General features: G+C 44.5%; 8 protein-coding genes and 2 long non-coding RNA genes across 29 annotated transcripts; 6 read left to right on the top strand and 4 right to left on the bottom strand.

Annotated features, from left to right (window-relative positions):
- Positions 1–25296: 25296 nt before the first annotated feature.
- CRNKL1 (crooked neck pre-mRNA splicing factor 1) lies at positions 25297–38075 on the bottom strand. The gene is made up of 14 exons (XM_037405411.1): positions 37921–38075; positions 37428–37580; positions 35790–35881; positions 35513–35671; positions 34971–35137; positions 34273–34451; positions 33428–33598; positions 32577–32768; positions 31762–31821; positions 30498–30578; positions 27802–28041; positions 27286–27387; positions 26472–26720; positions 25297–25929 (listed from the first exon to the last, which is right to left on the bottom strand). The coding sequence occupies exons 1-14, from the start codon at positions 37966–37968 to the stop codon at positions 25762–25764; spliced, it is 2061 nt and encodes a 686-aa protein (XP_037261308.1). The 5' UTR covers positions 37969–38075; the 3' UTR covers positions 25297–25761.
- On the top strand, positions 38052–154121 carry CFAP61 (cilia and flagella associated protein 61). Its single transcript, XM_037405413.1, is given in 30 exon segments — positions 38052–38133; positions 40286–40436; positions 41528–41678; positions 44298–44374; positions 45263–45330; positions 45511–45516; positions 46178–46186; positions 46382–46508; positions 53494–53626; positions 55527–55680; positions 61414–61505; positions 62636–62811; positions 65915–65954; positions 67876–68015; positions 71590–71716; positions 72529–72606; positions 73790–73996; positions 76573–76707; positions 88917–89044; positions 103770–103868; positions 107977–108145; positions 110132–110306; positions 117109–117401; positions 121697–122024; positions 122513–122604; positions 125683–125888; positions 142146–142173; positions 142175–142237; positions 144853–145018; positions 153131–154121. Coding segments are annotated over 29 exon segments (3891 nt in total). The 5' UTR covers positions 38052–38133; positions 40286–40293; the 3' UTR covers positions 153412–154121.
- Positions 146450–147951, top strand: INSM1 (INSM transcriptional repressor 1). Its single transcript, XM_037405412.1, is given in 2 exon segments — positions 146450–147365; positions 147367–147951. Coding segments are annotated over 2 exon segments (1275 nt in total). The 5' UTR covers positions 146450–146558; the 3' UTR covers positions 147835–147951.
- A 2704-nt stretch (positions 154122–156825) lies between the features above and the next one.
- Positions 156826–293291, bottom strand: RALGAPA2 (Ral GTPase activating protein catalytic subunit alpha 2). Of its 4 annotated transcripts, XM_037405410.1 has the most exons (41): positions 292887–293291; positions 284181–284291; positions 283467–283516; positions 272410–272467; positions 269384–269427; positions 268283–268457; positions 267597–267712; positions 265197–265335; positions 263718–263917; positions 261862–262092; positions 259586–259759; positions 258558–258695; positions 257803–257951; positions 257284–257395; positions 256306–256543; positions 255619–255783; positions 252693–252833; positions 249708–249845; positions 249093–249187; positions 247020–247113; positions 246688–246864; positions 244354–244547; positions 243770–243868; positions 243355–243510; positions 231981–232109; positions 230429–230557; positions 228619–228677; positions 227780–227888; positions 227115–227225; positions 226692–226760; positions 226391–226528; positions 225691–225874; positions 222964–223735; positions 222582–222653; positions 221475–221598; positions 220353–220508; positions 212684–212842; positions 207258–207385; positions 173540–173661; positions 162955–162994; positions 159402–159503 (listed from the first exon to the last, which is right to left on the bottom strand). In XM_037405410.1, the coding sequence occupies exons 1-40, from the start codon at positions 292990–292992 to the stop codon at positions 162990–162992; spliced, it is 5766 nt and encodes a 1921-aa protein (XP_037261307.1). In that variant the 5' UTR covers positions 292993–293291; the 3' UTR covers positions 159402–159503; positions 162955–162989. The 4 variants fall into 4 exon arrangements, with proteins under 4 accessions (XP_037261303.1, XP_037261304.1, XP_037261305.1 ...); XM_037405406.1 differs by lacking the exon at positions 162955–162994 and having other exon boundaries at positions 156826–159503; XM_037405408.1 differs by having other exon boundaries at positions 159393–162994.
- LOC119156072 lies at positions 292819–383557 on the top strand. Its single transcript, XR_005106963.1, has 5 exons — positions 292819–292915; positions 348202–348390; positions 368207–368357; positions 381913–382034; positions 382448–383557. It is a non-coding gene; the product is annotated as an uncharacterized LOC119156072 (long non-coding RNA).
- A 17807-nt stretch (positions 383558–401364) lies between these two features.
- KIZ (kizuna centrosomal protein) lies at positions 401365–455632 on the top strand. 11 transcript variants are annotated; one of them, XM_037405147.1, is made up of 15 exons: positions 401367–401504; positions 407146–407208; positions 408752–408908; positions 412960–413052; positions 417589–417964; positions 420490–420739; positions 425108–425242; positions 426403–426567; positions 427872–428022; positions 431522–431681; positions 432695–432760; positions 442635–442734; positions 450450–450493; positions 452332–452479; positions 452675–455632. In XM_037405147.1, the coding sequence occupies exons 1-14, from the start codon at positions 401419–401421 to the stop codon at positions 452433–452435; spliced, it is 1950 nt and encodes a 649-aa protein (XP_037261044.1). In that variant the 5' UTR covers positions 401367–401418; the 3' UTR covers positions 452436–452479; positions 452675–455632. The 11 variants fall into 11 exon arrangements, 9 of the variants coding, with proteins under 9 accessions (XP_037261040.1, XP_037261042.1, XP_037261041.1 ...); XR_005106940.1 differs by lacking the exons at positions 452332–452479; positions 452675–455632 and adding an exon at positions 448153–448831 and having other exon boundaries at positions 401365–401504; XM_037405143.1 differs by lacking the exons at positions 452332–452479; positions 452675–455632 and adding an exon at positions 451029–452325 and having other exon boundaries at positions 401365–401504.
- A 1701-nt stretch (positions 455633–457333) lies between these two features.
- Positions 457334–509884, top strand: XRN2 (5'-3' exoribonuclease 2). Of its 4 annotated transcripts, none has more exons than XM_037405481.1 (30): positions 457334–457488; positions 464833–464984; positions 465069–465180; positions 466353–466464; positions 467554–467612; positions 467692–467781; positions 468894–468966; positions 469073–469123; positions 469476–469633; positions 470032–470106; positions 470213–470346; positions 470436–470493; positions 470584–470691; positions 471741–471785; positions 472980–473111; positions 474457–474575; positions 477946–478081; positions 481457–481564; positions 481652–481741; positions 482257–482329; positions 485143–485226; positions 486080–486177; positions 486270–486349; positions 488216–488272; positions 490362–490430; positions 490529–490663; positions 492054–492181; positions 498514–498574; positions 504109–504250; positions 509015–509884. In XM_037405481.1, the coding sequence occupies exons 1-30, from the start codon at positions 457414–457416 to the stop codon at positions 509075–509077; spliced, it is 2877 nt and encodes a 958-aa protein (XP_037261378.1). In that variant the 5' UTR covers positions 457334–457413; the 3' UTR covers positions 509078–509884. The 4 variants fall into 4 exon arrangements, with proteins under 4 accessions (XP_037261378.1, XP_037261379.1, XP_037261380.1 ...); XM_037405482.1 differs by having other exon boundaries at positions 464857–464984; XM_037405483.1 differs by lacking the exon at positions 498514–498574.
- A 2742-nt stretch (positions 509885–512626) lies between these two features.
- NKX2-4 (NK2 homeobox 4) lies at positions 512627–513791 on the bottom strand. Its single transcript, XM_037405899.1, has 2 exons — positions 513413–513791; positions 512627–513309 (listed from the first exon to the last, which is right to left on the bottom strand). Exons 1-2 carry the CDS (start codon positions 513786–513788, stop codon positions 512642–512644), a joined length of 1044 nt encoding a protein of 347 aa, XP_037261796.1. The 5' UTR covers positions 513789–513791; the 3' UTR covers positions 512627–512641.
- A 268-nt stretch (positions 513792–514059) lies between these two features.
- Positions 514060–538846, top strand: LOC119156298. 4 transcript variants are annotated; one of them, XR_005107054.1, is made up of 7 exons: positions 514060–514142; positions 530483–530526; positions 530669–530712; positions 531112–531427; positions 533644–533827; positions 536235–536330; positions 537230–538846. It is a non-coding gene; the product is annotated as an uncharacterized LOC119156298 (long non-coding RNA). The 4 variants fall into 4 exon arrangements; XR_005107052.1 differs by having other exon boundaries at positions 530483–530712; XR_005107053.1 differs by lacking the exon at positions 530669–530712.
- A 6654-nt stretch (positions 538847–545500) lies between these two features.
- On the bottom strand, positions 545501–547142 carry NKX2-2 (NK2 homeobox 2). The gene is made up of 2 exons (XM_037405783.1): positions 546530–547142; positions 545501–546224 (listed from the first exon to the last, which is right to left on the bottom strand). The coding sequence occupies exons 1-2, from the start codon at positions 546786–546788 to the stop codon at positions 545665–545667; spliced, it is 819 nt and encodes a 272-aa protein (XP_037261680.1). The 5' UTR covers positions 546789–547142; the 3' UTR covers positions 545501–545664.
- Between the last annotated feature and the right edge of the window lie 29574 nt (positions 547143–576716).

Consider the following 576716-nt stretch of genomic DNA (forward strand, 5'->3'; position numbering starts at 1 on the left):
ACCGGCACAGACGTGACACCGAGCCAATCAGCAGCATGCAGCTGAGCTACATCTGCACAGGGAAACAAACACTTGCGTTTGTTACGCAAAAGCAGACATCCCACATCCCACGCGTTGGGCTGCAACACTCTGCCTGTGGTCAAAGTGATGGGTGCACGCGTTCGGAGTCGGCACCCCTCAAACCTTTCAGACTGTCTGAACCACAGGCATGGCAGGAGTGATTAAGCCTGAAAACTCACCAGGAAAATAATTTCAGACATAAACCAGCAAACACTGATCCTCATCACCGCAAGTCACAGTAGCCTAGAATAACACCATGCTGTGAACCAAAACCCTCAAAGGAGTCAGGTGTTCAGAGAAACCTCTCGTGCCTTCACCCAGTGGCCAAAACCCACGCTCCACTGCATTTGGGGTCAGCAGCTGGTCTGGCGCGACCACCCAGTGGCTGGAGTGTGACAAGAGACAGAGACATCCTGAGAGATCTCAGGGGTTGAAAGACTGTTCTCGTCACACAGAAAGGCTGGTCTCAGTCTGCAGAAGGCAACTTTCCGCTTCTCCCACTGTAATACAGATGCTTCCCCTTGGTGAAAGGCTGCTGATGACCAAAGCCATCTGTGCCGATGGGGACAGGCGCCGCTCCCTCCACAGCAGGTTGGCCAACAGCCATTCTGAAAAAGGTCAGGATTTACGCTGGTCTCACAACCCCTTCACCAAATCGTAGCCTGATGCAAGTTAATAGTACACAACATACACAAAGCCCTGGCAATTAACACTGCCGGTGGGAAGCCTGACAGCACTTAGAGAGGGGGGGTTTGCAGAGGCAGAGGGGTCACATAGCTTCCCTGATCAGCTTGCCTTTTGTAAAAATACTCAGACTGGTGCACACATCCCAGCTAAAAAAAAAACAAACAACAAAACACCACCAAAAAAAAGCATTATTAATTCTCCGGGCCTTTGATGCAGTTAGTTTTCCCCCAGTCTCCTGTGCCAGCACCCTTTGCAGCTGCATGATTTCCAGGATACAGGAACGTATTCAGCGTGTTCCCTGGGATGGGTGTGGATGGGGATTTCTGCTGTAGGGGTGATCTGTGTGCTTGTTGTAAAGACGAGCCCGTCAGGACATGAGCTGAACCCCCAGCTTTTCAGGTGTCCCTTTTCAAAGGGAGGTCACAAAGACTAAATACATTTGAATTCCTTCCAACTTGCCTTTGAGTCATAGAATCATTTGGAAAGTTGGAAAAGACCTTTAAGATCATTGAGTCCAGCTGTTAGCCCAGCACTGCCAAGGCCATTGCCAAACCAGGTCCCTAAGCACCGCATCTAGGTGCTTTAAACCGCCCCCAGGGACAGAGACTCCACCACCTCCCTGGGCAGCCTGTTCCGGGGCCTGACCACCCTTTTGGTGAAGACATTTCTCCTAATACCCAGTCTAAGCCTCCCCTGGCACAACCTGAGGCCGTTCAGTCTTGTCCTGTCGCTTGTTCCCTGGGACAAGAGAGGAGAGCGAGCCCTCCTTTCATGTCGCCAAACTCACCACCATGGCTTCGAGGGCGAGAGGAGGAACATGCACGCCTCAGCCTTGTCCCTCGCGTCTCGGAGGTGCGCTGGGCTCACCGGGAGCCGTGCGGCAGCACTGGGCACCATCCTGGCAGGCAGCACCACAGCCAGGACAAGCCTTGGCACCGAGGCGGGGTGCGGAACGCCACGCAATGGGGGCGCTTTTCCTGAGTCTGGGGGCAAGGAATGTATAGATAGAGATGCACCAAAACCTAAATGTGTTTTAGCAATACGTTATTAACTTAAATTCGGTAATAAATGCGGAAAGGTCATACCTGACCTTGTCTGTGCAGAAATACTCTCATTTTGCACTTAAACAAGTCAAAAACATGTTGGAGAGAAACAAAAGGGAGGATTAGATGTTCTCCTGAAATGCTCCTATATTGCATTTGCTTAGATTACTGGATTAACAAAGGAAGAGGATTTTATTGCATGCATGAGAAATTTAATACAAAATTAATACAACTGTTTGTATTACCAAAACAGGACAAAATGCAGAAAGAGCAGCATGTTTTAAGTGGCAAAAGGGTAATGCATTTCTTCTGCAGCTACAGAAGTTTATATTACTAATGAAGGTAAAAAGAAACAGTTTTCATTCCACTTTAAATGGAATTCACAATTTTCTGCTTTCACAACAGCTATGAGAAGAAACAAAAACCAAACCTATTCCCTGCCCACAGCCTATGGCAACTTAAACATTCAAGCTTACAAAAATTATACTGGGAGTCCAAAAACATTATGCAAACCGGAAAACAAGCTAGTTTTTGCTTTATACAATGGCATTTAGATAAGGCACACTCCTAATGAAAAGAGTTAAAAACCCAAAGTATAATTGGATGATATGGTATTATTCTGAACAGTGATGCAAAGCTGCGCAAAGATAAAACAGCTGTCAGATAATCTTCATCATTAATACCAAAAAGCCTTTGCATTCAGCTCTATTGCTCTTCCAAGATACTAAAAACCAAACTAAAAGTCACAAACTAAAAGCCAGAACGCTTTCAGAGGACAAGCAATGCAGTTTTGTCTTCCTACCTTCTTTTCAGAGAGGAAGAAGAAATTAAGTGTTTCACTGTACTTTAAACTTTGACTTCCACAGTTATTTTGAAAACAGAAATGTGTAAAGCCACAGACATTTTTTTCTAAAATCCACTTAACGTGTGTTTGCTTTGACTCAAGAAGGATTAAGCAGAGGATGTGTTGGACTTTCAGCTCCAAAAGCTATGCAAATCTAACTATGGGTATTAAATTAGATCAGTTTGGTGGCTGAAGTTCAGCTCCCGGTGGAAGTGACTCCTTGCTATCTGCCTCGTCCAAAACAATGCCTGGGACCCAAGCCCGAGGGCCAGGGTGGCCGCGGAGCCCCCACTCTGACAGGCACACGGGGCAGCTCAGCCGGCCACTGGCGCTGTCAAAGCTGCAGCCACTCAGCTCGGGAGCAGCACGGGCAAGGACAGATGCAGCCGTGATGCAAGTTGTGCTAGAAACCCTTTTCATCAGCATTTCAAAGGTAATTGGCAACAAAACCCGCAGAGTGCAAAAACATTTCTGACACTTTGCAAAACCTTCATTTCAAAGGTTGATGAGACCACCTGCTCTCTCTGAAATAATTCCCCAAACACCAGATCACAGAGGCGATCAGCAACAGTGACCTGACACCCCTCCAGACCGGCTTCTGTACATCACTGAAGCATTTGTGTTTAAAAAAAATGCTTTGAGACATATTTCAGGGGGAAATACTGATGTAGAAGGAAATTCACCAGCATTTTTTTTCTTGTTCTAAAATTCACCACTGTTTTCAATCTTTGATTTTCCACTTTAGCTGAAATTCTGCACACAGCAGGCTGCGAGCCCTCCAGTTGCAGCTGTACGCCTTGCAGCAGGAGGACTCAGTGGTACCAAGTCAATCAGCTGCAGCCAGGATACTGGATTAAATTGCTTGTGTGCTTCTGACTCAGCTCCTGTAGGCAGGATGGGCAGTGTCTGCACGGCTGTACTTGGGCTCAGTTTGTTGCACAGGAACTGTACATGAGCTGCCCAGGGACGGGGTGGAACAACCGTCCCTGGAAGTGTCAGAAAAGCATATAGACACGGTGCTCAGGGACACGGTTCAATGGTGGCCTGGGCAGTGTTGGGCTAACAGCTGGAACTGATGAACTGGAAGGTCTTTTCCAACCTCAGTGATTCTGTGACTTGGTGATGCAAGAAGAGAGGACGTTGCCTTGTGTTGGAGAAGCCCGTCTGGGCCCAGGGAACTGGATTTCACCTGTGGCTTTACTGAGAGTGCTGCAGCATATATCCAGGAAAGCCCACTGAGGGTTTTCTTGAGTGGCTTGAGCAGTCACAGCTTTTGGCTTTGCAGCCTTAGCTTTTCCTTCAGTGTTTCCTTTTTAGTACATAATACATTGATTAAAAAACTAATTCAATTTCAATTAAAAATAATTTTTTATGTGAAGCAGCTTCCTGATTTCCAAGAGATTTTCAGGACAGAAGCAGCTAGCTCCAAGCCATGTTGCTGGAGAGCCGCCCCTGCAGAGAGCAGCTAGCGAACACTGCGATTTACCCATCACCGGCGCAATTTCAGCACATTCCCATAACTGCTCTCATGATGTGCTGATTATCGCTTTAAAAAGCACCAGCCCAGAGATCTGATGGAACGCATTTCCAGCAACACTTCCCATAGTTTTCCTGCTAAACAACATCTGCTATAAATAAGCATGTTTCATCAATAATACATAAAGAATGTACTCAGCGTGGGTTGTAAAACAGATGTATATATTGAGCTATTCAATAATTTCCATAAAGAACAAATGTAGTCAAGTAGTACTGAAGCAGTAATCATGCATTCAGTGAAAACGACCGTAAATAGTTTTGTAACTTGGGAATATTTAAAAAAATTTCCCCCCTTTTAAATTCTGTAGTGATCCTTGTTTTCTGTCAGTTTTATTATTGTTTTTCACTTTATCATTCTCTGTGCTTTCCACAGAAAGAATGCTTGATCACTTCTTGCAAAAGCCACTGATAAGAAAATTAAATCCCTTTGGCATCACTGCGCAGGGTAGTTGCATAACAAGCTGAGTATATATAGAAATTGCATTCCAAGTGTTTACATAAGAGCTCAGAATAACACAGATGTAAAAAAAAAAAAAAATCCAACTCAATTTACAAACCAACCCTGAAGTGCTTTTGTTTCTGATAACTTGGAGCAAGTGAATCAGCTTGCTAGTGGTACACAGTTAATATTATTCTTGCACTATTTACATAACTGGAAAAGAAAGATTAAAATTGAACAAGCAAATGTGTGTAAAAGGGTGTTTTGCTTGTCTTAAAGAAAATGCACTTTCTAGCCAGAAAGACCGGCACAGAGGCTGATGCTTTAAAATACTCTAAGCTACCTGAAATCTCTTCTCATTTCTTGTATTCATGCAAATCAATGTATGTTCTTAGACCAGACTTCCACAGACGTTTTCTGCAGGCTCTTCTCAACAGTCTCCATTTAATGCTTGCAACAGAGAACAAGAAAACCCGTTTGTTCACAAGCTTCCACAAGCCTTAAACTAACTATACTCCCAAAGCAACTGGAAGGGCATGAATTCCAGGCTTGCAGTAATTTAAAACTTCTTTACCTTGCTATTTTGAAAATCAGAAGTGCAAAGTATAAAGGCACCCTAGTATAAAGGCAGAATATTGGGCCAAGGGGATTACTGGGGATAAAATTATATTGCTTCAAAACCAGCCTGTACACCTACAACCTGAAGGCAGCTATATGCAGGAGGTACAAACTGGAAAGCTGTGCTGAAAAGGTTGGCAACATTGAAAACCAAATCACCTATTGTCACTGAATACATCTATTCAGTTCCTTGCCCAATTCATCTACAAAGAAGTTTTGGGGTTTTAATGTATAGATAGATACAGGCAGCCTTTTTTCCCCAACAATATTACTTCTTTCTCTAAGAGAGAGCCACCCGGCCCAACACAGCTGACAGGCAGCTTTCTCCTAATGAAAAGTTGCTTTCTGTCTCTTCGAGTCCATCACGCCGGCAAGCAAGCTTCCCCTGGACGCAGCCCTGCTGGGCATGTGGTGGGATGAGGACTGGGCTGCTGCCCACCAGGCAGAGCCCAGCCACGGCTGCCAGACCGGAGTAGGAGGAGGGAGGCAAGGAGACTGCTTTCCAGGAGTCTCCGACAACACCCAAAGAGGAAGGATGGCTACAAGCCAGCTGGGCAGCAAATGCCCACACGGTCTTTCAGGCACTATTCAAAGATGCCACCATGAGCAGCAAGGGTGGTCCAGCCTGCAGGCAGCCAGCATCCCCGGTGTCAGCCCCGCTCCCCACAGCTTCTGCCTTCAGCAGCAAGTACAGGGGAAGATTCATAGATGTAGTAACCAACCTGGGAGCAAGTGAAGGGAAGGAGGGAGAGAAGGCGGATGCAAGCTAGGGCTGCGTAATCATGGGATTCACTTTGAAGAGAGTCTTCTTCCCCGTATTTGCTGAGTGCTTCATGTAATAGATCCCCAGGGCATGACAGCAAACTCACATCACTTTGGTAACTGCATGCGTTGTGCGTCTGACCGTGAGAGCTATACCTCTGAGGAAGGGAAACAAATGCTCAGAAATGCGAACGAGCCCTTGGAGAGGCAACCAAGCATTTGTGAAAAATGCAAACCATCCATCAGTGCTCCAAGAAACAACAAAATAATCCTAAAAAATGGCCAAGCAAGGAAGAGTGCACTGAAATAAACCCTGTCCTTTTCAGCTTTCCCCTGGAATCCCTGACTTGCCCTGCTTCTCCCATTTTGAAGCCCTGTCTTGCAGCTGTCACAGCTCATGGGACAGAGTGGGATGCTCCCTCCCTGCCCCTTCTGCAGTGGCAAGAGGGTCCCCAAATAGTACAGATACTCAGGACTGTTTTGCTTCTCCAATAAGAAATGAACACAGTGCGCAGTCCCATAGGGGTTTAGATTAAATGTTTCAAAAACAGGTCTCTTGTAAACGTGATACTTGTGGATGAACAAACCTACTCAGAAACAGTGTCTTTCAAGGACCTCCTGAGGTTAACTCAGCTGAGGGCTCTCTGTGAAGACAGGAGATTGAGAAGAAAAAAAAAACAAAAACAAAAACACAGAGCTGGTGCTTCCTGAGCTAACAGTGCAATTAAACCAAGCTGTCCAGCCCCTAGCCCACGTCATGGCTGCATCCAGCCTGGCATACACAAGGACATCCAATATTGTCCCAAAATCCCCCACTAGCTTCAGCCTCATGCAGCCAGCCACTGTACCTGTGGACCCAGGCTGCAGCTGGCCTGAGACCGCTGGGCTGTGGCAGCCCGAGGAGCGCACCACCTCCTAGGAAAGTGCCAGCAAGGTATTCCTCACACTTATTCAATGACTAAAAATGTTGTAGTTAGCATACTCCCTACCTACACACTGAAACAACTCTGCAGACATAAGTAATACCAAATGAAAAGCACAGCATGTAAGAACAAGTAATCGCTCATTTAAGCACTCAGAAATCAAAGTAATATTAGATACTGCACAGATGATTACAGTATTGACTAGAGATTATTTTCCCGTGGGTTGCTTCTGTTCTCTCAAGACGGGCTGTACAAGCTTCAGCAGAATACTATCGAGAGGGTCAGTTCTCGTGTCACCCTTTGGAGGAGACCAGCAATTTATCTGTTGCTGCCAAGACTGTTTGCTTTGCTGAAGTAGATTTCATTTTAAAGGATGGGATATTCTCACAGCAACAGAACAAAATCACATTTCCCATATATACAACACTACTGCAAATAACACACAAGCTAAACTCAGGTGGGAGTTTTCCTACTGAAATTTGTTCAAATTTTTGTTTTAATCCCAACTGAGCAAGTGAAACTCTGAAAACAAACCAGGAAGCATCCTAACGAAAAGAGCAGGGCTGTGTAACACCGGAGCGGGAAGGTGGGCTGTGGGCAGCGGCAAGCTGCAGCTGTACGTGTGCTGAATCGTATCCTTGTGCTGAGGCGAGCGACAGCGAGGGCTGGCAGCACCATAACGTGCTTCTGTGCCAAGTTATGTACCGAAGCCCACAGCTCATCAGAAAAGTTTTCCAGTCCCACCCCCCCCATCTGAAGCTCTGAAGACAAAGTAGCAATAAGCCCCAAAATGTTCCCATGATCCAAAAGAAATTACATACACTTAAAATTTCTGTGCTAATTATCTAATGTTTTTTCCTTAAAAAAAAATAATAATTGTGCAATTGTGCAAGATATTTATTATTTTCTCTTGAAGAAATCAATCATGAAATAAAAAAGGGGAGGGGGGGTGTCAGGGAACAGTGCAGAAGGTGAGCAAAGCATTGTAACCCCCCTGATAATTCCAACCCAGCTTTTCCATCCTCCAAGCCGGAGCAATATGGGGAGGGATCACTGCACAGCTGAACACCTTCATTTTCTGGCGCGGGCTGCTGGTGCTGCCACCCCGGAGGGCATTCCATAGGCAGCCTGTCCTGCCCAGCCTCCCAGCAATCTGCTTTTGCTAGAAAAATATTTGCAGGACTTGACAAAATATTGTTGTTTTCCTAATAGCAAAATTTTATCCAACAAACATTCAAAGTTGTGGAAACAATCAGGGTAAACAAAATCATAAAAGTTTGACCAGTCAGTAGCCATAACAAAGCATTAAAGAGGCTACCACAGGTGCTGGGGTGGTTTGGTTTTTGTTCGGGTCTGGCTTGGTGTGGTAGGTTTGGTTGGTTGGATTTAAATGAGGGATAGCCTGAGGGACAGCCTGTGGGACAGCCTGCCGGCTGGGGTTTTTACACAGAGGTTTCCTTCAAGAGAAGAGCCACCAGGCAGGCTGGGATCCGCACGCGAGCAGTGCTGAGCCTTCCCAAGAGACAGCGGCCGCATACCCGCTCCCGGAGGACACGCAGCCTGGGGCGCTGGGTGGGCACCCACCACTGCCCTTCAATCACATGTAAAATAACGAATAAAACGTCTCCTCTCAAAAACCTTTAAAATTTGAGTGCCAGTTCAACCCCAACATCCTCTGCAGCCTTGCCGGAGAGCAGCGGTCCCCTGTATCAGCTGGGTTTGTGGCTTTGGTGCGTTGTTTTTAAACAAGCTACATCTCCTGTGCATTGTATTAATGTTACTGCCCAAACGAGTCCCACTTGAGACAAGCATTTAAACATACCAGTTGGCAATTCAGCTGGGCAAATAAAAAATCTATCCTTCTTTCTCCTTTAGAATGGAGGAGGAGGTCAATAACAGCATCTGATGTGGCTGGCAGGTTTATATTCTTGAGCGGAACTGGTTTAAACAAGGCTAACTTTTCCTAGCCTAAGATGAAAAGCTGCAGGAGGTCAGATGCCTCAGCCACACCAGGAAAGGTAAGAGGAGTTCCAGCTCTGAGAGGCAGAGAAGAAACTGCTGAGACCAAGGAACGAGGGCCAGCAGCGAGCCCAGCACTGCGGGGGGCTGCTTGCAGCACCGGCAGCGCTTTGCTCCGTGTTTGCACCGACACGCTGCTCAGGCTGCCACAATCAAGTTTCCTCACCGTGAAACCAGCGTAAAGGGAAACCTGCAGGAGGTCCAAAGAAAACCACAGACCACTGGGAAGCATAAAACCAGCACGCCAGATGGCCACAGTAGAATTTGTTATGAATAAGTGTAAAATAAGTATATCGTTTTGTGTGTAAGTATACATGAGTACACTATTTTCATATAACATGTGTAAAGTTATATGCGAAGGAAGTGCCAATAAGAGCACATTAAAGAGCTGTGCGGCTAAGAAGGAGCCACAACAGTGCACCTGCCGCGCAGGAGGCACCTACCTGCGACGGGGTGGAACCCAGCCATGGCCACGGCACTGCCACTCGCCCCCACGCACCAGGGGCTCTCAGCCCCCAGCCCCAGCGTGGGGAAGCTGCGCAGGTATCACCTCAGCCCGCACCTGGAGAAACTGCTGCAGGCCCTTCCATCAGCCCCGTGGCATCCTCACCAGGGCGCACCCAACAAGCCCAAGCAAGGGCCACTGCGGCACAATGCCGAGAGGCAGCACTGGACAAGAGGAAGAGAAGGTGGGGAAGGAAGAAAGAGAGCTGAAGTGGAAAATCCCTTCCTTAAAATGAGGTAGGAGGTGGAGGGCTAGAACGTGAGACCCTATGGACCCTGCCCCAAAAGTTTCCAGCGCATCACCAGCAACACACCCTGAGCAGGATCTTTCCACATCTGGAGGCAGACAGTTCTCTTCCTCACTCCCATCCTTCATCAATAAAGCTTCAGGCATGATAAGCATGCTGCTTGTTTCTGAGATACCACACATATGAAATACCAGAAACCAGAAAATAATTTAAAATACTGAACTAATCTAAAACTGTAATTCCACCAACAGCACCAGAGTTGTGCTCCCCACGACACCAAGACAATCCCCATGCTGCCCTAGCATGAGAGCTCAAGCTGAAGCATCTCTGGGGAGCCAAAACTGCCTCCAACTACATTATATTAAAAGGTCTTAACTGAAAAGTGTTAGAAAAGTTAAACTACTAGATTTGGGTTTTCTTCATATTCAGGAGAAAAGACAATCTTGGTTGTAGTGTTACGAGAACTTTTATAAAGCATAAATGATAGTTATCTGAAATTAACTAAATTAACTTGCTATAATCAAAATCCTCCTAGCACTCAAGGTATGCCAGTTGAATCTCTGACTCAAGAAGATCCTCTCTCCTCCAAAACAACGATCCATGCACAGGCCATTGCGCTGTCACTCATTCCTTGTGTTGTACCCAGCATGTGCACACCTCTGCCAGCTTCCCAGGACAGACAAGGACAGGTCCAGGGACAGAGCTCTCCCTATGCTTTCATTCTTCCATCTCTCCCTCTGCAGCACTGGGATCCAAAATATGGTCTGAAATAGAACTTAATTTATTTCCTTCTGGACAGTAATGGAACAAATGGGCCCATGGAGATCAGTTCAGCCTTCTATTACTGTACATGCATTAAACATTAAAACAGCTATGCTTCTTCTCCAGTAGAGACATTAAAAATGCACAGAACATTTCCAATTTGAATTCCATAATTATCCATAAGGCTCTCAAAGTTTTTTATTTTTTCAGATGTCACCATGTCTTTTCCACAAGCAACTTCTTAAACATCTCCCTCCTCCATTTCTGTCCGGCTGCTTCTTGCTCAGCACAAATTCCTCATAAAACTAATTCCTGTTTGGGAAAGCCAAGGGTGGTGGAAAAGCCAAAAGCGTTCTGGGCATAGCTAACCTTATCTCAGCACTGCACCAGGGTTCACGGAGACAGCAGAGAAATCTGCTGCAGTCTTCACATTGGCCTCTAGCTCCCGGCTTGGTCCCACAGCCACTGCCCCGGGGCCTTCGGGGCACCGGTGGGTACGCCTGTGGAGCAAGGCTCAAGCCAAGTGGTAGCTCCACAATGAACAACAGCCCGTGCTCTCAGGTGTCACTCCCAGCTAGATTCATGCCTGTTTCTGTGGCAGAAGGCTGCTTTCCAAAAATAGGATTTCACCCATGGGATCGGTGGTCTGCTCGAGTCAAGGCAAACCTTCCTCTGGTCCCCGGAGTACAAGGTAGGTGTGTGCAGAGTGAACGATGGCTCTCACTGGGGTGTGACTGTTGATGTAACTTCTACAGGTCCTTCCTTTCTCCATGAAAACCAGTGTTTTCCAGTATGGTCTAAATGGATACACCTAACTCCAAAGAAATTTCACAGATGAAGGCTGGAGGCGGCAGAGCTGCTGTAGACCATTAACAAAAACCCTTTTGTTTTCTGCATCATAACTAAGAGTGAAAAGACATACCTGACCTACCCACTCTCCGAGAGACTACTCTGACTCATATTGTACTGGATTTGTCCACACAGATGCTACACAGTCAACCAATTTGCCCACATTCCCTTGAAAGGGCTCCAATTTTTTTTTTCCCTGTTTTCTATTAAAGAGAACATTACTGTCAGTGTGAATCCTGCAGTCTTACTCCTAAGCCCCTATTATTTCCCTAGAGAAATGTAATCACTATTATCAAATGGGAAGGCAGTGAGGGCATCTTTATACCAACCTTTGCCATTTTAAGCCTTTATATTTTCTTATTTCTCATGCAGTTTCTAATCTACAGCTTTATTTTGCCTTTCAAGCAAAACCTTGTGCAACAGACTTAACGGAACGGTGCTTTGACAGCTCAGTAAAATGCTGGCTGCTCCTTTTCCTGTTATTTCATTTGCATGTCCAAAAAATCTCTACGTTTACAAGTCCTTTCTTCAGAAGAGGCCCAGCAATCAGCAGGTACTGGTGATGTGAAAATATTGCTTTGCTTCATACTTACAAATCATCTACTTACTATTGAATATGACCAATCCAGTTTACAACAACAAATTAAACTGTAGTAGGTACTGCTGTTTTACTAAGGTTTTACAAGTCACCGGCATACTGTTTCCCTGTAATATTTATGGTATGAGGATGTTTATTTTCTGGATTAATTTTGAAAGCAATGTATTTACAACTCTGTAGCACAAAGAGCATACAAAATTACATTTAGATTATTTAGGCATTGCACTAATGATGCCGTCACTGCAGATTTATAAAGACCAGACTGCCAAGTACAACCACACAGAACAGCAGCAATAAACCACAACACTTCAACGTCACGTTCGATGACGTAAAAGAATTATGTGGATGATGCATTTCAGAGGGCAGGCAAGTAAGCCTTTGCTTTTGCTGTGCTCGTACACGGTCAGTCTGAAACATGCTCCGACAGGTGGAACCTGGGCCATAGGACCCCAGGCACGGCCCCCATCAGAAGACACGCTTCTGGTGTAACATCCCCTTAGGAGAGAGGACAGGGCTCTGAGCTCAGCCTGCACATGAAGCCCCATCTGCTGATGGAGGATGAGGTTTAGGGAGCCCAAACCATAAACAGGAAATTCAGGCAAGGGAAAGGCTGAAAACCCACATCTTCCCCAGTCTTTTGCCCACACTGCAGCCACCTGCAAGCCGTCCCCAGAGACAAGCTGGTGGCCCTGCTGGTCTGTGGGATGTTCTCACCCACACAAGGAGGGTAGGGATAAAAGCTCCCTGTGCTCTGCATTTCAAGCTGAATCCTTGCTGTCCTCTCATGATTTACTCACCTGTATGCCACTAACTCCCACCAGATGAGACAGCAGTCTCACCAGATGTGCCCGAGACCCGGACACCACGGGGCTCCTTTCCAAAGTCCCAGGCCGCAGGAGACAGATGGAGCCATCATCCCCCCACTGATGCCCTCACATGGGTCACAACAAGAGCTGCTGTTCAAAGGATGTGGCCACCCACACCTGCAGCAGAGCCATGCAAAGAACACAGAGAACCTGTGCAGAAGACGTGGGAAGGGGGGTTTGCCAAGTGGCATAGAGGGAGCACGTCCTTACCGCATCCCACCGGGAGCTGGAATGGTGAGAGCAGAGGGCCATTCCTGCCACAAGCACCACAGCCAGACCTCAGCCTCGGAAACACCATCCCATCAATGTGGCACCCAAAAACAGCAGCCCGTGACCCTTCCAAGGACTGACACAGAGCTGAGAGCAGAGTGCTCTGTCCCTCTGCCATCCAGCTTTCCCCAGGTACTCTTCCCGGGGCAAACTGGGCACCAGCTCTGTTCCCTCAGGCAAGGATGGCAGTGCTCAAACCTGCAGACCATCCTCATCCCGAGGATGGGGCTACCGCGGCTGCTGACCGCACACTATTCAGGCTGAGGATCCCCTGAGCTAATGCTACAAGGGTACAAGAGAAAGAAGGGGAGCACATCTGACAGATGCTATCGGGGGGGTGGGGGCGTGGGGGGGGTGTAAGGCAGCACTGAAGGATACAGAACAGAATTTGGTGGTAAAGGCAAACCAGCTCCAAACCGAAATACCTTTTCTATTTAAGGCAACAGAAAAACCAGCCGCATGCTGTTTACAGCTTGTTAGTTTATATAGTCTCAATTCCAATGTGTTCTGACTTCAGATGCTTCAGTCATATGCTCCCTGTTAGCAAGCCTGCTGATAACCATCAATGGCTTTGGGTGTTTTGGGTGTTGGGGGGGGGGGGGGGGGGTGTTTTATTATATTTTGGGGGGTGGGGTTGGTGGTTTTTTTTTCTGTTTTGTTTTTTTGTTGGTTGGTTTTGTTCTTAAACTTTACCAATAAACTTTTGGGGGGCTCAAAGGAAATTCTGGTAAGTTCTGTTCTTTCAAACTTTTATTGATAATTCCACTGGGGAAGGAAGTTCATGGCAGTGTTACTCACAGCTACAGTTACAAATCCCAGTTGTCTGATGGGACGTGGACGTAAGGAAGCACTGAAGGAAACAGTTTGTAGGCACGGCCCCTCACCACTGAGGCAGCAGCTGGCCCTGCCTGCGCCAAGCTGTGCACCCCAGGCAGGCCTCTAGCTCACCCGCAAGGTCAGAATTTTCAGCAAAATCTCTTTTAGGCTGCCCTGCTAAAGTCACCTTCCCCTGAACAGAGCAATTGCAGCAAGACCATCGCCAGGCAGCTTTCCCAGCCATGTAGCAGAGGGGGAGAGCAGCAGCCCGATGCCCGAGCACAGCCCTGCCCTGGCGTCACGCCAAGCCCACCCACACGCCCCAGAAACACTGTGGGGGCCGCCCGCTGCAGCCACCACGCTCTGCAGCTTGTGGGGACCCTCACAAGAGTGACAGCAAGTCTTGGGAAAGCCCACCTACTGCATCCAGGGAGAAGCACGTTAAATCATCTCCCCTTCACCAGAACACTGCTCTACAGCAGCAAGACCTTTATGGCCGGCAGCCCCTCGTCTGCCCCCTCGTACAATGTTCGGCTAGGACCATGGATGGTTATTTTCAGTATGTGGTCCTCAGCTTTATCTTGCTTTTGAGCTCTTGTAGCAGCAGATAAACTATCCATTAATAAAATGCAACTTAAAAGCACAGGCTAATGTTTATCTTCTTTCAAGAGCAGTATTTTATTGACTGATTGTATCTACAGAAGTGGAGTGAAAGCACAAATATTATAAATCACTCATGAAGAGGGGGGCATTTTCATAAAAGCAGGTAGAAAGGCAACTTCAAGAAAGATAACATGCAGAATTAAGAATCGGGAAATAAAAAAATATGTTTTCTAAAAGACAGAAAGCAGCCTGCGGCCTGTGACCTTCAATAATTGTCAGATCCTGGTACAACAGCGACTGTAGCCAAGTTGGTGGGCCTCTCAAGGCAGCGACGGAAAGCTTAAGTTGTGCCACACAACAAGCTCCAGACTGTAAAACATATTTACCCCTGACCTAATGATGGAGTTAGCCCTCTCTTAAACACGCAGTTCCATGAACAAGACTGTTTTCAAATGGCTGTTGCAAAATAAATCCACCCCCATTCCCAAAGTCCTTCTGTCGCCTTCCTTGTGAATCCTCCTCTGCCAGATTAAAGGTGAGATGGTCATCTTTCCGCTGTTCAGTATTCCCTCTTCTAGCCAAGAACCTGACTTCAGCAAGATTTGAAGGCATTTTGTACCCCAAAAGCCCCTAACCCATCCCACCCAGCTGAAGACCTCGGAGCAGCTGCGAGAGAGGGGACAGACAACATCAGAGCCCCGTAATGAGGGGAGCTACACGGCCCATGCAGAGGGGCCAGGGGCAAAGTCCGCTCCCCCCACAGGGACATGCCGCCCCCTCCCCACCCCAGCAGGGTCACCCCTGCTCCACGCCCCTCGACCTCGCAGGCAGCACGGTGGGTGCTTCTCCTGACCCTGAGACAGTGGAAGATTATTTATCCAGTCGGGTCTTCCCCCTCTCCGCTGCCAGAAACCTTTCCATCAGGAACGTTTATTTTCCCTACACTCTGGTGATAAATCCAGGCAGGCCAGGCGTGAGCCAGGTGGGCACCGGGCTTTCATAACGCAAATGTTCCATCCTGCAGTTCTGCAGAAACAAAGTAAACTGACATAAAACAAACGGTCACAAATATTTCAGCACCTACTCCAGAACACCAGCCCCAGAGACAACAGAAGCTACTGAGGGGCAAATGGCGGAGCATAGAGTGCTTGGCACTTCTGTGAAAGGAGACAGAAGAATATCTCGCCCTCGCAGCCAAGGGCAGAAACGCCGTGAGGAATGACGCTTCGGAGATGGCATGGCTGGGGGTCTGTCTGCCAAGCCATGGGCAGGGGCTGCAAGGGACATTGCCCCTTCCCTCCCCTCATAATCCCAACTACAGGGTTAAGTCAAACGTGGGCTAGCATAGGATACTTCGTTTGTCACATTACTTTTCTGGTAGGTATAGCTGGTCCTGGGTGACCACTGGCACCATCATCACTGTACCACCCAAAACAGGGCTTGCATGGTCCGGCATTGCCATGGAAACAGCGGTCCTATGTAGGTCATCCCATCCCACCCCTCGACTCCCGCTGCGGCTTGAGATCTTACTCAAGCTCTTGAGATCTTGCTCAGGCTGGCATCAGAACAGCTCAGTGTACATTGCTGGACATGACTCACATCCCCTACAGTTCCCCAATGTTGTATGGGAGGTGGATGCTGGTCATGAAATGGTTGGAGTCATAACTTCAAGGCATCAAGACTTCTTACATAATGATTAGCCACCAGCTGAGCTGAGCAACCTCTGGCTCCCTTGAATAAAACTCCTATGCCAGGTACACAGACCACACATAGCAAGTCTTTCCTTTCAAAAATAAAAAAATAAAAAAACCCTGGTATCACATTTGAGTCCTCAGAGCCAAATATAGGTATCAGATTTTTAAGCTGATTCGATTAAAAAACAGTACTTTTCCATTCCTACATGCTAACCTGATGTTTTTGAGGCAGATCTCAGTTATTCCCTTTGCTGTGATCCACAGCTCATTATAATTAATCTAGAAATACTCCTCTGAAAAAAAATCCCAAAGGTGTAAATGATAACAGCCTATTGGACCAGCCAAAATCCTGGAGGTATGCTGCATTGCTTCTCTGCCTCTTGTCCTTGCCGTGCCAGCTGGTGAAATTCAGCTCGTGGTCATTGTGCCAACACAAGGCTGCCTGTAAACGTCCGGAACCGGCCCCCTGTGCAGCCTTCGCATCCCACCAGACCCTGACACTGGATCGAGGGCAGGGGTGCAGGGTGCCAGGGACCCTGCTAGAGGAGACAGGGTCCCGCTGCTGGATGCATCCCCCGCCAAGGGGGACTGCCACCCAAGGAGCTGGCAGCTCTCCGTACTAGCTGCAAAACCCATTTATTCACCTGAAGTGACCTTAAGCAAATGGCTCCCAAACAGAAAACCACAGTGCACCCGTGAAACAAATGAGTGCAACAAAGAAAAAGAATCCTAATAAAAATAATCAAATTATCCTTCCTATAAAGTGAGAAAGAAGGAGAAAAAAAAAATATTTTTCTTAAGTACCTAGAAGGAGCTCACATGCTATAGTGTCCTTTAGGTAGGGGAATGCCTGAGAGCTGGCACATCAAGGCATCTGTCAATAATGCAATACATCTCCAGATCTACAGTTAATTTGCCAAAAATATATGTTACCACTACTCCAGACATTATGTTATTTTAAGGATATAAAAGATATATTATATTTAGTGTTAATTAGATGTAGTATAATACTGAGTTGTAAGTATTTTATACGAATGCCCAAGCTTCCATACAATCTGAAAATGCACTTTGCAAAGAGAGAAATAGCTCTTCATATTCTAAATATGTGTCATTTTTCATTAGATCAAAGCACCAAACCAACTGTGGCCAGTGCCTGTGGGCGATGCACCCCCTGAGAGCATCAGGAACTCTGCAAGCATCAGACCCCACATTCCTAAACCTCTGCAGGCTGCTCCAGCTTTACCCAGCCTAACGCTTCACTCAGGCTTCTAAACCACTGCTTGCTCCACACATTGTCCAGCAAGCAAGGGTTTGCTTCTGTGGTGACTTTGACAGAAGCAGGAAAATAATCTGTTGTTTTGGGAAGCAAGCTAACCGACTTGGCACCCTGAATAAAAGCTGGCCAGACCAGGCTGCACGCCTGGCAGGGGAACAGCCAGAGCAGCAGGCACCGCTGCCTCAGCTTCTCCAAGGACAGATCCCACACAGAGCTCACAGAATCCCCTAGCCTCCTGCGGTCCTGCCCAGCAGGTCCCTTCCTTGGCAGAGGAGGAGGAGGAAGAGGGGAGGCCAAGCGTGGACCACTGCAGGTCCTGGCCAAGTGATGCAAGGACAAGGTGCTGCAAGCACCAATTTGCACAGCAGCCTGCATGAGCAGACTGGAAGGGCGATTACAGACCCAAATTAAGACAGTGCTAAAAATACCAGAAATAAATTGATCTCTGCCTGTCCCCGCTCCTCCCGCTGCCAGGACTGCACTACAACAGCACATCACCGGTTGCTCAGAGAAGAGCCTGTCCATATGGGGATACTGCACTAGTCCATACTGCCTAAAAAGCCACTGATCTTGCAGGACTCGCTTTCCCCCTGCATGTATTTTCCACATCAGAGTTAAACACATGGTCCTACTTTCAAAAGCGCTGCTTTTCGCTTTGGGAGAAAGTCACATGATTTTAGCCCATGGTGCACAGGACACAGAGCTTATGCAGCCGACGTGCTTTTGCACCCCTCTACCAGTTTTCCACTGGCCACATCTAACTGAAGAGAGCACTTCCAGGGATGCTTGGATACCTGCTTCCCAGGACAACAAGGAGAAGAGAGATAGCCTCCTCCAAAGGAAAGGTACCAGAGGAGGTTATTCCTTATTAGACATCAGAGAATCCAAGCACAGCCTGCAGACTGAGATAAAATCTACCCACTGCAGCAGCTCAGAGAGTTTGGGTTTTTTTGTTTGGTCTTTGTTGTTGTTTTCATTTTTCTTCAAATTAACGACAGGACCAAGGAATAAATCCTACCCAGAGAAGGATTCTGTCCAAAGTTTTGCTTCAGCAGCAGGCCAGTTTGGGTCCTTAATTGTCTGCAGAGCAGACAGAAAAATGTATTTGCATTAGTTTTAAAAATGCAATGTTTGAAATTATTTTTTAAAGAACATGGACTTCTATGAACTCGTTCCTACAAAGCAACCTTCTGTAGAACACTTTCTGACATGGTCTTTAGCTGTGCTTAATATGGCATACGAAAGCATAACAGCCAATTTTATGATAAAAATCCAGAATTCAAATGAAGAGCTTCCCTCTGCCAAGCTGACTGTTTTCCAGAAATTGGATGTGTCATATCCCCATAAACATCACTTATGCATCTGGCACTTAGGGTCATGGTTCTTGGTGGGCTTGGCAGTGCTGGGTTAGTGGTCCATGCTCTCAATGGTCTTTTCCAACCTCAGCGATTCTGTGTTCTGACAATCTAGTGAGGGCTTAATCCTACTTGATATCCAGACCACTATTACGGAGTATTGCTTAATAAAATTGTAACTGGGCTTGGTGTAGCTCTTCGAGGCACTGTTTAGCTGTTTTTTAGCTGACATTCCTCCTCTTAAGGATTCAGTATCACCGAATTGCACCCTAGCAGGTGTGCAAAAATACATTTTAAAATGGGTTTTGGCACATGTGGGAGAGCATTGCCCAACAGCGACATGAAAACCACTTCAACGGGTATTGACAGAAGTCTTCCCCAAATTCAGGTATGTAAAATTAACAGGTTTCCTTGACTTTTTTCCCCCTGAGGGAGACAAAGGAAAAGAAATCAAACCCTTCTCTTGTGCTGCATCATCAATGACCATTTAAAACTTCACTGGGCAAACACAGGACAGAAGTAAGGGGCATCGGAGGCACTGTGAAGCTGGACCTGGAGGCATCTGCCAAAGCACGTCCTCTTTCAGTCAGACCTGAGCATCCTCAGGAGCCCCATGGAGACAGCAGTGCCTGCATCTTGGTGTGCAAAGGGAACAGTTTTATATGTGTGTGGGAAGCACCTCTGTGCTGGGGCCAATGTTCAGGAGTGTTGCAGGAGACAGGGATGCTCCAGAAGAATGTGAAACAACACTGCTGACAGCAGAGTTCTCCATCAGGGAGAAGGCAGGTGACGTTATAACCCCTGTCAGAACAGAGTCCTCAGATTCTTGATGTGCAGTCTAATTTAATTCAACACCACTTTCCGACACGCACGTTAACATTTCATTTCAGCCTTGTCCTTCAGATCACAGCAAAGCACCGAGCAGCCTGCTGGGATCAGAGGATCCCCTCTGGTAGGAAATGGGGAGGAGGCAGGGGAAGAACTGAAAGAGCCATCGCCAAGCCTAGGTAAAACCTGGAATAGCATTTGCTTTTGCTCACTGCATCTCAAAAAACCTACAGAATTCAACAAGTCCAGGACAGGGGTAAAAGCACAGCAGCATCCAACACAGTCAGCACAAACACTGCTGTGAGCAGCACCTGCTGGCAAAGCACATTCTTATGCTGCTAAGAAAAAAATGTAAAAAGCCAACCCACAAATAGGGATTTACAATCCATAAAAAAGCAGCACCGCTAATTGACAAGAAATGCCTCACTTCAGCACACCAGCTGAGCACTGGCCAGCTCTGAGCTTGCTGTGTCCCTCCAGAAGAGGTACCCCATGTCCGGGGGACCTGCTCCCACAAGGATCTTCCCAGTTACTGCCCTGACCGAGATCCCAGGCTCACCCCCTTGCCAGCCACCACAGCACAGGTCAGCTGCGCTGCTTTTTTGGAACAAATTTGACTCAAAAATTTGTAGTTTTTAATATTCTGCCTCAAATCAACTACCTGCTTTTACTTGTTAGGGAAAAAAAAACAACCCAAAAAACTTCACAAAAACGTTTAAATCACACATGCAAGTCAATTTTTCCACTGCTGGAGTCAACATCCACTGGAGTTTAGGAAACTGCAAAGATGGCATCAGTCCCACCTAAATTATCTTTAATTTGGTGCAGCTGAAATGTTGGTTGTCTCTCCTTAAGGTAACTGCACACATGCTTGATTAAACAGGTAGGGCCAGCTGCTTCGCTTGTGTATGGCTGTTCCCATGTTACAGAAAGTAATAACCCTTGCCAATGGTAAACTGCCATCACCAGGGCTATGGCTTATCAAGATGCAAACAGAACTTCAAGGACTTTAGTTTATAAGGCTGGAATTAAGACACATAATAGTGTATCAGCTGGACAGATTCAAATAAAGGATCCTGAACAAAACTAACCACTGCATCACCAATATACTTCATCAGCAAATCTTGATTGCTCAACAAGCGTGTGAATTTTTGCATTCCTCCTCATAGCTAGCAGATTAATTCCATTTAAATATATCGGAATGCCTTATACATATGTGCAGTGACGAAACAAACGAGTTGCTTTTAAATACAGGAGTGCTGCATTTTTTGCTTTTCCTTTGCAGGACAAGCTGGAGCAGCGCGGGAAGTCTGCAGTCTCCAAAACCACCAGTTTACCTTCGGCTGGAAATGTCCACTCAGAACCATCCAGCCTTCGAAAGCCTCATACTCACTCCCACAACACATTTCAGGACCACTGTGGCTGCCACAATCTTTTCGTTAAGAGCACAGCATCACTAGCTGATGAGCACCATCCTCACGGACCGGCAGCCAGCCATCTGCTTCTGCATCAAAGAAAGAGCCCAGCTGCCTCCTTGGTAGCCAGCATTGCGGCTCACAGCCCCGGGGGCAGTGGCAAAATCCCCCAGTCTGGGTCAGGAACAGCTTCTGTCCTCTGATAAAAGCCCAGAAAGTTAAGCAGGGGAGCCAGGCCACACAAGCAACCCACACTGTATACAAGGCTGTGGAAGGCACAGGGACACTGCAGCCACATGCTGCGAGCTGCCACGTCCTGGCACCCTTCCTTGCCCCCCCACGCCACCCCCAAACAGCAAATCGCTTACAAAGGGAAGGAGCTGCTTTGGCACTGCTGCCGATGCACCCGATCCGCTGCCCGCTCCCGCTGGGGGAGCACAGGAACCTCACCGGGCTCTCTGCGGCACCAGGCGAAAGCAGGTATCGGTGCCCACACCGCTGCCTGCTCAGTGTCCAGCCTTGCAATGTCAAGGCCACACGCACACAGAGAGCCCCTTTTCCCCATCGGGCTCTCCCCATGGGTGGGATGTTTCTCAGCTGACTTCCCTTAAGGGAGCCCCTGCCAGATGCCATTTCCTACTCATTAAACCGAGACCCGCTTCAGGGCCCACAAGGATGCTTTACGGGTGCCTCACATTTTCCAAGGTAAAACAGGACAGAAATCCTGTGTCCATCTACCGTTCCAGAAGTAAGAGAGCCCCTTCCCGGGGTCTCTGGGCCTTCACCTCTGCCAGTGGGAGACCAGGGGGGCCGGCTAGGCCACAGGAGACGCGGACAGCGAGGCACCCAGGCACATCCCAGCTCGGGGCATTCCCATTGCCTCTGGGAGGGCTGCCCGTAGCTCCGCGGGGGCGGCTACGGACCTGCAAGCACAGGGCCACCGGCAGGGCCAGTGCCACACCAAACCTGCGTGGACAAAACCCACGGCAACTTGCCTGGAGCTTCAGGAGGCCTAATGGGAAAGAGCCTAACAGAGCAGACGCTGGCGTGGCAGGCAGCCCGCTGCAGCCCTGCTTGTGATACAGCGAGCCCGGCAGAGCAGCCCACACATTCCGCATTCTCCCACCACCGTGGATGTAATCAAATCTCAAGAGATGTCAAAACCTGCAGTAACCAAATCATTTGTGCAAACACAGAGTTTGCACATAGAGAACACCTTAAAGCAGTTTCTAATAAAACTTGTGAGGAGCTGGATGCACACCCGGGCATCCCTGTGCACAGTGTCAGAGGGAGGCAGGAGTGACTGCTTTGACCACGGCAGCATTTAGCCATACAAAAGTCACATTAGTGGATAATTTCTGCTTAGCTTGTTATGGAATAAAAACCACCTGTTTGCCTTTTCCAGGTTAAGCTTATAATAGGGGCAGGAGTGAGACAAATGAGGTGAAAACATGGCCATGACCTGAGAAATTAATTAAACCTGTATGTCTCATTAGAACTCTGAAGGGTGGAAGAGTTTTACTACTAGAGATGCAGCATTCAGCATGTCAGCCCAGATAGCTTGTTGCAGGTGTTTCAGGGTTTAAACAGACAAAACCGGATCTCAGAGATGCAAATTCAGAGCAGCTACATGTAGAACAGCCCTGGAAAACCCAGAGTGAGAAGATGGAGATGTTGAAGGGTTTGCCATTCCAGGGTGAGCACAGGGATGGGTGGCAGGGAGAGGGCTGAGTCTGCTATTTTGGCAACTTCTGTGCTAGGGAGATGGAGCCAAGGACTGTAAACAGGGACCTGTGCTGTGCAGCGGGTGCCAGCAGACCCTGGTCCTGTGCTTCGTGGAAAAAGCTTCTTCAACCTTGGAAATCCAGGAGACAGGAATCCCTCGAAAGACAAGTTAAGGCTCCTGTGCTACAAACAGTCCCAGGACACTCATCCCCCAACACTTCTCTATACTTTTCCCTGGTGCCTTCCCCAGCAGAAGGAAATTTCTACTTAACTTGTTTTTCCAGGATTTTTTCAGATATTGAGGGGAAAAGGGAAATTGCATACAAGTCCAAATGATTCGAAATACCCAGTGCTTTATCGGTTACATTGGCATGAGGATCAGCTCACTCCTATTTTTATTGGATGTCCTTCTTTCAATTTCTGCTTTGTCTTTAAGATCAAAGCAAACATCACCCCAACTTTCAGCAAAGACAGCTCAAGCTAAATCTGCTGTCACCATAGCACTGCTGTATTTGGTTTCTGTCTGCCACTGCCCTGCAGACCCTCCCTCTCCCGGTCTCTCTTTTAACGTACATGCATTTATTTTTCTTCTGGCATGCAGCAATTCACAATTTTAAGGAAAAAATGGCTGCAGAAGAGATACCTCCTCAGCTGTTCCCATTAGACTGTAAATGTGCCTTGCAGGATGCTCTAAGAGGTGCAGAAGCTCCAGGACATGCAAGAACCCCATATTCTCTGGCCTCTGGGTAGATGAAGGCCAAGGCACAGGCACCCTTGCTGGGATTCACTGGAACTGTAACTGTGGACTCCCATTAAAAAAAAAAAAAAAAAAAAAAAAAAAGCAAACCCCAACAAACCCCACAAACAAAAAAAACCCACAAAATCCCCTCCCTGAACACCTGGGATGCTAGCAACATTAAAGCCCAGAAAGCACAGTAGCCATTATAAACTTAAACCAGCTAGATTTTTATCCTGTCCGTATGCTCCTCTCAGGTGCAATGATAAAACAGCACTGTGTTACCACGTGGGATTTTAGGAGAAAGGGTGCAAGTGTACAGCCACACCACAGCCACTGGTTGTACTACTGCTGTGAAAAAGCAGCCCATGCAACAGTTAAGCTTTAAAATAGAAGGTATAAACTTACGTAGCTGGCTTGAAAAATCCAAATGTCTATATTCTTAACTGGGAAGAACGATGGCTGGCAAGCGATCAAAGACAGTCCCTACCAGTAAAGCAGTTCTTTCTTAGTGGTCAGCCAGCTGAGTTAACAAGATGAGCAAAGGTGGGACAAAGCAGGGCGGGAAAATGGATGAGGCTGAGCAGAGCACTGCACAAACCAGGCTGCTCTGGGGTGCTCAGGACAGGCACCCATTCCCCTGGGTTTCCCAAGAAAAGAGCAGGCTACTTCACCCAGAATACTCTCTAGCCACTCCCCTGCTCACAGGTGTACCATCAGTGTAGGCTTCCTCTTGCTCTGAATTTGAGGTCCCCGACCACGTCCCCCCATGCCCGACCCTGCCAACGCAGCACACCTGCACCTTTGGCCATCAACTCCTGCTCTCTTGCCCCCAGCTCAGCAGCCCCTGCCCCCTTCCCAGGTGGATCCCATTACAGCCACCCCAGCAGGCTCTGGGGCCAAAGCCCAACTGCCCTCATTGGCACCAGCTGCAAGCAGGCTCTGACCTGCAGCCCCCTTCACCCCTCAAGTCCCCTCCCTCATGGGCAGGATCAAGGGGAAAAACCACCTGGCCTCTGACCACCCCCAGGGCCACCAAGTCCTGCCTGACCTTTCTGGCAATGCTCCAGCATGCCCCCTGCACGGTCACCCTTCCCCACACCAGGCAGAAGGGAGAAGCTCAAAAGCATCAGCCCAGGGAGGATGACATGGGTGATGGGAGAGGATGAAGGACTGAGGATCCGGTCTCTGAGCATGGGGCGCATGGGGAAGAAGCATTTCCAGCTGCAGCAGGCCTGGCCAGTGCAAGGGACAGCCCCAGGGCTGCCCAGCTGCTCTGACCACAGCTAGACAGTGGTAACTGCCCCATCTCTCCTCAACAGCAGCTTTGTTCAAGGCCCGACTCATAGCTCTGGTGGTTATTGTGGTACACTTGGTTTTGGGGGTTTTTTTGGGGGTTTTTTGTGTGTTTTTTTTTAAATCAGCGATGTTTGTGGTGGGTGAGGTCCCCAGCCACGAGGCAGCAATCCCTGCCTTCCCCACGGCAAGGGCAAGCTGCCCGACTTCCCCCAGACAGGGAAGAAAGGCAGAAAGGCTCCTTCGCACCGCAAGAACTCACGGATGAGAAAGCTTAGGCTCACGTTTTTTTCCTATGAAATATAAAAAACATTAAGAGCCTGCTTACAGTGCTTCTACTTTACTGCTCAATAGATTACATAATATGCTGCCAAGACATCCAAATGTTAAAACACAGACTCTGTGGTACTAATTTCTAACGATTTGTCTTCAAGGGGCCAGTTTCAGTATATGAAACTCTTATTATTGTCCCTCTTAAACAGTCTTCTGCAACGAAAACTTACTTGGATAGAAAGTTGAACAGGTTGCAGTCAAGAGGATTTATTGTTTTCTACTACCCTCATATTCAACACCTATTTTACAGAATTACTTGGGGTGGGGGGTAGAATCAATCAGGAAGGGTTAGACAGCTCTCTCATGAAAGAAAGCAGATTTACTGTCTTGGCATGTTAATATCTGTAAGTAGTACAGTGATATTTTGTAGGAGCTTTAGAACAATGGGCCTTGTACTAAAACCAAAGCTAACATCCAGTTCTTCCAGTTCTCAGATCATTGGTAATAGCTCCAGACTCCTGCACTTGCCCCATGACCTTTCCTTTCAATTTCTGGAAGCCAAAAGACTATTAAAGCAAATCAACTCCAACATGGTGCTCCCCCCCCACCCCCCAAAGTCTCAAGTCACTAATAGTAAAACCCTTCAAGTACATTTATTGATCACCAGTGAAAATACTGTACAATACCCAAGAAAAGGAGCAGGGAAAGGCAATGTACTAAGACTGACTTTCATCAATGTCTTTGTCTGGATCCACCTCTGCAGCTTCACTCTCTTGCTGCTGTTTCTTCCAGAGTTTAGCCATAGCAAGCAGTTTGAGATTAGGCTGATTGGCAGTATCTTCTGGGAAAATATAATCATAGTATTCCTCCCAGCCAGCATCAGACTAGGGAAAAAAAAATATGACAAAGCAAGTTCAATTTGCATGTTAACGTTAGCTATTAGAAGGTCCTTCTAATAAGTGTAACAGTGAGATAAAATTAACATCAGTGTTTGTTAGACCATCCATAGCAGCTGAAACCAGTAAGCTGAATGGGTGTGAGACAGAACTACTTCTGCTGTGCACAGTGGGCAGGCAGACTTGATGAACAGCTTGGCTATAGCTTCCCCAAACAAAGTTAAGAAACAAACGCTATCTGCACAGTACTGCCTACAGCTCTTTCGATTTGTCTACAGTAGGAGTTTAAGGCAAAGGCAGCTTGCGCATTTGGTACAAGTATTTCACTTTGAATCAGCTGTCCACCTGGCCTGCTGCAGAGCAAGGCGCTCAACAGCACATATTGCAGGCCGAGACTTTTTTTCAGTTACTGGAGTAAAACTGGTATGCAGCTACAGTATCCATCATAGCCAATTTTGTTTTGTGTACCAGACCCCAGCACCAAGCCACCAAAGATTCAAAGTGATTCCTTGCATAATTTTTCCTCTTACCCCATCTTCAGCCTGCAGTTTTCTCCTCTTCTTTATTTTTTCAGGCATAAGTTTATCTATCCTCTCTTTAGTGGTATCTGTTCCAAACTCCTCTTCAAAATTTCTCCAGGATTCCAGAAGCATGACTCTCTCCTCTTTCTCCTCACAGTTTCGCATTGCCTTGTTAGCCTCTTCATAAATCTGCCGGCATCTTGACAAACTCTCCTCCCTTCCTGCCGATAGCTCAAACTGTGCAAAGCTGATCCATACCTGTGGTAGAAGCAAATCAAAACCTAGCTGTAACCTCCATTCTGAAGTCTGATAGCTAAGCTATAGTTTAAAAAAACCCAAAGCAGCCAAAAAGGCAAACAGCAATGCAAGTCAAAAGTACGTTTTCATAAGCAGATACACATGTGAAACGGACTTGAATTTTGTAGGTAAGACTGGCCTCATTTTGGCAAGACAGAATACTCTTGTAAGCCATGCCAACAAAATTTCTTGCGGTTGTTTTGGGTCATGACAAATCCGGCTATGACAGCACCAAACTACACTGGAAAAATCACAACTATTTCTTCCTTGCAATGCTTCTGCAACCAAAATTCCAAAGCTACTCAGCAGGAAGAGGGCTGCTTGGGAAAGCCTTCATTCACGTAAGATATGCCTGTTATGAGCAATTCAGAAATTTCTTTCCCCTTTCCATGGCACAGGCATGGGACTGAACTGAACTGACTAAACTGCTGAGCTGAAAAAGCCACACAATCAAAGCAGTCAAGGGTTTCCAGCCACCATGGACCAGGTTCAAGACCAATTCTATGTTCTGGGTAGCCACACATACCTTTACATGCTGTGTCCGCTGAAGTAATCTGCGGTAAAGATTTCTTGTTTTCTCATACTCCTCTTGCTCAATTTCAAAGTCAATGTAGGATTTCCAAAGAACCTACAAAAGAGAAGTCTCTCATGATGTTTGCAGCACACTGAGATAATGGAGGTGGGGTGAGTGGGGTGGGGCGTGAGTGGGGGAAAGAAGAGCATGGCTAAATGTGAAAGTTCTCTGAAAAAAGTGAGTATTTATTGGCTGAACAAGGGTTAGGATTACGACTAAGCAATATCAGATCTTGTGCACATAATCCATTTAGCTCACTCCTGTAAGCATGTTTCGTCCTCCATGTTTTACCATGAGTTTTACAGTCCTGCATACTCTAAGAAGCAGATGCTAAATCAATGAGACCCAGGCTAAGTCACCACAGTAAAGCAGTTCTGCTCAAACTGGTAGATTATTTACATTTTAATTAGCCACAATGTGTAATAAATAGCTTAGAATTGTGCCCACTAAGTTCATTTACCCCCTTACCTCTGGCATGTCTAGCCGGGGCTGACCAATAGCCAACTCATAGATTGCACGGGCTCTATCAATATCACCAAGAATGGTCTCTAGTTCAGCAAATTTAATCCACGATGTGCAGTTTTCCGGTGCAAACTCCAGGAATTTTTCATACAGCTTTCGGCAACGATCAAATTCTCGCAATTGTAACTCCAATTCAATATAACCTTTAAACAGTTTGTTTTTTGGACATTTGCCTATGGATGTCCCCTGTAAAGGAAAACAAACAAACAAACCAACCCCCAAAACCACATAACGATTTTGCAACGGAAAAAACCCCAAAATTAACACTATTTTCTAAACGTCTGTTTAGTCTCCAGTATTTGAAATAAAATTCAGTTTTGAGCAGAGTCTGTTTTTTAAGACTCTGGTCACAGCCAGTATGAAAACCAACCATTGAACCATTGAAAACCAATGTTTGCAAAATGAGTGTGCATCCATAAACATCAACAAAAACTCCCAAAGCAGAAAACCTTCTAACTTGTTACACTTGTACATAACATGGATTCCCCACAAAGTATTAGTTGAAACTCACCCTGGCTCATCGAATGCAATCAAAATTTGCTGAAGAAAGCACAGTACCAGTCTGTACCAGTCTTTCAGGGAAACAGTTCCCAAGTATCTTAGAAAACAAATTGTATCAAGAGAAACTGTCTCCTGGACCACCACTGCTATTAATCATCGCATAGAGAATTGTCCACGGTCCCTGCCTGCTGACTTATGGTAATGAATAGACTGACAATAATGTTTTAAAAAGATATTTCCTTTTTGATATGCTTCAGTATCTGAAGAAAACTGTCCATCCTCAGACACAGTGCCAAGCTGTGGGAGAGCAGTTTCTGATTCTTAATTTGGAAATCTTTTAAAGCAAGGGTTAAGAGTGGGCATATCTGAAACAGGTATATATCGAGCTTTACTCTTTGAGTCACTTCTGTAGAAAAGTATTATTTATTAAGCACTACAGCCTCTGTTCCCCCAATCTAATGCTAGTTAAATAATTTGAGATCAAATTTCCTTACTACAATTCTCCTGCACAACCTTCCTACACATTGATTATCTTGGTACTTATTAAAAATGGAGAAAACCACAACTTGGGAATATCAATTTGGTCACCATTATGGCCTCCAGCTCTACAAATGCCTCTTCTATTTCAAAATATGCTCACTTCCTCCCCACCTGCCCCCGTTACTATTTTCTTAAGCAGCACAGACTCCAGCCGACCCCCTGCCTCCACCTCCCAGCATCTCCTCGGACCCAGGGAACATAAAGAACCCACACACCATCTGCAGCCAGTGAAAATAAGGCAGAGCAAGGTGCTGTCTCCATGCTGATGAGAGCTTCAGCATCAGAAGCCAGACCTTCTCTTCTGCATGGTGACAGCATGGGACCCTCACCTCAGGACAGGAGCAAAGCTTCTTCCCAGAGAGGTGGTTCAAAGTCAACTCATTACAAAAGAAAGAAAGAAACTGCTTGCCAAATCTGGGTCCAGTCCAAAAAAGTATTACGGCTGCAGCAGCAAAATCTGATTTCCAAAACAAGAAAGAGGTGTCCTACTAAAGAGTCTGTCAAAAAAATTAACAAGAGGGACAAAGACCACAAAGAGAGAAGCCTAAAAGAAACTGAGGAAACTTTGTATTTCTAGACAGGCCAAAGCACCCTTTTCCCAGAATCTACTGTAACATTTATGCCTTAAAAAAAAGGCAGCCAGAAGTAGGGTGCTGACCGGTGACCATGGCGATGTTAAGCAATGGTATCTTAGCCAAGCTAGACCAGCAGCAAGCTTCAGGGCAGATGGTTGTCTTCCCCTGCAGGAGGAAGTAAGTCTCAGAGTGGACTTAACCCCTCTGCTTCACTTTTTTCTGGTCACAGGCAGGAGTTTGGCTCAAGAGACAAAGCTTTGCTAGCACACTGGGGGAGACTTGGCCCAGCATTGGCTACAGACAGGCCAGCCACGTTAATGCTCTCATCACTGCTGGGCCACAAGCTTGGTGGAAACCCCATCGGTTTCCTCTGTAAAGTCAAACAATCTCAACTGTTACCAACACTAGATTCCTCTCAAAATTTCTAATGCTATCACTGAGGTTATCAGACTATATGAACTGAAAGAAAGGTTTTAATTTCAAAAGGTTTTGCTGCCAAAACGTACTCCATTGTTCTCTGACATGCTGACATTTGCATAGTGAATTTGTGCAGAAGCTCTTGAGCTCACCCAATGTCTCCATGATTACTTCTACGAGCAACCTGGGAGTAGGGACTCAAACACTCTACTCGGCAGGTCTTAGTTTCCAAGTCAAAAACTCCTATTTATTCAAAATTCTTTTTTAAAATGCTATTGTTAGTGCAAGTATCACTTAAAAAAATCAGCAGCAGTTAAAAATTTCCAAGTGCGCTAAGCTGATTTGGGTACTCTCGCATTCAGATGTGTGTTTTGTCAGCTGAAATGAGAAAGCTGCATTCATTTCTGCCCATGGCTAATTCATCATATCGAGCTCTGCTTCTTTTTAAATCATACATGACAGTAAATACTGGTCCCTGTAGAATTCTTGGATGCTTTATTTAAGTGGATTAAAACAGCAATTTATAAAGGACAATTTAACATCTTTTAATAGCGTTCCCTTGTTAACTATTAGCTAGTAAAGTCAATTATGGAATTAACAAAATCTTACCAAAGCTCTTCTGGCAAGTGGAAGATTTTTCTGGCGTATTTCAAACTGTGCATACAGCAACCATATTTTGGCAAATGTAAACTGAAAGAAAAAGAACAGCGTGATGCTTAGGCTGGAATCCTAGTAAATAATACTGTACAGGTTCCTTAAAAAAATAATCACTCCATACATATGATATAGAAATCCAATGTCTAAACAAGATGTTACTGCTACTGCAGTCAATTGCATTTGATCTCAGTGTTCTCCTGCTGAAAAGTTGAGAGTTCATATCCCAAAACAACCTCTCTAGAACAGGACAATATATTGCACCACAGATGAAAGCAAAAATGGCCAGGACAGAAGTCTTCTCAAACAACAACAATGGCTCCTTAGCCAATCAAGTGACTGGTAAAATATCAGCTATCACTTAATCAAGTGTCAGCTAATAAACTCTTAATAAACTACAGATTAATCCTAATCTACACAGTTGATACTCAGATGACATGATTAATGACACACTAGAAAAGTAAGTACGTGAATTAAGATTTCTTGACATTCCATGGCAAAGTCAATTGTTTTTAAGGGTTTGGCCACACAGATATTTTAGTTAAAGCTCACTGGGAAAAATATACCCCACAAAACCAAGAAAATCAGTCTTGGGAAGACAGACTGTAACAGGGAATACACACCTGAGAGACAGTTTATCAAATGCACCTCCCTTAGCTGGGGCCATGCAGACAATTGGAGACAGTAGCTACAGAAGCAGCTAACCCCATATAAAATAGAGTAGTAAGTATTCCACAGAGGCTACAAGCAACTAGGCTCAGAGCAGCTGTAAAAGTACTCAATCTGAGGAAGAAAATACATAAGTAAAGAATAGATAAGAGCTCTTCCTTGCTGCTTAGTAGTACTGGACTATCCTCCAGCTACGTGTTATTTCAGCTTCTCAGAGCATACTTAGTAATTTGAGAATACTTGGGGAAACCGATGCACCACATTTGTATGAGGAAATCCGACATCAGCGTGTGGCCTGCTATTTCCCACTGATGATACAAATTACAGCCACCTAACACCTTAGCTTGAGAAAAAAAAAAATCTAGCAATTTTGGAAGATGGACATTATGAGAAACTGGAAGTTTAAAGTCCTGAGCAGAGTCTTCATGAATGTGCTAGTAGCCGCTTGGAGATACTTACACACCTGAACTTTGGGGGAAAAGAAAACTAAAGGATCTTATCTCAAGAATTTTAATCCAAGACTCAATACATACTTCTGGAGGAGCCATACCTTCTTGTGGGGAATGAGCTCGACACATGCCTGATACACCTGTCTGGTTCGCTCTGCATCCTGTAAGAACAGGCATATAAATACTTTGCTCACTGCTAAGATTACACTGCATTTTGCACTGTGCAATTATTGCAAAACTGTCCAGCAGTATTTTTAAGTCAAGTTGTTTAGAATCATATATACTTGAGATATAAATGTACTTATCTACTTAGTGTGCACAATTCAAAGATGGTTAAGATCTGAGAATTGGTAAGTCATCTTTTCAGAACAATATTCAACAGCAAGACTTAAGATAATTAAACCAGGAGTGTCCCCATTTTGGGGGAAAAAGTCTTTTTTTTTTTTACATTTAAGAGACACTGACTAGGTATACTGCAAGACAATTTTATGAAATAAAGAGCAGCTCTAACGTTACATGACTGATAACACAAGAAATACTTACACAGCCTCAAAGGGCCACTATAGCAAGGATCTGACTGCTTTGCAAAAGAACTTCACAAACAGCTGTTAAATACAAAACTATTTCATGAGTTCAGGTAACAGCCTGGAACAGGTAATTCAGATGGGGCTGGCAAGACCTACTGCTTTTGTTATCTGTGTGCTTCTGTATCAATTGGGGTGAAACTGAAACATTTTTTCCCCTATGCATGGGAGGAAAAAATGAAGGGGGGAAGAAAAATCCTGTAGCTAGTTACTTGAAACAAGTAAGACATAGTATTTTTAGTTCTCCATTTTCTTATTAAAATATCTGTAGCTATTTAATATAAGGAAAATACTTGGGAGGGAAAGAAAAAAGATGAGTTCTTACTACTTGCCTTTGCCTCCAGCTCTTCATATAATGCATAGTTAATCCATAGATAGATGTATCTTTTCCAGTGTCTTTTCTCTTGAATTGGGGGAACATTGGCAATGGCTCTTTCATACACTTCTCTGACAGTCTCAGCATCTGCGTCACTTTCAACTAACCTCAGGTAGTCAAACCATGCATCATAATTATGTGGATTTGCCTTCCAGAAAGATAAAAGCAGGGAAAGAAACTTCAGTAACTACAAATAACAGACCATGTTCCTTTACTTACAGGTTTTATTCAGAATTTCTCCTTAAAATAGATCATCAGAATATTAATGGAAACTGACAGTCTCAAGTATGCTTAAGCTAGAGCTTTTGGGTTAAAGCGCATTTATTTATTTTTAATTTACCTACAAACGTTCTTTAAGTGAAGGCAAACTGAACTGTGAGAAGGGAAGAGGAAATCATGAAATATGCAGTATGTGGTGAATAGTATATTGGTGTACTCTCACAAAGGTATTTACACACAGGTGAGGTGTCCTGTAACGGTTACTGAATAACAGAAGTGAAGTACATTACAAGTTAAACTGCTTTATCCCCCAAGATGACTGTGAAGGGTATCGAGCTATGAGTTAAATGAAAAACTTTGGCTCCACAATCTACATCAGAATGCAGAAACAAAAAGCAGTGAGTGCAAGTATCGTTCTCTCTCCCATGGATGAAATTCTGCCCCCAAGAAGAACAGCATTCTCTTGGTATTTTCTTGGGTTATCAACGGTAACATAAAACTCATCATCCTCGATAATCCTGAGACACTCATATACTTCAAGCAGTAGCTGGATGTACGATGAGCCCAGAAGATATTTGTAATGCATACCTTCACTTCCTCTTCATACTGGAATCTCCTCTTGCTGACAATGATGTCTTCAATTCCCCTTCTGTCTCCGAACTTCTTCTCAAAGATGGTGTAATTCTTGAAGAGATTTTGGGCCTCCTGTTTTGGAATTCTATCCAAGGCATACTTGTAGATCACCCTTACTCTTTCAAACTGAAAATATTAAATACCATTTGAGTAATATTTACAAAGTAGCTCCTGTCCTCCCCCATAATTTCTCCACAAGCTTTTGACAATATTCAATATAACACAGAATCATAGAACATCTCAACTGAAATGATTGTTTTAGGACAGGACTGACACAGATCTCCCTCAAGAGCCAAGCGGGGGCAGGGGAGGGGTAGGCAGGAATTCTGTAAATACCAAACCCCACCATCTTATTCATTTACAGGTTTGCAATATTTAAAATGTTTTTAAGAGCCCATGGTTTTGGGTTCACAGAACATCTTCAATCTCTTAGTGGCCTAGGCACTTTAAAAGAGACTGTCTGGGAAAAACACAACTAATTCTGATTTTCTTTCATGCAGGCCTACATCATCTCAAACTTACAAATCTTGAGGATATGTAACTGATCTGATGACGCTATTCTCAGGCTTGGCAGATTTGGTGCATACCTTTCTTAGAACATACTTCCTTGATGTCACAAAAGCCAAATAGAAGCTAAGTAAAAAACTGTCTCCTTAACTCAGACTACAATAACAGTATCTCACAAGGTGCAGAAAAACATAAGTACTGCAGTGAGTATTAACTGGCTTTGAGTTTGACACTCAAGAAAATCTTGTGGGGGCGGTTAGTATTAGTCTGATGTATTATCAAGATGGTCTTACTTCTTTCTGGTTCTCCTCAAATTTTGCGAAAGCCACATACAAGTGTTCATCCATATGTTCTTCTCCAAAGAACTCCACTGCCCTCTCATATACTTTCCTTGCGTGAGCAAAATAACTGTGCTTCTCTTCAAAGCGAGCATACTTGATCCAGTTCTTAACATCAGGATGAACAATAACAAGTAGAGCTACGTTAAAGAAACAGTGGTATTTGAACTGGAGCCTTCAAATTACATTCTTCCCAGTGATTACAGGGTCATGGACTACACGAAACAACTCCCAAGGACAGCACATGCAAAAAATGCCACTGCAAAGACGACACAAAACAGCTCTAAGCATGAAAAGGCTTTGTGCCTTACTGAGAACTTAAAAATTAAGAAGGGATAAAAATCAGGCAACAGTCAGGGAGAAGTTTAAGGAGGAGAAATGTGAAACAAATGACAACTTCAAAAAAGCTCGAAGCATGAGCACTGTTAAATACACACTGCTGTGGCAGGATGAACATTCACTTAATTGAATTTGGAGGCATACACTAAACATGCTTTTAATACCTACTGCTGGCTCTCACCACAGTGGCTTACTCCCCACACACCACAATAAAAAGGAGCACAGGGACACAGCTGGAGGTAGAACAGATAAGAAAGATATGAAAAATGTAGGCTTAAACTTTGTCAGGTGTCACAATGCACTAAAAAGGATATATCTCTCATAAATGGTACGTGCCCTGTCCACCTCTTTGTATCTCAGCTCGAAATTAATGTAGGAATGCCAAGCTTGCTCTTCCGGTTGCCACTCCATCCAACGTTCAAACACCTGACGTGATCCAGCAACATTCCCCAACATTTCTTCCATGTAAGTATACTTATACCTTAGAAAACAAGATCAAGTTTTTACAATCACATAGTAAACACATAAATTACGAGGATTTTTTGAGTGCTTAATAAAAGCATTACTGAGATTTCTTCACCTATTCCCCACCTGACCCGAGATGCCTATAGATACCATTATGATTGACAGCATGCAGGCACACAAACACCCTTCTCTCCCAAAACCCTTCCCACTTGAAAAGTACAAAACCTTTCCAAAACATAAACCTTCCTTCTTCCTTCCCCACCCCCGCCCCCCCGACTAGACTGAAGACTTGGAGAAACAGAAAACAATGCATTTTTGCTTGATACCAAAATGTAAAAATTATCTGTAGTCTTTGGGGCCAGAAGCAATGCTTCATCCTCTGCAAACGTACCAGAACTGGTTCACCCTGGGGAGAGTGGTAATGGCTCGATCCCAGATATTTCGTGCATGATTAATCTGGCGGTTCTTCATTTCCATTTCTGCATATTTCAGCCAGAGTGTGACATTTCTGTAGTCTACGTCTAAAGCACGCTCGTAAATGGAACGGGCTCTGTAAATCAAAGAGAAGTAAATTGCTTATATAAATGTGCCTCCAAGACTTTGATGGTGTTTGTCAACATGTGTCTTAGAAGACTTATAAGTGCCGTCTGCAGATGCGTCATAATTACCTCTGTATTTCTTTTAGGCTTTCCTCCCATTGTGCGTACTTTATCCAGTTACTGATAACAGTCCTGTTTTTTCTTATGTTATCTTCGAAAGTCTGAGGAGAAAATTATCTTGTAAGTAGGAAATTCCTTTGTGCAAACCAATCTTGTTAAACATGGCTTATAGAATATTATTATTTTTATTGGAATGAATTCCAAATGTCTTACCCCCATGCAGATGTAGTAACAAATCATACTCAATAGAACACTTTCTAAAAATAGTGTAACAGAGAAGCTAGGAGTATAGATCATACAGAACAGGACTAAACTGAAATTCCTGCAACCTGTACCTGAAATACTGATGGAGTAATAACTGACAGCACTAAAATACTACTTTTTAAAAAATCTCCTGCTTGATGTTTCAATAACAACATTATTTGGACAGAGGAAATCCAGTCATTGCAGAAAACATTGCATATACTTGGATGCACCTGCACAAGTTCATTCACTTTGACTTGTATGTATCATTGCTCTAAACTCTTCTTTAAAGCAAGATGCCTTATTCATACTCCCTGGATCAAATGTGCTAGACAAATTTTGCTGCTCAGTGCAATTGTGAGGGCATCTTCAGTCTTGTGTCGGGCTATTGTCAGGATCAATGCTACTGGTATTTAACACGTGGCTAAACATGGCTTAACACAGTTAACGTGGTGGCTCCTTACTGCCATTCATACGAGAGATGAAAAAAAGATAACATCAAACATTGTTTTTGCAGTGCTGCGGTGCTGATCATCTGACTCCAGTTGCTCTGCACGTGCCCAAGTGAGGTACGCCAGCATCCAGCACAGTAAGGCCCGAAGTCTTCATGAGGAGTGCTAGCCACTACGGTAAGGAGGGAAATGAACACCCACTCAGGGCTGGTACAGGGATGCTGTGGTGTGCTACAACAGTTGCTAGTTCTGAACATATGCATATATGCCTCAGGGAATGATAGCCCTAGTCTATGCTGTCTGTATCTAAACGCTGCCAGCGCTCGGCAATTTTAAGTCCCCTGTTAGGGATATGTTTGCTTTGTTGATCCAGAACAGCAATTATCACAGGAAAATATGGAACAAAACCATAGAAAAGTTTACATAAGCAAAGCAATTCTTTCAAATAAAGAAGAAAAAACTATACTCAATATCTCACATGTCAGATGGTCAAGTTTCAAGACAATCACCCTAATGATTAGCGTAAAAAGTTGTGTTCTTATGCCATAATCATACAGAACAGAAATATCACTTGCAAACATACTGTGGTTTTTTCAACAGTTGAGGTGGAAAAACCAGCATCATTACTGTAAATCCTGCTAATGTTCTGTGACGCTGGCTGGCCAGATATTAGCGGTGATGAAACCACATATAAACCATATACATGATTCTGAATGTACTGAACATGGTCACATGTGAGATGTCGCGTACTACCAGATTTTATGTTAAACACCACATTCAACTTACAGTTTTTGCACTAAAGTAGCATTGTCTATGAAAATGTTAGGGTTTTCTAAGAACTGCTATTCGTCTGAAAACCCACAAGTAATATAGATTACATCTTCTTTCAAAGACAATAAAACTGTCACAGTTTATACAAGCATCAAGATTATGGTTGGGCTTTTTCCTTTACCTTCCTTTTCCGGAGTTTATAGTCATTTAGCTCTTCAACATCTGTGATCTTCTGTTGTGGGGGCGGGGGAAGAAGTTCGAGTTCTCTCTCTTTTGCTTCTCTTAAAAGCTGTTCTGCTGTGATCTGCACTTCTGCAGGGGCTTTATTTTTCACCTGTAAAGTAAGGGGGCTTGGCTCACATGTTCTACTGCAAAACTCACACACACACCCCCTCCGCCGCGGCTCCCGCCATGATTCACTGACACCGGGGGCTCCCCACGTTCACTATTTACCGAAGAGGGACCCGGAGCGCCCCGAGACCGACGGGCTCCTTACGGCCAGCGCTGGCCCGGACCCCGCGGCTCCAGCCCGGGCCCGGGGGGAGGCGAACCCGCGGCCTCCCCGGCGGCGGAGGCCCTCAGGCCGCGCGCTCTGCCTGCTCCCCGGGGGCCGCGGGGCGCCCACCGCCCCGGGCCACCCCCAAGCCGCGTGCCCGCCGCCTCCTCCCGAGCACCTTCGCCACTTTGGGGATCCGCTGCTTGCCGGCCGCCGTAGACGCCATCTTGCCGTCTGTCCCCACGAGCCCCGCCCGTCACCCCTGACCCCACGCAGCGCCGGCGCGCATCGTTGCTGGAGTAACGGCGGCGCGTCCCGACGCCGGCAAGGAGGCGGCGGGCGGAGCTGGGGCCGGCCGGGCTGGCAGCGCCTGGCCGCTCCGCGCTAGCGGGTGAGTGGCGTGCGGCCGCGGCCCCCGCGCCCCCGAAGCGGTCCCCGCGCCCACTGGCCACGCCCCCTGGGGCTCGGCGGGCTCCGGCTGCCTGCGGGGGCGCGGGCGCCCCGGGCCGGGGGGGTTAGTGCGCGTGCCGCGGGCTTCTGAGAGGGGCGGACGGCGCCGGTGAGGGTCGAACGCCCCGGCCAGGCGAGGGGGAGGGCGCTCCGGCCAGGCGAGGGGGGCGCTCCGGCCAGGCGAGGCGAGGCGAGGGGGCCCCGCCCGGCCGCGCTCCGCTGCGGTGCTGCGCGGGCGGGTTCCCGCCGGCCGCTGAGGGGAGCCCGGCCCCGCGGCCGGCTGCGGCCGGGTCGGGAAGGCAGAGCGCGCGGGTTGCGCTGGGAGGCAGCGGGCACGCGGCGTGCCCCGGCCCGGAGCGCGAGCGGTTCTCGACCCGCGCGTTTTGCCGCTGCCCCGCTGCGGGGCGCAGGCGCGTTCCCTTGGGGAAAGGGTGCGTTTGCAACGTGCGGTGCTGCTGGCTGAGCGCCTAGGGCCTTTAGGGAGAGCTGGTGCAGAAGAGGTGTTATTTTTTCAAGTTAAACAATTGACTGTCGAAAGGTAGCATTCTGTTTTCTTCAGCTGAAGAAATCCCAGTGCTAGACTTAAGCTCATTAATGACCTTTTAAGATTCCTGCTTGTTTTGATACATGGAGTTGACACTAGTAAAAACCAACTATTTCAGTAGTCTCACAGTTTGCAGTTCCATAGTGAGACATCTAAGTGAATTGTGCAGCCGTTTTCTTTACACTTTTTAAGAATCCCCTGACATTTAGCCCAGGGTATAGTTGCCTTCTGCTCCACGATGAAGCAATATGTTCATCTTGCAAATTGATATGCTTGATAAGTTGCTTATGTAAGCTTGTATCGCTTTTTTCCTTGTAGATGTTATTGTTGTATGCAGTAATAAGTACACTGTAGCCTAGCTGGTTCTTTCTGCTTAACCGCAATTCTGTTCACTAACTGCACATGTTAAAATGTGCAGAGAACATTTTGCCTCAGGTTGGTTCTGGGATTTTTTTGTGAATGTATGTAGGCATGGCTGAGACTTGTCCTGTCACTTATAATGACGTCTTAATCATGTGCGAAAGATGTAGCTGTACACATGACTTTGTATGTAAAAGGTATAAAATTTCCAGGTTTCCTTTGTTATCCCATTTTAGTTGGCATCTGTGCAGCTTAATAATTGGGCATCACATCTGGGTTTGGAGCCAGTGTTAGAAATGGCTGTTGTGTTTGGTAGATCGGTAAAAGTGTTCTGCTAGTCTAGGTATGTTGGTTATTTAGATTTTTTTTTTGAGTTAGTAATGCTGTATTTTGCACAAGTATATTTAAGAAATTGCAGAAAATTTTTGTGTTTGGTCTATTTGTTTTACATGCCTAATTCTTGACTGTAGCATGACAGGCTACAACATTTTTGAGTAGCAGCACAGCTGAAAGATAATGAACTGTTAGTTGAAAGTCACAGGTGGTGTGAGCCCCTGTATGTTCTGAAACTGCTAGGTGTGTCAATAAATCACTTGGACCTAGCAAATTTTGTGAACGTGGAACCCAAAAATGTTTTTATTCTGGGCAGGAGAACTATACAACTTTCAGTTCCTTCTGAAATTTAAGTATAGCTTTGACTTAAAAAGAAATCTGAGGAACTGTTTTGGACAAAATACACTTTACTCACCTGAAATTGATGTTTACTTTTGCCAGGACATTCTTATCCTGATTGTTTGCAGCTGATCCTTCCAACCCTGTAGACATATGGCTATTAAATTTGAAATTATTAATGATGGGCACTGTTCTTGATCAATAGTATGCAAACACCTGTAAATGAATAAATGTAAAAGAAATTTTTATCCTATTAAAAACATTTATTTGCAGTGTAGCATGTGGAATACATACAATAGGGATGATTGCCTGCTCTATTTCTACATGTGCACTGTTTGTGTGCTGTATGTATATGCAGGCAGTGCGTATTTATGTAGAGGTCTACAGGAAATAGGCACTTAAATCCATCTAAATTGCACTTAATAGTTTTTATAAAAATCCATTTCAAGTAACTACATTGAACAGTGGATTGCAGTGGGAGCCACCAGAACAGCAACGTTTTTCTTTCTGGTTGCAGTTTGTAAGATGACTACAGTAACTTCTTCAAGAGGAAATACAGAAGTGGTCAGTGCCAGAAGAACAGAATCACGTGATATTTCAGATATTGTCAGCCTCTTCAGCCATTTTACAGAAGTAGTTTTTGGAAGGATTGATGTCACGTACCTCTTGTAAGTAACAGTGTTTTAGGAACATTATATTGCCTTTCTTGCAGGAAATGTCAAGAAATTTACATTTAAAATGGCAGAAAACATTATGAGCCTTTACATGGTGTGGTATAATGACTTTGTTCACAAAAAGGGAAAGAAAATTTGCTTCCATCTCTTCTCTGCGTCACACATGCATGACTGCAAGCTTGGAGCACTGCTGTCAGCATGGTGGACAAGATTTGATTATACTAGCTTTCTTTTTATAAAAGTTTGGAAGATACACTGTTGAATAATACCTGATGAAACCATCAGATTCCAATGTTTGCTCCATCTAACAGAATCCTTTTACCTGTTGGAGAGTGATAGAAGTAGAGGAGCAGGGACTAGGGTTTTGAATTGCTGTGTGGCCGTGACCATTCTGTTTTCTTTTCCTGTGTATTTCTAAAACTTTTCTGTCTCTTCCCGTTTCCTCTTAATGAAAGGATTTTTTTGCCTCTTGATTCTACCTTGTGAGACAGCCTCTCTCTGCCATAAAATATGTTTCAATGCACCTCTTCTTTTCATGCCCCCAAGATTCCTAATATTCTCCATGTTTTGGCATCTGTATCCTTGCTGCTTGCATGACAATGTCCTTAGTGGATGTGGGTGGTTGTAGAAGGCTTCTGTTACTGTATCTTCATCTCTGGATACAGTGATGAAGATAGGAAGGTTCATCTTTCTGTGCAGTGATGAACAGCAGAGACAGTCTCTGTGAAATGCTTATGGGTCATTTAGTTTTCCGCTTAATGGCAAAGGTTTTGGATATCAGGTGTTTGGGGGGAAAAATAGATGTATGACTGAACATACAAAGAAGAGGGAGCATTTGTGCCTTGCATTCATAGTAATGGAGGGTTTGAAAGATTATGTGAATTGTTTTAATATCAGAATACATGAAAGTATTTGGCATTGAAGCAGTAATGTCAAGTTAGGATGCGGATAATGAAGTTTTATTGAGGCCCAATCCCGGGTTTTGAATGTGGTTAATTTTGCTATTCTAACAGCCTGAATTAACAGTCAGACACTTTTCTATATGTAGTTTCTTGAACTTCTGCAAAAATGAATTGTTCTTACAGAGAAAAAGCAAATCTTGCTTTGACACTCTGCACTGAGAAGAATGAGGTTATAGCCCACGCAGTCTTTCTGGACTATCCAAATTGGAATATCACTGATCAGTCTGACTGGGAATCATTCTTACATGAAAACTACGCTAACAATAGATGTACTGTAAGTAAACTGTGTGATGATTTTTTTTTTTAGTTGGTTGTTCATTTAAGACTCAGGTATTAAAAAAATGCATAGGCATCTAACATCTATTTTAGGTAGATTTGAGGCAGTCAGGCAGAAGGTGATAATCAGATCCCTTACTAAATCCCCAGGTGCTCAGAAGTTCACAATTATCTGTGCTTTTGCCACTACAGTAACTGAAAGTAACTGTAAGGAAGTTGGGGAATGCAACTCCTTGCTTTGCCAGGCGCATGCAGAACATGTCTGATGCATTGTACTAGCATTGAGAGCAGTGCACATCATAGCTGTCACTAATACTTTTCACTCAAAAACCTGTCCAGCTCTGCTGTTGTCTAACAGGACATTTACCTGAGGTAGAGTCCTTGCTCTAAGGTGCTTCTCACAGTAAGGGAACTGGAATCCTCATTTCTAACCTTTTGGAACAAAGTTTTGCTATTTTATAGAACTGAACGCAAATTTAATTGTTTCAGAGAAAGTATAAGGGACAGGGAGTGTACCCCTGCTTGAGGGATGGTGACTTAACACTCGGTGAAGAACTGTGCTGCCATGAACGTCTTGCTTCTGGAGTAAGCTTGTTGGGTGCTGGTACAGAGATTGCTGCGCTCCATTCTGTCGTAGTGGCGGTTTTCATACAGGCTCCTTGGTCAAGAATTACTCGGAGTCACGGACTAGAAATAGGATATTGAAAATTTAGGATTCAAATGCTGCCTATCACCAAGTCCAGCTACAAACTTGATCCTGTGATTGTTGAGAAAAGATCAAAAATGTTTACCATAAGCACTCAAAAGGTAGGCAGCGCATGCCTTAACTTCAGGACTGCCAACATCTTATTTCTAGACAGTTTGTTCGTCAGTTTTCCAATGTTGTTCCGGGAGACATTAAGCAATGGCTTACAGAAAAACTGACAAATACATCAATTGTATATTTGAAAATGCTTTGTGCTGTTAAAAGAAACAAAATTGTTACAGCCAAAGGGAGTACAGAAAAAACCATATAATTGTCTTGTAATCTGTTTGTCACTTGAACAATACTTTGTACAGGCATATTGCAGGCGCAACCACTTCATTCACTGTGCAGCTGCTCCTGTTGGGTTCTGCTGTGCTGTCAGTTCCGCAAGCTCTTCTGCTTGACAGTATCTATTGCAGCAAAGCTGCAGCTGACTTCAGAGTGCAGGGGTGTACAAAGAGAAAAGACCAAAAAAAAGAGCTTGAGCATGTTAGGAATTATTACTCATAAAGAGGAATGAAAGGTACTTTGGAACATTGACAAGGAGCAGAAGAACTCTTCTTTTTCTAGAATGTAGGTTTTCTAAAATACATATAGAAGAATCAGAACATATTTTACACTTCTGCACTGAAAAAACAACTGAACCTATTCTAACTAGACGATATCATTGGTTAACTGCAGGTTAAAGCCGTGCAGATGTGCTTTACAAAATTGTGATCTTCTGAAACTAGAATCTCTTAAAAAATCTAGTTTGAGAGGTCTTTTTCCTAGAGCACAGAAATTATAAGATAGCTTAAAGGTCTAAATTAGGAATTGACTTTACGCAGAATTAATTAGTGAAGATGCTTTGCAAGATTGCCTGGTTGCCATCACTATTAAACTGTTACAGACCAGATCATGCCTCCAGGGCATCCTCTTCAACCTCATGAACAAAACTTTTTTTTTTTTCCTTTCCTTTTTTTTCTTTTGCATTTAAATAAACAAAAAAGTCTCATTTTTAGAAATGGCTTTTGATGTTTATTCATTACAATAACCTGTTGTCTTTGTGCTGGTCCATATACTACAACCTCTATTAAAATCATTCTTAATCTAAAGTTTCTGAAATTTATTGGTGACTCTAGCCATGACATTTTAGTTGAATACTAAACTATTCAGAAGACTTCAAGTTTTCCAATTTAAAATATTTTTAGGTGGAAATATTTCATATATAGGTAGACCTTCATTGACTCAGCCCTTGAAATGAATATGTAAGGGAAAACTGCTGAATTAATAACACTTCCCATTCCAGCACAAGGGTTTTTCCTTTGCAAGTATTTGTCAGGTTAACTGGAGGCATATAGGATAAACATGTCTTTTAGTCTGCCCTATTTCTGTCTGGATATTTAAATGTGTCTAATGATGTAATCTTAAGGCTGTCACTTTTCTTACTACTTTTAAGGAAAAAGCATTTTAGGAATATGAGAAGTATGTGAGGTTTTGGTCTTTTTAAACCTAGAAATAATGTCTTTATCAGTCAAATGTTAAATCGAATGTTGTTAAGATTTAGTTGTTTAATTAATGTGTTTAAATTAAAATGTTGTTCATCTGGAATTAATACTGTTAAATATTAAATGATGTGTATATATACTGTAGTCAAACGATAGTAAGCTTGAGTGTAAATCAAAACTGCTACAGAAGCACAAATCGTGATATAAAAAAAGTCCTTTAATAACATACCTTGCCACACATGCTTTGAAGTTACTTATATGTGAAGTTACTCATTCTGAGTGCAGTTCATATATATTGGAAATAAATGTGGATATTAATACTTGGGTTGACTTAATAAGTATTAGCTGCATGGTGTTTAGATTTTTCATCCCTCTTTTTTTTTAGCCTTTGAACACATTGTTCATGCATCTTTTTGTGGCAAAAGAAGAATATGCAGCTGGATGTTCCCAAGAAATTTTTAGGTGAGTTTGTGTAACTTTGTGAAGCATGTACACTCTCCTACCATCATTTAGAGAGGCTGTGGAATTTAAAAATGCCTTAAGGTGATCAGTGGATCAAAATTAAGTATCTCTCTAAACAGTCTAGGAAGGTAATAAAACATAACCTGGTATTGATCAAATGTGCCCTGTTGGCTTTGAAAGTTCTTACAGTTCCAAGTATGCTTCCCAGAGTTAAGGTTGGGCTGTATCTTTGCTGTAATTTCCCACAGAAACAGTACTGCAGTTGCAAGGCAGGTTGATATTTCTTTTTCCTACATTTCCACTTGTAAAAATCAAAGTGCACGACAGAGCAGGAAACTTAGAAAACTGTTTTTCTGGAATATACTTGTTCCTGGGTAATCTATTGATAGTTCATTAGCTACAGATTATATGATATATGCAAACTTTACAGTACAAATAGCACAAAATATTACTGCGTTAGCTCAGTACTCAAATATAACCGTTGCTCAGGTTGTTTGGTATAGCTCAGTCTGCTTATATAAACAGTGAATTGTACTTGGTGCTGTTGCTGTTGAATTTACGGTTACTTTCTGATGTCAAGTCAGCTCAGCCAGATGCCAGGTCAGAGATCTGGCATCTTTAATATTTCACCACTGGGGAGCTGATATAAAAAGGAGGATGACTGAAATCTAGGGATTAGGAAATTGAGAGAAATAAGGCAGAAAAAAAAGTTTTAAAAAAATGCCCATTTGAATTTCATATGATCTTATTTGTCATGTTTTCATTTTTGAGCCATGTGGGCTCATAAAGGACACTGGAGGTAAAAAACGTATATTGAAAGATGAGCTATTGTATCTTCTTGATGGGTGTAATGATGTAAGACTGAATAGCGTTATGTTATTTGACCAGGAGAGCTTTTATCACAGTACCAGAACTGCAGTTTATACTTGTCTTCATACCAGCTGATGAGAATTTAGGTAAGAATTTAGTAATATTTTATTCTTAAAATAATGAGAACAATCTCAAGTCTCATTAATATGCACTGTGGTTGTGGGTTGGTTTTTTTTGTTTAAATATTGAGAACAGTTATGATTTTCTAAAACATGCAGACACCACAATCTTAAAGCATCCTCTAATGGGTATACGCTGTAAAAGAGGCTTCTGTGGTTACATGTTTGCTCCAGCAGTCCATTAAGCAGTCTATCCATTTCCTGCAGTATTTAATTTTTGCCAGAAACAGATAGGACTTCAAATAGGAGTAAAGATCTCAGAAATACATTCCTACAAGTTTTGTGAAGATTTCTGGCTGAATAGAGTCAAGAGATTGAAATCAGGTACTTTCTGTTATTTAGCCAAGTGAATACAAGAAGAGGTGCTGGAGACACGGAAGGAAACCTTTTACAGCAGAGGTACAAAGATGGAGAATGCATATCTTAATGAGAGAACAGCATCTGACTTGGAATTTCAGTCCTGAATCCAGACTAATAAACCAAGAACCTACTTAATGACTGATTGGTTTTTTTCTTACACACACACCCCCCCCTGCTTGGAGCTTTCCTTGAAGTGAATTGGAACATTTTCTGATATGCCGATTTCTAGACATCTTAGTGCCAAGTCATGATAAAAAACTCTGTAGTGCTGTGTCAACTACAGGAAAGAGTACCTGACTAAAGGCTTTTGTCAAACCTAGCCTGCTAACAAATGTCAGCTTTCCTTCAACATAACAAGTCCTGACAAAGAAATTCTCCAGTGACATATAGTATTGTTTATATGACCAGTATTTCTATAGGGATTTGCTCCTACCAGTTTCTGATTGCTTTGAAGCTTATTCAGGTTTAGGACACTTTTTTTGTATATTTATACTACTGTCATTTCAGCTTCATTGCTTAACTTAAATAACTTAGAGCATTATGCCACCTGTGGTTTAAGTTCAAAAATCCCATTTTCCTCAAACAATTTTGCTGATAATTTAAAAGCTTACATAATGAAGTTTGTTTGTAGCTCCTATCAGATTTTTGTCTTTCACAGAGCCAGACATGGGAAATGTCTTTGAAAAGATGATGACCACTCCAGGTTCAGTAGTGGATGCAAACTTTACCTTGCTTGTGTGCCCCAGACATCGGTATCACCCACAGCTGTATGTTCGCAAAGCAAGGTAATGCAGTTTCTCCCTCCTGTGAGCAGATGTGGCTGGGTTAATTTGGAGAATTTTCTTTTTTGGTTTACAGCATCAGTATCTTAGTTAAACTGCTGTGATTTTCCTTGACAGCCTAATTAAGTAGTTCTAGGATTATGCTGTTTCTGTTCTACTTCATCATAAAATCAATTGTATTATTTGCAAAGGTAGTTTGCCATCTAGAAAGAACATATTTTTTGTCAGTGATGTTTATTCTGTGAATATGCTGGCAGAATTGCATCACTGTTTCAGTTAGTGCATGTGGTTTCCAGATCTCTTGGAGCACCCTCCAACTTACTTTTAATTTTCTCTTGTTATGTCATATTCTGACAAGTTGAACAAAGTCTGAATAGGAAGGCCAGTTATCTAAAACAATTAAACAAGAGCAGAGAATCCCTAGTTCCAGTAGTCCTTCAGACACGGAGAGTAATCCTCTTTTGTCTTATGTAGTCTTTTCTGAATAAGCACATCATATGCTCACTCCCGTTGTGTTTCAGGGGAGCAGGCTGCCTTGGTGTTGCTGAGAGAGCTTATGAAGATAACAGGGTAATGCTTTTTTCCATCCATCTTGCTGTCTGTTTCAATGGACACAGTTTGGAGCAGAGACTCTGATACGCTCATGCAACGTGCCTTTAACACAGCCTTGCTCTTTTTTGGGGATTCAAGTCCTAAATATCATTAGACTGGATTATTTCTTTTTGTTCCAATCTGCTCAGCTTCCTGTGGTGTACGCCATGCAGAAACTCAAGTTTCTTTAGCAGCCTTGCTTATTGATGTCTACCTGTACGTTGACTATTACTACTCTTGTTCTCTCCTGCCATTTGAATTCTGCCGCCTGTGCCAAATCACAGCTTTCTGTGCTTGTGCCAGCATTGTGTACAGTAAATAAGAAATGCAGAGTTTCTGACACAAAGGGCCTTATGTTTTTCTGTGTAGGTTCCTGACTATAGATCCTGGCATTGCTGTGTAGAGGCTTCCCTTTAGTGTGGTTGAAATATAACTAGTATCTATTGCCTTTTGGTTCACTTGTTTTCACTCATTTTCATAGTGGGAAGAGTTACTGTAGGGTAATATTTTGGGAAGTAATAATTTGTTGTGGTTTAATCCTGGCCAGCAACTATGCCCACGCAGCTGTGCACTCCCTCCCCGCAGTGGGATGGGGGAGAGAATTGGAAGACTAAAAGAAAACTCATGGGTTGAGATAAAGACAGTTTAATAGGTAAAGCAAAAGCTGTGCATGCAAGCGAAGCAAAACAAGGAATTCATTCACCACATGCCATGGGCAGGCAGGTGCTCGGCCATCCCCAGGAAAGCAGGGCTCCGTCATGTGTAACGGTAACTTGGGAAGACAACTGCCATCACTAACAACGTCACCCCCCTTCCTTCTTCCTTCAGCTTTATATGTCAAGCATGATGTCATATGGTATGGAATATCCCTCAGGTCAGATGGGGTCAGCTGTCCCAGTAGTGTCCCCTCCCAAGTCCTTGTGCCTGCCAGCCTGCTGTTGGTGGGTTGGTGTGAGAGGCAAAAAAGCCTTAATGCTGTGTAAGCAGCGCTCAGCAGTAAGTAAAACATCTCTGTGTTACCAACACTGTTTCCAGCACAAATCCAAGATATAGCCCTTGACCAGCTACTAGGAAGAAAATTAACTGTCCCATCCAAAACCAGAACATAACTTTATTTGATCCTGATTAATTCTGGAGTTTTTTTCTTTTTTTTTCTTTTTTTTTTTCTCTAAATATAAGTATCGCTGTGTGGTTATGTAGTGGGATTATGACTACATTAGCATTTCTGGTCCTTGTAGTGGAAACTGAAGTTTAGGGACAAACGCATCCCTAGGACACTATATCATATGATATCGATGTGTGTGGGGGGGTCCATATTGACCAGTGCTAGCAGATGGTAATTCCATATTACGCATATCACTCCGCCTGGTAAATCCACACCTGTTTGCTTATGGGTTAATTCATGTTGACATCTTAGACTGGATTCCGAGAGAAGCCTGTCTGAGAAATGTTTTACACATACTGAATTTTACCAAATAGGCCTGAAACAAACCTGCGGGTTGCGTGCTTTATCCTATAGTTTTAGTCAATGTCCGCAATATCCTGTTGCTTGACTTTTGAGCATTTTAAGCCAAAGGACTGAGGCCTGACCTTGACCACGTCACACCATCCTGCTATTGGTCTGGATATTTCAATATATTACAAAATTATTTGCATGATAACTTGATGTACAATTTTTAGGCTTTTTATGAGTATTTCCCTTCAGTCTATCAGTAAGTGAATGGACCTTAATACTGAGAAGTTATCAGTAGGTGAATTAATTCCTGAGGATTTAAAGTTTCTCCATATGTCTTGGTTCCAACTATTATGTTTGTCTTTTATTTAATTTGAATTGTATTCTTTCTTTTGATGGCCACTGGATATTATCAATAGAAACATTTTTGACATGACTGGAAACGTCACGTAGGCCACAGCAGCAGTCCACATAAGAGATACCATCTTGCCTGGGATTTCTGTACTATGTTATGAATAATAAAAATTATTTACTTTAGGGGTTTTGTTAATAGAAAACTAACCAGGAAACTGTTTTTTCTCTTAAATTACATAGTATCTGGTGATATAAAAGTCATACTTTAATATTGTCTATCAGTAGATTCTGTGAGTAAGGTAAAGTCTGTTTGCAGTAGATGCTTTGCCTTTCCTTTTCCTCTGTATTCACCTTTGTACTTCACTGGCATCCATAGTAACGTTCAGCAGAGCCCTGTAGAGACTTATCTATGAAAGTTGTCCCCAGCCACCTGCCTAGCAACATGTTCTGGGTCAATGATAGGAGATTAGGGTAATCTCTGTTCCCTTGTCCCTTGCCTATGGCAGAGGTGTGGGGGGAAGGAGCTGTAAACTGATACTCTGCTTGACCATTAATTTTTAAGTTATTTTCCATCTGACCTTTATAACATGAAAGAAATCTGTAGTGTGCCAGAATACAGCCCACTAAGCTTTTATATTTAAGTTTCTTGCCGATCTCTCATTTAGATCTTGCCTTTTCTTGGTTTTGTACCATATACATAAGGGCTCACAAGTTTGCAGCTCTGTGAAATGCCTTTATTGCGCTTGTTTTCACAGTGTAGGAATTTTGTAGTATTTTTATGTTAAAGCTATTGTGTTTGGGGTTTTTTTTTGGTTTTGGTATTTTTTAAAAGGCTATGGAGCTGGTGGAAGATACTAAAAATAGGGAAAAAAAATAGCTCTTTTCCTACAGTTTCTAGCATGCAGGGAGATGAATGGGCTTATGTGGAGCCTTATTGACTGTGATGATGTTAGTCTCCACATACCACAAGCTGGCAAAATTGCCATCTGCATCTTGATGTGTGGCCTTGTGTCTTGTGTTTTACAGAGCAGGGAGCAATTGGCAAAACATTCGGTTTAGAAGTGGTGTGTATATTATCTACTGCAGCGAAACAACAGGTTTCAGTTAGAGTACAGTCTCATTCCTTTACTCCTAAATTGGTTTGTTTGAAGTTTTATAACATATTGTCAGATTTGTTGTACTAGTGAATCGTGTTGAAGTAGTGAAGTTCTAATACTAGAAAGCCTTACTGCAGCTTTTCCCTTGAGATACTGCCTGTGAAGAAGAGGAAGACTACTATTTTGCTTTGAGATACAAAGAATGTGAATGATTATAAATTTTTTCAGGGTTTCATTGTTCTTGGAGCTTCATTTTGGTTGCATCTTTTGAGTTAATTCTACAGAGAAGTAACAGATGGTGTGTTACATTTTCTGTACCTTTTCCTTTTGGAAATAATTTATTACAGTGAAGATTCTTACTTAACAGTGAAAAAGAATGAAGTAGTGTGGGGCTTGGAAATTTGTCACCCGTTTTCAGTGTTGAGTAGGCACTGATAATATTCCTCTCTACTGGTTTCTCAAGGTGGCTTTCTTAAAAAAAGTATGAAAGAATCTGGTGACTGCCCTTCAGAGAAAGTATTAAATGATTTAAAACTCTTGGCAGATAGGCTAGTACTGTGAGGTGGGACGCTCCAAATGTCACAAGCAAAGGATTTCTTCACCCTACTAAAAGGGAGGTTAGTAAGGTGTGTGCAGCCGCCCTGTCTCCAGGCTGCGCTGAGCAGCGGGAGCAGCAGGGGTAAGAAGGGAGCACTCAGACAGATGACGGGAGAATAAAAAAAGCAGAAACAATGTCAAAATAGAAGGGGTCACTGGCCCCTAGTAGAAAGGTAATCTTACACAGAGGGTCACCGGTGTGTAGGAGCAGCAATAACCATCTCGGTACCACCTAAATTATCCTTCAGTTTTACGCTAGAGTCAGTCAGTACTTAGAAACTCAGACCATGTCTGATAAAATTGGAAATAAGATTTTTGGCCCAGTTATATTAACTTTAAGGCTTCCTCCGAATCCAGAAACACGTCAAGAGTGGAAATGAGACTCAGTTGGCTTTGTCTGAGCTGCTGCACATGCAGCACTGAGGGTTCCACAGGGTGGGTTACAAGCATTTACGTACCAGCACATGCGAACTGGAGCAATAGGAGCCTGAAGCAAAACTTTTCCTGAACCCTTGGGAGATGCCTTTCTACAGCACGTACCGCTTTGAAGGGACAGGGCGCTGCTGAGGAAGGCGGGCGCATCCCGGCGGCCGGCCCGGGGCTCGGCGCTCCTCGCCGCGGGCTCCCCGGCAGCCTGGCTCCGCGCGCCGCCGCGGCGAGGGCGGGGCCGGCGGCCGCTGGAGGGCAGCAGAGGCCCGCCGGCGGGAGCGGCAGCCCCGGTCCGCGGCGGCGAGGACCCGGCGGGCGGAGCCGCCTGCTGCTAAGAGTGCCGGCCGCAGCCAGCGGTGAGCAGAGAGGCCTGACAGGCTGCAGGAAAGGTCGCGCTCAGTCTCACAGGCGCTGCAGCCGAGGCGGTGGGTGCCCAAGGGGAGGGCGCCGGCCGCCATTTGCCGGAGGGCAGGTGCTGGGCGCGGCGCGACGCTCCCGCCCCCTTAGTCTCCGGAGCGCTCTGTGGGGGAGGGGGCAGCCTCTTGCTTCAGAGAAGCCGAATCCGGTGGTCTCTGCTGCTTTCAGTGAGCATGAACGTGTTCCTGTGTTTGAAGTGCATTGTTTACTCTTTTCGATTTAATTCCTTAATCCCAGACTGTTTGGGGTGGGAAGGGACCCCTGGTGATCACCCGGTCCAGCCCCCCCGCTAAAGCAGGCGCTCCTGGAGCCCGCAGCATCCAGGCAGGGTTTCAGTGTCTCCAGAGGAGGCTGGGCAGCCTGCTCCCCAGGCAGCCTGTGCCAGGGCTCTGTCGCCCTCACAGGTTTTTCCTCACGTGCAGATGGAGCTCCCTGTGTGTGCCCGTTGCCCCTTGCCCTGTCACTGGGCACCACTGTAAAGAGCCTGGCCCCATCGTCCTGACACTTGCCCTTAAGGTATTTGTAGGCATTGGTATGATCCGCTCTCAGCCTTTTCTTCTCCATGCTGAACAGGCCCAGCTCTTTCAGCCTTTCCTCATGAGGGAGTTGCTCCTGTCCTCTAATGATTTTTTCTAATCATTTTTGTAGCCTCGGCTGGACCCTCTCCGATAGTTCCCTGTCCTTTTACTGGGGGGCTCAGCACTGGGCCCATTGCTCCAGATGCGGCCTCACCAGGGCAGAGCAGAGGGGGAGGAACCCTCCCTCGACCACACACTCCTCTGGGGACTTGTTCTGTGAGGCTTGTCTTTCTCCTTGTGTGCTTGTGCGAGTGATCGCTGAGATAACCAAAAGCATGTTCAGTAGCATTCTACTTACATCCCTGAGGAGAAAGGGTTTTCTTGGCTCACTGTCTGGCAATAAAAATAACTCCTTCTGCCAGACCATCACAGCCCCACTTTTCTCACCACTTTTTTAGTTGCAGAATTGTTGGTTGGATGATTTAATTCTTGCATTTTTTACAGATAAAGAAAAAAGTGGTTTCATCTTCTTATTGAAAGCAGTTATGTGCTAGAGCTGGTTTGCCATCAGCCTTTATGTCATGGTCACAGCACATGAATTCCTTTGCTGCATTGGTAAAAGCGCTGAAACTTGTTAAGACATTGATCCTGGTTAAGAATGACCCTTTTTTTTTTTTTTTTTTTTAAGTGCTTTAATGGGAGAGATTCTGTTGCCTATTTAAATAAAGATCCCTGCAGCATGGGGCCTGTATGAGTCTTAACACTGAAACCTGGACTGCTGGAAATAAGCTCAGGCAGCTTCTGCGCCAGCAGCATGGAGAGCAGGCTGGAGTAGCAGAGGCAGTTAAAGCCTGGATGCGGCAGGTTCCCACCTATGCAGAAAGCCTTTCATGAGGCAGGGGGATAGAAAATTGCACTTTGGCCTTTGTATCTTTTTCAATGGTGGAGCATTAACTTGACCTTACAAAGGCATAATGGCTCGATTTCTGCCAGGTGACTCCCATACTGCTGTGTGTAATAACAGTCATCTAGCCAATACTCAGCACTGTTTCTCCCATACAGGAAGGCACTATTTTCTTTTTTTAAAAGAACTGATTTTCTAAATTGCACTGGGGTTGCTTTTTGAGATCTCTGCCAACTCTGACCAACTGATGATTGGGCTCACTGAATATAATTATTTTAAATGAGGCCTAAAGCCCAGGTCCACCTGGCCTGACATGCTTTAGGCAAGAGAATTTTGAGCTGGGCTGCCCTCGTATTTTGTTAGGGGAAAGATAATCATCTCCATTGGCCGATTCAGATCTTAGGTGGGTTGTGCTGGCTTTTGGAAGTGGTTCTGTCTCTTCTCTGGTGCTGAGGCTCCCAGCTTAGTGTGTGCTGGGGACATGTCCTAGATGAAATTATTTATTTGTGGGTGGAGGCTTTGGATCAGTCATTTGCAATATTTGTCAATATGCTAATGAAGTAGAATGGTGGTATCAGGGCCTATCAATGGCAGAGCTTTAGGACATACCTGATCTCTTTTTTTGTAGGGTGGAAGATTATGACGATCTCATGCCAATCTGGACACATCAGAGTGAGACTCTGAAAGAAACCTACAGTGAATATTTCCTTGCTGATCTCATAGAATGTCAAGATGAAGAAAATCAGGCTGTTGTTTGTGAGGTCAGTCTGCCATGAGCTCTGGATTTTTCTAATCATAACATTAGTGATGTCATATGTGAGCGGCAGCTCATGCTGCAGCTCAGCAAATAAAATGAACAAACTCACTTTTGGAAGGTAGAATTCATGACCTGCACACTCACAGTGCCTTCCGCCACCTATTTTATGTCTCTTCTGTCTTTGGGAGTGATATCTCTTGTTAAGTAAGTGAAACAGCAATCCCCACTAATTATGTAGATTCTTTTCAAGTGATTGAACAGACCATCTTGGAAGAAATCATGTTGCCATTTTAGGCATTTGCATTATGGATGACCAATTTTCATTCCCAGTGAAAATTAATACTGCATGTGAAAACTAGTAGCCAGTAATACTTTCACAGTTAAAAATGCTGTAGATATTTTCCACCTCCTGGCTCAGGCAGTCAGTTTTTTGCCGAACTGAAGACAGAAACCCAGGAATTAATTTAAATAAGAAAGAGGTGGTAATAGTTATCCTGCTGAAAATTCCTGTTAGAGTTTTCATGTGTTAGTAATAGTGCGTGGTATTGTAAGCTGATAGGCAACATAACCTACTTAATTCCAGAAGTCTGCTTTCTATATTAAATGATTTTATAAAACCGTAACATGTAATCACTACCATTGGAAGCCAAATGGGAAACAATAAACCATTAGTGTAATAGCACATTACAAACAGCTATCTTTATAAATAATACATTTCAATTGTACGTTTATAGCTCAGTATACCAGCAAAAGGTGTTTCAGGCCCTCATAGTTTACACTTGCCGCTGCTGCTGCAGATTGGAAAGACACCTCCATGCGAACCAAGATAGATGTCAATTTTCCCTGCAGAGAATGAAGCTGGCAACCTCTTTTTGCACATATGGTAGATGGATTGGTTAATCAGTCTCTGCTGAGCCTTGGGCCTAAAATTGCATAGCAGCCAGACAACTGCAGCGACCCGGCTTTTGTTCAGTTACGCAAACAAGGCAAACAAACAATCACCTGTTGTTTGAGGGGGGAAAAAAATTAAACTTTTTTTTTTATTTTTGTTGAATTGCTGATGGCCTGATAAAACAGCTATACAAATCCAGCCACTGAGTTTTCATTATGTTTACAAAGGAGGCTTTCATAATGTGTATTAAAGGAAAATAAAAATTTTGATTATGTGTGTTTCACCAGAAAGTTGCATATAGTACTAAAAGTTGAAGAGCTTCCTTCTAGACTCAGCTTAAAGCCAGAAAACATGTAGCATACCAGTTCTCATTTTTTAAGGGTATATTTCTTTCTGAAGACTGCAACTGTCTGGAAACTTTTAGTCATACTCAAACAGAGAATAACTTGTCATTTCAGCATTGTAGTGAGCTTGTAATTTTCACGCTTGCCAGGGCATTTTATTATCTTTTTTTAAAGAGTAGTTCTTAGATTTATTTTTTTTACAACTTGAAAATATATAGTGCTGATAATTGCTGTAAATTTTATTTGCAAAACAGTGTCCAGTAATTAGTTAACCATTATGGCTAACTAAATCCAGATTTTACTCCAGCTGCACTTTAAGTTAAGGAAAAATTATACCTTTTTGGAGGTATGTAGTTAAAAGGTATATGCTTTTTATTTACTATAACAGATGCTTTATTGAATCAATAGGTCATTATTTGGTCCATATGTACAATCCTAATGCTCTCACAAGTACAGCTAACAGAAGTATTGTAACATCTAATATAGAAGTCCTAATACACATTATGAGAAGAAAAAAAATAATCTTTAACTTCTGCTGGAATGGTTCCTATATTATGCACAGCCAGAGATAGAGCACTGTAACTTCTATGTTTCATAAATTTCTGTTTGATTTTTTTGTCCTGACCTAAAGTAACATGCTCAACTTTTACATCACTTTTATATTTCAGGATGGTGGCACTGCAGTAGGATTCATGAGCGTATGTTCTCAAGTAAATGTTTCCCTGTTTCAAGAGTGTTTTGATTTGGGGCCTTTCCACGGACTGTGTAAACCACATCCTGAAGATATCCTCAAAATGCCACAGAAGCCAAGCATTCAAGAAGGTACCTGTATTCTAAAATGCTAGGTGATTCAAGGTGCATTTATTTCTAGCTTCTGAGTAGGTTTTGCAAAAGGATGGCAGAGGATAGAGGTTTACTAGCAAGAAAACACAATTAATGTATGTGTTTTGGAGATCGTTGCCTGGTGTTTTTTAATTCAGGAGAGAAATTTTGATAGCCCTGGTCTCTGATTCAGAAGTGATTGTAGTACATGAGGAACTGCTCTATAGCAGGTATGGGATAAACCTAGGTTTCAAGTTCTGGAAAGCTAAAGCATCAGGTATATTTTCTATCTGTTATTTGCAGATGTGCTAATAATTCAAGACTTAATTTTGAAATCTGGTTCTAATGTCCATCAGTAGTGAAGCAGCTGGTTAACTGTGGCTGTTATGTTGTCCCGTTCACTTGTGGCGTGTTACTTCCTTGAGGTCCACTTCTGCCCTCTTTGCTTACTGTGTGCTGTCTTGTAGGTTAAAAAATTTGGGGATATCAGGGACTGTCTATTCTGTTTTTATATTGGGCATGATATAACAGCACCTCTACAAACCACCTTACTGCAAATGATAAAAAACAGTAACATGAATATGTCACCTGATTGTGGAACAGAAGTGTGGTGTAAATGATTTACAGCTGTCATATTTATTTTTCAGTGTCAAAGGGCTTTTTGTGCAGGGGGGAAACATTTTGCTATCTACTAATTATCAGTAACAGAATTATAAAAATTACCATTACGTTGTTATGTATCTGCTTGTCTGAACACAAAGCAGCAGGCAAAAAAGGCAACTAGGGAGCTACAGAGCAGTCACCAGCTGGTACCTCATTGCTGACAAGTCACCAAACAGAAAAGGGAAAGCAAAAACGTCTTTATAGCTGCTCCTGTGGATTTCCCTTCCCCTGCAAAGAAGCATCTTGCAAATAAGAGCTGAAGTAAGCCAGCTATCTCCTCCTGTATCATTCTGTGCTCCTGGAGCATTATTTCAAAATAGGTGACAGACATATGTGGAAACTTGAGACTGAGGGAGGAAAAAAGAAAGATCACTCATGGTAGTCTCTTTGAAAACTAGTTGGAATGCAGTCCTGGGCAGCCTGCTGTAGGTTACCCTGCTTGAGCAGAGGGCTCAGATGAGATGAACTCCTGTGGTCCCTTCCAATCTTAACCATTCTGTGACCATTACCTGGTTCTGGTAAAACCCTTAGACACTTCTGTGTGCTTTCCTTGTCCAGGGGCTGCAAGCTGTAGGCCCATACTTTGTGGCAAATTCTGTGATGCTAAGCCCTTTCTTAATAGGTGTGGTTATAGGTTTTAACAGTACTGCTGTTACACATTTTTTTTTTGACATTTAGGAAACCTGAGATTTGTTCTAAATGTGAAAACAGCGTAAACAACTATTCAGGTTCTATTGACTGTCATCAATCTAGCATCTGAGTGCTTTTCAGAAATTTATTTAGCAGCATAGTTAGCAGTCTCGTGTTTATCTGTCTCTTTTCCTCTTTTTAAAAGCTATGTTAGTTTTGATGGTTGATACTAGTTTGCAATCCTGTTATGTTTTCTTCAGGCAAGGTATTTAAAAGGTATTGGAATGACAGGGGCAGCTCTGGGGAAAGAGAATTGTTCGTGGGCTTTTTCAGATAGCATGAGTAGAAATCACTGATGGTCTGGGATACCTGAGAAGAAATTTGAGTATGTAAGCTAAGAGCCTGACTCTTGATATTATTCCTAGAGAAAGGGCTACTAGAAATTTCATAGTAAAATTAGAGTTAGCTCATGGCTATGCACTGCTTGGGAATATTAATTCTGTTATTAGTGAATAAGAATTAAAGTTATTGTAGTTTTGCATGTTTTCAAATATAAACAAACAATTAATGCTTTAAGAAGTGTTGCTTGTCCTGAAACATAAGTTATTTATACCTGCCCAGCATGGCCAAGAAGAGGCAGATGAAACTAAAGGCTCTGGTAGCTGAATTCAAAGAATGGAGAAAGAAAAGAAGGGGAAAAAAAATCAAATGTATGCTATTTTTTACTCTAGTTTCTAATAGCACTTCAATAAGGCCTTAGCTTGTCACAAGTTACAGAAATTTGTTATGGTTTATTGAAAATACATGCTGTATATGATAGATATTTGATAAACAGCTTTTCTTTTTACTGCTTATTACACGTCTGACTTAGGACTAAACAAAAAATTCACATTTTTTGAGCAGTTTGAATGAAAAGCCCTTTCCATCTGAATGATCTGGGTTTCATTATTGCATGCGATGTAACTCAAAATTCATTTCAGTATTCATTCATGAAAACTTCTAGGAAAAGCAGTAATGTTCGTTTCTTCTTTTTTTTTTTTTTTAATTAAGAAAGGGAATAAAAAAGCCCAGTTTTAATAAAGTTTACAGCAAAAGAACCCCAACCAACTCATAAGCACAGTTCCTCTCCTCTCTGACTTTTGCTTTTTACAATAACATGTAACTTGAAAAGGTAATTACCTTGTTTGGTTTGTTTTGGGTTTTTCTGGTAAACGTAGAGCCCATATAAGAGTTGCATGCTGGTAGTCCATCGTTAAGCCTTTCCAATATAAGGGCTAACCTGTATCCTTGAAATTTATTATAGTGTCAGTCACGTATAGTTTATGTTTGATTACGTTGCATAACACATGCACGATTATATAAACACTGTTTTAACAATTGCATCATTTCTGCAGGCTACTGTACTAGAAATTTGGTGCCAAACTGGCCCTTGATGTGAAGGTTCGCTAGAAGCCTTACATCAACAGAGGCTGTGGACTTTCTTTTAAGGAATTCGAAGGCTGAGAATTTAAAATGCAAGTTGCATTACTTTGTAGAGTAATTCATGTTGCCTCTTTAAAAAAATAACAAAGGTATTTTTTCAAGCTCTTTAGCTTGTGAGTGCAGACCACAGGTTGATACTGTTTTTCCTTTCAAAATGTAATACTGAATAATAATGAAAGACTACAAAAATCTGTCTTTAACACAATATTGATATGCCACTTACATTTCAGGGTAATTACAGTAATTTGGTTGTTACTCTATATGGTGTCATGAATTAGTAGCTAGAAAACATGATGCAGTGGGAATGATTCAAGTGCTTTTCATCAGGCTTCATGGTGAACTGCCTTCTTGATCCTGCTGACTGTTACCTCTGCTAACGACCCAGCAATCACTGAATTATTTTAATTTTCTCTTTGTGCGTGTTCCTTACTTCTAATGCAACAATATGTACTTCCCAGTCACTTGTGTGCAACATATATGTAAATAGTGATGCAGTTACATTTGACAGTAGTGGATGGTGGAGCCATTAAGGGATTTCATTTTAGTATAAAGTCAGAAACAACATATCAATATTTACATGACAACAAGAGACTTGTACTAATTAACTTCTGACACCTGCAAGGCTGTTTATCATGAGAAATGTAGCTGGGTTAATCAAGATGACATATGATCACTTCTGTGAAGTCTCACATCTGTGATACCCCTGGAGAAACCATGATTTCTAACCCCTGTGTTCCTTCTTGCCCTGCACATTGCGTCTGCATTCTTTTCTGGTAACAGAGAAACAGATTTTCAGATAACAGATATTTAAAAATGCTTTTGGCTAAAGCATTTCAAACCTTTGAGGTATTTCTTGAAAAAAAAATATAAAATCTCATTACTGTATGAAGAAATGCTTATGTTGGTGAATATAGCTTAGATAGGTTTCCCCAAAGTAAAGTTCAGAGAGGAGTGAAGACTTCTGTTGTGTTGGGTTTTCTGAGTTTGTTTTTTTCCTCCTGGAAACGTGGACTTCCATGTTGCTGGAGCTTTCAAATGCAGGGGCATCCTGGCCTGATGTGTTTTCTGCCGAAGTAATACTACACCTCGAGTTTAGTAGTTAAAATTTATTTTCAGTCTTTATTTTTACATGTAAAACCAAACTGTGAACGTATCTGTAAATTTAGGGAAGTGACAATTTAAGGAGTGGAACTACTGTACTGAGTGGTACAGGGGCTAAAAATAGGGCAGCTAAAACTTTGCTGTAGTAATTTTGGTGGTTATTTAGAGCAATATGTAAGATTCACTAGTATGTCAGTGTTTCTCTTCCAAGTTGAAGACTAAAATAATTTTGGTCCATAACATTAACTTTAAATGTCACGTTGATGATGTATTACTGGATGATCTCTCATTCTGAATGCCCTCACCTTCCACTGACTTTAAAGAAATTAACCCATCACCATACATATTTAGGAACTGCTTTCCCCAGAGGGTGTAACATCTGGGCTGGTGATTGCCTGCTTTCTAGCAAGCATGGTGATGTTATAAAAGTTCATAGTTTGTTCTGTTGTGCTCATGTCAGGTGTCAGTGGAGTTCTGTAGAGTTGTGTGTGTATAAAGCTGCTAAAATCTATCTTAAAAAATAGCTAGGTAATTGAAATCAAACATAATTCATCTATGTTCCAAATTGTCTTTAGATGTTTTTATTATGGTTTCTTAATATTTTAAATATCCACTGTGGATTTAGCTCTGGCGAGGGGATTGAATAGAAAAAAAAAAAAAAGTGCCATTTAAATAAACTCCCTAACATATAAATGCTTTAATTGCCTTAAGCACTTGACTAGAGGTACTGTGTGTATACATGTATATTAAAAAAAAAATATATCTTGCATCATATATGTATGTATCACAGCAGTCAGTGTTTAAATATTTATTCATTAGATGGCTACAAGTAATTCATCCTATCATCTTAGTTACCTGTTTTCCCACAAAAATATTATTACTCAGGTTGGAGTGTTACTCAGATGAGAATATTACTATAGTGTTACCAAGGATGGTAGGATGATCTGTCAAGCAGATTTAAACTTGGTTTCTGTTAGTTTGATTGTAAAGTGCCTTTCCTTTTCATGGAGCTTTTTTATTCTTTTTTATGCTGCTGCTGTCTAAAAGCTTACCAAAGCCAGTGGTCACTACTACTGTGGGTATTGTGTGTGCTTCAACAGGTGTCTTTTTTTGGCTAAACAATCTTGTGCATGCACACATACACACACGCAAAATTGCAATGGTTGACAGAGAGCTTTGAAGCAGTTACTTCAGCATCCAAACAAAGCAGCAGAGGAGAGAAATTCTTAGATCAGAGGAAAAGGAGGAAACAGACAAACAGACAAAGATTGATGGAAGAGCAGCCACCTTTTATAAGTAGCAAAATGGTGTTTAGAGAGCTAGTTAGTTTTAGCAGCTGAGAAGCTGAGAAGATTTAAATCCCTGTTTCTTGTTTCTGCTTGCACCGGTAAGTGTTCTGGCTTGACTAGGATTTGTTCTAAATTTCCGTTCTTTTAGAATTACTCTGAGAATCGAGAGCCCTTGTTCATTTTTGTGAAAAACAAGTTGGCAACAGGCACAGGATTTAAGATACCAGTTAATACAGTGACTCGTATTTTTCTCTTCAAATAGGGTAAACATATATTGTTTATTACATGTATTATATTACATATAACACACAAGTTAGGAATTGCTTCCAAACTGTGTCTTGCTCACTCGATTATTTTGCAACCAATTCTCTGTTGGTTTTTTTTGCTTTGGAATCAAATAGTCTAATGAAGTTCTAGCCCAGTAATGGTAGGAGGGTCTGTTTTAACTGTGGTTGTTAAAAATAAGTAAAACCTTGCAGTAGTCTGGCACACTCTAGTTATTGCTGTGATTCTGCAGGTTAAGCTTGCATTTTTAAGCCTGATGCGTTTATTCTTTTTCATTACTCAGATAAATATAAAAGCAACCAAACTAGTGAAGAAACAAAGTCTGTTTCATCTCAAAACTTTGACCATGTTCAAGATCAGGATGCAGCTGTGCAGGTAATAGCACTGTACACAGCAATGCTGATAACTTTAAAAGCTAGTATAAGGCAAAAGTGGAGGCTACTAGGAAAAGCAATGCTTTTTTCCACTTCTGCACTGTCCTCTGCATGGGCCCATACTTACATCTGCTCCTGTGCGTAGATCAGGAGCTGCTTTAGCTAGGATCTGGATGGAGGGGGAGAGTTAATAATTGGATGAGTTTTCCCATCCAGTTCCATGCGAACAGCCAGACAGCATAGGGGTGGGAATACAGTGGCACTGACAGGAGGAAAGGGTGGGGGCCTGCTTGTGCGGTCTGCTGCTGAGTAAAGGCACGTGGAAGCACTGGTTTGAATGGGCTTCTCTGCAGATGTGGAGAAAGCATTCCTGTAACAGACAGGGTAAGAGTCATCTTACTCTGAAGATCTGTGAGTCCTGAGATTTTGACTTGGCTGTTACTGAGCTAAAAGTCTGCTACTGACTAAAAGCTACAAAAGCTGAAAAGCAGCAATATAGGTTGTAAAAGCTAAATGGCACATGTTCTGTCTGTGCCTCTTCTGTTGAGTGAAGCTCAACTTGATAAAAGACCATCACTATGAAATCTATTGGTGGGGCATAAATCAGCAGAGAATTTATCCAAAGAAGTTTTAAATGGTTGCATCTGTCTTTTAGTTTCTCTCTTAGTACTGTATCAGAGCTACTCTGGTTCTCTTCCTGTTATTGTTCATTTCCGTTTCCGTAATATTCTTTACATTGATCCCCTTTTCTTTAAGGTAACTTTGGCATCTTTTCAGCATACATCTGGAAACAATTTTTTTTTTATATAGAAACATTTCTGAAAGATATTTTATTGCCTCACAAGGGGACTGTAATGGTAACTATTCGTTTGTGACTGTATTGCTCTTCAGCAAGAATGTATACATTTGTAAAGGCCATTTTTATCTAGTGTTTCAGCAACAGATAGATATCACATTACAAACCCTTCCTTGAACTTCTGTGTCTGTCAGAATGTGACAGGCATAAAGTACATCTCTATGTGTCTGCTTGGAATGCTACAAGATAGGAATGATGCAAGACCTCCTTTTCATTAAAAAACGAAAATAGTTTCTGAAATGTTTTAAGTGATCACTTGTCTATTATTATTGCAGAAGGATGGAGCTGTTACTGTTTCCCATACTGAACTGTCATTAGATGATGTCAAAGATTTCAAAGCCCCAGCAACACATCTTGAGACTGAAGAAGGTACTTTTCATCCAGAGTACAGAGGAGCTTCAAATGCTTTCTGTATCCGTCTGTTTTGTATTGATGAAAAGCATGAAACTAGGTAAGCATGGATTAATAGTTACTGCTTTCCCAATCTTAATAACAATTTTCAATGCTACGTTTTTAGGACAAATCTGACAGTGACAGCACCTGCTGCAGTTAAGTTGGATTTTTTTACGACCTCTTTTTGTCCATTTCTTTTACCTTCATCAATAACTTACTGAAATTTCCAACCTCTAGCTGCAAATTCCCATCTCTCATAGGACTGTGGGGACAATAAGTTAAATATTTTTTTGGAAAAGTGCTAATTGAAATTGTGGAAGAAGGCCACTTCTTCCTCTAAACAAACATTATTCCAAAGCTGACAAACTGTGACAAGAGTGAGATGTTACAGTACTGGTCATCTAATATCATGGAGCAATAAAGCTGGTTTTAACTCTGCAGTTAAATGTTCTCCTTTCTAAATACTCGGTCTCCCGTCACTGAGATAATTGATTCTGTTTTCTGGAATCCACTACAGCAGGGGGAAGACAAAGGCTTTTTATCTTAAAATGATTGCTGCTGCTGACCTTGGGCTCTTAGATAGAGTAGAACAGATCTATACATGTAGTTTAGACCTTTTTTTTCCCCAAAATCTCTCTGCACTGTTGAAGAGTGAACCTATACTGAACCACATCAACAAAGCCCTTCCAGGAACATTGGCCCTATCTCATTATTATTGAGCGCTGCTCTTGTTATTAGATCCTAGAAAGAAAAATAAAACGTGTAGATGGAAGGAGGCTGAGCACACCCAAGATCTTCCATACTTTACATAAACGTAATTTCTAGAGACACAAAGTATTAGTAGCAAGGACTTTTTAGATGACGAGTTTGACAACTATTTAAAAAAACGTTTTTCTACTTGTAGTAGTAGTCATTGGTGACTGACAACTTCTGAACTTACCTCCTTCAAGGAAATTTAGGAATAAACTTCATTAAGAAGAAAAGCAGAACTTGGAAACTAATTCTATTTATTAAGCTGTTCCTTGATTAAGGAGAGGGCCTATCAAAGGGATTAAACACTGAATCTGCTACAAATGCAAATACCCTGAGTTACTAAAGCAAAGCTAACACATAGCCTTCTTAGTACATAGTTACTGAGTCATATAGCTCAGACAAGTTAGGAAGAGAGAGAAATGCAGTGCTAGAAGTCTGTGGTATACTTGGAAACACTGATCAACGTACATGCGATAGAACAATCGCACTGCAGGGAGTCCATTCCGGAACAGTTAATTTACAAACTAGTCTAAAATAAAATTCAAGGAAAATAATTATTTGAGAAGAAAATAACTATTTTAAAATAACACTGAGCTCAAGGACTTGTTCTAAAATGACTCCATTATACTGAAATAGCAATTCAAAGCAGTGTTCTATACCAATGCTGGGATATAATCTCTCTGTAGACTAGTTGAGTTCTTTGCTTTTAGTATCCTGCTTAGGATAAGCACTTTTTTGCCCCCTTCTGACATTCTGTTCTTTGTATGTACCATTGTTGTTTCTGTTCAAGATACTCTGACTGTGTTTATTGTTCAGTGCTGCAGTACCATTCTTTCTTTCCCTGGAGATATCTCTGGAACAGTTTGGTTTCCAAGATGGTTATCTGTGGAGAAGATAGGGGAGGTCTTCAGAAAGGAATGCTAAGATTAACTCATGCAGGATCCTCTTCTCAGAGCTGAGGAATCTGTAGATCTTGGTGTTTTCAAGTATTTTACTTGTATGCTTCACTAGCTTGCATTTACTTGATCCACCTGTTTGTAATGGAAACATTAGACAAGTAAATATGTTGAAAGGCTGGCACGAGGTAATCCTGAGTATATCTCGGAATCTTGTCCTGAAGGAGTTACTGCTGACCTTGCACAGCATGTTTCCAGAAATAGTAGCGTTATTGAAGTGTAGGTATGATTGCATCTTGGCCTTCAAGGGATGTTTACTACTGGAGAACGTGTGTTACCCAGTAAAGTTGCTAAATGTTTCCATCTTTTATATCTAGAGTTGTTACGTGGCTTTTTAGCACATTGACCATGAAATGCAAAGCAACTAAATTGCTAGCTTACTGCAGGTATTTGATAACTTTTTAAGCCCCCTGAAAAATCTCCTACCTCCATTCTTTTGTTCCTTGCTGCCAAGAAGGTACTGGATACCAGAGAATAAAAAATTACATTGCAATAGCATTTTCCTTTCCCCCATTTAGCTATTAACAAGTCATTTATTATATAGGTGAACATATAATACCCCAATCCAGAGCTGTATTTACAAGGGTGTTTTTAAGATTTCATTCAAATTAGAAATTATTTCTCTTTTCATTCAGTAATATTATTGGTGAAGTAATTAAAGGGAACTTAATTACAGGTCTGGAGGGAGGAAGGGGTTTATCAACATTTTTAGGTAATATATGTCTGTATTGAATTTCTTCAAAAGACACATTTTATACAGTGGAAAAATATTTTATAAAGCTTCAGTGCAACTCTGTTTGGGTTTAGAGCTCTCTGATGTCCTCACGCATAAAAGAAACAGGAAGAATTTGTTAGATTTCTCATGGTTTTTTAAGACTCAAATGTCACATTTCACGTTTCACTGTCACCATGGAAAAGAGAGTGGAATTACTCTAAACCGGTAGGTGAGAAGTGCAAAGAAGTGTTCAAAAACAATTTCAAAGTATTGATGTTCCTGTTAGTCTGATAAAGTACGTTGGATAGGCTTACCAAGTGGATAGTGACAGAACTCTTGGTACTGGCTGAAAATATTGTGGAACATAGCAACAACTGTTTGTAACTTCAATTAATGTTTGCTATATACTAATGCTGCTCTGACAGTCCATGAGTAGCTTCTGAAAAATGTTGGAGTCAACAGCATGGGAGTAAATTATATATTTTTTTCCTTTTGATGAAGAGCCGAATGTTTTGATGATATTTCAAACATTTGGGTTATTCTTGTTAATGATCATGCTTTAGGCACTAAAAGTCAACACTGCTGTGCAGCATGCAACATCTGCAATTGAATAATGCTGAATTGTCTGATAAGCACTGTGAATCAATGTTCCTTGCACTTAGAGGGATGTAAATACCAAAATGTATAGGATCTGTCTGATATGTGCTTTATTTAACAATGTTTACTCTTGGTTGCAGATCACTGGACTTTTTGCACTATGTTTTCAAGCTTTTTCCAGTATGTATATTTAATTTTTTAAAGTTTTACGCATGACGGGACAGTAGTGCATTTGTCAGCCAGAGCATTTAGATATGATGCCCAACTAAGTCAGTGACTCACAGGAGTATGCTATGGCTAGTTACCCTGGGCTGGGTTACCCAGAGGGGTTTGACTCCTCTCTTTGGCTGCTTTTGGACTTTATATATTGCATACATAAATCCTTTGTTTATATTCCATAGGGACTTTTCTGAAGTACAGATTTAGAAAGCAAATGTTTCAAACACCTTTAAAATGGTGTATAGATCCAGACAGTACCTAAATTAAAATAATATCAGGGAAAATGCATTAAAGTAGGTGGAGTTAAAGCCTAGAAAACAGCAGTATTAAGGAAATCTGTAGCACTAACAGTGCCACTGAAGGTTTATGTTTAGGTCAAAAGTAACGTGTGGCAAATAAGAATGTGAATTCATAGTGCAGTAGCTATTTCACAGTAATGCCCTCTGTGATCAATCCTTATCTGAGGTAGCAAAGTCCCCTTTCTGAGACATTTTTAATACACACTGCAATGTGTTGTAAATTCACACTACAAATTACTGCATGGTAGCATCCCTTAGAGACAGTCCTGCTGACTAGAGATACAGACTTGGCCCTAAATGTCAGCGTGTTCAGACAGGCTGCTTACCACCAAAGAAGGTTCCCATAGAAAGTGAACAGAGAACACTTCAAATTTCATAAGTAATTTATCCATCCAACAATGCACCTGTCACTCCTTGAAACAAAATGTCATGACGGAATCACAGGTGTAGTAAGAAAAATTAATCACATAGTGTGATTAAAGAGAAGAAGAGACACGAGATTCTAATAATATCTTTCTACTGAAAAAATGTTATAGAATAATTGGCCAGAGTAAACCAATTAATTATCTTCTAGATCCATGCCACTTGGGAGTCTCTCAGCATGTATCATGCTCCATGAAGTGTCTTCCTGAATTTTCAGGATTCTTCAATATCCCTGTGTGTAATGAGATTATTTTAAAATATGTATTGAATAAAAAGGGATGGGAGAGACTCTGATGGAATGGAGCGCTTGAACAGTTTGAGTGGGTAAAAGTTATTTGTGGCATGCCGTTTTATCTCCATAGGATGCTGTCTTTCATCTGAGAGCATTCAGTTGAGATTCCTGCACTCCTTTGCACCTCTGCGACCTTTACAGCACAGGGCTTTAGACAATTACATTGACTGCCAATACAGTGTGTCTTTGTATGCACACACACCTTGTAGCACATAAATGCCAGCAGTGCCAAATTTGGGACAAGCTGGACATCACAGTGCATATACAAACTTGAGTTCATCAAGTCTGTTGTGCCTGCAGTGCAAAGTCAAGCAGTGCATACACACTGGCTCGGGATTTTAGGGCATGCTGTTCTAGTTGATCATCTCACTGGGCTGCAAACAGGCAAAAGATCCCAGTCAGACATGCACTGTCCTGAAATTTTACTGCAGAATAGTGAGGTAGAAAAAAAGACCTTCTAAGGGAAAAGGTTAGCCCTAAAGGTGTGGTGTTCCTACTAGGCAGCTGGACTAGATGATCATTGTAGGCCCTTTCCAACTGAAATACTCTATTCTACTGAGGAAGAAAAGGGAGAGGGGTATAGTGTGTTAAAAAAGGATCATTAGTGAATATCAGGATATTAACTCCATAAGTCTTGACTATGGGAGCTGAAAGACCTGTTTCTGTGAGCCAACTTAATGTTGAGCTCATTAGCTCCTATGTGCTGCCCAGGCATCAAGCTATCTTGGGAGAGCAATACTTGGAGTGTATGTACTTTGTAAGCACTGCATTCAGTTTCTCTGCTTTCTGTCCACTCTAGTCAGAAGCTTTTGTGCAAAGCTTATGCCGAGATCACTAAGAGCCTTTATTGTCTGCAAATATTTTTCAGGATAAAGACTTCTGTGTCATCCTTGTGCCACATCATGTACCAGAGTTCCAGCTGATCCAGAGTTTTGTTCGGGTTGTCCCTTTCTGTACTTCCAGACTTGGTCATGAGCTTTATGTGTTCCATCGTGCAGGATTGCTCAAGTGAGTCATGTGCCTCTTGACAACAAATGATGTATTTTGAACTGCTTCTGTGGAACATACTTGCATCATTCAACCTAGCGCCAGATGGGTATTCCTTTGTTATCTCAGACTAAGCTGGTATTCTACACGATATGGCACAACATCTTGCAAAAATGGTAGCTTGAACCCTCAAAACAGTATAGTTGAAGAGCACAGAACTGTGCCTGGGGCAGTTAGAAACAAAGCTAAATAACTTTGTCTTCAGCAGCATTGCTGCAGCTGTCTTGCTTCCTGTTCTGGAGTGAATCCTAAACCTACTCAAATGTATTGCCACACAGCACTATACTAGACAATGTAGAAATAGCCTTATATTTTTCAGTGAAATAAAGTAGTTAGTGACATGATTTTTAATGGGGGGAAAAAAAAGGTAAACATGTAAAAGCAAGCACTCTTCTGACTGCCAACATTATATATATTTTCTTTTAAGTAAAACCAAATTGCAATGAGTGGATTCATTTAAAATTTGTATATAGACTGCTAACTTAATAAACAATGGGCAATTAGCTGCTTCAAGTTACCTCACTGTGGACCAAGGCTGATAGAGAAACACGGTGCAGTGTTTGCCCTTTGGACTTGGGTCAGGTTGTGTAACACTGATAATTGAAAGCCTGGTGTAGATTTAATTCCTGGAAACATAGCATAACTCTCTAGAGAGAAATGCAGTAATGCATTTCTGGAACATGCAGAACACAGCAGTAACCTCATTCTTGAGTACCTATTTTATGTAATTTATCTCTTACTTCTTTTTTTGAATCATTTATTTCATACCTTCCAATTTCTGTGAGACACTGAATACTTCTCTAGTCTGAAATACTGGTGAATTGGAACACGAAACCTCTCTTGCTATGACTTCTGTTACGTGGTATGAATTTTCCAATGCTTTGGTTGTATAACACACCTCTACTGGCCCAAACACCAAGCTTGAATTATGGTGCAGTTAGAGATTATTTTTTAATTATTATTATTGGTCTTAATGTAGCTAAATACTGCATGTTTTCAGAGAAATACTTCTGTTTTAATTGCATACTTAATCACCTTTTGGGTTGTATACAAATAGCTCGTGCAGGAGCTGGCCAGCTACTGTTGGACCTGTGTAGAAGCTTTTTTACCGTGGGATGAAATTCGGCTTCTGTGTACTCCGTAAGAATCCAGCTGGCTGAAGAGAAAGCCACTGGAGTAATTCCTGTTAATCTCAGCCACAGCTGTTCAGTAATTCACCAGTAGGACTGGTAGTCATATGTCCTCTTGCGATACTGGTCAAAATTAAACTTATCAGGGTTTTTAAAAACACTTTTACAATTCTGATTAAATTGTGCATATTCCAAATGATACCACCCCTTCTATGAAAACAGAATAATGTCATTAGTAGCATTTTCCAGTCCTCCTTGTGGCTGTGCAGGGGAGTAAGGAAAAAATAGCCTTCCATTGAGGTTCAGGATCAGAAAAGCTATGGAAGAAACCCGATGAAGCTTTTGGAAAAACTTCTGAAGAACAAAAAACTAAGTGCACAACAGCAGATACTCTCTTAGATAAAACCAAAATACAAAGAAGTAAAAGATCAATACATTGTACTTGTACCAAGGGCTTTTGAAAGGCATGTGAGTGAAAAGGAAGTCATAGAAAATGGAATAGAAGAAAAACAGGGGTAAGAAGATGGGAATATGAAGACATGAAAGGGCAAAATCAGAAGAGGCACAGGCACAAAATGATATACTGATTAGTAGAGGTTGTAAAAGGACTAAGAAAAAGTGTTAAGTACACAAAAAGCAAGAGTGCAGCAAATGGAAGTATAGGTCTGCTACTTAACAGTGAAGGAGAAAAAAATAACAGATGACAAGGCATAGGCTGAAATGCTTAATGGATACTTTCCCTCAATTTTCACTAAAAAGCATAATAATAATAATAGCGTCCTGGTCTCTGAGCAGTCAAAGGAATTGGGCATCTAGAATGAGTTAATTCATTGCTGGAAGAGAAATGAGCACAGACCTTGGATAGTCCTTCTTACTATTTAATTCACACTGGATCTGGTGGTTTTGTTTATTTATTTATTTAAGTTACAAATTTTTTTGCATATTCTGGTTTTTATTACATTAAAAATGTAGTTCATTATTGGCACAAGTGCCTCCACTTGGACATGGGTGGGGAGAAAAACTCAAATGCTGGGCTCAGTGGAGTGGCAGGAAGATAGCACGTTTGTGGGTTGCAGAGTGAACCATATTGCTAGTCTTGCTGACCATCATCCTCATCACTTGGTTGATCTTGCAATTAACTGGAAATGTGTTAAATGTGAAAGCTAAGCTGATGCTGACTTAGAAGTTCAGGATTAGTTTGTAATTTAGTAATCAAATGTATGCTTTTGAACACTCAAATAATCAAGTTGAAAATGATCAATGAGATTGAGCTTTGAAATTTCCCTTAATGTATCAGGTATTTGTGTTAAGGTACTAGTGCTATTCATTATACCATGTTCCACAAAATCAGTCTCAATGTGACTGTGACTTAGGCTGAGGAATAGCACATACAAGTTTAAATTGAAGGCAAGAACAACAGGAATGGAAGTTATACTATATGAATGGCAAGTTTAACTGGGTGGAAGAACTTAGTTCTTGGAAATTAAGTTGTAATTCAGTTCCTTGAACAGCACTCTGTAAGTCTGTATTATACAAGCCTTGTTTAACCAGGAAGGGTTGATGCCTTTAACAGACAATATGAGGGAGTTCCTTAGCTGCTATACACTCTCCTTTGAAGTAATTTTTTTAAATAATTAGCGGCTGGGAAGATGTTTTATAACAGAGTGTGTAAACTAGTTAAGCGCCAGGATATCCTTGTCTGTAGCTAACGTGTTACTGGCTGTATATATTGCACAGAGACCTTCACAGCATACCACTGTTGTGTGATTACTAATTGGCAATCTTATGTTTATCAGAGGCATTTTGTTCATGTAAGTTTATCCTCATGTATTACTATTCAAAGAAAAGAGGCCTAGCACAAATGTTAGTAATTTGTTCTTGTTGGAGAAATTGATGTTACTGCCTTTCTTTTGTGCCATATCCAAGGATGACAGTTGGCTCTTTTCTTCCCCCCCCCCATCTCCTTTTTTCTTTTTTTTCTTACCTTTCTGTGTTTGTTTTTTCTTTTTTCCCCATGTATGTCAGTGTGCAGTTATGGATTCTACTTTCATTTTTAAAGATTCTTTGCCTTCTTTCTCTGCTGGCTCTTTTTCCGTTCAAAGATTAGGTGATATCTGTCATAGCTAGTGCTTTGTGGGAATGGGCTGTAGGTGCAGAAGGACTGAATGATTAGTAGCATTTAAAGCCGCATTCTTCAGTTGTCTCAGGTAGATGTGTGATCTCTTATCACACAATAAGTTAATATGGATTTCAAACAATAGTCATATAGTAATCAGTCTCACCTTCTAAAAGACAGGTTTGGTGCTTGTGGAAAGGCATGTCTTAAGCATGGGAATTGTCTTTAATTTGTCACAGAGTTAACTTTTACTCTTTTTTTCTTTTTTCTTTTTTTTTTTTTTTAATAGGTCATTTAATGTAAGAAGGGCAACAACCAATGACCTACTTGGTGTCAAGATGCTTGTTAAAACCCTTAGATTGAATGAAAGTATATTGAATGACTTGAAGATATTTATTCTGGCTCGCAGGGATCCAGTGAGTATTTCTTGCAAATAAATGTACAAGAGAATGGATAAATACTAGTGAAAACATCCAGAATTTGTTACATTACTCTAAACTAGTATACTATATATAGAGAGTATATAGGTACTCAAGTCAGTACCAACAGTCAGTATAGGGTGTATCTAACCTGTGGCCTTATACCAACTACCCTCTTCTTTGGAGACTCCTCAAATGCAGGGACAGAAGCAGGCTGGATGCATTTTTTGGCCACCCACAGCCCAATTAGCATTGCTGCTTTTTCTTGCATGCACATTTGGTTCTGTGATGAACATGTACTTGTGTTTTGTCACGTATGGGGGCCTCTTTCTTCTTCCCATAATATGGCCAGACAGACACTCATCAGTTAGTAGGGAACATCTGCATTTTTGTTGTGTGATGGAAAATTCTGCATAGCCAAAAAGACAAACACTGCCATTACGAATCATATAGCTGTAGGGAAATCCATTTTATGTAACTAAATATCTGTTCTAATTAATATTCTTCCCTAAGATCAGAACTTCACACAGGACTAAATTAGTGACTGAGCTCATAGCTCTCCTGCAGCAGCTAGATCCTAACTGAAACTTTAGTCCAGTAGAATTCTGCATGGTCGAGTCCAGCCACATACACTGCTTAAACATTACGCCTTGAGTTAAGGAAGAGTGGTTAAACTGAGATGGTGTATAGAATGTGTACTGGGAGGAAAATATTTTAACTGTGATCATGTGGTGAAATACACAGTTACAATTAAAAATAAAGATTACTAATGAAATAGGAAATGTGCATATGTTGCTTTTGCCTTGCAGGATGGGATTCCAGTACAGGCTTTCATAGCAGAAGTTTTGGATCAAATAGTTGGCATTTCTGTCATTAGAGATGAAATGGTAAATTCTATTTCTGTGTTGTATGAAAACTGTAATGCTTAGCCCTTAACACTAAAGGCTGAGTTTCGTGCTTGCCACTATACGTGTATCTAACAGAAAGGATATGTAAAAGATGCTGCTTCTTTACACTTTCTTTCTGTCTTTCCTATGTAGACTGTATTAATTCCCTTCTCATAGATGATTGACACACAGATGAAAAAAAAATCATCCTGTTATTTGCAAGAAGCTGATGATGTGTTCTGAAAGTATGCATCTTACACCTCTTTTTGCTGCTTTAGCACAAGCCATTCTGTCTCCTAAATATGTCTATAATCACCTATTTTGCTCCCTAATTTCTGAAGTCAACAAGCAGTTTTGCCATGTGTACTCCGAAGAGTAGTAGTTGTCCTTCTGGACTGGCTTTTTTTCCCCTCCCACAGTAGATTCTGAGTGATAATGAATCACACACTTAACTTCAAAACAAATAAAAAGCACATGCCCTAATGGAGTACAAAAAGAGACAGTGTTGCACATTACTCTTGAAAAGTAAACATTCTTTAAGCATTAGTTGTGTGGTATTCTGCTGTCTGACAAGGCAGATTTTAGATTGTTCAGCAGTTGTAATGTTCAGTTTTTAAAATAGTCACTTCTGTTTTCAAAAATAGCTCTTAATTATATTAAGAGCATTGAGATAAGAGGATATAGTGATTTCTCTTGAGTGTATAAATGTGCAGAAATCTCAGCTTATCACTTCAACATGGAAGACTTGTTGGAGGGCACTTCTTAACACAGCTCTTCTCTGTAGAATTCCCCATTTTCAGTTTAAGTTTTGTGCGGGGATGGTCTAGGCTTCTTCTCTGTGTTGGAAGTTGGCAACACAGAAGGTGGGGTTTTTTTGTTTGTTTGTTTTTTCCCCTCCATTAACGTCTATTAACCTGTATCAGACATTGTTGTGAAAGGGTCAAATATGCATTCCCTGTAAATAAAGGTGAGCAAGCTGCAAGAATAGATTTTGATACAATGAAAAGATTTTCAAGAAAAATATGTTCAGTCAGCGTGCTTTAATTGAGAACAACTCTCAAAGGCACTTAATTTCAGTGTTCAAATTTAGTTCCTTAATTGATAGAAAGCAATTCATTGGCACTTGCTAAGACATAGTAAATGTAGCTGTTTCATCACTGCTGATTTCCAAGTTCTTTTCCAGGATATTGAGTATATTCAATCACACTACAACATGGAAGATTTTATTAATTTTAATCACCACCAGCAAGAGGAACATGGACATCTTTGCCACTTTGTCTTAAATCCTATATTTCATCACTATACAAAACACTTTCTAAAGGAGATTCTTCGCTTGGCCCACAAATCTTCTCTTTACTATCCTGTTTATCCACAGTATGTGGAAGGCAAGGTAAGGAGAAAGTTATTTGTATTTCTTATATTAAATATTGTCGCACTTACTTTATTTTTCTGTTTGCTTCTGTGAGTGACTGTAAACAGAGATTTTGTTAGCAACCTGCAGCAAACTTTGTTTTCTTCTTGCATGATATAATCTGTACTCATAGACATAGCTGTTGCAGAGTTAATCTGTAGGGTGCTCAGTAGTGCATGTGAATCCAGACTTACCAGGTATCTTCAGGAAGCGTGTGAAGGAGCCAAAATTTGAAGTGTACTTGGCCTTGGGTCTTTGCCTAGTCTTTGAAGAGAGAGAAGCTCTTCCTAGGGGGTGGCTCCTTCTGATCTGAGTCACTCTTTGCAAATGTCTATTTCTCAATTGAATTTAGAGAACCCTAGGGTGACTGTTCTCTAAATGTAGTTAGATGTCTTTTAAGTTAAACACATCAGTATGTTGCCGTGGGAGCAGCACATTAGAGGAGCAATTTGTTTGCTACCTCCTCACTTGTTTCTGAGAGAAGTATATGTGCTTTTTACCCACGTAAATATGTATTGGTATTGTCTTGTGTATTGTCAGACTCTTCCATAAGTGTGCTGTGGTACTAATAGTCAAGATTCTGCCTTTTCCTGTCTGTTCCCAATAGATCGGTTCTAGGATGAAGTAGCAAGCATCCGCTATTCCCACATTTGCTGAAGTTAGGACCCTGTGTAGAGTTCTAAGATGTGGTTTGGGTTTCTTGTTTTGAACAGCTGATACACCTTTGTCACTTGCAAATCAGTTACCAATCAGGTTTTAAATGACGGGTTATAAAGCACATATTGTATCTTTAACAATTATTTCTATTTCCTGTTGTAGTTAATAATAGAACCAGATCAAGTTGTGCTGTTCCACATACTGCCATTCAGATGCATTAATTATTTCAGTAAATTCACGACAAAGTGCTAGGCAGAGAGGAAAAAAGGAATTATGTCACTGGACATAATGTAGCATGAATAAATGCAAGGGGATAATATTAAAAACACATCCAGGTGGTTTATAAGAATTCAAAAGTGATTTAGATACTCTAGACGGTGTTTCATCAAAAGTCAGTGGGACCCAGACACCTCACTGTCACTGAAAATGTGACGTGTCTGCAAGTGCTACAGGAAAACCATAAGAACCTAATCCTGTGTGAGAAAGTCCATTTCAGAGAAGAACGTAATTTGTAGAAGCAAAATAAAAGATTCTTTCAAAAATACTCATATATGTGTCTTGTCATTGGTCTCATGTCAGAAGAGGGAACACAAGGTAAAATCGTCAAACATGTGAACTCATTGATGCGTAGCCATCTAAAGCTACTATCTGGCCCAGCCTAATCTCCTAGGCTCCTGCCAGCATTAATGGAGAAACACACAGTGCATCCAGAGGGCATTTCATCCAGCGCTCATAACTGCCTACCTTGGGACAGAAAGAATTGCCCTCTGGAGATGCTCACCTTGCTGACTCTGGTTGGGTGTCTGCATGGCTAGCTCAACTAAGCACCTAGCTTTTAGATGGTGACTGAGATGAATTCTGTCCTCAGTGACTTGGGTGTTTTTGAAATCGCCACAGTTTTTAACATAGGATTTTTGACAGGTTAGACATAGGTACATTTTTCAGAAGGATGCTTTTTCCTATACACTTTTGTGGACTTTTATTAAGTATTCTCTTGAGGAAGCAATGTCCTTGCATAGCATTAGGTTCTCAGGTTCTTAAGAGGCACTTAAAAAAATGCAGTTTAATGGCAGTGGATGGAAGAGAAAAATTAAATTTTACTGATGATTCCAGTTTGGTCTATTTCCAGGCTACAGTGTTCCTTTAAGTTACTTTAGTTTATCATTGCTTTCTAATAAATGGTAAATGTGATGTTTTACTCAGTTCTCAAGGTAGTAACATCAAGTTTTTTCAATGTTTGTGGATGGAATAGTACTTCAGTGTAATTTAGTTTGCGTTAATGTTCATTCTTTATTTCCTGTAATTCTCTTACTTATTTATTCCCCTTTCATGTCATAAATTATGACAGAGCTAGTCATGCTGTAATAAATGGAATACAGCTATTTCTAATGTTCCACGCTATTTGCATTAGCATTAGGATTTTTGTTCAAGTTTATGCCAGTTTATTAACATTTATCACTTGAATGAAATTGACATTTTAGTCGGTATAGAATTTCTATATAAATTCATAACCATTCTTTGCCAAACAAGCAAAGGTTAGCAGTAAGCAGATAACATAGCTTAATGAGGTCAAATCAAGCTGATTCATGATCACTATGGAGAAAAATATCCTCCTGGGGAAAATACTTGTGCTGAAAAATCCCATAAACCAAACCACTTGTTTATCTGTCATTCCCACAGAGATAGTAATGTAATTACTCTCATAATTATCTTCATTAGTGTCAGGAATTATCTGCAATTCATTCCTCTGCTCTGAGTATGTTTGTTTATTTGCTGATTTTTCTCTCAGATCTAGCCAACAGAGCTAAGAATTTTGTATTTGCAAAGCCATACAACAGACATCTGTGATGCACTGTTCTGACATTCTCTCTGCTGAGATATAGATCGCTGTCTTTCAGTTTCAGAATCCCTGTGCCCATTCCCTGACATCTGCCCTTCATTACATGGTTCCCGTGCGACCAAGACGACAGATTGTCTATCCTCTGGAAGAGCTTGGCATAAACGCTCCATCAGAGCAGGTCTCCAAGGATCAGGTGGGTAACAGAAGCAGCACCAGGCAAGAGGCATAGTGCCAGCTAATGCAGGGTTTGGCAGATGGGATGGCATTACCATCTTGGTGTTGATAGGTTGCTTCTTAATTACATTGAACATGGTATCCATACTCTTACAGTCCCAGCTTTGCTTCTGGACAAGAATTGCTTCTTCTAAGCTTGAATTTCAAACACATTATAAAGAGCAATCACTGAGCTATAACATCTACATGCTAAATGCTTACATTTTAAGAGTATTTTTTCATGTCATTACTTTCAAACTCCCAACATGCTTCAAATGCTCTGACTTACCGGGAAGAATGGCTAAACAGTTCAGTTTATTTAGGTATTATATTCTGCAGGTGGAAAAAAGATAATGTCATGCTGCTGACTATTTCTGGAGAAATTGCTTAAGTAAATTTTAGTTTTCAGTCCCAAAGTCAGGTTTCTTCCATGCACAAGATAAGCTCAAAGAACTCTTCAAAATATCAGGAATGATGTAACAGCAAAGGAAAATTTTGTTGTTATCAAACAGGTCTTGGTTGCGTAGCACTCATGCAGTCTGGAGGTTCTAAACTAGAAGTCTCTTAAAATTTCATTTATTAAAGAACTTATACCTTATTCTGTTTTAACATTTTTAAGCAAATAAAATTTGATGTGAAGATAGTTCTTCACAAGAGTAACTAGCAACATTGAAATATTAGGAAAAACACTGTTAGTGATGGATACTCTCAGTAGGTAGCTGTGATTTCCTAAAGAAACATAATTAGGGAGCTTTATGTCTGTCTACTAACTTCCAGTTGGCTGAGATGGGCTCCCATATAATATTTTTTAGTGCTGTCCTTTTCGCAGTTAGTCAGTAGTTTCTGGCATCCCAAACTCTTAATTAGGCAGCAGTTGGCAAAGCAAAATCCAGAACATGACTGAGGCCATTGGTCTGAGTTTGGCTTTGTTAAACAGTCTTCCCTCAGCATGCACATCCCTGCCTTTCTCTTCTCTGCAGAGAATTTTCTGATGTTTTTCTTTAAATGCTCCCTATTTTGTCTTTAAAATGAACTGTTGCTCTCTTACTAGAAGAGGTCGTCTTAGCATTTTTGTTGGAGCTGGAAAATCAAACTTCCTATGTTTGAGAGATTTGCAAATCTGTTGCCTGCTCTCTTCCCAGGTTCTTCCTGAGGCTTTCTGAGAGTTGCAGGTAGTGAGATAATTGTTTAAAATCTCAAAAGTTTAATTAATTTCTCCTTAATAAAATACGGAAGATTTTCATTAACAAAATTTTGCTGAAAAATAGAAATGGTTAGCCACTCTATAAGTATCTAGGCATATGCACTAGCATTAATTATAGATTTTTGACAGACTGTGTTCTATTAAAACAGACATCTGGGGTTGATCCCTAGTGGTAACTTGAGGATAAAGCTAGTCAGCTACTGCTGCCTGTAGTTTTGTGAAATACCAAGAATTTGAAACCATACAAAGTTAAATTGACACTTTTGTTGAGTGAATGAAATGACCTTTGGCCACCATACGCTGGGAAAGCTTTATAACTTAAGAGGTAACCAACCATAGGGGACTGAGTGTACTAATAAAAGTAAGAATCTGGTGCTGCTTTTAGAACTTGGATGCTTTGTTAGCTCTGGTAGTAGCCAGGCATAAGCCATTTGCCCTCTCTAATGTTTCACAAAGGAAGATTGATCCCCATCAGTAATCTTGCACTTTCCTGCAAAATCCTGCAGCTAAGTTGCAAATAAAATTAAGTGTATTTTTATAAAAATAATGTAACTGGATTTCAGTAGGCACAAAATTATTATACTTCTACCTTTTTGTAGCAATCAAAAGGCCTGTTTAGATACTCTGTAAACAGAAAGATGCAATCTGTGTTGCAAAGAGCAAAATATACCACCAAGGAGTTAAATGTAATAACTGCAAAATGGGAAGGCTGAGAATGGTCACCTTAAAAAATACTGTGAGATAAGGTGTAGACACACTTTGGCTTTAGAAGATGCTAGCAGGCTAGGAAGTGAGGTAAAAGGGAAATGGAAAAAGTGTGTTGTAAGGAAAGTGTGCAGAAAGAGGGAGAAAAGTGAAAGGCAGACAAAGAGGCTGGAGTAGGAATTAGTGGGAAGCTGTGTGAGGCAAACACCTGGACAGCATAAGGAGAAAATGTCTGTTATCATCTCTGTTATGGTGGTTTTGAAAAAGATGGGGGCAGGATCTTGCAGTATCTTAAAAGCTTTGGGCAAGCAGGATTTCAAAGTAGTTGAGACTGCTCCTCATTTCTGTATCACACTTCTCTATTCTAGCTTACCAAGCTTGTTTTAGCTGAGGAGGCTTTGCCTTGTCACACTAGAAAGCACTTCTTTCAGACATTAACCCATGCCTGCTTTGTTCCTGAAAGCTGGAGGATGGGTTGTTGTTGTAATTCTTGTTTTAGATAGCTTTGCAATAACGTCAGGATATTTTCACATATACTACAATACAAAGATTGTAAATGCAAGTCTATTTCAGAAATGTAAAATTTTCATTTGACTGCCTGTCCTAATTAATTATCTATTGCTTATGATGGAGATAATTGTAATGAAATTCTTGCTTTGATACCCACAAGATGCCCCTTGATGTCTAGCCATCAACATCTGCTTCTCATCTACTGCTTTTTCAGCTGCCTTCCTCTTGTTCCAGCCTTTTTTGAGCGAGCTATCTCGTTTTCTTGCTGCAAAATTTATTTTTCACCAGTAACATTATTTTTCACCAGTAACAGCTTGGGGCTCAGCAGCTCAGCCATTCAGTGTCTAAGCACAGCTCTTGATTTGTGCATATATATCTCTGTAGACCATTAGTGGCTTAGTATCTTAAAGAGACTGCACAGTGGGAGCCCTGGGGCTTAATCAGTTTGTGTATCTCTTTTAATACGTTCCAGCCTGCTTGTGAGCATGAAGAGATTCACTCATAAATATTGACCCAGTACAGATAGCTCAACCAGGACCTTTTTAGTTTCCTTCCTTCAAAGCCAGAAGTGAAAGCAGCAATCTAAATCAGAAAAGCTTTGCCCTCAGCTAATTCCCATGCATTGCCAGTGCAGATGGATCTCTGCTGTGCTGGAGAGATGGCTTTCCTGCAGGTCTGGATTGGTTGTTACACACAGATCAGCACCAGAAATTGTCTGTGGTAACTTGTTCTCATTGTCCCTCTGTCAAATATCTCTATTCTACTGCAGCATCTGGGAGAAATCAGAAAGGGGGAAACATAATGAGCCACCCTGCCATGGATTCCTGGCCTGCTCACTCCTGCTTCTAGAAGGCAGCATGAGCTGTATTTCATGGTGTCTAAGAAAGCATAGGTCCTTCCTGTAGTCTCTCTGGGAGAGCTAGCTGCAAGGTAGAGAGATTTACTCTTAAAATCCAGATATTTATTATATAAAAAGATAACTTACCATTACCTGAATGATTATTTCACTGCAGTTTTCTAGCCGCCCTGTTCTCTCCGTATCCTTGTGATATTTCCCTTGGTTCAATATTGTTTCTAGTTTGAGCCAGGCATTTGGTTTGTGTTGCCTTTTTGCTTATCATTAAAATGACTATGACTCTAAAGAAGTACAGAGTTTAGGGACACTGCCTGTTCCTCCTCTCTGCCTGGCCTTATTGTGAAAGCTTTGCATAGGTTTTAAGGCAACCACAAGTTTCTTCACTCTTTTTTAAGCAATAACTCTGTGCAGCTTCATCTCTGCATCAGAAGACCTGTCACTTCCCAAGCAGTGCCTCTCCATTTCCTAAAGGGCTGAAAATTCTTATGAACAAAGTAGTATCTTCCTATAACAGTCACTACTGACAAAGCATGTTTTTACCACAGTCCTGCAGATGGCAAATACATTTTGCTGCTGATTTTGTGTGTCTCTTCATACAAAACTCTATCTCCCATTGCTTTACTGAAGAGATTTGGATAAATCAGCTAAGGATTGACTGAGAAGGCACAGAGTGGGAGGCATTAAATTCCCCTGTCTCCAACTGCAGCTCTCTGGAATGGCACAGTTGCTAACGATCTTACTTGCATCTAGTCTCCTGGAAGTGCCCAGACCTCGGGATGCCTGCTCAGCCTGTGCCTCTGCAGCAAGTATATCAGAGGTTCCAGATATTAGCTCAAAATTGCATCAGGCCATACATCTGCCATGCTCTAGGGTTTCAGGACACAGACCTGAAAAACGTCCTGTCTGCTCATTAGATCAAACACTTTCTACAGCTGTTCCAAATCAAAAGGAAATCACTGATTTTTGTATTCTGAACCTGTAACCAGTATTGAAGTGCCAATTGGCAGAAGATCCAAAGATTCAAAATCTTAATTTCCACAATGTTAAAACAGATTAGATTATTATTGTGTTTTACACATCTGTCAGTCATTTAATTCAAGTTACATTAAAAAAGTTGGTTACAACAGAATACTAAATATCTTACAAAAGGCTGCTGGCCTTTACAGTGCATGTAATTATTGCTGGAGTAGAAAACTATAGATAATTAAATAATTTTTAATGATTCCTTCATAAATAAACAATTTATAAACTTATTTGCTTTCTCACCATCTGGGAGCATTCTGTTATCCATCTGCTTCATGTAATTATCAATAAAAGGGAAGAATAGGTGATATAATTAACAAGAATAACTGATCCACAATGAAGAACAAAAATGTCACACATCTGTTGAATTATTTTCTTGTTTCTGCCCTTTCATCATTATTCATGCTGTTGGTTTTATTCTTTTTTTTATTATTATTATTTCATGGCTGCTTTAAGCTGTCAGGTTTTATTGCACAGTTCAGAACTGTTTTTTTCTGTTACAGCTCATAAAAAGAAGACAGAACAGTTATTAAAGCATTGCAGAAGCCCATACAGTGTTGTATAAATTTATTTTGGAAAAACCAAACAAAACCAACACTTTCTCTTAATTTTGCATTTCTCAAATGATGCTATAGGTGTATTACAGGAAATGTTTAAATCACAACAAGAAGTAGTGAGTGAAGGAGGGTCAGGCAAAAAATTAGAATCTGATGCTCACCCCAGCTCTGTGTTCTCTGAGCTAGTCAGCTTTAAACTCATTCAAGAGTTGTCTGTTGCCGGAATGGCTGAATAGATGACCAGGAAATGACCTGGGGGGAGAATGCCTGTAGACCAGTGAGTTCTGTACTCCTTCAGTGGCCATGATTTCATCTCTGTGTGACTAAACAATGTGCTTTTTCAGCAGTCCTTTATTTAAAAAAATACACCTCCAAACAAAAAGTAACTTTGCTACATCCTTTGATCTGCTATTGAAGATCATAATTTTTCTTCAAAAAAAGTTAGTTCCAGGTTGGTTTACCTGACTGAAAAGCCCACAGAGGACTGTATCAGTATAAATCTTGTTTTGAATCTGAAAAGACCTCATGTACATGGAATTCAGTAATGCAGTGCATGAAAATGTGCCGCCTTTTGTTCTGAGCGGTGGCATCAGCTGTGGGAGGTGGCATCCTTCTGCTCTGTCATACTTGCATTGCTTTACAGGTTATGTGAATTGTACCATCGTCACTAGAATGGCAAAGCCTGCTTAACTCTTATGGAACGAGTTAGTCTTATTAACAGCACTAGCCTTTTTTCTTCAAAAGAGGATTTTTCCTTTACCATTGTGAGCAAAACTTCCAGTGTCCTCTTTTCCCTGTAAGGTACTCATGGAGCTTTTACTGTCACATTATCAGTGGTGTGTATGGTTTTTGCAGAAGTGTAGTCTGTATCTGGCCCGCAGGCCAGATACACCCCCCCAGGATCCTCAATCCAGCCTCCGGTATTTACAGAACCCCCCTGTCTGTCCCCTCCCCCACTGGGGGGTGTGGGGGGGGAAACCAAGCAGCCGCAGATGACTGCCTGCCACTTCATCCACGCGCTGGCCCCCTGGTTAAAAAGTTTGAGGACCCCTGCTCTGGACCATCCAGAAGGGGTTTGCAAAAAGGAGAGGCTAAGAAAAGCAAGCCTATTGTCCATATTCTTATGCTGTCTGTGTGTAGTTCTGTACCACCACATGAAATTATTTGGAGTCAGAAAATGAGGAAAGGCTGAAAGCTTGCCCGCCTGTTTGTAGTCTGGGAGAAATGGGAGTTTAACCACAGAAGAAATGGTAAATGTTAATGTCAGATTCAAGAAGAAATAGGAATACAAGGCACTGCTAACTTACTAGTTTTCAGTGCCAGAATGCATGTATTTTTGTCTGTTTACTTGATTCCATGCTGATGCTTATGGCAAGTGCTAGAATAAATGGCCTGAAAGCAGTTTAAAATAATAACAATAATAAAGTAAAATGAGAGAAAATACTTAAGATTTACAAGATGTTTTTAAACAAGACATCATTGCTTTTAGAGTAATCTTATAACTTGTTCCATCAAATCATATGTTCATACATATTCTTTGTATTGCAGAAGATACTCAAATGAGTTGCAAGTGTAAGTACTGTTCTGGGCTATTCTCTATTAATGAGCTTTTTTTATTTCTTGAGCATTTTACTCTCTGCAGCTTCTACTTTCTTATGTTTAGGGCAGCTAATTAGAAGTTGCCCTAACTCTTTACTTACATGTTAGTGTCTCTGTCTAGTTGGGACATACTTGACTACACCTTCATCAGTACTTCTTACTGAAAAAAATTGGACAGGATCTTGAATGTTTTGGATCACCAGCCCAGGCTGAGCATAATCCATTCCCCTGACCTATCAGGGACTCAGAACTGATATACTGACAGTTAACACTTTGCTGTCAAGGTGGACGAAAGCAGAAGAAAAAGAAGGGACATTTGCATCATGACTGCAAGTCCCAGCTAGTCTGGAGACTGCAGCTAGAAAATTTTAGCTCAGTTGCATTTAAAAAGTAATAAAACCAAAGAGTTAAAATAAGCATGACGTGGGGGAAGAGGCTGTGTACAACAGAAAAATCTGTTCTGAACAAAGCAAAAAGCTTTGCATAACTGAATGGTTCAAAGAAATTGAGGGAGCAAGGTTTTTCACATGATGCGTCCCAAGAGAAATGTCAGGAAGGTGGACAGGTAAAAGTACTATAAAGCAAAAAAACCTTTGCTTTGGAATGTGCGCCCACCTGAAGTGCAAATGTGTATAAGAGCGTATCTCAGTGCAGCTTACAGAGCTGCAGTAACTGGGAAGTATTCATTCCCCATCGTGGTCTGTATGCATTACCACAGAAATAGTTAGCCATGCTTCTGTAGGCATCTTCTCTCCAATGGTACTCTTTAATAACAGTTGAAGGTACACTGAATTACTAGAAGTGGTTAAGAAAAGCTGTTAGTGCTATTTTACTTTATAGTTTTCTGCCTTAAAGCAAAGTGTATTCTGCCTTTGTAGAAAACCTGTAGTAATAGGAGGTTTCATTTTGGCTTAGTTTCAGTTCTGTATGAGATCAGTTGAGGCACTGGAATGTACTGAAAGTAGTTAAAATGCAAAAGTATTTTTTATTTTTTATTTTTTTAATCATTAAGCCTCTACTAAGATAACAGAGAATAAATATAGGAGAGAGTACCTAGGTAGCATGGGCAAGAGAATTCCCTGTTTTTTAAATATTAAGGTTCATGTACCAAAGTTAAAACAGAATAATTCCTACATGTTATAATTTGTCTATGAACATATTGGTTCATATATAAACAAAGGCTTGGTGTGTATAGTTTTCACTTAACCAGGAAAGTAGTATTAATTTTTAAAGAAGTAACTGTTGCTTAAGATGCTATTGTGCTCAAGTAATGAATTTTTAATGTTTTTATAATATGTGCATGGATTAAAATCCATTATTTATTGTACCTCCACTTAGTTGGTAAAGGTGATGATTTTATAGCACCAGTAGTCATGCAAACACAATCATTCTGAACTGATGGTTGATAATAAATTTCCTTACTGTAAATGTCAGTGGGTTTTGTGTGTTGCTGCCATTACATCTTGTTTGGAAGGGTGAATATTACACAATTATGGGAGGCACCAGATGGCATCATTAACAGGAATGCTCTGAATGTTTACCACTTATGTGCACGTGTGAAATTAAAAGTAAGATGACCTATCTTTATTTTGAAAGCATGGTGCCAGTACTATACAGCTGTTAATGACATTTGCAGCAAGCTAAGATAGTAATTTCTGCTTAAAAACAAGTCAGACTTTTTTTAAAGCTTTTTCAAAGCATTTTGTAGATTGACTTTGGAAGTAGCATAATCCTGTAGTAACAAGGGATCTGTGAGGATGCTGAGTATATAGCAAATGAGTCAGTCCCATGTTTGTCTTTTAGTACCGTGAGTCCTTCTGAATGCGGGAGCACTTTTAACATACTTGAAATTTAGCAAACAATTAAGTGTGTTTAGCTGGATAAGGCCCAAGTCCTCAGTGTGTAATAAAATTGAGTCTAAATTCTGCTGCGTTATGGAGTCTTTGAATAAAGAGTTCTGGTGATGAGTATAACAGCTCCTTGACGCTCTGCTATGTTTTACTAGGGTATATTTACCAATACCCAGTTTAGAACATAGCACTGCCCCTTTTCTGTCACAGCTGAAATTCCGTCCAACTTGTTTTTTAATTTTTTGGTGCTTTTTCTATTTAAATGAATGTAACATTCTGTGACATTGGCTATAAAACCAAGACCCGTTATAGAGCAATTGTGATAAATATTTTTAGAAATCCTACAGATATCCCAGGCTCTAATAAAACCAAACTAAAAGGAGCTACAAAACATGCTCCATTTGAGGTTGTACCACCAATGTATACTGTTGAGTAAACGTACAATGAATACATTTCCAGGCAATGTGTAAACTGAGTGGCTACCCAGATGGGAGATCTGGGCACGCACAATGAATGTATGATGCTTTACATAGTTTGAAAGTGCAAAGGAAAAAACCCACACAAATGTGTTTGCTAAAACCAAATAATTATCTCATGTTTCTTTTTCCATTGGTTACTTAGGGTAAAAGGATGTGTGAATTTTTAAAGCTATAAATTAATCCTCCTCTGGCAGATGCTGTGCTGTGAGACCAAGTGAAAGATGTGATTTACATGTAGGGTTTGTGTTTTCAGTGGCATATTCTGAGAAATGCATAAGCATTTTTAATTGAGATAAAGTTTGAAGGCCTCTAAGTGGATGGTGCTGACTGTCCACATGAAAAAACACGTTCTCTGTGGTTTGATTGAGAAAGACCACCTTTGTCAGCATGGGGGCTGAAGGCGCTGAGGGCCCTCTGCCCTCCTGGGTGGAAGCACCATGGCAGGTGGTACAGTGGCAGAGGCTAGGTGGGAAGGAGGGGAAGTAATCTTTTGTATAATCAGAGAAAATACTTTTTTTTTTTTCTGAGCTATGTATACCTTTTCATACAATGGCAATTATTGCTTTTTGCCTTATGTTAGTTAGATTGCTGTTTTATTTAATAAATCAGATACAAAATAAATGCTAGTTTGCTATTGACCTATCAATTATGATGTCTGATTACTCCTCTGGGGAACATATGTAGTCATTTGTCCTGACATTTTGTTAAAATAAGGTGGTATTATGGGACCAATCCACCTAATTCCTTACTCCCTGGGGCCATTTAGTGTACTTCACTGTTAGAAAGGTGATTTCTGAAGCATGACAGCTGTTGGTGTTGGGTCCATTGTGTGGTGAACAAAAACAGTTATATTCTACTCATACGCTGCCTTTGCATCATTGATACAGAAGCCATTTCATAACTTAGATGCAACTCTTCCCTAGGAAATTGTATTACTGCTTTGTATTTCATTGTTGGAGTACATTTAAAAAAAAACGAAAACAAAACCCCCAAAACAACACAGCACTGCAGTACAAGGACATGTTTGAACTTGGTGTTGTTGTAAGGTCTGTTGGGTTTATCCTGTTCGCTGCTGACAGTCCTGTCTAGTTACTTTCATTAAATGTATTACAAGTAGTTTGTCTTCATGTTCTTTTTACCATTTTACTGTTTGTTAAAAGCCACATTTCAGTAAACATCACTAATAATTTTTCCTCCAGAAGGCATTGCTTTTCTAGAAAGTTGCAACTCTGTGTGCAGCAAAAAAAGCTTGTCAGAGTTCTTGTCTGCAGAGTTCACAAGGCCAAGGAATTTGAATACCAAGATTAGGGCCTTAAGCACAGCATCCTCAACACCTATTTGTGGTAGCGTGAGATCTCCACATACATCAGCACTTGTCAGAACCATGTCAGACATTGTAGTTGGAGCACACCCATTTAGTATGTTAGAAAAAACATTGTCCAAGTTTTATTTTAAGCAGTCGGGGATGCCTTTAATAGTTGGCATTGGTTCTTCTCATTTCTTAAAATCTCTTCCCAGGGATGTACGTTTTCAATTAAATAGAAAAATGTTTTTCAGTTTCTGAAGTGTGGAAACACTGCATTTTCATTGATGATCGAACCCCTTTTTACTGGCAAATCCTGATGTAAGAAATGTTTAACCACTAACTAGCACTGGCTTTGGATTGGATTATTAGGCTTGTTCATAGAGACTTGTAGATGTCCTATGTGACAACAATCTGGGCAGTGTTACAGTTGTTCTGTGGCTTATCCCTGGCTAGTCAAGTTGTTCCTTGGTGTAGAGCTGCCTCTGAGATTGTGGGCATGTGCTAGGTTTCATACATCTCACTTCTCTGTTAAGCAGCCACCATGGGCTAGTGTACCTTTCAATTTAAAGTATCTTCTGGAGTTTTCTCGGTACAGTCCAATCCTTGAGATGAATGTGGCTCACCACTGGATGTCATCATTGCACTGTGATGAATTGCAACCAGAAGAACATTTGTCTGGCAGTAAAAAATAATGTTGCCTGACTGAAGAAGACATTTAATTTTGCCACATTTCAGATCACTTGCTATACAGTGATGGCGGTTTGCAAGTAATTGATCCATAATCCTTCCTTAAGGTATAGGCGATGGCACTCTATAGTATGTTACACAGACAATTCTCCACCTTCTGTGGTGAGGCTGTGCTGAAATCTCAGCTGTGGGTCTCCACCATCGCAAAGACAAGGCATAAAATATCTCTTGGGAATCTCGATGTGCAATGTAGTTCTTGAGAAGGCCAATGTAATTACCATAGCTTTAAAATAAAATACTTATTCTTCATATATTGAGTTACTTTGTCAACTAATATATAAAGAATATATTTCTACTGTAATTTCATAGGAGGAATTTGGAGGGCTTAATTTTATTAACCCTCTGTCTCCTATTTGTAATAGAGGAAAACCTGTTAGAAGTCTTAGATTGCTTCCTGCCTCAGTGACACAGCAGAAATATAGAGACGTGTCTGACAAATAATAAAAGTGGCTCCAAGCAATAAGAAAAATGCAAGGTGTGTTGTTCTGCAAAATGGAAAGTATTTCCCTGTCTTTCTTCAGAAATTTGAAAACTAAATACAGTTCAGGGTAGAAAAAAAAAGTCAAATGCAATATTATTTCTTGGACCTTTCTTGCATATTTGTTTTGAGAATCTCTGCTATCTAGCAAGACCTAGAGACACAAATTATAAAAAAACCCACAACCTACATGGAGTTTATTGTCTTAACCAGTGTATGCATTAAGAATGGAAACTGATAAGCTAGTAATTAAAAACTTTATCGTAAGATTTTTGGCCAGAGTATTGATCTCAGTGGCATTGAGATACTAGTTTACTCATTTGACAGCCTGGCTTTCAGTGTAGCTGCCCTGTATTTAACAAAAAAGAAAGCTAGTTCTATCATTTTGGAAGAGTTTTCAATTAAACCAACAAAGACACTCAAGATGCAAGTTTCTAATTAATTTACAAGTAAGACCATTTCCATAAATAGAACTGCAAAAGTAAAAACTGCTCTAGAAGGTATAAAAATGGCCTTAACATTGCATGAATATATGTTCCCCAGGTGTTAGCTAAATAGTAGTAAATTATAGAAGAGGCAGTATTTTCTCCTCTTTTACAAGGACTCCATAGCATCTTTTCCAGAAGCAGCCAGACCATTAAGCTCTGCTAATTTTCTGTGACCTGTTAAACATGCACATATTTCAACATTTTAGTACCATTTATCTTGTGCCATGCACAGGAAAATCGTAGTATTAGTCCTGTCAGTTAGCCATAATAAGTTTTATAAGAACACAAGGTAATGCATTACTGATGGTTTAATGATTCTTAGCAGGTTTATGTTTTTTTTAAAAAAAAATTCATTTCTGTGTAATTTTACATATTTTTTTTTTACAGTTGAGTTATTCTTTGAACCACATAAATCGAAAGCTGGTGCTGGAGTCTAAAGTGTCTATCAACACTAGAATTGTGGTGGTTGGTGCATCTGATGTTGGAATCTCATTTCTGGAAACACTCGTTTTTTGGTAAGTTTGTCATTTTATTTCCTTTACTGAGAAGAATGTGTTACCTTTTGTTAGAAGTGGCTTGTTTTCTCCATTTAGAAGCGTGCTTCGAGTCTGTATCCAAGTACTAGATGTTAAAGGTCTGAGTGTCTGCAGATGTAAAGAGATAGGTACTTGCATCCTGGCTGGCTCTGGAACTCAAAAGTACTGACAGAGTTGCTCATAGATCCTTCAAGGTGAAGGCACACTAAAAATGAGAATTTCACATACTTAAAATCTCTTTGATCTTTGTTCTTACACAAAAATACTACAGGTGGAGGTTAAGTTCATAGCCCTTCATGTGTGCTCCAAAGCAGTGTTGATCTTTAAAGTTGTGCCCAGTGGGATCACAAATCACTGTCTGAATCCCTCCCTTCTCCTACCTCATTGTGATGCTGTGTTTCAAAGCTGTGCAGAAATGTACAACATAAGCTTGTCAAGTTCTAGTCTCAACTGTGATTCTTTTGATTCTGATAACACATTTTTATACCTTTGATTCTGATGAGGCTTTTGATGTTTGGGATTGTTCAGGAACCAAAAAAATGTTCATTTCTGGCCCTTTTGCTATTTTTGCCGAAGACCCTGGAGTGGGTGTGGGAAAGGTGCAGCAGAAGACACTGCTCTTTGGCAGTGTCAGCCAGCTCAGTGGCCCACCAAGAGCGTAGGCTGTCAACATACATTAAAGAATTTTTCAGCAGTAAAACTGCGAATCAAATTGGTGTGGTTACCTTGGGTTATCCAAGCTGGAGTAAATAAACTGTATAAACTGGCTGAGAAGGGGAATAAATGTACGCAACTGTTTTTATACCTTCTGCTGTTTAAGCCAGAGTTAACTTGTGGACAGGTTCTGCTGTTCTACAGACTCTTCAACGTTAGGACAGGGGTTCCCTCTCTCTGATACCTCCCTGTTGGCACCTTCTGTGCCTGTACCCCCTCCATAATACCTCCAATTTTAGGCAGTTATTGGGAAGTCAAACAGTATATGTGAGAATGCAATTCCTTTTACGCAGTTGTTGTTTTCCTCATACGTTAAACATACATACTGGAAATTTCTTGAAAGAATTGCAGAAATTAATATAAAATTAAAATTTTGAATGCGATTGTTACTACAAAATGTTTGTTACAAAAACTAAGGGAGGCTGTCATTTTTATGGTTGGCAGAAAATTGGAAGTTTTGCCTATTTTTTTTCCTGTTAAACCAAGAGTTTGTATTTCTACTACAACCACTGTTAACATCACAAACTGAAACATCAATATGGCAAGAAGAGGCAAAGTTGAAGTGCTATACGGATGTTGTTATATTGCTGCAGCAGTGAAGAAAAAAAATACCTGTTTCTTGCTCTTTTTTTCTTAGTTCCTGACTTCCTGTAGAGCATCCCCTCTTGAGGTAAAACCATTTCCCTCTCATCCTTCTGTTCTCAGCACCTTTTAGGCCTTCAGTTCTACTCAAAATTCAGTTTAAAATGTGCTTTAGAGCTATTAGCCACTTTCTTGTTATTCATCCTGTGTTGTTTATTACTACACGCTTTCAGTATGAAATACTGTGAGGGAAAAGCAAAGCATATTTATGCTCCAAGTCTGTCAGTCAGAAACTTAAGTCCTTCTGCAGTGAACAGAACATACAGGTAGTGTCGTTTCTGCAGAGCAATCCTTTATAGGTGCCCTCCTCCGAGATACCTTAACCAAGTCTTTTCAGCCAGAAGTTTTGTTTGAACTATATTCTAGCAAAGAGTTCTTGCAGAACATGTCCTTCTTGTACACAGCAGAGAGTGCTTGTCTCCAGTGCTGCACAAATAGAGCGCTCCTGCTGAAGAGAAATGGTGTATTGCTCTGAGAATGCAAAAAGCAAGCAGTCAGCACATAGTGCCAAAATGTCACAGAATTTATATTAATATGTATATTACTATGTAATATATGTATAAATTTAAGGAAGATTGTTTTTTTAATTTTCACATCAGTAGCAGATAAGAGCCTCCTGATCAACGTGAAGGCCTTTTAATACAATTTAGTTTAATTTCCTCATAATTTTCTAATATTCTTTGCAAAGGTTACATGCACTAAAAATAGCTAGATTGAATCAATTTGTAAGCCCCTAATCCTTAAAAAGAGGAAGTAGTTTTCTCCTCATTATTCTTCATACTTAATTATTTTACATTATCAGTCACCATGGAAACACACAAATGTAATTCACTTACCTACATAACAATTATCAGAACTAGATTTACAAGTGTTTTCAACTTCTATGAGACTGAAGGAACACAGTTTTTGTTGAACAGAGAAGTAATCAGGAGGATTACCTCTCCTCGCTGGAGAGCTGCAACGGCTGCTCCTGGCTCCCATTGTGCTGGGGCAGCGGCACTGTGGTTTGCACCATGTCTGTGGCGGCAGAGCGCTTCTGGGGAAGTTCAGCATCATCGCTCCTCAAGCGGTGCCGTGGAGCAGCCATGGGCACCGCTTCTTATCCATCCATCCGAACCGAAAATGAGTTTTACAGCCCCTGCTGCAAAGGAGGAGTGTGTGCTGTGAACTGTCACCTTACAAAATCCTGCTGCAGTCTTGCACTGGTGCTCGTTACCTTGCTGGTAGCGTTTCTGGAAACACATCGTCACAGAGGCCAGAGCATTGGTGCACCCAGATTGGTGCTCATTATTTCAAAGGGCACTGTGGAAATGTTGCAAATGAGTCTACAGAATAACCTGTTAGTAGGCGAAGCTTCTTCCTAACGCTCGGGACACTCTCAGCCCTGGAGAATTGCCTCTGTTGTGCTTAATCTAACACTAGGTCAGTGAAGGTGATCTCATTATACACGTTTCACTATTTGAATAAATATCTTCAGCTGATTTTTTTTCTTGGAGTGTAATCGCATGCAGACATGTTTGCAGCTACGGTGCTGCTTTTCTTTAGGATGCACATGAAATTTTTATTCAAGAACCAGGCAAATAAATGGTGGAGGCAGTAGCGCTCGCAGCAGTGCAGGCAGAGCCTGGCCTCCCTTCTCCTGCACAGCTGGCTGTCCATAAGTACAGGTGTGAAAGCAGCACTGAGGTGAGGAGCTGCAGCGAGCTGGGCAGCAGAGCTGAGACACTGTGGAAGGGGGAGAGTGAGTTGCATCATAAATTGCTGCAGTAATTAACTTCCCTGCAGGAGCATGGCAAGCAGGGAAGGAATTGTGATTCCCACAATTCCTGCATGGGGCTCCTCCTGGGCAGTGCAATTATATGCTTCCCCTAGCATAAAGCCAGGACTTAGGTCACTCTCTAGCACTAAGACAAGGCTTACGTAAATTGCAGCAGCATCAGACCATTTGTTAAAGGATTGTAAACTCTGAGCAATGTGCAGTCCTAAAAGAGAAGTAGCAACTGAACAAATAACCCGCCTTGTGAAAATGCAGCTCAGCCCAGCAACACAGAGTCTCTCAGCCTCTATTGTTCTCTGCCCTCCAAACTGTTAGTGCTGGCTGGCGCTCCTGCCTCCCCTTTGTTGAAGGATGTGGGAAGAAAGCCCTTTCAGCATCTGAGTGAATCAAATCAAAGAAACTACAAAGGGAGGTTAAGATAAAATGCAAGTTTTATTTATTTTTAGTTTCTCTAAAAAATTACAAAGAGTTTTATGAGTCGTTCTGGTAAATAATGTGTGTGCCCCCACTTACGCTTGCAGTACGATGAGCCACTAACATTGGCAAATTATCATGAATGAAGACCCTGATTTAAATCTACAGAAGTTTTTAAAATGTTACCCTTTTTTTTGTCATCCCCACTGAGATCAAGTATGCATATACTGAATTTATAAATGAAAAAGCAGTTTCAAATATTCAACCTGCAAGTATTCAATGAAAATTGTATCTGAAAATGATTTGCAAGTGTAAAACCTGTTTTCGTGAATACAGAGTATCAGTACCTATGAATATGAGACAAGGAGTAATGAGTTCTGTTCAGAGTTCTGCAAATACCAGTTCTTGGAGGTGAGGTTCAGCAGGAGAAATATCAACTGCAGTTAAATAATTAAAAACCTGTGAACAACTAGAATTGGGGATACTGAGTTGCACAGTCCTCAGCTAAACCACTGTTTTCCCTAAATGGGTTTCCTGATGAATGTAAGCTATAGCCCAACATTTTCATATTCCCAGGTACTGAGATGCTTTAAAAAATCACCTCATTGCTAAATACAGATTTACCAGGAGGGCAGGGTTTGTTTTTTTTTTTTCTTCTTGTTCTCTTGGATAATTAAAGAATGATGGTCATGGCAGCAGTGTTAGGCCAGAAGAACATACAGTTTTAAAAAATAGCATTTTCAGTTTATTCGGGTGGATGATTCACAGAACAGCATGCTAACTAGTACGGCCTGACAGCAGGTGATTGAAGTTTGGCTGCAAGAACGCAGAAAGCTTGCTCGCAGCAGTATCTTGTCATTGGTTCCAGTGTAGTGAACCAATTAGCTTTTTATCCACCTCTTTGCATATAGCTGTGGAAAGCGTTATTGTCTTCTGATTATAGGGAAAACCCTTTTTAATCCACGATTTTGAAAACCTCCGTAATCCAACCTCTGGTGTAAACAATGACTTATTCTCTGAGGATGTTGGAAATATACATAATGTGCTACACAAAATAGCAATAAATGGTGGCTGAGATCACAATATTTTGTGTGAAAGTGTTGCAAAATATATTCCCTCTCCGTGTGGGTGCATTAAAATAATTACTTCGTTTAAAAAGTGAATGGATTAAAGTATATTTTTGTCCAAGTCCTGAACTTTTTTCTTAAAGTAGAATTAGAATCTAACCTAGTAAACCTGTGATTTATTTTTTTTTGTCTGCAGGCCAGTTTCTCCCTTTGTGAGTTAAGGGTATCTAAGATTAGTTTAGAAATGGCAGGGATTTTTAAAACGTGGTTTCTGACAGAACAGCTAAACTGCCGTTATCTGGCGGCACAGTATTATACAATATCCTGCACATCTGTCCTGTTTGGCAATAGTTAGCATAATGCTTGCTGTTTAATTAGGCTTTTTATCTTTGCATTTGTCTGAGAACATCTGAAGCCTTCCATGTTGCCTGTCACTAATTAGTTGACTAATTAAATAGTTAGTGCTTACTTGCTGATCACAGAGCTAACATGTAATGAATGGTTTAGTGATCTTCATTGTTTCATACTATCTATCTTTGCCACATGAATTGATATACATGTGCTTCCTTTTGACTGCCTTTTTTTCATACCAGGGCAAATCCAGAACAATGTTGTAGTCGACCATGTGTTCAGTGTCACCGGGCCTGCGTGCTTCAGACATTGTTGCCTTCCATCATTTCTGGTGAATAGAGATCAAGTTGTGACACAGATAAATAAGGCGGGTCATATCTCGCCTTGTTGCACAGTCAGGATCACAATGAACACTGTCAGTGACTGATACCAGACATAAACTAGGGGAGAGGATATGGGTCAAGATCAGCCTTCCTAACAGGCATTTGACATGCCTCTGCCAAAAAATGATACTCAATTAACATTGATATATAGTTATTTTATAGCTATGTTCTTGCTTTAGAGACAGTTTTCAGTTTTAAATAAGGTTATTTCATCTTCAGGTGCTTGCCCTTTAAACATAGGCAAAGATTTGTCTGAGCCCAAACTGTTATTTCACACTTTAAATAAAAAAGAGGATGTTTTTTTTGTTGCTGTTTTTACCTGAATATTCCTAACTTCTTGTTGCATGTTAAACCCCATCTTGGAAATAGTAGTTTTCATGTAAAGGGCCTGTTTCAAAATTGAAATGAGTTACAAGAATTTTTATAGAACTGTATTTTGTATTTATCATACCTTTCCTGGTGACTAAGTATGACATTAGCATGGCTGTTTCAGCAGCTGTGTACAGAGTTTGGTAACCTGACTGCCCGAAGCATCTGGTAGCTCTCTGATCAATGCAGTTCAAAGCAAATAAAGAAGCATTCCAAGTGCAAACACTGCATTTAGGTTTTCCATTTCTCTGCTAAAGCGATGGAGATGTACTTTCTCATCTGTTCATATTTATTTTTCTTCTGTTTGAAGTTTGTTTCCCAAAGCTGTTGTGGAGGTGTAGCTACAGAGATCTTCAAAACAGTGTCTAAACTGCCTGCAGGTTGGTTTTGAAGCACAGAAGACTGCTCAGACTACTACAGTGGAGAAAAAATTAGTTGGCTGGTTAAGTTGTGATCCTTTCCTCTAGAGATTTGTGTAGATTTGATTCCTGTTCATGTGTTCATGTTCATGTTCATGTATGCACTCCAGGGGGCAGAGTGAGGGTTGTGACAAATGAAGATCACTATTTGAAGGTACTTGCTTGTTTTTTCTGAATGCTTGATGAGCTGAAATTTCAGTGTTCCTTTTCTGGATTGCTGTGGTTACCCTCCAGATCCCAGGAGGGAGATCTGGAATGCAGTTTACATTGAAATGAGAGTTGGGAGTGCATAAGATACAGTAACGAGATGGTAAATCTTTACTGCATGCTGTGTTATCTGGATTCCCCAGACTTCTAATGTGGATTGGTTAGGTTAGATGGAGCTCCACGGTGCTGCGGCTCAATTGCTTCCAGTACCCATGTTACTGCACTGCACTGTGGTGTGAAGTGTAACACCCTACCCTGTGGGGTTTGTTTCCCTAGGACTGTGGCAGTCAGTAGCATCTCTGGATTAAGCAGGCAGAATTTCAGTTTCCTGTGGGCATGGGCCATTTGGGAAGGAGCTGCTGGAGAAGCGTCATGTTGCCCTGGTGAAGAAACAGGCATTACATGGCTTTGTGGTGCTGCACCACTCTGAGCTGTTCTATGTTTAAAGGATGCAATATCAGAGAGGCAGCTGTGCTCATCAGGCTGCCAGGGCTGGAGGTGCTGCGAGGCCCAGATCCGCAGCTGCTACATGCAGATGTTTGAGATCAGGAATTTTGGCCCAGCTGACTCCTCCACCAGCCATGTCCCTGTCCTTCCTGAGCTGCCAGCTTTCTGTCAACAGCATGTGGCACTGGGGTGGTGCCTCAGAACATGCAACTTTCATGAGCATCTTCTCTTTCTGCACGCTCTTGCTGTCAGGAGGAAAATGTAGATGGTCCTTGGCTATAAGCAAGGACAAAAATGTTGGTAGAAATCTCAAGCCCTTCAAATTCAAGTGAAGTCTATCTTTTGATATCCAAGAGCTTTTCTAAGGTGTATGCTTTTTCATCTCTGTGAAGGCACCATTGCCAAATCTGCACCAAACAACGTCACAGAATCAAAATGTTAATCTCCTCTGCAATAATACGGAAAACTGGGTTTGGCAAGTAGGCAGCCATAAAAAAGGCAAACAAACCCTTAGTTTTAACATGGGTGATTGGCCAATAACATTAAAAATGTCCTATTAACAAGGTGGAATTTGCACTGTATGTTATTCACTGAAACATTCAGACAGGACAGCAAAATTTCAACCAAACTCTAGTTTTGCTCTCTGATTTATGGTATCCTTATTTGCGGAAAATGATGTTGATGTTTCTCAACTGTGATTTTGAATCTTCCAGGTGATTAGATTTAAATAGCTAGAGACTGTAACTACCAAGGCCATCAACAGATATCCTTCATTTTCGGTCTAGAAAAATAATTGCCCTGTTACATACTTTGAACAGGATGAAATGCTGAAACATTTATGGAATGGAAATTGACATTTTAGTAAGGAAAGACTCTCACTAAAGCAGTGTTTGGATGGTACTTTGATTTGGTCAAATTCAAGGCCAGCTTACATCTGGGATGGTAGGGCTAATCTTGTAAAGCTGTGGATGTTCCCACGTAAGTATATGGGTGTGTCTGGTTCAGCTGTGTGTTCTGTGTGGCCCAAGGAAAGAGCTCTTTAGATTTTCCTGTTCTGTCACGTAACAATTCATACTGTAAGGACTTTGCCACGCTGATTTTAATAAGCTAGATCTTGGAAGTACCCCTGCAAATAAGCACATTCTTAAGACTCAGTTTTAAGTTGAGTTAGAAGTTTGCTTTTAAATGCTGTACTCCAGTGTGTGTATGTTACGTGTGTTAACTGATACACACATTCACAGCCTGGTATAGGCTTTGCAAGTACTGGCAAGGTGCAGAGTCAAAGAGACTTCTGAGAGGAAAGCTTAACAAGGGGTGGTTAAGGGAGGGAGAAGAGCTTAGTGGTAAAATTGCAAAGGTCAATATAGGTTGAGAAGCAAAGTGTGGAAAAGAATTAGTCTAACAAAGGAAAAAGGCTCAACTGAATTACAGTAAAGAGCCACAATCACTAGAGAAGAATGGTGCGAAAAAGAATAGGGAAAGCTGAGTTGACATAGGTGAAGAAAGCAAAAACAGTTGCTGGGAAATGAGAGGTGGTTAGAAGGGATAAAAGCAGTGGCAGTGACAGGAGGGTGGCTGAGTTGTTTCAGAAAAATGAGTTATGATATGGACGGGAGTCTGAAAGAAGTAACTAGAAAAAGACATGTTTGGTAACGTTCAGTGAGAAATCAAGATCATGGGGTGATACAAAACTACAGAAAAAAGGAGGAATTAATAAAAGACTTGAAATGCAGCAGTCAGTTGCTAATGTTTTTAAGTATATTCTATGGGAAAGCAGTCAGCCCAGAGGATAAAAGAGAGACAAGCATTAAAATTAGAAGATGGAGGAGGATTTAAGACTAACCACTTAAAGGAAAAAGTGAGAGGACTAATTGATCTACCCTAGCAGGAGATATATATAACTGGAGAGCAACAGCTTTTGAAATGGGGTTTTTTGAAGAAGGGTTGATCACTACAGGGGAGGGAATACCACATGAGCTAGGGTCGGAGAGGGGATATGCGTTTCAGTGAGATCAAAGAAGGAAGCAGGGAATATTGGTTGAACAAAAAGAGGTGAAGTGATAATTTCAGGGGCAACAGAAGCTTTGCAAGAATAAGACTATATTAAACATGGACGAGAACCCAGCTATTTTAAGTTTGTGATTGATGTCCTTGTCCAGTTCAAGTAGATATAAATTGGCACCCAACAAACAGGGGCCAGAAGTTAGGAGAATTATCACTGTTGAAAAGAGAAAATCTTCCAGTAGGCATAGTGGGGGCAAAAAATGTAGTTATCTTCAACATGGTGCTTGGAAAGTTTATGGAAACTTTGTTGGGGGGTTGTGGTTTTTTGGTGGTGGTGGTGGTGTTGGTTTTTTTTTGACTCGTGATAGTGGGCACTAGACCTCAACACCAAGGAGGTGCCTCCAAATCCTGTGTACAAACAGACCATCCAGTTCAAAGTTTGGAGAGAAACCCAGTGAGGAAGAGCTAGAAGCTGGGGAGAGAGAAACACTGGTAGCATCCTTGAAGGGCGTCAGTCAAAGGTCAAAGTAAACATTACAGAGCTTTTTAATGGATTCTTGCTAAGATGCCAAAAGTGGTGACAGTGGTGACTTTCATGGCCTGGGCTTACAGGCTGCTCTTCTTTGGAATACAGCATCTGATAATATTAATCACCAGTAAATCTGGTGGGAAGTTTCTGAAAAAAACAGTACCTTAATAAAAAGCACTATGCCATAAAAGTTTTAGGTTTTTGCAGGGAGGATGTTGTTTTAATATCAGGAGGTGGTAACTGGGACAAGACAAAATATTTCACTGATGTGTCATTTTTGAAAAGCAGCTCTCTTGTTTTTAAAGAAATTACATCCTTATTTTTTAAAAATTCAAAATCAGAGCCAAACAATTTCTTTTTAATCTCTGTTTGGAACAATTTAGAAGAGTGGTTTCTGAAATTGAAAAGGACAGTGAATTTCACCAGTGTCGTGGCCTATCTTGGAATGGAAATAGTTATGTTCTGGGAAGAAAGAGGTGAATTCTCCCACAGAAGTAAGCAACTGACTTATCTATCCCTTGGTGTCAAAAGCGGCAGTCAAATTAAATGTGAGCTACTGGCAACTAGATTGACCTATCTTTTTGTTTCAGTTGTTGATGTTCTTAATACGTCTGTCACTGATCTTGGGAGGAAGAGTCATCGTGGGTGCGGTTTATAGAAGAAATACATGGAAAACCCCTTTCTTGACCCTTACATTGAAAAGTGTCCCAGTAAAGACTTTATTGTTATCCGTTCTTTCATTGAGAAAATTCATTCACAATCTTAACACTTTTTCCTAAGGTTGATCCAATGAACTGGCTTATCTTTGTTTACTCGTAATTAAAGAGGGATAACTTCTAAATGGACATCTGTTGGTCAGCAGTTAAGCTGAAATCCTGTTCTGAGGCCTGTAATTGATGCACTTACATAAGGTTCTTGAGAACAGGCGCTTTTGGTAATTGTGATACAAACAATAAACCCTTTCTGCTGCTTCTGTTACTTACTGACTCTTACTAAAAGTTTGATAACCAAGTGTCGTAGGATCAGTTGCAGAGCCTTCATACTACTGGAATGGCGTCATGTAGCATCATATGGGGAGATGGTTTTGCTGTGTTTTCACATACGTTCATACTTGATTTTGTGTGGATTCTTGTTTGTCTGAGACAAACATAGCTGCCCAGAGAGTGGGAGGAAGCAAGGAGAAAGGTAAAAGGGTTTTACAGCTCTGCTAGTGAAAGGAGGGGGCTTTGTCCAAGCGAATAGGAGCAATTTAGTTTAGTGGCAGTATGAAAATACATTACTCAGAAAAATTACTCAAAGGAAGTCTATAGTGCTATGTAAGTTATTTATCCTTTAGTGAAAAATGTGAATGAGTGGGGATTTCTGAGTTATTATTAATATTAGTAACCTTTGTTAAGCTGAGCATTTCTATTTATAGTTCTGTGTAGGGCTGGAAAATTTGTTAGAAAATCTTTTCCTTTTGGAGAAGGAAATTCTGCAAGTCACATCCCTATTACTGTTCTTGAAATGTTTGGAATGCTGATCTTTCCTTAACACAAAAAAAAAAAAAAAAAAAAAAGTCCTACTTTGGGTAGTTGTATTATTTGGGAAAAGGAGAACTACTGCCTATATCTGCCTTCTACAGTGAGACTTACACCTGGGCACTTTGAGTTTCTGTGCCTTGAACACTAAGTTATTGCCTCCCGGGAGTTTTTTATTTTTAAACACCACCTCATTCTGGGCTCCTTCCTCTCCACAAAAAAACTGAAGGTGCTTTTTTTTTTTTTTTTTTTTTTTTTTTTCTCTCCAGGATAGAGATCTCTCTGATTTCAAAGTTTCAGTAATGCAAGAATTTATCACAGCTAAGTTTTCAGCATCTAGTGCTGAGAACAGACTATTTGTTGCCATTTTTGGAACGATCTCGAGCTGCCATTTTTACAAGCGTTCTCTGCTGCAGCAAAGTTGAGGATACAGTATAATTAGGACTTTACTTTTGGATAGGTCATAATTCCAGATATGACAGTTATTGTCTAAAGACTATGCATACAGGAAAATAGTGCATATGCTTACCAATTTTGGTAGCTAGATCAAGCATTCTCTTCTGTCACCCTTGTTTATTTTAGTTTTTATAAATGACTGGAAAAATAAAAAAAAGTGTGATGCTTTGTTTCAAATAAATTGCACCGCTTAGGTTCATGTAGGCTACTTCACTGCACTTTATTTTTTGTAACAAAAGTGATTTGACTTATTATTTGTGATAATGAGGGATTTAATGAAAACAATTAATTAAATCATTTGTTCAGGCAGTTTCCACTATCTAAGCCTCCATCATTACACACGCACAAGAAAAAAAAAAAGAAAAAAAGGTAGCAAGACACCAGGAAAAAAAAAAAGTCAGAAAAACTAGGCAAGGAATATTCTAACAGATTCACAGATGCCAGGATACATAAAAATAATGTACTAAAACTGTTTTGTTTCTTCCTTTGATTATGCTCACAGTAAATTAGCAATCCTATTTTATTTCAAGGACAAGGGTATTTAGACTTTTTTTTGTAGCTGTCCCCTAGAACTGTGCAATGAAACCCAATACCTTTTACTTATTTCCCTAGATACTCTAATCCCTCCCTGCTTTACCAGTATCTTTGAGCTGTTCTTCCCTTTGTATCCACAGCAACATGAATCCCTGCTGGAATTATTTGCTTCTAAAATGCAGGTGCTCTTATTCAATGTTTGGTTGAGGCTCTTAACTTGAAGACTTTTTCACCAAATGGGAACCTCTGCTTTTACCCTATTTCATATTAGGCGTTGTTATATATATTAGAAGCACATAAGACATTCACTCTCTTAACATGCATTACCTGCTTCTCAGAGCCTTTGTTGTTTTTCAGTTATTAAGAGCTTTTAGGCAGCAGTAAGGAATCAAAGCCCATAATAAATAAACCATCCTTTTGTTAGCCTAGAAATAGTAATGCTAGGTAGAGGAAAGGGGATGATGGTGTGGGGTGTGGTAACGTGTGTAACAGTCCCTGGTCGAAATGGTCAGACCTGTTATCTCCCTGCAACTGTGTGCCAGTGCCTGAGCAACCGTGGCTAAGCACTTTGCTTTGCACTTAAACTAAGACAGTTTGCCTGTAGTGTTCAGGCTTGTATTTAAGTGCCTGTATATATAAATATTTTAAATCCTAAGTTTAGGCATACCAACTACAGTTCTACATTCAAGCTTTGATAATACAAGATACTAGGGTGTTATTTTTTCACTTATTTAAAGATTCTGTTAATTTTCACAAATGCCAGCCTGTGCTTAAACATTTAACAAATTTTGATTCTTAGCTGAGGATGGATTTTAACTCTGTGAAAATGTGAGCGTTATTTGCATAAATTGTGCCCAGCACTGTGTGGCTCTTGGACCCGGAGTGCAACATGCCCACGCTCTGAGCCCGGGAGAGTGCCAGGTACCAGCCTCTGGGTCTTTTCCCTTCTGCCTCCAAATTCAGTGTGCCTTTTTGATAGCTTTAATCTACTTTTCTTTGTGTCTTGATTTTTCTCAATGTCAAACGGGAATCAAAGATATGACTCATTTCATCATGGTATTCTAAGGAGATGCTCATCAACATTTTGATGCCTAGAAGATTAATGAATGGGAAACATGAATTAATGTTTGAGGCATATGGGAATGCCATGGGAGCGCTGAGGTAGAAGTAAATCATTAGTTAGTACATCCTACTGAGTGAAAGGTCTGAATTGAAGCCTCACGCTCAGTGGGGAAGAACTGAACAAATACTATATGACTGTGGAAATAACTGGATGACTGTATATGGGCTAATAGAGGTGCAGCATCTGCGGAAGACAATAGGTATGTGACCAGATCAATAAAGTGCATCATAGCGCAATCATGCAAAAGAGGCATATTAATGTTGCCTAGGGCCTTCGTCCTGCCATTTTTCTTGTGGTTGCTTGCAATGTTTTCATCCTAAATATTGTTCACATAATTTAAATTAATGTTACTGTAGCACCTGGATTTGGAGACCTGCTGGCAAGAGGCCATGCAGCATGTAAAGAGATGATTTCAGCTCTAAGCTGAAAAGAAACTTCACTGCTCTGAGGGCAGACAGGATAGGAGAATGTTTAAGATGTCTATGTACTGTTGTAGTAGTTTTCCTAATAATAAGATGTAAACTAAATTCCAAGGAGTCATGCTATTTATGTGTGTAAAGTTATTGTAATTGTTCACATTTGCACCCCACTAGGAGTGCTCCCTGAGTGCAGATGGCATTTTGTACACTTTAAATTCAGCCTAATGTATTGGGCCAGCTTTCATTTACATGAAGATCGCTTTGTATCACTCAGCTGGCACATTCATAATGTGACCATAGATGAAGAGCAAATTCTATTTACACCCACCTCTGCAGAGTGACCTTAATTTAAATGAGCATCAGGCCCATAATCTGTATAAATATATGCACTCTTGTTACATTAAGGTTATTTATTACATTGCAGTCAGGCTGAGTATGCATGGAGATTTACCATAGATAATCCATAATCCAGAATTAAACTATTAATATGCATTTTGTGAGAGGCAGCCATAACCTTGAAATTCCTTGGTTTAAGTGTGACCTTTAACTTTGTTTGAATATATTTTTTAAACGTATGAATAACAAATTAACATTGGTTGATAAAAAACATTCTGATTCCTTTGTATTATTTGCATCGATCCATACTTAACTTACAGAAAGCCTTGAAGATTAGAAGGCTTAATCACTCATAATATTTATTTGTTTTTAAATGTCAGATCACATTTAGTTCAACATACTGTCGGTCTTGTCCCTCCTACGCTCTGGTGTTAATGAAACTATGATGGAAAGCATTTTTCTTTTTGTATCCAGATACATGCATCTTAGAAAAATGGTAAAACACTTTGTACCTGGCCTGTGTAAAGGAATTACTTTCTGCATCCTCCTGAATATGGAATTAAAATCTGTGCTGTTCCTTTGATATGCCCTCCTAAGCATATGAAGGAAGCAGGTGAATTACCAGTTGTCAGGAATTGCTCTTTTTCTTTCCTGCAGCTTACAGGTGATGAGCTGTGAACAGCAAAGGTGTTTGCCAAAGACTGAGTGGCCTTACAGTACCTTTTGTGGTCATGGAAGGCAAGTCCTGCCATAAGGTCTTAGGAACAGAGCTTGTTAGTTATGTGATAGAATCTAAATATCTCTGTCAGGACTGAGATGATACTGTGCTGGGTGCTGCACAGCTCGACAGTCACAGTGATGGGCTGGGAAGCTAAGCATGGTGTCATACCATGTAACCGTATGTTGAAATGCCCTCGTGTTATGCTTGTACCAAACAGAGCCTCAGCAAACTTACACTGGTTGAACTGTGGCATTTTGTTTTTCTTTCCACAGTCCGCATCTGAAGTTCAACAATCTGATCTTGATTTCAATTCATGGCCTTCCAGGAAAAGACCTACTAGGCTCCAAACACAGAAGATTTTTAATTACCAGGTTTGTTTTAATATATAAACACTTCCATAGCTTCAAAGGAAAACATAACACTTTGTAATTCTTTGTAAATTTGTTCTAAATTTTAGATAGATACATAGACAGATAGCCTCAAAATAATCCAAGGTGTCTGTACAACATGCATTCACCTGTGAAAGGCGTTAATATATTCATTACTAGGGAAATATTGCTAAAGCAGTAACTTCAGGATAGCAATCCATAGTATTATACCAGGACACTGGTCTCTGCTTTCCAAAACTTTCTAGATTGTTTAGATCTCCAGGTTAAAGAAAAATGACAAAAGATGTATGCTTGCTTTTTAAATATTACTTAGTTTTAAACTTATGAGTTTTGGTGCAAGAAATGCTGAACAAAAGAACATGTAAGAATTAATATTGACAGTATGACCGGTGATCTACTTGTAGCAGCCTTGTGGTGAGACTCAGACCCCAATGATGATAGTGGGAATTTTGCTGAGTATACAGGGTGAAGTTTAGGATTATTGCTGTTGATAAATGTGGAAGAACTGTGCTGCATCAATTCTGCTGCTTGTGAACTATTTGTTTGCCAGGCTGTGGAAATCTTACCTGCAGTCCCAGCCAGAGTGTGGTTCCTTTATGCTTACCTCCCTGGGGCTGGTAGAGCCAGGGGTCTCGTGCAAACAGCTGAAGGGAAGACTGTGAGAGAGAGCTAGGCTTGCATCTAGTGACCAGTTAGACATTTCATGAGTTTTCTTGTTTGCCAATGAGTAAAATATCTTCCATTTAGTAGGATAAAATCTTACCTCATTAAAATTCACAGTATATAATTCTCACTTAAATTTAATGTACTTGTTTTGATGATTTTATTTTGGAATAGTGAGTAGGAATCCTCACTGTAGACAGGAACATGATTCTTCTTGACATTGAGAAGCATGGTATTAAAGTGAATTGGTTACTTTGAGTAGCTGAGGAATGAACTTTAGTATAATTTATTCAGATTTGGCATGTGACTCTTTGGAACCTGCACACTTGTTTTTTACCAAATCTTTTTGCTCAGTAAGTGGCAATGCACTAAAGGCCGAGCTCTTTAAATGGAAAAATAACTCAATGTCTGTGTGGTGAATCTTAAAAATGAAATCTCTACAAAACATCAAAATAGTGTGATGTGAACCTGTTTAAAACCACCTTACCTCATGGAATTTTGCCTGCCAGTTATAAGTAGTTACCTGCATTCGTTTTTTAATTGTATAAAGTTCAAGTCTAGTAAATGGAGGGATCATATGCCTACATAAATGCACGTGCTCTTTTTCCTACCTATACTGTAAAGGAGTTGTAATAACAAAACATCCTTCCTGATGAAAAGTTGCAGTTTGTAGCTGTCTCACCAGAATTAGCTGTTAAAATTTGAAAGCAGATTAAGAGTGAAAATTGAACTCTGCAGGGTATGATTTTTGAAAGCATCCCTGTGATTTTGGAGTGTCAGTCTCCTCAGAGCTGTGCACTTCAATTATAAAGGTGCCTTTGAAAACTCTCATCTTTCCTTGATGTCTGTTTTATTTATAGATTTCTGCATGATTACAGTTCAGAATTGTCAGTAGTTTTTTCCCCCTTATTTATTTGCCTGTGGTATTTGTGAGTACACAGGATGCAGAGTGCCTCAGAAAGCGAGGTCATTCGATCCTAAAATTCTTCAGGTCATGAAAGTGACTTTATTTGTTTCTGTGGCATCCTGTATGACAATTTTGGAAACTCAGTAACAACAATTAATGTGTAGCAATCAGCTCTGATTTAGAATGTATATTGTGGTACTAATGGCAAAATAAAAGCTGTTAGCACTGAGTCTGTCTCCGGTGTTCTCTGCTGCAGTCACTGGTACTTCATGTATATATATGTATACATGTATATATATATGTAAAGGCTTCAAATGCTTGAACGTGAGTGGAGTCTCCTTCTATTTAGTCACATTACACTTAGTCCTGTGGAAGAAAGTGGAATATTTTTCATCACTCGGTATCAATAGAAAGTAAAGTTCTTGAGCATCTGAATGGCCGTGAGCTTTATTTGGTAGGTGAAATATTTTTTCTGCAGTGATTTCAGATCACAGATTGAGTGAAGCCCAGGATTTCTTTATTGGGCGTTCCCATCTTGTCTCATAGGCGTGAAGCACTAGCAGGGGCGTGAGACTCGGCTGCCTTTCACACAAGATGTGCAAGTTCCATCTTCTTGCCATGTCACTCTGATCTCATACACTAGACATCTGTGTAACACCAGCCATTCATTCATCTTTTTTGCCTGTTTAAAACCTGTTGCTTTTTTTTTTTTCACTAAATCCTATGTGTTCATCCCTCTACAAAGCTATAAAAAGGTTTGGGATTAGCAGTAATCAATTCTACTGAAAGGACCTAATTTCACAGAATTTTGCCTAGTGTAAGTTTTCAGTATCAAGAAAGTATTGAGTTGAGTCTAGCTGGATTTGCAGAATGGCCAGCAATGTACTATTTTCATAATGGGCTATTGCAAGACTCAGTGGTGTTCAAGAGTCATAATGGACCTTGTTGGAAACATTATCTCTCTGGTCCTCCATGCAATTTCTAATGGTGTCTATTGTACATCTGTGTTGAAGTATTTTATCTTCAGGAATATTTGTCTTTCCATAAGTTTATTAAGCAGAGAGGGTAGTACAAATGCAATAATAAATAAGTATCCTGGTATTTGCTTAGTTGGGCAGGGTGGGGGCATACTCTTGAGTCATAAAAGACCTTTGGAAATATTTTTTTTTTTTTTTTAATTACTGAGTCATTAGAAGATGTTTTGCTCCATTCGAATTTGCTTCAAAATTGGCTTTTTAAAAAGCAGCTTCCAGATCTTTGATGCTTCCATCATACATAGGGATATATATCATACTTCACACTGAAAACAGGCTGTAACAGCACTGAAATTTAAGAGCTGCAAAAGTAAACCTTGCCTGAGATTTTCAAAATCGACAAGTGATTTTAGTAGTTTCCTTAGTTTTTCGTTATTGATGTAGAATTAATACTGCCAAAGTATGATGCTAGAATGTGCACATCATACTCACCCTGAAAATTAGATTTATGTCGAGGTATCTCATTTGGAAAACAGTTAGTCCATGAGATGTTCAGGGACAAAACGCCCTGGAAACTAACTACTGTACAAAACAAGGCTCTGCTTCTTAAAACAGACCAACCTTTATATTGTTTGTTACCTAGCACTGAAGGTGATTGCTTTGAAATTACAGAAATTGCTTCCCCATTTTCATTAAGAATAAATTGTTGTTCAGTTACAAATTAGTGAAGATTAGTATTTTTCACATTTGCACTGTTTGAGTCTCTTTCCTGTGTTTAACTGCAAATCTTATTTTCTTCTGGGTAGCCTATGGGATTATTTCTTCTTTATTCCTGTTAATACGTGGTTCATCTTTCAGAGGAATTCAGTTGCATTTTAAGATTTTTGAAGGTTTGGGGGTAGGGGGCATTGGTTTAGTATGATTTCAGAATTTTTCATGCTTGCATTTTGGAAAAGTTCATTTGGAAAGGGGTCACCAAGAGAAAATTTGAGATCTCTGCCTTTTACTTCCAGCCCTGACAACTGTTTTCCTAGTTTTCTATTTATTTTAAAACTTTTTAGACTTAATACTTAGGAACACAGATGTTAAATACGCCAGTGGTGCTTTTGTTGGCGTTTGTGTCTCCCCACAACCACTACTGGTGAAGTTGAATATCAAATGAAGCAGAAGTGGAAAAAACTTAATAAGAGAGTATTGTATAGGAGGAAGTATTAGAGTGTTAAAACACTTTCTTTGTAGGTGCAAAAGCTTCCTCCTCACATTAGCGTGCAATGAAAAAGCAGAGTAAAGCATGTATTTCTGACTTTGTTTTTAAATTACGTGGTTGTATGGCCCAATGCTGGGAGGGATTGTTTGGTTTTAGCAGAAAGTTGTCAATTTGTAACAGAGTATTTCATAATGACTAATCTCTTACTATAGACTGCTGCAAACTCACAGCGAGAGAACAGGCTCGAGCTGCTAGGGGACCTGGCTCACTTGCCAGATGTCTAATTAATGCCTGCTGTCAGCTGCTGAAATGTCACTTACAGATATTCTTTCTTCACAGCCACTGTTTTAATGATGAAGATTATGCACAGATGTCACTTTGTTCCTGGGTTAACGTTGTGGTTGGTAAAATGACTGGCATAAATCGTGCTGCCAAATATGTAGTTGTTTCCGAGGAGGAAAAAGTACCGTATGACTACCTTGTTCTCTGTATGGGACAGAAATACCAGGTAAGATAGTGTGCAGAGTGAACAACATAGTAATATATCCAGTTTTTACAGTGAATAGTGTTTCTGTGATTAGCAAGGCAGAAGAGTAGTCCTTAGCAAGTGTATAGCCAGAAAGTTTGCAGCCCTTCAGTGTAGCAAGTTGTACAATTTCAGTGAGGCTATAGAATTTGGAGGAGATGAGAGATTTTATATTTCCTGGTGGGAATGTTGTGCTCAGGATCAAATATTAAGCAAAGCTGCCAGTATGTTTGCCACCGTGACCATTAAACCTGCTGAAGTGTAGGCCCAACTGACATGTGGCCCCAGCCACAGGAGACTTAACTCCAGCTGGTCTAACACCATTTGACCTAGTTTTGGCAATGGAGAGAATTCCTTATCAGATTAATTGCTCTTCTCACATGATGACCATGCCTAGGCACGTACGTGGTGCTGTATGTCATCGTAGCACACAGTTAAAGTTTCCAGTAAGATTGAAGCAGACCCTTAGCTGCTTGTGAAATGTGAAGCTCATCTCCAGCACTACAGGCTCACTTTCAGCTTGGATGTCCTGGGCAGAGTTCATTCTTTCTTGTCTGTTGTCACATGGCCTTCAAGCTATGCCAACTAAATGGCCATCTTTTGTATAGCCCCATTGCCTGCAGTGATTTTTGCCTTACTGATGGATTTTGGATAGGAATCACGAGCAAGGTATTTTGCCTTTAAAATCAGATCAAACTGAGCATGTGTCTACAGGTTTTTACAGCGCTGTTTGCCATAAGTCACAAATATGAATGTTGAGGTGTGTTCAGCCTCTGGACTGCACATGTGCAACAGATTTGTGGAGCAAGAAAGCCTCAGTTTTCCTGTACTCACTCTTCAGAGTAGAGCCACACGTTAAACAATAATCCATATTCACTGTTCAATGTGGGTGAAACAAAAGTTGGTGTGGTGTGAATGACTGTAAGTGCTCCTAGAAAAAGAAGTTTGGAGGTAACCCTGATTTGCAGATTAAGTTACAGGAAGTAACTACACTGGAGGAGAAAGAAAGATAAAGGGAAAACCCAGGTTTTACCTGCCTCCAATAAGAAAACTTAACATCCCCTGTTCTCACTTTTAAGTTCTACAAAAAAACAGGAAGGAATTATTTTTATCATCTGATTTCTGTTTTATTACACAGAGCTGAGGTCCATCCTTTTTATAAGCTATCCCTCATTTGATAAGCAGTCAAATTAATGTCTAGTGAAACATTATTAATTATGATTAAGAGGATTTACTTGTTGGGAAGTAAGATCTTTTGATGCCATGCCTGTTTTTATATGACCAAATAATATTTCAGTGGATCCAATTAGCAGTGAGAACATTGTTCAGGACGTTATCACTGGTGCCACAGAAGTCATAGATGAGACTTCCTTTTTTGCTCTGTGTAACTCAGACTGAATTTGTCACTGTGAAGTAGCATTGTACAATTAACACTTTGCATCCTGGCATTTTAACCATCAAGCAGGTTTTGGTCCCTTTCTCTGGGACAAAATCGCTCTTATTTTAGAAAGTTGATTTTTGCTGACAAAAGATGGAGGCAGTCTTGCTACCCAAAGAATTTTCAAGTGTCAATTAAAGGTATGTGGTGTTCAAATAACTGCAGAGATCCTCCAACCATAAATTTATGCATTTCTGATATTTGCTGTGAAGTCCATTTCACCTGCATTTTGCTTGTATTGTTATTCACTTGTACTGGCACTGCTGTTTAAAACCATTGCCCATATCCCATAGAAAATGTGGAATACATGCAGCACACGCATGTACCTGTGTGTGTACTCAGACTAGCATCAGTCTGTTTTCTCTGTGGTCACTGATATGTTTGCTTAATGTTAAAGAAGGGTTAGGATGTATAAGGATAGCAACCCTTAGGTAGTCAAGTGGCTTGTGGTGTTGTTTTTAAAAATCTTTCTTAACTGTTCTCAAGATACAAGCTATGTATTCATGCACTCATTTATTCATTTCTTCTAGGTCCTGTCTCCCACTGGAGCAGATATCAGTAAACTCCCAACTAATAGAGAAGTGATAAGTAAGTGGCCACAAATATACACAGGGAAGGTCCCTTCCAATCATTTCACTCTCAATAACGATCAGGACTGCTTAAAGGCAATGCACTGGCTGAAAGAAAATGTTGTTGACATGGAAGGTAAGGGTTTTCGTTAACACACCCACATTTATAGAAATGTTTTCTAGGCTTATTGTTTCCTTAATTCCATGGTATAATCAGTGCCTGATTAATTCTAACAAAGTCTTTCATCTGTTGTGCTTTGTTTTCCAGATTAATTTAAAATTTTTTGTCATTTTTGATATCCAGCATATTTAGCTAGGGAAAAAAAGCTTGAGATAGATTAATTATCCATAATTATTATATAAAACAAAATGAATCCCAAATGCAAATCCAGATGAAGTCATAATTAGCCAATTAAATAATAATTTAATTAGTGGGTATGTTTTTGTGCTGTATAGAAAAATACCTAGATTTGAGGTGTAACACAAAGAAAACAGGTCTAAATTAGGAAGTGGGGGTTTTTTTCGGTATCTGTCATCTTTGTGTTCGTTTACATCAGTTACAGATTTTCATGTAGAACTGCAGGCTACCAGTATTTTCTTTTTAACCCTTAAAAATGATACATCTTTGCAGATGTCCACCATACCTGTATTTTCTCAGCCTGTTCATGTGTGCATTGTTCATATATTCATCAGTTCATTCACTGAATGTGTGTGCCATTGAAAATGTTAGGAATCATCCAGGCTTCAGAGTTGAACTTTCAACTACAGAAAAAAAGACCAAACAGTAAATGAATTCATGTAATGTCAGTTCTGTGTGCTGGATCTGAGTTAGGACAGAGTTCAGAACAGGAAAGCCATCTTTGTGGAAATTCTGTTGACTGAGCACAGCAACAGGAGTTTCCTAAAGAAGTAGTTTTCCTGTCTTGTTCATAGGGAACATAATGAAAAATGGTAGTTATTTGGTGTGGTTTGCAAGGTTTGTGTCCTGCTTGGCACACCTTTAGGGAAGTTCTCAAGACACTGGAAGTTTCTTTATCATCCTCCAAGTCTTGCTGTGATCAGGACAGAAGACAATAAACATGATCATGCTTCCACTCACATTTTCCTCAAACAGCTTCCTGGCCTCAGGCATGTAAATAGAGCCTCTCCAGCAGTACTGCTCTGCCTGTTTTGCAGCTGATACCAGCCCCTGCCTGCAGTTTTACCTGATGTCCAGCTGGTATGCCCAGCTGTGTTTATAAACAGATGAGGTTGTTAGTTTTCCCTGCTTGCTGCTGCTAGTCTTTCATGTAAATCCTTGTGTGCCCAGTCCTGGGATGTGCTCCAGTACACCTGCGCAGAGATGCTGCGTGAGAGCTAGCTGCTGGCTGTGACGCAAGGTGCCCAGGAGGATTGCTCTTCAGGTGAACGGCAGTCTTACAGCACCTCATCTGCTTTGGGATGAATGCACCTTTATTATTATTAATACTAAATTAATGTATTAATTAAAATTTCATTATTGCTGCTGACTTTTGTTGTGGTGTAAAGCTGGATATCTTAACTAGGCACTATTGTGTCCTCAGTTAAAGCTAAATCAACAACTCCGGATGAGGCTGGTCTGGAGGGACTTTTTCGGGTTGTGGTCTGTGGGAGATGCAACACCCCTCCCCCTTTCTCCCCACCTTGCTTCTGCCTCCGGTTCCCTTTTGTTGCTGTTCCCACCTCATGTTCTCTGCTGTTGCAGGTATAATGAGTGCCCAGCTGGAGAAGTCTTTGTCCACCTCTCTGTTTCTGTTCTTCCTCACCCTGCTTCTTTTTCCAGTTGTATTTCTTATGAATGTTGTTCTTTCAGACTTGATCATAGCTATGTCCAAGATCCCTATTCTTTCTGAAAATGAGTCCACTTTTCAGCCCCTAGCCTGTCCTGGAGGCAGCCTAACAGGTGACAGGCTCACAGAGGTGCAGAGGCAAGGCTCCTGTGGAGCACAGCAATTGGTTTAGATGTGTCTCAGCTCTCTGCAGGCCATGCTACCGCTCCACTGGGATGATCAAAGTTTTACATTTGTGTTTACTTTTAATCTCTGAAATTCCCCAGATCCTAGTTTTGCCTTCAATAAATAGTAATATTCCACCTCATATATTTCATCTCATCAAAACTGTAAAGTATTGTTTGTCAAATTCCTACTAAACCTGTTTTAAACATGTTAGAATTCAAAAAGTTAAAAAATAGGATTTGCTTATGTTTAAAGAAAATTAAGTGGCTAATAAAACTATATATGCTGGTTATTGCAGCTACACAAACAGTAACGTGTATTGCAGTACACAAACACACGTTTCATCCTCCCACTTATTCTCAGCTGATACTTAGTCTTTTCTCCATGCAACTTCCTTCTGTTTGTGCTCCTCTTATTTGGCCATTAGCTGTGTTTATCAAAAGTAGTCTGGAGCTTGCTGTGCTGAGCCCCACTGCATGAGCCCCCCGGGGTCCCATATAGCCAGCCCAGGGGCTCAGGCAGGGAGCAGCACCCACCGGCGCCCAGTGCAGCAAGTGCACTGAGCTACCCAGCTGGGGAGAAAAGCCCCAGGCGAGGGAGGGCGAATGCACCTTCAAGACCACCTGTAGTTCTGGAGGTTTTTTAAAGGAAAGTGTTAATCACTGGGCTTCACAATGCCAGTCCTATTAGCTTAATTGGATGAAATCTTCATTTTGTGGCACTGATTCTGAGGGCAGTTTTTAATTAAGAGTTAAGGTAGGGGTTTTAATTGCTTGTCTTCCCTCTGTGAGCACTGGGTGCCACTTCATTCTGGATTAAATCAGTGATGCTTTTTTGCAGGTTGTAAGTAGAGCAGGGTCAGCCTGGTAGCATGTGCTGGTGGGGGGTGTTGCATGCACGCTGCAGTGGAAGCGGTGCTGCTCCCAGCAGTGACTGTGCCACCAAGGATGGGCAGCAGCACAGTTGCTGCAGCCTTCCTGCCCGGGGTCCTCCTTGCCTCAGGCGAGGAGAGGTGATGGGAGAAGCTGGCTGGCACTCAGCAGCAGCTGTTGCTCGAGGAGCCCGTGGGAGAAGCAGGGAGCCACATCTGCCGCTGCCAGCTCCTCAGCTGGCTGCAGCATGGTGGGCTGCAACAGTCCTCCAAGCTGGGGCTGGAGGCCTTTGCCCCTGGCCGGTCGGGCAGGTCCAGGAGGGCCTGCTGCTGCTTAGGGCCCTTGGAGCAGAGCGAGCACCAGCCCCAATGGCTGCTGCTGCGGCTTCTCTGATGAAACCCAGCCGCCTAATGCATGTAACCTATGACAACTGTAATTGTGACTAATTGAAATTCATCTCCTATTAGCTCTGCACTTTCCATGAAAATAAAAAGTAGGATGGAAGTAAGGAACAAAACTGTTTTAATGGCCCAAAATGGAGCAATTATTTTTTCTCTTTACCTAAACATAGTTTACTGCCTTATTAAAAGTGTGTTTGTAGGAATACTGTTGCATTAAAATTCCAGTGCATGAATCACCAACTGGAGCCACTGATGCTTTAGCTAATACTGGTTTTCTCCTTTAGTGTTTGCAAGCTAAAAAGATTCAGGTCATGCTAGGGTCACTGAAATCTTGTGCTTCCACTTGGGGAAAATGAATGAGCTTGCTCTGCAGCAGAACGCTGACAATCTAGTAATAAATGATAAAACTACTCTTAACAATCTTTATTTATGGCTGCTTTTTTCTATGGAAGATTATTATGTTTACTCACAGATAGATACATTTTCATGTAGTTAAATAATAAAAGCATCCTGAGGAACTGCTGTCTGTCCAGTCAACATAATTTCAGTCCATAATGAATATCTGTAGTTCGTAGACTACTAGAATTGTAATCTAAAAAGCCACTAATATTGTAAGAAGCAGACACCGTAAATCGTTGATTTAAAAGAGGTCAGTAAAGGAGCATTGCTTTCCTTGATCTAATGTAGTTGTATTTAATATTACCATATAAAACAGAATTTTAATTTTCCTTGAGAAATGCAGGGCTCAAATCTGATCTGGTATATACAAAAATGCCAACATATAATGCAGTAATTGAACTTCAATCCAAAGGGGCTTGTTCTGCCAAATGGTGAACATCTCTCAGTTGCCTAGACTTGCTTGCTTTAGAATCAGAATAAAACTTGGCTAGGCTGTGCCTTTGGTAAGTGCTTCTTATTCCCCTTTCCTAGCCACTGCATCCTCTTCAGCTGCTTATGTTTTTCAACCCTTTGCTAATTAAAAATGTGTAAATGTAATGTGAGGCTGTCAGCATCCACATACCACATTCTTATCTGCACTATTACAACATTAGATTACTAAAAAAGAATATATCGAAGTTTGTATTTCACCACCAGTTCTGTCTGTTTGCTTCTTGTGTTGTACCCTGCTGCAGTAATGAAAAAAATGGATCAGTCTTACATTTTCCTTCTCTTTTGGCTCTCTCATGAGGACTGGACTGCCTACAGATAGGCATTCTGGCAGGCACAAGCAACGGAAAGCGTTCTTCTGGCTTGGAAAGTCAGCTTAGCAGTGTACACATGGAACAGAATTCCCGTTACCACACATTATATGTATTCTATGTTATATTTATGCAAGTAGTAGGATCTTGTTCTTATGATTTCAGATTAATGCATCTGCAGGTAAGATTGTTCTGTCCCTCTGGTCATTGATATGAACAGTAAAAATAATGTTTTCCATGATTTCTGAGCATGTCTAACTATGGGGCAATTCTTTTCTCTGGCAGTTATGAAGAGATACGTGTATTTGGCAGCTACAAGTAGCCAAACTGATATGGACAAATAAAATAACCTTGTAGTCAAAAGGGAATAATAGAACATCTGTTAACAATTTTTATCATTAATATTCTTGGGAGCTAGAGCTTTGTAAGTGCTCTATTTAGTATTGCTCTGCATCTCATGCAGTAAAACATGGTCCCAGTGAAATTAGTTTAGCCTATGAAATAATAAAATTTAGGTTGTGGGGGATGCTGTCACTTGTAGTGAGACATAAATACCGATGCTGAGATAAATGTGCAGGTTAGTTGTGTGAGGCATTCCCTTACCTGTTCAGCACTGCTTACTGCAATGCCATGTAGGAAAACAGATGCTGCCAAAATTCAAGACTGAGCCAGTTATGTGGGAAAGTCAGCTGTTTGTCCAAATTCTGATTGCAGATACTGCTATGTAGTCTGAGGGAAGCCAGTGCCAGCTGCTGTTTATGTCAATTAAAGGCCATTCCTGAAACACCTCCTATGTTTCAACACTGATTTTCCTTCAGTACATTCCACCCTACACTTTTCTTCAGTGCCGAACTACAAGTTATTTTCATAGAGCTCATAGAGGAACTTCTGCCACATCATCAGTCTTCTGATACAAGGCCCTGTATCCTCTGTGTTATCCCTCAGCTTCAATATGAGGCTGGACAGGCCCGGGATAGCCTGGGATTTGTGCACTGGCTTGCTTCTGCTATACGCACATTGCCTGGAAGAGTGACACTTGGGTGGTGTTAGCTTTTCTGCAATTTCCTTTCTCCATGCTGGTGTGATGTCCTCCAGCACAAGGATGTTTACATGTTAGCTTGTGTAGGTATGGCTCAGTTATTTCCTATTTCTGCCAGGGATTTCCCAGAAAGCAGTAAATGCGCCTGCTGCCCATTAGCACTGCCCAGGTGTGGGATGTTAAATGCACTGGGAATGTGCATTTGATGCACCCTTGTGCTGACATCAGATTCTTGGTGTACTGAAACACCCATCAGACTTAACGTGCAGGATCTGATGTCTTACTGAAGGTCTGTCAAGAGTTCATGGCTGGGTGTTGCTCTGTAGAGGAATGAAGCTGGGTTAATTAATATTGATAACGTACAGCTGTGGGCTGGAGAGTCAGATTATGCTCACACAGAACCTGCATCACTCCCATCTTCGTGTATTTGCTCTTCAGCTTTAACTGTGCAGTTTGAAGTGGCACCAGTTTAGTAGAAGAATTTGCAAGATCCTACTATATAGCCTGCAGCTTAGTAGTTAAGGGCACTCCAGTGGTAGATGGGGGATGTGGGTTTGAATCGGAGCACCTTTGGCCCAGTGGGTGGAAAGGTGGAGCTGGTTTAAATAGTGGTTTCTGCTCCAGTGACAACGCACTGCAGAAGGAGTAGCAATATCCAAACGTTGTTTTCACACCAGCTGATCAGAAATGCCTGTCTCGGGCTTGCTGATTTTTCTAGGCAGCGTTCAAGGACGGAGGCTGGCTCGTTAGGAGCACGTACTGAGGCATTTATTTTTTGGGCATTCTCTGACATGCGCTGGAGGGAGGCAACTGTCTTCAAAGAGCAGCGCAGAGCTGCTAGCCACTGCCTGTCGAGCGCATCGGCCGCCTGTGCCCCTCAGCAGGGCAGTTCGGTGAGACAAGCTGGCAGATAGGCAGCAGCAGGCACCGGGGTACCTCTGCAGGGGCGTCTCCATTGTCTGGAGATCAGGCTTTTACGGAAGGAAGTGGCAGCACCAGTGACCTCCCATATTGCACAATGGCTTTTTTTCTGTCACTTGGTCTTTGCACAGTTTGTGGGGGTTTTCTGCACAATGTATTTAATTGGCTGCTGTGTGTCCTCCCCCACCACCGATAAATCCTTTGAGTGAGCAAAATTGAGGAGGGAGGGGAGAACAAAACAAAAATGAGTTTTCTTTTCCCCTAGAGGATTTTCAATCAAAATAATTTCAAATTATGGGGTCAAAATGAATGTCATACTTCTGTGTTAAGTACTTGCCTACTTCGTGGGATGTTTTGTACAGATTCTTCACAAAATTATCTTAGCTACTGTTGCTAGGTAACATTGTTTGCTTCATAGCATCAGAGAAATAAGAGGGTCAAATAGAGCAATTTCGTGTTATTATCATCTGAGTTATACTAATAAGGTTTTCATTGTATGTCTTAAAAATTTTTCCCTTCTTTTTCTCCCTTAGGGAACATCATTGTCTATGGGAATACAGTTGACATTTACACCACAGTAGAAACCCTCTTATCTCTTGGAATTAATGGTTCTCGAATACACCTCATACAGCCTCCACTCTGCTCAAATGTTACTTGCCTTAACAACAACGAAATCGAAAGTGCTGTTCAGGAGGCACTGTCAAAGGCTGGCGTGTCTGTTTATTATGACAGTATCCTGGCACAGTGGAACGAAGGCGATGACCCAGACCTTATCACATGTGCTGCTTTCACTACTAATACAAAACCATTTAAATTGCAATGTTCAGTAAGTATATGCTTTCACTTGTGTTTCCTTCAGTCTGTTTTTTAAGACAAAGACCATCAAATTTAGATAGTCCGTCGGTTTCTCCACTTTCTCGTTGTCTGTAGAAGACTGAACATTCACTTGTTAGTCTAAAGGGTTGGTTTTTTAAAAAATCCCAAATAAAACCATTGTTAACACCCTGATTTGGATTAAAATTTAAGTCACCTGACTCTCAAATAGTTGTTCACTGCTAAGTGACAAATACTCTTAATTAATTTTCTAAATAATTCCAGAAATCCTTGTATTATTTAAATGTGTACAGTGACTCCTGTCTACAGTTATGTGCATTTGATTAAGTCATAATAGAAGCCAAAAATGTTAGGATAGAGAGGCCTACTATGTAGCATAATTAAAATATATTTTAAACAGGTTTTTCTCCTTCTGCCTTAATGACTGCGTTTTTGTTCATCTAAAGTGTCAATATGTTATCTAAGTAAATGATATGCACACTCACAGGTATGGCTCCACTTTGATATTTGGGACAAGCTTTAGCTTTCCCATTGGGCAGAACAGTTCTGTTTTTCTTTATTGGGCTAATCCATGTGAGTGAGCACTTCTGATAAAATTACTTCACAATGTGTATCCATAGGAAGCTGCGTGGCCCCCTCAACACACCCCTCTGTCTGCACAATTCTTTGTGCAGCAAGTCTGTTGTAATTCTGGAAAGGGAGAGCCATGTGCCTCCCTGGGAGAGCTCCCCAGGAGTCAATGGTCCCTGCTGGCTCCCCTGCACTGGAAAGCTTGAAATCGTTGGGTTTTCCCAACCCCTTTCTTTTTAACATATGGATAGTTAAGCCCTTTCTGATGGAGGTGGAGACCTTGCATAGCACTTTTATCTGCTAGCAATCTCCTGACTTTGGGCCCCTTATCAGTAGTGACATTCCTCCCACTCTCTCCTTGTATGCAGCTTTTCAATTTCTCTCCTCTTTCCTTGAAATCCCTCTGTTTTTATCCTTCTGCAGAGATCTCAGTGTGATCAAGATCTTGTAACTTAATATCAATTCACTACCTCCCCATCAGGCCCCCTCTTTTCCACACCACCTTGCCCAAGTGGCTGTGTTCCTTCACGACCCCCATTTCCTCTTGGTTTGTTTCTCCTGCCCTTTTGTGCCCTGTGCCCATCCTTCCTCCAGCCATGGTTCTTCCCTCTCGGGGTCTCTCCTATTCAGCCTCTAAGATGAGAGATGGTCAATTACTGGTGGTGTCAGGGGCTTTATACTCTCCAAACCCCGTTCAGCAGTTTTGCAGTTTTCCTGTATCTGCTGTTAGCTGCCTGGGAGAACAGGGCTCCAGAGAGCAGCCGCCACCAAGGAGGCAGCTGCGTTCGCCAGGGAGCAGGCTGTGCAGGAATCGGCACTGCAGCAGCTCTGGGCCTTTTGGGATTTGAGCCAGTATCAACTGTTGATTGGCAGTTCTTGGAGGCTTAATTTGTTGAGTCCTGCAAGATAAAAACAACAGGAGAAAATCTCCTTCCCTAAAGCAGCAGCCTCCCTCCCTCCCCTCCTGGGCTGACAGATGGCTCCCAGCTTGGAGGTTGCAGCCATCCCCTCCCCTCCGGTGACACAGTCCTGCCTGCCAGCCAGCAGGACGCAGGGCTGTGTGGTCCCTGTGCCCTCATGGGCAGAGCTTCCCTGATTTTGGACCTGCTAGATGGTTAGAATTCCCTTAACTGTGCATAGTTATTACTTGTTTTATATACGAACAAACCCAGAGGCTCTCGCTCCTCTGCTGCCACGTCTCTGCTGTGTATCAGTGTTGCTAAAATTTCCAGCTTCCTTTGCTTCCCTCTCCTGTGCCTTTTCTTCCAGCTGGATCATCCAGCCGGTTGTGAACATCAGATGCTTGCCCTTAGTCCACAGGAAGGCACTTTGGTGGTATAATTGGGTAATACCTTTACCCAGGTCACAACTGCATCCTCCCTGAGGCTGACACTAAAGGAAGGACTTATTACTGATGCTTGTTTGCCCTGATAGTTATGTCTCAGGCTGTTTGAGATGAAGGCAACAAGGTAACACTTTCCTCAGCCTGTACAGTAATATTTCTTGTTAGTGGGCAGCAACATTCAGCTTGTCTAATCATTTTAAAAGCTGAAGGCACTGATGAAGGAGAAAGCTCTTTATAAAGGCTCTGGAGTTTCACAAACTATATTGTAGCAATGAGAAGTCAGTCTTCAGCTGTACCCTCTGCAGACCATGATCTTGCTTTAAAACATTTCTCAGCCTTGTCATTCTTACTACTGTTAACCCTCAACGTTTAGTGTGCACCCTTGTTTTGCACTGTTTTGGGGACCTTTGTTGTGCCAGCTCTCCGTTTAGCCTTTGTAAGAGACAACTACAAAGACGCTGCTTATAGTTGAAGCTTCTCCTGTTTCTGCCATCTGCGGTGCTCTGACGGAGGTGTATGTTCTGTGTGCGTGCCCCCCAGTTCCAAGCTGGAGTGACCCATCTTTGTTTACCTGCTCCTCGTTTCTTGTGTTCAAGAAATGAGACACCTCCAGGTTTTACCTTCCCCAGCGCCTCTCTCGACTTCATCTGAATGGGCATTTCTGTCCTTCGTAAGCACATTTTTGGTTCCAGATTTCAGATGTACTTTTGCCTCTTTGAAGTTACTTCTAGGCAATGTAGAAAACTAGATAAAACACATATAAAGAAAACTGTCAGATGTGCATGATTCTAAATCAATTCAAAAGCTCCTCTCCTGCTAATCAGTGCGCAGAGTCTGTATGGAGCATGCAGACAAAAGGCAAGGGCTGTGGCAGGACCCTGCAGCCCTCGCTCTCGCACTGCGCTGGATTTCAAAGCTACTCTTCAGGCATCCAGCACATTTTGCATGATGTGCTGTGTGCACATCTGTTCCACACCGATGCCGAATGCGTAGGATGAATTGGTGGCTGCTGCCAACACCGCCTGCTTTGTAGTGCTTGTCACAGTGGTGCTGCCTCAGCTCCTGTTTTGGAGAGATGAGGTCTGATCTGCTTCCTCATGACCCAGGAGAGGGACTATGCAGGTACCACAAGAAGACAAAAGAAGAGAATTATCACTAGCTTTTTTCTTTGAGATTAGAGGAGGAATTTAAGGATTTAGGGTGATTTTCTTTCAATGCCCTTGAAATCTTCCTGTGGGGAAGACGAGCTCATGGCTTCAGTAGATGCTGGTCCCGAGATAAATCCCTACCTCAAGGTCAGTTCTGTAAGGAGTAAGACAGCACAGGCAGTGCCAAAACATGGTGAACAGGTACCTGCTGTGCTCATTACCAGGTTCAGTAACTGACTGCTGAATGTACCAGGTACTTTACTTATAGCCACAGTCTCCTCTGCGCTGACCTGGATCATCTCAGTGGATCTGATGCCCATCAAGACCTGTGCCTTGTGAGAGTGGCCAGCCCCAGCCGCTGCAGGCACAGTGGTCCCAAGCACTGAGATGGTACAGATTAGTCTGCCTCCTAAAGCAAGTATTATGCAGATCTAGAGTTAGAGAAGTGTTTCAGTTCTGACAAAGTGTGAATATGCTTTCCAAAATCTACATCACTATGAAGTATAATAAATCTGAATGCTTTCCTTTTCATGTAAATATTCAGTCCTCCTGGACCTCTCACAAACTTCTTGGCCTCCACAGCTTCCACTGGCTTAAATTCTGCTGTTGTAGTTTGAATGAGAATGACGTTTCCTCTGAACAATTTTAATTTCCTATCTTTCCATTTCAATTGAATATCCCTGTGCTGGTAGCCACAGTAACATAGTTTGTTGGTAAACAGTTAGGCACAACAGTTGGGAAAATATTTGTAATATACAGTTATCCTGCTCAAATGCAAAGTACTTTGTACATTTCTATTACTTAGTTTTTCAGTTTGGCCTGAGCATTTGAAAGAAAAGAAAACAACTTCATAGAGGGTTTGAGCCTTATTTCATATGCTTGTACTAACACAGAAAATATGCACATCCACTCAGGCTGTTTGACATAGTTAATTACAGAGATTTTAAAATAAAACTCATCTAATAACCAGAAGTAGATGAGTCTAATTTAGTAATTCTTCTCTCTACTGTCTTTGTTTTAATTTTAGTAGCTGTAAATACTGGATCAGAAGGATTTATCTGCGTGTATAAAATCACACTTTATTTCATGTTCTTGTATTTTAAAATCAATAACATTCACAACAAAAACAAAGTATAGGTTTTGATTTATGGAATTAGCCAGCAACGAATGTATACTATTTATATACTAGATGTATACCACACTTATGTACATCTCTTTTTTTAGGCATTTTTTAGCTTTGCCTACAGGACAGTGGATTATGAAACCTTTAAGGCAATTAATGATGCTTGCCTTGTTTTTGATGGAAGACTTGTGATCGATAGCAAATTCTGTACTAATGATGTCAACATCAGGGCTGCAGGTCCTTTAACAAAGTACTCCAGGAGATACTATGTAGATGAATGGACACACAGCAACTTCAATTCAAAAGAGGTTGGCTTTGAGCTTGCTGTATCTTTGCTGGATCTCGTTGATCCAACCCCTAAACCCTTTCGTAAGCAACCAGAAGGCACAGATAGACTCATCCCCATGTACAGAGGGTGTAAAATTAAAGGTAGGTCAAAATGGATTTTTCTTATACTTTTATACCCTCTTTGGTATTTTTGGGTAGGTCCATCTCACCTGAGATGATATCCAATGGGAGTAAGGTCCTTAAAGCTCCTTACATAATGAGCAGAAAGGGTTGAGTTGCGATAAAGCTTACACTGTAGATTTTTGCTAATAACAGACCAAGCTGTGCTTTCCTTTATATTGCAGTAAATATGGACTGTTTCAGTGTCTATATTCCAAGTTCAATAAAACTGTAATCAGAACTTGTCAATGTGTGGCTACTGCACCAATATGTCTAAGAGTCTATGTCTAAAAAAAAAAAAGTTTAGAGCATGAAGGCCACCAAAACAAAATAAGTTCCTTGTTTTCTTTTTAGAGCCATTTAATAAACAACAACAACAAAAAAAAAGATTATGGGAGAAGGAGCACAAACACTTTATTTTCTTCTTTTTTTTTATGATTTAATTAATCTCATCTTTTCGTTTATGGCAGGAGGTGTTCTTCCTGGAGGATGTAATTACTTGCATATTTCCAAACCAGAAATCCCCATCTGCTTGGACGTAGAACTCGCACTGTATGATCATGTAAGTTACATTATTTAACTTTTCTTTGTTTTGTCCTCCCTTTGGAAAGGTGTACTTATTTAGGATAGCACACATATATGCAAAAGTACCATGCATCTTAAAAAAGTATCTTGAGTAAGCATGGGTTTAAGTATGTATTTAGCAACCTTCCAGAGCTGGGACTTACCACTCTGGAATGGAACAAACCACATAAAACAAAATCTCTGATTATTTAAAAATATTTATTTTAATGTAAATTCACTATCGTATTGTAAATGTGGATTCATACAGATTTTCTGATTAACTTCTTTACTGCAGTTCTTAATTACTTTGCCATGAAATCAACCAAAACCAAAGGGGTTTTTGGTCCTTGAATGCAGGAAATCCTTGCCAGTCCTGAACTCTTCATTACTATTTGCAGCACTTTGGGTTCAAATAGCTCCCTAATGGGGCACTACAGCTTCGACACCTTGAGGTTTTTTTTCCAGAGTTGGTGGCTCAGCACTGTACCTGGTTTCCTGAGCCATTTGTCTCAGCACAGCTTGGGAGGTTATCATGTAGGCTTTTCCTCAGTACTGTCTTTTTCAGAATGTCCTTTTTGCATGATTCTGTGGAGAGAAGGAGAAGTCACTTTCTCAGTCATACAGAATATGCTGCTTTTGAAGTTCCTAGCACATCACATAATACACAGCACATCAAGGTAGTGGTGCTATTTGGTATCAGATTTGGGTAAAAACAAATCCAATCAGCTAAGCCTGGGTGCATCATATAAATCAGGTACAGCGGGTGAACGAGTATGAATTACATAACCAACCAAACCTCTTAGATGGTCATTTCCATACGTTCTGATATTTGGCTTTCCCAAAAGATGTATGATTTCTATAAAGAGGACATAGGATAGAAATTAGCTGGATTTCACTAAAAGACGCTTTCAGCCTTAGTGCTGAACCTCTTTCCTCCCTGCAATAAGGTGCTATAAATGCATACAGATGATAAAACTTCTCAGTCTATTAGTGAAATTCAGTTGATCTAGACTAGTAGGAGAAGAATATATTCTGGAAGGGATGCTCCATACTTTGCTGCTAGAAAACAGCTTGTGCTGCAACCATGAGAGTCGTCTTTGGACAGGAAAGAGGGAAGCACTTCACACAGTTGGGATACATAGGAGATTGTCCCATGATACATACATGGAGATGCTTCTCTTACTGAAGAACCTGACTTGTGAAACAAGGAAAGGAATAGACTAATGTCTTTTAAAGCCAGAGAGGACCATCCACCTAGGCAAGCTCCTGTTCCTCAGGGATTTCTGCATTGAGCCTGTTCTTGAGGCTGATGTAAAGAGTGGCTTTTGAAAGGGTACTTCAGTGTTGATTTTAAAACTTGGACAGTGGTGGTCCACAGAAAGAAATTTCTTTTTTTTTTGAAAACGAATCCATGCTTTGGGGGCTGGAATCAAAGCCTGGCTCACCTTGTTTTCCAACTTTGCAAATCCAGGATGAGCTGTCCAAAGCAGCACATGCTGGGAAGCAGAAAGGACAATCACAGAGAGAAAAATTGGTTTTGTCACTCTAAATTGCTAGAGCATGATTAGAATTCTTTTGCTGCAGCTTTGATTACCTGCAGTCTGAAAAGGAACATAATTAAAGCCACTCCAGAAACTTCATGTAAATCCTAAAAGAATTGCCTAAGAAAGAAGTAAGAGAAGCTAGTGACATGTATTAGGTGAGAGATGTGGAAGTAACAAAGGTTACTGTAGCCTAGCAACAGGTTTTAGAAATACATAAAACTGGAACATGAATACAGCTTTAAAAAACAGCTTCAAGCTATTTGATCATCCCACTGCAATGTGAGGTTAGAAAAAAAATTTTTACATTTTTGTCTTCTAAGTGATTGATTTAACTAGCTGAAATGAAACGCTACCTTTTGAGCATCAGCATCCAACATTGTTATGCTTTTATTGATAGCAGAGCTGGTGTTAGCAACACTTGGCAGCCCCTGTTCAAACTGGCAAGAGGGAGTCGCTGAGAGCAATTCTAAATTCTGGGCGTATGTGCTTATATATATTTTTACACGTATATATGCATATATATTTTTTAAAGTTAATAGGAATTCACCATTTAAAAGTCTAGAACATGGCCTGAAGGAAACGTGCCAAGAGATCAAGTCCTGCCTCCTGCAGTTGCAGCAACCATCTAGTACGTAGTGCCATTTATAAAATTTAGAAGTTTGTTTCAGAACTGAACAGGGTCCTTCTTGGTATTTCTTTCCTTGTTGGAAGCACAACACATCACACCTCTGACACTGGAGAACTGCTACACAAAGTCAAAAATGCTTAATTGGTATGTGATAAATCTTTGAGTTTAACACTGAAGTTTGCTTGCAACTCATTGATATGGTAGTACCAACCCCCTGCCTACAATCCTATAGCTTCTGTGATGTGCCATAAATTTGGACTCTGCACATGTGCTGTTTGTATGTACATGTATAACAATATGTATGTATAGCTGTAAACCTGGAGAGAGAGTGAAAGTATGCCAGTGTGTTCTTCATTCATCAGGATGGTATCCTATAGTAAATTATGATATGCCATGTGTATGCAATAATACAGACTCTGTATAATAAATTAGGATGAATAGAGTTCAATTCAGTTGCCTAAACAGAGGCATCTAGTGTTGTTTGGGATGCCCTGCGGCATCCCTCCTGACCTCCAGCTGCTGCTCCAGGAGGTCACAGGTCTCCCACAGATCCTGTGCCGTAACTACCAGCACAGTTCAGATGGCCCAGATACCCTTCGGTGTCTGAAATGGCACTCGAGACTGGGCAACCACAGCCCATGCTGCACATGCAGTCCTATGCTGCACAGTTTTGTGTGCAGTTAATCAAGTATAAACCACGCAGAAAATCTTTGTGTATAAAACATAGCAAAGTGCCTTGTTGTATAAATCATGTTACTGGGAATGGGTATTGTTGATTTTAAAAAAGGGTTGTGGATTTTAAGAAATGGTAAGTACCAGCTAGGAGACCACAGCTGATCCAGCGCATATGCCAAGTCAGGAGTCTGTTCCATCTCCACAGCTTTCCTTTTATTTTCTGTTCCAGGGGACAGAGATTATAACTGGAGAAGCAAGAAATGGGAATTATTTCAGGATGCATATCAACAAATATAGTATGGTAGATAGCATCACCTGCTTTTCAAAGGAATCCTTCCCTGTCTCCAACTACATTTGCTTGTATGGACAGCATGAGCGTCTTCTTAATGATCTTTATTATCGCTGGAATGAAGGGAAGATTACAGATCTTTACAGGTAAGATAAACTCAATACTGTGCATAAAATCTACATTCTGGCAGAATTTTAGTTTTATTTTATTGTGATTTATCTTCTGGCTGCTTTCTCTTAGAACAAAAGATAGATTTATTTAAAAATGTCTTCCATTGTTTGGCAAAATTATCAGTGGCAATACAAGCCCTGAAGACCCTCCTGGAAAGAGCTGTGTCTCTGACATTTATTTAGAGAAGGAGCAGTGGTTTACTTGACCATCTTTCATCTGAAAGAGCATTTCAATATCTTTATAACTTTTGCTTAGAATATTCAGTAGGAGTAATTCATTAAGCTGAACCTGAACAATCGTTTTTACTGAGGATTCATATTCAGAAGTCACTTTTAGGACTCCGTATTTTTGTTCACTTTGAATCAAATTTTTAAGTCAAGGTATCTAGGGAGATTTTAAATCACTCCTGATGATAGTCATACTCAACAACTTGCCAGCTTATCTGGTGATACAATCAGCTCTGAAGTTTATCCTCCAGACTATGTTCTCTATGTAAGGTGGTTATTTTAACTTAATTTTACAGCTGGAGGCTGTGTCAGGACTCTGCATATTTAGTGGAGGTTCCCCATGCAACTTGCAGGACTTATCCCACTACAGCACTTTGCAGCAGTGAAACAAGTCTTGCCGATGTTCTGAGGGGCTCCCCTTTGCCTGCTGTGCCCAAGCAAGTGCAGGGCAGTCCTAGGGACTAGGTGTTCCGTGGCAAGTCTCTCAAGTGGTGGGAAAGCCTGAAGAGCCTGACTGTTTCTAGCCAAGGTTTATGTGCTGTCTCCTCAGAGAGAATTGTTCATTGCTTTTGGAAATGCAAACTTAATTAAGGAACTTACTACGGAGAGAGGAGTATCTGGAAAAATGTGATCTACCATATCTTTGATTTTCTGCTACTTCTCCAGAATTTCGTATTTTAAAAAAATTACCTGGCCTGAAAACTTACACATGTTTTATTCCTTATGCTTCAGTGAATACAAGTGCTTTGGAAGTCAAGCATGAATAAAAAAAATCAAACCAAACAAAAATAAAACCAAAACCCCAGCCTTGAGTTTCATTCATTGGGTAGTATTCTTTGAGTGTGTAATTGAGACAGGCGGTAAAGAAGAACTTGCTGATACATCTTGGTTTTGGTTTTCATTTTTAAAAATCCCTCACAACTGGTGTCTTGGGATCCTAAATTGTTACAGACAGAGAAGTGCCATGTTACATAAGCAGGTTTAGAGACAAAAAGCCAAGCACAGGAACAAATGATAGATTTTTATCATGATACAAAGCTGATAGTGGTGCCCTAAAAGTCTCCAGGTCTGATTTTGTTATATTTATAACTGATTTGAAGAAAGGCATAAATGGTAGCAGATTAAACAATTTTATTTAAGTAACAGTTTGTAGAAATTTGCTGTAAAGGATGTGCTGTGGTCCAAAAGAAACTTTGCATGATAATGGCAATCTATTAGTTCAAAAAAGACTGTAGAAATGAAGCACCTGATACCTTGAGACAGGGACTTAAGAGCCTCTGAATTCCAGCACCTCTTTCTCTAGCTTTTGCATTTCTGCTGGTTCAGTGTCAAAAAGCTTTGCCAGAATATGGATAAGGCATTGCACACTGCTAAATGAGAATGTCTGCCGAAATCAGGAGGAGGGGAGGTCCAGCCAAGCCGTTCAGTTGATGACAAAAGGCTGATTTGTGTGCTGTATTTTGAGAACAGTGGTATCAGCTGCTGACTGAAAGGGTGAACTCCCCTGAAAAGGACTCAGGGCTTCGCCAGGACTGGATGTGCAGCTCTCGCAATTTCTCTGATGTGTTCTGCAGTCCTTTTCCTGCACTCTCTCCTGATTGTAAATATTACAGAGTCTAGCTGCTCATTTATTTCTTCTCATCTTGTTCTGAAAAATGGGCTGAACCCAAACTTCAACTGTAAGGTTTAAAAGTTTCTTGAACAAAAACGCTTCTTCAAAAATTTCACTTCAGGAGACCTTTGTATGCCTCTGCTGAGAGGAGTGTGAAACTTCTGAATTGCTGCTGCCACAGGGATTGATTCTCATTTCTAGAAAATGCTGGGTTTGTTTTATGAGAGTAATGGCACATAGCAAATGTGAAGTTCACATAAACAGTATATTGTCAATAAGTGTTAAGTAGAAACTGAAGGAGGATGACACAGTTGTATGAGATAGGGGCTAAGACAACAGGTAATTTTCTTTCCCTGTCACAGCTGATGCTGATCAGTTAATACATTTTGAGCACTGGAAGAAACTTGGTATTCAGGTTGTGGCAAGGTATCATCAGTCTCTTTCATGGTGTTACAATATGCAAACACAGCTGTGACCTACTCTTTTCTACGAACCACAAATGTTGCCAGACACTTAGCCTTTGCTGTTTGCCCAGATGTGGCTACAGTATCGCTTGTTATATGTACTAGCAAGTCTCACAGTAGCATCAACACCTGGAAGAATAAATTATCCTGCTTTCGGATTTCTGCTTGCAACACAGGTAGCAGCATTTTCCTTGCCTTGACAAAAACCAGCATTTGCTGCATGGTGGGCATGTAGCCCAGCCCAAGGACCTCACTGCAGCAGCACTTAACCTGCACTCTCGATAGTCGATAGCGATGCACATAGATTTTGAAGAGGTGAGACGTTAACATTCTGAACGGATGGCTTATTGCTTCGTGACAGAAATAAAGAATGTATTAGTCTCCTATGCTCTCATGACTGTGATAGGATCCCCACCAGTGCACAAGCTGATTGTGGGATTACAAGTAAGATCAAGTTCCAAACATCCACAGAGATTTTAAAAATCTTAGGAGAGATGAAGATCTCTGTGGTGATCTGTTAATAGGATGAGTCAGGCCAGTCAACTTCGTAAGAGTAAGAAGTGCAGTTTTTTCTGATGGCAGCATTGCCATGAGCACGCACTCATTGAGGGAGTCGTCAGCTTCTCTAAGACTGCTGGTAACTTAAGTGGTCTTTACTTACTAGGACCTGAAGTTGTGCAAGGTCAGGGTCCTCACCTCCACGTACTCACAGGCACTGTGACCTGTGTGTCCGGGTGGTCTGGCCCAGACTGCTAGTGTGCCATGCAGAGGGACACCACTTAGCAGGTCCTCATCACATCTCTTGAGCTTTTCTTAATTAGTGATGATGAACTAATTTGGACTTGTCTTTTACAGCCTTTACATGTGGATGTTGTTTGGGATCTTTTGCCTCATTATTTTATCTCGCCTCTCATTAGCCTGTGGCAAAATTCCTGAATCACAGTTGCCAGGTTTTTCTTATCTGGTTATTTTATTGCCTCCAGTCCTGTTTTTCATCTTCTTTATATCTGATCTTTAGATAGGTTTGTTCCTTCTCTTGCCATTTGGTCATTTGAATGAAATCACATATGTTGCTCTGTAGCAATTAACATATGCTGTTCTTTAATCCTTGCTCGCTTGTTTCTTCTGGTGCTTTCACACAAATGCATGTGCACACGTATGCATTTCCATTCACAGCAGCCTCGATATCTCTGTTACAAACGTCTGTGCTATGAGGAGGATAGATTCTCTAGCTAGATCAAGAGGTGGGAGACGGAAGAGTAAATGAAAGCCCTTTGCAGTCAGCCAGGGCAGACTGAAAGGACTAGTGAGAAAAGGACGGTGAGAGGAGGAAGCAAACTGCCTCTCATCTCCATGTAACAGTCCTAGCACAAAGCAGACTGGCACAGGAAATGGCTGCTTTCAGGAGGTGGTATAGCAATGGAAGAAGGCTGGCAGTGTAGTGTAGTCTCATAATATATAATACAGTATCATACCTACAATACATGCATCCATATAATACAATGTTATGTACAATATACAACAATATACAGTGTTAAATCCTAGCCATGAGAACACTATTTATTAGAAAACCATTACATTGAAACAAGTTTTAGCATCTCTTGTGAGATGAAGATATTCTTGAGGCTTTTATGTAGATTAAAAGTGGTGTCTGGTCTTCTTTTGGCAAGGAATATGAAGATGCATTCGTCGATTTCTATGTGTGTGATCAAAAGAAGGAAAACTTTTTTGGATGGTGTTTACATGGTCTATACTGGTCTCACATGACCATGTGAATGCAAACCTGATGTTAGGGCTGAATTTCTTTCTTTGAAAAAAATCCTTTTAAACTAGTACACGTTACACTTGCCTCCAGTTGCAGTATCTTCTAGAAAGATGTGAAGTGCCCTTAGTGAAAAGAAAATGTAGACTGTGAAAAAGTTGTGGTTCATTAGTTAAGCTTGTAAACTTGCTGACTTGAACATTCATTCTCCTCCTTCCTTCTTTATGCCTCTGTTTTGGGGAGGGTCTTCCTCTAAGTCCAGAAAGTACAATGTTTTAATCTTTTGGTCTGCATTTAGATTTCCCAGCATGGCATCTAGTTCCAGGAATGGACACAGTGGAACAGCTGTCACCTGGGAGCTAATTTATTTCTGTGTAGCATGCAAATTATCTTTTAAATAATTAGAGACTGCATCTAGCAATGAATTTCCTCACTGATTTATGTTTGGTATAAGAGCTGAAAGTTAACCCCATGATACCGGATTTCCTGACTATAATGTGCCAGTGCCATTTTCAAATTAGCATTAACAACAGGCTCTCAAGACTCGGCTAATGTGAACAAGTAACTCCTGGTTGTACACGTGAAACTGCAGCTAATGGTAATAATGAGATAAATAACATCTTATTTTGTTGAGAGAAAAGTTCCATTGATTTCAGTACGAGTTCAACATGATTTAAAACTGCAGGACTTGATCTACAACCAAATGGAAGATGGAAATCACTTCTCTCCTGTCCTCCTTTCCCCATAGAGTCAGCATACATTGTGGAGGAAGCTAAGCAGCGTGGTGGGCATGCATCACCCCACGCCTGTGGTGGGTCAGAGGGGTCTGCCCATGGCTCTGCCCCATGTGCTGGGCTGTCCCTAGTCCTGTGCTGGGCTGGCGAAGGAAGCCCTTCAGCCCCTAGATTTGCAAGACTCAACAGCCTGATGCCCCCAGACATGCCACTATTGATGATGTATATTCAAGCTGCAGCTCTTTTAAGAGTTTAAGGTCATAAATTTATCAGCCTAGCAAGCAGTAACCGAAAAAGCCAGCATAAAATCATCTGACTGTATTGCCACAATCACTTGGTTACAAAATGCACGAGCGCACTGGAGAGTGTAAGCTTTTAGTGAGTTAGATACTCCTTGTCCGTATTATGGTATTTTCACAGCTTACTAAAAGCTTCAAATGCATCTGAATTAATTTTTTTTTCACAGAAACAATGCTTTTAGCTCTCATAGTTAAACCAGCCAACACTACTTCTGATGGAACTAGAGAGTTTTAAAGTTTCTTACCCTTCCTGCTTTAGCAGACAGGTACTACTGACATGTTTAAAGGAGGTCTTGGTGCAACTCTACAGCTGCACAGTTAAAATAAATGTTCCTCATGATGCCTGGCTGCCGTAGTTAGCCGTGATCCCGGTGATACAGATATTCATATGATAATAACAGATATCTAATATCTTCTTCAAAAACAACTGCCTATCATTAAGCTTCTGCAGCCATATTTGGGCCTGATTCTCATAGGTGTTAGGTATTCCAGCTTAATTCAGAGCAGTGTCTGTGTGGGTTCAGTTCATTACTTAGCCAAATACGAATCTAAGAGCCAATGTTTTTGTTTCTACCTATGCAAACAACAGCTGAGGAAATAGGTTGTTAAGCCAGAAGATGACCACATCCAGTCAGACAGCTGTCTCTTCTGACTGCGCCACAGTGGGATGCACTTCATCCCTGTGACTGTTTTATAGGATGCCAAGGTCTACTGGGCAAATTGTCAGGGCCTTGGACAGGCAATATTTACTAACCACGAGAAGTCTTATCCTCACTTGTCACGGTGCTACAAGAAAAATGCACCATTGCCATCAGCAATGGTCACCCTTCCATCTGCCTCATGCCACCACAGTAGCTACATTCATTCCATCTAGGCCTTCACCCATTACTTTTCTGAGCAGAGAGGTCTTACAATGCAGCTTTCTGGTGCCAGGGCAGGCAAAATTATAGGAACCAAAGACACAGTGTCCTGAAGCTGGGGATTTTGTATACAAACCTTTTATGTCACCTGGAAGTTTTAACAGCATTACCCCCTAGATCTGGAATCCACTTTAGGAAGCAGTTTTTTCAATTTTTATTCATTTCACATAAGGTTGCATCTCAAAAAGGCTCAACTGGAATTTGAGCACCCAAGAGTGAGGCTTTTTCCAATAGGGAAGCCTTCTTTTGAAGGAAAAAGAAAGTGAATTCCAGTAGGTTTCATATGAAGTGTCCCCTGTACCACACTCCTTCCCTTCCCTTGTTCTCTGGTGCTCGTTTGAAAGCCTTCAAATTCTTTCCATTGTCATAGCAGCATATAAAAGAGGGGGGTGGGGAGAGAGCTCTGAGATATTCTTTCTTTTATTTTTAAGCTTATACATTTGTTATTGGTCATCAGTCCTCCACACTGCTTCACAAAGGAGGAATGTAACCAGCCAGTTACACCTTTTGTATTCATCCAAGATGAAGGCAACTGTAAGGCAGTTGCCAAGTTATGGAACATGTCCACAGAGCAGTGGAATCTCCCTCTGCAGCATCTTAGGTACAAAATGGATAATTAGAGGGGTCTCCTGATACCTGGCAACCAAATGGATGCTCACTGGCATCATGCCTTTAATATGAAATAGAAGTGCTTCATGTAGGCTTCATTTGGCATTAATGAAAACCAAATCTACTAACATAATGCATAAAAATCTGTGCCACTAGTTTCTAAAATACTTAAGTAGCTTATTTATCAAATTAGGTGTGAGTGGTTTTTTACTTGGGATTTTGTAATACTGTCTTAATGAACTTGTTTTCCATCATGACCTACAGAAGAAGATGCTTGGTGCATCGCATTAATGGGGCAGTAATACTAAAGATGAGGCAAAGGAGTACCACTGTTGTATGACAGTCAGTGCAGCAAAATCAGCGTCACTGGAGGAAAGGCACAGATTTGGGCTGACAGTCATAAAGTGTCCTGTTAAGGGAAACATCGTTATGCCAATCCATTTCTAAAAGGCAACCTGTGAAATGTTGTGTTGCTCAGCCATCCCCTGCTCAAGCTTCTTCTTGTACCTATTCACCAAGTTTACTCTCTGTGTAATGCTGAAGTTAGTAAGATGCTGTATGTTAAGCACTTCTGGTATTTAACAATTTGTAAAGCATGCTGATGGACTAATGCATTGTGTAGCAATCAAAGTGTTTTGAATAACATGTAACACAGAGTACTGAGTACTCTATTTATATTGTGTTTATATTTAGTTCTTACCAGAAATGTGCTTTTAGTCATCTGTACTCACTACGCTTCAGTTTGCATCATGGAGCCATCTTGGTGCATGTAGGCTGGACATTTCAGGCTCTGCTGTGTATGTGTGTAGGCTTTCCAGCTGAGAGCTGAGGAGCCTTACAGGGTCAGTCCTCTGAGGGAGTCCAAGAAGGCAGCGTGTGTTTTGAAGGACATTTAGCAGAGAAACCTTTCAGGCACACTCATCCAAAGTGAGCTTGAAAAGACTGTTACTTTTTTTTTTCTTTTTTTCTAAATAACTTGGTTTCCAGCATTTTAAGGACTTGTCCAGCCCATTGACAATTTATCTACCCCGCACGGTGGTCTCAAGTAGCATCATGAGGAGCATATGTTCATGGCATGATAGAAAAGCTATTTGCAGCAAGATGCACATGCACTCCAAGTGTCTCATCTTTTTTGCAAGCTTGGAGTTCTCCAGAGTTGAGAAGATATGTCCACCAGGCTGCAAACGCCAGTCTGGGAACTGATGATGTGAGGGGCCAGGTCCGTAGAGAGAAGCCCCTGCTGGCAGACGTTAACCAGAGGCACTTTGGCAAGCAGGAGTTGGGAAGGGTGGCTGATGACTCTGGCAATACCTATGCATGGGACAGAAAGACAGGGGATTTTGCTGAAATTCAGTGACAAAGGATTTTTTTTCCCAGTGCCAGAACAGCAGATAGGATTCAGTGCTGCCATATGAAGGGCATCAGCAAATTAACACATGCATAGAGCTCTGGTGATCTGCCCCAGCTGTCCATTGGAAGATCTGCATGCAGCCTGGCTGTGGTGGGTGTTGCTGTCCAGGGGCTAAGCACTCTGAAAAAAAAATAAGGGATGCTCTACACAAAGTGGCACAGCTTCAACAGCAACAGGTACTGATATGCACTAGGACACAAGGCTCCCAAACATGCAGCAGGAAGGCATGGAGTCAAACTCCCTTTCACTAAGATGCTTTGGAAAATTCCACCCAGAAACTATAAAAGTGAATACTATCACTGGATATTTCATTAGCTTTTCTCTTCAAACCCCATCATTTATGCTCACACTCCATTTTTCTTATTAGCTGTACAAGCTAAATGCTCAAAATATTTTGAGTGGTATGGAACAACAGTTACTTATTTTAAAGTAGCCATTCAGATCTCTTCTACTTAAGTTCAGTTCACACATCATACATAGTACTATTCAGGCTAAAAGTGATTTATTAAGCAGTGTCATTAAATGAGAGTTTAAGTAGAAACACCACACTGGACTGTTTATTGATGTGACTAATAAATCTCGTAATATAACAAATTAAGAAAAGGAAGAATATTTGCTGTTTTCAGTATTATTTTTAAAAGGACTAGGTAAAGCTATAGATCTATTACTTCTAGCCTGGATAATCAGCAAGTATTTAAACATGAAATGCATGCTACATAGAAAAGCTGTTTTTAAACCAGACTTTCAAAAATGAAGAGTGACTGTTTGTTAAGAGAAATACTAGAATGCACTGCTATCTGGAATTTGCTGATCCCACACCATTAGCACACTGTGATTACATTTAAGGGATTCCACCTTAGGCTTTTGTTCATCATGCAGATGGTGAGACTTATTTTCTGCAGGGATGAAAAAAAACAGAAAGGACGTGTGGCAGGTAGTGAGCATGGCTGAGAGAGACTAATGCTACTCAGTACACTTCGCAGCCTAATTAGAGGAAAATTTGTGTGCTTTTTATGAAGAGAGAGACAGGATAAGGAAAAGAGGAACACATGAGGGGATATCAAAGCACTAACAGCTTTTTTTGCTACCAGAATTAAATGCTAACCCCAAGGTGCTCCGGTAAAGCTGTACTTCAATAGCAAATCAATATAAATGGCAGACCCCTTTAGGTGGCTTTAGATTTCTATACATTAGTGGTTTTTTTAAGGAGCAGCTAACTTACTAATGAAGAGGTATGTTACTAAGACACTCCACATCCAAATTAGTATGTGAAGGCCAGTCAACCGAATCCTACCACAGCAATTTGCAGCTGAACCTTGCCGATTCATATTAATAATTATGCAAGCCATTATGAATGATTGAACTCTGAACAAACAAGTAATTACAGAAAAGCAATCATACCAGTGCATACAGCATATCTGTTGATTTTGTATGTCAGTTTTAATTTCCTTTTAATTGTTTTTCATAATACATTACATGTGAAATAGTACTATGTGAAAAAAATGTAATAAACCTTATTTCAAGGTCAGCCATAACTTCCTCATAGACAGAGCAAAGAGCAATGTTTTTATATCAATTTTAAAGAGCAGAGTTTAGAAAGTTTAAAGAGCAATTCAGTGAAGAGTCAGCTACACAATAACTGTTACTATCTAGTAAAGTATCTAAACTTTACCAAATTCCAGTGCTGAAATAATGGATAATATCTCTCAATGATATTGAGAATAGGAAGGGACTGCAGTATCTCAATGTGAAGCAGGGATTGCAAAGATTTGCTTTCTGATGGTGCCTCCAGGTAATGGCACCTAAATGTAACATTTCCAGGATATTAAAAATGCAGAAACCAGAGGTGATTTATCAGCCATGATGGGTAAGGGGCATTTGTGAAGTGAAGAGGCTGGCAAGCAATACGCGATGTCAATCATGACTCGCACCCCCCTGGAGTCAGCAGGTCTCTGCAGTAGCCCTAGTGAGGTTTTGGACTGGGCCCAGTGGGATCAGTATTGTCCTCTGTGAGCTCTGGATTCAGTGCCCATCTTTCTCGAGCATCAGTTGCACTGCACTATGTTTTGCTATTGCAGCTGCAGAAAAAAGGGTTTTGTAAACCACATGTTGTAAAACGGTTCTTTTCCAAGGAAAAGATATTGCAGGTTTGGTCACAGTTCTGTTGAAAGTGGCAAAAAAGCATGGGCTTCCTTTCTATGATTTACTTAGCAAAAAGTACAAAAGAAATGTCAGCCCATGAGTCAGTAAAAACCATCATTATTTTGTAAATCTGCCCAATGAAGTAAATCACAGATTCATTGTCCATAAGACTATTGATTTCACTAATTACTGGGTGAGAGCAGTAACAGCGTCCTAGATTAATGAATTTAACAGGAGTGGCTTAAAATGCATGGACAAACAGGTGTTCAGTGAGTAGAACTATAGAGCAAGGAGTTAAATAGCTGTCTTGCTACAACCTTGCTGTTGGTTCAACATTTGCTTGATTGTTAGGCCATTGTAAGTGATTTTTAAGAAACTGCAAACCAGGGAATGTTTTATATTCTTTGTGATTAAGAACAGTGCTTTCAGGTGGTGCTTTATGGGGTTTTACACAAATGAGCCTTGATTTTTACCTACATAAACAGGCTGTCTTTCAAAGTTACTGGTCAGGTGGTATTTAGCAGGAAATGCTTTGTGGTTTTAAATTTACACTTTATGATTCCTGGTCCAGCTAGGCAAGGTATGTCTGGAAATGTCTTTTACTGGTATCACAATGTCGTTGTAATTAGGAGTCTTAAAACATCCATATATATTGTCTGCAAACAGCGCATTGTCTCTTTTCCTGACAAGATGGGACATTTCTTATTAAGTGCACTTGTGTTGGAGAAAAGACTGTGAACTTTGTTTGGGAAGTAATGTCAGGACAACCTAGAAAGTAAAACTGCATTGCATCCCAACCCACAGCAGTACTGTCCTCTCCCCACTCCTGGGAAGTGGAATTCCCTGTTCTTCATAGGTACTCTGGGCATAACGGTATTACACTGGAGGCTGTGTCAGCTGACCAGCTGTTTCAGTTTCATCTCTGCTTGTCCTTCTGGTTTGGTTCGTGGTGTTTGTAATAGCAGCAGCTTTCTTCTTACTGTTTACTAGTGGCAAAACCAAGGAGGAATGAGGTATGCTGCAGCAAAAGCATGCTGCCATTTGGGTAGCTTTTTCCATTGTGTGTCAAAAGTACCAATGAGAAACTCAGCTTCCATAAATTGCCCAAGTCGTTCACATTTAAAGGATCCAAACGTGCCAAGGAATGACTTTGAATATTTTGAGGTCTGAATATTTGAGAACCAATAATGTATATTCCAGATGTAGCTGATAAAGCCTGGAGATTTTGCATTTCAAGCAGTACATTTCTTCTTAAGGAAATTTAAACCCAGAAAAATGGACATCCAGCTTGAAAACTCACCGTGTTGTACTAAGTGTGGGAAGCTACAGAGAGGGAAGGAGACTCTATGCTACTTACAGATTAACGGGAGATTAAGTTTATCAATGACTCTGCCTTGTACCACCTACTAGAAAAACGTGTGCTGCTCTGCATATGCTTGCAGTGCTGGATGGCAGAGGATACAACTCTGACCAGAGTCCTGCTGAGTTTAATGGGACATAAGGCAGGTCCCTAGCAAACTGTAGACTGCTTTGTGAAGAAACAGATGTGATTTCAAGAGATCTGCATTAATGATTATTTAGAGACATTTAACAAAAGTTGCAAACGGATTCAAACCACTTCGTAGATTGTCTCCGTTTCTGAACTTTGTCATTTCCTCTGAGTTCATATGTGTTGGTGAAAGAGTGGGGATAGTGGGGATGCAAGGAGCTGAATTTGGTTTTGCTATTGCTTTCATCAAGGCTTTGAGTAGCAAAAGAACACTGGCAGACACAGCGTCTTCAAAATCTATAGTTAATAACATGCCAGTAGCTTGCAGAGGGATTCTACAAAAGCATCATCACAAGGAACAGGTGCCTACCTGCCCTTTGAGCTTTTCAAAATCCCCCAACTTGTCCTGGTCTCACAGAGACACAGAGAGAAGTCACTGGCAGCGCTGGCGAGGCAGCAGCTGAGTGCTGGCTGCTTAGGGCCGCAATTTAAATTCCCTTAACAGGATTCTGCGCTAGAGAATGGCGGTCTAAGTGTGCACGCACGCTGTGGTAATTTGATAAGCTCACCTGCAGGGAGGGATTATTTCACATAGTTTAATGAGCCGTCAGGTCTGCATTCCCAGTACATAAGGTGCGCCCACAGGCCTGTCCACAGTGACACCCGTTATCTCTGCTGTCATCAGGCTCATGGAAGCAGCAAGAAAAGGAATGGAAGTAATTAAAAACATATTACAATTCTCATATTAAAAAAAGAATCACTATTTTTCAGGCTGTAATAATGAGATTTACTTGCACATTAAGATAAGTGAGAAAATCAAACCTTTTAAAAAAATTGGTTTCTGTTTTATTTGCCACATTGCATGCATTCATATCATCACTGCTTTCAGTTTCTCTTTCCACTGGTGATTCTTTTTTTTTTTGGAGAGGATTTTGGCTGAGGTTGTCAAAGAAGAGCACCCAGTGTGAAATACTTAGAGACAATATCAACACTGGTCCTCAGAAGCCCATCGTTAATAGTATAAATGGAAATTATTTGGGCTTTGCTTTTGCTTCGTTTCCATGAAGGGAAGCCCAACTTGTAGAAGTTTGGAAAACATTGCAGTAGTGTGATAAAACTGGTCAGTTTGAGTATTACAGTTACACCATGCTTGTGAATGATAAAAGATTAGATCTACCAGAGTAGGTCAGCTCATCCTACAGAGCTGGTCTTCACCTCTCCACCATTGCTTTCTTGTCACAGGATTTAAAATTATTTACAGAAACTTCCATTATTGATGGGTTTTTTTAAACTTTATATCTTACTTTTTGTTTGGTGGTTGGTATTATTCTGAAAGCTTTTCATTCAATTTTTAAAACTTTCTGGTTTTAACATCTTGCTCTCAGTGATACATCTCATGCTGTTAGACCTGACTTAGATGGCAGAAATGTTGCCAGAGGTGAGTGTCAGGTCCTCGCTGCCTCTGCTTTAGAGAGCCAGGACACACCGCAGACAAACGGCAGCTTCAGAATTAGCTTTCAGAGGCAGAAGCCTTGCTCTGCAAAAGTGGTGTGTAGTTGCAAATGAAATGGAGAATAAACACAGATAGCTCTCAGATGGGAAGCCGCCTGCATGCATACTCTGTTTTTGCTTGCTAGCAGTGGCCAACTGTATCCATTTTATTTAACGCTGCATCTCTTGAAAAGGGAAAGATTCCATCTCTTTTCTAGAGAATGCCACTAAATATTTTCCTCGTTCTTTCCTTTCATCTAATGCAGGCTACACATCACAAATGAGGCAGAACAGACTTTAAATATTGTTTGTCAAAGAAAGGCGAGACCAGCTTCCTAGCAACAAAAAGGATGTCGCTTATTGTCTTCAAAAGGAGACCATTTCATCCCATCTTGTTACAAATGCCTTCCCATGATAACTTCTGTCGATATAAAAGTCTGTCAGCAGGGGATCCCCGTTAGGAAGTGACCAAGTTTGAAAACCTGTTATGCTCCTGGCAAACATTGTCATCTTGTACATATTTAGCCTGATCACTCTGGCAGGTTATGAAAGACTAAATGGTGCAAACACATGTGGCAGATGCCGTTCTCATGATAGTTGAGGAGCCTTTGAGCCTCTGTTGGTAGCATGCCAGCTTCATCTTGTATACTGAAGAGCATTATACTTTCAAGCCTTCTACAGCCTGCCCTGAGGGACTGCTGCTGAAGTGGTAATAAAATTGAGAATGAACCTCAGAAAGTCAACTTGTTGGTTTGGCTTCAAATGGGGTTTTTCATTATTAAACTTCCCTTTAGCAGCCATATGTAGATCTGCTTTCTTGAAAACACCATGTGCTCCTTTATAAAGGTGATTCTAACTGAAAAGATAGATAAAAAAGCAGAGCCAGCAAGGAAAGTAAATTGTTTCTGTGAAGCAGATCTTTAAATTGCCTTTGGTGATTCCATCTCTTCAGGTGAAGGGAAGTAAAGGGAATCTGGTAGTAAATGTTGTTTACTGGTAGCTCCTCTTGGCAGCCTATCTAGAAAATACAGACAAGATGTTCTCCATTCCCCCAAACAAGGCGTTTTATTTGCATTAAATATTGCAAACTGGGTGATGCATTTCAGGTTTTGAGCTCCAAATCTGTGGATATTGACAGAGGCAGTCAAAAATGCAATTAAGAACTGAGCTGCTGGTAACAGCACCAGTAATATGTAGCATCCCTGAAACGTTTTATAAACATCATTTAATGCAGCTTCTCAGTGAGGTAGGGAAACAGCTGAACCACGGTAAGGCAGTTGGAAGATACGTCTCCATCGAGAGACGAAATCACCTTATCAGGGTTAGAATTAAAATTAAGATGCCAGCTTGAAGACAAAATGTTTGGCCAGTGGAAAAAGGTTAGCAGGGTATATCAGTAAAAAATAGTGTCTTCAATTACCTTAATGTATTCTTGTATAACACCCCCCTTTTTGCTGCTTTGCTATCTAATATCATGATTGAGTTAAAGGTTTTTGTTGGGTGGCGTTTTTCTTCTGAAATGGAAGGCTTTTTTTTAAATGTGTGGGGAATATCCTGTTCTTCTCTAGCTCTCTGCACATGTTATAGGTATATAAAAGTTAAAGTTAAAGCTGAGCTCATCTTTTCTAACATTTCCTGTCCAAATGAATAGGTAGTGTCAGTCATGGTAACATGCTACCAGAGACTTCTAGGCTGGGCAGCGCTTACTGTAGCAAGAACACGGTTATTTGTAGTGGTGTCTATAAATATTTATACTATGAACATATCTATCTATGAACAGAGAGACTGTGCTGGCCACTGTGCAAATCCAGGAGAGGCAGCCCCAGCCAGCCTGTGATACAAAGAGAAACGCAGATGAAGGGGCTCAGTGGGAAGGCGGAGGGGAGCTTATGATGGGATGAGCATGTGAAAAACCAGCGAAGTTCTGCCAGATGCATAAACTGTTATTAGTTGTGCAGGGGACTGGTGAAAGATGAAGTTTAATTCAAAGAGTGGGAGGGGGAAACCCTGCCATTTGACCTTAATGAAGAAAAAAATCTGCAAAAAGAAAACTGCAGGTTAGTTTTCTGCAGACGGGTACGTCAGAATTATTAAACTTGTGTAGCACCTTTTAAGTTGCTTTATTCAGATGGTCATTTAAAGACCATGCAACTGAATCAAGTGATAGCATACATGTACTCCTGACAACAGTGCCAAGCGTGCTGCTGCCATTCCAAAGATGGAAACATTGGTTGCAGCCATGCAAATGCACCCGTCTTAAAAGTTCCTGGGTGACCCTGCTGACATCTGTTCATTCATTACTGGGATGAACATGGTGCACCTCCTGACTCCAGTCAGCACTAACAAGAATTACACACAGAGCATCTCACTGAAGCAGTAAAAATTATTTTTCATTACAGAGAAAAGAGAAATAAATCACAGGTTTGTAATCTAGCTGCCTCCGGTTATATTTACAGCCTTGAGGTTCTACATCGAGTCATGTCCTCTCCATCTTGTTACTCCTTTTTCACAGAAGAATGCTGCCATAGATGCTGTCACTGAAAGAAAAAGTTACAAGAGCTTCCTCCTAGAATAGGTTCAATTTAGCTTCAGCGTACTAGTGCAAAGAACATATTGCAACACCGTGGTGGCCTGTTTTTCTGGCCTTTATTAATCCAGAAACCTTAATAATGAACAACATTTGTGTCATTGTCTACACAAATTTAATTTGTTTATGCAGCAGTTCAGTTAATCCTGCAATCTGCTTTTCTCAAATGAGGACAGATAATGGAGACACCGTTCTTTACAGGTCTTCAGGCTTTTAAATTCTGATAAAATCAGGATTCTTCACTGGGTCTTGCCACAGCTCTGAATTAAGCCACTTTAAATGTAATTACTGAGCTGCGTGGTACATCAGGAACATCCATTAAAAGAATGGATTGACCATGCTGTTACAGGAGGCATGTTATGAACAAACGATCAGATGGGGGTCCAAACTGGTAATTTATAAAGGCAAAAAATAGCAGGATAAATACTGTATTAGTGGTTAATGAGAAGTTCCAAGATAACTAAATTTCTCTTCTTTTTAACCAGCTACTTCAGGGAACCTTGGTCCATGGGACCTCTATCATGATCGGTTTATTGATCGCAAGAAGGAGCTGCGCCAAACCCTGATGTCAGAGCAGGTAAGAAAAATGACTGGCGAGTACATTTTTATTATTTAGGTAATTTGTTAGTGTTGTTCATTTCATTTTCTTCTCCATCTTTCTCCTAAAGCTTTACGTTCAGTTAGCTATTTCCTCTGGAAACCTGAGCAGATCCTATAGCCCTTAGCTGGGTGGTTCACCAGCACAAGCATATTGTCAGTTCCCTTATTGGGCGTATTTTAAAATTTGCCATATAACTTTACATTGCTTGTTTTCCTTCACAGCATTTTTGCATTACACGTGCAGTTTAGTACAAGTACCCAGCAGAATCCAGAGGCTTTATTGTTCAGTTATCCCTTGTTTTATTAATGTTACTTATACAAACACACTTCGGGCCATCTTAAACCTGTCTCAGCTGAGCCTGTGAGAAGTAGATTTTCCAACATCTACCCATAGGGAATGGCTTTTCTAGCTGAAAGAGTGAAAGCAACTGGCTTTTCAGTGCTAAGTGGATTTCCTGAGCAAGGATGAAATTAAAATGGTTGCTAATGCTGTTTACAGCTTTGGCCTTAGTACCGTAGTCAGAGGCATAAAGTCTCAGCAGCCTGCAACTTCATCTGCTCAAAATCCAAAGCCCACCGTGCTCCACAAAAGAACTGCTAACTGCAAATGGTTCCAAACAACCCCAAGAACTGCCCTCCCCTACCCCCTGATGAATTTCTGGCTGATCTCTCAAACGTAGCTTGCGGTCTGGATCTTGGTACTTCCGACCTGCAACTTGGGACCCAGTTTGCCTTCTTTCTCCTCATGCTGCTTTTGCTTTTGTTTAACGCAATGGAATTCCGTGCCATGGCAATATTGTTTGACTATTCACTTGCAACAGTTTTTAACTGTGGCAGCAAACAATCAGAATCGACTGTAAATGGAGGCAGGGTGACAAAAGGACGGGATGTTGTGTGGACTGTAGCACACCCATTTCCATGGCCCAAACTGGTGCCCTGTTGTGGGTCACAGCTGTAGCCGCACAAACGCTCGACCCCCGCCTCCTCCCAGAAGGGCTAGATGCAATTTTCCTCCTATTGTCATGATACAGAAAGCTCCTCAGTGCGGTTTTACTTTAGATTCTCTTGGAAGACATCTATAAAAGGACACAAAATGAAATTCTGGTGCAGAATGGGAGGCCTGATGGAAGTGTTTTCTCTTGCCGTCACACAGCCACATTTCGCATGCTGTTAAAATGTGAACATCCTCAGAGAAAGGGGAATTGGTGTCCCACAAATTAGAGGCTCGCTTGCCTTACCCTTTTCTTGTTGCCGTTGTCCTGCCACACACAAATAGTCTCACTGAACAGACTGAAAGCATCTCTGTGAGTCAGAACTGCTTACATGAACAAAGATGACGGCATCTGCATCTGAATGCAGATTTGTTTTGTATTTTTATTTGGATTTTCTTCACGGTGATTCTAACTGTATTTACTAAGTGTCACGTTTATGCTTTCCTTGGGTGTTCCTTCTGGGCACATTGCCAAACACATAGCAGGTACTATGCACTTAGTGGAATGTATCTTAAATGCCCTGGGATTGGTTCTTATTTCTATATGGAGCGAGAGACCTGCTGTCTTTGCTTCCTGTTGCTCATATTCCAGGCTCGCTTCAGCACACAGATAAACTAGTAATGAAATGTAAAAAATGAGGGAACAATACACCTTTTGAAAGAGATGTTTAAAAACTGTGAGTGCAAATACGCAGAAGTCAGACATTTCTGGTTACCGTTTCCACAGAAACTGGCAATGGTCTCATGCATTTAGGGATAGTATTTATGGAAATGGTCACTACTAGTAAGAAAGATATGCCTAGAAAAGCCCGTTGCAGCTGGGCCAGGGACTGCGTCTTCAGCCTGCACATTGAAATTGGCATCCTGATGCAGCAGCCGATGTAGGCATGACTCTTGCACAGGATGCTCTTGTCCATTGCTGAAAGCTGAGCTACGGCGCGGGGAATGTTTACCCTTTCACAGGCTCACAAACATGTGTTTATTTCAACATGCAGCGCTCCAGCAATGCAAACATGCAGATGGCGGGGCTGGGTTTTTGCACCTACATCAGCTGTTGGAGTACGACAGCAAGCGGGGAGTACGACAGCAAGCAGAGGGCACACGTGCAGCACGAGATGCTCTAGAAAAGGCACTTGTCCTCAATAAAAAATAATGGTCTAAATCTCACATTGCAGCTGGGGTTGCTCTGAGGCGGCCCTTTAAAGCAGCCATAAGTTAGGTGGGGCGGGGGGCTCCGGTGCACGCTCGGAGCCTGCCCCAGACCGGCGAGGTCTTGCAGTTCCGCGCAAATGCTGCATCGGCGGCCGCTGACTGTGTGGGTAACTGCGGGAGGGACAAGCAACCGAGGCGGTGCCGGCGGAGTGGGGAGCTGCCCGAGCTGGTGGCCGCGCCTGCCTTGCCTTCCCCGGGTCGGGGAGAGGTTCCCCGCCGGAGCTCCCCTGGCCACGGGCTGGGCTCGGTGCCACCGGTGCGAGCCCCTCCGCCACGCGTCTCACACCCGACACAACTTCCCCCCCCCCCCGCCGGTTTCGGTCCCTGCCGCTACACGTGCCGTCTTCGGTGCGCGTCCCGGGCCGGCGTCTGACGGATCTGCCTTGCAGGTGCCCGGGCTGCCCCCCGCCGCCGAGCCGCCCCCGGAGGACCGGGCGGAGCAGAGCCCCTGTCCGCCGCCGCTCCGGGAGCCCGTCCTGCGCTTCCTGCGCCGCCACCGCGCCCGCCTGCCCGCCTACGCCCCGGCCAGCGGCCCCGGAGCCCCGCCGACGGCAGGTGAGGCAGCGCGGGGCCCGCTCGCGTGAGGCGGCGCCGGGCTGAACGGGTCCGGGGGGGCCGTTGTGCGCCCCGACGGGGCGGGGGCAGCGTCACCCTGGGTTCGCAGCCCCGGTGAGGAACGGGCGGGGTCTCGGTGTGCAGCCCCGGTGGGGAACCGGGAGGTCTCGGTGTGCGCCTGGATGGGGGCAAGGAGGGGGTCTCGGTGCGCAGCCCCGACGGAGGGGCGGCGGCGCGTGCCCGGCGGGTCCGCAGCTGTATGCTAATGCCCGGCGGGCCGCCCCGCCCCGCGGCACGCCTGTCCCACCGGGCGGGCGAGGGGGCTGCGCGGCCAGGGCGGCCCCCCACAGCCCCCCCCGCGGCCCGGCCCGGCTCGCTGACGAAGCGCGCGGCAAAGCGGCGGCCCCCGGTGCGGGCGATCCCCCCCCCCCCCTCCCCTTTGTGCCGCCCGCCGGGAGGGTCGCGCAGCTTTATGCTAATGAGGCGCACAAAGGCGGCGAGCGGGGCCGCGCGGGGGGGCCGCGGTGGCGGGACCGGCGCTCGCTCGCGTGCCGCCCGCGTGCCCCGCCGCCCCCCACAAAGGCGCCCGGGGCCGCGCGGGGGAGGGGGTACCCCGTCGCCGGCCGGCTGCTCGCAGCGGGGGGCGCCCCGCTTCCCCCCCGCCCCGCCACCACCTGCGACGCGCGGAGCGGCCCGGCACCCCCCCCCCCCCAGCCCCGCCGGGCGCCCCGCGCCGCAGACAAAGGGTTAAGGGGGAGCGGGGCCGCGGCCCGGTGCTCGCCCCGCCGCGCTGCCCGGGGACCGGCCGCGGCACCGGTGCCGCCGCCCCCTGGCGCATCGGGGAGCGCTCGCCCTCGCGTCCCACTGCGGGCCGGCGGCGACCGGCGGCCCCGCACACAGCCCGCTTCGCCGTGCGGCCGCCGTGCCGGCGCTTCGGACGGAGCCCCGCCGGCCGAGCCCCCGGGCCGGCCCCCGCGGGAGAGCGGGCAGCACGGCCCGGGGCCAGGGGGTGCGCGCGGACCCGCGGCGGGCGCACGGCGTGTAACAGGGCCGCCCGCCGCCCCGGCTTCGTCCTTCCCGCCGGGCCAGAGCCCCGGCTCGGCCTCTGACGCCGGAGCGGGCCGCCCCGGCGCCCTCCCGACGGCACGGCCGCCGCTCCTCGGCCCGCCGCGGCAGCCACTTTGCCAGTCCCCCGGGGCCGGGCCGGGCCGGGCGGCGGGGCCGCGGCGCGCGGGCGGGGGGGGCCGTGGCGGCACACAAAGGCCCGCGCGTGCCGGGCCGGGCGGCGGCGCGGGGCGCGGAGCGTGCGGGAGGCGGGGCCGGGCGTGTGCCGCCGCCGGGGGCCGGGCGGGCGGGGGGCCTCAGGTGCACCCGCTCCGCCCGCCGCCGCCGCCCGCCGCGGCGCCGCTGATTGGCCGGTCCCGCCGCCGCCGGGCCGAACAATGGCCCCGGCCCGCTTAAAGGCGGCGGCGGCCCGCGCCGCGGGGCAGAGCGAGCAGCGTGCGCCGCGGCCAGCCGCCGGCGCGGAGGCGGCGCGAAGATGCCCCGGGGCTTCCTGGTGAAGCGCAGCCGGCGGCCCACCCCAGTCTCCTACCGGGCGCGCTGCTGCCGCGACGCCGCCGGCCCGCCGCTCGCCGCCGCCCCGCCGCCCGCCTGCCCCGCCGCCCCGCCGCCGCGGGACTCGCCGCGGGACTCGCCGCCGGTGCCGTTCGGGACGCCTGATGCCGCCGTGCAGGCGCTGTACAGCCCCACGCGGCCCGTCAGCAGGGACAAGTACCTGGAGCGCGGCTTCAGCCTGGGCTCGCCCGTCTCGGCCGAGTCCTTCCCCGCCCCGGCCGTGCCCGGCACTATGGACCCGCTCCTCTTCGCTCCGGCCGACCTCAAGTTCTGGGCCGCCGCCGGGCCCGCCGAACCGCCCGGCGGAGCCCCCGGCGGAGCCCCCGCACCACCCGCCCCGGCCGCGCCGGCCGCCCCGGGCCGCCCGCCACCCGCCAAGCGCCCGCCGGGCGCCGCCGAGCCCGGCCGGCAGAAGGCTCCGTCGGGCAAGAAGGCGAAGGCGATACGCAAGTTGACCTTCGAGGACGAGGTGACCACGTCGCCCGTGCTGGGGCTGCGCATCAAGGAGGGCCCGGTGGAGGCGCCGGCCAAGGCGCGGGGCGGCTGCGCCCGCCCGCTGGGCGAGTTCATCTGCCAGCTCTGCAAGGAGGAGTACGGGGACCCCTTCGCGCTGGCGCAGCACCGCTGCTCCCGCATCGTGCGGGTGGAGTACCGCTGCCCAGAGTGCGACAAGGTCTTCTCCTGCCCCGCCAACCTGGCCTCCCACCGCCGCTGGCACAAGCCGCGCCCGCCCGCCACCAGAGCGGCCCGAGGCGGGCCGGGCGCCGCCGGAGGAGCCGCCGAAGGAGGCGGGCGGCAGCGGCAGCGAGCGGGACACGCCGAGCCCCGGCGGCGCCTCCGAGGCGGGCTCCGAGGAGGGGCTCTTCGAGTGCCCGCGCTGCGCCAAGCGGTTCCGCCGGCAGGCCTACCTGCGCAAGCACCTGCTGGGCCACCCGGCCCCCGAGCCCGCCGGCGAGGAGCCGCCCGCGCCGCCGCCCGCCGAGTGCCGCCTCTGCCCCGTCTGCGGGGAGACCTTCCCCAGCAAGAGCAGCCAGGAGCGGCACCTCCGCCTGCTGCACGCCGCCCAGGTCTTCCCCTGCAAGTACTGCTCGGCCACCTTCTACAGCTCGCCCGGCCTCACCCGGCACATCAACAAGTGCCACCCCTCCGAGAACAGGCAGGTCATCCTGCTCCAGGTGCCGCTGCGCCCCGCCTGCTAGAGCCGCCCGTGCCTTCCCGGGGCCCGGCCCGGCGCCGGGGCCGCTCCCGCCGGGGCTGCCCGGCCGCGCTGCGGGCTCGCCGCACCATTAGCTTTAATACGGCTTGTGAACTGCTGGAATCTGGCTTTACGTTTCACCTTCCCGGGGTCTCGGTTTGTGTTTTGTTGCTTTGCTTTGCTTCGGTTTCATGGTTGGTTTTGGTTTGGGTTTTCTTCCCCGGTTCGTTTCGTTTTGGTTCGTTCGTTCGTTTCGCGTTTTATGTATCTGTGAACAGATCAAAGCGCTTGAGGAAGAAACGAGAAATTTCCTTTAGTATAGCCACAAATGCCTTGACTCTGCTGTTGATGGTCTCCAGAAAATGCTGTAGAAACTGCCTTAACTGTGACATGCCAACTTTCTGTTTTCGTTTTTCCCTTTTAAGGTAGCTGATGAGTTGACTGTCTGTATATGTTGGTTTGAGTAATTATGTTATTTATTCGTTATTTATTTATATTAATTATGAAGATTGATATTATTTGATCACGGATATTCTAATGCGCCTTTTTTTGTCTCCCCCGCCTGCCATTTCACTGTGCGTTTTAGAGGATCTTTTTTTCTAAAGGGATCTGCTAAAAAGGTTTTAACTTTTATACCTAGAATAACACATGATCTTAACCATTTTATCTTGTGCAACTGACAGCTCTTACTTTTAGATGCAATCTCTTTTTCTACACACATTATTTTCTTAACTGTTAGCTATTTATAGAGTGCTTCGATAGGACTGTTTCAACTGTATAATTATTTACTATTCAAATAAAATATTTTCAAATTCAAGCGTTCCCCTGCTGCCTCCTGCTTCTGCCTGCTGGGCTGGCCCCGGGGGCGGGGTGGGGGGGTGGGATGCTGGGGCAAGGCTCTGGGCTTCGGCTGGCAGGGTGCCGTACTAGCCGCCAGCCTGCTCTGGACCTTTTGATGAGATTAATTAAGGGGGGGTGGGGGGAGAAGAGTAGGGCGAGGTGTGCCTGGTGCTGGGGAAGAAGGCTGCCCCCCCTTCGTGAAGTGAAGCGCTGGGGCCGCTTCCCTGCGCCGCGGGCTGGAGCCTGAGCCTGGCCCCGGGCCTGCCGCTGTCCCCAGGTGCTGCTGCAGGGAATAGTTGCGAGAGACTTTATGGGGACCTTCCCAGGAAAGTGTTGCAGGGAAAACACGAGGAGGGGGAGCACCTTTGAAGGAGAAGTGGAAAACTCAGGGAAATCTTTGTATGTGGGAGGACACGCTATTTACTTGGGTGGCTTTCTCTTGTGCTTGGCACTCTTGATCTGTGGGGTTACGGGGCTCTCGAGGAAAAGCTGCTGTCCTCCTGCAGCTGTCAGTTGTGGAGGCTGGTGTGAAGAAGGCTGAGCTTCTGCTTGCCTTGTTTCAAAGCTAGGGCCCAATCCTGCCTGGTCCCACTCTGCTCTGTGGTGGGATTTCTGCAGTGTCCCTCCGTAATTCCAGGGTTTTGGCCAACCCGGTGTGCTGGGGCTCCTCACTGGAAAGGGGGAGCGTGCCAGTGTGTGAAAAAACCTCACAGGGCAGTGACTGAGGCAGGGGGAAACCAGGGTGCGGAGAGCCCTGGCTCACCCTGTGAGAGGGGTGGCAGATCTGGCCCATGGCAGGGCTCTGTGTAGGACCTACCAGGTCCCAGGAGTGGTTTAAGGAGCAGTTTGGCTTGGGGTCATCGGCCCTGATGTGCGCAGGTGCCCCATGACTTGTGTCTGTAGGTGGGAATTGCACGGGTTTGGTCAAAAAGTAGGTTCTTAGTATTTTTTTGGCAAAAATGGTTACAATGTCAGCATAAGCAGGGAAGATGTATGCTGGGTCAGTGAAACAAACCTCTCTTGCAGGTGCTGCAGCACAGCTGCACAATCTCTCCCTTTACCAGCAGGAGAAGCCACGGAGCCAGCCTCATGGCATGCAGCTCTGCAGTGTGGCAACCCCAAGCGCAAATACCCAGTCACGCACCGGTGTGTTAAGGGCCGAGCGTGGTCTCAGAGGTCTTGGCTTGGGTGTTCTGGCACGGCCTGTCTCGGGGCTGGTAATGCTGCTGAGGCTTTTGCTCACTGAAAGAGGTTTCCAGCCTGTTCTGCCACGTTCACTCACCTAAAGGCTCTCCTCTGAGGGACGGCTGCTTTGCTGTGGGAAAAGCAGGTGACCTTCTGGAACTTCCCGCAGGAAATGTCTGAATGTTTTTTGATAGAGAAAAGCTTCTGGAGAAAGGAAATCTTTCTAGAGAAAGATTTTTTTTCTTTTTCTTCTTCTTGTTCAGTCAGGCTAAAAAGCACCAGAGCCAGTATGCTCCTGCTGCCTTGATTCCTGGGAAAACCAACTTTGTCGTACCAGGAGTACTTCAGGTCTAGGTGAAGCTGTGGGTTTAACTGTAAATTGATAACACTGAAAAAGAGATTGTGGCCTCAACAGTCTGAGAGATAAGTGTGGTTTTGCTTTTGCCAGGTTCCCTGGCCTCGGAAAGTCCCAGGTGCTGGGCTGTCAGAGCCTGGGGTTTCACAGCTGTCGGTGGGCTGGGCAGGACGCTGTCCCTGCTCGTACAGAGCAGGAGCTCCCTGAGGGGAGCTGGCCAATGCACGTGGCTGTCATCTTGGGCCACTGGACACTACTGCTTCCAGACTGGTGTCTGGCACATCCTTCAGAGACTCCCAGAGGCTCCAGCCGTGTCTTCACAGCAGTGCTGAAACTGCTGAAACCTTTGCTCTAAGCCTGTGGCACCAGCAGGCCACAAAACAACTGCTTCATGTTGGTATTGATTTCCCAAGAGTCAAGTGAAGTCATGCCTGTCCCGGTAGGAGTCAGATAAAATCTCTTGGGGGTCAGGAGAATTTCCTGGGTTTGTAGAGAGCTGTCAGGGTAGCCATCAGCACCCACGCTTCTGCATCTTCTGCTGACGGGAACATACATGGCAGCAGAGAATGTGGTTAGCAGAGGCTCGCATTCTTGTGTCTTGGGCAGGAGTAAGGAGGGGTGACACGGGAGTGCTTTAGAAACTGGGCTCCGTTCACAAACACCCTGTAAGCAAGGGGAGTTGTTCTTGGAGTCACCGGGCTACAGCAGCCTTGGCACAGAATGCTGCTGGGCCATCCACGCCGCATCTCTCCTTGCATGGCTGCACCGCTGCAGGGCTTTGGGGAAATGAGTATCGGAGTCAGTACGAGTGTGAGGCACCAGCTGCTTGAGGGATTTGACGGGGAGCGATCAGCGTCACTGTCCGTGTCTCTTGCAGCTCTGGCAGTGAAGGGTATCGTGCTGCCACCACTCAGGGCAAGCCTCCTTCGGGCAGCGTTTTGGGGAGGGATCTGTCCCTGCCCCGCACCAGCTTGCCCCAGCGTGCTCCTCCCCGGTGCTGTCCCACCGCCCGGGCCCTGGCACAGGGCTGCAGCCCGGCCCTCCTCTGCCTCCACCTCTGTGCCCGTCAGACCCTCAAGCCACTTTTAGCTCGGTGGACGCACTGAGAGCTGAGCAGCATGACAGAACCCAGACCTCGACTAGCGCTGCTTGCAGCAGCTTCTGGGAATGCAGGTGTTGCCTTTTTGGTGCCATGTTCTCACCATCCGGCAGCACAGGCTGGCCAGCGCTGTGCAAACAAAGCCTCCTGCTGTCAGCTAACAAATCAATTTGCTGATGACTCTCAGTGCATCCAGCAGGAACAGGTTTGGGCCCCACGGAAAATGCTGATGCTACCCCAAATGTGATACGATTTCCAATACTGGGAGGCAGTTGGCGTGCAGGTAGAGAGGCTGCTCACTCTTTGTGCGCTTGGGCAGAGATGTTTACCCAGTTTGCAGACCGCTGGAGCCTTCCTTCTCACCTCTCTGAGCACACAAAGAGCTGAACACATGGTCTGAAACGGATTGTTTGCAAACTGAAAGGAGCCAGGGAGATTAATTACAGGAACCTGCAGGGTCCTAAAAAATGCAGCTCAGAAACCATCACTGAACCGCGGGTGCGGGGCTGGCGAGAGGCTGGGAAGAGCTTTTCCTCTTGGCGATGTCAGTGCCAAGTGCTGCTGCTAGCAGAGGAACAGTGTCTCTGATGCCGCTTCTTGAGTGTAGGTTTTTAACAGTCTTTGGTATCAACAGCATGGTCACTGGCAGCTGTCAGTGCAGTAGGTGCCTTGCTTGGGTGACTCGCTGAGACACAGCTGGGCATGGCCAAAGGTTTTGGGGCGCGTGGCTGTGTGGCAGGAGGGAGCCTGGCCTTGCTCTGCATCTTCTGGTTTGTGTCATGGGCTGGCAGTGGGGCTTTTGCTTTGGGTGTCAGGCCTCTTTCCCATGCAAACCTGTTCAGAAACCTGTGTCGCCTTTCATGAGCTGGTGGCTGGGAGAGTGGCTCAAGTTGCTGCAAGCGTTTCTGCCCGTCCGTCCCTGGCGGGGCATGCAGTGCCATGATGCAGAGTGCTATGGGGTGCTGCAGCGTGCCGTGGGGTGATGCAGGGTGCCATGGGGTGATGTGGAGTGCCACAGGGTGATGTGACATACTATGGGGTGATTGCAGAGGGATGTGGGGTGCCACACGGTGCCACATGGTGATGCAGGATGGTGTGGGGTGCCGCAGGGTGGTGGTATCAGCATGTCTTCTGCCCTGTTGCCCGCCTGTGAGGGTGCTGGGTCCTGGCAGGCATTTCGGGCCAGTGCGGCTACTGCTGCAGCTGCGTGGCAGGGCGAGCTACCTGGGGCAGCCAGGCATCACCCTGTGGTGGAGGAGCAGGGTGCCTGGGCTGCCTGCATTTTGTGCATTGCACTCAAACATCCCAAATCCTTCCATGCAGATAAAAAGCCTCATTACAGCTTTTAATGGTATTAATTAAATTTAGTTTACAGTCCACATAACAGAGGTCTGCTTCGTGGAAACATCTGATATGTTAATCGGAGAGATGGCCAGGCCAGGCGTGGCCTTTCATTGCGCAGGGCTGTCCGGCCGATACAGGCTGCAGGGCAGGGCACTGCCGAGCTGTTTTGAAAAGAAAATCTTACTCAGTCAGAGGGCACGGCTGAAAAGATACCTAATGCCTAGCAAAGGCACAAACACTCGGGCTGATATTCTGGCCCCAGCTTCTGGTTTCGCTGCTCTCATCAGTGCGGGGCTGGCTGGAGTGGGGTGGCACGGCTGGGGCAGCGCCAGTGGCATGGGGACATCTCGCAGTACGTCCTCCCAGTGTGGCGGCCTGGGCGTTGTTTTTAACAGCCATCCGCCCGCTCCCATTACATCACCAGTTGCTTTTGGGAAAGAGTCACTATTTTCAAATAATACTGACCTCTCCTTGCAGCCGTGAAGGCAAGGGAGCGTAAGGGCCAGGCGGGTCCCCACGTGCCTCCCGCACCTCGCCCCAGCCTGGGCTCACCGCGGGTTTGGGCCAGCGGCACTCGGCACACCTTCCCCCGGGCGGTGGGGACACCGAGGCACCGCAGCCGTGCCAGCCTGCCCGTGCTGCGGCAGGACGGCGGGGGCGATGCCCACCCGCACCACTGCTGTGCCCCGGCTGCCGCCCTGCGTGCTGATGTGACAGCCCCTTCCGTGTCACGGGCAGGTGTCGCAGCGACGGGCTGAGAGAAAACGGAGGGGAATTCCATACGGACGCATGGCGCGCTGGCCCACAGGGCTGGCTTTTAGTTGCACACACGAAATACAGAACTTATAATGTGTAATAAATTATAATCCTACATACAGCAAATATATAAATTACAGTCCTTTTATATCAGTATATTTTATATACATTATAAGTATACTTCATAGTATGTAGTACAGTGTATGATATATTACACATAAGACATCATATCGGTGTATAATATGCGATACCTCATATAATCTTATAAATTATATAGTGTCTGTTATATGGTCCATATTAAATGCATTGTATACAATATATTACATATGCATTATATATCATTGATACATTATCAGTATTCATGTAGTGAAATAATACTTACAGAATCTTTTATTAGCTTTGTGGCCGTAATTTGTATACTATGGAGTACAGAGTGTGCGGTATCTAATGCACTCTTGTGTAGTACATGTATACAGGCAGATCTAGGTTTTTGTATAGGTGCGCATATGTATGTGTACCTATGTATATAATACATACATGTTTAGCATGGGCTGTAATCTATAGTATTATACACTGTATTGTACATTGTGGATTGAAGATGCTATGATGTATATTATAGATGCATTATGCAATATATAGTATCATGTGTTACATATTCATTATATAATCAATTACATAGATTATTCATACGTTGCTGAGATGATTTATTTAATTTTCTTATATAATTTTAAAAATAAAAATATACTGTATATATATTATGTCTACAACATTACAGTGTATAATACTATAAACTCTATACTAGGTATGCGTCCATATGTATATATACCTATACTATGTATAAATAATATATAGTATTTGTGTCACCTGTAACCCGTACTTTTATAATCTTAATAAATGTTATGAGTATTTTAAACCAATATTAATGTATGAATAATATACAATATATTATGTAGTGCATATATAATATACTGTACATTGTATAATGTATATCAGTTATGTGCATTATATAATCAATAGAGTATATTGTGTCTGTTATGCTTATTATAGTATTATAATATACATTATGTCCATGTATAATGCCTCTAATCTATACTATACCTACTATATATGGTGAGGCATAATGTAACACACGGGCCGTACGAGGCGGTGCCGGGTGCGGGCGGTGCGTTCCCAGCACCGTGTACCGGGTTGTGCGCGCCGGGGGGCGGGGGCGGCCCCGGGGGCTCGTGCTCGTTTCATTCCGGTTTGTTGTGCGCTTTTGGCGTCAGGGCGCCTGCGGCCGTCCCGTCCCGTCCCGTCCCGTCCCGTCCCGTCCCGTCCCGTCCCGTCCCGCTGCGGCCACCGGCCGGCGGCGCGGGCACCCCCGGGCCGGGGGGGAGGGGCAGGGGCACTCCGCGCTCCCGGCTTGCGGCTGTGGGGCAGGGACCAGGGGGGTTGGCTGAGCCCCCCGCCCCTGCCCCAGCCCCTGCCCCAGCCCCAGCCTTGCCCGGCCCCTGCCCCTGCCCTGCCCGGCCCGGCCCGGCCCGGCCCGCCTGGGGCCGCCCCGCCCGGGTCACGCCGGCTGGGGGCCGGGGCGCCGATCGCCCCCCGCCAGTGACCGGCCCCGCGCCCCGCAGCGTGGCGCCCTGGGACGGGGCCGCGCTGGGCACCGCCGCGGGGCTGGGCGGCGGGGGGGGGCGCCCTAACCGCGCCGGGACCCCCGGCCGCCCCCTCCCCGCTCCCGGGGTTTGCTACCCCAGTCCCGCAGAACGGCCCGAGCTGCGCCCGGGCCCGGGTCCCCACGGCGAGTGCGTGGGAGACGCGTTCCCAGCGCCAGCTCGGTGTGTGAAGTTATTTCTGCAGCTGGAGAGATGCGGGGCTGTACCCGGAGCTGTTTGGATTAATTCTCCATTTCAGACTAAAGCACCTGAAAGCAATTTAAGACAACTGTCCTCTCTTTTTGGCAAAGGAACAGACATTTCCAAGGGTCTTTTCCCACTGCCAAATAATCCCGTTGCATTCCCACTGGCATAAGCGGGGGGTAATGTGTAAGCACCCCTGACATAATTATGACTGAGAGCACAGACCCCCCTCATTTTCTTAAGTAATGTCTCCACAGAGTGGAAAATCACCATCGGAGACATTTGTTTTTAATGTTCATGCAAATGGCCTAGCAATAAGGCATTACACGGCTTAGAAAGGGAAGCCTTGTCATCACGTGTTTCTTGGAATGAATAGTATATAAATAATGTCTTCTGAGCTTTCCTTAACGGTCTGTAATTACTATTAACAAACTGCTGCAAGCTCCTGTCAGTGCGGGCTCTGTGGCTCCTGCACAGCCGGGACGGCCGGTGCTTTGGAAATACTGATCAGCTCCGTGTGCTCCTGCTGCCCGAGTGCTGTAACTGAGGCTCCCGGGCACGAGCGCCACCAGCATCCTACAGCAAAGGGACTCTTCGTGGTGGGGAGTGGGACACCTCCTCCCCCAAATGAAGAACGGTCTGTAGCCAGGGGTGAGCCGGGTGCTGGGCAGCATGCTCGCAGGTGGGGCTGAGCGCCCCGAGAGGGACGAGGCTGCCGGAGCGCCAACGGCCCCGACCCGGCGGGTGGGTGCTGCTCGTGGCAGGGGCATCTGCGATGCGGGGGCTGAGACCACCTTAAAAATCTTTTGTTGCATCTCTTTTAGGTGGCCCGCCCATGTGACTGGTGACCAGAGCACAGAACATTCAAGAGCAAAAGAGCGAGCACGGTTCTGCAGCCGACTGATTCTTTAGAAGCAGCAGTTCAGGTCCTCCTGTCTTGCGCTGGAGCTGCTCCTTAGCCATACAGAGGCAATTTTCAGGAGTAGCTTGGCCAAATTCAGCCCAACAAAACCGTTTGGTCTTTCCCTCTCAGTCCATGGCCACTGGCAGCGTGTCCAGGACCCATGCCCCCGTGAGGCGCGAAGGGCAGCGGGAGGAACGCTCTGGGGTGGCCAGAGCTGGGGGGGCTGTGAACAGCATCGCCGGGGCTCTAGGGCCTCCCGGTTAAGAACACGGTCAGGGCAGTGTGAGGCCTGCGCTCGTGGCTGCCCTGGTTTCAGCCGTGGCGTGGCATTAACTGATGTTCTGCCAAAGAGAACTGGGCCTTGAAGCAGTGTTGCTAGTTACGTGCCCGGCAGCCGCTCCTGCGGCCGCGGTCAGCGCAGCGCTGCCTGCGGGGAGGCCGAACCCACGCCACTGACACCACAGCACCGCCTCAGCACCGGCGTCCCTGGTGCATCCGAACCACCTGCAGCAGCTCGAGCGTGGCCCGGCAGCTGCGGCAGCTCGGCCGGGTGCCGGCAGGCAGAGGGGGCTGCCAGGGGCCGGAGGGCGGCGTGCCTGCCAGCGGCACCTCGTGCCCCGCGGGCGCAGCACACGCCGTGCAGTTACGGCCCTCCAGCGCTCTCTGAAGAATGCCGTTGTGAGCCAAGTTTTATTAAGTTTGTGAGGGGTAACAGAACAGCTTTGTTATCCAGTTCATAGTACGAAACCACAGCTGAATTTTTACAAATTTATATTTTTAGGTTTTTGACATCAGGAAAACAGTATTTCCATCGGTGTTTTAATTCTTCCCTGAATTAGAGATGCATATTGCTCTAACAAGAAAAGTCTCCTTTTATTCAGGGGGATGCCTTTGAAATTACGTCAGACCATTTATTGGATCACTGAGAACAAGACAGCCTCGCCTATCCAGTCCTGAAAATAAAATAAATTAAAATACACATTTTATTTTCTTATTTCCTTTACCAACACATGATCAGTAGAAAGCAAAACCAACACGTGAAGCAGAAAATCAAAATGGCAGTGAAAGCCCTTAGCAAACGAGGCCCCTTCCCAGCAGGACGGCTGCCTTGCCCACATCCCAGCACACCAGCCAGGCTCGGGCTCGGCGCCTCCAGCCCTGCTCTGGGTGCCTCAGGGGAGCTGCCGGCCCCTTGCGCCGAAGAGCCCCGGACACAGAGCCCCAGCGGAGCCGCCTCAGTGTTACTGGCAATATTTAGTGTCCCGTATTTACAGGGCAGTCACGGAGCTGGATGCCGACTCGCAAACAGACGTTCATGTTGACACCAAAGTAGAAGTGCAAAAAAAAAATGGTGGCCCAATGGTGCATTTTGCTTTACCAGAAACCAAATCCCCTTCACTTAAACCAAACGACATTAAGTTGAGGTGTGCATGGAAGTGCCAAACAGCAAAAACGAATAAAAAGCGACCAGGCGGCCCAGAGCCAAGGTGAGTTAGGAGGGTGGGAGGGGTCTGACACACCGCTTCAGAAGGGACAGACACTGATCTTCAAAACACCAACAAAATAAAGTTAACGCGATATTCATAGTGCAGCCAGCTCCTCTCCCCGTGCAGGCGCGCCAGGCGGGCACGGCAGCCCCCGCTGAAGGGGGTGCCCAGCCCAGCCCCAGCACTGGCGTGTCCCGCAGCACTCACCGGCTGCTGCTCTGCTGTGCCTGGCCATGCTGGCGCCTTGCTGGAGCTCTGCCCTCAGCCCAGCCTGCCTCGTTCACACCGGGGGCTTCCGGCATGTCTCCCATTTCTTTTGTTTTTATAATACAGGGGGGGGGGTTAAGCTCTGAAGAGTTACCACCCCTAGAAACTTAGGACACACATAGACTGAAATACATTTCCTATTGAAAATAACAAGATTTGCTTGCTATACGAAGTGCCAGGAGGACATGGCACATCCTCAGAAGCCTTCGGATTTATTCTATTCTAAGTAGAGATGCTTCAGGTTGCAGACTGTTGCCCTGACGCTGTGTCACAGTGAGGTGGCTACCTGAGAGGTGTGCTGCCTAATTATTCAAACCATGGTGAGAAGCAGTTGTGGCAAATGTGCGGCATTTGCTCTGCAAAAAGGAATTTGGTTATTTTTACTTTTCTTAGTGAGTGGTTCACAGTACACAGCTATCGTGTGCACTATTGCAAATGACACGGCAATCCTGAAGCCAAAGCCGGCGCCAACAAGGAGAGCTTCTGCCTAAGATAAATGCAAAGGCACGAAGGTAAATGGTTGAACCCAGTCGGGGCAGAAGCTTCTGACCGGTCCCTCACACCTGCGCTGGACGCTGCTGTTCTGGCAATCGCACCGCGGCAGCAGCGTGGGCACCCACCAGGCACTGACGAGCCTGGCCCTCTGCTCTGCCGTGCTGGACCGGGCACGACCAAGCGGCAGCTGGAGCAGCTTTGGCTTCAGGATTTTATGCAATAGGTAGTGACATGTGACCCTGAACAAGACACCACGATTAAATAAGATTTTAATGCAGGTGGTGCCACATCGTGCCAGCGGTGGCCTCTTCCTGAATTTCAGATAAACGACCTCTCTTTTTTGCAAGTGATTGCTAGTTCTTAGCGACATGCACAAAACCGGCACCAGATGGCCAGGAAACAGAAGGGGAGCAGAGGCTGAACGCAGACTGGCCAGTGCCTCCGTCGCTCACCCGCACCCCAGAGGACGGGAACACTTGTTATGTGGCTGGTCATAGGAAAATCTCTAGACAAAATTCCCTAATACACAATTAAGTGTTGACCGGAATGACTAAAGCAACACTCTAAAGCTACATTAAATAACTGGTTTCAGCACTGGTTCATGTCCTCTTGCAGCGTCACCAGTACTTGTGCACAGGTGCTTGGGGAGAAGAAGTGCGTGCTGCCATCCGCCCGATGCCACACCAGCAGCAAGAGCCCGCCGTCGCCTTCACTTGCTTTGTGACTGCAACGATCACATGAAGCGCATGATGGTAAGACAGGTGATGGCTGATCGTTGGCCACGTCCATCTGGATGCGAGAACTGCGATTTTACAGCGCAAACCTCTCACCCATCCTCTTCAACATGTGCTCATCCAAACCAGCAAGTTCTACAGTGACAGTAAATACTTTATCTATTTTAAGGTCTCTTGGGTTCCCTCGGCCGGAGTTCTGCTCCCGCAGACCTCAGCTGGAAGACTTGCTGAGAGCACTGGCGGAGCGGCGAAGCTTCCCAGGGACTCTGCTCCTCGAGGCCCGTGGCAGCGCGGGCGAGGTCTGCTCTGCCAGCTCCAGTCCTATTGCCACGGGAAGGTCAGCGCTTGCACTTGTGGTGAGGCAGCCTGGAAAACATAACGGGCAGGGGAAAATAACGCAAGGACAGAAACAGCCTGCGTGTCTTTGCATCAGAACAACTGCAGAAAACGCAGCCCCTCTCCCACCTCCTCTTCCAAATTAATCTTGGGTGTCACTCAGGTGAACCTGACGTTTTATAGCGGCCCAGGCAGCTGAGGAACTGCCACCCTGGCCCTCCCCGCAAAAAAAAAAAAGGCATTGCTCTTTGCCGGCTTCCAGGAGAAGCAAGGTGCGGCGGGGCTGCGAGCGGCCAGCAGCGCCCGGTGGGCAGGCGAGAGCCCCCCAACAGCCCCTCCCAGGGGGGCTCCAGCAGCCGCCTGCAGCCCAGCACCGTGCCGGGGAATGGCTGCACCAATCCTGCTCGCTTGACGGGCCAATAAAGCCCACCTAACAGGACTCGAAAAATGTTTGTTTCAAGTGTGTGTTTTATGTAAAACTATTTCTGCTCTGTGTGCCACTACATGGCTCTCCTCTATTTAATCGGCTACAGAGAGCTAGAAATGAGTTTCCACAGCGCAAATGCTTTCATGAAACTCCACCTGGAAGGTATCTTAGACTCCAATTAAAAAAGAATCCTAATTTTTTCCCAACTAGTTCCACTCCTCAAAGAGGACGCTAGGTACCCACCATTGTTGGTGCACTCACGGCCACCATCCAAGACCTTCATTTGTGGGCTGGGGGACCCGGGTGGCTGCAGCAGTGTCTACAAGTGTTTACGCTTTGCTGTTCAACAACATTAAGTTACATCTCGGTTATTGCCCAGGGGCGATTACGACTAGAGGCCAGGACTAAATGTGTTGTCTGAATGAGAACAGATGAGGAGCAGTGATTAAACTAAGAAGTAAATGAATGAAGTGAGGTGGGCGCGTGTGCGCAGCTCCTGCCTCTCCCCGGTGCGCCCATAATGGTGCTCGGAGGAATAGGGACACGCATGCTGCAACCCAGCCCTGCTCTTGCTGCTGCAGTTCTGATCTGTCCCAGGGCCCTTCCCCGTGTGCGCGTCATTTCATCAGCTCCCCTGGGGTACGGTATTTTTAAACCATGTCACAATTCTCTACGCCTTAACACAAAGGTTTTGCTTGGCGGTGGGGCGGAGGAGCAGCCTCGCAGCCAGGTGGTGTGAGCCTGTGCGGAGGCCGGCAGACGGCCCCCAGCCCACACCGAGGGTCGAGGCCACTGTGGCAGCCCGACCCCTCCCAGCTCCAGGCCGATGGCTGCCTTCTGCAGCACAGACCCTCCCCTGCGCAATGAGCCGTACTTTCACACCACGCCTTTATTTGCTGTTGGTTTGTATAACTGATGACTATAGGGCTACTGTCTTTAATACTCCCTCTACCAGCCCAGGTGACTCTCGAACGCGCAGGCAATGCACCAAGATGCAGGCAGTGCCACAGCTGAGCCACTCACAGGCGGTGGCGCGGCGGGACAACCTCGCTCACGAGCAGGGCGAGCCTTGTCCTCGCGAAACGTGCCAGGACTCGCCTGTGGCTCAGCCAGGTGGAGGGGGCAGCCGTGGGCAAGGTCTCTGTGGGCAGTGAAGCCCCTGGCACTCAATTTACCTCCTAAGGACACAGACCCAAATAGACTCGGCTGCTTTTTCACCACGCAGCTGAAGTTAATTCGGGTATTCCAGACTCCTGCCAAACACGACAGCCCGTCTCACCCCATCAGCGGGAACGGCAGCAGCCCTGCTCTGCACGTTAACAGCTTGCACCGATCCTGTCACTTCTGGGGAGCAATGCTCGGAAACTCCATGGGGTTTGCTGGGCACAGGCAGCATCGCCTTCCATTTCCTCGCGGCAGGGGTTAAAGCTTTGTCCCGGTGCTTTAGCTGACCCTAGATACTTTAGTGACTCGAAGCAGGAACAGAGCAATGCCCAGGTCCCGCTGCAGCCAAGCCCAAAGCACCTCTTGCTCCTCCAACAGTTTGCAAACAGGTGTTTGCATTTCAAAGACAATCTTTACTTACCAGATTTATACTTCAAGACAATTGACTGAAGGGGAAATATTGCATTAAAAAAAGGTGAAAAATATGACTTAGCATGTAAAGACATCTTCCATAAAAAACCTGGAGCTGTCAGTTTGGGATTAAAAACAAAACCTGCAGTGCTGTTCGTGGGGAGAAAAGCGTGGGGGAGGGAAGGGCTGTGAGGGAGATGTTGTACTTTACATTCCTGCAGTTAAGCAGAATGGCAGATGGTCAAAATAATACAGTTTTCACCAAATGGACAAGCTCAAGCAATATTCATGCAAGCACTGAACAATGCATCGCCTGCGCATATGAAAAGCGGGGCGGCTGCGGCAGGTGGGGCTGCAGGGAGGCACACCGCAGCGCAGCATCCGCCCGCCTCAGGAGCCGGCACATTCCTTCAGTCCAAACTTTCTTCTGGCGAGTCCTTAGCTATGCAATCAACCTTGAAGCTCCCCCGAAACCGCCCTGATTGATAGGGAGACAGCAGCTGCAGAGTGAGCAAGTAATAACCACGAAAGATAAAGGCTTTCATACAAATATTATAATTCCACTCGCAAGCTGTCTGGCACGAACTCTAATTACTTGGCTGTCTTGCAAGAGGAGCCTGCAACTTTGTTCAGAGCCGAGGCTCCGCTCGCTCAGCTGCGCTAGGGAGAGAAGCAGGGCTGCACGCAGCCACCGACGCGCTGGGACAGCCAGCTCCACTGGTGTCAAGATGCTTGCGAGAGGCTTAGTTCTTGTTCTTTTTGCAGTGATGTGGGGGAGGTTTTTTTTTCTCTCTTGCTCTGTTCGTTTCAGGTGGTGCACGGGCAATGTGAAATTATAAGTTGCAAAAACCAAGCAGCAGCTCCGTGATGGCATAGTAAATAAAAATTACCAGTTTCTGACTCACAGGTGGACCAGCACAGTGCTTAAAATTTACAGCTTGGCCAACAAACATGTGAAATTTGCAAAAAGGGGGGGAAACTCCGTCAAAAGCTGCCCAGCAGCTCTCTCCTGTAAGTCACGCTGGCTTCTGGGCGAGCGCCGCCATGGAGGTGATGCCACGCAGCTGCCATGGGCACTCGCCACTGGCGGGCCAGGGGGTGTGCCCAGCATATTCCCAGTGGCTGCCCCATCCCTGACCCCGTCCCCGTGGTGCCCTGGCCACGAACACACACGCAGGCGGGCCCAGCCACGACGAAAATGCTTCCCATCGCGGCAGGTGCTGGTGTTGGCTGGGCCCGGCAGCAGCTGCCTGGGTGGGCAGGCGGTGGGCACCCCGTGGGGCTCGGTATGCAGGGACGGGAGGAGATGGGGTGGTGGCAACAGGGACAGGCAGAGACAGACCCAGAGAGCCCCAGAGCCACAGCAGCCGTGCGTTGAGCACAGGAGGAAGAGGAGGAGGAAGAGGAAGAGGAGGAGAGCTGTTAGTGATGAAGTGCAACGCCAGCAGCAGCGAGGCCTGTGGGAAGCATTGCTCTTACCTGCAGCAATTACCATAATGAGACCATTACATATTCTAATCTAAAGGGAAAGAACACAAAATCATATAAGTACAGGAACTGCACACCCGTCACGCTCGCACGAAGGCCAGGCCAGCGGCTCGCAGGCACCTAGCACAGCGGCACGGCCGCAGGCGACATGGCAAACTTGGCACACGGTGGGCCCCAGTTGTAAGGGCAACTCACAATACAAAGTACACCTCAATATGCTCAGGGACCTAAAGAGAATCCAGTACCCACAGGCTTTTTCCTTGCCCCTGTTGGTCTCTTGATTGAAAAAACAGATGGAGGAAACGTCGGCAAAAATTGGAATGAATAAACCTCTCCCTTCAGCTTTCACCAGACTTGCCGATATGGTACGGGGGGACTTCAGCAGCCTCTTAGTTCAGCTGCACTTCCGACGCTGTTCATGGTCACGCAGTTTCAAACTGGGTAAAATCTGAGGCTTCACAGAGACCAAAACCACTGTTGCACTGTAGGCAGGACCACCAGAAGGTGACCACCACATGCAGCACTGGGCCACACAAAGCTCCCATGAATGGTGTCACTTGTGTGTGCAAAACCTCATCCCAGGCAACCATACCCCTGCATGCGAATGAGAGGCACACAAGTGACAGAGCAGATGCCTCCATGGTCTCCTACAGATACAACTGCTTTACGGTGATGAAGGCTCAAGTGTTTAAAATATCTTCCTTGCAGGAGGGGATTAAAAATTCAGTTAGTAATACAGATACAAATATACTTTAAATGAGGAGTTACCTTTCGGAAAGGTAGAGACGAATGGCTTATTTTAGCTTGAATCTACAGAACAGAAAAAATCTGGTTTCTCACACAGCACCAGGACATGTGCTCTAGGAAAAAAGATCTTTTAGCAATTTCTCTTCTCCCCGTGCAGCAGATGGATGCTCCTGAAAGCAAAATAACCCTTTCCCCACCCTTCAGATGTGTACAAGCACAGGAACATTGGTACTGATGATGGCAAAACATCTTGGACATCCTATGGAGAAAACAGGCAGGAACTCTGCCAGGACAGCAGCAGTGCAATGCTGTCATCATGCAGCCAAACTACTGGGGGTCCAACTCCTCACCAAAACTGGCTGAGCCCCCCTCAGGGACACCACGTGCGGAAAACCAAATCTAGAAGCATCTTGTCTGTCAGCTCCCTCAGAGCTGCAGTAACTAATTAGAGGGTTTTTTCCTTCCCCACCAACCCAACCCACCAGAAGGCCCCAGTATCTCTGTGGTTGAAAATCAGCTTTTCAAGTTGACTCTGTGCTCAGCAACAGCACTTAATGTGTACAGCGGGTACCGCTCACGGCTTTACAAGATACGGGCTCCTTACTGATGCGCTGCAAAGCTGCTGAGTTTGCTTTTACGAAGTACAACAGCAAAAAGGGTATAATTTGTGTGTTGCAACGCTACTGATAATTTCACGAAAAAGACAGCAACTCACTGCTGCGAAATTCCCCATGGAAATTATTTGGTAAAAGCAGGTGGTAAGCTACTGCCATTCCCCCTGTGCCTGCCCTTCCCCCACCCCCACCCCCACGTGCAAGCTGGAAAACCCTTTGCGCCTTTAACCACGTTCACACGCGCATTTCAGGGGCTACTACAGAATCCAGAAATTAGGTTCCTTTGGTTTTGACGTGGTCTCTCCAGAATTACTCTGCGCTGTCTCAGCAGCCGGGCACCGCCCCAGGCCCAACCATTTTCAGCGAGGGGCAGGCGAAACCAAACAAACTCCTCCTTGAGCGTGGCTGTGGTCACCCACCCTCACAGCACGCAGGGAAGAAGCAGCATCCCCAGCACTGCAACAGCATTTTCCTTTTCCCTCATTGCCCTTGCTGCCCTGGGAGGAACTCATTTGACAAACCAAGCGCAAGGCTATTGCCCTTCCTTGGTAAACTTTTCTATCATATGAGAAAAAGAGAAGAAAAGCAGGTCTTAATGTGGAACCCAAGTGTGTAAAAATGGATTACAACATCACACGTAATGGTTACGGTTTCTGAAGCTTTATACTTGAGAAGACCTACGAAGTTTTCACACGTGCCATGACATACCTCCCCCCCACCCCCCTCAATTAACCTATCAGCCATAACAGGTCTGTGGAAATCTTTGTTTTCTTTCCCAGTAAATGTGAAGGTAATAAAATTCCAGAGAGAATCATAGCAGTAAATCCGCTTAGCATTTTGACATGGTCTGCCTTCCACTCACAAGGACAGGCTCAAAATACAACATAAGCAGCATCCTGAACCTGCATGTTCAGGTGTGTGTGTTTTGAAGAAATTATCACTAAATAAAGCAGTGGCTGTCTTCATGCAAAACCACACGTACTCAACGGTCTGAAATGCAAATACAACCACCAACTGCATCAAGTATGCAGGAGGTCAAATAATTGGAACTGCACTTACACCACGCAGCTCTTTGCCGCGGTTGGTATGAGCCGTTACACTATTTCGTATTTTGTTGACTGACAGCCATTTAAACCTGCATTTGGTATCTTTCATTTGGCTTATGCCTTTAAGCAAACCCCAAAGGCTACATGGTTCAACCTCAGCAGCAACCTGGAAGAACAGGCGGCTGGCAGCTGGGCAACGGCACAGCACGGCACTTACCGACTATATTTGGAGAGTCTTTCTCCCAGCTGAGTTTACACAGCCCCTTCTCCCCGCTGAACCCACAAAGACGCTGAAGAAAGAAGGGTGCCTGAGCTGACTGCCCTGAGCCCACCCAGCAGCACGGCTCTTCGGAAGGTGTTGGGGGACAGCCCAGGCTGCGCTTGCAGGGCCAGCACAAGCCACCGGCAGTTTCCATACCTGCTTCCCCTGAGCAGGCTGGACCCTAAGTGAGCACCACAGCAGCTGAAACATAGGTAGAGGAGGAGGTTCGCTCCACTCTTGTTTGGCTATGAAAAACAAAAAAAAAAGCAGCGCCTCGAAGAGCTGTAATTGGCGCAGTAAGAATCTGAAACTACAGGTTGATCAAGGGCAGGAACAACCCCCAAAAAAGCACTCCCAGCACAGGTAACGCGTGCTTGACACCATCACGTACCCAGCTTTGATGGTTTTAGAGATTTGGAAATAAAGCCTGAATGTACACATCAAAGTTCTAATTAGTTGTGACTTGGAGCAGCCGCTAATTAATTCTGCATTGGCCAGCCAGCCAGACGGACCACAGCAAGCGTTAGTGGTTACTTCTCCTTTGCAGGCAGGCATGCAACACGCCGTGCAGCGCAAACCACCGCCCCGAGGCTTGGCCTGGGCACCGGCAGCCTGCAGCAGCAGGACGGCACCACACAGGCGCTCTCTGTCACGGCGGCTGCAGGGCTGACATGCCTCAATGCAGAGGAAAAATGCAAAGGGGCCGCATGGCCTGGAGCTTTCTCACAACCTGACAGCTTGAGCAGCTGGAGCTGTCACCCCGCAGAAGAGAGAGGCCCGTCAAGCTAGTATTTTTTCCCATCCCAGCACTGATTGCTAGGGAGGAAGCCTCCCTTGACATCTCCTCTCCCACAGATCGGAGCTGGGAGAGCTCCCTCTGAGACAATCAATTAAATGGAAAAAAGAAAGGGCCCAGGCTGGAAGCCCTGATGTTTCTCTCACCCCCACTCTGCTGCAGATCCCAAGGTTACACCAGGCTTGATGGAGAAGCAGCCCAGCACCTAACACAGCCTCTGGGACAGGTCCGGGCTGTACACCCTCATAGGCAGTGGGCAAAGGGAAAAACTGCTGCAAAGTAATGATGCAACATGCTCACCGTTCTGCAGGGATTTGTCCTCTTCTGAACCAGGCCTGGTGTAAATTTACACCAGACTGTTCAAGTCAGAGGAGCTACAGTGGGTACAGAGCTGATACCACCTAACGATTCATGGTATTTACTATAACTTTGCCCTATTTAATAACAGACCATTTCTAACCCTTACAGGGATGCTAAGATTTTCACCAATTCAAGAAAGTATTTCTCTTTCATGAAAAAAATGCAAAGTATCATACTGTCAGCATGTATAACCTTCGACTTTTTTAAAAACCTAAAGGGTCTGACCGAGGCACGGGGGTGGTCCCATGGTACACTGACGATGTAGAAGGTTCCTTCCTATTCCTTCATAAAGAACTACCAGCAAGGTGTTTAAACTCTTCAGACTGCTAAATGCTTGAGTAGATTAACAAATCAAGGAACACACCACAGCCTGGAAAAGATTTTCACTCGCTGCCTGAGTCTGAAAGAGCAAAAATGGTGTTTCTGATTTCTAGCGTCGTCTTTCTGACTGCGGGAGGAGGGATGCACTTCCACTCAGTCACTGCTTCATCATTCAGCAAAATTATTATTTTCTTTATAGCATCCACATGTCGTCATAGAAATCATTGTGATTTCTCAGTTCTGCCATTAAAAGACCCAGAAAGTGGATCAGAATTGCTGTGCCGTGTTGTTTGAATACGCTCAAGCAGGTTTCCCTAAGTGTGGAGGAAAGAAGGAGGTAATGGAAAATATGAAATGGGTTTATTCCATTTACACACGCTGAAAGGCATCTCTGGGGAGAAAGGGTAAATTCTGGGTTTCTGCAGAACATCCTCTTTCCTCCTTCATTAAATCAGGTAATTATGCTTGATTCGACTGGAAATTTCATTTGGCACCTTTTCATTCTCTGCTGTCAAGCAGCTACCATGGGCCAAGAGACAATTTCACCAAGCAGGAAAGGATCATCCGCCACCAGGCTCTGCCTCCGTGATGCTGAGATGCAGAGAGCACCTCGGCAAGTTCCTGGGTGAGCTGGTAGCTACCACGGAAGGAACACAGTGATGGGAGACCTCCATATTTCTGAGGCAAGAGTTTTGAGGCTGGCAGTGACGGAGGTGGTTATGAAATGCCATTTCTGCTGACGAGTAGAAATTAGGAGCCACACACATGCAACAGCACGGTGCTGAAAGCCGCCCCGGCGCAGCATCCAGCTGCTGGGCACTGCACCTTCCCGTGGTGGTGAGAACGCCCAGGCAGGTGGCAGCGCTGTGGAAGATGGGCAGGATGGCCACATGTGGACCACTGATAACCAAGACCAGAGGGGTAAGGAGCACCTCCTGAACCCGCTGGTGCAGCTTCAGGAGCCCTCTGAAGGCAGTCCAAGCAGGCAGCTGGGGCAGGCCGCTAACCCAGCAGTCAAAGATGCTCTAGTTTGCTGAAGATCAGCTGTAAGAACTGTGTGAATTAAACAGAGAGGAGAAGCTGGCCAGGTCCCTGCGCCTCCTCTGAACTCTTCACAGGGGAGGGAGGAAAAAACCCCACAGCAACACCTTGAGTCCTCTTCCCACCCCTCTGCTCCACCTCCTTAAGCTTTTCCTCTTTGTTTACTGCCTGGACAACCTCTACCATTGCAACGTCTGGCACCTACAACTGCACTTTTTCCTTCTCACCTAGAACACCTTGTGATGAGCTCTGTGCTAATGACTTGCCTTCTCGTGCTTCCTTCCACATTTAAGGGCAACACCTGTACTGGAAAAGTAAGGATTCAGAACAGAGGTTCAAGCCGCGTCAAAGCGCCGCGTGTAGCTCCACAGCAGCATCCCGGTCCAGGCAGTAACAACTGCCAGATGGTTTCAGCACTGCCTCTTCTCGCAGTGGAAACAGCTGAGCAGTGGGCTCCTAGCTGCCAGGCTAGTCTGGAATTTTCTAAGTCCCAGTTACTAGAAACTAATTTTTTCAGTTTCAGGCAACACTGTCATATTGATCAAACCCAACACTTGGCATGTGCCGTGTATGCTGTAATGTCGTGGCACAGCTACTCACTTTCAGAGGTGTATTTTTGAAATACTCAGCTCCATCCATCTTCCCTAAAAATATGCAAAAATATTTATAGAGAAGCTGGAGAGACTTTATTCTACCTAGTACACATAACTGACAAAACACACTACAGATTTTCAAGGAGAAGGCATCGACAAAGAAGTAAAAAAACCCCAGAAAAACCAAACCAAATGAACCCCAAAGGAACCATCACTCAGTTAGCATTAAAAAGAATGTAAGTCTGTTTAAGACAACAGTTACTCCACGTTTTGTGTTGTTTCTGTCAAAAACAGATTTTAAAATTGCGCGGCCATTTGAAATACTCCCTTTTGCTTTAAACAGGGAAAGATAAAGCTCAGCACCTAGAAAAAAGTGTTTTTCAATAAACTAAATCTTGTTTGTTGTTTGTTCAAGTTATTTTCTACATGAAATTTATGCATGTAAAAGTCCGGAGACAAAAGAAAAGCATGTGTCACCTTTTCAACAAAAAGGCTGCAAGATCTCAGTTTTATGTAAATAAGCAGGCACAGCTTCCAAGGCTTTAAAACCAGGGAATGCTGAAAACCTCTGTAGTTCCTCAACTCAAGTGTTGCTCCTGGGCAATGCTATAATATTCATTAAAGAATCCATTTATCAACAGATACCACATGTCAGAGTTTTCCAGCACAGTTTTCCTGACACTCCGCTGAAAATGATGCTTTAAAAAAATTTAAATGGAAAGCAATAATCTGAGGTATTTTGCCTGCCATTTCATTCCACAATAGCTGTAGCAACTAAAAAGCAAAGATTTACACTATATCCTTTCTGATAACGTCAAGCATTATGCTTTATTTTCCAAATCATTAGCATGCACAAGAATGACCTCATGGTGAACAGATGCACTTGGATATGGCAGTGATTAGATCAGTCCTCTCAGCAGTCAAGTGTGCCCATTTCAATTAACCCTTTGAAGCACTAACTGCAAGTCTGCGCTGCTGAAAAGCAGGTTTGTAGATTCTCTTGAAAGTAGAAATCTACCCTCCTAAGTATAAAACCCTGAAATCTAAATCTTTCTCTGGTGGAAAAGTTACCTCTTTTCCTTTCTAGAATATCTGACTACTTCCACTTTCTAAGGGTTAACACGATTCTGGCTTCCGATCTTAAATGGAAAGAAAAAAAAAACAAACCAAACCCAAACCCAACCCAACCCAAACCAAACCAACAAATGCTTTTTATTCAGCAGAGGTAATTAAAGTTGGAACGTTTTGTATCTGTTTGTGCCTGTTTAATTTTTACGATATTTTCAAAGAACACACGAGTATTTTGTTGAATAACTGTTTTTCTTTTTGGCTGAGGGAGCAAGAACAGAAAAAAAGACAGCAGCTTAAACCCCCATCCTCTAAAACGAGAGAAATCTGCAGAGGGAAAGGATAAGAATAATTCAATAGTGTTGGATTACGGAGGATTTCCTGGGCTGACTCTCATACCCAGCCTAATTAAAATACAGCATGTAATGTACCAGTTTAACAACAAAGGACCGTATTCTCATCTTTTGTTCCTAATCTGCACATCCCCTAAATGAGTTCAGGGATGCCCATTCTGCCTACCAGGCTGCATTTTCAACGTTTAAGGTATTCAGGGCTATCTATGATACATACAGGGTATGTTGAAGGTTCTACTTCTGAAAACAGCAAAAGAGGTCAATCGGACGATTTCCATGCATCAAATGTAGCACCTGCAAGACTATTTGTGACCTGGGAGACTGAGCCAGGGCATACTTACAGGAAACCCACGTCCCTCTGAATCTAGGGGAAGCATCCCTAGAGGCAGTATCAGCAAACATAAAAACATTTAGTTTAAATAAACAGATCACAGTTAATAATACACCAATAATGTGTGTCATTAACAGCTACATAGTCAATTAATTTAATGGTCTTGATTTGCTTTATATACTGCGTTAATTACTAAAACCAATCTTACTTTTAATAAAAAAGCATACTTACTCATTGACCCTTTCTATCGTGCACACGTATACGCAGCGATGGCAGGATTACAATTAGGTGGTTTTAAGAACAAAGACCAGAGGAGAATTAACCTTAAATTTACCTGAAAAGTTCAAGCTAGGCAGGGTTAGCAGTATCAGCTGGCTTGTTACTTTAGAAGGGGAAACACAGACCTGTGTCAGCTCCATGCATTTACTGCTCTGTGATTCATTTTTGCTTCTGTTACAGAACAGAAATTCCCCTTTCACATGAAGAAAAATGCCGCCCGTATTTCTTAAGGGGCAGACAGCCGATTTTGCAGGCACAGGACAGGGGAAGCTAAGCTTGGAGGAGGTCTTGCTGCCTGTGGCACGGGGGGACAGGCTGCACGCTGGAAAACACAGAGCTGCCGCTGTTCGCAGCCCGCAACCCTCCTGCTTGCCCCCAGCTGTGACCATGCCGACAGGGAAACCGGTGACTTCAGAATAGTTTTTCATCCCTTTCTACTCATTAGGAGGGATGAATAGTGGCTGCAAACTTCAGTCAAATTGCACCCGAGCTGGTTTGTTACTTATTTCTGGAGGCTGCCAGCACATTTGCAGTACCCCGCCAATCTGAACCACGATAAACTTGGGAACAGGCGAGGCTGAGGCAGATGCTGGCGATCCACACGCAGCTCCGCACCAGGCTCCCTGCTCACGGGCCGCGGGCTCGCCCCAGCAGCGGCTGGCAGTGGCACCTGAGCTGCAGGGTTTACATTCAGCCTCCTTGCCGATTGCCAGGATGGCATTTGATGGAAAATACATCCTAATGGCAACCACCGACACAGCTTGTGGCAGTATCTGACCGACTATGCAGGTACATCAGTGGGTAATGTGAGGAGACTCTCTAAAGCAAAGACTTTCAATGCCAGAAGTTGTGACTGGCCTCCAGCTTCTTTGTGAGCATGAAATAAATTCTGACATTCAAAGTCCAAAAACTGGGACCTGACTGTGGCAGGTTTTACTCTTTAAAAAAGCAATAAAATTGTGAAATCTTAAAAACGCATTCAGGTATTGATGATTTAACAGTATTCTGAAAAACTTAGGCAGACATTAGAAACATTTTAAATATTTTTGGCATACCAAATATATCACAACCTTTAGAAAGTATGACTAGCAGTGTTATCAAATGAATCTGTCCTTGCTTGTCGAACTGAATAGCTATATAAGATCACTGTGTGCTGTAAGAATGACGTGAAAACGGAATACAATTACGTATAGAGCAAAACATTTAAAAGATATCAATGTATCTACATTTTTATTTGCTGATGCATCAACAGATAAATGATTCAAAGCGCTAACAACACTGCGCATGAAATCTACATTTCTATTGAAACTGATAATTTTTTTGTCTCAGGCTTTTGGCAGAGTGTATAAAAGAATTTAATTCACAGCTGTTCTACTTTTTAATGTAGAAAACATTAATCAAAGCTTTAAGTTATAAGCTTTTCTAATGTTGTTTAGTATTCCAGTTCAACAAAGATCAATAGAGGCCATCCCTGTGTTTCTTGACGCCTCTCCAGGAAGCAGAGGCGCGATTATGTAAATAGCACTGGTTCCCCTTTACTTCTGCCAGCTTGCTTATCTCCAAAGCCTTCTGCCTGCTGCTACTGGCGACCAATGCAAGGACATGCATACACCTCTTATCTCCTAACAAAGCTCTGAAAGCTCGAGGATTGGAGCCAGTAACGTTAAACAATGATGCACGGCTGATTTTATTTGTAAGTGATTTATTTTAGCAAATTTAATTTCTTCCTTCAATTTTTCAGTTTAGATGGAAGATTTTTGCTAACAAGTCAGGCTAAAGAGAAATACAGCAGATGTCCTGCTTATAAAGGTTTGAAATAATCTATTAAACAATCCGAAAGAGTAGCAGGGAATAATTAGAAAGTGCTAGTTTCACCCGACGGGGGTAAAAAAAGGATTAAGGAATCTTTGTTAAAGAGTCTAACCCATAGTGACCATATACTTTTTGGAGACTGGAAAAAAAATAAATCTTAAGGGTACTAGAAATCTGCATTTCAGAGTCGAAGTTTCCATCAGGAGACATTTAGTAAAACAGCAAAGTAGCAGTTCACAACTTACTGACTGTACGCTAAATTAAAACCTTTATAGGGCACATAAGGAATACATTCACAGAGTTCAGCATCACATCTTTGTATTTCAGTGGGGCTGATGAATGATGATCGCATTCATGTGCGTGTACATAAATGTACACATGTACGCACACACATATACTCAAACAGGTTCCAGACCAGGTGTTGGAAGGAAGCCTGAAATTTGCTCATCTATATTTAAGGGAAATGTTAGCATACTGCACACTGCCATGATTTTCTAACAGAACACCATTCTTACATTTCTTTTGCATTAATCCCTGACCCTGGTATCTGAGCAGCATAATCCCCATTTAGCATTAGTAGCAACGGCTTCTACTGTGAGGAACTATTTTTCCATAAGTAAGCACCAATTCAGGCATAGCTTTTGAACAACATATTCCCAGCTCAGCAAGAAACCCACACTCCTGAATGAACCAGAGCACATTACTGAGAGAAAGTTCATTAACCTTGCTAGATTCGGGGGTTAACAGGATAGCTGAAGAAAGGAGCAGAGTGAATAGCTCTGATGCAAAACAAATTAAAATGAATGTCATCATTCCTTTTGATATTCATTAGTAGATTCAGGGGAAGAATGGTTGTCTTAAATTTGCAAGCATTTATCTACAAAAAACAGGTGTACATCTGCTGCTCAAGTGCTTCTTAGTGCTAAAGAGAAAAATAACGTCCAGAGACTCACCAGTTCCACCAAGGGAGTAGCTGGGAGAGGGAGAAAAGACCTGAGCGGCAAAATCCTCAAATGTCATTGCTTCTTTATGGTTCTGGATTATTGCTTCGAGATACAGAGCTCTTTCCTCATAACTGCAACAACCAGGTTAAGGAAATGTGTGTGCAGAATTGAATAATGTTACACAACGTCCACCAACACCAGCACTTCAGATACTCAACAATGCTAACCAGGCTGTATGCAGGCGTGGAAAAGAGGGGACCAAAACTGCACAATGCTGCTTAACAGTTCTGAACGTGAACGCTGAGGAGTGAATACGCCCAATGGCTTAAAATTAAGGGTAATACCTTTTAGCTCTGTGAATGAAAAGCTGCAACTCAGTAGATCCGACAGATTGCTGAAGTTACCAAGGGCAGAAACGAACCCCGTAGACTGCAGGCTTTTTTAAAGCAAACCCCAACTTTAGCAGACAAGCTGTGGCATTACAGGAAGTTCCTGGTACACAATGTTCCCATTACAATGACCCTGTCAGACTAGAAAAATAGTTAGATTGAAGAGACAAGCTACAGGACAGAGGAGAACTATCCCCACACAAACACACCCCCCCACACCCCCCATGTATTTGATCACTGTAGTTCATAAAAGAAATTAGCTGTCATAAACAGTGCCTGAAACTGTGAAGTTTGTACTTAAGGCAGGTGCTAGGAGGTGTAATCTTATGTATCCTAAATAAATGATGCATATTGGAAAAATTCACCCCACTACTTGCACGCATTATAGTCTGCATAATGCAGGCAACAAAGCAATCTAAAATCAAGACTATTGCCTTTTAATTAAAACTCGGCAACCTGGAACACACAGCATTCAAATGTGTAATCAAAAACCAGTCACCAATAAAACTTACAAGCGTAACAAGCTGAAGCAACTTTCCAGCTGTCTTAATAGGACCCCTGCTTGCGGCAGCTTTTCACAGCGGAGAAAGCAAATCTTTTCCTTTTGTGTGCAGCTTCTGTTTTCTCAGAAGGTGAATCATACACTTCCAATAACAGGATAACGTCTGAAACAAATCTACAATGGGCTGAAGAACCTCACGTATCACTTTATGAATTAATGCTCGCAGGAGCCAGTATGACATCTCATTCTCTGTTTCCTCATTTAAAACAAAAGTTTTCAGATTTTGTTTCTGTTACGGAGAAATGCATTCTAACTCTGCGCGACTGTTATGCAGAAGCAAAGGCCAATTTAGATTTAGAAATTGGAAGCAGTGAGAATAACACCAGTGACAACATAATGCAGGTGAAGGCATTTAAAACTGAAAAGCATTACTAATTAATACCGAAGTACCATTTTTTACTTTCATTACATCAACAAAACCACTCTGAAACAGGATTTTAAAAAAAAAAATATATCAGAGTAAAGCCATGCTTAAAAATAGGACATGACGGTCTCGCGTTCTACCTCCAGGGCAATAAGCAAAGCACATCTTAATTGTACTCAGGTTCCTATAAGCTCGGTGGTAAAAAAGAAAAAAAAATTTTTTGCTTTTAATGCTAGCAGAGGACGATTGATATGTGATAAATCTTCTTATAAACTTCCCGTGGAAGCCCGAGGAAAGAAAATCAATACATAGCATTTCAGAGTTTGCACCTGCTGACAGCATTATTTGCTTAGTTTTTTTCTCTCTTTTCCCTATGCCCAGGAGAACACATTCCTGATAGTGCAAGCATTAGCCCGCCTGCGTTTGGGGCTGCCTCCCTATTATGGGCTGAACTCCTGATGACTCTTGTTAATGAATAGGCTGCCAAACTTCCTAGGAGAGGAGGCACACGCCTGGGCCCTATTCTAAAGGGACTGACGGATGCCATTCACTTCTCATTATGAAGATGCTTATTCCACGGTGCGCTCGGCTGTTGCCAGGGCTGTGCGGAGCACACGGCCGGGCGAGTGCTGGCCCTGCTAACAGCGGGACGCGGGGGCTGCGTGGCCGTCTGGCGAACAGCCCCTCCGCCACGGAGCTGGCACGTGCTGGCGCAGCGGGAACAGACCCAGGCGTGACAAATTACTGAAAGGGCTCGGCTAAACTTGCGGCTGACGACCACCTGAGCCTGCGGACCAGCCATCAGCGCTCAATTCATTGCACAGCCTTTTAGGCTGCGGTCTGCTTGTGGGCCCACTTTAAACAAGGCAGGGAGACTATAAAGGCTTTTCATGCTATGCCTAATAATATCCTGCTGTTTAATGAAAGACCTTGCACATCTAACACATAAGCATACAATGCGCAGAACAACTGCTAACACACCAGAAGTTTGTACCGATTTTGCTAAATATTGCACGGAAAAAGAGAGTGAGGAGGTTTTGACTAGGTTAGCATTACATCTTGTAAAACCCTTATTTATGAAATGGAAGATACCCTAACCACACAAAAGACCAGAAAAAAAACACTCAGCCAAACAGCTGGGCAGCTACAGGAGAGGCATCTGAAAAATAACATACTGAGCTGCGCTTAAGCCAAGGTCCAGAGCGCTGTGCAGTGCGATTAGCAGCTCCAGAGGCACACGAGGAAGATCCCAATTCAGTGCTGCTCTTCCAGATTAAAAACCTGAAAGCAGTAGGTGCAGGTACCACAGACTCAGTGAGGAAGGCCGCTGCATAAACCAGCTCCACTTCACCTGAACCCTTCGCAGCTCAGTGATCTCCTTACCTTGCCCAGGCTCCCCACAGCACAGCTACCACCAGCACCAGACAGCACAGCGGCTGCTCCCACACGGGCAGTGAGCGAGATGCTCATACTGATTTTCACTTACAGCCTAATCTAAAAAGCATTAAGTCACTGCAGGAAAGTTAAACTAAACTCTCTGCTATCCCTATTTTAAAACACACACATATTAGGGAAAACAGTTTGGATTCATTTAAAAAAAAAAAGTCAACTAAGGTTTTACTGAAGTTTAGGAATTCTAATGGAGGCATTAGAAACTTAATAAACAAGCTTTAAAGAACCCTCCCAAAATACCTCCAGCCTTGTAAACACAGGTCAAGAAACTAGCATGACATCACGAATAGTGCCTAACCTCTCACACAAAAATCTTTGTTCTGTAACCTGCTCAAGTTCCACTTCTTACATGCAAACAAACCCATCATTTTGCTACTTAACTGTATTTATGTCAGAACCTTCTGCAGGCACCACTACGTTAGTCATCCATCAGACAGCCTGGAGTCCCAGGCAAGGTATTTTCAGGATCTGAGAGAACCTAACATACCCAAAGAACAATAATATGACAGAGATGAGGGGGCAGAGGAGAAGACTCAGCATTTCAAGACCATTTGTACAGGAGCAGTCTGAAACAGTAATTTTCAATTGCAGCCTCAAGAAGCTTCGTATTTATCACCATGTAAAAACGCTTTCATCCAGATAATCACTAGTGCAATACTTGATCTGTCAAAACTGCAGCCCTTGTAAATGTGCTGTGCCTTCATCCTTAAGAACCGGTGATGCGATTTTACTTACTTACATGTGTTAGAATGTTAAGCTGAATCTTTTTAATATGAAATTTGTGTCATCTCTCCCCTGTCAGCTTTCGGCATAGCACATCTGATGCAAAGATGCCCATGAATGCTAAGCTGCGTCGCATTATTTACATCAAGCCAGTATGTGCAGAGTGCCGCATAAACTACTACTTTTTAAAAAATGCAACACATATATCAGCAAACTCCCACTCCCAGCTCATTGTTATGCTCTGGGTCAAGCAGGGCCAGGAGAAAGCTTGAAGTGCCTGGCTGGCTTTTCTACAGAAGCCTCAAGGCTAGATTGCTGAAGTGAAGCATGCAAATCATTTTCTGAAGACGGCCTGGCTGCAGGGAGGATGGGTTATGATCTTGAACCCTACCCCGGTGAAGAAGCTGGACAGCTGGCTTCCCTGATTAACTAAGCCCTCATTTATCTGAAGGTTTTGGGCGTCCCCTGAGATCTTCAGATAAACGGAGTTATACTAGACATTCAAAGGAGCTGATCAAAAGCAACGTCTTTTAATATGTATGGCAATTTGACCCACCTCTTCAACAACTGCATTATTTTACATTTTGCTTTTACCATGGTGAAACTTCAGAGCAGAATGTTTTCAATGGGCATGAACATTTTTATTTATTTCATATATTAAACTATGTCGAGAGCCACGACAAGGAGTGAATTATCCACCATGAATACGTGTAACTGTGGGAGAAAAGAATTTAGCTCAAATTTGAATACAGCAAGCAAATCTCAGTATCCGAGTATCATGAGCTTTTATATCAGTTCATCAATTATTTTAACAGTTCAGCTATACAATGTAAGCAGTAGGACGATCTGTGAAGCTCTGTGGTGAAACACATGCAGGACCTCCTTCCAGATGGACAATCCAAAAGAAGAAGTAATGTAGAATTTTCTGAATATTCACCAGAGATGCAGGTAGCAGCCAGTGCACAGCTGACCTGTGAGCATCACCTCCACAATTAACCTCTACAACGTACAGCCAGTTTCAGATGCATGATTTAAAATATAAAGACCTTGAAAAGCCTTCGAAGTCCTACTCATCTGGGGTCTACAGGTGAGCTGAGCCATCCCTGGGTCTGCCCAACATCTCCCTCTCTGCACATACGCACAATGTTAAACCATAAATAACTATTTAGAAACAGGGAAAAAATAGAAGATGATTATTTAAACAGATCCTGAAAATTTAGAACTTTTGCTTACTAACCTTAACTATGCGCTGACTTCAAGCAAAACCATCAACTACCCATCACTGCTGATGGCAATGGCTAGCAAGTCCTTCCCCACTCTATTTTTTGGAAATAAAACATTTTGGCAACGTTTATGTACTCTCACCAACATACGGAAACAACTGTATTTTGCTGACACAGCACTCTCTTCATGCAAACAAAAGACAAAAGTATTTGTGGGTTTGTGAACAGGTGGAGAGAGAATTGACTGGCTGCTCTCCAGAGCTCATCGTTTGCAGCGTGCCGATGCCAAGGGGCTCTAGGCCTGGGACTGGAACCCCACCGCCTGGGTCCATGGAGAGCGCGCGCTGAAACAACTGTTCCTCTGGCTCCGGAGGGACTGCCAAGGAAGTTAATGCGGACTATTGGCATGAACCTATTGCAATTTCCATCTGTGATGTGAATCCCACCCTGAGAAGGGCTTTGGGGGCATCTGGCCAGTGGAGTAGCTAAAAGTATAGAGGCAGACAGCTCTTTCCAGCCCATCGGACATCAAGGCTGTCTACATGTCCACATGCCAATTCCTCCTTCCACCCAACTAGGGAGACTTGAAGGATAAAATCTTTGAACTTAGTTCAATGCAAGAAAGCATGTTTCCCAAATCTATGCTAGAGCTTTCCAGCCTCACTGGTGCTTATATAGGTGATCACACGGGTAGTGTGCAGACAAGAGAAGGAAAACCTGTTTTGCAAACAGCCGATTCCTTGGGCAGGCCTGACAGACTCTAAGGCAGAGGAAATAGAAGGCTATGGTGAACTTCTGTTTTACCCATTGCCCTTTCAAGACTTCAGTACCAAAGAACTACTGGTAAATCATTTCTGACCATTACAATGTATTTTGGTATCCTCCTAATTTGTATCATAAGAACCAAAGATGGTTCCACAAAAAAGGTTTGCTCCTGAAACCACGATAGTGGTTTTGAAACCAAACAAGAACATAAATGTTTGGGACTTACCAAAGCAGAATAAAGCAGGGACCATAAAATTGAGGTTAACATAAATGTATTGGTAAATGACCTCTATGCACCTAATTGTTCTCCTTAAGCTCTGAACAGGAGAGAATTACTGTGCTTTTAAAATGTTGCGATAGGCAATTTCAGTGTGAAACTCAATATGCTTGATTGGGCCTGCCATCATTTATGGTCTAGTGGCTGTCACTGCTGCACAAATTTAACTGAAAACTTTTGGGGGAATTTTAGTAACATATATCCTTCACTGAACAGGTGCAATTAAACCATACCTGTCAACAACTGCAGATTTATGTGCTTTTTTTAGAACAGAGCATCTGAGATTAAAACTTTTCAGAGTGATGCATGTCTTAAATTGGTCAATATAACACGTAAGACATGTATTAGACGAGGCTGACTATAACCATCCAACTCAAACCAACGGTTTTGTGCTAGAGGGGAGTGAGACGGGCTCCCTCGCCGTGGTCAGCCCCTGAGAAGGCCATCTGTCTGCGGTGCAGCCGCAGGAGGCAGGGCTTGATGCCCTCCCTCAGCGGAGCAGGGACGGCTAGTGCCAGGGCTGCTGTTCCACCTCCTTATCCAGAGCAGGCAGATGATCCTTTGCTGCCAAAACCAAGAGCTCATCCTCTCCGCAGTATAATTTTCCTCTGCTCTGCCACCCCTCAGTACAGAATTACACTAGGCAGGCAGCCCTCTTTTACTGTTGTGTCAGGGGGACTAGAGGGGGGATTTCCAGTCGTGGGGGATGGCTGGAGCCCAGCACACCCTGGTGTACAAGAAATGCGACACTCACCAAAACTGACAGGTACAGACAGATTTCCAAATGGATTTCTCCTTTGAGGAGTTTTTGCCCACTGTCTTGGCACCATGTCTGGAGCTCTGCCATCTCTCTCCCCCCAAGGGGAGCCTGGGTCTTTGCTCAGGATTACAAAAGAATCCCAGTCCCGACTGATGGAGACAGGGTTTCAGATACTGCCGTAACACCGAATAAAAAATAACCTGTAATTGCTGCAAGTAACATGGCAGACTGCTACAGCATTTTCCAACACGCACTGTGCAATGCATTTCTTTCCTCACAGACTGTTGCCATTAACTGCTTTAAAGAAGAAACTGGAAAACAACAACAAAACCACATTTCACATGGTGTCAAACCATTTCTGCAGAAATCAAGTAACGTGAAGGTGCCCCGAGGCATAAAGCTCTGGCTCACGCTCTCCTGTGCGGAGCCCTGCTCTGGCGCTTGCTCTTGGCTCCCGTGGCTTGTTAGGTAGCACGTTGCCCAAGGTGTGCTGCAAACCACCCGTCTGGCAGAAGCACTTGCCTGCCGCTCTGGGATATCAAGAATATGTGGCACATTAGTCATGCCAAGTGCTTCAGGGAAGAATTTTGCATTTATTATGATTAAGGCAGAAAACAAGCTTTCATCTTAATTTACTACTACTACTCCTTGCGGGAAGCCCCTGGGAGCAGATAACATCATACCATTACAGACCGATCATTTTGTAGGAGGGGTGAAGGAACAACGGATTACTTTCCTAATACAATGCAATTCTGTACTTTGACAGCACTCATGTTTATCCCTATCTGAAGCTTTTTTTATTCCAACGTAGAGTACTTGTGATTATCTCCTATCAGGTATTCCTGTTTGTACAGATACCTGCTCTGAGGGAAAAAAAAAAAAAGTTAGAAATGCACCTCATCTCCTTTATCACCTTTGTTCTCATTGAAAGCATTCCTCGCCTCGTACAGCAGCAACAGAACACTACAGCAGTGCACAGACCAGTGGCAAAACTGCCAAACACATATGTGCCTAGAAAAATGGCACTGTACATTCTGCATTGTACAGTCAGCCCTCTGCATACGCCAGGTCCATTCAGCAGCTGCACTCCATGCCTCACCATACTGATAAGGCTTTGATTAAAATATTTCAATTGATTAAAGTGATGACTTAATTGCCTATTATCAGTTGGGGCAACAGAAGCCCTAACTGGTAAATCATTTCACAAGGCACGCAAAGATTTAACCCCCAAGAAGCTATTTCTGAAAGTACTGCAAGGACTATTGTACGTTCAGATATACAAGTTCTTGGCCAGCAAATTAGTGGGGCATGATTCCCCCAATATATATTTTCTCTAGAAGTATCCATATAGCTCCTATCCAATCCTGAGAGTTACTCAAAAAGGACAGAAGCTGTGCAGGTCTAACTGAAAGTCACCTTTCCAGGGCCCTAGAGCAGAGAGCTGTAGAGGTCCCCTCTCCTGAGGGCAGAGGGGTGAGCTATCTCCTGGCATTCTCCTCCAGCAAAGTACTTGGTCACCCAGGGAAATAACCTGGAGACTGCAAAATGGGTGGAAGAGGCCCAGAGAACAGAGGGTTGAGAAGATCTGCTGGTCTCCCCCAAGGCAGCACAGGCTGCAGAAGAGATGGACAGAGATGGACCCTCAGAAGAACCTCATTGAGAGCAGAGCCTAGCCCCACCTTGCCTTTGCCTATGCACTGAGCAGGAGCTCAAGAAAAGGAGCTGCCATCATGAGGAGCCTTCACTGTACAGGTCTAGACAGAAAGCTGCCCAATGACTGCAGAAGACAAATCCCTAGGTCGTATTTTCTGAGGGATCAGTATAACATCATAGCTGTCCCATTTTATCAGTGTATGTACAGCTGCCAATGCTCGTGTTCTGCAATTATCTGGCTTGTTCCACAAGCGGGGTGATCATCAAGGGATAAATAACTGGAGGAAAGGTCACATGTTACCAAGCAATGCTTCCCCCATGCTTTGTCGCAGTCTTAATTTTATTCAAGAATAAATTTAAACTTTCAAACACTAATAAAATGCACCTATTTCAGTAATTCCACTAATGAGCTGTTACTTTTGGACATCTCAGAAAAAGGGCAAAGGTACAATTATTTGTCATTTACTTATGCCTTCCAGTTCCTTCAAATTGGCTGCTTGAGCACACAGGGATACTATACTATCCCTGGTCCACTACTGTTAGCCACATACCAGCAATACTATCCCCTTTTACTTTTATTATCCGCTTTGTTACAGCATATGTGTATTACAGGGAAAGGGAGGTTTCTTTTGAAAGCTTGAGTATCTTTCCACTAAACCAGTATTCTAATATTTTTTTGTTTGTGAACAGCAGCAGCAGGATTTTCAGAACTGTTAAAAGTTGCCCACACCAACCTTTGGGAGGGACGGTAAAACTCCTGACTGCTTTTATCAGGCAGATCTTGAGAACTTTTGAAAACCTCAACCCTGAAGTAACAGCAATAAAGAGTCACTAATAGAAAGCCAGATGCCAGCCTGTGAATTGATGTCCTTCCCCAACATGCGATCACTTCAGAGGTATCGTTAAAGTGGTTGCAGAAATGACAGCTTATGACGACAGATGCTGTACTGCATTAAAACCCTCCCCAAAACCTTGTGGAGAAAAACCTTCAGGCCTGTTTGCATTGGGTGGCTGGCATTTGTAACTCATTCTTCAGAGAAAAAAAAGTGACCGAGTAACTGAACCCTTAGGAGGAGAGGCTGTTTAGGAAACAGCAGTGCCGTTTTGGAGCTACAAACCATCACTAGTGGGGTTTACGTGTATTGTGCATCTGCCTTCTGCTTAACACGGGTGCTCTCTTGGAGCCTGCAGACTGCACTGCATGGGTCAGGTTAAGGAGAAAATTGCAAACTCACTAATTTTTGCAGCATGTGTGGACCAAATATTTAATTAAAACGTCAGACCTGGTGTGTGCTACCAACACAATATAGCTTATCTGAATGTGCAACATAAAGACATTGTCCACCAGTGTTTGTCATTCATTCACCACTTACAGATGGCCAAGCCATGTGGGTATTATTCAGCATATTCCAAGTGTGAGACCCTCACTGGTAGGTTGGACGACCTAATGGAAACTAAAGGACCAGAATATGCCAAGTAAAAAACAAATATGCTCTATCCACACAAATAAATTAAATATGATGAGGAATGCTCAGGCACTTCACCTTCTTTGTATGAAGCACCTCGCATCCATGCTATTAATTTTTTAACTTTTTTTTTGTTGTTTCCAAAGCAGGATAGCTACGCTGAACATCTGACACTTAAGCAGAAAGAAAACCGTACAGCCAGGGAGTATTATTACCTTCATTTTACAGAAGATGGAGGTACAGAGAGACTGAAAAATGGATGATTTTGTGGTTAAGGAACTAGAGAATAACTCGGGCCTCAATTTTTTTTGCCTTGACAGATTTCCCATCTCTCCTGTTTTAATAAGTAAAAAAAAAAAATGTTGTATTTTAAAACACTTCTACTAACTAGTATGTTTTAGAAACAAAAGTGACTTTAATTAGAGTTATTTCTATGAATAGTAATTCTGTAGTTTTAACATCTTAAGTGGAACTCATTTCATTTTTGCAAAGCTAGAAATCCCCTCTCTCTCATAAGATACAGCATCCGGTTTTGGTAGCAGCAGCAGGCTGCAAACTATCAAAACCTTTAGCTGGTCCTGGACTTCAGTGTCTTTAGCTCTGGGCCGTATAAGTGTGTTTACTGGGGAGCCAAGTTCAGGGGGAGAAGCAGAAACAGTTTTTCTGGTAGCTCATTGTTTGCATTTGACAGCTGTTGGAAACTGCTTACATGCTGGAAATATTAATAGTCTTGATGGAGATAAGTGAGGCAGGCAGGCAGGAATTAGAAGAGCTGTTTATCACATGGCTCTCCTATATGGCTGCAACTTCCTCTGGACATGTCAGATAATACGATTTGGTCCTAAAACATGCACAGCAGATAGTGGAATGTTTACTTGGAGCCGTAACCAGAAAATAAAGACCGCAGCATGGTTAAGTGAAAGCCTCATGCCTTCTCCTTAAACACAGCCACAGCAATTACTGTTTGAGTCTCCACAGGAGGGAAGGAGAGAACCTCTTCTCCTTCCTACGGACCTTGTTTCAGTGAGTTATGCCTCTGTACCTCATGATGAGATTGCTGTAATGTCCTATACGTGTACCTTTACCCTCAGGACACTCAAAAATAAAGTTGATACAGAATGCAGCTGCCTGCTCATTAAGCAAGAACCCATATTGGGAGCGCAGCTAGCCACTCGGCCAGGATCCGCAGTGCCTTGCCATGATGAATTTCCAGGTGGAGCTCGGAAGGATCCTGCAAACCTCCAAATCCCAGGGCAGCTGGGGCACGTGCTCGCGGGGATGCTCTGCAGTGAGTGCTGCCTCTTGCTGAGCACAGGCCGGGCTGCAATTCTCTCACCATAAATGCAAAGGAGCTGCTAGCAGGGGAATATTCAGCTAGCCAGACTAGATCTTCCTGTCTTTTACTCAGGCTTTTAGGAAAAGGGCAGACTTGCTTGTAAGGTCTGTGAGTTTAGGTTCTTAATGATATCAGCTGATGACAAAATGCTGTTGGTAGTCACTCATATCTTAAAATTTTCTACTAAAAAAAAAATGACAGCTCACAAGAGTCTAAGTAAGAGGCTTAGAAAAGTTTTTGAAAATGAGATGTTATACTTTGGTCATTGTACATATGAAAATACACAAACACAGAAATATATACAAGTAGACTTACAGGCATGCGCGTATACCCTTCTCAGTATATTTTAACATTACTACACTTACTGCCATCACATTCTCCAAGTGCAAGCAAACTCGGCGAAAGCTGGAAATGACACCAGACTGGTACACTACCTCTTAAAAAATTCAAATGCCACTCAGCTCTGTTCCTCATCCCACTCTGTTATGTAGTGCACCTTGAGAAAGGGTACAGGTCACTGCATTTCCGGAGTCTGTATTTTCAAGCTCCATCACAGCAATATCAAAGTAAATATACAGTTAAGAATCTCCCAGGATACTGGCATACTCCAAACCATTCAAAACCTGAATGTACCAGCAATAACCTAAGTCATTCTCAGCTTTGAAAATCGAACAATCAGAGATAGGGGAAAAGGGAGATAATGACAGATTCGTATTTCAAAATTGTTGAGAACGGTTCATCAGATTTACAAGACAATTAAGTAACTTGCGAGGTAATGTCACCACAGTAAGTCAGAAGTCAACTTTTGTCTCAACATCACATTTAAATTATAAGGGAAAGCAAGCAGAAATTATCAGAATATTTCCCCGCACGTTCACTTCACTAATCTGGATGCTTTGGAAGCTGAAAAAGGGATAATTACCGACACCTTAAAGACGACAAGCAGTGCAGCGGCAGGGAAACTTGCAAAATAGCTGACACAGCTCAGGAGAGGAATCTGGTTCAGCTAGCTGTGCATTAATGCATCACACAGGGTAGTGCGCACCGACCCTTGCGGGCAGCTGAGCTGCAGAGGTGCTCCCTGCCGGCGAGGGGCTGAGGACGGCTCCTGCACTCTGCCATCCCACCCAAACCGCACCCGGCTCCCCGCAGACCCGTGCAAAGTGGGAGGATGTCCCTTCAAGCAACCTTGATCCAAACCCCTCCCAAAAGCCCTGAACCTTTCCCCATAAACTAGCTGGCCTTTTCTGTGAAGAAGCATCGCGAGTGCCTTCCCTGGGAGCACTACTGACCGCAGTTTTGTGAAACCGCAACGCTCCTCGCAGCGAAGCCAACGCACGCCGGGGCGTGATTAATGTATAACACACTTGCCACAATGCTCGAAGTTGCTCACTAATTTACCAGATACCTAAACATGCAGCGCTGCAGAAGGGCGAGATGAAATGATGATAAAATCACCCAGCAAATTTGTATTAAACAGGGAAGAGTTCACACTTAATTGTGTATTTGCATACGTAACTTCCAAGAGGCAGGGAGGATGGGCTGGCAATTGCAGACCCATAAATCAGCTGCGATTATACTCATCTACAAATTTGCTGGTGAAAGTCTGTGTTTCGAGTTTCTGAGCAAGATCTACAAGTGTTATTTATATGGTGCATATGTGCCAAGGATAAATCAGGAGACTGTTGTTATCTACGTGAAGACGAAACAAAAGGAAACGCCCTTCTTGATTTTACATAAATTGAAATAAAAATTGTAATTCAGTTTTTAATTAAAATTTTTGCCCACAATGAGTGTAGCAAGCCATCTGCTGCACCAACTTGCATCCCCCACACACACATCTTGTTGATGGGAGAATCTATGCCTTAAATGAAGGAGTAAAAAGCACTGTAAGCCTGATGAGAGGTGACGAAGGAACCACTCCATTGCTTCTAAGAATATAATATTCGGTGCATCGCTTGCACAAATATATTTGATTTCTTGATATTCAATAGTGATGTTTCCAGCTCTTCAAAATTAAAAAGTTTCCCAAACGTAAATCCTTGGAAAGTTTAATTTCTCTGAAAACACAAGATTTTACAAACTGTGAAGGAGTTATAAATGTTTACAAAATTATTTTTGAAAGAGAATATGTCATAAAGGATCTTAACACAAGTCTAGAAAAAATAAACCCAAATACCTTTAACCATGCATGATTTCTACCTGTCGTGGAATGAGTGCAAAAACACTGATTTCTAAGAGCACACAGTCCCACGGCCAGAGGGCTTTGTGCACACGAGTCCAGCCACACTGAGCTGCGGCTGAGCAGCACACGGACATACGGGATTCCTGGAATTTACTGGTATGGGGTTTTGCCTCCCATTGCACATGTACAAAGGTCACCTTTGTGCCTTGGATATAGCCAATGGACTAGTGATCTCGCCTTCAAATGCTCAGTCTCTGGTTAAGGGAAAAATCTTTTCAGATGAATTTATAATCATACCTTTTTTACCTACTAAAGGTTAATAAACCATCACTGTCAGTTTGATAAGAGTATAAGGATCAGGCAGCTACAACCAGAACAAAATATAATTATACAAAATAATTTTGCCCCTTTAGTTTATTATAGATCTTGTCATCATTTCTGGGACTAACACTAAATGGCTCCATTTCAGGTCTATTATACTTGGTAATTTACATTCATTACAATCAGGGATAGGTAACAGTGGGGCTTATTATCACATCCATTACGAGTGACACCCTTTGCAAGATGCTCAACACTAAATGTTACTTGTTGCTGCAGTGATACAGGCTGGGAAATTGCTCTACATTAGAGGATAGGATGGAAGAACAAATTAGAAAAAGACTACCAAGAAATCACTGGGGATTGTCCCAGCTTTAAATAATAACAACAATAATGACAACAATAAAAAGGGGGGGGAGGTTTAAAATTATAATCTGGCATTCATCACTGTGGTAGATATTTCAAAGCAGAGCAGACCTGGGGACTGAGTAAGGGATCTCCTGGGCGTGGGGCTCTAAGCAATAGATGCGACGTATTGAAAAACATCTCCTGAGGTCTGGCTTTGTGAACTGTGAGGCCATGGGAGTTCTGCAGCAGCTTCATTTCAAGCCAATACTTTGCGCTGCCCCCTCTTCATTCTGTCCGAGCCCCTAACTCCCACTCTACCTGAGTCCAGCAGTGAGCCCCAGGAGCGCGTTCCCTGGCTGGCAGCCATCCCCGCTCGTCGCCCCAGCCGCCCGGCGTTTGTTCCTCTGCGACAATCAGGCCGGCGCAGCACAACACCTGGTACTCCTGTCCGGGGCCCTCCTTGGCAGCTGACTGTGAAATCTCCCTGCCAGGTGGTTGCACTTCAATTACATCAGCTAGGCATTGTAGGGTTAACAAGTATCCAGAGGAAATCTTTTATTCATATAACACAGTATGCCTTTTGTTGATCTTTGAATAATGTTGCTTAAAATCCATTAAATTAAAATATTCTTTCAAGCACACAGCCTGCAACAGGTACAGCAGTACGTACCCACCGCTGTCTGTTCATGCAGCATTGTCACAGGCGCACAGCCCTGTCGGGAAAATTTGATCCCCAAAAGCAGATGATTAAGTCAGCATTTAAAACAACATTTCTTTCCCTGGAAGTGACCTCTCAGTAGGGGGAATGGATTCCCCTTTCACTGCATAGCTCAGCCAGTGTGCTTACTGTGATGTCTCTCCATTTCCCTAAAGGAGAAAATTAAAATTGTGGTGCATGTTTATGAAATCTGCTTTTTTTACTTATAAAGTGGGGGTGGAGGGTGACTGGGGAAGGGTGGAAGCAAAACTGAAAATGTAAGCAACTCCTTCATAAAAAGGCCAGTTAATGCAATAGTTTCACTGCTGCTATCTTCTGAAAGTTCTACTGTTTCTAAAAAAGTTTCCCCACAGGTTTTAAGGAACTCAGGTTAGCCATAGCCTTACCATCACATTTAATTGTGGGGCAAGAGGCGAGTTAATGACTGAGCTGTACGATATACTATTTAAACAACCAAGTTCTAAGTACAAGTGTAAAAGAAATTAGGGTGAAAATGGAGAAACAACATACTAGGGAGGCTGCTGAAGGACTGGCTGGCTACACAGCCCTAGTTGACTGTTGCTGTTTTAACACCTAGGAGTAGTCAGTTTTAAATTAACTTTTAAAAAAAGCGAGACTAAGACACAATCAGAAAACAGACTATTGTACACAGGTAATATAACGCACAGAGGAACAAGAACAGAAGTGCTGAAAACTGCCCCAAGACAGTACAAAAGAAAAGCTACTTCTGCTTATAGGAAGAAATTAGGCTACAGAGGCAATGTGAAGGGCTTTGAAAACCTAGCAAAGTGGGCAGAAAGAACAGATGAAGTGCCACCAGAGTCCCTTCCAGATCAGGGCATTTAGCCTGTGTTCTGAAATTAAAAGCTATTAAAGTGTACTGCAGCACTAGAGACAGGCTGGAGTTGGGCTGTGGAAGCTGCATGTCACAGGGGAAAGAGGTGGAGTGACCTGTCCCCGCAGCAAAGACCCCCCAGGTGCTCAGAGGATCAGGGAACACAAATAACACGGGGGAGAGCGTCAGTGCACAGTTCTGCTGCACAAGCAACAGGGTGTTGGCAAAGGCTTTACACTCCTGCCCATCCCCAAGGTGTCTGGGTTATGGAGTACGCACTTCCACCACGATGAGATTATGGCTGATTCACAGAATGGCAGCACTTTGTTAAAATGGAAAATTAATCTGATTTGAGGAGGCAAACGAGGGAGCTAGTGCTGCTGTAGGGAAAGCTATGATGTGGAACGGAAATCCCACACGAGAGTCAGAAGTAGCTTCTGCTCACGCTCCCTGTGAGCCAACACCAGGCAGGAAAGGTGGATGACAACTGGTGACAACTGTGCAGCTCAGGTCCCTTTCTCCAAGGCTATCTGAAAAACTGCATAAGAGCCCCTGGGTGAAAAAGCAACACTGCCATGCACAACCCTTTCCATCTGCTTCCTGACAGATCTTTTTGACACAACTCATTCTCCAGACAGCATGGAAATGTTCCTTTGTGTACTCTGTTGAAGATGACCACGGATCACCTAATGGGCTGACCCTTCCCCGCCACATGCCTTGAGACACCGTCTCCAGCTTTATAGACTGGGAGAAGGATCTTAACAAAACGTGTGTGCTGAGGAGCTAAATACCTGCTGCACAAGTGTGGGATGCCCGGGAGTCAGGCCGTTCCAGCAGTTACAGGACACGAAAGGTAGCCAGGCCGCACATCACAGAAACAGGCTGAGCAAAAACTTGGGAACTTTTCTGCTTCTCGGCTTCTGCTGAATCGCATCATTTTCTGAGTGTTAGCACTACTTCTTGAAGGCGGCGCTCTTTAAGCTAAATTTCTTAAGTTCTTAACTGCTGAGTCATTTCAGGTATTAAAGCAGATCATGGGGATCCCAAACAGCAAGGGGGAGAGCCGAAGATGAATTTTTAATGAAGTATCAAAGCTGGTGAAAGCAAACAGAAAAGGAGAATATACAGGGACGGTGACCGAGGGAAGAAGCTACACATCAGTAATGCTGCCACCGTACCTCACTAAAAATACTTCAAGTGCAGGCTTCTGTAATGTTCTTCGCTATTCAAGTTTTTGTCCAATTTTTGTTAAGTCTTAATTTTATCAATGAAATACCTGTCCAGCTATAAGTGTTCTGAAATAACATCTTCTAGTTAAAATATAATCATTAATTAAAATAAGAATATGAGAAATCATTTTGAACATGTGCAACTTTACTGCTTGATTTGTAACTTACTGGTTTTATAATTACAGCTTTTTGAAAGCTATAGTTTTTTACCACTTGAGAAACACAACAGGCAAATTTTCTGAATTTTGAGCAGAAAGCTGTTGAGCATACTAGATGACACTTTCCTACAATATCCATCAACAGAGGCTAGTTTACTGTTATTTAACTTACTCAAAACTCGACCACCAGATTTCCCCTGATTATAAAAAGGAAGGTTTTTATCACACAATTGTCAACTATTCTGTCTTCTACAGAACACTATCAACACTGAAATAACTCCTGCGCAGCTACACACTAACACTTCCAGTATTTGTCTTCATGAGGAATTCAGTGAACTATTTCTACACAGTCAATAACAAAAGGAGAATCGGTGTCTTTGGCAAAGGTAAGAGCAGCTATGAACAGCCCTTCTCCATGTAAATTTGTCATGACTGTGTCATGACCTACATCACTCCCCTGCTACTTGAGCTGCGAGTTGGTCCTGTGAGCAGCCTGCAAAATTTCATCCATTTGCTGGAAAATATCCACTGCAACACAAGATGAGGCCATCCAAATAATTTCACTTGCTAATTAACTTTGGAAATACGTTACAGCCTTCTCTTCAAGAGTGATTTTAACAGAATGCAGTGCTTATTGCACCACCAAGCTTTCTATTTTAAAACTGAATTATCTGAGTTGGTATAACAGCAGTAACACTTACACATGTAAGCGGATTATTTGAAATTAAGTATTTGGCTTTTTTGCAACATCTATTTTCAATAAATGCCTTGGCTTTGCCATGCTATTTATCTGTGCAGGCACACTGTTATCTGATCCCAGTGTATAATGCCATTAATATTATTGCATATTTATATTATGCTACCTTGAGCAAAGTTGGGCTACCAGGGTATTAGAATCTGCTTATATGAAGCAGATACTGTTCTGCAGCTCAAAACAATGACCAGCACTTCTGAATGAAAAGAGAGAAAGTGAACATTAGCACATCAAAGGCCCCTTTCTGAAAGAAGAAAAATTGCATGATGCACACTTTAATCTTTCTGACAATCTATGCATGGATTGAAGTGAATTCTATTTTTCACACAAATGTGAATGCTTGATATGAGGACATCTTTACCAACAGCAAAAAGAACAGAGAAAGGCATGCTAACGCACTCTTTGAACTTTTAAAATATGGATTAACATGCAATAATATTTAACAACTGATAGAATAACTTCTTATCTCTCCTAATAAACCCAAATAATATAAAACACATTTTACAGGCCACATACAGAAAAACCATTATAAATATTTTACTCTTAAAATAAATAATAAATGCCCAAACAATTTAATAAATTAGTAGTAAACAAAATACATGCAATATTAAAATCTTCATGTAAGTGTCTATTATTTAAAATCAGTTACCCATCATAGAACAGCCTGAAGTGTAATTCATGTAATTAGCATTTCTGTTCAGCTTACTAAGGTTAGAACGGGACCTGTGCTTATAGGCTTAAAAGAAAATATTGCTAAAATATGTATTTTTATTAATTGTATTAATATAAATATGTATTACACTAATCATGTTCATTCTAAGTGCAGAGAATTCCACACGTAGATCTTGCATTGCAGAAGAGTTGTGCCAATCAGCCCAGAGAAGCAAACACCTTGGAGATACTCAGTTTGCTCTAGACAGCTCTCTGCTCAGCAAAGTGTACAGAGAAGCACTTCCTGAAAACGAGAGCACATGCCAACAGCGCAGTATTACCAAATGCTGCAACACCACCTCAGTGATACAGCAATCCATAGCCTCTCCATCAGATCATTACTTCTTGCAGTGTTAACACCACAGACTGGGATCACTCTGATTACCTCTTTCCCACTTAGGCAAAATTTACTTTTACTCTGCTCCTTTAAAGCAGCAGCTAGAAGGAGAGTACCAGTAATAACTCTTCCAGTGCTTTTCTTCAGCAGATACATGCTCGAAGATGGTATAGCAGCTTTGGAGGATTGCTGCAAGGTAGTTACTTGGGGCCACATGTCCAGATGGGCCTGCATCTGCCTGCGGAGGAATGAGAGGGAAAGGGAAAACAAGTGAAGGGCAAGATGTTTCTCCCCTCCTTCCTTCATCAGGATGCTCTGTTGGCTGCTAAAATTTCACCAAGCCTTTCTGTACATTTTTTTTTCTGCTGACGTGTTGAAACTGCTGAATCCAAATACTTGCAGAGAATGGGAAAGGAACTGCATAGAAACAACATCCCAGAGTTTTTTCATGTAAACACAACTGCATCCTCGTAATGATCAGCTTGTAAAGGAATGGCACAACTCTATAAGCAAGCATTATTAAATGCACATGCTGAATGAATTTGTTCCTCAAAAAAAGCCTAATTCATTTGGTTATGACTCAATCACAGCCAGTGGAATGACATCTTGGAAGAACTTAAGTAAGATCAGTCTTTTTGACTTGTAGAACGTCACCAATGGAGAACGCGAAGGCACCACAGCTGAGCCTCACGCCTGATACTTTGCACAAATGGGTACTTTCCTAAACAAAACATGTGCACTTCCCAAAACGCTTGAGAAAAACCATATTTTTCTCGCAGATAGGTCAGCAACCTGAAAGTTGAACTACCTCAGTTACAAAAAGGAGGAGTGGACCACATTTAGGTTCACCTAAACGGACCGTTAAAGCGTGGGGTCAGTGGTGAGAGGACGGGTTAGCATACAGAAATATTGGAAAAGATATTAAAAACAACTGTTTCAGAAATGTCTCTTTTAGGGCAATGAAAACACTCAATGTTCACATTTGTAAGGTCAGAAAGTGGACAGTGGCATGAGGAAAACCCACGACAAAAGATTCACATGGCCAAGAACTGCCACAACATAGAAAAGTTTGCCTGTGCCTTTCCCACGGTGCTACAGAACAGTACTCCGAAGGTACAACAGAAACCAGGGGCTCTTTTTAGTTATTTCACAAATAATATCTGAAATTTAGAAGGTAGGCAATACAGCCCCACACCCAGGACTTTGATTTCATATTTTCACATATATTCACTTCTCCAGGATACAGCCGTACTCAAAGCACCAGCTAAAACGCATACTGGGGGAGGAAAGAATGACTGGACCAGACAGATGGTCTGCCTTTGGATGCTGAAAAGGATTTTGAGGGAGCTGAGTAGGATGACTTAATTCTTGTCCTGAGTATTTAAGGTAAACAAAGATCAATCCAAATTAGGTAAAGCACAACTACAGTACTGCAATACCGTGCCATATATAAAAAAAGGGCAACAAATCATGAATGCAAAAATACCTTAGGAAAAAGGGTCCTTTTTCTCTGTTACTAATCTCTCTCGCTCCAAAGTCAGTCACAACAGTAATCTGACATTCACCTTCAGCACAACTATGTGACTACACATTCTTAATACACAGAAGTGTTCTAAGACTTTTTCAGAAACACTCAAAGTTTTTACGATCTTCTGTCCTACCGTTTTCTCGCAATTCTGGACCATTGTTACAATACTCTCTACAATAACTCCAACAGCACTGGTGAATTTCACTCCATCCTAAAATCTCATTATACCGAAGACTAAAAAAAGAAAGAAGTAACAAACCCATCTCAGTCCCAATGCTCTAAACGCAACAAAAAGATGAAATACAAGGGGAGGAAAATGTGCGTTTGTATGCATCTCATTTCTAGTGTTCCTCCAGTAAGTGCTAAACTGAAAAATGAAACATTTTGTTTACTGGTCTCTGTGTATCTTCTGCAGCGACTCAAGGGAAGATTAAAAATTGTTGGTTCAGGTGTTAAAAAGAACACTGAAATCCATGTGAGCCTTTTATTTGTAGACATCAGTTTTACAGATATTGTAATTGACATGAAAAATTGAAACTAAAATCTCTCCACTTTGCTTTCTGAGATCCCCGTACTTTGTGTTGACTTTTGGGATTCCAAAATGCATGTTGCTGTGGCATTTTAAAAAAAACGGAAATGCTGGCATGCAAATCCTATTCAACAACTTGAGAATACTAAGGGCTTTTACAAGGCAAAGAACATGTTAAAAGTTCATTAATTAAACAGTGCTTGTGAACAGATGGAAAGGCTATCTGGGCTCTAATTACTGTAAGTTAGTACAGAGGTTCGCAGACCTTAATGAGGTTCAATAAAATGAATGATTACACATCAATCACAATTAGAGAAACCTGTAAGATGAGCGGAATTATCATGGCAACAAGTCATAAAACATGGGAGCACAAAACCCAACAGGCTCTGCAAAAGCCTGTAAAGAAAACGTTTCTGAATTAAAACAGTTCTTCTGGATTGGAATGATTCCCCTCTACTGCAAACCCCATAAAAATGCTCAGTAATCTAACTATTAAGGGTTGCACCGTCCCTCTCTTGACATCCGGGAGGACTGATTAGCCATAGGGGAGTGCAGGGCATACAGTACCTAAAGGGTTAGCAACAGTACAGCAAACAAGGGAACAAGCTAAAAAATAACCAGTTATTGAAATGAAGAGAATAGGAAGCCTTTGTTGCACATTAAATAAAGACACTGATGTTTCTTCTTATCTTCCCAGTGAAATGGAAATGTCAAACATCAGGTACAGACACTGTTTTAAACCTAGTACAATCAGAAAAATGCAGCTGCATGGAGAACTGTATAGCTGAGGTTATTCAGACAGGGTGTAACTGCTATTCCTACAACTCCAAACCTTTAAGAAACATGGGAGATTTATGTAAAAATTAAGGACAGAAAAATAATCCCAGCCACTTCCATTTTCTACTACTGGACCTGCCTGTGGGAAACAGTGTTTTCAGAGCTTCCAGTTTCCCAGTTGTAACAGATGCTGGCAGTGGGGAGAGGAAGGTGGTAAGATGGAGACAAATTAATAGTAAGGGGAGGAATTCATTTCTGATATGTGAAGCCTCTGAACATCAGCTTCAGTACCCGATCCTCAAAGTAACAGCTCTATACTTCTATCATCTTCTCTGTACTGCTACACTTCTAATCACCTCCAATGGTGTCAAGTCTGGCAGACAGCGCCCTCAAAAATTCCTGAAGTCAACTTTCAAGACAGGGAAGTTAATTTGAGTCACAGGTATGGCACAAGTTACAGTAAGATCTTTCAGGAACAAGAGAAAAGAAAAATGAATGTATGCTAGGTTGAGGTTATTTTCTGAAGTTTAATGACTTCACTTTAATGATGCTGCATTTTTAGTATCAAGACTTTGCAGTAATGAAAAACCAAGCTAACCCCAAGTTTGTTTGTTACAGTGATAACACAAAGATTTCTAAGTGAAATAACAGGTGCTTGAATGACACTACTTTGCCCAGCCTAAAGGCAGGCAGGAGAATGCCTATTTAAGGAAGCCAACAAACTGTAGGCTAGCAAGGTTTTGTAAGATCATCCACATTGTTACACAGGTGAAAATGAATGAAATGGTTAATCCTAAATAGGTACAGTAACATCAGTTGCTTGGCAGAAGTTACAAGTACAGGTTCTCAAAAAAAACCTGGCACGGGCCAATTCAGAGAAAGTATTAAAAACCAGCAAATTAACTCGGATTTTTTTTTTTTTAAACAGAAAATGCTGTACATGTACTAGCCTGTTACATGGCATTAGATTTAAGAAATCATTAAAATCCACCTGCCCCTGTTTACAGACTAGAACCCTGACAGTCAATCTTACTGTGAAACACACACAAAAGTATGACACTGAGGAAAGAAAAAATACAAATTAAATACACCAGCCAGTAAACCCACTATGAAAAAGTGGGTTTCTCCTATTCCACTCTCTTGCTGTCTCCATGTTTATGTCCCCAACATAATAAAAAAATCCCCAGCAACAGGATGGCTTTAAAATTTTTTCAAGTGCATACAGAAGGAAAGCCTTTCCTCTTTAAAGAATGATACAAGATCATGGTGCTATCCATTAAAGTAGGTTTTATATAACAGGCACAAAAATTAGGCACCTCATCCTCTTAGTATCAGATGCACAGAATCTGTTGTGAGTTGGAAGAGTGTCAGGAGGTGATGCAGTCTCACCTGCTCAAAGCATGGTCAACACAGAATTCAGAAGCTCATTCTTACGAAAAGAGGAAGAAAGCAATTAAGAAAATTCAAAGCTAAACCTAAAAACATTTTTCCTGTTTAAAAAATTATTTCTTAACTTTTGAATGAAGTGATTGCAGCATGGAAAACATACTCAAGTCAGGTTCTCTTTAAAAGAGGAAAAAAAAGAAAAATTTGAAAAATTGTATAAACCCATATTGGTGATTACACGTCTGTATTAATGCAAGCATCTGGGTTGTTGCGGAGACGCACATGAAAATGCCTGTGTACACATCTAGCTGCCCTTCTGCGTCCTTTGCGCCTTCTCACTGCCTGCGAAGAGGCGAATGCCCAGTTTCAGGGACACGGGAACTGCCTTTCAGGATCAAAACTGCAGTTTCCGAGGTCGGCACCTGGGCTTTGGCCACAGTGAGGATGCGGTGCATGACACCGGATCCGTTGGGAACCCCACAGCAGGTTGGTGTGGAGTCACCGGCTCCACAAAAGCTCTCAAACTACCTCCTAGTAAAACCAGGACTTCTCTTTAAAAACATTCCCTGCAGGAGCATTAGCCTTGCTAAAGCACTGTCCACAGAGGCCCCCCGTAACAAGTTGCTCATGGGGAGCCTGAGCTGCCGAACTCAGCCACCTTCATCTTTCACCGCAGGTCCCTTTGTTCCTTTGTTGAGATGGAGGGTGCGGGGAGCTTCCTGCTGCGCCGCCTGCTCCCCTCCCTACCGCTCATACTTCCCTTATGCTTTTTGTCTTGTAACAACAGTAAGCAAGCCTCAGCTTTTCACTCTCTCTTCTAACGCGTCTTTTCATGACCTATATAATTCCACATTCATGCAGAGTACCCATGTGCCATGCAACCAGGACGTGCTTTAGTTTTCTCTGAATTTTACAGATCGATTTGATGATTACACTGTAAAAATTAAGACACGTCCTTTCAATCTAAATTACTCGGGGTAATTTAACTTGATTTTATTAAAATGTAGAAACGATCACTGTACTTTCTGCACAAAGGAATTAGACTGGAAGGTTAAGAATCAGCATCAGCGATACCAGCAGCTCCCTCTAGTTGGAAAGCGTATTATTTTTCTCCCTGAACAGCTAGTATATAGAAAAGACAGCCAGATATTACAAGCTTCTCACAATAAGCGGCTTAGTAACTTATGCTGCAATATACAATCATTGTAGATGTACTAGCTACGTTGCTTTGATTCTCTCTTAAATGAAAGTAACTTTTTATTGTCTATGCTGCCTTCTGACCATTTTTGTAAGATGTAGCTGCCAAAAAACTAAAAATTGCCCAACATTTGGCAATTTATCTACACTGGAGCAAAAAAAATTACTGTATGTTAGAACAGTGATTTCAAAACTGTGTTTTACTGAAATTTTAATTGTTAGAACTTGTGTATGCTTTAAATAAATATAGGGTTTCATATATTGATCCAGAAGCCACCTCCTTACATTTCCAAGGCTTTGAAACCAAAGAAGAGGCTTTTTAGCCTGAGGGGTTAAAAGTGTGGGTGTGGAAGTGGGCTTTTGTTAGAAAAATTAGCAATGCTATGAGTCATTGTGCATTAGCGGCAGAATAGTTTTGCATCTTGTATGAATCCAGACACCATATGCCATGCGAGGGCCTGTTACTTTATGCAGTGCCGCTGCGGACGGGCAGCCACGTGGGCATCCCCAGCGGAAAGGCTGTCTGTGCACGGCAGCGAGCGCAGGAACCCGGTGATCCGAACACGCTGGACATTGTCGGGAGCAGCAGGAACAGCTGGTAAGCTTGCAGAGCTAGCAGAGCTAGCAGGGCTAGCAAAGCCAGCGCGCCACAGCGGCGGCGGCCAGCCAGCATGCTAATGAGACAGCGAGCGCGCACAAAGCCCGCCACAGAGGGGATCGACCCCATGGCTGGCAGGTCCTGTGCAGCCCAGATTTTGGAGATTTTAGCCTGTTCCTCAAAACCTCAATGCCGCGGCTCCGCTGCGCCCACCAGACTCCCCAGTGCTGCAGCAAGGGCTCGGGGCCGGGTGCCTTGCTGCGCTCAAATACAAACATCATCTCTTTCTTGCCAGCAACGCAGCAGAGTGGGCCAAGGCAACAATCCTTAGTCAGGCGAAACTCACACCGACGGCAACGTGTGCTTTGTCCCTGTGAGAATTGCACAGCCTGAACTAAAGTCCACTCGGATAAAGCTCCATTTTCTTCTTTTTGTCACCCATTTCTGACAAAAGCCAAACAAAAATAGCCCAAGGAAATCCACAGCGCAAGTGAGTGTTTAAAAGCAAGTTTCCAAAAGCTACAGAGGAGGTTTTAGCCACACAAATCCCTTCAAAGTTAAAAGGGGCGGAACAGCAAAATCATCAAAACTTACTTTCAAAATACAAAGAACACAAACCCCTTTAATTTCTCTGGTGTGCATGTGAAAAAAAAAATCACCAAAAAACCCCCAAAGACTGAATGAACTACTTAGTAGTAACCTGAACATACCAATTTTGCTTCTGTCAGTCTGGAGAGCTTCTCATTAAACACAAGCCACAGTTCTTTAATGCAACAGAAAACATAAACCACAAAGTGATAGCTGTTCAGACCTCTGTGTATCTTGAAGAGAGTGGGAGCTTGAGTTCACACCTTACTATGAAAGGTACATTTACTAGTTAGTTACAAACAAAACACCAGTACCACACTGACTCAATCTTCATTATTGCAAGTTAAATTGCAGGCAGACTTCAACCACAGACCTCCTAGAAACCCTTTGGGTAGGGCATGATTGCACAAACAAAACTGCACTTCTGATGAACTTGTTTTATTTTTACAGACAACAACAGAAACACTGATCACTGTCAGCTTGACCCAACTGTTGGCATTCCATGAGCAATGCCACGTGGACTGCAGCGAGTGATGATGAGTGGGGCCAGTGGGTACAAACCTCAGAATCCCTTGCTCACGGTGCTCTTTGCAGACTGCCAGAGAAATGTATTGAATTTTGCTTGGGAATATATGAAGAACTAAGTTATGCTTTTACAGATTTAACTGGATAAATATTACTCAGAGCACTCTTAAGACCAACAGTGGTACATGAACAGTTTTACACAATCAAGTTTGATTCAGCTCTAGGACACAAGTTTAAAGCTGCACTTAAACCCCCTAGGTTTTTGCAAAATTATTCATGAACAAATAAAATATTACTGATTAAGAAACGGAATAAAGAAACCAAGTGTTTCATTCAAAGGAGCAGCTTCTCGATGGCAGAGGAGAGTTAGAATTCAAATTCCCAACTCCCAACCCTGATCTGCTGCTTATGCTTTAGCTACTACGCTATTTTCAGCAAGATCATGACTTTCCAGTCTCTGGTTAGGGCTAAAGAGGTATGTCTGTGTATTTTAGGAACCTTGTTTTAAATTAGTGCACATGTATGTGCACTAATTAACTAATTAACAAATCCAAAGCTGAGTTTGGTGGAGTCCCCCCGCATTTCTGACATACATCACATAGTGAATTCACTTTTAATTTTTTAAAAAAAAAACACATTACATTCATGATGTCACTTTGCCACAGGGTTATTTTTGGAACTACCCATTAAATCACTTCGCAAATACAAGCCCTTAAAACTGTTGGGGTTTATTTACTCTAACTGAACAGCATGGCTGCTGCACAGAGATCATCATATGGCGGGGCAGCAGTTTGTGCCATGTAAAACCCTTCTACAGATTTAGCTTGGGACTTTGTCAGCAACCCTCAGTGATCTTCACAGCTTCCAGCCGTAGAGAAGAATAACGATGCCCCACGCTACAGCAGAAAAATAATTCATACTGTTGACATGCAAACTTCACCACTGTCTCCCTTGCCTTTGTAAAATGGTGATGCTCACCAGCAGTGTGCAGTAATGCATATACAAGATACATGTCTAGCAAGAAACTATGACAGGGAGAGGTACGTACAGCCACATGCACACAAATATATTAATTTAAAACAATTGTGTCCATACATCACTCAGCAGCATGTGAAGTTTAAATCTGCAGAAGCATTATATACTCTTTGTACATGAACAAGCAGGATGCAGTAGATTTCTCTGCAAGTCTATGAAGAGCACTATGAATAAAAGCTGAAGAGCCGCCTCCACAATCCCATGTAATGCCACCTAAAAGCTTTGCCTCGCATGACTTATTACAGGCTGGAGCAGATTAGAGGCATCGATCGCTGCCTGGAGAAGGTTCTTGCTGCGAGGAGGGAAGGCAGCCGCAGAGACAGACAGCCTGGCCATCGATCCACTCCAGCAGGGAGCTGCACTGCAGAATGAAGGTCAGTGCTGCTTTACACCACCCTGTACAGCCACGGCCGTGTTCATCAGCGTCCCTCCAACTGCTGCAGCGGGACCAAATACTTCTGTCTGAAACTCAAACCCTCGCACGAGGGTGGTTACAGCAAACCCCCAGAAAAGCGAAGGATGGCAAGTTAAACCTGCTGCTCTCTGCAGACAAAGCAGCAGAGGACTGACTACAGACAGACACTCTTGCGAGCCAGAACTGATCACTTCGGCAGAAAACTGTCAGATGCCATGTCATATAAATTGTCACAGCTCCTGTGACACATGCTTTAGAATTTCATAGTAATTTCTAACAGCATCTATATAGCTTGAGGGCGTAAGTTCTTTGGATGAAATAAAGGGAACAAATTGCAAACCCTTCTCTAAAAAGAGTAACAGGCTTTCTATTTTATTTTCATGGTACAATCAAACTCCCCTTTTTAACCAAAGCAGAGTTCTAAATGCAAGCTCAACAAAGCACATTTTGAAAGGGACACAAAATGTGTTTTCAGGCATGTGATGTTACATGCACCAACAAAATACATGACAGCCATTCACACAGTTAAGTCCATCATAGCAAGTATCTTTCTTTTTTAGTCTCTGATAAAGCAGGTAAGCAGATCAGTTGCTCTACTTTAAGTTAATCAGACATTGGCTTAAAGCAACAAAAGGAATTAATTCTAAATTCAGAGTTGATGTTCTTTGCTTAATCTTCTTGATTCGAGATACAACATACCAAGATAGTAGATGTGTTAGTATCTGGATGCAATACAAGGAAGCGAAGTTATGGATATCTTGTTTTGTTGCGTACTTAGATGGTCTTTTGTTTTTGTCCTAATGAAGTACTTGTTGGGTATAGTTAAGCAGGCATACCATATTCATTGCAACTTTAAGAGTTGTTCATGTATCAAATTACTTCTCCAAAGCAAGGGCTGTGTTTTCTTCTGGCCCACAAACAGGACTGCAAATCGTAAGTAGGGAAATGGTGACATCCAGTGCTCAGATATTATGTAAAGCATATGCATCCTCATCATGCCCTTTTTTGTTTGTTCTAATGCACAGACACCTTCAGTCTTTAATGCATAGGTGCATTAGCATTACGTTGCAGCAAAGTACTACGAACATCCACCACAAACAAGAAGAATTTAAAACTCTTAACTTCAGGTTTTCTCTTTGAACGAACAACTAATACAAACAACATTGGAAACAGTACCACAACCTCTGGTAATTTTTTATTTTTCTTCTTACCAGACTAAGAATATTTAGGACAGCCCTTACATAATTCTGTTTATATTAATGAAAAAGGCAGAAGAAGCACAGCTTGTATTAGAGATCTGTTACGATTACACATTCAAGAACACTTGCACAGCTACCTGGAATGGACAGTTCCAACAGCAAAAATAGGGCTGACACACATGAGTCTGCATGCCCACTCCTTCAGTTATTTCTTCTTGCCCTGTAGAGTAATGCAGCACTGTAGTCAAGATGCTACAGAAGATGATGAAAAATACACAGGAATGAACAGACAGAATAAGAACAAACCCCTTTTCCATAAGACCAAACTAATTTATCCTAAAAGTAAGATTGCTTAAAAAGACAATAAGAGATGTTAATTCTCAATAAATCCCAACAGGAACTAACTCCCTATTTACTCATTCACAGGAAGATAGATGTAGCTTACATTGCTAAGAAAGCAATTCAAAGACTATGAAAAATCAGCTGAGAATGCAGGAGAGAAGCCAGCTGGGGCTTGCACATAGGGACATTTTACACCCTCCCATAGGCTGCTTACAAAGAGCTGGTGGAAGCTAGGGTAACATTTCAGACATGTCAGAATCTCTCTTACTTTTCTGCAAATTCTGTTAGTGAGACCAAGTAGGCCTGTAAGTATGGTAGTTATTTGAAATAGTGGAAGAAAGCGGTTAGATACTACAAATGGCATCAAAATAATTTTTCAACTAAAAAGCAGCTTTTTTCAGTAGCAGAGTGGAAACACAGAGGTACAGGCATTTACATTCAGGTACACGGGGCCCCTTCACAGATAATGACAGCAATTCACCAGTTTGCTCTTCATCACCATGGCCATTTTTCAAACTCTGAGAAGCTTTTCTTGCCAGTAAAGAAGCTCAAAAATCATTGCTCCACCATACACATACAAACCAGGTCTGGCACAATCTTTCAGCCAATGCAATTTAAAGAACAGCTGTCTTAATTGCGAAGGTAATTTTGCATTACAGGTTTTTTTAAAAATTATTTTTTAGAAGTTGATGATAAAAGATGTAAGAATCCAGGATGTTTACCTCTATTGTTATTATCAAAACATATGCGATGGGAGAGAATAAGCATCCCGGGTATGAAATTTCTCAAGTAGAACCTGAGACCAACTTGCAAATCTCTAAACAAGAGCAATTCAATTCAAGGAGCAGGGAAATTACTCCATTTTGAAAGACAATCTGGATTCTGGGTAGTCAAAATTGCATTTCCCTATGCATTCCAAGGGGAATCTTTTGCTCAGACATCACCGTTCCCAAATCTCAAAAGTCTTTTGGGGGGGCAACATTAAATTATGGACGAACCAATGTGCCTGACATCTGCAGACTTAGTTACATTTTCATATTTGGAGGTTTACTAGTACCCGAGCTTAAAAACAGTCAGCTTGAACAGCAGCTGTAAATCAGACCCATAAGGACTGAAATACAAACCATGTTTTCCACATGCTCTCCCACCCCCCAAAGTATTTATCTTTAAAGATAAGACCAGCTCCCAAAGATGTGCACTATTTGCACTACTGCAGCTTAGGGCAACAGGGACTCCAGAACATTCAGGTGTTCAAAAATCCTTTCCAGCATACAACAAATTTAAGCTGGAAGAAAGCACAGAGGTGCAGTTTTGTATCATCAGTCCTAACATTTTTTGAATTATTCAACGCTACTGGAACCAGAATAGACCCTTGCTTAGAGAGAGGGTCCTGCTCAGCCCCATTACAATCACCAAAGCACTGCAGCCAAAGCACCAATTACAAACACACTGTTTTTCATCCCTGCTCTCCCCTCCTAAGGTATTCTCTGCTTACAGACAAGCATTAGTCTTAAATACTGACAATTAGCAACCTCTGCTTTACTTGGGCTTAATTAAGAGGAACTTTAGTTTTTATATATAATTATTCATCCATGAGATTCGTTGCTCCTTCCTTTCCCCAGCACATAGAAAGGTGACTTTAATGCTCTCAAAGACTTGCATAAACATGTGTTTTCATAAAACAATTTTATTAAGTTTAAATATTATTCTTCCTTGTTCTTATATATTTTAAGCCACCTTATTGTTTATGATTTCCCTAAAATACACAGGCATATTTAAAATAAAAACTTGCCTAAAAAAGACTGGTGAGGCTGCTGAAATATATTACCTACACTCAACAGTTACTTAAGGGTGGTGAGAGCACCAATTAGTATGGTCTGCAGCCTCACAGACTCAGTGCCGCATTGCACGAAGAATGAATGCACTCCTGAAAAAATGATTATTTTCAACATGTACTAATGCATAATCAACCATGACCATGTAAACATTGCAGCAGCTACAGAGACAACCGAGCTTTAACTGTTCAAAAGACAACTGAGCTATGCATTAACTACCCTCATTTTGCTCCTGTGTAATGCCATCGCAGGCCATTTGATGTATGCAAGGAGCTTGTAGCCAGAATAACTTTAAACTAAACTTTAAATACAGGTAATTATTTTTTAAGGAGTATTTTTCTTGCTCTAACAAATTCCTTAAAACAGAAACAGTTACATAAACATAAAAAATGGATTTAAAAGATAAAATTCTAATGTGGTCTGCCATAGTTACCTTCCTCATTTTCAAAGAGATTTCCAACAGAAAAATGTATTTGGGTACAACAGTGGAATTTGTGTCATCATGACCCAGCGATTACAGTGCACAGCGAGATTCTCCCGCGGCCCTGCGGTCCTGGTCCCCATGGAAACCGGACTCGGATATTGTCCTCCACTTGCTGGAGCACCGAGACTTGGGAGCCTTTTGTGCCTGATGAGATTTCTTCCACAACCTTCCAGCAACAGACCCTATGCTTCCTCCTGACTCTTTCCTAATTGAGATGCAAATTAATCTCTGTGGCTGATTACACTTCCCTCAGAGCCCCTGACAAGTGCAGCTGTAACCAGAGTTTACAGACTTTCCAACAAGTGACTTCAGCTGTCACTGCTGGCAAGATGCTGCCCCAGCTCCACGGCACACGACCCCGCGCAGGCAGCGCTTCCCATGGGCCCCGCCACCAGCTCATTCCTCTTGCACCTTGTGAGGCCGGAGCGAGGGTACAGGCTCTGCTCCAGCTGGGGTAGGGTCCCAGCAGGTATTTCACTCCCTGCTGCTGCTCCAATATGAGCACCACGGGCTCAGTGCCTTATCACCATTGAACCATTAACACCAACTGAAGCATTCAATCAATTTCTAACCATGCTTGAATCAAGAAAATCTTTAGCTACTAATCCTTATTATGGATGCTGACTCTTAACATGACCTGTGTGACAAACAGAAGTGGCAGACTACTCCTCACCTCTGCCCCACACAAGTTTTCCTGCAGTCACTCGAACTGGCAAGGTTACATCTTTGGTGCCACCAAACATTACCTGTTACTTTTCCACGATTGGTGCTTTTTATTTCCTTCCTTCTATGGCAATTTTTTGAGTTATTCCACCTTTGAGTTATTTTCATGTCCAGTCTGACCCAAATTGCTAAACTATTTCATTTACTGTTTAAATCGCTGGCTCTGCTTCCCTCTCAGTTAGCAAAGCAAACACCAGAGCAAAATCATTCACTGTGTGTGCACCCTTTGGGAGCTATAGAGCAGTGTTACTGCATTGGATAGACTCAAACAACACCTTTTACGCATATATTCATTCACATGCCAATTTCTGGCTCATTAAGAATTTTAGTACATCTGAAAGTGTTTCATTATCTATGGTAAAAGTTACAGATAGCTTTCTCTCCCACTCCAGGGTCATCCTGATGGGATCTTCCCACCACATTATCTTTGCCCAGTTTCAGAAGTCTCAATCCACTTTCATTTATCAAACAGACAAGCAGCAGTTGATTCACTACAGATATCGTTGCTGCAAAAGCAGGCACAAAAAAGGAAGAAAAGAATCTGGGGACAGATGCTGTTTCAGCTAGACCTCAAACATATGCTGAGAAGTGGCTTGTGCTATCATATTTGTGCTGCTCACGTTTCCCTGGGGACAAGGAAGGACCCTGAGAGACCCTGTTGGAGAGTGCAAGCACAGCAGGCTGGTGCACACTGCTCACAGAACGTGGAAAGCCAAAAGATGAGCAGAACCAGGAATCAGAGGACTCCAGGAGTGAGGTGCTGGGACAGCAGTAGGAGTCAACAGGATCTCTTCATTCTTATGACCGCTGTTCCTTATGTTAATTTTACTACACTGCTGTTTTATTATTATACATTGACTACTGAAGCACATGGATTAAGCTAAGTTCTGCAAAGAAGAATTTTATCAATTAGCTAGATTTCTCTCATGAAACAGAAGTGGAAAACTTGGCAAGTTTTGCATCATCTGCTAAGTACTGCCATGGTTTTGCAGCTGATGTATTGCATTCAACTGCTTACACAAAAGCCACCAACGGTCTATTTTAAACCAAGTCCACAATGAAGTTGATAAAATACTGATTTATTTAACCACAATGCTACTTCCAATTTCTGATGACTTTTGCAAAGTCTACCGGATAAAGTTTAGCCTTTTCAAAAAAAGCCCAGTATTTTGTGGGATGTTTTGTGGTTTTAAAATGTGCATCTCTAATTAATCAATGTTCTTTCAAAGATCAAAAAATTTCATTTGCAAACTCTTTCTCAAAGTTGTAATACGATTAGAGAAATACTCAAATCAAAAGCTCCCCAAAGAAAACTCAGCAGTATGATTAACAAAGCAAGCTATAAAACGTTTCTAGCATGATTACATTATGAGAAAATCCTAGAATAACTAAAGATTACTAATAATGCTGTTATCACAAGAATAGAAGCCCATGCTGCAATTCCTCTAACACAGAAGCATACCATCTAGTTATCTTCCAGCAACTGTTAGAAAATATGTTCTGAAAATGCCCAAATACAGACGTAGCTGCAATGAAACCGGAATTCATGAACTGAAACATCCGTATCTGAGCCAAATCCCATCTGTCTTATTAATGTAATGAGTCCAAGTAAAGTCAATTGGACGACTACTTTGAATAGCAGAGCTCTGCGTATTAGCCTAATATACACAGTAGATAACTTCTATTAGTCTGAAAGAAAATAGAGTATTATCATTACTTACAGTTCAAAGCATCAGTGTTAAGTCCAAGTCCACCACCAGCAAGACCGTCTGAAGCTGCTGGTGAGACCACTCTCGTGATGTCACGATCTTATTTTTAAAACACTGGATGGCAGCCAGGTGTGAACAACTGAAAAGATTGAGCTTGACGCGAACAAAGCTTTGACCTTTTCCAATGAAGTCACATGGGAAGGATTTTCATTAAAGCCTACCTCTCCACAGAAGAACATTCAGAAGTAAGAACCCTACCAAGGGGAGCATCGCCCCAGTGGGAGGAAAGGATACAAGCTCTGGTAGAGCGGGATGAGTGACTTGACGGCTCTGCTGGCATTGATGCACGTGGCACATATGAGGCTTGGCAGCAGCTTTGCAGTCACGATTGCTCCATTGAAGAGAGGACCAAAAAATGGCACCTGTGGACCCCAAAATAAAAACACCACATGAAAAGCTGAGCCAAAGGAAGCTGAAAGGCTAGTGTAGGGCACGGGAGAAACTTCCAAAATCATAATCAGAAACAACATGCCTGACTTGCAAGGGCTTTTCACAGCAAGGCATCTGCTGCTTAAGAAAGGTGCCAGGGAGGCAAGTTTCACATGGTCCTGCTCTAGACAATGAAGTTATTTGGTTGTGTTACAAGTGTCAGTTCGCTCTAGGTCTCCTCTCTAGATCTACAACGAGACTCCTCCAAGTCCAGCAGAACACAGAAACAAACCATCTCCATGAGCTGTAGCTGCAAGGCCACTACCAGCCAGGTCAGCACAGTCAGTCAGGTGGTACCCTTGCTAGAACAACACACTTTGTCTTGCATTATATTACTGATGTTCGGAATAACGAACATCAGAACCACTACAGAAAACTAGTACGTTATTTTGCCAGATAACAGCATGACCACATTGCTTCCCACACTGAAGCTTCCAGTGTGGTATTAATTCCCTGATTTTTTTAAGTTTGCAAGTCTTCTATAATTGCCATCAGTATACTTTACATGGATATGCAGCATGTTTCACAGAATATTCAACTGGGTAAACATGAGCTTGTTATGCATATGAACAAAATTTGTCTATTAATTTGAAATCAATATTCCATTTTTAATAGATATTAAGAGCTGCCTTCTGTTGTGCCTCTCAACAGGAGAAACTGATTCACTGGCTGAATCTGACATTGGTAGGAATTTTTGCAAAGGAGTATTTGTTTCAGACCATCCCCTGTAAACTCCTTCCATGGACTTCACTGGAGGGGGGTGGGTGGGGTGGTGGAAGTTGAGTTGATCTAAGATAATGAGGTCTGTGGAAAGCAAAGGAGATGGTGGAAAACCACCACCTCTCAGAGGCAGTGCCCTACAACCGGGTCTGGGACAGGCACAAACAGGTCTGTCCCAGCATGGCAGGCCAAGCTGTTAAAATGCTGTTCCTTCAGGGTTACCTCCAGAGGAAACCACCATATAATGTCATGTGGTGACATATGGCTCCTCAGATAAAGGCTATACTTGGTAAGATAGACACTTCATAGAAGTGAAAAACGTCTGGAATTGCATACACATAACTGATTTTTCCATGTCAAACCCAGAGAATTTTAATGCTTAAATATATAATAAGTTTTAGTATTTACAAGTAGGTAAACTCATTTCCCTTTCACAAACTCAAAATGGAAAAAAAAAAACCCCAAACACTAACTAATCAACCAACCACCAAACCAAAACCCCCAACCAAAACCCTAAACAGAAACTAGTAGCAATTATCAATATTTAAGCTATGGATTTTTTCCATCTGTACAGAGGCTTATCACATAAATAAATACCCTCTATTATTCTTCTGCAACTGCTTGTGGGTGACTGTGACAGTCATTCAATAAATGGACAAAGGAATAATATAAATCCCTTGCATCTAGGGAATTCCTCTAATTAGAAGTGGCAATGAATTACTGAAGAAATTTGGTTTTAATATAACATCTGCAAATGACAGCTGTCTTTTCACACAGTTACTTTGTCATTCCTTTACTTAAAATAATTACCAACGCCCCCCCCCCCCCCAAAAAAAAAAACGCACCCAGATTAGTTTAAGATGTTTCCATAGTGGTTTTCCCTTTCATTTTTTTTTAATGCTAGCATTACTATCCAGGCAGTTGGAAAGAAAGGTGACAGGAAGCGTCTATACCCACCTATGTGATAGTGTTCTAGAGCACAGTTTTTCCTCTTTAAGCAATAACATTTCTAAATGAATTTAACACATACTCTGTTTAAAAGTATTGACAAAAGCAGAAAAAAACCTGGAAAACTATATTTTTATGTAAGTACAAATAAGGAGGTTAAGTACACACTAGCATTAAAATTATACCAACATACAAATACCAGCTATTTAAAGTCAGATCAGCACTTACATATGCCACTGTACAGGGAAACTCATTGTCAGGCTTTTTGACAAGCAATTTTTGCTTACAGGACTTTGTTTCACTGTTTCAAAACCATCTGGAGTCTAGGGAATGGGGTAGATTTTCTTAACACAGTATTCCAGAATTTATATACGTCAAATATAAACAAGGTGTATATATTTTATACACCATATATATGTGTGTGTGTATATAAATACAAACACATATATACATACACTCAACATTTAAAAAAATATTATTAATAATCTTTTCAGTGGGGACTCTCCAGCAAATTTATCAAAAATACCTCCAGTCTGTCTGGCGTTTTTAAACAAAAAGGTTAACAATTATTTTCTCTGAAAGTTTAATAGTCAAATGCCAATAAAACATACTTTACTCTAAAATTCCTTTTAAAAACAGAAAAGTAGGCTAATCAGAGCTGAGCCCCAAGAACTGAAACCTATCCTTAGCATCCCTGAACTCTGTCCCCACAGCACAGAAGTAAGAGCACAGTGGGTGCTCTTCACAATGACTTTCATGAAAATGGGAAACATGCCTTTTTTCAAGCATGTTTCGAATAATTGAACAGATTATTTCAGGATCCCAGGCACACTGTTTGTCAAAAAGCACACATTTTTCATGACACAAAGTTGGCATACACTGGCAGATGGAAAAAGAAAATAATGCAATAGATAGAAGTGACTTTGTACAAGAGCAACCGATTTAACATTACCAAAGAAAAAGTGTAACCTATGTAAAATGAGAACCAACAGCAGCGTTTCCCCAGATCAGTTCACAGCTTTCTGCTGTGTGGAGCTAACTCTCCGGAGACCTGCAAAGGCGTTGCTGCCATGCGTTAGGCTGGCAGAGGCCTTGCTGTCCCCACCAGGCTCCAGGTCCGCAGAGCCCGCTGCTACACAAGGAGCACACAACCGGACCATACGCCCGCATGGACACAATGCTCAGAATTATTAATTCCCGAGCAGATCTACTGGCCATGCCAAGGGTCATTAAAGTCAATGGAACTCGCATATCGTCAGCTTCCATCTGTGTAGGGATCTCTGCCTTAACAAGAGTTTGAGGGGGGAGACCAACTTAATGTGTAGGGACATGTGCCCTGCTCAGTACTTTTCTGTAAGTTGGTATTAAAAACCCATTTGAGGAAAACAGTGTTCTGAATGGTTACAAAAAAATATACTATGCTTTGACAGGAATCAATTAAAAAAAAAAAAAAAAGGATAAAGGGAAGTATCCCCTTCCTTGAGTACTCCAAATGTCAATGCATGTTATCCATGAAGCAAAAAATTAATATTCAGCACATTGCAAACACCTGCTTCATTACAATCCCCCCCCCCCCCCAAAAAAAAAAAATTTCTATTACATGCAGTAAAAGTAGGCAAGGTTAAATAAACCTTTTGAGCACAAAGGCTTCCCCTCTATAGCAAGCAGCACTAGTTAAAAGTGGGGAATGGGTAAATTATTGTACCAAATGGCTGAGAATTAATCTCTGATGACTAGCTGCAATCTAACGAGGCATCTGTGTCCCAGGGAACCCGCAGTATGTCCCTGGCGGTATGTGCAGTGTGTAGAGTCTGCCTGGCATTCTTTGTCCTCTTTTACAGGCAGCTTTTCGTCTCATTGTTCAGAATATCCTCATGCATCTGTGACGCGTGGAATGCATTCACACTAACAGACTTACTATTGTCTTCTCTCAGAAGCTTTGTCGAGCAAAGACTGCATCACGGTTTCTGATAATTATATTGCTTAATTAATCAAGACAAAAAAAATTTGCAAATCATTGCCCGGTTGCCAAGCAGGGAGATAAAAAATGAAAACAATACAAGCTGAAGCAATATAACAAAAGTAACAGCTATCTGATCAGAAATTCTTATATAATGAAGCTATTAATGCTAAATCGGTTAATGTTAACATTGCTCCAGGTGTCTCTACTTAGATGCAAACAAAAAGGCTAACATTATGTATATAAAAGGCCAAATGTTGCCATGGATTCTGTAACCTGATAGAGAGGACAGCCTTTTCATTTGATTAGGGAATGCAATTTAAATACCAGGGACTGAAGCCAAACAACAGACATTTCTCTCTGCAAGCCTCTTTCATTCACCCTGGGGTCAGTAGCTGGTGAACAAAAGGTCAGCCACACTTGCCCTGGAAATGTCTGGATTAATTTTATTACATTGTAATGGTTTGTACTTTAAATGTAGGGATAACACTAAATTTCCAGTTAGCTATTATTCTTTCTGCCCGTTGGGTATTTTTGACTAGTATGTAAGATGACATAGCTTTTCTCGATTGCTTCATAGAATTTTCAAGCATGTTCATAAGGCTAAATTCTGATTTTTCTGACAGAACTTTAAAAGCCAAAATTCCCAAGAAGAAAACTGCTGAGCTCAAAATCAAGGGTAGGAACCCGCCCCCACTATTCCAATTTATAAAAAAATTTCAGTTTGAAAAAGTTTGGCAAGCCACTGGTTGTTAGTATATAATGGCTCTGCCATTCAGAACTCAAACAATAATGTATACAGCTGGTAAATATGTCATCTGATGTATGCATTTTTCCACAGCTGGTTGTTCTCTTGGACAAATATTGTCCCTCATATAAGGGAAATGTTATTTACCACACCAATTACTTCCATGAAGTATATTTTATATACATTTTTGCATCCGTAATGTACCAGACAAGAATTTATTGAAAGTAGCTTTTTTTGTATGTGTACACAGACGTACATACACACACAGATGTACATATACAAACACCCCTGACATTTTCCAGACAAAAAGCTGTTTTTTCAAAAAAATGTCTAAAATGTGGTTGCTTTAACAATGATTTAAATAGAAAATACTAAACCTCAGATACGTTGTTTGATATAAGGGTATCCAATCCCTACATCATCCCACCGAGTCAGATTATGATGACTGTCTCAAAAACATGTGAGGTTATGCGCAATACCATATGTACATCAGTTACCAAGCCTGGGTAATTATATATATGTATAAAAAATACAGGGTGAATTAATAGCAAATGAGGAACTTAAATCTTTATTCTTTTGCTCTTATTGCCTTGCATTGGAAATTCACAATGATTTTAAACGTTGCCCTTTGTCCAATAACTCCTGTGGGTTGAGATTTCTGAAATATCAGTAATTCTAGGTTTAAAGTAAAAGCTCATTGCTCAGCATACTTTTAAACTGAGATGGACAGACTATATTTTGTATTTCCTGGAACAAACCCCCAAACTCTAAAACAGTGAGTTTTATTTAAGGAACAAAACTGTTGGTCACTTGTATAACACACATGATAGATCCAATAAAGCAGTCAAAACATACCTCTGGTTTCTTCATTATCTCTATGAAAAACATGTGATTCTTCATTGGATAAATAACAATTAAAACATCTCCAAAATCTGTTGGTATAATGCCTCTGCGGTAGTTCCTAGTGTGTTCAGACCAGACGATGTGAACCTCATCATTTCCCAAGTGACGAAGCTGCAACAGCAAATTGGCTCTTTATTAATCAGAGTGATAACAACAGTTTATGAGGGGTCATGGCACACAAATTGAATTACAACGCTCAATAGTAGAAATATTTCATTACAGAAAAAGTTAAAATATTGTTTTTCTCCAGTTGCTCATGAAAAGATCAGCTAAATAATTCGCTTCATTCAGAACGCATTGTTGTTTGATGGCTTAATTAAGTAATTATCGAACTAGCCATTAGCATGATATGTAAATGTACATTACCTGCAATAATTTAAGATGGAAATCTGAATTACTAGAACAAAACAACCAAGAGAACACCATATTCCAGCTAAAATAAGGTAGCTGTCACAGAAACATGAAATGCCTCGACTCAGGATGTGAAGAAACTTTCCATCATGAACCACTATTCCTGAATTTATTACACTACAAGTATCTCCTTGCTGACTCTGTCTGGAGAGGACTTTTGTTTGAAAATGTAAGCAAAATGTCTGGGCAGTGTGAATTAGAGAAGAATGGGAAATACTGTGGGAGTTACCTTTTTATTTGGAGCAGAACTGCATAAAATATGTATAAAATTTAAATGTGACATTCACAAAATGTATCTGAAAGCCTGCATGTTTGCTTTGTTATTGGAGGAACTGGAGGTGATCTAACAGATGGCAAATAGTATTTGGCAATCATGTACAAGCTACACACAATAGTTTCAACTGTAAGCTTTAAAGTTAAAATTTAATCCATATGCAGAATGCCAGCCCAAAGCATAAAGAGAATTTAAGCCCCACTTAAAGCTTAAAAGACCACCCCCACCCTGCTCCCCAATTTGGTGCTAGCCCCTGGAACAATGTGCACAATAGACCTAACAAAGAAGCCAAAACGTAGCTCTGCCTTCTTCACCATCTCTATGCAGGGGAAAAAGAAGGGGGGCGGGGGGGGTATAATAAAAAAGGTAGTGATTTTCATTGGTAAACATCAGCTAAGTAATCTCAATCCGCTTCCTATCAGCCAATATTGTACCACTTCATTTTCCCTCTTCAGAACCAGGTAGCGCCTTTAAAAGTAGTGACTTTCACCCCTACATATTGGATGGCAAACTGTACCCTAGTTGTAAGAGAAACATGGCACAACCATAACACATTATGAGAATCAAAAAGTTAAAACTATGAACTTTTCTTACAGTTTATACTGTAGCAGAGTAAAATAAAGCTAAGTTCATAGACTGACTTAGATTCTTCATTTATTTTAAATTAAATAGAAGATAGAGCTGTATTTTATTTGCACCTACAAATAAAAGGTATTTTCCGTTCTTTTGAAAAAGATACAAACAAAAAAATTGCATCTTATAAAAACACAGAAACATTAACAAGACTATTACTAGAGATTCTTACATGCATAAAAATCAGTACAAACTGCTGTTCTCACAGGCATCCTGATTTCTGTGCATTCTTATATTTTCTTAATCGCTCAGTAAAAATAAAGCAACACCCAAGAAAATACTTGTCTTGATAATGTCACAATACAGACTGATACATACAAAACTAAGCAGTAATTTACAGATACAACAAAATTCGGATTTCACTTTTCTGTGAACAGCTGCAGCTAGGTCACCTTAAAAGTCATTACAAGTAAGATGTAAAGTTTAGTCCTAAAAGCCCCCCCCAAAAAAAATCTGTCTGGCTGCAAGACTTTGTGCACAACAGGTTCTACACACTGAGGACCGAAGTGTTTGGCAAGGCTGTTCCTTCCCAGAATATCTGGCTATTCTCAGCCAAAGCTGAGCTGTAATTTTCTATGAAAGCTGAGCGAAGGAAGGACCCAGCTCACACCAGCTGTATTCAGAGCAGCCCAACGGCAGCATATTTGTAAGCAGCACCCACAATTTACGAGGCAGAATCCAACGCATCCTAATACTAGAGTGAGTTCTGGCACCAGCTTCACAACAGAGGAAGCCCACAACAGCAGTGTTTAGCAACTTCTGCTTTAAAGAGCGCAACAAATAAATATGGAAACAGATTTCTTTAAGGTGATGCAATTGTCACAAAGTGAACACAGCACTTCTACACAAACAAACCGTGAAGAAAAGGTACTGCGCTGCCTTGCCTCCTATTGCTTTTAGAGTGATAAATAGCATATACCACTATAAAAACAGTATCCAAAGAGCACTTAAGAGACCATTTTTAAATCACAGGGAACTATTCTGCTAATATTCAAATACTTTTCACACTAAAGAATCTCCAAACACTATGTACTACTATCGCTTCCAAGAGAACAAAATTCAATAAACAGGTAAAATTCAATAGAAGAAGTTAGAGCAATCGATGCTTGCTGTGCTTGAGACAGGAAGTGATAGCTACCAGCTCAAAATCTTGCAAACATCATGTAATAATAAATTACTACAATCCTCATCACGTGCTAGTAACTCATTCTGAAGCTTGAGTTACTACCTATCATTGTTTTGAAGTCATAGTCTTAATCTTTGTATTTATAAGATATGTTACAAATATAAAATTGGTATTAAGCAAAAATATTTATTCTTGAAAGATAATTTCATTGATAAAAAGCAGTATTATAATCTTATCAGCGAAAAATTTCCCTGTATTGCTCATTCGAAATAAAAGCTGTAGGCCAGACTCTGTACCCTGAAGGGGACCAGCAAGTTTTGCTTAAAGGCCCAAAGTAACACAGACAATGCTTTTGGAATGGAGACCCATGCTGTACTCTCCATGCAGTTTAGGGGCAGAGAAAATAAAAAGATAAAAGCCCAACACATTAAAAAAAAAAAAACAACAAAGCAGCCATGAAGCAAAATATATATTAAAAAGCAAAACCAAACAACAGACCAGCTCAACCACAAGCAGTCAGTTTTTTTAAGTTTATGGCCGACTTGAACCATCTCTCTACAAACGTTCAGGGAAGGCAGCTCTTGAAATTGCAGCTGCCTCTCCTCCCTGAGTGAGCTGACTGTGCATGAATTTTTAGCTTGCACATAAAAGCGGTTTCGCTAACACGAACAAAATATATACATTCTCAGGCGCAGCCACAGCTTGATGGCTCAGCTACGCTGAGCACCCCACGCCTGGAAGCTGGGTCGATGTATAGCTTCTGATGTGCATCACGCTGTCGTTAATCATATCTGGTCTGTGTTTCCTCAGCCCTGAGCCGGGCATCCGAGCGCAGCCAGCAGCTCCAGAAGCTACGCAGCCAGCCTCGGCACCGGGAGGCTCGCCGAGCCCTGACGCTCGCCTTCGCTTGAGCAAATAGTTTTCAAGGCTCCCCGCTTCGGCTGGGCTGCACGCTGACTTGACTGCCAGGCAACACGCCGCCGCTGACACTGGTCACGGTACACACCTAATGGCCTGACCTCCTTTCCCTGCTAATTGCATTACACAGCCAGCTGGCTCCAGAGAGGAGTCGTCTGTTCGACTGAAGAATTTCTGCTTTTGGGGAGGCAGGGCTGCTACTTTTGCTAAGTAACAGTCGGGCCTGACATCCCCATTGTCTGGCTGACAGTGTACCCATCCTAAAATCTAAGTTTTATTTGTAAATTAACCAAGAAACTTCCTGCCAGAACAGTGCTGCCTGGAGACTGATAATGTGTGCCTTTCATTCCCTTTCACTCTTACTGTATCACTGCCAATTTGTTTTTCTGCTGCTCGCCAGCCCTAGGCTATAAAAGCCTTGTAAGACATAAGTGCAATTATAGTCCTGGAGTCAAATGAATTGGACAAATCCAATACCACAGCTCTGTCCCCACTTTGCAAACCCCTACAGCAGTTAGATTAGCTGCTAAAAATCTAATCTAGCTCTAGCTAACAAATTTCTGTGGCGAAGGAGCAAGAGTTCAGTATGGGGTTGCAACCAGATTTCTGAATTGAAAAAGTTCTGCTATGACAATGGAGAGGACTGAATAAATCAAAAATTCTGCAGCTTGTTTTTAAACCGGTAAGTACAATTTCGGTAGAACAAGACAGGGACAGTATGATGCTGTTACTATGACTGATTTTCATTCTTGCCACAAGATAGCCAAATTAAAAAAAAAAAAAGTTTAGAACCAATGATGCTGAACCCTACGGCAGCAAAAGATTATCAGCTGAATTTTGATTATTCCACCAGAAAAGATTTCTTTCAGGGCTAAGACTTATTTGGAGAGGGGTTTTTTTCTTCCTCCTGAAAGAGCAATATAATGTGTCAGCATATATTTCAAATGAAGGAATACGAACTGCAAATTACAACTGTACTGCACAAAAATATGGGGCCAAGTTCATCCTTAGTGGAAGTGTACTTATTCTTATAAATTTATACCAGAAGTGAATTTATCCTATTGTGTTCGGTAAAAATAAAGACCCATAATAATATATTTAAGTAAAATTACTGCATCTGCTTAATTCCCCAGCCCACAGAATTTATGACCTGCTGTACTACTTCCTTGGCCAGCAGGTGGTAAGACCTTCTGTTCAGCTCCAGAGCCTGCAAGCCGAGCACACTGATTGGTATTGAATTCTTTTTGCCTGTCTGTAGGCAAAATAAGCAGAGAAGAAACCACAGAAATTACATAAAGATTTCAGAGATAAGGGGGACCCCCTAGGTTCCAGATAGCATCCATGGGATCCTATTTGATAGAAGCAGGAGAAAAGGCAAGGAAAAAAGTTGGGCCCCCCATTGCATTGTGACTGGCAACATAATCTTCTCCTACCAGTAATACTGTACTCTATCACAATATACAGTTTTATCACAGCAAACATTAAAATGGAGAAGGTATGCAATGACATTGTCATCTGCCTTCCTCCCACACAGTTATGAAAAAGAAGGATTAACAGAAAGAAGTAATAAATATAAAATATTTTTTCAACCTGGACGTACCATTCCAATAATCAGCCCAGCATGCGCTAACTGTTCAGTGAGCAAGTGGAAATATTAAAATACTTCTGATGATCCAAGAGTTGCCACAATCTTGGAAGCACCATTGCATCTGATCACGACTCAGTTAACCAGGTATTGCAGAATTCACAAGCGCAGCATCAACAGGTGTGTGTGGGGGGGAAATACATTTTCCTCTTGTTTAAGAGTATGTTGCAGGCAGTCACATGTTTCTTTTCAGACACACGTGCCAGTTGTGGCCTGCAGATGAAAGGCTGCCAAAAAATCAACGTGGGACTTCTGTAGACTGAGGAATTTTGTCACTAAAGTATCAATGTACTTGCCTTTACATATTTCAGTACAGGGCCTCCACAGCGAAGGTTCACAAGTGGAAATTTCAAGTAACCAACACTTGTAGGGTTAGAAGAGTTCTTCCAGTATTATATATTCCATATATTGTGGATATACACTCACGCTCAAACCACTGGTTTCAAATGCAGGCTAGTTCATCCATCAGCATTTTCAAAGCATTACAGAACTATCAATCATCGAGTAATTTTACAGTGCTTCTGAAATGCATCTTGCCTCCACTCTTTGCTGCAATTTTATAAAATTTGTTAACAAGTCTGTGCTAATTTGCACAAAAATACATGCTTGCTTACAAAAGAGCTGTGATAAATTAAATGAATCTGTTTTGTGCAGAAGCATGGAACCACAGAAGATTATATGTTAAAAAAGACCTCTGGAAGTCGTCTGGTCCAACTCTCTGCTTACAGTGGGGGCAGCTCCTGAAGTCCATTAGGTTGCTCAGAGCTTTGTCCTTCTTTACAGGAATACACAGTTTGATCCCTGCAGGGTTTCATTCCTACAGCAGATTTAAGTTTTTTGTGTTTTTTAAAATCTTAAAGCAATTACTTTGCAGTGATTTCTGTGGATGATATGTACTGGAGTTGGCCTTGTTTCCTAGCACTTCAAGACTTGGAAGCTGGCAACTAACTAAATGCTTGTGCTTTTTGTTTCTCACAAAGAAGACATTCTCTTAAAACAAATATAGGGAATACAACTAAATAGAATAACTAGACTCTCAATGTCTGTGTTATCCCTAACATGGATGGGAATTAGGAGAATTAGTAAAATACACTGTTTGCAATTAAGACCCATTTTCCCCCTTGTGGTAGCTCTGTCAGTCTGTGCTCTCTCCTCTCCCAGGTGATGTATTACTCAACAGCTAGACAGTATTTCACTGTCTTTGCTATGCATCTGTAAAATCCAGGAGCTATGACTTACATGCGGAGATTGGACTAAACAACCACAATCCGTGTAGGAAAAATAAGACTAGGAAAAATATGGTAGGAGTTCTCAAACATGGGTAACTCTGCTGCAAAATAATCTGTTCTCCATATCCATGTGGAATAGGGTAAGAATAAATGGGCTTAAACTGAAGCAAAGTAGACGCCACAAGAAATTTTCTGATGGTACAAGAAGTGGAGCATAGGAATACATTGCCTAGGGAAACTGTAGTGTTTGTCACTGGAGTTTTTAACTAGCAGCTGGATATATACCAGCCAGGAACAATAAAAATACAGATGAGCCCTACCTTGGTAAAGTGACAGAGCCTATACAGCCTCTTAATATGTACCACAGCCCTACTGCTCTACCCTGAAGTACTCTGATTACATTTTTTTCCATAGCCACATAAATCCACTAATATGAAGATAATGAGTTGCCTTCATAAAGGGAAACATGTAATTGTGTTGGGTTTTTTTGTTGCCTTTTTTTTGTGACAGCTATCACAATAAAAAAAAGAAAGGCTCTAGCTTTACTATTAAACGCTGGGCAATTTTTCAAGACCAGTAATCAGAAATTCTACCTTTTTATTTCAAGGAAAAGCACATGGTATTTTGAAACTAACTGGACAACCAATACAATCACCCAGTGACATATTTATAGATAATTTTCACAGCACAATAGTATCACATGGTAGGCTGGATGGCTGTAGCAGCATTATTAACACACATTAACAACCTATGTAGGACAAGTTGCCAATCCTAATTAAGAAGGCAACGATTCAGTATGCACCTAAAATCTTCTTTGACTCTAAGCAGCAGTTGGCAAGCACCATAATCTGAAATCACTCCTTGTTAGGAAAGACAAATGATTAAGTACTGATACCAACAAAATTTGGGGCTGGGTTCTGGCCATCTTTGAAGTAGAGTCTGCTTGTCAGAACGGTGAATAACTGGATAATGGTTTTAAATATCAGCTGGCTGCTTTTGGTAGTATGCTTGTCACTTCTCTTTCACTTCTTTTCTTTCCTGTTATGTGCTGGACGATTCATCTGTAAGGTTTTATTATGCTGCATTTGGTTGTTTTGTTCTACCAAACTACAACAGCTTTGGCAGGCAGAGAACATACAAATGAAATTATTGCTAATATTATTACTAATGGCGGTATTTGAGGCTCCCATGGAAATGTTAATTGCATTTCTGAATCCAGAATTTAGATGCCATTTAATTCAGGTAATATAGCTGCAGAGCACCATGTGGCACAGCAAAGATGGCCTGCTAGGACCAGTTAGCACAATCCATTTTCAGTTTAAACTTCAATTACAAGCACCTGAAGACTACAGACAATGTCTTGAAATGCTCAGGAAATTATTTACCTTTTTGGTAAGCGAATCATCTGAATCTGACGGCATTCTTGTAGACACATGAAAAATAATTTCCACAGTCGAGGTAGCGTAATAGGGTGCTGTTTGTCCTGTGCTGCCATTGCGCTGCAGGCCGCCCATAAACCCACCATGCGTTGAAAGATCAACCTGATTGATTGAGAGTCATAATTAGAAGAAATTTGAAAAGACTGATGAATAAATCAGTATTTATTTATATACCAAGACTTGGTGAATTTACCACTCTTGAATTCTGTAGCCAACCCAGAGAAAAAGGAAGTCTTCCCTTACAAGTTTGTGATCTTTGTGTTAATCTGTCTGTTTCCTATTCCTGTATCTGGCATTTACTAAAACTAAACATCTCTTCACTAGGTACTACGTCATTATCTATATGGCTATTCTACCTTCCTTCCAGCAAACAGCAAGGATGCAAAAGCATTATCATGCGCAGCTGCTCTAAGAGATACGCACAGCTTAGCGAACCCACTCAAAGCATACACTCTGAGAAATAATTATGAAGTGCAGAGAAAATATAAACAATCAGAAGGTTCATACAAAAAGGAAAACCTTAGAAGAAATTATTCTTAGAAGAAATGTTTTTTTGAAGACAAGCCTGTGTCCAACAGCTTGTTTGTTTACCCAACTGCATCAGTCCGAGGATGCTACCTCTCCCTGTAGACCTTGTGTCACTTAAATCCTTGAACATGGAAAGCAGCTACTCAGTATTTCCAAAAACCGTAAATGTTCATGTCATTTTAGGTTACTGACACCATTTCAACAATGCAAACTAAACGTTGTCCTTTGTAAAGCAGTCCTGTGGTTGGGTATGTGAGGAGCTAAAAGGAGCTAAAATTACGGTGAAATTATGCTGTAGGTCTTAATGACGCAGAAAGCGGCAGTGTCCACTGCAGCACCACCTGTGCAATCACAAACATGTAGGATGGGTTCATCTAGAAGTAGCATATGGATTTACAGCATTCTGCTGAAAAGGTGATCATAAGTACTACTGAATATTAACGTGTATAAAAAAATAATCTTTTTTTAATAATTATAAATATGCGGTGATAAGCAATTTGTTTTCCAGTATGTTAGCTTGCCTAAATTTATGACTATTACCTCCCAGCCCAGTCCAGCAACAAAATCTTCATATGCCTGGCTTCCTCGGGCATTGGACAGTATGGAACATTTGTCCTCCTGTCCTTCTGCAATGTAAAACACTGCAATCTTATGCGTTTCACGGCTGTAATTTGATATAGAAAGAAACGAAGGTTAAAGAAGTTTTAGCTCAAAATTATTTTTCAGACCACCTGCACTCAAAAGCTATGAACAAGCAACCATGTTTAACTCCACCTGTCTGTTACATCACTTTCAGTTGCAGAAATGTATTTTCACCAATTATTTTTCCCCATGACCACACTGCAGACACCACAGTTCAGAGAGCAGAGCCAAGTCTATTCCTTTTGTGCATCAGCAAAAGAATTGATGACCAAGTTCCAATTACACAGCTAATCACTTACATCTGTGCAACCTTGCCAACGACAGTAAGATTGCACAGGTGTTAATGGGAGCACAATATAACCTACAGAATTTTAATTATAGGGTGATGATATACAAGAAAGAAAAACATTACTGACTTCCAGATCCTGGGTTGAGTTCTACAAGGCTGACAGTGACAACTGGCTTCTTTGAAAACCAGCTGAGTGGATTTGGTAAGGAAATTGTTGGGATAGAAGAAAATCAGAACTCTGCAGTGCTGCACATATTTTTCAAATAGCTACATGTCAAGTAATTAAAAAGAATATATCATATTCAGAATTCTATTCTGCCACTACCTGGCCGTAAAGCAGTTGTATGGAGATCACCCTTTAAAATACTGCTTCCGACACAGGGATCACTCTGCAGAAAATCATCCTTTCTGAGTTGAGCCAAGGTCACAAAAAAATTTGAAACTTCTTCCCTCCCCTCTCAGCTAAAAAAACCAGGAAATAGTTGCTGTGTCTTATTATTTGCTACTCATTTTCGATTCTATGTATATAGTGCCAGTGAAAATACTTTATCCATTCAGGCTCCAGAACTCTTTAAAAACAAACAATCCATTTTTCATACAAATATTTGTATTGCTAGCACATGCAATTTTAATGAAGTTTTGGTTTTGGCAACTTACTCATTCTGTCTTCGGAAACACTAACCTTATCAATGGTGTGTTTAGTAAGCATTACCTACCATTGGCGGGAATCCAGATTTTTCAGTTCTCGCAGTAATTTTGAATTTTTCTTAAGAAGATGAAAGCTTTTTCTACAAATAGATTAAATAAAAAAAAAATATCTGAAGGAAAACGTAAGACAGTACAGACACAGTATTTTCTCATTCAAATACCTGAGAGAAGGGAATCAAATTAGCATGACTCAAATTATTTTTGTATTGTATTTATAAGCAGTCTACATCTATTTAAAATAATCACTGAAGCAGGTATCCATAAAAGTCCAAAGGTATGCTCTGCCTACCACCCAGCTACATAATTCTCACTTTAAGTGTGTACCTGTTTGGGGGTAGAAGTGAGAAGAGTAAGAGCACCATACACATGTTCTGAACCCTCTCTTCCTACCTTCTATCCCAGGAGTTCATCCCCAAGTCATTTAGCAGCAGCCGACAGAAATAAAAGGATGCTTGAGGTTCAGCAGGACGTGGTGGTTCTTGACGGGCCACCTTCATACCGAACTCCGAGCTGCACTTAAACATATACTCTTTTTCACGGGCACTCTGCCTCATCAGGGCTTCAGCGATTGCATTCTCTTGGTCGTAGCTCATACCAAACGGTGGTGGCGATGGCTCGTTCAGCTTTCGCTGGGGATGTAAGAGACATTCAGGGCTGGTGTTACCAATCTTTTCCAGCAAATGGTCCAGGGCATCTTCTCCGTCTTCCACCTGAGAAATGTCTTTCTGGGAAGTGAAGTGGTGCTCAGAGTTGCCCGAGATCACAAATGCGTTCGTTGCACTCTGCTGTGGAAGGCAGCCCTCCAAAGGTCCGTACAATATTCTGCCATCCCAAGAGTACTTCCCTGAGATATCTCTGACAATTACCCTAACGTCTGAGGGGGTTGCTGCTGGCTCAGTGTCTGTCGTCTTCTCTGCAGGGATTTGGAGGTAAGATATAAGAGTACTGTCATTAAACACAAAGAGCTGCAGGTTGGGACTCCGGAAGACTTCTGAGGACAGCTCGGAGGACTCAACATAGGAGTTGTCATGGTTCTCGCTAAGGAGACTGTGGAGAATGGCAGGGCCTCCACTAAGTGGGTAGTGACTCAGGTGATTCACCAAGTGAGTCATAACCATCCGCGCCGTTAAAGGTATCAACTCTAAATTCCTCCTCCTTTTTTCTAAAATGATCAACAAAAAGAAAATAGATCAGTAACAGCAGCAAGACACCGTTAAAAAAAGAGCATCTGCAAATTTCTGTAAGATTTCAGAAGCTTGCCTTAGTTGTCCTCCTAATTCTTCCTGTTAAAGAAACTATTTACAATCAGCTTCCAAGAAATTCTACCTGTCACACATTTTATTTTATTTTACCACATGCTCTTTGACATTCAGTCTAATGTAACATCCAGGTCTCCACAAACACGCACAAAGTCCTTCACAGCAATCCCACAGCACCTGCTGTCACTAGTTTAATCTGGCAGGTTAAGGCATTTCTCCTTAGCATCTGTATTCCCAGTCATCCCCACAGCAATCATAGCAAGAGAGGGACACAGCACAAAAAGCAAAGGTAAACCAGTGATGCAACTAAGAACCACTGCTTCTTGATCTTTAGCAGCATAGTGCAAAAGTTTATGTATGAGGCAGGAAGAGACTTTCTGGATTCCAAGATGTTCCCTTCAGCACAGGCAAATATATCCGTTATTCCATAGATTGATCATGCTCCGAGTTACGTTGTTCCTCCACTTCTACTGGAATGTTATACCAGAATATTACCCCTTTTTTATAGCCAGAAACCTTATAATTTTCAAGGTTGGTTCATGCTCAATTTCAAACCATTTTTCTTTAGTTTATAGCATTTTCCTCTTTCCTTGCTATTTATACCTTCTAATGCACTTTTAAACAACAGCTACATCCCTTTTCAGCTTTTTCCTAGCCCCGCCAAAACCAAAATTTTTCAGCCTCCTCTCACAAGAGGCTCTTCGTTCTTTTCCTGTATCCTGTAAGTAGAAAAATTTCTGAACTGATCCTTTTCAAAAGCAAGCTAACCAAAGAACTTGTATGACACTAACATATCCAATAGGAGAAACAACTCATTCTACCCAAAATGAGAAATGTACCCGACATGTAACTTTATCCTTCTGCTATTCGCAGCATGTCCTACTCAGTAAGGAACCTGTGCAGAACAGGTTTAATGTTTTTAACTTTTTTGTTCAAAGTACACATACAAAACCAAAGAAAATAAGCTGCACGATGGAAAAAAGGACACCATCAAAACTTGGAAGTACTGTTTTACAGCATCACTGTCAATCCAACATTATCTTGCTCCACTTCATATTGCATCTGTACTTTTGATTCCTTTGCAGAAATACATTAATGCATATTAATATGTGAAATTACTTAAAATGGACATAATTCATAGTTGAACAGCCATTGTTTTAAAGGTTATTTTTAACAACTGTTTGAAATAAAGATGACCTCTATGATAAATCCTTTAGAGATAAAATATATATTTATAAAAATAAATTATTTCATGTGTTTGGATGCATTCTTTTAAGTTGACTTTTAAAAGTCAGTAACATGTACCTAGATCCAAATAATCTCTTTTCACTTTAAAGACAGGTAGATTGTGAATCAGCAGGAACTGCATATTTATGCAGCTGCAGAATTTTATCCAAATTGTACATTTTCTTATCCAATCACTCAGAGCAGGCAAATTATCTATGACAATGGGTTCATTTCTGCTGAAAAATTCAAGAAGGGCAGCTGCATATTTCTGAAAGAAGTTTGATTTGGGGCTCATCTTTGGTTGTTGAATTTAATTCTATATACTAAATTCTAAGCAGTACCAAAGGCAAAACCAGCTTCTCCGTCTATTCTATCTCTGCTATACAGCACCACAGTGTCATTTTCTTTCTCCTGTGATCTTCATAAAGAGCAATGTCAGCAACAAACTTGAATATCCTATTACAGAGACAACTGAAATCAATCAAAAAGGGCACTGCCCAGTTTTTCAAGGAACAGTTGCTGCGTGCAGTAAGGAGGACATTTTCAAGGAAGAGATGTAACCTGGAAAGCTTTATTTCCTAGCTGCTGAACACCGACACGCTGGTCCTCACCACACTGTGAATTCTCTTACCTTCAGCAACAGTGAGCAGGTTGCCCAAATCTGTGGAAGAGTGGCAATGGGCTGGCTCAGAGCTCCTGACATTCCCAAGTGGCAAAAATGGGTCATAATCACTGGACGAGAGATCTGCAAGACTCAGCACATAATGGCTTTGCTGAGTATACGTGCTGGAGCCATTCACACAGCAGTGTAGAACCTGCAAGTGGACAAGCATGAGACTGAAGAAGTAATGAAGTATATATTACACTACCCACTTAAACACGTTCAACGAGGAGTGACCCACCATAATTTTTACACTGTGAAAGCCAGGACACGGTACAAAAACCACCTATGTGTAAACACGGAGTTTTTAAAATAACACTTCATCAGCACTTATTTTGTATTTTTAACAGCTCGCTTCAGGCCTTACTTTGTGTTTTTAACAGCCCATTTCAAATAATCTTTGCAGAACTATTTGAATTTTTTTCCCTGGCTTGGGTGTCTTAAGCATTTGACCTTTCTCTCTTCACTGTCTTCTCTCTGTTCTACATCTCTGATCTTACCATCTTAACATGTTGCATTATTAACTTCTCATCTGTATGACTTCTGCCCACACTGCGAGAATTCATGATTTTCTACAACTTGCTAAAAATGCTTCTGTCCATAACAGGACCAGTGAAAAGCATCTTTAAACATCTAGACACAGTAAGTCATATTCATTCCTCATACTCACTCTGTAAATATAGTCCAGTAAAGGGGCTTTGGATGCATGTTGATCCTCAAGAACACCAGCAGATACCGGCTCCAGTAGCATTTTCATGGGCAATGCCATACACCAATCCAATAAGCAAAGTAGCAGTGAAACTATAAACTAAACAAAACCACAGAACACAGTATTTAGGTATATTCTGTGAAACAGTTAAAGGTATGAGTTTGAAAGTTTAAAATGCCGCTCTGTTTCTAAGCAATTTCATTTAATAACCATCTCGAACAGCACAAGGAAAGAACGGAGACTGCTCTTTTCAGTGATGTACCTTTTTATCTGCTTCCACAGAAGAGTATTCAGCACTCGGCAAAAGAAATGCAATAGTGGCCACAAGGATCTACATTAAAATAAACAAAATTCCAGAAAGATATTTAACTACTTTTGCTATAAAGACAGAACATCAAACTTCATTTGAACAGGGTATGAAAGATTAACTTCTCTTAGGAGCATCTAACTGTCCTTGTAAATCAATGTCCAAGTGAAACAAAATGTTTTACTGATCATTTTGGAAATACATCACTACAAATGAGAGAAGTACACTGGTCTTAGGATTACAGCAAATGCATCTCCTAACAGTAATTACAGACGAAAGAAAAATAATCAGAAAGTCACAATTACAGTAGCTCAAGTAAGGAATTAAGACAACTTTGCATATGATTTCCATAGAAATATTTTAAAGAAACTGACGTACTTCAGTAATTTTTCTGGACAGAGAGGATTCGTACTTCTGAAGCTTTTGCCAGTGAGAAACCAGAAGCTGAAGAACATCACAGGCTACCTGAGCTACCAGCTTATTAGAAAACTGGAAGAAGAAAAGGTGATTAGAAGCCAAATAGAATATCCAGCTATAATACAACGCAGTCAGTTTTTCTACATTTTATATTATTTTGCATCTACACAAACAATAAAAAATGTTACTGTTGCAAAATCACAATTGTAAGCATTAGTGAACAGCAGGCTCAACATTACCTGTGCAATCTTAACTTGGGCTGTTGGGGAAAGGCTGTTTAGGTACACAATCCCATGCTATTTCTGCAAATATTCTCCGCTTTTATATAGGACACCACCTTGGCCCCACGGAAGAACTGTGATTATACTCTGAGAGCTATGCCCACTGAGCATAATAACATGCAATGGTTCAGAACTGGGAGAGATCTCTTTTTGAAGATGGCTAATGCCACACCACTAATGCCATGTAGAACGTCCTGAGCAGTTGTGTGTTAAGCAGCATACCGTCAGTGCTTTGAATGGAAAGAAACCAGCACACTGTCCTCCATATAATCAGCAACTATGTAAAAAATGAAGATACCTTTTTTACACAATGCTTATTAATTACAGAGGCCATCATAGTAATACCTTCAGTGTCACACCTATGACATTGATTGCTTCCTTCACTTGGGGATGGTTTGTGCATTGCGTTAGTTCTTCACATATCCAAACTCCAAGACCACAAATGGCTATGCATCTTTTTTAAAAGAAAAAGTGATTTTGTCAGAATTTTTAGAATATCCAGGGGGAAAAGAAAAATTAAAAAAAAGAAAAGAAAGAAAAGTACAACAATGCAATCTCTCTTCCCTCTCACACAGCAGGTCAACACCTCCATGGTGCTGAGTGGACCTCATCTTAAGAGGGCTAAAGTGTGAAACAGAACAAGGTCTTAAAATAAAAGATTAGTCGGGATGAGTTTGGTACAGTGCTCTGGGTGATGCTCTGTTTAGAAAGGAATGTACTCTGAATAATTAGAAAAAATAAGGTGGGCACCTGAAGGAGACAAGGAGACCATCAAGTCAGGAAATCGTTGCACAAAGAAAATTGAAAGGTCTACTCCACCTAGATCCCACCTATTGTCAATGGAATGATTAGGTGTCAAAATCAAGTGAGTATGTATGTAAAGATGTTGTGTAACCTCTCAGAAAACTGTATAAATTACCTGACTTTTCACTGAAAACTTTGGAGCTAGTTTGTCTGGTGCGAATCGGCTAGCTCCCCAACACTGCACGAAATAAATACCTTTGCTACTTAAAGACAAAATTTGTCTCTGAGCAGTTACTCTGTGCCATTTTGGCATCAAGTGAAGAACTCTAAACAGGACCAAACCACAAGGCAGTAGTAACAACTCAGCTATACATGCACCAGAAAAAAAAAAGTGAGAAAGACTTTCCTATTTTCCCATTTCTTTTACTCAAAAATTTTACCTTGCGGGTTCACTTGGCTCCTCTGTAGCATTCTTCAATAAAATATTTATGAGGTAACACTAAAATGGTAAGATAAATTAAAATAAGCATCTTTTTCATACATCTAGTTTAAAAAAGTTGTTTAATTTTAATATAGTTAGAAGTGAAATTACTTTAATTCTCAGTCTATTCTTAGAGCATTTTTACCTCATGCCAATTTTATTTTGTCAGGGGAGAAATACTTACTGATACAGGCCCTTGTGGATAAATATCATCGATCCAAAAATCATGAACAGGCAGCAAGATTGAAACCAATTCATTTTCAGAGTTGGTGGGTATTTACTAACAATGAGTGGTGATCACTTGATAATACAAACTGTAGTGTTTAGGCTACTGATATGGAGAAATAGTGTGAAATGGGGACAATGGACATCGATCGTGATTGTATATGACTTCTCAGGAATGTGGGTATGGTGACTAGTCATGGGTGCGGTGTCTGGTCACATAGGCACACAGCCTTGAGGAGACCCCTACAGTTTTGAGGAGACGCCTGCCCTTCCTCCTCTAACAAAGGGGCTATTTTAAAAAAGAATGAGAAAAGGATGAGAGATATTCCAGTGTTATCTAGAGGAAGGAAGTGCTAAGTCTTGCTGGAGAAGTTCAGATGGTCACAAGGACATGAATCACCTACAAACCTGCAAGACCACCACATTCCAGGCAACAGACTGATAAGCTAATTAACATATGAAGCGAGAGTAATCGGATTTAGGTAACGAATATGTATAGGCGTTAATTGAATATTCATTTGTTTTATTGTATAAATGTGAGATGGTCCATCACTTTGGGCATGCACGCTTGTGGAGGAGCAATCCCTTCCCCCCCCCCCCCCCCCCCCCCGCCCCTGCATCTGCGCGCAATAAACATACCTACTTTATAACTTTCGAGTCTTAATTCCGTATGTCACTACAAGCAAGCCATTAGTGTATTTTTCAGTACAGAAAAGACACTTTTAAAATTGAGACTGTTTTAACACAACCCCAATGACTAGCCAAGGCCTGATGAAGGAAAGGTACCTTGGGAGCCAAGCGTGATAAGGGTTTTGCATTCTCTCCAGTTCAACCTTCTCAGGCCGCACAAGGAATTCAGAGATTCCTCCCCAGCTACACCTAATTTTGAACAATGGGTCACCGTGTGCCTCAGGTTTACCAAAAAGCAACAGACTTGTATAAGGGCACCTATTTGGGCAGGTTTCACCTGCAAGTCATGTTCCAGGTCTTTGTCAGGTCTTTGGGGGAGGGGGAATGTGCGATTTTTCCCCTACAAGATTACTGTTGTGAAGGTCATTAAATTACAAAGCTTTCCATCCTGCAGAGCAATTTGTGTCTCAAGGTGCCCCACTGAAATTAAATCTCAGGGAAAAACCATTCACATAAGATGATGGTTCTAACAGTGAAGCTTGCTTTAGCATTTTACTATAATACCAATAGGGCAAAAAATATCTTCCCTTATGTACACCCCATGCTTCTTAGAAGACAAGCCAATATACACAGATACAATGAACAGACACTTTAAATAATATCACCAACATCATTTAGTGATGTGACAGGCATTGGGCTGGAAAACATCACATTTTATCACAGCCAGTTCACTCTCCTTGAAAATAAAACGATATTTGCAGTATCTAAGCTTTGTTAATTTTATGGTACATGTTAAGCAACGCAACACTTATCAAATAAGTACATATAACGTGTGCAGTTGTGGGGCTTTGAAGTGACTGAATAGTAAAAATATGGCAGGTTACCTAAGATTTACTAATGAAATGTGACTTTACCTTCACATCTGCAGTTCCTGCAATGATCTCACCGGCTTCTGAAATAGGTCTCAACAGTGGGATTTCTTGGTAGATGTTTGGAAAGCAAACAAGAGAACCAAGGATGGTGTGAGCTTCTGAACGGGGAGCCTAACAAAGGAAAAGTAAACAAAAAGATTCATAAAAACAACTTCATAAAGTTATGAAAATTACATATGCTAGGATTTTAGTGTACATCACCATAAACAGTAAGTGTGCTGTATTCACAGTGCAATATTTAAAGTGTCCTGAGGAACATATCCTGGTAGCTTTCCCTTTACAACTACAGCAGAAGCTGCACTGAAGCAGCAAGCAACAAACGCTTTCCTGCCCATGATTTTTGCTGCTGAGTTGCTCTGCTCTTTTTCTGAGGCTGAGCTTCTCTAGCAGGTACCTGGCTCTGCTCCTAAGCATATTCTACATTTTTAATACCTCCTCTGTCATGACACAAGCCAACTATCAGCAATTTGGTGTCAATAAAAAATACAAAACAAGCTAAAGAAAAGCTGAGTGGGAGTTTTATGTGCTAATCCAGCACTATTATTAGCTGATTGTGTGACACAAAGGACAGAACAATGCACTCGAACTGACTGTATACATGGTAAGAACGCATATATATTCCTGCTTGAATAAAACCATCAAAAGCAACATGGCATAAGCTATAAATGCATTAACTACTGCTATATAATCACGCGAAGTTTTATGCTTGTAGGAAAAATTGGAAGTGGTGTACGGTTGTTTGGGTGGGGGTTTTTTCCATAGAAAGTAAAGTACTCACTTCTTATTAGCATTTTTAAGCTTTGGATCAATGATCAAACTGATGAGTTTAAGAGAGATGTCAGAAAATTACTGGCCGTAAATGCTTTGAGGGATGATGGAAAAAGTGTGCTAGGTTCACGGCTCACCATTTCAGTTCTGTTGAAACATGAGAGGGCTGTGTTCCTGTGCAGGGCCACCTGCTCAGCTACACAAATGTCAGAAGAGCAGCAGTAAAAGCACTTGGCCAAAATGGACAGAAAGGCCTCCCCTCAACTGGTATTTCATGTACAAAAAAGCTTTCCTGTTCTTCCCAGGATTGCCAGACCTTTACCCTTATTATTTTGGCATCCCATCGCTGAATCGCTATTTTACTTATCCTTCACTAATTTAATCATTCAGAGTCACATTTCTATTCAAGTTGATATTTTGTAAGAAATTCTGAATTACCAAAAGAGTTCCATATTTCCAAGATTTGCTCACTGAAAAAAAATTAATGAGATTCTGAAAGCCAAGTCCTGCTTTTAGCACACAGGCGTGCTGCAATATTAGCGAGGATATGATTTCTCACACTGTGGCCTTTTGATGAAACACCTTTGCAATACTAGTATGTCACCTTATCCCACAATTTCACACATCAGCTGCCATGGTATCTGCCTCAAGAGCCCCGTTTCACATTGCACTAATGAGTCAACACCTGTTAGAGTGGAGATATCCGAACCTCGTTAGCAAGTGCACCCTCTCAGGGGACAGGGGCACTGGGCATTGCCATACTCACCTCCAGCATGTCTGTGCTCAGCACCCTGGCCGCTGCAGTAATGAAGTCTCCTATCAGCATCGTAAAGCCAGGTAAGCCCAGGAAGAAAAACCAAGGTGGGCAGTGCTTTATAACGGTATTTAAGATATCCTGAAAGAGAAGTTACCCATTTGAGAAGAAATAAAAAAAAAAAGCCACCAAAACCAAAAGGGACTGTTTGAGAAGATTTAACTTTGTGATTCACCAGTTCCACACTAATCAAGGTGATAATTCATAGGGCAACACAGCTCTAGGCACAACCGATTGTCATGTAGCAACCACTACTTTCCACTGCAGAGGCATTTAGATTTAGTAAGTTGGAAAAGCACATTTTGTATTTTGGTAATATTTGTACTCTTACACTCCTGTTAAAAAAACAAACAAACAAACAAAAAAAAACCACAACACCAAACATCCATGTCTCTTCGTGTCTAAGCATAACAGTTCTCCTGTTAAATAAGACTTCGGATTCAAAGTGTTCAAACTGTTAATCAATTTAAGATGAAGCATTACACCTCTCCAAATGAGGTATTTCCTAAAATCACATTACTCAAAATTCTGTAGCCGTAACAACATGAGATGACCCAAATGAATGCCGCCTTGGCCCTGAAGGAGCTCAAGGCTGTGTAACTGATGGTGGGAGGCTTACCACTGTTAGGCTGCTCCAGCACACACAGGATTTTTTTAGCTGTCTGAACTAGCTGAGAAATATGTCAGTGTCAAATGCAAGAAGTGATCATACACAGTATGGCAACACATAGAATAATCTATGCTAACAAGATTATTCTAAGTCCCTCTTCTTCTAAATAGCTAAGACAGCAAATATAGCTAAGCCCAAAAAGAACAGAGGGGGTTTTTTGTTTGTTTTTTAAGAGGTAGCACTATACGTGTAAGAACAGACCACCGCCAACTGCTCTGCTCTCATTAGTACCCTGTGACACAGAACACAGGCAAGGTAAGCGTTCCAACTTAATCCTTCCACATTTCAATTCTTCACAGTCTCTCCAAATCAGAGCAAAGTTCCTATATTTGAGTTAAGATTTCCTTCCCACAAGGTTTCAGCAGGTTTAAAATTAGACACCAAATCTATATAATCCTTACCTGCAACATTTGCTGAAGAATTAGATAAAGCTGTTGCTATATCGAGTAGAAAATTATTTTTCATCTCAATAAAGATTCAGAGAAAAGCTGCAGAGCAAACCCATTTTCAATGTCCACCTTTACTGGTTTTCTGATGTGTTAAAGAAGGCTTGAACTTAAATTTAGTCCCAGAACGTGTCTGTATGCTCAATTTCTTCATCAGAAACTAATCAAGCACATTTTTCTCTATGTGAAAAAATGAAGGTATGCTGAAGATGAAGAAGCATATCTTCTACATGAAGATATGCTTTAACACCACTAGTATTTTTTCAAAGCACTGCCAAACACCTGGACAGAACCTGTTTAGTGTTCTGTTAGGTATTTAAAGCAGCAACATCCTATGAAATAGCTGTGTGATACATTTTAAATAAATAATATTAGTTTTTAACATAGTAGCAGATAATGCTTTCACTTTCCTGAATAAGCTAAAATGCCACTCAAGTTAATGTTTAAACTAGTTTTAATCACTTCCTTTGATACATTTTAAAGTCAATATCAGTGAATGCAAACATTCAAAAAGAGAGCAGATGGATGCAGCAGCTCATAAAGTGAGCGGTAAACTCACACTCCAAGCAGAACAAAAGACCCACCTTTTTATAATTAAGGGTCTGATTAATGCACCGGGCTCCTCACAACACAACACACCTGTAATTACGAACAGAGCCAGGTACTGTGATGTGTTTGGTCTCTGAATAATTGGGCATCGAACTATAGAGCAGCAGATGGGAGTACGCTTCTGTTGACATATGCCACAATAAAAGCACCCATGCTAACCTGGCCTGAAAGGTAACAGAACATCGGAAGTACAAAGACCTGCTACAAACAACTGCGTTAACTCCTGTCCTCACTCCATCAATCCCATCTGTTAAATACCACTGTAACGATCAGCCGGCTTCATCAGCTCTTAACTATGGTCATTGCATAGAACACTTAGAAAACGAGGATAAAAACCTAATTCCAAGACTGTCACTTTAAAGTTTAAACCTGTGAGCACAACATAATTCATGCAAATTTAACAAATGCCATGACAACACACACATTCCAAAATCGTAAGAATGTGGTTACGTGGATTGACTTGCTGTTTATGAGATGTTTACTACCAAACTATGTTTACTACTCAAAAAAAATATTATTATTTTTCATAGTAAGAAACCTTTGAACAAATTATTTTGCAAAGCTAATGAAAATCTTCAATTTCTCTTTTTTGTTATGTAGCTTCATACTGATGAATTCACAGCACAGATCATATGCTGCAGTGATACAGCACACACATAACTTTTAACAAAGTTAACAGTGTACAGATGCATAAAAGCTCAGGCTAAAACACGTTCAGCCTAGCTTTCCATTAGTTTCCACCGACATTTTAATATAAATTTGCATCAGCTTTAGTGACTTCCTTTACATTAATACGAGGCAGAGTACTTGAGCTTACTCCAAACAGAATGGACAGGAAAGAAACCATGCCCCAGGAAGGCCCTTACAGGTAAAATTTGACAGTTTTTCTCCCATTTCCCAATTAGCACATTTTACACACAACCCAGCTAACAATAAAAGCATGATTTCACACAGTAATTCAGTAGCATTGCAAGCTTATCAGAAGATTCGGGCTTATGAGAAAGCAACCGAGTGAGAACATATGTCCTATCAGTGATATTGCAAAAATCAGGTAACTCAAACAGAGGCAAGTTGTTTCCTTCCCTTCAAAGCACTGTTCTATAAATGTAAACCCTGTTCAGCAGCTTACAGCCTAGTAAATGAATCACTTTAATTGAATGCTATGTACACAGTAACTGGAAAAACACAAGCCATAAGAAAAGCATATGGTAATGGCAATAGAAATTGGTTTACTCATTCTTTACAGTGTTGTTTCTTCTTTCATAATTGACCTTTAGAACGATAAATGTGTAAAATAATTTTAGTTTATTATGGCTCCAAATCTTTCAGCAATTACACAAAATGAAAATTTAAAAAGGAAGTATTCATTCTGGAAGCATTTCCATTGTTTACATAATTGCACAGCTATAATTTAGTGTTCATGTTGTTAAAGAAAAGTGAAGAAAAAAAAAGGACCATTATGGACAATTTCAATTCAAAATGATGCTCTGTAGTGTTAAAAATGGGGAGGAAGGGAGAGAAGGCAGCAATCACATGCATGTCCTTCTCAAATTCATTAACCCTATAAATGGCACAATATTTCAGTATAGGTTAATCTAGTAATCCAAATAATAAGGTCATAAACATCCACTAAAAAAAAAATTTTACACAAGTTCACAGAAAGGTCAATTACAAAAATATTCTTCACCTAATTTTTGTTCAAGCTTTTGCAGATTACAGGTGTAACCAAATAGCCTGCCATCTGCCTTCATCACATTTCCAATTGTCCCTCAACAGGAACAACATGGATTTTTCACTTAAAGTTCACTCTGTTCTTCACCGACAGAGACACCTCATTAGGGGCTGAAATTTACAGCACAAGAAAGATTATTAATTTACACAAGACTTAAGTGGTAAATCCTTCATTTTCCTTCTTTATTTCAAAGGAACAAACGTTTCCATTTACTTAGTCCAAATTTTCCTAGCTATCACGACATTTTAGGTAAAGGATTTTTATTTGTTATTTAATTATTTAATTTGTCAACAATTGAGTTCCAATAAAAAATTATGAAGTATTTGGACACCCTCAGAAAGCACAGGATTAGATTGTCAGAAAAACCCATTTCAATCTGTCATTTAAATCTAACTTCCACAGAAGTTAGATTTGCTACAATTATCTTGTGACCAGACTGCAACAGGAAGAGATATTAAAAACCAGAATACCATTGCATTTGTAAGACATGCGTAAGGTTACTCACAAGTGCTAAAGGTGACAGATTAGTGCATAAGTCACCTGTTGGTGATTGTTCCTTCACCTCTAAACTACCTTAGAAAATGCTCTCTTTTGCAGTCATATTAATAACAAAAACCCTACCCCAAAGCCTTTGTGCTGACAGAGGAGCTCAGATGCCCTATTAACAGGAATCAGACAAAGGTCTGAAGAGAACACAATTTTTAAAGTTTCTCCCCTTTTAGAGTATGTCTGACATTTTCACAGCCTAGGAAACCATTGATATTAAGGATACACTTCAAATTGGGAGAAGTATTTTAAGTTCACACACACGGAGAGGGCAATATCTAAATACTCATGTGCTACAGGTACAGGGTTACAGGTAGCATGAACATAGTTACTAGTCCATGGCATTGCTCGAAATGTTGAGACTACTTTGTGTCACCATACAGATTTCTCCCAAATGCCTCTGGCAGGACCACTCTGAAGTCTCCAGTTTTAAGAAACCCAGGTGACAGTGCTGAAGTGCTGTAGTGTGCCTGTAGAGCACAAGGTTAACCATGTTAGAGGGAAGGTGGTTTTAAGGAAGGGAACATGAGCACACCTCAGAGGACAGGCAAAGCAGCTCCCTGCTGGGCACAGGAGGATGGCAGGTCCTCCATGTTTGGTGGCAATTAGCAGCACTGAACACTTTTCACTGTCACCTGCGTGCTGTATCAGTTTTCAAGATGGAGGAACAAATGCAGAGCATAAGGGATTGTTTTGCACATTTTTATTAGAACATCCCAAAAAAAGGCAAATACGTTAAACCTTGATTTGCTTAAAATAGTCACTGTCATGTAGCCTTGTTTAAAAGATGAAGAAAGCAAGTTGAAGTAAAACCATGTCTGAAGCAGAGAAGCACATGAAAAACGAAGGATCCCAAAGACGCAGCCCAGTTGAAATAGATGGAAAGGGGAAGTCAATTGCAGGGCTCAAGACAAGGGGTGATGAAATAGCACTGCATTGCAGGGGCATGTTAACAAAGAAGCTTACTTCAGGAGATCCCAAAGCTACAATGATGATGGGAGAGGTGGAAGAGAAGATATAAGCAAAATGGAAGGAAGAGAGAAGTTGCCTCTATTTCAAAAACTCTATTTCTATTCTGGACGGAGTTCAGAAAATGCCTACAAAGCACCTTACAAGCAGCACATGCCCCACCAAGATACTGCTGAGAATACAGAAAAGACATACAGAACACTGACTCAGAAACAGAAATTTGGGTGGGATGGAAGCAATTTAGAAAAAGCAGAACTTTTGGGGGTTTTGTGTGGGTTTTTTTTTTAGAGAGAAACAAAACTACCAAAATTGTTCCAGAATGCAGAGCTCCTACAATGGGCATTACCTGGTTCTCCCTTTCTTCCATTCAATCCTAGCAGCTATTTTTCCCCAGTGCTGCCAACTTATCCTACTATAGGTGAGCAGTGGGGTATACAAGTTTTCCTGTGAGAGCTTGGCATTTTAACTTCTGTCCTCCTGGAAACCTGCTGGCTGTCAACACTTTTCCTAAGCACTCATAAAGCACATTATGGGGGCACACAGGCAAATTTTCTACAGAAAGTGACCTGAATGGGAGATTAAAAAAGAGGGAGAAAAACCATGGTAGCCATTGGAAGAAAGTCACAAGAAAAATATGGGAATCTAACCTTAATAGACTATATTATGATTATTTTCTTTTGAATGGCAGTCTAGAAAGAAATCTAAAATGTGTTACAGTTTCTGAAATACTGTACGACTAATGGTCCTCATGTGCAACATTGTCAAGCAGAAATCGAGGCAAGTAGCACTCATTCCACACCATTCAAAAGGAAAGCCGCTCATTTATTGTACCTGTAGAAGACAGTGCTCTACCCAGCCAATACATGTGCCAGTGAACAGCACTAACGGCTGAGAAGTCTAGAAGGCTCCTCACCGTTGAATAAGAACTTAACACAATGATATAGAAGCTCACAAGTATTTTTTCTTTTGTAAAACTTCAGTGTTTTAAAAAAGAAAAGATCAGTGTTAATACAAATAGGTAATTAATATGGCTTCTGCAGTAGCAACTCCACTAAAAAATGCTTCATACCATAAATCAGCCATCTCATACAAAGACCCATAACCACTGTTTCTACATAAGCTTAACACATAACAACTGGTGTAGCTTCCTTTCCATAGTTAACAACAGTATATTTTAAACAAATTAAAAGGCTTATAGACAAGCATAATATACATTAGTATATCACCATCTTTACTGATAAGAGTATTTCATCTAAGTCACCCTTTTACTGCTAAAAGGAATCAAGCTAAAAACATAGCTGTTAACTTCTCCGTCTGCAGCTGGGCTGTGTCCTGTGGGCAGTCCGGTCTGCATGTGCTGAAATTTAATCACCAAGGACATCTGTCAACTCATTTGGACTTGGGTGGGTTTTTTTCTTCCATATTTAACATTTGTTCTGCCCTTAACATCACTAAACTAAAAGCCATCAGCACAGTCTCTTTCCTCATCTACTAGCTGTCCTTCCCACAGAGGATTTCTGAAATCTGTACTTTTTATATTCCTTAATATCTTCTTTTATATATTAGATGTATGTATATATATGTGTGTGTGTATAAATATACGTAAAAGCACTCTATTCCAAAGATACTCTGGCAAGCCAGTATAATTTCACTTTTATTAAACTTGTTTGTTAAAACTAATTCAAAATGTCAGGAATATAACTGACCTGTTAGTTCACTTTTCGATAACCTCTGACTACTGGGCAAAACCTTGATGGCACGTGTTGACATTAGATTACACCAAGCACATTAGCTGATGCCAAAGCCCTGGTAGTAGGGTAAGACTTTCTAGAAGAATGACACTACACAGCTAGGGGTTTTAGGAGAAAAACACCCGTAATATATAAGGACTGTTGAAGTACCAAAAGTACCAGAATTGAGGAATCAGAATTGTCTCAATAGTTGCTTTTCTGAGAAAGGGGTTGAATAGTGTTAGCAGTATTTTGGAATCATGTTTTGGTACTTTTGTCCTTCAGCAAAACCAAGGAAGCTATGAAGCAAGGAGATGTTTATAGACTTTTTAAAGTTCATGAAGCAAAAATTACTGCTACAGTAAGCAACTAGCAGAAATAATAAAATACACTTCCTTTTCTGGTTCAGTTATTTGTAAAATTTGTGCGTTGCAGTATTAGACTTTGATTTAATTTGAAAAGCTATACTTATCATCCAGATCAAAAGATGTGTATAGTTGTGACCACTGAAATAGAGGTTTTTCAACCACCAGTCTCACCTAGCAGCATAAAGCAGCTACGACTGCCCAAACTGCAACAGGCTACCCTGTGGCATATCCTAAAAATCACCCCTCAAGAGCATTTAATGGTTTTCAATGTTCTAGACAAGGATCTGGAGCAATCGTAGGTGAACTACCTCCACTAACCCACAACATGGCAGTGAACGTCCAAATTCACTTTCTTTTACACTGGAGGTCAGGGAGGGAAGGTGGTCAGCCTCAGGGAACTTCATTCATAAAAACCTGTAGGGTAAAAGTCCAGGCTCACTACAGCACCAGAAAAATGCCCACTGACTTGAGCATTACAGGGGGAGAATCATCATCCCGCAGATGGTCACTTGCCCCCTGACCTCAGGCCCCTTCGCAAGCTGGAAGTAATTACAACGCCAGACTGCGACTTACTCTGCACTGCTGTTTATGCAATGACTTCTCCCACCTGAAAAGGTGATGCAATTGTTGCGGAGAATTGTTCACTTCTTCATACAGAGATGTTTGTTGTTAGACACTTCCACATGGACAAATTAGATGCAGCTCATTACCTTGCTATCTCCTTTCTCATCTGCTAATTGCTGCATCTTGAACTCAGAGTGCCATGGGAGCTTTCTATAAAATATACCCTTACATTGCTCTTTTATATATCCCATGAGACAAATCTGCAAAGTTAGGTTACACTTGCTGGGAATAATATTGTATTAATTGATAATCATATTCAAAAATATATTATTTTGTTTTTCTATTGACACCAAAACCTACAAAATACAGCAGAAACTTTGTATACTCATACCCTTAAAGGAGGAGTGGAAAGAGAAATATATTTCACAAATAAACATTTCTGATGCTAATTGAAATAATAATCACATTCAGGTCAAAGAGGTTTCTGACTGTAATTTTTAAAAATTACATAGCCACCTAAAAAGCTCTTCTGAAGTAACCAATGTGATTTCCTTGAGCTGGTCTACCTTTCTGTTGCATTCCCCCATACATACAGAAGAAAAATTCCTCCATAAGAACCTCCCCCCCATTTCTCCTGTTAATGTTCCTTAAGAGTGGGAAATTTATGCTTGTGCTTAGAAAACAAAAACAAACTGTACTAAAAAGATCTGCACCAAAGTTTATTTTGATACACAGTAACTTGAATCCTAGAAACCATGCTTTGGTGGGGACAGATTCTGCAGAGTGCTGAAGAACAAGGATCCATGTTCCAATGATCCTTGCGCTCCACAATATCACACCATCTTTTATAAGAGGTTTATCAGGTAACAGCATATACCAAAAATCACTGAGAAGTACAAAAATCACAAAATCAGCACCAGTACTGTGTTGTGGTCATTGTACATCATCCTGTTTTTCACAGGAAGCTGCGAGACCCTATGACGGCAAAGTGCTTTGCAATGCACACATTACGCTTTGCTGTTTGCATTTATCAGAGGAGGTACTTCTACCTCATACTACGTGTTCCTGCATTTGTAGTTCCAGCAGATGTCACCCTCAATGTCCAAATTGTCTGACTAGTTTCACCACCCATCATCAAGTATCACCTCGACGCTAATCATACTGAAAATAAAGAAACAGATATAAGGATCATGCCCCATATCAACACGTTACATGAGAATCCAAGCTAGAAAGCACCGTAAGTTAACACCTCAAGCAGTTTCATAGCTAAGGAAAGCAGGGAAAACTTGTGGTCAAGTCTGCCACCAAGAGGCAAAAAAAACCCAAAACCGAGCAAGGCAAGGAAGAACAAAAAAGCAGCAGCATGCTAAGTATCTGGGAAACCCTGGAACAATGTGCAACGTGGGGTCTTGCCTTCAATACTCCGTCTTCACTTCACCACCACCTTCAGCTTCTGGACTGTAACTTTGCACAAGGACTGAAATCCAACGCGCCCAGCAGCAAGAAGCTTAAAAATCTGCAGAACTGTTACTAACACAAAACCGCAACAAGCAGGCTAAAAGACAGCTCAAAACCAACCAACATTACATTTCAAAAATCTGCCAGTTCCTATATAGAAACTGGTTCTCCAGGAAGTGGTCAGATTTCAAAAAAAAAAAAAAAGAGCACCCTTTAGCTTAGAAAAAAGGAACTGTCAACAGCTGAACACCTCTGAAAGTCTGGCCATTTCATGGAAATGTGTAGATGAAAACAACTTAAGTCTTAAAACTACTAGTATTTGCTGTCCCTGTGGTTCTGTGTTAGCAGTGGCTGCAATATTGACTTAAGGGTCTTTGTTTTTTCAAATATAAAAATGAGTATTTTCTTTAAAATGTGGTCTACATCAGGCTTTAAAACACAAAAAATTCAGTGAGTATTTAATGTGGTGTGGTATTTAAAATTCAGGGGTCTGGTCAGAGTGGGTGTTGTCACAGTCTTTTTTTTTGTAGGGGAATTAAGTTACTCTGTACACTAACAACTAGTGTTAAACTGAAATCTGAATGGCATTAGTGACATGAAAGAGTAACATACTCTTCATTACTCCCAGGTAACAACTGAGAGCAGCAAAAAGGGGAGTTCCTACTACACTATTCTTTTTCCCCATTTGTGCTTTATGAATAGCAGATGCTTATGTTTTTTTCTAAGTTTCAACAGCAGTCAGGATTTTCAGGTTTGTCCAGAAGAAAATTCTTTCCTTTCTATTCCTCCCCTCCCCCACCGCCCGCCTTATTTTTTTTTTTTTTTTAAATAAAGACAAATGCTCTGACTTTTAAGGAGGAAAACTGAGATTCAGAGGGCAAGAGTCTCGTAACAATCCATTATGTCTTTCTTTCATCTCAGAAATACCCAAACCCATGCAAGACACTTGCTGCTGGCCTACTAAAGGCACCACAACAAACTCTGAAGCCTCAGCAGTGAACTCTGCGGGATTTACGAAGGGCTCTGCATGCCCTCTGCCGGCATCCCAGCACAGCTCCAGCCATCGCCGTTATTAGGCTATCTCTTTTAAGGAAGAAAACTCACGCCTACAGCTACAAAAAAACAAGGAAACTGTTTTAGATATTCTCTATTTTGTCTGAAGAGTATTTCTTATAGTTTTTATGAGTATTTAGCTGTTTCCGTGGACCAATAATTTTGTTACATCTCGACAGATTGTCTCTTTGTCATCTCCCACTGAATACTTTATTGATTAGGCCAACGCAGGACACGGGGACCTAGAAACAACATTTATCCACAGAAACAGAATGTTTTGGCAGCACCCCTCAGTTAAAGTGATAAGATAACCTTCTGTCTCCATTCTCCCTTCAGTCCCCTTTGCACCAGTTAAAAAGAGCTAGTGTGACAGTTCTAAACATCCCTGAAGGACTAACTTTGAAGGGGAAAAGTCTGGAGATGACATTAATTCTCATTTTTGAGGAAACACTTTCAAGCAATGGCACAGGGCATTCAAAGGGCATGATAACAGCAGACACTGCTCAAACCAACAAAGCTCTTTGCAGCCCCTCCTTTGCCCGAGATCCTATCTAGCATTTTATCTCATGATAGAAGGTAAAAACGTTTGTAACATGAGCTGGGAGTAACTACTATCTCCCCGAAGCTGTAAATAACCCGAACAACAGACTAAGTCCAGTGGCTGCTTCGGGAGCACTGACTTCACAGCATCACCGCTCATATAGGAATGTAGTAGGGCCATTGGACACACGAGGCTCCCGCTTTGGTAGAACCAAAGTTTAAACATACTGGTCAAACACACGGTGTAACTCAAGACTTAGTATCACCTGACTGAACATTTGTAATGTGACCAGCTTGATCCAGCTACTAACTGTGCAATGCAGATGGACAGAAACTGCTCACTGAGATTATCCCTCAGAAAAGTCAGGAAAACGAGAAAGAAACATCAACATGTGTCTGTGATGCAGTCATAACAATAAGTCACAAATAAATAGTTATTTAAAAATTTGTAACTGGGAGAGCAATGGGAAAGTTAAGACCACAATCGGAAAAAAAGTACAGACCAGGCTACAAAGGGTAATTTCATGCAACAATTGTTGCAAAGCATTGCTTCCCTTCTGCTTCAGAACTTCAAAAATGATAATCCAGACATTTCCATCAGCACACAGTAATAAAACTTTTTTATCAAGTAAGCCTTGTACCTGGTCTTCACTTGTTAAGCCAAGGTGCATCACAAAATAAAAATGAACCAGGAAATCAGAATTTGGCAGAACATCTTGACGCCTAGTCATCATAGCACAGATCAGCCTGTATGCCTGAAGTTTGCCTTCCTTATATTCATTTGGCAGGGTTGTTGCCTGAAAAAGAGTAAAACCTTTGTAGTATTACTTTTTTTTTTTCTAGCAGCCAGCTAACACAAAACTGTATCTTCAGCAGATTTTCCATAAAGCAAATCAGTGTATTTAATAAAATAGATTCAAGTCCAAACAGCCTTTGGAGGTATTCACCTTCTCAGCAGTGACTGTAAATATTAAAAATAACACAACTAAACATACACAAATTCAGTACTAACGTAGAAGAAACTGCTAATGTGTGAAAATTTTAGAAATAACTTACCTTGAACAACCATGATGCAAATATTCTGAGAGGAGGAATTAAGACAGGAGGAGAGGGAGTAGACTGATTGTCCACACTGATAGCAAGGTTGTCCCTTATCTAATGTTTTTTAAAAGAAAAGAGTTAATAAAACTGATAACTTTATTAATGCTCTTTATTAATAATTTTTCATTTTATTTTATTTACTTTAAGGCATTACACTCTGTGCAATACAGAGTTCCTACTTAAAACTACCAGGAAAGAGTGTTCTATACTGTGCTTCCCCATGGCCTAAGCAAATATTACCATTTTAGGTCATAACACGTGTTTTCACATTGAATACTAACACTTGCAGTATTCTATACCTCTATTTTCTTTGCTACTGTTTCCTCACCCCATTTAACTAATCTGGATTACCTTGTCATTGGACAGAAATGTTCTCTATGGGGTATACATACTAGAAATCAATCAAGATCAGCTTTCTTTATGACAGAACCCTCCAAATCTCATGCTTATGGTTCCAGATGCTAACACTAAATCAAATTTAATAATAATTTTTATAGCAAAAAGTTTTCATCATTAGAGGTAAGCATCATATACAATACCTTTGCAAGTTTATACCACAACTCATAGAGATACCCAAAAACTTTTGCATGGATTTTAGGTGACTGTATATTGTTCACATCTCCAAGAATTCCCAAGATCCTCCTCCATAAAACAGCTGCAGAATCAGGATGCCAACCGATAAGGCTTCCACCAGCAATTATACTGCAGTCATCAGCAAGGAATTCACTACTGTCTGTAAGTTTTAAAAAGTTCAATTTCCATGAATTAGAAATGCAGTGCAAGTATAGATTTGGTCAATAAAACAGGCACATTACTCCTTGTAATCGTCTTACACCTCAGAAGTATTCTCTCCCACCAAATCATCTCTCTTTTTCACTACTCGAGTTGGTACATGATTCAAAGAAAAAAAAAAGATATGGCAGAAAATGGAGGCTAAAGGGTCTTCCACATAGAGATGCCACAGCTGTAGATCAGGTTTATATCAGACAGACTGCCCCCATTCAAGGTTGGTTGGTTGGGTTTTTTTAGCAGGGAGGCAAATGCAGTTGAACGGAACATGTAGAGATTTATTCAATCAATAGCTAGTTTTTACAGATAATATTTCTGTTTTGAAAAGTCCTTTCTTTTAAGATCACACAGTATAAAATGACCTCAAAATGCAACTGAACAAAGGAACTAAAAAGTATGCACTCCTAGTGCGGAAGAATATACTCAGGCACTATCATTTATACAGAAGCCATTCCTCAGTTTGCATACTGCTATCTCAGAAGGAAAGCAGGATTTTGTGAAGACTGTCAAGATAATGGAATTAATATGCTTAAGCAGTAGAACAAAAATTCTGTATTGAAGTGCAAATTTTCCTGACAAAGAGATGTTACATTATCTTCTATCAGACCAGGGAGAGCTGCGTAACAGTCTGTCTGCAGGCAGAATCAGCCCTGGGGCACGCTGCACTGCTCAGCAGCCAGTGTTTTGAGGAAAGTTGCAGGAAACTTCTACACAGGCAGGGGGAAATAATTTGTGTCCTCCCAGGACCCAAAGTAAGTTAGCAAAATAAAAGCGATTTTAGATGTTTTTATGTATGCTTGAATCTATTTTTTAAAAAAGCTTTTGGGATTTTTTTTTTCTTTTCACATTTTTTTGGTGTTGTAGCATTATGAATTCCCGAAGTGTTAAAAGACATGTTATTTATTAAGCACATCAGAGTGATCCTCAACAGGATCTATTGTCAGAGAAATTGCACCTATGCTGTTCAGTGGTTCAGTATTGGTTTGCCTTACACCATAGACGCTTCTAGAGCAAAACAAAGTGACTTGGGTGAGAACCAGAAATGCAGTAAGGGCATATTGGCTCTGTTGGACAACTACACATTTTTTTACCCCATTTTTCTTTTTCATCTACATTACCTTTCAGGTTATTTTATGTAATTCTTTCTCTTTGTGCACACAAAGGAGCAATGCCTGCAAGCAATGAATTTATCACATGTAATAATCCTTATCATGTACTGTATTACATGCTACCTTTTGGACAACAGTGGTCGTCTGAACTGTTGAACTAGGTGGGCTGGTTCATTAAAGTAGAGATCGTTCAAATAAAAAGTGAATATGAAAAAAATCTCCTTGAAACTATATATCTACTAGCAAAAACAGCCTATAAGATAGTTTCATATGTTACTGCATTAAATTACTGAAATAACATCTGACTCACATTATTAGATGGGGAAGTACCTTTACAAATTGCAAGGAATTAAAACATTTCAATAATCGTAAAGTGTTGCATATGTTAAAGATACTACAAATAAATTGAAAAGGCAAAGGACTTTTACTTCCAAATTAACTCTTCCAAGAATGCCATTTATCACATCCTACTGGAGCACAGGCATTGTGTACTTCGAAGTATAAATAAGGAAGGTAACAGGATTAAGATGAGAGAAGTTTTGTGAATTAACCACTTATTTCCTATCAGTCAAAATATACTGTAAGGAATTTCCTTAGACCATTCTGCTATGAAATAAAACCTATTAACTTAAAATAGAAATTAAATTATTTTACTTGAACACTGGGGCAGGCTAAGAGCACAAGTGATCAGCTATCACAACTCGCTGGTTAGTAGTAACTGGACACTACAAACAACCCAGTAATTGTCAACTGTGCGATCATTTTCTCGATCACAATTTATTGGCACCTATGTCAGCTTCAATCTGATTATCCACATTCCTTAGACTCTGAGCAGTCAAAGTTCACTTTTGAATGAATATTATCAATGGAACTTGGTGATACTTGCCAAATGAAACATTTTTTAACAAACAAACTATAAGCTCCTTTTTGAGATAAAAATCTAAAACAGTAAATACATTTTCTAGACTACAGTACCTGTTAGATTTGCAGTATCTGAAGGACTAAGTTGAAGCCAGCGAGGAGCATCAGGATCCACACAAATATCTGCTGACGCATTAACTTCGTGGTCTTCTTCAGAAGCTTGCCAGGGGATGAGTGTGATCTCTACTTCATTATTATAGCCAATGGACGTGTCGCTGCTAACACTTTCACCTAAAGCAAGAGGATTAACAAAGATCACAAATCCTGTTTTTAAAGACTGCATTACAAAGCGTGATGAGTAAAGCATCTAATATATCTGTAATGACAAAATTACAACACTGATTTCAACTGCTACACTTAAAAATACTGTATTTCTTGTAACTCACTTTTTTCTCTCTCTCTATAACTTCCATGCGATTGCTGCAAGTCTGATTTCAAATCTAGTTCAGCTGTACTACTGCTTCTTCTTTGTACTAGTACCTTCAGAGAAAAAAAAATTCTCAGCTTATTACAGTTTTGAAAACTACATCATATTTTAGCAAATCTGAGATACACAGTTATTAGGAATTAATTACATACAAGTCAGTCAAGATATTTTCAGAAATACTTAGACTACTCAAATATCTTTAAACATCTTAAGGAAACCACCAGGCTTTCAATTTCAGTCTTTATCTTCCCTTTCTTTAACTCAGATTTCATACCAACAAGCAGGGCTTTTTACTTACATTTTCCTACAAATCTGAAATCATTCAATACTTTCAAAAGCATCAAAAAATCTCTCAGGAAGAAAGTTGTCATCTTTTATGTCAGGGCATTATTCTGTTGCAAAACAACCTAGGCAAGGCATCCGATCTTTTGTTTGTTTACCTCCTCCTTCGCCAAACAGATTTCTAGGCTATTTGCTGAAAACCCTTCAGATAATTTTCTGCTTCCAGATGATACTGCCCTGTCCCTGAGCATAAAACTGTTGTTCCTTCCGTCTGACAGATCACCTTCAAATTCACATTTCTTGCAACTCCATGTCATCTACAAAAGCAAAACTTTGGCCAGAAAAATAGAGTATCATGTTTTCTGCTGCAAATAGGCAATAAAAAGCTCCAAGGCCTTACCCCTAGGAGCATACTTTATCTAGCTGCTGAAGGAATCTCTACCCTAAAATTCCTAAATTCAGCTAACATTTCTGAAATTCCATTCTGAAATTTGCAGTTATTAGTATTTTTAAATAAATTCCTTGAAGCAACCTCTGATCCACTGACCAGACATTAACCCGCTTATTCTTTCTGCATAAATCTGAGAAAACAATTATTGCCACCAAAGAGACAAGTGGCTTGTAGAAATCATATTATGTAACATTATAGGCAGGGTTTCTTAAATTTTATTTTATACTAAAGAGAATTGACAATCATTCCCAAGAAATACATGTTTGCCTGCGCTGCCTGATAGACTGCAACGTCTATCTTCCCTGGCAAACTTGGCTCCTAGTGATCAGTTTTGACAATATTTCAGTGGGTTGTGATATGAAGTCAAACTGGCTCTCACAGTACGTTAGCAAGTGATGCAGTGAATATATGGTCAAACCCCAGCTTCTGCTTGCAAAAAGGGTGAAAATGCAACACTGGAAGCAGCCTGGCAGCATGTGCTTGTGAATATTTCATAACACATGTCACTAAAACAGAACAGCGAGACAGGTTAATTTTTAATTCTCCCAGCTACTGAGCTTACTTCTCTTCCTCTCCCCTCGCCTATGCAAAGCGGTCTAGGTTTTCCTTCCTTCTTGAGACACACTATTATCCCCGAAGCACTTAAAATCACTCTGCAGAAAACGCTTGGTGTCTCCATTCTAGAGCTAAGAGTTAATGGTACTGTAAGTCCAGACGTACAGGAAAGCCAAAGTCCAAGCTGAATCTCATCTTTGAAGGCCTTCACATTGTATTGCATTATTCTCCCACAAAGATTAGAAGCCTCAGCCAGTTATTATTTCTACTTCTTATTCACAAGTTGCATTAAAAATTTAAAAAGCTTGCCTGTCCTAATGTTAACTCATACAGACATTTGCAATACATAGCTGGTGATACAAATTGTGCTGAAAGAACGCATTTTCCCCAGTACTTTAAACCGCCAAACATTTATTCCAGTGTACTGCAGCTCTGCAATAGCCATGACTCATTTATATTTTTAATGTTATGAACTTGTTTATATTTAATATAAAAAAGTACAAGTCTTATGTAAGACTAGAATATAGCCAATTACACAAAAGTGCATAAGCAGCCAAGATCAGCAGACACAGAATGACCATACCAAATAGCACAATGAACAGCTACAGCTCAATTCCCAATTAAGATACCAGAAATATGGCTAATGATTTTCCACACTTTTATTTCTAATGAGATACCTTTTAGGATTTGGAAACGGAAACATTGTTAGAATCTTATCAATAATCATTTTCTATTGTGCCTTACTTGCTCTCCTTCATGTTCCTTCTTGATATATCCCTTATTTTCCTGAACTGGTTTGGAGTCTGAAGTTAAATTATGAGAACTTCCAGCCTTTTTACCTTAAGAAATTTAGAAAATAAACAAGAAATAAAGACATTTTGGGGATCAAAGTACATAGCAAATCATATGAAAATTTCAGTTATGGTTTACATGTACGCTTCTTACATTTATAGCTGAGTGAAGTAATAAAACATTAAAATGGAATACAGGATGTTTTGAAAAATCCTTCATAAGTATAACATACACGATAGGAACAGAAGTAGAACTGTTCGCATGAATACACAAGATTTAAATGCAAGCCAGTAAAAAGAAGTTCATTATGTGCAAAATACATCATGCAAAGGTTTCATTTTAAACCACCTTGCTTTATAAATGGTCACGCCCTGCACTTGTGATCTGTAACTTCTTAAAATTAGTTCTTTCAACAAGATATCAACAATATATTTACTAAGAAAACAAGATAAACATGATTTTAGAAGAGAGCTGGATCCCAAAGGAGATCAGAGCATTCATGAGGCTGAAGAAGTCTCAACACATTTTCTTCATCAGTACAGTATCACTGTATTTTATCAAAATTACCTTGAAAAAATTCAGATGGAAACTGATCTGTAATATCTGAAGTGCTGCTACTACGAGTTAGCTGCTGTTCTTGGTCTGCAAACAGGCCTGTAGTTTCTGTTCCTGTTGGATTTTCCATCTGTTGAGATTCTTCAACTTCTGTTGATTTAATCGAGACACATGTTTGCACGACTTCAGAATTATACACGTGTGAACTCCTTACTAAGAAAGCTATACAAAAAAGTGACCCATTCGAACATTTAAAATTACCAAGTTACAAAGCTAGAATAAAACACCTTGTCACAGAAGTTAAGCTTTATAAAATACCCTTAGAAAAATGTTAAAAGTTTAGAGAGAGATGTATGAACAGTGCAAGCAGTAAAAAGTCTAGAAAAAGGACAGAAATTACTCTGGGGTTTCAAAGTGCACAAGGAAGCACCGGAGGGCATCACGTGAACAAAGCTATGTTTTTCAGTGCTAGAGACCCAAACTAGACCTTGTCCATTCTGGAAACAGAAACAATAGAGGAAAGGCAGCAAAACTACTATAAATGCAGAGTGCAGAAAAGATGGCTCTGCTTACTGACTTCATAAAGAGGGAAAGGGGAGAATAAAGAAAGCAACAGTTCAGAGTGAAAAAAGATCTGAGCTACATGATTCCAGCTTAGTTTGTGAGGGCAAACTGAATCATGCAGTTTGGTTGCTGTAACTGCAAATGAGAAATTAAAACAGAGGAGACTGTGGCACAAAAATTCAAGTGAGGAAGTAAACTGACATATTGGGGAAGGAGCAACAGGTACTCTTGAGATTAGCTTGCAACACAATGCTTTTAAGAAGTGCATTTCTCCCAGCACTGGTGGGGGAAGGAAAAAATAAAAGTAATATTTGGGATCAAGCGTGTTCCCATTCAGTAGCAGTGCTTTTAGACAGGGCCATTCCACTGGTGAATGCCACCTGCTCTACTTAAGCTGACTACTAACTCCTTTCCCAGAAAGCAGCCAGAGAGGTGGCCCACACACCCCGTCACGAGCTGACCCAACAGATCCACCAGCAGACTGTCAAGGTGTTCAATCTGCACCGCCAATGCTATTTTCCTTCTTTAAAAAACTATGAAAAAATGCTGCTCCAACAACTCTTTATAAGAGAACCCTTGAATTCCTTTTTTTCAGTGAAGAACATGGGCTGAACTATTAAGTCTTCTAGAGTTCTTTCAGCATATAGTTACACAATATGCATATTAAATAAAAGGGACCTTTCCACCAGCTTTCTCCTTCTCTTGCCTTCTTTCCGCTGCTCTGCTTCCTGCCTGCCCCGCAGACACTGAGACTACACTTCCTCAGAAATGAGCAAGCACAGCCCCTCAGGATATGAGATTAAGACAGATATGCACAGACTGCAACAGCAGCCTGCAGGAGGACAGTGTGCTTAGTTCATTCAATCTATACTGTCAGGTGAGTTTGAACAATACTTAAATACCTAACAAAGCCACATGCATTTCAGGAAGTTCTCACAAATACACATGTACAAAACCTACCTGTTCTGGTACTCAACTGACCTCAAAGCATCACTGTTGACTTTAAGTCTTACAGAAAGCAATAAAACAAAATACTAAAATAAATTCACTAGCTAGAACTATTTCAGTGTTACAACTGAAGATAACTTGAGATGAAGGAACACTAAGGATATTTCACAGAATCAGAATCCCTTGCGAGCCATAGTACACCACATTCAAAACTTTTCTTTTCTTGCTACCGCAGCTAACAGCTCTGATTAGAGCTCAAGAGTCAGAAACCCCTTTCAGGAAGTGAAATGTGGGAGGTGACAAAGTCGTATTTTCAGAGACTTACTAGATGGAAACAAACCAAAAGAAAGCCTGCTAACATGACCTCGCTACTTCCACCAACCCATCTTGGCTGGGCAACAGGATGAGTGCCCTGCAACAAAGGAGCTTTGTATTCTCAGGCCATTACACCCGTTTTTTACATCTATGTCTGGATACCAATATAGAATTCATTTCAGAAGTCATATGCTTACAGTTTGTTGAAGCTTTATTTATTGCAACAGCAAGTTCCACAGGACAAGACTGTATCAAAAGCAGGAAAAAAATTTACTACACTTTTGAGCAAAAATACACCTGTTTCAGTCCAAATAACCACAAAAATGCCCAAATCTGGATTGCTGCCTTTAGCTCTTGCATTCCTAATCCTTAGTATATTTGGTCTGCACTATATTAAAACTTAAATCAAGTAATTGAAAGTGTAAACATAAATAGAAGGGTTTCTTTATTAAGAAATTTAAATTAATTTTACTTTAGTTACTAAGTAATACAAATCTAATTGTAATTAATGGTAATCTTTAATGTTAAGATGAACAAAAACTACATTGCTTGCAGTATTGTAAACATTTTGAAATAAATCAAAACACTATTGAAACGTGCCAAGAGGCACAGACAAATCTTTAAATTTGCTTCTGGAATCAATAACTACAGGAAGAATTCTTTAGAAGAAAAAACAAAATCCGCATTTATAAGCACCGATTTGTAACTGAGGGTAACACAGACTGTATGAGATTTTTCTTTCAAATGAAGTAGCTCGACCAGCTGCATTTCTTTGTATATTCTGCTTGCGCTAGCTCATACATTTCAGCATTCAACTAGCTTCTAGGGTAGTTTCTTGAAAAGATACTGGTCTTCTCCTTTCCCCTAAAAAAGTTGTTTTGACAATGACAGAATATCAAAAAAGCATTAGAAGTAGCCACTTTTTGCCATCCTTTGTGACTCTGAAAAATGACAAGATATGCTCCCATTAAACTGGCCTGTCTCATCATGGCTCCCAATATTACTTAACACCATGTTTTGAATAAATCCAAGGCATGGAAAAAGAACCAGTGCAAAACATCTAATGCCACATTACTGAAGAATAATCAACTGGACAGAAAAGGAACAGAGAGACAGCAGTTTAAAAATATAAGGAACATTTTTATAAAAGATGACTTTAAAGTACAGTACCTGACAGTCTGTGAGAGCAAGAAGTGTAAGAGATACCAGGTAAGAGAGAGCTCACAGTGTGAAGCAGAAGAGGTACACTTTTAGTGGCTGGCAAAGCCTCATAAAGATGAACACAGTTGCTGATAGACTGGCTTCGCTTAGCTTCCAGGAAAAAATAAAGCAATAATTATGTCAGAAGAAATAATGAAATATTTGGAGTTCTGAATGTCATGATACAATGAAACAATGCTTTTGGACAAAAAAAAAAAAAAAAAAAATTACAACATTAAGCCCAGAAGTAGTTCCTATAAGCTGTAAGTTACTAATGTGCAACTGTATCTCACACTTTGGAAGTGCAATAATCTGTGATTTCTGAATCACAGCAGTTCCACCATGCGGAGTATTTCATTTTGTCGGTGTACGATTCCTGTCTCTGAGTTAATTTGACTTTTTTTTTTTTTATTGAAGTACCTGTTGCAGTCCATATAGCTCAAAAATAAAGAATGAAAAACTTATTCAAATTCCCCTCTACTAGCAATGCTCCCCCTGCAAACAGCTACCTCTGACATTCATTCATCTCTGCTGAAAACAATCCATTTTCACCTGAGAAATAGCACAGTGTGTTTGTTTCTCAGAAACTGATCTAAAGACATAGCTGCCTCTGGTTCTGCTTTTAAAACTAGACATCCCAGCTCCAGACTGGATGCAGCCCAGAGTACCTGGGTTTGACCTGACCAGCTTTGAGCAAGTAGTTATATTTGATGACCTCCTGAAGTTCCTTACACCTTGAATATCCAGTGGACTCTGGTTTTGGGGTACCATGCCCTGTTTTTCACGTTTCTGAGCAGGATGATGAAAGGGATGCAAGTTACATGAAAGTTTTTGGGGTTCTTAAGTCATCACAAGGGAAGGTAGAAGGTAAGTGCAGTCTGAATGCATACCTTATTGAATTTCTCTTCACAACAGCAACATTAAATAGCTTCACAGTTTCTCAGAAAAAGAAAGGCCATCAGAAAAACAAGTGACTAACACTCTAGAGGCTGTCTATCATCAATAACAACTTGGTATTTCATGCATTAATAGCCATTTGCCATACGCTTAAGGTGTCCTTTAGAGAAAAGCAACAATTTATCATGAAGTGTATTACTAAAAGTTATGCTGAATTAGGGAAGTGTCTAACATTTATTAGGAAAAAACCCCATCTTATTCACTGAACAGTTTCTCTTCTTGTACACGGCAATATCAATGCTGACACTTAGAAGACAGAGGGAAGGAAGGAAGAAGCAAAAACACTCAAGTAGGGTAGTGGGCAAAACACTTTTGCTGCTGCAGAAATACTCAGTTCTTAGTTTTATAACTCTAGATACAAGCAGCAGATCAAAAGAAAGTCTTACCTGGAAGCAGGAGGGGCTCTGGTATTTGTGTGTTGACTTAGAGGGTTTCTGTTATTTTTAAATGGCAGAAGGAGAATAGGGATTTTTAAAAAAGCCCCCAGTGCGAGACACTGTTCCTGTAACAACATCTGCGTTACTCAAGAAAGCTGTCCCATGAACAGCCCTGGTTTCTGTAATCACCTTAGGGCATTCTACATTTCATTCTGGAAGATGACACCTCTGCACACGCTTTCTGTGTTTCTAAATACTCGTACCTTAGAAAATTCTAGAGATATGCACTTTGTATATTTGAAATTATTATTTCTTCTAACTGCATATGCAAAGTAAAACTTTTTTGTACTTGCCAATTTGGGAGCCACTGATGTTCACAAATCCCATGAAAGCCAGAATAAATTCTCTTTTTTTATAAACACGAGATACAAAATGAAACTACGGGCTTTTTACAGTGAAGTCCATCCTTCTATCTGACAGCCTACATGCTCCCCACCAAATAAGCTTTTCTTACTGAAGGTAGGAAGTTCCTTTAATTTGAATGCACACAACCAAGAGAAGTCCTCACGGACCAATACTTCCAAGGTTCTCTGCTGCTCTGGTGAGAAGTCTAGGTTAGAAATGCTATAGCAGAAGAAATGTTCTCTGGTGGAGCACAAATAGGAACTCGCTGAATTTAAAAATAAAACAGACCCAAAGAATGAATTGACACCATTGCCAAAACATTTTGTGATCTAAACTGGAGACTGTGGCTTAGCTACATGAAGCCTGTAGCCACAAAAACCATACTAAATCACCTTCAAGTTCTCCTGGTAAGAAACACAACTAATCTGTCATGAATGAGGAAGGAAGCTGTGCAGCAAAATATCTCCTATTCAAAAGCAGATTTTCTGTGGAGAGTTTTAATCCATAGCCCATGGAACTGGAACACAGAAACATGTTACCATGAAATAAAGAGATCAAATTTAGGATGCTGAAATATTTGAAAAATCAGGTATCTGGGGGTCTCAGACATCCCCTCATCACTTCTCACACCCCCATTCTCCCCTCTCACATTTTCTTCTTTCCAGAAGTATACATAAGAGAAAAAATGGAAAGGGAGATGCTATACCATCTCTCATCATGCTAAGAAATTAAATAAAGCTCATAGGAAAGGATGAAATTGTTTATTAAACATCTGGTTTACCTTGTGCTCACAGTAAAAGGCTAGCTGTATGAAAGTACAGAACCAATATGTATTACCTGACTGATGTTAATTATGTTTTCTTACGAATTGATAAACTAGGGATGTACTTGACAAAAAATTGTAATGTGCACAGGACTAACTTGCCATTAAATGCAATTTATTTAAAAGCATATATTTAGACTTTCCTGAAATACTTTGACTCTTCCTTCATACTGGTAATGGTCAAGACATCCAGACAAAGGTACATGCAAAACCTCTGTTCAGGCATTTAATTATTAAGTTGCACTACTTTTGGAACGAACCACAACTCAAAGGCAGATTTAAAACTTGAGTGTTACTGAGTGTTTGGGAATATAAGGATCTAGTTAGGTCTAACCTGTTGCTCTTTGACGAACAATATTTCTTGCTTTCTCAACTCCCGGGGCTCCAGAGGTTGTAGCACTTCTGAATCTCATTGGCTCCACAACTTCAGGATGGCTTTTCCAGCTTAATGAAAAAGATCTTCCTACTACAGCTGTCTTTTGAGGCTCTAAAATGCCACCTTAGAGATAAAGAAAACAAAATTCTCTAGCATTGTATGCTTTGGCACATATTTTTGCTGAAGTATGAATGGACTCAGACATGGAAAATACTAATATTTCAAACAGACAATTTTTTACTATTAATAAAAACCAATCATTACTTCAACTATGTGCATCAATTGCTAGGCAGCACATAAATACAGCTAAAATACTGTAATCAATAAAGTTTAATAAAAATACATGAAAAAAATTTACATTGATGACTATGCCAGACCACAGCACAGGAAACCACGTTTCATTTCTGCTACAGAAAAGACTTGATTTTAAGTGCGTTCTAAAAACTGCTAAATAGCTATCTTCTATTGACCCCAATTACCTTTTGTCGCACAATGAAGGATGAGAATACATAAATCCAAAGCACTTCACATTTCATTAAACAGGTTCTTACACTAGATTAAGCAGTATTTAACGTCAGATTAAATTAATATCTAAGATTAAACTTAAATATTTAACTTGTTTGATACTGAAGCACAGAGACTAACCTTTTCCTCTCTGCTTTTTTTCTTTTTGTTCACTGAGCTTATCCAAGGGTAAGTTTGTCATTTCCACCCCATACACGGTTCTTGCTAGCACTGCTGTTAGAGAGTCCATGATATTGGCCCACTCGTTTATGAGCTCCTCCCAGTCCGTCAGGGAAGACAGAACACTGAGCAGCTCATCCCACAGCTCCCGAGAAATGTAAACGCTCAGATTTGCTCTGATCCAAGCCACAATGAGGGTCTGAGAGTAAAGAAACAGATGACAGTTCAAGCATTTCTGTCAAGATTAATTCAGCACACCAACACCAACAAACACGTTGATGAAGTCAATGCCAACCTGCATACTAGCACCGATTATTCATGATGCACAGATATTATGCATGGCTATGTTTCATCAAAACACAATCTCAAAAGTCTGTGGTTATATAATTGTTAAAGTTACTGACAAAGGAAATCTAAAAATTGCAAAACATATGTTTTAGGTGGTCTACCTGTTCCCTGGTAAACTGAAATAATATGCTGTGTATAATAATAGAATGGAGAACTGTCTTCTACATGTACAGAATGATGGTACTGACTGAGCCACACCTGTGACACTCAGGCCTAGACACTGTAGCTGAGCATGCGAAGTACAATATGATGTATAAATGTTTTCATCTCGTTCAACACAACTCCATTTTGACTTGCCAGTTGATCGTCTAGGAAGTTACATCAAGCTTATGCTTCAGAAATACTCACTGAAGATATCCCACAAAGAGACTGCTCCACCACCATTTGTAATAGAGACCTGAAGAATGTATCAAATCAATGCCTCCCACTCTTAGGAATGCTTTACAAAATAATTACTCACACTACTGCAAAGGAGAATTTTTTCATGTTTTACAACTGGGTTTCATAGTAGCATGCAAAACAATGGGCAATCATTATGAAAAAACAACATGAAAAAAACCTAAACAAACAAAAAAACCCCCAAACACTCACTCGGAAAAGTAATCCTGACATGCTCTGAGCGAATGTATCCTTTATTTGGTTCTCTTTCGGCTTCTGCATCACAGCTTCTGTTATTCTAAGGAGTATCTGTAACATCTGTTCCCTGGTTCCAAAACAAAATTGTACTTTTTGTTCACATCTCCTATTAATTGCACTTGTTAATTTTCATGTACCAAAAAAACCTCTTAGCCATCCAGTAAACCTCTACTTATTGATAATGTGGTCACGTGTCAGACTTCACAGATCATTTGCAAGATAACATTAATTGGGTTTGGACTGTAAAAATTAATTTTTGAGAAGGTGTAGTCAGGAGTGGAAATACCAGCCAGAACCTTGAAGTCAAATTTGCAGAACCTGCAATCTCGCAAATCAATTCAGGGGCAAGTCACAAACATAACTTATGTAAAGACGTCTACCCTGAGAAAGCAAATCTTTTCCCTACCCAGTAACTCCCCCATAAAGTTTGTGTTCATAATTTTCTCTTAAACTATGCAAATATAGTAAGCTTACCATGTCTTTCTATTCATTGACAGTTCCATTATCATGCGCCTAAAGATACTCAGAACTGCTTTGCAAGCATCAACTTGCTCCTTCAGAAGCACAGGGACTTCAATGCATGGTTCCAATAAGAAAACATTTGCAGAGTTTGTCAAGAATACCTTCAAGACAGGCATTTACAGTCAGCTTACACAGTAGAACAAAAAAAAAGTCAAAACTTAGAATAAAATGCTTCTCCAGTCAAACCTTTCACTTTCCTCAGAGCAAGTTTCATGTTTTACTTATCACTTTGCTATTCTACACCGCTCTAGTGAAAAGTCAGCTGATATTACTGACCCACCAACGGCATGCATTACACAGTAGAGGGCTTTGTGGGTATGTCTTCTATTTGGTCAGGCAAGAGTGCAATTTCTCCAGCTACTCATTTCCTGGCATTATATGCTTGAGCAACTACCAATATTTCCAATAAATAAGTTCAATGACCGCAAATGTACAGTTCCGACTAATTCCTAGTACCCACAGTAGAAAAAAAGCCACCAAAAACCCAAACCTTCTATCTTAAAATACAGATATCTGGCTCTAAGACATGGTCACATGGTTTAATATGCAGTTTTTAAGAAGTTATAAATGAAGTCCAAATCATATCTTACAAAAACCATCAACTGCTGGTAGTTCTTTTCCTTAATCTCAGAGACCATATCATAATTTATAATGTAAGTTATGCGATTATGGAAAGTACAGCCTTGTACTCTTTCTGCACACCACACCTGTAACGCAGCTTGAGTACCAGCTTTAACATTTTTGTCCTCATCTTCTAATACACATCCTCTGTTAACAGCACTGGTAAAGGAGTATGTTCTTCCCCAGCTGGATGAGCGCTTATGTCCTGAATGGTCTGAGGAGAGCTTTCAAAAGCATCATTCAGTTAGTGACAGAGTAGAAAGGAGTACGTCCGTATTTATTCAAAATAATTTGAAGTGTCAAAAGGAAAAAGAGGAGGAACTGTCACGTCCTACATTCATTTCAGCAAGGAATTCCTATCTATTATTTCTTGACTTCTGAACAAACAGACTGTATATGGAATTTAAGGTTTGTCGAAGTTTTAACAGCTGTATTATTTAAAATATTTTACATCACATTTTATGCCACTGATTGTAGTAATATTTGAATTTACACCTGACAAAACTATAAGCCCTCTAAAAAAAAAATAATCTGTCAAAACCTTGTAATTCAACTCAAATCTCTCTCAGTACAACAAAACTGCCTTTTATATATCTTCACAGTGTCAATAGTGTCAGAGTCAACTTTTACTGATGGTTCAGTATAGGATATTAAAAAGATGACGTGCAGAATTTGTATCTACACTTTGATTTCCTAGATTAAGGTGTCTGAATCAAAATATATCACCCAGTATACACAAATCAGTACATATTGTCAAATCCTTTAACTACCACCAAAAGGAAATAGTCCTACATGCACTAGGCCAACAGACAGTGTAAATTCTAACACTGCAGAACCTATTAGTATTTCTTCCATTAAGTTATTGTCTTCATATTTGTATAGGCAGGGAACAATCAGCAAATTACATCTGAAAAATAGCTGCAATCTTTCCCTGCACTCCGTAAGTGTTACTGAACACTCAATATTTCTTTAAATTTTGAGTCCTTAAATAGAAGTATTTTTAAATCTTGGATTTCCACACAATTTCCAAATTGCTACTCATTTACAAAGCGATTTTAAGACTTAAACTATATTGTAGGCAAACAGAATAAAGCAAGTAACACTGATACCATACATGTTTACCATCCGTTTGCACTGATGAATCTCCCAAGTTGACAACAGCATCCTGACCATCTTCCTTTTTGTCTGGCTCCTCCATAAACACAGGTTTCTCTTGCAGTATCCACTTTCGGTATACCTTCACCACTTTTCGTGTTGCAGATATATCAGAAGGTGGCAATAAAAAAGCCTAAATTGGGAAGTAAAGTAATTTCACTATATATAGGACATAGATGTGCATGCATATGTAAACACACTCACAAACCACCACCCATAAATAAGGATACATAATTTTTATTTTTGTGTCTGTCCTAGAAAGAGTTACAATTAATGAACAGCCTATGCAAATACCTACACCATCCACAATTCCATAACTATTAATTCCATATTACTTCCATGTTATATTTGTTCAGACAAAACCAAAGTAGTTGGGTTTGCTCCTTGCAAGCTCCCTAACGTAACGTGAATTCACCTCACAAGCCATTACTAGCCATAGAGGTCTGGCAGGCTAAACCTGGGTACTACGCTACACTTTATGGAGAACATGACTTCAAATTACATCAGCAGTACACAATGTGAAATAACATTTCAGCAAGGATAGGTAAGTTGTGATGAGGACAACAGTGGCTGGTATTTGATCCTTTCTCACTACAGTTTTGGAAATCAACAGAATTAATTTATTGTCAGCGTGCTACTTAGTATCTGTATTTGGGAATCATTCTGTAAATATGTCCCCTCTGAACACTTGCAAAGGCTAGACTGGCTGCTTCCCCACATTTCTAGATGTCTTAATGGACTGAAAAAAATGTAGTGACGGAAGACCTTAGCCCTGTAGTGAATAGGCACAGAAATCAATGCCTGAAAATATCATTTATTAAAAGAAAAAGCAGCGCATTTTGCAAAAAATTTGTATCAGTATGCACTATATTATAAAAACACTGAAAGAGATGAGAATACATTTTTCACACTAAAAAAACCAGGTCCTTTCAACTGCGAAGAAACTACCCACTCTCTGTGATTAACAGTCAAAACCTATAGCATTTCCTATACGCAGTTTAGTTGCAAAACCATTACAAAGGTATCTTGCTCAGGTCAGGAAATCTTTGCATCATATAGTACACTTCCTTGTCCCTAGTCAGCATGAAGTGCAACATCCAACAGCTGATTTCAACACAAATTGCAGAGCTTGCAAAAGCAATTTTATATGTGCCATACAGCAAGTATGTGAAACTTCTGAAAATGTCTCCACAGAGACTGTCATCATAGAATCACCATAAATTCTGTCAACTTATTAAGGATGCAGAAACTGAAAAAAACAGAATCCAACTGCTAGAATATTAGAGAAACAGCAGCTCATCAGTGGGATGCATAGGCACTACACAGAATGCCTTCAGAAAAAGTAGGGTAGAAAGAAAAAAAGACCAAACAAACCCAGAAATAAGTAAAGGAAATCACAGTAACTAGTGAGATTCCTGTAAGGGAGAGATAAATACAAAATACCATTATCAGTTTCAATTACTGACCACTGATCATATTGAATAAAGGTAAAAGTACTGCATCACGTTAGCCTTTGTCCCCTGGAAGCTGGGCGAACCTTGCATGCTGCGAACAGCCACCAGGAGAGGGCAGCACGGCGCAGCGGATCGGCACACACTCGGCACGCCCGCCGGTGCAGTGCCATTCCGCCCCCGAAAAGCACCGACACACAAGATGCTTCACAGCGAAGCATGTGGGCTCACCAAGCTGCTGGAGAGTATCTTCTGCACATTTCAGTGACCTGAAACAGCTGCTTCAACCAATTTCTACCTTGGTACCAAACAAAAAAAAAAAGAATGGGACTCTCCGGTAGGTCCATATGTATTTTTATCCCCAAAAATTGAAAAGGTATCAAATCAATGAAAATTATTAGTAGAAGCAATCAGTGCTGATATAAACATTGAATACTGACATTGATTACAGGAACAAAACTCTTATGAATTCAAATAACACATCTGCAAGCTAACAGCTCTTTACACACCTTTAAATCACATCATAATACCAAGAACAAGTAAGACACATTGCAGTCTGGCATCAGGAACAAGCTTCACTTCCCATAAAAATTTCCTATTTTATCATTAAAACTAGACCTAGGAAGGACTAAAAGAGTGCTGGTTTGATTAGCATCAGGTTTGGCTGGTTACCTGACCAACAGCCTTCACAGTGTTCTCTTTCATAACCATGACATTTCTTTTTAACAAAAAAAACCAAAACAACAAACCAAAAAACCAATAGCAATTAAACATACACACTTACTTGTCGAAATACCTCATTAACAAAGTTAACATATCCTCGAGTGGATAAGAGGATTCTCTGCACCATCTCATAGACGGTCCGATGCTGCTCTTCAATGCTGCAGACACTGGAGTTGCTGAGCCTTCTGTCAGACAAGGTGCTGCTGTTCGAATGGCTTCTCTCCTGCTCACTTGCGTAAGACATAGTGGTTTCCAGCTCTGTGTTTTTATCTTGGTTTACAACACCAACAGTCTACACAGAAGAAAACGCCTAATTAACTAACTGAAAGAGCATACACCAAAAATCTGGAACACTTACACAGACGCAGATACTACTGCTCTTTTTCACACACAACACTGGAATCCCAGCAGTCAGGAGGTGGAATTTTCAGTATGCTACTTGGTCCATGAAGGAATGCAGTCTTCTGCTCTACATATATCAAGCAGAGTATACAAACAGGATACTTTACAGACTTTTCCCACTCCATAAAGACAAAAAAAAGGGAGGGGTGCAGCGGCAGGAGTAGAAGAGTGGAGGAAAGCACAGACCGTGGAGAATCCCCAGGTCACCTCATTTTTGGGAAAAGACAGATCATACCACTGTACATGGCTCATACTCTTGCACATTATTATCCCTGACAACTCTCTTGTCAAGTTTTGTTCTGGCACCGGATGTATTTTGCAACATCTCAAAGCGTGTTAGGATAAAACGATCCAGCCAGGAGAAGAGGACTAAAAAACTGCTTGTGAGTTACCAGAAAAAAAACCCTAAGTTACACTAACTCAAAGCACTGCCCAAATGTGGTTCTGCTTTATGTTTACATTAATAAGGCTGCCCTCTGTTTGACCAAGTGGGCAGTAATGGAGCAGCAGGAACACCTCTACTGCTTTTCGTAATGAAGTTTTTTGGTAAGATTAAGCAACACTAGTGAGGCACAGGCTACAGTCAGTGAACTTCAAAACCACTAAGTCGTCGATGTGTGCCAAAAGCTGGCACACAGCTTCAGCTAAGTGATAACATTTGACCAGTTTCCATTTTCAGGGCAGCAATACCTTTATGCAACTTGAATATTTATGTGGTGTCAGCTATAAAATTCAGTGAAAAAAAGTATTATTTTTCCAGGCTATGTCTGTTGGAGTAGCACAGCAGTTTATACAAAAGGTGGAATTTCCAATGAGAAGGAAAAGATCAATTACAAAAGCACTTTCAGTAGGTAAGTGACACTTAACTGGTTTAGGTCTTCAAACTTCTACAGGGAAGAACTCCAAAAACAATTGATGTGAAAATATACAGTTCTACCCTAGCAGTTCATGTATGCTTTTCTGCTGAAGCCAGATTTTACACTAACTCACAATTCAAGAGAAAAATCTAAGTTGACATTGATCCTAAATTCTTAACAGGAAACCGGAGAGTCTCTTAGAAGAAAAAGTATATATTTCTATAAAATTCCTTGTGAAGTCTGTAATCCTAGAGAAGTCTCAACCAGCAAATTCCAAGTGAAACAATTTTCTAATATCTCATTGTAAAAAGCTGCTATAAAAAAAGACGAAAACAAAGCAGCCTTTGATGCTGCTGGGAAATGGTCCATGGCACAAGTAAGTATGACAGTTTACAGATTAAACTCCAAAAGTCTAAACACAATACTGATGAAGCTGGTAAGGCAAACAGCTATGAGGGGAAAAAAATAAAACACTTGCAGTGAATTACTAAAGGGTCTCCCTTGGAGATTCCCCTCTTCGAAGAAAAAAAACCAAATCAAGTACAACATTTATTCACTTAGCGGTAGCATTTCTTTCTTGCTTCAGTTGTGAGTGCATTAAGATCATTTGCAAGGGTAGCACGGATATGAAAAGAGCGAGGTAAATTATAAAGCACACCTGAATAATTTTAGGGAGCATTTCTCCTCCATTTTTTGTATTCTGAACAGTAGTTAAGTATTTCTTTTCAAGAAAGAAGGTAACAAGCCACTTAATAAAAACAACTCGAGCTGCCATATATGGGATTTTTGTGCTATAGACATTTTCACTGTTTCGTGTTGCAGTAATGTATACTGGTCTTGGTCTTATATCAGGAATATCTGGTGAGATAAAAAGAGAAGATATAAAGAAAATTTGATCTTAGAGAACTGTAATTGCTTCCAGGCTCTAGTTAAACATACTGAACATGTGACCAACATTTTCTCCATAGGAAATAACAGATGCAATGACTAACTGCTTTCATTATATTAATACTTACATTGTCATAATTTTATTACTCCTAAAGAAAAGCAAGAACACAAAAGCACAGAACCTTCCTGAAAGCTATCATTTGTATTACACAAAACAAAGGAAAGCAAAAGAGAAGGGCTGCATAAAGGACAAAAACTAACACAAAGAACTACTCCTACTACAACATAAGTTAATTTTGGAAGTTTCACAGAGTTTGTTAATAAAGTACAGCAAGAAAGAGATGAAACACTCTGGAACGCTCAACAGTGCAAAGATTAAGAAGAAAAAGGATACTTGATGCATCAGAAAGAAGTTAACTTGGGTGCAAAGAGTACTGCACAAGCTCAAATAAAAGAAAAAACACATGGAAGGAGTGGAAGATTGCTGATGGGAGAAAGGCTGGGTCATTAATTTATTCAGATGCTTAGATTTAGGGAAAAATCACTGGTGCCCAGCTGAAAAACATGGAAGACCTGGGCTCTAGCTGTGAACAACACAGCTGCAGTGCCACTGAGGTGATTTTAGACACTAAAAGTTATAAGGAGTTGAAAGTCAGTGGAGGGAGGGGAAGGATGACGGAGAAGAGGCTGTAGTACATAAAGTATTAACACCACCACTCCTATTGACTCTAATACATAATTCAGTAGAAAATTAGGAAAAACGTGAGTGTTTCTGATAATCCTAGAACTGTAGACATACATCTCAGTTTCCTTTCATTCGTTCCTTCATGCTCATTTTCTCTTCCAAGGAACCAAGAAATAAAACAAGAGTAACCAAGTTAGCAACTCTCTCACACTTGGGCAGCTTGCTGGTTCTTTTAAAAAACCCGTCAGGGAACCATGTTCTGTCTTCATTATGTATCACAACTACAGAGTCCTCGCTCACTCAATATAAATGCTATGGCACTGGAAACGTCCTTAGGAAAGGAGAATCAGGCTGGCCCTTATACAGCGATAAGCAGCAGCAGCTTCCTGGACTATCTCAGAAAAATCAAAAGTTGTGCTAGAAAAAAATCAAAACATGAGATAAGGGAGGAAAAACGTTCATTCGACAGAACTGTAGCGATATGCCAGCAAGGTAACTGACATGCTACTGAGAACAGTCACCATTATTTATTTTTTTAATTGAAAGGCAAAATTCACTACTTACCAAGTACAGGTTTGTAGAGGTTGGTAAGCTTTGTAAAAGATGGAAACAAGTGAGGAAGATAATATTTTCTAAACAAGGTGAAGAGAAACTTAAAACCAGTATCTTGGTTCTCCTTATTCTTCCACTCTAAACTTGCAGCCTTTGTCATGGAGTTAGAGGAAAAACAAAAAGCTTTAACTTAATGTGTTATAATGACAACCATTCCACATCGAATACAAGAGATAAATAATTACACTTTAACATGAAATACAAAAAAATAGCATTGTCCCAAAAAACTTTACAAACTGCATTAAGAATGTAAGACATTACCATGAGGGCTTTAGCACATCAAAGAAAGCAAGCTCATTAGCAGCCAAGGGTATTTCTGCTGTTCTAATGCAGTGAAGAACAGAAAACGTCGTATTAATGTTTTCAACCAATTTGATTCTACCTGTACATTTAGACACTGTTACTCTGCGCTACGCTTTTATCACAAACATATTTTTCATCAGAAACATACTCAATGCCCACGTTTAATATGGTTGCACATGCATATGCAATACTCCTTTACAAAACCGGACTCAAGGCACAAGTATTTTCCACTGACAAGGAGATGGCTGACATTAAGTTTGTTTTTAAAGATACTCTTCTGTTCTTGCATAGATCAACACCAAATAGTCATACACGTACTTGCAAGTTTCTCTTTACCAACAGGTTTGAACTACAATTCCTTGGAAGACTGTACCAAATTTTGACAAAGAGTTGCTCTTTCCAAATTAAAACACCTTCAGTTTGGAATAAGCGGCACATAACCAGCTGGGGGCGCTTTCTTTATTTGTTTCAGAAAATCCAATACAACTTCAAATACAAAGGGAAAAAGCAGATGTCTCTACAATGAAGCACTTTTCCCACTGATAACTTAAACCTGAGTTTTAGTCTCTTATATCACTTCTCTTTTTGTGAAGCTCAAGTGAGCACTAAAAGTATTTATCTTTTGACATACATTTTAAATTCAGGCCCACTTTGTTTTTTCTTTTCCTTTTTTAAAACAACTTCACAAGACTACAGGATTCTTAACTTTTTAATTTTTTTTTTCCAGTAAAAGCTCTTCGAAAAGCCTGTCCAACTGTATATAGCAGATAAGTTCACTGAATCTATATCCAAGATAATAATTTATTACACTGACTTGTTTATATCAGTCACATGAGATCTATTTATTTTAAACACATTTATCTGTACAATAGATCTTTTCCCAAATCTCTAAAAATTGTGGAACATGCAATGTCCTACTTTTGCAAAATACATGTGTACAGCTTGGAAACAAGACTACTGAGGTTTTCTATTATTTTACTTGTTAGGTAAATAAACTGACTCAAACTCTACCCAGTGGCAGGCAGAAATTTTCTTGAAGATGTACATTTGCTCTACTTTATGGCTCTGAGCAATCACTCTGCATTTGCATCAGATTATTTTAATCTTGTCTCTTGTCTGTAGCAAGGTTACTGCCCAGCTGTGCTCCCCTCTACCAAGCAATACAAATAAATGAATGCTGATGAACAACAATGCAATTGGATTTATAGTGCAGTGAAGTTTTTTTAGATCCCAAACATGTAATAAAAGTATAAAAAGAACAGTGAACATTTTTAACTGAAGTGTTGTGAGACTGATATGTAAAACAAAGAGCGGCGTGTAGGAAGCTGATAATTTCATATAGCCACTTTTCAAAATAAAGCATTTATTCAAGATGACAAAACCCCTTCCAAATATCACTTTGGTCTTGCTTTTTGATATTTAAAAAAAAAAAAATCTATCTCAAAATATTTAATTATCTTTTATCTTTCTTTAAATACTGATTTCTTTAATGTTCAGTCCATAGTTTCCACTTTCATTTAAAATGTGGCTTAATTTGTACTTTCAAAATATACACATTATCTTAATTTCTTTCCTGTACAGATTAATCTGATCTATTTCTAATTAAAATTTTTGATGTACATGTTACTCGCATCCTTTAAAAAAGTATCTCATAAGCTATCTCTCCTTTTTAATCTCTTTCTCCAGTGTTCCTTTACATGTCTTCTCGGCTACATAGGTGTCCAAACAGAACAAACTGCATCTTTATCCCATATCGATTTTCTAAATGCAACCATAAGCACATAAAACAGTCAGTTATCCTGCAATTTTGGATAACATTCATTAATTCTTATAACAATTGTGAAAAACTTCCTATTTTCACCCAAAATGGCACAAGGAAACACCTTTGGGATTATTACTGTTATTTTTAAAAGGAAAAGAAAGTGCAGAAGAAAGCTTCTTCCTGGGGAGGGGCAAAACCAGCTCCATACAGATACAGTGTAGGCTTAATTTTCTACCACAAGCACATTCCTCCAAATATGAGTAGTTAAAAACATATATCCTCCGCACCTGAATTACCATATATTTTAACAGTAGCTGAAGAAAATAGCAGGTTTGGTCTTCAGCTATTTTCTCTCCAGAGACAGCTGGCAAAAGTGGAGCTATTTCTTCTGGAAAAATCTTAGCTAAAATAAAAAGAAAATGTTTTAAACAAATCAAAACTGAAAAAAGTTAAATAAAATATATTTTCTACAAAAAAAATAATTTGAAAATAATCATTAGCGTGTCCTGAAGTTGTAGAAAGTCGAAATCCAGTAACTACTTGGGCTTCCCGTATTTCCCCCAGGTCCTGCCCCATACAATCAAGGGTGGCACCAACCACTGACTTACTGCACTTTGGAAGTGTTAACACCAGCAACTGCTGCAGACTAACCAATAAGCGGTAAATGTACACAACTACTTATTTTGCAGTAACATGCTCCTATAGCTGCACCTCAATTAAAAATAAAAAAAAAACCCAACAGAAAACCACAGAACAAGACTCAACTGTTCTCAACTCAGACTGACAAGATCAGAAGGGTATACAGCTGCCACAAATACAGTAGCTTGACAAATTCAGTACATCTCTGAATTATATTGACAAATAGCATTATCCACGTGACATCTTCCCCTCAAGAAACTCTATAGCTTCACAACTACCTCAGTGGAAGAGGGAAGCAATACACCCAACATGGAAATTGTATTCACCTACTCACCATCTGGCGAATTAGGAGGACTAATGAGGTTATCTAGTGTACAGGGACCTCGTGAGGACATAATGGATGGAAAGCCAGGCACAAGGCATGCAAATATTAATATCTGCTCTTCTGCACAGTTAGTCTGAAGCGCTTGAAGCCAGAGAAGAAACAGTCGGATTCCTTCACATCTTATCTACAAGGGGACGATTTTGTAGAAAAAGATAGTAAAACAAATTTGTAAGGATAGTAACACAGTTTAATAGTTAAGAAAATGCAGAACAAGTACTTTCATCCCAGCTATGTGCTAGTGAGTCTTTCCATCATACCAAGAGTAATCACATTGTTAATGTAATCATGAGCAGAGAAAGGTGGGAGCAAGCTGTACCCAAGACAGTGGCACTCCAAGGAGACAGCATTAACCACTCCAACTTCAGAGGCTAAAAATTTGTATTTCCACTCCTCCAGGTCCTGGGGCCAAATGCATCTTTGCTAGACTCAAGATTCAATCTTAAAGGGGGCTCTGGAAGTACAACAGCAAGTGTAACGCACAACCAGGGAGCTGCCAATACTTTGTACCCTGCGAAGTCTGAAATCTTGGCCCCACAGACATCAGAGCAAGCTACTGTCCTCAACATCCCTGGGACCAGAAGACAGATCCTCATGAAAACTGAGATGCAACAAAACCACCATGCAAAAACAAAGTAGCGTATATGCAGCAAGTTTACTTACTACTTTTTTTTTAAAAAAAAACAAGATACAATTTTAATTTTTGCAATGTATTTAGAAAAAGAAAAATGGATTTAAAACTCTTTGGCAAACAAGCAACTAATACATTTAATACTGTATACTTAATGCTACAGAGATCTGAAAAAAATAACGTATTAAGCAAAACATATTGATACCTCTCCAGATAACTTTACAAAGGTCACTGGAACAGCAAAATAACTGAAGATGATAAATACTAAAATAATCTAGGATTACAACAGTAAAATTTATGATTAAAAGGTGAATAAGTCAAATTACAAAGCCTAGCAATCTGAAAACCACTGATATTAGAAAACTGTGAAGTAACCTTCTTCATAAGACTTAAAAATAAATATGAATACATTAAAGAAATACCTTGAGAGAATTTCCACTGTGCAGAAGTTTCTTCAAAATCGACCCTAGGTCAGAAAAATTAAATAGGCACATATCAGATACTAAGATGGTTACTTTCCACCAGAATGTTTATTTAAAAAAACTACAGGAAAGGCTAGTTTAATGCAATTTCCTATGTGACTACTGCGCTGGTTTTTAAGAAGAAAGCTATGGGGTGAAAAAACCTGAAGTGATTTGATTTACAATTATCGTAAGGTTAAATATAATGTAACTTTACAGCGAAGTGCTTTGGTTTCAGTTGGGGACAACTTCTACTAGATTTGGAGAAATCAAGAAGTCCATCTTGTGGGATTAATGCATTCATATAGGCTAACATCGAGAACAATGGTAAGAAAAAGATGCTAGCAATCTATACTACATTCCTGTCTATAAAACATAACTATTAAAATTGCAAAATATTTCCATTCTGGTTTTAGAAATACCAGGCTAACTGCCCTTAACTTCAAATGTCTGACCCCAGAATCAGAGAGAGATTATTCATCAAATGCTTCAGGTAAAAAATGTTTTTAATCCAATTTTGAGAAAAGTAACATTATACAGCATTTGGCTGTTATTTCTTCTGGATTTGTGAATTATGTACCTTCCTTAAATGTGATCCTTCTCTCAAGATCTTACCATTTTTCCACAATATTAAATGGAAATTATTACTATATATAGCAAATGCATATTAATGCACATGAACATTAAGCAAAAGATAAATCACAAAGTACAGCTGTAAATAATTGCACCACCAAATTTAGTAGCTCATTTCTTGGACACAGCCAAAAAATTATCCAAATATGTGTATTTAAGGAAAGCATAAATGTTAAGAATATATTAGCTATAAAACAACTGACTAATATCAATTTGTTCTGGACTAATCTAGATGAAATGGCAGTAAAATGGTCAAGCAGATGTCTCCTTTTATCTTTGTTGGTGCTCACTGTAAATGTGGTAACAGCCCTTTCCTTGACCTTTAAACTTCCACTCATTTCTTCTGCAACCGCAAATTCTTGTTCTGATGAAAAACATGGCAGCTGATGAAAGTATGTTGGAAACCAAATCAAACAACAACGGAAAGGTACTACTTAAAAGTATGACCCCCTACAAAACATTGTGACCACTTCAGTATCATCCAGAACGCACATTTTCAAAGTAGTGACAAACTAAAGATGTTTAATTCAGAGCAAATTATCCAGTTAAACTACTTCATGGGATTTCAAGGTGTTTTGACTATCCAAATGAATGTATTTCACCTCTCAGTATTTCTGTGCCCATCTGACTAAAACGTTATTCTATCTGGCCAAAGGAAGAGAATAATAAATTTTGTCTTCTGGCTCCAGTATGCGACCACAAGGTCAAAACATTCATTATACAAGCACTGTAGACCACAGGGAATATTTAAATCATTGAAGAGTTAACTGTCTTCAAACTAAAGACTATAAAACTTTTTTTCCCCATGGCATTAATGTTTGAATCCAATTTTAAAATCTAGTTGAAAGTCCTATACAAACTATAGGAATACTTCTAAAAAACATAACAGTTTATCAGAAAAACTGATCCTGCTTTTCTTATTTAGATTCCCAAACTTCTTGAATGACTGAATCAACCCTGTTAGATATGTTATCTTTATGCAGCTATAGCAGAACATTAAGGGCTTTAAGCCAAGCACCCCAAGCATGTGCTTAACTAAGTTGACAACTTCATTTTGTTCTTTTTAATGCATGTGTTGCAATACAGTCTTCAGTTCCATGCTTGTGAAGCCTTGTCAGAACACCTGCCCCACAAAGCACATAGAATGGACAGGAGACCAAGGGGAGGGGATGAAGGGGGGGAGGGGGGGGGGGGCGGGAAAGAGCTTTACCTAACTTCAAGACTTCTCTCTGCCAGACTCCTCCTATTCCTTCCCTTGCTCCAGAAGCCAGAATATGTACAGCAAATACCACAGGAGCAGGGGTGGGGGGAGAACGGATAGTCTCTCAGTTTGACCAAGTGAGTGCCATCCATAGCTGTCATGTCCAAAGTTGTACCCTAACATGAAGCTTGGCAAATCCTCCACTATCTGAGGATCAGTGAAAGACAGCTGTGCCAAACTTGCAGAAACACCGTGTATTCCTAATCCCACTTATAAAGGCCAGTAAAATTATGGACAACTGATTAAAAGAAAAACTGTTCAAAAAGAGCTACTAAAAAGTTTGTATTTTTATCTTTAAATCGCTTTCCTTCACTATTCCAGCTCTAAACCAAAAATTCCTCATTTACCTCCCACAAATAGCCTGACAACTGAGCGTTTCACAAATATTAACAAACTAATCTGCACAGAGAATACAGGAGTATCAGAGAAGAAATTAAATTCCTGTTCACTGCAGCAGTCCCACAGTTTGCATTTATTTTAGCACAGCCTGGCTCAACTACCACACAGCCACCTATTCACAGCTACGTTGTGCAGAATAGATTTCCAGGAGGCAGCAAGGGTCAAGTTCAACACAGTACCATTAGACAAAGAGCAGTATTTACTACTATGAATTTATACAGGCATCTCATATATGATCACTTGCAAAAGACCATCATAATGCAAATTTGCAAGAGTCACATACAGACTCCACAACCCTCCTCAATCTTAATTTTTGGTATTAGTCTGTGAACACCAAGGGAGACCTAACTAGAAAGAGGTGTGTTGGTTTAATAACCCCTACCATCTTGAAAGCTTCTAGCATATGAAAGAAAAGGGAAGAGGACCCTGGGTAAATACAAGAATATAACAATCTAAAGAGCATTCATGCAAAATAAAAATGAAGCAGGCAACCAAAACCACACAAAACAAGGAACACAGAGTTGTTACAGCAGGTAAAGATTTTCCACATGCTTCGAGAATTTTCTACCGCAAGCCTTGGAAGTACTGGATTTGTGGAGTCAGTACTAAGGGATTCTGTGGTTAACAGGACTTGCAGAATCAGGGAACCTTGATTTTATTTGTACTAGAATGTTTGTAAACCATTCCTTCTTACCTATACTGCGAAAATGCCATCGATAAAAAATCCGCTCGGGCAGTAGCTGCAATATTTTCTGCAGGAAACAAAACTAAATAGTCAAATTTTCCATAATAAACTGGCTCATTCAGAGGATACAGAGAAACTAATACACAAGACATAAATGGAATGGTAATATATACATAGAGAACACAATAAAAAATAGATAAGTATCATTGTAAGGACTCCTGCCCTTTACTTTGCTCTCTTGTTACAGAGAAAGATACTTGGAATGGTCCTGAATAAATACCATGACGCTGTCATGAACCGCCTTCACCTTCCCACTGCCTTGCAAAACCCTAGTATTCCAGAATATAAACTGATTTCTAATGAAGAAGTTACAGATTTCTTTTAGCAGCTCACTTTGGGTTACATTTTTCTGAAGTGTCTGGTAATGACTACTGCTAGATTGATACAGTCCAGATTTGAGCTCCTGTGGCTTAGGTCTGTCTTTTCAGCAGCTAATGGGGTCTGATCTCCCAGCTATGGCAGAGATGAACAGCGGTGCAGTTATTTTTACTGTGAGATGATTTACCTTTGTTTTCAGCTGGTAAGTGAAACTGAGCCAAATTACACAAAGCTAGACTAATTTAATTCACAGCACATGCAGTTAATAAAGCACTTATGTGGAATAATATGTAGTGGCCTGCCTCTGTAGTTTTGGACTGTTCCTAACAGAGGCAGATCAAACAAAGAAAGAGGTTGTGGTCAAACCCATTCCACCTTGGTTTTGTTACACTACAGGGGCAACAAAGCAAAGCAATTTAAGCATGTGTTAAGTGCCTTCCTGAACAGAGCCTTATAATCTTAGTTGCAAAAAAGAGTTGGAGCTACCAAATGTTGCTCTTTGTCAGTTTATTGCATGGTAACACTATTAAATAATCTGGGTAAGTCAGAACTATTTGGGGCTCTTACTTGGGTAAATATGGCTTTTAAAAGGACTAAGTTAACAGGCACCAAGACACACTTTCTTCTCCTTTTTAAACTATCATCAGTATAGACTAGGGCTCAGCAAGTAAGTGTATTGGTAGTACAGGATAGCTAACTTGCTGCTCAGCCTCTCGAATTTTTAAGTGAGAGAACAAATACACTTTCATGTAGATCTCACAGAAAAACGTCTGGATCTTACAACTTTTCAGCCATTGAAATATGAAATTAAGAAGATACATTTAAATGGGAAACTAGTTTTCAACATCTACTTTTGGAAATAAAATTTAATTAAACAACGTTATAAATGACTAGCAGTCAGAGCTCCTTGTAATTATCAAACAAAATCACCGGAACAAACTTCTACACAACAAAGCGCCATTAAGTTTTCATAAATACTACATGCAGGATGCAAAATGAATGATGAGTCATAATCAGCAACGGTGACCCATTTGTTGGTCTTTTGCATGTAAAAATTCTCAAGAGGAAATAAAGCATCACAGCCAGGAAAGCAAGAAATGGCATTTTAGGCTATCCTTCAGAGTCGGCCAACACATGAATCATTACTGCTGTTAAAAACAGTATGCTTGAGAGATGAAGTAAGACTTTTTTTTATTTTTGACAACAAAGTGCTTCAGAAATTATACACAACACTCAGAATAGAGTCTTTTTGAAAATGGAACATTCCTTTCTCCATGGCAGAAGATGGAAGTCATGAAAAGTTCATAGACTTAGGGAACTAGACCTCAGGTCACACAGACAGACTGGCCTTCCTTCACATCTTTACCATAGCACAGGCCCCTCAAATAGTATTTGGCATTTCTGAAAGTTTACTTAGAATATAAATATAAATTGGGCACATCCCCTCTACGTTCTTGTATTTTGTTTCAGCATTACTCCCACAGCTCCCTCCCCAGGACACTGTGGCAGCAGGGACCAAAGGAGCGGGCAGCTGGTGACCAGAGGTCTGGCTCCCCATCCATGGGCAGGAGAAACGCGGTTGGGATGAAGGATCCAACTGGCTAAAAATGAGGCCATGATTCACATTTGGGCTTTACCTGTTAGAGACCACGTTTCTGCCAATCAGATTGCAGGATCCACAGACAAAGAATTATCATTATCCATCTAAATATTAAAGTACTAGCAGCCCACCACTTCACAAGAATATTTCTGACACTGATCTTTACTTAACTTGGCACAGGGCAGAAAGGAGCTTCTAACCTAAATTATAAATACCTCAAGTGACTACAAGAGCAGTGGCACTCTGCATGCAGAGTTTGGTCTGTATGCAGGCACACATTAGACCCATCACACACCACATGCCCAAAGCCCTCAAGAAAAGGCTCCATTAAACACAACCCTAAGACAAACTGGCAACAAAAAAACCATCTGGATTCAAGTAACAGAATACACTGCAGGGAGGAACCTTCAAACATCTTCACATTTGTTATGGAAAACCAGACAAAAACACATGTATTTCATTTCCATTGTTTAAGTTTTGTAAGAATTATAGTAGATTGTTAAAGTAAAACCAACTTCCTTTTACAGGCCACACTAAAAAGATACCTTCAGCTTGTCTTTGGATATAAACTCTCATTTATTTCAAAACACTAACTTTTGAGAACCAATTGCATCAAACATCAAAAAAAAGCCAATCATCAAGTACCACTTCTGTAGCAGGATGTTTTATTAGATGTTTTTTAAGATCTGGTAATACCACTAGTGAAAATGCACATCTTGGTGTATTTCAGATGTTACAGTCAAATTCTTTATTGTAAAACAAAAATTACCTTTAGAAAAAATATACCTCTACTTCACTAAATGTCTGATGCATACTTAAACACCAGGCATGCCATACTCACGTATTATGAATGAATGTTTCTGAAAGCGATCCGATGAGATACAAAGACATTTTCCTTAGTTGCCAAAAGGAACAATAACTATTTCCCAAGAGCTTCAGCAATGTTCTTGGACTAATTGCACAGTTCACACATCCCAACTGATTCCGGATCAAAACAAATAGCCACCACTTTTTAGTTGTTTAAAACACAACAGTGCAATGAAGGAAGCTGGGTTTTACTACACCCTCTCTGCAAGATGTGAAGCACGTTAACCATTCTTTGGGAAAGGCCAGTGGTAAAATGGCATGCAGTAAAGGCATCATCTTCAATGTTACACAATTCCACCTAAACTTAAACACGAAGTTGACTACCAGAGAGTGAACTATGATAAAGTACAAGCTGATAAGGTGGCAAAACTACATAAAAGACCCATTTTGAAAAGGAACTTATAACAACTTTTGCATCCAAGCATTAATGAACTCTAGGTTATGCCCAGAGAAAACCTGGAAAACAAATGCTGTTACAGAGTACAACCACCAGAAGGAAAAACAAACTTAAACTCTGAAATTGTACGAAGCTGGGAGGGTTGAGGAAGGAAAGAACACAGTTGGTTTTCTCTTATAAAGAAGCAGAATCCAACACCCTGGTCAGGTGACTGAAGCAAAACAATTCAACAGTTGAAAGAAATAGTAAAAGGACAGAAGTTCCTATCTGAGGAAAGCTTCCATATCCCAAAAATCTTTTCATGTAGCAAAAATCAAAACACTTAAGTCACTTCCCATGCAGTTCTTTTCAGCATCTCAGAACCAGAGGAAAAAAAAAAAAACCAACGTGGATGCACTTTGAAAAAATGAAAAGATGTGATTAATCACTACAAAACAGCAAACAGAAGTCATTTTTAGAGGCAAATTAGATTGCTAGCATCACAGCTATCTACTGAAGAAATTAAAGTTTTGCAGCAGATTAGAATGAATATAAATAACGTAAATTCGGAGTCCACATTTGCTCCTGCAATGCAAAAATAAGTTATCACTATTAAAAGTCTACACTATTAAATAAAAACTTCCAAATGTTACAGGTTAGTTCAAAGTCACAGCTAGAATGCTTTTTAACTAGTAATATTCACATGTGTGCGTGACAGTCCCCAGACTAAGATGGTATTACAGCACACCATAATGCTGCTTAAGTCATGAACAAGCTCTGGCTGTTGTCCTTTCAACTTGGCTTTCCAAGAATATTTTCTACACCCTCCCAACCCCTCATCTTCTAAAAAACCCACATATTGCTATTCCTATAAAACAAATGATAGTTTCTTCCACTCCAGCCTAGACTTTTAGCAATATTGCTCTGAATCCAAACTGGCTATTGACATCTTGTTTCTAGTTTCACAGTACACTAATAAGAAATATTTTAAGAAACCCCACAGTGCGAAATAATATTGCTTTTTCAGAAAACACATAGATCTATTTAATGCTTAGTGCTTTGCTGCATCTATATGGTAATCCATTATAGCACACTTGAAATAGAAATTAGGTATTACTACTGATCAACACATCAGGGTATCTGTCAGTTCTTTTAACTGATTATCCATAGTTCTTTTTCTTCTGGACTTCCTGCATGACTAGGAATAATGTTAAGTTTAAATCTTAGTTTACACATGATGCTGCTTTTTGAAAGATACCTCTCTCTTTTATCAAAGTAAAATAAAATACCAACATTTGTATTTCAACAGATTCACTCTGACTTAACCAATTCTGAAATTTCTTTTAAGTAGTCTTTTATTTTTGCTAACTTGGTTGAATCATACAATGATTGGTATCTTTGTGCCTATTAAGGTGTCCTGCCTACCCTGCTGTAGAACGCAGAGAAAGCTAAGGCTGTTATTAAATCTTACACTGAAGATCCCTACAGCCTGAATGTTTTCCAGCTCAACTTACACAAAAGTGAAATGATAAGCATTGCTGTTCTGCCTTCCAGAACTATAAGCAGCTGTTCTGTAACGTGCCATGCAGAGTCTCTTATTAAACAACAAGTAAAAATGTGTTCTTGCTGGTTGAACATACTCTCAGAGGCAATGTCAGTGACAAGTTCAGCATAACGTTCATTCCAGGAGAATGCATTCTGAGGAAAAAAAATAGCTTTTTCAATACAACCTGTACATAATAAGGAGTTTCTATTAGTCATTGGCAGGTGGATTTACTTTAAGCCAAGTCAAATGTAGAATAGCTCTCCTATGTCTCTATGTTCAAGTACTGTCTGGTGGTATCTCCAAACAGTGGTGAAGAGTTTCAGCATTCAACTACTAAAATCTGCAGCAATTTATAAATTTTCCACCAGCTACTATTTACCAATTTAGGTGAAGCCAGAAGCCCTATGAAGTTAGCATGCCTGCAGCAATTCAATCTAAATAAAGGGATCCTCCATTTATCACAGTAATAAATTATTTACAATTATTCGCTGTAGGAAAACATCTGCCCAAAACATGAGATACTTATTCTTGCCCTAGGCATAATATTAAACAGTAATATCTCTGAAGTCAAACATATGAGACATAGGTAGAATTTACAACAGAATGCTGTAACAATACCATCTTTTTTTTTTTTTTTTTAAAGAGCAATAATAGATGAACCAATCAGAATTATGGCAGAACAAACCGGTTCAAAAAGTAATTTTCTATGTGTAGGAAAAAAGGGCTATACGCAATTTTGTTGTTATAAACAAATAAGCCCTTGTTACTCTATCGAGCCTGAGAATCACCAACCAAGTCTGTGTGACAGACTCGAGGTTAAACAGTGGAACTGGTAATCACGGTAGGCAGAGGGAACCAACTGAAAAGCTGTAACAGAACCTATAACCTGAATTCAAAGCTGCAACTCTTAATAGTAATTTGATTTCAAGTGTAAGATAACCTGCAGATGGGGAAATTAAGCCACTGAGCTGTACAGACATAGGGAAAATGCAAATAGTAACAAGAAAGTTAAATAAAGGGGAAAAGTTAAATAAAAGGGATAACCCCAGGAAATGAGAAACCAGGACCTGTGGCAATAAGAACTCCACAATAACTTGACTTGATTATTCCTTGTAAAGAATTTCATAAGTACTTTTCACATTGGCCAGCTGCAATACACAATTTATTCTGCAGAATTCAATTTTACTCAGTTTTATTCAAAATGTAGCAAGTAATTAGGAGCAACATCCTAAGATAAGCAAACCACCCTAAGAAAATGCTACAGGTATAAGAGATCATTCTTTTGCACATTCATAAAAAATAGCAACACAGTACTAAAATCTTCTAAAAGAGTTACAAATCCAAAAGTACTGAAAAGTTTCACTGATGTAGGCTTTTATGAAATTGAAAATGACCTGCAAAAAATCACCACTGGCTTTTGAGATTTATTTTAAGCTGCTTAACCAATATTGCTAATTCACACAGTAGTCTACATGAAGTAGACCTACAACATGGTGAAAGAATTAGATATTTAAAATATGCACAGCAATCTTAATCCAGAATGAACCAAAGTTATTCTTTCTAAAATCTGTATTTATGTGCATTATTAGGCAGTACAAAAGAAGAAGTGTATATTCCTAAGCTGTGTCTGTGCATAGAGCTATCTGGTCATCCACTACCATAGCAGGTGTTCCTCTGACAGATGCGGTGTATTTACCATGTATGGTTTGTAATCTACTTTTCAAAAGGATTCCTAACAGACTATAGCCAATTATAAACCTATACTGAATTATCATTAGCATTTGCAGAACAAGTAACTTGCACACATCTGCAATAATAAATTCAGGTTATACAGCTGCTTCTGTAATCGTTACATTCACATTCTGATAGCAGACCAATCCACATTTCCATGGATTTGTACCACATCTTAATCTTCTGAGTATGTGGCCATTTGTAGTTTATATTTAGATGTGCTTCTAAGGACAACAATACTGTATTAAAACCAGAAGCTACTGCTACAACATAAAGAGCTCAAAGTATGGTCAGGCAAGTTCTAACAGTTTATTGATTATCATTCTCTGGAAAAACACTTAAGTGTTATTACAAAAGCCAAAGCAGACCATGAATTTGAGTGTGTATAATACAAACACTGCAGAGGCTATTAGCGCATTTATATTCTATTTTACATCCACTTAATATTTAAATCCACCTGCTGTGTACATACTCAGAATACTCCAGAGCTAGGAATGATACATTAACATTTTGCTGCTGAACTTCTAAGGAAGGTCAAAACAGACAGCTTGCTCTGTTCCCATTTATAACCACACCTAGCCTCTCCTCATTTCAGCAGGCCAGAGAATACGGGGGAAGGCTAGGCTTGACAGATAAAAGGGTTTAGGAGCATAATCACAGCAAGGCCAGTGTGAGTTACATTAGGTATCTTTCCAGAGTTATAATTCTGCAAATTCTTTAGAAAAAGGTTTGAAAATTGTGCTTACTCTGTGTCCAAACCCAGGGACTCACACCGCCCGCATTTTCACCAAGTTCAAGAACCATAAATTCTACACAAAACAGGGATTTACAGAAATTAAGAGATTACAGCATAAACAAACCTTTTTGTACAAGCTATATGAAAAACACAGTATGCTCTTATAAATAAGGACCTGTGAAACACAAGGGCACTTTATGGTATATTAATGTTCACTGGTTAAAAAAAATAAACAAGCAGACAAACCCATACTGAGAAGCTTTCAGCATATGTATCTTCTCAGGGAGGCGGGAGTACCTAACCCACCTTCTTAGCTATCTACAAAACTGCAGCGAACCTGAACAATATCTGAAACACTTCTAGCAACAATAGCGGCTACTGTAAGTGACTTTGGGAAGCTTTACACATTAGAAGGAGTATCTGAAAAATTCTATTAATACAGTATTTCATACAGTGAATGTGTTAAATCAATGTAATGAATTTTATGACTGCATCAGCATAAGAGATGTGGCTGGTTTTAACTTCTAATAAAGCATAATTATAGAGCATGGAAAGAAATTGATCTAAGTATTATATCAAAACTGTCAGTCTGCTCTTATTTCATTGCAGAGGCAAAAAAAAAAGTGGTGTCAGAAAAATCAGTACCTGATGCTGCAAGACAAAAATACAATATTATAAAAAAAACCCAAAACTTTCACAGTCAGGTGATGGCATAATACTTTTACAGGATGTAGAAAACTTACATAAAGTAAAGCACCTTTTGTGACTTCTGTAACAGTGCTCGGCAGACAGCTATAACAAACAATGCCCTCAAATCCAGAGAATAGTGATATAAGAAACATTAACATGTTCTGAAAATACACTGCAGATCTAGAGGTAACTAAGCCTTACCAGACAAAAAGCAAATTTGTTTTTCACATTATTTTTGCCTCTTAGCTGAAACAGGGAGAAAATAATATAGGTAATTACAGTTGCTGTATCATTTCATTAGTACCTATTTGCAAAAAGACAAGGCCAAAGCACTTTGGAGAATATAAAACTACATGCAAGAACTTTGCAATATTAATTGTAAAAAAGCACTTTACAAAATTAACTGTTAACCTTTCATGTTACTCCCTTTTGATTAATATTTCTTCTTTGATCAATACATTGTTTCATGTTGTTGAGTGGCCAAGCCATGCAGCCGATTTATTGAAGTCTTAATCCTACACATTATAACTGAGTCAACTTAGTTTTCAGAGGATTGAAATAAAATGGACAAGGCATTTGTTACTTTTGCTTAATATACACACTAGATGTCACTCAAGAACAGCAGCAAAATACCCACCAAACTGTACCAGAAAAGGCAGAAGTCAATTCCTTTCATAAATAATTTTATTGATTTTTTAAACTGTTAACCCTCAGCACCTGGATTCAGGATTTGTTATGTTAAGTAATTACCTATTTAGCTAATTAGAAGAAAACTCCAGGAAACCTCTGGCTCATGCTGACATCAGATTAAATATGGCAGGCTTAACAATCAATTAGTTTTGTTTCCTATGGCTTACAATATGAATCTTTAATTATTTAGCATTTACATTTTTTCTTGCCCTGTGTTCAGGCTGATGCATTCTTGATTTGTGTTAAAAGCCCCTCTAAAAAGCTGTTTTCCTACAATGCATTGTTATCAAGTGTTAGTTATAAATGGATTGCAAACTTACTTCCAGTTGATAAACACCATGAAGGGGATTGCACCAAATTCCACACAAATTTGGTGAATTAAACAACTTCTTCTTCCTCAAAACTGTCGGTGACTAGGCTATAATATAATTCTCCTCAATTGGGACCCAAAGCAGCACTTTGTTCATATATAAATATGTATCTTTTTCTTCTTCGTATAGTATGTTCTCCTGATGTTTTTAAGCAGTATTAAAGGAGTGGTTACTAGCCACCCGTTTTCAAGACACAGGAATGCATATTTATTCACTCTAACCGGGTGAGTAAGCATTAGCTATTTTCCATTCAATGACAGCCACAGAAATTTAATTACTTATTCAAGACCACAGAGTAAGTGTATTAATGAGCTCCCATTAAATTGCACAGCCTTGCTCAGTAAATGTGGTGGTACCTTCTTCACGGGGGGTGGGGAGGGAGGAGAATGAGGAAGAATCTCTCCTTCCCCAAATACAGTCCTAGCAGATATACAAGCTCATGTTCTTTGACACTGCCTCATGCAAAATCCTAAAGCAGACTCTTTTACCAATACCATAAGTAGCAAAAAAGCACAATTGGATTTTCAGATTTCAGCCTGAAAATGAATCTTGAGGTTAATGGAATGCGGGACCGGGGGGAGGGGGTGGGGAGAACCTGAAAAGGGAGATGAACTTGATAGAAAGCAGAAGATGAGACAAAAATCCAGGATTTCCTGTAATAATTTTCATGCTCATTTTTCACATTACAAGCACGTTAGGCTAAACAGCATCATTCTTATTGTAGTATAAATATTATTCTAGCGACAAACTACACATTAATGCAAAAAAAAAGCCATATATGTCTGAAAGTTTTGAGTTGGGATGGTGGGTTTTTTCCATTTTTAAAGGGAGGAATAAGAGTTGAGAACATTTAACCTTTGCTTTAGCTTCAATTTCTAGAGTTCCATTGAAAGTCTGGGGGTTTTTTTCTACCACTCCTACCGAAAAATAAGCCAAAATATAAACAAAGATAACATTTATATGATACAATGCTCAACTAAAAAGAGAAATCAACAGAAGATGTGTGTGTGTACCCTTAAAGAAATCAGGCTAATTGTTTACCTAATGAATTATTAAAAAAAACCCACAACTAAAGGCACCACTGATGTCTTGACTTCAGAGACAAGTAGAGTTAAGACTTCAGGTATGCACTATACAATTTTTTTATATGTTAGGCTTTCATCTGGTCCAGTGATATTTTCTCACATATAAATATGTTTAGGTAATAACTAATTAAAGAGGTCCCTTGGAAAATGATCTATCACAGTCTTTTCTTCTTTAAATTAAAGACATCCCAATTTGATTATGCAGAAGTTAACCAGCTAACATTTCCTCTCTAGACACTGCAAATGCTACGACCATCACTGCTGGGAAAGATATGCTTCTGGAAGTAAAAGATGCTCCACTGAATTTAGAAAAAAAAAAAAAGTTAAATTAACATTTCACAGACTCAGATCAAACTGATATGCAGTAGTTGACAACTCTTATCCTTTTATTTTCCTTGTGCTGCAAGACCAAATACTGTAATCATATTAGATGCCTTCATCTCAAAGGAGTACAGCCCAAATTCCTGCTGTGACACATTCAAAATAAACATAACACTGAACTTCATACTGACAAGGCACAGGGAAAAAGTACTGCTGTTTTGAACTAGCCCTCCATAAAATACAGAAGAACTTACTTAATCTAAAAAAGAAAAAAAAAAAAAAAAAAAAAAGACTACTTTGAAAGCTTTAGCCCAACAGAAGCTATGCAACTACTGATCACTTGCTACCAAATTCTCCAGGAAAAACCCAAGGCATTTTCAAAGAGCTGATCCTCGGTTCCTTAGGACAGATCATATTACTGTATGACTTTCAAGTAATTTTAATAAAATCTCTTAACTTGGGATATTCACTCAAGCAACATTCCCGTTGCATAATACAATTTTTATCGTTGTTTTATCTACTTAATGCACATCCTATTTATTTTCTGCTTTTTACCTTGTATAGTCATGGACACCTACTGTCATATGATTTCACCCCTCACTGTAAGGTGTAAGTAAGCATATAATGACGAGATTTAAAATAAAATAAAAAAGTTTCATTATATGGAAAACTTACTTCAAAAAGAAAGAGAATGGAGTCCAGCTCCTCCCTTTGTGATTTATTCCCTGCAAGACAGAAAACAATATTGTTTGCTATAAGTATACGGTATAAGACAGACAGCAAAATTATGCTGCTGTTTCTCAACTGAAGTCAAAGATGTTGCACTTGGTTTATTTTTCTTCATCTTTATCTAATATCAAAAGAGCAAGATGTTTCCAAACTTCATTGCCTCTCAATAACGAATAAGGGACAACTAGAGCGCCAGATCCACAAAGCATTGTTACTGGGCTCGTCTCCAAGCAAACAGCTATTCCTACCAACATATCTTCAACACAGAGGTTTTTTTCTGTGGATCTCTGACAACGTTTCACCTGAACAGACATGTGCTTAATTGTAGGATGAAGGCCTTCAGTACTTCAAAACCAGATGAGAGGATATGTATATAAATGCACAATACCCGATTTCTGTGCTGAAATGACACTCAGCCATAAAAACGTATCTAGAATTCTTTTCAGTTACTTATGAAATTTCAGAGAGCAGTATTTCACTCATCTCTTCTGATACCAAAAAATTAAAATTATTAATACTAACACTGTACTGCATGAAACTATTAATGCAAATACAGATAACTGTGGACTATATAATCATTAGATAAGCTCTAATGGAATAATTTTGAGAACAGAATTTAGGGAAAACTGACTCAATTGCTGGCAAAACTCTAAAACTTACCTTTTTGTTTCAAGCTATTTTCCAGTATTACAAAGTTTTCATAGAATATAAAATAAATTTGAGAATAATTGTTCTCAAAAAATTGCTTCAGGTCACTTCCATCCACAATATCTGAAAAGAACAGTTATTACACAGTATTAGAAAGCTGATGATTGTTGTTTTCATGCAAATTGAGTATTACAGAATGAAACAAATGCAATATAGAACAATTTTAGTGACTTCATTAAATATTCTATACTAAATTGTTATTCCATCCTTGCAAGTAAATAGGCCAATCTCCATTTTCACTTAATTTATGAAAGTCTGCAGTGTGACTTAGGTTCATTTTTTTTTCCATTAAAAAAAAAGAAAAGAGAAAAGGTGGGGTGTGTCTTAGCTATCTAAACAAATGGCTTCTATACCATCAAAACAAGCAGATACTGTTAGGAAACAAGCACAACAGCAAAGATTTCTGTATGCAAATTGCAAATCCAGTTCTTAAATTTATCTGAAAAGCAGATCAATTCAGAAAGCAGCAGATTTCCAATTAATTTTAAAAAATAATGTAAATTCAAGCGTGCATCACTTTCCTAAGCCTTAACTTAGTTTAAAATTTGAAATAAGTTTATTTCTTAAGAAAAATAATAATCTAATATTTTCTAAACCTGGTACTTGCAAAACACACTTTAACTTCACCTGTTTCTTCTTTATTGTAACTGATTTGGTCAAGAAAAGTGAGATGATTCCACCCAAAATTAATAGGATAAAGGGCAAGAATTACTGACAACACATCTTCTCATTGAAGTTTCACCTCTCAAGAAACATTTTCATTAATCAAGACAAAGCTGATTACAACAAGACGACCCAATATATCACACAGCTTACAGCAGAAAGAATTACTTTAGACTTAGACAATAGATGGGGGTGTTTTTGCAAAAAAATGGTACCTTTTCCAGTAGTAAGGCTTAGTTTGGTTGCTTGTGCTATGGAAACAATTACTGCATGGAAAGTCTTTTACATAATATTTGTTTCCTACCAACTACTGGTCTTGAATTTGCAAGCTAAGTGCAATTATTCCTCTCTATGAATGCGTTCTGTTAAATACAACTCTAGGAGAAAACAAGGCTTTCATTTACAAGGATTTCATATGAAGGAATGAGGTCATTAAAATCTAAACAAAAAGGAAACTTTCCCTTTAAATTGTGTAAAGAGGAGAAAGGAACTGCCCAATCAAAAAAGTAAATTCTCCTTTTCTATAAATGTGGCATTTCAACAGTGACTCATCTATTATTCTGATGTAGGCATGCATTCTTGGAGCTACATCCTTTTCCTATTGAACTATTTTCTTCCTTCTATCCCTTCACAAGATACATAGGAAAGCAATTTCTAATCTTAAAAGAGGCCAACAACAATACACCCATTTACAACCCTAAGAGCAGATACTCATTCAGAAACTAAGATTTTCTTGCAACTCTGCATGCAAGTTGTCATACTGATACCATTGCACAATTTAAAAATAATAATAATCCAAAATATTATGAATAAGTCAAACACCCAGTAATTCCATTGATCAGTCAGAGCCAGAGCTTTCTTGGGCATTTCACTACCAATTCCTTATTTTTTGCATACATTAAGTAAACACCATTTCTCTACTCCTCCACGGTGCTCGTGTTCATGATGACAAGCAGTGGAAAGCAGCACTAACCATGAATGCTTCCCCCTGCTCCTCTGGGCACAGGAAAGGTGGCGATGTCTTTGCCAGTTCAACTAACCCCTTGCTGGTAGGAGGACCAGCTAAGCTGGTGACACCAGCTCTTCTTGTGGCCTCTCTCTCTTCCACATCACATCAGACTGCAGGGAACAGGCAGCACTATGGCAAGTCCCACACGCTCCTTCCTTCATTGCTCTCTCAACTTTGGCTCTCGCTACAACCTATCTTCTCTCACCCATTTCACCCAAAAATGATCACCAATGAGACCACAAAAAGAAAGACTGCTTCTCAAAGAGGATTTACTAGAAGTTGGCAGGAAGCCTAAGACAGTAACTTGGATCACTACTACACATATATTTAACCTGCAGCAGCATAAGGCTCATTCTTCTGTTTTTCAAATGGAAAATATTAGTGAAAGTTTCATGCACTATTTATCATTTAAGACAGTAAGACAAAATACTGACTTTTGGTAAGTCATGTTGCCTGAAGAAGTATTTATAAGCATTCAAGGAAATTAAACAGCAAGGTTGGGACTGAATTGCAGGTAGTAGGTTATATTTTTGTATTTACACATAAATAGCTCTCATTACTACTGTTGAATTCAAAAGTCCAAGTGCTAAAATCTAAGGCAAGTTGGCAAACCTTATCAGCCATCAGCTACATAGTGGCTTTCCAGAAACACGTATAACTACTCCATTCCCCAAACAAGGACAGGTGATCTCCTGTTAAAGACTGCTGTTTAACACTTCACAGCTTTTACAGCAACATACAGGAAATAGCACGACATTCATGAGAGTATACATGACCTTTCTTCCACATAAAATATGAAACAGTTGGCTCAATAGGTAACTGCAAGTCACCCTGACTTACCTTACTAATGTTAAAAATTTACGGAAATAAACTACTCTGGTACCATTTAATAAGAATCTGCCAAACTCTCATTCTCTTCCTTGTATAAAAAAAAACCTAGAGGGGACAATTATCATGCTCTTAGCACAACAGCTTCCCTTTTATTTTCCTGTTAACTACCAAACGTTATTGCAGTCTAAGTAGTTGGAAATCTTCCCTTTATTTCATGAACTTCCAAAGTCACTTGGCTTTAGTTACTTATACAAAGTCTTCTCAATCCTGAGGGTTGGTTTTTTTTTTCATCTCGAGTACTTCAATTGAAGGAGATGAAGAGACAACTTTGCAGTCATACCCTGGTTAATGATAAACTTCTGTTACTAGCCTCACCCCTGAAACTACATAAAATTTTTACTTACCTTCAAAAGAAGGCATGTTGGCATAGAAACATACCCTTACTAAAAAAACCCAAACTTAGAACAATTTCTAAAAAATTTTCATACCTCAAATTTCACACGAAACCTAAGGAACAATAGCTGTTCTAAATTCAGCAAGAATTTGGGAACCATTTAGTTTTGAATGTCTCTAAATGAAAATTTCTGCTAAGTTGGTATTTATCTAGCTGTACAGAACTGTGCAAACCAAGACAGTGCCACAGCTAAAAAACTCCACTACTCTCCTTCATTATCTCATTTTTGATTGAGTTATATTAAAAACATGGGTTTTATTAATATATATTTTCTAAAGAAAAAGATTAAGGATTGCACTTGGTAGCCTAACAAATTTCATATTTAACCTAAACTGAAGTCTGTGTGTAGCCATATCTGGTCTTCTCTCAACAGAGAAAAGGATAAAAACAATGAACATAAGCAGCACCCCACATCTGCTAGCAGTAGTACTCCCAACACACATGAAAGCACAAAGTGTTGCCGTTTTCCAGTTCAGGAGTTAAGTAAGAGTTTCTTCAATGACAGGGTTGAAATACATGTAAAGTACTGTTAACTCTGAAGACAGACCAGCTTTTACTCATGCACCCATGAGCAAGGGGCCACAGCACAGGCTCTGAGGGGCACGTTATTAATTCAAAACTCTAAGCACTAAAATCTAAGGCAAGCTGGCAAACACTATCAGCCATGCAACCCAGTCTTTTGAAACACACAATTTAGTCCATCAGTAGGCTCAAAATCAAGTGTGAGCACATACCTAGTCTTAACCCATCCAGCAAACCAAGTTCAGGATCAACACAATCCACAAAGCTGTGAAACAATTTGGGTTTGACAACTGCACCAAATCAGTGCTGCTTCCATAACAAGGTTATCATTTTAAGATTATTCAGTATTAAAAAACCCTGAAAATCCAGCCCCTTAATTCAACTTATTTGTTGTCACCTTCTTGTAGGCAGCTCACAGCATATTCAGTAGCAGCTATGGGTAAGCTCCAATTTTTTTCTTATTTTTTAAACGAAACGGGAATGGCCAAGTTAAATCATCACCAGAGACTGTTCACAGGGACCACGTTATTTCCAGCTTTAAACAAAGTTCTCATGCACATCACACTCTGAAATTAGCAAGAACACCACCACCATGAAGAAAAGGCTCATCACCTTCATGAAACAGAAATACTTCAATCCGTTTCACGCATGAGCAAAGACTGACATCACCTAGATTACCGCAGAATCACAGCCGACAGTAGCTGTGGTTCCTATTGGATCATTGTTCACATAGATACTGTGTCATGACAGAGCAATTCTTGAAGCCAGAAGAAAAATGTAAGGGAAATTCAATCTTTCTTTTCAAATACAATTGAAATGTTTAGTTTGACATCCTTGCACAGCTTTATTGTAAGAGATGCTTCAATTAAAAAAAAAAAAAAAAGAAAATTACTATTTTTACCCAAGAACAGCCACAGAAACAAAGCTTCAAAAAGCAGAGACACATTTTTATGCTAAAAAAAGTCCCACAAGAAACTACTTCGGGAAGCAATGTAGCAGGCTTCACTTAGGGCCAATCCAGTGTGAAAAAGCCAAACCAGCACTGTTTGTAAGACCGTTATTTTTCAAGTCTATCCTAAAAAAAGACCACACTATTGACAATTCCACAGTTCCTACTGACTTTAGCAAAGTTCTGAATGTTAGTACATCTTTAAAGCAATAAAAAAATAAAGGAAATTTTCTGGTCGTTTAACTAACACCAGTGAACATCCACTTTAAAATAATCTTGTTGTTATGCCGGTTAGTGTTTTGTGTTGTTATGCAGGTAGACTACCCACAGAAGCAGGAACTCGGATCCTAAAGGACTTATTTATTCCTTTCCCTCATCCCTCCCCTATTACATTCTTTTCTCTGACTTTTATCCTGCAGCATCAGTAGGATCTCAGAAGATTAACTGTCCTTTTGTCTACAATTTAATACCTGTGAATTTAAACTAACAGAGGAAGAAAAGATGACACCTCCTAAGGAAACATAAGAACAGGAGCAGTTGTTTCAGGAACATGGGCCACTACGGCCTGAGTGAAACGGGGACAGGGAGTGAAATGACTGGGGTGGAAGGAACACTAAGACACATGCCTTCCTACCCTTGAACAGCACAAGTAGTGCCACATTTGAGGTAAAACAGCGGGGGGGGGGTGGGGGGGGTGGGGGGGTGGGGTGGGGTGGGGGTGGAGAAACATCCAACTATTTTTGAGCATTTATACCAAAGTTTTCCTTAAATACAGTAGAGGTTTTACCATGTGTTTCTTCATCTTCTGTGCTGAATAATACCACAAAACATATACTGGCAACAATATCTATGAAGATACTATCTTCAAAAAGCCACTCTCATATTATCTAAAATGTTTACATTCATGTTCTCTAAAGTGGACATCTCAGGAACGTAACCAGAGCCTGCTTTGATGTAGTCCCTGCAATAAACCACATCCACTAGAAAACAGCCAGCTGTCACATCACAGCACTTCAGCTAATAAGCCACTAATACGCTACCTGGCCCTCTGGCACCGATAACAATTTCCACTTAAAACCAATGTTCAACCATAAGTTCAATCAAAAAATCAGGCCACTATCCCCAAATGTAACACACACTTGGAAGAAAAGCTACTTCCTGTGAAGTGATGGGTGTATTCCCACCCCCTTGCCAAGTGGGTAATAAGTACCTTTACACAAAACCACCAGACAACACTACCTTCTGCACCATCTGCTTTGGAACATAAATTAATTTCGTCACACTAATAGGCATATTTTTCCCTTTGTTCCACCCGTCAGGTCTGTCACAGGAGCCTGACAACCTCCTCTGTACTGCACAGTCGCACAAAAACATAACACTCCCGTAAGATGGGTATAACCGAGAGCCATAGCAAGTTCAGGACTTCATCTTTAACTAGTCATGTCTTGGTTTCAGCCATGTCTTTCTGAGAGACCATAAGGGGAACATTAACAAAAAGTTGCTGTATTTCTTATTTCTTCAAATCTGCTTTTTTTAGCGAAGCTAGTGGGAAAGGAAGAAATGTAAGGTCTGAGAGCTCACAGTACATTCTGTTAGAGCAGTATTTCTCAGGGTGGTTTCACAAAACATTCTAAACCTCATCTCATAAACAAAGAATTCCCCAAAACTTTTTACAATGACACTTGATGTTATTTTAACATTGTTTGCACAGCACACGAGTGATAAGACATACACAGTTAAAAGGCATATCATAATGCAGGTAAGGTATCTCCTCCCATCTTTCTATATACATGCCCTTAGGCCCTTAGGTATCTAGATACATAGTACGATTAAAAAAAAAAACAACCCACACACAAAAAATCCCCACCACCAAACAAAAAACCCAAAACAAACCACAAAAACAACCAAACAAAATATTTATACACCTCCAGCACAAGAAATGTACACATCTGGTCCCCAGAGAGAGACTGACACAAAACTGACCACTGACTGCTAACTATTAAAAATTTTTATATGCAGAATAGGAGGAATTTATACCCAGAGGAGTCATATACCCTTTACTCACAGCTAACGCCAAAGCAAAGCTTCAATACTGTTCACGAAACCCACGATGGATGCAGGTGCTGAGGGACTCTAACATGTGAGCCTCTTGTCTCCCACCACCACGCACAAGTGGTCAGAACTGCTCTACTTTTGAGTCCAGGTTATGAAGCTGAAATCTCTATCTATGGATTGGGCATGTTGAACATGCCTATCATTGCTCAAAAGATGAGCAAGTTCTGGCCACTTCTAGAGCATGGCCTAAGACCACTTAGTCCAGCATTTTGTCCACTAATCAATTACCCACAAAAATCTCTTCTTGAGATTAGCTACTTAAATGAAGTAGAACACAGGCAAACAATGTCTTTAAATCTGTGATGATTACCCACACCTGTAAGAAACGCATCCCCCAAAAATCAGCAAGACTCCCATAACAAGCTAAATCATCACAAACTTACTCATTCATCTCCACATTCTCATGAAGTACAGCTTTCTCAAAGGGACCATCCCAAGGGGAGACTAATCACTACTCTTCTCCCTCAGGATCATTCCCACCGTCAACATCACAAAAGTTCCTCGCTTTGTTACAGTACATTCAAAACTTCTTTTGTATATATTGTGCTATCAGTGGAATATCACAGGAAAAAGCTTTTAATCTCAAGCTCAATCTTGAGCACCACCACTGAGCCTGCGCTCCAAACCACAGCGAGGTTCCTTAGTGCAAGCCTTGCAGCGTCGTGCCAGGCTGAGGACTGAAGGGGAGCGCTTTTGCTCTGCAAGGCCTGAGCTACCCCCTGGGCAGTGACTCTGGCTCTGTGCACCCCTCACACCACACAGGGCAAGCATGGTGGGGGCTGAAGGAGAACTGCATGAACACCAACTGACCTGCCTCTCCTCAGTGGAAGACATATCAGCCAATTTCTGCTCTCTCAATGAGCTACTAACCTCAGGCCCTCCCCTCCAGCCACTTCTCACAGCTCCTAACGCAGCACCTATGAAGCTCCTAACACAACGCCTTTGAAGCTCCTACATACCTGCCAAACTTGACTGAAATGGTAGATTAGAGTACACAAAAAATACAAATCAGATCCTTTTTTCCTTGTTTCTCAGGAGGACAATCCAAAACAAGATAAACAAATACTAACACTGATTCTCCTGAACTGGGACAGAGCACAAAAGCTCTTAAAAAAGCCTTTTCCTGCTGCAGTTTGCTGAGCAATGGAGCACACAAGGCCACCCAAAACCTTGCAAACCATAGCTCACAGCCAAAATACATTAACTGGTTTCAGTGTTCAGAATAAAAAGACCAGGGTCAAGGCTTCAACTGTAAGGTGACATTACAGAGAGGTACAACCTTGCCACAGACATGGGAAGGGCACCACAAAATACTATTACATGACCTCCTGCAAAGTTTTTTTTTAAAAAAAAAAACCAACACTGAACTAAAATTAAAAACCCCAAAAATTAACGTTGTTGACAAAAGCAGAGTTTCTACATATTGATCTTTCAAAGAACCCTGTAGGAAACACATCTACGTACTATTTTGTACCCAAATGTACTATTTTGAACCCAAACAACACCACTGCATCACAAATATTTTGGCACTGAGCAACACAAGTTTCCCCAAGCCAGAAGCAGCAAAACACCCAACTGCCTCTAAGAGCTCCTCTAACTTTTCAAAGGACACACACTGCTACCTTTCAACAGCTATAACCAGGAGAGCTTATTACAGAGCTCCCCAGAACTGCAAAAGGAGCTTGAAGAAAACTGAGGAAACGTAAGGCAGAACAAGGTGCCTTCAGCAAGGGTTGCCCCCGAAGAGTTTTAATCACCCAGCGTTACTCTTTCTTGAGGACAGCGCTGACCCGGCAACCCAGCCAGCGCTATGGATCGGTCCGAGGCGCGCCAGAGGGCGAGTAGCGAAGCGCGCCCAGCCAGCCGCCCGCGGCACCGCCGGCAACACTCCCTGAGGGGAAGCGGCGGCTGCCCCCGCGCCCCGGGCCGCTGCCCTGCCCGGGACCGCCTCGGCCGCCAGCACGGCGGGCGGTGGCTGCCGGCGGGCAGACACGGGGCGAGGAGCCCTGAGGGAGAAGCAGGGGGCGGGGGTCCGCGCCCCGCCCCTGCCCCACCCTCTCCCCTCACGGCGCGGCGGGAAACGGGTCCGCACCCCGCCGGCCGCCCCCCACTCACCCAGCAGCGCCCGGAGATGCTTGAGGCGGGTGAGTACGTCCCGCTTGGGGTCCAGTGCCTTCTGGGTGGATTTCCTGACATCGGCGTGGCCCTTCCTGGAGAACATCCCGGCGCGGGGCGGGCGGCGGGGGGCGCCGGCAGCTGAGGGGAACGGGCTCCCTTGGGGGCTGCGGCGGGTGCGGGCCGCGCAGCGGCTGTTGTCCGCGGGAGGGGCTGAGGGCCCGGCGGCCGGGCAGGTGCGGGGAGCGGGCGCCCACAGCCCTGCCCGCTACGGCTGCGCCGCCCGGGGCCAGCGGGGAGGGAGGGAGGGAGGGGGGAAGATGGGAGCGTCCCCACCGGGCGACCGAGCTCGTCGCCCGCCGCCTCACGGGTGGGCGTGCCAGCGCGAAACCGGCCGGCCCCGCCGCCAGCTGACCGCCCCCCGCGCGGGCTGCGCGCTGCGCAGGCGTGCCGCCGCCGGGCGGGAAGACTACGGCCCCCGGCGTGCCCCGCGGCGGGCGGCTCCGCGCGGGCCGCACCGGGAGTGGGTGGTGCTGCGGCCGGCGGGGCCCGTCGCCCATGGCGTCACGCCGGCGTTGTCCTGACGTCATCTCCCAGGGCGTCCCCGATGAGGCGACCGTGCGGCGGCCCTGTCGGTGCTGCGTAGGGGCGGGAAGAGCCCGAGCCCCGCGGGCACTTCGTCGGCTGCGGGCCCCGCCGGGCTAGGCCGCGGCCCTCCAGCGCCCGGCACGCCCGCCCCAGCGCTGAGGCCGCCCCCGCGCGGTACCCGCTGCGGCCGGTCGGGCCGCCCGGGGTGGCGGTGCTGAGGCCGCGGGGCGTGGCAGGCCCAGCTGGCGGGCCGGGGGCGGCCGGGGCCCGGCGAGGCGCAGTGGCAGCGGGAGAGCGGCGCCGGTGCCGTAGGCAGGGCGGTGTGGACGGGCGCGCTGCTGGGAGTTGGCACCGGGCTACACTCGGTTGTGTTTAGGGGAAAAGCCCTCGCCTTTGAATAACTGCTTGCCCTGTAGCAACGTAAATAAGCCCTGTCATTACTCCCGTGACACGTCGGGGGGGTAAAAGACTGAGCAGAGTTACAGTTACACAACAAAAGCAGGTTTTGCCCTGGAAATAGAAGGCAGCAGGGTTTCAGCTAAAGACCCTCGGATCATCTTGGTAAAAATCCTGGGTAGAGATGTAAATTTTAATAAGCTCCAAGGCCAGATGAGGCCCTAAAAAAGAACAATGTATTTCAGAGAAAGAAATTGCACATAAATGTCTTAGATTTTAAACAAAATTATTTAAAAATTAATTTACGTCATATATTTATAGGGATTATTTTTCAGCCATGAACCATTGTAGAAAAATGTCACAAGAGCTACTGTTGTTAGGATGACAGGATACATCACTGCTGCGTCTTGCTTCCTCTGAGCCTTTTCAAGGATCATTTTTTTCTGCAAAGGTCTGGAGCCCACAAAGCAACGTGTCAACAAGAGCTAAGTACATCCTGCTAGCGAAGGGACAGTCCCAGTGTCTCCACCCCTGGGATGACCACATGGCAAGTGAGATCAGGGAACTGGTCTGGGTGAAAATCAACCTGGTAAAGTAAACAAACAAGCAGGCAGCAAGAGTTTGTGGTGGAAGGGGGCTGTAGTTGGTGCTCATGGTGCTGCTGGTTGCACAACATGGTTGCAACCATGGCACAGCTTTCACCCCTTTGAAGCATAGTTGGATTCTGGAAGGTGGGGAGCAAAGGCTGGTTGCGTCTCATCGTGCTACCCTGTAGAGCCACCAAACCTTGTGGTATTCCTGCTGCTCTTTAAGAATCCACTTCCTGGAGTCACAGGAAGATGACTAGTGCTGACATGCACAAAACAGTTTGAATGACCTTGGAATCAGGCACAGAGAATTTATTGTCGCCTAATAGTCTATTGTTTTGGCGCCAGTAAAAGGCTTACAGTAATTCGTATTGCATATTCTTCCCATAACACTGTTACACAATGTCTTATTCTAAAGAAGTTATAAATCTTCAGCAATTGTCTAAAATTGTTGGTCATGTGTTGCGAATTGAGCATCTGCAGCTTCCTGAGAAGAGCAAATGGGGTCATTCCAGCTTTTCCCTGTCATTACCACAAATCAATATATGCAGTTGGCTCAGGAAACACATGGCTAAAATCTTGGCTTGTTCTTTTCTTTTTTCTTTTGTTTTTCCTTCCCCTTTATTTTAATTGACTTAGAAAAGCAACAACTTTCAGTTTGTCTCTTCTGGCAATTTCTGATCATTCCATGTTTTTTGTCTTTTCCTGCTTTGCTAAAAAAAAAAAAATAGGTCATTGTTATTGCAGATAAAGCAGTTGTTGTCATATAGCTGCTTTAATGTCTTTTCTGATAACTTTTCTGGTAACTAGGAAAGCATTTTGGTGCTTAGCACCTAATTGCATAGCTTTAGGCACTCCGTGTTTTGAAGTTTGCCAGAAATTCTTCTTGTTAAAAGCTCCACAGAATATAGATTTCATTACTCGAATCGCAGTGCTCTGTGAGGGCAGTCCTTTCTCTCCCTATTAGGTTCTGGAAGATGTGGTCACGTGAAGAGCTGAGTGAGTCAGTATCGTTTAACACTAGGATAATTACAGTGGTTTGGTTTGTTGGTTTTTTTACTTTTGTGCTTTAATCACAGAATTAAGGTTATTTGAACTCAGTTCTTGTGCATTGGTGAGCTGCAGAGTTGAGAGAGTGCACCTGATGCTGTAGGCAGGTAGCAGGCAGTTAATGCGCCATGGGACAGGACATTCATACCTGGAGCTTGTAGGGTTGACACTGATGAGTGAATGTGTTGTGATATCCAACTGCAAGCAACCAGAGGAGGTTTGAACACCACCACCTTTGTTTCCAGCAGTGTTGGAAAGCCTAGTGCAGGGCACATGGACCAAATTCAACTCTGCTGCCATTACAGTTAAAGTGTTACCATGTTTTCTGCTTAAGTGAGGACTTAATCTGATCTCTGTATCACTAGTGGCTCATCTGAATAAGAAATAAGCAGGCTGATAAAGGGACACACACTGACATATTAGAGTGGATTTCTTTGAGAAGGGGTTTTGGCCTCTTGGTTGCAATGAAGAAAACTTCAAAGCTCCGAGAAATTAAGATACTTCCATACAGGCTGTGATGAGAGACTGCTTCTCAAAAGTTTCTTGTCCTAGTTTTCAGAGGGCATATATTACTTGGAAATACACAGTTTCATAAAAGCTTTTAAAAATTGAAGTTATCCTAAAGATTTTTGACAATTTTCCTGGTTGTTTTTGATATGTCTTTGCATTAGCTGCATCATAGCAGTAAAAAACTGGTAAATTGTGGATGTTATAACTTGCATTTTCTTCTGCATGTCATGTGTCATATGAGACAATATTTTGTTCTGCTTGTAAATGCGTTACTGTACGCTAGCTAATCTTCATGGTGTACAATTCCTTTGTCTTTTATTAAGAACAAGCAAGCAATCAGTACAGCAGCGAGGTGCAAACCTATTTAACTGTTTCTCCTCTGAGTATATTAGGTAAGCAAATACAGATCTTTAACCTATTAGTTAAAGCATCATAAAATACAACTTTTCAAATTAATCATTTATGAGTTGATGTAACATAATGCAAACCAGAAATCCCAGTAAACGTGCAGCAATGATTTCAGCCTGTGTAGGGGAACTGCTTGTAAAATCCTATGACTTAACATTTTCTAACAATATAACAGTTGCAATTTCCCAGAAAGTCAGATGATGGATTTGCAGAAGTTGATGCTTAAGGTAGAAGAATTTCCTGGAAGAGATTTGGTCATTCAGCTTTCAGGATCTGAAGTAAAAATCTATATAAAGCAGCCATGCAAGCGGACAAAGCAGTCATCAGTTATCACAGAACTGAACTTTAAAAGGTCACAGCACAATGTGATGTCCTAAGTGAGCTGAACGTAACATACAGACATAAGCACGGCAGTGGTGCAAATGGATTCGGTATTCATTTAGGTAAATCACTCCCTTGTGCAGGAATCAGCCTTTTAGCTGTGTGTTTGTTCGGGCAATGCAGTGGGCAGACCCTCACCCATGCTGGCCTCAGCAGAGGAAGACCAGTGTTGCATCAGTATAGGCAAGATCTCTGAGAAGTCGTAGCACAGCCAAGACCCCACAGACAAAGGAGAAAATTATGACCTTGAAAATAACGTCACTGCAGTGTCTGCCCTGAGGAGGAGAGCCTGCCTACCAGTCACAGCCTCTCTGCTGTACATGGCCTTGTTGCTGTAGAGAGCTACTAGAGGAGTTACTATTTCAGCCACTCATTGCATATAAGCGATACAAGTAAGGGGCAGCACATTTCCAGTCTAGAATAGCTGAAATAATTACTATGCATTTACACTACAGGCAGGCATGCTATCCCTGAATTGGTGTGACTCATGCGTTTTGTTCCTCCCCTCTTGGAAGCAGCATGGTACTTCCAGAGAGTAAGGGGGTCACACCAGCAGTGACAGCCTCGCAGCGGGCATTGCCCCTGCATCTTCTTGCAGCTGGTCCCTGCCACTTATGCTCAGTGTCTGCCTTTGCCACCTCTGGGACACTGTGAGGGGTAGGTGGGGCAGGGGAGCAGAACCGAAGTGCACAGTATTGGTCTTTGGTCACGTTTTCTGCCCTCACTTCTGGGCTGCCAGCTGCCTGGGCGTGGGCTTTTGGCTAATGGGTGCCCACAAAGCAGCAGCAGGACATGTCCCCAGCACGTTTTCTGCTGGAGTGAGTCACTGGGACACAGATCATGTGAAGGGGAGGACACTGAGCAGTGCTCTCCCCGGAGAGCTTTGCCTTGGAAAGGAAGAGGCTTCCCGAAATTCTCCAAGACACAAAAGCTGCAGGTCTACTGCTGTGCCCTCCAAGGAGGGATGTTTTCCCACACCCTGTGCATCTGCTTGCTTGCACTGCTTCCTGATGTCAGGCCTGCGCAAGGCCTGAGCACCATCCAAAGGACAGACGAAAAGCTCAGCAAGGTCTCAAGCCCGAACAGAGCCAGGTGCCTGCACAGGGACACCCCTCCTGCCCTGGGGCTGTCTGTTTGCTGCGGGTGGAGAGTAACCTCATGAGAGATCAGGGCTATGCCACCTCCAATCCTTTTAGAGACCAGAGCAGAGCAGCAGGTGCTGACCCAGTGCTGGCTCCTGTAAGCCACAACCCATCGGTCCCTGTGCCTTACGCACTCACTTTTCCATGGATGACTGACCCAAGACGTGAAGGTACAAGCACACATCCCACGTTGTCCTCACTCAATTTCTGAATTTATTTCTGATGCATTGTGGGAGAGCATAGCAGTCCTGAGGAGTAACGGCTAGCTATGGGTCTCAGGGGTTTTCTTATCACCGTCTTGAAGACATGCTTACCTCCTAAATTTCACATCAGAAAGATGACACAAATCACATGTCGATGGTCAGAGAGCAGTGACTTACCATTAGCGTACAACAAAATGTGTCAAACAGTCAAAAGTAATAGGATGTGCCTCATTTGCTTTACTCTTTTCACTTCAGTGGGCCAGGAGAAGCAGGAATTGCGCTGTGTTTCTGTGCTCCTAAGGCACTAAGCTCCTTAGTCACAGAGGGCTGGAATCGCTGTCCTGTTTTTGTACCCGCCATAAGCAAGGGTGGGCAGTGGTAAGAAATTCTACCTCTTGCTGCGGAGTTTGTGGAAAGGTGAAACCTGCCGCTGCAGCTGTAAATACAGCCACCTGAATTTCACTGGACTTGATGAACAGGCAAGGTTACTTTTCCTTGAGTCTGAAATTTTAATGACAGAGATTAAATTACAAAACTTCTCTGCTTACTTGTGTAAATATAACACTTTATAATGAGCCTGAAAAAAAGGGTAGGGAAAAAGTAAATAAGAGAGACTTGCCTCTTAAATAACGTACAGGTGAGATAATAACTTCCTTTGCATAGGATGCTGGCACTGATTATTTGTCCTTCAAACGAAATGCTTCAAATTGTACTTAGTTATTTTTTGTGTCCTGTTGCATATCCTTGGTCTGATACATCCATTAAGGCACACTAGCTTCTTATTCCTGCATTCAAGTCAACTCACTTGATGGTTTCTGACTTGGGTACAGTGTGCAGTTTGCTTGACGGAGCTTTGGTACTGTGTCAGCGTGCTGCATGTGGAAATGGAACTCTGCACTTGATATGACTAAGTGTGTGTAAAAGACTTGTAGCTGGCTCTGAGTTTGATGGGTTTATTTTCCTAACAGTGGTCCTATAGGATGTGGAGGCATGGATCCCTGCACCTACAAGGTACTGCTTTAGACTCAAAGCCGTATGGTTAGCACTTGATTTCTAATATACATCTGACTTTTCCAAAGTCTAGATCCTGCAGACTGCTTTCCATGGATCAACTTCTGCAAAGGTTCGGCATTTCGCTGAGTTTATGAAAGCAAAGGTGCCTCATCCATTTGCACTCACTGAGGATCTCCCCCAGTGACTCGTTGGCAGCCCAAGGGTTTCTTGCCATCCCTTTGCCTGTTGCAGATGAATTAATGACTGACACAGACTCTGAAGTGTTGGAGGAGCTGGCAGTGCAAAGGAATCAGGAGAATGTGACCAGTGCCCATCTTATCTGGCAGGTAAAGAAAAGCAGTTCAAAGGTGCACAGTGTCTGCAGGGGATGTCTCCTGAAGAAGCGTGCTGACTCTCAGATAAACACGGTTCCCAGAAAACAGTTAATTATTTCGCATGAGTTACTTATTTAATACTTACTTCACAGGAGTTGAATATTGACTTTAGGCAAAGCAGATGGGACTCCTTGGCAGCAGCGTTTTGGCCAGTTCCTTTGGGGACAGGTGATAGCACAGAAATGAACTACGCTGAAATAAACCACACTTCAAGCTGGGAACAGGAGTGTCCCTAAGCAGAGCAGTGGTTAGGGACTGTGTTTTCAGAAGTTCCTAATCCTGGAAATCTGGCAGTAAAAGGGCACGGGCCTTCTGGGTGCTGGGCTATTTAGGAAAAATCTGTTGGAAAATTTCTAACCATTGCAGCATATGAGGCTTTAAAATGTCATTCATACAGTAAAAATGATAGACAGGAAAAAACCACTGTCAAAAAAATACATCAGATTTCCATCTGCCAGAATTTCAAACTGTATGAGGGAAAGAGAAGAATTTATGTCTACGAGTGGAAAAAAAACCAAAATAGAAGGCACATGGATTGCATGTCCCTTGGTGCCTTCCGAAAGGAAATAGCACAGAGAATGAGGAAATTTCATGGAGTAAAAATACCAGCCCACTAAGGAGAGATCAAACTACGCTCACAAAAGCTTGCACTGCATGGAGAGGTTTATGGCAAGTTGTGAAAGCCCATAACCTACTGCCCTGGCCAAGATCTTTCCATGAGGTGTTACAGCTCAACTGGAAGCTGGACTAAGAAAGCAGAGATGGCTTATACAATAAAAGCAGGAAAATCACTACTCTGCCTCCCTGCTCTGTGTGTCGTGGTACAGAGATAAAGTGCTGCTTGTCTCAACTGCACTAAATCTGAGATAAGTATTGTTTACTTCACCCATCTCCAAGAGGAAAGGTCACTTGTAGTCTCAGTAGAGCTCCGTAATTTCCTCCTGGCAGCGTTCACCTCTGCTCATCCGGCATCAGGAGGATCTGGGAGCCCCCGCTTCCCTCCTTTGGCCGCCTAGCCATATCCTGGCTTTTGGGGACACCTGTTAACCCTCTCACTGCCTGTCTTTGCCCCTGTCTTCCCTGGAGCTGACTGAAGAAATAGGCAGGGTATGTCAGTGATACGGTCTTAAATAGCAGTGAGATGCAGGCAGTCAGACTTACAGAAATACTTCTGGTCCTAAGAAATAACGCACAGAGGGTGAGAAGTAAAGGTCATTTTTTAGTATAAGTTACAGATGAAGCATTCTCCCATATGAAATAAGAGTCATCTTTTTGCTCTTGTCCTCTGCTCAGCTTGCTTGTTTTGGTTTGTGTATTGCCATATATTGAACCTAAGCTCTCCTTTTATGACTCAACAATATATTCATATTGTGTTTTTTCTCTCACCTTGTGTTTGCTCTTTGTCACTCTAAGGCAATTCCAATAAATGAGGAAGGAAACGGCTGACTGGGATCGCCCTTAAGCCGAGCTTTGTTAACATCAAGAATGACCACGCAGATTGTCTTAACCCTGAGTGCAATTTATACCGACAAACCAGACTTTATCTAATGGCTGCGTAATGTGTTATATTCTCCTTCTGAAAGTAAGATCTCAAATTCTCTTGTAGATAAGGAAGAGAACAAAAAAACCTTCAAAATAAAAGAGAAACACACAAAGCAACCGCTGGCCACTGATGTTACACAGGTTCTTCCTTCTTTTCTTCTTTTGCAAATAAATGACTGCAGAAAGCAGTGCAGTAATTATAGCCTTCAGAAATGGCTTAGGTTTTCCTCCATGGACAAGCATGACAAAAAATAATAAAAAATAATTTTTACCAACACAGCTGGTGTTCAGATGAAATTATGTGGTTAGCTTTGAAACGATATTAAAAGAGAAATTTTAATTAACCTGTACCACTGGGTCAGAAGATAATATCTGATGCATATAACAGGCATACAGACAAAATACAATAAAATAATTATTTGCAATTAGATATATGCATTACAGATGATGTTGTAATTAAAATGTACTTAATGTCACAGGAGGTCCTTTATTATCAAGATAATTTGTAGAAGGACTGTGGAAACAATGTGATGATTATCCATCTCTCTGGAAAATAAATCTTAAAATTCACTAAGGGCCCAAAGCATTTCTGGGTTTGGAGCAGGTACTGGTACAGTCCAGCAGCCAAACGCCTTTTCTCCTGTGCCAAGTCCATTTGTTACTAGAGTATGCGTAGGTCGCTCATTTCTTCATGCACATCTCTTCCACGGTCCCCTCACAGGCAACAGCCAGCCAGTGACATCCCAGTAATGCTGTGTGGCTGGGAGCCGGATGCACCTCCAGATGTGAGCGAATTTCTGTGCAGGTCAGAGAGAGGGAGAGATGCCACAGGGCACTGTGCTGGGAAGATAAATCTCTTTTTTCTTTCATTATTTGCTTGTTAGCTGCAGCAAAACTGAGTGATTAAATTAACTGGGGCTGGTTCTTGTCTCTACCGTGGCTCTTCCAAGGCACTCAGGCCACGAACAGGGACCAAAACCAAGAAAAATTACATTTATACTTGCTTGAAGGGCTCCTCTTCACTTTTACATCTCTTGAAAAACTAGCAGAGTGAGGGTCAGATAAGCACAGCCTAGTAAATCCGGGGCGATTACTCAGGAGCAAGGCACAGCTCAACCTCCAAGAGCTGCTTGTACGTTCAGAGAGGCTGATTACAGCCATAGGAACGTAAATGTAGTCATTTGCGATAGACCCAGTGAAAGATGTGGTAAATCCTCTAGGAGTGGCAGCCTGGCATGAGCTCTGATGGAGAGCATGGGTGCTGCTGCTACGCTGTTAAATAACCTCTCAGCCTGTGTATTTCGCTGTCTGAGAAGAATACTGTCCATATGTCTCTAACTAGCGAGGGATGATGGCTTCTTGGTGTCATCTAGTTGCCAGTTTTCAATAAGGGAGAATCTCATTTTACCCAGGTGATACCAAAACATTAATTCCAAGATGCTGTAAAGATTTCATTCTGCCACCTTGCGCACTGTTGCCGTCAAATACTCATTTTAATGAGTCAAGCCAAGGCTTGGAGGCTTTATAGGGCCCCATACTGCCAGGCTGCAGGGAACTCGCTCTCCACCAGTGCAGCCTCTGCTCTCCCCCAGCAGCCAGCATGGCCCTGGGTATTGGCTGCTCCGGCTGGCAGGCTGACCCTCTCCTGAAGAGGTTTCATCTTTGAGAGGAGCAGGGTGCCCCGGTGATGCCAAGCATCTCACCCATCGCTTTAGGAATAGCCTATGCCTCAGCTTTTGCTGGCCGCTGGTCCTTGTGCCTTGCATTAAACAACTCCAAGGTGCCAAGGTCGGTTCCCAGCACCAGATACTCACTCTGGGGCCTGACCTTATTTTGGTGCTAATGAAATTTTGCCAAACCTCTCCATCTGATTTAACATTTCCCTGTTCAGAGCCACCGGGCTGTAATTGTGGGGTTTGTTTTGCTGTTTCTCAGGCAGCCTCATTGCCACTTTTTGGATTTGTGCCACCACACTTGTAAAATTCCTCTTGAAGTCAATGGAGATTTTGCTTGAGTAAAGAAAGAAGAACCCAGCCTCATTACAGGGTACATGTTACTCTAGTGACGCGTCTTTCTGGGAAGGGTAGAGTAGCAGTCAACCGTGGTGAAGTTAATGTTTCTTTATGGAAATACTTACTTCTTTAAATCATAAATAATAAGTAAAATTGCTGCAAAATGTATTAAACTGAAGGAATGGCTCAAGGGGAAAACAACCCCCCTAGTATATCATCAGCTGGTTCTTTTTCTCCCCTAAGCTTCTCAGCTTCCCCGTTTTCAACAGAACAAAGAGAATGTGCCAAAGCTGCTTTGGGATTTCAATGAAAAGTAATGAGAATTCATTGCTAATTAGGGCTCCAATTAAAAAAAATGATCTTTGCAGGGACACTGTTAATGAACTTGTAAATTGCAGCTGCAGACTTGCATCCCTATAAACATTCCCCTTGTTTGGTTCCATTTGTGTATGCAGAAGCAGTGAGCAAAGGCTGCTGGCGTGTGTGCAGGGATGGCAGTCATCTCTTGGCTCCTGCACAGCAATCCCTGCCCATGCTAGCCACGCAGTCTGCACTTTGGGAACACAAGTGGCATCTTGGTGCTTATGGCATGTATTGCACAAGTGGGTGCAAACAGGCAGCACTGTTGCTGGCCACTTTCCCCATATGCACAGAGGTCCCTGCCCACCGCCTGGCTCGGGACAGAGCTTGCTGCAGCTGCTGCAGTCAGCACAGATAACTCTTCTTCCTCCAGAGTGGGGAAATCACCCCGTGTTTGCGGAGACCCTCGCACCTGTCTCCGCTGGAATGTCCCACCCTGCCCCAGACCCATTTGCTCACTCAGGGCAGTCATTCTCTGGCCAACAGGGACAGTAAGCTGAGTCGAAATGGAGAGAAGCGAGTGCTGAGGAGCAGGGAGGATGAAAAGGGGGATGTCGGATATGGAACAAGGTACCGTTGCAAGCTGGGGCTGGCTGGGGTCTGTCCTTGCCTGCCATGGTGTACGCTGGGAGGTTTGTCCTTCCCGCCAGTGCCTCACCATCCTCGCCAGTGCAGCCTGCATGGTCCTGTCTCCCCAAGGGCTGGGCTGGTGATGGCCTCTCAGGGCCCACAGCTGTCTACGGCACTTTGCAAGTGGGAAATGGCAACGGTTAATACGGGGAATGCTGAGAGCTAAGCTGAAACTTTAAATGAAGATGGCATTCATCTCACAAAAAAATTGGCATTGTGAAAAAGAAGAATGGTAATTCACTATGTATTTTTGATCAGTCTTAATCTAATTAGAAACCTCTTTATTTATTCATGTAGTACACTGTCAAGAGCAGTAGACAATCACAGGTACTTCAGGGTAAGTGTTGATGTGTGACTGCGTCTTTGCTCATGACAGCAAACAGTCAAGTCATGTAAAACTGCACATTTATATGCTCTAAGCAATGTTTTCACTAGGGTAAATGGCTACCACAACCTTCCTCCACAGTACTTGGTGGTTTCTGACAGGAGTGGGCTGTGTGTGGTGTGCCTCAGCTCCCAGGTCAGGGAAGGGGCAGCCTGCATGGAAATAAAGGAGAATGTAAATGTGCTGGGGGAAAATCACATTCTTTTTGTCCAGCTGCTGATGCAGGTACAAAGCAGACAGAGCCAAACTCAGCCATGGTGTAAGTCCACCAGCTATGACAACAGCTGCACATGTCCAGCTGCATGCATGCAGGGGTGTTTCGCACAGGGGAGCGGGTACCTAGGCAGGCTGATGCAGCTGCCACAAAGCCCGGCTTCTGCGATCGTTCACTTGCCAGCATTTGCCAAGAGGCACATCCCCATGGTGTTTTGTGCCAAGACCCCATTTTCCCCTTCCCATCGCAGGAGGGCTTTTTCTCCCTGCAAGAATGGTGTGAAGGCATCGGAGGACAATTAGTAGGGGTCTGAAACACCTCTGAAACCTGATCAGAAGTTGGAGATGGCAAAACATGGATAAAATGCATGCTAATTGTACACATTTTCCTATGAGCTAACAAGGAAAACAGAAACCCACATGGTGGTTGATGTTGCCAGGCAGTGCTGGAGATCACCTAGTCCGACTCCTGCTCAAGCAGGATCACCCAGAGCAGGTTGCTCAGGACTGTGCTCAGTTGGGGTTTGAGTATGTCCAAGGCTGGAAACTGCACAGCCTCTCCAGACAACCTGGGCCAGTGTTTGACTACCAGAAAAAAGGGGGTTTGTAAGCTTAACTGGAGTTTCCTCAATTTCAGTTTGTCTGTTTTCCTCTTCCCCAGGGTTTGAAGAAAAAGTTTTGGTGATGAAAGTAAGGGTAACAGGGATATCCCAGGCTCTTGGGTGAGAGCCTCTCCCAAAATCAAAAGGCAGCTAGAGGAACAAATAGTGCATGAGACATGACGGGTCATTATTCTGCTCCTGTTGCCATCAACAAGCTCTTGTGCTCCAGAAAAGCTAGGTCTGCCCTGGGGGCTGCAGTTGAAGAGGTGCAGAGGGCAAAAGAGGGGGCTGGCAAGGGGCAGAGGTGTTCGGGAGCGGGCTGGGAAACGCAGCCCCTGCAAGAAGTGGGGTTTAGGTTGGCTGAGGCAGGACAAGAAGCCATCTGCTCCTGTACTGGTCTGTCCTACCTGGGGGTCTGTGGGTGCAGATGTGTGTAGACCTGCTGCAGTTATTAGGGGGGAATGGTTGTCTCCTGCTCTCAACATGCTCAGGTTCTGGATGTGCTGGGGGCTAAGGGTCTAAGGGCTCTGTGGTGCCAAACTCCTACACACCCTGCTCCCTGATAGAGCCCCAGGCTTAGACCCTGGGGTTGCCGTATAGCCCTGGGCATGCATGGAGGGTCCTTAGGGATGCACTGGACCCAGCCAGGAGCCCTGTGCGAAGCCAAGACACAGCCCTGATGGGATGCAGCTCTTCAGGGGGGCTCCTGCACTCCACTCCTTTCCCGAAGTACGCTGTTGCAGCCCACCTGCAGCCAGCTGGTTCATTCAGTCACATAGCCTGCCTGCACCGAAGTTTTTTTTTGGGGGGGGTTCTCATTTCAGTCTAGGGCTCCATGTCTCTGGTGCTAATTCACACCCCACCTCACCAACGCACCACATATAGAACAGTAGGGATGAAGTGCAACATAAATACCAGGAGCTTAAGGAGGGAAGTGAAACATTTCATCTTTTTCTGGAGCTTAGTATTAAGTTTTTCTATTTCACCCAGATGCATAGATTTTATTTCTGGTAGCGTGTCACAGCTGATAAAATACATAATGGAGCTGTTCAGGGGCATCTCTGAACATGCACTTTTCCCACATATAAAAATGTACCTGAAATTTTGAAGGATGGAATACTCATTTGCCAATTTAAAAAGAAAATGGAGAGAACAAAAGAAAGAGGCTCGTAGAGTTCTAAGTCTTCATAGAAAACCGATGGAAAAGCACACGTACATTTAGAATGATATTGACATTTCTGAAATAAGAGATACAGAGTTTTATCTAAATTATACCAAGGCCCTTCAAGATAATGTGCTGTGTAATAGCTACAGGTTTAGACACTATTTCATTTTCAATTTTCTAGACAAAAAACATGATTCTTATCCACAATTTCAGTTCAGTGTTGGACAAATTATTAGCACATACTTCCCAGCTACACCTAATACAGGGAAAGGACTGTATTTCCATCTTCTTCTCCACCAGCTTTGCCAGCATTTTGTTTGCGTGGGGAGGAGGCAGAGGTTTGCAAAGCCCAGAGTGAAAAGGGATCCAGGAGCACTGCAGGCACTAATAAGCCTGTATTACCCTGACAAGCTCCTTATAAGCCCAGGGCCAGGCCTTCCCTGGTTTAGGCTGTGTTGGGAGTGTCTCTGTGCTTAGTACTACTGCTGCCTTGTTTGGCTGTTTTGCTGCTTCTCCTGGCTGGACCTGGGACCTGTGCTGCAGGTAGTTCCTCTCTTGGTCCTTGGGCTGTGCTTGCTGCCCTGGACATGGTTCACACCTTGGCTGGACTCTGGCACTGCTTTGGGGAGGGTGGGTGCCCCCTGCTTCCCTTCCTCATTGTACGTGCATTCACTGTGTACTTACAAACAGTTTGCACCTTGCTCAGTGCTGCTGCCAACTCTGCTGGGGTGGGGGTACCTTGCTTATACCTCAGGCTTCGTGTGAGCCATGTATCCCTCCTGGTGTGTGCTTCTTGGGAGGAAGAACACCCCCAGACCTGCTGAAGGCGGTAATAACCCTCTGTAATTTGCTTGCAGAGCATACACAGGTGGGCTTTGGTGCTCTGAGCGGTCATAAGGCAACACACAGAGCACCAGAGAACTCTAGACTAACTGAAGGAGGCTCTCAAGAGCTCCTCAGGAGCCTCTTGTAGGAGTTGTTTTGGTGTTTAAAAGTGGGTCCTGAATGTGTGTGTTTGTACCCCTTGTGTGCGTTGTTCCCATCTGTAGTGCTGGTTGTGAGTGCCTGTGTGTGGCGTGTGCTGACAGGTCTGGGCTCGTGTTGCAGAGGTGTTTGCCTTGTCTTCTGGCGGCTGAAAAGGTATAAATCCTTTTGACACCCACTTGGCATCAGTGATGATGCCATGCTGGCATAGCCTTGCCTTTATCTGGAAGCAAAGTACCATGAGCTCTGGAGAACCTCACTGGTATCTGCAGTGTGGTGAGGCTCGGTGAGAGGTCTCTGCAATGCTACACCAGCCTGTGGTTTCTGGCTCTGGGCTGCGGGTGTAAGATGTAAAATAATTACCTGTCTTGAGGGAGCTTGCTCCTTTCCTGGGTGTAACAGAATGAATCAGTATTTTCTAGTGCAGGACACCATTGGAGGAGCAATGAGATAGCCTGACACCCCCCTTCCTTGGAGTCCCTTGGCCTGATGCTCATTTCTACCACTATTTGACCAATACTCTAGAAAACTGTAGCGTTATGGGAAAGTTACTTCCTAATTCCGCGTGCTGGGACACATCTGTAGGTGTTCTTCATGCTAGTGATGCTGAAAAAAGAAACCTGAAGCCCTGAAGAAATCAGAAAGTCTGCTCAATTCTCATGCAATGAGCAAGCTACCCTAACAGAGTTTGCAAGGTTCAGCAAGTAGGTTAGGTGGCAGGTGCCACCTGCTCATCTGAAAGGCCTTATTTCCACCCTCATCTGGTGAAACGGTTAAAGCATCCCGGCTGTGATGGGATGGTGAGCCTGCTCCCTCTACAGGGAGCTTCCACTTCATCGGCGTTGATTTATCTTCATTGTGGAGGTAGAAAAATTCCGTTCTTCTAAGAAGTCTCTTCCAAGATGCCAATGAACAAAATCTGGAAAGATGTTATATTTTGCATGTGTATGTACAAGTATGTAGTCCTCAACAAAACGTTAGTGTGGTTGTGGGGATGGAGGTAGTGCCCCAGCCCCCTCAACAGCTGGGCATCTGCTGAGTGGGAGGAGGAGGCTTCAGCCTACCTTGTAGTTAGCAGGGAAGGGAGGGTTTTCATGAAAACCATAAAGCCACAAAATACAAATTAAACCCTGCTAGGAAATTAAAATTCAAGGAACATAAATAGTTTCCTTGGTAAGCCAAGAATAATGCTGGCAGCACTCAAACTGGTCGCTAAGAGAGTGGGCACATTTATCACCACCTTAACAAATATGCATTAAAGGTAATAAAATTATACTCTTCAAACTACACAGTTTCCCAGTGTCAAAAGGATTTCTTTCTTTGTAAACAGCGTAAGGGAACTGAGGGTCAGTAAAGCCTTGGTATGCATCTTAGAGGCAATCTGTCCATGGTCAAAATACATCTGTTTATTTCTGTTGGTCACTGGGAAGGTTATTCCCCTCTAAATATGCAGGGGATTTTTCTTAGTGAGGTTTAAATGGGCGTGTGTGCTTTGATAATGGCAGCATGTGATCAGATGAGGGAACAGCTAATTGCTGGGCCAGCAGGCAGTGCAAATAAAATGACTTTCATTAATCTGTGCCTTTACATTAAGCGTGTGGGTCCTGATACAGCTTCCCCTGAGATGGAGGCAGAGCTGTGGTTTCAAGGCAAAGTGCCTGCTGGAGGAGACTGAGAAAGAAATGGGAATTGCTGTATTTTTGGCCCCAGTCTAAAATGATTTACAGTATGACCTTTGGCTTAATGATACTTGTGTTCATCAAATGTTAAGATCTATGGGTGGACAGGTGCTATATGAGTCTTAAACAGTGATGGAAAATGCTTTTGCCACAAGTGATGGCAGCTTGCCCCAAATCAGTTTTTTGTTCATCTTCTTGGGCTAACATAAAAGTTGTGTCATAAGAAGCCAGGGCATAACAGAAGTGCTTCTGCAGTTAAAGTTACTGACTAAATTAAGTAAGGTGATATTTTGGGAGCAGGTATTCCTTTCAATAAGCATGACAGGGCAGAGATCCCTAACACCTCCCTTGTAGCTGCACTGCATGGTCCAGCTGTCATCACGAAAGGACGTTAAATGTGTAGGTCCTTCTGAGCCAAGCTGGCTCACTGACTTGGATGCAAACTTGGAGTAAAAGTATAACTTGTTTACTTGTGAAAACTTCTGTCCCAGTGTGTATTGTGATCTCCTGACAGTGCAGTTCTGCCACATGCAGTTCCTGTATTAGCCCTGAAGACTTCACTGCAACCCGTCTCTTCCCGCTTGCTCATGATCACCCACCCCCTTTCCCCACCTAATTGGAGTTTGTTCTTTTATATGCATTCACACAGTTCTAGGAGTTTTCACAAAAGACGTAGATTGTTCTTAAGCATACCTCTCTGCTCAGTAAGAGGATTTTTGCTTAAATAAAATATTTCCCCTTTTGGGATGATTAATCACCCAAAAAAAGTAGAATTTCCCATCTGCTTGTCAAGATCACTTATTACAATGATTTTTGTATGGGCAAATGTAATTGAATAAAAAATTTAATGGGCAAAATTACAAGAATATTTCAACTAAATAGATGCCTCACATTGTAGGGCAACTATAGGAGGAATTACAGTTCATATCACTGATTGCAGCGGTTTCTTGAGAGCTGAGAATCGGGTACCAGAAGATCTTCGGGGATGAGCTGGGGGTGTTTACATTGCATTCACGGTCAGCAATGGAGTTGAACAAAATCAGGGTTTACTGTCTATAGCCAGATGTTTGCCTGGAGAGAGTGGGCAACTTGAAATGTGCTTGTAACAAATGTGTGTGCATATGCCTGCCCTGCTGTTGCGCTGCAGGGATGTGCTAGGCTTTGTCTCGGGGCTCACTTCTGGCACTTGGCAGGAGCTGCAGTGTTCAGGCTGCTTCTGAACTGACATGCTTTCTTCTAGAGGGTCTTCACTGCAGCATCAAAAAAGTAAAAAAATGCATGGAGAAAGTCCCTGGGAAAAAAAATAATCAAACTTTTGAGTTTGGTCAGGTGCTGTCTTTATGCATGATACACACTGTCCTGAGGCCTCACTGCAGCGTAGGAATAAATGTTGGTTTTACTAATTGGACTTTGACCTGTAACAAGGTACTTTGTGTTTGGGCTTCACTCAGGACAGCTAACTAACAGTTGGACTTGATAATGTTAATATTTGGGATTATCTCTTAAACAAACTTGAGCAAAGCCAGACTGTTTTGTTTGGGCAGCATCAACAGGCATAGGTTGCTGAAGGTGGTAATTTCCATGAAGGTGGTAATTACCATGAAGGGTAAGATGTGGCTCTGATTTCTGTGTGCAAAGTTAAAATGTTGAAACAAGCATTCCACTGAATTCCAGCATAAGAGGGAATGTGGGAATTTTGCTAGGTTTAAGCAGGAACTAGATGAAATAAAACATGAACATAGAATAGATTTGATCTTAATGTACCCAGCTAACCACAGCGGTGTGATCCAGTAACCAAAGCACCGCTGGGATGCGACTCGAGGAGCCTGGCCTGGGTCTGGCAGTGGTGGGGACACTGGCTGCAGCACGGAGCTGCTGCATCCCTGCCTTGGGTGACAGCAGCAGTTCTGACTTGGCTTTGTGGAGGCCCAAGGCATCTGCTGAGAGAGGTCTTCTGGAGAACGCTTCTCTGAAGTGCTTGTACTGTTTAGTATAAATAATGTACTAGGAAGAGGAGAGGCATGGTGGCCAAATGATTAACCCACATGAGAACTTGCAAAATTAGATCTCTCCTCGGTCATTAGGTCAGAGACTTGTGCAGCCAGAAAAGCTACAAAAACTGTTTGTAGTATAAAAGATGATACTCTTAACTACCTGCTTTAGCTGGTACCACTGCAGTACACTATAATTTGAATTACTATTTGGTTTTCTGTCCTGCAGTTGTTGGCAGCTCCTATACAGAATCCTTGTTTTAATGTTTATTTGAATGTTTAATTACTCTATGATAGCGCAATAATTACCATGTAGCTACAGAGGAATTACATGGTTGTCTGTGCTCTGTAAACCAGTGTCAACTTCATCTGCAAACAAATAATTATGCAGCTAACATACCTGTTTAATTTAAACAGTAATTAGCAGAGAAACAGGAGAAATGCAAAAAATGGAGTTCCTGCTTTTATAAATAACCCTGTGTGCAAAATTCTTTAGTTCCCTGGTTTCTTTTACTACCACAATGTTGGATGATACGAACTGGAGCCAGGAAAAACATGATTAAATTAGAATTAAAGGCTGATAAAACTATCTCTGAATTGTGTAACTGTATGCAGTGTTATTTCATAGCCTGTTATTTCTCTAGCTGCAGGTTGTGATCAAGTGAATTAAAATACTTCAAAATAACTTCATGAGTTGGCTGCATCTCTGAATTTTGGTGCCGCTTCTAGAAAGGCGGAGGAAAGCCACAAGGTGGCAGTGTGCACAAGGAAATAAGAGTGCTCTCCCATCTACCGGAAAGATCGAAGATCAAACTATTCAGCCTTGAGATTCAACTGTATTGCCACTTGTCCAGCTACAGGAGTTGGTGTAGGATTTCAAGCATCTTTTCCATTTTAGGAAGATTTTACAAGTGTAAGAATGTAAATTAGTTTTTCAGAGAAAAAAAAAAAACCAAACCTGTAAGGGTACACCTCTGCTTACTACTTCGTTTCATGCTGGTGGGTAACTTCAGTAAATTTGCAGGTTCAGATGTTCCCCATTGAATATTTGGAGAACATGTTTTCTAGTGTTGCCGGTTTCCTGCTTGGAGATGTGTTCCCCTGCAGCCTGTTCATGTACTTGTGGCATGGCTGGTGCTCTGGGCATGGGAGATGGGATGGGCATTGCAGCTTTTGACCCACCAACCCCTCCCCTCCATCCTCCCTTGCTTTTGGTGGGGAATATTTCCAGATGGGAACCCATGGCAGAGGAAGGACCACATTTCCTGGGTGCGGCAGGGCCTACTGATCCACTGCGTATTTAAGTGATAGTGTACTAGTGGTTGAGACAAACTGGTTTTATCCAGTATAAATCAATTTGCAGATCTGGATTATCCCCAGGGATTCTGGGAAACAGAACCCTGAATCTTCCTCCTAAAGAGTGCTGACTTTGTTTCCTACTGTGTTGCTTTGGGGAGGGTAAAACTGGCTAAGTCCAAGGGAATGCAGCTCAAACAATTGCCAGGGTTATCCTGGCACTGGAGCACCGGTGCATGCCCAGCTGTGACTTTCGCACTTCGCAGCAGCAGGGAAGAGATGTGGGGGGTCAGAGCAGCTCACCTGCGGGCAGCTGTCCTTGTGCTCTGTTACACAGGGTCTGCTGGCCAAGGGCCATCCCCTGTGTTAGCCACATCTGCTGCTCTGGAGCTCTGCCTGCCTGCTGGGACTTCTGATGTGCCAAGGTGGGTTAAAAATAGGCAGGGTTCCAGGGCAGCAGCAGGCCAGAGGGCAGACAGAGTGTTTGGCACAGGAAGGGAAATTCCCTGTTCTGTTCCCAAAGCGGTGCCCAGGCTGGAAGCTGTCTGAGGGGCCTGCCTTCAGAGGCTGGCCAGCCAGGCCAGCTGGTTTTAGACTTGGACTGGTTTTAGGAAATGTGATTTCCCATTAAGCAGCCATCAGTGGGGGGAGTCAGGCTTTTGTCTCTGGATGCATGGTTGCCAGTGAGAAATAGAACAAAACTCACCTGGCTTTGGTTTGCTGGAACATAGATGTGAACTGCAAGAAATGTTGAGATGAAAGGTCAGCGATCACCTCCTAGTAGGAGAGAGGCCTTTTTTAGGGAAATGCCATCCACAAAACCACTGTTGTCAGTTCTTTCAAAGCAGACCTATTTCATACTCTCTTACTTTTCTGAGGGAAAGAGTCTACTTGGCTTCTCTGCTTTTCTTTTTTTTAAGTCAACTCATTTATTTGCTTTTCGAAAATCCTCTTTACAGCCCCTTCAGGACCAGCAGTGTGTGGCTGTGGGATGGGAGGCTGCTTTGATGCTGCGTGCTGTGCCAGGACAGCTCTTCAGCAGTGGGGATGTCTGCAGTCCAAACTTGCAAATCCCCATGCAATGGAGACATTAGTGAAATGAAGAGTTAAACTGTTACCCCTGTTCTCCTTGAAGCCCAACCTAAAGCATTAAGACCAGTTGATGGGTTGTAAGTCAATGCGGTGCAAGGGGAAGGTTAATCTTCTGGCAGAATAAATACCGCCAATTGTTGCGTGTGTGCTAGTCTGGGGGCTGCTTATCCGCCCCAAATATCTCCTGGACTCTTAGCCCAGGGGAGGCCCTGATGCTGCTGGGGAAGTGGCTGGTTTTGCTGCCTGTAAACACCAGATGGCATCAGGTCTGAGTGGTGGGAGCCGGAGGAGGAAGCTCTGCTTTGAGTTTTTCTGGGCATGGTTCCAGGCAATAATATCTTTTCCCACCAGTTGTGAGGGATCTGAACTTTAGTTTGCATGAGGAGCTTAAAAAAGCAACTGATTAAAAACCAGAATCCCTTTTCTTGCTTGTACGGTGCTTGGGGAAGAGCTGGCTTGCAGTGGCGGGCTTCCAAACAGCTGACAGCACGCAAAGAGAGACTGTCTGAGTGCGCAGGGTTCCCTGAACCTGGTGGGGCTCGGTGCATGTCTGGGGCTTTCCTAAATGGACTTAATGTAGGGTCACTGCAGATGTCATTAGTAGCATGAGACAAGCAGGGTTTTAAAAACATTGTAATACATCTTGGCCACATGGAGAGCAGGACCAAACACCTTGGAGCAGCATGAGCACAATTTTTACAAAGCTTTGGCCAGCGTTGTGAAGCCTTGCTGACATCTTTCACATCCAGCATTGGCCACCTTGTGGGTGTTTCCACCCCTCTGGCCATAATGCAGGCATCATGCTGGGCACTTGCAGCTAGAGTACCACCAGCCAATTCCAAAACAGACCCACTGGGAAAGGCTCAGAAAGCCAGCTCTGCGTTCTTGAGTCCTAAACGCCAGCACCCACCCTGCTGCAGCAGTTTCCTGGCAGCACCAGGAGAATGCAGAGGCTAGGGCCAGGGCACGATGCTGTGCTGGGCAGCCTGGCAGCAGAACGGGCAGGTGAAACCCATCCTGCTGAGCCCCAGGCTGGCCCCGGCTCCTACGTTTCCCAGCTTTTCTGGTCATGCTTTTCAAAATGTCGATATCCTTTTCCTGCTTGAGCTTTTTTATGTGTAGTTGCAAACCTTTGAAAGTGCAAGATGCTGTCCCCCAGAAAACATTTAAGTAGGGTTTTTTCCTGTGGAAAAAGTTGTCCCTTTAAACCTGGCTTTCTAAAGACAATATTAGTAAAAAGCTATGCTTTTCCCAGCGTAGCTCCTTGGTAGGGCAGGTCAACAGGAGATGAAGTTGCACACTGCCCGATGCATCCACGAGCCTTAGCCACTTGATTTGAAACAATTGCTTTTTCTGTGGACTTATAAGGGCTTAGTTCAGCACAGAAACAAACAGCAAAGATGATGTTCACTTACATATATTTGTGTCCTGCAAGAGAGGAAAGCAAGCTTCACCAGCCCAGATGATTTTCAAATGAATTGCGGGGCTGGGTGGGGAAGTCAGAGGCTCTTTTCTGAAGAATAGAGCCCTTAGTGTCTGTGCTGCAACACTATTCCCCTTCTGTCCGTCTGTCTTTAGCTCTTTGTTATGTCAACATCTGTAGCTGTGAGTAAATAGCATAAGGGGAGAATACATATTGTACTCCTGCCAAAGCAGCCAGGCTGGGTGGGGGCCAGATGACTGCATGAACTGTGCTGTCTCTGTCTGAAGCGAGGAGCTCTGGAGTAAATGTATATATAGGTCTCCCAAAGACCTTCGTTTTATGGTGAATGGTATTGCTTAGTGCTTCATTGACTGGATCCCCAGCCTGTGCAAGCCAGAATAGCCCTAGTGTCGTTCCTATGGATATACTGGTTCACGGGACCTGAGCACCTGATGCTGTAATCGAGACAGGATGCGAGTATTTGTCTAGCGAACGTACAAAACATTCATGTTTTCTCTTGTCAGTGCCCAGGTATTTTTTCAGCTATGCTGATTCTTGTAAGTAAGAATTGTAAATATTTGTAATTGTATAAATGCTCAAAACTGCTAGGAGAACTCATTTTAGCAAGAAGTTTAGAACCCTGCTCTGCCTGCAGCCAGTGCCACCACCTCTTCCTCCTCCCAGCCGGTTACAGGCAAAGTTGGCAGCAGAGCTGGTCTCTAAGTGAAGCAGCTCCACTGTTTTTGTGGAAATAGGCAGCTGAGGGAGATGGTTGGTGACCAGAGAGGGATGGCTGCTGTGATCTTAGTTTTTGCAGGCCCTTGGAGATGTGGTATCGAGATTGACAGCGAGATGTTCGCTAGCGCTGTGTCTTACAGATGCCAGCTAAATGTCACCCGGACCCAGCCCAGGCAGAGCACCTTCTCTGTGAGGTTTGCTGTGCACAGGGAGCAGCTAGATAGTGCTGCAATCAGTCCGTGTGGCATTTCTCTGCTCAGGGAGCCAGCTAATGAGCAGGTGATCATCTGTTTCAGTGCAGCCTCAGAGCACGCTCTTTCCAGAAGAAAAACAAGGTCACAAATACTTGCCAAGTGAATATTGCAAGCTGCTAGTTAGGTTGGAAGAGTGAACTTGGGAAGATGTTCTTCATCTCTCTTCTCCATTTGGCAGCTGTTGTATAGCTCTTAAATCAAAATGCCATCTTCCTTGGAGCTGGCAAGCCCTAGCTGCCTCTGCACAGGGGTTGCCTTTGCTGGGTTGTGCTGTTTGAGCTTTTCTGCTTTACAGTTGTGTTCATCCTGAAGGGGTCCATGTACCTTATATGCGAGTTCACCTTAAAGATGGCTTGTTTATTTCCAGCATCCTTGCATCTAAAGATGTCAGGACAATGACATTGCAGTGCAGGGTGCTGTGCAGGCACGTGGTATGAGGAATCCATCTCCAAAGTGCTAACTCATTAGGCAAGCAGGATCCCAGGGAGCCAGGCAGCAGCTGTATGCATGGAAATTAAATCTAGCATAGCTGGCACAACCTGAAGGCTGGAGCTCAGGTGAAACATGCTCAGGTAAAATTCTGCTTGGGCCTGTGGTCCAGAAGTGTCCTTTAGCTCCCTGGGAACAGAACCATGCTGTTAGTGGCTGGGAGTCTGCAGGAATACTGGGCTGCTCAGATGAGCAGCTTGTTTCACATACCTAAGGGCAAGTCTGTGTTGCAAAGTAATGGAAGTGGAATCGGCTGTGCCATGGTGAATCTTGCTGTGGGATGATCTGTCCTGCTGCAGCTGTGGGGAGGGCTCAGGTATTTCCAGTGTGCTGTTCTGCCATCTAGTTATATGTTGAGTAAATCATATTAAAGTAGTAGATTGGTTCCACAGCCCAGTAGAGAAATATGGGTTGGTTCTCTCTGAATAAAAACACATTTTCCACATGTTCGGCTGAATTATTTCTACACCCTCTTAAATTAGCTGTGTAATTATTCCTTCCACTGAAGTTTGCATTTGTTAGCTTCTGCAGACTGCATTTTGTGTGTATGTGTTGAACTAATGCATAGCATTTCTCTGTAGCACAGTTGGCTGGCTAGGAAGGACCCAAGCACCAGATTTTTCTGTTTAACAAAGTATTGGAAAGACTAGCTGGAAGGCTCGGGCTCTGTAACTTGATTTTCAGCTTTCCTATGTCTTGTTACAAGGCTGGTGGGGTGAGGGGCTCTTTGAGGGAAGTTCTCTGGGGAAGAGTCATGCCTGTGAGTCCCAATGCAGCAGCGAGTACACCGTTAATAGCCATCATCTCAACAGCTTGCGGCTAGAAATGCCAACGCTGGCATGGATATTTCACATCTGAAATAATTATATATATTACTTTATAGAAAATAAACTGGGGGTGAGCAGGGGCCACTGGCCCAGCCTGGGCTGTAGTACAGGACAGTTTCACAGTCACTGCCCTGTGATGCTTTTCTGGACGACACTTCCAAAAGAGGCTTTCAAGGGTGGTGTGAAGTCATCCCTTGGTGTCTGGTTCTGGCAGTTAATTACAGAGCTTCATAAATGAGCATCTCTGTTCAGTGAGCATCTGAAGAGTGGCACAGCCTCCCTTGCGCGGCTCGCCCTGCCTGGCTGGGGCATGGTGGATGAGGTTTAAGTGACCTGAGCCTCTCAATGGGATGTTGGTCTTCAATCTGCAGACTTCAGTGCTTTTTCCTTGGCTTTGCTGTTGCACAATTCACCTCGACCAAATCCTTTCTGTTTACATTCTGCCTTTTTGCCTTGTGTACTTAGACTTTGGTCCCCTTGGGGCATGATCAGCCTCTCGTGAGCAGTCCATATTATGCCTTGCAAACTCTCGGATGTGGCCTGACAATGTTACTGTAGTGCTAACACTAAGAGAATGGGCATTAGCATTGAGATGAATCTGAGTAAATAAACGTGTGTTACACTATTTACCGAACACTTAATTATTTTTGATAGCTAATTAGTGTCTTTTCTATTTTGACATTTTTAAAGCTAATATAATGCATGCTATGAAAGACAGTTCATGTAGGATAGGGTTTCCTTTGCTTTGCAAGGAACCTTTACCTGTCTTTTTTTGTTGTTCTGGTGCATTCAGAAATGCTGTTTGCAGGCCTCCTGACAGTTTTCTTCATTGCAGCTTTTTTTTCCCCCTCTCCTTTGGAGGGTTGATAGTAGATATTTTTTTTACATTGAGCATAAAGGGAAGACTTTTAAAAGCACAGAGGGCCATAAGGAACTGAGTTTCACTGGAAGGTTGGATGCCTAATTGCCCTTTGTGCCATTAAAAAAATCCTCCCCGTATGTGTGTTGTTTTGTTTGTGGGCTTTTCCCTCCCCACATGAGCAAAAATTGATTGATCAATGTTTGTTAGAAAGTTATGAACAAACGTCTCTGGTCTTATTGATGTCAGCCCAGTGTGTTCTCCTTGCTAACAAAATTAGTTGCAAAGTCAGCAGGAGGCTTGTGAGAACACAGAGCATGGGTTTTGTTTGCATAGCACACAGGGCTGGCTGCTACTTAAATAACACATCATCCCTCTCTGCTCACAGATCTTCTGACGGTGGTGTTTTTTGGTTTTGTTTTAGGAATTGTTGTTTGAATAAAAGGTCATTTACTGTCTTATTGAGGGGAAAAACAACAATGTAAATGTACAGTGGTGTACTGCACACTGGGGTTTTTCAGCAGGTCCACAAAGGAGGTGGTGTGCGGGAGCTGTAAACAGCCTGAGCATACCACGTGTGAACATGCGGCTGGCTGAGTGGAATGCACAGGGTGCTCAGCACCTTCATGGGACCCAGCTCTGCAGAGGAAAGCAGGATGTGTGGGGTGTTCAGCACCTTTATGGGACCCAGCTCTGCTGAGACAGGCAAGCAGGGAGCTGCCCTCCGTGCAGACAGTGGGCATCCCATCTAGCCCCCTGCATGGGACTTACTATGTAGTTGTGCCCTGGGGAGGAAAGCCAAGTGAAAGAGAGCTGGGGAGAGGAGGGGGTTCGGTGCTAGCATCCCACTGTGTTTAGCTTCTCTTGCTCCAGTGGGCTCAGCTCTAGTAGGTGCTGAGTGTCTCATTATCAAGGTGCAGGTGTCTCTGGGATGTGGCAGATGCCAGCTGGATGTGGCTGGTGAGTCAGGGCACCAGCATCCTACAGGACCAGGCTCTGGACAAGGTCCTTCTGCCACTCAGGTCCCAATGGGGGATGCTGACAAGGACCTCGTTCATACTATAACTTGCAAAAAGGGATTGCTGGTTGTGGTCAGGCTGGGCAGCCACCTCGCTGTGTTTGTGGTTCTGAAGGTGATTGCTCCCTTGAAAGCATTGGGCTTGAATAGCACCAGCCTCGAACACCCAGGTCAGATTTGCTGTCACTGGAGCAATGATGTATTGGTGCTCTAATCAGAGCGCCCTTCCACATGCTCTTCCAGTATTTAAGCTACACATTTACCAGGGGTTATCCTTTTTAAGTGCTCTGGCTGAGACTTGGTATTAATGACTGCTAAAGCAGACTGTATTTGCCACCCTAGGTGTTCCCATTTAACTCCTGCCTCTCGCCTGGGGCTTCATGCTGGCTGGGTGGGCACGACTCCCCTCCTGGCACCCTGCTCAGGCCTGGGGATTGCACTGCAGCTGGGCATCCTTGGGGACTGGCTTCAGAGCTGGGTGACATCGTGGACCCAGGCAGCCCCAAGCCTGTCTTGGGTTTCTGCTGTGGCCTGTTGCTCCCCCAGCAGGACCGCTGGTAGCGAGGCCAAGGGCCGGGCTGTTGTGGGATCTTTGCCTCCCTGCCTGGTCTGCGGAGTGAAATGTGCCCAGAGGATGGGAAGGTGGCTCACGGGTAGTTCTGTATCTTCTGTTTGCTCACAGATCATTTCTGATGAGCCTCTCATCTACTGTACTCTTATAGCTTTTATCTTTCCCTTTTCCTGCTGAATTTCAGCCTTCAAGTCTTGCAGTAGTATTAAGCTGTCTTATGCTTTGCTTCACTTACTTTCAATATTTACATGTTACTTTTAATGTGTGTAAACAAACATGTACTGGTAACACTGTAACAAAACACAATTATTATTCCACCTCTTTTGCCAATGTTCCTTGGGTTTCTGCTGTAACAGCAGGAACAAAAAATGTGCAAAATGAGGAGATATATTTTTAATTTATGGGAGTCCTTAAAAGGCTCCCTTAGGTTCAGATTAAACCCTACTGCAGGTTCAAGGGAAAGTTTAAGAAAATCAATTTTCCCAGGCTAAAGAGAGCAAAACCACAGCAGTTTATATAGTGTCCTTTGTTACTTGAATCAATAGCTGTGTTCCCATGAATGCCTGAATAATCACTTTTCTTATATAATGTTAGTATACACACAGACTTATCTCCTCGAGACTTTGTTGTTGAACCTGCAGTAAAATATTTTTGACCATTAACAGTTTCTTGCTCTTATCCTTGTTTAATTTCTTCCTATATCTGAGTATTGCTCTGAGCTTGAAATGTGGTGTTCATTCCCCGCTGTGGCACTGGCATGAAGTATGGAAATGTTTCAAATTAATGTTTCTCCAAGAAATCATAAGAAATGTCAAGCATAACAGGATCTAAATGCAGCACCATTTGGGGGGGGGTGGGGTGAGTGATAGGGTTTTTTAAATTGTCTGTTCCACAAGCACTAATAGGGAGAGGAAGCGTACCCATCTTCCGCCAAGCCAAGAGCCATGTTGTGGAAGAAACTGCTCAGGTAAAATAAAATATATCTGCGGAATCGCTGGTTGCTTTTGTCCTGTCCTGAATTTCTTCCCGTGCTGTGTTGGCTGCAGATGCTGTGAAGAGCCCAGTCCCCCCTTTCCCTCTGTGGGAGGAGTTCTTTTCCTTCCAGGTATTCCCACCCCTGGATGCGGATGGGAGTGTTTGTATGAGTAGGTTACAGACCTGTAGCAGGATGGGTGTGCAGGTGCCTGTGTGTTAGAGGTGTGATGGGAGGGCACCCCAGTAGGAGGCTTTTTATTGTCTCTAATGGTTCTACTGTCTTAATTAAGATATTGCAAATTGCCTTGCAAGGACATGATCCCTTCAGGAACCAGGCAGGACATGCCTTAGAAAGGCTGACTAAAAACAAAAGGCCTTTTGTTTTGTTTCAGTAATTCATACTTATTACCGCTTTGTATTTTAAGCATCACCTTTTCCACTTACGAACAGTTACAATATTAAAAAGATATTTTCAGCCCATAGTAACCTTGGCAGTAGTTGTCAAGGCTAATAGTTTGACATTTCAAATCACCCACAACTAATCAGCTGAACGTGGCAGCACATTGGAGAGAGCCATTAGGGATGTGTGGCTGCAGCACAGCATGCCGTGTAACCTGCCATATCCCCCTTGCTGCCTGGGCACGTGGCAGAACAAAAAAGGGCTTTTGAAGGGCTGCAGAGCATCCAGCCATGAGGCCACAAGCGGCGTGCCCTGCCCCTGAATGGCATGTGTGGTAAGCACCCAGTCTTCCCTTCCAATTTCTGCAGGAGGCTTGCGCCATCTCCAGAATGGCTGGAGCTGGTGAGACCTTCCACAGGGTCTCCAGCCTAGCGCACAAACTGATGTGTGGCCAGTGGTTTCCACAGCTGTCTGCCTTCTGGGAAGCTCAGGGAAGTTCAAAGAAGTCACAAGTGGTATTCTGTCTCTCCAAAATCCTCCAGTGCCCAGGCCTGGGAGCCCCCCCCCAAAAAAAAACCCAAAACCAAAAGAAGAAATAGCTGTCTTGCTGCTCAGGTCTCCTGCATGGCAGGGTTGCTCAGGGTACTTCTTAAAGCGTTTGAGCTTGTTGACTGCTGCAGAAATAGCAGTTGTGCTTGGGTGCTGGCCAGGCTTTGCATCTGCAGTGTATTGGGGGAGAGCTTGGGGCTTCTGGAAGCCACCTGAGCAATTGTGGCTCTGCCCCAGGATCTGGCACATACCTCTGTGGGCCCCTGGTTTTGTCCAGTATGGGGGTTATGACAGACATCTTGTTCTGCAAAATGCTCTGAGGTTTATGGTAAGAAATTAAGCACAAGTGTGTGATGGTCTATAGCATGTTGGAGTGCAGGGTGAGTGGGCTCTGGGCTGCAAACCAGCTTCTGCAAAAGTCTTGGCATGGGCTTGGGACTACAAAGGGGGAAAGAATGCTACATTGGCTTCTGCATGATGGTGTGGATGCGGACAGTATAGGCTGACCTGCCTAGGGTCATAGTTTCCTAGAATGCTCGGCTGGTGTTGCTGCATTCCCAGGGTAAACCCTCACCAAAGAGGTTGGGCTGTTCTCCCCAACAGGCAAAGCCAGCCTTCCTGGGGTATCTCCACTGCTGACTCTTCTTTGGTCCACTGGGAACCTCTGAGCAGCTGCTTGGGTTTCATGAAGGGCAAAAGCAATTTCCTGTCCTTGCTCTTATTTAATAGGACAAAACTATAAAGATGAGTTCAGGGCTTTTTTGTGCCCTTGCCTTTGTATGAAGCTCTGCTGCTGCCAAGCATGTCCAAAACAGACTGAATCAGCAGAGAAAGGTGCAGGTGATGTCTCTGCTAATCTCCACTTTAAAAGCTTCAAATTATTTAAGTATCCATTCTTAGTGATGCCATGAAGTCATCAGTGTTGTGTGTGGTTATTCCAGTGCCCATTTAGTGTTTTCATGGACACAGTTCGGCATATGAAAGACAAGTTTCCACCTGGTTACAGCACCTTGGGGTAAATGATGAATGCTAGGACTTTTTCTTTTTTCTATTTTTTCCCTCTTCAGAAACAGTGAAATAGAAGTAGTTAATATGGCTGACACTTTTGCAACTGAACATTTTGCTTGACACCCAGCTGAGGTCATTAAAGAGAAGGTGTGAGGTGTTTGTAAAGCAAACCTGGTGTCCCAAACAAGCTTTTTTCCTGAGGCTGCCCAAACCAGCAGCACTGCCCATATGTTACATGTGGAGCTGGGCCTGTATCCACCCATGGGACCGCGTACATCTTACTTCTAACTGTCACGTAATGGTCTGGGGGAAGAAATTTGTCTGGGATATGTTTGGTTTTTCCTTATCCCTCTTATAAGAAGAATAATAAGGGAAATCTTATTTCAGTGAGATTTTTATTAATTTTTAGCTGGGAGTATTGTGAAGCTCAGAGCTTCACATCCTTGTGTCCCTGGTGCCTTGTTCCAATAGCTGTAGCCTGGAAGAAAATTATTGTTTTTCTTTACTCCCATGACTGCTGGTTCCTGGTGCCAGTTGGGATGTTTCAGCCTTCTGGGGCTAATTAGACATCCGTATTTTAGCACAGGCTTGTGGCTTCCTCAGACAAGCATTTTAACTCAAAACCTGCCCCTTCTTGTGTGCTCTCAGTGCAGTCCAGCTTGCTTGCCTGAGCTGCTATGGCAATTAAATTGTTCCAATGTATAGTTTAGTATTACACTAGACTTTTAACCTAAGTGTTATTGTCTAGATATGTGTCATGACTTTAAAAGTAGCAAAATAATTTGTAGATATCTCTTACTTGCAAGATCACTCAGTGAATGGTGACAGGCAGCATGTTGGCCAGGAATGATTAAGAATAATTAATAGACTTTAATGTGGAGGGCACTTAACAAGAACACGCATTCTATTTGTCTGTGGCTGGAGGGTGGGAAGAAACAAAGTAAGCCAAAACTGAAAGTGTGGTTTAGCTGCTATATGCCTCTACTCCTGATATGTGTATATATACCCTTTTCCTGCTTTGAGCACAGAGGTATTGCCTTGCTGCCTGGGCTTACGTGTTCCAGACACATAAAAACCGTCCAGTGCACAAAGTTCAGAGGCATTTGGAGCCATGGCTGGAAGAATGATACCTTGGGTGGATGCTGAGAACGTGAGGAAGGAAAATCTCCAGTGTAGCTGTTGGGAAATCTCCGTGGGGATATCCTAACATGTCTCCATTGCAGAAGGATGCCTGGACATCTGGACCACTTTTGGTTATACCTCACTGCTCAGTCAGTGCCTGTTCTCACTCACCTGTGCCCTGGGCAAATAACTTGTTAGGGCATTGGGAGGAAACCCAACAAGTCAGCCATGGGCTTGTGTTGCTTCTGAGCTCCTGCTGCATGCAGGCACCTTCTACTAATGGAAACACTTCTTCCTCTTCTCTATCCTTTGACAGCTGCTTGAATTTTGGGGAAAGAATAAGGAGAAAGCATGAACTAAACATCTTTGTTTTCCAGGATTTTTCCTCATTGGCTTAATTGCAATAACATTTATATCACATAATATAGTGCAGCAGGGTTGTAATTTTCCTATCATCTAAATTGCAGGCTGAAAATTGTGTTATGAAAGGACTGTAGAGAATGAATTGCTGCTTTCAAAATGACTACTGTTAACTGACAATGTGACCGGCAAATGGTTACCAAAGGCAGGGTGGTTTGTGCATAATGTTAGTGAACTCTAGCATGGTGTTTCTAAACACATCTCGGCATGTGATGAATAATACATTTTTAACTAAAAGCAACTGTCTCTCTTCACACACGCCTGTATTTCTTGCAAGGCCTTTAAAAAGGGGCACATTCAATATGCCTGATTCTGTGTCTGTTTATTACTGAAGGAAATTAAAAGGGACTTTCAAATTCAATTTGCACTGTTATTTGTGAACGTTTTTATGTCCCTGGCAGACTCACCAGTTTCACCTGTTTGTAAGCAACTTGGCTTTCCTGGGATGGTGACCTCAATGATGTTTGTATGGGACACAAAGGGCTGCTTCCCAATAGCTTAACAGTCAGTGGGATGAGTTAAGAGAAACTCATTTATGTGATTTACATCCTTTATGAAAGCCCAGTGCTGCTGCTCTGACCTCTGAAATACCTGTCTGTCTTGGTGCAGGTAAGGGATGGGCTGGACACTTGTGAAATTTCCTTCTGCTTATATATTTGAATACAAGTAGAAGATGGAAGTTGAAACAATTGCAATTCAAAAGGTTTTCCATACAAAATAAGTCATATCTGAACAGAGAGCTTTCAAAATGTACCTGTGCTCCGTGATCATCGAAAAACATTTTTGTGGATCCTAAGTTAATGATTTCTGGGTGGGGTTGGGATGTTTCTTCTACATTTTGACTATTAATAGAGGCTTTTGCCTAGTTTTAGAAACACACATGTTGCAAAGCTGGCTTTTTAAAAAGGACCTCTGTTTCAGGTAAAGCAGACCATGGCAGTGCATCATCTGGATTTTCAAGCCCGTCAGTTTGGGCCTGGAGGGTCTGCCTGGATCCCATGTGGTTGGTCGCATTATCCCATCCTAGATGGGTCTTAGTTTTGCATGTAGAGCCTAAAAATGTCTTGGGGTTCGGGTTCAGGCCCATACCCAATGCTAACAGGAAGGGGCTTACTTGGTGAGTGAATGGGAGCGCTGTGTGATCAGAGAGAACAAAAAGCAGAGTTTTGTTACTGTACGCTCTGATTTGCTCCCAGGCTTTTCTGGTGCAGTCAACTGCGATGCTGTGCTGGACACGTTAAAATGCATTAAAGTGCCTGGCACATCAAATGCCCGAAGCCCCGTGGCGTAGCTGGGGGGTGTTGCGGCATGCATGTTCAGAGTGCCTTGGTGCTGCTGTGACAGGGAGCGTTCCTTCTGGTCACGTAGAGCGCACGGGTTCACAATAAGTAAATGACCAGTTAATTTAATGTGACGGATGGCTTTGATATATTAGTAATTCTTACTAACTGTTTTGAAAAACACCAATGTGGTCATACTCAGAATGAATGCAAGCAGCCTGTGAAATTGCCAAATTAATTAGTGGATTTTGTCAAGTGTACAAAAAAGTTGCTGAATTAACTTGTCTTCTCACTGAACAGTCCAGCTCTGTATGTGTAAGCGTGTAGTATCTCAGTCTTGCTTCCAGGCTCAGTTTTAGCTGTCAGAAGAAAAATTCTGATATTAGTCCTGTCTTAATTTTTATGTTCCACAACACTGTCAGGGTTTCATTTTTTCCTAAAGACACCAAACAGTGTTGGTTTAGTAAAAAGCATACTCTGGTGCTCTCGCTCATGCTCTGGTTGGTCTGTAAATTAGTTGTGTAAACATTACTTACAGCAAGTATTAAGCTCCTTTTACCACATAAAGGAACTAAATGTGCTGGGAATAAAGCCTTCTGCATGTATAATTCTGCCACGAAAAGTCCAAAAAGGCTTTTGATTATTTAAACCTTAATTTTTTTCTTCTTTCCATGGCTTCTGGCTGGAAGAACTTTTCTGTGTCACCAGAGCCGAGACCTTAAAGTTTTGAAGCACCAGGTGAAGAAAGCAATTTCATGGTTCATGCCACCATTAATGTTCTGTTGTAATCTCCAGCGAGCAAGCCCCTTCCGTTTTAAGTTTGGGATAATTAAGGGTTTAACTTTTTGGTTCTGTCAAATTAGTTGTGGGAGTGAGGAGAGAGGCCCGCTTCCCTTTTGGTTTTGCGGAGGTTGCCTGCACAGGAAAATAAGTGAGCATTACAGGTGATTCTTTCTTGGCGCGGAGGTAGAGAGGTTCCATTTATTGCCATCAAATGCATTAAGCTGGAAGTCAAAGCCCTTAGCTTTTTGCTTGCTGCTAGTCTGGACCAGAAGACAATCAAACCATAAGGGTCATTTTCTGCATGAGCTAACCTTTTCCTCTCTTATGGTTTGAAGCCTTTGTTGACAATGAGATGCTCAGTGGGAACATTAAATTAACACTTCATATTCGTGGCTGTAAATTTACTGGCAAGCTGAGGAAAAGTCAGGGAAAACAAACACTCCATCATTTCTGCTTCATTTAGCTGCTGAATGGGGACACTCTCACCTGCAGAGAAAAGAGGTCAGGGCAAACAGGGATAATTTTAACCTGACTCTCAGCCTTGTCTTTAGTGGCAGTAGATTGTGTTGCATTCTGTGCTGAAAGTAAAGGTGAGAGCGAGGTGAGAGCAAGAAAATGGGTAAGTACTATGTGAAATGCTTAAGAGACCTTGTCACAGGCAGGGATGGATGGCTGAGCTGGTTACTACGGAAACTAGTGGGCTAAATACTATTAATTTTGCAAACTACAAGATCGGCTTGCTCTCAGATAATAGCTGCATAAAGATTTCCTTGTGTCAGGCAGGAGATAATACTGAGTTCCTCCACCAAAGATTTAAAAAATGAGCCGTTTTTCTTTCTCTCTGAGATAATGATGCTCCATGGTGACTTCATCCAAGTCATGTGTTAAATGTCTCCTGTTTCTTTCCCGGATCATGGTGATGGCTTTCAGGGGCTGATGGGCAAATAATGCTGGTTTGCTGTGGTGCTGACTAATGTGACAGCACGTGGTCGTCACCAGCTGTTACTGTGTGTGACATTGGTGCCCAAGTTCCCGAAATGCTTGGGGTGTCTTAAAGGGGGCTGTTCATGTGTTTTGCCTTGTTGTGTCAGCAGATGAATGTTAAATTCTGTGGAAAGGGAGACCTGAATTACAGAAAGGTGTTTGGAGATCAGGATGAGGGAGCTGAAATGAGGTGTGCTTGGTCTGCAGCACTTGTGCATGCTCCTGATGCGAGATGCCCATGTTTGTCAAAGATCTGGTAGTGAAAGGTTTTGGATATTTTAATTATTTGTGACGGGTGTTGCTTCTCTGGCAGTATTCAAGCCTGGTGACTAAAGGGGAAGAGGTCCCACCATGGGCTGCAGAGTAGGGAGGCAAGTGCCTGGGAGCAGGATGCCGTTTTGGAGGATGGGGTGAATGCTGGTGGTTTCCAAAGGGAACACTGCATCTTCTTCCAGCTCCTCTGGCCACCTCGCCCAGGGGGTCTCTGTGACCTGCCCGGTGGTCCCAGCAAAGCGTGAAGTCCTTGTGCTGGTCCTGCCTCATCTCCCACAGGGTGGTGGGGTCAGGCTGGTGTTTAGCCCTCGGTAATGATCTCGTTAGGGAGTTGAATGGATCACCGGCTGCCCTGCCGGGCTTGCCCGGGTGCCGGCTGCCCGTGCCCTGCCAGCCAGGCTGAGCATCCCGGGGCTGCAGGAGAGCCGGCAGGAGGGAGGCGGTGAGCAGCAAGAGAAGGAGATTAGGAAGCTGAGAAAGTGACAAGCCGATAATAGAAAACGCTTTCAATTGTCGTAATCCTTGACATGCAAGGACAAATAGGAATGCTTTTGTTCTCGAATTTAGATTAACTTTCGGTTCAGGAGTAAAACTTCAAGTAACTTGGTACGCCCGCATCTCCCAGCGTGCACACAAAATGCAGGTTTGCGGTTCGTTGTTGCTGTCCTCCTGGAAGTGCTCTTTTACACAGCAATGGAGGAAACAAAGCAGGCAAAATAACAGATATGGGAAGATACATTTATATATATAAAAAACGGATAACAAAAATGTGAAGCACAAAATTATTTTCAAAATTATGTTTTCCTTCAGTTCCTGTTAGGGTGGCTTTTCCTCTACCGCAGCATCCCCAGCCTGTCTCTTCACACCAAGCAGAGCTGGAAGCATTGTTTAATAAATCTCTTACTGCGCTTAGGAGAAAACAGGCTTCAACAAGAGGGCTTTGCCCATCAGGCAGTTTGTGTGGGCACATGACCCCTCAGGAAAGTCTGAGGCAATGAGAAGAGACTTGTATGGAGCAGTGACATTTTCATGGTAATTAGAGGGGTTATGGGGAGTAACAGTAAAGGGAACTGCATAAAATAAAAAAAATAACTAATTCAGCGTGGTTTTAGTCTTTCTGATGGCTTTCTGATCCAATTGCAGAGAATTGCAGTACTGTGCAGCAGTGCTACAAATATTTTAATTAGTTTTTCTTGCCTGCTGACAGGCTGGAATAAATTCATCTGTTCACCTGTGCTTAGGAATCTGGAGTGTGAGCAAGGGCCTGGAGAGGAAAATATGTTCCCCTGATGGCAAGAGGGGGGAGATTAAGATCCTTAGAGCAAACTTGGAGGAGGAGGGTCAATTAACTAAAAATCTCTCCAAAGGTAACCAAGTGGTGCTGGGAATACTGTGCTGGGAATACTGTGCTTCTCCCCACTGCCATGAAAAAGGCGGCTGTGAAATAAACAGCAAAAGTAATGAGCTACATTAGCCAGACTAATGAATTCACAAATTGTTTAGCAGACTAGGGGTGCCTGACATCCTTACCGAGGGGGGCAAAGGCATCAAAACACAACCCCCCTCCCGGGCATTCCTGCTGGTGGCCAAGGAGATGAGCCGAGGTTCCCTTCAAGGCTGGTGCCGAGGGAGGAGAGAAAAATGCGGGCCGGCCGTGTGGGCTGAGCATGGCAGGCTGGCCGACAATGGTGCTTCACTGAGGCAGGGCTCCTGAGCCCAGGTTTTATCTGGTGAGGATGACTGACAGCTTTACCTTGTGATTTCCTGGCTGCTGAGGATTTTCCTGTGCCAGGCACCCTGGGGAGCCCTGCTGGGGCTTGCGTACTGTGCTGGAGGAGGGGAAGGGAAGCCCGGGAGGTATGCTTTTCCTTTTCTCTCTTTTAGCCAGAGTGGGCATTTGCTGGAGGTGTTTCCAGAGGGGCTGTCTCTGTGCAGCCCACCAGCACAGAGCCCAGTCCCAGGTTGCAGGACCCACTGGGTGCTGTGCCGTGCGCTGGGACGGGGTGCCTGGCACCCCACATGCCTCCTTTCCTCCCGCTTCTGATGCATGGGCCTGCAAGGCTGAGGGCATGTCTCCAGCAAGCCAGCCTCACAGGGCATGCTGCCTTACAAATCTGTAATGTGTGTTAAGTCATTAAATGGGGCTTTAGTTTCTTATCCGAGCCCAACCTGAGACAAGTGCTGTTCTGGGAAGTCCAAGGAGGAGGACATGTCCTTTTTGAACCTCAGTAGTTGATGGTGGCCTCAAGTCAGTGGCAGCGTGTTGGGAGTTTTATGGTGATCTTGGCTCTTCAGCCTCAGAGAGCTCAGTGAGCTCTGGTTCTGGATGCTGGGCATGGTCCTCAGGTGGACATGGTCCTGCCACAGCCGTAGGAAGTGTGCCTTGCTCCGAGCTGGCAAATGTTCACGTGAACTTCTAATGGAGGGCAGGCTGGCTACATTCACTCTTTGTTTGGCTTCCCATACAGGTTTAGGAGCAGGAGGGTTGATGAGAGTATGGCATACTCAGTTATCAGTGGATTTATGAATTGTGGCAAAAAATGGGGTCTCTGCTGTAAATCCAAATTGCAGACTCACTGCTCATCCGCTGCAAGAGCAGAAACAGGGCTGTTCCCAATCACTGTTCGAATTTTGGACACTGGGTTGGAGTCTCACACTTGACTACTCCTAGCAATCCATAACTGTTCAAGTTGCTCGTAGGAATTTTGGTGGTTCAGATGCAGCCTTCTGTGGAGTGGTAATGCTCAACTCCTGTGCAAGCTGGAACGAAGCAGCCCGGGCCTGCCTCATGGGTGTTTTGCCTTTGGAGGCAAACTTGTCTGGCTACAAACACCGGGAAGATCTGCAGAGCTCAGGGCTGTGGCAGCCCTAAGTCATTGCTGCTGAGGACATTGGTGCTGGTAGCAAGCTCAGAGGTAAAAAAAAAATCAACTGAGATGTCTCATGGGGGACTTTTTGCCTGTAGAAGAAAACATCTTCATTGAGTAAACTGCTCCTTTGTGTAAGGTGTGGGGGGGGGGGGGCATCGACAGTGAGGAAGGGAGCCCCGGTGGTGGGAGCCCTGGTCCCATGCTGGATATAACTAAATGTTTGAGACATATGAAAAGCAAAGAGGAGCAGAGGAGTTTGTCTCCCATTGTCTCAGCAGCTCTTCAATGATCTTCCTTGCAGCTTGCACCCAAAGCTGCATGTTCGTGTCCAAACCCAGCAGTGCTGCTGCTGAGCTGCCAACACCTAGGGAGGAAGGTCTTCCTCGGAGGAAGGTGCTGCTCAGCCCAAAGCTTGGGAGCCTGGGCTCTGGCCCAGTGTTGCCATTTCCAGAGGGATTGCTGGAGCAGGCAGGCATGGGGAGTCCACGGTGAACTAGCAGAGCTCCCCAGGTGGCTCAGGCAGTGGGATGTGCAGGTTGGGCAGCACTGGGGCTGGACCTCAGCACAGCTTTGAGCAGCCCATTAATGTCCTTGGACTCCATGGCGTGGGCTTACACCAGCTGATCTTGCCTTGGGTGCAGGGCAAGAGTTGCTTTGCCTCTCTGAAAATACTACTGTTTATTTTACTGGCCTCTTAAAAAGATAAGGTTGAAACACACAGTCCTGCAGTTGAGAAAATAAAAAGGATCAGACACAACCCCCATTTACACATGATAATTTCTAGTCCCAGCTTATCTTGTAGGAATTATAAGATAATAAGTAGGAAATAAATCATAATGTCAGGACCAAATGCCATTTTCTTTCCTGGTCTGATTTGCAGCATCCCAGTCAAAGAGATTTCATTCCCTCTCCTAGGATTCTCTCCTTTAATTGAATTATGCCCTGACTAACAAATGGGATTCATTCTTTGAGATACAAGGAAATTACCATTTGATGAAACAATGCTTTACTCCTTTCTCACCTGCACAAACATCCTTCAGGAAAACTATTATGCAGATACCCTTGATTACAGACTATTGTTCCTTTTGATCTCTAGCTCCGTTTATCATAATCAACAACAGGGTAATACCACATGAATATCATACAGCAAGCACGCAGATGCATTTGAACTGTCCTCAACAATTGTTTGCTGGCTATTTTCTTAGAACTTCAAAAGAGTTTTTTTGGTTCTATTTAATTAAAGTGCTCTCTGCTGCAGACGGCTAATTGACAGGCAGATACTGTATCAGTGCACTGCTTGGTGTATTGCAGCATCTTTATTCTCTTCCTCTTCTCAGGGGTGGGGCATTTCAGAACAATTAATGGTAATGACCACCAGGAACCCATTTTCCTGATAAATTATAAACTTGAATAATCAAAAATGACAGGGATATTTCAGTGCTTGAATCTGTGTTGCTACCAGAAGTGAAATGGTATTACAACTATTAAAGTCGAACATTTGGAGTAATAGCTTTTGTAACTACAGCCATAGGTCTTCTGAGGTATATTTTTCAAATTTCTAAGTGATCTTTGTCTTTGAATTCAAACTTTCACTTAATTCCCGATTCTCACCATTGAGGAGAAATCAAGAGCTTCATGTTCAAACCCCACAAGGCGAGGGAGGGAAGCCAGTCTGTATAATCATTCGTTTTCAGCTGATGCAATGGTTTGGGAGGGGAAGGGCTGATCCCTGAGGCTTGTGTTCTTGAGGCAGCAATGCAGAAATGTCTCTGCAGGAGGCATCACATTGTCAGCTGATTTGTGGAGGAAACATATAAGGCAAGGGAGGAGACTTATTAATTTTGCACTTGTTAATTTATTGTAATTAACTCTTGTAGCACAACTTAAAAAATGATCCCTGCCCTTGGTCGTGAAGGGTTTTACCTCTGCTTTGTGCAGCAGGGAGGGGAGGCAGCAATGTGCAGCTGGGGAAAAGAGCACCAAAACAGAATCTGCCTCCTGGAAAGTTTTGGGTCCCCCTGGGGTGACTGCTTCTGCCTTCACTTTCCCAGGCTTCTGGGGCTGGCTCACGTCCTACCGCTGCACTCTGCTGAGCACCAGCTCAGTTGTGTGGGACCCTGCTAAGAAGAGGCAGAGACCGCCGGGGAGCATCTTTGGTGAGAAGGGGCAAATCCTAAAACTGACAGATCAATTACATTAAATAAACCAGCTTTGACAAACTTGCTAAGGTTTTAAAACTGTTTTCTCCTAATCCTGAATATGTACCTAGCACTGCATGTCCTCCTTTCTGTATAAATGTAATGTGTTTCTAATGGAGTTTGAAAACTGAGCAGGCAAACCTGGCAAGCTTGGTAATAAAATCTATCTCAATCTACGAGGTGGAGGGGATGGCAACTAATCTGATTACAGTAATGCCATTTCTAATTAATTTACTTGGAGCAGCACTGATCTGTACCATTATTAGCAAGCTTATGCTGTTTACAGGAGTTGCAATAAATATGCAAAAATCTGCCTGCGTGGTGTGGGCGTACTACCCGCGGGAGCAGAGGCTGGGTGCCCTCCCCTTGCTGTGGTGCATTCCCACTTGGAAGCCCCAGAGCTTGGTGCCGCCTGGGCAGCTGCTCCCCGCCAGCTGGGGGACCCCCCAGCCCGGGTTCGTGCACCCACACGAAGGGATCTCTGTAGCATCCCTGTCTCCGGGCAGGCATCGGCTCTGGGAGGCTGGTGTGCACCTGCCTTGAGCGGGGAGCTATAGGGACTGCCTGGTCCGTGTGCGTGATGGGCTGGCTCACCTACCCCCCAGTTACTGCATCTGAACTTTGTAAGGTGGATTCGTTCTTGAACATGCTAAGGCAGTAAATTTACCAGCCAAGTGCAAGATACTGCACAGAGCTTTGGAGCCACAGGCTCTTTTCTGAGGCTTTCTGGCCTCTGCGAGGGGGCATCTGAGGCTTGGCTGTCCCCCAGGCACAGACCCCACGGCGCTGTGTAGCCCCTGCACGGACTGCCGGGCTGCTGGCTCACAGCCCTGAGCTTTTAAGGCAGATGTGCGCTGTTTCATTTCAAGCATAAAATCGATGCTTGCTCCAGTGATATGAGAACCAAAAGGAATAAAGCATAAAAATAATTATTTACTGATTCAGTGGCTAGTTCCATTTATTAGTTTCACATCCCTTACAGAGCTAATTACGGTGAATCTCATTAACTGCGTGGAGTGTGTTGGAGAATGGCTTTCCTGTGGCTGGCTGCTGATGCAGACTCGGTGCCTCTGCACTGGTAGCAATCATCAAGAAATCTTGATTTCCCAAGGCAACAGGCTTGGTGCTAATTTACATGGTCCCTCTTCAGCACATGATGATGTTCAGTGGTGGAGATTTAAAGCTCTGCTTGGCCTGTCGGGTGAATTCTCTGTACTCCTGTAGCAATCCGCCCTTTCTGAAGAACAAGTAACTTCAAGGCCAAACACCCTCCGGTAGTATTGGTGTTGCACCTGGAATGAATTTGAGATTATTTTGCTGCTGTTCCCAAACTGCTGCCTGCAAGATGTGCTGGTATTGCTCGCAGCCACTATTTTATTTCAAGTAATTATTTGTTCTGTATCTTCTGACGGGGAAGAGCCTTACATGTGCAAAGAGGCCAGGAGCCGTGTTAAAACACTGGTTCCTCAGCAGGGTGTTTTGCTGCTGCTACATTAAACCAGTTTACTGGGAAGGGGGTCCACCACTGCTCCTGCCCTGCCTGGCAGTATTCTGTGGTGCCTGGTGTAAATCCCCTTCCTGGGTGTGGAAAGCAAAGCAGACATTTAGAGGTACATTTCTGAATCATCCTCTTAAGCAGTGAAAAAAAAATAAAAATTCGAGTTTTTTCAGTCTTCCTAAAACTTGAGGGGGTTTTAGGAAGTTGGCTTGTGAGAACTAGCTTTTTTTAACTAAAAACAAAGACTCCAGCTGCTGGCAAGTTCAGGGTGAAGTGAAATATTCTTTCATTTGAGATAAATGGAGGGCACCACTGATAGTAGCTGTCCAGCAGACTTGTCTGGAGTTTCGCTGCATCTCCCCTTTGGCTGTTAGCAGGTTTGGAGGGGCGGAGAGGGCTGTGCTTGATCTCCAGTGCAGCATGCAGAAAGTCTGGGGGCTTTGCTGTGGCTGGCCAGGCTTCCAGGCCCCTGACTTGGTGTTTTGATTCAACCCAGCGTTGTGTTTCTGCCTTTCAAGAGCTGTGTGGCGGGTGCGAGATAGCGTGGCGCTGCGGGAAAGCTTTGATTGCCACAACTTCCAGCACATGCCGATGGCTCCATTTGATTCCCGACAATAAAACCCGTGTTTGACTTCCAGTCTAGAAACAGCCTTTGGCGAGAGATTGGGCTTTGGCTGGGGGCTGAGACATGAATAACAGCTCCAACCAGCCTTCGAAGGGAGGAAATTACATTTTTAGGCTGGGTAGGATTATAGTAACAGCCTCTTTGCAGCCTGTATTTTCACAGGAGTCGAGCAAACTTTCATTTATGCTCCTTGCCTTGACTAAAGCTTAAGGGCTTGTTGCTGCTTACTGCTCTAGTGCCTTTTCGTGCTGATAGGGAAAGAAGACTGATGCAGAAGGACCGTTGTTTTCCTGCTGGGTGTGCAATTTACAGTGGGTAGCTCATTTTCATATTTTTATCAGAGAGATGAATGAAGAATAAATTTTTGGCTAGATGCTCATGTCCTGCAATTAATCTTCCAAACTAATCTGAGATTAGTGAAGGCTCAACAGCTAAAAGAGGGACCACTTCTTTTAATTCCAGAAGCCAGGTCCAAACTCTGAAAATATTTAGGTCCCCGTTCCTATCAATGCGTGCCGAGTGTGAAAATGTCTTCAAGGATCTGGGTCATAAGTAGTTAGCAAATGATTTAGCAAGAGTGTTTCTTGCAGTATAATGAAATCCGTCGTCATTAGTCGAAGCCCTGCCAGGAGCCAGGCTGCCTGAGCGGCTGTGGTCAGGTTTCTGTAGCCAAGAGCGTGCGAAAGATGATGGGGCTGGCATGGCAACCTTGCATTTGTAAAAAGATGTGTTTTTGTTGAAGGCTTTTGATGGTCATGGCTTAATCCAGAACATGGAAGAGAGGAAGTCCACGGCTCAAGCTGCTCATCAGGTTCGCCTGGATGCGGCTGCTGTCATATTTGCATTTTGCGATGACTCCCAAGACTTTGGGCGCTTGAAGTGCTGAATGTTAATGGCAGCAGAATCAGCCGTTTCAAAAGCAAGGAGTGCATTTCAGAAGGAATGCAAATTGTTCTGCTGCCAATTTTTTTTCTTGACCATGCAGTAACTTTGTAATTAATGTGTTAGCCAATTGCCAATTAACAAGCGAAATTGTCATGGCTGCTGAACACTTTTGCACTCCCAATACATTCCCTTTTTCTCTCCTGCCTTTCATCTCCGCAGTCAGTTGGATACCACTGCTAAAGCCATCTGCCCCTTTGCTCTGGGAATTGCTGTCGTAGCTTCTGGTCCCTTGCTGTGTCAGATCCTGCCCTCTCTGGGCTTGTTCTTCTGCTCCATGATTTTTCTTACTCCCTTAATCTCTGATCCTGCTTTTCTCCACTCTTGGCTGCCTGTCTAGCTCTTTAGGATCCTTTCCCTCCGTTTCAGACACCAAAATCCTGTTGCTCCATCCCAGACTCTCACCTTACTGACTTCCCAAGCAGTCTGCTGTGCTGTGTCAGTGGCTGAGATGGGTCTCATGCTTTTCCTATTGCTCCAAAGGCGTTACTAGCTCTTTGGGGATATTCCACTAGGAGGCCGAATGTAGGCAGACTTTTGTGAGGTTTGTTTGAGGGGGGGTGAGGAGGAGACTCCTGCCTTGCTGAGGAGGGATGGTGGCTTCGCCTCAGTGGAGGTGGGCTGGGGGGAGCAAGAGGGGCAGGTTTACTCCATTGCTGTGGAGATGCAAAAGCTTCATCTGCAGCCCAGGCTGAGTGATGGCTTCTCTGAAGCTTGGGTTGAAGCATGGGAACGAACTGAAGATGGGTATGGCGATGTCCTGCCCTCCGACAGCAGCGGAGGGTGGTCTCTGAGTCATAGGCACCAGTAAGACTGGCAGAGAGGGTCTCCAGATAGTCTCTCCATCTGCCTTTCAGCTCTGAGGCGAGACACCTGCTTGTGCTGGGCAGTGCCATTGGAATAGCACACCTTCGAGACGGCCCCCAACCGTGGGGAGCTGCGGTGGGCAGTGGGGGCCGCACAGGACACGTGGTGTAGCACTTGCCCAAACCGACGCCTCTCCTGACGTGGCTGTGGGTAACGGATGGCTTACCTCCGCTGCCCTTGATTACGAAAGGATGGAAATGGGTGGAAATTAGTTCTTCCAGGGCATGGCTCAGCTTGGCTACAAAACAGATGACCCAAGCAGATCAGGTAGGTTGTACGCTAAAAGCATCTCTCTGGGCCCTGATGGTGGCGTGCTGGCATGGGTGCTGATCCTGTGGTCAGGTCAGGGCTGAGGGCCATGGTGGTACAGGAGCCACCCTTCTCCCTCTGCTGGCACCCCAACGGCTGCAAGTGCTGCTGTGGCTCAAGGGACCCCCCCTCACCCCCCAAGACCCCTGGCTCTGCTCTCCTGCTTCCTCATAGCACCGAAAAAAATCCCTCGGCGCATCTAATTCAGTTACCTATTTATTCTGTCCATATGTGTTGTGTGTGTCTCTGGCATGTATATTTATATAAATTCTTATTTGCCGGCTTCATAAAATACCCGTTAGGAGTGGGGCTGGGTGAGGGTGACCCAGATGCACAAGAGGAAATGTTTCATATCTCAAGGAGTGCCGTATGTGCCCCCCGGCAGCCCCTCCCTCCCGCCTATCAGATGTAGGGCTTAATGGGCTTAAGAATTAGAGCAGCTGCTTGGTGCAGAATTTATTGACCGACTGTGCATAACGAGGGGAATTAAAAACCTAATTGGCTGAGCTGCTTCCTGTCAGTTTGAGAATTTTTACTTTTCTCAGGGCTTGATGTTTTTATCAAGGTTCCTGGATGCTTTCCTACTGCTCTCTGGTTTGTAGGTCTGAGATGTAAAGAGGAAGAATCTCCTTGGGATGATGCCGCCCTCTTCAGCGGTGCTCTGGAGGAGGAACAGTGGTGTCCAAGACCCTAGCTGGAGTCTGGCACTAAGGATTGCTCGCCTTGCAAGGCATGAGGGTAAAAGACAGATGTGTGGTGCAGAGCCACTGCATGGGTCACCTCCCAGAGCAGGAGGCCACGTCCCTTGCACTGGCACTGGTAAATGCCCTTGCGTAGATTGGACTGTGCTCTCCCTTCCAGAATAAACTTTGCTTGGCTTCCCAGCACCAGCACAAAACTGGAGCTTGTTTGCTGTACTAAGAAGGTAGGAAAGGGAACTCGCCTGGAAGACAAAGTGCGATTGAAGCGTCAGTCCTGCTCTGTGCTGCAAGTCGCCATGCTCTCCGAAGGCACTGTAATAGCTTTCCTTGCGATAAAACAGTCTTGTTAAATGCCTCCCTGGAGAAACCTCACCTGTGCTCCCTGCTTTCTGCTTCCTTTTTCCAGCTGTGTACATAGAAGGAGAGAACAAGTTTGAATTTTAAAACTCTAGATCTAAAAACCTGTCTATGGGCTTCTGAGGCAGGGTGTGAAGGGCTGTGCTGCGGGCTGGGCGCTGCTCCCATGGCCTAGAGCGTGTCCCCCCTCATCCCTGATGAGGACACAGTTGTGGGGTTTTCCTCCCTGTGCAAACAAACACTTGTAGGTGCACACCAAAAAGGCAGTTTGTGCATTGCCCAGAGCACCACAGCCCAAATTGAAGCTGGTCCTTGTACACAGTACCTCACTGGTGTGCAGCACTACTCATCAACACATGTACGGGGCTTCACTCGACCCTCGGCTCTGCTCTAAAACTGGACATACTGGCTTTCACTGGTGAAAGGCTGGTGTTGCATGACTTCTTCCAGACATGCTGTTAGAAGCCTACAGCCCCGGCTTCAGCCCAGCACCCTCACTGCTCAAATCCTGCAGTAGGTTGCTTTGCATTGTGCGTTTGAGATCTGGAAGGAATGGGCTTGGTTTCCAAATGGGTTCCTCCTAGGCCATCTCTGGAGGTGCTCTGGGAATGAACAGCATGGTACAGCTTTCTGGGGAGGCGGTTTTAGTTGATTTCTTGATGTTACCCAGCACTGTTCTAGTAAGGCTGTATTGCATAAAAAAGATGAGTTAAGTACATCTTGAGTAGCTGTGGCCACACAGATCCTCCTGCTGCATCTTGTGGTAGTTGGAGTCAGGGCTCTGCTGTGCCGTCTCCAGCTCACAGAGACTGGGAGAGGTTTTTCCTGCAGTGTCTCTTGCTCTCAGAGAGGCTGAATGGGCACGGAAATAGCCTCACTTAAGGCTACGTCTCATTACTACATTAAGTCAACAACCACTTGAGCATCCAAGGATTTTGATCAAAGCTAGATATTGAAAGGGGGGACAAAGAGTGGCAAACTTATTTGACTTCCACTTATTTCCAGAGCCTGTTGAGCACATGGCTGTACTCCTCACGAGTGTGAAGTGTGTTCCTGGCAGAGCAGTCGCCTGCTCTCTGCCTCCCCCATGGTCAATAGAAAGGTTTCTCCAGGAGCTCCAGCCTGAGAGCAAGGGCAGCCCCCTCCTTGCCTGTGCCTTGGCTCCAGCACCCGGCAAAGGTGAGGCGAGGTGGTCACCCATCCCATCCCTGGGGGCAGAGACCCTCTGGCGTGGCCATTCTGCAGGAGACCCTGTGAGCACGCAGAGATGCACTTGAGACAGGCATCAAATATTGCTACGAACTCGGGTGCAGACAGTCAAAAAAAAAAAAAAAGGCAAATCCAAATTAGTGATTGCTGCTGGGAGTTTTGCTCAAGTCTCTTTAATTCACTTTTTTAGCACGAGAAGCAAACCAACAGCTGTCTGACTTTTCATGGCAACTTGCAGCAGCATCTTGAAATGTGGAGAGTAATGACTTGAAAGTAGTTACCAACGTGAGCCTCAAAGCCTGGGCCCAGTGCAGGCTCCTTGGGTGACCTTTTGCTTCAGGTGAGGTTTGCCACCAACACAATTTTGGATGTTGGGGCATTTCTCTTGCTGTGCCGAGTTGCCTGTCTTTAATACGGACCCTCTTCTGCCTTGGGCAGCCTTGCTTGTTGAAACTGTACGCAGGCATGGCATGCAAGGTGCTGGTACGGCACAGTCACAAAGCTGCCAGCACCCCAGCAACAAGTCTTGGGGGGGAGGGTTTGCGTGGAAATCGTACCAGTATTTCAGATTCCAGTGGAGGCAAGACCAAGGTTTTTTACTGCGTTTGGGCTTGTTGGGGTCATCCCTGTATCCTTACTCCTCTGTACCTAATGATGCTGTATACAAAAATAAGTAATCTACAGTAAATGTATCCTGGATACCTATTTCATGGCAAAAACACCTCAGTGCCATGAAAATAAAGTGTTAGTGAGCCTCAGTAGTGTCTACAAAGATGGCACTATCTCTTGAGTTAATTTTAAGTCCCCTCCAGCAATTCTCAGTGTTATTTGCAGAAGGCTGGGAAACAATAAGAGTAGCAGCAGCTTTGATGCATATTTTTTTCTTGCAGGCGTGTCCACCGGCACAGTCACCGAGGGCTAAATTAGACCTGACAGATTATTCATGCTACTGTTTCAGAAGCAGCAAGGGATGTAACAGGGCTGAGAGGTACTCCTACTTTGCATTAAAACCCACTTTTGTTCACATCCCAGTAACCCTCTGGAAATATGAAAGCCGAAGCAGAAATCTGTTTTTGCTGTGGCTGAAAGGCTATTGAAACCCACCGGAACCCAAAGTTTAATATGGGAAGTCATGGTGAAGGAAGAGCAGAGCATGGGAATTTACATTCAAGGGGGAGGAAGATGAGGGGTTTGGGCAGAGAATAACTGATAGGTGCTGTGCATTAAAAACAGGCTATAAAAGATACACTACAAGGTTCTGGTGACAGACCAACAAAGCTTTTTCTTCCCCTTCATTGTTTATACTGTCACAGGATCCTCACAATAGCGGATAGTTTAGCCTTGTACTCCATGGTTCATTATCTATTATTCTATTTATTAATGCATTCTTGGGTCTTAGTGATGTGATAAACCATCCATGCTTTTCTTTTATGGTTTAATAGGATTCTTCTAAAACCCCCTCCATGTTTACGTAACCTTGCAATTCACAGTTATCTATCATTTATTTCCTACTTTACGTGCACTCGATAAAGCCCAGGCAGCCGAGGGATGTTCAGCCCGCGTGGTCCAGCAGCAGCACGTTGCCCATCCACATTCTTCGTAACGCGTGTTCCCACGAAATCAAACTCGGGGCGCGTCCTGGGGTGGGCCAGCCCCCGGTGAGGGCGAGAGGACATCCAGCTTTCACAGCAGGTGGGGTTTGGTGGCACCAGGAGACCTCCTCCATCCCTCTCGGAGAAAGTGGCCGGGGCTTGTGGAGGTCTCTGGCCTTCAGGCAAAGGGCTGGGGGTCTCATGGGCCCCCCATGGAAGACCTGGGCCCATGGAGGTGCTAAGCTTGACTTTAATTGGACATCAACAGGGATTAGTTGTTGATCTTGGCACTTTCTCTGGGAAATGCTGGGGCTACTTTTGAGGAGCCTGACCGGTGTGGTGATGCAGTGCTGTGGCAGAGCCCCCTGGTTTAGGCACTGGAGCGGTATCTAGAACTTCCTTGTTAAATACCTTTTGGAGAGTGGACGGCCAGCATCACTGCGGGGCCGCTCTCCACCAGAGGCAGAAAATCATCTAAATATGACACCAACCCTTTATTAAAAATACCAGGGAACTGGATGCAAGACCTCATTTATGATTTCATTCATAATCCCTTCAAAATGACTTGGTACCAGTATGTGATAAGTGGATTATGTGTTAGGCCCAAGTAAAGCCAGACACAATTAGTGCTTTAATAAACCGGTTGTATGCATTACTAACAACTAAGTCATAAGGGAATTGGTGTATTTACAAACCCTAATTAGTAGTTTGTTACTGTGATACCAAATTTAAACAAATCTGTAGCATCACTGACCATCTGGGTTAGAAATCTCTGTTTTGAATTTAATTAGGAAATAGTTGTGACAGAAAATTGGTCCTTATTAGTTAGCTAACGATCAGTGTTCCCCTAATTGAAATGAAGAACTGTCTGTCGGGTTTGTGAAATGTTTAGATACAAGCAGAGACAATCAAAAAATATTCTCTCACTTAGGACTTTGTAAGCTGTGATGATTGATTATTAACCCACCCCGATATTTCGATATTTTAACAACTAAAATGCAAATGACATGGTTATGACTGTGCGTAATAAAAATCTGGCAATTAGAGTTGTGCATTTCTGGCTTTGCTTTTTTTTAAAAAAGCCTTTGCCTTCGCCTTCCTCCCCACCATGCACCCTCAGCAAGGGCATTTCTTGTCCCAGAGCGGCAGCCTGGCTGCACTTGCGGCTGCTTTCCCCAGGAAAGCAGCGTGGCAGCAGCACAAAACCAGCCTAACCCGGGCACCCATTTATTTTGGTGGGAGTTGGCTGTGTCCAGAAACCAGAGGGTCTGCAGGGCTGGGAGTCCCCCTCCATGCACGCTGAGCAGATCATGGGCATTTAATGGCTGTTGCTAATGGGGGAATAAGATAAGTATCATTTTCTGCAAGCGCACTTACAGCAGAAGTGAGCATCTCAACCTTGCAATCAAAATACAGATAGTTTCTTTAAAACACAGGCTGTGGTTCTTAATTTTCATTTCCTCCCTTTATAGTTCTCCACAGGACTCTGGATATTAGGATTCCTGGTAAGCTTTCCAGATTAAAGAAAACATACACTGGCAATAATAAACAACCCAATCGCTGCTGTTCTAGCATTACTTGATACTGAGAAACTCTTTATATATTGTAACAGACAATGAAGTTTCTGTAGGGGCTTTAAATCACTTAATGTTGAAAGGAATTCCCAGACGGCTTTATCAGTCACTGTGTAAAATTGTTAGAGATCTCCACCAGCTAATAAATTTGATTTGGGGTTTGTTTTGCTGGCATTTGCACAAACCCTCTGAGAACTATAGTTACTGTATTCCTATACAGTATTTGAATTCAAAATTGAAATGCCCGTTCCCCTCTCCTCTGGGAAGGGAAATAAAACTTTGCAATAGAATATGAATGTCGGTTGTTTTTCTTTTTAAGCTGGTGCATTATTATTTGAGGAGATATAGTGTTTGACAAAACCATTTATTTTGTTTCAAATATTTTATTGAGTAATAAAACTAGTTTACATTGCTGCCACATATGGGGATTTGTGCCTGTTAATATGTAAGGGAGACGAGTAAAGAAATTGGTACCCCAGCCCCGCCGTTTTTCACTTTATGGCCCTGGCCTCTCTGCCCGGCACCTGTAACGCCGTGCAGAGGCAGCTGATGAAGGCTGGGTGTGGGTGGGCTGCGCCAAGCCCTTGATGGGGCTGCTGCTGGAGGTGCATCGCCCCTAGGGGGGCTCCTGGGGGCTTGGTAGGCATTGCTGAAAAATAAAGGCAACGTTGTTTTCTGGGCTGATTTTTTTTTTTTCTACCCAGCACTCACCAATTGATCATGAATGACCCCTTTTCATGGATGTTCCCATTCTGAATGGGAAAGAACCAGCATTTTTAATCTAGAAAAATCCCTTCTAAGTAAAGCCAGCAGCAGCTGACGGCCGTGCATCAGCCGGGGTGCGACTGCCCTGCAAGGAGCCCTTCTCCCAGCCTTAGGCATGATCCCTGCCCAAGGTGTCCCTGGCCTTGCTGGCGGTGCCAGAAATACAGAGCACAGACCTCTTGGAATAGAAATTTGCCTTTTTTCTGCACCCACCACCACCACCTCCCCCTGACTCGGAGGAGCTGGGCTGGGGTTCAGCAAGCCTTGCTTCAAGTCCAGTTTGTTTTGCTCTTTCCCTCTCCTGCCCTGGCATCTCCCCAGGTCGGAGTCTCTCATCTGCAAAATGGGGCCAACAGTAATTCCCTTCTGTCCTGGGGTGGCTGTGGGCCTGGGGACTTGGTGCCCTCAAGGGGCTGTGCAGAGCAGCCAGGGGGTGCTCCTCAGGACCCCCGTGTGGAACAGGCATGTTCTCTCCCTGCTGCAGCAGCCCGGAGGCTGGAGGGAGATGGCTTCTGCGAAGGAGCCAGAGAGCCTAGCCCCACGGGGCGGCAGCAGGGGCTGCACTGCACGGCTTTTGCCCCTCTCGGCCCTTGACGCCAGTGGGACCCTGCTGGGGCTGTCGCTGCTGCGATGCCCACCCTGTGCAACACCAGGGACAGCCCCATGGCACACGGATGGCTTCGCCCAAGTTGCGAGCTGGCAGGAGAAGCCAGCAAATCCTGGGTTTTGATTTTTTGCAATGTTCTGCTGCTTTGTTTCTTTGTTTTATGTACAGATGTTTGCTTTAAGGGATTGTAGCGAGTAGGAGGGCCTGAGTGCGCTTGTTTTAAAGCAGTCTGAACTGTCCTTTCCTCAAAGCTTTCCGTGGCAGTGCACAGGATGGCGCATGTGAGCCTGTGTCCATGTGCACGTGTATAGGCGTGCCCTGGCAGCTCCATTTCAGGCAAGTAGTGGCAAACCCACCGATGATGATGCTCTGCCCTCCTGGGCACAGCGAGTCTGCCAGGGCCGGCAGCGACACCTTGTCCTTCACCCGCTAATGGCTCAAATGACACTGATGGTCTCCAGCGAGAAGCCCATCCGTCCTCCCCCCTCAAGGAGGATGACAGCTGCTGCGAAGCTTTTTGAGGGGAGCAACAGAGTTTAATGCCTTGGGAGCATGCAGAGGATTCACAAATGGGGCACATCACAGATGCTGATCCACCAGTCCTTTGGCAGGTGTTGGTGTCATCTGCAAGGTGGGTTTTGAGCCTGGAAAGCAGCATGCAGTGCTGATACTTCCCCAGACCTGGCGCATAGCCCCCTGATAACGTGACGCATCGTCATCCTGCAAAGCGCCCTCATGCCATTTACTTCTGGGAGCTGAATTCCGGAATTCAGGTGCTCTGGGGAACGCATCTATTTTCTGCTAACATGGAGTCCAGCCATAGTTGCTCAAGTAACTTCAATGTTTGTGAACATTCAGCATCATTTTTAGCTCAGCCCCTAACTAGTGCTTACTTCAAAGTTGTTGTAGCTTACTGAGCAAGAGCCAGGTCTGCGGGGCGGGCCAGCAGCCCTGCCTGCGTGCTGCCTGTCCCCTCCCCAGAGCCATCCTTGGTCTAGCTGCGAGGAAGCACCTGCCTTCACATCTGGCCCTGTTGGAGAGCCTGGAGCCTCTCCTCGGCCGTTGCTTCGTAACGTTGTAATGCTGTTGTGTGCTCCTGCTTTTCTGAAAAGAAGTACCTCTGGGTTTGGATGCCTGACAGGAGTTGCCTCAAGTGGGAGTGGCACGCTTGCCCTGCCTGTGCGTGCGATAGTTGCAGAGTTGTTCCTTTTCCTAGAGTTTTCTGCTGTAAAAGAGCACGCGGGGCTGTTTCTGGGTGGGGTTTGGGTGTTTGTTGTGCGCTTTAACAGCCTAGAGCGAGCGTTTGTCCGCAGGCCGTGTTACCTGTAGGAAATGGGCCAAGGTGCACAAATACGAGTCACCCAGGGTATGCCACCGGACAGCCAGTCATCCTTTCTGGTGTTTGTTGCTGGGTTTTTTCTTGTTTTAAGAACTTTTGTCTGAAGGGGAGGTTTGAGATTGTTCCCTTGGTTGGCACCCTGAGCGATGTGCTTCACCTCCACATCTGTCTGCCCAGCAAGGATGGCAAGAGGCTGGAGGGCATGTCCTGGCACCGTGGGGGGCCTTCGCCACCACCAAGGCCGTCAACGGCGGGCGCAGGGACCCGCGGCTTGGCCAGGAGATGGATGGAGTTGCAGTTTTCCCACAGCTTGTCATTAGTCCTTGCTCTGGAAAGGCTTAGCAATTCCTGCCCAGTAAATTATGTGCCATTCCTCAAAAAAGTGAATTAAATAAATGGGGCTAGAGCATGTCTTTTTTGCTCTTAGCTTTAGCGTATTGATTTGGACATATTTTCAGGCCAAGAGTAATCAATTCTTGGGTAGATGGGCAGAATAAAATAATTTCAGGCAAACTCTTTGAACGACTTGTCATTAATTTGCCTTTTGCCGGTGCTTGTTGAGGCCAGGCAAGATGCGCTCAGCATCCTCCATGCGCCGGCGGAGCGGTGCCCTGGGGATCTCCTGGGGCTGCTGGGCTGGCAGGGAGGGAGGGGGCTGCTGGGGCTAATGAATGCGCTGTGTTTGCTCATCTTTACAGAGTCACTTATTACCGCTAATTGGGAGGGACAGTTCAAACAAGCACAGAGGAGCAGTTGTTGTGGGAGCGTGACATGGTTTTAAAGAAGCGGCTGGGGAGGACAGCACTGCCTGGCCCCAGCCCCCCACACCCGACTGCATCCTGGCGCGGTGCCGGGGGTGCATCCTGCCTTTGTTGGGGACCCCCTCTAGAGCCGGCGGTCCCAAGAAATCCGGGCAGGACAAGGCGTCTCGGGGCACCGCAGACAGACGCGCAGCTGTCCGGGACACTTAGGAAGTCACCAGCTGACGGAAGGGGTGGGCTCCTGGCTCGGCCGCACAGGGGTGCAGGGATGTGCTCTGCATTAATGCGGCGGGCATCGCCTGGGCTTGTTCTCCTAAAGAGCCTCTTTGATTTGGGAGGGCTGGCCGGCGCGGGAGGGCATGCTGGTGCCGGGGAATGCTTTGTGCCTTCTTTCTTCAGGGTTGCTGGGCAGGGCAAAAAATGCTTGTGGAGGAAGATGTCTGCAAATGTCTCATCCTTCAGAGTTATTTTTACTTTCAAGTGTTCTCATCCAAGCTCATATTCTTTCATTTATTGTTGCTTTCCGTAATTAAAACCCTTTGGATTATTCCCCTGCAAGCTGAGCGCTGCTTGCAGCTGTGTACAAGTGTACAGATTCCATTTCTATAGCAGGATTGACCCGTGACTCTAATTTTTAAGAGGTTTTATTTAAATGTTACTTGGGGAAAATAGCTAAGCATAAATGTTTCAGACATTCAGAAGAGCAGTATGGGCTTTCTTGGCCACACTTTGGGTTTATAGCGTCAAACAGAAAGTTGGGGTTGGGTTCAGAAAAGCAGGTACGTTGGGGTGCTGAGGGGGTGTGTGGGAGGGCAGGGGGGCGGGATGGAGAGCTGCCTTGCAGGACTGCAACCCGGCAGGTACCACAAGTGTAAGGTGGCGATGGGGCTGCATGGCAGCGAGAGCTGGGGCAAAGCTCTCACCTGGTTCCTATGGCTGCTCCCTCCAGTGCCCCTCCTGCTGCTGCGGCCGGCATTTGCCCTGGGCATGTGGAGGCAGAGGAGGCGCCCGCTGCACCTCTGTCCTCCCCAGGGTGCAATGTCCACTCAGGCAAGGTGTGTGCCCAAAGGTGTTACGGAGCCGCTGGGTGGGCTCAGGGCTGGTGGCGGGAGGGGGGGAGGGGATGGAGCAGAGGGGTGCCGGCAGCTTCCCGCCCCCCGGCATGGGGGAGGAAAGGGCGAGGGGCTGGTGGAGGCCACTTTGTCTTTTGCTCGCCCTTGGCTACTGCCTTATTTTGAGAAGTAGGGTCCGGTTTGAGTCAGCCTTTCCAGTTTCAGCTTTGCCTATTTTTTTTTTTCCTTAATATAAGAACGGAGGTTGCTAGAGTGAAAACGAAAAGCTCGATTTCTCTTCGAATGAATAATTCCCCTCCTTCTTAAAAAAAAAAAAAAAAAAGCTCCAAACCTCCACGTCTCCTGTTTGTAATGCAGGAAGACAGAGATTATGTGCATCTGCAGCCTGATTTTAAATATGCTCTAAAGGCGTATTGTACACACATTGTCACTGAAGAGGATAAACCTAAGGAAACAATCTTAATCTAAGAAGTTAGCATCAACCGCTAAAGCACCGGCAAAAAAATTCTCCATGTGTGGCTTGAATTCTAAGCACTAGTCAAGAGGCATGTGAGCCAAAACCGCCACTCAAAGAATGCTCTAATCAGAACAGCTAACAAGAGAAATTTTTTCCTTTGCATGTGTGGTGAAGATAAATTGAGTTTGTTTTGCAGCCTATTCTGTTTTAGATTTCCTGTGTCATAACAGAATGAATTTGTTGTTCATTGATACCTTAATATATAGGTTGTTGGGGATTTTTTTTTTTTTCCCCCGAGGAGGAAAACAATGTCCCCTTCACTTTTGCATGAATGAATTCATTTATTCTCCGTAACCTCCGGAAGTCATTTATTTCACTCCGCGACAGCTGCAGGGTCTGTTTGTGTAGGAGGGTTGCAGGCGCTTGGGAAGACCCTGGCCCTTCCTCGCTGCCCATGCCCAGCGCCGGCGGGGCTGGGGTGGCCAACCGCAAATCCACGGTGCTTTTTGAAGGGTCTTGTAAGAAAACTGCGTATCAGAAACGTCTCCGTTCTGCTTGGGGTGAGACGGCACAAACTGCCAGCCACGGAGCGATCCCGCTCTCTTCTCCCGAGTGATGCTCCTGACCATTTATCCCCGTTCCTCTCTATGCAACATGAATCACTGATGAGTTCTAATCAACAGCAATTTAATTGATATACGTGCTTTTACAGATGTTGTTCTTTGTTGTAACTTGGCAGTCACTAAGGTCCTCGTGGTGGGTGCCTGGGATGTTTTCCCTTTATTAAAGAAGGAAGGAAATTACTCGCTGAGGACACTTCAGCGTTGGTCCACCATAGCCTACAGCCGAGTTCAGTGCAGACAGAAACACATACCGTGGGTCTAGATGTGTTTAAATGGTCAACATAAACAAAAAAACCAAACCTCCTGCTTCCCCCAAAACCCTTCCAAACACCCCAAAGTAATTTGCTCAGAGAAATTCTGTTTTTTTCCAGGCTCGCTTGATGCCGTGCCCTGTGGGTTATCCTCCACGAACGTGTGAACAGCTGTCAGCTTTGGTGTAGAAATGGGAGAGGGAGGAACCAGTGTTACCGTGGCGTCAGGTGCGGCAAGCCATCTTCTGGTCTTTTCAGGCACATTAAAAGCATCTCTTAGCACCTCTGCTGTGACTTCGGTTTCTTAAGGTAAGAAAAGCTAAAATAGTCTTACTAAAGCGTGGAATCAAAGAGGAAAGCCCTCAACAGGTGTGAGAAACTTTAAATTGTGGGTCCATAGTTGGCAAAGCGCATAGTATCTCCTGAACTGGAGGTGCCTCCCCTGGCTCTCCTGTCGGAGAGGTGTGCTTCAATGCGTGTTTGGCTTCCCCAAGTCCCTGTGGAGGGCATCACGCATGTGCAAAGGGTCAAGCTGGATCGAGACTTCATTCCTTCTGAGGTGAAAGGCGGCAGCTCACCCGCAGCCCAACCAAAATCTCCTCCTTTCCCACCACGCCTTCTCCCCTGGCAGCCAGGAGAAACCCCAGACTGCTGAGATCTGGTGCTGTGTTGCCAAATTCAGGGTGAATTCGCCTTCTGTGGTTTTTTCCCACCTGTGGGCTGGTCAGGGTGCACCACCGCATCTCCCCCCGGACCGGGGCTCTGAGCTCCTGCTGCCTTCGGGGACCAGAGCGAGGATGCTTTTCCCTGCGGGCAGACCGGCCCCATTGCATCGCCCTTCGGGGGCCGCATCCATCGCCCTCCACGGCTCAGGCAAGACCTGGGCTGGGCAGCAAGGGTGGAGGAGCTCGTGGGCTCGGCTTGCAGCTCTTCTCATCCTCCGTACCTGGGCTGCAAACGCAGCGGCGCTTACCGGCTGTGCTAATCAGAAATAATGGGCGGCTTAATAGAACTTCTCCATTAAAAGGTTTTGGAAATAATATATTAAATGAATGGTTCGCCCAGCGAGTTTCAAACGGCTGGGGAGGGAGGGGAGCCCCAGCTCACCCACAGACCTCAGCGGTGCCATGCATATGGTCACGCTATGCCTAAAACTGAAGCTGGGAATTGGTTTTGATTTTTATTTAAAATTCAAATGTCTGATGTTCTTAAATTGAACAAATGATATTTAAAAAAAAATATATCAGGCTCCAACATCTGCAGATTATGATTTGCATTTTGAAATTGGCTGCTTGAATTGAGCAAGGATGAATACTGTCACTCTTCTTTTATTCGCTCAGTTTATTTAATGAAATGCTAGAGGTCAACCCTTTGTCCTTAAATTAGTTACTATAAAAATCTTTTTGTACTTTTCTGCTTGTTATGATGTCTTCTAAGCAGAAGAAAAGGTTGCCATTAATTATGTCTTTGTTGAATATGGATATCTATTCATAGTTAGTTAAACAGTTTCAAACAAAATTAGCATTGAGCAACTCTAAGGCCAGCTTTAGGTTGGTTATCAAGAATTTTTTGCTAAGAGAATGCTCTTCTGCAAGTGTGCATTATCTAATATATTCAGCTTTCAGTTGCTAATTTTTTTTCCAGATGAAGATGGGCTTAATTGAGGTTGTGCTTTTAAGTTTGTAGAGCTCTTCAGCATCTCATACAAAAGCATCTAGAGGCTTTTCATTTGTCTTGAGTATGTTTTAGATGTACAAATATTATTTACTTTAAACTCTAAATCAAAAGGCGCACTGTAACTATTTTAAATAAAACATTATTCTCTGCTGAAATATATATAAATTCAAAGTGGGACTTTTTTCCTTTATCACTTAATAATTTATTTGAAAGAGCTGCTATTAACAAATTTTAGGATAATATTGAAACAGCAGTTTAGTAGCTGGTCTCAAACAGGCATTTAGCAATGTAATTTACTTGTCAGAGATAGAGGATGTATATTAACGTTAAGATATAGCTCCAGTTTCATGTCAGACTCTTAGCTAAGTGCCATTCTGAATAGGGCTTTAAAGATTAAACCGCGTTCGTTTTTAGGAAAGTCTCAATGCGACGACAGAGCTGAATTTTCCAGTCAGAGCCGCGTCGGGTGGCCGTCGCCTTTGTGACAGCGTTGGGTTTGGTGCCTTTTCCAGCCTTGGTCGCTGGTGCCACCCTGCAGCTCCCGCGGCACCCCTGCTTCTCGGGGGGCGAGGAGGGGCCGCGGGGCAGTGGCAGGCGCCCCCATCGCGGGATGCCCCCCGAGCCCTGGCAGCTCTGCGCTGGGGGGGCAGCCCCGCAGGAGCCCCACGCCCCCGCCGGGCTGGGGCATGCTGCCTGCTGCCTGGACCGTGCCCCGAGGACCTGGCAGAAAGCCCCGTGCTCCTGCTGACCCCCAGGACTCCCGAGCAGACCCCGATAAAGCGGAGCACTGTGGCAGGGCAGCCGGGCTCCGAGCGGGGGCGTGGGGGGATGCATCCCCATGTTTAAGGGGCTGTACGGCCCCGCCGGCCCCAAGCCAGACAATAGCATGGTGGGTGTTTGGAAACGGGGAGGGGTGGGGAACGCACAGAGGAGAAAAAGCTACGAGGGAAAAAAAGAAGATAATTAGGAAAAGTAATAAGAAAATATAAATGTGGTAGTGGAGGATTAGTCCTAGTCATTGGAAATGCAAATCAACCCCATGCTTGCTCCCAACATTTTTTTTTGAGCTTGTGTTTCAGAAAGGATTTTTCTCTTGGTTCCCCCCCCAGCCCTTTTCCTCTTCAGTGCAACAGCACTGCTTTCCCAGCAGCATTAAATATTCTCGGAGATGAGACTGTAACCTTGTAATGCTTTTAGGTATAATATACATATTTTTTTTCATTTTAAATGCTAGCTCATAATGACATTGTGAAGTAGGGATCCCGAGTCAGCCTTATTATCATGGTGTCTCCTTGAGCTGAACCTCTGAGAAATGTGAAGGGGAGACCTTTTGGAATGAACAAATCCTTTAGCTGCCTATAATTATTTATTAAAATAGGCTACCGGGATAAAGGATGGGGAGGGGGAGGGAGGAGCAGCATTCCTTTCTCTGTGTGTCCCTCCTTGCAGATACACACATGTACACATATCCAGCGACCAAGCAAAGCAATTGCAAGCCCTGTAGTTTAGAAATATAAAATAGTGGACGTGCAGAAAGGAAAGATAAAGCGTGAGCAGATCACACGTATTTTTATGAACCGAAAGGAAAACACTGCATCCTGACCACTTAGAAAGTGTCCTCTCCCTTCAGCGTAGCCGCTGGGGATTTTCATGTCAGTGCTGACACCGGGCTGGGAGGAAAGTGGTTATGTACCTGTACCTATGGCTCCCTGTGAAAAGGAAAATAAGGATGGGATCAGTGTTTTTCCCACTGTGTGGGAGAGTGGTGAAAGTGAAACCATCCTGCTACATTGGCTGGGAAAAGAAGAAAAAGAAAAGAGAAAAAAAAAAGAAAAAAAAAAAAAAAACAAACACCAAGCAGCAACCAAACCCAAGCAAACAAAATCCCCACAAAACCAAAAATCACATCTTGCTGTCATTTCATTTAATGAATCTCATTGATTGCTGCAGATTTCTCTAACTTCATTAATCAGCCAAAGCAGCATGTTTTAGCTTTGTGCTGTTGAGTATTACAGAAGTAACATAACCCTCTCTCCACATCTTGAGAAATTTTATAAACTTAGCAGGCTATTAAAAAAAAAATCTTTGGGGTCAGCTTTCCACTTGTGCCTTTCGCTCTTGAACAAGTACTTTTATGGTTTCTTCTAATATATAGGATTTATCCGCAGCTCTGTGAAGGGCTTTTAAATTTAATCCAGCACTGAAGTAGTAATTTGTTGCTAGCACTTTATAACAGGCTTTTCTTTTAACTTTCCCGGGATGCGGGCTCTTTGTGCAGGCTAATCTGTGACACACAATGCCGATCTGCTCGGGGTATCTCGGGCTTGGACCTCAGATGTCCTCCAAACACGAGGAATGAAAGTTGGTGAGTGTGTTACGGTCGGAGTGGTAAGGTGGGAATTGTCTGGCAGCGGCGCTCCAGGGGCGGGGGGGGGAGTGAGGGGGGGGGCTGCACCCCTCGGCAGCTTGGAAAGCCCCGGCGTGATTCCTGTTGCACGGGCATTACGGGCGTAACTTGGTCAGGATCTGGGCTTTCTTCACGTGTGTGCACGGAGCTGTCAGTGCACATAATTTATAGGAGCTCCTGCAGCTTTTCTGGGAAGTCTGTGATTTTTTTTCAGCCCACTTGGATAATGAGTTTTTAAATCAATTTTAAAATTCCTCTTAGGTTGGTAGTGATGTGTTCGGGTTTTGTTGGGTTTTTTTCCTGGAGGAGGTACTGGTATAGGCTGTCCATATAGAAAATTTTTTTTATCCAGAGAGGGGGTAAAAATCATGGTAATGGAAAAGAATAATTTACCAACTCTTTCTTTTAATTGAAGTGTACACAGTTTAAAAAAAAAGCATTTAAAGTGAGTTCACCATTCTGTCTTATGGATGCAGGTCCTTCTCTTTTATTAAAAATAGTATTTTTGATCCCAGGTGATTAATGAATATTTTATTCCAGATGCAAAAACATATTGGGGATATGTTTGGATGCAGTATAAGCATGTGAAATAATGCACAACGAACATGAAATAGTCTCTCATAAATAAAGATACCAAACCCACAGTATTAAAAATGGGAGCAGCTCTGCCCACCTCCCTTTTATCAGGAACATTTCTAAACTAGAGTGATCTTACAGGAGACTTTTTGGCTCAGGCAAGAAACACTGATGTATTTACATGAATTACATCTCTACTTTGTATTTGGGTCCCTTTCATACACCGTGCAGATTTCCTCCTGAGGCACAAGGTCCGTCAGCACTTCTGCTCCTTTGACGGTGCTGGTGACAATCTGCTCTGGGGAGCTCTGCCCAACAGGGGCAGTTCCCTGTGCCATCCTCGCCGTGTCCTTCTGCCTTCTTCCTGCCAGCCACCATTGCAGAGGCATTAATTAATTACAGCCCAAACTGTACATTTCCAAAAGGACGAACTGCAGCCCAGAAATATTTTTGAGCCACAAAGCGGGGAACTTGCAGGTACAGCAGCACGTGTGGAGGTTTACAGGGATGATTTAGTGAATATGAGAACATATTTTGTGCTCCATTGTTTAGACTCAAGAAGGCATAAAATCTTTAACATCTATTTATCATGTAGCTATTTTAATGTAAACATTTGTCTATTTGGATGAAGTGTTTTCATTATTAAGCTAATTTCCACATGTTTCAGATAGACTGATGAGTTCGAAGCAGAGCACTTGCTGATGAGAAACGAAATTCGGCCTCGGCTCAGCCTGCTGTCAGATACGTCTTCATTAGTTTTTGTCATTCACTGATGGCAAATGCTCCATAAATGAGATGACGATCAGGTCCGCCTTGATAACTTGCCTTATCTCATTAGTTTTCACATCAAAGTTAATCAGCAATGTGAATTGTAATTGCTGGAAGAGACAATGCAATAGATCACTCGGCCTTTTTTTTCTGTATGGCATCTTGAAACATCAGCAGGCTGGTGTGAGTAGATAGGCTCAGAAAGAAAATGATGTGGAAAGCATAATAAGCAAGCTGCTCAGAATTAATGAGCTTACCCAATAAGAAAAGAATAACCAATCAATGTGAGTTGGGCAAATATAATTTAGGAATAATTGCTTGATTGGTTGTCTATAGTAGACTGATTTGACCACACACAAGGATTAAGAATTAAGATGTCAAGGCAAAAAATAATTTGGCAACTGAGGGCATGTAATTTTTTGTTTCCTTCCCTTTATGACTGAAAGCGATTGCTGTTTGGTATGTTATTCCCCAAGAATGAAAACATTAGATAGACACACAGTGGTGGGTGGGTTGTTTTGTGGGTTTTTTTTCTTTCATGCTTCTTTTATAATACAAGCTCTTTCAAACGTCAGTGGGGATATTTCAGTATGGGACATTAAAAATGAATAGAGTTTAAAAAAAAAACAAAAAACACAACCAAACAAATGTCTTCATTTTGTAAGCATTGCATTGAAAAGAGCTGCGAGTTGGTAGGTGCCGTGCACAAAATGCTGGATTCTGGCAAAAACTACGTGCCTGGGTGTTTGCAAAGCCCAGCCATTACTTGGTCCAAATCTGAAACACCATTCTTGTGGTACACACGCTTTTAATATAATTTTCCCCACAGCCATTGGCCAATTAGTAAAGAACCCTTATATTCTTCTATCTAAACTATGGGGAAGGTTCAGCCAGAAGGTAAATTTGCTTTGATCTACATTACACCTAATTGAGTCACCACCAACGTCTCTATCCCAACATCAAGAAATGTGAAAATGTTAGATTATTTCACTGGGGATTAAACCTAATTTTCGCGTGTTCTGCATTAACCTATTAGGCTGACTCATCTGCATTGCTAATACGGCTCAGGCAGCTGTCACTGCTAAAGAAAAACATGATCATGCAATCCTTGAATGAATGATTCCAGCTCTGATTAGTGTTAGTGAAGTTAGCTGAGCCCTGGTGATAAGGCAGGAAAATTCCCAGGTTGCCAATAGCTTTGAAAATTATCAGACTGTGGGCAAAAATGTACCTCGCGGCTCGCGGGGCCTCCCTCCAAAGGCGACATTATTTAAGGCTGTCTTTTTTCGGCTGCTTGCATAAACGTGTTTGCTTCTTTTAAGGGGCTGATGCCAGGGGTAAGTATTAAAATGCTAATGGGGAAACAACCTGAGCACAGCCCAGCGTGGAAGGCGGGAGGTTTTTCCCTGCCCGGCTGCCTTAGCTTTGTGGGTTTAAATGCCATTTCCAGAGGGGAGCGGCGGTGGCGATGCCAGACCGGCTGCAGCCAGGAGAAGGGACTTGCGGGAGCCGCCGTCAGCCCCTCCGGCCAGCACGGACCACCACTCCGCACCACGTCTGTGCCTCCACCGCACCCCGCTCTTTGTTCGCAGGGCAGCGGGCACCGCCGTCCTCTTCAGCTGTTCCTTATTTCTTTCTATCCATCAGATTTAAACAGTTTAAAAAAAAAAAAAAAAAAGGCAACAATGACACATCCCCTTGAGATGGGAAAAATTTAGGAATGCGTTAGCCTCCTAGCAATAGAGCCAGGAGCCAATTTAATCCGATTAGAGCCTGCCAACAATAGATGCTCCTAACTCATTGTGGACAGAAGCTTTCACTTTATTTGTTTCTATTAGCCAAGGATCCAAGATATCGGAAAAGTGGAATTTTGCCCCATCGGATCGCTCAGACGGTCAACAGGAAAACAAATTGAGGAAAACAGTCTAATGTGTCAATATTTATCTTTTGGCCCTAATTGTCTGTGGAGAGGACTTGTTGAGTGCGCAAAGTTTGCAGCTCCAGTTTATATGTGTGCTCTTCATTCTCCTCATTGTATGGATATAGCGGCGGCTCCTCACAATGTGGTGATGTTTAAGAAGGGCAGTAACTGCAGAGGCATAATAGAGGCATTTGAATGGGAAAAGACTCGCAGTTGTCGACCAAACTGCAGTGCTTGATAGGAAATGTAAACGGGCTTTAAACTGATCTATACATATTTATATAATTTACAGTTTCTCTGTGAATACGCTTACTGCAGGTTTAGGCAGAGGCTTGTCCCTGTTGAATTTGATAGCAAGAAACTCGTTTTCAAATACTTTTGAATGCATTCTCCTCTCTCCCAGACCGAAGCCCGTTGTGGCATTGATATCGTTTACTACCAGCAGCATAAATCGGTATCACTGGTGGTTTTCCCTCCCCATGTGTGTGTCTGCAGCATGGCTTTGACGGGGAGACGCCGTACGTGGGCTCGGCGTGGTACCGCTGGAGGGGTCTCCTCTGCACCAAAGCATTTCCCTCCAGCCCGGGTGAAGCCGCCCCTGGCATCAGGCTTCATGCCACTCCTCGGGGAGCCGCCAGAAAGCACTGAACTGCTGACAATTTCCTCCTCTCCAGGACTTTTCAAGGTCTTCTAGGTATCTGGTTTTTAATCAGCGCGGCACATGAATCAGTTTGTTATAGCGCAAACGCTCCCCCAAGGCTGCCGTGAAACGCTTCACACAAACCCGCTCTGGGCTGGCGGGAGGATTTTTTTTTATTATTATTTTTTTGCATTAATTGACTACACGTGTAGCATCATCCAAGTAGGAAACATGGTTGGTTTGACGAGACCTGATCTACAGCAACACTGTGTTGGCCTAGTTCGTTTTGTTTGCTCTTGGTAGGAAGCGGGATGTCCCTCGGTGCTGCTCCTGTCTTCTGGAACCCCCACGGGCACAACGCCACCAAACATCCCCAGCCGCTTCCCCAGGCAGGCAGGCTGTCTGGGAATGCCACATCCTGAATGTTTGAGCCTCCAGGCGCAGCTGGACAGCAAAGGGTGGGATTTGTGTTTGCTGCACCCATCTAGGGTGGGTGGTGGGTTTGCAGAGCCTGGAGACAGAGGCCGAGGTCTGCGGAGGGTGACCCATTCCCTCTGGACACGTGGGCTCTCAGCCAGCACCCGTCTTCCGCTGGCTGTGCAGGGCTGGGCTGGCTGCTGCCCTCTTTCAGAGCTCCAGGCCGTGGGCTGGGAAGGGCTTCGTCATCTCCATCCAGCCTGAGCACCCGACAGAGGTGTCCGCCGGACCCTACCACCTTCCCATCACCCTGGGGTTCGGCATCCTTGAGCAGCAGCAGCCCTGTGCCACCGCCAGGTGGGTTGTGATTCCTCCTAGCCTGACCCTGATGAGATCGTGCAATTTCATCCCTTCCCAGCCGGGTCCCGCTGATGGGCACCCCTAGACGTGAAATAACCACCAGCTGCCACCTAAGCAGCAACGGTGGCTGAGGATTTAAAGGAAAATGCCGTCCTGTACTGCAGTGATTCACTTGCGGCTGGAGCAGAGTTTTGTAGGATTTAAAAAAAAATAATTAGATTGTTGTATTAGATATGGTTAAAAGCATTATAAAACCTCATTGTTCTGGCAGTCAGCCAGCCAGAAATCTCCTTCAGGTGCCTTATTTTATAATTGTCCCCTATGAAATCTATTGCCGCTGTTCCTTAAAGCCTGTTCTGGCAGGTGCTTTTGCAGGTGGGCCATGCCCTCGCCAGGTCAGAGCTGCATGGCAGGGACCCCTCGGGGTGTTCCCCATGGGGCAGCAGTGCCGGCATGAAAACACAACCACCAGAGCCCCAGGCTGGGGCAGAGCAATGCTGGCCACAGGATGAGGAATACCACAAAAATGGCATAGCAGGTTACTTAGGGGGATAGGAGGAGAGGGACATGGGGCACTGGGAGCGCTCCCCTCCCCAAGGGGCTTCCCTGGGGACCCCCACCATGGTCTGGGAGTGCTGGTCAGGGCAGCTGGACCTGGCTGTGCCTTCGGGCTCCTGGCACCAGGGACGTGTGGTGCAGAGCCTTAAGCTTTGGTGTTTTACCCCAAAGTGCTGAGCTGTTTGCTATATGGGTAAGTACCGATCCACTGAGAAGACCTGGGCTGCCTGACAAAGCTGCTAGATCGCAGTTTGGGAGAGGTGTATTTTAACATCAGTCTCCTTAAGTAGCTGCAGACTAGAATTTCATCTTTCTGGCCCAAATCCTTTAAGGCCATCACTGATTCTGCCAGTGGAGAGTGACTTTACCTGCAAGGGCTGGGGGCAGCTCTCCCCCGGGCAATTGGGTTAGCACCCTCTCCTCTCCTCCTGGGCTGGGTGCTGCCCTGCCAGCAACAGCCCTGTGTGGGAAAACAAAGATCAGGATGAAATACTCCCTGTAGCCACCCTAGGAAAAAGCTCCAAAGGTGAGTACTCTTATCCTAAAATGGGATATTACCCGCTCCCCCCCCCCCCCTTCTGTTATAGTGATTGGCTCTAGGTGTCAACTGAGCAAACTCAGGAGAAGCTGCAGTTACTCCAGAGTACATGTCCACGTGCAGAATGTTCTGGAACAGGTATTTCACTTTAAATTCATGCCCCGTCTTATTCCAGAATATTTTCCCTGTGTAGAGGAGCACTTAGCTGGGGTCTCTGCTTGCTGCCGTACTAGTGATAAGATGGATTGGCTGATCTAATAGGCCTTTTCAATCTCTGATTTTGAAAGCTAAGATTGGGAAATTAATTTCAGAAAGGTCAAAACAGAGCAAGGCTATCCTGCTGCTGTGTGATGGATCCTATTTTTTTTTTAAATCTATCTATTGAAGAAAAGGTTAGTTATTCAGCATCCTGAAAAAAAAAAAGAAATAAATAAACCAAGCAGAGGGAATACAAAAAGTGTATAGATCTGCTGACCCATTCGCAATCTTCAGTTAATGAAAATGCTGGGGAACAGGAGTGGTAAGAGCCTGCCGAGCTGGGAGGCGCTGACCCCGCGGCGGCTGGAAGCTGAATGCTCCCAGCCTCCAAATCCCCCCATCACAATGCACGTGCCGGCGTGGCTGCCCAAGGGGCTTAGGAGCGGCGGCGGCGGTGGGAGCCCTGCCGGCATCGTGGTGCTGCGGTGGCCGAAGCGTGGGAGGTCTGCTGCCACCTCTGTCCTCTGGTGGGTGGCTGCTGGGTTCACTGAGTGAATCCCAGTGGCGTGAACTAAAAATCCAGCTTGAGACGTAGCAGTGTCGGAAACGGCTGGGAGCATCATTCTGGGTTGGCTCAAGCCGTGGAGAGGTTTTGGGAGTCATGTCATGTGTTACTGGAAAGCTGGTTGTGTTTTGCAGTGGGAAAAGAAACACAAAAAGAAAAGCGGGGGAAATCAAAAACAAAGGCTTTGCATAGATATTTATTTTTATTCATTTTCTTCTAATGTGCAAGCCAAACAGTAAAGTTAAAAATAAAATCCTTCAGTTTTTTTTAAAAAAAATGGGAAATCACAGGGAGAGAAAATGAGCCACTTGGGGGAGTAATCACCTCTTAATTAAAAAGAAAATAGATTTTTTAATTTGTTTGCTTCTTTTTTGCCTCTCCACCTGGTACATTCAGTAAGCTGCTGAGCTGGCCCTTCCTCTCTCTGCTTCTCTTCTTAAGGGTGACTGTGTGACATTGCAGTTTTTGGAAGCAGGGAGAAATTAATCGTCAGTAGTACTGGTGAAAACCTCGTCCTGTCCTAACTACAAGTTGTACGTTATGCTGTGCCAGCTAACACGTGGTGAGAGTCCTGGGACAAAGCCAGGCAGCTGCCCTTCCTGGGCACTGATGTGCAACTCCTCATCTCTGTGGGGAGGAGGATGTGGGAAAAGGTACCTGGGAAGCCAACGCAAAGGCAAGGGGCTGTTGCAGGGTGGGGAGTGGCGCGTGACGTGCTGAGGCAGCTGAAGAAGTGAAATTCAGCCTTTTGTTAAGGACAAAATACACCGTAAGCACTAACTTGGATCTCCTCTGAGCAAACGCAAGGAATTCTGCTGATTGCTCTGGAATACGATCCTCCTTGAATACCTAGCCACGGTAACATTAGGTAACAAACTCGGGTTTAATTCACCCTCGAACCTGTATGAGCCAATCTCACTGTAAAGTTCGCTCTTTACAAGCAGGTATTAAACCCATATGTACTTGGGGCTGTACCTGTGTGGCAGTATGTTTCATATCCATTATTGAAGCTCTCCATTTCTGGCTCATGCATTTTCCTGTTGCTCTCCGCAATCAGTTAATACAAAAACAATAACAGCAATGTGTGGGCAAAATAAGTATCTCCAGCTGAGGATTATGTTAACAAGTTCAGCAATAAATGACAATTATTAATCAATATATACAAATGACTTAATTCTTTTAATGCATCAGGCAACACTGGAGATAAAGTATAACTTGGGAAATTTGTTGCATATTTCATTCTGAACAGAAGATGTGAAGAAAAAGGTCAGAACAAGCAAACACATCTGGCTCATTAACATGATTATCTTTTCCCAGTAAAGAATCTCAAGCAGATTTGAATGGACACGAGAGTATCTCTATAAATCAGATTTAGCTCTGCACAGCAAGTACTGGGGAAGCTGCCAGGCATCAGTTAACCTGTCCTTCACAGTGCTGCTCTCGCTGCTAACTCCACAAACATCGGGGAAGTTTCTGTAGTCCCAAATACCTCCTGCTTCCCAAGCCTAGGACTGGAATTAGGCATGGATTAATCTTCTAGCTTCCAGTGAAAAAAGAGGAACTTAAGTCTCTGTAGGGAGGGAAGTAGATATTTTACTGACTTAGGATGAATGTTGGCTTAAATGGAGAAATCCATCCGGTGGGGAAAAACAAGGGCACATACATGCCTTATCGTGTGCACGGTGTAACACAGGGGTTTTTGGTCGACATGGGGAGTGTGCTGCTGGCTGGGGAAGGCTTCTCCCAGTGCATGTTGTAGGGGTGTGCCTGTATGTGGTCCAGAAGACCTCCAGGGTTGGGAGGGGTGGGGGGGTTGGGGGTGGGGCAGGGGGTTGCTATTAATATGTACACACGTGGATGCAGCTCAGCAGGCTTTTAGCAAGGCTTTTGTAAGGATGTGTGTGTGGTCCCTTGACAGGGAGAAGGCGGTGAAGAGCCACCGGCTCCAAGGGCATCTCCCGATCCCGCAGGGACTTGCCATGCAGCAGCTTTCCTGCGGGATGACTTAGCCCTGGGGGCTGTGGCTTTCCCTCTTGACTCAGGGGCTGGCAGAGGAAAGGGGACACACTTGGCATGTAACACAGTGAGGTCATTCATCTGAGGAATTATTAACAAGACTTCATATTATCTATGTTCCATATAAACGTCTTCCTCAGCAGAGAAGCATCCAGCCACATGTCAGTTCTCCAGGTCTGTGCAACACGCCAGAGGAAGACATTTCTTTAGGTCACAAGTGATAAAAAAGAAATTCAGCTCCATGCCATGGCGTAGGACAGCATCTCGCTGAATTAGTCCAAACCCAGACCCGGCCTCTAAAATTTACTTCTACGAATTGAGCGCTAAAGTTGACACCCAGAGGTGTGTGATCTCGCATGATGTTTTTCCCAAGGCAAACAGTACTATCTTTCCAGTACTGCCTGTGCACCCACTGCCTGTCGGGAGCCGTGAGATCCGGCTCGAGTGAAGCGACCGTGGGAGCTCGGAGCTGCCAGACCAAAGGGGGCAACTGCATGGAGGGAAGTGGCTGTGGTCACTGGACTTTCTGGGGATGCTCGTGTGACCCCACCGCAGCGCTCCAGACCTCAGGGCCTCTTCTGCCTGTGGGGCGTGATGGGATGGGGTACCCATCAACGCCCTTGCTTAATTACGACGAGTCCATCACATGCAGCCTGCCCACAAAGTTTCACTGAGCTCTGGCTGTTCAGAAAACCCCTGAGTTTCTGCAGGCAGGATTATTGTTTGCATAAAAAAAGAATGGCACAGTCGTTCCTTTAAGCACTTAGCTTTAAATTACCTTACATTTGAAAGTTTTCAAGCAAAAACATTAACTCAAGCTTAATCGAGAGGAGGTGCTGCAGGTTGGAGGCAGGACACTTTTTTCACGTGAGTCAGAGATACTCTTTACCAGTGCCTAAGTGGCACTCATTCCTCCCTTGCTGCAGAGACAGGGCCAGGACTGCCACAAATCTGCACTTTTCCAGTGTTTTCTGTCCTTGTACCTTTTTTTAAAAGCCCCTATATGATACAGAGCTGAGCAGAGTTCTTGCAACTTGGGATTTGTTCCTCTAGCTTCCAGGGGAACTTTGCCCAAATCCTTGTTTTCTTCCCCTGTTAAAGTGCAGCCTTACCTGAGAAAGAATCTTGACTTTCGATACTTAGGCTTAGAGTCACAAAGGCATTTAGGGCTTTGTATTCCTCTGATACTTTTTTTATTGTATGTTGTGGACTATTTTAATTCAACCACTGCTTAAACATAGAATTTATATAGAAAATTTTTTATTATTATTATTTATATAATGATTTCACATTAGGTATGTGCCATTGTAACAAATTTACATTGAAAAATGTAGTAATTGGTGCAGGAATGTCTTCAGGGTCACCTGGAGTGTAACAGGAGCAGGCAGAGCACTTCCTGCAGACTGTCCCCCTGCCGTGGGATGGATGGGACTCTTCCTCCATCGCTGCCCCTGCTCTCACCCAGCCCACTCCGATTGTCCCACCTGCGCGCCGCCTTGGAACAGCTCACATGTGAGGCTCTCACGGAGGGTAGGGGGCCACAAACGGCCTGACCCCGTCTGTCAGCAGAGCCTGGGGATGAGCGCGGTGCAGGGCACAAGGTCCCTGAGCATTGCTGCTGCCACAGCACGTGCTGGCACGTGGCTCCCATTGCACCTTGTGTCCAGCCCCAAGCAATTTGCCCGTGCAGAGGAGCCTGGCTCCACCGCAGCCCTGCACCCCTTCCTCCCAGCTTTGTCCCCCACTGTGCCGAGGGCAGGGAGGGGAAGGGCGGTAAAGGCAAATAACCTGCGTTTCTAGAAAGCAAAATGACAGGCACGCTGCGGCAGCTGTTGTTAAAGCTAAGGCACGGCGCTTCCCCTCTGCTGCAGAGCAGATGTTAAAGCATTGCCCCCGCCAGCTGCGTGGGAACTGGTGGAGCCACAGCCAGTGGGTGCCGTGGGTCCCCCATGCGTGGGAGACACCGTTAAGGGGATACGACGAGATGGTGCCAGGGATGGGTCCCAGGGAGAGCCCTGCGTTAGGCGAGTCAGGTGCTTTCCGTTGACTGAGGATCCTGGTACTGGTGCTGGTGTGCAAGCCGTGGGTCCTTAACCGCCGGTGGATCCCAGGATCACCGGGGGAAATAGCTCTAAACCCCATTTAAATAGGGGCGGGGGGGGGGGGGGGGGAGGGGGGAGGCCGAGGGGAACATTTATTAACATCTAATCCTGTTAAGATTTTCTACACCATATGTCTGAGCAACAGAACATGTGAAATGTGTACTAATTACTCCTGCCTGTGTCATGTGTGTATATTTTATATGCAGTCCCTGACCTTTTTGTTAATAACTTCACATTATATTCATTGACCTGAAACAAATTGAATTCAGTGGCACTCACTCAAGAATTGAATTACATAGTCTTCTTAATTGGTCTCTTATTTAAATGTGGAAAAGTAACAGTTTACCACCTGTAATTATTTTTTTTTTCCTTAAGAAATTCCTGCGGAGAGCGTGCGTGTGCGTGCACACATGCTGGGGTCATGTCCGGGTGGGAGTTGTCACAGAAAACCCGAGCCTGGCATGTGCCGTGGAGTGGAAAACCGATCCCTAAAAGTTTCGTCCCTCCGAGGCAAAAACACTTGTAAAAGTCTGTAAAAGCACCCAAATGATCTCCCCAGCTCGGGGGAAAGGGCAGCACCCAGGGCGAGCCACCCCCCAGCTCCCAGGAGACCCCAAGCTGGGCGAGCATCTCTGTGGCATGCTGGCCCCCGCGGGGTGCCTGACCCCCACCCCAGCCCCGCTGCCCAGCGGAGCCCCGCGGGGTGCCTGCCCGCTGCAGCCCTCTGGGGACCACCACCCGCAGAGTATCTGCGCCCACCGGCGAGCTGGGGGTGGCTGAAATTTCTGCTTTGCTTTTATTCTTCCAGTGCAGAGTTAATTGCCGAAGCCACAAAGAGGAGACTTACTCTTTACTTACTATATTTAACTTAAAAATGCAAATGTTATTAGTGTCCCGATCATTGATAAGAGTGCCTTTGTGCCATGCTTTAACCTCTATTAGGGGGGATTATGAGAACGTATCCACATTGGCATTTTCTAAGTGTCACTATGACAGCACTTGCTGCACAAATGCCTGGCTGTCACACTGAGGTTTATCACTAGGTTTTTTCCTGCGAATGCAGACTAATAAGCCCAGAAATTACAATTGCCTCCCTGCCGAATCTGTGATAGGCGGAAATAATGATATCAGTGCCCTGCTAATCTCCTTGCCTCCGCGCTTGGCACCATCCTATTGAGTCACCTGTCATACGCCGCTTTGATGAGGCGAATTCAATCTCTCAGCTATAATGACAATGGAGCCATTTTAATGTTTGGAAATGATTATGTGAAGGTTTCTCTTTGCTCTGTCTTGGCAAGCAAACCAGGTCAATGTTCAGGCTGTGTCTCCTGCTGCCGCTAACGACTTGGAAGGAGCCGGGCTGTATTAAGTGAATATGCCAAGTTATTAGAAAGGAGACATTGAAGGCAGCTTCGTCAGGGGAGACTCTTTTTTACTTCCTTTTTTCAAAGCAAAGTGCGAGCCTGAGAAGGTGTTTTATACATGTGAGCATCTCACATGCCTCCATGGTCCCCAGCAGCAGCTTACTGGGGTGCATGTGCTCCTCACATGGCACACACAGCTGCAGGCACCTTGCAGCACCCCCGGGTGCCCCCCAGCAGACGTGCCCCCCGCCCACCACGTTATCCTTGGTGCTCTGCACGCTTTTCCAGCTCTAGCCCCAAGGCTGCTACTGCAGGATGGGTGCAAGAGCGGAAGTAGGTGCATCCCCAGCCCCGAGAGTGTGGTGCCATGTGCATGGCCCAGTGCGTGACACTTTGTTGGGTAGAGTGTGGTGAGACAGCGGAGCGGGCAAGGGACCCCCTCGTCTCCTGGGGCAAAGCCCAGCACGTGCTGGCTCTGCACGGTGGTGCTAGCGGGCAGCTGGTTCAGTGCTGCGGGCTGCTTCCACGTTACGTTCGATACACCCCGTTGGGTAACTGCAGTGAAGTTGCCGATGCTAGAGGGCAGGCAGGGCTGGCTGCTGAATTTGCCTTCAGAAAAACCTCCAAACTCTCAAAGAGGTTTTATGCTGCATTGCTGGGTAGGAGCTGTGCTGGTTTTCAACTTATCTTTATTTACCAGCCCAAAGGATAGGTGAGCAGTACTGAAAGGATAGGTGAGCAGTACTGCGGCGAGGGCTGGAGCAAGGAGAGCGAGGCTGCTGGCTCAGGGCACCGCAGGAGCAGCCAGGCTGCCGTTGGGCCATCGCCTGCGGAGCCATCTATTTCTTTAAACCTTCAAGCTCAGAGCAACTTTCCCCTGCTCGTCATGAATCGCAAAGACTGGAAAATGTGTCCAGGCAGAAAAAAACCCTTTCTGCCCAGCCGGAGGTACACAGAATGCATTTGCAAATCTCCCTGTTTGCACCACCGGCTGCAGGGAGCTTAAAGTCTGTCTAACTTAAAAACCTGAGCACCAAAACCTGTCAGCAAGGCACGGTTAGTCCCTCCGGTCTGCTCGTGTGCTGGGTTAGTAAATGAGGAAGGGAGCTGGTCTGCTGCCAGAGGGGCATGGGGTGGCGTGTGCCAGAGGCAGGCTGGGCAGTGGTGGGGACAGTCCCACGAGGTGGCATTCCTCCCTGTGTGTTGACTTCAATTAATTGTGTGGTAGGGAAACTGAACTTCTCCCCTTCTCAAGTGTCTGCATCTCTGATGTTAGTGGTCTCTGAAACCAGGTCTCATCCAGCCTTTAAAGATGAGATGGAACTCTTCATTTGTTTATTTTTAAGGTAAAAGGGAAATAACTGCTTTTCTTCAAGCTGCTGGCGATCCCATGTTCAGGGAGGGATGCATCGCCAGGTGAATGAGGGTTTAAAGTCATCTTGGAGACACGCAGTCAGAGCCCACAGCTGGAATTCCACTGGTTGGGTAAAATCTGGGGGCTCTCCACACTGCTGGGGCTGCGTCCTGGACGGTCTCTCCCTGGCATCTCTCTGGCAAGCTCATATGGGATGTGGGTAGCATGGTCAGGGCTCAGCCCTGCAGAGAGGCACAAGTCCCAGCGGGAAGTGGCGCTCCGGTGTGGCCTCCATCGCTGTCCCTCCGTGCGAGGCTTCCCCAGCTCTCAGCCATCCCCAGCACTGAGCAGCGGTACCCAGTGGGGCCGGGCTAGGGGATGCTGCACCCGGCATGCCGGGGGCTTTGCTTCAGCATCTTCCTGCTGGCATCCACTGCCGGGTTATTAGTACTTATTAATATGGCAATAATTTTCTGAAATCTTGACCAACTCTTTGATAAGGGAGGAATAAAGAAGTAGAATTTCAGATGTCAAGCTTTTATTAACAAAAGTGTTCAAGGCCATCTCTGGATGGATATTACAGGCTGCTTTCACTCTGCTCTTCAGTTTATGAAAAGCGATTGTTTAGCTGTATAGAGAGTATAGAGCAGAATCAAATTGACCTGCATGATACAGAAAGTAGCACTGAGCCCATTTAACTAAGGGTCCTTTGAAAGAAATCTTCTTTATTATAGATGAGTGCTGAAATTATTTCAAGGAAGTGATTATCTGTCTAATAATTTTAAATGCATGAGTGACTTCCACATATGAAATTAAGGCAGCCCGAGGCAGCAGATTTGGAGATAGGCTTAACGCACGGCAAGCAGCACAGTGGCACAAACACACGGGGCTGTTCCCCCAGCACTTATTTTTTAGGGATGCTCCCGGTGGGAGCCTGGCCCTGCGCAGTCACTCTGGTGGGGACAGATGCTCTGGTGGGACAGACACCGGATGGGATGGATGCTGGGTGGGATGGACACTTCAGTGGGATGGACGAACACCTGGGTGGGAGGGACGCCTGAGTGGGATGGACGCTTCGGTGGGATGGACGCTTGGGTGTCAGTGCGCAGGATACGGGCTCCCCTGGTTTTGGTTGTATCCTTCCAAGCTCAGAGCTGGCTTCTTCTCGCACATCTGGGCAGCCTCGGGATGCACAAGCCCCACGCGTGCCTGCGTAGCGGGGGGCTTGGCACTGCCACCCCTCCACACACCTCTATATCTCCCTTAATTAAGGCAGCCAATCTAATTAGGGTGGCGCCCCACCGCAGCCACCCCGTGGGGGTGCATCAAAGCCTGCATGGGGCGCACATGGGGGGCGGCGCGCAGGCAGTGCAATTACCCAAGTTAAGAAAACATCCCTGTAATTAGTGAGGCAACTCTAAGCACAAGGAATGGAAATTAGTCACAGCGCAATAAATTAGTTGGTGCATATATTACGTGCTGTGAGCACCCCGGGGGCCTCCTGTTTGCAAGGCTTTGGTTTGCAACCCCATGCCTCTCAGTAAAGCATTCATCCCTAGGTGATTATGTTCCAGCAAAAGGAGTTTTTAACTGAATTACAAATTTTCTTTCCTAATTCTTTTGTACACAGAATTGGGATCCCTCACTTCTCTCTCTCTCTCTTTTCCACTCCCCACCACCACCACCCCGAAGGTCGGGGAGCAAAGCCACTTCCCTCCCGCTTCAGCTAATAACTAATTTTCAGCTTTTCAGGGTGCTTCAAGACCCTGCATTGTTTGCTTTAATTAGGAGCAGTAGTTAAGGAACTATTTCAAAATCCCTCCCCAGTTTTGAACTATTTTAGCTGTCGTTTCTTTACTGAGGGAAGAAAAGGGGGGGGCAAAGCAGGAAATTGGACTGTAGCAGCACATAACATTTGCATCAAAATAATACAGCCAGCAAGAGAAAATCACAATCACATCACTCAGAAGGAAGGAACAGAATACAAATTAAAGGAATAATGTAAATTTTTTGCCATTAAGCTTCAATGACCATTTGAAATGGTGCAAGGCACAAAGGTTTTGATGAGCATCATCCAGTTTGATTATTCATACTTGTGCTTCTGCTTGAATTAAAGTAGGAGTGCTAGAGCCTGTTAGAGCAAAATATTTGAATTGGTAGTGAACTCTCACCTTTACTTGCGTCCATTTACTTTTCAAATGAATACCAGATAAGTTAGTGCATTTTATAATCGGCCTGTTTTCCAGTGAGTGCTGTCATTACATACCAATTTCTTTTAGAAGTGCTTCCTAAGAAACATTAAATACTTACAAATAAGGATCTGTCCATCACTGGCAGCAATCCTATTTGAGCAGCGTTAGGCGACTCAGGCAGGTTGCGTGCCCTCCCTTTGATGGTGTGTGCACGACTTCTCCGGGCCCGTGCGCGGCCACCGAGAGCATTAAACCCGGCTCGTTGGCTGCCCGCTGGGCTCCCTGCAGACACCCAGCCAGTCTGCAAACACCCAGCCTGGCCAGCGCCTGCCCCCGCCTGCTGCTTGGGGGGGTACCCGCCTTCAGTCTAGAGAGTGATATTCTGTTGTATTCCATTCTGTTCTATTCCATTCTATTGTACCTTATTCTTTTCAATTTTATTCTATTTTCTGGTTTATTTTATTTTATTTAGGTAGTATCACCACCTTCTCTGAAAAACAGAGCTGGATCCAACAGCCCGCAGAGGGACGCATCCAGAGGAGCGGGGTTTCCAGGGGAAGAGCTGCCCAAGGCTCGGGGAAAGCCCCCAGCATGGGCTGAACCAGCTGGTCCCACCAAAGGAGGTGCGTCCAGTGCGCAGTGTTGCAGAGCCGTGCTCGGGGACATCCCGGGCTTTCACAGGCCGCATTGTCCATCAGCAGTTATGCGAAGAAGGAGCATTTTGGCACTGGGAGGGGGAGCTGCCCGCGGTCAGGAGCTACCCCTCGACTCCTGACTGTGGGGTGGCGTGGCACGGGGCCACTGTTTGCTAGGGCAGGGGTGGCAGGACAGTGCCATCATGCTGTGCCCCAGAGCCGTCCTGGGCCAGCTTTCTCCCACTGCCCTGCACACGCTTTCTTCCCTAAGCGATCACTGCTTCATCCTCTTTCTAGCACTTGCCGTCGTGAAACACAGATCTCTTGTGCAGAGTTAAAACAAGAGGAAAGAACAGTATTTAATGTGGTTTCCAGATGCTGTGTTACAAATAGCGAGGGCTGCAGAGAAGAAGTGAGGAGTGTTAATGCAGTGTAGCAGGAACCAGCCCTGAGAAACTTCCCTGGGGGTCTGATGCTGATCGGCTGGAAGAGGCTGGCAAGGTTGCCGTGTACCTAAACGAGAGCAAAACTGGCCAGATGTTTGTTTGCTGTGAACCAAGTAGATATAGCAGGTTTTTAAAACTGAGGGTTTTGTAAATGAAACATATTTTAAATTAACTCAGGATTTCTCCTTTAAGGAAAAAAAAAAGTATATTTCAGTAGTCAGATTTCAGATTGCTAATATACAAATACTGGTCCAGATGTATAAACAGAGACGATCCATCCCTGGGAGCTTATCAGCTTTGTGTGTGTTAACGTGCACACGCAGATCTCACAGATTATACCAAGTTACTAACAGTGTGGCTCACTACTTAATAAAAAGTTTAAAAGACAGCCTTGGACTAGGGGATGCATTTAGTTGTTCCAGGGGCTGCTGGCACCAGCTGCTGCTTCTGCCTTTTCTAGCCACACCAGGAACCCACGGGCTCTTGCAAAAATGGCTCTGTGGGAAGGGAAAAGGCACCCTCTTACCTCCCTGCTCACAGTCACCGCAGCAAAAGCCTTTTGCCACCTTCAGCACCGTTACTGGAAATATCTGCAGGGCCAGGCAGAGGAGTTGAAGGAATTTTGCTATTCTGATGCACATTTTCACTGCGGGAAGGTGCTGTTGGCTGGGGGATTTGGGACAGCCTGCTGCTGCAAGGAGAGAAGAGCCAAGTCCCTGTTTTCCCGTCTGTGTTTACAGTCCAATGCTGCTGCTATCCATGAGTTTCCTGACAGTCATTTGTATCCCATGATGCCTGGGCTTTGGCCTCGGGAGAGGGTTGATGGCTGCTGAAGACATGACCCATTTTTACTCCCCGGTGGGTGCTGGCCGCATCCCTCTAGAGCAGGCATGGCAGGCAGGGCTCCTCGGCACCGGTGCTGAGGTGTTCCAAGCACTGGAACAGGCTGCCCAGCGACCTGGTGGAATCATCATTCCTGGGAGTGTCCAAAAAATGCGTAGATGTTGTGCTTAGGGACACGGTTTCGTGGTGGCCTTGGCAGTCCTGGCTTAACTGTTGGCACTGGTGATGTTAAAGCTCTTTTCCAACCTGAACGGTTCTATGATTCTGTGAGACACCCAGAGCCTCGCTTCGCTGTGCTGCCTGGGCTTAGCAGGTTATTCCTAATGAGCAATGAGCTGGTGATGCTGCTTAGATGCATCCTGTATCTGCATCCGCTCGGAGAGGTCAGCAGGGCTGGCAGCACCAGCAAGGATGGTGTCGGGGACTGTGCATGGGGTGTTGAACAGCAATTCAGCTTTTCTGTTCTGGCGTAACTTCAGGAGCCTCACATGCTTTGGTACCCGCTGCATAGTTAAAGCGCAGTGGCCAACGTGGGGGCCTTGCTGCCATGGTCCCAGTGTTGCCTCCCCAAACTCCTTCCGACGGCTCCTGCCTGCCCGGGGTGGGTCTGTCCCTCCACACGGGTCTGTGAACACCCCGCCTGACAAACTGGGAGCTGCAGGGTGCTTTACCCTGGTTCACTCTGGTGCTCTATAAAATGCCTTTTATTAAATGGGGGGGGCAGGGAATCAATGCAACTACACATCAAAAACAAACAAACCTCCTTTTTAGCAATTTTAAAGCAATCCATCAGAAACTAATGAAGGCCAGGTTATTTAAATGATAAAGGACAGGGAATGAATGCATACCATTGTCTCTGCTGCTTTTTTCCAAGGTGATCTGGGTAAAACCATGCTCTCAGGGTTAATTTTGAGCTGCTTTACTTTTAAATATGTTTTTTTCCTTATTGACACGGGGGGTGGTTTATGTAATATCCATAATAATTTCCAGATTTCTGTAGGTTGCAGGGTTATCCCCATGAATGGCACTGCTGGCAGGTGGATGGGTCTTCCCCGGCGCCAGCTCCACACCAGCATCCCATCCCGCACCGATGCGGGGAGCAGGGTCTGGCCGCCTGCCCGCCCTTCTGCTCCCCCAGCGCCTGTGGCCCTTCACGTCCCTCGTTGATTAAGGATGATTAATATGCAGTGCTCTAGGGTGCAATTAAAAACAAAAAAACCCCAGAAAGACAGCATGGAAAAGGGCAGCCCTGCCCTTTCCTTCCACTTTTCCCCCCTCTCTGGTTTCCGTGTTGCCTTCTCAGCCCCCGCAAGGATGGTTTCTGGGGACCACCAGCACCAACCCAGCAGCTCAGACCTGCTGCCCCGCTCCTGTTCCTCCTGAATGGGGGCGTGGGTCCCCCCACACACATACGGGTCATGTCCATGCACACGAGCCTGGCAGTGCCACAGGGTCTCTCCTGTCCCCATCAGCAGTTTAATAAACCAGCTGAAGAACAGACCAGACAGGGCCCAGCTCTCCAAAACAGGCCTCCCGAGCCTGAAGGACGCAGTCCCGGGGCCTGGGAGTGATGCCTGCCGCCTTGCTAGCCCTAAGCGGTGGCAGTTCAGGGCTCTCACCCCTGAATGTCCTGAGGTTTGAAATGTGCCTGTAACAACTGGGAGGTTTCCCCATGCCTCGGCGCAGGGGCACCAGGCACAGGAGGAGGGGACAAGGGCGAGAGTGGGATTCCTGCAGTCGGGGCAGGCGAGGGAAGGTGCTTCTCTGCGCTGCTGCCTACGGTGCATGCAGGTGGGACCAAGGCAAGCCCCTGGGAAGGTTCGTTACCTTGGGCTTTGCCGCTCCAGATCAGTTATCTCTCCATACTTACTTTTTTCCCCCTCTCCTCCTTGGGTCTTCTGCTGCTTCTTCCCTCCCCAGCACTTCAAAGCCCCACTGTCTTTCCAGGCACTTTACCACGTCCTTGTTATCCGGACGCGAGCTCTCCTAAGCCACCCCGTTGGCCGCTGGCGTGCGTGTGGGCAATCACAAATTTATGACGATGCTGAGACTTTGGGGGGAGGAAGCCGAGTGCGTTTATTCCACAAACTGCTGCTTTCAGGGATCATTCCACTCGACTGGCTGAGAAGAAAACTGCTCTGATAGAAACTATGTCATAATAGTTGGGAACTGGATAACAATGCCCTACCGACAGAGCTGATTTATTCTCATATGCCAGCGCAGGGAATTGGTATGCACCAAAGCAGAAAATGGAGCTGGCTTTTCAGAAGTGTTTAAAATCAAGCGGCTCTGGAGTCACCAACCAATTATTTAGGTAATCTCTCGGCAGCCAAGCCACCCCATTTCATTAAGGGCGGTGCTGTTCTGCACAGCAGATATTGCAGGGGATCAGAATGAAGCTGCCTCTCCCCATCGCCCCTGTTACACTTTAACTTTGCTTATCAGGTCCCTGCAAGGAGGTGCCAGCCAGAGGCTGTAAAGGTGCCAGCACCTCACAGGAGTAATTGGGAGTGACCGAGAGGGGGGAAGGTGTTGAAGTTTAAGAGCAGCGGCCTGAGGGATGATGAGAGGGATGACGTATGTTATGGATTTACTCAGAAATTAAGAACATCTGCCTAGGTTTGCTTTGGAAAGAAGGAAATTAGGGTGCTGCTTGAAAGTGAGGGCTGATCACCGCTTGGGGCGAGGGACAGGAGAGTGGCGTGGAGTGACACAGCCACCGATGGAGCGGTGCTCAGAGCAGCCCACCTCACCACGCCTGGGTGTTGGACATGGGTACCCCCCGACTTGTCCACACCACTGCGTCTGTGCAACCGGCACAAGCACAGGCACGCACACCCTCACGCTCTCGTATCCGTATCCCGTGGGTGGGCGTATTAACACGGTGTCACTGATGTCTTACAGGGAAGCGGGTATAATTTGTGTGCACCTCTGGTTTCCCCAGGACTTTCACTCCCATGGAGATGCAAGGCCTGGCAGAAAAGCAGACGCTTGCAGAGGGCTGTGACTTCAAAGGTGTTAGCAAGGATGAGCTGCTCTGCTCACTGAGATGGGGAATGGAGCTGCCCCTAGCTCAGCGTCCACCCTACCCAGCACGCATCCTGGGGACATGTTTCTGGTTCTGCACATCTCATGCTCAGAGATGCCATGCCACTACCTTACCCAGGGGAAAAAAATAACCCCACTTGTGCAGGGAACAGCTCTGCCCCATCCCCTGCGGCATGCGTCACAGCTGCCCTGGGCTTCACAGAGGAAGGACAGACGGCAGGAGGGAGGACCAGCTCCGGTCCAGAACAGCGTTAGTTCCCACAGGCAAGTCTCAGCTGGCAAGAGTGATCTCCAGCCCAGGTAGTTTGTCTGTTACCTTGGTTATCTTGAGGGAAAGGGGTAGGGAAGGGTTTAAAAGCAAACCTGAGCATTGCTGATGCTGCTACCAAAGGGAAAGGAAGGAAGGGAGCTGAGAGACGCTGTCATGAAGAGCTGAGCGGAGACAATGTGTGATGGCGTGTGCTGGGAAGGGCTTCCTGGGCTGAGGCATGTCAAGGAAACATCCTGGAAGAGCTGGATGTTGGGTTTTGTTCAGGGGAGGTTTGCCATAATACGTTTTGACGGGTCTGAAATTGGTCCTACGGAGGCCAACAATGAGGGCGAGCAGAAAATCCGCCCCCAGGCACCCACGTGCCGGCGGTGACCTGCCGCTCAGCCGACGCACGGAGATAAGCGCTGCCAAGCTGTCACTCCTCCCGTCGCACTCCAGCCGACACGCAGTTATTTCGGCTCAGCGGCGAGGAGAGCCGGGCTGCACCTCGCAGGGCTGGCTGCCATCAGCCAGGCTCTCCGCCCTTGGGGAATTTAGGGAAATGGTTTAAATCTGGGTCTCCAATTTGGTTTTCTGGGGGAGGAGGTGGAGACCATCGCACAACCGGCTGGTCCGCACACCTCCCAAGGGCAGTGCATTGCCCAGCACAGCAGATACCTTCCCATTACTCCCAGCAGCATCCCAACTGGACACCGTTTTGAAAAGCGACGCTTTACAATTATTCGGTCGCCAATTCACCCAGATGCTAAAAAGCAATTATTGCATAGTTTTTTGTTACTCCGTGTTCCCCAGCACACTTAGTGCAGCTGGAGTTGGCTTATGCGATAAATGGACGAGGTTCAAAAATATGACTCCTCTGAACTTTTTAACCTTACACGAAAGGGAGGAATTCTAAGAGCAATGGATAAAATTCAATTAACTGAGATGACAGAAAATAATCTACTAAGCGAATACATCAGGCAGTTGGAAGCTTTCATACCTTTCAAAAAAGGAATAACCTATTTCTTTCCTTGTTATCTAATGACACAGGAGTTTATTTCTCTGGAAGCAGTTACAAATCTACCTAATGGGGCCTAAATGCTGTTGCCAGGCAATTAGGGGTTTATTGTGCGGCTAATTCTTTCATTTCCATCACTGGTGATTGTCATTACTGAACACAGCTCTGACGAGCTGTCCCCTTGGCCGAAAGCCCGTGTTTGCATGTAGGCGCACGCCGGTGCACCTGTGTGTACATACACACACATATGCACACATGTAGCTCCCTGTGTCTACGTGCACAAGGCAGAGCGTGGGCTCAGTGCTTGGTGCATGCTGCCCCCGGCACCAGGGACACCCCTGGGCGCTGGCTTCGGCAGCTGCAGCAGCTTTTCAGGAAGAAGGGGCTCCATTTCTTTCCCCAGTTGACTTCTGGATTTGTCACTTCGGCCAGCAGTCCAGTGCGGACAACTGCGGAGGCGGGCAGTCTGGTCCCTCCTCGCTTGTTATCTGTCTTGCAAACCGCCCGCCTTGGGCCCCAACCCTCTGCTCGGTCTCCAGGGGCCGGTGGGGCCGGTGGGTAGCTTGGCCGGAGGGCTGGGACAGCACGTGCCCTCCCTGCCTCCTGCACAGTGGTGTGGGATGCTTGCTCCGGAGCCCGGGCTGGTCCCCCTGGGGACGAGGGGCAGCTGGGCACGAGGGGGCTGAAGGAGCATTCCAGGGGAAGGTGTCGGCTCTGACTTTACTGCCAGAAATTATTTGAATTTTTTCTCACTGAAATATTTGATTTTGCAAAAAAATTAAGTGTTGGGCTTTGAGGGAGGAAGCTTGCGCAGGGCTCTGCACAGGCGTGGCTCCTGCAGAGAGGCATTGCTGGCCACTGAGCAACAGGGGCCAGGGCTTGGATGGGCTCTGCAGCCCTCAGCCCCCCGCAAAGAGGGACAAACCCCCTTCTTGGCAGCAGGGAGATGCAACCTGGCCGGCAGCACCGAGCCTCTGCAGCTGCTGGAGCTTGGCAAACCTGCGGGGAGGTGGCGGTGCTGGTGGCAGCACCTTCCCTGTCCCCTCACCATTCGGGTGCCACCGTCCCCCCCGCCGCTCCCCGCAGCCCTCCGGGGAGCTGCCAGCTGGGGGCCTGCTGGGACAGTGGGGCCGTCGCGCCCCACGCTGCCACTGCGGCCGTGGGCACTCAGCCAGCCACTGGGAGCGTCCTCCCTCGTCCTTCCCCAGAGCATCCCCTGCCCGCGCTGCCCAGCCTTGGGCTGCACGCCGCTGGGCTGCTGTCTGCTTTTGAATTATACTGCCACTCAGTTCCCTTGTAAGTTGCTCTGGCAATAATTTGGAGTTGCTACTTAAAAATACCGATGGGGTACGTACAGGCTTTGGCTGGAATACGGTATTTGGCCTTTCAAGGGAATGCTGTTACAGCTGCAGACTGGCTGTTCCCCGCTGATCCAAAAGCAGATCTGGAGAAAGATGAGCTTTTCTGATGGGCAGCGGCACGAGCACAAATCAGAGCAAATGCAATTAGTGCCATGCCCTGGTGCGAGCCCGGGGGACCCGATGCCTGCCTGTGCCCACTGCCTCTCTCCGCAGTCCAGCAGCGCAGGAAGCACCAGCTTTGCAGAGCTGAGCTCAAGCTCTGCCCCAGTGGTCTCTGGCCCACCCCGTGCTTGGCAGTGAGTCCCTCACCCAGGGAGTGGGCCAGCCCATGGCTGGGAAGGACACACTCCTGTGTGTCCCCAGCCCCACCACGCCTCCCCAGTGGGAAGGAGGATGTGGGCACGTGGCTGGGGGTCTCTAGCTCAGGTGAGCATCAGAAGGTGCAAATGGCAGTTATTTAAGCTGGCAGGGTTGGTCTGAGCCCCTTCCCTGGGGTGGCGTGGCTGTTGTGACCCCCTCCAGGGCTCCTGGGGGTAACGTGGAGCTGCAGGACCGTGCGGCTGTGTTCTGGGCGTGGGGGAGCCAGCCAGAGGGGCTTTTGCTGTGGGCTCCAGCAGACCTCGGGGGCGTGTGAGCACCGGAGGGTGCTGCAGGGCCTGGGATGCTTCTCTCGGCATAGGCAGGATGGTCTGTGGCGGTGCTGGGAGCCAGCGGGAGCATAAAAGCTCAGGCGTAAGGAATGGCAGGCTCTGCTCCTTAACCCAGCGCGCGTGTATGTGGCTGAGCAAGCTCTGGAGGCAGAGCATGTGTCCCTCAGGCGTCGGAGGCAGCGGGAGACCTGGGCTAGAAGCTGGTTAGAGGCTCTGCTCCAGCTGCTGCCGTGGGTGCTGGTGGGCCCCCCCTGCACCCAGCCCCGGTGCAAGGTACTTCTCGGTGGGCCTTTGGCCACGGCCACCAGAGGCATGCGACTGCAAAAGCAGAAATACTTGCTATATTTTGCAAAATGAGCCAGAAGAGGGGGAGGTGGGGCAGGGGGGAAACCCTCGATCCGCAGCCAGCCAAGTGTCCTCTCCAGATGGAGAGGCTGTTTTCGCAGGTGACCATGTGGAGCCCTGATGTCCCCTCGGGGTCCCTTACAGCTGCCGCGTGGCAGTGGTGCTGCCCTCGGACGCGGCCGGGCTGGATGCTGCTGCCAGGCCCTGGTGGCGGGCCGTGCCTCCCCAGCAGCCAGCAGCAGGGCTCGGCGGGGGGACAGCAGCCGGAGCCCCCTGGATGCCCGCCGGGAGAGCACGATGCTGCGATAACGGGCTTGCTTATCACCTTGGAGTGAGCTGCATTGTGGCAGAGAAAGCCCGTCAGCCATGCGGAGGCTTGAAATAACAACTGTTATCTCGTCATCTATTGACTGTCTTCTGTGGCTTACCGTTCTACAAGGTAAGAGCGCTGTTTGAGGAATTAATGTCGCTACACAGAGGTATTTAAGGCCAGGGTTGCTATTACCGGTTGGGAAGGGCTGTGTTAATGAGACGATACCGCAGCAGCACGGGGAGGGGGAAAGCGATGCTCGGGAGCACGCACGAGGGGAATTAGCTGTTTTGGAGAGGCTTCAGGGACACTGCTTCGCTTGCCTGCTGGTGCCGCTAATGACAGTGAAGTGCTTCCTCTCCTGGCAGCATCCAAGATTTGGAAGCCAGGGCTCACGATGTTTTTAAAAATAAGAGTAACTTTGAAAAAAAGCTCAGGCTATTTTTTTATTTGCTGCCTGGTTTGCTGTTGAGGACTTTAGCATCCCTGCACAGGCTAGCGGTTTTCTCAGGGAGCCCTGCTCCAGGAGCTGGGGATTTGGGGAGAGCCAGGAGCACCCCAACAAACCGCCTCCCCAGAGGGTGGCGTGGATTTGAGGACCACTTGCGCCGCCCCGCTCGGGAAGGCGGCTCTGGGAAGGAGGAGCAGGGCAGCGCAGGGCAACCCAGGTTTTCAAAGCCACGTGAGACCCATCTGTAGCGCAGGGATGCCACGTGTGAACTCGCAGACTTAGCCTGCCCGTCTCCTTCCCCACTTCTGCACATATATTTTTATCTTGTAATTACAGGCTGCCATATGTATAGGGGCATTTAAAACACATGGAGCTGACCCTGCAAACCTCTTCCAGGGCAAGGAGGGTTTGCCAACTTCAGGGCCTGTGTTATTGACAATGATGATTGAAAATAATCCTCTAAGTCAGTATTAGGGTCAGGCCTTCTGTGTAAATCTTTATTTAGGTGCCAGAGATGTCTCCTCTTCAATGCTATAGGCTGTTACAGCTCCTTTATAAAGTAAATGCGTCGGGGCTGCTAAATCGCTGGATTATAAGGCTGTCACCCATGCATACTGAGTCTGCTTAGCCTAAACCTTCCAGAAACTTTCATTAAAAAGTGAATATAAATGTTCAACGCATTCATAACCCACAGTGGGCTGTTTAAAACACAGCTCTGCCCCAGCGCAATGCCCACCGGGCACCCCAGGGCCGCGCCGGCACCGCAGGGCCAGTGAGCATCTTCCAGCTGGTTTTGACCCAGGGCAGCTTGGTGTTCGAGAACAGCAGTGACGAAAGGTCAGAGTCATCTGGGCTGGCTAGAGAAAGTATTTTTAATTAAATAGAGGTGAACAAACCCAAAAGTATTGCTGGAGGTCCAGGCAGCAGCTTTAAAGCTGCCATACCAGTCTAAAGCTCTGGGTTCTGAATTGGAGTCTAGAGCAGTGTTTTTTCTCAGGGGGAGCGGGACCATAAGCCTCAGCTCCCAGGGAGATGGGTTTGGGGTCGTTGGCAGCACAGGTCCCCTTTGGTCATCTTCCGCGAGCAGAGGGGACAGGGAGGCCCTTCCCAGGCCGTGGAGCTGTTCCAGCGGCAGGAGCAGAGCCTGCCAGCGGCCCCGGGCGAGCATGGCTGAGGACTGCGGCGGGTCCTGGGCGAACTGCACGTGCCGTGGCACCGCGGGCAGGCGGGCAGCTCGGCGCTGCTGTCCCCAGGCCGGGCTCTGCTGGAGGTGCTGCCCGGCCACGGTGGAGGCCCCAGGGGTGTCCTGCATCTCCCCCGCCACAGAAACGGTGGGTGCCATCGGCTCTGCCGCTGGGCTCTGACCTCAGGGCCGTCCTCCACCGGTGCTTCCCCGTCAGATCTGGTGAGCAGAGGATGCCGTCGGCCTCCGTGGAAGATGAAAGCAGCCTTTGGGGCGAAACCCGCACCCCCAAAGCTGCCAGGGTGGCAGGGGGGCCCTCCCGCAGCCCCCCCCCGCCATCCTCCGTACCGGCGCAGTGTGTCAGTGCAACACGCGCTGCATCACGCAGCTTTCAAAGAGCACTTGCAATCTCATTATCAGTTACGAACATTTAATACACCCAGGTAAATTAAGAGTGTGCTTAATTTCTTATCGTAGTTTTCACTTTTTATTTTTCATTGAGGAACTTTCTTTTGTGGGAATTTTTGTTTTGTGTTCTTTTGTTGTGTCAGTCTGCTGATAAAAGCGTGTCGTGGATTGCATTGAGCTGTTAATTTTCCTTTTGGTATGGTTGCTACAATGACTTATTTTGTGTCTGATGTATTAGTTATCCAATTTTTGTAAGCTGATTTTAAATGTTACTACGCAAACTCTTTTTACAGCCTGTGCAGCTTTTAATCAAAAAAAAAATGAATGAGTGCAGAGATACACACAGGAGTATTATTTATATAAAATATATAAGCAGGAAGAATCTTCATAAATCACAAAATGCTATTATCTTCGGGGTTCATGACAGCCATAGCTTTTTTGTTGTTGTTGTTTTTTTGTTACAGAAAACCAGGATACATTAAACACCCCAGGCATTCAAAAGGGACGTCTCAAAAACTGTACAATTGCTGTATTTATTCCATTCATTTAGTAGGCAGTATTTAATATCTAAAGTCTGGTTTACACAAATAAATCTTAAAATTAAGATTTAAGTAAGAATTTATTGAGGGAAGCTACTGTATCTGCCTGCAGCAATATTATGGTTTATGACCTAAGGAATACGGTATTTAATCCTGGAGGGAGAGCTTTCAGAAGGCTGTTTTACATAAGGCTCCACTGGCAATCTCGTGCCTGTTGGGGAGTATCCGCGTGTGTATGGGCATGCACGGAGCCCCCTCGCTGAGGGTCTCTGCCGAGGCGGCACCTGGACCGGGACACTGCCAGAGGGAGGACCGGGATGCTGCCAGAGCATGGCTGCCCTGCGGTGGCACCTCACTAGATCCGTTACAGAAAACCCTTGCTTGGGTTGCACTAATCAATAGCTGTGCCTAACGGTTTACTATACCATTTAATTAAATGAATTTACCTTTTGAAGGAAAATCCATTGCAAGCAATTTAGATTCTGGTGTATGGCAACCTTTTTTGAGGTTACTAGTGCTTTTAACCACTGTCTAAAGTGCATACAGTGTTAATTAGCATATTTAGGATTAAGTAGATTTACCATGCAGTAATCATTCTCTAATTCAGTAAGAACTATCCCTGGTGAATAGTGGACATTAATGACAGTTGCAAGAGCTTAGATATTACATAATCACTAATTACATTCTGCACAATTAGCGGAGACTCCTCAATGTGAATCGCTAATGGCTGATTTGTGTCAGCAGCCTGTTCTGGCTGTAAAGAAATATAAACAGTCCGCATAATTTTCTGATGGAATTAGCATAGGGAAGGAGGTTATTAATGAAGTTGGGAGGCCGGGAGGAGTGCTGATGGATGGGGTGAGCCCGAAGACAGCGTCACCCCGCCACAGCCTGCCTCGATATACACCTGCCCTTCATGAATGGCGCCGGAGATGCTGCCGCTCACTTCCAGCGTCTCGGCTCCCTTCAGGCAGCCGGAGGGTGAAACTGGCACCTCACTGGCCTCTGCGGGAGGCCGGAGGGCACTGCGTTAAGCACTGAGTTGCAGGGTGCAGAACCAAACCTTTGGCCTCAAGCGATCTTGGGCTCAGTCGCCCACGGCCTGCCCCTGTCTGCCACAGCAAAAACAGGGGCAGGCCGGCTGACACAAAGGCGCTGGTTGGTTGGTTGGGGTTTTTTTTTCTCCATTGCTCAATCTTTGGAAAATAAAAATGCAATAGTTTCTCACACTACCGCATGTAGCAACTCCTTACTTTGAACTATTTGCTAAAACTATGAAAAAATCAAAAGGCTGAATTTCCCCCCCATCTTGCATGGCAAAGCTGACTGAGACCCTTTCGTACCTGCTGACGATGACAAAGGTTTGGAAGAAAGTGAGGTGGCAGGCTGGCTTCACTTCTTTAAAGAAATAAACCTTTGCTCAATTGATTTTTAGTGATGTTTGGATCAGGTCCATGGTTTCTTGCAAGCAGAATTCAGCCTCCCATGTTTGTCGTGTGATTAAAATGAGGAATAGTGGTATTAAGCCAGTGAATTGCTTTGGACAAATCCCAAACTGCAGACCAGCACTGGCCCTATACCTTTAGGTATGAGGTATTTTACATTAAGATTGCATGTGGTTTTAAAAGGCACTGTCAGAGCAAAAGCAATTTAACAAAAGGCAATGTATCTGACGACTACTCTTCTGTCTGCCAAGTGCTCTTCTCCGCGAGTGCATTGTAGGGATGGCAGATTACATCTTCTGAATATTTTTGTCTGTTGCTTGGTTCATTTTCATAATAATAACTTGCATCCTTCTATATCCTTTCATGTTGAGGGGTTGCAAACTATTATACAAACAGACCCACTCCTGAGATGCAGCCACCTCCGAGGGGGAAGACGACAGCTTTTGGCAGTGGGCAGCAGTTTCAGGGAGTGGGAAGCGGCTGCCCTGGTGAGGGTGCAGGGGAGCACTGAGAGCAGTGGGCTCTGGACAGGGTGCTGAGTGGTTTTTGGGGAGCCCCTGCCTGCAGCACACCCCACCTTACACCGCCTCTCGGCATGCCGCTGTTGGAGAGACAGGGAGCCTGCGGGTCCCCGTCCTGCCCGCGCCTGGGGGGAGCCTGCAACGGGGACTGAGCTATCAGCTGCTGGGGTAGCACTTGGGTTTGAAAGAAACCAACACAATATATATTAAAAAAAAAGAACATTCAAAGCACAAATAGCCTTTATTTTCCATGTTATGCGTGAACCATTCTAGACAGGTGGACATAAGGGCTTTGCAGCAGTGTCAAATGGGAGCGGTGTGCGCTGAAGCATCCTCTGCCGCTTCCCTGGTCAGCCAGAACGGGCTGTAGGCAAGAGTCTCCACTTCTCAGCGTGAGACCCAAAATATGCTTCCTCTGGCAGCAGCAGGATGGCTAGCTGCTTATTCAGACCCATGCACGGCATTGCTAGCGTGCCTTAGATAACGAATCGTTAGCTGATGGCCATGTCCCCACAGCCCTAAAACTGCCGCAGGGCTGCTGAGCTGCCTCTGCCCCAGCAAACAAGTTGCTCTGCAGCTTCGCAGCACCAGGTGGGATTTTGAAGGGACTCACAATATTTCAAATGTTATTTCCCAGCAGCTAGGCTGGCAGAGTGTTCACATTCACATCTGAAAATATCGGCCTTTAAGTGCCTTGTCTAGAAACTCTTTTTTTATCTTTCCAGGGCTGGTGGCTGGGCTGACGTGAATTAAGGCCACCTCAGTGAGCAGCGGTGGAGGACGAGGCCAGCGGGCTTTCTGCTAAATGCACTCGGGATGAGCAATTAAACGGTGCAGATGCAGTGCAGTAAGCATTGTTTTTAGTTACGGATTCTTCAAAAACCACACTTTCCGCGTCACCGATATTTTTTCCTGCGTTTTGACCCAGCTAGCAACAGCAGAGCACCACACGTGCCCTCCGCCCACCGGTGTCTGCAGCCTCCCGACCCCTCCAGGACCGGCGCCAGGGGGGCTGGAGATGAAATGCAGACCGTGGCATGGGGCAGCATTTCCATAAGTGCTGTTTGCGAAGGCAGGTGCGATTCCTTACATTATCGCCAGAACATTTAAATCTTAATGACTGGCATTGTTGTCTCAAAGACGGTGTTTTTCCTGCTGAGAAACTGCATTAGATTGGAGAAACAGAGCTCATTTCCATTCACTCAGCAGTCTCTCTAGAAATGACATGCAGTGCTTGAAACTGTTTATTTCCAAATTCAGGCCTCCTCCGCATCAGTCATCAGCTTCAATTACCAGTTTTCCGGAGCTGAGCCATCAGGCAGTCTGACACGAGGGTCCAACCTAATTCCCACCTTCTCCAAAGTCAAGAGCATAATGTGCAGATGAAAAGGTGGAAAATAGCCTGGACTTCATTAGCATGCAGAGCCCGGCTGTTCATTTGCTTGCTGCGAATGGAAGTTCTGACACTCGGCGCCTTCTGCAATATGAGAAAAGTCCTCTTCAGAGTATATGATGTCCTTACCAGCCAGGAAAGGTCATCAAAAAGGCAGGCGCTGACCTTGCTCCCTGCTCTTCATGACTAGTTTATTGATTCCAGGAACACCTCATTACATGCCGGATCAACATATTATTGCCATGTTCAGCGGCTGAATTGTTTACAAGTGTCTTTATAACCAGCAAAAGCCTTCCGGATGATGCATGACTACACTCATTTGGATGTGACCTGCCAATTATGTGTTATCCGATATGGTGCTGTGTGTCTTGATCCCTGACCGGGCCCGCTGCCCTGCATCAGCACGGGCCCATTTACTACTTCTTTCTAACCGCTCTTTGGGAAAGTGTCCATTAGCCTGTCAGTCTGTAAATATTTTATTTTTTTTTTTACCTCCGCTGCAGGCAACACGAGCGTTATTGCTCTGTCATTTGCTATGCATGAGGTTCATAATCAGTTGGGGGAAGAGGGTTGTTTTTTTTATGGCGGCGTCTGATAACCCACGCAATTTGCAGTCAGTATGCATGGCGAGCGGTGCGACTTGTTACAGAGCCGCGTGCTGGCCCTGCGAGAGAGACCTGTCATATTTTATTCAGGCGCGAGTACTGCGAGGCTGGTGATTTATTTGCGGGAGGGAAGGCAGGAGCAAACCCCCCCTCCTCCCCAGCCTCTCCCTTCCCTGCCTTTAAAGGTCCAATAACTTACCACCCAGCAAATGCATTTTCCTCTTCTACATATTTTTCTGTGGTTTGCATTCTCATTCGCTTAATATATTGCAATGCATTATTTATCCTCGGTCTGCAGCCGGGTGACGTGGTGTAGTTTACACGCACGTAGACACAAGAATTTCAAAAATAAATCACAGGGCACGACTACTATTTTAATCTCTCATTACAGACACTTCTATGGCTCAATAAAAAAAGAGTGGCGGCACAACTCGATTAGCTAGTCTGTAAAGAGAGATTGCTCCAAAAAGTGGCACTGAGAGAGCGGCTTACATGCCCCCATCGGCACGGGCTTGGTGTGCCTTTTGCCACTGCAGGTCACCAGCAGCCGTTGGTGATGGCACGGATGGGTGTGCGGATGGCAGGCAGTGCCAGCAGCACCGCTCACAGCACTGGCCCCGCACCGCTGCTCAGCGTTCCATGTGGCACTGGAGAGGTGCTGCCCGTCTCTTCCTGCACCCCCAGCCCCGGTCACTCACAGGGCAGAGGCTGGTGGCGTGCGGTAGCTGCCCCTCTCCCCTGGTGCAGATGATTTTTCTTGACGTGTGATTTCCACCTGCAAGCAGCAGCAAACGTGAAGGGGCTCGTGTGCACGTGCGGGTGCAGGGGCACTCTGCAGGACCGGGAGCGGGCAGAGGTCTGACACCTGGGATAGGGCTTAAAATCTGTCTCTGTTCAGAGGAAATACTTGAAGGCGAACTCGAAGCTATGCAGAAGAGCTGCTGGGTGTTTGCCAGCCTGGGGACGCTCTCCCGAGCATGAACCAGGCCCACAGTGACCTTATGCTGATTTTGGTTTTGTGGTCTGGTGCAGAGTGATGGACTTGTGCAAGTGAGAGACAGTGTGTCCCCACGGTATCTTATCCCACAGTGTGTCGCGATGCTGCAGCATCTTAGCCCAGCTTTCCAGGGTATGAATACTGCTTTTTTGGGGGGGGGGAAAGACCAACAAACCACAAAACAAATAAACAAACAAAAAAACTCCCACAACAACAAAACCCCCCCAAAAACAACCAACTGGCATCACCTGAAGCTGTTTGGGGGCTTGTTTATTTTGTATCCACAGCCTACCAATGGTTTTCTTTAGAAGTTATTTGCTATTTGAATTAGCTATGGTACAAGAGTTGTGATGGAGCGTGTTTGACCAGCAGAGCAAAACTGGTTTCTGCTCGATTATCTTAAGCCGGGAGGATGTGCCGGGGCTGGCAGCGTGTTGGTGCCTCTCAGAGGCGTTTCTGGAGGAGCTGGGGCCCATTGTGCTCCTGAAGCCTGAACATCACTGCGTCCTCTGGCTCTGGGTGCCCCGGGTGTCTCACCCCGGAGATGCTGAAGGCAGCTTCTTGCAGAGGTGATGCATCCATGCAGCCATGGATCTGGCTGATGCAGCAGCAGCGCCGGGATTTCCATGGGTTCTGTGGCCTGGCTGGAATAAGACAAAATTTATGCACGTATAGTGCTGTCTCCTCAAAGCTCTGCAAACATTAAGTTGCCTAACACCACTTGGAAAGTGTTAGTGTTGAAATCCTCTTGCTGTGGTTAAATTGAGGGACCAAAGGGGCTTAAAATCTTCAGGAGTGAACCGACAGCAGCAAAGAGGCAGGGTGTCCAGCGTCCCGACTCTCAAAAACCAGAATTGCATCTTCCTGATTATAAAAAGCACCAAGCCAGGCCCAAGGCTGCCTTAAACCCCTGCCCGTGCCCTCAGAAGTGGATGAGGAGCTGGGGGATGCCCCTTGCTGGGGCGACAGAAAGCAGCTGGGGGTCCAGTTCCCTCCTTACAACACAGAGCCCTTGGGTTTGGGGGCTGTAGAAGGGGGAATTGAATTTCTTAAAGCTGTCCATTTAGCTTCCAAACTACAAACTGGGCTTGCGTGTGGTTTTTTAATTAGCAGTGGGGCAAAACACAGTCTCAGTCAGAACAGCTTAGGCTCTGGAGACAGCACAGAGCATTGATCTGAATCTGAATTTTGGAAAGGAGAAAAGCGTCCATTTCGTAGCAAATCTCTGGGTCTGAGCAGCCCTGAAGCTGCAGGTGTTGCATATTTAAAGGGCTGATCCACCATGGTGAGCTTTGGGGTTTCTGCTGCTGCGATGCTGCTGAGTCCCGTGCCGCAGCCAGGTAACGCCATGCCCCAGCGTGGGTTGCCATCAGCAGGAACTGAGTCTGCGACCGCTGCAGCTCAGCATGGCGCAGTGCTGGGATCTGCCCCTCCGGGCGAGGCGCGGGGTCGTTCACTGTTCGGCCTGTCCCGCACAACCAGCGAGTGGCGCCTGCAGCCCCGTGTTAGTCATGCTGGGATAAGCCTGCAACGGTTTATCAAGCCCCAGACATCTGTCCAAATTTGGCACTTGATCCTTTCTTTTCTGTTTATGTCACTATTTCTGGCCTCCTATTCATCATGTAAATTTTCTCTTTAAAAGGAAGAGAAAAATCAACTCCTCTTTATGACAGCAAAGTCATGAAAGTTGCATGACTATGGAGAGGAGCATTAACCTTTCCTTTAGCCTGAAGAACTTCATAATCTGTTTAAAATCAACTTTTTATTAATTTTGGAGTGATGCTCAGTGCCTGAAGGAAGTGAGACGCAGTGGCATCACCAGGGGAACTCTCTGCATCCTCTCACGTCTGTAATTTAAGGTCACGCCAAAATCGAGCGTGCCCGTGGGTGCTGCGGGAATCCTAGCGCTGCCCAGCTGGGGCCATTTCCCTGCTGCACTTGCTCACCAACCGGCGAGTTTGCAGCCCCCCATGTCCCACCCTCAGCAGTTTTTTGCCCCGTGGAAGCTCAGCAGTGCCTCCTGCAGCGCTCAGGTTGGTTTCGGCGTCTCCCTGCTACCCCACTGCTGCCAAAACCACGGAATACAAACACAGACAAGGGCTTGTAAGAACCAGCGGTGCGCAGCGACTCAAGGCAGTCAAGCAGCAGCGTGTGATGGCGAGCGGAGCTATCTGAGGCTGCTGGCTCTTCCCTGGCCCTGCTGAGGCGGGTTTCCATCCTTTGGCATGTCCTCTCCTAATGTTCCCGTGCCCGCCAGCCAGCTGCAGCTCCTTCAGACGGCAAGGGACTTGAAAAACAGCCCGCCATTCAGAGTTCTCCTTGCGGCGCATCGCTGCCAGGCGCCCGCGCCACGCAGGCAGCACCCGCCAGGCGCTCAGGGCAGGCAGCATGGCGCTGGTTGTGGGACCAGGTGCTGCGACGCTGATGGCCGGACAGGGCTTCCCTCGGGGCCGGGGAGGAGGTGAACAACACCAGGAGATGCCACAGTGCTACCCTTTCCTTGGTGGCTTCACCACGAGGCTCGTTAACACAAAAATGAGGTGTCCACTGGGTTTGTTAATGGCACCCAGTGTGTAAATTTAATTTTCCTTCTCATTGCACTCCAGCAGAGTAATTGGACATACAGGCCAGGGCAGGGACAAAGGATGAGGTCAGTTACTTATCTGGCAAATGTGATTATATGCAGCTCTGAGGAGAGGTCTAGAAACCACATTCCCTGGCTGTGTCCCGCAGTGTCTCACCCTACGAAAAAATCCTGGAGCATGAGCTGGAAACGTGCTCCCTGTGATCCACCCCAGGGGTTGATCCCCTTCATCAGCACACGGCCAAGAAGCACACCCGCAAGGTGCGTGAAGGGCAGCTCTTCCCCGAGCGAATGCACCTTGAAAGAACACAGCTGGGTTTCGAGTGGTAAGCGCCCAGCTCGAACTGCCGCACTCCCCTGGCGCGGTGGCCTCGCAGCACCGTCCCAGCAGAGCCTCTGCGCTGGGGAATGTCTGCAGTGCTGAAAGGTCAGTGCTGGGCAGCCTCACTACAGTGGAAGGGCACTGAGCCTAGCACTTCTCATCAAGCCTACTCAAAACTTCGGTGTGGTTTTCAGTGGCTTTGAGCACTTCTGTTGCACTGTCACGGGCAGAATTTGGGGTTTTTTTGATCATGGGTTGGTCACAGCAGCAGGGCTGCTGGCGACAGATGGGGTGTGCCTGTCTCAGAGGGGGACAGGGGTCTTTGGGCTGGAGCTAGCAGTGCTAAACTAGATTTGAAGGAGGGAAGGAGTAAAACCAGGCTCACTAGAGATAAGCCCGGGGGCAGCACGCCAGCGTTTGGGGGATGGTGTGCTCACGAGGTGTGCTAGCGAGGTCTGTCGGCACGCCATCCCACTGGAGGCGGGGGATGGAGATCCATGCGGCAGCAAAGACTCAGGGGTTATTGATGTGTTAGAAACCATGGAAGTGCCTGAGAATGGTCATGTAGGAATCGGGGTTTCTCCTCCAGAAAGGTGGTGGGATCAACAGCCCAACTGAAGTGCATCCACAGCAATGCGCAAGGCACGGGCAACACACAGGAGCTGGAAGCCACTGTGCAGCAGGAAAGGTATGATGTAGTTGCCGTCACAGAAACGTGGTGGCCTTGGCAGTGCTGGGCTGACAGTTGAACGTGATGATCTTAAAGGTCATTTCCAACCTAAACAGTTCTATCGACCAGAAAAAGGAACTGTTCTGTGCACTCAGTTTAGCCCCGTGAACAGAGGTGCTGCAATAGCAATCTGAAATGCAGGGCGGCTGCTGCGTGGGGAAGTCAGTTTGTTTAAAAGATGGGCGGTGGGGCAGGAAGGACCCTGCCGGGTGGCCGGCACCCACTCCTCAGTCCGCTCTGCTCCCGCTGCCAAGGAGGGCAGCAGGCTGCAATACACTGGAACAAATTAGCCTCTCCATTCATCTTCATTAGCCACGAGGTTTCACTGGATCCGGGCTCGCTACAAGTGGGTTCCCAGTATCCATGTAAATCCTTCTCCATGTATTCACTCGCATTTATCAGTAGGTACCAGAAGCAACACCAGGAAATCGGGGAGGGCTATCCCGTGTCTGTGCAAGGTTATCATCTCGATGACGCCATGGAGAGTGGAGCATTTGGGTATTACCCCTATAGTTACTGTTCTCGGTTGTGCATTAAATGCATGCATTTAAAAATAAATCAGGCGAGTTGAGAGCTATTGCAGCGATGCGAGTCATCATCGTGGGTTGTATCGGAAGGTGTGGTGGTTGGCCTACATGGAGCCGTACGTCTACTCCGCACTGGGATGGATGGAGACACGTCAATTTTGTAAGATTGGATTTCCCCTGGAAATCAACGGGGGAAAATCAAGATGCCCTCCTCAGGCTGGAATTTGGATTTAGCAGAGCCACCTGCTAAATCACCCATTCCTCCTTTGAGACCCGGGCAGGGGGACAGCCAGGGCTCCCAGAAAAACCTGACCCTTTTCCAGGTTGTTGTGTAGGAAAGGAAGGAGCCGGGGGCTGTAAATCCCGCACGGAGGGAAGGGGCCCCTGCCAAGACACAGCGAGAGCTCTCCGGCTCTCATTTGCGTGGGCACCCACGCTCACTGGGCAGCCTTATGCGGGTCAGCTAGAGATGAAGAGCCAGCCCCCCCGAGTCAGGGTGAGACCCCCAGCCCTGTGGCATGCCCGGCCCCCACCGGGCTGTTTGCTGGGGACGTGGGAATCCCCCAGCCCGGTGAGCTGCAGCCCGCCCCGCGCGCTGGCACCCCTGCACCTCATCTGCAATGGGGGCTGGGGGGGGGAAGCTTTTATTAATTACTGGTAATTACTTATTTTACATATTGTTATTGATGGTTATTTGTTGCAAGTAGCTGATTATATTTAAGAGATAAGGAGGGAAAAATGTCTGCCCGGGCAGCTAAATCACTGGAACAAGGCTACAAAGCCCCGACCGCACGTTGCAGACCTTGCCAAGTGTTTCAAAACTGAATAGTCATTGGGTTGGCAGATAATTCAGAAACTATTTGTATGAGCTGTTTATCAAATTATTAACTGCACAGATGTTGTTTGGTTGAAGAGCAGCTGAACCTTCTCTCTGCCAGCCGTGGAGACAAAGGTCTGCAGGAATAATTGGAGATGTGCATTGAATATTAAATTAATTTACTGCTCTTAATTCTTATGCAAATCCTGACCTCTGATAGAGCCTATCAATTACCCTGCATACAGGGAAAAGAAAGGAGAACAGTTTCTTTCTTTTCTTCCCCCTCCTTCTTTTTTTCCTGTTGTTCTCCAGTTTGTGGTTTTTGTTTCCTTTTTTTTTTTTTTTTTTTTATTATTCCCCCCCTCCTTTCTGAAAAGGAACTTGGAAATATTTGGGGGAGGGAAAAAGCCATTTGTGGGAGAAGCAAAGGACCGGGACTATGTAATTGAATCTCCTGGTTGCAGTGCCGTCCTCTGGGAGTCCGGCCGCAGTTTTTAACACAGCGGGGGGGCGTGGGGGAGGCCTGGGAACGGAGGCCAGGGCCAGGCTGGGCTCCTCGGGCTGGAGCCGGACGGGCCCGACTCTGGCGGCCACCGCGCCGTGGGGCCGGGCTGGGCGATGGCTGCAGCCTGCGCTGCCCGCGGGGGGGGAGCGGGGGGAGCGGGGGGGGAGCGGGGGGAGCGGGGGGGGCAGCCGGGGCCCCGCTCTCCGGCTGCCGGGGGCTTCGGACGGGTGAGCCGGGGAGGGGCGCACGGCGCTGCGAGCGCGGCTGATTCTGCCGGTAATTAACAGTGAAGAAGAAAGGCAATTTGTTGTCAAGTCTATTGTGAGATCCCAGGTAAAATGAAGTACGATTTAATTGGTCCTCGTTAAAAAGAGCTATTTTTCTAATACGGAGAAAAGGCCTCATCTTGGGCACTTTTTTTAATTGGGGTTGTGTATGCGCTGTTTAGTCAATGTTTAAAAAAAGACTCTGGGCCTTATTCTTTCATCATATTTTCTAATAAGGATAAATAAATAGGATGAATAATGCGATCGGTCTATCCCTCGACCTCTGAAAGACCTCAGCAGCGAAATGATGTTTCAAGCTCCTTTCGTCACATCCAATATGCACTGCCTTTCAGCTCTCCCGCAGCCCAAACAAAAGCCATACAACAATATCAATTAATCATGCAGCAGGCAAACAAGGAGATTTATTCCACTACAAATAGCCTCACAGAGAGATGCTGAATGGGCTTGATTAGCATGAGAAAAGAGGAGCAAAACTCCACAGTTCAACAGCTAAAGAGCAATTTGATGGGGCTGGGATTGGGAAATTACTTGATTAGTGTCTGCCGGAGGAGAACACGATTAGGACGCGAGTGCAGCCCCGCCGCGGGGATGGGGGGCTCGGGGCGGCCTGGCCGGGGGGGCAAGTAAAAAGGAGGGGAAATAAAAGGATATTTTTTTTCCCCACACGATTTTTTTTCCCCCCTCCGTAAATCCCGGGAAGCGCTGGGAGACTCCGCTCCCCCTCCCACGCAGCCCACTCGGGTAATTTCATTTATCCCGCAAATCTAATTAGTAATCCGCGGATGACATTAATACCGATATAATGAAGCCTGTGATGACCAGATTAGCGAGCGCGCACTGATAGCCTTAAAGGCACATCGCACTTTGGCAGCCGCGGGACCCAGGCGGGGATGGGGGAAAAGCTGGCTTTAAGGGGGGGGAGGGAAAAAAAAAAAAAAAAAAAAAAAGGCGGGGGGCGGTGGGGGAGAAAAACACGAGTAAAACCCGCGTAGGTCGGGCTGAGCGGCTCAGGCGCCTATGAAGGAGCCGGCACTTCGTGGAGCGCAGCCTGCCCGGGCGCCCCGGCCCGCCGGTCTGCGGAGGAGAGGAGAGGAGGGAAGAGGGGAAGGAGGAAAAAAAAAAAAAAAAAAAAGCCAGAGCCAAAAGAGTCGCTCTGCAATTTATTCCAATGGGTGGCTTTTAAGAAGCTGGCAATTTGAGATGGCTGGGTGTTATTTAGTGCAATATGAAATCAAATGATCCTATTTCTCAAATAACAGTGTCTGGGAGGAGAAGTGAATGCTGTGAAAAGGTAATTGTCTCCTGATGATATTTCCATTATACCCCAATCCTGGCCTAAATGCGATCAGCGTCGGGCTGAAATCGATACGGGGAGGAAGGACGGGGTCTCCCGGCCGGCGCAGGCAGGGAGGGATGGAGGGGAAGGGGGTCCCGAGGCCAAAGCGGGCGGGGGGCGCATCCCCAGCGCTCGCTCCCCGCCGCCCCCGCAGGAGGGCTCCAGGGAAGCGCGACCGCCGCCTGCCCAGCGCCCGGCCGCGGGCGGGCCCCTCGCCGGCGGGTCTCGCTGCGGAGCGGCCGGAGCCAGGTAAGGAGCGCGGCCGGAGCCTGCCCGGGGGGCTCGGCGGGGGGAACACGGCGCTGCCCCAGCCCCTCCCCGCGCCGGGCCGCTCGGGAGGGGGCTCGGGGGCTGCGGAGCCGGTAGCCGCGATCTCCCTCCCCGCCTGGCTGCGGCCGCGGCCCCTCGGGCGGGGCGGGGGGAAGGAATCCAGCCCCTTCTACCGGGGCAGCCGGGAACCAGCGGGCTGGTACCGCCAGAGCCCAGCCTCTCGGCGCGCTCCCCCCACGGAGCAGCCTTCGGGGGGCTCCGACCCGCCGCCGCCCTCCCACCACCCGAGCCCGCAGCCCCGCGCCACACGGCAGCCTCCGGCCAGCCCCAGGGCCGCCTGAGCCGCTGCCTTTAGCCCTTGGCGGCCACCGCCGGCCCCGCTCGGGCCGAACGCCGGGAAGCAGCGGGATGAGCCCCGAGGGGCGCGGTGCTCGGCCGCGCTCACCGCCCCGGGCCGCCGCCGCCTGGTTTCTGACCGGGAGCGAGCGTCCCTGTCGCTGGCCGTTACGCGGCCGCGCTGCCGGGGTGATCAAATCGCCAGATTTAAATCACTGGAGGAAAACGACGGGGAGGAAAGAGAGGGCAAGGGAGGCGGTGAGCAGGGGGCAGAGGCAAAGGAGCGGGACCTACCTGCGCCCCTCACGCCGCCGCAGCTCCCCGAGCCCGGGCCGCCCCGGGGCACCCACGCCTGCCGGCGGCTCGCCCCTCGTCGGGAGTCGCCGTGGCGAGAGCAGGGGTCGAGCAGCTGCTGGCTGCAACCCCCAGAGCCGAGTGGCGAGGCGGGGTCTTCCAGCGGCTCCCGAAAACGATCCGCGTCGCCTCCCGGGTGAAGAGATTTCCCTTCGGTTTCTTGCGCGGAGCTGGGCGGTTTGCTTTTTTCCTGGGTTTTTCTCTTTCTTTTTAAGCCACTTCGCCCAGGCTAGCGGCGGGGGGCTCGCTGTGGCCCGGGGGGGGTGCGGCCAGCCCAGATTTCGTTTTGGCCTTTGGCTAATTGCTGCTTATTTAATTGGTATTAAAGGCTTGGGCGCTCAGGCCGTCGCCGGGCAGGCTGGCAGTGCGTCCGTGGGTGCTTCGGGGTGCAGCAAATAAATGCACTTTCAAAAAAAAAAAAAAAAAAAAAAAAGGCGAGGGGAGTGTTTTAATTGAGCAAGAATAAAGGCTTGCTCGTTAAAAAGTTTACTGGATGGTTGCAGTTGTGCTGCTCGGGGTGGGCTGTGTGGCACCTGAAGGCACGCTGGTGCTGTGCAAAGGGGGGGCAGCTGGAGGCGAGTGCTTAGGGCCACGTTCGGATGCTCAGGTCTGTTAGCATCTGTCCCCGGGGTCTGGCCCTCTCCTGATGGAAGCAGAGCACCTCCGGGCCACCATCCTGCGCTCTGGAGAGGTTCTTCGTGGTACGTGCATCTGCAAACTGTCGAAACATTTTTGACCTTCAGCCTGTAAGTCAGTCCAGACCATTGCTGCTCGCAGATCCCACCTGCATGCCTAACTGACACAAGTGTTTCCTCGAAAGTAGAGCTGAAATGAATGTTCAAGCACTATCTAAATGCGCTGTCAGAATATTTTCAGTCTCCTCAAGCCTTTTTGCCAGCTTCTGCTTCAGGTTCCTTTTTATGTTCAGTGCAATTATTTACTGTTGCATACACTAAATGGAGCGCAGAGGGCTGGGCCCAGTGATGCCGAGCTCTGAGCAGACACAGTTTAATTAATTTCATAGTCTTATGCTTGTTTTCCTGCTTCTTAAATGAATGAACAGTTTATACATATGGATCCTTTCATTCATCACAGAACAATCTTCTGTACAAAACAGGTGGGAAAATGCTTAATAAATCACAGAAAAACTGTGTGCTCTGGGACAGGAAGTGAAAAAACCCCTGTCCACTCAAAACTGGATTTCAATGAAATGGAGAACTCGGGGAAGCAGCATATATTTATTGCCCCAGGTGAAATCTGGTCTCACTCCGCAGACAGTGCTTGCTGAAAAACAAGACAGCCTCTCTGGCCCTTCACAGTGTCCAGACGCTCAGCTCCAAACCTCAGACAGAAGTAAAAATAAAATGGAGACAGCAGCCAAACAGTGGCTGGGAATTAGTTCAGGTTTACATCTAATTCTAGTTCAGGGAGGCGCATTTATTTTCGACGTATGCCGATTTGCTCGCTTTTGTTTTAAAGAGTGGCCAATGACTTGCAAACACTCAGGCTGAAATATTAACACCTTTAACAGGTTTTAAATATTTTGGTTTAAGGTGGTGAGGTATTCTCAAGAGACTCCGTGTTTGTCAGTGTCTGTCTACAGAGCAGCACCTCGCTGCCTGTGCCGTCAGTTAGGGACAGCCCTCGGATCTTATTTCCCTCGTCCAAAAAAGCCCTGAACTGCAAGGCTTGCCCAAGTGCTTCCCTTCGTTTCAAACCCTTGTAGCTTGGAGCACTTGTTGAACCTGATGACAAGTGCATCAAAGTGGCTGACAATTAGGAAATAAACAAATACCATTTGAGGCATTTTTGAGCAGAATCCAGTAACACGTAGATTAGCTTATTGATGTAGTTATCATATTGAATATTATTCATACTTCTGATGCTTCTGCTGCACAGCAGTATTCCCTGCTTAGTAAACATAACATTAACTCACTATGCAAAAGGCTTCATTAATCAAAATAGACAATAGGCCAGACACTCTCCCTTTGAGTCTGTGGGTTTGGATCTTCCAGGCTTTTTACTTTGTCTAAATACCTTGTCCCTGTCAACGCGGAAAGTAACTCTTCAAAACAGATCACTATAAAATGTGGTGCTAAAAGGAAAACATTATCTAATTCAGTTAAAACAATTTTCCAGTTATTTCATATTTTCCCTTTAATTTTTCATGACCTGTAGAAGAAAATCTTTTCCAGTATTTCAGTCAGTACGTGAGATTAATCCACTCATTTGTTAAAATACTAATGGAAGAGCCTGAGACGTCTCTGTCCTTCAAAGCAGCAGCAAGGGTTAAGATCAAGAGAGACAGAGTTGACTGGCCAACCCGTGGTTGTGCTCCTGCCTTACCTGTTGGAGATGGGGAATGGACGGTGGATGGGGAGCTGGGAATGACATGGCCTCCAGGAGGATCCTGGCAAAAACACGGCACCCTCTTGAATCTTGACTCGGTGCAAAAGACCACACGTTGAAGGCGAGGTAGGGCGCTTTTGTGCCTAGGAAAATGTTTGGGCGCAAAGTCTCCACTTTGCAGGCGCTCTGTGGCGTTGTGAACATACGGCTGCACGCTGTGGGTGCAGAGCGGGCAGCGAGACGCTCAGGCGCACCGTGTCGTTCATTTGTTTGGAGAGTTATCTGGCAGATTTGAGCCCCACGATGGATGTTCTCCATCCCACGATTTGTAATGAAGCTGAACTCTCGGTGGTCGTGGTCTGCAGTGTGCGGCTGGCTCTGCCTCGTGCTGGGCTATGGCACCTGGGTCAAGCTGCAGCCTGCGTGGCAGAGGAACGCTGCCTGCTGCCAGACCCAAGCGGGCAGCTGTGAGATTGATTTGGGCTACGTATTTGTGAAGGAAGGCTTCTTCCTGCTTTCTTTTTGGTTTCTGCAGGCCTGAGAGAGGCATTCCATAATGATCCAAAATAGCACAAAATAGTCTTTCCTGCTCAGAAACACAGCAGAACTCTTTCCGACTAAGCAACAGAAATGGAAGCAGTGGTTGGTTGTATGGGACACTCCAGAATGGAAGGTGTGGATGAGTTCGGAGAAGACAGGAATTGAGCCTTTTGATGGTTGGCTGCGAGTGGTCTAGTTCAAACTCAGACTCTTGCCTCACATCTCAGAAAACCAAAATTCAGTTCTCATTCCTTCAGGGATGGGGAAGCTCAACACCATCAATCTCCTCTTTCCTCTTCAAACAGCAGACACTTAGATGGAGGGTGGTTAATTCCTAGTGTCTCCATCTTAGAAACAGAAGTGACTCTGAATTATTGTGAAAGTAGAGTGACCTGAAATCTCCCAGGCATCCTCTCCAGATCCTTGGCCTTGGAAGAGCCTGAGTCGAGTCACACCTGATCCCTTCTGGTCTTAGAGCCTCACATGCTGTGTAGGAGACTCCACAAGTCCTTAGAGACGGCTGGAGAAGAGGGATGCTTCCCGGCACACAGGCTTTAAACTGGTTCCCTCCCCGTGCCATGGCATTTCTGTTGCTCATTAACAATGTGGAGTTGTAAACAATGGCGTGTGCTTGTATCTAAATTCTCCAGTATTAATTCAAAATTACTTGACAATGACATTACTAGAGACTTTTCAATTATGTCAATAGGCTTTGGATAAGGCCCTTACGTTCTTAATAAATATTATATAGTTTTAAATGCTGTAGTTGCGTTCTTAAGGTTTTTATTCAATCAGCCATTATCGTTGGCTTCTGTGTTAACAAGTTCTTGCTGGAGGAACTCATTTCACCTGTCCTGTCGACAGCAGAAAATGCCTTCTTCAGTAAGACAATGTATTTTCTATTTATGCATCAGAAACGAGTAATAATAGGTTTCAAGGAACTGTAACATTTAATAAAAGCATTTTATTACATTTAAATTTATTAAAATTTAAACATTAAATTCAACATGTTAATTACTATTTCCGTGCATTGACACTGACAGTCGGAAATGGATCCACACAACTGCTCTGCTGAGATATGTTCACTGGTGTTATTTGCTCTTTGATTACTAATACATTATTAGTGCTCTTCATTTGGGACTTGATTCATTAACAAAAAGACTTATGGGCATTATGTAAATTTTTTTTTATGTCTTTTACATAGCTACCAGGGCATGTATTATGAATCTAATTGAAAAAAAAAAAAAAAAAAAAAAAAGAGAGAGAAGAAAATTTATTCAGTTCTGTTCTGACTTGTAGGCAAGCTAAATGTACGGTCACTCTCAGAAATCAAATAAGCACAGAGAGGAAAAAAAACTCTCTTCAGCACATCACAGGCTATGTTTCTGGAAATCCCTTTTCAGAGGAACCACGCACAAACCCCATCCTGCTGTGTTTGGGCAGAAATAGCAAAATGGTGGCAATGAAATGTTCAGGCTCTCTCGTATCTCATGCTTGTGTCTGCTGTGTACATTGGTACTCGCAGCTAATCGCCCCTTTTGTTTTCAACCAGTGATTTCTCTTTCATGCTTTTGAATATATGATTTGGTTTACTCTAATCCAGATGTCAAGCAATATTTGTATTTTCTCACGTTAAGTGAAAATCAGCTAAAATCAGAGAGGGCTCTTAATCTGTAAAAGCTCATCGTTACCATTACAGCAACAGTGCGGGTGGGGTGGTTATGCAGAGGCTGGTGGGGGGAGGCTTTGTCCCAGGCACTCTACACGAGGACACAGGCAATTTCTGCCTTATATAAAGAGTTTCCTACCTTTCTGGGACCAAGCAGCATCCCCTCCATTTTCTGGCTTTAGATCAGAGGCTGTGGCAAACAGGCTGCAGCAGGTACAGACAGTGCATAGATCTATCGCTCAGGAAAACCAGCCAACCCCTTGACAGTGATTTCTGACAGATGTAGTCAAGGGCTGGGGTAAGGCCAAGGGTGAGGCAGATGATCTGTAGCACCTGGGAAGAAAAAGCATCGGGCAGAGAAAACTGTGGCAGAGATCTTCGGAAAGATCCCAATAGTCAAAAAGGCAGAAATGCAAGATTTTTCCCTCTAGTTTTTCTCAGTGTGGCAGTGCCTTTGAGTCCTGCCATTCACCTCACCACCCACTGCAGACAGCGGGTCCTTCTGCAGATGGAGCTTCAGGCTGGAGCAGCCCCTCTCGCAGCAGGGAAGGTGCCCTGCCAGCCATGGTAGATGTGCTGGCAGCAATGTCCTGAAGTGTGGGGACACAGGGTGACACCTTGGGACCCCAGCCTTTCGCTGGAAGAGAGCAGCACAAGCTGTCTCTGGAGGCAGGTACCGTCAGTCCCTCGCCCTCTTTTTTTTCCCCTGCAAAGATGTATTATTTTTCACTTTCTTTTTCCTCTCACCCCTTTTTTCTCCTGCAGGTGAGCACCGTGTGGCCAGATGTTCATCACAATGAGGTGGATTCTGCACCTTCCGGGGTACTGTTACATCTCCAGAGGAAAGCAGGATGCTAAAAGCACACATGGTTTCCACCCTAAATTAAAAAGAGTGTGTAAAGCTGTTAAGATTAGTGCACATCAATCCCTGCATTTGAATCAAGAGATACTTTCGTTTGGCAGCGATTGGGGGAAAAAAAGCATAATTTCATTCAAAGTGTATTTAATAAGACAGAAGGAGACAGATTTCTTTGACAGTTTTACAGCTCTTATCAGATTACATTAAAATTAAATTAAAACAATCTAAAAGAAGTGTTAAGTACTGAAGGGAGAACACAAACAAAACACTCCTCTTTGTAGGCTTTCAGGGATGGGGTACTGATGTTGGTTATCAGGGATATGAGTAACAAGATTATTCTTGAGTCAATTATGAGCCCATCAAGTGTCAGCGCCAGGATCATGTCACTGGCCTGGGGCTGTGGTACCACAGAGGGTGAGCACCGAGACCAGGAGTAGAGGGACAAGAGAAACAGAGCAGGAATCATATTGGGGGGCCCTCGCTAAAGTCATCTTATTTTGTGGGCGTTGGGGTTTTTTTAATAAAACAGCAGAATGTTTGACCCTGTCTGCTTTTCTTCTGCTTTCCTTCCACTTTTTTTTTCTTCTCCTTTGTACTGGCCACAGCACTGGGACTGGTGAGGCCAGGTTAGCGCCATCCCTGGCAGCATTACAGACCTCTACCCCCTGCTGCAGTTACCCCAGCCCCTCCTGGCCTCTCTTCTCCGCCAGCACCATTTTGCCACAATTTTCTCAGTTTGTCACCATGATCCCTGATGCTCCCTCCCAGCTCCTCCCCAGTTAGAGGACTCTCTGCCAGCCCTTGCCCGTTTCTCCAGGTAAGGGATTTGGAGCAAGAGATGCTGTGGGAGGCAGGCAGGGAGGTGCTGAGCAGCCCACCTTCTCCCAGGCGGCAGCACTGGTCATGGGTAGGTGAGCACCCTCAAGACCCCTGCTCCTCACATTTGTTCCACTGTGGACCACCATTAAAAGAAAATCTGCTGGGGCTGAAACAGCACGAGAGACAAATAAACTGTGCAGTCCTACAAATCTGAGCTGTCAGGTGGAGATCAACCCCTTTCAGCTGAAACCTGGAAATCTTACTTTGGGAATAAGGTTTTCCAGTATGTAAATATAATGTATGCTTGTCATTTTAAATAGCACCAGAAGCGTTTGAAAGTTTTGATATTATTTTAGCAAGCACAAATATTTTCGAAAGCAGTGTAGTCTTCCAGAACCAAACCTGGTATGTCACAGGTACAGGCTGAAGAAAGCCAGATTCTTTGCCTGTTTTGAAAAATAACAAATTTGTCGTATATGAAAGTGTTTTCTTGTTCCAACGCCATATAGCCTTTGACAGCTTTCTTCACTGACAATCAGCGATGCATTCAATATATGTCAGCCCGACAGAGCGCGTTTCATGGCTGACATTCTGAAATAACAAGTTTTTAGTGCCTCACCTTGGTGTCAAAGGGGAGACGTTTATTTTGACGTACATATTAGTAAAGAGAGCTGTTATGAGGGACCTTCGGGGGGCGGGGGGGGGGAGGAAAGCAATTTAACCATGGAAACCTTTTTATTTCCATTTTATCTGCTCCCATGACTGAGCAGGAACATCATGCTGATACAAAGGCTCTGGAGAAGTCTTAGTACTACAAGTATCTCAAGGAGGGTGGGGGGATCATGTTCACAGCTGAGATGCCAAAGCTCCATTTTTTCGCTCCTACATATATTTTAAGGAAAGGGCAAGCTGTGGTGGACCTCGGTTAGAAAGTCAAGACCTGGGGAAAACATGCCTAATTGTGGAAATTGAGGCAAGCGCAGACCCAGATCTCACTTGTTGGTTCTTGCGAAGATGTGAAGTCGCACCGTGATGGAGGTCTCCATAGCTCATCTTTGCTTTCAATAAACAGCAGAGTGAGGAAGAACAGTATGACTTTCATCACAAGTGTGTTTTATGTGAATTCAATAATAAAAGGCTCCCAAATCTGCAAATCCTTTGCATATGTATTTTCTTGAGTAGGTAAGCTCTTACATGAGCTAAAGCCTTCCATATCTTATTGAGCCATTTATTTAGCACGGATATGCAAAGGCTAAGCCAGGCAGCAGCCATGGTTATTCAAGTGACAGAAGCTAATTTGGGGACTGTTAAGTACCACTACATCAATTCAGCAAAGCTTTTTACTTTACATTCAGATTTGGTTTCTCTGGGTTTGACACTGTGGGTGCTGAAAAACACTAGGAATGCTGCTGGATCGTGACACTGAAACCCAGTGGCAGAACCCTGACCCACAGGATGGGGCCGCCTTGCAGCAGCACCCAGAAGCTTGTCCTGATGAGCCCCTGAAGCCCCCAGCTACTGCCGCATCCTCAGCCATGCCATGACTACCTTGCAACTACAGCTGATGCTTTTATGTGGCAGTTGTTGGACAGAAGTTCTAATGAAGGGTAATTATGATGGTGATCTCATGCTAATCGTATACTGATTGCTGTTCTAATTATGCTTAAGCATTTCACAGCCATCCACAATTTTGGCTACTGATGTAGCATTTCTTCTTAATTCAAATACTCTCAGGGTATTTGAACTTCACGGGGTCACTGGAATTTAAGCACTAATTTGGCAACGTCCTTTCAAAGGGACCTAAGTTTTTATGTGAAGATGAAAAAATTGTGGGTTTCCTCTCTGCTTCGTTTGCCAGCTGGAGATGTAAATGCAAGGTCTGTCAGAGCTGGTCCAGCACTCAGGGAAGGTGAGGCTTTTTCCACTGGCCAATGGATTTTGGTGACAGGACATCAAAGAGCTCTGCCAGCTTGACAGTGGCAATTCAGAGGAGAAGGAACCAGGAATTTTGTTGACACATTTCATTTCTATACAAATGGAAAGAAGCCATTTGCATTTTCTTGGTTATTTTCCTGAAAAACAATACCGTACAAGAAATTCAGTAAAACCAACTATTAAAGGGGGGCCCTGCTACCATAACTGTTTGTCAGCTCCCAATTATTTTTGGAGTTAATGTCTTGGTGCCTTGCATTTACCCCATTTTCTGGAGATTACTGCCTTGCCCCAGGGTACTGAACAGGCTGGGGCCCAGCTTTCCTCAGCACCAGCCTGGAGAATTGGCTGAGCACCACAGCCATCGTAACTGCTGTAGTAATACCTAAATTAACAGATTTATTAACATTAACATTATATTAACAGATGAAGCAATAATTTAGGATTACATGTTTAAAATCTCAACAGTCCCCCAAAGTTACGCCACAGATTTCCAACACAATGGCGGGGAGACCTCTTACAGCCCTCACATGCGTGCCTGCTGTCTCCTGCACTGGCAACGCTCACATAGTCGACATATTTTAAGCCACTGAAGGCTTCAGAGGGCCCTAAAGGCGTACAAATGCCCTCAAGGCTGGCCCCGGGGCAGCCTCCGAGGAACGCTGAGGGGCCGCTGCCCAGACCCCGGCCAATTCGGGGTTTACTGAGCGAGCGGCACGGCACGGCCCGGTCAGGGCGGCGGGACGGAGCACGGGCACGGCTCCCTGGGCCGCAGTCCCGCAGGTGCCTCCCTGCTACGGACGTGCGCACCTATGCGCTGTGTATGTCCGTGTCGTATCTATAGACACCCGCATACGGCCCGCCGCCGGCCCGCCCCAGCGCCGGCCGCGCCGCAGCACTGCGGAGGACAGCCGCGCGCGCGGGGAGGGGCTTCCGGGGCGGGGCCGGCGCGGTGCACGGCGGGAGCCGTCGCTTTGGCCACCGGCGTAAACAGCGCGGCATGAGCAGGCCGGACCCGGCCGCCGCCGCCCCCCCCCGGGCCTGCTGCCAGGGCCTCGGCGGGCTCCTGCGGCGCCTCCGCGACAGGTGAGCAGACCGTGCGCCCTTCCGCCGGCCTCCGCCCCCCGGGCTCGCCCCCCGGGCTCGCCCCCCGCCGCGCCCCAGTGGGGTAAGGGGCACCGAGGGGAGGGGCGGCGGCACCCGCGGGCCTCCCCGCCAGCCCCTGCCGTGGCGGCCCGGTGCGCCCGCGGCTGCCGCAGGGGGCGGCGGCTGCCGGGCCTCTGCCCTGGGGAGGCGGCCGATGCCGCGCTGCCGGAGAGCTGTAGCGGGCTGATGCGGGGGGTGAATACCTGGGGGCTTCTGCGGGGCGGGGGTGGGCAGCCCGGCGGCCCCGGCAGCGTCCCGGGGCACTTACGGCACTGCCTGGGGGGTGCCTGAGGCGGGCTCACTGCGGGCACCCGGCTGTCGCCGCGGGTCGCTGCTGCCTGGGCTCTGGGTCCGGGGGGTTCTGAGAGCGCGGCAGGCCTCCTGCTGGTGCTGCTCCTGCTGGTGCTGCTCCTGCTGGTGCTGCTCCTGCTGGTGCTGCTCCTGCTGGTGCTGCTCCTGCTGGTGCTGCTCCTGCTGGTGCTGCTCCTGCTGGTGCTGCTCCTGCTGGTGCTGCTCCTGCTGGTGCTGCTCCTGCTGGTGCTGCTCCTGCTGGTGCTGCTCCTGCTGGTGCTGCTCCTGCTGGTGCTGCTCCTGCTGGTGCTGCTCCTGCTGGTGCTGCTCCTGCTGGTGCTGCTCCTGCTGGTGCTGCTCCTGCTGGTGCTGCTCCTGCTGGTGCTGCTCCTGCTTGCCTGGCCGGGTCTTTTGGAGCGCTTCTTGCAATATTTATAAAATTGTTATTTTAAGCAACCAAGCAAATGATACAGATGCTGGTATTGTGGAGCTGGCTAGCTGATGAATGGATGTGTACAGATGTTTCTTCTACAGACACCTTTTTAATCTGTAAAAAAAAGTTTTTTTATGTGTTTCAGTTTAAGATTTATGATATGACTTCAGGAAGAAAGCGTGTGTGGTGATGCAGGCTTTCTGCTTTGGCCTGAGAGATGTCCATCTGTGGTCAGTTCCTCTGAAGCTCTGCGCAATTAGTGATGCTCCTGGCCTTTTACTCGCTGCAATAGCCACAGTAATTGGTGTCAATTAGCACTTTTTTCTGGCCAGAGGAAGTCTCTCGAGATCATTTATGGTATTTAAGCAGTACCTGTTTTCCAGCTCCTGCAGAAGACTTTGATTTCTGGGTCTTGTGCTGGTGTCTGAAATGTGCGGTATTAGCAGAAATAACAACACCGTGGCTGTGAGAATATGAATGTGCACATAGATAGTGCTTTTACAAAAGTGCTGCGTTATGTCTTTGCTAATATCCTGTTCTGGTCTGGAAGACTGCTGGCAAGCAAAATGGGAATAACTTGCTGTTTAAAAGACTGGATAAGAATATACAAAGTATACTTTTATTGTATAGAAATTATTAAAGATGTGGGCCCTAGATAGGGAGGGCACTTTATCTAAATTGCAGTGTTAGAAAATGAAGAGTGAGGGCAGATTAAAATCTGAGCGTTCTAGACTGCATGCTGCTTTAAACTATGTCTTTGTATGCAGATGTCCCTCGTGTTTAGGATGGGAGATGTCTTGTACTTCCTGAGAGCCCTGTCTGCATGAAGTTGGGTCACCTCCTTTGTAGCTTCTCTGTTGTCTGAGCTAAGGCTGAGCTCACCCTGCACAAATGGACTACCTACCCCTCTCCAACTCCTCTGAAACCTCTGGGAACGTAGGATGTTTTGAACATCTGCTCGTCTCTCTAATTCAGTTGCACTGAAACATTCAGGAGTTATTTGAGGAAGGGGAATTACAGACAGACAGCACGATGGCATAAGCTGTGCTTCCTTTGGAGATCCAGCTTAACAGGTCTTGTGATAATAAATAGAACTTTTTTGCCTGGCAAACTTCTGTTGTATGTACTTTCAAATATAAAATAAAATATGTATTTGTACCTGGTGGTGGCGACAAACAAGGAGTAATTTATATTTTTTTAACCAGACTGCAAGTTGTATGCTGCTTTTGCCTCTGGGAATGATGCTGCAGAGGCAGTTGCCTCTGCAGAATTCCTCAAAGTGATACCTTCTATCTAACCAACTTTTTAAAGTGTAAAGTATAAAAACTTTTGTTAAGTCACTGGAGCGTTTCAGCTTCTTAAATCCTGCTTTGGAATTCTGCACTGATCTAATGTCAAGTCGCCTGTTCCTAAGACCTGAAGTACCCAACAGCTGTTTCGCCCCTGACGGCAGTCCTGCTTGCGCTTAAGCACACAATGAGCCACTACTAATAAGCTGTTTTGCAAGATATTGAGTATGGTGAGGAAGCTACTGCTTGGTTATGTCCCTCATCTGACTAGGTGAACTAGAAGGGAGTTCTCATGAACATTTCTTTTCAACCTATTCTCATAAATATATTTTTTCTTTAAATATCTAAGCTCTGTAGTGCTTGAGAAATTAGCCACCAGATATTAAGCTGCCAATAAATGGTCAGTGTGGACTGCCTTGAGACTTGTGCAAAGAGCGTGTAACTGTGCTTCAAATTACACGTTAGACTCTGTTGGCCATGTTTTATTTCCCAATGCTGGTACTTTGGCCAATCTAAAGATAAGAATCACTGCGTGCATAGGCCTCTGTACACAGGTCAGTGGTATCTGTTATGAGCAAAATTAGAAAGAATTAGGCTTGAGGTGTCAAAGACCTTAAGTGAATCGGGGCAGAGGGTTTACCTTCTGCATTTTATACAGACCTGACCATGTTGTGATTACTCAGCACTTAATCTTCAGCGGTTGCCAGTGAGAAAGGCATGTGGGCAATTACTTAAATGCATTATATAGTTAAGTGCTGTACTTAACACTGTGACTAACTTTGCAATTAGCTTTGCTTTTCAGACAGTGAGGCCAGGTGCTTCACACTGAGGGGGATTTGCAGTAAATGTGTGCAAATGCTGAGATGTCCAGAACAGAGAATGTAAACCGGGTAGGGATTATTACTTTCCGAAATGTCAGCTGGTATCGGTTGTATGTAGAAGATGGTAACAAAGAGGCCTCCTCTAACCCACCCAGGAGACCAGCAGCATCAGCTAAGGCTTGAGCAAGCTCTGGCCAGGCTCCAGGCTGGTAAGGTGGATGCAGCTGAATGCTCAACAGTTGATTTAATGCCAGATTGGTGTAGTAAAACAACTGTAAAAATAACATTTCTTACTTTTATGGGAAGATTGCATTGTGCCCAAGTGTTGCACAATTTTCTATGTACTTATCTCAACAGGGTATCGTGACAGGAGTACTGTTATTCCTACATTATGGATGCGAAACTGAAGCACAAAGAGACTAAGGCCTGGTATCTCAAAAAATATTGAGGCATCTTAGTCCTGCTGGTTTAAATGGGAGGTGAGGGATCAAATATCGCTACAGATTGATGCCTGGTGAAATGACAGAGATTAGAGAGAGCTTGCAGCTGACCGGAGAATTCAATTCTGCTTTCAAATCCCAAACCAACACTCTGTAGACTGAAGAATCAGGGTTCTTTGAAAATGAGCCACCTGAATCCTTAAAAAGTTCTGGTATGCTATTTTTGCCCATTTAAAAAAAGGTTGATAACTGACTGTTTGCACCATTTTAATCTAATGCGAAACTGCGTGAACAAATAAAACTTTCAGGTGGAAAGCTTTCCTTTTTCATGTAAAAAAGGAGGGTGTGGTGCAGCGGAATGGCCAGGACGATCCCTGTATTGCTTTAAGCTTCGCTTCTGTCACTGACACAAAGAAACTGCTGAAACCTCGCCAGAGCCTGGGCAAGAAAATCTACAAGTAAAGTCTTGATTGCCTCTAATTCAGTGCTTGGACAGAGCTGTGTTGCAAAACACCACGAGCTGTGCAGTAACCATTTTAGGCATCTGTAATGATGATACTCAAATGTTGAGAGGCTCTTACCTGGTATTTTTTTATACTGCTTTGTCTTGCCTTGAGAAGACCTTACTTCTATATTCATGTGCTGTCTAAATATCTGTAACAGACTAATGAATGAGATACTGAAAATCCACACTGGTAGGAGGGAAGCAGCCTTTCAGGAGCTAAGGAGTGTGATGTACTACCCATGGTATCAAAGAATGAGAAATAGGATTGGAGCCAATGGCTGTTTGCATCCATTGGCTTTTACATCCATCAGGATATCGGTGATCTTCACTGAGTCATGAAAATTACTTCTAGAAGTGTAAAAACAAGATCTTGAAATCTGCTTTTGCTTAGCTGTCCATCATGTTAAAGGAAATTGAAAGGATGAGATCCCAGATGAAGCGTGGCTTTTAAATTGCATACATGACATGAAAACCTAATCTTATTTCAGACAGTGGCAGGATCAGATGGGTAAAATGGATGCCTTGATCTCACAGACTAAGAAGCAGAAAGGTTTTTTTTCCCCCTTGCTTTCCTTTGCAGGGCAACTGGGAGGAGGCAGATGTGTGTGGCTGTGGTGCGGACGTGTCTGTGGGGGAGTGCACAAATCCACAGATAAGCATACCTAGCCGTACAGGTGTATGCGATCTCATGTATATGCCCACATCACTTGCATGTGTACAGCCTTCCTCACTACTAAGAACTTGATGCTATTTTTTTAATAAGCAACTCGAGACACTTTGATTGTTGCAGGGTTTGTAATGTGAATTTACTAGAAGCCCCTGTCTTATCAATTTAATTTTTTTTTATTTGCTCGTGGGATGGCTGCTCGTTTTCAGATGCAGTTTGTAATTATGAAATAGTATCAGCTTTGCTCTTTTCTCCTCCCTGAAGTAGATTTACTTTGAAATAGATTGTAGATAAGAGATGGAGTTTGTTCTTAAGCACATTGATCATCCCCATGGGCCTATAACCTTGCGTTGCTTTTGGTGGATACAGATGGCCCCGTAGCATTTTCACAACTGTAAATATTTTTGATGGTTACTTTTATCTGTTACCCTGTATTAAGTACTGGCAGGTATTGCTAGCACATCTCTAGATGTACTTGGCTTTAATGTGTAAGTGTGAAATATGTACTTGATTTTCAGTTCAAATTGTTAAATAAAATTCTTGGATAGGACGTTGGGTCTGTAAACCAGTTGGGATTGGGTTTTTTTTTTCCATTTTAATGCATTGATTCATTCCTGTGAGGAGTTCTGGGGAGCTGTCCATTTGAACAAGTTCAGCTGAGTATTTCCTGCATTGGAAGTGATCTGCTCTGGGACTCGGAGTGGGGAAGAAAGGGAGGCATGAGCCCGTGATGAGTCTCAGGGTTCAGAGCCCTTCTTGGGGCTGCTGGAGAAGGGACTTGGAATAGCAGCTTAAGCTGGGCAAAAGTCTCTGGCTTTTTGGTGGGTCTTGTGTGGATACATACCTGTTCAGGCATCTTTTCCCTTTCAAACAACATAGCTCTTGTTCCAGCGAGGGACAAAGAGAAAAGTAAAAGCTTTGAGGTTTAGGGTTTTTTTGTTTGGCGGTGTGGGGGGGTGTGTGTGTTAGTGATAAGCTTGGCTGGCATATCAACCTGTAAGACTGCTAATCTAGCAAAAATGTGCTTTCTGCTATGAAAAGGTTATGCTCTGTTAAAAAATGCTTTATTTCTTGCATTTGGAGAGTTTGAATTGTGAAATAGTTTTATCTTACTGTCTTGTTTGTTTTCTTCCAGTGAAGCCAAAAGGCTAGAATTAGAAAGAAAACTGATGGAATACCGAAAATCTGATGCATACCTGTAAGCCCATTGAAAAGCTTCTTATAGGTTATTTTATTTTGGTTGCAAAGAGTTGGGTATCGTGGAATGCTTTTGGAATGTGACCTTGAAGGTTTTTTTATAATAAATTTATATTCGTATGTTAAGTATAATGTAAGATTAATGTCTCTTGCGTTATTGGTGAAATAACTTCAGCAATAACGCAACTGCCTTATTCTATTAATACTGTATATGTTATTATCTTCATAATAACTAACATGCAAATTGGTTTTATGCAACTTTTACAAAATCACTGTAGCATAGTTCATGCAAGAAAGTCCTAGGGTCTTGAAAGTCTGAAAGTCTTGGCAAGTCCTGGAGGAAATTCTAGGTTCTGGTCCTGATGCTTGGATTGTTTCTGCATTATCTATTTAATGTAAATTGCATATACAGGTGGTACAAAAAACCAACCCAAACCCTAAACAACAAACCAAAGTGCAATATAACCCAAACAAATAAAAGAGAAAAAAACCTCACGGAAACCCGAATCAACAAACTAGAACAACAAAAGAGGAATTAAAAGTGTCTCATCCATTGTTCTGTTCCTTTCCTCAAATGTGTTTTGTAAAGCTCAGAGGTGACTTTTCTGTCTTGGCTCAAGGGACCAAGAGCTAGGTGCAATAATGACCAATTCCTCAGGAACTCCTCTTATGAAAGAGGACCTTTAGATTAGAAAGCGAAGGTGTAAATTACAGAAAAAAGTGCCTAAACAGTTTGGGGAGCATCACATGTACTTTGTTTTCTGTTTTTATTTGATTTATTTGAATCTAACAAGTTATGAACTGAAGTTTCTCTGAAAATATTGGTATTTGGGGGGATATAGGTTTCAGTTTCACTCCTGATTTAAGCAGACCTGTAGGCACATCGAGACCAAAAAGTGCTCCTGACTGCACCTGGTTCACATTTTCCCATTGTTGGCACTAAAGGCTTGTGTGGCTGCCCTTCATAAGAAAATAAGTCTGGCTCAAAGTGAATCTGCTTTTTGGATGGGTGAGAACTGGTGTAGATGGTGTTTTCAGCTGGATTACTCTTGGCCTAAATTGTCACTTGGCCACACAGGGGATAGTATTGGCACAAAAAAGAAAGGCATGGAGTGAGATGCCACTTTTGGTGACAGCATGGATTTAGGTTGGTTTAAAGCAGTTGTGAAACTGCAGCCTTCATGTTACAATTTGTATGACTTGTGGAGCACATTCTTCTAAATACAATTTTCATTTTGTTTTAATGTGATGTGACTAAAACATAATCCATTTAAAACAGATTTACAAGAGTTTTTTAATATACTTGCCCTTCTGAACACTAAACCCCCCTGTTTCAGTCTGAAGTTATGTAGCAGACATCCTGTCAGTTGTGTTATGAAGCTTTGGACAGCTGTGCAGAAGGACATGTCTACTTCTTTTGCAAGGGCTGAGGGGGCAGCTCCTACGTAAGCATTAGTATGCATGTGTCTGAAGAAGGGTGGTTGTAAAAGATGTGTTTATACTAAAATAATATGAAAATAAAAGGGTTTCTTTTTCCCCCGTAGAATGAAAACAAAATACGTGAAGCTGAAAAGATACTTGAAAGAAATAGAAGAACGACAAAAAGGAGCTCTTCTGCGAAACCAGACCTTTTTAAAGGAATTTGACCAATTTGAAGCTCATATGAAAGCTTCAAGTTCAGAGATGATTCAGAAGATGGAAGTAACTTTCTATAAGCCTTAATACATTAGTGTTTACTGTTAGTACAGGGTTGCTAAATTGGCTTTGTCTGAGTATTATGCACATTAAGACTTCAGATGCTAGTGAAACCTCATTAGATGTTTTGGAGTGCTTAAAATGGTGGTGTTTGGGGATTTGAAACTAACCCAAACTCTGATAATATATGATGTAATGGACCCTACTTGTAGCTGCAGATGTAGTCGGCAATACTTCGCAGAACTCTACATCTGCTCTACAGTCTTCCAAGTCTCTTGGAAGAGAGGAAGAACTAAGGTTAAAAAAGTAGAGATAGTTCATGTGTTTGGAGTTTTAGTGATACGATAATAAACCAGTGTTATCTAGGTTAGGACAAAAAGACTAGTTATAATAGTTTCACAAAAAACTTTGTTATAAAACCATATTTTAGTAAGGCTTTTATTACTTAAAAATACCCAAATATATTTCATGGAAGTTTTTCAGGACGTATTTAATAATTTTGCTGGTGTGAACACCCTAAATAGCTGTAGTTAGTCTTGCCGTTGCTTATTGCTCTGTCTTCATCAGCAGAGGAAGTGTCAGAGTAAATAACTTGGGTTATAACAAAGTACTGTGTTTGAACTATCTGGAATAAAGCTGAGCTCAAACAAGGCCACACTTAGTTCTACTACTTACCTTGATGTTTGAAACAATTTGAAACAGGATTTTTTTTTATCATAACTCATGACTGAAGTACTTTGAATAGGCTACTCTAAGAAAAAGCCGAGCTGTGAGGATTTTTGAGTCATTATTAATATGTTGTCTTGCTATTCACTGAAGAACAAATCAGGATTTTGCGAAGTGATATAGTTTGGCGATGATCTCAGATTAAAAAAGAAAAAAAAGTAACATGCTCATGCCACTAATATATGGAGTCAGATTTTTGGAGAGGGAAAATCTGGGAGGGAAATGAGTTCAGCAGTAGCGCTTCTTCAGAAGAATTTGGCAGGGGCTGTTTCGGTCCCTCTGCTGCACCCCTTTTTTAACTTGCTGGAAGAAAGTAGGAAAGAAAACAAATCAGTTGAGGCATTTTAAGCCCCTGTGATGGGGTACTGACACAACACTTTTGTGTGGCTCTCTAGAACTCAGTTGTGATTGTGTTTTATTTCTCCAAAATGCAGTTTGAATTAAGACAGGAACACTGTCCAAGGAGTGTACTCCTTTCCTCCCTCTTTCTGCTGTTCAGGAGCACACAGAGCTTGATCTGAGACAGTAAAACTTAGACTGTGATCCTCTTGAAAGGATGTGTCTAAAAAGCCTGGGTCCAGGTTCCCGAAAATGTAAACATGCAGCAGCACCCTTGGATGACAGTGGTACAGGACTGAAAAGTGTGGGGTGGCTGAGAGGCTAAATGCAGCAAGTATGTGAAAAGAAATACATAAGCACTTCTGAAAGAAGCTAAGAGGAGGAAAGAATCCAACTGCAACATAAAAACAAGGGGGAGCAGAAGGGGGGGAAAGTGTAAAACTTAGAAAACAAATGAGGAAACCTTACTTTGAAGTGTTTTTGAAACTTTTCTCTCGGTATGCTCTGGAAGCACCACACTATGAAGCGTTATTACGGTTTAGCCTGACCTAGGGATGTAGAAGCAGCAATGTGTTTTATTACCTTTTTTTTTCCTGCTGTCTGGTTTGCCTTTCACTAGCTCCGTCACAGTAAAGGGCAAGAAACCCTTTGTATGCAGTTCTTGCATTAGAAAAGTTCCTTTCTTTCAGTAGATAAATGTATGAACCGAATTGTGAGCCTTTGTCCTTTCTAAAAATCTTTGGTCCTTTTAACTGTGGATGTTAATGCATTTTCTAGTCCTTTTTTGAATCCTCATAAGGTTTCAAATGCAGTGTAACGTGACAAGCCCAATCCAGTAATTTTGCACTGTGGCTAGAAAAAACAAACCCGTGCCCCCCTCCCCCCCAGCTTTATTGTTTTAAAATTAGTTGTCTTTGATTTCATTGAAAGCCTCCTTGCTTTTTTTATTAAGAACAACAACTAGCTGGCCCCAGACAACTCTCCCCATGTTAGCTATAACTTGCAATGTGTTAACCCTGCCTTCCGTTGTTCCCATTAAAGTAAATAGCCCTGCTCTCCCTTTTTCTGTGCTCACGGGGAAGATTTTTACGTATGGCATTTGAGATGGGGCAGTGGGACCCATGCGTGTTGGTTATTGTGCACTCTGAAATGCTGTAGGTTTGCATCTGCCCTTCCTATTTGGGGGTTGCTGTCCTTGACTTCTGTGTGCGGAGCTGGTGGTCTGGGGTGTTGTTAGCTGGTCTCCCTGTCTTTGGAAATAAGGAAGCTCTCTGGAAAAGACATAGCCATCTCTTGTGGTGGCGGATTATTTCCACTCCACTAAACCAGTGGGCTGGCTAACATGCCGTGGTTCATACCCACATTAATAAATTCCAACTGTAGGCTACCTAGTGCCTGGTAACTCTTAAGCATGTTGGATCTGGTGACGTTCACAGAGTATACTTTGCTCGCTTCAGTTTCTGCAACCCCCAGCCCGCCCCTTTTCTTTCATTTTAAATTTTTATTTAAAGCGGGGCAGGACAGGGTATGCATTGTGATGCTAGGTTTCCCCTGTTGTTTTTAAGAATATATATTTTTTTTTCCCCCTGAGTAACTCTAATGCACGCCAGTTTCACTAGGGTGGGTTGTTACAACGTACTGGTGTGAGTCACAGTTGTGCCATGAGTGGGTCTGCATGCAGGGTTTTCATTCATTGCTTCCATTTTGATGTTTGTGTGCCATCCATTTTATTTTTTGCCAGGTTGCACTTACTTATTTTTCTGAGCTGTTGAACAAAGCACAGATTACATATCCTCTGTGTTGTGGTTATGAAGAGCCCCCTTGTTGTGGATTGCATAAGAATTACGAATCGTTTAATCTATCATGGAAGTACACAGAAAGAAATCATTACTATTTTCTCTCTTCTTTCTTTTTCCCCAGGAAGGGGGAGTGCCTTTTAGGAGTGCTTTATTAAAACTATGTGCACATTTTATTATGAAGCTGTAGCTGACCAAACTTGTTTTGTTTCTGAAAAATTCACTTTTTTCCCTCTGTTTGCATGTCTGCAATTTGTTTGGTAATTTTTGGGAGTATAAGTAAATATGCTTAAGCTTTCAAGAAAATCTAATAGTTACATTTGAGTTTATTTTAAGCATCTTTAATTCTCATGTGGTTAGTTTTTGTTTCTTGAAATTTCATGTTTACAATTTTATGAACAGCTTCTGTTACCTGGGAAATAGCAGGCTTGCTGAATGCACCATTGGAGTGCAGTGCAGAGCTGGTTAATTGTTTTAAAGATTTATTTTCATGCATATTACCTGATGCAGAATAGGTACTGAAGTGCTTTCATTCAGGGCCGATGTAACTTGTTATTGGGGTTTACAATTACTAACAAACAGGATTAATTATAGGTGCTGCATGTGCTTGGCTTTTATGCAGTAGTCCTACTACGAACGCATTACATTTGGTCAATTAAACAATGTAGTGGAGGTGAAGACGGTGTGTGCAGTTGTTTGTTAGTAACACTACAGCAAGTTGCCTTTCATGCTGGGTTGCTCTTTATAACATCTGCCATATATTTTTCCTTATAATAGCTCAGTGAATTGTAAGATGATGTATGTAAAACAAAAAGAAATCCTAAAGCTCATTTCATCCCAAAGCAGCAGATTTGTTGTCTGGATAGAGCAGAAATAATTTGGCGTAACAAATACCAGTTGGAATGAAATAAATTTCAGTCAGCAAGTTATTACTGTTTTGTAGGATTCTAAATTACATGAACGAGTACATGTGTATTAAAAACCTGTAGAATGCTGTGTACAGGCCATGTAATTTGTTCAGGGGAGCGGAAAAATTAGGAGAAAATGGGATCTCTGGCTTTTTAAATATAGTCCAAGTAAAAAGTGCTGCTAGGATATTACATTTAAAAGCGCACAATTTGCAAAGTAATATTTGTTGATTTGTGGTGGAGTTTTTTTGGCTTTCAATTTTATGTAATAGATTTGTTCACTTTTAGGCATGGTATGGAAGAGAAATTAGAAGTATGTTACCACTTCAGGAAGGTAACTTGTCAGCGGAAGGTGACAGGGAAGCAGAATACAACAAGCAGGTAATGCGAAAGAAGTGTGTGTGGGGAAATGTGTTTATTACATTGATGTGCTTTCCTCTGAGCTGCTGCATGAAGAGGCAGGCATTGCTAAGCAGTCTTTGCGTGGGGATTTTTGTTGTGGCATTTGTAGTGTGAAATGCTGTTTAGTGACTGAGTGAAGTAGAATAACCTGGGTAAAAAGTGCAATTATTTTAACCAAAGATCTAGAATCAGAAAGGAAGGAGAGCACTAACTCTTTATATTCATTTTTGTGTTGGTTTTTGTAATTCCTGTGCCGAATAGTGTGAAAATGGCCTTGACCGAGGAGGAAATATTCTTAATGAATGGTATTTTTAAAAATGCAGTAGTCAATTCATACGGTGTATTTATAATTTTGTGCATTTTGACCTTTTCTCAGAAGAAGCAAAAAGAGATTGCGTATCTAAGTAACAGACAAAAAGACTGACAAGGAATACTTAAATATATTCTGCTATATATCTGCAGTAATGCAGGCTTCTAATCCCTCCTCCTATCTCCATATAAATGATACAGTTCAAGACCATAGCTGTTTTCTTCACTAAAAGCAGTAAAGCTCTTTTAGATGAAATGTCTAAAAACATCTTGTAATAACTTGGAGCATGCTGGCAAGAGTAGTCACTTGTGACTATGTGTGAAACCCCCTCAGCTAGTCGATATTGTAATAAGCAAAAATGGTAGCATCACTCCATTATTCAGAAAAGCCAACAGCATGCTTGTCCCTTAGGCTACAGCATTCATTAAGAAAAGCTTACTGGGCTGAAAGCTGGAAACAGATGATAACGGGATATGATTTTCATATTTAATGCATTCCTTGGAAGAGTATGTGTGCTGCAGATTGATAGAAGAATCAACTGCTACTTTACTAAAAGACTTTCTAGTTTGCCCTATAGCTACCGATGGAATCATTCAGCCAAGAAATTAACTTTTCCTCCTTTTACCTGCTTTATATATCTGCTAAGCAGGCAGCCTGGCTGCCAGTAAATGTTATTATGCAGTTAAATGTTTGGTATTTAAGACTCTTATCAGAAAAGAAACAGAGGCCACACTGTTTTGTTTTTATAGTAGGAGGAAGGTTTTCAGTTTTCTTTCTTCAGTGCATTAGCAGTTGTTAATCTGAGTTTATAGGAAGTTTTCCCCATAGATTAAAAAGTTAAAAACCTTGAATTTAGAGCATTCTTTAAACTGTAATATACAAAGCAATGAACCTGAGCAACCTTGACCTATATAAGCAGACCTCCAGCAGTTTGTGAATTACATTTTTAATTCAGCTGTACGTGAAAAGGTGAGTTTATTTTTGACCGCTAATTTTGAACCTTCAATTAAAAGCAGTCAGTGTAGGAGACGTGATTTCTAACCTATGGAAGAGTTTACATAAATACTAGAACTTCAAAGGCTCAAGATGTGAGTTAGATTTTTAAAAACTCTTAGCAGGTTTTGGACAGTACAAGAACTTGGTGCATACCCAAATATGTCACTTCATGTTGAATTACAGTTAATAGCTTGATTGTGGACTCTTTGATCCCGTTCTCTTTTTTTCTCCTCATTCTCCCTCCTTAAATACAAAGGCAACTTCAGTTAAATTGTGCATCCTTTTGCCTTGTCTGTGTGCTGTGTCTCAGATCTTACTTTGTAGCTCTGTGGGTTTGTGGGGTTTTTTTAGACTGACGGTGTCCATTTCCCACCACCTTCACTTCGCTTAAAATCTGCTTCTTATTATGTCCAAAATACAAGAGTTTGTTCTGGGTGATGTGGCACCGAGTCAGTCATAGTGAGCGTGTGTGGTTAACAGGTGGTATATCCAGGATATTCCTTCAGGCTAGTCAGGATGCCAGTGATCACGTGATAACCTTGTCACTGATGCGTCTTGGAGACCAAGAAGGACAGTCACAGAACCAATCTTCTAGAGATGGTCAGTATCACAGTGCCCCTAAAACGCCAGTGTGCATATCTGGTGCTTCGCTGAGCTGTGGGATATGTCCCCTTCAGGACTCTCAATTTTTATGGGAGTCTTCAAACTCAGAAATCGTATACACAAACACAATTTGTCTAGAAACCGTGATTCTCCATGGAAAGGACTTGAGCACCAGTCTTTAAGCCCAGTGTATTGGCAGTCTGGTGCTGGAAGCTGGAGGAGAAGAGGTCCTTCTCAGCCGGCAGAGCCCTATAACCTGGGCCTCTGAAGCCTTTGTGCAGTGAGGTCTGTTGTTCAACTTCAAAACACTTTCTTGAAGTTTTTGGATTTGTGCATCTTGGCACTGCCATGCCTGTTGGATGTGGGGCATAGGGCACCTCCCAGGAACACCCGTGGGTGGCAGAGCATCCTTGCCTGAGAAAGGAGGAGTCACCAGGTGAGCGTAACACCTGGCACCTGGAAGAGACAAGCCTCTGGCTGGACTTCACTCACCTCCCTAGCTTTCACGTGCTCAGCCACTGCCATGGGAGACTGGGCCCTTGTGTAAGTCCTGTTGGAAGGCATTTTTTTTCTTACCTTTGTTGTCTTCAAAACACTTTAATGATAGTAAAAAAGATTGTATTTGTTACTGGAGGAAGAAGTGGGGAGCCTGCTCTTCACAGCCAAAAAAAGGATTCTAAGTGTGCTTTGTGCAGAGATTTCATTTAACTCCCAGCTGGAGTGACGTGAAGTTCAGTAATTTTGTTGACTGTTTTAGGTAAGCCATCTACGTGTTTTTACCATCTTGTTTGTTGGTGGTAAAAACAGTACCTAGATCAGTGTTATGTGCCATACTTTTGTTTTGAGAATCCAAAGGCAGTGAAGAGATAATTTTTTTCAGCAATCAGAGGAGCTTGTTAGAGGTGTGACTGCCAAGCGCTTGTACCTGTTCGAATTGCATTTGTTTTGGAACACCACATCCAGGAGCTGCTAAATCCATAAAGTACTTGCTAGATGCATTTTAAAGCAGCAAATCCAACACCCAAAAAGTAATTAGGAGGAACCCGCGAGCAGTGGTGATGGAATAAGCTGTGAACTTAATCTGAGTAGCAAACCTTTACTCCTCCTTAAAATAACTTCATGGCTTTTTGTTCTGCTTCTTGTTACGTGGAATTTGAGCTTTTTTAATGAAACTTGGTCACAAACTAGACAAGATGCCTTTGTTTCCTTTAAGCTGGGCTTGGCAGCTGAGTTTGTGTGGTAGGAAGAGGTCAGGCAATGAAAGAGGAGAGAGGTGTGGAGGTGACTGTAAATTGTCCTGCTGTGATTCAGGGCTGAAAAGTAAGCCCTGCTTAGTATGAACAATGGTATTACGATAGCTAATTTTGGCTTTGCATAAACTGGCGGTGACCTTTTAGTAGTAGTGGTGGCAGCAGCCACTCCTCCTAAATTGTTCTGATTGAGTAGATTTACAAAGAAAAAAAGGCAAGTATTAAAATACTGGGATTTAGAAGCAGAGTGGTTATGCCGTTGGAACTATTTTCATGCAAGTTCAACAGTCCTTGGAGGAAAGTGCCATTTAAAATGTTTCTACTTGGTGCCCCAAGTTGCCTTGTGGAAAATGCAATTTCATCTACGTGGGGTTAGCTGAGTAGTCCTTCCTCATCATTGTGATTTAACAGACAGGAAAGAGCAGAAGGAAGACAATGAATGCAGTGATTTTTGCCTCGTTCTTATTTGCTTTGTTGATGTGCTGTGAGCAAAGCTGGAAATATAGACAAGTGAGTGATGGCAGATGTACGGTTCCAGCTCTCTGGGGACTGTTTCCCATCCTGTTGCCTTCAGGAGAAGACCATGAGAAGAGCAGCAGGAGGAGACTGCTCAGAGGTGCTGCTGTGGGTGGCTCCAGAAAGGCCAGCTGTGCCACGGACACTGCAATGGTGTCCTAATGATCCTCTCCTGGCTTGGGGATGCTGCGGTGCCTAAACCACAGGCTACCGGCAGCTGTACCGTCTCGCATACAAGTAGAGCACAATGGTTCCTCTACAGTCAGGAACTTCAAGGCATTTTCAGTGACTTTGTGGATGGCTCTAAATAGAATTATAGAATCGTTATTGGAAAAGACCTGTAAGATCGAGTTCAACTGTTAACCTGGCACTGCCAAGTCCACCACTAACCCATGTCCCACATCTACACATCTTGTAAATACCTCCAGGGATGGTGACTTAAAAGGTCATGCTTTGGTCCAGGGCCTTAAAAGCCTTTGCAGGAATCTAATCTTAAAGATTTGCCCATTTGAAAAAAAAAAAACAACAGTAACTGTTCTGACTGAAGTCCTTCATATATTTCAGTCTCTTTTAGCTTGGTTGGGTGTGCAGTGCACTTTTGCCACTGGTTGTTTTGGCTCACAAGAACATCAGTTGAGGTCCAGGCCCTTGTTTTCACGCTAGGATGCCAGAAATGCGTGCCAAGTGTTTGTCTAATAATAATAATACTACTACTGTAGAAAATACTTGAATTCTGTGATACTTTTCTCTCCAGAAACTAACATGCCAGCCTCTAGAAGCTCCATTTGCAATGTGCTGCCTGTGTGTTTCCTTAAACCATCTCCCACATGTGTTCTTCAGATGCCGCAGGTTGGAAGACAGGCAGAAATCAGCACCAAGACAGGCGTGCTAACAGGACTGTATCATCCAGCAACAGTCTTTATGGGCTGCCATACCTCAGCTGTCTCTGCCGCTGGAAGTTTGGGCGCACAGCAGAACCACCCCCAGCCCACAGAGAGCTGCTTGACACTCGACTCACCGTCATGCTCTCTGTCAGTTGAAGAACCTGGTCCAGAGAGAAGAAATGCTGATTTAGAGAGCGATGCATCAGTGGAGGGAGTAGCAAGACACAGGGACCTGGCTGCCAGTGAGGAAGGCTCCGAGCAGCTCATCTCCTCAGCTTCTGATCTTAAACCAGCTACCCCCAAGGAGGAAGAGCCACAGGGAAGCATCCCAGGTACGGCAGGATGTGTGCCTGTCTGCCTCTGCCTGGCACTGGGACACGCTCATCCCAACCAGAGCGATGCCCATGGCTGCTGCTTTCTCCTATACCTGTTGCACTATGGTTGAAGCATGGTGGCACTCTAAATTTTTTTTCTTTCTCTTTTTTTCCTTTTAACTCTGTTTCCTCCCAGGCTGCTCATCTGGGCAGGCAAGGGCTTCCTAGGGGCTGATAACCTGTTCAGGTTCACTGTTAGAAGGTGAAGATTTCTTCACTGCTGTGCCCATGGTTGTGCTAAAGTAGTCTGAACTTCTTAAACTGAGGCTTAATGTGAACCTACTTTACTGGAAGAGTATGTCACTTCTGTTTCAGGTTGATTTCCTTCACCCTCACACACTTCTGCACAATAGTTCAACCTTTTCCAAAAGTGGGATTTGGCAATGTAGAGTGAGGATCGGTATGTCCCCAGATGTGGCTGGATTAACTCCTCCTTGGTGGTCTGCTGTGTTCTGGGCTGCTCTGAGAAGGGTGATGCAGACCCTCCCAGCCAAGATACTCAGGCTCTGGGGTGAGATGTGCTGCTTGTGACAGCTGTGTTCCAACTTGTCATTCCTTTCTTTTTTTTTTTCCCTTCCACCCCCATCTTGGCAACATGTGTTCTCTCCCATTTTACTGGCTTGGTTGGTTACTTTGGAGTAAGCAAATGGTCTTCTTTTTGAAGTCACAGTGACAAAGATTTGTCGCTAAGTAAAAGTTTATTCCTTTTTTTGAGACCTTGCAGAAATACTCTCCCCTGCCTTCCCAGTTAACATAGCAGTTTTCAACTTAAACTAGTTTTTCCCAAGCCCCATAACAATTGCTAAAATTGTGCTATTTATAATGGAGACTGGTGGCAACCCTAATGATGCGGGGACGACTTCTCTCCTGTAATGATTTTGGGTTTCTTTATAGAGGAAAACTGGCATCCCCATCAGATGCTCTTCTGTCCTCAGGGTTTTTCTGGCATCCTCTTTCTCAAGGTTTTTTTCCATTCCTCCTTATTTCTCTAAGGAATTTATTTGCCTCTCATTTTCTTTCATGTGATGCATTTGCCACTTCTCCATTTTAATGAAAGCCTGTCCTTGTTGGTGCTGGAAGGAGACCAGTCCAGCCGGGCTTACGTTAGCCCTGGGCTCTGCAGAGCGCTGGTTCCTCCCTGCGGGGAAGGCCGAGGTGGCCAGCATCGTGTCTGGGAAAGAAATACCCATTTAATGTCTGGAATGCAGTATCTCTGCCTTCAGAGAAACCGTACAGTTGGGTTCAAAATCAAAATGAGGTTTTTGTCAAATGGCACAGTAATCGCCTTGGACTGCCTGGGGGGCTTCTTATGTCTGTCCGCTGCCAAATGCATGTTATGAAGTGAACAGGCTAATGTGGTCCAGGTTTGAATGCGTGGAGGGGACTGGCTTGTTCCAGCTCTCCTAAGCTTGACTTTCCATGCTGCAAATGATGGGAGTTGATGAAGATACCAGGGGCAAGCACGCGCTGGGCTCTGCTGCCAGCTTGGTGCAGAGCTTCGCAGCTGTGTGTTGAGCTAGGCAGTGGCAGCACGAAATTTAGAACAGAATAAACCCTGTTGCCGCCACGTTACCAAAGCAAGAAAATGGCCCTTTTGTCACTCCAGCCCCAAAGTGGAAAAAACCCTCAGTTCCTCTCTATCCTTGTTTCCCAGCAGGTGTGAGGTTTCTGTTGCACATACTTGCTTCACAAATTTGGAACAAGGCCAAGAGAGCCCATCCTGGCAGCAGCTACTGTTTGGCATAAACCTTAAGTGATTTAGTTCCAGTGAAACTCCATGACCAAGACAGGCAGAAATGCTGGGTGCTGTAGTGTTAGCAGGTGTGTGAATGCTGGTTAATTTAAACCCGTGGTGAATTTTATGGAAAACTGGGAATTTCCATAGCAATACTATTTTGTTACAGCACTGCCTGGTCCATTAACTTTTGGCATGCTATAAAAAGATAGGTGGAGTGTATCTGTCATCTTAGAAGCGTGATTCAGCCCCGGTACCTTTTAGAGAAGGCAATTAACATGTAGAGTTTAAAAGCCTCCAGGCATGTTTTTCTTCTGCAAGGTGTAGAAAAATGTGTACGATAGTAGCCTCTTTACGTGCACCTTTTTCCCCCTAAGAAAAGCTTTTTCCAGCTTTCCCGTTTCACCATTCCTTCAGGGAGGTTTTAGTGAAGTAGCTGGTCTTCACGCCGGGGGTGGTTTTTGAGGAGCGAGGAGTGCCAGCTTTGTTTCCCACTCAGGCAGAGCTGCAAACCCAAAAGGCGCGAGCGTGGAGGCTGGAGCCTCCCCAGACTCCCCCTTGCGAGAGCGCTGCGGAAGGACACGCTGGGCAGGGAAACCCCAAGTGAAGGGAGAGCAGGGGGATGCTCTGTGTTAAATGAGAGGTGCGCAAATGGCATAGGCAATCTTAGTTTAATTCCCTATGCTACGATGTACTCCTTGGTTCTGCTAATGTTTTGGGAATATTGTTGTCGCTGTTGTTATTACAGAACCAAAGCCATGCCTGAGTAACTGGTGGACTTGTAAGGAAGCAAGCTGGGAGAGCAGCAGCAAGCTCCCGGTCCCCAGGAGCACTGAGGAGGTGGTGCCGAGCACTGCTGGCATGCTGCATGGAACAGCCCCGTTGGTGACCGGCTGGGAGCGGAGCAGGGATGCCCACACTGTGGAGGGCTCCCCACTGCAACCACCAAACCCTGCCGTGGCGCACAAGGAACCCTCGGTCAGCTCAGGACCAGATGGGTATGTCCTTAAATATTTTGTCTTTGCCGGTACTCACTCGTTAGTGTGTGCTCTGGAGGCTATTTTTGCAGCTTCGCTGATGTGCGGAGCTAAAGCTCATGTACAGGGGGAAAGACTTCTTACCTATTTGTTTATTATCTTGCTGCCTCTGCGCTGGTGGTTGATGGCCTCAGGTAACTTGTTCAGGTCAGACTTGGACAAGTTAAGTATGCTTGTTAAAATGCAACAGAAGTTCTTTAAATGTACACAAATCTTATTTCAACAAGTTTATAATAATACAATTTACTAAACAGCATACTTTCTGTGGATTAAAATTTCCAGTTGTTTGAATATTTTGAACATTTTGTTTGGAAGTAGCAGTGAGAGAAGGAGAGAAAGAAAAACTGAGGAAAGTGCGACACAGGTGCACAGCTTGTCCTCTGCTACCGAGTGAAAGTGGTGGGGCTTTACTGCCAACAGCTGCAATATCAGAGGGCTGTAATATCAATCGTAGCTGGATTTTTGGCCTCACAAGGCCCTTGTAAGACAGGGAAGTACATCCCCATCCTGGCAGGGTAATACCTGCTCTGAGATGGCCCATGGCGTTTGCCCAGGTTGCATGGGAGGGCTGGCTTTGCTCCCTTGCTGTGTTCGAACAGCCCCATGCCAACCACCATTAGCCCTTCCTGTCCTCGCCTTGTGCCATGTTGCAGCAACAGCATCCCTCCCACTTTTATCTCCTGTCTCCTAGTTCTTTTGAAAGTCCATGTGCTGCTGGGTTGCTCTGCAGTGCTTCATGTCCACATCCCCCTTCACCCCGGCCATCCTACCACTGCTTGACCCCACAATTTTGTGACCTACAGCTGCTGCCTTTCTCCTGCCTGCTCTGCCTTAGCAGCATGCTTCTCTTTCCTTCTCCTCTGTATCCTCAACACCCTTCTCCTTCCTCACCAGCATTTTCCTGCCCCCAGTCACAACAGAAATATTGAGGAAAGCCTTTTCTGCAGGCACGTGCTGTATTCCAGAGGTTCTGCTCCCCTTGGGTTTCCCTACCTGGTGTGAGTACTACTTCCATGCAAAATGCTCCTAGCTGGAGCAGTTAACTAGACACTAGATACAGGGTGGTTAGGTGGTAGCTGTGCGTTGGGGTGTTGGGGAGCGACCAGGTACAAAAGAAACTGGTGTTTTTACCCCTGGAGAATGAGTACTCCTCTTTTTCTGGTTTGTGTGGGGTTTTTTTTTTCTTTTTGATTGTTTGCAGCTTTTTAATCTGCTTAACTCATCTATTCTTCCTGCATTCATGGTCATGTTGTCTTTGCTACTGATTTCAATATTAGTTTGTGTTTTAATAGATGACGGTTGAGCAGAAACCAGTGGCCATCAATATACACTTCTGTAACTTTATCATTTCACATTTGCATCAGACTGTTACTTGCTAGGGAAACATCATCTAATTTACATCTAAATAGCTTTTACCCAGTTTTTCTTTTGTATAACACCTGTTAATCATAACACTTTGTAGGGAAGTTGCATAGAGTGCCTGCCTTTGCTAGAGAAGTCATAGCTGAGCAATAGTCATTTAACCTTCTGTTCTCTCCCTGTCAACACTAGTGATGCCTCGCTGTTCACAAACTGATGAAAATGTTGTGTGATGCTCTTGAAGCCCAGCTAAATTATACAAAAGGTTTCACTACTCGCATTATCTCCAGAGCACAACTGAAACCAGAACGTGGAGGTTTCCTCTTACGTAATGCGAAGCCGAATACCTCTGTTTCTTAAGGCCATGGAAGTGGGATTGCCATTGATAGCTGTTTCTGCAGGAAAGATACAAATTTTAATTTGTTTTACCTGAAAATGAAAGCAGGGATAAAATTTTGAAAATGGCAGGCATGAAAGATCTCATGGTGGGATAAGCAGCATTTCTGTTGTTGCACTTGAAACCAGGTGGACCTTCCAAGTCTGTCTTTCCAATGCACGTGAAATTCAGCAGGCATGCTCAAGTCTTGCAAAATAATTCACGAGCTGAAAATCTGGGGGAGAGAAGTTTCCAAGTTATTAGTACATGAATTTCAATTATGTAAGTTATACAAACAATGAGAATGCAACATTTTTTGGTCTGAATGTATCATGCCACAGTTTAACAAAATGAGCCGTGTCGTACGTCTTGTGACGTCCCTTCAGTCCGCGTGCTTTTCTGATGAAATTCCTAATCTGTTTGAATAAATGTGCTGAAATTATGCAAAACTATGCATATTTGTCACCTTAAATTGAAATATTTGTAGCTTGGACTTTCCCAGTGCAGCAGTGTTGCTTCTGTGCCATCCAAACAAAGTACCGTTCCCTCACCTGTTGTCTTTGGGCTGTTTGTTCCCTTTTGATGCATTACTTGAAGTGAGTACAGGTGATGGAGCTGAACTCTCGTGTGCAGAGACCACAGCTCACTTGAGAGGCAAAACATAATCGTTGTTGCATGTCAGGAAGTCACAAGTTTACATATTGGAGAAAATGCCTTTCCTACCTTACTGCAGAGATACCATTCTCTTTTTTTTTAAAAAAAGTTTTGGGTTTTTTTCTCCGCAGTGTTTGCAGGTCATGTTTTACTGCTGGGTGAGTTCAGCCTAGTTTCAGACTGCCTTCTCCAGCTAGAAGAATGGTTATCGTGACAACATCATTGAGTTCTTAACCAAGTAAAGGTGATGTTGCTGTGAAAAGTTATTTAGTGTAAGGTTTGTGCCTTGGCTGCAGCCCACAGTAGGGTGCTGCAATTTTGCTATCTTAGTTATTAAAAATTACGATTTTTGGCAAATAACTTCTCTGTTTCTGAGCGCTGCTGGGTGGGCTTGTTGATCAGAGGCTGTACACATGCTTTCAGACTCATCCTGCCAGCTCAGACCCACATGAGAGCCTGGGCTGTGTATTTTCCATTCGGGTCTTGCATCCCTGGAGCTTGCCTGGCTTGTTTGAGCGGCACCATAAAGGTGCCCGAGCCCCCCTCCCGCCAGGTGAAGCCATCCGATAGCTCTGGTCCTCGGTGGTTTGTTGCCGGTCTGAGCTGCTGAACCGGAGGTGAAAGGCTCCGTATCCTCTTACCATTCCTTAGAGCACCCGGCCGTTTCTTTAAGGGCTTAAACCCGGGTTGCGGGAGGTGGTGGGGGGAGAGGGTCTCTGAGAATTAGTGCAGAAAAAGATGATGACTATTTTAAGGCCTGCGCTGAAGGGGTGGAAAAAGGCAGAGCTTATGCCTGTGCTGCTTCAGCTGCATTGAAGAGGACTTAGCACAGATGGATTGTGCATTACAAAATGTAACACATAATTCAAGCTGTCAGCTTAATCAGACTGTTTCCAGGAAGCAACCTGTAAAAGAGAAGGACCTCTTGTTTGCTGACCTCTGATCCGTAGCCTGCTGCAGATTGTCATACATTTTGTTTTTCTTTATGTTGGTGTCCCTTCCTTCCCCTTCCCTTTTTATTATTGTATCCCTCTCGAGTGGCACCCTGGAAGGACCACCCAGCGGGAGGAAAACAATGGGAAACGAGCTGGCAGCTAAAATACAGGGTTTGTAAGACTAGGGGAAAAGAAAAAGCACTGTTTAACTGCATATGTGATCTCCCTGGTATTGTTTTGCTTATTAAATGTCTAGGAAACTCAACTAAATGCACGGCAGCTCCCACTTAATTGTTCACTGTTGCCCAACAGTCCAATGAAAAACACAATTTTTAGTACAGCTTAACATGATGGCAAAAGCAACGCAAGCTTTCGTGCGTAGAGCTTTTCACTTGAGGGAGCATAAACCAAGGTTAACTGTATAAATATGTCGGCTTCTACATGCTGCAGAAACAAAAATAAATCTTTATTTTGCCTGTGGGGCTCTGCGGGCGCCGGCCCAGCTGGGGCGTTGCTGGTGGAGACCTGGCCTGGAAAGTCCCCAACAAAGCAGGCAGCCGGCCTGGACCTGAATAGCCACTGACACCTCTGTTCAAGGATTAGCCTGCTGTATTGTTTCAATGTTTAAGTCCTAATTTGCATCATTATAGAGGTGCAGCTTCATCAAACCCCCTCTGAGGTCCCAGTTATGTGCCCATACCTGTAGGTGGTCACCAGATTTGTTTCGATTGTGGAGGTGAAGGAATTAAAACTACCCAGCACAGGGGTAATTTCAATGCAGCATCTCAAGCCCTGGCTGATTCTTGGATAGTTTGTTTGCTCATGTGCTTTTTTATTTCTTTTCCTTCCTACAGAGCTCAAGCGCCGGGGGGTTCTGCTGTTGTTGGCTTTGAAAAGCTAAAATGAGGGTGTGTGTTTTTCCAACGGGTGTGACGGCAAGGCAATGCATTTAAAATACCTGTCGCAACTCTGGTCACCTCAAGCCCTGTTTGCGGTCATCCACAGGCACCACAGGATGCTGGTGGGACTCTCTTGTGCGCTGCAGTTGATAGAAGATGTGGTGGTGAGGATGAGCCCCCAGCGCCAGGCTCTGTACCAGGGCAAGCACGTGGGGACGATGGGGACGGCGGAGCTGCTCAGGTTAATGCCATTTCCTTGCAAGCTGCCTCCCCTCTTTGCTGCCCTCATAGAGCGGCAAGAACCGGGGAGGCAGGCTGTGCTGCCTGCGCCTTAACCCCGTCACCCGTATTCTTGTCTGCTTGCTGCCATACATGCAACCTATTGCTTGTAATAGTTTTGCTGTTGATTGCTTACATGCTTCTATTTGAATTTGGGTGAGCAGTGGGGAGAGGATGTTACCGAGCAGCTTTGCAGGAGCCTGTTGAGATTTGAGCCAGAGTCCTCGCTCTTGTGGTGACAAATGGCTGGTGCAAAAAGCAGGCGGGCTCCTGCAAACAAATATTGCTAGTTGCTAAGAGGCCTCCCTCCTCTTCCACCGTTTTAATGTCATCAGAGAGCTGAAATAGGGCACATAGAAGCACATGCGCAAATTACTCCAACAAATACTCTTTCCTAAATGTAGCATGTCTTGCAGCCTTGCTCCATAGATCCCTTAGGTGAAGTAAATACTTATTTCCAAGAATGAGAGCGTCCCCTTAGCTAGTAGTGCTGCTACCTGATTTATTCAGGTAGACAACAATAACCAGAAAAATAATTTCTTCTTCAAGGTAAAAGAGTAAAGAGAATCACCAAAACCCACGTGTTAACAAAACGAGGGCCAGAGAGTCCTTGCTGCCCCTCTGCAGCACAGGCTCTTAATTACAAGAACTGGGAACGGCTTTGTAATTTTATTTAAAGTTGTATGTCAGCTTCCCTAAACTAGGATTCTTGTAAGCACTTGATGGGTAGAGGATTTCTAGGGAATTAGGAGGAAGGGTTGCGTAACTGACCTGGCCCTCCAGCCTGCTGTTGGAGGCAGGTTCCTGTAACATCGCCACTTTGGTGGCAGCATGGCCAGAGCTGCCTGGCCAAGAAGCGGTTTCACCAAGTGGATGTGTGCTAGTTCCTCTCCCTGTCAAAAAGCAAAGGTGTGAGATTAAACCTGGCATTTTTCAAGTGCTGGGTTGGATCTCCTGATCCTCTGCATCTTTCGCGGAGAGCATCACAGGTGTTTGTCCCTCTGGGATGTCTCACCAGTTATTCCATTAGCCAGGAGAAGTGTTACAGATTCTGCCTTCGACAGATGCTGACTGTCTGGGCTTTAAATAAACGTCGCATGTAATACCTGCTTTATTTTGTAGCTTTTGTAATCGGGCTGGCAATCTGAAAGAAGAAGACCTTGAAGCATGTGAAGCAGTTGTCCTTCATCAGCTTCAGGCTTTATTACAGAGCGCTCTGAATGGATGTCTTCTACCTGAGAAAACACTTGATGCTAAAGGTGCAGCGGTAGATGAAAAGCAAACCAGGTACGCAGACACAAAACTTGTGTGTGGGTGTGATTAACATTCTTTTCTTTCCTCCCCAAGCCTGCTCTGCCTCTCTGAAAGCAGACCTGAGGCCAGACCTCCGATCATACCAGGAAATAAAGACATCTGAGTGCTGATCTTTACGCATCTTGGCAGCAGCTGTGTGACTTGAAATGAGAACGTTAAGCAAATCCATTTATTTTCCTTTTCATTCACTGATGGTGAATCTTACAATGCTGGACAGCACTTGGGCCAGGTCTCCCTGTCTCACCCAGTCCACGGCATCACCTCCCCCAGGCTGCTCCAGCAGGGAGGAAAACATATTAACTTCAGAGACCTCTTAGCCAGTAATTTCTGTGATCTTCAACATGAGTCTCAGGCACGTAAACATGGGGAATGTAATTTTGAGAAGCAAATTATTTTTCTGTGAAGCAGAAGATGCATATAGCCTTTAAAAACAATAAACCGCAGTTATTCAAAATGGTTTTTTGCTTTCCTGTGCGTATGCCACAAGGACAAGTGAGAATTGATTTTTTTTAAATATTTTTTTTTTAGGTCTCCAATACAGTAATGAAAACAATTTCCATTCTTTCTTACTTAGCTTCTGTCTAGACCTTCCTCCCTGTTACAGGCTTAGCAGTGCTCAAGTGTTAGCAGGATCGGGGCACTTGTGAGCGCTGAAGAATGGTCTATTTAACTATACCTGGTTCTCCTTTTGAGGCCGATATGCCTGCGAGCACTAATATGTTGTTGTATTTCCTGAATGGTTTCTTAGGGACAAACACTTGTGGAGTTAATTGGAATTCGCTCCTCTGTTTGTGAAACTTCATTGGAGCAACTGGAAAAACAAACATCTTTGGTGAACAAGATTGCAGTATTTATATTTTCTGTGTTAAAAGAAAAAGCACTTTTGCTCAAAAATAATAAAAAGATTTCTGGAAAAAAAAAAAAAAAGGATAAGCCTGGGGAAGCGCCTGAATGGAGTAAGCCAGGTCTGCCCATGGCTGAGACAAGGGGATGCAGGAAAGGTTTAATGTCTCCTGATCCTGCATCTCAGGATGTACCCAGGGGACAGACATGATGACAGTCACCCCTGTCCATCCTCCCCACATTTGCAGAAGTCATGAGTAACTTATCACATTTTCCACTTTGAACATTTTTAAAAGAAAAAGTGGGGGACAATGCATGATGGCTTTTCCCACTGCATGTTGATCGGCTTGTCCAGATAAATGAGTAGTGTGGCACCTGTGTGAGCCTGGTGTGCGTGGGGTGTCCCACTAACGGTGCTTCGGTTTGTTCCTCAGGCCAGACCAGCAGTGGGATGTGGACGTGCTGCGGACTTGCTTGAGCAGCCATGCCTTGTTCTTGAAAAAGCACCAGGTTCAGCTCACAGAAGAAGTGGCAGAGATGTTTGGAAGACTGCTGGTTTCCAGCAAGGAGGCACAGGATGGCCAGGTTGGCACTTGCACCTAGTAATATTTAAATAGATGACACCTAGAGACTGATTTGCGCTGTTAAGGTCAGATGAGCCCTGTGTGCTGCTCATACAGTCCAGTGTGTGGGCTTTTAAGGGGAATGACAAGCAGTCTGCGTTCGTTAATCAGCCTCGGAGACTGTTAGGAGGTGGGTAAGGAGAGAATACAGGTTCTTTGCTTGTCTTGGGGCAAATACATACAGCACTTCATCCCATGAAGAAAACAGTCTCTTTAAGGTCTCCAGGGGGGCATCTTGTTTTCCACCCTTCAAACCAGTTATTTATTTAAACAAGGTCACGCATTTCCTGTGGTGCAAATTTATCACAAGGTTTCTATCATCTGTCTTTCTCTGTGGCTTGGTAGCTTTTTATCATGGTGTATTTTGATCTTTTTTTTTTCTTTTAAAACAGTTATGTTTGGTACACTGAATGCACAAAGCATTTCACAAATAGTAGCATGCTCGTATTTTTAAATGTTAATACAAAAGGTTATAAACTGACTCTTAAAAAAAATTATAAAATTGGCATTTGATAGACCCGTAAGTGCCCCACCCTCCTTTGCTGCACACCCAGAGCAGCCAGCCGCGGGGGGAGGGCAGGGCTCCGATCCCCGCTGCCTCCAGCGCCCGGGCTGCAGCCATGCCAGGAGAGCTGGGACGCTGGCACCGGGGTGAAGTCCCAGCTGCTGCTGCACTGGGAACGGGAGATCTGCCAGGCAGCCTGCTGGTAACAAATTGGCCCCATGCTCTGCTCCAAAAAAACGTGTAAAAAATATTTTTTGCTCTAATTGTAAACAAGAAATTAAAAAGCAGTTTGAGCTGCTTTACTGTATTCTAGTTTTAATAGCATTTGAAACAAATAATGAAGATGTAATATTTTTGTTTGTTGTAGACTTTCAGTTATAGCCAGGGTAGCTGCTGCTTCTGTATCTGGCCAAGTAATTTGTATTCTGTCCTTTGTACAGTCAGTCAAGTAGAAGAGATGAGCAAGGAATGTATCATTGCACTGGTGACAGATAAACAAATACCATACATAAATTTATAATTGCATGTAAAAAAACTTCTACAAAGTCAAAGCTCAATAACACAAGCTTTATGGGTGAATATACGCAGCAGTAATCTGTTTATTGCTGTGTGTTACTGTGGCCCACACGTATTCATTTAACATTTCTACTACCTATTCAGTGGATCCAGTCAATTAAACGTAAAGCCAGGAGGCATCCTCTACTTTGAAACACCGTATTTCCAAGCAGGTTGCACAGAACAGGATCAATATAAATTATGCAATGTGCGTGTACTGGAGCATTTGCTTTACCATAAAGATGTGTATAATGCAGTAGTGAACTCATAAGTGATCTGCACCTATATATTTATGACTCCAAAGTTTGAATTTTTGGCCCATGTTGATGGCTTCTTTCTCCTAGAGCTTAAGGATCTGCCAAGAACCCCACTGGATGATGGTACTGTACAGCCAGGCAGCAGGATGAAGGTGCAGGTGGGGGGCCTTTTTGCTCCCTGGCAAGTCTGTCACCTCCATCCCCATCAGCACTTGTGGTCTGCAGGGGTTTGGTGATGACCAGCAGCAGGTCCACCTTCTTCTCCAGTGCCTTCAGCATCTTTCCCATTGCAGCAGTCCACAGAGTCTGTCCACCTGCCTGTCTTCTCCTTGTCTCTTATCGCTAAACTATGTCTCTCTTCTGTTCTCTACATCTTACTATCAGTTTTTCTCTTCTCTCACGGATCTGTCCCATTATCCCTGTTAAGAAAATTGGGTATTGTTCCAGTGGAACATAGGACAGCCTTGGGGAGCTGACGTGGTAGTGACACCTCTTCTGGGCAGTGGGATAGTCCCTTGGCTGCAACAGCTGGAGACTTGAGTGCCTTCATCAGTCAAGTTACACTCCTGTCAGAATAAGACCGGTGTGGCTCATGCAGCATGTTGGTTGTCTTCATGCCCTGATGGAGGTGTCAGCCACGCCAGAATTGCCATGGTCCCTGTGATGCTGAGCTTTGGTTCTCCTGTCCTTCTGCCTGGACTAATTGTGGTGTTAGAGTTTACACTGAGTGCTTGTATTTGTTGGTGGTGGTTTGTACCTATTTGGATGTTAAATGATACTGCAGATAGGTAAACAAAGTACTTCTGGTGTGAGAAATCCACACTGAGATAAACTGCTAGATGGGAATTAATTTACTTCAATAGTAAAGATTTCCCAGTCCTGCCTGTAATTTAAGGCATTCTTTACATTAAGAAAGTGATACCTAAAGTCCGTCCCCATTTTTGGATAAAGTAGCAGCTTGCTCACGTTGTTTTTACAGGGAGACTTCCCCTATGTAAGTTTAACAAAGAAAAAAACTCAGCAAGCTGTTTTTAAGACTGAAAAGTTGCCATTCTGGGCTCCTAAATAAATATAGATTAATGAGGAGGGGCAGATGCGGGGAACAAAAGATCCTCACGAGTCCAGAGTGTTTTGGCTTGGAGTTGTCCCATACTCTCAGGTCGGTATAGCAAAATAAGTTAAAAAGCCTGGAGTTCTCTCTAAGATGTTGTTTTTCATCGCTGAAGGCTTACTGTTTTATTAAACAATTAGATAATTAGGGCAGAAAATCTAGTTGATTTTAAAGACTCCAGACCATATTTTGGGTTACAAGATAAAACCAAGAGGAACACCCTATAAGTAAAGAAGAGATAGGAGGCCCAAAAAGCCCTTGCTGCTCTTTGTGAAATAATAAACACCAGGAAGGATGATTTCTCCTGCTCTCAGGGCTTTATAAAGCCACACACAGTACTTCTAATACAGGCGGATGGTAGCTGAAAAAGTGATTGCTTTATTTTAAGCCTGTTTTTAACTCAGACATTTACATAGGTTCGTTCAGCTCCCTATAAAGGTGCTGGCTTCCAACTTAATTTTTTGCATTAAAAATACGTTTAACTGTGGACGTCTGAATATGCTGCCGCGGAGGGCTTGCAGGCACAGGCAGGATGGACCAAACTTTATGAATGTGCAGGAATACCGTGGATTAGAATCGCAGCCGTGCCCGGCAGAGGCTGGCTTGGTCAAGCTGTGACCAAGGTCTATCAGTCTCAGTGTTGTTTTAAGCTGCAGCTGTTGCTAACACTGTGGCTTCCCTGGCCTTATCGCTGCGTGCCTGAAACGGAGAGATTTCTTCTCAGTCTGTTGCTGTTGCAGTGTATTTGATACACCCTTCTGTTCTGCTTACCCTGAACGCGTGAGGCAGGGAATGCTGAGCATTTCCAGAAAACCTAGTGATTAAAAGAATAATTCAAAGTTTGCGTTACTTCAAGGCAGAATGCAATTTCTGAACTAGCGCTGATATAACGCAGAGGTAATTTAACATCTAAAAAAACCACCCTGGAAACAGACTACACCGTGAATTATAGATTAGCCTAAATGTATGTTGGAAAACGCTTGAGATGAAGGATAATAGGGCTGTGGCTATTTTTATTTTTTTAATGCTGCAGGCTCTACCAGTGTTGAGAGAGGTCCTTCCAGAAGAGTGTGGGGATAGGCCATCTATTCAGAGTAATGAGTCATCTTACAGCTTGCCATCGATCCCAAACGACGGTGAGGAAATAAAGCCGGCAAAACACGCTCCCTGGCTCGCCGGCGCGGGAGAACAAGGTAACAAGTGGTAAACGGTCTGGCTGTGCGCTCAAAGTTACTGTCCTTCTCTGTATATATGTATTTTCTATCCAAACCCGCAGGGGACTGTATTATAGTGACTGGCAAATTAATGTGTATTTGTAATGAACTTGGAGGGATTTTCCTAAATATATCAGTACCGTTCGTCATACTTGTTACCTCTTAAAATGAGCGATGCCTATTGTGACTGCTTTTTTTCTGCAGGAGCAGAAAAGCAAGCCTTGTGGTAGTTAATAAAAACAGATCTATAGGTGTGCATGTATTTAAAAAAATGCCTACTGTATAGAAATTGTGGGATATATTTGTTGCCTTTTATTATAAAGCCAGACCGCAAACAAATTTTCAAACGTAAAAGGGCTCATGCTGAGCAAGGTGTGCGGTGCCATTTCAGAGCTTAGAAGGTGGACGCATTTGTGAAAACACAGTTAATTTTTTTAGATAAGGAAGTAATATATTAGTCCGGCGTAATAACCGGCGACGGCAACTTGCTCAGTCTGCTCTCAGAGCATCCCTTACATCAAAGTCCGGAAGAGACAGGCAATTAGGTTGCAGTGCTCTTTACACAGCAAATGTAAACAAACTGCTTTAGGCCTCCTAAATTCACACGACTTTTATCCGCGGAGGAGACAGAGACTTTGATTTAAACTAATTTTCCTCAGTCGGTATGATAGATGCTGCTGCTGTCGGGCTGCTGGATGAGATCGCAGAGTTACCGTCGGTTGTTTGTTTCCTAAATCCCATTGGGTCTTAAATTATTTAAGACATTTGGTTAGCTTGTCCTTTGCTCTGGAAGCTACAGAGAGGCAGGGTAGCCTCGCATACGAGGAAAGTTCACAGTAGGCGCCTCTTTTAAGAACGGTAATGGATAGTTTAGATCAATAAACAAGAGATAACAAAAGTGAGAATTAAAGGGAGTAGGGCTTAAAAGCAAACAAACCAGTCTGATCACTGCGACTTTGAAATGTGTTTCATTATGGTGTGTTCACATCCAGAAGTCACAAGCTGGTGTGAAGATGAGAGCAAGGAAGAAAGCACAGTCGAAAAGATTCCTATTACAGGTAAAAGTAATGGCTGCATATTAACCTTGAATCCAGTATTCAACTTTATTACATAATCAAAACGCAGCATTTTAGTGGTTTGGGTCCACTAATAGTGAGTAAATTCAGCTACTACATACTGAGCGCAAAGATTAAACATAAGATCATAAAGTCCATGCTTATGTTAACATAAACCAAGATGGAAAATAACAGTGCCTATTTAATTCCTTGTAATCGTGTTATACATTTAAACCATGTGAATATCCTGTCATTTAGCCTTTCAGGTCCCAGTATCAGTGTTACAAAGGTCAGTCTCCATGGGGAAGATCCAGTAATTATGTGGCAAACTACAGATGTTTCTGATTTGATTCTTTTCTTTTCTCGAGTAATTGAATGTGTATCATTAGAATAAGTGCAGGGAAAAGCCTGGCTAGCTGGGAAGCCGTGCCTTTGCCTCTGTTACAAAAGCTGTCTGATAACACAAAATTTTTAGCAATAAGGTTTTATCAAGACGTGTTCAGATCCTCCCAACAGCAGATGTATAAGGCTCGCCTAGGGTCCCGAGATGTCGCTGCTTTTCGGTCCGGGGGTATCAATAATGCATTAGTATTCAGGGCAGGGCTCTTTGCAATGAGTCTCAATTTTCTTTTGCCTGGTTTTGTAAAGTGGTGGGCTGCTTCCTTATAAATTTTGATGTTTGGCTAAATATTTATTTATGCAGGTGTGTACTCCGATGGAAAGGTGCGAGGGCATCTGCTTATGCAATGCTCACTGTTGCTTTTCTGCTCTTTTACGGCTTCAAAATAGCCTGTCTTTCAGAGAGCAATTCATTTCTCTACAGAGGTTTTCTTCTGCTGCTTTTTGAGCCTCATTTGCAGCTGAAATATAAAAATGTGCTTCTTGTATTCGTGAATTATACTGCAGCAGTAATATTCCTATGTTAGCCCAATAAAACTTAGATATTTCTAGAGTAGAATGCTTTCCATTTTCCTGCTTCTTAAAATGTCCTTCAGTCACAGATGGTAACATATTTTAAAACATGAATTGCATTGATTTTTAGAAGAATTAAAAGCCACTTAAATCTTTTTCATGAAACAAAACACAATTCTCGTTTGAAAATTGATCTAAAATTTTACAAATCCTGGGATTGATTCAATTTTTGTTTGTAATTTAAGAGGATTCAAATTTGAGGATGGAGGTTGAAGTTCCCTAAACTGCAGAGAGTGCCAGCAAGACCAGTGTCAGGAGTGGTGGCTCACTCCAACTAATGCCATCACTGATAGTATTTTGGGGTTGTTTTTTTTTAAGAATACCGGCTCTGGAGTTGAGACTCCTGTCACTGCCAATGCTTTTGGTTTGCTTCTGCCCACCCTGAATTTTGTGACTGGCCAGTAGTGGTTTTAGCTGTGGTTTTGCACATGAATTTGTTGGGGAATTCTCTGCTGCAGTTTTTCATGCTGGAGACCCCGGCGGTCTGTGCGGCTGGCTGCTGTGTCAGGTGTCAGCCGTAAGCCAAGCCACGATGGACATCCCCCTTCCCTCCTTCTCCCATAGCTCTCTTTTTGAATGGGCATGTGAATACGCATGCTTCCTATTTGTAAAAATGCTGAGAAACTCTCCCTAACCTAAACACTGAAACCAGTGACTTCAGTTTAAACTCCGTTCTTTCTGAGTCTGCTGTATTTACTGTTTTGTTGCTGCATGTTTCCAGTAGCCAGCGATCACATTGTCTCTAGGAGTGAGGCTTTTCATATCTCAATTGAAAGCAAAGTTGCTCCTTTCAGATGTGATTCATCTTCAGCCCGTGATCTTCTCTGGGCTCCTTGTTCTCTTCTGGCTCCTTACCCTTCCAGCCTGTCACTTTTTTCCTTTTTGCTTGTCATTATTTGCTGTAGATTGTGGCTCTGGAGCTCTGGAATTGTTCTGTGCCTAAAATAAAGGCAGCACCTCTGCGTGTTGTCTTTTGGGCTCAAATGACTTGTCTGGGCGTTTGGCATTGTGTTTTTAGATGAACTGATATTTGATGTCCGTTCTATATGCAATCGTTTTGCTGCACAACTTTTTCTAAGCTTAAGCGATACAAATTTTGTGGGGTTTTTCAGTATTTGCTGCATTGTTTAAGGGCTTTAAGTTGTCTTGCAACATGGGAAGCCTTGGGGCTTCTGGTTCTGATGGGCTTCATTGTGAGAGCCGGGTGGATGTGCTTCCAAGCAGTCTTCTGTAACAGCACTTTACGAATGCTTCTGCAGTTTTGGTTTATTTTTCCTTTATTTCTGTTACAGAAGAAAAAAAACCCAACCAAAAATTTATTTAAATATTCTGTAAATATTCCAGAGAGATTTGTATTTTTTCTTTAATGCCTGTAGGGGAGGGAAGAGAGAGCTTTATGGCTTTGGGGAAAGGGCTTCAGAGTGGTGGCTGGCTTAGTGTTGTATGTCCCTTAGAGGCAGCCTGTGGTGGTACCTGAAACTGCTTGTGCGAGGACTGACTTCACCCGGAGCTCTTATAAACAGAGGCTGGGACTGAAACATCTGTGGAGCTGTCCCCTCCGTAGCAGGACACGTGAGCTTTCCAAACATGTAGTCAGCTCGGGGCGCAGGGGCAGTGTAGCTCATAGCATGATGATGGTTTCTTTCCTAAGCTTGTGGAAGGCCATGTTGTGATAATTGACTTTAAAAGGATTATATTTTGTGTATGGTCTCACCCAGAGAGGAGTTAGCTATTAATAACAATCTCATTTTGTACCAGGTTGTATGAGGATAGAGGAAGATAGGTGAACTCATTCTCATTTTCTTCATGGATGCTTTGTTTTTTATCGTGGGAAGACATGTAAAAGGAATTGTTCAGCTTTTTGCTGTTCCTGAGTTCCTGAGGCGAATAATGTGAGATGAAAAAGAAAGGATAAAATCCATTATTTCTTATTTTGCTGGATGACTGTTTAGGAGTCTCATTTATGGGTAGGAAACTGATGATTTTATTGAACGGGCAGTTTTGTTAAATCTCTTAACAAAACCAGATTTTCTCTCTCTCCCCCCCCCCCCCCCTTCATGTATGTCTTTGATTTAAACAGACTTTAAAGCTATAAAGCATTTGAATAAAAATGCCGTTACCTCTCCACTCATCAGGCTTCACTTTCACAACGTCTTGAATGTCACCTTCCAGCTACTCTCCAGATATAAAATCTCTAATATAGAAATAAGGAGGAAAAACCCTCTTAAGAAGAAAAAGAAAATTAGCCCTTCTTTATATATCATAAGGGAACATAAAAGAGCACAAATCCAATTCTGCTTTCCTTTTTAGGTCACCTTTAATGAGCCAATAATCCTGCCAACACTTTTCCCACGCCCACATGTCCTTCCAGTGAGGTCCTCCTTTGAGCTTGAAGTTAAAAGGTTCCCAAGGTTTCACTTGGAGTGCACTAATAAAGGCATTAATAAGTCTACCCAACTTTTCGCTTCACTTGGTATCAACCCATTCACAACTGCTGTTATGGAAAAAGTTCATCTGTATGTGAGTAATTCCTGCTGCTGTTGTGATCCAACAGAACTACCTTGGGACAGCCTAAGATTGTACTTTTTGCTTAAATTATTTTGGATTGCGTACTCCAGTAGGCGATATTTTATGCTGCTCAACAGTTCCTGAAAGACCTCAGAATCTTTTTTAGTTATGAATTCTGGGTGATAATTCTTCTTTGACCTTTAAACAGAGGCAGCAGCTTCTAGAAATATTCCCAGTGGATGGCTTGCTCCACTGGGATTTCCTAAGTCTTCTGGTCATCCAAGAGTCTGCTTTTGAGAGGATAGCCTCGTATGTTGGTATATTATTGTGATAAGAGTATTTATCTTTTTTTTTTTCATTTAAAGAAAGATGGGAAATATTTGTTGATATTTGACCTACTTTACTGCAGTGTTAGGTTTTAATTTGGAGATTTTTTTTCCATCTCTTTGCTCTCCAAAGAGCACATCCTTCTATCAGATTTGCAGGTAGCTTTTACCTTCTCTCTGTATGCAAGTGTTTTTGCCTTATCTCAAGGGAAATCAGTGTGTCTCAGAGCCCGTATGCAGCTGGCACTCCCACCTCCTGTCCCAGCGCGGCTGTGTGTGCGCTGGCAGTGGTACGGCAGCTGAAGCCCACCTTTAATCCCACAAGACTCTTTGCAGTTTATCAGCCTGCACAGTAATTAGCGTTAACGGTGGTAGAGGAGCTTGTTCAGATTTAAAGTTGCTCTGGGCAGGAACTATTGCTGGTCTGTTTTGGTACAGGACCTGGCACTATGGCAGCCCAGAGCTACCAGGACTTCTGAATGCAGATGCAATAACTATTGCAGAGGTAACTTAAAGCTACACATCTTGCAGGCTCAGCTGATCCGGATAATATTCCTTTCAAGGCATTGTTGACTTTGAAGTCTAGTGACAGCTGAAATACCCAAGCTGCTAACTATTTTATTGGTGATAAAAAGCACATAGAAAAGCAATGTTCCTCCTGGCATAGACTCTCACTTGCGTACACGAGGAAGATGCAAACATGTGTTTGGGTTGGGTCTGCAAAAGCACTGGGGTCTTTTGCCCTCCAACTACCTCCATTTGCATATGAGATTTATTTTTATTGGAAATAATGGATGATAGCTCTTTATAGCTTTTGCATGGCATACAAAGTGCTTTTGTTCCTCTCCCGGTAGAGCAATACCTACTATACTGCTTCTACAACTTGGTTACACACTTTGTCACTTAGGTCAAAGACTCCAGTTTTGCTCACACTGTATGGGCTACACACGAACACAGTGGTATTTCTCTTTTCCCAGTCTGCATTTTAAAAACCAGCAGCCTTGTGAATTACCTTTCCCATTTCCAGAGTCAAGCACTTGGAAGCTGTTGTAGAAAGACAGTTTGATGTCTGCAATGACTGTGCTGGGACTCCAGCTGTAGTGAAGGGCTTCAGTGCTGGTTTTGATGTTTAAAATGTGGGCTGCTTCCTCTGTGAAGAGAGGTGATACAATTAGCAAGATACAAATGTTGCAAGTACAAGGCCAAGAGCTTGCTTGTCTTTTTATATGCAGGAAATTACATCATATCACTTTTTTAGCTGCTGAGATGTTTGGCTGTAAATTGATAGATGCTGCAACCTAGGCCATAGCGGGAACACATGGAGAAAATGACTTCTTTTCAGTTCTGTGCTGGTGCAGTATCTTTTGGGTTAAAGATTACTTTAACTCTTTGGCAGAACAAAATAATACTGGTTCATTATGCAACAACAGTGTATTTTCCTGGAATTGTTGGCTAATGAAAAAAAATACACCCATTTTATTCAGAACAAAACTGTAAAAGCTGACATGAAAGCTGCTTTGACCCATGCCGGCTGCACAATTAATTAAAAGTTGAAGTGTGGAGTGTTTTTAATTAATAGTGGTATTTCAGATCTTTTGCTAGTTCCGAGTAGAAAGAAGCAGTGCATAGGGGAAAAAGCTGCAAGGAGAGCTTTGTCATCTGGGATGCCCTAGCTCCTGTTCTGCTGCAGTATTGCTCAAATGACTGGATTGAGAACTTCCCATTGCTAAAATCCCAGTTTGAGTTTAAAGACTTGAGTTTTATCAGGCTTGTTCAGTTGTGCCTGTGCAGCGCGGGCTGGCCGTTCAGACTGAGGAGATGCTCCAGGTACCCCGTCTGGACAGCTGCACGCCTGCATGCCCGTGTTGCTTCTGGGGTGTCTCCAGAGCACGAGAGCTGGTGATGTGGCGAGGCCAATGCTTCCAAAACCTGTTTAGGAAGAGAACATCAAGCAAATGGCATCTGTCTTTGTCCTGGTTTCGGCTGGGATTTAACCCCGTGGTTCAGTCATGGTTTAACCCCGGCCGGCAACCCAGCACCACACAGCCGCTTGCTCACTGCCCCCCACCCAGAGGGATGGGAAGGAGGATCGGAAAGGAATGTAAAACTCAAGGGTTGAGATAAGAACAATTTAATAGGTGAAGCAAAAGCTGCGCACGCAAGCAAAGCAAAGCAAGGGATTCATTCCCCACTCCCCATGGGCAGGCAGGTGTTGGGCCATCCCCAGGAAAGCAGGGCTCCAGCACGCATAATGGTAACTTGGGAAGACTAACGCCAAATGTCCCCCCTTTCCTCCTTCTTCCCCCAGTTTATATCCTCAGCATGATGTCATATGGTATGAAATGTCCCTTTGGCTAGCTTGGGTCACTTGTCCTGGCTGTGTCCCCTCCCAGCGTCCTGTGCCCCTCCAGCCCTCTGGCTGGCAGGGCCCAAGGAACTGAAAAGTCCTTGATTTAGTATAAACATCACCCAGCAACAACTAGAAACATCCGTGTCCTATCGACTTTGTTCTCACATCAGAGCCAAAACACAGCACTGTACCAGCTACTAGGAAGAAAATTAACTCTATCCCAGCTGAAACCAGGACACTCTTTTACCCAGCGTAGCAAGAATTTACCAAGGGAGAGGTGCTTTTTAGGAAGCCCTTTTTAGACAGCCGTTGCCAGCAGCACTGCCGCAGCCCGTGGCCTTCCTCGCTTCCACTTCTGGTTCTCAGTGCTACTGCTCCCCACTGAACGATTTCTATAGTGCTTGCAATTCTTTTATCCAAGGGTTTCAGCCTGCGCACTGCTGATGTGCTCTAAACCCATCTTTTCTTCTTTTATTTTTTTTTTTCAGTGCATCTTTTCTGGCCAGGGCTATTGTGTTCTGCTGCACGCTCAGGAAAAAATATGTATTTGTGTTCCAGCACAGCAGGCCTCTCACTGTCCCCAGCCTGCGACAGGGAGGGTGCACTTGGCTGTCATAGCACAGCAGGTGAGATGCTTCTTGCAAAACAACAGAAACACATGCACCCCCCAGAATAAAAGTGTCTTTTTGAACTAAGTTGCATTTAACCTTGGACACAACAATCAGTTTTTATGAAGGAAATACACTGATCTGCGTAAGGGTTGTATGGCATGATGCCGTTCTCTTGGGAGCAAAGTGCTTAAGCATTTTCTCTCCTGGCAGCATATTTTTTGCTTCTCTGCCTTGCATGTTGCACCAGTCACTTGTGCTGTCTCACAGCGGTGAAGCATTGCCATGCACCTACATTGGGCTGGTTTTGTTGTCAGCACTGCACATCTGTAACTGAGACTCTTCCTTTCCGCCAGCGTACAATGCAGACATGTTGAAGGCGCAGGGATTAAGCAGGTGAGTGGGGTAAGAGGAGGTAAGAGCCAGGTGGGTGCTCAGCACGCAAAGCAGCAGTCGCTGCATGCTGACTGCTTACATGTTGTCTGACGCTTGGTGGGTGCCACAGCCCAGGTGAATCCCCATGGCAGGGAGGTGAGCTGGTGGGCTTGGGAGTTCCTAGAAGGATCTCCCATTTCTGTAGGGTGCGTGGGATGTAAGTCAGCACAAAGATGCTCAAGGGGAATGACTGAACTAATTGGCAAGGCAGTCTGGTGTAACTAAGGCAGAAGTGGGGACTGATAGCCCAGCATTGTATTATAATTGTACATAAGGCAAAGCTGGGCTCTGTAGGGTCTTAAAGGGTGAAGAACAAGTACTTTGAGTTACTGCTTGATGTTGCGAAGGAAGGGGAGCCAGTGCAGGCACGGAAGGCTTGAGGGAACGGTCTTTTGAGGCTGGTGTGCATGCAAAAGCCGTAAGGAGAGCTGCACAACAATGGTGGCCCAGCTCAAGTTTTGGTAGAGCTGGCAAAGACCTGGAGTTTGAAGTGCCAGCTGGAGAGGTGCAGCGAGTATGCCAGGATCAAAGACAGGCTCCATGTCACTGCCCTGAGGGACAAGGAGAGCTTTCAACAGCAGCACAGCTACTCGTGCACAGGTAGCAGCACTTCCCTGCAATTCCAGATGTGTTCCTGCTGCAGGGGACCCTGCTGGCAGCCAGCTAGGTGTGGGGTCCCTGCCCAGGGTTGGGGTGCCAGGCTTAGCCTGAAGCACAGGGAAGGCTTTGAGAGGCACACTTCGGATGCAGCCGCTTAACTGATGTGGTGCCACCCGCTCTGGGAGCGCTGCCTGTTGAGGCTGGGAAGGAGGAGAAGCGTTCACTCCATTGACAGGCTGTAACTGGTGGATGTGGCCCTCTGCACACACAGGGCTGGGACGGGAAGCGTGGTTACAGCTGGTGATTTGGGCAGAGACAGCTTGTTCCACGTTCTCCTTCACACGAGGAGCAAGCCCTGGACACACCAGAGCCACCTCAGAGGGCACACGTAACTGGATTTAAATGTTTGCGGGGTCTGTGGCCTGTGGCGTTCTGCTAGCGGGCACAGCTGGCTTTGTGGTGGGCTTCTGGAGGCGGCGGGGTGCCCTCCTGGCGCTGAGCCGCTATCCCAGGCAAGAAGCGAACACATGATCTCGGACACATCGTGTGCTGTAGTTTGAATCCGTGCATGGGGAGCCCTGAAAAATACAGCTATATTAAGTGCTTTACTGCTAGAGTGAAAAGCAGGGAGTTCTGGCTCGATTAGATTAAATTAGCTTTTGTACTTTCACAAAGTAATGTACAAACAAGCATAAATATTTGTTCCTTTGTGGGCAATGGTTTCTCAGCATGTGCCCATGTCGCTCAGTCGGCAGCTCTGAGCTGCCATCGCTCTTGCATCCAGGACCTCCACCGTCATCTCCACAGGTCTCTGCATGTGTACATCATAGGAAAGGTGGGGATCCGCCCCCCCCCCCCCTTTTTTTTTCTTTTTTCATTTTTTTTCCCCTCCCATTCTTGATTTCTTTTTTCTCTGTGCCTTCTCTGGAAAGCGGTTGGACTTTGTTCCACAAGCAACGCGCTGCTGCCACTGCAGCAGCTGTGCCTGAGCTCTGCCATCCCCTGTGCCCATCAGACGGCTCATGCCCCTCTGTTGAAGTGCCCAAGACTGTGCAGGATTTGTGCCGCCAGAATCCACGCACAGAATGCTGTGAGCCACTGGAGAGGGCTGGTAACATGCATGGCCAGCTAGAAAGTGAAGTGTCCGAGATATACAGAAATACTAAACTGTCCTGAGTTGGAATGAAGCTGGTAACGATAGGGCTTGTTTACAATTTTGGTGTTCTCTCTCTCTCTATTTATATATATATATATATATATATGCATGCAAAGTAGCCTTTTAAAGTGGGATTTGTACTTGAGCATCATTTTCTTTGGAAATGAGTACAAAGATGAGCAATTGTACAATTCCAGTGAATGAATTAATTTACCTCATTTTCTTTTTTTTAAGTCAGTCTCTACAGAATGGAAATGAGATTCGCAGAGCTGAGGGGGGGAAAGGAAAGAAAGGAAAGTGTGGATAAAAGATTTTTAAATAGTTGGGTGTTTGGCTGTTCAAGTCATAAAGATCTGTGTTTCCCAAATGCAGCTCTAGTTCAAAAGAACAGTTGAAAATAATGATGTAACAATTAATATCAAGAAAACTGTAACTATCCAAAATAATCTGCATTTAAGGGGAAGGAGAATAAAAATAATTTTGCTTCCTGAATAAAGTAAATGAGAACTCAGGGATAAAAAAAAAATTAGGTATCTATATCCTTTAGGTTTTACTTAGTTGCCATGATGCAATACAGCTCTTAAGAGAATCTCAGTGTTTGTTTTTTCTAAAATGAGGTAAAATGTGCAAAACTTTCAGTATTCACAAGAAATCGTCATTGGATAACTTTGATTTATACTGAGGGAGTCTTGTTTTCAGTGTTTTTAACTAGTTTCCACTTAATCATGAGCAAACACTCTTGAGGCGGATGCCATAACTGTGCAGTGTGTGCTCTTCTCTGGACCTTGTCATCAAACCAAGAGTGTTGCCGTTATGTGCATCTATTTGAAAATAAGAGTGTGTTGCTGCTAGTGACTGCACACTGTTATAAGGTCCAGCCACCATTATTCGAAAGTTTATTTTTCACTTTTTTACTTAACAGGTTGCAATATTGGCAGTAAGAGTTCCAAAGCAAAAGAAAGCCAGGAATCGCATTCAGAAACTAGTTCTTCACTGAATGGAAGAAGTCCTCCCTTCTCAAGGTAAAGTTGTTAAATCCTGTAACATTTGAAATTTTTCTGTAGAATGAGAAATGCTGACAGAAAATGACCAAATCGCTGATTTATTATTATTTTTTTAACTTGATCTAGGGTTAAGGTTCATATTTATGTTTATCTAATAAAACATCTTAAACTTTGGTACACCTTAGAAAATATATGTGCCAAAGCCAAGTATTGTTTTGCAGCTGTTGTTTTCTCATTTTAAGACTCAATTGACATCTCAGTGAACCACAAATTGGCGTGTACAGCTGCTTTCAGTAGGGCTACTCAGGGGCCAGACAATAGGGCTTGTCAGGAGAGGGGCAGACATAAAACATAAAGTCTTCCAGAAATAAAGTGGTGGGTTTCTTCTCCATGTGTCCGAGATGTAAACTAGCTGGAACTGGATAATGCTTTCCATGGGTTTGGGGTTTGTTTTTTTCTTGTTTGATACTGGGGTATTTATAACATGCCTTTCTTTCTTTCATATGGAGTGTTTTTAATTAAATGGCCTTACGTGTACCTAAAGGGCACAGCTTGTTCTTAAAAAAAAAAAAAAAAAAAAAAAAGGAAAAAGTTGGTTTTGTTCTGGTGTTTGTTTATTTTAAACTGCAGCAGTTTCCTTTTGGGTCTCTGAGCAGTTCTGTTGGATGTTCCTTGTGTTCATCTTTGGCATATAACAGTCATCAAACAGCAGCAATCAAATTACTAGTCAAGAAGCAGCACAAAATAGGATATAACACAGCCATCTCATGAAATACTGGCTGGGCTTTAGATCCTTATCTGCTCTTACTGGAACACCGGCAAGCGGGTGCTGCCACGCAGCCCCTGGGCTGACGACTGCCATCAATAGTACTCAGGGAGGGACTTTAAAGCATTTTGATATATCTTTTACTACTCCTGTTTATATGACGTTGCTATTTTTCTGTAGCTTCTTTATGCTGTTATTGATGAGGTCAGTTCCAATTCTGCAAGTGTTGTTCTGCATTTTGTGTTAAAAATCACAGTATTTCTGTAATTTTTCAAGTGTGGTAAATACAAGCTGTAATACAATATTGATGAACGGCATTCAGTCTTTTGGTTAGGATTAATTCTTATAGTCTTACATTTAAACTTTTTTTTCCACTTTTTTTTCTTTTCAAATTTTCTGAAACTTTGAGAATGATGTTCCAAATCGTACTGTCTAGTGCTGTGAAGCGCAAGGGTGCTCCTATAGATGAATTTTTAAACATTAAAATTTAGTCATTCACTGAAGCCCAGGATAGCAGGAAGAGAAGGATCAGGCCCTGAAGAAGTGGCCTACAGGATCACTGCTAAGCATCAGAGTAAAATTTGTATAATTTAAAATGAGCTGATTTCTTATTTAAAAGAAAAAAACCAACTCTTCAAGCTTTTTCCCCCATTGGATGTTGCACTGCTTGCTAATGATGCGTTTGGCCATTTTCTGCATTTTTCAGATGCTGTTCATCTGGCATGCGTATTTTTTGCTGGTTTTTTTCAGATTCGTATTTGTGATAGATTTTCAAGTAATTCATTCTGCCCTATAATTTCATGTCTTTCAGCGCTGAGAAGCAAGCGCACTTCATGTGCTGGTACACGATGATGCTGCTTTAAAAAGAAAAAAATTAGAAAAAAGAACTCATAAAGGCTTAAAGTTAGTTTTTTCTAAATGAGTCAAAAATAATGCAGCCCTACAGACACAAAGTTTATTAGCAGCCCTTGCTTTTGGATGCTGGGCATCTGCTCGGCAGAGAGGGAGAGCGGCAAAAGTAGTGAGAAAGACGGAGAGCTGGAGAGGGTGGCCGGCTGCTTGTTTGTGGCCAGGACGCGATGCAATTTCTTCGCCGCTCACATTTAAGCGCTCCACTTACTGCAGTCACTTCTGGGGCTTTATTGCTTTTACAAGTGGTCTCGAAACCCACTACTTGAGAATAAACATAACCACGCAGCGCTGCTGTGGTACTTTTTATAAATTCTTCTTTGCGCCGTTTTGTCACTGAGCTGATGAGTGACCTCGCAAAAGACCCTGCTGGACCTAAATAAAAAAAATGGCTTCCTCTGATGTCCTCCAGACAATAATTACGATGTGCCAGTTAAGCCCAAACTACAGCTGAGGGATTTTTACTTTAAAGCAGAGGCTCGGGCGCAAAAATGCATTTATAGCTCTTTGTCTGGCACCTCATTATGTGTGGGCCTGATTCATTAAGTAATTGGTTTGCAGTTGTTTACATGAGTATTAAGGCTTTCTATTCAGCAGCCTTTGAGAGATACATTGTGCAAATGTTGCATGTTATGAATGCTGAATGAGGGGCAGGGGACCGGTGCTATTGGCTAAACACTGCGCTCTGTTGAAAAGCAAGAGAAAGAGATTGGGTGCTGCTTTGCATAGCAATGACTTTCTTAATAAGCTTTACAGATTGATACACACAAGCTATAAAAGATGCAAAGAGATACTCTTAGCACATTTATACATGCTCATTTCACTATTATGGTACTGGAGACGGGAAGAATTGAGGGCTTTCATATTCGGTTTTTCAGTGCATGTCTTCAGTGCATGAGACTTAATAGAATCCGATGTTTATTGTATTATAAATCATGGGGAAGTAGGCAGATCTGCAACAGTTTATTATTAAAGATTCTTTCAATGTAAATCTTTTTCTGCCATTGTATTTCCTACAGCAAAATCATTTTGTGGTTGAGTGGGGATGAAAGGCATAATGTACGAAGGAGTGAGTCTTAATAGGAAGCTGCTCTCTGAGTAAAGACCACTTGTTCCCTTTTGTTCAGCGGTGCATGCCAGAGCTTCCTCTTCTCCTGCAAATATCGTCCTGCTCTACGTTTAGCTATAAAACTACTTTTTCCTGGCTTCGTTTACTTTGCTGAGAGAGTATTTACACACACGGAGATGCAACTTGCGTTTGAAGAGTTAGTGTTTTGCAGCAGAAAGGAGCGCGTTAAATTACACAGTTGCTTGGGGAAAAAGGTACCAGAAGTCAGGACTGAATCTCTCCGCAAGAGCGGGCGGCAGGCGATGTGTGTGGTATTTCGCAGTCCTGTAGCAATGGATGCAGCCAGTGGAGGTCACTATTTTCTGGGTAATTCTGAATTTTCCATGCAAGCAGTTTATTTTACTTGTTTGTGCTGTCTTGTTTCAGAATAATCTGGAGATTAAAGATGCGTTATCAACTGAGAACCAAAGAATAATTTTAATTTGTCAGGACATAAACACGGTGTAAAGTATTTTAAATTTTGATTATATATGTTTTCTGGAAGTAATCCGGTCTGGTCTCTGAAGGCGTTTTTTCAGTCAAAAGTCACTTTTACCAAACACATTTGTAGTGACATGCAAATGAAAATTGGCAAATTATAACTCATCCTCTAATTATTCTCGGGGGCGATGTCTAACACAGGGCCCATCACCTTTGCTCTCGGTGCTGAGGTGGGCTGGCCGTCGGGGGGGCACTCCGGCCCCACGTGTCCCCCATCAGCACCCCCAGCTGACGGGGGGGCAACAGCCCGCTTTGGCCAGAGCTCTGAGGAGAGATTCCAAAGGTTTGGGGCTGGGGAGTGGTCAGGAGATGCATTTAACCAGGAAATCCAAGGGAAAATGGTATAGCATGTTTCCAGACCCCTGAAAGATGCCCCCAGAAACTAGCCCATGTCTGATTGAGTTAGCCTTCTGCCGTACTTTCAGTCGTCAAACCACTTCTGTACAAAGCTGACCGTAAATTCAAGCATGTTTTTCTGATGTTACCGATATTTGTGTGAGCTTTATTTCCTAAATCTTAACATCCAGCTGTTGCAGAAAGAGTAATGGCATAGTGGCGATGCTCTAGGAATATTGGTGGGGAATGGTCTGTGGGGAGAGCCAATGTCTCTCTAAATCTGTTGCCTTTGTACTGCAGAGGAAATAGTTTATTTTTGCAGTGATGCCCTAAGCAGTTCCAAGACAGTTTCCACGCAGCGCTGCGATGCAGTCTTTGTGTTAACAGTTTCTCTAGGCAGGAACGTTTTCTTTTTCTTCAGCATGCTGTATCTAAACAGAGAATGGTCTTCAATGTAGCTCGGTATTGATCTTGGTATCTTAAAATAAAGGTCATCCTATTAGCACTGTGATTACTTAAATTCAATGTTATTACTCCAGTTCTGGAGTGATGAATGGATTTTGTAGGCTGTACTCACTTTTCAGGGCGGGGAATACTTCAGTGATGCCCAATTTCTAGTAAACGACCAGCAGCAAAAGATAGAGCCGTCAGGCTTCTGCAGGAGCTGGCAGGAGAGTGTGTGATCGCGGGGGATGCTCAGCCGAGACTGTCACGTTGCAGGCACTGCCACTAAGCTGTCTGGCTCGCTTACTGCCGAGAGGCTTTTAGATGTTTTCGAAAAATGCTTTTCAAGATGGATCTGCCACCCCGCATCCTCACGTATTGCCGGGAAGAAGCCTCCTCTCTCCTTTTGCTGAGGGTTAACAAGCAGCACCCTGTGCAAAAGGAACGCTGGGTTTGTTGTCCGTGGTGTGCTGCCGCAGCGGTGCATGTGCAGGCGGAGGCACGCAGGCTTCGAGCCTCTGACGGGATTAGCCAGAGTATCAGTGTTCCCAAGGCTGATGCACTCTGCATTTTGTTTGTTTTTCTGATAAAACCTGGCATTTGGGTCCTGTTTTTTTTCTCTTGGTGCTTCAGTGGTTTTTGGTTGGGGGTTTTTGGTGTTTTTTCCCCCTTGATGTTTGGGTAGCTTTCTTTGTGTCTCTTTCTTTTCTTCCCCCCACGCCCCACCCCCCCACCCCCCGGTATTTGGGTGTCTTTTTTCACTTGACTCTAAAACGTAGAGGTTCAACAGGTGCTTTAGCAAAAAGCTCAGGCTCAAGTAAACGCTTTCTGCTGTTTTTCAGTGAGCCGCCTCTATTAACTTGGCTCTTGTTGGTCTGGTATTTTCCTCTTAGTATTAATTTTCTTTATGGAAGGAAAAATATTTTCTTGGAGCTTTTTAATTTCTTATTGTTGTGCAGACATTTTCAATACAAAAAGGCCGTTTCACCGGAGTAAAGGAGAGATTAAAAGGCCCTTTGAAGTTAAACTGGTTTGGGTTTTTTCTTTGTTAGAGCCTGGGTTCAGTTTGGAATTATTTTAGGGAAGAAGCAAATGTGTAAATGGATATTGATGGGTCACGATGGGGGATTAGTCAAGGCAGTGAAACCGGCCTTTTACTTCATTTATGCTCCTAAAATTTCTCAGTGGAGGTCTGTTTGGTTATTGTATTGTATGCTCAGTATATACCAGATGATAACTTTGGTGATTGAGTTTTCTGATTTCTGAATACAAATGTTTTGTAGTGTAGAGGTCTTCTTGCAGTTTATCAGCCTTGAGTAACACTTTAGACATAATCAGGAATTTTATTCCCTGTGACAAAGCTATCTTGCAGCATTTTCCAGGCTTGGTTTGGCGGAGCTGTGATTTCCAGTCTGGCCTTTCTGATGCCCCAGTTCCGTTTCCCGTATGGCGCCGGACATGTCTCTGTGGCAGCAGTGCTCATGTCAGGCCTTCGCTGACACCCGTTCCCCACCTCTCTCCACGCACTGCTGTGTCACACCAGTGCCCAGCTCTCGGCGTGCAGCACTGCGGCTCCATGCTCTTCTGCTGCAAATCCCATTCCACGCGTAGTAGGTTAGCCCCAGGAGGACGAGCCCCAGCAGCTGGATGGGTTGGGGTGGAGGATGACCATCTGTCTTCACCCTTGTCCCGTCAGCATTGACCTTTACCTTTGTGGGAAGCTGGGGCTGAAGAGGGAAGGTCTCTAGAACTTCCTACAGCCATAGTGGTCGCCATCCCCTGCACCTTCTCCATCAGACCACCAGCCTTCAGCCGGAGCTGGAGCACCCTGCCATGCTTCCAGCTGTGCCAGAGGACCACGGAGGCTGGGGCAGTCCTTGCCCCACTGAACCACTTGAAGATAAAACGGTTCTCGTGCGGTCTGCCATGGAATCACCTCCCAATGTGTGCAGCTCAGCGACAAGTGGCTTCTCGCTCTACACCCTGGGGAAAAATGATGCAGCCGCCGGAGTTGCAGCCTCTCGAGCACATTTATATGGGCTAAGCCTGGGGTACGTGGAGCACCTCCTGATAACTGCTGAGGGTCATGAAACCTCACCAAAAGGGAGCAGGAGTTAAGGGCGATCGGTGTATTGCAGGACTCAGCCCAGAGGCTCTGACCTAAAATACTTGCTGGGGATACCGTCCAGTGAACGGATTTGAACAAGAAGTTGAAGCGTAATGCCACGTGGGGTTTTACTCCAAATGAAACGGAAAAGCATTTGGATGGCATGCTAACAAAACGTCAGATAAACACTTGAAGGCTAAAAATTTAAGGTTTCGTATTTAAATAATAAGTTAATAACTTGTTGCTAGTACTTGAGCCTTGGTTCGGTGGCTTGGTTGAACTTTGGCTGTGTTTAATAACCTATTTCTGGGAATTTCTGTACATCTGCAAAGAGGGAAGGAAGGCTGCATGCTAATGGCAGTCACAGCTTGTAGAAAAAGAATGTGATTTAAACAGCGTGAGCTTTTTTCTTATCTAAAAGGAAAAGTTTCTGTAACATAGGTCACTGTAATGCAATGAAGATTCTCCCTGCTTTAAGTTTAGCTTTCCAGTTGCAATTCCAAATTCTTACTGAATACAGTGGTACAAGACATACAGTGAATCATCTCTGCTTTTTTTTTTATCTCCTTCACAAATGCCTCCACAATAGCAATTAGAACACTAGAATTATTCCCACTTTAAGCAATTATGTATTAGCTGCCATCTCTTTAAACGAAATGCAGCAAATTTTTACGAAATTTTTGACAGCTGATCGAGTCCTGCTCTGACTGTGGCCACAGCTTCAAATTGCAGCTTGACACTTGCTTATATTTTACCAGTTTGCAGAGTAATGTCACAAATACCTCCTATTTGATCTTCCTTATTAAAATAAGCTGAAGCTTTATTTCTAGAGCTTATTGCAGGATTGTTAATATAACAGTTAATTCTCCTACATCATCGCCCCTATGTGATTATTTCACAGCACCAACACAATACACACGCTACACACAAAAGATCAAAATGATTCCAGCTTGTTTGAGAGATTCAAAAGGGCCTGTGATGCTCTAGACACAAGAGCAGTCATTTTACAGAACAGAATTGCAACCGCATATACATCAAGGTAGATCAAAGGCAGCTGGGAGATTGCACATTTACATGGGGATGAGGGTGATGCTATGGGAACCCAGAAGCTGGGCTGGAGGAGTACCCAGGCAGGAAGGGCATAAGGAAGTTCAGCGAGCATCAGTGGGGGGTGCTTTTATTTTTGTTTGGATTTTTTCTTTACTTACTTTGCATTATCTGAAAGGCTGCAAAAGAGAGACAGAGCTCTGATCCTTTATACCCTTAATTCACTACTGGTGTAAATCGGTGCCATTACCAAGGCATGACTCCAGTTCATGCTGTCTGAACATCTGTACCAGTGTCCCTGCTGCATGTTAATTTCTTGACCTTTTAAAAGATACAAGAGTGAAGAAAGCCTTGGCAAAATAGTTATTTAAAAAAAAAAAAAAAAAAAAAAAGAGTAGTTACAGAAGTTACTGATATTTTTTAAACCACATCACAGGTTTTTATTTTAAAAAAACCAATCTACATTCTATTAATTTTGTGACATTGTGCTGATTATTTCTTTCTCTTTTTTACAGCATTGAAATGAGGAAGGGAACGGCAACGGCTATAAGATCCAAAGGTAAGAAACAAATGTTATGCTACTTAAAATCAATGTCTTACTAAGTGTAATTTATATTGTGAAAAACGTCCAGGAACAATATGATTGAACTGTGTAAAATATGGGCATAAGGAGACAGGAAAGCATGGAATTTCCCTGGCTCAACGCAGAAGCCAGCATATAGCTGATGATGACTGCTTCTAGACCAGAGAGGTTGTGTTTCATAGCGCATATGGTGTGGAAGGAGTAGTGATGCTTGCTTCAGGGTTTAAATCAAACAGTAGCAAACAGCAAGTAGGAGGAAAATGTAGGGAAGAAACACCTGACATTTTCTTGATCTTCCCTCTGGAAGAGGGGCTGCAGGAGCGGGTGGGCAGCAGTGCGTGTGTTTGCGTGGTTACAGCAGGAAGGCACACAGAGGTGCCTGCATGGCAGCTGTGTGCATCCAGAGCAATATTTTTCTGCCAGTCAGCAGGCTTTCTTTTAAATTGGTGTTTGGGTCCTGCATGTTTTCATCCTCCCTCGGTTTTCATCTTTCTCTTTTAACTACCATAAGGACCACCGGTGTCTGAAGTCACCTCTAATGGAGCCTCACGTAAGTGCAGCCAGCGCTGGGAGCAGGGAGCTCTTCACCTGGAGCTCAGCTTTAGGTGCTGTGCAGCCCTGGATTTGTTGCAGAGGTGTGGCATCTGCATTGAACCAAGGATGCCATAAACAATGGCGTCTTCAGTGCCATTTGAAAGGCTCACATCCCCAGCTCGTTTCCTTCTCTGCTGGGGAGTTTGTTTTGGCTGGGGTTTTTTTGGAGGCTTTCAGCATGTTCAGCCTGCTCCCAGGTGTTCCATGTTGGAACGCACGCAGGGGGTGGGTGCAGCTAGTGCCACTCTGATGTTCCCGGCCAAGCGCAAACCTGCAGTCCAGGGAGCTGGGGATGTAGGATAAAAGATGCAGCTGCTGCATTTGTAGATAAGATGTTTATATAGCTTGTGCTGTCAAAAGCACCAAACGCATTAACAGTGCCTCAGTCAAACGCAAGCTGAACTTTCTGTATGAGGTATGACAGCCGCCTTCTCTCCTGCGCCTGAATCCCCATCTCTGAGTTTTATGCCTGATCTGGGGCATCACAGCTACTGCGATGACTTTGGAAAAAGAGCAGCCCTCCACAAGTGCTCGGGAGCAGGCAGGTGGCACGGCTCTGCAAGTGACTGTGGGCTTGACTCACGCTTCCCCGTGTGCCTTGCTTTTCAGGTTTTTTTCCCACCAGCCAAATAAGCTTGTATATTGAGGAATCTCTCAGGCACTCAGAATTTAAATGTGATTCTGTTTATGTCAGTGAAATTCTTTGCTCATTCTCAGAGCTGTTTGTTAAAGCCACACAGTTGTTTGAAGTCAGTCTTGCCTGTATTTGATCCTGTCTCAAAGTGGTGATTTTTCATTTGTGACATCATTGCCATTTCTATGCCAAATCTGTGATGTCATGGTCCGACTCTGACTTCACCGCAGGGTCAAGTAGAGGGAGAAAGTGGAACATAATAGACAAAGCTGTAATTCAGGCAGCAGCTGGTCAAGTAAATTGCTTGGAGTGGAAATGTTCTCTCAAGCCACCTTGAGGAACAATGAAGTGGGACCTCTGAATGAGCCCGCTGTCTGGCCACAGCGGCCCCGCTGTCGCAGGCCACAACATTGACAGTACACTGTATCGCAAACACACACCTAGGGCTTGCCATCTTCAGAACCCTGGCCGCCTCTATGAGCCATGGTGTCTAGCTGCCTCAGGAGAGCTGTGAAATGTCTGTGACATAAATGACATAAACATTGAAAAGATTTTACACTGGTTTGTTTTTTTTCCTCACCCTCAGCTTTCTGGGGCGAATCTGATGACAGCAGCTCCGAGATCGAGGCTGCTTTGCGCCCACAAACACACAGCACAGAAGGAGACGAATTTGATGACTTCTATGATTAAGACTTCCCCACTCGCTTTTGGGAAGAAATAAATGGTATCATCTCGTACGTATTGAGAGTGTCACTGTCTGAAGTGCAGCTCATCACTTTATACTCAAAATTTAAATACAAAATAAATATTACTCAGTACTATACACAGCCTCCTTATATGTGTGCTTTCTCTTAACTAGTAAGTGTTTTCCTATCTGACGGCAATCCTGCCCCACCAGACTGAGCCTTTTTGCAATGTATTTGTTTCAGAGAATAGCTGAAGATGGGTCCCGAGATGCATCTCGGAGAAGGTGGACTAGCACGGTGCCTGAGCGTGATCACCTTGGAGGGTTGGGCTGTCTGTAAAACACCCTCTTCCTCGAGCAGGGAGATGCGTCCCTACATACGGTGCCTGTCCCGTTTCTTCGCTGCTGAGAGCCACTTGTCTGCGGTCCCCTGCTCACAGTGAGCAAGCATCTGCCCGGCAACAGCAGGGACAGTACCGGACACAGCCCCTGACTGCAACCCTTCCGCACGGCAGGGCTGAGGAGGCCGGCAGCAGCGATCGGGAACTGGCAGCAGTATTCATGGCCAGGTCAGCCTTGTCTCTGTTTTTCTGCGAGCTGCTCAGCAGTGACAGAGTGCTCAGCTTCCTCGAACCAGCCTGGCCGCTGCTGTGGTTGCACTGTGAACACACAGGCCGTCCTTTCCCGATGCTCATATGTATTCTAGTATTTTGCCTACAGAACTAGATGTGGTTTCAAAAAAAGCAAGCATTCTGGGTATGCATACATATGCTGCTCGGGGAGGGCTGGCATGTTTGATCTTTATCTTCTTCTGCAACAGATCAAGAAGAAGAAATTCATAAAACGTACATTTCTAATTCAGCACATTTTGGAATAGGAGCAGCATTTACATGTGGCGAGCCCCAGTGATTTTCTGCTTTTACTTGCTTTGTAAAATCCACGCTGGCATTGCTGTGTGGACATCACAGTAATTGGATGACTCCAGGAGCTTCATGCATTTTTAATTTTCTTCTTTTAATTCCTTTTATCTAAAATTAAGTTCATTAAACATGAGATTTTCTTTCGAAGGGAGAAACCAGGGGACATATTAAAAAAAAATCTGTTCATAATTATGATAAGTTCAAAAGCAAAAAACAGCACCCCAATTAAACTCGGCTGCAAAGCAGCACTGCAGCTTTGAATATAGGCACCAATCTCTGGACCCAGTCCATCAAAAACAATTTTTAAATGGTAACAATATTCAGTTTAATAAAGAGAGTATGTAGTCTCTGAGACAAGCTCGAGAATATGAAATAAAGGCTCGCAGAAGGCTTGAAAATAAGGAGAAACCCTTACTGCAGATGCCTGCTGGCTTGCTGAATCTTGTGGTCTACAGCGTGGCGTTGGCAATGGTGCAGCAGCGAATGCTCCAACAATCAGAAAATCAGCGGCACAAGGGGTGGGGTGGGTGTATGGCCAGGGCTGATGTCAGGCAAGACAGCTGCACTCCACTGAAGGACTAAAGCTGGACCTGACGGAAGGCTCCAGCGTCCCCCTCACCACACTGTGCCAGGGTTTCTGAGCCCGTTCGGCCACAGGCTATTTTTGGATTGAGGCTCCTGCGACCCCTCCCTTCAGGGGCTGGCTTGCTGATATGGTCTCAGCCAGAAAAACAGCCAAGATCCTCCCGCCCTTCCCGATTTTTACCACACCAGCTCCCCATGTCCTGTGGGACTGCTGCCTGACAGAGAAGTCCCTGTACTGTGCGACAGTCAGGGCAGGGGGGCAAGGGATGGGAGGTGCGTGGAGTGGAGGAGGAGGAGGAGGACAGGAGACCACGCGAGGCCTCTGTGCCAGGCTGCTGCAGAGGGTGGCACAGCTCCCAACTCTTCACTGCAATGGCCAGCCTCAGTCAACACTTGGCTGTTGGAGCCATAGGGCGGGGTAATCGCAGGACCATCCTGCAAATTGTGACACTTGAAAACAAATTCTGCAACATGATGGCAATATGACCAGAAGGGCAAGCGCCCTGTCATGCTGCTGCCCAAGGTGGACCACCAGGTAAGTTTAGGGGCTTCTCAGTAGTCTTCCAACAGCCCGTTGGAGGCTTTGTGTGCTGCAGGCTGTTCACGTCACCCACGAGACCTGTACGGGGACTGATGTCTGAACCCACCGTCTTGAGGGCCAGTGCCTGGATCATCACTCCTTGCTGCTTTTTTCTGATCTTCCCTAAGCCGTGGTCATTCATTCCCGACAGTCTAGCCATCAGCTAAATGTAAGCTCACCGATATGTCATGCTGCAGACAGGCTATCGCTGGGTGATTTTTCAGTGAATGTCAGACCAAGGTTTGTGTGGAAAAAGTCCCTCGCTGCTCAGTAACGGTGCATCAAATCCACAGTGCTTTGTACTTTTAAGCTCTTCCTGAGTGATTCCAGGTTCTTGATGTCAGCCCACTTTATATCTCCTCGCATGATACAAGGCACCCATCACCAGTCTTTGGTGCTTTCCATTCCCTCAGTCCAGCTCAGCCACAGACATGCAACACATGACAGATGACAGATGGCTTTGGGAGCTTCTGCTAAGGCAGTATCTCCCTTTTGGTGTTTAAGCGATAGCCAAGTTCCTCCAGAGTGTTATTTATTATACTCTTACTGTGCACAGACTCATTAGATGCAAAACATTCTGCCAGTCAACTTTATTCTGCTCCTTCACAGCTGTCATACTGGCAGCTGGAGGACGATGACAGATGATGGTGATGGACAGGGGGACTGTAATCAATACAGCCTTAACAGATTTAAATCAGCATGCCACTCATCTATGGGAAATACTGTAAGAAAAGTCTTCCCCTGTTCCTGCTGTATACGTGCAACGACTTGGTGCTGTGTGCTTTTTTTGCATGTCATACGTACGCAGTCGTGAGGCGAAACTTCAGCTCGTGCCCCTGTACAAAAACAAGCTAGCACACGGCGGCTGGCAAAAAAAATGCCGGATGAGTGCCGTTACCTGGTGAGCTGAAACAGAGCCTGCATGGGCGTGCAGCCTGACTCCGAGAGCCTGCAGAGAGAAGCGTACTGTACTTGGGAGCTCGGGGAGCAGAGAACTGCTGCTGCCTCTGGCCACTAACAGGGAAGCTGATGGAGCTGGCGGGGACTTCCAGGAGAGATGGTTGTGCTGAGGAAGGTGGTCATCCCCACTCCAAACTGGATGTAAAGCAGAGCCTGTCACCTGTTTGGCAACGAGATTATTTTTCTTTAGTGGCAGATTTCTGCTACTGCTTCCTGCACGAGAAAAGACTCCGTATTTTTCAGTTTGCTGGTGCACACCCTGGCACAGCAGCAGCCCTCCTGCTCAGCTGCCTCTGCCTTGCCTATCTTGTTCGTAAAGAGCTGTGCTTTCATCTAGCAAGTACCAGGCACGCTCCTCCACTGAGAATGCCAGGTCATAAGTTTCTGCAGCACGAGTTTTGATGTAGGATATTTGTAAGGGTTTGAGTTTTGATTAGCAAAACATAGATTGACTTTTCAGAGAAATGTTTGTTGCAGTATTAATTTTTTCAGCACTTGTTTACGCAAGTAATTATAAGATAAGATGATCATATTTCATTTGCATTTGCTAGTGCCACTGTCTTCTGTTTTCTTAAGCATTATCAGAAAACCAACTGATTGCCCATCGATACAAACCAACTGTTAATACTAAGCTGTCTTACTCTACACTAAATTCCAGGAGGAGGAAACTTCAATCAGGGCACATTTTGTAAGGAACAGATAAAGGACAATCTTTAGCTGATACCACAGATGTGGTGCCAATATAAAGTTGCTGGGGAAATTTATTCAAGTCACAGATTTTATTAAGAGGAGTGACAACAGAAAATGGCTTAACAACAGCTAAGTGAGGCTAAGAATAATGAGAAATACAATATTGGGTTAATTTGTTCTACAGCAAATTAGCAAGGTAGCAAGGTTCCTCTCCCCTCCCCAAATTAGCGGCGTTGACTCAATAAGCACTGCTGAGATTTTGTTATTTTTATTAATGATTTCCAGGCTGCTTTTTTCATGTCCTCGCCCCTGTTGCTGCCCTCCTAATGAAGTTGGTGTGTAGTGACAGGACACAGCGGAGCACAGAATCTTCCTCGTGTTAATCCTGTTTAATACCTTAAGGTTTAATTCCATTTCAACATTGTCAGACAGCTAACTTAATACTATTTGCTTATGCAACAGGCAAACCGATGGGATGGGGGTTCTTTAGGCTGCTTCTTGCAACCGTCACATATCGCACCGAGCAATTTTATGCTCGCTGCTGCTGCCAATGTCCCCATGGCCTCTCCCGCTCTCCCACCCTCCTGCCAGTATTTCGATGCTCCTTTTAAACTGCTGCCAACAGCCCCCTCTCTCCTCCCGAAGGGGCAATGGCCTCTTCCAGAGCCTTGCCCCTTGTCCGACTTCCTCATGGCGAGGCAGGCTCACCAGAACGGAGAGCAGCCCCACAGCACGAGCCTCAGCAGAGCAGCCATGCCCTGAATTATTTTTCTCATGTCTTCTGCCTCAGCCATCCCACGACAGCATGCCATTGTGATTTTTTTTTAACGAGGCCGTTCATTGAGGGGCATTTTCCCACAGAGCCTTGCCTGAGAGAAGGGTGGCATGCGGTGCCACCTCAGACCACAAACCGCTCTCAGGCTTTTCCCTTCCGCCTGTCACCGACGGGCCAAAGGAGCAACCCTGCAAGCCGGAGGGCTCGGGGGCCCAGCAAGGACCCCCGGGAGGGCAGGGGCCAGCCCGAACAGCAGCCCCTCCGCTCCCCGCTGGGGCCGCCGCGGCAGCCCCGCACCTGCGCGCTCTGCCGCGCCCGCCCGTAAGATGGCGGCCGCGCCGCGTGCGCCTCACGTGACCTGCCCCCACAATGCCCTGCGCTGCCCTTTGCCCCCGGAAGCGCTGCTCGCTGCCTCACCGGGCGCGGCTGTTGCCGAGAGCCGCGGCCGGCCGCCCCCGCTCCCCTGGCCCGCTATGGGGGTCCCGGCCTTCTTCCGCTGGCTGAGCCGCAAGTACCCCTCCATCATCGTCAACTGTGTGGAGGAGAAGGTGAGGCGGGCCGCCCCGCAGCCTCCTGTCCCGGGACGGGCCCCTCTAGCGGCCGCCCCGCGGCTGGGGGGGCTGAGGGAGCGCCGGAGGCCGGGGTCGGGGCCAGCGCCGGGGCCGCGGGACCAGGGCCGGGGCCGGGGGCCGCAGGCAGGGCCCGGTGGGTGTCGCCTGCCGGCGCCGGGCGCAGCCCGTGCGACGCCACTCCTGCCCCTCTGTGCTCTCTCGGCCACTCCCGCTGCCTTTTCGAGTGGGGTTCGTCGGTCTGGGGTTTCTTTCTTTACTTTTTTGCGTTTGTGTTTGGTGGTGGTTTCTTGACCGGGGGCTTTTAGCCTGGCTGGAAGCAGCCGGCGTGGGGGAGAAGTTAGGGCTGCTGCTCGGCTTGTGCCCAGCGGTGCGGACCGGGGGGGCAGAAGCCGAGGGGGCAGGAGCCGGGTGCCTCGGGCAAGTTTTTAGGCCCCAGCCGGTTTGTTGAAGCCGGCCCTCCCGAGCATGGTGGCCGCTGCCTTTGCCGTGCCTCGGGCAAAACAAGTGGATTTTGTGAAAGGGTTTGGTAAAACTTCTGGTGAATAGCGGGTAGTGGGGATACTTTTTGCTGGTTCTTGTTTTGTTTATGTGCTTGTTCTTCGTAGTCCCGGCTTTTCAACAACTTTTTTATAAATTACAAGCTGAAGGAAGCTTTAGGACTTGTTGAAAACAAAAGTGAAGCTGCCTGTCTTGGAAGGAGTAAGGAAATGCTAGTGTGAATGGTTAAAGGTAACTTGTGGGCCTGGAAACTCGTCTGTCTCTGTGAGATCATCCTGTTCTCAAGCAGATCAGTTCCATGGTGCTGCGTGTGAAAGCTGGTGCCAGCACAAGGGTGAGGGTGGGAATGAGGCATTTGAGAAGAAACTGAGCTGTCCCTTTCTAGCTGCACGAGTTTTGTACAAGATTAAAACAATGTCTTGGTGTACATATGGTCATACACTTCCTTGGGCTCTCATTCTCCTAGCTTTTCAGTACTTCACAATTGTATCATTTTCAGATCTTATTATTTTTGTCAGTCTTTTCTATCATATATTAGTCCTTCTACAGCTTCCTGCTTTAGCCTGATTTTCTTTTTTTAATGTGCTCACAACGCAGCAGGTCATGCTTGCATCCAAGGCTTAAAACAATTGGTTTAAATTAATTAAATTTTAAATTAAAACTGTAATTGGACTCTTTAACCTTGAGCAGGTTCAGCTTTTTTTGGTCTTGCTGGTATTTTCTAGTATAGAAGTATCTCCTGCCCAAACATGAAGCTGATTTTCCCAAAGACGTCCTCTGAAATCTGGCTTTTCATAGCACCAGAAGATGCTTTTTGATGAAGACTTAGTCCTGACCTAGTTGCTGGGCTCCATGGGTGGTCTTTACTAACCTGCAGCTCACAGTAGGTACAATTTGTTGACTACTTTGAGCTGGCTGGTGTCACAGTCCACTCAGTGGACTCATGATGCTTCATTTACTATGATCTTGAAGCGCAAAATATCAAGGTGACCATGCCAAGGGGTTATGCCTTGATCAAACAGCACAACTTTATTGTTTGCCTGTAAAGCGGCGTGTAATAGATAGTGACAGGAAGGGAAGAAAAGGTAAAGTAAAAAAGAAAAGGGAAGAGGATTATAGCTACCGCCACGGGTCCAAGGCGTCCCTATGGTTCTTCTGATTGTCATGATCCTTGGTGGGGAAGATCTTCAAAGTTCGGTTGCTAAGGAGCCATCTTTTATGCCAAACAACACACCTTGCTCCTCCTCTGGCCCATGGATTGTTGCCAGTCTCCACCTTCTCGAGCAAGGTTACCAGCATGTCCAAAGAGGAGTGCCCGAGGTGTGGTTTGCCTTAGAGGCAGGTAGCTTTAGGCCAGGAGGTGTGTTTTTGTATTATAATGGTATTATAATGAAGAAAATTCACGTGAAGTTCAAGTTTTCTGGTTTGTTGCTATGACAGCGGTTGTGATCCATCTTCTGGAAAGCAGTTATGCGGCCTTATATAGTCATTCCTTTCAGTCCCAGGTAGCGGCATAGTACTCCTCGTACCATGCAGTTCTCCTTCCCAGGGTCTTTGCATCTTGGTGTCCATGAGGACCACATTCCATCTCCAGGTCTCTGTTGGCAATGTTGAGACAATATAGTTCTCTTTGGGCTGACTTACAGCTGGTCACTGCCTGCAGTTGATGGCTGGTGTTCATCCCGTCCCTCGCACCAGCACTGAGCTCTGTATGGTTACCTGGGGAGCGCTCTCTAGGAAGTAACAGCTTGAAATAACATTGCCTTATATTTTGCTAGGCCCGTTCTCAGATCAGCTGGTTCCTTTGTGCACATCATTGGAGCCACACGTGAAGGCTTGTGCCATCCTCAGGGACATGGTGGGAGGTGGAAGGTAATGGGGAGGATGGGGTTGTCTTCCTTCAGCAACAGCACAGGCTTGCATTGGATTTGAATAGCTGCGCTGTGATAGCTTCACAGTGCAATGAACACGATGAGGTATTCTCTTCAGGGTTAACTTAGCCAAAGTTTTTCCAAGAAGATGAAGTCTCGAGTTCATGCTTCGTAAACTGTTTTTTCCTGTATGCTTTTCCAAATAATTCTGTCGTCTTTTGTCAGGTTGTACTAGCTGCGTTCTGCCCTTCGTAATACTGTTTTTGATCCCTGCTGCCAAGCATGTGATGTGGCTTCTGCCTGCTTGCTACCTCCTGTCCCATGGGAGAGACATGCCTCCTGTTTGGGAAACAGTGTAGTGTGAGGAGATGGAAATGTGTAGGCAGGGTAGAGAAGATAAGGGAAAAGAGAGTTAGGTAATTGAATTATGTATTGACGTTGGGTGGTTTTGACTGCATGTGTTACCTGCCTGCCTTCAGCGAGATTCTAGCATATGCAAATGGCAGGCAGTTCGGTTTTAGTATTCAGTTCTTGTTACAGTCAAGGTGTTTTTGCATTTCAGATTCGGGCAGTGAAACAGAACCATAGATTTGGATTAATTAAATGTTGCACAGTTAAAACTGTGAGATACTCCTTTTGTTTTTATTACAATTGTGGTTTCAGTTAGCCTCTCTCAGCATGATGTGTGAAGTTTAGTTTACCTGTAGCTGCAATAAGTGGATTTTTTTTTATTCCAGTGGATAGGTAAAATCTGAGGATTTGTGCTCCATGGGGAACTATTATAGAAGCATGTGGTTTGTGGGTTTACAAGTGCAGCTTAATCACCATTTGTATGAGTGTTTGCTCTGGAATAAGCTGTTGGCAGCTAGCAGTGATTGTTCTGGTTGCTTTACCAAACTCTTGGGTTTTGTGCCATCTCTCATGTGACCTATTCTGAGCGTCTGGGCAACCCTTGGTTCAGAGGGCTGTCAGGTACATATCTCGTATTTGAGTAGCTCTTTCCACCAAAGCAGGGAACTCACAGAGGTGAACAACTTCTTTGGTTATAGTCAGCATCACAGCTGGCTGTATGGTCCAAGCCATTCATTCACCAAATCCCCTTTTCCTCCATTACGCCAAAAGTTCACGTGTGCGAATGAACACCTGTTTCAGCAGTACAGTTAGGCTGTGGAGGCAGCAGCTTTAATAGTTGTCTGTCATATTTGTAGCCACGCTGGCAAGATAGCCTTGGCACTCAGTAACCGCGAGGTGAAGTTTAGTTTTGGTTTTTTGAAGCAGTGTTCTTCTGATCAACAGGATGCAGATAGAGCTTTGACAATATAAAGTAGATTCTTTTACAGGTTTGTCTTAATTGTGAATGGATGTTTTACACTTTTGTCTTGCAGGCTTGTCCAGCTGTTTCTGGATAATGCTTTAAGATCAGTTTATTTAAAAGTAGTCATAATTTAAATAGCAAATATATCTGCAATCTGCAACAATTAAATAGTTTGCTCTAAGAGCAGGAGACATCATCACACATTTGTAAATTATTAAAAACTTATATTAATCTTTATGCAATCAAAACTGCTCAAATATTTAGGTACAATAAAGGTTTATATAGTTTTGGTTTTACTGAGTTTGTGATTGTATGTCCCTTTTTTTGGGTCTTTAATAATTGGCTTGTAGCAGCAAATGTTCTTTATTAAAAGAAATGAAGAGATACAACAGATTCCGTTGGGCCAAGTTAGGTTTACCATAGCTGAAATGTCAGATCCTGATGTCCTCATCTACGTTGCTTTGTTCCAACTTAAGAGCACGATGCAATTACAGTAAGGACAGCACATGGATAAATCATATTCATTAAATTTTTTTATATTTAAATCTGGTCATAAATTTGAGAGCATACTAGGACAGTAGTGAGAAGCTGTAGTTTGTCTTACTGTAGATTAATTTAAACTTCTCTCACGATGTAATCAGCTCTATGTGTATTTTAGGATTGCTATAAATCTCTCTAATCAGAAATTTTGTATCTCCCAGTAGCTTGTCTCTTCGAAATATTAAAAAGTTGATCCATGTTCTCTTACCATGCTAGATTATTTCTTTTTCTTAAATCTGATTAATCTTCTTCTTAAGCTGAGCAGGAAGAATAAGAGGAAGATCTTGAAAATAATATAAAATCCAGGAGAGACTATTCTTAATCAAATTCATATGAATTAATAAAACTGCAACTAAAGTATCATATTTGAAGATCTGTTTTCAATAGTTTCAAAAGAGGCTGTAGATTAAAAGTGAACAGTTTAGTTATATCACAAGAGATATCGCTACCAGATACTTAAACCTTTTACAAGGCTGTTCCATTAAAAATCTGATAGGTTTACGAGAATATAATGGTGAAGTTGCTGACACAGCAGTATGCAGATGAAAACTGAATGGCTTTCGAAGACATCTAAAAGAGATCATGCTTATTTTGCTATACCTTCAAGACTGAAAGTAAGATCTGTGAGGGGGACAGTTTTATTTTACATATCACATAGTCGTAAGCCTTTGATATCTTCTGAGTCACAGTTAGCTCTGGCAAGAGGTTTGATGAAAGATCAAGTAGAACACAAGGCAAGCTTCTCGTCCCATTATCTGATGTTAACCAGAATTAATACTCTTCTTTTAAAACTGTAGGTCTTGGTTGCCCAGAGTAACTTTATTAGAACTGCAAGCCACAGTACAGTGTTTGCACCTGACAGTTGGTTTCTGCCAAAACCATGTGATTTGTGTTTGTGCGTTCTAGAAAGTTCAGAAAAGGAAGCAAGCAGTAGTCGAGGTTTCATCTGTCAGGATTTAACTAGTTTGGGTGAATAGTATAGGAAAGATGCACACTGGCAGAAATTTCACCTGGTTTAAAGAAGTGAAATAGAAGGTCTTAGTGTTCGGTTATTTAAAAATGACTTCACAAAATTGCCCTGAAAGAATTGCATACACCTATAACTGTGAAAAATGTGAATACCAAATAAAGACTTATTTTGCTTTAAAGGTTTTAATTTTTGCCTTTTAAGACTGGGGCAAGTTCAGCTAGTTCTAATGATACTTTAAGCAGGAAAATTGCAAGGAAGTCAATGATACAATCTGTAAGGTGTTTTTTTTGGTGTTTTTCTCCTTTGGAATCTGATAGTTTGAGCTCTGTATCAGACCTGGGAAACTAATTTAATGAGTAGCGGGCAGCAAGTCTGCAAACAAATTCAGAGGGAGTGCTTGATGTTGGTTGATCGGCTGTGGATAAGTTTCATGTGAAGGAGGGGACCAGCAGCACCACATCTTTCCCTCCTGTCTCATGCAATCCTGTGACTGTAGTCTTACATGTAATAAAATGACATTCATTTCCCTTCATTTCGATTTATGCCAAGCTCTTCAAGAATACGCTTCTTTCCAACTTTATGATATGTTATAAACCTTTTTGGTCATAATTTCTCTGAAAATCATTTTACTTTTTCTTGATCAGCTCATGTCTGTTCCATGCTGTTGGTTTCACAGTGGTTTCAAATTCAGTGGTTTACACATTTGGCTGGTGGTCTTGCTTCAGAAGGGAGAATGTAGAATTACTCATGATAGCTGTGAGAGTGTTGTTAACTGCCGTTTGACCAAACTTTAAAAAAGAAAACAAACCAAACCCACCACAAACAACAACAACAACAACAACAACAAAAGCCCCAAACCCAAAAAAAACCCCCCAAAAACCCAAAAAACACCACCACAACAAACTCCCAAACAAAACAAACAAAAACGGCAAATGTGTGGTGAGGAAACAAAACTGGACCTTGTAGAGGAGGCACCCTTTGAAGCACTCACTGGTGTTTCAAAACTGCTTGCTCTGACAGCTTGAGAGAAGGGGGTAAGGTTTTTTGCCTAGGTGTTACAGGGCTGACTCCAGTCTCTGCTCTGGGGCTGGCGAGAGGGACTGTTGTCTTCACCTAGGTAGTTACTTGTCATCAGCATGGCAGCGTATGCAAAAATAACATGGGACTATTTATCGCTTCCAGTTCAGCTGAGATTTGTTTTCTTTGTGCTTCTGGGTTTACTTTTTGTCACCTGTTGTAAGTGTTCAAGAATGTCAGAGTAGTACAGGAATATGGGTGCCTGTAGGTGGTTTAGGGCAGTTGTAAGTTTGCTCTGAGTTTACAGTCTGCACTGTGGCCTGAGTTTCTTCTTGGTTAGGCAGCAGCCTGACAGTGGAAAAAGTGCTGAGGTAAAGGAAGTGAAGCATTAGAGTAAAAAGTTTACTTATTTTCGGAAGTAGAAGGTAAGGACTGGGTTTTATTTAGCATTTCAAATATAGCCACAGAAAAACACAGAGACAGGAGTTGAAGAGTTCAGGGTTTGAGGATCTCGGTGCATTGGACAGTCATGAGGGAAAGAAAGACATGTGCCCAAAGCGGAGGTTTGGCTGGTGGGACCTGAAAGGATCTCCTTTCTTCGTGTAGTGGAATTTGAGAGAAGTCCTCTTTCTCATTAAATCTCATCGCCCTTTGCTTACCAGGATGTGCTGATGTACTTTGGGAAGCCTGTCGGTCATCAGTGGGGCTCCAGTATACCATCAGCTGTAGGTGAATCACTTTTACTGCCCTGTCTCCCCCAGCTATGTGTGTGACTTAAATATCAGATTGCAGCGAGAAAAGGCAGAGGGGCAGGTTTGTTTGGATGTATCAGTCTGGGGATAAAAAACTAAGCATTAAAAGCAGGAAAACTTTGATTCTTCTTGGTTATCTTGTTAAGGTTATAGCATCATATTATAAACTTTGAAGTCCCTTTGCTAAATTTCGAGGGAGTCAGTATGGTCTTGGCAGTAAAAGGAATTGCTTTCTTGAATAACAAAGTGCTATTTTAATAGTGTAAGCATGCATTTTCAGGTAATTATGTGGGTAGCGCGAGTGTGTACGTTAATACCTCTGGTTATTTGTGATACTTCTCTAATCAAGTACTGCAGTGTTTGTTTCAACTGCATTCACAGGCGAAAGAGTGCAATGGCGTCAAGGTTCCGATTGATACAAGCAAACCTAACCCTAACGAGGTGGAGTTTGACAACCTGTATCTGGATATGAATGGTATAATTCACCCTTGTACACATCCAGAAGACAAGTAAGGCTTTTTTTTTTTTTTCTTTTTACAAATAGAATTTATGGATAGCATTTCAGATGTTAAATTGAATGCTCTATGTTTTAGGCCGGCACCCAAAAATGAAGATGAAATGATGGTTGCTATTTTTGAGTATATTGACAGAATCTTCAACATTGTAAGACCAAGGCGACTTCTTTACATGGCTATAGATGGAGTAGTAAGTATTGATATATTTAGTTCCCAGTAATGACTGTAAAATTAGGGTAGATGCCATCTGCCTATATACTTGTGTTAATTTAGTTATGGTGAAGGTAATTAAAAGTATTAATGGGGTTTGTTGTCCACAGTGTTGTATGAGCTGGCTAATGTAGTCTACTGCAGTCTGAACTTTGTTTCTGAAAAGCAGGAAACTTCTCTAAGACAGTAATGCTCCTCCGTTCTGTGGCTTTAGTAATAATTCATGCTGCAGGCTAGGAAAGACCAGAAAACCATTGAAGCAGACTCACTTAAAATGGGCTGTGACTTAGTTGTGCTGTGGAATATTTCCCAGGCTAACCTTAAGGGACATTTGAGGCTGAAAGCTTGTCTTTTGCTATTCCTGATCCTCGTCTGCCCTCAGTACATCAGTTGGTCTAATGAAAGATACCATCCTTTTTAAAACTTTGCTTTACTGAGTATTTTTCTATCCAGCTTGCATATTCTCACTGAGAGATGCCAAAATGGTCTAGCAGAGACTGCTGGTAGGACTTTTAAGCTTTGGCTGGTTTTCTAGGCTTTTCAGTTTCTCAAAGGTAAAATGAGCATCATTAAGTAAAAAGTTTTTTTAACGTGAATTTGAGTGCAGGAATTCTTAACGTGTGTGTATGGAGAAGTAATCCAAACAAAATGTTGATGTAGTCTTTTTAAAAACCCCAGCTGAGCTGCTGTAAATAATAGCTCACTACTGTCTGCTGTAGTCTTTTTGTTTTCAAGAGTTATGAATACAAATGTAGGAGTTTCTTGTTGGAAGATAGGTATGTAAGAAATAATGGGTTTGGATACATGTCACTAAGTTTCATTTATTTTGCCAGAGAAACTTTGAATCCTTGAGCTTTGTGGGGTTCTGAGATGGGAGTACAGTTGGCTTTACCTCACCGAGAAGCTTAAGAGACCTAGGCAGAAACGTGTCCAGCTCTCTGCGCTGCCATGAGAGCTAGTGGTGACGTGAGACAGGGACAACAGAAATCACTGTTTCGGTTACAGTTTAGACTGATGTCTTGTTAAATGCTTGTATAATTACAGACTAGCCTATTTCAAAAGACTGGTCTTGGCTGCCAGAAACAACTAGCAGAAAGGAAGCCGTTGTCCAGATGCTATAACTGATTTAAGCATTGTGATACTGTTTTTTAGGCTCCACGTGCAAAAATGAATCAACAGCGGTCAAGAAGATTCAGAGCATCAAAGGAAGGCATGGAAGCTGCTGAAGAGAAGCAAAAAATAAGACAAGAAATTCTGGCAAAAGGTAAAGCTGTGACCATATCTGAGGTTTTTCAAGTGAGAGTCACCTTGTTTGTTTTGAACACTTCAGGAAGGGATGTCTTGCTTAGTGGATATTCAGATGTGCATTACCAGGAGGAGGGGATAGCAAGCCTACAGAAGAATGCCTCTGTGTTTTCCAAAGTTAAGAACTAAGATAAAACAAAATGCCACTTTTTTTCTTCTGCTGTCTCCTGCCTGTAATAGATTTGTGTTGAGTACTCTTAGTTCCTTTAGAAGAACAGGGATAAATGTAGTAGTGGGAAACTAGCCAGCTGTCATGAAAGTACAGATTTCTAGGGTTTGGTGAAAGGATAGTTGAGGCTTAAAAGCAGGGATCAAATTAAAATACTACTCCACAGGAATAACGAACTGTGAGCAAGAGTAGTTCCTGGGCAGTGGAAACTCTAAACTCGGTGAGGAAACAAAGTCAGTGCAACTTTCGAAGGGTGACAGTGACGTGACTCACGTGAAAGGAGCATGTGTAGCTGACGCATGCTATCTGGGCTGGAGCAATTAATTCAGGTGACTGTGTAGGAAGAACGAATGCTGTAGCCCAAGTGAGATGGCCATTATGTAACTTAGAAATTAAAAAGGGAGGACAAAGACTTTTTTTAACGTTTCTTCCTGTAGCATTTCGAGACTACGAAGACCCTTTATGAAGCTCAGAGATGAGAGAAGTTGATGTAACCCTGTTTGTGAGCCCAAGTGAATAGATAGTGGAAACATAGGGGAGAATATGTAAGAAAATGATTATTTCCTAATGTTTTATGTCATTTAGCAAGCTTAGTTTCTTTGATATTTCTTTCACAGTCTTTTGACAGAATAGGTAGTGAAATCACTTTTCTGAAGTAACAATGTTTGTAAATGTACTAACACCTTATTTTGAGATTACAATAATGTAATGGTAAGAGCTGCTTTAATTTTGGGGAGGGGAGTGTTGTTTTTTTTAAAACAAACTAATTTTCAGTAAGTGTTCATTGTTATCAGGGGAGCCATCTGGGTTTTTATTATGCAAAAATGTTTTTAATGTTCCATGTTGATTTACTTCTGTTAAATGTTTTTATTGCTGTAGGTGGCATTCTTCCTCCAGAAGAAGTGAAAGAGAGATTTGACAGCAACTGTATTACACCGGTAAGTAGCCTTGCACTTTAACCAGCAATTGCCAGTGTCTGAATGAAGGTTTAATATATTTTCTTCTGTCACTTTTTAGGGAACTGAGTTTATGGACAATCTTGCTAAATGTCTCCGCTATTACATTGCTGACCGTTTGAACAGTGACCCAGGGTGGAAAAATTTGACAGTAAGTTTCACAGTTTCGTACTTCAGGAAAATTAAGGTGATCTATTAGGCTGGGTTGAGATACAATTGAAAAGTATAAATTTAAACAGATTTGTCTCCTCTTCTGGCACTGTGCTGTTGTTAATCATGGACCAACTTGCACATTCTGCTGGGACTTCAGTGATAAATTTCATCCTAATAACACAATTTAACAGCACCATTTGTTTTGATTTCATTTAAGAGCAATAAAAAGATTTGATAATAGAAGCCACAGTCTGATATAATGGGAGACAGGGTTTCAGGAATACTTTTTCTTCTTTTGGGGAAAAGTGTCTTAAGTATATAGTATATGTATTATTTTCACTATTTCTTGTTTTAACTTGCTTGCTACCTCAGGTAGGCTGTGTTGTCTCCATTATTCTAATGATGGATGACAGTAGATGACAGGCAATGAAAATAACACATACTAGTTTTGTTGTATTTTTGGACTAGTCTCCTGTTCCTCGACCACTCCGTATCTGCTGAGTTTTGTTTCTGACAGCCCTGTCTTTGCTCTGTATGAGAGGGCAGAATAGTCAATCTTCTCGGATGCAGCTGTCTGGTTTATTTTCCAGAAGCTGACTGTTAAAGCGGTCTAATTAGAGGGCAGTTGACTCTGTTTAATTCCCCTCCATCAGACATGAGTTTTACAAAGGCTAATGTGCATCTGGACATAAGTGTAAGGAGGTGTATAATGTTGTAATGTATCCAGGTATGTGCAAGTTTAGAAGATCTAAAGGGAAGTGGGCGTGTGTGCTTTATCTGTTAGTTCTCTGGAGCATATTTTGATTGCCCTGACAATTTATCAGGAAACTACAGATATGTTAGTTACCACTGAAATTATCAGGTCATTATTTGAAACAATACGTCAGCTTCATCCTTGAATTAGTAGAGAAAAATGAAGGTCTATTCATTGATTCCAAACTCTTAAATAATAATTTCATTTTGAGTCAAAATATTTTAGTTAAAACTACAAGGTAGAATTTCAGATGTTCATGTTAGATTCAGTATTCCATATAACTACCTAAGTTGTTTTAGTTTCGGGTTTTTTACTATGGCAGCATAAATTGTTTACAGAATTTAAATGTTTTGCAGGTTATTTTGTCTGATGCTAGTGCTCCTGGTGAAGGTGAACATAAAATCATGGATTACATTAGAAGACAAAGAGGTAAAATTCAAATAAATGCAAATGCTTTGTTTTAAATTAAGATATGGTCAGTAATGATTTATTTTACTTGGCTTTGCTTGACTAAATGTAACTTTCTTTTGTATAGCTCAACCAAACCATGACCCAAACACTCATCATTGTCTGTGTGGAGCCGACGGTGAGTTCTCTTTTGCTAACAATATGTCATATTAAGCTTTCTTGTGCTGTTTTCTGATTGAGTTGGGCTTCACTTGTATTTGTGTAAGTAATCCAGTGTACTTTTTTGGTTTTGGAAGTTCTGTGTAATGTATGGGGAAGGACCTAGCACTGTCCATAGCTGAAGGGCTAATTTTCACTTCGTTGTACTATCTGGGTGGTTTGTGGGTAAGCACATCCGTCTGTTCGCACTTGCTTAGGGTAGAATGTACTTTGCTTTTAAAACTGGGTGTTGGGGTTTTTTTGTTTAAAAATCAAGCTTTTTTTTTTTTTTTATTCTTCATTATATTTTATTCTTCTCTTTTGGTCGGTAGCTGATCTGATTATGCTTGGGTTAGCTACACATGAACCAAACTTCACTATAATTAGGGAAGAATTTAAACCAAATAAACCCAAGCCATGTAGTCTGTGTAACCAGATGGGTCATGAAGTTAAGGATTGCCAAGGTTTGCCCAGAGAAAAACAAGGCAAGGTAAGAATTTGCTGATTTCTAGAAATTCTTTTTGTCTATAAGCTCGTTTATGCTTTAATGAGATCTTCAAACTGTTCTTGCTGTTCGTTTTGATTGAAACATAATGCAAATTATATTATTGAAATTACCCAGTGAAAATTACACTTCTGTAGCACAAAAATCTTGTACCAAACCTAATGTCCTCACTTGTGGTGTTCTGTTGTTGGGCTGGGTTTTTTCCCACTGGTGTGAGAAAACTATCACTAAAGACATGCAAAGTAGCAAAATGCATGCTTGGCACAAGAATTTGAGAAACTGTACTTGTATACCTCTTAACTCCTTTCAAAGCAAGCCTGTAAAACTGAGCCGGAGAACTTTAAGGTGAGCTTGGATATAATGCAACTCTCCTTTTATTTTAGCATGATCAATTTGCAGACAGTCTTCCTATGGCTGAACAAGAATTTATCTTCATCCGATTATGTGTTTTGCGAGAGGTATGTTGAAGCAGTTACTGTACCTGCTTTATACAAATGGGACTTTTAAACTCCGTACAGAGCGTTTTCTAATGTCCTTTTGTGTGTGTGTGTGTGTGTGTTGCAGTATTTGGAAAGAGAACTCACTATGGCCAGTTTGCCTTTCACCTTTGATTTCGAAAGAAGTGTTGATGACTGGGTCTTTATGTGCTTCTTTGTGGGAAATGACTTTCTTCCTCATCTGCCTTCTTTGGAGATCAGGTACATGAGAATATATGTTTTCTTATCCTGCAAGTATACATTCTGTGCTTTTAAATTAAAAAAATCTCCTGGGGTTTTTTTGTTCTTAGGGAAGGAGCAATCGATCGCTTGGTTAACATATATAAAAATGTGGTGCATAAAACTGGGGTAAGTCTTTTTACTTTTTCTTTAAAAACATCTGTGTGTTTGCTGCAAAAAAAGCCTTGTTTTTCAACTATATTACTTTCTAACTTGCAGGGGTACCTCACAGAAAGCGGTTTTGTCAACCTGCAGCGAGTCCAGATGATCATGTTAGCTGTTGGAGAAGTTGAAGATAGTATTTTCAAAAAGAGAAAAGATGATGATGTAAATTTTTTTTCCTACATTCTTCGTTACATTTTGGTTTTAATCAGATGTGTTACTGTTAAACTGTTACGGCCCTTTAACAGGATAAGAAAAACTCCAAACTTTGTATTTTTTTCTTATAATCTATAGTGACTTCCTCCATACACAAAAAAGAATTGCACGCTTCCAGTTGATTTTCTGATTGTTACCCCAAGTAACAGCAGAACAAAAACTGTGTGCGAGTTCTGTTACTGCCTGCAGCTTTTTGAATAGCAGCTATGAAAACTGGAGAAGGAATGTTTTTTTAATTTGCTGCAGCATGTGGAAGTGCAAGCCAGGAGCAGGGGTGAAATACTGAATTGGAGTTCTAAGTGCATTCTTGTCTTGCTGTACTTCCTGTCATTTGAAATGTGTTTATAAATTGTTATTTTGGTGTGTCTCTGTAGTTTATGCAGCTTTTTGCAGACATCTTCCAGTTCACTAATAAAGTTCAGGGGATAAAACACCTTGTGAATTAAAGGGCAGGGTTGTGTTTACTTTCCAGTCAAAAAATGCTCTGCCAGTGCTGGCAAAATGTTTTGTTTATAGTTGCCCCAGCCTGCACCTCTTGAATATCAAATTGGCATTTCCACTTCAAGTTTTCAGTTTGCGTGGCCTAAGAATAAGAAATATCTTCCTTGAGCCGCCTCTTTTCCTGTTTTGAGGACTTTAGGAAAGTAGAAGAGACATTACTTTTTTTCTTGGTGGCTGTTCCAGTGCAGGCAAGGAGCTTGTGCCCTCTGACACTGCTGTCACATTGAAGTAAGGCTATAGCTAAACATAGCAGATGATACAAGCCATTACTGAAATTGTGGGGCTTTGAATGCACAGCTACATTTTTCCCCCGTAGGTTTTCAGGGTAGGTTAGAAAATCTCGCGTCTGCAAATCCAACGGAAAATTGACCTATGTCTTGTTCAGAACATTATGTAAAAAACCTATGGCCTTCCGGTCAGTAGAGGATTATAATGAAATATTTTTCCAGGAAATCTGTATGTTTTACTGATTTTATTTCTCTTTATTCTTTGTCTAGGATAACTTTAAAAGGCGGCAAAAAGAAAAAAGAAAAAGAATGAAGGTAAGTTATTTCCTTTCACAATGCAAAAGCTAGCAAGAATTAAAATGTATACTATAGTTTTCAGCACATGGGTTGGTTGAAGCTGCAGTTGTAATCATGGTATTTTCTGGCCTTTTATGTAAACTGTGTTGCAGTAGAATAAAAAGTAGAGTGTTTTTTCATGGCTGTTTGTAGACTGGGGCTTCAAAAGAAGGAATTGCATATTAAAGACTTCTTAAGAGGGAAAGGAGGGACAGTGTTGCATGCACTGGATGATAGCTGTACGTTGTTTCCCTCAAATTTGCACTTTCAAGATTATTTAGTGATGCTTCAGCATGGTCACTGTACAGGAATTCCTTTTCCATGCATTGACACAAGTAGTCTCAGCAGTTGTTTTGCCAACGGCAAATAGAGTTTAGTCTGAGTTTCAAGTTAAATATGTGTACCAGTTTGCATTAAATGGATTTGCTCACTTAGAGGCATGTTTCTAAAAAAGCAAGGAAGGCTTTCCGCAAACTATAGTTACCTTGCGTTCTGCCTGTAAACAAGTCGATGTTGTCAAAAATCTCTCCCTTTCTGACCCATGTAAATCATATTCTTTAAAACTGTGTTATTGAAATGATGTTGAATTTTCTTCTATTAACAAAATAATTCTGATATTTTAAGTGGGCTCTTGTGTGTTCATTTCAACATAGCTCTTTGTTGTTGGTTAGGGCATACAGGTAAGCGTAGCTTCCAGAACTTTCAGGGCATATGATATCTCCCTCTGAGTACTATCAAGATCTTGTGTGTATTTTTTAAATTACATATTTTCTGACTATTCCTATGAGAGTGGGAGAGGTTGTTCACTTTGCTTACAAAGAATACATTCTGGCCAGTAAGTTAGACGAAGTCTCGCTTCCGCCCCCCACCCCAAGAAGAAACCTGCCTTTCAGCCCTTGTAGAAAGAACATGGGCACAAAATGTAGGGGTGGGTTGTTTGGTTGGTTTGGTTTTTTTAAAGAGCGTAATAAATTATAGGAATATAAGGATCTCACTTGAAAGTGTCATCTTATATCTGGTTGTGGTAGTTAAACACAACTAATTTAAGCTGAACTAAGTAAATTATGCTTGTTTCATATAACATGTTAATCCCAAAATTGCAGGAGAGCGTTATCATGCTGCTGTGGAGATTACACAGCTTTTTCAGTATACTTGTATATATTTATCTTTTAGAGGGATCAGCCTTCTTTTATTCCCGGTGGACAGTTTTCCCCTCAAGCTCTGGGAAATCGATCTAGCCCTCAGGCAATCAGTAACCCTAGACAAGCCGCCTTTGAGATGAGAATGCATGACAGGCAGAATTCTGTAAGTAGATGTTCAAAGGTATTTCCACGTAGAAGGGGAAATAATCATCCTGTGTTGCTCTGAACACCCTTTTCTCCACCCCACCAAGCTTTCTTGAAAAGCAGACACCAAAACATTTCTGTTTTCAAGGAAGTGGCTTTTAATAGCCAATCTTTATTTATTTTGTGAATAAAATGGTGTTTTTAATGTTTGGTATGATACTGCTTGTTAAATAGCTCTGGGAGGGCAAGTGTGAGGTGAATGCATCCAAGTCAGATACAGGGGCTCTTCTCCCTGAACTTGTTTGCCACTTGCAGAGTCAGGTTTAGGAACTTCCTCAGTAGCCTTGTGAGAGACACAAACTGAATACCTGAGCTGGGGGTCTTTGCAGTTACCAAAAAGAATATTAAAACGCACAGACACATAGATATTTTGTATTTTGGAAATCTGTGATTTGCATGGGTACATGTTTGTCAGCTGATTTTACTTTCCAAAGCATTGCTTCTCACTGAGAAGAGGAGAAACTTAAATGAAGCTTTTGGAAAGGTATTAGGAAGTGAGAGGAAACTGGAAATAAGTTGAGTTCTGTGTTAGAAGTCTTGATTGTTAATTTTAAATAACAATTATAACTAAAGTTTTATTTCTGAGCACAAATCTTTATCCAGTGAACAAATTAAAGGTCCTTTTCATCATAAAGATGTGTATTCTGTCTCCTAAGAATAAATAAATACAATATGCTTTTTCCAAATATAATTTCTGCTATTCTTCCCTTTTAGTCTTGAAACTTTTGCACATGGGTTAGGCAAATCAGTTCCTTTATGGAATGGGAAAAGTTTCTTTTAGACTCTGTAGTAATAGAATAGATAAATTTGAAAGGCGTTTAAAAGATCAGTCATGAAGAAACTTAAGAGTATTTCTGCCAGTTCTGAATTACAAGCAGCGGGTTTTTTTACAATAATCTGCACGTGCTTTTTTCACCATTGCTGTGAAATAAAGTTCTAACATAAGCTGTTAGGACTACAGAAAACAGTTGTATTCGGAAACGGGAATATATCAGAAATGGCATGTTTTATCAATTTATGCTATCTTGTTCATGCATTTTTTTCTTTCTCAAATATAATGAACTTTTTGCCTGTTTGTATTAATGCCTGCCTTTTAATACAAAGATGTGGTTTTCTTCTCTCTTGCTCCTTGGCTTAGTAGTTTAAGGATTGTGTAGCTTTTGCCTTGAGTTTTGGGGGAACTAAAAATAATGCATGTGATTATCACGAAGCTGTTAATTTTAACTTGAATTGGAAATGCCTAATAAATCCTTCCCCACCACCACCTCCCCCCCCGCATTTATCTGTAATAATTCTGACCCTAGACAACTTCATCATCTCCAAATACCAGCCTCACTTCTGATGGCAGCCCATCCCTGACAGGAGGAATTAAGCGGAAAGCTGAAGATAGTGACAGTGAACCTGAGCCAGAGGATAATATCAGGTGAAGCCATTTTTTGTAGCACTTTGTTAGCGAATTGCTGAAATAGATGCAGTCTAATTAATGCCATTTAGTTTAGAGCAGCAGTGCCTTCAGATGCTTTTCTATGATCTTTTTATCCACCAGTAATTAATGTGGAGGGTTAGAATATTCACTAAATTCCAGTGAGATGTGTAAGCTATAGCTGTTAAATCTAAGTATCTAGATTAGTATGCGTGCAGGTTTTCATCCTCCAAGCCACTACTCCCTTTGAGACCAAGCACTAGATTGGCTAGACATTCACTGTTCAGCTTTGATTATGTGAGCTGAATGCCGCTGTTTTGCAGTTGAATTTTTGAGCTGTTTAACCCATAAAATTCAGTTACATTCACATGTGCAGTGTTATTTATCCTGACTATCACAATATGCTTTCCTCCATCTTTGATTTGTAGCAAACCCTGTTTTGTCTATGACGAGTTCTTTAAATGCCTTAGGATGGCTGATCCCTAGATGATTAAGGGATAGGAATTTTATGAGAATTAACTGACAGCGAATTACCAGTGAGTCTGCATTTGTCAAAGGTTTAAATCAAGCTATCGCCTTTTAAGTTGAGGATGAAGACCCTTACAGTTTTTTGTTAAAGGTTCTGCGCTAATAAATGCAACCAGTAGGTTTTTGTTTCCTGTAGCGTCAGGGAAGGTAAGTGGACATGGGAAAACAGTAAGGGTTACTTCATTGTGAAGTACTGATGACTAGTGTCCAACAGTTACTGTGACGTTTGTGACATGCAGCCTGTCAGATCTTCCAATATGATGTGTTCTAGCTCTTATCCTTACTTTCTTTCCTATAGGTGCAGATCTGAATGGATCGATAGGGTTTTTTTAATCAATCAAGCAGAATTTTTGTCTGAGTCTGGGTTTTAAAGTGTACATTTAAAAGTTACTTTCCATTTGAATTTTAGAAGAGGTTCTCTAAGAAACTTTAATAGTCTTATAACAACCGGTGTGAATGAACCGCTGTGATTTATGAGTAGCAATAGTTCTGACAGGGTTGGTATTGTCAAGCAAAACCAAATGCTACATTCATCTGCAGTTAAGCTCTTTTGTAGCTCAGAATACTTATTCAGATCCTTTTCTGAGTGGAAACTAATTTTATACTTCTCATTGTAGGTAAAAACAACTGCATAAAGGTATTAGATGCAGCAAAGTTGTCTGCAAAGATACATTTTATATTTAAGATGACTTTGAAACTAGAATAAATAGTTCTAGTCAACTAGCAGATTGGTTTTTGTTACCTCACAGAAAAGGTTTTTGAAATTTATGCAAGTGTCTAGCTGCCATGGAGCTCCTAGGGTCAGATGCTCATAGGCTGCAGACATTCTTGACTCTGTCCTTCAAGACTTAATGCAAGTAGCTCTGTCCTTGCTCACCTTCCTTTCTTAGTCCTGAAAATATGTCTTGGTTTCTCTACCTCCTCATCAGTTTGAAACTTTGAACTAGCTCAGGTCAGATTTTTTAAAAGCATCCCTGTACTGGGCAACTAATTTGAAACAGAAGCAAGGGATGATCTTTTTTCCAAAACCAGAAGGACATGTGTCATGTAAAAAAGCGTTGATTGATCTTTGCTGTCTTAAAGGCTTCACACGCTATATTTATTGCTCTGCGAGATTCTGACAAGTGAAGTTGGAGTTGGCCTCGCAGGTTACTTGTGTGCTTTAGGTTCTGTATGTAATTTAAAGTGGTGACAGCCTTTGTGGAAAGAGATCTTGCACAATTGGTTTTGGCTGTGATAATGCCAAGTTTTGAATTGTTGGGAATTAAATTCTATTTCAAAGCCCCACCATTATTAAGGGATTATCTGATTTAACTAGTTTCTAAATCAGATTTGTAATTTGCTTTACTCTAGTTCACTTGAATGCCAAAAGTCACATGAACTTTGAGAGATGTGTAGAGAATGCATGAACTCTGGTGATTAATAGGTTTAAATTTAAAAAAAACAAACAAACAAACAAAAAAAAAAAACCCAAAAAACAAACCGAACCATAAACAAACAAAAAATCCCAAACCAAATAGTTCTATGAGGGAGGTCAGTTCTGAAGCATGATATCATGATTGAACCAAATGTTAAGTCGAGCTTTATCTTTCTATTACTTAAACTGCCTTTGTAGATGGCAGTCTGATTTGAACTGTGATTTCACCCAAGATTGTCGTGTCACTTCAAGTTGTTAGTCCTAAGAATTTTGTGCATATTAATGGCTTCTTGCTTGTGGCACAACTGTTCTCTCAGAATTTACATGTCACCTATTGAATGACAGGGAACACAGCAGATGCAGCAAGCGGATAAAATGGCCAAGGATGAAAAGGTCAGGAGTCTGTAGACAGCAATCCCTGTTGCTGCCCATGCCCCCCACAGCTCTATTCCTGCTGCCTTGTCAGGTTTTTGAGGAGCCTATGGTCTGGGCTTACTGTTAGTCTTCATGGAATGATCTTGCTTGAAATGTGGCACAATATAGAGCGTTATTCACTTTTTTCCTAAATTATACAGTAGAGCTGAGAGATTCAGATGCTTGTATGTCACATGAGCAAATGGCTCTTTTTCCCCTGCCCCATCTGTAGACAGACATAATGGGGAGCTGCATGAAGTAAGGATAAATGGTGCCTGAGATTGGTGCTCTTTTGGCTCCAATATCCATTTCTGGCATGAAAGGTTGAAGATCCTTGTGTAGAAGGGAGCTAGACTGATGTGAGTCAGCAAGCACGGGATCCCTGAGTTGCAGTAATTCTGCTGGTAATCGTAGCTTGTCTGAACAGCAATGGAATATGGAAATCAAGCTTCTGTTGTTTATTATTTATTTTCTTACTTTTTCATTTTGATTAACTGGGAAACTATCTTTTCTGCTTGAGAGGGGTATTGAGAATAGAGGAGTGAACCTGATGTGAAAAGATATTCCAATAAGATTAAGATTTTGGCCTAGGGTAGATTAAATAAGGAAGGGAAAGAGTTTGTTCTCTTTCTAGTGGTTGGAAGAGTTAAAGAATAGAGTTCATACGGCAGTTTTGGTAATAGATTCCTGATAAGAGAGGTAAAATTGCCAACCAGGAGCGATACTGTTCTGGAAAATCCTGACAGCAGCAGGCAGAGGTTTGAAAAGCTACCCTGTTCCTAACAAGTACTTTGAAGACCTATTTATCAGGGTGGTAGCTTCAGAATTTCATCTGGATTTTGTGTGATGCCAACCATCAAATTTTATTCTCTTGCTGTTGAGTATTAGTTTTTATGCTTTCACTTCAGTTGTATAAAAATGGGAGTTGAAGTAGCAAGCGACTTTAGCTTATATTTTAATTCAGATATGTAAATGTGCATATATTGACATCTATTTGTGTTTGTTATGCAGGTTATGGGAAACTGGTTGGAAACAGCGCTACTATAAAAACAAATTTGATGTTGATGCTTCTGATGAGAAATTCCGTCGTAAAGTTGTACAGTCCTATGTAGAAGGGCTTTGCTGGGTTCTCAGATACTATTATCAGGTACTTAAATTTCTTCTTGAAACTTCAGTTTTCTTTTGCATCTGTACCCTATTTCTTTTCAGGAAATAATAATTATCCATTGCTCATTTTTGGAAAGCAGTGCTTTTTTTTTATGATATAAATAAGTGGGTGCTCATTCTACGTGGCACTCAAGATTTGAATGCATTTTTTGTTTCTCGCATACAGTAACAGCACTTGTTAGTTTATTAAGGGCTGATGCATATTTTTCCTTTGCAATACATAACCATGCATAGTGAAATTGCAGATGACTAAATGAGTGAACAAGGGACAAAGCCTGTGAAATGCTAGTAAGAATTTGAACGGAACAGAGTTGTCAGTCTCCTCCATAGATTGTAGTGGTCTACATGAAGTGTATAGTGATTGAAGTAATCTGTATCTGATTTAAATATTTTGATAATTGAGATTTCAGATTGCAAGAGATTGGTTAGACATATTGGGGCTTGTTGCACCGATCGTTAATAACTAGCTTCATGCCCTGAAGACAAAGTAAGTTGTGTTTTGTGTGTGACCTGGGAACAGAATGTGCTTGAGCCAGTGAAGTTTTATCTGTCTCAGCAGAGCTTTGTATCTTGAACACAGTGCCACACTGATAACACTGCACACTTTTCATAGGTAGCTCACATCTGTCCAAATTGGAGCACAGGCAGGGCAAATACCTCACATGCCTGCAAGAAAACTATGCAGTCTTAAAGTTAGTTTATTTTAATGTGTACTCCTTTCCCCACTCTTCCCCTTAGAACAAAAAGGAAGAGTCTTCCCTTCCACTGTATCAGTTAGGTTTGCAAGTCTGTTGCAGTTGATGTGCAGGGGAGCTGAGCTCTCCTCACCTTTGAGTAGCTCCTTTCGCCGAGGTCGAATGTCACCTGGACACCTTTATAGGTGGAAATTCCCGTGACCCTGTGCACAGTCAAGGTCTGCTGAAAGCAAACTGTTTTCCCGCTAACCATGGTAAAATACGTTCTTAGAACTCTATATGTGCCCGTATGTCTCCAAAGTGTGTAAATGAATATTCAGATGAGCGGTAGGTGTCTGCTGGCTGGAAAACTGTCAGTGTGACCTTCAGTGGTGCAGTAGTACAAAACCACTGCAAAAGGCAGTCTGAATTTTAAGGGCAACTGAAGGGCTTATAGGAAGGGAGTATTATGCCAAAACTGAGATATTTGTGAGGTGGCCAAAATATTTATACTCATTTGAAGATTGTAAAGTTAACTTTGTTTTATGCAAAGAAGCATGCGTGGGGTGTGCATTTATTCCTTTGCAATCAGTGGCCATGGCCTTGTGCAGATATCGTGTGCTTTTACAACTGTTCAAACCGGGGTGGTGTTTGCATGTGCACTGCTGAGAGATTTGTGGCTTTGAATGTGTAGGAGCTGGAAGACAGGCACCTACCAAACTTAAAACAATATGGGCAAGCCCCTAGGCAACACTCTGCAGTCCAGGTGGTAAAACCAGTTTAGTTACTGAGATGTACGTAGGTGACTCCTTGTCCTTCTGAGTTTGTGGACGTTCTGGCTGAAGGGACCAGTGCGTATAGAAGTGATAAGTGATTACAGTTGCAAAGAAAGTGAATCTGTGAGGTTGACAGCTTCAGACTTCGGGCAGGACCATGCTGCTCTCAAGAAAACTGAGGACTGCCAATAAGATTTCAAGGAAAAGTGACTGTACAGAAAATATTTTCTGATTTAGAAATGTTCCAAAGGGAAACTTTAATAAAGTACCTAAATGTTTAGGCCTTCGTTTTTGCCATTTTGCTTCGTATTCAGATTACTCCAAAAGAAGGCAAGTCTCTCTCTAGACCTCGTAAAAATTACATTGCAGACTTAAAATAGTGCAGCAGTGAAGTACTTGCATGTGCTGCTGTTTGTACTTGCATTAACAGGACTATGTGTAGGCAAGATACTGTAACCTGCTATACATGGGCAGTCTGTTGTACTGGTATGGAGCAGCAGTCAAATCACTTTCTTCCCATATCGAAGTTAGATTAGGAAGCTGTTCGGACTGGGGTAATTTCAAAATAGGCTTGCTTGAGGGTTTTTTGGTTTTTCTTTTTACCATAATAACAATTGCTTCCAATAATCATTGCTTATTGTCCATAAAACTTCTGACAGAATATGGTATGTGCTTTTCTATTCTTATAAAAAGGTAATAATGCAGAGCGCGCGTTCCACTAGTGGAAACATCTGTTTGGAGGGGGGGGGGGGGGGAAACAGGAAAGAAAAAAATAAAGAAAGAAACCAATCCACCTGGCTTTTGAAACATACTGAAACCATATGAAGAATTACATCTAATAATTACAGTCTCAATAATTTTATACCAAAAATATCGCTGGAGGAGCCTCATTGACATTTGCTAATTCAGAATTGGAAGTCAAAATAGTAGGCTTTTGTTTCAAGTGGTACTGCTAAGAAAAACAGCTGAGGAGGTGAAAACTTGACTTAGACCTTCTAGAGCTGCGTTTCTTTTACAAAATGCATTGTTCTGATGTGTTTTGAGTTTACTTTATTTTCTCCTTTTTGAGGATTATTTTCTGTCTTTCAAGTGAATGCACTTTGTATTTCCCAATATTCAGGATGAAGAGGGGAAAAGCAAAATGTTACTCAAAGTGTGTATTAGTGCTGGTACTGAACAGAAAAGTAACAGTTAAAACCAGAATACTTTTTTAACCTGCAACAAATAGTGTTCACGTTTTCACACCTTGTGGCGTGAAACCCTTGTCAGGGTTCTCTGGTCTCCCATATTCCCAAGTTAGCAGTGGGATTTTGCATTGAAAAACAGTAGTAGAAACTGTTTACACAAGTTGAAAATGTGTCCGTTTATTACACGTTCCTCAGCTTAGCCCCAGGGACTGGTTACCTGTGTGGATAGACTGTGATTTCCTACTCTTTGCAAGAAAACTTGTGCTTGGTTTTATTAGACTTTGTGCACATGCGTGTATGTTTTTTCTCGGGGGGAGGAAAAAGGCATGAGATAAGTTTAAGATTCTGCTTTAAGGTCTTTTGTGTCGTTCTGGTGCTAGGTCCTGTCTCTTTGACTGTCTCCCTTACTGACTCAAACCTAGCAGACAGCAAGAGTACTTTGGCATAGAAGTCTATCCACTGTTCTGTGCTGCTGAGGAAATGCCCGAGGTCTCCATTCACTGTCCAGTGAATTCACTCGCTCTAGTCTGGCTATGAAAAGTTAAGTCCCAACCTGAAGTCCAGAGTACCTTTAGAGGCCAGAGCTCTTTCTTTTCTAATCATTGGGACTCCTCTTTCTCCTGGTTGTTGTTGGGCTAAATTTTGTCACCTTTTGTGACTGGGCTATGTGATTATTTTTTTTCTTTTTTGATTTGTTGATTTTGTTTCTCTATCCTAGGGCTGTGCATCCTGGAACTGGTATTACCCTTTTCACTATGCTCCATTTGCTTCTGATTTTGAGGGTATTGCAGACATGCCTTCAGATTTTGAGAAAGGCTCCAAACCGGTAGGGCATCTTTATTTACGTATTTATTTACTTATGATTTAACAGCTCATTAGAAATGTCCTACATCTGCTTGTTTAATTTCAACAGTTTAAGCCTCTTGAACAACTCATGGGAGTATTTCCAGCTGCAAGTGGGAATTTTCTGCCACCAACATGGAGGAAACTCATGACAGATCCGGTAGGAGTCCTTGTTGTATTCCCCCCTGTAAGGTTATGTCATCTTGCAGTTGTGTGGGCGTGACTCACTGCTTCTTACTTCAGGCAGAAAAATAAGAGACCAGGAGGGAACATTTTTGGTAGATTGCAGAGATTCTTCAAAGATCCTTAAAAGTGGCTCTTTGAATTCAGATGTTTCAGTGAGAAAAGTTATTTCCTGACTGTTTTACTCTTCTTTTTAGTAAGATTGTTTACTTTCTTATAGAAACCTTGCAAAATGTAATTGGGGAGCAAACACATTAATCCACTTATCTGGAATCATTCTGTCCTGCTTAATTTCTCATTCTGATGGAAGTGCCTTACCACACTTTATACGTGTTTAAAGACGTTTAGTAAGAGATGTTTTTATTAGTCAAAGTCCTTTGTATCCTCCTTAGCTTTGTTTGCTCACCCTCTGTGAAGTATGGTACTACATGGCATTCTGAGTCAAATTCATAATTGGCTTTAATGATTATTTTTTTATTTTCTCACATACAGGAATCAAGCATAATTGACTTCTACCCTGAAGATTTTGCTATTGATTTAAATGGGAAGAAATATGCTTGGCAAGGTGACATTTCAACTTTCTTTTTTGAGCTATAATATACTGACCTTAGTTGTAATAATCTGTGTAAAACTAGGAAGAAAATGGAAAATTGGTGAGATAATGATGCGCCAAGTCACACAAGTAACTTGTGTTACTTGGTGTGTGGGAGAAGTATTTTTGCAGCAGGTATATTTTTGAAAAGAAATCAGTATGGAGAACAACTTATGGTTCAGTAACTGATTTAGGATTGGCAAGGATTATTAGTAATTTCAGCAGTCATTCTAGATTTTTTAATTTGTCCTGAACTAGATTAATCATTTCTGTGTTTTGATCAGGCTTACTGTGTAATTGTCTTTTGTCTTCTTTGCATTTAATTAATGGATCTTGTTCTGTTCAATCAGTGGCTCATTAGTACCTGGTGAAAAATGCTTTGGGGAATATAGAAATACTTGGATGCATACAGAGAATGAAAAAGCAGCTATAGTATTTAATGCAGCTTCTTTCTTTAGAGAATATTAAAGGTCTGCCAAATTTTGTGGCTGGTTATGCTGCTCAGGCAATAGTGTAACATCTCAGTTACAGGTATAAATAATTATTTGGGCACAAAATTAAACACATGAAATTCCACCTGAGTGTAAGAAAGCACATTTTTACTGTGAGGGTGGTCAGACACTGGAACATGTTGACTGGCGAGGCTGTGGAGTCTCCATCCTTGGAGATACTCCAAAGCCAGCTGGATGTGGTCCTGGGCAATCTGAGCAGCCATGACCATGCTGGAGCAGGGGGTGGGGGCTAGGTGATCTCCAGAGGTTCCTGCTGACATCAGCAGTTCTGTGATTTCCCTCCCTGGCCTGCCGCAAGGCAGCTCACCAATGCTTTGAAATAGCCACAGTTAGACACACAAGTGTCTTACTCAGGACAGTGTTCCAAAATCAAAGAGAATATTCCTAGGTATTATGAGCAGTGTTGCATAACAAGTTTTCTCTCTGTAAATTAAAGCTCTTACTTATCCCTGTGGTAATTCTGGCAACTTTCCTTAGTCCTTTTGTCCAGTTTCAAGTCCATAGTTTCAAGCAGTAATGTTTTAAGTAGCTCCCGCATGCTTTCAGCAGCCTGCAAAGTTATTTTTGATTCATTCAATGCTTAATTGCATTATAAACTCTTTGTTCTGGATTAACATCTGGAATTCTCATACTTAAGAGGCGGTTGTGAAACAAATATATTGCAAGCTGGAAGTACAGACTGTCTTGGTTAAAAGCATCTAGTATACCTTGTCCTCTTAATGACATGTTTGAAGGTCTTCCTTTTAGAGATGTGATTATGCTTCTGAAAGCTCAGCATGGATCATTTTTGCAATCTCCTACGTTATGAACACTTTCTGTTTTGTTGTCATTCTACCAGTGTGTTGTGAAGGTGAAAATAAATTGTTTTCCAGGGTAGGCTTATCGCCGTTCCCGTTCACAGGTAGTTATGTTCCAGCTGAAATTCAAACATGGCTGAGGTCTGGTGCTGTCTTTGATAAAGCAGTAGTCAGGGTGTGTGAAGATTATCCTCATACTTACAAGCAGGGACAGTGCAGATTTCTTGTTTGTGAGGTTGATGACAGCAGGCTGTACAGCTCTGCTCCTTGTTATTTTACAGTAGGCTAAATAAAATTCTGACTCAAACTTCTGACATATTTAACAGTTTACTTATGGTTTGTTCCAAACTGATTTTGTTAGGAGAGCATATGAGCTTCTGGTATAATTACACTTCAGGTAGAGTTTTAGGTTGCCTCCTTTCCTTTAGCCCTAGGACAAGGGTATTTGTTTTAATAAAGCCATGTAATGATCTAACTTCTGAAGCAAAAGTGTTTCAGGCAAAGCAACTTTTAGATCAAGAATCTTAAGTCTGTGGAAGTCTCTGTGAATGTTGTACCTTAGTGATAACAAGTGTGTAGGAGATCTGCCTGCCAGTAGAACTGGTACAGGCACAAATATGAAACTCTAAATATTGGTTTAGTAGAAATCCTTTGCTGTCATCTTGGTCAGGAAAAGCTCTAATGTTTTGTGGTAAGGGAGATAAAAACTAAAATAATTACTTTAGGTTGTGACTGATAATAAGGTTGACGGGAGCAAATCTTTGAAGAATTTTCATATTAAATTTTTTAGTGCCTTTTTTGATTTTATAGTAGAAGAAAACATATCCAGGAGCATACCAGGGAAGGCTGTTCTCGGCTTCATTCAGTGTGATCGAGTAGGCTCTGAGCTGTGCTGCTTAGTGAAGGATTTTGATCCTGAGAAGAGCCTCTGTGTTATCTCAGAGTAAAATTAATAGCTGGTATGAATAGTCCCTAATGGATAGTGTCTCTATCACCTCATTGCTGAAATTGGAGTGGTTTCTTCCATTGTTGTCTCTTAATAAATTAATTTGAATAAAGTAGTATTGAGTTCTGTCAGGGGAGTAACTGTAGCAAATGAGACAAATAATGACTGTCTTACTGAGCTCATCTTGGTCCTAAATGAGACAGGTGAGGGTAGAGGTTACTGCTTCCCGGTGCCCGGGACTGGGAGAAGGAGGAGGATGGAGTGGTGCTTGGAGAGAAGCTTCCCTTTTCAACTTGCAGTAGCACTGAACTGTTTTTCCCTAAACATGTAGGCTCAGCCTCTGAAAATGCAGGGTTTTCTTTTCTGTGACTGATGCAACAGTTGTTTCTTGGGTTAGAATCTACCGGACCTTTCCATGCTAGTGTCTTTTGGGTGTGTTGGGGGTTTCTTTTGTTTATTTTTAGTGTGGTTTTGTTTGGGGGGTTTTCTGTTTGTTTCAACAAGTGCTGAAAAAAAGTTTTGTTTTGCTAGGTGTTGCATTATTGCCATTTGTTGATGAGCGACGCCTTAGAGCTGCCCTGGAAGAAGTCTACCCTGACCTCACTCCTGAAGAAAGTAAGAATTGTGATATTTTGTTAACAACTTGTTACTACCTTTGTTTCACCCTAAATGAGCAAGGTATGATAGACATTTGGATGAATTGAACTATGGCAGTCTGTAGCCTGTTCTTCATGGATGGTGCTGGTAATTAGAATGATCCTCCACAGGTTTGTTTTTGTAGCTTCCACTTTTCTTTTACTCAAGTAGATCTTTGTAAGACAACCTGAAAATTAGATGGCAGGTTAATTGTATAAAAAGCTTCTACCAGTATATGCTGCTAAAGTCCTTGTTAGATGAGTATGTGGCAATCAAAAGAATAAACTCTGTTTCCAAGGTTAGAGTTGGTAAAACTTGATAGGTGTATTGGCTGTTCTGACCAGTAGGCTGGCTGTGCCTGGTTATATGTGAAGCCTCAAGTTCAGTTTATATAGGCAAATATATGTGCTACTTTCTCTGTTGTACAAAAATAATAGATGGTTCTTGCAGGTAAACTGCTTGGGCATGGAGCAGCACAAGGGGGTGGTTTCATTTTTCTTTTTTTGGGGTTTTTTTTTGGTTTGTTTTGGTTTGGGTTTTTTTTGCCCAGCCTGTCTGTATTTTCAACATCACTTTCTAAATTCAGCTTTCCTCCCATTAAAGACAAGACTCCCATTTACTGACTGCCAGCTACCCTTGTGACCAGAGACATCCTGTTCTGAGCAGAGACACTGTCTTTCCAACACTCTGAAGGAGGGTTCAGAGCTTTCTCCTAAATCACAATGGAGCTTTCCTTTTGTGGAGATGTCAACAGGACGGTGTGCTGGTCTTCTGTATTCCTTCCTTCCCTCTTTGCTCTGAACTCTTACCCCATTGTCTTCATCTTTTCTAGGCAGAAGAAATAGCCTTGGTGGTGATGTTCTCTTTGTTGGAAAACACCATCCACTTTGTGACTTTATTGTGGAACAGTACAAGACCAAAAATACAGAGGTAGGTTGTATTTGTTCTTAAGGGATTGCGTAAATGGTGAGGGTGGAGGTCTAATAAAGTGCTTCAGCTTAAACATATTTTTTTTTCCGTAGCCAGTGGATATACCCCCAGAGTTGTGCTATGGAATCCAGGGAAAGCTTACACTGAATGAAAATGCCGTTCTTCCAGATCAGTGAGTATGGTTTCTGGAATGGATTGTTTGATGCTAAAGGACATTTCCTTCAGTTATATCTACATTTAAATAAAAATATCTTTGTGCCCACAACGAGAAACTTCAAATTCTCGACAAGGCAGTGTATTTAGTTTTGAGGCTAAACATGCTTTCTGCGAAGTTTCATAGTAGGTGGTGTTATCATCAGCATATGTAAAAATCCAAGAAAGTGAAACTTTTTAATTCTGAAATTGTTTTTTTTTTTATTTCAGATCTAGGCTTTTTTGGCAGCATCAGAAATCTTTAAAGTTCTCTAATGTGTGTGTTTAATTGTTGATGAATTTTTGTCATTTCATCTATGGAAGACTGACTTATGTATTTAGTAGTGTTTGAACTTTACTGATCACTACTACTTTTATTATATAGGTCCTGTTTGCTATTAGTCTTATTCAGTAAGGCCATGTTGTTTTGGCCTCTTTGCTTGTGTTATGAATGTTAATTTAATGCAGTCTGATGTAACTTCCAATAGTGCATGCTGTTTAAAAAAAAAAAAAAAAAAAACAAAAAAAAAAAAACAAACAAACCAAAACTCTGCTTTTTATATGCCAATCTTAATTGCATGAAAGAAAAATCCAGATAGAGATATATTAGTTATATTTTGCTGGTTTCCATTTGGGCTCTAGCACTAAATTTGGGACTGTTACCAGCTACACATACAAAAAATGGTAATATTTTTTGTTTTCTAGATAATGCGTTTAGTTTGAGAAATTATCAGTATCATCTTTGCATTGTAGGATATGCATTCATTTATCTAACCTTGCTTAGAGGCATAAGCAGGTGTTCAGTAACTCATTTGCATTAAATGCACAAACACTCTGATTTTGTTGGATAGATAATGTATCCTAGGTCACACTCACTAATATACATTTCTCTATTCTTGTCATGGCTTGTGGAGAATATGAGCAAGTCAGAGCTGTTCTTGGAGGGAATAGCAATGCAGGAAAAAGAAAACTCTTCTGGCTTTGCCTTCGCTAGATAGGGTGTAAGAAATGGATGGGTTTTTTACCTAGGAAAGTAGTTTGCTAGGAATTCTTTGAAGATGAGCAGGCATTTATATTGCCTCTTCAAAATAAGTCTTACTCTGCTAAAAAGGTTTGGATCAAATCCAGCCAACATGTGTACGGTTTGTGACCTCTGTGTGTACCATGAGCCTGTGACAGTTGTGCACAGTAGGGTGAACAAAGAAATCTGGGTTTGGATTGATCAGAATAATTTTCTTAAGCATGTTTTTAGTCTGCTTGAATTGAAGGGGTAAAGTTTTCTGGAGGAAGGAAGGAAAGAGTTGAGATGCAAGTGCGTGTCAGCCTATTAAATTTCAATTAGAAAGGAGACTCTTTAGGTGCTGTGTAAAACAGCTGCTAGAATTGTATTCTATTTTACTTAAAAACCTTTTTCTTCCTAGTGAAGCAGGTTTGCATCTTCATGGTGTCTGCATGTATGTTTGCCTTTCTGGTCTTCTCCTGCCCTCTTAGAACCTGTTGACTTGTTATAATCAACACCTAGCAGTACAGGGAGGTGTCCAAGGTGCAGACTAGTCCTAAGTAAATTGGCTGCTGGGCAGTGAGAAGTGTGTGAACCTACTTTTAGACACTAGAGAATCCACACAGATCAGCTGCAAAAGTAATGACATTAAGAAATAAGGATTCAACAATTCCAGTGCTTATAGAAGTATTTGATTTTGGGAAAAGGCAAGTTAATTTTGAAATCCCTTTTACGTGTCACAGGCTTAGCTGACAGAGAAACAGGAGTGGTAGCAACAGAGAAGGTGGAGCAAATGGTGAGAAATATGTTAAATGACATTTTGACAGGGATTTTTCTCTTTACCAGAACAGTGGAGTCTCCTGTTCCAATGCTGCGTGATCTTGCACAAAATTCTGCAGTCAGGTAAGTAAACTGGGTTTTAATGCAATGGTGTGCAAAATGCAGTTTTTATTCTCGTGCTCTGTGGTGTTGATTTTGCAACAGAATCCATCTCAATAAAATTGAAGCTTTTACTTTAAACGTTTCTGGTTTTCTGTGAGAGCTGAATCCAAGCTATTGTGTTGTAACCCAGTGGGCTTAGGTTAGGGTGGTTAGTCAGAGTGTGCATAGTGGCGTGCCGTATGGGGATGTCCGAAATAGTCGCTGCTCAATGCATCAAACCAGGTGTGTTTCATCCCCTCAGAAATACCTGCTGTTGCTTTTCTGCTCACCCTCTGTTGGGGCTTCTGGGTCTTTGGCGAGCAAAGAACATCTACAGAACTTGCAAGCCTTTTAAGTTAAAAAACCCCCAGTGTTAGTGAGCGTGAAACCTCAGAGACAGAATGGCATATTGAATGACAGCCCTGCAGCTCTTGATTTTTGCCTCTTGGATTATGACCCATTTTTATTCCTAGCAATTCCCATAGGATGCCTGAAAATATAAGCTTTGTGTCTTTAAGAAGTAAAGGAGTAATACTAACTTGCCTGAATGTGGTATTTGGGAGAATAATAAGGAACTTCATAATGAATAAAACCAATGCAGAGTTTCCAAGAGTGCATCTTGTGGTCACAGAAGATTTTAATTGCTCTTGCACTTGACAGCAAATTTCTGTAGATCTAGTGTGTTGTATGTCGTTCCCACTTAATTTGGCATGGTATAATAGCTATGTAATGCTTGAGCCTGTAACCTTTCACTTCTTGAGCCACATAAGATACTTGAGACACTGAAAATCACTTGTGATCTGTCTGCATAATTTTTTCCGGCAAGGAGGCATAACTTGCTTCAAGTAGGACAACTATGTACAGGCAGTAAGAAATGCCAAGTTGTGGCTTGTCAGGATACTGTAGAAAGGATGTTCTGAAATGAGGATTTAGTTGCTTTGAGCAATGAGTTAAAGGTAGTTTTTGGCTTTCTGTCTGCCACTGTCAGGAGGTTTGAATTGTTCTACGCTTCTGTCCATTTCTCTGTTGCAAGGATTTTTCTTCCTGTCTTTTGAGATAGTATGAGCAGTCATGGTTTTGCTCTTCAGTTCTTGTGACTTTGGCTGAATTTTCCAAGGGATCATTATTCTCCTTCTTTTGAGTCTCATTCATTCTCTGCTGAAAAACAGATGTGTTTGAGCTGGAAGAGTGGATTATTCTGCTTAGCTGCTTGTTTTTTCTCTTTCTCAGCATCCCAAGCATTTTTCTGTATCATATGGTAGGTAGTGAGAGAACAGGAAGCATTTTGGTGCCATGTACTTCAAACATGTCCCTGGTGGGACCTACCTGAGACCTGGATACTTACAGCAGGGAGTTGGAACTGCTGGGAGTGTGAATTTTTCTGGAGCAAACCCAAACTGCTTTGTAATGCATCATACCAGCAGAAACTAAGCTTTCAGCTGCTTTTTGCTCTATTACTATTTACTATTAGTTTGTCTAATACTAGACAGGTGAAAATGCAAGGTCTGCAAGATGTCACTGAAAATAGGTGTATATCTCTTGTGCTGCATACACACGTACAACTGCATACATTGTATGCATACAGCTGCATACAACTGCAAAGCTGCCTTTCGGGATAAAAACTCCCTGGCCCAGGAAATCCCACTTCTAAGTTGTGTACGCTTTTGAGTAGACTGCATAGCAAGCTGATATCCTGCCTGTCTGTGTCATGGCAGCCTTTGAACTTAATCAAGTACAATCAGTGCTTTGACTAGAGGATTTGTACTCAATCGTCTGCAGAAGATAGTTTCATTACCATACATAGGACTAACTGTTTTCTAGACATTAAACTTTCTTTTGGACTGGCTATTGATACAGGGGAGGAAAAAGGTCACCCTGTGGAAAATAATCAAGACATCCAAGTTCAATATAATCAGTATATCTATATGCAGGGAATACCCATTGCAATTTAAGTCATGGGTTCTTGAATCCTGTCTGCTGTGTACATCACATTTAATAAAGCAGCAATTACTTTTTCACCTTGTTTGTCTGAGTTATCAAGTAAACCTAATCCTCAAATACTTTCTTCTAGTATCTCTTTCAAAGATCCACAATTTGATGAAGACTTTGTTTTCAAGGCTATAGTGTTACCTGGTGCAAAGTAAGTATCATTCGTCAGTTTTCAAATAATTCCATTTTCATTTATTCACCTGAGTATTTGCTCCGAAAAGTATTTCTGGAACTATCTTAATATTAAAGGAAGCCTGCTCCAGTCCTGAAGCCAGGAGACTGGGAAAAAACCAACAATGATGGCAGACCTTGGAGACCACAGCTTGGCTTTAACAGAGACAGAAAACCAGTTCATTTAGACCAGTCGGCATTTAGAACTTTAAGGTAAGACTGGAGGCGTTGTTACTGACTGCCTTCCTGAAATGACTCTAGTCTTTTATTGCTTTTTAAATTAAGAAAGAAAAAAAAAAAAAAAAAAGGAAACAAAGGGGTAGAGATTGGCTGTCAGAGATTAGGTGCTGGTGTTCCATGCTGGAAACTTTTGCATGTGATATTTACATTCAGTGTTGATGAAAACTGTATATTACAATAATTTCGGGGTAATGTCTTGCATTCTTCTTGATGTGGGGGGTGGGTGTGGGTGAGGTGTTTCTACTAAATATTTCTAACTAGCTTTCCTGCTGTTTTGGGTTTTTTAAACTTGTTTGGTGTATACTCACTTGAAGTACAGAAGGTACAATGAGAATATTACACACAAGTAATAATTAAAACAGATTCCTGTCTTTATAACAGTCTTATGCTTTTAAAAATGAAGTTTTAAAAACTGTTGTTTGAGGCATGTGTAGCACCAGACAATCTGGTTGTTGCTTTTCAAGGCATTGCCACAGTTGTTATTTATTAATTCTCTGAAAGTCCAAGTAACTTTCTCAGGTGCTGCAGTGTAGTATGAGAATGCTTCTGAGCACAGGATGAGAGAATGAGCTGGGGTTATGTATTACAGATAAAATTAAATGTTTTTCTTTACTGGGGGGTGCAAGGAGCCTTATGTTTTTCGGAGCCAGAAAAGAGAATGGTTTAAAGGAGACTGTAATACCAGCGTATAAAATTAAACTCCATGAGCAACTGAACATGAGTGTCTCTTTAGGAAGGGAAAATACCTTCTTCATCTTACTGCTCTGGAGGAGCTGTAAGGAGAAAAAGCTACACCCTTGCCCCCATTCATGTGTTGGAAAGCATAATTGTTCCAGTGCTGCACTTGTGAACCATCATCTGTTCTTCCATGGCATAGTTATAAAAAAAAGTATAGCTGTGTTACTGATCACATATGATGTCTCATTAAATTGCTGTCCAGGGTGGCAGACACCACAAGCAGCAAGTCTTAATGCAAATGTAGTTCTGCACAAGAAAAAAACAGCAAAAAGCTGGCAGACATTTACACACCAATATTTGCAAATCCTGCATCTCTATCAACTCTCACTTCTTTGGGAATGTGAAGTTTTAAGCGGTTTGCAGGAAGTATGTGTATTTCTGCTTATTGTGGCTTGCTATAGAAACCAGAAATTTTTCTGGGACCAGCTCACAAAGCATGTGCTTTCTTTGTGGTGTGCCTGGGACCCTGATCTGGAAGCGAGTCACTGCATCGTGCTTGTGCACATCTCCACTGATGCACTGGAGAGAGCTGGGGCATTTGGTGGGCTGGGTAGCAGCTGTGCTGTAAGATGACATTCATAAAAACATCCTATTATTTTTCCTTTCCATTTCTTACACATAATAGCCATACGATGCCAAGGGAAAGAGGGATGCCAGGAATGTATGCCAATGCAGTACCTCTCGGAACTTATGGGAACCCGTATGCCAGGCCACTTCTGAGTGGGCAGCAGCAGATTCCTAAACTGTTGTCAAGTAAGTTAGTTCTGCTTTCTGCATTTCGGAGCTTGAAAAATACTACAGTTTTGTTTTGGTCTGTTGCACTGTTACAAATAAAAAACAAAGACAGATTCAGGCATCTATCTGCATCAACCTTGTGTTGCTTTTTTCTATTGCTCTTCCTTTATGGAACTACTGTAGTGAAATGTACTAAAATGTAATTTTAAATCCCACGTAAATGTAAGTGGGATCCCATTTTGAATACTGTGCCCGGTAGCACTTTGTCTACTAAGGTGTCCTAATGTCTGCTATCCAGAATGTATTCAGTATGTGGCTAAATCTCAACACCACCAGTATCAACAGACATAGAAGAAGCTTGGTACTTTGTGTCTGAAGAGAACAATGAGAGGAGGATGCTGCCCACAGAAAATATTTAATGCACAAGGCATGGTGGCAGATCAGCAGAGATTGTAAGACTGACAGAAGAGCTGTGGTGTTGAGATGCCAGACTGAACCGAAATTGCCATTTCACAGTCCTGTATTGGCTTCTCCTGCCTGCAGCAGGTGTTGCAACTTCTGACAGGAGGTGGAGGGCAGGGATGCCACTGCTGTTGGCTTGGTGAACAAGTGGGTCAGTGGAAGTGGGTAAGGTAAATACTGTGTGACCCAAAGTGGAGTTCTTCATCCTGGGAAGGAATTACGTGTGCGAATGGCTCCCAAAAAGAGCGCTAGTTCGGAGTTCTGTCTCTTCACCTGTGATCAGGAGCTATGTTTCTGTAACGGTGGGATTGAGACAGGAGAAGACTTGGCTAAACTGCCTAAAAAAGTGCTTTAAAGGAGGAAGTTCTCACTGTTCACCTGAATTCTTGCAATATTGTATTTATGCAAGTGTTTGAAGTTTAAACAGCTGACACAGATAAAGTTTGAATAACATTTTGTCACATATAGAAGACCAGATTACTACATAGTGAGGCTGTCAGCCTTTGTATATATGACTTGTATTTCTGCTGCCCATGAAACAGTAAATAATTTTGATGGGCACTCTGAGTTAAACATCTTGTCCAGTCCCAAGCAGGTGAAGTGTAGTTGAGTAGTGAGTGCAGAAGCCTCCTTGTGTGAGGAATCAGATTGGTTTAAGTGGAGAGATGGATCGAATATGAGAGCTTGGAGCTATTAACTTTGATTAAAGGAAAACAAGTGTTTTTTTTTAAACAAACAAGAAGTGTAGTCTAAAAAGAAGAGTGTGGGAAATGGGAAGGCAGCACTACCAGACAGGTATTGCATTTTTGCATGAATCTCCAAAAAGAGAAAGTCTGTGTGGTTTTGGAGAAAGTATTCATGACCCCACTAGTCCCTATACTGCTGTTCGCGTCTTCTGAAGCTCAAGTCTTGACATGTTGTGGAAAATACTTCAAAGCGGTTTCCTCACATGGAGCTGATCTTGCTGGTTAGGTACTTAAAAAGCTGTCATCCTCATGGCACCTGAGCACCTTGTGTTGTGTGGCAAGCACTTCACATGCAAATATGCCCCAATGTCATCATTTTTTCAGATTGAGGAGGCTTGAATCCACCGATTGATACGAAATCTCAGTCCATCTATTGGCCTCAGAAAAAACGTCTGGTGGCTTTCTTTCATGCATTCCTTCTTCCCCTCATCTGCCTCTTCCTCACCCTCAAATTGCCTCAGGCATCCCTAGTTGCTGTTCTGCAGTTGTGCCGGGCAAATCTGAAAGCAGGGTGGGTTTTTTGGTTTTGATGGTGATTTGGGATTTTTTTCCCTTTCGTTGTGCCACTTTCCTTGATGCTGCTTTCTTTCCCCATTAGGTAGAGGTTGATCCTGTGCTGTTTGTGCAGCAAAAAGAGATGCCAGGTCAACCTGCTGGTCCCTCCAGCCACCGTTGTGGTGCGGTTGCCTCATGCGCCACCGGCAGTCATCGTACAAAGGCTTTTTCACAAAGCAAGGGGTTGTGCGCCTGCTGTTGCTCTCTGGGGCTCTTCATCCCGAAGTAGGGAAGCTGGTTCCTGCCACTCTCTGTTTTCATGGGAGACCACAGTGCAACATGCTGCAAATGTAGTCTTTGTCAGTTAATTTTGTTGTTTCTCCTCCTCTTACACTAATGATGCTAAACTGTCCTAGGACAGAAGTCTTAAACTCTAACTTCTGATTTAAACTGACTACAGTGTCAAGTCTTTACAACTCATTACAGCAGCAGTTGACTTAGTATTTGGAGATTGTCTTTCTTTCAGTGCCTCATTATTTAACCAGGGTGTGAGAACAGTTGGTGTCCCAGTCAGTGGGACGGGCGCAGATTAAAACAGCTTGCTTCCTAGCAGTCCCAGAAATGTATCCTGCTGCCTGGCTGGTGGGTCAGGACCCAGCCCACGCCACCTGCAACTATCAGTGTCAAGTGAACCATGTGCATCTTAACTCCTCTTCTGCCAGGTAGAGTCAGACTTGCTTAAACCCTTGTAAGAGGAATACTTTCAAGTGTCGTGGTCCAAAATTTCTGCTGACTCATTCTGAGATGAGTCTTTCAGACATTCACGCTGAAGGATGCTTTTACAAATCAGACCATACCCCGACACCATAACACATCCTGGATTATGGATTGTGTGGGTCTAGTATTAAGCAAACCTGTGAAGATGAAAGTGTCAGCAGCTTTGCTGTAGGTGGCAGTCCTCTTGTTGAACAGGAACAGTCTGTGTGGACAGTGCATTTGCTCCGATGGAAATCTGTGTTCAGAATTAAGCATGTGGGCCAATGTCACCCAGATGGCATTCTGTCTAGGGGTACCAAAAGGTGTTCCTAGGTCTGACATCACAGCTGTTTTCTTGCCTTTTGCAGTCACCCCCTTCAGTTTAAGCACAAATGTCTGTCAAAGCACAGGTACCTTCAACTAAAAAAACAGAAAGAATGGGAAGGCATATGCAGAGCTTTCTTAACAGGGCAGGTTATCTCTTATGTCAGAGTCACATTCATCAGCTATATATAATTGTGAGAGAGCAGCTATGTGTTGTGGCATGAGCTATATGTTGTGACATAATTGGATTGGGAAGCATCTGGAACCCACGCTTTCCTGAAAAACTAGAGCTGGTGTGGTTAAAATTCCCACATTTTATGGGATTGATGCAGAGCAACTTTTCATTTTGTGTATTATGTTTTTATATGTATGATGAAGTAAAATTAGAAGGGCAATGCGGTCAGCCAGAGTGCTATCTCTTCCTCAAGAGCCTGCTGTGGGTGTTCCTTACTGTTGTTCTCTGATTTGACTTTGATGTGCCAATTTTCAGTTGATGAATAATTGTCTGTGCTGATAACTTGGGGAGTCAAGTGTGGTTTGGCTATACTCTATGAATGGCATATTTGGTCTCTGCAGCACAGGATATCTGATCTATGATTTTCATTTCAGTCAGTAAACTTGTCAATTAGCTGCATTTGAAAAGTGATTTTGATTAGTGCAATCAGTAAACACAAAATCTCATCTTTGATTGCCACGCTGATTAGATAAATTGTTACTTGAGGAGCTGCTAGAGAAGGCAGTTTATTTGGCCTTATAGCTCTAGGAAATGCCTAAGTTTTGAAGACTAAAGAAAATATTAATTGTCATTTCTTCTCCCATTTTGTACCTTTTTGAAGTGTAATTCACTTCTCCAAGCTTTTTCTCTCAAAGATTGCTCTCTGTCAGGGCCACACAAAGGAATAGTAATAAGGTGGCTCTAAATGTTTTATGATGATTTCATTAAACTCTTTCATAAACTGTTCCCTAGAGCTACAAAAAGATGTGGTTACAGCAGGAGAGCAGGGTCCTTTCTTTTTCAGATGGAAAGAAAGTGATTAAATGGGATAGATGTTTTTAACTAGCCCTTAAGCAGGGGCCTGTATGAATGAGAAACACCGTACCAGGGCAAGACCAGCATCATCTCGCAGGGTTTCTCACTAGAGCACCATTTGACCCTGGCAGCAGAATGGAAAATGTGATAATAAACTTCAATTAAAATGTGATGTTCTGACCAGGGAAGGTCAGGGAGGGAGAGACTCTGTTAGTCTGGATAATTGTCTGGATACTTGGGGGTCTTGCCTAGCTCAGCCTGCAGAGAGGAGGAGGGTGGGGGAAACACAGTCATTGTCCTTCCTGGAGTATAGGTGTTTTTCTGGAAGTTTTTGTCACCCAGCAAGCAAAAGGAGAACTGAGCCAAGCCTAGGAGACCTGCAGGTCTGGTTGCAGTGACAGAGCCAAAACCTAGCCCTTGTTCTGGGGATGCTGGGGAAAGAGCTGCTGGAGTTAGTAACTACAGATAGAAGGGGTTTTGTGCGTCTGAAAACATTTGTAGCAGAACTCAGTTCTTCTGTATTGCATGTGGTACTGGTATTTGTGCAACTTTAAATTATTAGAAATAAAGTAGTCTTAGGATATTTTTTGATTTAAAATAGTGACATTCTTTACCAAATGTGCGTGTTTGGTTTTTTTAGCAATATCATCTTTGTACTTTCTAATTTTTCAGCTTCAGTTTAATGTTGTCTTAATCACTTGTTGCCCTCAAAGTTAACTGAAGACAGCAATATGGGCCTGGGTTTTCTTGTGTTGCACTAATCTTGTATTCAAAAGCAAACGGAGCATCACTTGAAGCAGCATGTTAGTACAGCCTGTTTATGTATGTAAAAGTCCTGGTCATTCGCAGGCTGAGCAGTAAGAGTGCCACGTGTCCGTCTTTAGTCCTTGTGATGCTTTAGACTGGTTTGGTTACCGTATATAGGAAATGACCAATTATATCTGCTGATGAACATCACCTGGTAACGGGGTGTGTGTGTATGAAAAGAGAGGTGTATGGATGGGTTGGGGTGTGTGTATACATGTAATGTTTAATAAAGAAGTGAAATACAGCATGTACCCCTGAGCTGGGTGGGCTGGATTAGCTCTGCCCGGAGGAGGCCCAGGCAGAAACAGGGGAGCTGCTGGGGATCAGAATTTATTTCCCCTGACAAAATGGTGTTATCATCAATGGGCGCTGCCCGCGCCCTCCCCTGTGCGCTCAAGTGCTGCCGTGAATGGTTTCTGTCCAGGTCAGATCATTACAGCCTGCAGACAATCCAGCCACAGTTAGGAGAGGCACAGATTTTTCCTCTGTCCATTTTTTTTTTTTTTTTTACACACACACCCACACCCCTTTTTCTTTCAAATTATTGAGAGCTTTAGTGTACTTGAATACTGGCAGTTTAACAGGGCATTACTGTCCCATCGCAGTACATCCATTAGACAACTTCTGGAACCAGCTGTCGAAATTAGGTCACACTTAAACACCATTGAAAATAATCAAAGGTGTCACTGAAACTGAAGCTTTTGATTGATGCACAATCTGAGTGTTGTGGACTGACTGGGGAGCTATTGATTAGCTGTTTCTTTTATCCTGTTTACCGACCAGTTTATTTAGAAGAACAACAACCGTTTAATTGCATGTCCTGTTAAAGCAATGTTGTTACTGCTGCATCTTTGTAAAGAGTTAGTTTGGGTAGAACAAACAATTGAAAAGTGGGTGGTCTTTTTATCCACTGCGGCTTCTTCTAACTGCAGTGCTAGGTCTGTGGCCAAGTTTTTACCCAAAAAGGTTTAATTCAGTCTGGTTACATTATCAGAGAGATCAGTAATAGATTTTTATTACTATGTTATTGTTGTCTAGGTTAATTTTTAAATATATTTTTGTTATCTTTAAATATATCCTAAATAGAACTCTCTCTCTCTTCCCCACACCCCCTGTATATATGTGTGTATTAAACACGAATAAAGTGGAACTGTTCACTTCATTACATGCTCGTTCTTTTAGTTTGCTTTATAGAATAACTTAGCCTAGTCAGAGGAAAACTTGCACATATTTTGAGTCTTCAATACTTGTTGCTCACAGACACGGGGTGTTGTGATGATGACACAGCTGTACGTGTGTCTGTAAAAGTATCTATATTTTTTCATATACTGTAGAGGTGAAATGTAAACATTAAATGAAGTCTCCAGCTGTTACGGTAACAGATACAGGTTTGCATTTTTAAAAATTCAAGAGAAGATACCTGTGAAGTGTCCCAAGCACTAACAAATGCTAGTTCTAGCAGTTAAAATTCATTCTTACTAGACATAGTAAAAAAAAAAACCAAAATAATTGCCTTAATACTAAATTTGCACTGATGGACACAAGAGCTTTATGGAAATCAGCAGTAGTAACCAATGACTTGGTGAAATGTCTTTGTTAGTATATCCAGTTTGAGCTTTTCTGTTTGACTTCTTAAAACATGTTCTCAGGCACATGTAAGAATAAGTGGAGCGCAGTTCTTTAAGTATACTTGCTCTTTTTTTGTTGTAACATTTTGTTTTACCCTCTAGATCTTAGACCCCAGGAGTCTTGGCGAGGTCCTACACCCTTGTTTCAACAGACACCGCAAAGGTAAGGCAGGAGGGATTGAAATTTTGTAAAAGACAGCCAGGAGGATGTACTTCGTTCTGCCAGGCTTCACAAGTTGTTTTTTTTTTCCCCTTTTTGTTCTGAACTTTGTTGTTTAAATTTTTCAGAATCATGCTGTACAGCAGGGTTTTTAAAGTTAATTAATGTCCATGATTTATTTACATTTTGTGAGTACACTATGTGGTGTTCATCCTCTAAAAGGCTCAAGTACTGTGTATTAAAAAAAAAGAAGGCAAAAACACTTCCCATTAAAACTCGGACTTCAAAATTAACTTTACTGTTGGTGCTTTGGTACCGTTCTTGGTTCTTTGGCCTTTATCTTATTGAAGCTTTTGAGATACTATGAAATTGAACACAGAGAGCTTAAAACTGCATTAGATTTTGGACAGGCTAAACAAATTTCTTTTTAGGAGGGCTGTGGAGCTTAATGAGGCATAACTAATGGTGTTCCACTTTTATCATTTCTGTGCCGCAACCGCAGCATTAGTACAGACTAGCCATTGATTCTTGCTACAAACCTCTTGAAGTCCTAATCAGCTTCTTTGGTACAAGTTTTTCAGGCCTGACAAGCCTATTGTAGGGCAGTGTCACTGTAGGTCAGTAGTTATTAGTTGCCACTGAAAACAGTTTCTTTAACTACTTAAGACTGAACTGAATTAAATGCAGAAGGGACTCAGGGAAGGATTATGGAATCTGCAGTCCAATAAGTGCCATCGAATAGAAGGAATGTGACATGGTTTGATAATAAGGGATGTTTTACATGCGTTCCTTCATTGATAGGTTGTATGTCCTTAAGTCAGATGGACTTTATAAACTCCAGTGTACCTGTGAAATCCATGAATAATTATATTTATTTATATTTATGGAGGAATGAGAGCGTATGTGAGATCTTTGAAGTTTCTGCTGAGGCACAGGTTTTTTTGTGTGTGTGGTTTTATTTGCAAATGTTAACCATTGAAAATATGAGCTTCAGGAGAATTTATTGAGCTCTCCACAATCACGCTTTCCATGGCAACCATTTTGATCCCTATTGAAATAATTCCAGGTCCCTTGTCCTGTGCCAGTCAATGTGGAATATTGCATTATAAATGAATCTTGCATTAAAAACTTCAGTTTTACTTTGTCCATGGGAGTTCCTATTCCCACACCTTAATTAAATCAAAGTTATTTAGTACCATTTGATGAAATACTGCTGCAGGTCTGTAACTTGTTGCTACTTTTACAACACTATACTTCTGTCATTTTACCAGCCTGTTAGTTTTTGCAGAGTGGAAGGGTTTCTCAATTCACATATAAATAATCCGTCTGCCAGGAGTTCTGGTTGTTTCTCACTTGAAATACACGTTTTTGTTACCATTGTAATAATTGACTGTCTCTCTAATCAGAATCCCATCATAAGGTTACTGTGTTTGGTTTGTGCTAATATTTTTAGAAGTGACAGCACGCTGCCCAAGTACTTCAGAGCTTTTTTTTCAGATAGACAGTGTTTGTGATTGGATCTGCTAACCTGTCCAGTGTGCCCCTAGTGCTGCAGTATCGACCTCACCATTCACTGCCCAAACCTGAGGAAACTGGGGTCCCCTGAGGTGACTTGAAATTGAAGATGTATCATCATCATCTAGAAAATAAGCTTTAGAGAAGCTCGAAGAATGCTGTTGTAGCTTTCAAGTGACAACAGTGTATTTACAATGCTTTTCCTCCCTGGTGGTGCGTTGTTATACCTCTGGTTTGTGAAAATCACTAAACCACCAGCTTCAGTGTTGAGGATAAGTAATTTTGCCATGTTCTTGGGAGTTGTTTGGTTTGAGAAACAAATCAAACATGCTTAGGGCTGGTGTGGAGTTAGTTGTCATACAGAGATAAACATGGAAACTTAAGCAGAAGTTTAAACAGAAATACAAAGATAGGTAGGTTTAGTGCAGGAAAAAACGACTGAACCTGTTGAAAGGAACCTGCCCGAGAGGTCTTCATTTTCCCAGTCAGTTCCCTGGGAGCTGCCTGTTCCCCATACTGCTGCTGCGGCTGTCCCCACTTGCTGCTGCAGCTCCAGGTGCTCCAGGAGCCACAAGGTGCCACAGGGGAGAGCAGTGAGGAATTTCTGTTCTCTGCCACCCCCGCTCCTGGGAAGAAAGTAATTGAGGGACAGGTCAGCCATTGCTCCAGCCTTTTCAGATGAAGTGGGTTGGCAGGAGGCTACAATATCCTTGATTTGCGACACCAAGAAAGGGAGAAAGCAAGGAGCCCTGTCTCTGCTAGGAAAGCTTCGACCCTTTGTGCTAGTGCAGGGATTGAGTATTGTAGTGGGGGCTACACTAGCACTTGCCTCACAGGCCTGGGTGGAAGAAAACCTGACATTGTAAAGCTGCTTCTTCGTAATCCAGATGATCTTGTTTCCTGCGTAAGATTTCTTACTTTTAAATGTAGCGATGCAATTCAGTGTGCAGCAAGTAAAATAAAATGGGTGAGTTGCCATTGAACAGGACCCCTTTCAGCATGTCCTGTTCAGGCCCTGGTCTGACTGGGCTGCGTTACTGGAGATCGCAGATTATTTCATGCTCTTGCCTTCAGTGCTGGTGATCTGATATGTTTCAGGGGAGACAGATGTAGATACATGCTACATGTTTTTCTGGCTGATGGAAATTTGTAATCTCGTTAAGCAGATCCTTTTGCTTAACCTGCTCATAAAAGAGATTTCCAAAGATGCTTCAGGCTGGGAAACGGAAACTTTTTACTGCATAAATTTTCCTGGCATGTTAGTTTTAGTCATAAGTTGACATAACTCTGGGTAGTGTGCACCTGAGTAACTCTGCCAGGGTGAACTCGTGCAATATTCCAAGTGGTGCAGTTCTTCCTTCATTACCCGTGAGTCACAGCTTTGCTGCGTACAAATCTCCACCTTCAGGTAATTTGAATCACCAATTAATACATTGGCTAGATAAACATGAAGTCAAGTGCTGTGAGGACTATGATTTCTGATTTCTGTTTACCAGATGATAATCTAAAATTTTGGTTTTTAAAAACAGTACATAGTTCTGTGAATTAAGAACAGCAAAGAGATGTAAGCTGCTTTTCTGGCTTTAAGACTGGAAGATACATTGCAGGTTTGTTTAGGGGTTTGGTGTTTTGTTTTTTTTTCTTTTCCTACTGGGTTTATCCTCTAGAGTATGTAGTTGTTCTGACTTGAAAATCACCAACTTCACTCTTTCAGATGGCCTCGAAGCAAAAATGCCCCAACAAAGCAGTGTTATTTGTTTACTTGTTAAACTATCCCAGCTTTTCAGTAAGCAGCACTTTACCAAGTAAAGTTTACACTCTGTGCAAAATACATATGAATGCAGAATTTACATCAAACTTTCCCGTTCCAGGCATGTAGCAAGTGTTGGCCTGTGATCATCAGTCACTGAGGGTATTGGTCACAAGCATGTTGGCAAAGTTGTAGAGACAGAGTGACTGTTGATGAAAGCCCTAGACCTCTCTGGGTAATTCCCTGTAGCTTTCCTTAAGGCTGAGCAGTGTATTCTTCCTGGAGAGTCTGCTGGTTTCTGGGAATAGTGGAGAGGGGGTAGTTAGTAGTCAATATACTTAACCAAAAGGAGGATCATACTTAGAATACTGATTTTGAGTTTTTGGTCCCTGCAAGTGTAGTGTGCTATTAACTTTAAATAGTTAATTTTTTATAATAATAGCAATAATAGTATTGCTCCCCCTAATGAATGATTCGGATAAAATTGTTCATTTCTAGACATACCTCTAAAGCTAAAAATAAAACCACACAGTTTGGTACCTCTTAACTTTTGTGCATTTTCATTTTTACTACATGTATTGCACATTGTATTTACCAATTGCCTATTTATCAAGTAAGACTCATACTTTTATAAATGGGAACCAAGTTATTTCTTTTCTGGAGATGGCAGGAATTTATTTTGCCTTTCTAAAATTCAGGGAGGTCTGAATCTGACTAGGTAGAGCAGCTGTCTTGCAGGCTTTAGTGTGAAACTAAAAGCAATTTGCATCCAAAACCAGAAAGCCTTCACATCCAGAATGCCTATTTTCATTCATTTTAATCTTACGTTTACCTGTCTTGATTCCAACTTTGCCTCTGTCCCAGCTGCTGAAACGTGTGTTTAAAAGCCCTTCCTCTCCTGGCATCTCTTCTTCAGATGTTCAAAACTCAGTTTGCCCAACACTGTACAGCTGGCTGTGAATCTTCCCTCAGTCACGAGTGTCATACCCTCCTCGCTGAAGTGCATGTGCGTTTGAAAGACTGTATCAGCCCCTGGGTAGGGTTGCTCCTCCAAGGTGGAGGTCCCGCCAATTTAATCTGGCAAATCTAGGCAGAGGCTCTTGGAAGATGTATACTGAGTAACTTTCAGTTCAGTGGTGCAGCAGGTAAATATGAAATGCAGTGCTCGTGCTCTCTGTGATTCCCAGCAGGCTGGCCGCACACTGTTCAACTGACTTTCTTAAACAGGGATCAGAAAAGATTAACTGTCTCAACTATCCAGTGGTTTTCCTTTGCAACAGTGGATCGTACTGCAAAACATAACTGCTATGAATTCTGTAAGGAACTGTACCCTTACCTGTGCTCAGCTTTAAAGACTGTATCATGGCTATATCATTTTTCTAAATATTTCTAATCAAACAATGATTTGATGTATCATACCTGTTGCTTTATAATTGCAATGTTAAAATAGGTACTTGAAGGCAATTAAAACATTTCTTGCCGTTAGTAATCTAGGATGGCAAACTAGGTTATAATGGATGTTGAATTTGCGTTCCCATATAAACTGTACACCAAATGTCAGTCAGTCCATGCCAATTAGTGCTTATGTTGCTAGGTCACCGTGGTCAATTGAAAACGGCATCAATAGAACTTGAAAAGGTTTCTTCCCGATCAGACCTTCTGACATATTGAGCAGAATAATGGATGGGAAAAAGCAGCCAAGGCCCCTACCCTAGATTCAGAATACTCGCAGTAAGAATTCATTTGCAACCTGCAATTAACTAGAAAGAATGGACTCCCAGAAAGAGTCTGGACATTTAGAAAAGAAAGCCTCATTCTCCTGTATCGCACATGTTTACTCTTTGGATGGTGTGTTACGTTTAAACCCCAGATATCACCAAGTTAGCTAATCTATGTTCAAGATCAGGCAGATGAATTGGCAAATTTGCCCCTAAAATAAAAGAATCCTTCCAAGGAATGTGAAAAATCTCTGACCTGTAAAATTGAATTTGCTGCTTGTGGTAGTACCTGGTTCTGTGGCTGTGATAAGGAAGCAGTAAGCAAATGTGGCCTTTTGGTAGGGGAATCTTGGAAGATATTCCCCCTTCCCCGATTCACCTCTAATGACTTGGCAACCTGCAGTACCACTGCAGGCATAGCTGGATGTGGCGGTGTTTAGCTCTGAGACAAATCAAATCATTTAGCACACGAGACTGTAGAAACTTGGATTTTGTGGTGTGAAACTCTCTGTAGGAGCGAAGTTCACGCTGCACTGTGTTTCTTCTTTACACAGAACTGCTGGGGCTGCTCCTCTGCTTGCGTGGAACCGTATGCTACAATCCCAAAATCAGTACCAGCCAAGTCAGTACCAGGGGCTGGGCGGACCAATGAGTTACCCACAGAGACCTGAAGATCGGATGGACAGGGGAAGACAGGTATAAACACATTGCCCCGTTTTGCATGTCCTGTTCTCCTCCTGAGTAAAGCTTCCTTTATGTGTGGCTGTGGAGAGTGAATGCGGCATAGGTAGGCATTCCCAAGCTGGTTTTAGCCCAGGAGCTGTGTCGTCAGTGAAAGCACAGACAGGTAGGTAAGCTTGCCAGCCTTGTCCAGCCCCTCTATATGTACCCCTGGCCAGTGCCCTGACTGTTCTTCATTAACAGTAGATCGAACATGCTGCCAAGTCACACGCTTCTTGCAGCCTGAGAAAACATAATCTGAAGGCAAGTATTTCAGCCAGAGTCCTCCCCTTCTGTAAGGAAATCTATGAGCTACGAATCTTGGGGATAGAAAGGTTTCTCTCCAGTATGTTTAAAATGTAGATTCTTACGACTTCATTAATTTTTGCCTTCGAACGTTTATTGGCTTACTCTTAACTGAAAAGCCACTTGGGCACAAGTGTTAGATTCTGGTAGCCAGAGAAATAAAATATGTCTGTGAAAGAACACCTGAAAATAGCTTTGTTGCAGTTAAATGAAAAGTGAGTGTGATAGGAGAACCTCATAAAAAATTATAGCTGACTTTGTCATCAGTTTATGAAAATGCCACATAAGGAAAATGCTTCTTGAAAGCAGCAGGTGATTTTGCATGTGTGGTTTTTGTGTATGTGTGTGCCCAGTAAAAATAGAATCTGCATAAATTCTTGTACTAGAAATCTGACTATTGCTGCGACAATGCTCTGTACTAGTTTAATATAAATACCTGAAATTTATTTAAAACTTTTAAGTTCTGTTGCTATTCTGGTAAGTCAGAACTATTCCTCAGCTGTGGGAAGGCTACTGACCAGTAATGGGGAAGAGGAGGAAAAGCACGTGGCTGCTTGGTAACAGCACTATTTCCCAATCCTTTATATGGAAACTAAGGCATGGACTGTTTGAAATTTGCCTTCTGCTGGGACCTGATTCAGCTACCTCTCATCAACGTGCCTCAGACGAGTTACTTCTTAGTGTATGCTCTTACTTTTTCTTTTCTTCTTCCCAGTCTGCCCATCTCCCCAGTATGCAAACATTTGTGTCACACAGTACAGGACCAACACAGTCAAATTTGGTGGTTTATTTCCGGGACTGGTTTTCCACGCTACTGGCAGCATGTAGTCATTTTCACATAGGTATAAATTCAGTCCTGCAGCGTGCATATTGGGTAATAGCCCAGTATCCTTTTTTATACAGTAGGGACTGCAAGTACAATCCATTTAAATTGTCATGTCATACAGCGTATGAGGAATTCTTCTTAGAGCATTTTTACCACTTCTCTGGTTCTTTGTCTGCCTTATGTTTTGCTTTTCTGTTCTGGTTGGGAGACTCTGGTAGCGCTATCTATCACAACCACTTTTGCACCATGACATTACGGTGTAGGGGTTTTGAGGCAGCTAATACAATAAAAACATGTACTGTCAAGCTGAGTTTGTAAGGGAAGAGCCTTTGGCCTTTGCCGGGGAAGGTTTTTGCAGAGTGCCGTGTGTTTCTCTGTCTGGTGCAGCTTGTCAGGACCAAAGCCCAGCAGAAGCAGCCTGTGAGCTGCTAATACCGCTCTCAGCATTGTCTGCCAGCGGCAGGATTACATGGTGCTGCTGAAAAGATCTATAGCCAGCAAGCAGCCTGCCCCAACGCTCCCAACTCTTAAACTCTTGTTCAGCTGAACCCTTGTTAGCAGCGGTGAGATTCCCTTCTCCCCCCTGACTCCTACCCTGAAGCATTTTTAGTGCAGGGGAGGCTTTTAGGACTGGAGTAGGAATTCTTCGGCTCATTCAGTTGCCATACTGGTGTTGCAGCGAGGAACAAGGGAAAAAGAGGGGCATGTATACCACTGTGCACTCTTGCTCCAAGTATAGTGGGACAGCATTACTAGTACAAATGCTTCCAGGACTGGTTTTGGCTATAAGCAAAACTAGACAGCATGGGTTATGATCACATTAGGCTTAATGGTGGGGTATGAATCGTGGCTGTGCTGCCCAACTAGTCCCCGGTGTGGGAGTTTAAGTATATTTCAAATTTGGATGAGGTTTATCAGTAGGATTGGTTCTCAGAAATCTTTCATTTTATGTTACATGGGTTTACCCAAAACCCCGGAGACAAAGGAGTAAATGCATAGTTGCGCTAATCCGTAACAGGGGCTGCTGTAGTACTGTAGAAAGATTGGTAGAGGATTTTGATGCTGGTGGAGTCTGGGTGGTATTTAATTAGGGCTGGAAAATAGATGCTTGAAAAAAGTCTGTCTGCTACGCCATACTTCACGCTACACTTCATCCTGAGTAGCATAGGTGGGTATATTTGCAAAACGAATTGGAGCTTCAACTAGTTCATTCCTGACCTTAAATCTCCATGTGTAACAGCTACAGCTGGGACGGCAAAGGTGAATGGGAAGTGTCTTCAGAAACATTTGTGCTGGGGGCTCGGGGAGGGCAGCCCCTGTTAGCGCACATTTGGAAAGCTGTCTGGTGGCTGAGCATCACAGACATCTGCAGCCTGGCAGGGACAGAAAACCTCTGCCCTCGCAGCGCTCCAGCTGTTTGCCAGCTGAATGATTAAACAGGATGCATATTTGGTAATGCTCCAGTCTTGCCCAAAACGTAATTCACCTGTCACTAGCACAGGAGGTGTCTGCTGGGTCATGAAAGGAAGTTAAAACTGGGCGGTGACAAGGGTTTTATTTGTATTCATGTACGCAGCAGTTATTAAGGGCAAATCTTTCAGGTCAAGTTTGCTTCCTTAAAAAAATCCCGTTTGGGTAGTGTTGCTTTCCAGCTGCTTTTATCTCCTTTTAAATTTTTGTTGCCTCTTTTTGTCTTTTTTTTTTTTTTTTTTAGATTTTATTTTGGTTATTTTAAAATTTACTTTCAGATGTCATTAGTTCCTCAGGGCTGACAACACTGGAGTAAAATTAGAAGCTACCTTAAAGGGTTTAGGGTGCAAAACCAATAATTGAATCTAGCGTTGCTGCCTGTAAATTTCAAAGCTTTAAAGCCTTGAAAAGGGATTCAAGTGGAAGTGGTGACACACAGCAGCATAAATAATTATCTTTGGTCCCTTTCACCTCTGAATTCTTTTTTTACAGCGTACAGAACATGGTCTGAAGAGGTTAATAAATGCGCTGCTACAAAGTGCTTACAAAATTAATGCGACTGCCATGGATATGGCCTGCTCTGTGGTAGCGGGTGTGTGTTGGTGTCTTCCAGCAGTTGCAGAAAACTAAAGAATAAACTTGTTGGTGTTGTGCAGGGGTTTAATGTTTTTATTTTAGTTTGCAGTAATACACAACTGAATGTCCAGATAAATGTCTTGTGCAGCTCTTACGAGACCTCTAAATTACACTCCTGTACAGGATGGGTGCTGTTTGTTATGTAAGGGGAAGGATTTTTTCAAAGGATATAGTCAACTTGTTTCCTTTTTTAATTGATTACAACTACACCGGAAAACAAACATAAAACCTTCCTGATTGTGGAAACAGTGTATTCTGCAGGTCTGTTTTGGAGCCCCTTAAAACCAGCTAATCAGTTTATGTTTAGGAAGTTGTTCTGGATTGCCGGACAGAAGCAGGCTGAGGCAAACCTCCCTTGTCACAGGTTCGCTCGCTGTCGCCTCGGTTTCCGTGGCTCTCTCTGAGTCCCCGTAGGACAGGGTAAAGACAGATTTCTCTTTTAAAGAAATGAAAGGAAGCCTCTCTTCCCGAACCCACCAAAAAAACCTCCCAAGAAAGAAACAAACAAAGCCCTGTAGCTGTCATTAGTGCATCACATTTAATTAACTTTCTGATCTCTGCAATATATCAGGTTTTGAAATAATTCTAAATGCTTTAAGGGGACGATATGAAATAATTTTCCAATGGATTTTTCACCAGGTAGTTGGTATACAGAATGCTTAGTCTAAATCTAAATACAAAAACACATCTAATTTGGAGTGATTTCCAAGGTGGGATTTAGGCATCTTCCACCTATTATTTAAAATCGAATGAGTGCTGAAAAATGCTGCTTCTGTAATAAATACAATTTATATTTTTTTTTTCCTTAACATACTTATTTGTAAAAATGTCTGCCTTGCTTCAGCATAAGATTGCTTACAACTAAACCAGAAAGCTGGTAATTGAGGGAATTTAATTTTTTTCCTCTAAAAAAATAAACCTGACTAAATCTGCTAACAGCACACAGGCATTTTGCTTCTCTAATTCATACTTTAGTTAGTTCACAAAAATAATGTTTACATCATTACTGTGTAAAGCTTAAGCATACATACTGCAAAGCCCATATTTCTGTAGGAATTAAAAATTCACATTTCCAGTCTGTCCTTCAGGTGCATGTGTGTATGTGTATATGTATGTGTGTGTGTGGCTTTACCATTTTGTACCTCTTAGCTTCCAGCATTGCTGCACGCAAAGAACACGCAGAGGTGTTACAGCTTGGACATAACTTGTCCTCAGTGCTGCCTTTTGGCAAATTTATATCTGATTTAGAAGCATTGTGGCTCCTGTGGTACAGCTGGACGCTGAGGCCGGTGCTGTGCATCCACTCTCCCTGGGTGGAAGTTACAGCTTGTGTTTTCAGGAGGGCATCTGTAAACACCATGACGAGACGTTCAGCTCTGCCGGTGGTACCTTGCTCTGCAAAGGATGTATTGTTTCATTTTTGTATGGCGCCTGTAGCTCAGCAAGCTTGTTTACTGTGATGTTAATCCAAAAAATAAATGCTTGCTTTTGTTTGTTTGTAGGCATATGGCCCCGGGAGGCCCTACCCGCTACCACCTCCCTCAGGAAGATACAGCTGGAATTAGCTCTTGTCTTTTTTTTTTTTTTTTTTTTAAGTATAGAAAATGTCCAGGGTTTTTTGCTTTTGTTCTTTTATTATTGGGGGGGGGGGGGGGGGCATGGATGGAATCCTTAAGAATCATCCCTGTAGTTTTTAAAATATAATACTTGTTTTACTGTGCACATTTCTTAATGAACTGATTATTGCTTTTTTTTTGTTTTTTTGGGGGGAGGAGGTGGGGAGCTATGTCACTTGGAAATAGAGTATTGCAAAATACAAGTAAGCTAGACTTGCTAATTTGCCTGTGAGACATTTGATGAAGTAGGAGTGCTGTTTTGTCTTTATTACATATATAAGCTGTGCTTAGCTGTGCCTGTCAATCTGAGCTCCAAACATCCTTTACTTCACACATAAGAGCCTGAAAACAGACCCGGAGTTTTAAAGAATGCATAGAAATTGGATTTTATTAACTCTGGGGAAAGACACAGCGGGCAGCCTGCGGAGCACGGTGTTTAAAGACATGTCTGTCGGTATTCCTCGTCAGCTGCTTCCTTGAATTTCTCACAAAGAGCAGAGATTTGGGGGGGGGGGGGGGACACGACACGGACTTTGGAGTAAAACATTTCAACTTTTATGACTTGTGCCTGTTTTTGAATTTGTTATTGTAACATAAACAAGCACGGAAGGTGTATTTGTCCGTTTTGATATATAATTTAAAATAGATGCAGAGTTTCCATTCATTTTTAGCACTCTTTCTAGAAATTTTCTGTGTGAGTGTACCAAATCAGTAAATATTTTTATTTGCTTTATAAAGTGGCTTTTGAAATTCTGAGCAGTATGCAGTGGTTTATTTCCAGCCCCCTCCAGAATATGTTTCTGTCTTTTATCTATACCTGTCTTGCACACATTTGATTTCTTGAAAAAAAATTCTGCACAGCCTCAATAACAGCATTCAGAACCTTTGGTTAATCCCAAAAAATTATGAGAGCCTCCAGGTGAATGACCAGCGTTAATGCTAAGGTAACATCTTCCCCTTGTGCTGCACTTGGACTTTTCCGTTAAACATGCATATCATATAAATCTGTGCACTTGCCAAGCTTTGCCGGTGCCGTTGCACAAGGTTGCAAGGCACGGTCCTACTGTGAGTAGTTTTTCAGCCCCTTCCTTTGAGGGCCCAGATATTAATCACCAGTAACGAGGAAAAAGATGAGACCAATGTAACATTATTTTCAAGTGACTGAGGGTGGAGCAGAATCCTCCATTGTAATGCAAAGAGTCGCCATCCTGCCCGGAGCTGGGAAAGCCATCGGCCCTCACCAATGGCCTTCTTCCTCGGCCGGGAAGATATTTGGGTCTCAAAAAAAAAAAAAAAAGTAATTTTGCTTCTCCAGCAGAACAAAACCGGTGGCGAAACGTGAATTTTCATGCAAATGCGGTGCTGGAGCATGAGGCTGGAAGAAGGAGCTGGGGTCTTGTCCTTACGCTGCCAAAGGTGTCCCCTGCTCCCGAGGATGAGCCCCGGGTGCCGGTGGGCTTTTGTCCCTGTGTTTGGGGTTGGGAGACGTGAAACGGGGCTGGGTGAAGGTTCTGGGGGGCCGCTTTGGGAAGGGCTTGTCCCTGCAGGTTTCCCCCCTTGCCGGGCTCTTCACCCCCTCGGCCAACAGCCCCGAAGCTGGCTGGCATTCCCAGCGGAGCCAGTCCTCGGCCCCAGGAGATGCGGTGCCTGCCCGGACCCTCGGCGCGGTCCTCAGAGCAACGTGCTTGGCCGGGGGCTTCGGTTCCTCGGCTCCATCACGCAGAGGTGGGATGCGGGGCCTGGCCGTGGAGCATCCCCTGCTCCGCCGCTTGCTCCAGCTGCCTCTGCACTGCCGGGCTCGGGGTGGCCCCTGGGGACGGGGTCCCCGTGGCGTCCCCGGGCTGCTCTGCCTCTGTATTTGTGTTCCAAGCCGGAGCTGAGCCGGGAGCCGTCCCCTTTGCTTTAGCGGGGTGGACGGGGGGCTCGCTCGCCCCACCGGGCTCGAACCCCATCCCCTTGCCAAGGGCCGTCCCCGCGGGAAGCGCTCCGTGCCGACCCGGCCCCGGGGCGGGGGGGAGCGGCGGGGGTCCCTACGCGTCGCCCCGGCCCCCGGGGGAGCGGGCCCGTGCGGCGGCGGCCGCGGGGGAGCGGCCGGGATCCCCCTGCCCCGGGGGGCTCGGGAACGGGCCGGCAGCCGGTCCCCGGGCTCGCAGAGGCCGAAACCGCCGTTTTCCGTCTCAGACCCGTCCCTGCGCGGCGCGGCCGGGGGCGGCCCCGAGGGCGGCGGGGCCAGGGGGCAGCGCGGGGCGCGGGGCGGCACCCCGGGAGCCGGGGGTTCGGGCTGGCCAGGGCAGCCACACTGCATCCGCACGTACACCGGGAACGAAGCAGCCAACTCTTGAGAACAACTTTTCCTTTTATTGTAATTAAAAGAAAAAAAAATGTAAAAGAATAAAATGCCGGACAGTTCCGAGGAGCGTCCCCGGGGCGCGGTGTGCCCGGGGCGCGGGCGAGGGGCAGCCCCCGGCCCTGCCTGCCGCTCGGCGCCGCTCCTCCTGAGCCGGCTGGGCCCCAGCCCGACCCGCTGCCCGGCGCCGGGGCTGCCGCGGCGATCCCGGGCCGATCCCGGGGCGATTCTCCGTCGTCCCGCAGCTCCTCAGACGTTTGGCGATGTGCCGGCGTCTGCGGCACCGTCCCCGCGGGGAAGCGCACCGTGTCCACACGCGCACACCCGTTCACTAAGCGGAATTTCTTAACAACGATAAAAACGTTCCCCCCCCACAAATCCGCGCCCGGGCTGGGTCGCGTTCCTGCCCCAGCGCCCTGCGCCGCCGCCGCCCGCGGGCCGCTCCGCCCGCTTGCTCCGGCCGCTCCCCGTCCACCAAAAGGCAGCGGCCGCCCCGCCGCCTCCTCCACCTTGCGTTACAGCTCAATTTACCTTCAATCAAATAATAATGAAATTGCACTTCATGGCCACCCTTATAAAATTAATTCCGCCGAGATAAGTTGCACTTCAGAAGATTTATTGTTCGCGTTCAGTGGGTCTGTAAAGTATGTTCGCCGGTACCGGCGCGGGCTCCCGGTGCGCTCGGGTCTGGCCGCCGGTGCTCGGCCGCAGGAGAGCAGGGCCGGGCCGGCAGCGCAGCCCCGGCTGTCCCCGGCTTCCCCCGGCTGCCCGCCGCCGGCCGGGCGTCCCGTCGGGGCGGCTCTCCCGGGCGGGCCCCAGCGCACCCGGGCGCGAAGGCGGCGGGACGCGGAGCCACGGACGCGCCCCCCCCACAGGCAGGTGGCGACGCGGACACACGCCCGCAGCCCCGCGGCGGCTCTGCCTTCGGGCCCGTCTCCGAATCCCCAGAGAGTCTAAAAAACACACGCGAAGGGAGGCCGGGGGCGGGGGGCGGTGGGGCGCGGACCAGGCGGAGGCCCACGGACGGCCATCGGGGCTCCCCGCAGGTGCCCGGCCGGGCCCGGGCGGCCGTCGGGGCCGGGAGGGTCCGGTCCCGGAGCGCGGGGGCGACGCCAGGGCGGGGCGGGGGCGGGGGGCCCGGGACGGGGAGACGACACACACACGGATTACCACGTCCTGCCGTAGAGCAGGTTGGGGCTGACCATGCCGCTGTTGTAGTCGACGCCGGCCGAGTCCATGGGGGCCAGAGGGGGCACCTGGCCGTGCAGCGCCGGCGGGCTGGGCGAGAGCTCCTCCAGGTCGGCCGCCTGCCCCAGCGAGCCGGGGTGTGGGTGGGCGCCGGGGGCTGCGGCAGGCAGGGCCCCGGTGGAGGCGGCGGGGGGCGGGGGAGCGGGCTGCCCAGGGGCCGGGGTGCCGCTGCCCGGCGGCGGGCAGGGCTTGCCGTCCTTCACCAGCACGGGCACGGCGACGCGGCGCGGTGAGTGCTGCTGGCAGAGGCCGCTGCTGCCACCGTCGGGGTGCAGCTGCTGGGCGGCCGCCTTGTCCTTGGCCTGGCGCTTCATCTTGTAGCGATGGTTCTGGAACCAGATCTTCACCTGGGTGGGGGTGAGGTGGATCAGGCTGGCCAGGTGCTCCCGCTCCGGCGCCGACAGGTACTTCTGCTGCTTGAAGCGCCGCTCCAGCTCGTAGACCTGCGCCTGGGAGAAGAGCACCCTCCTCTTCCTCCGCGGGGCCGCGTGGAGCGGCACGATGGCCTTGGCGCCCTCGGCGATGCCACTCAGGCCGCCCATCCCGGCCACGTTCATCCCTGCCGATGGACCCATGAACCTGGAGACTGAGCGGGACAGGCGGCTCAGCGCCGGCGGCCGCCCCATCAGGGGCAGCGCGCCCCTGCCCCCCGCCCCGGCCCGCCCGTCCAACCCCACACCCGCACTTACTGCTGGAGTAGCGAGGGTCACCGCCGGCCCCATACCAGCCGCTGCCCGCCGCTGTGCCGCTCCGCATCCCCTCAGGGTAGGCGGGCAGCTCACCCATGTTGCCCAGCCCGCCGTTGCAGTAGCCCCCGACGGCGCCGTGCGGGAACTGGGAGACGCCGTGGGGCATGTGGTAGGCAGCCGCCCCAGTGGGGCCCGCCACGACGTGCTGCGGCACGGCGGCAGCAGCGGCGGGCACCGGCGGCTGGCGGTAGGGCCCAAGGGGCGCGCCCAGCCCGCCCGCCCCGTCCATGCCGCCGAACTTCTTGTAACTCTCCTCCATCGGGCTGAGGATGTCGGTGACCGAGAAGGGCGTCGTGTGCTTGGGGCTCAGCGACATGGCGCGGCGGGACGGGAGGGGATGGGCTGGGCCGGGCCGGGCGCTGCCGCCGGCACCGGCGAGCCGTCCGCGGGCGAGGCGCGGCGCGGCGGCCACCAGCCCCGGGAGCCGGTAGCTCGCCGTTTCTTTTAGCCCGGCGCCGGGTTTACGCCAGACGCGGGGGGGCGGAGCGAGCGCGCCCGGCGGGGGAGAGCGGCGGCGGCCGGCCCCGTCCCCTCCCCGCCTCCCGCCGCCCTCCTCGGCCCCCTCCTCCCGGCCATTGTCCTGCGCCCGACGGACGGCTCTTAAGCCCGGCCGGCCCGGGGCAGCGCCGGAGCGGCTCCCGGCCCGGGCCGAACCCCGCGGCCCCCGCCTGTAAGTACCTGCCCGCTCCCCCTGCCGTGCTCGGGCCGCAACTCTCCGCGCCCCTGCCCGTGCCCGTGCGTCTCCCCCCAGATAAGCCGCCCCCCGGGCAGCGCGACGGCTGCGGAACCGAGCCCGACGGCGCGGACTCGTCGGCAGGAGCCGGGAAACCCCTCGCCCGGCCCGGACCCCCGCGGGGGGCGGCTGCCAGCCGGGGCAGGGCAGCGGGCCGGGCCCGGCCCTGGGGGGTCGGCGGGACCCTCGCGAGACTGATGCTTCGTTTGCGGTTGGCTTTGGGGGTCTTTTGGTTGGCGGCGTTTGGGGTTTTTTTTGGTCGTTGTTCGTTTGTTCGTTGGTTTTGAGACAACGAAATGCTCCCTCGGGGCTGCCCGTGGCCACGGCTGGGGGCCGGGGCACACGCGGGACGCACTCCCCCCGCCCCGGGCTGCAGCGGGTCCCGCGGCAGGAGCCGGCCCCGTCGGGGGGCAGCGGCCGGGCCGCCTCCTGCCCGTGCCCCGCCGCTGCCGGCGCGACGGGGAGAGCGGAGCGGGCTCTTCGACGGGAGTAGCCGGACCCCGCGACCAGAGCTTCCCCTTCCCCCCGCCTCCGGGCCGGGGCTCCGCGGGGCAGGCCGGGCAGACGCGACGGGGCGGCCGGGCGGCGCGGACTTGCGGGGCGGTGGGCAGCGCTCCGCGACACGCCGCTGTGTGCCTATGCATCCGGGCGGGCCCCGCAGCAGCCCGCAGCTCCCGCACAAAGCCGCGGCGCTCGCTCGGAGGGGCCTCTCGCTGCCCCCGACCTGCCCGCGCCCCCGGGGCTGCCTGCGCTCTCTGGCGCTGCCCGCTCCGCGCAGGGTGCGGGCCGGGGTGCCCTGCAGGCCGGGGTGCCCTGGGGTGCCAGCCCCCCGCACAGCCCCGTGCACCCACCCGGCCGCAGTCCTTCCCAGCGGGGACCAGCAGAGCTGCGCTTTCCCCGAAAAGAGAGAAAATTCCGTGTGTGCGATAAGCACCGCAGTGCCCGGGCCGTCCTGGGAGGCTCTGGCTGCCCTCCCCGTGGCCCACTCCGGGGGGGCCGAGCCCCATTTTGGGGAGCCAGGGATGTCCCGCACCTCGGGAACAGAGCTTTCCCTTCCTGTCTCCGAACACCATCCTTTCCCTGACACCTTCGGTGAGAACTGCTGGGCAAAGCATCTCCCAGTACCGGGGTGATTATCAAAGAAACACAAAAGATAAAAAATCAGAGAGGGAGGGAGCAGTTCAGCTTCTTAAACCTTGTGCTCCCCCCCTGCACGCTGAAGGTCGGCAGCAGTTAAACAAGGTCAGACCTCCGCACGCGCTGCTGCTTCTGCTCACCTCGAAACTCCCACTCCCCACAATTTTACCTGCAACGCTTTATTCAGTTGCAGTTTTCCCACAGTCCAGGCAGAATTCCTGGCACCCGCGTTAATTTTTCCTGTGTTTGTGTGTCCCATCTGCCCCCTCCCTGCTTCAAAAAAATGCTTTAAAACCCCCTTGGTGGCTGCCCGCCGTCAGGCTGTGCGGAGGGCCAGCTGCCACTCCTGTGGCTGGAGGTGACCCACCAGTGAGACCCCGCTGCCTGCCAGGGCACCCTGGGGGGCACGGCATCGCCTGTCCGCCCTGGGGGATGGGGCCCTGTGGCCGGGCCCCGCTGCCTGTGCCCGCCGGCCCATGTGTTTCCCCGTGGAACGGCTGCGCTGCACGTGCTGCTGAGCATCTCCGAGCTCAGCTTTTCCTTTGCCGGAGTCTTCTTTGAAAGGCAGACAGTTATGCTTTGATTTGATTATTTTTATTTTTTTTTCCTGAAGAGAGTTTTCTGTCCCTTTTGGAGCTGTCCCTGACTCCTTTCTGGGAGTCACACGCCAGGAAGGGGCTGCGGAAAACTCTGTCCTCCCTGGACTTAGAGGTGTCAGGGCAGGGGATGGGGACCGCGCCTGAGCCCCCCAGCCAGGCGGGAGGAGGGAGGGGAACCCCGGTCAGCCTTGCAGGGGAACAGTCCTGGGGTTAGCCCGCAGCTTGGCAAAGGACCCCGCGCAGCCCCATCCCCGTGCAGGGGAGACCCACGGGAAGGGGATGGCTGGATGGAGTCTGGCTGGGAGAGGCAGAGCATCCATGGGGTTCCCGCTCGTCTCTGGGGAGGGGGGAGGCTGCTCCGGGTACCGCGGGAATGATTCCTGCAGGCTGCTGGGGCAGGGAGGAGGTTTGGGATCCCAGTGAGGCCTCAGGGCTGCTTTGGTAACACACCGGGCAGGGTAAGGCGAAGGGGTGAGCAGGGCTGGCCCCGTGCACGTGAGTCCGGCAGGCGTGACCTGGGGTTCTGGGATCTGGCCTGAAGCAGGTGATCCAAAGGGACCTGAGCGATGGGCATGGCTCCGACCCCTGCGGCCTCCGCTTGCACACAAGGTGGCTGCTGGGGGACTCTGCACACGGGGGTACGCAACGGGGCTGCCCCGAGGAGCGCAGCCGAGGGAGGCTGAACCGGGCAGGAAAGGGCTCTGAATGCAACAGCCGCAGCGGAGCACCCACGCGAGGGGCTGGGATGAGGAGCCACACGGTTCTCGCCAGCGACGGGGCTGGGACAGGCTCTCGAGGTCTGCGGTGGGTCCATGGGGCTGCAGCAGGGACTGGCCCAGGCCTCCTGCCCGCTGGCTCCTCCACAGAGCCTGGGAGACTCCTCGCCCCCAGATCCCTGGGGGCAGAGGCCACTTCTCCCTGCATCCCCTTGCAAAGCCAACAGGGAAGCACAGCCTGGGGGGAGCAGAAAGAAACACCACTGACGAAATTCCTCGTGTTTATTTTGCACAGAAAACACCGCTGAATTTTTCCTGCATCAGTAGCATGATTTTTTTTATATATATATAAAAAGCATAGCACGTCAGTGAAGGCTTTCCTCCTTTCTTAAACCGGGCATTGCAACTTTCCTGAAATCGAGCCTTTTGGCAGGGTCAGCATCAAACACTTGGTCCCCATAGAAATGAAGTACCAAGGTGATATTTTCCTTTTGCACTTTTACTCTAGCAGAAACTGAGCACGCTCCTTTGTTCCAGTTCAACTTCAGTGACTGGGTTTTCTGGCAGGGAGATGTTTCATTTTGTTAGTGTGCTGGACTGGTGGTAAAGAAAATCCTATTGTTACAGCGAATGTTTCACCAAAAAATCCCTTAAAATCATCCTTATTTGCAGAATGTGTATTTTCCTGACTTAGTCATTACCTGGAAGTGCCATACAAAACCGGACCATGTCCATCCATAGCCTGGGAAGATCGAACTGAAGATTTCAAGCAAAGTAGTTTCAAAAACAGGTTTTAAAAAAAGACGTGGCAAATGCAATAAGGCTGACAGTGATAGGAAAGAACCTACCAAGAAGTCAAACCATTAGGTTTTAATTTTTTTGAATTATGTTCCTAGCTTCTTGATTACACACCTTCCACAGAAGGTCATCTTTATTTGAAGCTGTAGGAGTGCAGATGTTATTTCAGAGATCAGTTTGTCTTTCTGATAATAATGACATATTTTGGCCGCACGGTGCTCATTTCCACACGTAAGTTGTTCTTGCTGTTTGAGACTGCCTATTACAGTAAAGATATTGACCTTGGCAAGACACAATTGACATATAGATAGAGGCTGATTTTTTTTTTTTTTGACGTTTTTCAATAATCCAGTATAAATGCTAATTTATTTCTGTGGCGGCTTGCCTAAAAGCAATAGTTTCATCTAAATAGTCAGCGATAGTCACTCATTGCCCAGTTACAGTGTTGTGATCGCAGCTGATGGCAGTTTGCCTTGGTTCAGCTCTTACCAATAATTTGCACAGATTAAAAGGGTCTTGGAAATGGAGGCTTAAATAATTGCTTTCTAAAGACGTTGTTAGACTGAAAAAGGAACCTGGGGTTTCCAGTGCACTCTAAAATCATTTCCACATAAACCCCAGATTTAGTAGTTTTGAATGTCACTAAACAGGCTGTTCACAGGGAAAGGAAGATATTTATGTGGCATAAAGAGATCTCTGCTCTGGCTGCAGATGTTGGGCTTGCTGCCTGTGCCCGGGGGTGTGTGTCTCCCTTTCCAGGGGAAATCAAGCACCTAGAAAGTAATTGTGGGCAGGAGTTAGTGGCTGGGCTGTTTGCTCAGCGAGGGTCGGTGCTTGCCAGCAGGAACACCCGGCGGTGCCACCGCAGGGATTCCTTAGGAACTTTGGGTTCCTGTCACCCTGCCCTGCTGTAAACGGTGATGATTGCTGTCAGACGGTTACCCTTTCAGTGTTTTTCCTTGTGGCTGTAGGTTTCCCTTGTGCCACTTTTTTTGGGGGGGAAAAACCCTTAAACCACTAAACATATTGGCCTTCTCAAAACTTCCCTGAATGTCACACTTGCCAGATGGGTATTTTTTCTTGTGGCTTTTTATCCAGAGGAGCCTTTCATGCCCTTTTCCCAGCATCTGTGGCAGGCAGGGTGTCTGCAGTGCCTTGGGCTGAAATTACCACCCCACCCCTGAGCCCCTGGCTGCCAGCCCCATTGCCTGCTGCACTGTGCAGCCTGGCAGAGCAAGGACAGGTTTATCTGGCTAGCTGTGCCTGCCCCGTCCTCGCTGGTGGCTTGGGGCAGTGCCTACCCCATCACCTGGGTGGGTGCTGGCGTGCCCTTGAGGGAGCCCATGAGGGTTCATCCCTCCTCTGCCCTCGATGCCCAGGCACACGGATGCTGCAGTTGGGTGCATTAAAGCTTTTGCAGTCGCCTTTTGGAAGGAAACTCTTCCTGTAGCCGTTGACCGTGCTGTTAATTTGGGGTGGGGGTGGGTGGGGGGTGAGTGAAAATCCTAGCAGTCCTTTTAGATTTTCTTCCAAATCGCTGGAGAAGATGCTGAGCCACACAAGACCCCTCCAGAAACACCCTGTGGATTGGCAGTGGGTGCAGCTATCATCTGAGGTCACTTGCTGGTCCTGTTGACGAGGGTGACATTGATTTCGTCTGGCGCTGATTCTGTGTTCAGCGAACCCCCTGGGCCTGGGTTACATGACACCGGCAGCGGCCTCCGCTGCACTGAATAACGGCAGCCTCGCTCACCCCGATGGGTTTTGCACACTCACGGGCACTGACTGCTGCCAGCTGCCGACCCGTGCGCTTCTGGGCGGCTGTTGTGCCCTGCGTGGAGCCCCCTGGGGCCAGCAGCCTGCGGGGGGGCCAGGGCGAGCACAGCAGCTCGCACAGCCGGGGGCTGTTAGCAAGAGCCTCCACCGACTCCTGCGTTTATGAAGGCTCGTGGGCAGCGAGGGGCTCCCCGGGGGCTGCCGCGGGCTCTGCACCTCTTCTGCCTTGCCTGGTGGTGTGGGGCTTCTGCAGCCGTGGGAGTACAAGCCCATTTTTCTCCTGCCTGTGGAAGGGGATGTTTCCAGCTACAGACATCCCAGGTAAATGTCTTGTGAGCGCAGATCTGGCCGGAGAGTTTTTTGGCAAGAGAAAGGTGGTGGTGCATGGTGATGGGAACAGAGCTGTCTCCTGCGGGGCTCCCCAGTGTGGGGGACATTGGTCCTCCCAGTTTGGTGGGGTGCTTTTACTGTTTCCCTAATTGTTGATGCAGGAGAAAATATTCTAATGCTGTGTGAGGGTGGCATCTTGTCCAGCTTTTCCTCAAATAACAGAACGTAAATATTTATTTGGCATCCCAGCCTTTTCTGCAAGGTTCACTGAACCCTGCACCGCTCTGGCTAGCTGCGGGCTCGTGCTGCCACCGGCTCCTTTGTGCTGTGCTGCAGCCTCCTGGCCAACTTCCCCTTCTCTCTTTGTTGATACGGTTTTCTTTTATTCCGTATTGTTTTCCCTTCCTTTTTAATTAGTAGGCTTGAATAATGAGGCTGGCTCTCCCTGTCACCGCGGTGTGTGAGGCTCGGTGATTTCTCTGTGAGGGAACACCAGTGAAATCTGGGCTCCTGAGCTGCCGCTCAGGTTATTTTTCTGTTGCTCTTTAAAATTTCCTCCCGGTGCATGTTGCCAGTAACAGCTTCTGGCTTTGGAAGTGGAGCCCTTTCACACGGGACATGCCTGTTTGTCCGACCATTGTACCTGGCCTGGGCTGTGCTTAGTGCTGGCAGAGGGACTATCGAACGCCCTCGTGCTCCTTGGCAGCCTAACTAGATGCTGCACAGCCTGCCAGGGCTCTGTTCTACTTCTGTGACATTTGGGGTGAATTTTATTAATGCCTCTCCTGTCCTGTTCTGTCATCCAGGAGAGACCTTTCTGCTGATGTGGGGGCTGCCCAAACCCACGTGGCTCCTTCCCTCTGTCAAAGAAGGCTCAGTGTTTCCCCCAATCCCCCTTACTCAAGTATTTTACTGATTTCAATGCTAATTTTTTGTTTCCCCATACCCGTTCTCTCCTGTGCCTGAGTCAGTGAGCTGAGGTCTCTGGCCGGTCTGACCCCATGGCTGGTTTGCAAAGCTCTGGCCCCCAGCTGGTACTGGTGTTTGCCCCAGCAGCTGCTGGGCCCTTGCCTGCCCGAGGGTGAGGGTTTGGCAGCGGTGCGCTGCTTTCCTTTCCGGAGGCCGGGCTCTCCGGGAGCGCAGGAAAGCCCTCACATGCTGGTCTATGCACGCTGGGGAATCCACGGTGCAAACAGTGTATTTAGCAAATGGTACAAACTGTTCTATGTTAACAGGGAGGATTAAAGAGTCAAAGGCTGCAGGCATCCAGCCTGGATAGCAGGTGGAGAAGTTAGTCTTCAGGGCAGGGCTGGCTCTATGCAAAGCCCCAGATAGGCATTTATCAACACATGGGTTTTCTTTGGAAGGGGGGGGGGGAGGGGGCGAGGGGGGGAAACCCACCTCTGTATTCATTCAGTGATATCTGATTTCTTTTGTTGGCATCCTTATGTCAGCACGTGGTCAAGATGACTCTTTGGGTTAGATTTAGATGCAGTGTGAGGAAATCGCAAAGTAGAGAGGCTTCATGAAGGATCCTCTCCATTACCTTTCAAGTCAGAATAATATTCCTTGTGCAATTAGAAGTAACCATAGTTACTCAGAGCCATGGCTCTGGGAAGCCAAGCAGAGCAAGGTGGCAACCAGAGCAGGGAGAAAACATCTCTTTTTGGAGGGAGAGTTCCTGTGCAAGTACTCCATGGAGCAGGTGTGTGTCTGATGGGCAGCATGGCTGCAGGACCTGGCATGGGGACGTGGCTCGTTTCCCAGTGATCTGGAGAACCTGGTCCATGGGGCGTCACTCACCAGCAGTGCCGGTGTGGGTGCTGGTGTTAAATGGTGCTCAGCTGTGAACCTGGGCTTTGAGGATGTTTGTTCCCTGTTAACTGCTGGTGGAGGGAAGGCTCACCTCATCTGGTCTGACGGAGTGAAGGGGAGCTGAGGAGAAGCTCCAGCTCGTCCCACCTAGGAGAGCAGGATGTGGCCATTTCCACAGGGCAGTGTGGGCATGTGAGGTGAAGCTGCCTGCCTGGTGGCAGTGGGGATTTGGCTATGTGGGGAGATGAGCATTATACTCGGATCATTGCTGACTGATGAAAGTGATGGGTAAAAGTATTAGAAATACTGTCCTCTCTCCCGGTCCCTCATCATGTGTTTACACTGGAGGGGGCATGTGGTGAGGTTTGCATGCAGCAGAGCAGACCCCCAGGGCAGCTTCAGGGCTGTCCCCTGCAAGGAGGAAGCTGGAGACCAGCTGTGGCTGAGCTTTCATGGCTGGGATAGACCTGCAGGAGCTGTGGTGTGGCAGCCAGCTCTGCTGCTGGATCACCTCAAGCCAGGACCTTGCGTAGGGCACTTGAGCTTGCATGTGGCTTGCTGGCACCCAAGTTGGCTTTCCCGACTTGGCTGCCTGTGGCTTCTGTGTGTCAGTCCCCAGGGTTGCTGGTGTTGGACAATGACTGGCAGGTATGCTTCCTGTGATGGGAGGGCTGGAATATGCAGAGTAAAAGAACAAATATTCTCCAGTAATGAGAAGGGGATAATGGAGGCACCAGACAGACATTTTTCTAAAGAAGAAATCATATCTGAGCTTTCTCTTTCAATTAAATTACACTGAGGGAAGCCAATGCGTGTAGGGTGACTTACGGTATTGGCTATTGGGAATCAAGAGGCAACACTTGAAAGTAATTAACCAAACTGAGCTTGGGTCTGAATGCTGTCACATGGACTGGGCGGAGCTGGGCTGGCATGGGAGGGGGTGGCAGCTAGTGGCGGGGTGCAAGGTGGTCTTTGGCTGGGAGAGGGAGTCTGTGTGCCCTGGTCACCTCATTTCTCTGCCCTCTTGTGCAGAGGGAGGCTTCTCGATGCCTCCTTGGGGGTGTCCAGGCTGTCTGACAGTCTGTGATGTGAGTGGGGGTTTTCAGACCTCATAGAGGACCACAAACCCTAGTGAAAAATCAATGGGATTCACACCCCGAATGGGGAGGTAGGTCCTGCAAGGGCATCGGGCGCTTTGGGCTGCCAACTTGTGCCGCTGGACCACTCCAATGCACCCAGAGCATACATGCACTCTGCAGCTGGGTACTGACTCCTCTTTGTCTTGGTGGGTGCCTGTCAGCATCTCCAGGGACTGAAATAGCTTTATAAATCCTGCTGGGGTGAAACCAGTTCTGGTTTGAGCACTGGGCAGCCACGTTACCATTCTCTGCTGAGCTGCCCTGCCTGGCTCAGCCAGGATGAGCAGCTCGGTTACACCACTGCCTGCAAAGGGTTAGCCTCTTGCCCGGGGCTGGCAAGGGCCATGTAGGCCTTCTGTAAGTATGATTTATATATCCAGTGCGTCTGTCCTTCAGCATCTTGTGGCTCTCTGTGCATATGGAAGCTTGAGGGGCAGCCTGGGGGGGTGATGATCCGAATCCCAGAGAGCAGAGCCAGGCAGCAAACAGCTGCAGCTGGAAATAACAGGCCAGGTCAAGACTGAGTCAGGAGGGTTGGTTAAACTGGCTTTGAGAATGATGTGAACCTGGAGGAGACCAGTTCTCCTCTCAAATGAGCAAGTAGTGGTAAAAGGCACCCTGGAAAGCCACTGGCCACATTCCATCCATAGAAGCCCCCATGGCTGTAGCCACCTTTGCCTAGGTCCGAAGCTGTTGCACAGGGGTTTGCCTTTGGGGTTCAAAAGGCTGTAGCAGGGCGAGTGCCCTGATGCCTTCCCAGCTCCTGGGACAGGCTGCTGCATCCCCGGCAGTGGTGTCCCCAGGCTGAACTCCATGATGTGCTGTACCCCAGTGGCCCATGGCCATAACCCAGCCGTTATCTCCTGGGTCTCACCTGCAGGAGGTGGCACTTTGAGGGAAAACTAGTGGGAAATGTTGCAGGTTTGAAATGCTGAAATAGGCCATTGACAGGCCAGGCATGTTAGAGCAGCGGGGGCAAGGGAAGGAAAAGTTTGGTACTTGAGCAAAGCATCCAAGGAAATGTTTAAGAAGTGCTGGCCTCTTCCAGATTGTGCTAATAAAAAACTTAAGGTAAAAAAAGAGGAAACATAAGTTAAGGACCTTCTCTGCTATGTGTTTTCTTATCCTCAAGGCTATCCTCTTTTTCATGCCCTGGGTTATGCTCCAGTTCTTTGTTTTCTTCCCTTGCTGCTGCACATTCTGTGCAGGCTCTGACCCATAAATATCACAGGTTTCCTGGTGGTGTTTGTCACCATGGAGTTGCAGTCTGCAAAGTAATAGTAGTATTTTTAAAAAAAAAAAAATCCCAAACCTTAAAAAGCAGCATCACCTTCCATAGCCAGCAAAGCAGAGCAGATGGCAACAGTGGCACCGCTGCCCGTGATGCTCTGGGGACGGGTGCCTGTGTCAGAAGGGCTTTGTTTCCCTGTTTGCTCTTTACCCTTGAAGATCTCCTGCAGGTGGAGGGAGAAGAGTGGAGCCGTGGGTGCCTGGGCACCGCACGTGAAAGGAGCGACAAACACCTGTAAGTTTCCCCCCTTATGTTTTTTTTTCTGCAGGATCCTGCTCTGCTCCAGAGTCCTCGGGCTGTTCAGGGTGGGAACCATGCCTGGTCATTTCGTTTTTAGGGTGGGAACTGTCTGGGCTGCTCCATCGTGCCTTGTAGGCTCCCGAGGGCTGGTCCAGAGCCTACAGTGGGGTGCGAGGTGCCCAGTGCTGGGCACCAAGTACGGGTGAGTCCGCTCCTCAGTGCCTGCAAGCACTGGGCATAGCCGCTCAAGGGGCGAGGGTAGGGCTGACTGTCGTCTTTGGGGGGTTCTTGGGTTTCAGCTCTTGCCAAGAGCCAATCTTGATGATTTTTAATTTGTTCTTCTTCAAGTCTTGTTGCGTGTCTGGTGGAAGGCACTGGGTTTGACCCAAATCTAAAACCCCCCATCTGCACTTCTCCATGGGGGTGCGGGTCATTCTGCATGCTGATGAGCACCTTCTCCATCTGGGATTGCTGCCCCTGCGAGGATTTTGAAGGCTTCGTGTCTATGTGCAAAAAAAACAGCTGTGCCTTCGTATCTACCCCATGCAAGGTGTGAACCGTGTTGCGAGAGGTGCTGGGAAGCTGGCTGATGTCATGGCTTTGCTCACTAAACATAAAGAAACAAAACGTTCCGATGGGTGTTGGGGAAAGGCAGGACCAGCCTTACCCCTGGGGAAAGCAGCAGGCTTTGGGGTGGTGCAGACCAGCCCCAGGACCCTGTGGCAGTGCTGGGGGTCCAGCAGCAGATCGCTGCCCAGTGTGAGGTTCCCCTGCAGGTGGCCAACGGCATGAGGGTGGGTGATGACACATTCCTCTGATTCCAGCTGCGCTTACTGCGAAGGGATGGTGATGTGGGACCCCGTTCTGTGGTCCCTGGCATACAAAATCCCCAGCAGCATCCCCGCCAGGGCAGGCTCGCACAGCCAGTGCATGCTGGTGTGGGGGTCCTGTGGCTTGAATATTTATAGCACCTTTGCTGTGTTCATTCTAGCATTAAACTGCTAATTAATTATGACATTTGTACTACTTCATTTTTCACTGTGAATCTGCAGAACCTGGCAGGCAGTTAATTAGCTCTCTCTATGCAAAGGATACTAAGGAGAAATAATTGCTTGAGGAATCATCATCGCATTCTTTCAGAAAGGTCTTACCTGTGAGCTGGCTTAAAGCTTGCTAGATTTGCACTTTGAAAGATGCCTCTGTCAAAGGCCAATCCTTTGGAAGAGAGATTTGAAGGAAGAGGTTATCTCAGAGATGTGGCTCAGTGGGTGTTTTTTAGTGCTTGTAAGTCCAAGGGAAATCAATTATCTAAACAACTCCCGTTCTGGAATGGATTTCTTTATTCTTTTCTAAATATGTACTCATCTTTGTCTTCGTATTGATGTGTACAGTCAACAAACCTGAGATTGCAGGAGGTGATCGGTTCTTCTCTGGGTTTCTCACAGCTATTGCCTGGGGAAGGGTGAGGGGCTTCCCCATCATCTTTTCATTTATTTTTTTTTATTATTTTTTTTTAATGGAGCTGTGGGGGAATGGTGCTTACAAACAGTCCCTGATTTCATACGCCCGTCTTCTCTTCCCAAATGTGTCTTGGCCTCATAAACACAAAACCTGTCTGAGCCCCCTGAGGAATTTGGGGCTGTTGCAGAAAGTGCTTGCAGGCTGATGGTTACAGTGCGTCCTACCTGTAAGGTTGCCCCAGTTTTCAGATCTTGCTGCTTTTGGGGGGCATTTATCCAAAAAAAAAAACCACCCCAGCCCTCAGAGGGTTGAGCAGCACATCAGGGGTCTCTATCAAATCAGCTGTCTAATGTAGCTTTGGTTTTTTTTATGGCCCCTCCGGCATGCCAGGCATTGCTCTCTGTATTTGCTGGCAGCTTCTATAACAAGAAGAGGTCTGCGACCACCACAGGCTCCTTGGGGTAAGGAGCAGGTTTTTATTTTTGGGCAACAAAGACAACGAAGAAAACAGAATAATGAAAATGGTATTTGTGCCTAGAGGGATAAATGGGCATTTTCTTAAACAGATTGAAACTTACAGCAGGTACATTTGCCCTCAGCGCTCCCTTTGAGAAACTTGTTTTATTAGCAGATAGTTACATGTTGGGGTTACAGACGGAGCATTACAGTAATGGAGTTGACATCTATATAATGGAGTTGACATTTTCTTGAAAAGGAAAAAGAAAAAACCTTAACAGAGTTCCTCTCCCTCCCACTTTCTTTATTTCCTTATTTCGCTGTCATCAATTGCAATAAGACACACCATCTTTGAACAGCTGTTGATGCTGGCAATTTAATAAAATTTCATACAACGGTAGGTGCTTCAGGAATGTTAGCGGGACTAATCAGTCTGCTGTAAACTTGAACTTTGCGGAGAAATCAAGGCAATAGCTTGTTCAACAGCAAATCATAACAATTTGAATCAATTCTTGCCAGCACTTTCTTGTTAACTGTTATGCACTGTCTCAGCTTCCAGTTTGTGTTTGATGCTTTTAGCAAGAAGTTCAGAATAGGGATCTCTTCCTACAGGACAAAGCTGCTTTTCTAAGCCAGCTGATAAATGCTTTGCTCTGCTGGGGCCGGAGATTAGACTCTCTATCATTTTTGCATTGAACCGAGCTGGGGCGTAAAGAAAATTCTTTGCACGCCAGATTCATTAGAGCAGGTTTAGGGTAAGAGGGACGAACAAGCCCATCTGGCTTACAAAGATGAAAGAAGATGCCAGAGCAAGATGCCAACTGGATTGCAGATTGGGGTGGGGAAAAGATAAGGGATGGAAACACAACAGCATCTTTGAGCCCACAAGAAGCGTTGATGAAGCTTAGACGTTGATCTCCAGGAGTTTTGCAATTCTCAAATTAACTCGTGACAACTGAGTAGGTGGCTACAGCTACACTGTCACTAAATGGGTATAAAATGTGGCTCTTCCTTGCTGTGGAAGATGAGTCGTTCAGGTCTTTGTGTCTCTGATTTGGGTGATCAAGAAATGGAAATGAGCCGCAGTTCTCCCTTCTGGTTGATCGTCTTGGCCTTCACTTGTTCTGGGTGTAGCAATAGGATCATTTAGGAAAAACAAAAGCTCTCTGCTCCCAAAATGCTGTTCAGAAGTAATACCCTTTTAATTAACAGAAGTTACAAGTCCTTTGTTGGCTTCTGCTCTTCCCTCTGTACTGTAATTTAAGACACCTCTTGCCTTTTTTTTTTTTTTTTTTTTCTGATAACTTGGGTTACTACAGCTCATTGACATTTGTATTTCTAATGTAATAATCAAATGCTAAAATACAGAGATTACATTTGGATTGACACATTCAGTTCTTAAACCCTGAAAGTAATTATCTTTTCTCATGTACAATGAAATGAAAATATTATTGTATTAACCATTAGCAGCTCTATTGTCTGAAAGTCGGCCAGTGCAGACTTGCAATGCCACCCACTGCTTCTGTAGACTTAAACCTCAAGAGTTTTCCCAGAGCTGGAAACTTTCTGGGGAGCTGTGGGTGATCCTCATTCAGGGACCATGACATAAGCAACACACAGCTCTTCCCAGCAGGTGATAATCGGCTCGGGTATAATGAAATGCTCATGAAGTGATGAGGCTCTTGAAGACTTTGTGGCTGAACACGTAGCTGAGGTCCAGTTAGCTCCACTCCTGACACCTAATTTATGGAAAACTTTTTGGAGCTGTGCAGCTGAACTGCAAGCCCCTCAAGACACCCCAGGTTGCCCAGGGTGAGGCTTGACCATAGCTGCAGCTGCTTCTTGACCTGCTGAACTCTGAACCGCTGTGCAGATGAGCCATTAAACCTTTCAAGAGCTTCTTGCAAATTCATGTAAGATGGAGAGAAGGAGACTGCGTGTGTGGCAAGGCTGGGGCTGTTCCCAGCCGCTGCCCACCTGGCAGCACAGCCCTGCTCGTGCCGTGGTGTGTGGAGCAGCCTGTCCCCAGCCCGGGGGGAGCCCGGGGAGGGACACCCGGCTGCTGCTACAGCACGAGCCCCACACCGCAGAGATCCAGTGTCTCGCTCTGGGCTGTGAGTAGCTGTTGTATTTCACATACGAGTAGTATTTTAGTTCCTGAGCCAAAGTCTATCTGAACAAACAGAAAATCCTGTGCTGGTCCTTGCTGGCTGCTTGCATGGGCAAGCATTTGGTTCACCTCGGCAATCACGGCTGCTGCTCGTGCAAGCCAGAGGTGTGGGACTGAGCTTAAATCGGGCTTTAAGTTCTGGCTGCGCAAGGCTTGACCTGGCCGGCTGTTCCTGAGCGCCCCTGTGCATTGGCAGCTCTCACACTGCTTGAAAACAAAAAGCTGTTGGACTTTATACTGTGCTTGAAATGGACACGGGCGCTGGCTTTCGTGGTGGGTAAATAACCCAAGCAGTTTTCTTGCCAAGTAGGTTCCATTCCCTGTGAGTTACCAGGGGAGGAGAGGAGCTGGCATCACTTCTCTCCATTGCAAGGGGATTACTGGGGTGTCCAGAGGTGAGAATCCGGGCTGATTTGTAATACGTTTGCACAAACATAAGACTTTCTAAACTGTGCTGAGATGTTCTTTGTTTCCAAGATCCAGCATGTTTCAGGCAATGTGATTTTTACCACATAGCTGTGAAAACCACAAGAGTGGAAATCCTTCAAGGGTTTCACCCCCAACAGTAATCTACACTTGATAGTACAATACATAATTGCAGTTTGAAAATGTGATGGTGATCCATGGAGACCTATTGCAAGGCTTCTAGAAAAAGCTTCAAACATCATCTTTAATTACCTAGTGCTGTGAAGTTAGAATTTCAAACCCTCCGCCAGCATGTTCCCACGGCCTTGTAAGAGACGGGGATAAAGCTGCAAGTCCTTGTTGGCACCTACTGATGCGTGGTGGTGATTAGGTTTGCTCTCATCAGTGGGATCCTGTGTCGGTGCCTGCTGAGTGCCCAGTGGGTGCTGTCCTTGGGTGCTGTTCAGGCTGCGGCTCGTCCCCCTCCACAGGGGAAGACATCCACAGCGTCAAAACGTAAGAATGATATCGATGTAGCCCGGTCTGTCGTGGTCCAGCCAGTGTTTTGGCTGTCAGCCTGAAAGGCTGGTGCTAACCAGGGCTTGCTCTTTGGGCAGCTCTAGATCGTCCTTGGCTGCAGCTGGAACGTCGCAGCGAAGGTGGTGATGGCAGGACTGTGCGCATTGCTGGGGCTGAACAGCCCCAGGAGCAGCACCCCGGCCAAAGGGGTAGGTACCTTTTTATACAGAGGCAAATGCTGCTTTTCTTACTCCCTTCCATCAATCTGAAAGGGAAATCCCTGGAAAAAAAAACCAACATGATTGCCTATCTTGGGAGGGGCTCTCAGGTGAGGGTTACCTATATCCTTATCCAAAGGGCACTCTGAGCCAATCTAGACCCCCTGGAGCAGGCAGCTGGAGACTGGGCTCGTTGGGCATCTGCAACAGCTTTATCAGCACCAGGAACTGACAGTATTAACTGGCCATCTGCTTCAGAACTGAGGGGAAAAAATGTTTCAGCCCTTACACTTTCTAATGTAGAGCAAAGCCTTAAAACTAGGGGAATGCTTTGAGCGCTGCGTGCACAGACTTTAGCTGCTGCCCAGCGCACCCCACATCAGCCTGTATTGTCTGCTTTAAAAACTGCAGTTGAATTCCTTGGGTTTCTTGGCAAGCCTGGCTGAACAGTTGGGATTTGGGAACAGTTGGGATTCGGCTGCTGCCGCTCTGGGTGCATAGGGCAGGCGAGGGGTCTGTGCACGGGGCGATCCCATGGTGTGTGCCGGGCAGGCAACGTTTCAGGCAGCTGCCTGCCTATTCTGCCCGTGCTTCCCAGGGTGAAGCATAACTGCCGTCCCAGATGGGAAAGGGCCTCGAAGGAAGGTAGGAAAACATCTTTCTGGAGCCCAAGCTAGCAAGCATGGTCCGGCTCTCCGGGCATCTGGCTCTCCACTTGAGTCCCTGCAAAATGGGGATGTGATCAAGGCACAGCGAGTATGCTTCAGAAAGCATTTGATGCAGGGAAATTGCACGAGTTGATAAAAAAGTTGATAACGGTGTGTGTCTGAAGTGGAACTTAAGCTAACTGCTGAAAATACTTTGAAAAGCACTGACCACAATTAAGTACTTAATCAGGAGAGAGCTGCAATTTTCTGAGGCTCAAAGTACAAAAATCATGAAGTACAGATCCAGAGATATGAAGGAAAATGTCTCTTTGGCAATTAAGATCCATTCTGCTCAAAGGCTGGAAACGGTATCACTGAATTACTTTTGTTGCACAGTTGATACACTAAATTATCTAAAATGTAAACCATTGTGCCTAAAATGCCACTCAATGAGTAAAACAGCTTCTCCTGTTCAACTGTTACTCAGCAGATTGGCTTCTGATCATATCTGCTTTCCCTTCTTCAAAATAATGCTTTAAATCAACGTTTTCCTCCGCCAGGAAATGAAGCGCTAGCTGGAAGGACCCGTGTGAGCACACCAAGGGTAAGAGCTTTTTCAGGAACTCTTCTGTCTGCACGTAGATGCAATGCCTACCCCAGGGCTGACGTACAAAGCCCCTGAGGAAGGCGTTGGTGGTCCCACAGGAGAAAAGTACTGGGGTACCTGCCCCACGGCTTCTTTGCAGGTATCGTTTGGAGGCTGGCTCATCCTCTGTGCTTCACCCAGCAGGTGAGTGTGCGTTGGCTTTCTCCCCCTTTATTGGGTGTACTTCCATGCGATGCAGTGGCCAATGCAAGCATCCAAGCCAGTGATGTGGGTGGTGAAGAAGCCAAATCTCCATCCGTGTGACGCTGAGAGGTCAGCGGGGAAGTCTGGGTGGGTGCAGCCTCCTGACCTACAGTTCCCTGCTGCAGGTAAAGGAGGTGGTTGCTGTTGCCCACCACAGGAGCCCAGCAATCCTTGAACCCCCATGAATCACCCCTGGTCACGCAGTAAAGGAAGAGGAGCCTGTGTGGCCTCTGGAGATGGACATGCTGTCTCCCAGCCTGTGGTTTTGGAGAGGCTGGACTTACCCGGCATGTGAGGGGATTGACTTGCTGCATGAAAGCCAACGTGTTTGTCTTGCAGGCATCTGCTAGAAGGAGGGGTCCTAGCTTCTGTGGGTGGCTGCAGTCAAGGTCCCAGGCTGGACTTCATTCTTGAGGAACCTCTTTGGTGGAAGGTGGAGCTGATGCTAAGAGGAAGGTGCTGTCCGAAGTACTCCACAGCTGTGCTGCTAGCAGGTATCGGCAGGAGGAGCCTGCCTACAAACCCACCTTGTCAAGGGCTGGAGAGAAGATAAATTCATGCTGCTTCAGACCTGGCAGCAAACACCATGGTTCTCTGGCCAACAACAGGAGAAGATGATGTGGTGCCTTCAAGTGGCACCAGAGTGCTGTCACAGGTAGGTCAGTCAGTCACGTGTGGGTTATGGTGGTGAAGGAAGTGCACTGTGCTCACATCAGACGTGGTATGTGCTGCCACCAGCCAGAAGAGAACTGGCTTCAAGGGACACCGTGCTTAAACGGCCTCCAGGCGCCTGTCCTCTCCCTTGTGTCACAGCCATGGCTGGTATCTGCCAGTGATGGGTCCATGGGGAAAAATGGCTCTGCTAAAGGCAGGGACGTGTACCCCTTGCCCTCGCTTCACACCGTGTGAAGGGCCTTGTGAGGATGGCTTGGGAGGAGCCTCTGCTCACAGCACAAGTGCCAGCCAGGGCGCTGGAAGCAGACTGGGCACCCGGGGCACTGGTGCGGGCCACCGGTCAGGAGGACACGCGGTGTTACCGGGAAGGCACGTTCCCTCTGCTCTGTTTTATTTCTTCTCCCTCCCGGGTGAGCTGTGGCAATGACACAAGTGCAAACCCCGCTCTGTTGTGTGAGTGTCTCTTACCCCTTGTAACCCCAAGGTATTGATGGCAGATCTGCAGTAAGTACCGCTGGAAGTATTGTGCTGCAACTGCTGCTATTTCCACTTGTTTTAAACTTGATCATAGATGATGTTGTAGAGTTTTATTGTTGATGTTATTTTTTTACATCTGTGACTTGTCAGAACTCCCTGTTACATGTCCAAGTGCCAATAAGCCTGAAGCCTATATCCATCAGTCACTTCTTGCAGCTTGTCTTCCTTTTGAGAACCTGATTCAGTGTCTCCTGAAGTCAATGTGAGTCTTTCCATTGATTCCAGTGGATGTCAAGTCAAGCTCTTCTTTTGACTGAGATGGCAGGCACTGTCTTTGAATTGGCTTTGAGTGTCATACACCTAGTGTGATGAGGCCCTTATTCATCTTGGGGCCTCTAAGAGCTATATTAACAATGACAGTGAAGTCATCTTAAATTCAGATGAAACCCTTGTACCACACCACATCTTACGTTTTGTTTGTGGAGGGGCATAAACAAAGCTAGGACTACTATAGCTGCCCGTTACCTCTTTCGAGAGCTCTGTGTTTATGTGTAGGCAATTTAGGAGGTGGGAGAAGACTTGAGTGGCACATATTATTTCTTAGACTGACAAGTTTGATAAACAGTTTGGCAAATTATTTAGTTGTATGTATTTTTAGCTACTCTGGTGTTCCAAAGCTTCATGAAGCAGCGCAGTGTTACACTGACACAGCCTATAGAGGAGTTAAGGGTAGCTTTTATGCTCTGATGACTAACATGCTGCAGCCAGATGGAATGGTATAAATCTCTTCTTACACACAACCAAGCCAAAACAAATATTATGCAATGATTAAGTGGCAACCCAAACAGAAGCAGGCGTCCTGTGGGCTGAAACAGGAAATCTTGGGTTACAAAACTCAAGATATGTTAATTTAATTTGATTATATATTTGATGGCTATCTGAAGTGGCCCATGAATAATTGATGAAAACTAGAAAAGCTGTTGTTTGCCTTTAAAAGCAAGCTGAAGAAAGTAGAAACTGAATACTTAAGAACAAAATTATTGCTCGCATGAGTCGTATGAGAGGTCCCCACAGCCTACCACTGTCCCTGGCAGTGACCAGTAGCAGAGGCTGATGGAAGAGTGTACGTGGAATTCTCCCTATTTGGCTGCATTAATGGCTCATCATAAATTAAGGACCGTCGTGTTCAGTCTACCCATGCCATGTAAATAACTGACTCACGCTCACAGGGATATGCCTGCAGGTTGGGGAGCTGGTGGAGCCCCGGTACCCCCATGTCAGAAGGCAGCAAGTGTTGCTGATGGGATCCTCCATCCCTCGCGCAGGCTGTAGGCAGCCAAGCCAAGGGTATCTGACAGCTTTGGTGCCTGCAGTGTTCTCCGCAGAGGGCTGCGTCCTGCCAACACACGGTTGAACTCGCATCTTACCCAGCAAACTCCGAACAGCCACGTAGTGCGAACAGAAGGGTTGGTTAGCCCCCTTCACTACTGGCTCTTGGAGAAGGGGAGGAAACAAGTTTTGTAGGTGTTTCTGGCAAGGGGTTACTCTGTGGTGCCGTTCTCCTCTGCACTGGGATTGACTAAGGCCTTCCTTGTTAAGGAGGAGGGCTGTGCTTCCTGATTGCTTTTTGATCTGTTCTGCAGGCTTTGAGAAAAATCTTTTAAATATGGGTGCGGGGGGGGGGGGGGGGGTAACACAGATGATCTTTACCCTGCGAAGGTTGTTTACCCTGCTCTTGGGATCCCAAAAGACATGGTGAGAGCCACAGTCGCATCAGCACAGTGACAGCCAAGAAACCAGCTCTTGAGGGTGACCCCAAGCCCTGGTCTGCCGTTGCTCTGGAGGAGGAACAACAGAGTTCTTCAGCTCCTCTGTGGCCAAGCTAGAACCTCCTGAAACCCAGGTAGGTGCTGCTTTCTGCACTGACCTGATGTCACCAGAGTGTGAGCAGAGGGTGACACTGGGTCTAAGCTTCTCATGCTTTGGGTAGCTGAGTGTCTTTCCCGAAGATGCAATGATCTAGACTTTGGTGGTGGTGCTAGTGAAAACCAGGTCCTTTGCATTTCCAAAACCTTTGTCTCTAACAGGTGCAAAGACCCATTTGCTTCATTTTCTGAATTATGTTTAATATTAATCTCAATGACGCATGCCCAAATAACGACCGTGTGAGTGGGAGCTGTGATGGCAGAGCTGCACTCACCTGATGAGCTGTTCTTAGCCTGAGCTGGTCCCACATCCCCTCCCAGCACCTCCAGCACCTGCAGCCAGCCCTGTGTGCCGGGTGCTTGGTCACCTCCACCAGCAGCACAAAGCTGGCCCCTGGCCAGGCGCCTTCCCCCTGTCCGAGGAAGGATGCTTGGCAAGTAACGAGTCAGACTGATGCACGCAGTGAATATGATTTGAGGCCAAGAAGGCAGATCGCACCCCATGGAAAGCTGGAGACCCAGCAAGGGTCAGATGTCAGCACTTTACCTGAAGAATTGAAGAAAGCGTGGCATGTTTTTTCTCGCAGTGAAACTGCGTTGCTCAGCTGCAGAGCAAACACCACGACCGAAGGCTACACATCCTTACTTAGCAAGGAGAGGGCTGAAATGAAAGGGGTTACCTGGCAGTGACCTCTTGCTATTGTAAGAGGTAGTAAACAAGGTGAAGGTAGAATAGGGAAGATGGGTAAATAGGCCTCCTTAAAATAAAATAAGCATCAAACTTTTATTTGTCTGGGCCTCTAAAGGAGCACAATAACCAGAGGCGCGTGGGGAGGGCAGGAAGCATTATTTACTCCAGGAAACGATCATGAATTATACAGAAAGTTGTCCAGGAGCTCCACCGGCACTGTGACCTGTGATGATCTGTAAAGAAGAGAGCACGTTGGTACCAGTTTGCTCGCAGCTGAAACAAGTGTTACACCCCACGGGCTCAGAGGGAGAGATGCCAGGTTCGCTGAAGATCTGACCTCAGCAGTAACGGAGAGGTAAAAGCAAGTAGATGGAGAACAAAAGCCTGTCTTTTAGCATACTTTAAAGTCCTTAACCCAGATACAAGGCATGGCTATAAATGAAAAGGCAGCCCTAGAATTTTAGTTTAAGCTAAACAAAATTGACTGGTTGTGGAAAAACAGTCTTATCTTGTTTACTGCCAAGCTTCAGCTTTACGTTTGAGCTGAAAGGAGGATAAAGTTTAACAGTGGTTACTTTTAGGCTCCTATCTGAATACTTGAACAATGGTTGTAGCTGAATGGAGAGTCTAGACTCATTTAGGAGGGGTTATGACAGCAGTAAAAAAAACAGATTATGTGTTAGGCCAGATGGCTTAAAATACGCCATTGAGTTGATTTATTCCTTTACAGATGCTGGAGTGTCCAGAAAAAATATTTTTCCAAAGTTTAAGTCTTCCTAAAGTAAAAAGCATTCTTTAATGAGGTTAATGGGTATCTTCAGGCTCCTGCCTCCATCAGCAGAAGGTGGACCTGTACATACCAGTATAGATGGAGCTTGGCGTTCATGTGCCTTTTGCTGAAGCATTTTCCTGGTGATGATATGCCACCACTGTAATCCTTTTCTGCTTTGAATCCCCTCTGAAAATGTATGCTCACGCTGAAGACAAAGTAATGACTTTTCGATTATGTGTGCCAACTGGCAGTCACTAATTTGCTACTAACTTGTTCCAGAATAAGTTTGGACAGGCCAGATTTTGACTAGGTCTCTGTCAAATGGACCACACGGCGCTCAGGCTGCAGTTTAAAGATCAGGTGGTTGTTGTTATTTACAGGTTACAACCAGAAAAGTATTTGGTTCAAGAGAAATGGAGAAGGAAAAACAATCCTGAATGTCCTGGACTGCAAAAAGGCAAAATAACTTCCAATGTTACCATTCCTCTGTCATAGATTCATTTTTGTAATCCATCTATTTTTTGTGGATTTATTTTTCCCAAGTATCTACATTGAAAGGGGGGTGCATAGTCACTGTCTGTGGGCAGTACCCAGCACAAAATGCGTAAGGAGTGTTTGGATGTCCGCTGGTACAGACTGGGTGGCAGTACCTTCTTCGCTTCTCCTTCCCTCCTCCATCAGCTTGATTTGTTCTTTATTGACTCTGGGCTGAGTTTTGTTTTTGCCTTGTTCTGAAACACTTACCTTAAGAGATCCAAAATACAACAAGCTGGGGATGTTTCAGTTGCTGTGTTTTTCCATAATATGGAGGTTTAAGTGGCCTTACTTGAGAGGGACGAATCAAGTAGTCTTCTGAAAAATGCAGCAAACAGCTGCTATCCAAAGTCACTGCTAATTGATAACATTGAATTCTCTTTTGTAGTGGATTTTCATCCAGCTGTTACCTAACTCTGAGAGGGACCATCAAAGGCAAGTTCTGCATTTATCCGTCACTTCAAAAAGCAACCCATAAGCATGAGTGAGTTTTTCTTTTGACCTCTAAAGCCTTTGTCTTTAGAAATCAGTGGCAAGAATTTCATGAACCTAATGAATTGTCATCGTGGATGAAATGCTGCTATGGCAGGAGTAAATTAATGAGATGTCTAGCACTGCTAGCACCCCTTTCCTTGTCATTTTTAAATGTGGATGTAAATTCACGCACGTCACACACATGAGTGCATACAGATTTAGACTGTTGGTGGTCATGATGGATGAGCATGCGAAGGCAGCATCAGTGGGGCTGAGGACCTGTGAGAGTGGAATGGATGGCAGTGAAGAGCTTGGGCTGCTTCTGGCAGAGCCAAGGTTTCCCTCTGACATCTCTAACAGTTGCTGGAAGGCGCTGAAGATGCGGTTACCTGGCACGCACGTGTAAGCAGTGTGCAAGAGGGAAAGGGCTGGTGTGATGTTCCCTTGATCTGTGTTCTGAAGCAGCCTCTAAAATCACCGGTAACTGCCTTTCCTTCCCCACCTATCATCGTGGTACCGGAGCGTGAAGGTGATGGGTCTGTGTAGCCACTGCCCCCTCCACCTGGGAGGAAGGCCAGAATTCCAGAAATCTTCAGATACGCGTGATGTGTGCTGAGCTCTGTGTATGTCTCGGCAGAGGCAGTGTCTCATCTTGCTTCTACAGCAAAGTAAGGTTGGGTTAGAAGTAACTTGCATGTAAATGGGTCTTCTAGGATTGCTCCATGGGCTGTGGTTTCACACCTGGTTCAGTTGTGGGGCTACAACATGCTTTTAACCAGGTCCTTACATTGCTGGCTTATGTGAATATATCTGGGGAAATAAACTCAAGGGCTGCTTTATTTGAAAGTGCGTGTTTCAGGCTGATTCCTGCCATGTTTTCTGAACTACGCGTTGTTTCTGTTTGTGCAGAGGTTGTGGAAGGGAAGCTGCACCATGGACGAGACTTTCTCAGCCACTGGAGTGATTACAGAAGCAGAAGTGTAAAGGAGAGGAAGAGGAACGAGCAAACCCAACGGCCGCAGCATGACCCGAGCTCCCTAAGCTGATGAGCCAGGGGAGCCGCCGCTGCAGATCACTGGGGACCACACGCCGGGGGGGGGTTGAGGGGGACAGCCTGTGCCCAGGCACCAGGGGGACATTTTCTGGAGATCCCGTCTCTCCCGTTACATGCGCTGCAGGCGGCTCTTCAGTCCCACGCCACTGCTGTCGCAGTCGCCTGGCTCTGCACCCGCCAGCAGCACTGTGCCCCTCCGGCTGGCTGAGCACGGGGCAGGGCAGAACTGTGCCAGAGAGGGTCGGGAATCTGTGTTACCCTGTGAGACACGATGCCTCCTCCATGGTGAAGCAGAGGATGAAGACTGGGCAGAGCCTCGGATAGAGAAGATATGAGGGACTTAAGGCCACTTACATCAGAAGTGTATTGATGCTGAGTTACTTGGTCTGGTCTTGGGTGACAAATCACGTGTGTGTTAATCTTTTTTTAGGAGTCACCGACCCAGGCTTTTGCAGGACAACTTTCACTGAACAAGGAGGGGGAAAAATGTCTGAATAAGAAAATAGCTGGAAGATCCACGACTGGGAAAGCTTTCCAGCAAAATATTAATTTTTTTCAGTCTTGGACATGAGATGAACTCTTATCCTGCAAATGCTTCTTTCCTGCAAGGTGTCATACAACACATGCCACAGGTCACAGGGAGAGCAGCTCTTGTGTGCTGCTCGCAACCCACAGGTCCCAGTCAGCCTTGGTGAGGGCTCACAGCAGCAGCGTGACTGCAGGCCTGGGGGGACACAGCCCCTGCTATGGCCTCTGGGGTGGCACTGAAATGATGCTCTGGTGGCCTGGGGAAGAAGCAGGGACTCTCCTGGTAGTTTGGTGCTGTAGAGCATGCTTCCCAGCAATGGTCACCAGCCCAGTTCAGTTTACTAGTATAGGTACAACCTTAGATGCTGAAAGGATCCTGTATTTAAGTCCCCCAGACCTCCCCCATCCTATATGCTCCATGTGGTCAGAATAGGATTTGGTATGTTAAGGTGCTTGAATTCTTTGTGTTTGTTTCTCGAAGTTAGATTGGTATACTTTTTTTGTTGTTCTTTGCACTAAAAAAAAATACCTTGGAATACATGTACACTTTTAAAAACTGTTCTTCCCTTAAATAGTTCAGCCTGTTTGACCAGACCTGGGCTGTGGTGGTGATAATATGATTTTACACAATTTATTCTAAGCAGCTTTGCTTGCAGTTTTTATCTCACGGATAACTTTCTTCCTGAAATGGTGCTAAACCCCATGAAATACAGCAGATCTCTATGCAGAATCAAGTGAACCTGCAACAATTGAAGGCAAGTTTGTCTGAGCTCTTGGATTTTTACATCACAGCTTGAATGTTTTCTGTTGATAGCATTGATATGATTTCTAGCAGTTAAATCCCAAGTATTTAAGTGGAACAGAGCTTATTATGTATACCCTACTTACCTCAAACTGCTCAAACTTTATTTGAGTAAAACAATAAAGTATATTAAACATTAAAATGGAGATGTGATAACTCATCTTTTAAATTACTTTTGCCTTATGTATAAAACTTTTTTTAAAGATTTTATTGTCAGATTTGTGTGCCAGTATGTTCTTGCAGTGCCTCGAGGGAACTGCATGTTGATGCTGGTTTTATCCGTGGGACAGACTTTAATTTTTGTGGTTGGCCAGACTCTCTGAGCCCTGTGGAACACACAGTCAGCCTGGGAGCCTGCAGGAAGGAAGGATGCTGCACCGTAACTATAACCCACCCTTCAGGCTGAAATCCATTGTTTTCCAGCCAAATGCTTGTCCTTTGCAGCTCTGGAGCATCACAGGTGCTCTGAACCTGCTGGGCATCCAAATGTTTTTTTTGGGGGGACCAACCTGTCCCAGCGAGGAAGGGAGGGAGAAGGGGCGGGGGGCCTGCCTGAAAGGACCGGGGGAGCCGAAGGGGAGGTCCCTCCTGTCCAGCCCCCTGGGGCCAGCCGGTGTGGGCAGCAGGAAGGAACCTGAGGCAGTGAGGTGGTGTTAGAGGCTCCCTCTGAAGCCTTTTAGGTTGGGAAGGTAGTGGTGACAGCCACCCCCCCCCGGTAAGGTCTGAGCCCCCAGGAGCAGCAGAAGAACAAATGCTGGAGTGTTGCCCCAGGTGAGTGGCTGTGCAAAGTGGGAGCAGTGTTGCGTGGGGAGGGAGCATGGGGGGGGGGGGTGCACCTCCAGTGGGTGATGGGCAGTGGGGTTGTCACCCCAATGACCCTAGCCATCCAGTTGGTTCTGGTTGATTCTAGGTGCTCTTATATGTGTGCCCATGTATGTGCACATTAAAAAAAAAAAAAAAAAAAAAAAAGACAGAACTGTTGGCTCTTCATATGTAAAAAAAGTATCATTAACTAATGCTGCTGTGAAAAACCCAGCAAATTTGCTGTCACTGGATGGTGAATCTGCTGAATGAAAGTCTTGCTGTTTAATCAATTAAACGCAAAATTTAGCGGTGCATCACCTGGTAAGAAATAAACACAGAATGGATCAGCCTGTGAAGCAAAATAGATCTTTCCGGAGCTGGGAATGGGTTATCTCCTGGGGAAGAAATAGAAATCCCTGGTTTGGAGAGTGCTGGTTGCACTCTCAAAAAAGTGAGCAGTGCCAGGCCTTTCTTCTCACGCTTTACTTAAGCGAGGGCTGATTTTGTTTCTCCTGAAGCATTTCCTAGCAGGGTCACTGTAAGGTGGGGTGAGCATGCAACACTGCTCTCAGGAATGAGAGCTGGCACTTCTCCAGAACTGATTAATTTTTTAATTTTTTTTTGTTACAAAGGTGTCCTAACTCCCTCACTATGAGCTTTAAGTTTCTGCTCAGATACTTTCAAATGCCAGAAGTGGAGACAAAGCCATAGCCTGGACTCTTGATTTTGACACAAACTGTGAGTGTTGGCATTCTTTTAAAGCTAATGCAACACACCAAATAGCACGGCAGGGGAACAAAGCTCAGCTGAGCATCCCTGTGGCTATTGCACGTCGTGGTAGGCTATCTGCTGCTGGGGGGGGACACTTCCTAGAGGCTGCCGTTTATTTGGCCTTTTCCAAAGCACTTTGAGTTGGGTCATGCAAAAAAAAGGGACGTCCTCAAGCACCTACCTGCCATGCTTAGATGACTCACTCACTACCTTCAAGGGTGCAAGTTGTAAGTGCCCCCAGTGCATTCAAAAGCAGTAAGGCAGCTGTAGCCATCCCCATGCCTGCCCATGCTCTGGCTTTATGCAGAGGTGGGAAGAGATGGAGTGCTGGGAGGAAACTGCACGTGTCACAGCATTTCAGCGAGCTGAAGGTGAAGCAATACCCTTACTGGATAGTTGGTTTGTCCTTCTGGTGCAGTTGATACTCGTACTTATATAAAACAGGTCAATGCTTTGTACCAGACCCTGTACTGCCTCCCCAAAAGGTGGGTTCCTAGGTCTCGAGGGTCTGCTTGACACCTGTAGCTGCTGGGGGCAGAAGAGGCAGCAGGAGTCCCCACTTCTCTGGTGTCTTGCCCCACATAAGGATTGGGGGACAGATATTTTCACGTCTTGACTTTGCACCTTGAGCTCTGTGCTGTACTTCGAAGTGGTGGCTGGGGACCCCTGCGTGCAGGGCCGAGGATGCTCCCCGCCGCAGCGGGGAAAGGCAGGGTGCTGGCGGGACCCCTGGAGCGCTCCCTGTCCATCCGTCCTGTCGGTGCAGCTGCCGTGTCACAGGGGGCGTGGGGGGACCCTTCCCCGGATCGATGCTGTGCTGAAGGGTCTCGGTCGCCATCGGGACCCCTGCGGCGGGGGGGGGGGGGGGGGGGGTGTGACGGCACGTCCCTTATCCGGCAGCGCCCCCGTGCGGCCGCCCGCGGCCATGACCCGACGGGGGGGCGGTCGGGGAGCGGTGCCCAGCGCCTCGGCTCCCGCGGGTTCCCCCCGCCCCGGCCCCGGGGGAGCGCGGAGAGGGAGCGGGTCTCCGCGCCGGGCTGCGCGGGGCACTGCTGCCTCCCTGCGGTCGCTGCCCCGGGGAGGGGGGAGGGATAAAATACATTCCTACCGCTGCAGAAAGCGATAAACCCCTAAACTGTTTCTTTTGGGAGCGGCGGGGGGGGGGGGGGGGGGGGGGCGGATAGCGGTGGGACGTTTGGCTGGGGAACGGCTGCGGGGCTTTATTGGGTGATGCGGGCAGGATAAGGGGAGGTGATGGTGCGGGAAGGATAAGGGGAGGAGATGCGGCCCAGAGCACCGTGTTTCTGAAGCCACAAGTGCACGTTTCCTGAAAACACCGCCCAGGGCCGTGTCTCGCCGCCCCGCCACTCCAGCCGCCCCGGGCACGTTGCAGGGGTGGGGGGCGGTCCCCCTGTGTCCCCCCGCAGCCCTTCCTCACCGGCTCCTTAATAAACACCGCCGAGAATTGCCCTTATACTCTGTAAATATTGGATTAGCTTTTCATTGACCAGCTCTCTTGAAAAGACCCGAAAAATCCACACCGGTTCCAAACTAAGCCAAACAGTCAATAGGTGACGAAAGTAAGTTATTTCCAGGGCTTAAGGGGCTTCCAGCTCATTATCAGGTTATCTGAGGCGCCTAAACAGTGCCTTCCCTGCTAGAGGGCGGAGGAAGGCGGCGGGGGAGGAAGGGAGCGGGGCGAAGAGGTAGGTGCCTGAACTCCGGGCTCAGCTTCTCACCCGCCCTGGTCGTGGCCCAAATCGCGATCAGCGCCGTGTGTCGCGATCCAAACCCGACGGGCGCCTCTCGCGGCGCGCAGCCCCCGGGGCGGAGGAGAAGGGCGCACCGTGGTGGTGTGGGGGGATGCACGAGCGGCGGGGCAAACCGGCAGGCAGCTGCCAGACCTGCAGGCAGGAGGAGGGCGGGGGGGGGGGGGGGCGGAGGTGCCGGACCCCCCGGGTGAAGCCTCGTCTGCGCTGCGGGCTCGCGCCCGCACCAGCTCAATGCCGGGGCACGGCAACGCCCCGCGCAGCGCTGCGCATCCCTGCGGCCTGGAGGGAAATGCCAAGGGTGGTTGGTTGGGGGGCTTCTCCCCCTTTTTATTTTTTTGGGTTTTTTCTTTTTTCTTTTTCTTTTTTCTCCCTTTTCTTTTTTCCTTTTTTCTTCCCCCCCTTTCTTTCTCTCTCTCTCGCCTCCCTTTCTCTCTCCTCCTCTGACGGCCTGCCTTGCACGACGAGGAGCTACAACAAGAAAGAGCCGTTTCTCCGGGGGAGAAGCGGGACGTGCCAGCCTGCCGCTCGGTACGGCCGGGCCGCGCAGGGAGGCAGCCTGCATAACATTACCGGCCCTGAATGCTGCCTTGTTCTGCTGCCCGCCGCAGCCTCCGCGCAGTGCGGGCAGTGCGGGCAGCGCAGGCAGTGCGGGAAGCAGAGCCCGGCTGGTGGGCTGGAGCCGCAGGAGCGGGCATCGCCTTGTGTTTTACGGGGGAGATGCTTTTGGGTCTTTTTTTGGGGGGGGGGGGGGGGAGTCTGATTTCCTGTGAAATGAGAGAAACTTGTCAGCGGGAACTGGGAGAAGAGGAGGGCCTCTGTTAGCCTTCAAAGAGAGAGGGAGGGAGAGGAGAGAGGGAGAGAAAGAGAGAGGGATTCTTTTTCCTTGTTCCCCCCCTTCCTTTTTTTTTTTTTTTTTTCCAGAATAGATATAGCACGAATTTTTAATTCGTCTTCCTTTCACAGACAACAATGCTGGTTTTGAAAGCTGGGCACAATTTGGGTTTTGTGAGGGGTCCCCCGGCCCAGCTGGCCATATGGGATACAACATGTAGAACATGCCTAACAATGAGCACGAGTGACAGCCCTAACAAAACGCAAAGGACACTGCTCCCTGACTCCGAGATGGACTGCCTCCCATAAATGAATTGAATGGCCCTAAAAAGAAGAAGGGTGGGGGGGGGGTGGGGGGGTGGGAAAAGAAGGGAGGGAAGGCACAGGGAGGGGGCCCACCCCCCTCCATACTGTCTCCTCTTTTTTTCTCCCCCCTTCCCCGGCCCGGCCCAGCCCTGACTGCCTTTGCCTCCGTCTCTTTAATATGCACGCCTCTAACATGCTCACCTCCCTGCCTCCCCCATTGTGCTGTTTTGTGAAGTCTACTGTATATTGTGCAAAGATAGACTGCCCGGAGCTGGCCCGGCAGCATGGGAGATATAAGGCCACGGAGGTTAGGGCCACACAACTGGTTTTATAGACTTAACAGAGCTTTGGGGGGGGGGGGGGGGGGAGGGGAAGAAAGAAAGAAAGAAGAAGAAGAAGAAGAAGGAAAAAGCGACGATTTTCCCCCTTCTCCGCTCCTGGCTCGCACGCTGGGGCTGGAGAAGGGAGAACCTGCACAAGCCCGTGTGCCCCCCGCAGTCGGCACCCCTGCCCCGCTGGCCCGGCCGGGCTGCTCCGCGTAGGCACCCCCCCGCCGGCCTCGCCGCCAGCCGAGCGGCTCGGGTGGGCTGAGTGGGGGCTCACCGGGGGGAGGAGGAACAAGAAAGGGGGGAAGTAAAAAGAGAAAAGGAAAAAAAAACCAAAACAACAGCAAAAACAAATACCGGCAGCGCGGAGGCTTGTGCCGGGGGCTCTGTGGCCGGGGCGGAGAGGGGCACGGCGGGCCCGGGGTGCCGCGGCCCGGTACCGACCCTCTTTGCTTCGGGCCTTGGACTGACTCGGCTCGGCACGGCACGGCACGGCCCTGCTCAGCCCCGGCGGGATGGGGCGGGTGCTGCCCTGGCCCCACCGCAGCAGACAAACCCTGCTTGTTTGTTAATTTTTTAAGCACCTTTACCAGCCTAAAAAGCGCAGGGGAGGGCGAGGGAGCGCCCAGCCGCCCCGGCTCTGCCCCAGCTCGCTCCGAGCCGCGGCTGCGCGTGCCCAGGACCGGCCGTGACTGCGCCAGGGCCGGGCTGGGTCCCCGCCGCGCCCCGGCCGAGCCTCCAGCCAGCCCCCGATCCTCCTCGCCTCTCTCTTCTCCCCTCTCCCCCTTTCCTCCGTTATTTTGGGGGGTAGCCCAGGCGTTAACCCTTTCCCCCGACCTGCATGAGCCGCCGGCGCATCCCCGAGGGCCGAACGCGAAGTTTCCGCGCTCCCTCCGGTGCAAACGGCACCGGCCCGGGGAGGGAGAGTGGGGGTGATGCTGGTACCCAAACTCCGCAGCCGGAGGCCCCCAGCAGCGCAGGGGTGTATAAAAGCACAATCACAGATATAAAATAGTTCTTTCCCCCTTCGCCCCAAGTTTTTCGCCTGCTCGGGGCGTTGCGGAGGAGCCGGGCTGAAGCCGACTGCCCCAGAAAAAACGTTTTCCCCCGAAAAAAGAAGTTGTGGGAGCGGCGGGCGGTGGGAGGCCGTGGGGCCCTGCTCGGCCGTGTCTCCGGGCCGGGCCCGCCGGCGGGGGATGCGGGAGGCGGCTGCGGCCGCCGGCCGCACCGAGAAGTGGAACAAAACTGGTCCGTCGTTGTTACCGGTTCCTTCCTTTTTTTAATTTTTTTTCCTCGAAACAGCTTTTTTTAAAAAAATTAAAATTCTCATTGAAATATCGAAAACCTGGGTTTGTACACAATGAATCCACAGCGGCGAGCGGGAAGGGTTTAATCTGCGTTTCTTTTCCCTCTGCTCGTGGTTACTGAGGAATAGCTGCGCGCAACCCCCCACCCCCCAGAAAGAACAAAAAATACCAAACCCCAAAAAAACAAAATGAACGCCCCGGCTGCTACCGAGAGCAGCGATAATCACAACGGGATATAAAAATGCACCCGGTAATAGCTGTCGGGGTTGGAGGCGGCGCAGCAGCCGGGAAGGGGCAGCCGGGACCGCGGGCGGGGTGCGCAGCTCGGCGTCCCGGCCACCGCACGCTCGTTCCTCACACCTCACAGAATCACAGGAGCAGCGGGGGGGTTTTATTCTTTATTATTTTTTTTTTTTTAATTCTGACGATTACCCCCCCGCCCCCGGTTTTATTTTAGTTGTAGGTAGACAGGACCACTCTGAATGGCGCAAAAATTTCTGTAAACAATGACGCACAAAAACACCTCCCCTCCCTTCCCCCCCGCCTCCCCCCGAAATGAAACCGAGTCCCCCCCCAAAAAAAAAATATGGAGGGGAAAAGAAACGGGAGAGGGAAAAAATCCCATAATAATAATAATAATAATAATAGCAATAATAATAATAATAATAGCAGTTCCCTCTCCATTCCTTCCCCCACAGTTTTGATTTTATTTTTGGAGCATCAGTCTGTATCTTTCTCTCTCTCTTTTATTATTTTTGTTTTTCCTCCTTTTTTTTCCTGTGTGGGTGTGGGGCGTGGGGGGGGTGGGTAGTGTGTGCGTGTGTGCGCGCTCCCCTCCAACCTTCACCAAGTCCATTGCTGAGCTTGTACCAAATGGTGTGCTGTGGGGTACTGGGGGTTGCTGGTAGCGCTGTACTGGGCGTTGTATTGCATATGCTGTAGAGACTGGGCGCTATAAGCGGAGAAAGGGATTCCCGTCTGGAAAGTCGCGGCTGCCAAGTCCTGAGCTTTGAGCGTGTGGCAGGGCTTGCCGTCCCTGACTAAGACCGGCACGGCCACCCGCCGCGGGGAGGGAAGAGGAGTCACTTCCATACCTTTCTCGGCCCGGGCCCGCTTCATCTTGTAGCGATGGTTCTGGAACCAGATCTTCACCTGGGTGGGGGTGAGGCGGATCAGGCTGGCCAGGTGCTCCCGCTCCGGCGCCGACAGGTACCGCTGCTGCCGGAACCGCCGCTCCAGCTCGTAGGTCTGCGCCTTGGAGAAGAGCACCCTCCTCTTCCTCTTCTTCCCCGCGTCCCCGCCGCCCGCCGCCTCCTTCTCGTTGTCGGGCGACTCGTCGGCCGACGGCTCCGGCGATTTGGCGGAGGGGTCCTGGCCGCCGCCGCCGGCCGTCAGCCCGTGCACTGCGGAGAGCCCGGCCGAGAGCCCCCGTCAGGGGGGAAGCGCGGGGGGGGCTCTGCACTGCGCCCCCGCCGCCCTCCCGCCGCCCGGGACAGCGCGGGGGCATGAACGGGTAGGTGGATGGATGGATGGATGAATAGGTGGATGGATGGATGGATGGATGGAGGCACCGGCCGGGGCTCAGCCAGCCGTGGCGAGCGGCACCCCCCCGACACCCCCCCTCCCTAAACACCCTCCGGCGCCGGGGGAAGCCCCCGCCGTCGCGGAGCGGCGCTGCCCCGTCCCCGCGGCACTGCGCGGTACTCACGGGAGTATTGGATGCCCTCGGCGCTCGCCAGCCAGCGCGTGTAGGGATTATCGCTATTATCATAGAAAGGGTTCTTCAAAGGCAGCGTCTGAACAGTGTCCAAGGGGGTTTGTCCCAAAACTCCCGCTTTCTTGGGCGGCTCGGGCACCTCGCTCTCCTCCTCGCCGCCCTCCGCGGCGGAGCCGTCCTCATCGTTGGTGTCGGGGAGATCCAAAATGTCCTTCACCGAAAAGCCCGTCTTTGTGTTGGTCAGAGACATGTTCCGGCCAAATTTAGGCAGGAAAGTTGGAGGAGCAGCTCCGGCGAGCCGCCGTGCCAGGGGCGCACACACGGAGCGGGGAGAACAGCACCGCGCGCGGCAGCCGGGGGGTGGGGGGGTGGGGGCTTCGGGGCGGCGGCACGCGTGGAGAGGAGGAGGGAAAAATAAAAATAATAATACAGATTTATAGAAAAATAACGGCAGGGGTTTGTGCAAAAGAAGAGAAGCGCGCCGGCCGCAGCGGTGGATCTCTGCGGTGGTGGTTTCTACGGGCTGGTTCTGCCACGGGGAGAAATTCAGCGAGCGGGAGCAGCAGCTGGCTTCGAAAATAGTTTGTAACTCCAGGGGAAAGGGGGAAAGATACGCCAAAAAAAAAAAAAAAAAAAAAAAAAAAGTTTAAAAAAAGAGATCACTTCTGGATCTTGTTTAAACACCCCGAACCCGTGCCTGCCGCTTGGGAAGCCCGAGCCATTGCTGGAGCGAACAGTCCATATGAGGCTGGTCCCCGCACATGAACCTGCCGAGAGGAGGGAGAAAAAAACACATTAAACCCGGGAAAGGTTGGCCACGTGTGGGCGGGTCTTGGAAGTCAAGTGGATGAAGACAGTGTTTGCAGATGTGAAATTGCGGGTTTTGGGCGAGCTCCGAGCTTCCACCATTGGTGATGAGTGGTATAACGTGTCAGTTAATTACCGGCGTGGGGAGGGCCCTTCCGCGCGTGTGTGTGTGTGTGTCAGCGAGAGAGGGAGGGTGTGATTTCTTTTTTTTAAACACAGTATTTACATACAAAGAGCCTCGCACCAGCCCGATATTCCGCATACTCCAAAGTGTGTTTTCCACCGATTGCCTTGAAAAGCAGGGAGGGAGGGGGGAAAAAAAATCTATATACTTGCGGGGGGAGGGTGGTGATAAGGATCGAGTGAGGCTGCGTGAGCGGTTTGCCACCCCTCCCACGCAGCCTGCGCGCCCACGCAAACCCGGGGGCAGCGCCTTTGCGCGGGGATGCGCTCAAAGCCCCGCGCGGGACCGAAACGAGAGGCGGCTCAGATGGCAAGAGACCAACTTATCTAAACCGCCTAGGTCAATATTTTGGTTGAGGCTTAGGGATGAACGCTGGAAATTAAACAGCAAGTAATTGATTCTAGCTTGCTCCGAAATTAACCGAACTGGCAAAATGCGATCGTCAGTCACGACCCGGGGAGATCCGGGAGGTGATTACTCGGGGGGGCGGGGGGGGGGCTTTATTTGAAGAGTTCTCATTGATTGTGCCTCCTTCTTCCAGGGGAATAAAACCCAGCCTGTTTGATTACTTTAATGGGCTGAAGCCCAATGGACTTTCAAATATAACTGATTTTTTTTGCTTTTCTTTCCTTTTTTTTTTTTTTTTTCAGGACCTGGGGAAGGAGGGGGATGAAGAAGGGGTTGCGTTCCAAAGGGGCGTTTTGGAAGGTCGAACCTTCAGGTGTCACGCAGGCACGCACCCACGCACACGGCGCCGGGAGCCATGGAGCCCGCCGGCATCCCCGGCCGCGGGCCCCGGCGGAGCGGCGCGGAGCGCAGCAGTGCCTGCGCGGCCGGGGAGGCTGCCCCTGCCCGTGCGGGGCTGCAGGCCACCCCCTCCCCAACTTCTTCCCTCTCTAGCTGCCTGCCACCAACTTTTATTTTAATTTTCCTTCTTCCTGCCTTTTCCTGCACCCTCCGAAGACCCTTGGCCATGCGCACCCGCGCCGGGTACAGCCCGGACCTTATTCCCCTTCTTCCTTCCCCTTCTCCTTCCCCTTCCCTTCCCCTTCCCCTTCCCTTCCCTTTCCCTTCCTTTCCCTGAACAGCCCTGCAGCCAGACCCCGTCCCGGGACGGGCTTGTGCGTGGGGCTGACGGTGGTGTGCGGGGTCCTACAGTGTGGGAAAGGGCTTCTCACCACCACCGTTATATTTGGGAAGGAGAAGTTGCCCGAGTTTCTCTTCCATGAGGAAGGAGCGGGAACGAAGCTGCTGGTGGTGGGAAGTGGAGGAAGACGGTCCCTCAGACATCCTCCTATTTGCCGATCAATGTATTCGCACCTTCCCCTCCTCTCCCTCCCAGCTCCCCTCATCTTTCCTCCCCCAACCCCCAGCCTGCCTCCCATAAAGTATGTGATGTGTCTGACAATGCCCAGGGATTTTCCGCCCCCCCCCCCCCTTTTTTTTTAAGCGAGCCCCTGAGCACATCCTGGGTGGTCGGACCCGCGCAAACACAAATACAACCCTATGGCTAAGCTGGAAACAATGTCCGCAATGTAGACAAATGTCCGGCTTCTGTTGGAACCCTTTGTCTCGGCGCAGTTTTTGCATTTATTTCAGTGGCGAAATAATACGTGATTGACGCCCTCTTTCAATGTGTCCTAACTGTTGGGAATAAATCTGAGGTTGTTCCTAGTTGTCATGGTATTCAACTGCGCTCAATGGCTATCTCTTCATCCATTTCGGAGTCCTTCCTCGATATCGAGGGAACCCCCTCGGGCGGGCGCTCCCCCGCTCCGCTTCCCTTTCCCCGCGGGGAGGGGCTTGGGACACACACCAGACTTTAATTTCCAGCAAATCTCGGCTTTATCGATTGATTTATTCCCCCACCCCACCCCCCGCCCCCGGCTCGACCTGCCCGGAGCGGGGGAGGCGGCGGCGTTTCGATCAGATGGGGCAGGATGGTGTTCCGATTCCTTTTCGCCGCGGCAAGCCAGCGGGAAAAAAAAAACCCAGCAGCGACAATCGCGACAGCGGCACGACGATACAACGTTCCGAATTAAAGAACCCCGGCAGAAAACAAGCGGTCCCACCGGGGGAGGGACGGGCAGAGCATCTGCGGGGCGGCGGGGCTGGCGGCCCGCTTCTTTCGGGCCGGCCTGAAGGTCAGGCCTCAAATAACTAATAACGACAAAAATAATAATAATAACAGACACACACACACCCGAGCCCGGACAGACGGAGAGCCCTGCGGAGCCTTCGCGACGTGGGCCCCGACGGCGCCGGGAGCGGCCGTGCCCACCGGAGGAGGCCGGGCCGATCGTCCGCGGGCACGGCCCGGGGGTCGCGTCGGGCTGGCCCGCCCCGGGGAGCTTTGCCCGGGCCCCGGCGCCACCCGAGAGGTAGCGGGCGGGAGACCTGCGGCCCGTTCCCCTCGGGGAGCCCCGGCGTCCGGCAGCGGGGCTGCTCTCACGCGCGGGAAACGCTGCGGGCCGGGGCCGCTCTCGCACTGCACCGAGCTAGCGGCCCGGGACGCCGTGACGTCACCGGCGGGGAGTGACGTAAGAGCCGGTTCGGGCCCTTTGGCGTCAGGAGTCGCGGGGCCGGGACGCAGCCCCGCGCCCGGGGCCGCGCTGCGTGGGAGGAAAACCCGACGGCAGCCCGGCGGCTATCGCGACAGCGCCGTGGGGCGCTCCCCGCCACCCCCCGTGCCTTTTCCCCGCTGCGTGCGTGTCCCCCTCCCCAGGACCCTACTGGAACCCACCGGCTCCGCACCCCGCGGCGTGGCCCTCCCCACAAGTGGGACCAGCCGGGGCCGGGGGGCCACGCTCCAGCGCCAGGGCGCGGGGTGGCCCTGCGGGGGGGACCCGCGGGGCCGGCAGGGGACGAGGGGCTGCCCTCCCAGCCCGCTCCCCCCGTGGGCTCGCCCCGGCGGGGTTATTTGCACAAGCCCACAGGAGGCCGGCGGCGCAGTGCGTGTACATAGGCTGAGTGGCTGCACTCCAGGACAAGTGCCCTGCGAGCGGGGGGTGTTTCCCTGTTTACCTTCACAGGTAGCTCAAACACCCGCCGTTCGCCTCCCCTGTTTGTCCCCCCGCCCCGAGCTGCGTGGGGAGCGACCCTCCCACCCCACGAGCGGCGGGTCTTGATTTTAGAGGCATTAAAGCTTGTTTTGTTGTTTGGGGGTTTATTATTTCTTTCTGTTTTTTTTGGTTTGTTTAAAGAGGGGATTAAAGCGGGGAAAGCCCTTCTGCGCGTCTCACCGCGCCTGCGGTGCCGGGGCTCCAGCGGCGGGTGCGGGGCGCGCCGATCCCAGGCCTGTACCGCACAGCGCGTGGGCCGGCACAGTGGGGTTTCGCCACGCCACGGGTGACCCGTTGGCTGCTGTCTTTAGGCGGCGAGGTGCCTTCGCTTGCTTCATCCCGCTCTGCCTCCCGCGGGCGGCCCGAGGGCTCCCGCTCCCCGCAAAGCGCCGGGTGTCTCCCTCCGGTTGAAGCCACCGACGCCCCTGACTTCACTCCTTTCCCTGTCGAGCGATACCGTACGCGTGTATTTGCTGTATAACACATCAATGAGCGAAGGGTGTTCGGCAGGAGCCCGCCGCCATCCCTCCCCTCCCGTGCGGTTCGCTCGCGCTGACCTCTAACCCAGCCCCGCATCGCATCGCCGATAACAGCCGTCAAGTGGATTAGTTTATTGTTTGATTAGCCCAAAGGTGCGAGCTATTGTTTTCCTTCACTCCAGACCACAAATAAACAAACAGAAAGGACTGCACCTTGCCGCTCGGTACGGATTAGCGAAGCCCACACAAAGCCTTTGTTAGGGGGACAGGTTTATTTTATCTCTCAGAATGAGCTACACTTGAAATAAAGAGCGAAAGGGAAGCGCAGCCCACGTCGCTCCTGGTAATTGTTATTAGGAACTTCACCCTGAGAGCATCCCCTGTAAGCAACACCCTCTTTGTTTTAAAGTGTGGCAGGGGGAAAGGAGAACCGCGTTGTTAGAGAAGATATCTTTTGTTGGCGATTTAAGAAAAAAAAAAAAAAGATAAACCTTCTAAATATCCCCGCAGGAGCCCCGCACGGGGGGTTTCCAATCGCGTTTCTCCAGCGGTGCAGCGGCAGCTCGGCAGAGATGCTGCCGGCTCGGCGGCGGCGGCTGGCAGGGGGACAGGCAGCGCAGGCGGGAGCCACGCACCGGGGCACCTCGCACACCAGCACCCCGTCCGGAGGAGGGGTGGGGTGGGGGAAGTGGAAAAAAAATCCTATTCCCTGAAATGAGGGGGAACCAGAGCCCTCCGAAACATCCGTCGCTTTCGGGAACTTAATTTAACGTGCGGGGGTCGGAGTTTCTGCGGGGTGAAATTCCCGTCCCTTTTCACGGCTGGAAAAATGGCATTAACAAAAGCGTTAAGGATGTTTTGGAGAAGAAAAAAGGAAAAGGAAAAAAAAAGGGGGGGCAGGGAGGGAAGATTCCCTGGCATGCAGAAGGGAAGCTGGCACCAGCCTTCCCTGTCAAGGCTCAAGAAAAAGCCCCTGCCACCCCCCAAAATCCCGGCGCCGGCCGGCCTTTCTTCTGCAGACAATTAAATCTTCTCCAGGACATAGGAATCTAAATGAGCTTTCCTATTCTCACGATTACTCTATCTCCTTCCCCCCGAAGCTTCAAAGGCGGAGAAATCCTTCCAATTCACCGATATTACTTATAAATTTGTAGATCCCGATCTAGCCTGCCCCTCAGCCAACCTCCCGAGGTGGTGAATTGTAATAGAAATTGGGATTTTCCCCCCTCCTCCCTGGGGGCTAACGGGGTTATGTCAGAGCCGGAGGGCACATGTTAGGGCTTTGATAAATGCACTTTAATGAGATCTTTGAAATTATTGCCAATAGTGGCGGAGGCAGTTTGTTAAGGCCATGCGTGCGAGCACAAAGCCGGGAGCCCGCAGCCCCCCGCAGCCCGACCCCGATAACTGTTTGTCTTATTTAATTTCTCCCGCCCCCCCCCCCCCCCCCCCCTCTTCTCCCCGCCCGGAGAAAGCCGGTAAGCCCGGCCCGGGGCCTCCCTTCCCCTTCCAGTCTATTATAAACTGGTTTATTTACCGGGCAAACGTTTCGCCCTCAGCCCCCGGCGAGCCCCCCGGCTGCATTCGTTCCCGTCTCCCCGATGATTAAACGTGCCCCAATGAGATTAAGCTTTGTCAGGAACGTTTCTGCTGCGGGAGGAAAACCCGACCCGTTTCTCCCGGGGCGATGGGAACGGGGAGCGGCGGCGGGAGGGGATTTACGGCTGAGAGCACTTTCTTATCTGACTGTACCTCCCGCACCCGCACGCCCGGCGCGGAGGGCTCAGCGCAGGTAGCTGCCGGGGTGTGCCGCGACGGGGCCGGGGGCCGCGCTCAGTCCCCGAGGAAGACCCCGGTGCCCTGCGTGGGGGTCGAGGGTCAGGCTCTTTTCGGGAGAAGGCCGGGGAAGGGCCCCTCCGGGGGGACCCGGCCCGAGAATCGGGGCCCGAGTCGGGGCGCACCGGCGCGGCGTGGGCAGCCCCGGGGGGACGGAGGGCAGGGGCGGAGGGGGAGGGCGCGGCGGGCCGGGCGGGGGCCGGGGCCATTCCCGGTCCTCTGGCGGACTCTGCCGTCGCAGCCGAGAAGTGTCCCGCCGCCGGGGCGGGGGGGGGAGCGCCCCCGGCTCCCCCCTCCCTGGGCCGGGCGGGCGGAGCGCCCCGGCCCCGCCGCGCACGGGGGGCGGCAGGGCGCTCACCGGGGGCCGGGGGCGGGCCGGCCCGGCGGAGCCCCGACGGCGGAGCAGGGGGATCAGCACCAACTTCTACCTGCGACCCCCCTCGCGAGCCCCTTCCCACCTGCTGCTCCCGATCCCCGCCCCCCACCCCCTTTTTTTTTTGTTGTTGTCGCGGTGCCCCGGCTGCCGGCGGCGCGGGTGCCTGCCGCTGCGCGGACGGACAGCGCGGCAGCCCCCGCCGCCCCCTGCCCATCGCGGCCGGGCTCACCTGGGGCCGGGGGTCCCTACGCGGGCGGGGGCTGAGCTCCGCGGCGGCGGCGGCTCCGCGCTTCTCGCATTGTCTCCGCCGTGTGCAGGGCGGCCGCTCCTTCCTCCGGCTTTACATCGCTCGGTCTGTTTGCTTTCCTCCCCGGCGGGTGACGCCAGGCGAAATACTGGCCATATGTTCAGCGGTAATAAATTGGTTATAAGCGCAAACACGCTGGTTCCTGGATGGCTCTTTTAAGCCTGCCCCGGCCCTGCCGCTGAGCCAGCCCCTCTTCCCCCGGGGGGCAGAGCCCTCCCCCCGGCACCCCTCCTTCCCCGAAGATGCGGAGAAGCCGCTCGCTGCCGGCGCGGGGAGCCCGCCCCCCCCCCCCCCCCCCCCCCCCGCCCCACGGCGCGGCCCGGATCGCCCCCCGCTCCCACCGCGGCCCCTCACACCTCCCACCGCCGCACCTCGGGCGGCCGCAACTTCCCGGCCCAGCCCGGGCTGCTCCGCGGCGAGCTCGCCCTCTATAAATCGCTCGGTAGCTAAGACGCTATAAAAACCAAACAGCCAGATGTGGCACGTTATTTATGTGTGAAAGCTCGTTTACATTAGATATGCTGATCCAAGCTTTGATAGCGGGGGCTTGCAAGAGATTAGAGCTGGGTTGCCAGAGACGGCTCCAGCTGCAGCCCCCCTCCCCTGCCCCCCTTTTTTTTTAATGGTAATTCTATTTATTTATGTGGGTTTTTTTAAAGGGGAGGTGAAAAAAAGGTGATGGAGTTGGGAGCAGCGGGAGTTGTGCTGTTCGACTTCTTCTGAAGCCGGGGATGTAAAGTGGTACCTGCACAAGAAGTTCCTGCAAAAGGTACGACACACACCCCCGACGATACAGACAGAAATATGAAGAGCTGGTCACAAGGGCTTTCTGGGCATCCGAGCCTGGTAGTCCATCCTCCTTTCAAGGGCTGGGGTAAGATTACCAGGGCAGCCCTGCTGCAAGGTGAGCCCCGTGGCTACTGCCCACCCCAAGGAGCCAGCCATGCCGCCGGGCCTGGGTGCAGTCAGGGCAGGTCCCTGGGAGCCAAGCCCAGCAGAAGGTTGTGCTGCCTCATTTTAACCCCAGAGACTAAAACACTGTCAAAAATGGTGTAACCCTGGAGGCTGTCCATGTTCAGGAAAGCTCCCATGTCTCTCCAGGGCGATATGCAAAGTCCTCTTGAAGGGGCATCACCTGTGACTGCTGGGGGTAGTGGGAAGGTCACAGGGCCCTTTCTCCCATCTCACCTCATCTGAATTCTTTCTGCCACCTGACATATTTTTAAAAGCATCGGAGAGACCTTGGACTCCTCTGTGAAACTCCCCAGGGCCCAGGACAGATATCTCTTAGCTAAATACCCCTGTCACAGGCAGCTCTAACAGATAAAGTGATTGATCCTTATACTAATCAATAAAGATCTTGTTCTGAGCAATTAATAACTTTGCCAAGCTTGTTTTGTTTGGATAGAGAAGTGCCCAGATTGCTGACCCAGGGAGTGAAACTGTGGGGGGGGAGGAATAAAAATCCTGTTGCCCACATAATAATACAGCAGTAAATAACTAGCTCTTTACTCACATACCTGTGAAGTCTTCAAGCTTTCATAACAAGAAATTCAGTCTGGATGCCTGGGACGTCTACTATGTACCCAGGTAAAGCTGCACAGAGGGATCTGAGCTTGCGCTTCTATACGTTTGGTTATAAACCCATCTAAGAGGGGTGAGCTCACAGCCACAACGCACGTGCGGGTCCCCCTGTGGCAGAGCCCACTGTGCCCCGGGCTGAGGGTCCCCCCACCTCCCCAGCTGTGGCTCTGGCCTCCACACAGCCCCATGGGAGGAGCATGGGAGAAAGTCAAGGGTGCAACAGCTGGATTTGGGGCAGGTGAGGGAGGGTCAAAGGGGAGAAAACTGGGGGGGAGAAGGAGGCTGCGAGCAGCTGGATGAGGAGATGGGGCTGGAGGTGGGGAGAGGAGGAGGATGGTCCATGGTTACAGCAGCGGCAAGCTGTGCTGTCGGGAGTCTGACTGGAGCCTGGGCTCCCCACTCCTGACCTTGCCTGGTCACCGGCAGCAAACCTCCGGGCAGGGGATGGCTCAGCCCCAGCCCGATGCCGGGGGGCATGGGACCTGCCTGCTGACGGCATTCCTGGGCCTGATGGACCGCTGGGCTCCGGGCCCTGCACGCATCCTCTCTGACAGCAATGAGCCCCCTCTCAGGTTGTATTGCAAAACATGAAGTTACTATTTTATTAATAAACCCATTTTGTATTCATTATTGACAGCAAACCTTTTTGGAGGGCTTTCTGGTACCCGATGTATGTCTCCCACCACCCTGAGAACTGCCGAAAGCCACACCGTCAGGCCTCGGTGAGGGGAGTAAAGCAAACGGCGCGGGTTTCCACCCTGAGCCCGCGTGGCCTTGTTTCACCCAGTTATGGAAATTAAGTCTTTATTGGTGAGTGAAACCAGTGTGGGAGATATCGAAGGGCATGCTTCACAGGTGGGGGAGGCTTCTGAGATATTCCTTTATTTGTAGGCTCATCAGGAAAGGCTGCTTTGGGGAAAAAAGGTGGAAGAGCAGAGGTCAGGATACCTTTTCTATCTAGGTTTGCTCTCTTTTCCTTTAACAGCCCCAACAATTGTAGTGATTTTGTTGGAGAAGGTTGGACTCTCAGACCATGAGGGTGCATTGGGGGGAGCTGCCAGATCCCTTCCAGCTCCAGGGAGAGAACAAATGACACTGCTGCTCAGCTCTCTCCCATGGTCTGGTGCCCTCCCCCATCTACTCCTTCAGCACCTCTGTGGGACAGCAGAAGTCTGCTTCCCACATCCATCCCTGCTGTCCTCCCTCCCAGCACCTAATACGCTGCCCACCTCAAAGAGGAAAAAGTGGAAACCCCTGCTCTTAAAATTTCCCACGTAAAGTCTCTCGGCGAGATGCAGGATGGACAGTCTGGACCCCAGCTTGGAGAGGTTGGGATGGGCTCCACCTTGTTACAGGATGGTCATTTCCAAGTATCTGCAGTCACAGCCTGTTTCTCTTGTGCAGAGCCCACGGGCACCTCCTTGTGCCTGGCTCTGCATGGGACTGTGGGTTACGAGTCCCCATGTGCCTGAGGGAGGGGAAGGGGCTTTTCCCATTTCAAGGCTTGGTCAATTTCTCAGCAGGCTCTTCCAGGTGCGTGGGGTGGCTGAGCTGCCTGCCCTCTTCCTGCTCGTTGTTCTGAGGTGACAGCCCTTGGCTACTGCTGATACGATTTTGAGCCAATTCAGGCTACCTTGACCCTGTTAATAACCCCCTTTCAGCATTTCATGTGCATGATCCCCAGTGTCCCTGGGAAGCAATGTCTGGAAGCTGGGTTGAAGCAGTTGGGGCATGGCATCAGCATGATGTGCAGGATGGGCTTATGCTCCTGTGGGCCTGTTCCCAGCATTTCTGAGCCAACCCTTGCTGCTTCGGCCCATCCAGAGGCCGGTCTGATGGTGCACACAGGGGAAGCCTTGGGCATGGCCAAGGGGGCCTGAAGTTGTCTGCTGCTGTCATGGAACCAGGGGCTCTGGGGATTGCTCCTCTCAGGAGCTGAGTTTTGGGCTGCAGTCCCTGGAGAGTGTGGGTGTCTGTGAGTCTGTGCTGGTTAAGACCAAACCTGGAACCTGGGCTGGCCGCACAAGCTGGAGCAGATGCCAGCCCCAGCATTCCCAAGAGGTCCCTAAATCCTGGGACAAATCTTGTCTTGTGAACCAGATGGAAATGCTAAGGCTTGGTGCCTGAGCTTGGGGTGCTCAGGTTTGATTAGGTAAGGTGAAATAAACCCGATGTTTCCCTGGCTGAAGGCAAATATTTCCACCTTTCATACACACGTGCCTACTCCCTTCACAAACGTGGAGGAATGCAAAATGACCAGAAGGACCTTCTCCCCTGGAGGGGACGGGAACATGGGGAAGGCGCTCATATGGCATCATGTGTCAGGACACGTCAGGTTTTGGTGAAGAGCAGGAGCTGTTTCTGTGAAGTCTGGACCGAGTTGTCCCTCATTCCAGCCTGCTTTTTGTGATGACTAAAAAAGAGACAACCTGTTCATCACCTAAGCCTTCAAACCCAGTCCCCAGAGCACCCAAAGGTGCTGGGGACAGTGACGGAGGAGGTGGGAGAGGGGATGGGGGAGCACACCTGCACAGCGCTTTAACAACCCCTAGGCACGCCGAGTTGGGCGACCCGTGTGTTTGAGGAGCCAGAAGACTATCTCTGCCGATGGGGCCGCAGCGGGTACACACCTGGGGCTGACAGATGGCCACGGGCTGGCCCTGCGGCGTGAGCACACAGCGCAATCTGGCAGCAGCAGAGCCTGCTCTCTGGGATGGGGGAGCTCTCTAGGTCCTGCTCCTCATGCCTCGGCGGGCTGGATGAGGAGAGGGGAAAGATGAACTTGTGGAGAGGTAGAGGTGACCCCCCATTCAGCCAGGTTTGATGTGGATGTGGTCATCCATTCTTGGTTTTCTTACTGAATTTTATTTTTTCCTGGGGGTCGCAATGGGGAGGAGCAGGAGCAAGTGTTGGTGGGAGCTGGTGGGGCGCAGAGGCTGGTGCCCCAGCTGATGGGGAAACAGCAGCCTCAAGTCATGACATCTGTGCTCAGACACCAGCCCTTGCCCACATCTGGGCTGGTGGGGAGCAGAGGGGTCCCATAACATCACCAGTTTTGCACAAACTCTGGGGACTCCCTGGAGATGCTGTGGGCTTGTCCTGGCCTCACCTGCCTGGCAAAGCATGTACGGGGGGAAGTTTCTATGTGTTTTCAAGCGAAGGTCCATGTCCCTGGGGAAGCAGAGCTGAGTGCCCAGGAAAGGGGAGAGGGAGGGATCTCCTAGTGATGCTCCCAGGCAGACTGATTTCCTTCTTCTTTTCTTCTTCTTTCCTTCTTCCTTTCCTTCTTTCTTTCTCCATAGCTAACCTTGGTCTTTCTACACACCCCAAAGTTTTACTGCGATATTTGCTATTGTGATGTTTGACTAGGAATTCCTACGGAAGTTGCTTTAGATGCATTTAGCTTTCAGCAGGCTTACCAGGAAAAACAGGTCCCCACTTGTTCAGACTCACCTGTGTCCCATGCACAGTTGGGAAAGATGGGTCTTGCCCAGGATAGTTTGTCCAGTTTTACTAATCCTGAAGACAAAACAGATCTGCTGGGGTACATGAATAGGTGTGAAAGAGCCAAAGCAGGTTTAAAAAAAAAGAAAACCAAGGGAAAGAAAGTGACATTGATGCCGTAAACCCCGCGAGCGACATGGAACCAACTGGGAAGCCACAGATAAGGAGCACATTGTGGCATATCGCGGGCACCCCATCAATCACTCGTCCATCTCCAGGCGCCCGGACCCCCCGGTGCGGCAGGAGTGGATGGGAGCGTGGCTGCGGCATCACTGTCAGTAGGGATCAGTGAGGCTGTTGGTGGGGATGCTGCTGACACGGGTTGTGGTGCTGGCTGGCATCAAAGGAGAAATCGCAGGAGTGGCCGGTGAGATGGGGGTGGCATCACCCATTTCAGTGGCTTCCCAGGAAGTGCCCAGGGAGGGTTTGACCTCACATCATTCCCAATATGCCAATGAGACAGAACTCACTGGCTACAGGGCTACTCTGGGAGATACAGCAGCTTAAATAAAGTGCTGCTTAGCTCATTTTTCATCTGATTTCATCACTTTTCTGCTGAACTCGCCCCTCACTAATGACGTTACCTGGTCTTCCCTATGTGAAACCTCAGTGACAGTGGAAGCACCAACTCATGACCCTCCCAGGTCTGTCTGGCGCTCAGCGCACTGGCATGCAGCAGCCAAACCCCAGCCGGAGCAGGTCAATGGTGCCATGTGCTCCAAGGACTTCCCTGGGAAAAATGTGATATGTCCAAAGTGACAGAGAATACTGCAAGGGTTTTCAAAGTTGGGTTGGGAGGGGGCTTACTGCCCCATTTCTTTCATTTCCATGGAAACAGGATACAAACCTAGTGATAAGAAAAGTTGAGCTCAGTCCCCAGTGGAACAGTGCAGCTCTTGTCCCCCTGACGTCGGGACGGACAAACCCTGTTCCCTACGGCTCTGCACTTTGGAGCCCAACACTGATGCCTGTGCTCTGGGGGCCACAGTGGAAACTCCTGCCACAGCCCTTCTGCCAGGAAAAGGAGGATATGAGGATGATGACAATGATAAGAACAGCTGTCACTGCTGCTGAGGAAGTGTGAAGGGGAATGGGACATTAGTTTGTGGGGAGGAAGGGTGATCTGGGGAGGGGATGGGCAGCAGGAGGGTCTGCAGACAGGGGGGAGAGGGAGAGTGGGGGCTTTGAGGTCTATGACAGCCCCACAGGAGTTTGGACAGTCAGGATGCCCCTGAGAGGAGCACCTGAGGGACCTCTCCTGAGCAAACCTCACCAGGTTTCCCTCATCAAGACCCCTCCTAAGCCCAGGGAAAGGGTCCTCTCTGCATGCAGGGGCACGACCAGGTGCTACAGGAGGCTGCCCACCCCTCCCTCACCCTTGCCCTGTCCTCTGCCCACCACACCTCCCTCCCAGAGGTACATAAGCCCTGCCTGGGGGCTTGCCTGGGCTTTGCTGCCCAGGCTGCTTTCTCTCTGGTGTTTCTGGCAGATGCTGACACCCAAAAGCAGGCGAGCAGAAGGCAAGGTAAGGGTGGAATAGATGTTACACATTAACGGTGTGACCAACTGCTTTTTCCTTCTGTCTCATAACCATTCGTGTTACAGGGACCTTGGTGAGGCTGCTCTGGCTAATGTGTAACCCCAGATATTCACTGCTCCCTTCCATAAGGATGTCCCAGTAGCTAGGGTGGCTCAGTGAGGTGGGGGTTGTGCCCATGGAGGTAGGGAGTGTGTGCAGGGGAGACTATTTGATGTTCTTGATCTTTATGGTTAGATCTTTTTCTAATGCACCTAAAAGCTTCCTTGTGGGCACACAGTGACCCTGAGGAGCTCTTGCACCAAAGACAGCTTACATGACTGTTTTTCTGCTAAAACCTAGCTAACAAGACACTAGTGTTTCCTCTGCCTGCTCGGCTGGGCTGCCCGAGACACTGTGGCTACTGCTGCCCGGTCTGTGGGGTGATGTCTGGGGGGGAGTTGCAAACGCTGAGCCACTGGGGTTGTGAATGGCTTGGTGAACTTGTGCTGCTTCCTCTGGATGCTCAGGCTTAAGATGCTGTGTGGTTATTGTTTATACACATGCTGAAAGTAATAGCGTTGCCATAGCTGTTGCTAATCATAGCCTTTTCAGTGGTAATTAAAAAAATATATTGATTGGTCCTTCTCCTTGGTGTAACTCTGACCTTTCTTGCTGTAGAGAAGCCTTGGTTGACTTGCATTTCACCCACCCACCCAATACTTAAGTATCTGGAACTTCAAGCCTGGGAACAAGTAGGCTAAGCTACTAGCTGGCAGGTCTTGGCCAGGTGATCAGTTGTGATGATGTGATCCCCGTTTTCTTTGAAGCAAGATGGGAAGGAGAAAGTGCCCATTTTGGTTAGTGTCCTCCCACCCCCATTTTTTTAAGTAAGCAGTTATGTTGGATGATGGTTCTCAAGGGTTTGTTGTTTTTTTTCCCTTTTTAGTACAACTAAGTAAACTGTTTTGCTTATGAGATAGTGCTACATAGCCCATTTATTCCAATAGTAGGTCACATTATGTACTACTTAGGGTGCAAAATACTGTCTGTAACCCAGAGTTTTTCATCAAAGGGAAAGACCTGAGTGAACAGCTGAGCCAAGTAATGAATATCAGGAGGGTTCTGCTCTTCAGAGGCAGAGGAAAGTTGGTTCTTTTCAAGATAAAAGCCTGAGGTTTAAAAAAAAATAATTGGAAGTAAACCTAAAAAGATTTACTTATCACAAAAAATTGTTTGCACCAATAGCAGCAGTCTGATTTCCTCCCCCATGGCAGATGGGAAGGTATTCTGTGGTCTCAAAAAACCCTGATTCAAGTGAGAAGCAGAGAGGAGCAAAAGTACCGTTGGGTGTAAACTGGCCAGACTGGGGACATTGGCTTAGGGGCTCTTTAGAAAACAGGGTCCATTTCCAGATGTGCCTTGGTGGGTGTGTGGGGTGCTGATTGCTTGGCTTGGCTGGGAGAAGCGCAGCACTGGCAAGGCCAGCTTCACCTCCAGGGCTCGCCAAACCAGTCTGCTGCAACTGTTTGGGGGTGTAGAGGGAAGCGGGGGACGGTGCCCTACTTCTACTGCAAAATGTACAAGAAAATCAGCAGGCAGGCCTTAAAAATGAGGAGATTAACCGAAAAAGGGGAGACTCCCCACAAGTTATACAAGAGCAATTCCACTCTAGTCCTCTACAAAAGCCAGGCTCTTCCATGAAGCAGAGATGCAGGCAAGCTGATAAAGCTTTTGACTAGTGGTTTAGTTGAAGGCTGAATGCCTGACCCACATTATAATCTGAGGGTAACTAGTAGGCTGTGATGCAGGTAGAGAGGTGTCTGGGCTTTTTATATTTTTAACCAGTTTGGGATAGTTTTTTTCTTCCACTCTCAGATAACGCTCAAATGTAGTGGAACGAAACCAAATGAGCTTCTTGGAGTCATTTTTATATTTTGCCACTGTAATCTCTGGGTTTATTTAAATGTTCTCGTTGCAGTTATTTCCTGAGACACACTTTTTGTTCATGAAGAACATCTCCTGTTGAATGACTCCTCCGACACTATAATTTCAGGATCAACAATGATGCTGACAATAGAGGAAAAAATTACATTGTGAGGCACAGGAAAATGAGTCCATATCCCCATCTTTATTCTGCTCTTCAGAGAGCACTCATGTATCCATATTCCAAATTAATACAATGATCAACTTTTACTTGGGCTATTTTTGCTCAGACTTTTACAAAAGACAGAAGTACATGGTGACATGAAATAATTGGAAACACTGTGGGGCTTGTGACCTCCGGTAGGAAAGCACATGATTTCAGGCCTTTTGGAAAGGGGATGCTTCAGGTGGTAGCAAAAAATGGTTGGTGTTTCTAAAGTCCAGGACTGAAAATCAGGCTCTCTGGTTCCCATTTTCGCAGCCACTCTTGCTTCAACTTCCAGAAGGCTGGAGCTGCTGGTGGGAAGTCTGTAGGCATCAACATAAATGTACTTGGAAGTGTCGCTTTTCTCTGTTATAAAGCTGGTCCAAGCTTAAAGACAGTTAGGCACTGTTTGATCTAGTGCATCCCTAGCAGGGGCACCTTGGGGGGGATGTAGGTGATTGTTTGGGGTGGGTGCGTAGGGATGTCTACCCTCCTTGCTGTCACCAAACTCATAAATAGGATCAGGATTATTATGTTTTTAAAAAAACTCCAACCCCCCAAAACCAAACACCCCATGCCCACCAGGACTTCCAAGGAAAGGTATCACCTCCCTCACCCACGGCAAAATCACCAGTCCAGGCTTGCCCCGAGTCACTTGTGCTTGTGCTTGCAGGGCTTAGAGCTGCTGACTGAAGCACAGGTACCCGAAATTGGCCTCCTCCCTCCTGCGGTACCTACATTTCAGGTGGCCATGCTCATGGCTCGCAGGGGCTACAGTCCTCAGGGAGCCTGGCACTTTGCTTCCCATCCAGCCTCCCTGGGTGGGTACCTCGGTCTGTGGTGTGGCCTCTCCTCCTTGGGAAAAGCAGGCTTACAGGAGTCCATGGCAACTTGCTCACGTGATGTGCACTACCTGATGACCAACCGAGCAGTAATTAGCAGGGTGTGCGGAGCTGGCAGCCTTCCCCTCCTTACCCTGCTCCCAACCTCGGGATGCCCCCCCATCCCTGCTTCCTGGGGTGCTTCGTTCTGCGCTGGCGCTAAAACCAAACCACAGCTGAAGGTAACCAGTACCTGGCGTGACGCTGCCATGCGGCTGGCTCCCACCTGTGCCCAGGAGGCTCAGGCTGCCTCTTGAAAAGATTTAGAAGAAATGAGCCAACCCAAAGCACTAGTTTCATGCAAAAATGCTAGCAGTCACATGCAGCGGGGTAGCAAACAGATGGCTGCTTTGTTGTTACAAACCCCTGGGCAACTTGCTTCAGTGGTACCAGAGGAGAATTTGGGCTACAGGCATTATTTTATGTTTTTGAAGCAGCAGCCCACATTGCTCTGGTGCGTGGGGCTGGCATTCAGCAGGCTAAAGGCTTCGGTGCTGTTAATCATTATTCACTAAGGCAGAAGCTGTCTGGAGCCAGGGGTGCAGTGTGCAAGCTGGAGGAAGAGATGACAGCTCAATGAAAGAGGTTCAATGGCTTGTTCTTCATGTCCTGGACACCTGGAATATTTTCCTTGAACTTCCTGCATTTACTCAAAAGCCCTACATTATTTTCTGAAGGACATCAGAGATAATTTTATTCATAACAGAATAAATTCTGTGACTGTCTGTAAAAGAATAAATGAAGAGACTTAACACAGCGGAGGATATGGAACATGTCACAACTGTGGCATTTCATTGAATATGCAGCATGTCTTCCTCAACTTAAGTGAATTGAAGAGCTTTAAATATATTCACTAACTCTTGTAACCACAAAAAAAGTAAAGCAAGTGCATTACTGGGGTGGCAGGTGTCAAGTGACTTAGCATTTTAACATTTTCATTATGCTTGGGAACAGTACACAGAAAAGCAAGCCAAGGATTTTTCCTGTAAATTGTGTTAGATTTCTAAATGATACGTGGTGAACCCAAAGCCAGCGCAAGACTGGTGAATTGGAAGAGAAAGCAATAGGAAATCATTGGTTCTTTTTTTACCTCTGGGTGGCAAGTGTGTAGACACGGGCAGATGGCTTTGTCACAGCTGAAGTTTCCCTGTCCCCTCCCCAGCCTCTTCCAAAGGAAGGGCTGACCCCACTGCCCAGACCCCCTGGCTTTGGAAAGCACCGGGGGAGGGCTCCCAGCTTTTTGGGACCTCTTGGTGAGTCTGCACTCTCAGGGAGCGTGGCAGCAAGCAACCAAAACCATGATAGATCTGGCCCGGCACTGATGCTGCTGAGGGGGTGGCTGTGGGTGGGCTGGGGCAGTGCCAGCCACCTCGGCGGCATGGGGGAGCTGCTGGATGTCGGGGAATTGGTGAGGCTATGGCATCGTGCTTGGGGCTGCTCCCACCTGGCGCCAGTCCGGTGTGTGACTTGGGTTTCTCTTGTAGCTGGGAAGTATTGGGTAGCAGAAGGAAAGGCATGGGGAAAGGGGGCCTTTCTTGAGGCGAATGTATCGCAAGGATGCAAGCAACGATGCTCACAAATAGAGCGAGCAGTGATCTCCACTGTTAGAGGGAGATGGTGATACCGTGACTCACCTCTACAAAAGCTGCCTGTGGGTTGGTGCTGGCAAACTGGGACTGGCAGCTCTGCTGATGGGCATCCGTGCACAGACTTTGGTGGGACTGGAGCTATAACTGTGGAGGATGGGTTAGCATGCCGAAAGACCGAAGGCTGGCTCTCCAGAGCTGTGGGAGACATGCACGGCACTGCACTGAAGCCCCAGTCTTACAGCCCTCCAGCTGCAGAGGTCCTGCACCTCCCTGCCTGGCTCCCACAGTGCTGGAGCCCACGCCAGCCCCTGCGTGCTGCTCCACTGACACTGCCCAGCCTTGAAACACCCACTCCCTTCCCAAGCACCCAGCAAAGCCGGCGTGGTTCACAACCTCTGCTGAGGTGCCGATGCCAGCACAATGAATAATACAGGGCTTGGTGCACCTCAGCGCCCGCGGCACAATGCGCCAGCTCTTTTGTGACTCCCTGACTCAGGAGCTCTCTGCATCTGTTCGAGGCTGAAGTGGCTCTTGGGCTGTTTAAAGGTTGAGTGCTACTGCTCCAAACGACGGAAGACAGATTCGGTTAAATAAACACAGGGGCTTAGAAATAAATTGAAGGTTACGTGAAGAGCTGGATCAGAATATAATGTTGCCAGACACATTACAACACGCTGATCTGAATGCGGCTCTCCAGCCATATTGCTCTGAAATGTGCTTTGACACATTCCCTGTAAGTCCCCGCTGCTGTGGAGGCGGTGGGGAGGGGGGGGGGTTGGGCAGTGGGGGGCTCAGATGTGGGCTGGGGTTGGGAGGAAAAGGATGGATGGCATCTGACCATGAACCCCCCAGTTTAATCAGGAGGAAACCTATAGTCGTCCTTCTGCCTGTTAATTACTTCACATTTAATTTTTTCTCTCTACTACACCCATAACTGCGCTGTAAGTAGCTACACAGGGTCTGTTGAAGGTGGCATGCATCTCCTGCTGTCAGCTCTGGATGTCTTCTAGCCCCAGTGCCCTGCCATGCAATATATAGCCTTATAAAGCTATATCCTTCCCTAATAACTGAAGATACTGTTTTACTGTCTGGGAGATTGTTTGGGTTTAATTCCAGGAGCTCAATAGCTTTCTGCGAGGCAAAGGCAGTGCACTTTGGTTTAGTTCTTGCCCCCTATAAATGAGTCTATGTTCTGGATGTTGCTTTTGTAGTGTTATAACGATTTTGATTTAGAAAGCACTATTTTTGGGGTGCACTGAAATGGCCACAATAACATAACTCTTATCACACTGGTACCAGCCTGCCTTGCGCGGGTGCAGCTAGTTTTCATGCTCATCGGTGTAAATGCTTTCGTGCTGGCTGGCTCAGTAGTAAGGCAGAGCCGTAACTTGTGTGTTGAAGCAGTGCCATGGCAGCGGTGCTGACCTGCGCTCAACAATCGCTGGCGGGGTTAGGGTTCAGCGTGCTGTTTGTTCTAGGTGTCTCATTGTGGCGCAGACCTCCTCTTTATGCCTGCGCGAGTGCACCGATAATCTTCTGGCTGAGAATAGCATTATGTGAAGTATGTTTATGCTGGCGTCGGAAAGAAGAGAGTCCCAGTGGATAGACCAAAAGATTATTCTGCTGTGGCTTAGCCTCGTTTTCCACTTGTCTCCCTTTTCACACCATCCTGACTGCTTGTCTTCCCCAAGGTGAAAATTCCAGCTTAGCCCACTGAATTTTTGGGTGGCAAGAACTTTCTGACCAAAAAATGTATGGCTTTTTGTTGTTGTAAGAGAATGTTTTCTGCAAAACATCTGCTCTTTGTTCTGGACAGATATACAGACCTCTTCCTTTCAGTTTCTCACGAATGTTTCAAAGCCAGCTGGTCAGCTTTCCCTCTGCCCTTAGGTGGGGAGCCCTCGGCAGCACAGGGTTGCTGCCCACCCTGGGCCCCGCATCACGCGTGCCCTCCCACCCCGGCTGCTGAGGCAGGAGAGCAGAGTCACCTGCCTGAGCTTGGAGCCATCAGTGTGCTACTGCAGGCAGGAGGGGGATCCTGCCACAGCCTGTCTCTGTTTGGTGTTGTCTGAGGGGTCTGGGTCCGTAACAGAGCTCCCCAAAGGCTGGGCAGGACAGCAGTGATACAGGGGAACAGCTGATGGAGTCTGATGCAATACGGCACGCTGTGCCCAGCACTCTTTCAGTGCCTTTAGTGCCCTGATCTCTCCCAGCAGATGAAGGGTGGGCCGAGAGCTCAGCGTCTCACTCCTCCATGGAGAAGTTCGGGACCCTTTTGCAGGAAAAGTGTTTTGGCCAATACCAGACTCCAGAAAAGACCAGAGTGCAGGAGAAGGCAGGGAAAGAGAATTTTGTATGGAAGGAAGATTCCAAACTTCTAAAAGTTCACAAAACACCCCTATCTGGCGTAAATGTGTGCTGCTTCATTGTAGCAGAGTGTAGGGTTATGCTGCTGATTGCCATTTGTCACTATGTTTGCTCTAATGGCTTTTGTATATGTCAGTCCTTGGGAATTTGGGTATGAACTGGGATCTTACTGGGCTGGGAGTGGTGCAGTTCTGGCCAAAATTGCCTTCACTTAGTCTGTAATACTGTTCTCAGTACTTGTCTTTCCATGGTCACAAAGTGTCTGTTTGGATGCCCCAGCTCAACCAGTTTCATACATATTCCAGAAGGCCATAAAATCATACTTGGGGCTTATTGATCCCTCTTATTACAACCCCCAGAATACACACCTACTTTTAGAGAGCCTCATTTGTTGGGTTCTTGCTGTTAGATTCTTGTATTCTCTGCTCTGGTTTAAAGAGGGAGGAAAATCGCCGGCTTTTCTGTTTGTAGTGGAAAAATTGAAGCAGGTGCATTCAGAGGGCACAGACACCTGAGGATGAGCACAGAGAAATCTACTGCATTTTAGAAACTGTGTTGTTTGAAGCAAAGCTCCTGATTTTTCAGGGTTTTCCATTGTTTGGACAAGTGGGACAGGAAAGGCAGCCAGAGTCTGGCTGTGGCAAGTGCTGGCTGAGCAAAGGCAGCAGGGGGTGCAGGTGCAGCCCAGCACTGGCTGCCCTGGGATCCCCTGAACATCCCCCCAGCAGCAGAGGGGCACGGAAGGAGGGGACCTGGCTTGCGCTGCTCACCGGAGGCAGGTGCAGGATTAGGTGTCTGGTGAGGGATGAGGCTGGAGTGGTGTGAAAGCAGAGGCGCTCCAGGTGCTTGCCTGTTGTCAGTGTTCAGCCTCCCTGGCACACTGGGAAGAGCTCTGCTGGCTTCTGCAGGTCAGGGGAGTGCGGGACTGGCCTTGGAGTGGGCTCAGTAGTGGTGCAGGTTACCGAGCCAGGAGGAGCCCTTTCTCCCTGCCAAGGCAAAATCCCTTGTTGGTGTGAGGAGGAGTGTCTCCTTGGCTGGGATGGATGTTCCCAGTGCTCGGCGGTGAGTGTGACCCACCTCGGTGCTGGACTGCAGGACTCTGCCACGCTGACATCCTGGCACACAGCCAGGCTCAGGCTGGGGGTGCATTTTCAGACGTTGGCACTGGGGGAGCGTTCCTGTGGGCTGCTGCCAGTCTCATTTAAGGAAAACATCCACTGAAACCCATGTTGCCAGCTGTGTAGCCTCTTCTGACTAGAAAAGAAGTATCATCATACGATTTGACTTTTTCTCTTAATGCTGCCTTGGTGGTGCCAGTATAAAGCCAGTGTATAAAGCAACACTTCCTTGAAAAGTTCTGTCCATTTGGTTGTATCTCTTACAGTTTCCCAGTGCGGGGTTGGTAAGGATAAATACTGGGAAGTTATATTTCAAAGCTGTATTTCCACACAGCCCTGGAGCAAACCAGTAATGATACAAACAGAGAGCTATGTCTTTGGTGCTCACCATGCCAGTGTAGGACCACTACACTAGCTCAATCATGTAACTGACCAGCCAGCTTAAAATGTAAATACCCAGGAATTAAAATATAAATGCTTAAGTAAGACTGCCCAGCAAATAAACAGCCCTTGCTGTGCTGCATGGGCCCTGTCCCCACGCTCAGGAGCCTTTGGTGCCCAGAGGGCAGGCCAGGGCTGGGGGGGCTCTAGGCATGCTGGGTGGCCCAAGTATGGAGGAGGAGGAACGGATAGAAAGAAGTGGGCAGAAAAAAGGAAAGGGGGACAGGGACGGGGGGAAACGCCACCAGAGAGGAGGCAATCCCGGCAGGGGTTATCTGTGCCTTGCTAAGTGCCTGCTACCTGGTTTTGGGGCCGGCTGTCCCCTGTCCAGGTTGCTGCTGGGGCTGAAAAGCGGTGCTGGGGACAGCCGTGCCGGTTCCTTACCTTTCCATTCTGGTGCTCCTCGGGGCAGGGCACTGCCCGGGGCAGGACCGGGCACGGGGAAGGTGCCAGAAGCATCTGCCTCCGGACACCGGCAAAGGGCGTCTGTGGGGACCCCGGGGTTTTCAGCGCAGGTGGAGCAAAGCCGAAGGGACCGCGGGGGGGGGGGGGGGCATGGCTGGTGGGGCCGGGAGGCTCTCGGGGAGCAGGGAAACGAAGCAATGCCCTTTTGCACCCAGCGACGGGTGTCCCCGGGGCTCCGGGCGAGTGGGGCTGGGCCGGAGGCCGGGCGGGCCGGGATGCGGCGATCTGCGGTGACACCGTGTGGCAGGTCCCCGCATCTCCGCCCCGGCAGCTGCGGCAGCTGCAGCGACCCAACAATGGGGATTTTAGAAGGAAAAAAAAGAAGAAACCCTCACCCTGAATCCTCTCCAAATACCTTCTGAGCACAGACAAATGTCATTCAGCGGAGAGACAGAGCGTGCGGTGCTGGGCACGAGCTGCGGATCCCTTTCCTCCCTGCTCCCAGCAGCTGGCCTGGGAACAGCTCTCCCAGGCTCCCCGGTCCCTCGCAATGAGGCAGATTCAGGCGTTTCCCAGAAAGGCCTGCCCGGATCATCGCAGCTGATACAAGATACTTTTATTTCCCTCTTCCTGCAGTACTCAAAAGTGCCAAAAGCAAGCTGATTTCTGAAGGACAGGGGCGTTTTATCTCTGACTCCAGCAGGTACAAGGCTCTAGAGAGGAACCATGCCTAATGTGTACAGCTACACATATTCTTAGAAAAAGCCCCTTCTCCTTAGCCCCTTCCAGCCACAAGGATTTGGCATGGCAAAGCTCAGCGCTGCCCGTTTTGGGGCCGAGGAGCAGAGCGATGCCCCGCTGCCTCCAGCCTTGCTCTGTGGGTGCGTGGGGCTGGGGGGCCACGGGCAGGTGGGGGCTCACCCAGCCTGCAGCTGAAACCAGCTCCTTATTCTTCCTGAGTTTAAAAATGACGTTGCTCATTATTGCTGCGACAAACCCATCAATAAAGGGTGGGAGACCTTTATACAGTCCTCACAGATGGGGCAGAAAATGTATTTAGGAGGACAAATATCCTCCCGCTCGGAGCAGCAGCAGGGCCCTGTGAAGGCGCTTGCTGTGCATGGAGGATGCTTCTCCTCTTCGGGCCCTCGGACAGGCAGAAAGCAGAGCTAAAGGAAGATTTAGAGCTCAGGAAAGAGCCCCAACAATAGACAATGGAGCCATTTAAGGGACAACAAACAACTTTATGCCCTGTGAGTTTGTCCCATTGAAGTCACGGGGTGAGCGCCACGGCGGAGGGGAATGAATGGGTGTTTTACTCTCCATTTCAAGGGAGCCAGGATTTTACCCACTGTGCGGCCACTTCAGATGCTGTGGCATTTATTTTTTTTCACAGGATCAGGGCCAGAGAAAGAATGGGAACAAAAGCATCACATTTTCTGTCAAAAAGGAAGGAAGAGAGAAAGGGCTTTAAAATAAGGCACAGCTGGGAAAATATGAATATTCTGGCTAAGAAAGCCAAGCTGAAAGGGACTGAAACTCTCCAAGAAATGGCTCCGAGACTAGTCTGAAGGCAGAGGGCCGTGGCAGCCCCTCTTCCAGTGCATCAGGGGTGGTGGGTGGTGGTGGGGGGTGGTGGTGGAATGGATGTAGTGCTGTAGTTGGTGCAGGCTGGTAAGCTGAGATCTGTGCCCAGCACTGTTAATGGCATGCCTTGCCCCATGGGCTGGGGGCGTGGGGCTATCTGTGTCTCAGGCACCCCTGGATTTAAGAGCGTTTGGCTGGAGCAAATTCTGTGGCTGTGTGCTGCGAGTGAATTAAGGCTGGTAGCACAAGCAAGGGCAGAAAGTTTGGGATGAAAACATTACCATTACAGGCTCTCATTTCCTTTCAGTGTTGTTGTGCTGCCTGCCTACAACTCAGCGTGGTGGGGTTTGGTAGCAGTTTTGTGCAGGAGCAGTAACGAGGTGACATAAAAATAGGTTCTTCTGGAGACAGGAAAAACTAGAAAACGTTTCCTTCTCCTCTAATTCCGACCCTGGCTGCCAGATGAAACGGGGCTGTGCTCTGGTTCGAAGCACAATGGCTGCTTTACTGAGGGTGATGCTTGGGCTCTTGGTCTCCCTGACTTTTGTTTGTCGTCTTTTTATTGTGTTGTATACTCTGGGAACGAGCTGTGAGAATTGGAGAGCCTACAGGAAAGTTAAAGGATTTTCCTGGAGTTTAGAAAGTTAAAAATAGAAATAATTTGAGAGAAATAAAACCCCAACAAACATCAAATCAACAACCAAGCAAACCAAAATTGAACAAGAGCAAAGCTAGGAAGGGAGAGTCGAAGATGTCGGGTGTCTGATGGGGGTGTGTGCTGGAGGGAGATGCACTGGTCTGCTCTGCTCCCTTTGGGGCTTGGTTTCCGTAAGGACTCCAGCCCGTTTTTCAGGTATTGCAGGCCTGAGCTTGGTTCCACAAATAATTGCTTTTAATCAAATGGTCATGAGCAAAAGATCATTTTCCCTGTGCAACCAGTGATGGCAAAATCACCCAGCCATAATCAGCACCAAAATCCACCTTCTCTGTCTCCCCAGCTTTATTGTCGGTGCAGCCTGGGGTGGGCGCTGCCATTGCCCCTGTGGCAGGGCTGATCCTGCCCGGCAGCAGGGTGCTTTGGGCAGCTCTGCTGGGTGCTGCCGCTGACAGGCGAACACCCCAGAGTCACCTCTCCCTGCACCCGCTCCGGCAGCTGCTCTGTGTGCGAGGTTAATTAGCGCTATTAATAGTGAATGCTCTAATTGCAGACATTTAGAGGGAGACTTTATGATTATTGTTTTCTGCCACAATTGTGCTGAACACTTGGGTGTCTCTCTATTAAAGGAAATAAAGCCGTAATTAGTCACAGCCTAATCCCAGCGCTGGCAGGAGACCTGTGGGGACGTAACGACTGAGTCTGGAGCAAGGAGGTCCTTAACAGATTCTGTCATTCCCTCACTCACTGCCTAAGTGATGTGGGGTTTGGGGTGGATTGATGTCATTTTGAGCCCAGACCAGTGGGTTTGACAGGGAAGTTTGCACTAAGCGAGGCTCCCAGGGTGTGCACACTGACACGAGCTGTGGCGTGCATCAAAAGCAAACAAAGCCTTAATAATGCACCTGAAAAGCCCCGGCTGGGTCAGCTCTCCCTGTGTAGAGATATGGTAATGAAACTTCTCTTCTAAGTGAAATTAATGCACAGATTGTATAAGTATAGTAGTCCTACACCACATTACGTGATATGAAGATGTGTCTGAGAGTTTCATCTCTACTCTGGGTGACACTATTCATGCAAGTTTATCTCTTTTATGGATTTGAAGCTTTTTCAGATACATATCAAAGACCTTTCCTTGCTTCCAACATGAATAATATATGCTGGCACAGCTTATAATAAATCATCTTGGTTCCCTGCGCAACAGTGAGTGAGCAGGGCTATTTTAAGTACAGCCATCTGCGTTACCAACCATGGTCAAGATCATAAAACCATTTTCTACCTTCCCCCAGACAGGCCCACTGGCTCTGGACATGTGGTGTGAATCAGGCTGCAGCTGGGTGCCTCCAGACTGTTGGGCAGGGGTCAGCCCACCAGCCCGGCAGGAGATAGCCAGGGGAAGGGTTCTCTGGCTTTTCTTTGCCTTCGAGACTGAAGAGTGTGGGCGCCTGGCTTTGCCTCCTTGCCTGGCACTGGCTGTCACAGCCAGGAGGGTCCATCACTGGTGGAGGGGACACGGATGTGGTTGCATTTGGCTTTTCCCCGGTGCTGGGGCACACCGTGATCTGGGAGCATCGCAGCACTGCTGAGGGAGCCCTGCCATGCCCACCTGCCCAGCTGATGCCTGAGGTGGTCCTGGAAAGCTTTAGGGAAGCTCTTTAATGCTAAAAGCTTATCAAGCCTAATGGGTTTGAGTGGTCTGAGGGCAGGTTAGAGCTGGGGGGGGTGGTGGTGGGGAGCTGGGAGCTGGGCTGAGAAGGGGCTGGTGGATGCCTAAACCATGTTCTCCTTGCCTGCAGATCTAACCTTCACCCTTGGGCTCTTCTTCGCCCAGCCCCAGTGCTCCCAGCTCGGTGCCAGCACAGGCTGGGGGCTCAGCAACACAGCAGACATGCACCCACTCCCACCCGTGGGACCGGCTGAACCCCCCCGGGCAGGTGACACGCACACATCCGTACCCTGATGTGATTTACATAAAAGATTTTCCAAGGAAAAGCTTGCTGTGTATAAGGTGAGATAGCATTCTCCTTAAAAATCAATTATTTTGAGTTTATAGGGTGCATTTTATATTACCTAATGTGCTGTAGCCAGTATATCTGTTGATTTCAAGGATTTTTTTTATTTCACCTTGGCATGTCTTTTATCAGAAATCATTTTGAAACTTTTTAATTTATGGGCTTTTATTGCAATACTCAATTCATCCTGAGTAGTCTATTATTAAGTGTTCTAGAGGCTCTTATTGTCCTTTATCAGAGGATTGTATCTCTGTGCAATTCATCTGTAGTCATTCTTCATAGAGAAAATCTTTCATATTAGGTTTCTTTCATCATTCGATGACAACTCTTGAATACATCATTATTCAGCAATGGGTTTAGAAATTATATTCATTAGGCAATTTTTCATATAATCTGATTTTATAAACTGTTTCTTTTTATTATCTTTTGATGGAAAACAGTAAATGCATCTGTCTGTTTTGATCCTCTCTGATAACAGTAATAGAAAAACTAAGTAAGGACATCTTATTGAGGAAACGGCCCAGCTGCCTTTCTTATATGCACAGAACCAAAGGTTATTTAGCACGAAGCAGAACCCGCTGCTCTATCCAGCGTGGCGTGCTGAGCACAAATACCCAACCAGTAACGCTGCTGGGCTCCTGCGTGCTTGTCGCCCCTCAATTGACTTTGTTCTGCAGGTGGCTTATGGGGTGACAAATGGCATTCATACAATAGTAATAATGATTAAAAAAAAAGTAGGAAGGAGAATCAGTGAATTACACCAACATGTTTGGAACTGGGTTTTTGGGAATGTGTCCCCTTTTCCCAGCCAGGTAAGGAAGGCGCAACTTATGCTTGCAACCACCACAAGTCTTGTTCTGCTGGAAAGGAGATGCTCTGGCTGCAAGGCAATGGGTTACTGAACTCCTCCTGGGGCTTGAGCATGGGGAAGGTGAGGGGCTGACCCATCTGGTCATGGGGACAGGCAGGGGGGAGCTGGGGTCTCACCAAGGTGGGTGCTGTGCTGTGAGCGAAGCGTCAGTTGTCCTCTTTGGACCTGAACATTGGACCAGTGTGGCACAGGAGGGAGGAAGGTCACCTCCAGCTGGAATCTACACCAAAACAACAGCTACTCTGCCAGGTTACTGGGGGAGATGGGCATGTCTCCTTCCATGTTCTTCTTTTTCCCTCTTTCCATTCTTGATCCACTCATTTTCCTTCCTCAGATGTCCTTGGTTCCTATTCCCACTGCACTCCAGCCATCAGCTCTGGCAGTAACTAGGAAAAATGGAACTGAAAAGTAAAAAATGGTGCCAAGCACACCACCAGGTTTTCTCATGTGCAAAGGTGGGTTGTGTCCACCAGAGCTGTAAATCAGATTTCTTTTAGAGCATCATAGGAAGTGGCACTGGCTGGCAGTCCAGCTGAGGGCTGTTGAGGGGGGAGTTTGGGGGTCCCTGATAGAGATGCTGTTTCTTTCTTTTAGAAACTTGTGCTTTTGCTTTATAATTATGGAAGGTCAAATCTCCGTATTTCTTTCCTCCTCAGAGAGCTGGGAGAGGCAGCCAAGCCTCCCTGCTGCTCTAACAGGGCTGAATAAAGCAACCACACTGCTTTATCCTCTCCATGCTGCCAGACCGTGAGGTCTGTGTGGCACCAGCAGAGGTGCGATGCCAGAGATGTTCATCCTGGCCTCAGACCTGGCTGCCCTTTTTGGGCCATCTCCCCATTTCTGGGCGGTTAGAAACAGTTACTTAAAACAAAACATGACTTTGTTACCTGGAGAAAAGGAACCTGCCTATGAGTTGTGCTTGCTGAAGGTAGGTCAGGGCTGGTGCCTCCCCAGGGATGAGCCTCTCACCATCATAAACCTGAGTGGGGTTGAGGAGACCAGCTTGCCATGTGGCCCTGGGCTTTGGCAGACCCACGCCTGCTGGTCCTGATGGCTGCCAAAGGTCAGAGAGATCTCCAGAGGTCACAGCCCGCCATCCCTAGGCCCTCCTGTTTTGCTGTGGTTTGAGCATTTACTTGCAGAGTAGTTATGTCTGCAATGCATCCCTGTCCATCTTCCAGAGGAGCAGGACCCAGTGTGATGGGGGACCTTAAAGGCAGGGTGCAGATTCCCAGGTTGTTGGGTTTTTTCTTTAAATTTTTAATTTAAGTCTATTTCTAGAAATGTGATAGAGAAGCAGTGACTAAACTAAAGCTTTTTGAGCCTGGCCATGGCAGTTGCAAGTGCACTGTGGCCATCCCCTTCTCCTTTCCTGGGAGGGGAAACAGCATCTGCTTTTTTGGCCCCCAGGGAAGAGAGGCAATGCTGGAAACTGCGGTGCAATCCCCTTTCTTCTCTCCAAAAAGAGGAGCTGTGGCTGCCTGTGCAAGCATCCTTGGTGCTTCAGCCCAGGCTGCAGGAGGGAGGGGGGGAGGCTTGATGTCTTATTTAGCTCGGTCGTAACCAGCCTTCAGTGACATGAACCAATAAAACAATGTTGATTCAAAGCTTAGTTCATGACGCCCCTAATCCTACCACAGATAGCAAACAGATAACAGAGACACTCTAAATTTCTGTAGTTTATTTGAGAATATAGAGGGAGATAATGCACTGCAGGGCAAATACATGTTATTGCTTTAAATACAAAAATAAATCCCCATTCATTTAAAAATGTTTAAGAGGTGTTTCCCTACGCAGGACTTATCTGCGAGGCTGTTGAGTGTAACAGCTTTATTCCCTGCTTGCCTGGGTAGCAGGCCCGGCGAGGGAGAGGAAGATGAAGGTTGCCATCTCCCGGCGCGCGGCGACGCTGCACGGCGCTGCTGGGCATCGCCAGCAGCAAAGCGCCATCGCAGGGCCCAGGACCCACAGGTGCACCCACATTCCCCACCCTCACATGCTCTGGGGAGACTTCGGTATCCCCCTCTTGTGTGTCTCTGTGCCATCTTCCCCCACCCCGATCACACGTAGCTGTGTTTATCTCTGCTCCGCTCTGTCATGCGAGGAGCTCTGCTGATGCGCATCATTCCTCGTGGTGGCTTTGCCTTCTGCCCATGAGCTTTTCTGCCCCCGTGTGCAGAAGGCACCCAGGCTCAGTGAGAGAGATCAGGAGCACTTTTCAGAGTGGGTGATGGCAACCTCTCCATTTCAGTGTGGCATCCCTCGCTTCAACCTGTGACCGGCTCCCGTTCTGGAAAGCAGTGATGTGCAGGAAGAGGGCAGGGATGGTGCTGTGCAGGGAGCCTGACCCAGTAACAGACAGCTCTGTGTGTTCCAGGAGCTCTGGGCTTTGGGCAGCCCTCGATGCGTGAGCATCAGCTGGGGCACAGTGGGCTGAGGCTGCCTCTTGCTGGGAAGGGGATTTAG

This window comes from Falco rusticolus, chromosome 12, assembly GCF_015220075.1.
Source record: "Falco rusticolus isolate bFalRus1 chromosome 12, bFalRus1.pri, whole genome shotgun sequence".
NCBI classification, from domain to species: Eukaryota; Metazoa; Chordata; class Aves; order Falconiformes; family Falconidae; genus Falco; species Falco rusticolus.

Coding starts and splice junctions, on each gene's coding strand:
- CRNKL1 (XM_037405411.1), bottom strand. CDS start 37,968: ATGGCGTCTACGGCGGCCGGCAAGCAGCGGATCCCCAAAGTGGCGAAG. Junction 33,599..34,272: donor TTGAGGAGAACCAGAAAGAA/GTAAGACCATCT, acceptor TAATATTTTCAG/TTTGAAAGAGTAAGGGTGAT. Junction 30,579..31,761: donor AGCTCATTCCCCACAAGAAG/GTATGGCTCCTC, acceptor TTTTTCTTTCAG/TTTACATTTGCCAAAATATG.
- RALGAPA2 (XM_037405406.1), bottom strand. CDS start 292,992: ATGTTCTCCAGGAAGGGCCACGCCGATGTCAGGAAATCCACCCAGAAG. Junction 258,696..259,585: donor TGCAAACGGATGGTAAACAT/GTATGGTATCAG, acceptor TGCTTTTGAAAG/CTCTCCTCAGACCATTCAGG. Junction 228,678..230,428: donor CAGGAACTGCAGATGTGAAG/GTAAAGTCACAT, acceptor TTACCATTTTAG/TGTTACCTCATAAATATTTT.
- KIZ (XM_037405143.1), top strand. CDS start 401,419: ATGAGCAGGCCGGACCCGGCCGCCGCCGCCCCCCCCCGGGCCTGCTGC. Junction 432,761..442,634: donor CGAAAAGATTCCTATTACAG/GTAAAAGTAATG, acceptor TTTACTTAACAG/GTTGCAATATTGGCAGTAAG. Junction 442,735..450,449: donor AGAAGTCCTCCCTTCTCAAG/GTAAAGTTGTTA, acceptor TCTTTTTTACAG/CATTGAAATGAGGAAGGGAA.
- XRN2 (XM_037405481.1), top strand. CDS start 457,414: ATGGGGGTCCCGGCCTTCTTCCGCTGGCTGAGCCGCAAGTACCCCTCC. Junction 465,181..466,352: donor ACATGGCTATAGATGGAGTA/GTAAGTATTGAT, acceptor ACTGTTTTTTAG/GCTCCACGTGCAAAAATGAA. Junction 470,347..470,435: donor CTGCCTTCTTTGGAGATCAG/GTACATGAGAAT, acceptor TTTTGTTCTTAG/GGAAGGAGCAATCGATCGCT.
- NKX2-4 (XM_037405899.1), bottom strand. CDS start 513,788: ATGTCGCTGAGCCCCAAGCACACGACGCCCTTCTCGGTCACCGACATC. Junction 513,310..513,412: donor TGACCCTCGCTACTCCAGCA/GTAAGTGCGGGT, acceptor TGTCCCGCTCAG/TCTCCAGGTTCATGGGTCCA.
- NKX2-2 (XM_037405783.1), bottom strand. CDS start 546,788: ATGTCTCTGACCAACACAAAGACGGGCTTTTCGGTGAAGGACATTTTG. Junction 546,225..546,529: donor CGAGGGCATCCAATACTCCC/GTGAGTACCGCG, acceptor GGCTCTCCGCAG/TGCACGGGCTGACGGCCGGC.